General features: G+C 37.2%; 10 protein-coding genes and 1 long non-coding RNA gene across 24 annotated transcripts; 4 read left to right on the top strand and 7 right to left on the bottom strand.

The window, feature by feature from the left end:
- Nucleotides 1-57543: 57543 nt before the first annotated feature.
- On the bottom strand, nucleotides 57544-60819 carry LOC105395570 (mucin-2). Its single transcript, XM_011567524.3, has 6 exons — nucleotides 60672-60819; nucleotides 60048-60236; nucleotides 59609-59803; nucleotides 59331-59525; nucleotides 58989-59204; nucleotides 57544-58907 (listed from the first exon to the last, which is right to left on the bottom strand). The coding sequence occupies exons 1-6, from the start codon at nucleotides 60727-60729 to the stop codon at nucleotides 57592-57594; spliced, it is 2169 nt and encodes a 722-aa protein (XP_011565826.3). The 5' UTR covers nucleotides 60730-60819; the 3' UTR covers nucleotides 57544-57591.
- A 7204-nt stretch (nucleotides 60820-68023) lies between these two features.
- LOC119691638 lies at nucleotides 68024-70697 on the top strand. Its single transcript, XM_048629156.1, has one exon. The coding sequence runs from the start codon at nucleotides 68837-68839 to the stop codon at nucleotides 70070-70072; it is 1236 nt and encodes a 411-aa protein (XP_048485113.1). The 5' UTR covers nucleotides 68024-68836; the 3' UTR covers nucleotides 70073-70697.
- A 19214-nt stretch (nucleotides 70698-89911) lies between these two features.
- LOC125490285 lies at nucleotides 89912-92265 on the top strand. The gene is made up of 2 exons (XM_048629097.1): nucleotides 89912-90193; nucleotides 91021-92265. Exons 1-2 carry the CDS (start codon nucleotides 89912-89914, stop codon nucleotides 92263-92265), a joined length of 1527 nt encoding a protein of 508 aa, XP_048485054.1.
- A 6166-nt stretch (nucleotides 92266-98431) lies between these two features.
- On the bottom strand, nucleotides 98432-112528 carry LOC105395160. Its single transcript, XM_038122409.2, has 6 exons — nucleotides 112263-112528; nucleotides 107812-108017; nucleotides 105344-105479; nucleotides 104740-104870; nucleotides 104244-104448; nucleotides 98432-99064 (listed from the first exon to the last, which is right to left on the bottom strand). The coding sequence occupies exons 1-6, from the start codon at nucleotides 112300-112302 to the stop codon at nucleotides 98976-98978; spliced, it is 807 nt and encodes a 268-aa protein (XP_037978337.2). The 5' UTR covers nucleotides 112303-112528; the 3' UTR covers nucleotides 98432-98975.
- A 72508-nt stretch (nucleotides 112529-185036) lies between these two features.
- LOC119694908 (dnaJ homolog subfamily B member 13) lies at nucleotides 185037-186532 on the bottom strand. Its single transcript, XM_048629179.1, has 2 exons — nucleotides 185895-186532; nucleotides 185037-185670 (listed from the first exon to the last, which is right to left on the bottom strand). The coding sequence occupies exons 1-2, from the start codon at nucleotides 186458-186460 to the stop codon at nucleotides 185241-185243; spliced, it is 996 nt and encodes a 331-aa protein (XP_048485136.1). The 5' UTR covers nucleotides 186461-186532; the 3' UTR covers nucleotides 185037-185240.
- Nucleotides 186533-204887: 18355 nt separating this feature from the next.
- On the bottom strand, nucleotides 204888-205925 carry LOC125490284 (proline-rich receptor-like protein kinase PERK9). Its single transcript, XM_048629096.1, has 2 exons — nucleotides 205251-205925; nucleotides 204888-204899 (listed from the first exon to the last, which is right to left on the bottom strand). The coding sequence occupies exons 1-2, from the start codon at nucleotides 205923-205925 to the stop codon at nucleotides 204888-204890; spliced, it is 687 nt and encodes a 228-aa protein (XP_048485053.1).
- Nucleotides 205926-208696: 2771 nt separating this feature from the next.
- On the top strand, nucleotides 208697-213728 carry LOC105385586 (facilitated trehalose transporter Tret1). The gene is made up of 7 exons (XM_011555991.3): nucleotides 208697-208939; nucleotides 209605-209834; nucleotides 210257-210580; nucleotides 211037-211169; nucleotides 211629-211846; nucleotides 212927-213121; nucleotides 213494-213728. Exons 1-7 carry the CDS (start codon nucleotides 208849-208851, stop codon nucleotides 213713-213715), a joined length of 1413 nt encoding a protein of 470 aa, XP_011554293.3. The 5' UTR covers nucleotides 208697-208848; the 3' UTR covers nucleotides 213716-213728.
- A 3692-nt stretch (nucleotides 213729-217420) lies between these two features.
- On the top strand, nucleotides 217421-222411 carry LOC105394068 (twinfilin). The gene is made up of 9 exons (XM_011565910.3): nucleotides 217421-217587; nucleotides 217945-218022; nucleotides 218274-218385; nucleotides 218665-218827; nucleotides 219266-219399; nucleotides 219943-220046; nucleotides 220315-220458; nucleotides 220690-220808; nucleotides 221100-222411. Exons 1-9 carry the CDS (start codon nucleotides 217563-217565, stop codon nucleotides 221250-221252), a joined length of 1032 nt encoding a protein of 343 aa, XP_011564212.3. The 5' UTR covers nucleotides 217421-217562; the 3' UTR covers nucleotides 221253-222411.
- Nucleotides 222412-222737: 326 nt separating this feature from the next.
- LOC105394079 (RPII140-upstream gene protein) lies at nucleotides 222738-225580 on the bottom strand. Its single transcript, XM_048629177.1, has 6 exons — nucleotides 225271-225580; nucleotides 224996-225161; nucleotides 224739-224827; nucleotides 224275-224408; nucleotides 223954-224062; nucleotides 222738-223657 (listed from the first exon to the last, which is right to left on the bottom strand). Exons 1-6 carry the CDS (start codon nucleotides 225423-225425, stop codon nucleotides 223540-223542), a joined length of 771 nt encoding a protein of 256 aa, XP_048485134.1. The 5' UTR covers nucleotides 225426-225580; the 3' UTR covers nucleotides 222738-223539.
- A 10185-nt stretch (nucleotides 225581-235765) lies between these two features.
- LOC105394091 (polypyrimidine tract-binding protein 1) lies at nucleotides 235766-567193 on the bottom strand. Of its 14 annotated transcripts, XM_038105572.2 has the most exons (18): nucleotides 566403-567193; nucleotides 459826-459882; nucleotides 445229-445333; nucleotides 360680-360736; nucleotides 283660-283761; nucleotides 272558-272704; nucleotides 268518-268676; nucleotides 262112-262255; nucleotides 260958-261084; nucleotides 255075-255133; nucleotides 245910-246069; nucleotides 244559-244755; nucleotides 243875-243908; nucleotides 242920-243012; nucleotides 242426-242540; nucleotides 241899-242000; nucleotides 241734-241811; nucleotides 235766-241588 (listed from the first exon to the last, which is right to left on the bottom strand). In XM_038105572.2, exons 2-18 carry the CDS (start codon nucleotides 459829-459831, stop codon nucleotides 241456-241458), a joined length of 1818 nt encoding a protein of 605 aa, XP_037961500.2. In that variant the 5' UTR covers nucleotides 459832-459882; nucleotides 566403-567193; the 3' UTR covers nucleotides 235766-241455. The 14 variants fall into 14 exon arrangements, with proteins under 14 accessions (XP_037961500.2, XP_037961503.2, XP_037961506.2 ...); XM_038105575.2 differs by lacking the exon at nucleotides 360680-360736; XM_038105578.2 differs by lacking the exons at nucleotides 459826-459882; nucleotides 566403-567193 and adding an exon at nucleotides 434464-434606.
- LOC125490259 lies at nucleotides 337807-339214 on the bottom strand. Its single transcript, XR_007267577.1, has 2 exons — nucleotides 339163-339214; nucleotides 337807-339132 (listed from the first exon to the last, which is right to left on the bottom strand). It is a non-coding gene; the product is annotated as an uncharacterized LOC125490259 (long non-coding RNA).
- Nucleotides 567194-576716: the final 9523 nt, after the last annotated feature.

Raw genomic sequence — 576716 nt, 5'->3', positions numbered from 1 at the left:
CTAACTAAAGTTGTTAGCCTCGCATTGATTAGCTCCGATCACGCTCTGTGCAGTGTGCTTGGTGGTAGGAGGGTTTGTGACGGCAGTGGGGCGACTAAATAAAGGTGGGAATGATAACAAGATGTTGCACTAGATGATTTGACGAGTAGCCGAACGTCACTAGCCGCCTAATGAATAATTTATTTGATAACTAGCTGTTCCCGCGAGCTTCGCTTCGTTTTATAAAATTTTCCCGTGGGAATTCCGAGATAAAAAGTAGCCTATGTTCTTTCTCAGGGTCTAGACCATATGTATACGAAATTTCATTCAAATCCGTTCAGTAGTTTTGGCGTGAAAGAGTAACAGACAGACAGGCAGACAGACAAAATGTTACTTTCGCATTTATAATATTAGTTAGGATGAACAGCTTCATTATTCCCCCAATTGATACATCATGATACAGACGCCTACGTAATTATTATAGTGCAAATCCTTTTAATTTTCCATATAAGAGCGGTAACGAACATCGAACGATGAGACGACATACACACACGATCTCCAAACGGTAGAGCGGTTAATAACTACGTGATATAAAGGAACGTCGCTTTATAACTACACACCTGATTTTGATGCGGTTTTTTAATAGATAGAGGAAAGGACGTTGGCGTCGCGGAAGACCTAGTCGGAGATGGCGGGACGACCTCGACAGGTTTTTACCTCAATGGCCGAAGGAGGCACAGGATCGGGAGCGGTAAACAATTTATAAGGAGGCCTTTGCCCAGCAACGGGACACCACACAGGCTACATAAAAAAAAGAGTGAAGAGTTTGGTTTACAATATATTTTTTTATATAAAAAAACCTTTTATGGCGAAGCGAACGCTGGCAATATGTAGATACTACGCTGACCAAAGTGCCAAAGGTATTGGTTTCAAGGCTCGGCAGGAGCAGATATTTTTGCATGAAAATTGCAGTATTCTCTCATCATATTACTAACTTATAATTAGACAACTACGACAACACTTCATCCGATGTCTTTTCACTAACATAGCCTCAGACAGATCCAGTTACATGACAAACGTAATACACATTTCTTTTCAGAGGGTTAAACAGTAGCCGTACCAGTGGTCTAATACTAAAACTAGTAAGTAACGGCGCCTCTCCGTACAGTAAAAATATCTATTTGCCGTGCAGTCGACACATTTTACTCCTTACGCTCAAATAAACTAGCCAGCCTTTGTTCTCGGGCTGTTCTTGAAAATTTAAAAGCGATCCTTGCAGTACATTTCCCCATCAAGAACAGGTGGTCTGACCACGGGATGGTGGTCGTAAAGTAAATTATTGACGATGCTTACAGAATGAATTTCGCCTGGAATGATTTTTTATAGTTCAGATAAATATACCATCTGATCCTACCACTACTTTCTAATACATTTTCCTCTCATAAACCTACTAAATGACTTAATCTTCTACAGTTTTTGATGAACCATGTTACACCATTATGTAGTCCATCAAATACTCTAGGAAATTTAATATAATTTTTAAAACGTGTTTGCCTATATTATGTTTTTTTCTTAATTCATATTACATATTACTATATACGAGCGATTCCCTAGTTATGGAAACGTGATGTGTGTATTTTTATCTATCTAGGTCGTACGCACATATTACATTATTTATGTTCGAGTATAAACTATAATCCGATCCGTACCGCTTTGTAAAGGTCTCTGTACCATAGAACGACTAGATCGTTATTTCTTCAGCCGGAGGTTTAAGTCGAGTCGCGGTCGTTTTTAAGACTTTAAACCTGATGGAGTCGACGGGCTTTGAACGTGAAATTGTTTAGTTTTCATTAACAATTTTATAACGGTATTCTGTAAAAAGGTTTTGTGTAAACTTCAAAATAACTAATATTTAGAGTTAATAACTTAATTTCATACAAGAATTTCCACGGGGAGTGGGAAGCAGCCCGTTTGTAATTTGTAAATAATTATTTTTTAAATGATTATTTTCCGACGTAGGTAATAGTAAAAAAATAATATGTTATAGTGGATAATTAATTTAAGCTTTTTTATACTGAATTTTACTGTACTTGACTGTTTTTTCCTGAATTCCCGTGGAAAAAGCTTTGTTACGAATATAATAATAATTCTTACCTCTATGCCACAATGTCAAAATAACTGTTTACAATCTTCTTTTACAACATTTTATTTCGACAAAATAAGTAAAATAGTAGATAGAAATCAATTGAATAGCATCGCTGCAATATCAATCACAAAATGTGGACTGACCGACGTAGAGTAAAGCTGGACTGCTATAAAATGTGATTAAAATTGCATCCGTAGAACCGACTTAGCTATCGGCTATTTCAGTTTGGTATAATGTATATGTATGCTTGCTACAAGTCTGTCTATTTGAGGGGTTATTTTTTATCACTAACCGATATATTTTCTTGTTATATATAATTTATGCGTGCGGTGCGTATAGGTATTATTGTAGTTAGAAAATAATTTTAAATTTAAACCATATTTACGATGTCTGGATAACAAATCCGGTCGGCTGTCTGGATAATTTCACAGATTATCACTATCCAATGACTGCATAAAACGTTTATGCTACCTAAATTTACCCTGCATAATTTTTTTATAAATCATTCATTATTATTTTATTACATTAAATAAATATAGGCAAACACAAAAATAGTCAGAAAGCAACTCTGTCAGCTTGTCTACATCAAAGGAACGGTCCATTTCATTTAGTTACTTAATGAAATTGGCGTTGTAGTTGGTTTTGAGCCGTCAACCCTTATCACAGAATACTTTGTCCTTTGACCGTTTTTACACTGGTTCTCAGATAAATAGTTCTCAACCGTAAGTCGTCAATTGGTCAATGATACTAAATTAAAAAAAACGCTGTCTATTGAAGCGCTCAAAATACAATTTCATATCTACAAAGTAAAACCTATAAATAGGTACAGAATATGCGGTTAAGAGACTAGTCTAGGCTTACGTCATAACTATGAATTTGACTGATCTAATCTTGATCTAATATTGAAACAATCTTGAAAATGTAGCATAGCTGGGTATTTATTAGTTAAACTGCCTCTGTGGTATAGTGGTAGAAGCTTCGCTTCATGGCCCAGAGGTCCCGGGTTCGATTCCCGGGTGGGACCATCAATTTGTGTTTCTAAATTGTGGTTCTAAGTTTGTTTAGGACATAGAAGGCTGATCACCTGATGTCCGAAACAGTGAAACGATCCATGCTGTCGGATGGGCATGTAAAGCAGTCGGTCCTGCGCCTAGCTCTCTCCAGTCGTGTCGGTCAATCCGTCCCATTGGGCTATGAGAGTGATGGAACAGAGAGTGCTCCTGTGTACTGCGCACACACTTGGGCACTATAATCTACTCCTGCGTAGATGGCTGATCTCAAATGAGATTGACCGCCGTAGTCGAAATTGGGCTAGGAGGACATTATTATTAGTTAAACGAAGGAAGTGCAAAATTGGTTTAATTTTATATTGCAAGCTTTAATCTCTTAAAAATTCAATTTTAATTCGCAAATGTATATCACCTTAAAATAATAAATGGGGGCACGTTAGCAGCTCTCAACACTCCAGGCGCCGCAGTATGGAAAGCAGGACAAGCTGTGTTATTATTTGTTATACTTACCTTCTCTTATTCTCACGATAATGCTATATGATTGGCTTGTAGTGGCTGGATGTGGAAAGCCGAGGACAGAGTGTTGCGGCACTCCTTGGAAGCAGCCTACGTTTAGCATAGGACGATTACGGGCCGAAGATGATGATTTCTTATCTGTCAACTGACTGATGATGATATAATTTGTATAGATCTGACAGATGTTTGATAGATAAATTCATCATCGATGGTTTTAAGGCAGTTGGATAAGACATGCGCGCCATGCTAAGGGTGCTGGTCGACAGTTGCCGACGTTGATCCATCGGTGGCTGGCGTGATAATCCACACATTACGGTGAGATATTGCGTGCGAATTCTCTCACATTTTACCATAATAATGTGCCGAATTAAGAATATTAATTGCCTTTTCGTGTTTACCGGAATGCTGCGCGGAAACATCGTAGGTTTAGGTTACTAATACATATGGATTGTTATATCTGAAATAAATAAATTATTATTATTATTATTATATTTTGATAAATAATAGTAGTGGACTGTAACCACACTTTAGGTTGCAAATCTGATTTTACAGTATAAACGTAAAAAATGTACGTGTTTTAAAATATGTAAGTACCGAACTATTCGAAAAACAATCGATGTGCCTGTATCCCCTTTATCAATGTCTGAATTGAATTATGTGAATAGGTACTCATTGGCTCTACTACTCTTTATTTTGGCCCAAAAAATGGTAGTATTTTTTCAAGACAACCCTTGAATCATAGTCGTGAGAATATTATGTGTGTTTAATTTAACCAAGTAAGTACCATTTTAGAGAGAAAATAAGAGTAAGGTAACAGCCACGATACTGTCCAGCCGAAGTTTCCTCTTGTAGTCAAGTTAGAGTGGATTAAGAGGCAGGTAAAGTCGGGTGCGACAATTTAATCTTGCCTAGGTCTTCGTTGGCAACCGGGAACTTTTAAACGGTTAGTTTACGTACCTGTCATTTGTCTTGAGTATTTAAGTTTAAACTTGGAGAAGATAGTTTAATTTTGAGTTAAAACTTAAGCAAGTAATCGCGTATTGTAAAGCGCTTATCTAGCAAGGCTGGCTATTGCTTGAAATGCTTATGGAATTATTTTAAAGTTTCCTATTTGATATGAAAATTTAAACAAAATTGATTAATTTAAAAAGCTAGGGAGCGATCTTTACTTTAAAATCCATATAACGTAGGTACATTATGTAATTATTATCGAAACGTCTTTTCACACTTGCATAAAACATACTAGTTTTGCCAATCAGATTATTTAATTGTGCTACTTATAGAAGCCTTAGCAATGCTTAAAGAAGGGCTAAGACATAAAATCCACTTATGATATCTTAGTGGTAAGTGAAATGTGATACTATCAAATGCACTTATGCGTGTAAAACCTTCGTAATATGTATCTAGACACGCGGTAGCGTGTCAAGCCAAGTTCGAGAAACAGAACTGGCGAGCAGCACCGTGTGTAATATTACACGAACCATTTCGAGACACTTTTGACCCCCTCATAAATCAAAAACTATTTGATATAAACGTATGAAATTTGGCTCTTATGTTGACACTAGCGAGATACATATGGGTTCTAAATTTCATAAGCGTATCTCAAACGGTTATTTAGATATTAATGTCCAAAAAACCTCATTTTTAACATTGACTGACTCACTCACGTAGGTATAGATCAAAACTCTTATGGTACTATTACTATCATAATATGTGAAAACTATGAAATGGTTTTGAGATGCATTTGCATAATATTAATGTTAACTAGTCTAAGATAGCTGCCAATAGAATGGAATGCGGATCGGATCGTATTGGATGGAATAGGATATGTACGGATTGGTTGGGTACGGATCGTATCGGATGGGATTGGATCAAATCGGATCGGATTAGATCGAATCTGCTTGAATCGGACAGATCAGATGGATCGGATCGGACCTGCTCAAATCGGATCGAATCAGATCGGTTCCGATGAGATTGGATGGGTACGGATCTTATCGGATGGGATCGCATCAAATCGGAGCGGATAGTACGGATCTGATCAAATTGGATCGAATCGGAATGGACAGTTCGGACGAATCGGACGGATCGGACAGATTGGATCTGATCGGTTCCGATGGGTACGGATCGTGTCGGATGGGATCGGATCAAATTGAGTCAAATAGGATCGGATCGGACGAATCGGCTGAAATCGGATCGGATGGGATACGATTGGATCAAATCGGATCGGATCTGATTAAATCGAATAGGATAAAAAAACACTGACAAGAAAATTATAAGTACCCCGTAAACGTAAGAAAATACAGTAATAATATTGAATATATGATAATGTAGGTTGAGTGAATAATTATCCTTTTTAAAAGTCTAGGGACTTTAAAGTTTTTCTTTATGCATTTTTAAATTTGTCTTTTTAAAAGGACCTACGGCGTTACGAGGATAATATATTATTATGTACTTACCAACAAAAAGTAATGATATCCAATCAAAAACATAAATGAGAAATGAGAGCCAAGTTCAATATTACTATACTTACGAGTACCTAAATGCCGAATGTTGACTTCAACGACAAAAGAAGTGAGATCTAAATGGGTGCCAAGTTCAATGGTCAGTCCTGAAATTTATTTATTAGTAACAGTATTACATAATCATATCTTCTTATAACATAAAATAATGTATTGTAGCCTAAGGTCTGTCTTGGCTAGTTTTCATACATGAATTATAGCCTTCACAAAGTTGAACCAACAAGAATTTGTCGGTCCTTATTTAATTCCATTTTTTTTATTGCTGATCGAACATAATAATTCGTTGAGATAGGTTTAAAAAAACTAGCCAAATCAGACCTTTATAGGCTACAATACATTATTTATGTTATAAGAAGATATGATTATGTAATACTGTTACTAATAAATAAATTTCAGGACTGACCATTGAACTTGGCACCCATTTAGATCTCACTTCTTTTGTCGTTGAAGTCAACATTCGGCATTTAGGTACTCGTAAGTATAGTAATATTGAACTTGGCTCTCATTTCACATTTATGTTTTTGATTGGATTAATGTTATTTGTCTAGTCAACGATAAAATATAATTTATATCATAATAGATAGATAATTCTTTATTGCACACAAACAGAAATTACAAAAAGCAATGCACAACATAGACGGTACAATTGGCGTAATATATTTATGTATTTTTTATCGAAAAAAATATGTGTTTGTGCTAGAACATTAATATAATTACTAAAAATATCCTATCAATATCATCAAAGAAAATAAGAAAACGATTAATCAAAATTTACTGCGATTTTAAATCAAATTAAATTTAATTAGATACCACTGATTTCAGACACCTATATCTTACAAATATCTTCTCTTCTTTCAAATGACATAGAACATTCTTTTTTATTTTATAAATTGAGAAATCTGTTTTTTTAGTTTGCTCTATACTAAGAGCAATACCTAATTGATCATGAGGATAATCCAGGTTAAAATCGACGTCTAACAGTAACAATTATCAGAGTTTCCTCCACTTTGATAGCAACTACAAAGATAAATGAACTGAAATGTAGAACATTAATTTCTGTGATATTTGCTCGACTGACAGTTCATTAGGATACAAAGGGAAATCTATAACGATTTGAGTTGAGGTGCTTTATCAAATTTGTCTGTTATGATGGGGTGCCCCAAGGGAGACTATTATGGACATAAAAAACTTGATGGGCTTTGGAATTAACTTGGATTTAGAACTAATGTTGGGAGAAGTAGGTACCTAACTAAAATTATATCGTATTTTAAACAAGCCACTAATTCTCAAGTAAGTACCTATACCCTACAAGATTTGTGAACATTAGGTTAGGTCACTAAGTATTTAATTTGCAAACTAATTTAATTTAATGATAATATGTTCCAGATAATAGGATCTAGATTCTACATTGTAGAAGGCAGAATAAAGGTAAACCTTCTTAAAATTATAATATAATATCTAAGTATTTATTATAAAGACACACTGCGTTCATTTCAATATGGCATCCGCTATCGATGAACCCCTCAGGCGCAGTTGGAAGCTTATTTCATGATCAAATAATTGTTCGCTAACCGTTCCATTGGGCCGAAGTTCTCGAATTTACTGCTGCTAATGAATTATGACGTTGCGGGACTATTAACCGAGGATAGGAAAAGTGGAAATCTTAATTTGCTACGTTTTATTACACCAACATATTAATTTATATTCGTTGGAATTTTGCTATGGGTTTGAAGAAAAAAAGGAAGGAACGAATTTATTAGTTGAGTTAAGTAGGTACCTACCTACTAATTTTGTTGGTTATGCATAATTATCTCTCCAATTTATATTGAATCCAACTAGATTATTTAGTAGCAAACTCATAGAAAATATCGAGAAAAATATAATTGATTATTAATATACTCGTAACAATAACCTATTTATAAAAACAAAACTATACTTTATAAATGGAGATATCCAATATATTATGTGTGTCGTCCTTAAGGGCCCACATTAGAAATAATGGCTCTGCCATTCCCCTATAATTGTTGACCCATTGACAGCTGGAAGGACTCATTAACTCATTACCTCGTCACGAGGTAGATCCGATTCCTCTTTCTGCTCGTATGGAATGTTAGCAGCAAAAGACACATGAGATGAGCTGATGACGTGTGAACGAAACGCGTCAGCCTCCGTACTACGAACAGTCTTTGTGACTAAGTCGATTTACTTATTATAAGCTGTAGCCACGCACTTTCTTTATGTATATCATTATTATCATTATCTTTAAGAATAACGGATTTAATGTTATTTATAGTAGCAAGTAAGTCATAATTAAGGGGGTTTCAAACTTTGGAGATGTGTCAAAATTAATATGGATACTCTCAAGAGTGTATTATTGTTATTCCATTATGATATTACTATGATATGAAAATGCGGACCACTTTAAAGCTGAAGGGTTGAGAATTGTGACTTATACCCATACTATAATAGATATATAGGTATGGTATGACTATTCTATTCTATTCTCTGTGGGGTTGTAGGTACCTGCACCTGGCTCTCTCGAATGGAACCGTTGTGCATATACCCAAGGTCTATATTGCCTTCCTAAGCTCGGACCATTTCCCACCACGCTGTTTTACTGCGGGTTGGTGGGTTCACATATCTAGATGTGCTAGATCTATATATATGCAGGTTTCCTCACGATGTTTTCCTTCACCGTAAGAGCAATGGTATACATTGTTCTTAAGTTAAAAGAACTCATTGGTACATATCAGCGCAGGGATTCGAACCCGCATCTCTGGCGTGAGAAGCGGGCGCTTACCCGACTGAGCTACCACCGCTCTACCCGACTGAGCTACCACCGCTCTATATAGGTAGCTATAAAAAAATATTTTATGTAAGATGTTAAATTTTGTGACTATGATTAGCATTTGGACAAGCAACGGCATCGTTTTAAGAAATGTTGGTACGGTGACAGGTCATATTTTTTGACACGTGATTTGCTTCGAAGCGACATTCCATCACCGACGGAGAGGAAAATACGATAATGAACATCGCATTGTGCGTTAGGAACTACAAAATTTTCATGCATTTGATTCATTTCGGTTTCAAATATAAGATAAAGATAAAGTACTCTTTATTGCACACAAACAGAAATAGTTTCATAAACAATTAAACATACCTAGAAAAGAAAATAAATAGTACAATCGGCGGCCTTATTACTAAAAGTAATCTAAATATAGTGAGATAGTTACAGTCAAATTCAATCTACAAGTTAGTAAAAACGGAGAAGTACGTAAGTAAAAAAAAATATACCTATATAATAATTTATTATTATAGTAGGTACTTGTATCATTATCACACAAAGTAAGATACCTGATACAATAAAATATACATCATCATTATTCCTTCCGGCAAAACATTTTGAATTTCATTATACTTAATGAAGAAAACCGAATATTCAATCAGTGAAATTCTTCTCAAAATCAAGTTTAATCATTTGAACCGAATGGTTTCTACGTCATTTGATCTCAAGCTTCTTCTTTCTCTCGAGCATCTCCATCTAAGCATTCCCGGTCCATTTTAATTGAAATGAAATTTAATCTTGGAAATCAAGCGCTGTTGAAATTTGTAGCGATAAACATCTAGATGGGTGAATTAACGAGTACCCCGATTCCTTTTGTTCACTGTGAATCATTAGGCCATACTTTAACTGTTCTGTGAATCGATAGGCTATTCTTTAACTCTTTTTATTATTTTGGTTAAATGTTGTTTTCTACGTTGTTTTAGTTCGTAGATACCTAAAATCAAAGTCAAAGATCAAAAACCGATAAGAAATTTAGTTATTCAGAGTGGTATAGTCAGCCGAAAGTGGGTAACTTCCAAAGACACGCTCAAACACACACACTCATACAGACACACACAGAGATACACCCAAACACACACGTACCACTTACATACAAACACACCACACAACATACATTAAAGGTAAATATATACTTAAGCCTTTTCCACGGTTCCGCTCATCTCGCATAATCTTTATTGACCAAAACTCATTTCGCATAACTCGTATGGTCTAAACTTTTTGGGCCGAACCATCACTTTGCCAAGGCTTATGTGGCATAAGGCTCGTTTCGTCTAAAACTCTTTAGGCACAATCTTTAAACACCTAAGTTTCGTTTGCTAAAATGTATGTTCGTCTATACCTATGTATAATCTTGTTTCTCCTAATGTTATCTTAATAAATAATATATTAAGTATGTAGTAAATGTACAAATTGTGGTATTTTTCTCCTACATCCCGAAAATCACGATATTGTATGATCAAAAAATCTAAATTTAACGACAAATATAATTATTACAAACCCCATGAGATCGAAACCTAAAGATAGGTGCGACGACGAGCAAAGCGAGGAGGAGCGTGTTAGGTGCACATGTTCATCAAAACCAAAGCGGAGCGCAGCGAAGCGGAGCGGAGCGTTTTCCAAACAGCGGAAACAATACAAGGCACCAGTTTGCGCTATGTAGGGAGACGCTCCGTCAAAGTTAAAGCCAAACGAATATTATTACTTTGTATAAACCTATGCCATAGCATTATTAGGCTATTCAAGATTTGGCCATACCATTGTTAGGCTTAACAAGATAATGCGAAATAACTTTTTAATAATCGAGATTTATGCCATACGATTTTCGGCGAAACGAGACTTTGACCAAACGTAACTATGCAATACGAGATTAGGCTAATAAATCTTAGGCCTAAAAAGGTAGAACGGTTCTACCTTTTTTGGCATAAGATTTTTTTGCATAACCTAATAGAAGGTCGTATAACCTAATATCAACCTAATTTTTCATAATATGTATATTTTTTACATTCCATAAAGATCCTTCATCGATTGCATCACAGAATTACATAACCTGATCATGTATTCTTTATTACTATGTATCAATAAATCAAACTTTTCACGCAGCATGCAGCATACAACTCACGGCAGAATTCACCTTTATAATACGCACCAATAATCTAAATTCAACGTTCGCTGGTGCAACTCATTAGCGTATAGACAATGAGAGTGGCAGCATGTTATGTACATATGTGTAGGTAAATATGTGTAAAGTATTATTTGTCTGTGTGTGTACAGTATAGTACAGCATCTCGCCACAGGGGGCGCTTGTTTGTGGCCACTGGATTCACAAAGCGACCAATGAGAATGCGTGTATTTCTGTCTCTAATTCGATGCAATTATTTAGATTGAAGCTAACGAGTAGGATGACAACGGTTTTATAACTGAAATAGAAATATAGTCTGTGGAGTAATAAAAAAGGAAGATGCCTTTTAGGTAATCCGGTTACGCAACAGCGGCTCTACTGAGAATACTTTAATTATTATTACATTTATTACGAAAGAATATAAACTTAAAAAAGTATATTATTAAAATCTTAATCTCAAACTAGTATTTAAAATGATCCCGCTTGCGAACGCTTTCATTAAAGATATTTGGCAGAGCTCCCAAAAAGTACCCTAGGCTAAGGTACGGACAAATGAAAATTGTTTTTCTTGTGATCCTACGCAATCCTTAGCGCAAAATATCGCATACAGTATGTCTTTGTATTTCCTCCACAAAGCGATACTTTGCAAAGAAAAAAATCCTCGTGATTGTCCCTTTCACAGGACTCGCATGTCGCTACTTTGTGAGATAAGAATCTCTCATCCGCACGCGTCCCCGGGCGTGGTGTGAAAATTCACACTTTACCCGCGATTAAAAACGTTTTTTACAGAGGCCCTATCGCGAAGTCCAAACGAAATAACATTTACGAAGTAATAAGAGTCAAGTTCAATATAATATTATTTTGAATCCGTACGTATAGTACAGGTTTTGCAATTTTTGAAAAATATAAGAGGAATTATAAAAATTTATAACAACATATGAAAATGTTATGTTTTTATTTTTTGGTATTTTAATATATTTTGAGTAAATTAAATAACACCGCTATAATCTATAGTTATTAAAATCTATTGTGAAATTACGGTATTTTTAGTACTTATTTAATAAAATGTAAAAATGTGACGGTAAGTATGAATAAATTTCTGTTTTGTTACCATTCTTGGGGCCTAAATAATTAATTAAACTTTAGGTATTCTTTCATTTTAAAGTATTTAAAGAAAAGCCACAGTCTTCTTAAATGACATTATCAAAGGAAAAAAGTCCTATATTCTTTAGAAATCAGTTAAAAATCCAATAATGTCTCAGTTTTGTTACCACAGTCAACAAATCAAGAATATTTTTTAATGCCTGAGGCGTAATTTAGACAAAAACACATTTATAACTTTTACATAGGTTGGGGAATAACTAATATTAACTAATTAGAACCAAAAATATTATAAAAGTAAAGAGTTTTAGACAAAATAGTACAAAATCTTCGAACAGAATGCAGGGACAGCTACTAAACGGACGGTAACAAAATTGTTGGGCTTGGTTTACATGGCACCAGCACAAAATTTGAACATGATAAATTTAGAACATGGGCCCAATTTTACATGAAATTCACTTTAAACATCTTAATAATAGAGTTAAACTCTAAATTGGGTTATATCGCTCGAAAAACCACATTTATAAAAAAAAAAACAATAAATATACAGTCATAGCAATCCAACTTCCGTTATTAAAGTCGCCATGTAAACCTGTCGATTTTGTTACTTTTTCGTTCCATCTATATGTTACCGTACCCTCAGTAACAAAATCGAAGTAACAAAACACGCCCACCTAACCTTTGAAAAAATATATGAGCCGTTCAGTTACTAGCAGTGATAAACCAAATACCACAGTTTGTTTAGCATTAACCATGCCTTTTTATATTAATTTATCGTAAAAAAAGTGTCAATAAATAATTGATTACGGTAGTAACAAACCTGACGACAAATTTGGCCACAGTTCGACCGGTAATAAAGACAGTCTCACTGAGCTACCCACGGAGGCCTTTTTATTTTTTTTAAGCCGGCAATGTCTAAGATCTTAGTATTGCCATATTTTAAAAACTAAAAATAAGCATTTGGTAAATTTTCTATAGGAAAAAATGCGGTAACAAAACCGACATTTCCGGAAGTATCAAAATCAGGGCCGAAATTGTTTTCGATTTAAAAATATAAAACGGCTATTATTCGCACTTTTAATGATATCAAACGATAATTATTTAGTAGATCTTCCGTAAAAACCACTCCAAAAGTTCGGCTACTTAAGAAATTATTGAATAAATTGAGCTGCAAGTTTCATTTTATGCCGGGGACAGGGCAAAATGGTGGGTGGTGACTTAATAAAATATTTTTGAAAAATTCAGTTTAAGCCGGACTTAAATATATTTTAGTTTAAAATAAAGTCAATAAGTTATATTTGCAGTTAAAAGGCATTTTTTACCAATATAAGGAAAGAAATGGCTGCAAATAAATAAAGAAGTTGAGGGACATGCCAAAATGGCCATTGTTATAAATTTTTATAATTCCTCATAAATGTTTTCTTTACGTTTTCTTCTGTCATCTGCATACCTACATTATCTGTCAAAAGTTGCATGATAGTTTCCGCTACACACGCCACTTTGTATGCGAGAAAACGTAAACTTTCATAGTTTGCGTAAATCTAACAAATTATACTAAACCCTCTGATAATCGTTGTCAAAACAAGTTTGCGATAGGTACACTGTTTTATGAATATTACAATAATGTACATAGGTAGGTACTATAGGTAGGGTCCGACAACTTGTTTAACCCATTAGGTAAAATATTGGTAGCTCTACATTTTATGAAGAAATATCACGTCAGTGTCAGAAATCACTTTAGTGATAGTTATTTATACTTAGCCAAAAATATTTTATGTTGCTGTTTGCACAGTAAGTTGCAGCCGAACGATGGTTTACTTCACTGAATACTACTATGTATGAACTAATTTTAAAATTACTGAACTGAAATATTTTCCGTTCAATCTTCATTCAAGATGTCTTGGTTTCCTTTTGCCAGGATTCACTTAATGAACTCATCTGAGGAAATTGAAATCCGAGTGGCGAATGTAAAGTAATTCGATTTGATAACTTTCCAATGTACTTAGTTCCAACTTTCCTATAGACACGATCAAAGAAACCTTAATAGTGAAATAGACACCAGCAAGTTTCCGTTAGCGCAGTGTCCGCCAAATGGTCCTTGTGATAGAGTTCACGATGAAGTTTTCTATTTTTATTTTATGATGCTTCAAAAAATAGGATGAACACCGAATTTTGAACTCATTTCTACAACCGTTGTAAATAACCAAAGGAATAAAAACTAAGAATGAACACATAGGCACAGGATCGTGAACCATGGTATGGGGATGTACCGGGTAGGTTGTTCATAAGGATGCCTTTCTCTTGCAGTGGGTCACACCACAGGCTACATCAAAAAAATAAACAGTTCATCGAGGGTATGTTAAATGACAAATGGTACAAATAAATTGAATGTATAAGTTGGTACCCACCTCTGTCTATGATGTGATATATCTACTTACTCGTATTCAAACCGCAGAGTTATTTGCTACCGCTGACGGTAACGTTATACTTCGGTCCCAGTTCTCTCACTATTGCCATAAGTAGAACGGATTTAAATTTGCGGTTTAGTCAGGCCTTAAGTCAGTACTTACACACCCACCTACGTCATATAAGTATATTAAGCCATATGAAGAACACCACATAAGATCGCATCTGCCCGTGTACACCCACACGTATAGATTATACAGTTTGGTAGACCGGGTAATAGTTAGAAATTAAACACACGAACTTCCGACATTTTAACTACCCCTAACTAAAGTTGTTAGCCTCGCATTGATTAGCTCCGATCACGCTCTGTGCAGTGTGCTTGGTGGTAGGAGGGTTTGTGACGGCAGTGGGGCGACTAAATAAAGGTGGGAATGATAACAAGATGTTGCACTAGATGATTTGACGAGTAGCCGAACGTCACTAGCCGCCTAATGAATAATTTATTTGATAACTAGCTGTTCCCGCGAGCTTCGCTTCGTTTTATAAAATTTTCCCGTGGGAATTCCGAGATAAAAAGTAGCCTATGTTCTTTCTCAGGGTCTAGACCATATGTATACGAAATTTCATTCAAATCCGTTCAGTAGTTTTGGCGTGAAAGAGTAACAGACAGACAGGCAGACAGACAAAATGTTACTTTCGCATTTATAATATTAGTTAGGATGAACAGCTTCATTATTCCCCCAATTGATACATCATGATACAGACGCCTACGTAATTATTATAGTGCAAATCCTTTTAATTTTCCATATAAGAGCGGTAACGAACATCGAACGATGAGACGACATACACACACGATCTCCAAACGGTAGAGCGGTTAATAACTACGTGATATAAAGGAACGTCGCTTTATAACTACACACCTGATTTTGATGCGGTTTTTTAATAGATAGAGGAAAGGACGTTGGCGTCGCGGAAGACCTAGTCGGAGATGGCGGGACGACCTCGACAGGTTTTTACCTCAATGGCCGAAGGAGGCACAGGATCGGGAGCGGTAAACAATTTATAAGGAGGCCTTTGCCCAGCAACGGGACACCACACAGGCTACATAAAAAAAAGAGTGAAGAGTTTGGTTTACAATATATTTTTTTATATAAAAAAACCTTTTATGGCGAAGCGAACGCTGGCAATATGTAGATACTACGCTGACCAAAGTGCCAAAGGTATTGGTTTCAAGGCTCGGCAGGAGCAGATATTTTTGCATGAAAATTGCAGTATTCTCTCATCATATTACTAACTTATAATTAGACAACTACGACAACACTTCATCCGATGTCTTTTCACTAACATAGCCTCAGACAGATCCAGTTACATGACAAACGTAATACACATTTCTTTTCAGAGGGTTAAACAGTAGCCGTACCAGTGGTCTAATACTAAAACTAGTAAGTAACGGCGCCTCTCCGTACAGTAAAAATATCTATTTGCCGTGCAGTCGACACATTTTACTCCTTACGCTCAAATAAACTAGCCAGCCTTTGTTCTCGGGCTGTTCTTGAAAATTTAAAAGCGATCCTTGCAGTACATTTCCCCATCAAGAACAGGTGGTCTGACCACGGGATGGTGGTCGTGAAGTAAATTATTGACGATGCTTACAGAATGAATTTCGCCTGGAATGATTTTTTATAGTTCAGATAAATATACCATCTGATCCTACCACTACTTTCTAATACATTTTCCTCTCATAAACCTACTAAATGACTTAATCTTCTACAGTTTTTGATGAACCATGTTACACCATTATGTAGTCCATCAAATACTCTAGGAAATTTAATATAATTTTTAAAACGTGTTTGCCTATATTATGTTTTTTTCTTAATTCATATTACATATTACTATATACGAGCGATTCCCTAGTTATGGAAACGTGATGTGTGTATTTTTATCTATCTAGGTCGTACGCACATATTACATTATTTATGTTCGAGTATAAACTATAATCCGATCCGTACCGCTTTGTAAAGGTCTCTGTACCATAGAACGACTAGATCGTTATTTCTTCAGCCGGAGGTTTAAGTCGAGTCGCGGTCGTTTTTAAGACTTTAAACCTGATGGAGTCGACGGGCTTTGAACGTGAAATTGTTTAGTTTTCATTAACAATTTTATAACGGTATTCTGTAAAAAGGTTTTGTGTAAACTTCAAAATAACTAATATTTAGAGTTAATAACTTAATTTCATACAAGAATTTCCACGGGGAGTGGGAAGCAGCCCGTTTGTAATTTGTAAATAATTATTTTTTAAATGATTATTTTCCGACGTAGGTAATAGTAAAAAAATAATATGTTATAGTGGATAATTAATTTAAGCTTTTTTATACTGAATTTTACTGTACTTGACTGTTTTTTCCTGAATTCCCGTGGAAAAAGCTTTGTTACGAATATAATAATAATTCTTACCTCTATGCCACAATGTCAAAATAACTGTTTACAATCTTCTTTTACAACATTTTATTTCGACAAAATAAGTAAAATAGTAGATAGAAATCAATTGAATAGCATCGCTGCAATATCAATCACAAAATGTGGACTGACCGACGTAGAGTAAAGCTGGACTGCTATAAAATGTGATTAAAATTGCATCCGTAGAACCGACTTAGCTATCGGCTATTTCAGTTTGGTATAATGTATATGTATGCTTGCTACAAGTCTGTCTATTTGAGGGGTTATTTTTTATCACTAACCGATATATTTTCTTGTTATATATAATTTATGCGTGCGGTGCGTATAGGTATTATTGTAGTTAGAAAATAATTTTAAATTTAAACCATATTTACGATGTCTGGATAACAAATCCGGTCGGCTGTCTGGATAATTTCACAGATTATCACTATCCAATGACTGCATAAAACGTTTATGCTACCTAAATTTACCCTGCATAATTTTTTTATAAATCATTCATTATTATTTTATTACATTAAATAAATATAGGCAAACACAAAAATAGTCAGAAAGCAACTCTGTCAGCTTGTCTACATCAAAGGAACGGTCCATTTCATTTAGTTACTTAATGAAATTGGCGTTGTAGTTGGTTTTGAGCCGTCAACCCTTATCACAGAATACTTTGTCCTTTGACCGTTTTTACACTGGTTCTCAGATAAATAGTTCTCAACCGTAAGTCGTCAATTGGTCAATGATACTAAATTAAAAAAAACGCTGTCTATTGAAGCGCTCAAAATACAATTTCATATCTACAAAGTAAAACCTATAAATAGGTACAGAATATGCGGTTAAGAGACTAGTCTAGGCTTACGTCATAACTATGAATTTGACTGATCTAATCTTGATCTAATATTGAAACAATCTTGAAAATGTAGCATAGCTGGGTATTTATTAGTTAAACTGCCTCTGTGGTATAGTGGTAGAAGCTTCGCTTCATGGCCCAGAGGTCCCGGGTTCGATTCCCGGGTGGGACCATCAATTTGTGTTTCTAAATTGTGGTTCTAAGTTTGTTTAGGACATAGAAGGCTGATCACCTGATGTCCGAAACAGTGAAACGATCCATGCTGTCGGATGGGCATGTAAAGCAGTCGGTCCTGCGCCTAGCTCTCTCCAGTCGTGTCGGTCAATCCGTCCCATTGGGCTATGAGAGTGATGGAACAGAGAGTGCTCCTGTGTACTGCGCACACACTTGGGCACTATAATCTACTCCTGCGTAGATGGCTGATCTCAAATGAGATTGACCGCCGTAGTCGAAATTGGGCTAGGAGGACATTATTATTAGTTAAACGAAGGAAGTGCAAAATTGGTTTAATTTTATATTGCAAGCTTTAATCTCTTAAAAATTCAATTTTAATTCGCAAATGTATATCACCTTAAAATAATAAATGGGGGCACGTTAGCAGCTCTCAACACTCCAGGCGCCGCAGTATGGAAAGCAGGACAAGCTGTGTTATTATTTGTTATACTTACCTTCTCTTATTCTCACGATAATGCTATATGATTGGCTTGTAGTGGCTGGATGTGGAAAGCCGAGGACAGAGTGTTGCGGCACTCCTTGGAAGCAGCCTACGTTTAGCATAGGACGATTACGGGCCGAAGATGATGATTTCTTATCTGTCAACTGACTGATGATGATATAATTTGTATAGATCTGACAGATGTTTGATAGATAAATTCATCATCGATGGTTTTAAGGCAGTTGGATAAGACATGCGCGCCATGCTAAGGGTGCTGGTCGACAGTTGCCGACGTTGATCCATCGGTGGCTGGCGTGATAATCCACACATTACGGTGAGATATTGCGTGCGAATTCTCTCACATTTTACCATAATAATGTGCCGAATTAAGAATATTAATTGCCTTTTCGTGTTTACCGGAATGCTGCGCGGAAACATCGTAGGTTTAGGTTACTAATACATATGGATTGTTATATCTGAAATAAATAAATTATTATTATTATTATTATATTTTGATAAATAATAGTAGTGGACTGTAACCACACTTTAGGTTGCAAATCTGATTTTACAGTATAAACGTAAAAAATGTACGTGTTTTAAAATATGTAAGTACCGAACTATTCGAAAAACAATCGATGTGCCTGTATCCCCTTTATCAATGTCTGAATTGAATTATGTGAATAGGTACTCATTGGCTCTACTACTCTTTATTTTGGCCCAAAAAATGGTAGTATTTTTTCAAGACAACCCTTGAATCATAGTCGTGAGAATATTATGTGTGTTTAATTTAACCAAGTAAGTACCATTTTAGAGAGAAAATAAGAGTAAGGTAACAGCCACGATACTGTCCAGCCGAAGTTTCCTCTTGTAGTCAAGTTAGAGTGGATTAAGAGGCAGGTAAAGTCGGGTGCGACAATTTAATCTTGCCTAGGTCTTCGTTGGCAACCGGGAACTTTTAAACGGTTAGTTTACGTACCTGTCATTTGTCTTGAGTATTTAAGTTTAAACTTGGAGAAGATAGTTTAATTTTGAGTTAAAACTTAAGCAAGTAATCGCGTATTGTAAAGCGCTTATCTAGCAAGGCTGGCTATTGCTTGAAATGCTTATGGAATTATTTTAAAGTTTCCTATTTGATATGAAAATTTAAACAAAATTGATTAATTTAAAAAGCTAGGGAGCGATCTTTACTTTAAAATCCATATAACGTAGGTACATTATGTAATTATTATCGAAACGTCTTTTCACACTTGCATAAAACATACTAGTTTTGCCAATCAGATTATTTAATTGTGCTACTTATAGAAGCCTTAGCAATGCTTAAAGAAGGGCTAAGACATAAAATCCACTTATGATATCTTAGTGGTAAGTGAAATGTGATACTATCAAATGCACTTATGCGTGTAAAACCTTCGTAATATGTATCTAGACACGCGGTAGCGTGTCAAGCCAAGTTCGAGAAACAGAACTGGCGAGCAGCACCGTGTGTAATATTACACGAACCATTTCGAGACACTTTTGACCCCCTCATAAATCAAAAACTATTTGATATAAACGTATGAAATTTGGCTCTTATGTTGACACTAGCGAGATACATATGGGTTCTAAATTTCATAAGCGTATCTCAAACGGTTATTTAGATATTAATGTCCAAAAAACCTCATTTTTAACATTGACTGACTCACTCACGTAGGTATAGATCAAAACTCTTATGGTACTATTACTATCATAATATGTGAAAACTATGAAATGGTTTTGAGATGCATTTGCATAATATTAATGTTAACTAGTCTAAGATAGCTGCCAATAGAATGGAATGCGGATCGGATCGTATTGGATGGAATAGGATATGTACGGATTGGTTGGGTACGGATCGTATCGGATGGGATTGGATCAAATCGGATCGGATTAGATCGAATCTGCTTGAATCGGACAGATCAGATGGATCGGATCGGACCTGCTCAAATCGGATCGAATCAGATCGGTTCCGATGAGATTGGATGGGTACGGATCTTATCGGATGGGATCGCATCAAATCGGAGCGGATAGTACGGATCTGATCAAATTGGATCGAATCGGAATGGACAGTTCGGACGAATCGGACGGATCGGACAGATTGGATCTGATCGGTTCCGATGGGTACGGATCGTGTCGGATGGGATCGGATCAAATTGAGTCAAATAGGATCGGATCGGACGAATCGGCTGAAATCGGATCGGATGGGATACGATTGGATCAAATCGGATCGGATCTGATTAAATCGAATAGGATAAAAAAACACTGACAAGAAAATTATAAGTACCCCGTAAACGTAAGAAAATACAGTAATAATATTGAATATATGATAATGTAGGTTGAGTGAATAATTATCCTTTTTAAAAGTCTAGGGACTTTAAAGTTTTTCTTTATGCATTTTTAAATTTGTCTTTTTAAAAGGACCTACGGCGTTACGAGGATAATATATTATTATGTACTTACCAACAAAAAGTAATGATATCCAATCAAAAACATAAATGAGAAATGAGAGCCAAGTTCAATATTACTATACTTACGAGTACCTAAATGCCGAATGTTGACTTCAACGACAAAAGAAGTGAGATCTAAATGGGTGCCAAGTTCAATGGTCAGTCCTGAAATTTATTTATTAGTAACAGTATTACATAATCATATCTTCTTATAACATAAAATAATGTATTGTAGCCTAAGGTCTGTCTTGGCTAGTTTTCATACATGAATTATAGCCTTCACAAAGTTGAACCAACAAGAATTTGTCGGTCCTTATTTAATTCCATTTTTTTTATTGCTGATCGAACATAATAATTCGTTGAGATAGGTTTAAAAAAACTAGCCAAATCAGACCTTTATAGGCTACAATACATTATTTATGTTATAAGAAGATATGATTATGTAATACTGTTACTAATAAATAAATTTCAGGACTGACCATTGAACTTGGCACCCATTTAGATCTCACTTCTTTTGTCGTTGAAGTCAACATTCGGCATTTAGGTACTCGTAAGTATAGTAATATTGAACTTGGCTCTCATTTCACATTTATGTTTTTGATTGGATTAATGTTATTTGTCTAGTCAACGATAAAATATAATTTATATCATAATAGATAGATAATTCTTTATTGCACACAAACAGAAATTACAAAAAGCAATGCACAACATAGACGGTACAATTGGCGTAATATATTTATGTATTTTTTATCGAAAAAAATATGTGTTTGTGCTAGAACATTAATATAATTACTAAAAATATCCTATCAATATCATCAAAGAAAATAAGAAAACGATTAATCAAAATTTACTGCGATTTTAAATCAAATTAAATTTAATTAGATACCACTGATTTCAGACACCTATATCTTACAAATATCTTCTCTTCTTTCAAATGACATAGAACATTCTTTTTTATTTTATAAATTGAGAAATCTGTTTTTTTAGTTTGCTCTATACTAAGAGCAATACCTAATTGATCATGAGGATAATCCAGGTTAAAATCGACGTCTAACAGTAACAATTATCAGAGTTTCCTCCACTTTGATAGCAACTACAAAGATAAATGAACTGAAATGTAGAACATTAATTTCTGTGATATTTGCTCGACTGACAGTTCATTAGGATACAAAGGGAAATCTATAACGATTTGAGTTGAGGTGATTTATCAAATTTGTCTGTTATGATGGGGTGCCCCAAGGGAGACTATTATGGACATAAAAAACTTGATGGGCTTTGGAATTAACTTGGATTTAGAACTAATGTTGGGAGAAGTAGGTACCTAACTAAAATTATATCGTATTTTAAACAAGCCACTAATTCTCAAGTAAGTACCTATACCCTACAAGATTTGTGAACATTAGGTTAGGTCACTAAGTATTTAATTTGCAAACTAATTTAATTTAATGATAATATGTTCCAGATAATAGGATCTAGATTCTACATTGTAGAAGGCAGAATAAAGGTAAACCTTCTTAAAATTATAATATAATATCTAAGTATTTATTATAAAGACACACTGCGTTCATTTCAATATGGCATCCGCTATCGATGAACCCCTCAGGCGCAGTTGGAAGCTTATTTCATGATCAAATAATTGTTCGCTAACCGTTCCATTGGGCCGAAGTTCTCGAATTTACTGCTGCTAATGAATTATGACGTTGCGGGACTATTAACCGAGGATAGGAAAAGTGGAAATCTTAATTTGCTACGTTTTATTACACCAACATATTAATTTATATTCGTTGGAATTTTGCTATGGGTTTGAAGAAAAAAAGGAAGGAACGAATTTATTAGTTGAGTTAAGTAGGTACCTACCTACTAGTTGGTTATGCATAATTATCTCTCCAATTTATATTGAATCCAACTAGATTATTTAGTAGCAAACTCATAGAAAATATCGAGAAAAATATAATTGATTATTAATATACTCGTAACAATAACCTATTTATAAAAACAAAACTATACTTTATAAATGGAGATATCCAATATATTATGTGTGTCGTCCTTAAGGGCCCACATTAGAAATAATGGCTCTGCCATTCCCCTATAATTGTTGACCCATTGACAGCTGGAAGGACTCATTAACTCATTACCTCGTCACGAGGTAGATCCGATTCCTCTTTCTGCTCGTATGGAATGTTAGCAGCAAAAGACACATGAGATGAGCTGATGACGTGTGAACGAAACGCGTCAGCCTCCGTACTACGAACAGTCTTTGTGACTAAGTCGATTTACTTATTATAAGCTGTAGCCACGCACTTTCTTTATGTATATCATTATTATCATTATCTTTAAGAATAACGGATTTAATGTTATTTATAGTAGCAAGTAAGTCATAATTAAGGGGGTTTCAAACTTTGGAGATGTGTCAAAATTAATATGGATACTCTCAAGAGTGTATTATTGTTATTCCATTATGATATTACTATGATATGAAAATGCGGACCACTTTAAAGCTGAAGGGTTGAGAATTGTGACTTATACCCATACTATAATAGATATATAGGTATGGTATGACTATTCTATTCTATTCTCTGTGGGGTTGTAGGTACCTGCACCTGGCTCTCTCGAATGGAACCGTTGTGCATATACCCAAGGTCTATATTGCCTTCCTAAGCTCGGACCATTTCCCACCACGCTGTTTTACTGCGGGTTGGTGGGTTCACATATCTAGATGTGCTAGATCTATATATATGCAGGTTTCCTCACGATGTTTTCCTTCACCGTAAGAGCAATGGTATACATTGTTCTTAAGTTAAAAGAACTCATTGGTACATATCAGCGCAGGGATTCGAACCCGCATCTCTGGCGTGAGAAGCGGGCGCTTACCCGACTGAGCTACCACCGCTCTACCCGACTGAGCTACCACCGCTCTATATAGGTAGCTATAAAAAAATATTTTATGTAAGATGTTAAATTTTGTGACTATGATTAGCATTTGGACAAGCAACGGCATCGTTTTAAGAAATGTTGGTACGGTGACAGGTCATATTTTTTGACACGTGATTTGCTTCGAAGCGACATTCCATCACCGACGGAGAGGAAAATACGATAATGAACATCGCATTGTGCGTTAGGAACTACAAAATTTTCATGCATTTGATTCATTTCGGTTTCAAATATAAGATAAAGATAAAGTACTCTTTATTGCACACAAACAGAAATAGTTTCATAAACAATTAAACATACCTAGAAAAGAAAATAAATAGTACAATCGGCGGCCTTATTACTAAAAGTAATCTAAATATAGTGAGATAGTTACAGTCAAATTCAATCTACAAGTTAGTAAAAACGGAGAAGTACGTAAGTAAAAAAAAATATACCTATATAATAATTTATTATTATAGTAGGTACTTGTATCATTATCACACAAAGTAAGATACCTGATACAATAAAATATACATCATCATTATTCCTTCCGGCAAAACATTTTGAATTTCATTATACTTAATGAAGAAAACCGAATATTCAATCAGTGAAATTCTTCTCAAAATCAAGTTTAATCATTTGAACCGAATGGTTTCTACGTCATTTGATCTCAAGCTTCTTCTTTCTCTCGAGCATCTCCATCTAAGCATTCCCGGTCCATTTTAATTGAAATGAAATTTAATCTTGGAAATCAAGCGCTGTTGAAATTTGTAGCGATAAACATCTAGATGGGTGAATTAACGAGTACCCCGATTCCTTTTGTTCACTGTGAATCATTAGGCCATACTTTAACTGTTCTGTGAATCGATAGGCTATTCTTTAACTCTTTTTATTATTTTGGTTAAATGTTGTTTTCTACGTTGTTTTAGTTCGTAGATACCTAAAATCAAAGTCAAAGATCAAAAACCGATAAGAAATTTAGTTATTCAGAGTGGTATAGTCAGCCGAAAGTGGGTAACTTCCAAAGACACGCTCAAACACACACACTCATACAGACACACACAGAGATACACCCAAACACACACGTACCACTTACATACAAACACACCACACAACATACATTAAAGGTAAATATATACTTAAGCCTTTTCCACGGTTCCGCTCATCTCGCATAATCTTTATTGACCAAAACTCATTTCGCATAACTCGTATGGTCTAAACTTTTTGGGCCGAACCATCACTTTGCCAAGGCTTATGTGGCATAAGGCTCGTTTCGTCTAAAACTCTTTAGGCACAATCTTTAAACACCTAAGTTTCGTTTGCTAAAATGTATGTTCGTCTATACCTATGTATAATCTTGTTTCTCCTAATGTTATCTTAATAAATAATATATTAAGTATGTAGTAAATGTACAAATTGTGGTATTTTTCTCCTACATCCCGAAAATCACGATATTGTATGATCAAAAAATCTAAATTTAACGACAAATATAATTATTACAAACCCCATGAGATCGAAACCTAAAGATAGGTGCGACGACGAGCAAAGCGAGGAGGAGCGTGTTAGGTGCACATGTTCATCAAAACCAAAGCGGAGCGCAGCGAAGCGGAGCGGAGCGTTTTCCAAACAGCGGAAACAATACAAGGCACCAGTTTGCGCTATGTAGGGAGACGCTCCGTCAAAGTTAAAGCCAAACGAATATTATTACTTTGTATAAACCTATGCCATAGCATTATTAGGCTATTCAAGATTTGGCCATACCATTGTTAGGCTTAACAAGATAATGCGAAATAACTTTTTAATAATCGAGATTTATGCCATACGATTTTCGGCGAAACGAGACTTTGACCAAACGTAACTATGCAATACGAGATTAGGCTAATAAATCTTAGGCCTAAAAAGGTAGAACGGTTCTACCTTTTTTGGCATAAGATTTTTTTGCATAACCTCGTATTGCATAGTAACGTTTGGTCAAAGTCTCGTTACGCCGAAAATCGTATGGCATAAATCTCGTTTAGTAAAAAGTTATTTCGCATAACATTGTTTAGCCTAATAATGGTATGGCCAAATCTTGAATAGCCTAATAATGCTATGGCATAGGTATACAAAGTAATAATATTCGTTTGGCTTTAACTTTGACGGAGCGTCTCCCTACATAGCGCAAACTGGGGTCTTGTATTGTTTCCGCTGTTTGGAAAACGCTCCGCTCCGCTTCGCTGCGCTCCGCTTTGGTTTTGATGAACATGTGCACCTAACACGCTCCTCCTCGCTTTGCTCGTCGTCGCACCTATTTTTAGGTTTCGATCACATGGGGTTTGTAATAATTATATTGGTCGTTAACTTTCGATTTTTTGATCATACAATATCGTGATTTTCGGGATGTAGGAGAAAAATACCACAATTTTTACATTTATTACATACTTAATATATTATTTATTAAGATAACATTAGGAGAAACAAGATTATACATAGGTATAGACGAACATAAATTTGAGCAAACGAAACTTAGGTGTTTAAAGATTGTGCCTAAAGAGTTTTAGACGAAACGAGCCTTATGCCACATAAGTCTTGGCAAAGTGATGGTTCGGCCAAAAAAGTTTAGACCATACGAGTTATGCGAAATGAGTTTTGGTCAATAAAGATTATGCCAGATGAGCGGAACCCAGGTAGAACCCCTTTTCCATTTTCCATTCCATTTTCAAAATATTCCAGTACAAAGTTTAATTGCTATTATTTTATTTATTAATATTGTTATTTTTTGTTTGTTTGCTTTATATACTTACAACTTACTTTATAATATGTTATTATGTAAAATTTACTTAGCAATATAATATGTTGTCGTTAAATGTAAAAAAAAAACGTAATAATAATTCTTAAATGGCCTATGTTAAGTTAAATTATGTTGGTTTATATGTAATAATGTTGAGTTGTGGATTACTGTATATAAAAAAAAAAAAAAAAAAATCTAAATTAAAGGCGTAGAAAAAACTGTGTACTTTGCATGGTTAAAAGTCACGTAACAAGAAATGTTTATAAGAAAAAATAAAATCGTAGAACAAAAGTAGTTCAGATTGACTCCCTGAGTCATATATATTATATACCCTTTCAGTTTATCGTTTGTTATTAATGCCATGACTGTATGAAGTCCACACCAGCGATACTCAAATAAATGTTTAAAATGTACCTAAGCGCGCCTACCTTTAGAGACAGATTTAAACATTTCAGTAGTTTTTTTTTTGCTTTCTACTAAACTAATAAATTAATCCGTTCGATATAACGGATTAAACGATTTATCAAATTTCAATTTCACACAACAGATTCGAGCGTTGTGTGCATTAATTAAATAAAGAAATCATTGAATACCTATATTTTTAAACTTTAAACCAGCTTCGCGCTTTCACGACTGAAGCAGTCCCAATGCTTTAGCATAACAACAAAATATCACGAATTCCGGCAGCGTTCCAAAACATCCACACACTCGACCACGCCAGACGAAACACAGGGCCATAAACTATAAATACACTTCGTTGCAGATTAATCAAAACAACTGACGACAGTGTCCGTTGCACTGGCGGCCACTAGTCACACTTTGTAAGCATATTGTCACCGCGAGCTGTCTACACCAGCCAGCGGTCGTCAAGCTGTGTGCGACATATGGCAAGGAAATGGACACTGAAGTTTGGCGTCGGCCTTAATGGATGTACGGTGCACATTACTTGTTCGGCCATGTCACTATGTTTTATTAGAAGATAATGCAATTTAATCGAATTAAATATATATAAAAAAATCTATTTGAAATATTTTTTAATCAAGCTCACCAGCTAGAGCTTTAAAGACAAATATTAAAAATGGATGACAATAAGCTCTTTGCAAATTCATAGGCTTTATCACAGAACTATATTGAGAAGCTCTGTGGGCGGTATAGATTTTTTTTTTTTTTTTTTTTTTTTTTCTAAGGGATACCTATTTGTTGCGGTCCTGCGACCTCTGCAACTTTGCCTAACGTTTGGGGAAGGCGTCGTAAGGCGCCTTCTCCCGTAGGCGCCTTCTCCCGTCAAGGGCGGTATAGAGTAAAAGTAAGTGATATTATGCATAGCTAGCAGATCTTTAGTCTTTATAGCTTTAGTGAGAGTCGGGTTGTGCAGTGTAATAAGTTTTGCATTTGGTACGGAACCATAAATGCAAATTCTGAAACCCACTTGCTCGGTTTTACCACTGAACCTAGAAATACTTTCAAGATTGTAGGCACTTTACCTCTCCACCAAGAAGAAAAGGAAAAAAAAGTAAATGTTATTTCTAGATTACGCCGGAAAATTTAAAACAGCGGCAGAGTAGCTGGATGTAAATGTTGTCTGTACATTATAATGAACTCTGCAAGCTAACTAGGGTCTTCTCAACTTTATACCAAGCTGATGCAACAAGTTTTAACTTTTAGAGGGTATGTACCTATACTTAAATTGGTACAAAGGCGAGCTTAATGCTGTAAACGTCTAGAATGTTTCAAAAGTGAATGGTAGTGCGATAGGCTTAGAGGATAGAAGATTGTCCATTATGTCTATATTGAGAAACAAAGATACTTAGGTACACAATAAAAATAACCACAATATACATTCGGTATATACCATCATACATTTATTACATAGTACTCTTATAATAGTTATTTATTATAATAAACAACCTATAAAATAAATTATACTATTATAATTACACAAACAGAGATCGGTTTTGCTTAATGTTCTGCATTTGAAAGTAGTGGAGAAGACTTTGTGTGTTTGAAAATGTAGTGGTTGAACTTGTTCCACAATTATGTATACAAAGCTTTTACATGTCTACTTGAGAGTGGTTGTGTTCAGTACTCATTTGGTTTCGAACTAAGTATAGTATATGTAGGTAATAATATTACATTATAATAACCTCGCTTTCATGCAAGCAGCTAGGTACCATTGTTACGTATTAGAGGCCATTCAAAGTGCTAAGAAAGTAGATTTCCGCATTATTTAAAGTAAAAAGGAGGTTAAAAGAAAATAAATTCTTACTCGCCAAGTATAAGCGAACAAAGAAATTATGTAAATGGAAAAATAGCGTGTTTGACCCTATATAATGTTCAACGATGTAACATTCAAGTTTACCGAATGGCTGTACTGATAACATCTAATGAAATAGTCTATACAAAACACATACTTGTCATTTTCACCTCCATATTTTGGCCAGCCCTAATAACTGAAATCACGCGAGCGCGTTCGCATTTGAATATAATGTAGTTTCAAGAGAGTTAGTTTTCGTATGTTTGGGTATAGTTTACGTATGTAAAGGCATGACTGAAATCTTGAACAGCTTTTGCCTATACATTATTATACTCGTAATAACGTACTACACTCACGAGCAATGATAAAGTTCCACTCACAAAATGCCGACACCAAGGACCCCAACTTCTTAAAACATTTGATTTAAAATTTTAATTAGAAAGAATTCATGATATTCATTTATGTTCCTCCTATTAATTCGATGAGTCGTGAAAAACTCAGTCAGGGTATAGTAGTTATTAGAGCTGTAAACCGTGTTTTTTTATATACTGTAGAGTTGTAGACAAATTTTCTGAAGTAAATAAATTATTATTATAGAGTCTAACAAATCAAACAGTTTGACTGCACATGAATCTCTAGTTAAAAGTTAGCAAGTATCCGGGAAGCCGCGGTATGCTGATTTAACTTAGAAAGCCAACATCGCTACGGAAAAGTTTACAAGCAAATAGTTTAGTAGAGGTTTAGTCCGTCTGGTTTGAAATTAGTTGGCGGACGGAAAATAAGTACCTAATACCGATATGGGTTATGTGTTCAGTTTGCAACGGATTTATACAGTATGTTGCAAAAGTTATTCGCATATTAAGCCAAAAGTGGGTGGCTTAGAAATAGAAAGTCAATCTGAACAACTTTTGTTCTACGACTTTTGAATCATTGCCAAAAAAATATTGCTTCTCCATAGACTTTGAAGGTCACATGACTTTTTACGTGAATTTCCAAAAGTCGTAGAACAAAAGTTGTTCAGATTGACCCCCTGAGTCACTGTTATAAAGCGGCAATGTTATATATTATCTTAAAAGCTAAGATGTATTTTTTCGGTTGTGTGCACATTTAATTAAACCAATTTAAACAACACTTTTGCCACAACAAAGTCACAAACAGTGTATGTATGAAAGTCACGAGGATCTCCTGGTAAAAGGGAAGTATTAAAGAACGTTTGTCTTAGCGGTCCATCTATAGAGATAAGTCTATCATGAATTAAGTACTTCATTAGAATACCCATACTTATTTAAAATATCCGCATTCGCACCATAGGTACATGTTGAATAATACAACTTAATCTATGTCAATTTATTAGATTTGATGACTCTTGGGGCTCGCCTACTAATGGTACTATGGTATTGCTGTTAATTGAAGGTTTCTCTCAAGGGAGACTTGTCAACTTGTGTCGTAATGGATCATCATTTGCTCAAATATTTATCAGTATTACTAATACCTTGTAGATTCAATGTTGAAATATATATTTGATTAGTGGTTTCCGGATTATCCCGTATTGTTTGTTTTTTGGTACATGACGATTAATTTGCGATTATATTCGAATAATAATAAATATCAAAGAGTGGACCGGTAAAAACCGTGGAAGAATTATTTAAAACAGCCGGGAATAGAGAGCGCTGCAAAGAGCTGACTGCCAACCTTCAATGATGGAGAGGCACTATAAGAAGAAGAATAATAAATATATTGGATCATATCAGTAATTGGTCAAACTAAGCAGCCAAGGCTTGTATTGTATATTACAGCCCAGTGAAGGACTATATCTGTCTACGTACCTACCTCTTGTAAAAGGCCGACGTCAAGTGTAGCGGTCGATATTTATGAAAATCTTAAGTACCTATAAATAGATTCAGTATTTCCGGATTAGAACTTGTGCGCACTTAAATCTAGTTATTTCAGCGTATGGTTATTGTGTAACATTCTGTAATGATTTCCGCCAACCTCCAGTAGTGGAGATGCACTTAAAGAAGAAGAAGAGTAGTATGTAATAAAACTGTTGATTAAAATATTCATATTTATGCAAAATACTTTCTTCACCTTTTAAATAAATGGTTCAGTAGGGTTCTGGATTCGTCAGGCAAAAGTTCACCTAAAAGGCTGATGGAACAATTTATTCGTGAAATTGATCTATGTACCCGACATCAAGGTTTTCCTCATAGGTATTCTCTGTGTGCGAGTAAAAATGGTACCAAAGTGCCAGGGTACTGAAGTAAAGCTGACACAGTAAGATGACTTCAAAGACATGGTGCGATTTACAAACCAGGGACCCTATCGTGAAATCAAAACAAAGTAACAATTACGAAGTAATTAGTGTCAAATTCAATACAATTTGACTTATCTAGAATGAAAAAAACTTTTGGAAAATTGCCAATTTTGGAAATATCTATTAATTATTGATACGAAAGCTTACAAAAGTATTTACATAAAAGTTAATCATGATGACCAGCTCCGTGTGTTTATACAGGGTGTTTTGCACCTTTTAAGGCGAAGCGAAGCTGGAAGAGCTAGTATATTATGTAAGTATATTGAAACACGAAATATCCACAGCGGCGGCGGTGGTTTCTCCAGAAGATAAGTGAGTCTTCTGTTGTCGTTTTACGTGGGAGTTAAGAATCGATCACTCAAGTAGCTGGTTGGTACTGATTGAACCATTTGCGTATTCTTGCTCAGTGAATAAAGAAATCGACTTGAAGTGCTTATAAAACATACATACATAAAATAATGTAGGTCTGAACTTTGAACTGAGAGAAAATGAATTCTGAAACTGAAGAATAACATTAAGAAGTTAAACCTCCATTTCTTGGGTAAGTAGTACATCATCATCATCATAGTAAGTAGTACGAATCAATGAAACTAAATAATTATATGTACCTTTCCTCAAATTCAACACAAAAGTTTTTGAAATTAGATTAGTCAGCAAAAAATATTAATTAATAATGCTCTCATTAGGTGCCGTGGTTGTGTAAATGACATGATCTCGACTTAGTTAGTGTGTTCGATTCCTGTCATGTACCAATTAGTTTTTTTGAAATAAATAATTTCTAAGTACAATTATAATTATCAAAATCGATATAAACAAAAGATACTTACACTCGCTTCTAAACTTGTTTCGAATATGGCTCAAAATTACCGCGGTAGCACATTACAAACTACGTAACTATTAGTACGATCGTTCAAACTTTGAACCGTTAGATATTTTCGGTTCAGTTGTTAGCGACTTTGGAGTATGAAGCATTTATAGATCATTGAAATTCTAGGTAGGAATCTAGGAATCTAGGATTAAAATACATAGTACACCTAGGCAGACGTGTCATGGCAGCGATACGACTCGCAGCAATGGAGCCTCACAGATGTTGTTTTTTCATTATATCCACCACAACATACTGAAAGATAACTTATATATTATTAAGTAGGTTGCTAGTATTTTCAGAACTTTATAATCGAATCTGGAAGGTTTCTCTACATCCACTATCTGGTAATTGGCCACTACTGGACAGAAACCTTGTTCCGTGAAGCCCATAATATATTATAAAAATTTTAATTGACGAAAATAAATCATCTAGTAAAAGTGGCGTGACCAAAAAATTATCCATGGAGAAGCCATATTCAAGACACGAATCCTCATGTTCTATTGCTGAAGATGATACTTACCTCCTACATTTATACTATCTTCAGATTTAGAAACTCTCCTTTTGAGCCGTGTGGCTCTATAGTTATGTATTACTTCGTCAGTTGAAGTTATTCATAACTTGTACAAGACCTTCCGTCTTTCAGACCGACAGTTCTAGGACACAGAGTGTGAGGAATATGAAAACTATCTTTCTTTATTATGTAAAATCTGATCTAAAATCATTTAATGTTTTTTTTTTTCCTATCAACTCCTTATTGTAATCGACAAAGTTTCTATCGAGTCACAAATATGTTTTAAGCGAATTTTCCAAAGTTATTTAGAATTACCCGCTGTATCACCTCCTTTCAGCTTACTATGCCCCATAGAACAACATGGACTCGAGTGACCGTTCATGGCTTTTAAAAAAACCAATAACTATACGTTTGACGAGTGTGGTGTTTGGCATTTTTGATAAAAGTTTGTTTATACTTCTAGTTTGTCAATTACCGAATACCTATAAGTATGGCTATAAATAACTCTAGTAAAATTTCATTTAAATTCCATAAAATATCACATTGGCGACGAGGATGGGAGTTTGACGCACCATCAGCTGTCAGTGACTGAAGCTAATGCTGTGCGCTACTCTGAGTCTGGCGCATGTGTTTGTCGCCGACACGATAAGAAGATTTGGATCATTTTGTGCTCATCTCCGTATGCCTGTTCTGACGGGGTATAATTCCCTAGGATTCCACTCACGTAGTAGGAATCCGTTTTGCCCACAGACACTGCCCGATAATGTGGATTCGGTGAGATAATTCAAATGATGAGAATAGCGACCTGGAAAGTTATGTATTTATGATTCTTCTGGTCATCTCAGATCATAAAATCACAGGCGGGTGCAATTTTTGTTACCTTATTCTGGAAAGGTTGTATTTAGTACGAGCATTTCAACTTGATTCATAATTAGAATTGAAAAAGGCTGGAAATATTTTAAGTGAAATTATGAAAAAAAAATATTTACTCGTAAGTATATCAAAAGTTGTTCGAAATGCCCTAAATCGAATGGGGGCTATCCTTAAGCACAAAGTAGCATAGTTTATCTGTCAAAACTGACATAATTTGTATGAATCTGACAGACGTTTGACAGCTGATAGGCGAGAAAAGCAGAATGTTAAGTTTTCAACGGTAAAATATAAAATAATTATGTCCCATCAAGTTTATTGATTACAAAAAACGAAAACACCGACTTACTTACATTATGGAACTGAAATACATAATACATTAGATTTACTCCATCGCGGCACCAAAAGCTAGAAAGAGTACCAGATCTTATTTAGTTGAAAAGCAATTTTATCATCTTCAAAGAATATTTACATAAATTGAACCAAGAATATTAAATTCCGCCGTGTTATTTTACCAAGCCTTTTCATTTTATCACAACAAATAAATAAGTATGAATAAGTAGAAATGGTAGGTATCTATTTAAAAAGAATATACTTACATACCCAGTAGGTATGTAAGTATATTCTTTTTTTATTCCTGTATTCGAAATACATTGTTATGTTTATTGAGGGCGCGATTTATTTATCGTATTTCCAAAAGTTTCCAAAGTACATATGTTGGGACCTACTGACTCTGATTTAATTCTTTGCAAAATCATTGACGTCATCCTTCTGATATGATTTCGTTTCGTCGGCAAGTTCATTAATTATCGGAGCACTTTTGCCGGTGTCCATTAGAGATACGACGCTCCGCCATTTTAACGAGAGATTAATAGGTGGCTTTAATTTTTTTTACTTCATGCAAGTTTAAGTTTTACTAATATCTGAATTTAATAAATTAAAAATATTAAATAATCACCAAGAGTCATTGTAGCACTAAACCTCAGGGCTAGCACGGGGCGCATTTAAGACGTGACAAAAGTTTTCCATCGCACTCACTCATATCGCGCAGCCTCAAGAGCGAGCGCGACGGAGAACTTTTGTCATAATAATATCTTAATAGCGCCCTGTAGCTAGCGCCCCGTGCTACAGGGCCAGATTGATCTAATTCCCACTACTGCGGGACATGGATCAATGGGTGGGCCGCTTAACATTATTATCTATTTCACGGGCGTCATTGGTACTTGATTGAGAGAAGTAGACACATAACCATCACTCTCTCACCACAAAATATCAAAATTTAAATTATATACCTACATAAAAATACACACTTTGTAACGGAACATAGTCCGTCCGTAGCAGACTTATACATTATTATTACAATATTTATGTATAGATTGGCGAAATTTTTATTAAAAGCAAAATAAGACTATACGCTGGTTGGAAAACACAACCATACCGCGATGTAGAAATGCCACACTAGTGCCATCCAGTGGGTTAGACTCGATGACGCATTTCCTTATATGGTAATGTTCGGGGGGTGTTGTGTCGTTCGAATCGGCAGATACCTAGAATAAGTACAAGTCTTATTGTTGACGCTTAGAGTTTAAAGAGATATCATACTAGATTCGGTTATATTATGTTTCAACCGTTTATATGGCTCTGTTAATTATTGTTTGATTATTGAAATGAATGACGCCATAGTGATAAGTTATTATTATGAGGATCAGATTTGCACAACACTAATATACGCAACACTTTACGTACTACGCCTCCTTGACGCTCAACTGAGTATCTTTTAGTTCTAATTAATCGAATCAGGACTTAAAATTAGTAAATACTAGTTAAATAATAATAATATTAATTATCAATAATTATAGAACAATAGTTCATCGGTTTATTACCTTAAAAATATTTAATAGTTGTGTTATTGTCTAGCTCAGTGGCGCCACCTGTAGTCTAGGATCTTAGGGATGGGGGATCGAAAAGTTCGATTGATGAACCGGAAAAAAAAAAGAGGAAAAGAGAGTCGATGGTCAGGGGAGGCTATAAATAGATTTTGGGAAGAAAACTGGCCCTTGGTCTTCTCGTGGAGTTTCGGGTGATAGGATGGAGCGTTAGTGGAAGTGTATTTTATGGCGGGGTGGTTTTGCAGCTTCGACCGGCCGGCGGCGGCGCCTCAGGATCCTCAGCTAAGTGTCGATAGGGTTTTGTCATAACCACTATTTAGAAGTATCACAGCATATCTATACTTCACCCCATTCTTTATATTAGAATATATATCTACTTTGTTCTGGTTTCAAAATTAGAATATTTTTCATAACCTAAAAATCCAATTGTTCCCCATTATTTATTGTTAAGCTTCTTGGCCATTTTGAAATTGAAGGCTGCTAGGGTACCTAGGCTTATTAGGAGAGACCCAAGGAAACCACCTTTTACTTCATCAATCAGCCTTAAAGATTCTATTACATAAAACAATCAATTTACAAGCATAAGTACATTCGACTATGGGAAAATTACCCCACTTGTTTCATCAAGCTATGTTTGTTTACCTGGAAGGAATAAACTTAGTTACTTATATCAATATAGTACAGATATTGAATAGTATGTTCTATTGAGATGATGGCTAATGAGTCAAGTATTTAAGTATGTTACTTTTACTCACAGCAATCTATCTACCTGAAATTGTTTCACCCAGCAGTCTTTGCATACCCAGTAAAGAACAGTAATTAGCATAAAGACCATTAGGTGTACCTATGTTTCATTGTGGTGGATCATAACCTATGTTCCAACATATTTGGTTTACAAACTTACTAGGCTTGCACAACAATCTGAATAAGTACCTAAGTAATAATAATGGATGATTCATCAGATATATAACATAATTATGTGGAATCCTATTCAGTGATAAGTGCTTGCAATTTAAGTAAATCTATTAGATAACATATTAGATCATTCTGAAATTGTTTAGGTTACAAGAAGATTCATATTCCTAGGTAGTTGGTACTTATTTACTTATCTCCTGAGATACACAATATAAACTTATTTCTACCAACTCCATCTAGTTCTCATGTAAGCATGTACTTATGTATTCAGTCTTGAAACCAGAATGAAGAATATGCTTCAGGTTATTCATATTAAGCTATGAATCTATTTAGCAAAATTATATTCTTATTTGAATCAGCATTTCTATTTAGTACTTAAGTAATTTAAAATCTACAGCTAGCTCAACCTACTTTGATTCTCTAAGAGTGGTTATTATAAACATTACTTATTACTTGTATTCTTAATATTTGAAATGATTTTAAACATTTTTCCACCGGGATGAAAATTGGCCGGACCATATTTTCATAAAATACTATGTTTCTACTTGAATAATTATTGTGTGTACTTGTGTGATTCACTAGTTTAATGATTCTCTATGGTTTTATTATGGGTTTAGCTACACTTGGTAAATTCAGGTATTTGAAGTATTGTTTATCATAAAAGAAAAACATACTTAACAATTAGGCAGCAACAAAACCAACAAACATTTAAGGGACACCAGTATTGTATTGGTTGCAAAATAAATCTACTTTCAAAACATTAGTTCAGAACTAAGAAACCCAGATTCTTAATTTATACTTACTTACTAGGTACTTGATACTAGGAACATATAATATAAAATGCATTTCATCTTCAAACCACTTAGATGCTAAGCAGTTAGGTTTAGGCTGTGGGAGAGTAGGTTATTGAATTTTAGGGGAAAACAAGTTATCCTTTTGTATCTCATGTGTGGTGAATGTTATTGATGTATGTATGCTTAGTGAATCTAGGCTTCTTACTGATCTACATATGTGATAGGTATGATTGTGCTACTTACTTACCCACCTAAGTATGTTGTAAAGTTTGTTTTATTGGAATTCAATAGGTATTTACTTACTACAATAACTAGTTATGTATCAGACAACAGAATAGAATTCATGTAATTATTCCTTTTATTCAATGGTTACATTGGCCATAACTTGTACCTGACTGACTGTGACTAAGACAATTCTTATATATTCAGCAAGTTAATGATAATTTATAATACTTAAAAACCTGCATTATACCCTTTTATTAATATAAATAAACATTGATTTTGCTTGAAAAAGATGTTAAGAATATTAAACAAAATTAATAAATAATAGGGTCAATGAGTCAGTTGGCGGCCTAGTTGAGCACCAACTTTACTTTTACTAAAGTTATCTACTTGTATGATTAAAATAAAATAAATACCTTCAATTAGGTAATTATACCAGTAGGGTCAATGTGTTGGATGGCGGCCATAGGATCACTAACACTATTTTAAGTTAACTGAAATATTTGGAAAAGATAAAATAAATATTTCCATAGTGAATATTCATGCAATTTTACTTTTGAAGGTTAAATGGGTATCATTGGCTATATATTATTGACTGTGACCATGACAACATTTACATATTAAGTGATTAGTAATAATTTATTATACTTATTATTCTCCTTTAATTCTGCTAATATAAATAATTATTGATTTGGGTTTGGATAAGATGTTGATAATATTAAACAAAATTTATAATTAGGGTCATTGAGGCGATTGGCGACCATAAGAGTTTCAACTGTATTCTATTCTAAATAAAATTTACTAAGTTTTGAATAAGATAGGAAAATATTTTCATAGTACATGAGTTACTTACTACCGATAAATAAATTGAAATGACTTCTTATCAGCTTGGGTAAAGGAAAGCAGTTGCTGAATTGGATTCTTCTTACAAACTTACCAATATACTATATACAGGAGGAGATGATGACAGTTAGTTATTAATAAGTAATGTTGAGCTTGACTGTGATGAAGTTAATTAGAGGCAGGGAAACCACCTCGAACAACTTGTAGGTACCATGGTAGATACAAGCCAGCATCGATAAAATATTAATTGTCACATAACTCTGAGATCTACAATATAGAGATACATTTGAGTGATTGCTCTTGACACAAGCTGAAATGGGAGATAATAATTATATTTTAATTATGTCCATTATTGGAAAACATTGTACTGTGACGATATACATGAGTAGACTCAGGAAATATCCGTGTCGAATAAAATATGTATAAGTAGACTCAGGAAATATCCGTGTCGAAAATACAAGAGTAGGCTCAGGAACTATCCGTGCCGAATTACTATTACACATTATTGATACATAAGTAGACTCAGGAAATATCCGTGTCGAATAAATGTATAAGTAGACTCAGGGAATATCCGTGTCGAAAATACAAGAGTAGGCTCAGGAACTATCCGTGCCGAATAACTATTACATATTATGGATACAGAAGTAGGCTCAGGAACTATCCGTGCCGAATTACTATTACACATTATTGATACATAAGTAGACTCAGGAAATATCCGTGTCGAATAAATGTATAAGTAGACTCAGGGAATATCCGTGTCGAAAATACAAGAGTAGGCTCAGGAACTATCCGTGCCGAATAACTATTACATATTATGGATACAGAAGTAGACTCAGGAAATATCCGTGTCGAATAAATGCTTAAGTAGGCTCAGGAGATATCCGTGCCGAATTGTGAAGCTGAATAAAATATTATTAACATCGTCTGGATCCCAATCAATAGATCCTTTCCTAGGGACTGACTGACAAAAAAAAAAACAGTTTGAATAGAGCCAGTGGGCTAGAGAAGGTAGATGGGTCTGGTGGACGGATCTGGTCGTCCTTCATAGGGTGTGCGAGGCGGGGCGCACCTTCTATTCAAATTAAAAAACCCTTTTTATATATATATAATATATACTTTTAAATCACTCTCAATTATGTATATTTTTAAGAAATAACTATTGCTTGAGCTTTGTTCTGTTGTCCTAAAAATTAGATAAACTAGGGATTATGAACTAGGGTTCTAGGGATTAGTGCTAGGGTAGGGATTCTCTCAACCTCCTAAAAGAACTTGAGTTACTTCGGCAATGTAGAGTCCTAACCGCTAGACTAGACGATCACGTATTGGCCAAACGAATAATGCAAAACACGTATACCGTTACAAAACTTCTCTTCAGTTCCGTTCCAATTTATGTAGGGCGAAAAAAATACGTCTCAAATAGGTAGGTTAGAGTCCGAAGCGTCACTACAGAAGGGGGATATTACAATTGATATGCCGTAGACCAGGATAGGGTGATCAGAATTATTATAAACAGGATCGGGTTATTAGGAACGTTATTTTATTTGTGTTTTGCATTATTCAAAAACTTAAAAGGCTTTTAGCCTACAATTGTTGCCGTGAAACGGAAGGAGATTGAGAGAAAACGTTAATAGAAAAATCATATGTGTAGGCGTACAATAAAATAGGCATTTAGAGAAAAAAAACAAATAAAAAAAGAAATATATATAATGTGTACACTTAGGTAATAAATTTTGTTTGAACCATTTAAAAGGTCAATAACTGGTAACTTTACCCTTTACATAAAAAAAAAAAAAAACTTAGCATAATATTTGTATACTTGTATAAATTTTGCTTGAAACATTTGAAGTGCCGATATGTGGTACTTTTACCCTATTGTATACAAATTTGTTGCATTCAAACTTAGTGTGCTTAAAATACGTGTAGGTTGCCTACAAATGCATTAGTAAAACAATCAAATAGATTATAGGTAGCGTCCTGTCATTATTATTTTGGTAAAGACATGACATTGTGATTTAGAAGCTGCGCACACTTTACATGGTTCATTTATACCGATCTTACCATGGTGCACTTGATACTGGTAGGTTTGGCGCATGGATGTTGCGTCATTTTCTGTAATTATTTCATTAAATTAATAAAGGAAAAAGGGGTACCTATAGTAAAATAAAGTAGGTATCTACTAAGTAAACGAGAATAAACTAGTAAGGTCAAAGACCGTTCGAAGTTAGCGTGGTAGGTAGCTATAACTAACAGATGTTTTGGTGAATGCAAACTTTAGTAAGTACCTAAGTACTTGTTTACCTATTTAATTTTTTCTACGACTACGATTGTCTAGGGAATAGATTTTTTGTTATTTATACATACATATACACATATTATAGGTAGATAGTAGACACATTTTAATAAGTGTCAGTTTCACAGCGGCGGATGAGATATATCTACTCATTGCAAATTTATTTTGATTGTGTGCATCCGATTTTAGGGTTAATTCCAAGTGTACTGTCTGTCTACTGTTATTTTATACTTCTACTTACCTTTAAATAAAAGGTAAATAAGAATACAACAGGAAGAAGTTAGCTAGCTGTATTTGATGTTCGAACCTGATTACCTGTAGATATCAATGATTAATTGCAGTTCAAGAGTTTTAACACAGGTGGCGCTGGTATACATATTAAAATATTTTGCATTGTATAATTTTCTTACTCATTTATTTAGGTAGTCCGTTATGTGGGTTTAATTAAACCATAAAGGAAGAGTGTTGTTAAAGGTTTGGTGTATGTTTATATGCTGATATATTTATACTTTCAACGCTAGAGAAAGGGGTGTAATGAGAATTAGTTATGTATGACAAATAAATTTTGCCAGCATAGAAAAGATAGGATTAGTGTTGGGTCTTATGTCAAGGTGACTTTTACCCACGATAGAAGGGGATTGGTGTCATGAATTTGGTATGGATGTAGGTGAGTTCTAGGTACCTGACGTGTAGGTACCTTGCGGACAAAGGAAAGGGCTGTTATAAGTTTAGCGAATATTATTGTTATGATAGTTGATTGTGAGTTTTGTGGATTTTAGTAATAGTATATTCAGCTTTCGTGGGGTTAACTGAATATGTATATAGTTACCGCATTCGTGTCGACAAAATTAAAGACTGTTTTGTACAGGTTCAATGACCTTCATGTATGTACCTATTTAATTAGGCAATGATAGGTAATGTTACTTCTTATTATAATGTCAGTGACAAACAGCTGTCCAGCTCCAGTGATTGTCACTAAGGTGTTTGTCACCGTGGTTAAAAGATTATGTAGTGGGATCAGTTGTCGGTGGCTGTTTGCCGATGCCGGAGGCACTGTTCGTGTGTTGGGTACAGTGGATATGTCACTCCTTTCGTTGTACCTACTTCAATGGCATGTATGTAGTAGGTATGCGTTTTGCTAATACGCAGGTATAGGTAATTAGGTATATAATTGGAACTAGGAGGGGGAAATCGATACCTAGCATGTGGAGAAAGAGAGGTTATGATATTATGATCTTATGTTTCTACATGTATGTAAATACTTAGCTGGCTACACTACAGAATGTTGTGGTGGATAGTGACCTTGACTACTGTCTCGAGTTCGATCCTCGGGTTTTTGATGTTCAATGTGTGTTGTGGTGTTAAATTTATGTGCATGGAGATTGTGGAGGTGGCTCTCTGTTGTTGGGGAATTGGAGGAGGTTCGTGTCCTGCAGTGTATAGTGTATACCTAAATACAGGCTGCGCGTGAGTGCGTGCTAGCTACATATAGTATAGGTACTGGATTGCTAATTGCGTGTAGGTGCGATTGAGTATGGATTGATATTGTGAATAATGTGCACGACATTAGGGATATTATGAGATAGAGGAATGATAAGATTACGGTGTAAATAAAATGAGCTAGTGAAGGAAACTATGTTCGTATTTACATACTTACTTATATCTGATTTTATCAATGTGTTAAATTAGGGTGGCTTGGGTTCATCATCATCATCGGCCGTAACATCATTAGATTAAAAGTTACACACAAATAGGTATTCATAGGGTTACTTCAATGTTGTCATCACATATAGGGGGTGTTTAGGACTGTTCCCAGGAGAGGAAGCTGGAAGGCATAAGATAGTGGGGGTGAGCCTAGTGAATGTATGTTACAGTTCTTTAAAAATAGCTTGATTAGAATGACAGCTGTCAAATCCATACATTTTATTTGTCACTTCTTCGCTTTCAAGGGAAACCCAACTTTATTTAGCAGGCATAAGTCAAAGTCAAAGTCAAATGGTTTCATCATCAGCCAATAATCGTCCACTGCTGGACATAGGCCTCTCCCAAGGAGCGCCACAACACTCGGTCCTCGGCCTTCCTCATCCAACCACTACCCGCCACCCGCCTAGGTTCGTCGGTCCGGCGGGCAGGAGGGCGTCCCACGCTGCGTTTGCCTGTTCGTGGTCTCCGCTTGAGGGCTCGTCTAACCCAACGGTTATCGGTTCTTCGGCAGATATGACCGGCCCACTGCCGCTTCAGCTTGCATGTTTTGACAGCTATGTCGGTAATCAAATGGTTTAGTCGACGTAAAATTTTACAATTATTTGTCGATAGTCATCTACCAGGAAGATCTGTCAATCAAACGTGGTATATTTTAAAGGGCTCATGCTATATTTTATAAACTATAATATGTGTATTAGATTATAATGATGTGTTAGATTATGATGGCCAAGATTCATAATCATCGGGCGGTTCAACATAATATTAGGTAAATGTCACAGAATAGGTATCCTTAGGGCTGCTCCGATTTTATAATCATCATCATCATCATCAGTAGGGGGTGTTTACGAATAGGTGACATAAGAGAGTGGGGGTGTCTCTTAAAGTGAGTAAATATGGGCTGCTCCAATTTTATAATCATCATCATCATCAGTAGGGTGTGTTTAGGAATATGTGACATAAGAGAGTGGGGGTGTCGCTTAAAGTGAGTAAATATGGACTGCTCCAATTTTATAATAATAATAATAATCATCATCATCATCAGTAGGGTGTGTTTAGGAATAGGTGACATATGAGAGTGGGGGTGTGTCTTAAAATTAGTAAATATGGTTTAAAAATGTAGGAATGTTTATGAATGAGAGTGTAGTGAGGTGAATGAATTGAGTCAATCAACACGAGTACTATAAAATAGGAAAGACGGTTGTGATGTGAATGTGGGTTAAGTATTGTTCTGTTGTTACACACGTGGGGGTGAGAGTATTCATCTACAGAAATAGATAAGAGCTTAAGTTATTTGACAATTTGAATGCATTTTAAATTTGACTGTCTTGGAGTGAACGAATGTGCCTAACTTACCTAAGTATTTCATCAACATAGATAAATATTTTAGAGTTGTTTAATTTTGGGGGTGATACACCATTTAAATTATTGGTACTCAAACTTTTTTTTTATGTAAGGGCCACAAACACGTTTAAGTCATGGTACGCGGGCCGCAGGTTGAGTATAGCTGATTTAAATTCTCATTGCACTCCTTTAAATAACTAATTGATTTTGTAAAGGATTTTGGGTTAAACTAAAAGTTATGGATTAGAATAGGATTATTGTTATTATGATTAGTGATTAGGAGAGTGGATAAATTCTTAAATCAAGGGGGTGTGTTGTGTACTTACACAAGAAGGATAGTAAATAAGTTTCTACTTGGATTTAAGTTTAGGTACAGGTTATCTGAAGGTACAGTGATGATGGTCACACCGTGTAACCGTGTCATTTATTCATTGGCCCTGTAAATTTTATACTTTTGGGCGCGCTAATGTCGGTGACTGTACTTTGGTATGGTAATGAAATGGAATGTAGTTTTGGAGTACTTCTTCCTATACTTAATAACTTTACCGTGATAGATTACATTTTATAATATATATATTTTTTTGTGAAGGTGAAAAGTGATGGTTTTTAAATTCATACCTACTGCTGAACAATTCGGATAAACTACTGATAGGCATATAAGACATTTGCCGAGCTTCTATAAGGGGGCTATCAAATGAGTTATCCAGTAGCATTGCTTATTGGATAATGATATCTTTGTCGTTTTATTGTCTCGACCGACTAAGACTTTCTGCGATGGTCTACAGTGCGGGCTTTCAACGATCTCATATTTGAGAAGGGAATAGTGTGACTTTGGATCTCAACTCAAATATTTTTCATTAATGAGTTATTATTGATTTGCATAAATCACAAAGACATTGAGGAGGAACTAATTTAAATGTCACTCAATGCGCCGATCGTTCTAAGAAAGTACTGAGAGACATATAGAGCGTCTGGTGAGCTTCTATAAGGGGGCTATCAGATGAGTTATTCATTAGGCTAAAAATACAAGCCTCTTGAATAATGATACTTTTGTCGCCTTCGCGGGAGTGCTGGTTTGGTGGGGCGATATTAATCTGCAGTGGGGGATTCGGAGTTGTTCCGTGTTCGAGGTAGCGAAGGGCACAACGACTGTTATCTCGAATACTTTGTTTACGCTTACCACTGGTTACAATTTTAGTGTGCCGTAATTTATTAATTAATATTTACGTAACTAAGCTATAATTAAGAAGTACTTCCAGAGATGCATTTCTTTTCGTTAAAAGTTTCGTTCAGTTATTTGTTTTTCTTATAAACTTTTATCCTGTTGTCACTATAGCTTACAAGTTTACATAAAGCTAGGTAGGTTTAGTAAATGCTGAAGGTGATAAGACCCAGGGATTCTTAAATTTACCTTACAAAATTCTGTTGATAAAAGTGTTGTGAAGGTGTTGAAGTGGAGTTAATTCAAGTAGAAAAGTAAAACGATTCGGGTAAACCACTGATAGGCACATAGGGCATTTGGTGAGCTTCTATAAGGGGGCTATCGAATGAGTTGTTCAACAGGACTACTGATAATGTAAGCCTATTGGATAATGATACCTGTGTCGTAGATGGTGTCTGCTTGACTGGACATTCGGTGAGGATCTACAGTGAGGGCTCTAATCGATCACATATTTGAGAGGGGATATGGGTCTCAACTCAAGTATTTAGTTTAACTTTGTTACTTAGTTTCTTTTCTTAATTGCAAAGACATTGGGAAGAAAACAGTAAGCAATTCACCCAATGCATCGATCGTATGGAGAAATCACTGAGAAACATATAGGGCGTTTGATGAATTCTTATAAGAGAGTTATCAAATGAGTTACCTGATAGGATTGATTATGTGCACGCCTGTCGGGTAATGACACCTTTGTTGTCTTCATTGGGTGCGCTGGTCGAGTGGGTGGCATCTATCTGCAGTAGGGGGCCTCGAACTCGTTGCATATTCGAGATAGCGAAGGGTACAGCGACTGTTACCTCGAATATTCTGTTTTTAATATAACTAAGTAACAATAAAACACTGGTTACAATACTATGAATTAAGTAAATTTAATATGAGAGTATTGGGGTTTATCACCTTCACTAAGGTATAGCGTTATCATTGTCTATCAAGTTAAGTAGGTAAATTTTTATCCAATGGCATTTCCTAAAAATTTAGGGGGTGGTTGTAACGAAACTTATTTGTATTGTAAGGTTCTGATATTAGGTTGTTATTTTCATGTACCGTTATTCATGTATAATGTATAAGTCTTAGATAGGTAAATTTTTATCCAATTGCATTTCCTAAAAATTTAGGGGGTGGTTGTAACGGAACATAGTCCGTCCGTAGCAGACTTATACATTATTATTACAATATTTATGTATAGATTGGCGAAATTTTTATTAAAAGCAAAATAAGACTATACGCTGGTTGGAAAACACAACCATACCGCGATGTAGAAATGCCACACTAGTGCCATCCAGTGGGTTAGACTCGATGACGCATTTCCTTATATGGTAATGTTCGGGGGGTGTTGTGTCGTTCGAATCGGCAGATACCTAGAATAAGTACAAGTCTTATTGTTGACGCTTAGAGTTTAAAGAGATATCATACTAGATTCGGTTATATTATGTTTCAACCGTTTATATGGCTCTGTTAATTATTGTTTGATTATTGAAATGAATGACGCCATAGTGATAAGTTATTATTATGAGGATCAGATTTGCACAACACTAATATACGCAACACTTTACGTACTACGCCTCCTTGACGCTCAACTGAGTATCTTTTAGTTCTAATTAATCGAATCAGGACTTAAAATTAGTAAATACTAGTTAAATAATAATAATATTAATTATCAATAATTATAGAACAATAGTTCATCGGTTTATTACCTTAAAAATATTTAATAGTTGTGTTATTGTCTAGCTCAGTGGCGCCACCTGTAGTCTAGGATCTTAGGGATGGGGGATCGAAAAGTTCGATTGATGAACCGGAAAAAAAAAAGAGGAAAAGAGAGTCGATGGTCAGGGGAGGCTATAAATAGATTTTGGGAAGAAAACTGGCCCTTGGTCTTCTCGTGGAGTTTCGGGTGATAGGATGGAGCGTTAGTGGAAGTGTATTTTATGGCGGGGTGGTTTTGCAGCTTCGACCGGCCGGCGGCGGCGCCTCAGGATCCTCAGCTAAGTGTCGATAGGGTTTTGTCATAACCACTATTTAGAAGTATCACAGCATATCTATACTTCACCCCATTCTTTATATTAGAATATATATCTACTTTGTTCTGGTTTCAAAATTAGAATATTTTTCATAACCTAAAAATCCAATTGTTCCCCATTATTTATTGTTAAGCTTCTTGGCCATTTTGAAATTGAAGGCTGCTAGGGTACCTAGGCTTATTAGGAGAGACCCAAGGAAACCACCTTTTACTTCATCAATCAGCCTTAAAGATTCTATTACATAAAACAATCAATTTACAAGCATAAGTACATTCGACTATGGGAAAATTACCCCACTTGTTTCATCAAGCTATGTTTGTTTACCTGGAAGGAATAAACTTAGTTACTTATATCAATATAGTACAGATATTGAATAGTATGTTCTATTGAGATGATGGCTAATGAGTCAAGTATTTAAGTATGTTACTTTTACTCACAGCAATCTATCTACCTGAAATTGTTTCACCCAGCAGTCTTTGCATACCCAGTAAAGAACAGTAATTAGCATAAAGACCATTAGGTGTACCTATGTTTCATTGTGGTGGATCATAACCTATGTTCCAACATATTTGGTTTACAAACTTACTAGGCTTGCACAACAATCTGAATAAGTACCTAAGTAATAATAATGGATGATTCATCAGATATATAACATAATTATGTGGAATCCTATTCAGTGATAAGTGCTTGCAATTTAAGTAAATCTATTAGATAACATATTAGATCATTCTGAAATTGTTTAGGTTACAAGAAGATTCATATTCCTAGGTAGTTGGTACTTATTTACTTATCTCCTGAGATACACAATATAAACTTATTTCTACCAACTCCATCTAGTTCTCATGTAAGCATGTACTTATGTATTCAGTCTTGAAACCAGAATGAAGAATATGCTTCAGGTTATTCATATTAAGCTATGAATCTATTTAGCAAAATTATATTCTTATTTGAATCAGCATTTCTATTTAGTACTTAAGTAATTTAAAATCTACAGCTAGCTCAACCTACTTTGATTCTCTAAGAGTGGTTATTATAAACATTACTTATTACTTGTATTCTTAATATTTGAAATGATTTTAAACATTTTTCCACCGGGATGAAAATTGGCCGGACCATATTTTCATAAAATACTATGTTTCTACTTGAATAATTATTGTGTGTACTTGTGTGATTCACTAGTTTAATGATTCTCTATGGTTTTATTATGGGTTTAGCTACACTTGGTAAATTCAGGTATTTGAAGTATTGTTTATCATAAAAGAAAAACATACTTAACAATTAGGCAGCAACAAAACCAACAAACATTTAAGGGACACCAGTATTGTATTGGTTGCAAAATAAATCTACTTTCAAAACATTAGTTCAGAACTAAGAAACCCAGATTCTTAATTTATACTTACTTACTAGGTACTTGATACTAGGAACATATAATATAAAATGCATTTCATCTTCAAACCACTTAGATGCTAAGCAGTTAGGTTTAGGCTGTGGGAGAGTAGGTTATTGAATTTTAGGGGAAAACAAGTTATCCTTTTGTATCTCATGTGTGGTGAATGTTATTGATGTATGTATGCTTAGTGAATCTAGGCTTCTTACTGATCTACATATGTGATAGGTATGATTGTGCTACTTACTTACCCACCTAAGTATGTTGTAAAGTTTGTTTTATTGGAATTCAATAGGTATTTACTTACTACAATAACTAGTTATGTATCAGACAACAGAATAGAATTCATGTAATTATTCCTTTTATTCAATGGTTACATTGGCCATAACTTGTACCTGACTGACTGTGACTAAGACAATTCTTATATATTCAGCAAGTTAATGATAATTTATAATACTTAAAAACCTGCATTATACCCTTTTATTAATATAAATAAACATTGATTTTGCTTGAAAAAGATGTTAAGAATATTAAACAAAATTAATAAATAATAGGGTCAATGAGTCAGTTGGCGGCCTAGTTGAGCACCAACTTTACTTTTACTAAAGTTATCTACTTGTATGATTAAAATAAAATAAATACCTTCAATTAGGTAATTATACCAGTAGGGTCAATGTGTTGGATGGCGGCCATAGGATCACTAACACTATTTTAAGTTAACTGAAATATTTGGAAAAGATAAAATAAATATTTCCATAGTGAATATTCATGCAATTTTACTTTTGAAGGTTAAATGGGTATCATTGGCTATATATTATTGACTGTGACCATGACAACATTTACATATTAAGTGATTAGTAATAATTTATTATACTTATTATTCTCCTTTAATTCTGCTAATATAAATAATTATTGATTTGGGTTTGGATAAGATGTTGATAATATTAAACAAAATTTATAATTAGGGTCATTGAGGCGATTGGCGACCATAAGAGTTTCAACTGTATTCTATTCTAAATAAAATTTACTAAGTTTTGAATAAGATAGGAAAATATTTTCATAGTACATGAGTTACTTACTACCGATAAATAAATTGAAATGACTTCTTATCAGCTTGGGTAAAGGAAAGCAGTTGCTGAATTGGATTCTTCTTACAAACTTACCAATATACTATATACAGGAGGAGATGATGACAGTTAGTTATTAATAAGTAATGTTGAGCTTGACTGTGATGAAGTTAATTAGAGGCAGGGAAACCACCTCGAACAACTTGTAGGTACCATGGTAGATACAAGCCAGCATCGATAAAATATTAATTGTCACATAACTCTGAGATCTACAATATAGAGATACATTTGAGTGATTGCTCTTGACACAAGCTGAAATGGGAGATAATAATTATATTTTAATTATGTCCATTATTGGAAAACATTGTACTGTGACGATATACATGAGTAGACTCAGGAAATATCCGTGTCGAATAAAATATGTATAAGTAGACTCAGGAAATATCCGTGTCGAAAATACAAGAGTAGGCTCAGGAACTATCCGTGCCGAATTACTATTACACATTATTGATACATAAGTAGACTCAGGAAATATCCGTGTCGAATAAATGTATAAGTAGACTCAGGGAATATCCGTGTCGAAAATACAAGAGTAGGCTCAGGAACTATCCGTGCCGAATAACTATTACATATTATGGATACAGAAGTAGGCTCAGGAACTATCCGTGCCGAATTACTATTACACATTATTGATACATAAGTAGACTCAGGAAATATCCGTGTCGAATAAATGTATAAGTAGACTCAGGGAATATCCGTGTCGAAAATACAAGAGTAGGCTCAGGAACTATCCGTGCCGAATAACTATTACATATTATGGATACAGAAGTAGACTCAGGAAATATCCGTGTCGAATAAATGCTTAAGTAGGCTCAGGAGATATCCGTGCCGAATTGTGAAGCTGAATAAAATATTATTAACATCGTCTGGATCCCAATCAATAGATCCTTTCCTAGGGACTGACTGACAAAAAAAAAAACAGTTTGAATAGAGCCAGTGGGCTAGAGAAGGTAGATGGGTCTGGTGGACGGATCTGGTCGTCCTTCATAGGGTGTGCGAGGCGGGGCGCACCTTCTATTCAAATTAAAAAACCCTTTTTATATATATATAATATATACTTTTAAATCACTCTCAATTATGTATATTTTTAAGAAATAACTATTGCTTGAGCTTTGTTCTGTTGTCCTAAAAATTAGATAAACTAGGGATTATGAACTAGGGTTCTAGGGATTAGTGCTAGGGTAGGGATTCTCTCAACCTCCTAAAAGAACTTGAGTTACTTCGGCAATGTAGAGTCCTAACCGCTAGACTAGACGATCACGTATTGGCCAAACGAATAATGCAAAACACGTATACCGTTACAAAACTTCTCTTCAGTTCCGTTCCAATTTATGTAGGGCGAAAAAAATACGTCTCAAATAGGTAGGTTAGAGTCCGAAGCGTCACTACAGAAGGGGGATATTACAACTTACCTACAGACGAATTGAGAACCTAATCCTTTTTTCGAAGCCAGTTAAAAACTTAATGCACTTCATAAAGTTTACGCCATAAATACCCACATACAAGGGCAATTACACTCCAACAACATGTATCGGAACCAATCCGTTTATTTTGGATTCAATGTCATAAATTCTGTATCCTCTAAGCCCAGCAGCCTATTTGCAATTGAAAGCATTCTCTATAACGGGATATGTCCGGACTTTTATGCCCAACTTTATACAGTGCCGGGAAAACAAAAGTACCTATTCGCGTTTGTACCCCTACAATAGAAAGGGCATAGAGGCGAATTTATTGGCAGTAACTGTTATAACTGGAATGAAAATCTATTAGGTGTTCCGGCGGCGCGCGGTTCTTTCATTGTGCGGACACAAAACTGCGAAGTAAGCTTTATCTTTGAGTATTTCATTATAACAGTTATGTTTGAGTATGTAATTTAAAACACTCGCGAGCAATAAAAAAGTTCCAGTGACAATAGCAGCAAATTAATCTTATACGACAAATACTAGCCTGTCTGAAATATTGAAGTGTATTTAACAGCGCATTAGGTTTACTAACTAAAATGTTAAATATTTTGATCAAATGTTAAATTAACTATAGCTAATTTAAATATTATAGCATTCTGTAAGCGAAACTATTTCGTTGCTCACGAGTGGATAAATGCTCGAGTTCAACCTATAAATTATAATATATTTTCTAATTTATGTACCTAGCTAGCGAATGTATTATTGTGCATGTTACATGATACTATGATTGGAATAGAATACCTGGATCATGTAATAAATTCTCAATCCAAATACAACAAACAATGTAACGTATCATTTTCCGCAAAATGGCTCAGAATGCTATCGTTTTATTTGCCTATCAAAATATTATAGCAGTAAAATGTAAACGGATATGGTTAAAAGTGTTCCCTTTATGTCGGCAATACAATTTCATGACATACATAAAAGTGTTGTTTATCCTTATTACGCTGTTGGTGTATATACCTCAACTTATATTAGGTAAATACAATATTAAATAGTATTACCTGTTATATTAATATTCTGCGTCCTGAGAATGAAAATCTTACAGGTTTGTTGACCTTGTAGAGTCAGGTAACGCTAACACAAACCCATGGTCACCTTGAATAAAATTTATAAAAGTACAAAATAAATTAGGAAATTTCATGACTAATTCTATTAAATTATACCTAAAACATATCTAATCAAGTGACCTTAACAACCTTGCCGTAAATAAATAATTTTCCCGGCTGAATGTTTTTTTTTCCATAATCAACATAAAGTACCTTGTCAATTGGGAGTCGTTCTGTAAAAGTTATTTATTGCCCCCAAAGGCCCAGCGAAGCGCTTCGAATCAGAATGCCGTTTTACAGGCTTTACCTCATTTGGTTTTGGTTATTTTTGAAACTTATTACTCTTTTTAGGGTTCCGTAGCCAAAATGGCAAAAACGGAACCCTTATAGTTTCGTCATGTCCGTCTGTCCGTCTGTCCGTCTGTCCGTCTGTCACAGCCGATTTACTCGGAAACTATAAGTACTACAGTGATGAAATTTGATGGGAATATGTGTTGTATGAACCGCTACAAAAATATGACACTAAATAGTAAAAAAAAGAATTGGGGGTGGGGCCCCCCATACATGTAACTGAGGGATGAAATTTTTTTTTTCGATGTACATACCCGTGTGGGGTATCAATGGAAAGGTCTTTTAAAATGATATAAAGTTTTCTAAAAAACATTTTTCTTAAAGTGAACGGTTTTTGAGATATCAGCTCTCAAAGTCGTAAAAAGTATGTCCCCCCCCCCTCTATTTTTATAACTACGAGTATAAAATTCTAAAAAAAATAGAGGTGATGCATGCTAATTAACTCTTTCAACGATTTTTGGTTTGATCAAAGTATCTCTTATAGTTTTTGAGATAGGTTGATTTAACTGTAATTTTGGTTAAGTTATTGTGCTTACACTGAAAACGATGTTTGCTGCTACGGAACCCTTTGTGCGCGAGCCCGACTCGCACTTGGCCGGTTTTTTCTATTTATATCCTCCATTTTTTTTCTTCAAACTTAGGGTTGCCTACGAGATAGCTTAGTGATACCGATATTCTGATGAGCTGTTAAGTGTACTGCAATATTGCAGACGGCTTCATCAAGCTAGTCTTTTCCGTTTGGGAGTATAATTTGGTGCCATTGTCACTGGCACTTTTTCATTGCTAGTGAGTGTATATACATTTACATGTTATATTTAATAATATACATATTTATATTTAGTATAGCTGTTCCCGCGCGCTTCGCTTCGCCTTAAAAAGTTTTCCCGTGGGAATTCCGGGATAAAAAGTAGCCTTTGTTCTTTCCCGGGGTCTAGACTGTATGTATACCAAATTTCATTCAAATCCGTTTAGTAGTTTTGGCGTGAAAGAGTAACAGACAGACAGACAGACAGACACAGTTACTTTCGCATTTAAAGAATAGAATAGAATAGAATAGAAAAACTTTATTCGACACAAAAACAACAACATGGACAGTAAAACAGGTAACAAAAATACTTAATTACTAGAAAAATAAATATTAATAAATTAGTAGGTAGGGTACACTAGGTGCTAGTTGCTGCTCAGTGTCGAAAAGGACTCCAGACTCAGCATGTGCTATAATCCCGGGGACTATAGCGCTGGTTTTCAGCTGGATCCTTTGCGAACGGAACGCCGTAGATTAGGAGTGCGATCGTTTGAATTAACCAATTACAAAGCATACAACAAAAAATAAACAAACAAGTAAGTGAACAAACAATTTATAATATTAGTTAGGATTAGGATTAGGATGTAGGTCTATCTATGTATTTGTGTAAATATATCAGCTCCCCGACAGCTATAACACAGGTTCTGCCTAGCTTGGGCTCGGATGGCCGTGCGTGAGATGTCCCCACATATTATTATTATTATTTCGGTACATTTCCGAGCGTGCTATATTACTCCGCTCTCTGCGCAAGTCGGCTGTGCGGTTGCACCAGCTAAAGCCCTCTGAAGATGCTTCAGAGCTGTGCCAACTTGTTTTCGGGTTTTGTTTTTCGCTGTCACTTAGCTGCAAAGTGCTCGGACTTTTTATACTAAAGCTTACTAAGCTGCAGTTTAAATTAAAAACATTAATGAAGAACCCCTGGGACGTTGTTAGCTGTAATGAACACTTTGTTTGCTGAATTTTATTCACTTTTTTTTTATCAAGGCAGGTATATTATCAGTGTATTTATATCTTAGAATTAGATTATAGTTTAACATAATACACTCGCCATGAATGAAGATGTTTCTCACTGGAACTTTTTCATTGCTCGCGAGAATATTATTATTACATACTTGATAAAATGGTTCATATCGTGAGGGAACCCATTGAAAGCAACGTTTTATGCTAATGTTTCCCCACCCTTAGTAGGTACATGAGTGTCGGAATGGTTGGCTCTCTTTTAGCTAATATTCCACAAAAAGACGAAGGTCAAGCTTAAAGAGAAATAAAGAAGGTAGAATAAATCACGGTGTTTTCCTTCTACTACACGATAAGGAAAAGTTGTGAAGTAATTTGTAGTTACAGTTGAGAGGTTTCGTGGTATATTGTAATCTACCAAGATTTTAGTTTTATATTTAGTTTGTAGGAACTGAGTTATAATTCAGTGGATAAAAGTGGGGGTCTCTCTATAAAATATAATGAAAAACTAAGTTTCGGAGCGCTGCTATGTGAGCATCGACTCTATGTCGTTGTAATAAACGTGCCAATTGCATGACAGCTTTTCGTTAGTATATATTAACCACAAATTAAACCTCCTGATCCGATGTTTCCGAGTGTTGTAAGGGCTCATTTTCGTCCTAAAAAGATATTATTAGATTAAGGGCGGATTCGACCAACGTCGAGTAACATTTTACTCACGAGTAAAGTACCAGTTACTCGCGAGTAAGCAGATTTTGCATTCTACCAAACCTGAAACCAAGATAAGTAGCTTATCCCAAGAATAAAATGTTATACCGCCAAAATTTACCGTGTAACGAGCTTATCCGAGAGTAATTTTGTAATGGCGGCAGCACATCAGCTGATTAGAAAACCGTCATAATGACATATAAACACATCTGTCAAATCATAATTTTGTGTTGTGTGTGATGAATTTATAGAAATTGTTATAAATTTTATTGTGTTATTGTGTTGTTATGACATCTCATTTTACTGTATTGTTTTTAAAATTATAATTCGTATTAAATTATTGATTGTGTATAGTACCTAGATATTATATTTAAAAATTTGTACTACACCCTAAGGGTAAAATAACATTGTAAGTACTTTAAATGCATAAACCAATGTTAACATCTTATGCGACATGTTGTTTATGGTATTAAATAAATGAAATGAAAATGAATGAAATAAACAAAAGTACGTTAAAAGGCAAATCCTCAGAATAACAACAGAGAATAAAATATTAAAACATAAACAATTTGATACTTTTATAATCCATTCAAACTAAGTTGGCATGTCATTTCTATTGCATGCTTTGAAACGCAACTATTTTTATTTTAGTTGCATTACAGTTTCGTTCCTCGTTCATTCAATTTAATCATAGTATAACTTGGTAGAATGCAAATGTACTTATCCTAGATATTTACTCGCGTATAATTTTAATTCCGGTATAGTTATTCTCGTGTAACGTGATGTTTGGACGAATTCACCCTAAAGTGTCAAACTGACATTTTCAATAAAGATCACAAACTGGTTATGCAGATTTTATCTGAATTTATCGGTGAGTTTAGTCTCAATTGTTTAACTTTGTACATAATTATATACCTAGTAGTATTTTATAGCTCTAAATAGGAAAAGCAGTTAATTAATTCTCTTAGTAGGGAAAGCTTTATATTATTAGTAAAAACGGCAAGTTTACTAGTTAATTATTCAATGTTTTACTTCAATTAGTCGTATGGCCGACCGTAATTAAGTAAAGACCTTTTCTACGAATAAAATAGTAAAGTAGTGGCATTATTTCAATGGACAAATTTTTGTCGGTTTCTTTGAAGGACAACATAAAAGAATTGGGAATTGGTAAGAATAATCACGTAACATACAATGCTGGTTCTTAAAATCTGCGAGCTGAAGTAAATTCAATTTTTTTTCAAATTCAATTTCAAATTCAAATTCAAATTCAATTGGGCAGGCCATAAATGCCGAAGATGCGATGTCTGGTGTAGTTAACGTGTTCTCGAGAGGAGACTACGAACTGGCAAGCGTAGCGTGGCAAGACCTGCGGCCCGCTGGACCGACGACCTCAGGCAAGTATCCGGTAGTGGGTGGATAAAGGCATGCGCAGACGAGGTATTTTATCTCCAAGTCAGTTATCCATAGATAATAATAGCTCTTATAAAAATTTGAACATCGTTAGGTATCCCGTCATTTATAGGAGATTTATATAGACGGACCAAAGTGTTCTGCCGAAAACAGAATGTTCTGGCGCTCCTTGGCAGAGGCCTATGTCCAGTAGTGGATGATTACGGGCTGATGACGATGACATACCAGGCTATTAGTATTTAAAAAGAAAACAGAATATTTGTTATGTGATTTTCATTAACACCTCTATAATGGCATATGCCTGAATCACTAACGCTGAGTTCAGTGGGGTTACCACCACCGCACATTAGCTAAGCAGCGTCGCTCGCTTGTAAAATCTGACGTAACATTTACGGATCTGACAGATGTTTGAAAGGCGTGCGAAGCTATGTACTTATGGATTGTTATTTGTGATTGTGTCGATGGTGGTACGGTAGCAGGAAGGAACTTTAAGCTAATGTAATTAAATCTATGTCTGTCTGTTTCTGTCCGTATACCTACTATCAAAGCAGGGCAGCAATATATTTAAGGTCGACATTAGCATAACGTTCTTTTCTGCAACTCAACGTGAGCAAATTAAATTTCAATCAATATGACAATATGAAAAAAAAAACAATGACAGAAAACGTGTGTACATAACACTATCTGTAACAACCAATTAAGTATTCTATGCCCACCACTCTAAGCCAGACGACAAACATTGACATAAAGGCAATCTCATTACAGCACTGCATAAAAGAACTATAAACTGAAAAACGGAATTAATTAAGTTGATGTGTGTTTTAAACTGGGCACACGGGAGTTATAAATTTGTGTGGCAAAGTCACGAGCCCCTTCGAATTATGTATTCACAAGAATTTACTGACGCTACCTACAGTGCGCGTGAGCTCGCTACGCCAGGATTAATAGCTCTATTAAGAAACTGAATACTCAGCCAGAACTGCACTCGGCATTTTTATGAATTTTTGGTGAGAAAAATACCGCGGGCAGTTTTGGCGATGCTCTGTTAGTGAGGGTGTAATGTTTATTTACGAATACAGTTGAGAACAAAAGGAAGGGTCCAAATTATTGAAAATTATATCTAAAGCTAGAGATAATCTAATAGATTGATAATATTAATTTAGTCGTAAAACTGAAACAACATGACTTAGTAGGTTTTAGTCGTAGATTAATAAAATGTTACACATGAATCATGCCAAAGATTAGGCATTTATGGGTTCATTAATATTTTATGGTGGTTACTTTTTATCCGTTTATGGCAGCGAACACGGTAAAACAATTATAAATTTAATATTACGTTTATCAATTCGGATATATAATTCCTTTTTTTTACTTTTAATTTAAAACTATTGCTTATTACAATGTAAAATTAATGACAAATATACTTTTTTATGTATAGGGTAGAATTTGCAAAAAAAAGCAATGCACATTGAAGAAAGTAAAAAAATAAAAACAAATAATTTATGAATTGGCATTTAATTAATTCATATTGTTGTAAACTTTATCATTAACAGTCACATTCCGGAATGCATTTTAGGCTCTGCGATCTTACATAGCCCTGTTTGCAAACGCATCCTGCCTCACACTCGTTGTTTTTTGAATCATTTGGGCATATCAACTCTTTCCCTACCTCGGAACAGGTCTGTGGTCGACACACAGTATTTGCACATTCCATATATTCCTCATTTTCTTCGCAAGTTGTACAAGGTGTGGTTCTCACCGTTGGAGCTGTGGTGGGTTTTGCAGTAGGTCTTATGGTTGTAAGAGCTGCGGTTGGTTTTGCAGTAGGCCTTGGAGTTGTAGTGGCTACGGTTGGTTTTGCAGTAGATCTTGCAGTTGTGGGAGCTACGGTTGGTTTGGCAGTAGGTCTCACGGTTGTAGTAGCTACGGTTGGTTTCACAGTAGATCTTGTGGTTGTGGTGGCTACGGTTGGTTTTGCAGTAGGTCTTTTGGTTGTAGTAGCTACGGTTGGTTTTGCAGTAGGCTTCACGGTTGGTTTTACAGGAGATCTTACAGTAGTGGGAGCTACGGTTGGTTTTGCAGTAGGTCTTTTGGTTGTAGAAGGTCCGGTTGGTTTTGTAGTAGGTCTTATAGTTGAAGGAGGTCTGGTTGGTTTTGGAGTAGGTTTACCTGTTGGCTTAAGTTTTGTTGTGGCCTTTGTTGTAGGTTTTTGGGTTGGTTTTGAAGTAGGTTTTATGGTTGACTTTGTTGGTTTTGAAGTAGAAGCTACAGTTGGTTTTGATGTGGTATTGATTCGAGTAGTAGATCTTGAGGTTGGGTTAGTTGGGCGTTTAGTGGTAGTAGGAGGTGGACGTGTTATTGGACGAGAAGTACTACTTGGAGATTTTGTAGAAAATGATGAACTAATAGTTGTTTTTGGACTGGATGAACCAGGACGGGTAGCAGTTACAGAGGTAGAAGCTGTAGACCCAGTGGGTTGTAGAGTTGATTGTGTTGAAGGTATACTTGTTGCATTCGTACTGGGTACATTCGTTGTACTAGTTGTTGATTGGGATATAGACGAGGAATTAGCTTTTGTTTGCTCAGATGGCTGAGAATTAGTTGTTGATGATTCAGTTATGTTACTAGCTGGAGACGAAGCATTAGCAGTAGTTATTTTCGAGGTAGTGCTTCCTGGATCTGAACTTGCTTTTGTTGTTGAAGACGTTGATGTTTCTATTGAAGGAGAACTAGCGTTATTCCGTGGATCAGAACTTGTTGTATTGATTGAATTTGAAGAAGAACTAGAAGGGGTTGTAGGTGGGCTTGTGACATTTGGAGATGAATTCGAAGATCCACTAGATACGGTAGTTGTAGTTGAAGCTGAAACATATTATTATTATTAATTAAAATTATATTTGGGTAAAAAAAACATACAGAGCAAATACGATAAATATAGCATACCATTGGTTTTTTCACATTTGTCTTCCAGTACGCATTGGCCATTGTTATTGCGCAAATAATATTTCGCACAAACACAACCAGATGTGCAGTTTTCTCGAGGTACACCAACGCAAGTGATTGGTTTTCCTCTATCAACGCAATACTCAGGTTGGCAAATTGCATTAGAGCATGCTGAATATTCTTCATTTAATCCACAGGTTGGTATACTTCCATCCGCTAAAAGTGATGTAATACATAAATAATGTTAACATTTATTAAAGCTTACTGACTTAGGTTCTGAGTAGCTCACACACGAGATATCGAGTTTAAGCTAAGCGCTATTAAGTAATTAACAAATTTTACCTTCGCAACCACTTTCAGGTATACAGCTTCCATTCCGTGCCCTCAAATAGTTGTTCTTACAAATGCAGCTTCTCACGCACTTATTCTTAGTTATTTCTGTGCAACTCAATTTTAAACCCCTCTGTGTACAATTTTGTAATCGACACACAGAATTTGAACACGTTGAGAATTCTTCATTCACACCACATTGTTCCGCTAAAAAAAAGTTTTTTTTTAGACACTATGTAGATTTTAATATTCAGTATTTATGTCGTTCTCTACTATCCCCAATTACTAACCATTGCACTGTGCCTCAGTAATACAAATTCCATCCGCAGATCTCAAATAGCCAGATTTACAAACACAGCCAATACTGCAACATTTTTGTTCAAAATCGCCATCACATTTAAAAGATTTTCCTTTATCTATACAATTTTGCCGACACAGGTTGTTCTTACAAGAGGAAATTTCTTCGTTAATATCGCAAATTCCAGCTGAAAACGTGTTGCAAATTTGATGTAAGCATTTACATAATTATTATCACCGATACATAAAAGATAGATGAGGTAGCAAAGGCTTACCTCTTCTAAGAATAATTAGATAACTTATAAATACATTATTTTACAGTAATTTTAAGGGATAAAATACTTATATTTATACATGATAAATGATTAAATAGAAGAAAAAGCAAAAGGAATATGCATATTATAATCATCGATTAACGAGAAAACAACTTACTACAATTTTCTGGGGAAACACATTTCCTTGTCACTTGGTCGTAGTAAAAGCCAACTTTACAGTCACACCCATTAATTTTGCATTTCTTGGAACAGTAGTCCCTTTTGAAGGGTCTGACCAGGTCATCACAGAGCCGGTTGCAGTTGTCTCCACATCCACTGATGCCATTTGGATCACCATTGCAATAACCTTAAACAAATTGATAATACTTCACATCATCATCACGACCCATCACGTCCCCACTGCAGGGCATGGGTCTCCTTCCAATAAAAGAAGGGGTTTAGGCCTAGTCCACCACGCTGGCCTAGTGCGGGATGGTGGACGATAATACTTCAATTAAGTACAATTACGTTACCTTCCCTATCTTTTGAATATAAAATTAGGTACAGTTTGAAGTAATGAAAGTAACCAACTGTTATTGGAATTGATGAAACTATATGCTTAATAAAAGAAAAATTATTATAATATGTGCCTATAATATTATAAGAGATTTAATTATAAATTTAAAGATGAACAGAGAAATGCACAAAATACAAAAATAAAAGCCTTTGTTTATTAAAGTTCCTAAACATATTTTATATACTTAATTATTATGTAGGTACTTTAATAATGTTATAAAATTACCCAAACACAAATTTATCTTAGTTGCAAGAGTCAATAGAACCAAAAACGACGTCCACATGGCAAGCGGATAACTAAATAACTAGATTTTTTCTTCGTACTTTATGAAATAAACGTGATTTGACTAGATACTAAAACAAAGAACATAGGTATTTAGCAGCAAAGATATACTGTTAAAATGTATGTTTTGCTACTCATTTTATTAAAATATCAGGTACTTATGTAAAAAGATTTCAAATGAAATGATTTGAACTTAAATTTCGACAATTAAATAAGTAAATAATTATGGATGGTAAATTGTAAACGATGCATCGTTATAATTATTTATTTATTTATTTAAGCAAACCTAAAATACATTTATGTTACAAATGAATAGTGCGTATAGTAGGTAGGATAGTAAATTCTGGTATACTCGTAGTTTCAACCAAAAGCGCAACGATGTTTTATAAGTGTTGATGTAGTTGTAATTTAACTTTTTATGTAAAGATAGGAGATAAAAAGGCGATCCAGTAAAAAATATACAGAAACGAGATGTATAAAAAACATGTCTCATATATTAATTTCTATCGTTCACGATTTTCTAAAAGTATTCATAAATGTGTTTAACTACAATTTACACGTGTAAGAAAAAGATAATGCCTACTAGTTGTTAATAAGAACAATAAAGATGTAATGTACGTAGGTATTTAATACAAACAAAATAAAAAAAACTTGAAGTTGAAGATTATCGATATAAAATACAGTTATCAAAAAAACACAATAAAAATCGATTTATACGCAACATTGGGAACGGAATCATTAAAATATATGACCCAAAGGACGATTTTCAGTACGGGCGTGCGTACCATATTTTCCGCTGGCTGAAATACTTTCAGAAAAGTCAACTTTATTGCAACGGTACAGGTATCATAATTGAATTTTTTTAATACTTTTCATGTTATGGTAAAAATGCAGGGAATAATAAAGAATGACTTGTTTCAAAATGAAGCATAAATCCACTAAATGGCATTTGTTAGCAAAAGTGAACATTGTTTAAAGCCGTATCGGATTTTTTGTGGGAGAATATTCCCATTTGTCACGGTTTTATAAAATTTATTATTTGGTTGTTTTACGATGCGTAGGTTAAAATCTTGATAATTACATCGCGATTACCATCAGCATTAAGTCTACACAATAATTTTAAAAGTGGTTTGTACCTACTAAAATGATATCCCTATCTATATATTCAGAAAGTATAAATAACAACTAGGTACACAGTAAATGTTGCTCTAAAAGAGATTTTAAATAAAGTTATTGTTCAATCAAGAGGGATAAGCATCACGCCTAACATACATAGACAAATAAGAATATATGCTTAGCAAAGATTCAAGTCTTTAGAATTAGAATAAGCAAATGCTCAGAGTCAAGCCAGCGCTTGCATTCGGTACATTACCAGGAGATTAATGACGTCATCTTGTCTACTGGCTAGAACAATCACGGGAATAAGCACACCACCATTTCTCATGGCTTCCAGTCTAACCTAACTCTACGATTAATATTTCATTCACGAGACGGGATAAGAAAAGGCACCGGTTAAGTTTTTACGGTTCACATTTAAATTCAAATTGGAAAGAATAATAATGAAGCCTTGTCACCGAGGCAAAGTCACTGTAATTAATTGTCCGGCGGCCATCGAAGAAAAACAACCACGTGGACCCACCACGGATGTTTCGATCTCGGTAATTTAAAACTAATTAGTCTGCAGCATGTTACCTGCGCCACAGAGCAAAAGAAAAGCTGCAAGCGCTCAAAAATGCGTGCTGGAAAATCTGAACAGCACTCATCAATTAAATATTTCTGGCCCATTAGCGCAGGTGGTGAGCAGCGTAATGGAAGCCATTAGAGCTGGCCAGCCAGTGGTCACTGCTCGATAATGTTATTGCTTATGTACAGTACAGTACAGGCGTACTGCTCAATATGTGCCCCCTAATACCTTGGCCATAGAGGCGACATACCCACGTCGAGAGTTCACCTCTAGTGGCATGTAGCAAGGCTAGTCATATTTGGAATCGATTGTGATACGATACCGGCCGCATAGATATGTGATCCTTGGGCGGTATAATTGATACATTAACCTCTATAGATTGGTATTGTCCAGGTTCATTGAAACGAAAACGAGTAAGAGTATATTATGTATAGTATATAAATGTATTTATTGTTTATGTCGTCAGTAACTACTTAAATTTATAGTATGTGTCATTGTGACGCATTCACAATCACACATACTATAAATTTAAGTAGTAAATCTACAATATGCTATAAGTACGTAAATATGAACTGAAAATTTACTCTAGCAACTAATATCCTAATAGCTATAATTCAGTACTTATTTAATAAATATACTTATTTACTTAATGATGAAAATAAAGCAGTCTTGTGTATAGTTTCCGATGACACAATACCCGGAACAAAAAGCTATTTTAATATAGTTGAGTGCCTGAGTCTCTGATACACAATGCCTTTACAATGAGAGCTTCTCCGAAGTTCTCATGGGTCGCGATAAATCGTTGCAATACATTGAGATCTTATAACAGGTAACAAGGAGAAGCCAAATAAATATAAAAACTCAAACTGTATTGTCCTATTGCTGACGTATCATGTATGTAGTGAAAAAAAAAACATAATTTGTAATGCCACAGAAACGGTCATTGATACCGGTTATAAAGTACAGGGTGGATAATTACGAAGATGTTTTATTGTTTCATGTTTACGAGCGCGCTTTTTTGTCTTAACACAGCCCTCACTTTTTGGTAGGTGCAAATCCGTGCATAAATTTCTTAATCAATGGCTGTTTTAAACTATGTAAGCCTATCTCTTTCTCTTCCCCCTTATTTTACAATCCCAAGTATAAGAAGCTCGGCTCAGATCCAAGTCTTGGATTGCTTTCAGTTCGCTGATGCTACGAATCTCCCAGCCAGGAAGTTCTAGTGACAGTTATTGTTACGTATTTAGGTCATTTCGCAAGCCGCTATGTCAAGATTAATGTCAAACTCGCATTGTCATAAAAGGTACCATTCATGTACCGTATAATACTAATACCTAATAATCTCAGTGTTCTAGTTAGGAGCTTCTAAATTTCCAAATATTGTTATGAAGGCAGGTTAAGGAATAATATAAACTACCTAGGTACCTACTCAAACTATTTTATAAATGCATAAAAAAATTGAATAGAATCGGAAACGAATGAATTAAGCATTCGCTTATGACTATTACAAAAAGTAAAACCACAAAACTGTTAAAAACTTGCTTTATCTTTTCGTATCAACCGATGCGGCTGCCCGCTCGACCGTGGCGGTTAATTAGTTAAAGAAACAAAGTAAACGAATTCCCGGAGATAAATGCAAACAGTTTATTTGAGCGAGGTTCAATTTCTTACACTTTCCATTAATGCGCGGCGGCCACAAAAAAATCTTCTTATTGCAACGGCTGGGAGCCTTGGCGAGGGATATTGGAATAATTATTTAGCTTTCTGCATTTTCCTTCTTGCTGATACAGATGATTGCGGAAAGCGGAAGATAATTTTGTCTTCAAAGAAATAACGAAACTGTAGCTTTAATAAAATGAGACGGTGAAAATTGGCTACGGTTAAAGTTTAGTTATTTGAAATTTGAGTTTAATAAATAGTTTGGTTTGCCTATTTCAACTACTGCGTACTTTAGGTATAAATAAAAATTAATTTTTTCAACATTTTGTCTTAGTTTATATACAACAGTATTTTTAACGCATTTTTTGATGTTAGACAGTCACCGACTGAACAAACCTTTACTTTAATTCTAGTGTTTCACACCAACACGCTAAGAAGACGAAAGATTTTATATATATCATATATATTATTTATATATATTAAATAAACAAAGTTAAAAAGAAAAAAAAATATCGAAATCAGATTAATTAGTAGATAGGTAAATTATGTTTGGTCTAGCTATAGAATCTTGCGGTGCAGCTGCCAAAGATTCATCGATTCTCATCCCTATCCTACTCATTACATAATTAAAAACTCACACATACTCACAACACATACACGCATTTATTTACACTTTTACGTAACTCGTTGGCAGCAGAAAGCCCCCCATGTTTGCCTTTACAAAGATAAAAGGGGTATATCCGATTTTCCTTCATGTTGTGTTGATACATGAACCGTTCCTAGTCTGCTATTTGCGGATTCGTGGCTGTGTGTCAACAACCTCTACAAACAGCTGCAGGCTTTCAGGGAAATTCTTATACTTAATATAAATCTGCCTGAACCAGATACCAATCATATTCGTATTGGGTTGTGTCTGTTAAGTAAGGCTTAATTGTTATTATCGCCATTTCTTTGTTTCGTGTCTAGGTTTTCTTAAAATAACTTTGTATAACGTAATTTGCGTATTTTTATTTCTACGGTCGACTAATACAGTTTTAATTGGACATTAAAAATTATGTTCGGTAAGTTTCTAGGTTCTAGGTATATCTTTATATTTTGTAAAACTACGATACTGGGTCGAGGCACAGACCTACACTAACGTACAATATATGGATAACACCCCTTTGTTGAGTCAGGGATTAGCAATTGTATTTATAGTTTAGAACCACCGCACAATGGAACATTGCAGCGAACTAGGCAAAGAAGAAGAAGAACGAAGTATTGATTACAAACAGGTATTTAGTAGGTCAGTCAAACATTTTCACTTGTTTTTTTAAACCTACAGAAAGTAATAACAATAAAAGCAAATGAAGTTGAATACAATTTTCCTCTTCGCGAGTTTTACTGGCCGATTTGGGAAAATGAGTTTTACCGCTTTCACAAGTTTGCACGTTACGATTTCACAATGATTGGATACCATTGACAAATACACTTGGATGTACACATCAGCTAAGTAAATACATATACGAGTTTTGCAAATGTTGTTGAGTTACGTACATAATGAATGTAAGGATTATGGAAGGAAAAAATATAGTTCTATTAGCCAATTAGACCACGGTACTGATAAGAAGTAAAGGAGCTTAATAAAATTATGCTGAGTTTTATTGGGCATTATAGTCGTAGTTGTAAGTACATAATAGTCATTCCGCTAGGATTCCGTACGGAGCCAGTTGTTGGGCTCCAACCTGAAGACGCCAGAAAACAGCTAGCTAGAATAAAGCTTAAATTTGATACACTTTATAATTTTGTCTTTCTGAGTGAACTTTACAGAAGCTCATAGGAACATTTTTAGGAAAATCTCAAAATTATATTGGGTGACAAACACTAGTCTAGCTTTTGTGTCCGTCACGTTAACAATAAGAAGAACATTAAATAAACATGTGTAATCTTCACAACACTAAGCTTATTGCATATAATCTAAAATCAGAAACACTGGTTAAGTACAATTTTATTAAATAACTCCACCGTACGTAGCAGTGGTATTGAAATTGAATATGGTTGCTTGGTGGTCTCAATTATCGACATTTGGGGTCGTGCGGCGCCCGACGCGGCGTATTGCAGATGTGATTGCAATCTCAGTTCGATGTTGCCGGCGAATATTACATACTAGAGCCTGTTCAGATCACGGATGCCCTCGATAAGTGCTTTCGAGCTCCCATACGTGAGTACTTGCGTGTTTCACGTTATTGAAAATAGATTTGGCAAATGTTGCGGCGGTGGAAATTCAAAACATTGTGTTAGTTAGAGAGTCTGTGTGATGTAAATTCTGTGTGAATTCGTACATTATTATTATATGTATCTTCAGAGTAAATGAACGTAGGAAACTGTATATTTTCATATAATAGCATAGTGTTTATAAATGGTCGGTACTACATGATTTTATGTTGAAATATATATTACGTATAAAATTTGATGCCTTTTAGGTACTTGTTTGAATCAGCAATATTACAGCTCGCAACTTATCACATGATTAAAAAAATTACAGTAATCAAAATCAAGATGACCACCACAAATTAATTCAGACCATCTCTTTGCACATACCAGTAAAGTTGTAAAGTTATAGCATGTTGTTTCACTATATTTAATAGTGATATACAGGGTGTTGCAAAAAGGGTATACTAAGCCGAAACCTACATGTGCAGCATGGTATATCTAAGCCCGAAACTGAAATCAGAATTTGAAAATTCGCAAAAAAAAAATTTCATTTTCCATAGAAACTTTGTTGGTCACGTGACTTTTACTATGGGAAAATTTTTTTTTTTTTCGCGAATTTCCAAATTCTGATTTTAGTTTCGGGCTTAGGTATACCATTCTGCACATGTAGGTTTCGGCTTAGTATACCAATTTTGGAACACCCTGTAGATAGTATGTTACACTCGTTACGCTAAAATATGTGAGACATGTAAAATAGTTTTCCGGATAAAATAGCACCAATCAATTTGAAACAAATCCAATTCGTTGCAATACTGAAACGTTGGGCCGTGAAATATTCAGATCTCGTTCCAATTTAGTAATTGGATACTGGAAACTGATGCAGACTTGGAGTGCCCTTATATGACTCTGTTACCCTAACAAAGACTACAATTGTAATAGCTGAGAATAACAATACTTTGAGACTGATTTCGTTTGAGTTATACATAATAATGGTTTGAATTTTTATATGGACTCGAGTTATGAATACTTGCTTATGGTTTTTTTAAATTTAAGTTTCATATAAAAATGCAGTTTGTAATTAGGTATGAGGTTCTACACACTGCTAAGGAATTTTGCGGCAAGCGACGCTATAAATAGCATGAATGTAGTTCACTGTAAAAAAATACTTAAATTATACATAGATTCGATTGACTACGCTATAAAGCTATGTTTAAATTGGCTAGTTAGTATTAAATGTATTGATTCTTAGTTTATAGGTATTTAAAATATTTTCATAACACAATGTACCGTAAAAAGGATTATGGAAATGTAGATCGAATCACGAAACGCGAATAAACGCTACGCACCGTTCGGTCCAGTGGGAGCTTCAGACAAATCGGTGGAGCTGTAAACTTGATGAGGGCACTCCTTCGCACATCTGAAATTTATTCAGTTCCACAGCGGAGATCTTAGACTAACAATATGCGAGCAAGACGGTGTGTCACGAAACAAAAACAAAGCAGAATTTTACGCATTTTGGTTACTGTCAAACAATATTAATATCAACCAATGTATCATTATTATTTTTTAACAAGTACTATTTATTTTTTACAGAATTTACACACACATACCTATATAATTTTAATGTAAGCTGCATTATTTATTTACTTACCATACACACTCTCATAACAGTAATTCACACAACACACACGTCCCATATACCTATACTTATATATTATTATTTTTTATTTATTTTTTGTTTGTACATAGTTAAGTAGGTAGTTATGTACCCCCAAGTATCTCACCCTTAGAACTTTCTGGAACTTTAAATATAAACATAAACAGAGATACTGTAAGCATTGCAACATATTATATTGTTATTGCATCAGCCAGGATGCTGATGGATCATTCCACGAATCTCCAACTTTGTAAAGCATCAACTGTATGGAGTGTAGAGTGATGTATCAGCAGATTGATCACGTAGGCCACTCTTAGTGTTAAGACTATGTCATTGTATGAGTCAGTATTAAACGGACCTCAAATCGGAACGGTTATGCTCGTCTTTAATTTTAGTTTTTAAAAACCTAATAGCGCGGACCCGCAATTTGACTGGCGCAGCCGGTAGGATAGTCGCTAATATTAGCAGCGCGTGTTTCGCATCTGTCGGTTCGAGCATCAAATTTTGCTTACCTAAAAAGGTGAAATTACGTCGCGATTCGCTATTAAACGGCTATTCCAAGAACCAAACAAATACGTCAAGAAAAGGGTATTCAAAAGTGCATTAGTGTTTTTGCTCGAGTGTTGAGGCAGCGATGCGTTGGTAAGTACACTTCTCACCTCCCAAATCCAGTCCTCTCCATTTTTCACATGTTATTTAGGGATCAAATTCTCTCTGCTTAACGCTAGATATTAAGTAAAGTGTATTAAATTGATTAAATTGATTAAAAGTAAGAAAAAGTTAATTGTAAAGCTAAAAATAGTGCATCAAATTCTGCAACCCCTAGTTAAGTAAAATATAGGATAAGTAATCATTATTCTAGGAAAATTCCCATAATTGTTGAGTTATTTTGGAAGCGTTTGCTTAAAATTAGTAATGTCTAAAATAATTTTAATACCCCGCGAATTTTCTGGAGTAATACCCACCTTCAATGGTGACGGGAAGTTACTAAGGACATTTCTCACGAAATGCGAATATGTTATCAATGCATATAAAGGAGATAACAACCCCGAACAGGAGCTCTACCTGTACCATCTAATTACGAGCAAACTAGTTGACAAAGCCGCTGTTCTTATCAGCGAAAGACAGGATATAGAGTCATGGCAACAGCTAAAAGAAATTTTGACACAAAGCTTCGGTGATAAACGCTCAGAAGAGTGTATAGCCATCGAATTGGAAACGTTAAAAATTAACCCACAAGAAGACTTTTCTAGCTTTTACAGTAGAATACAACACATTAAAAGCGCTTTAATAGCCAAGGTCAACCTTTTGGAAGACCAACAACTAAGAAAAAGTAAAGTAACAATATATGAGAATCTTGCCAAAAATGTTTTCCTCTATAACTTGCCTGAGGATTTAATACGGATTGTACGGTTGAAAGAATGTAATTCGATTGAAAGTGCCCTCAGCATCGTATTGGAAGAGGTAAACTTCAAATTCCAATATCAATCTAGAAACAATATGTTAAAGAATGCAACCCCCACGTCAAAACCCCCTCAGTTAACATCATTTAACAACCAAAATTCTTTCAGACCACCAGCATTCCTTCAGCAAGGCTTCAGACCTCTTGTTCCACAAAATAACCAATTTAAATTTGGCATCCCCCAAAATCAACCCTATGTTAGACCCAACTTCCAGCCTACAGGCTACAGACCGAATTTCCAGCCTACAGGCTACAGGCCCAATTTTCAGCCAACTGGTTACAGGCCCAACTTACCCCAAAATCAATTTAAGTTCGGCATCCCCAACCAAAACTTGCAAAGACCACAGTTTAAATTTGGAATTCCCAACCAACAGTTTCACCCCTATAAATCCAACAATGCAGTGACGACTGACGTATCCATGAGAACAGCCCCTGTAAAACAATTCTCAAAACCAACCAACATGAACCAACTCTTTTATAACGAGTTGCCATACGAACCCGAATCAGAGCAAAATCAACCTGAAAACTATGACGATAATGTCTATTATCCTGAGTACGCTCACGAAGAACCCGCGTACAATGACGAATACTACAATGAAATCCCACCTATGTCTAATCAGGAAATAGAGACTGAAACTGAAAATGAAAATTTTCAGGAAGAAGCCTCCCCAACCAACCCGAAGAGATAATACAAATAAATTGCCACCAAGTTAATAAACTACCCCATATAGTCATCCCTGAAATAAATGCTAAGTTCATGATCGACACTGGTAGCACCCGATCTTTCATGAGCCCTGAAATAGCGAACTATTACTTTTCAGACTTCAAATACCAAGAGCCCTTTGAAGTAATTAGTACCCATTCACGCAGCAAGCACGGAGAAGTAATTTATATACCTCTCCTGAAAACATTTCAGAGCCCACTGAAACATAAATTTTATCTGTACAACATAGATAAAAACTATGACGGTTTGATTGGTTCAGATCTACTGACGGAGCTTGAAGCCACAGTAGATATGAAAAACCAACTACTTATAACACCCAACACACGGATACCAATAATATACAGTCCACCTCGACAGGCTATCCTTGAGCCCCGCTCTGAAACCCGTGTGAAAATTCCCACGAGCTTAGAAAATGGTGAAGCGATAATTGACTACAGAGATTTCGGAAACGGAATTAGAATGCCTTCAGCAATAGTCACTTGTAAGAATGGCCTCGCTGAAACAATTATACAAAATCTTTCAGAGGAAAGCGTAACGCTTACATTCCATAAGCCTTTTCAGGTCCAACCTTTTCAGGAAACAGAAATAAAATGTCATTTTAACACCGCCACCACCGACTATGATGTAGACGAAATATTAAAAGACAACCTTAATAAAATCCGCCTTGATCACATGAACGAGGAGGAAAGAAAAGCAATTTTCCAACTTTGTTATGAGTACCGCGATATCTTTTACACAGACAAATTACCCTTAACTTTCACCAATCAGGTAAAACATGAAATCAGAACCACTAACGAAGATCCGATCTATGTAAAACCCTATAGATTACCCCCGGTCCTTAATGAGGAAATCAATAGACAAGTGGAAAAACTGCTTAAAGATAACGTCATACAGGAATCCCACTCTCCGTGGAGTGCCCCAGTTCACCTCGTACCAAAAAAATTAGATGCATCCGGCGAACGAAAGTTCCGTATGGTAGTCGATTACCGACGCCTTAACGAAATAACTACAGACGATAAGTTCCCTTTGCCTAACATCACTGACTTACTTGATAAGCTAGGAAAATCTATATATTTCAGCACAATAGATTTGGCATCCGGCTATCACCAGGTAGAAGTGCTAGAAAGAGACAGAAAGAAAACGGCGTTCAGTACACAGAACGGGCATTACGAGTTCACGCGTATGCCGTTCGGTTTAAAAACCGCGCCCGCTACTTTTCAGCGCGCAATGAACAACGTTCTAAGAGGCCTGCATAACATCCATTGCATGGTATACTTGGACGACGTGATAATCTTTTCAGCTAGCCTTCAGGAGCACATTCACAAACTCAAAACAGTTTTCCAACGACTTAGAGAATCCAACCTGAAAGTACAGTTAGACAAAACAGAATTTTTGTGCAAGGAAGTTCTTTATCTAGGTCACAAAATAACTCAGAACGGCTTACAGCCGAATGACGATAAAATTCAGGCAGTCCTGAATTATCCCATACCTAAAACTACCACCGAAATAAAAAGTTTCCTTGGCCTCATCGGATATTACCGCCGATTCATCAAAAACTTTGCCCAAATAACGAAACCGCTTACCAATTGTCTCAAGAAACGCAACAAAATTGTAATAGATCAACAATACATAGATGCCTTTCAGAAGTGTAAAGAGCTATTAACAAACGCACCCCTCTTACAGTACCCAGATCCTGAAAAAACTTTTATATTGACCACCGATGCTTCCCAGATAGCCCTTGGTGCAGTGCTTTCACAAGGTGCAGTAGGTAGTGATCTCCCCGTCGCTTATGCAAGCCGCACTCTGACCGAAACCGAATCACGTTATAGCACGATCGAACGTGAACTTCTAGCCATTGTATGGGCCATCAAACACTTCCGCCCCTATCTTTACGGGAAGAAGTTTATCATTTACACCGACCATCGTCCCTTGGCGTGGTTACATTCTCTCAAGGAACCCAGCAGCAAACTTACCCGTTGGAGGTTATATCTCTTAGACTATGACTTCGACATAGTATATAAAAAGGGCAAACAAAACAGTAACGCTGACGCATTGTCGCGTATAAAAGTAAATGCACTATCTGATAAGGACTCAATGGTAGTAAATTATGACAAAAAGGACTTACCCCGCGATTCACAGGACTCACGTACAATCACCATATCTGATTCTGAAAAAGAAAAAACAATCACCATCTCCGACTCAAGTTCTGAAAAATCAGACTTAGAAAATATTACATATCCGGTTCCATCCCTCTCCAGTAAATCTGATACAATACATTCAACACAGGACCTTCAGTCACACGGTATACCTATTTTACACGAAGCAATCGATACTAAGCCTAATCAAATATTAGTTTTTCAATGGTATAAAAACAGTATGCAAGTTCAAGACAGGTCCCGCGAAAAACAAAAGGTCTTAGAAGTTTTCCTACCCATAGATAACCAAGATCTAATAAAACAATTCCTGAAAGAATACATAAAACCAAAAACCAAGTATTTCATCTATTTCGAACAGGAAGAACATCGAAAACAGTTCAGCAATATAATAATCAGCCTTTTTAAGGGTGGTTCAATCCAATTTTTCGAGTGCACTGAAAGAGTAGTTTTCATCGAGGACGAAAATGAACAGAAGGCGGTTATTCTGAAATTTCACCTCGGAAAAACCTGCCACAGAGGTATTCGAGAAACCCTCACACACATTAGGCGACATTTCTTTTGGCATAACATGACTGAAACAATTTCAGCAGTAATTAACTCATGTGACGTGTGCAAAAAGATGAAATATGACCGTAGACCCCTGAAACCATACTTACAGTTAACTCAAACACAAGAAGCCCCATTTCAGGAAATATTCATAGATCTGTTCACTATCGAAGGAAAAATATACCTCACCCTTGTTGATGCTTTCAGCAAGCTAGGCCAAGCAATCGAAATTTCTAGTAAAAGCACCCCTGAAGTCATCCGCGCACTAATAAAATACTTTTCTTATTACGGTGTACCAAAGAAAATAAGCTGCGACCCCGGTACTGAATTTAACAACGAGCTTCTGAAAGAAATGATGTCACTCTATAAAATTCAATTGCACATAGGCACGCCTAGAAACCCTAACTCAATGGGTATAGTCGAACGATTTCATTCCACCTTAATTGAAATTTACAGATTGGCAAAATACGAGCAACAATGTACCGACGCCGCATCCATAATGACTTACTCTATCATGGCGTATAATAACTCAATCCACTCCGTTACTAACTTAACACCATTTGAAGTCGTCTTTGGTCATGTAGAGTCTGAAAACCCATTTAACGTAAACTTCGAGAAACAATACTTACAAAAATTGATGAAAGATCACGCAAAACGAACAAAAGTTCTATATAAATACATATCAGATAAAATGCTTACCTCGAAAGAAAAATCCCGTGAAAAACGTGGTGGTGAGGCCGATATTCAGTTCTCAGAAGGAAAACCAATTTTCACAAAATTAGTCAACACCCGCAGGAGCAAGGATAAACCCCGTTTTGAAAAAGCGATCGTTACAGGAAAACCTGAAAGAAATATCGTCCCTGTTACCGTCAGAGGTAGACAGACTAGAATTCCCATTAAAAACATAAAACGCCCTTCGCAGGTGCTGCTTAGTGGCCATGATGGCTCTCATGAGCCCCAGCCTGGGCCTTCAACTTCAAAAGATTGAAAACAATCCCGGGATCCTCCCCGTAAGACAAGGAACAGCTGTTATTCAACAGGATAACTGGCTTATTTTTAAGGTATTAGATTTAAATGGCCTACTGATGGAATTAGAATATAATAATAGGAAGTATAGTAACTTTAGTAAGTTAGTATCCGTAGATAAGCCTTATTTTAATGAATTTTTAGGAATACGAGAACAAGTAGAGTATTTACAGAAAATTACTATAGATAAGTTTAAACAGATTATCCCTTCACACCGAGTCCGTAGAGGAATATTGAACCCTATTGGTTCTATAATAAAAGTCATAACAGGAAACTTAGATCAGGAAGACGCACAACATTACGAACAGTTAATAAGTAATTTAAATAATCAACAGATCTCTACAAACAAACGCTTAACCGTTGTTTCTAAGATGATAGACGGCCTAATTAACTCATCAGAAATATTACATAATAACTCAAAAATTATGGACAATAGACTAAAACGTATTGAAATAATGTTAAAGGAAATCAGCACTAAAGAAAATAATGCAGTTTACTCTACTTATATCCTAAGCTTGTATAACCTATTTGTAAGTAATTTTAGAACGCTTTATATAAAGATTAGCGAGTTAGAGACTGCCTTAGCCTTCACTAAGATAAATATTGTACATCAATCTATACTTAACTCAACTGATTTATTACAGCTGTTAATTAATATATCTAAATCTGAAAACCTTATGTATACACCTACCTTGGAAAATTTAGTAAAAATAGAAGATACAATCAATGTTAAATCATACATGATAGATAGAAAGATAACATTTGTATTAGAAATACCATTGATAGCAAACTCTACCTATAATTATTATAAAATGTACCCCTTACCTATCTTTCATGACCCTGAAAACCTTACCCTTGTAATAATTCCCAAATATCCTTATATCCTGGTGAGAGGTGTTACATATTTACCACTTATACAGCCTTGCAAGCAGGTATCTGAAGAAAATTACCTATGCACTCATGAAAATAGAGCACCATACCCTGAAATTACATGCACTGAGGAGCTGATGACATTTAAAGAGCACCCGACTCACTGTAATCAGAATGCAGTGATTATAGAACAGATTAAGGTTCAGAAAATATCTATTAATAAATGGATATTATATAGCCGCAACACAACTATTATTGAAAAGCGATGTAATAGCGAAATAAGCCGTAACTCCATAAAGGGTACGTATATAATACTTATAGACGAACCCTGTGATCTCTACATTAACAATATGCAGCTGCATCATCAACGATCATACACCGAGAATATGTCATCAGAACGCATCCCTTCAATAAAACTGCCGGAACTACAAAACAGAGTAAACTCCAAGGAAAACGAGAATCCAGTAAATCTTCAAGGAATGGACCTCAGCGACCTGCAACACATGTCCTACATGCTGAAACAACTCAATAGTGAAAGTGATAGTGAAATGGGCAATTCAGTGAAAGTGAAAAGCATTAGTCTAGGCACTCTCTTACTGTAATTTATTGTATTTTTAATGATTATTGTGTTTATTCTTAAAAATAGGAAAAAGCTCACTAATATGTTGCAGTGGCGAAATCATCGAGATGTGCATGTGCAACCCCCCGATAATTTCGCTCTTAAGGAGGGAGGAGTTATGTACCCCCAAGTATCTCACCCTTAGAACTTTCTGGAACTTTAAATATAAACATAAACAGAGATACTGTAAGCATTGCAACATATTATATTGTTATTGCATCAGCCAGGATGCTGATGGATCATTCCACGAATCTCCAACTTTGTAAAGCATCAACTGTATGGAGTGTAGAGTGATGTATCAGCAGATTGATCACGTAGGCCACTCTTAGTGTTAAGACTATGTCATTGTATGAGTCAGTATTAAACGGACCTCAAATCGGAACGGTTATGCTCGTCTTTAATTTTAGTTTTTAAAAACCTAATAGCGCGGACCCGCAATTTGACTAGGTACTCGTGTACGTGACTGAGGTCACTTAAAAGGGCCAGCTGAAAATCAGCGCTGTGGCCTTACTGTCCACAGCTCATGCTGAGCTGGTGCCGTTTCGACACTCCGGACAGCAACCCGTTGTGTTATTGTTTTATATTTTGCCTGTATTTTTGTTTTTTTTTGCCTCATGTTAATTTTTTATTATTATTTTTTTTGGCCTTGTTATCTTGTATATGTATTTCTTTTCTTTAAGTCTGTATTTTTCTTTTTGTTGTTGTTGCTGTCTATGTGTCGAATAAATGTTTCTTTATCTTTATCTTTATCAATGAATTTATTCACTGTCACAAATCTCCTAACCGAACTAATTCAAACTAAGAGCTCAGTGGTAGAAGTGTTTTCTTTTGTCGAGACGTTTCTTTTCACTGACATTCCATCTAGTTCGTATTATAATATCGTTGGTGGAGATAATTTCAAGAGCTCGGCAGGATCTCCGGCTGTCCCTGGAGATGAATCGTTTTTTTGGTTTCCGACGGGCAAAAATGAAACGCTCCTGTTTCCTTCATAAAGTTTAAACTATGGTAACTGGTGCGAATCTTTTGTTTAAAATGAATTTCAGGCTGTTGAGTACAGAGGAAATTCATTACGTACCGTAATTTTATTTCCATTTTATTGTTAGAGTTGAAACTTTACAGCAAGGTGAGTGTTGCTTTAGAAAGAATTGTTGTACACAAATACACTAACATTCCAAAATGGGAGCCATTACCATTAGCAAAGTGACACCAAGCGCACAGTTCGTGTTTGCCAAATTGAAATTTCAAGAACATAGTTTTAAATAATAACCTTTGCGTGTCGATTCGATTAAAATAAATTCAACATTTCCTCGTCGCCTCTTGATGCTTTTATAAACACCAATTTTAAAACGTTCTCCAGGTAGCAATATAGATCAGAAAATTGGTACGTAAGTAAGCGTGGAGTGCATTGCTGTGCGGCCAAGCAATTGAAACTTGCTTCTCAACTTTAGCCACGCAATGTGGGGGTAAACTCTGGATTATACCGCTCTAGTATCGCCGTTCTGAATACCTTTCTAGTAGGCTTTCGTTTCTTATCGAGGAACAAAAAGCGGCAGTGGTCGTCACGCAAGACGCCTATTAAAACGGAGTTGTACTAAACACAAGTTTCATAATTCTTTGCATGGTGGGTAACTAAAGTTAGCACAACCAAATTAAAAAGCGTAGGTAATAGGTATAACGTGGCGTTAATTAAGTTCATTTATCTGGTCTGGAATATGCAAATGGATAGAATTAAGTTGTTTCTAGTCAAGGAGCATAATAATTTAGAATCTAGGCAAGATTTACCCATATTTTTTATGGCTAGGTGATTCTGTAAATATTATCTTTGCTTTTTGAAGAATGACAAGTCAATCACGACTCTTGCATATATATATCATACAGAGTTTAGAAGAAAACCTACTATAACTATATACCATTTTGTTAGTTTAAATTAAAGTTGTTATTTTTGTTATTGTTTACATACCTATATTTATTATTGTACATTTTAAGAGCTTACATTACAGTATACTTTCGATAACCACCAATCAAAGGTTGGCTGGTAGAAATTGCTTTTTTAGCAATAAGTCCGCCTTTGTGCGCAAATTATAAGCTATGTTTTTTAAAATGCTTCTGTGTAAAAATTGTTTTTTGTGTGCAATAAAGTGTATATAAATAACTACATTGGTTTTTTATTTAAATTATCTGTCCGTTCGCCTAACCAACTATGTCAACAATAATGTCATTACCGTCAAAACAAACATTGAAGCAACACGTAAACGATAAAATACGTGTGCATAAAGAAATCTTTGAACTCGGCCGACTTCGAAGTCCACGTATTTAATATTTGATTTCGGTTCACGAGCAGACTCCTCAAATATACATACAGACCTTTTTCATAGCTGTCGTAAAATCTGCGGTTGAATTGTCATGGTTAAAGAAAGATACGATGAATTATGTACAGCGCGGCCGCCACCGCCGCCCGTGCCCGGTTGGACGAATTTAGATTTCTGATTCGCTCATGCTATTCCCATACATTTATTGCTGGTTTGATCCAGTTTCTTCCGATTCGATCGAATATTTTCAAAGTGTTTTGGTTAAAAAAGTAAAACATAATTTTTATTGCTTTAGAAAAGTGTTAAAAACTAGCTAGTGTCCGCGAGCTATAATATTCTACAATGGGAATTCCCGTATAAAAAGGGATGCCACTTCATACTTACTTACCAAATTTCATTAAAATAAATCCACCTATTTCCCATTGAATGAATAAGCAGCATCCATCCATAATAGAATAGTTAAATACTTACTGACTCCGATTACTTTATAAATTTTGTTTTTTTTTAACTTTTCGATAGGTCTTTAGTGCAATTACAGGTTTTAGGTGTGTGTTTAGGTACCACTGGCATCTTCAGGTTTGACTTACAATACGAGTAGGCAGTCAAACAGTAGATTGATATCTGTTCTGATAGGTTGTTCGAACCGGCACTGCAATGGCTTATGATTGCAGTGCCGATTCGAAAGAAAGAAAGAAAGAAAGAAAGAAACATTTATTTGACACACTGAACAATAAAAAACAGAAACAATAAAAAAGTTCCACACATAAAATACCAACACGAAACGACCCCAATTTTTCAAACATCAATTAAATATTTGAAAGAAATAGTATCGTTATTAGTTGTTAATATCCTAAAGAGATGTTAAATATGCTCAGATTGCAGAAGGCATCATTAAGCTAGGTTTTTTCCGTTTGAGAGTAATTTGGTGCTTTTCTTACTGGAACTTTTTCATTGCCCGTGAGTCTATTTTCCTTTCAATCTAGGTGATTGCCATTAGCGCTTGGTCGCCATATTTAGCAGAAGGCCGACCATGATTTTCTCACCCTGTGAATTTATCGAGCTCCGAGAACACATTCAAAATTCCTTTCTTTATTGAAACTACGTAACTGTAGGCTGTAAAATATTATACTTATTACATAATTGACTCCAACATCGGATTTCGATCACGTCTTTTAAATGGAGACATTTGGACATGCGGCGCTGTCCTCGCATAAATTTGCAACTTAAACAGAATCCAATGTGATGGTCACGGGCTATGCAGATGTTGTGTCGGACCCAGTTTGTATTTACATAAGTGTATTTCTAGTTTTTGCCAAGAGTTTTTAGCATAGCAGAGTTTCTGTGTAATGTGTTGTTAACGGTGTTTTATGGTGTTAGGTATTTTATTTTAAAATCCATTAAGGTTTTTAATTATTGTGAACTCAGAAGCTGCAATAGATAAAATCGTACGAGCCAAAACCTGTAGCATTATTAACGTGCGCTACACTCCTACTATCACAATTTTGCATGATCACCATCTTCAGATTTACTTTTGTCTTTTTTATATGTAATAATAAGCGCTGACAGAAAACTTCCTTTTAGGTATAAATTGTGTCTGATTCCTGAGTATTCCCGACATACTCTCACTAGCGGATAAATATGTCCTGTATGTTGGATATAATAATATTAAACACGTGAGAATAAGTTATTTTATAGGCTTTTTATTTTATTCACTTACCTACTTCAATAAACAAAGATCTACAGCACACGCTGACAAGAAAAACGGATAGCACTCGAGAGTATTGAAAGCTAGTTTCCTAAACAAAACTAAAAAGTTAATCAGGATTTAACTTAAACAAAACGCAGAAAATAGTAAAATAAAAGAATTAAACACAATAAATTATGCTGTATTCTAATGTAAAATGAGGTACATAATAATATGACATATCTCTCAAAGTTGAAGCGGTCAGCCTGTCATTCACAATTTTTCTCATATATATTTTTTGTGACATATAATTTTAATAATACCTATTTGCTTATTGTAAAAATATTATTTCGTTGGGTTTGTTAAATCCACAAAATATATTTTTATAACTTTGGCCAAATATTTATTACCTAATCCATGCTTAACATTTCCCAAGTTTTCGGAAACCGGCGCTGAGTACCTACTATAAACAGTAGTCACTTTGGCTGTACAAAAGGACACATTTAGGTGTGAAGTCTGTTAAGTTTCCACATAAATCAGTGGGCAAGTTTATTCAAACGGCTCTCTTGTGACATTCCCGTGGGCTGCGACGAAGTTCTCGCCTCCTTTGTAAATGCGTTCGCAACTTACTTTACACCTTTGTTACCTACTTATATTTTTGGAAATCTTACCATATAAATACCGAGTGTTAGGCGGACCCTAGACCTACAATAATATTGTGCAATGTATTTATTGTGCAATAAGTTTTTAATCCAAATGACGTTTGCGCAATCTTCAATATTAACCCTAGAAGATGAATTATATTGCACAATTGTCAATATTGATCTTCTAGGGGCCGCCTTATAGTACTTATGGTGCTTCTTAACCTTTTCGAACCAGGTGGACCAGGCTTCGAGACGTAGTAGAATTTTAATTCTTTCTGATTGCATAGTATTTCACCTCTCGTATGTCACGCCTCCTCAATAAGAAGGTTGGAAAAAAGTGCGCATAAGTGAGCCACCTTATTAAGGTGGTTTGGTACCCGCGTTTTTTATAGGGAAATACACTCACGGACAAAGAAAAGGTTCCACTGAGAAAATCACCGAATTACTCCTAAACGGTAAAGGCTAGGCTTAATGCCTTATGCAACATTGAAGTATATTAAATAGAGAATCAAGATATTACCAACTAAAACGGTAATATTTTGTTCAAATTATAAATTAAATGTTGGAAAAAAATGGTCGTTTGGTGTCGGCATTTTGTCAGTGGAACTTTTTCATTGCCCGTGAGTTTATAAGTTTTTCTTTTTGTTGTTGTTGCTGTCTATGTGTCGAATAAATGTTTCTTTATCTTTATCTTTATCTTTAGTTGTAATATAATTTAACTGTAAGTTAAGTGTATTAACTAAAGTGGACGATAAAAAAATAATTAAAAAAAAGCTTACTCACTGACTGTCAGTATCTGGGAATCTATATTTGTAAGCTTATAAAAACTACTAAAATAAAAGCGTAGCACTGTTAGTTAAATTGCTTGCTACGGCGTAGCCACTCGTTCGTTACTATATATACCGATATATGCGTTGAAATATCTCCGACAGGAGTAGTTGCAGCTACATATATCAGATGAAAAAAATATATATTCATATTTAGAGTTTATGCTTAATTTATTACTGCTTTCTATGATTTTTCGAATTATTCTATTATTCATTTAGCTATGATTTTCACGGTCTAAGTAAAAGTATGTACTTACATAAAATACCCTGCGAATCTTATACATAGGTACATATTATTAAAAATATTAAGAGCCATAATCATAGAAGATTCGTTACTCGTTATCATAAGTTTGTTATACTGTGTATTCGCGTAAACTCGTGCAAAAATGAAAACTAAACAGATTCAGTTCTTTTTTTGTTCAGCTAGGTTTTTCTGATACCAATGAAATAAAATCTTTTCTAGAAATTCATATCTATGTGTACTTCCAAAAAAATGATTTTTTCCCTGCAAATTGATATTTTAATTACAGCAATTTTGCCAAAATGAGAGTTCGATCTCGATAGCATCAATATTCCATTTTCTGTTCATTATCATGACACGCCAACAAAGAGAAATTATATTGAATAAATTAGCGTTTATTAAAATACGATTAAAAGTGGAGTCAGGGGATCCCTTTATCGTACTGTGAGACTGATTTAAGCGAAAACCTCATCACGACCTTCTTCAAATATCTAATTTTTCTGGAAATTAAACGAGGTATTAAATTTTTCATTTTTAATTTGTTTTTTTCCTATGAGCATAATTTAAAAAAACTGATTCAGACCCAATTTCAACCCAGTTAGCCAACCCCGTTAAAACAAAAAAAAACCGTAAACTTACAAAGGAGAATGGCCATTTCTCTATGGCGCCATGACCCAGAGCGGCCATTGATGAAACATACACTGATGTGTAGTCCGTGACTACAGCATATACTGGTATTAATTTTATTATTATGAGACATGGGAGAACGAAGATATAGGTGCTGAAAGATCAAGTCTTTCTACTGTACTAGATGTTACCCTCGAGCTAAAAATTGATTTTTAAAGTGTTTCCGTGGGAATTCTTGGCTAAAAAGTATTTTATGTTACTTCGGCATAACGGGAACTTGAATAGAATGAAATAATTTTTGAAATTGGTCTCTTTATAAAAATAGGTTTCTGAGTGTGAAATGTGCAAAAATAATTATGATATTGTTGGATCCTACTACCCTACGTAGGAGCAAAGGCCGGGCGTTCCCTATAAAAGCGCAGCGAACGGTGGCGCAGGCCTCTTTTCTCGGCTGGACTCGGTGGCGTGCGGAAGCTCTGCTCGTGGTGTAATCTGCTGTTCGGTATTTGTGTCTTTCTTTAATTTCTATTGTTGATTTGTATAATTGGTAATAATTCTGTTCCTCTGTTAGTTTGTTAAGTTTAGTTATAATTTTTGTAAATACATGTGATTAGTTTTTAGGTTAATAAATAATTCTTTTTTTTTAATTGCAATTTCCTTTCTGCCCTTACATCAGAAGTAGGATTCCAATCCAACACCCACATCTACGTTTCTTGAGCAATTTTGATTTAAAAACAGAGGAACTTTATCGTTGCCAACTTGTGTGTTTTTCACAATTTTTTCTGTACAAAACAATCATGCCTAACACGCATAGTTCGCGGAGTAGATCGCGCAGCAGGTCGCACCGACGAGAACGAAGGCGCGATCGGTCGCGAAAACATTCACGTAGATCACGTCATCGTTATGAACGTACACCCTCCAGGGTTCGATCCCCTGTGACGTCGCCACCTGCGTCATACGTTAGCGCGACACCTAATCCTGTTCCCGTAGAATCGCGAACACTCGATACGATTTTGTCTCGGCTCGAAATGATAGAAAGTAAATTCACTTCTACCCCCATCTCACAACCAGACCCATCGGCCTCGTCGGTTACTCAAGCGATTGTTGACGCGTTTCAATTTGTAAACCCGGGACGTTCACATTACTATGTGTCAAACTTTGACCCGTCAATTCATGACGTGGACTCTTGGTGTGATGAAGTGGACCGCGCGCAACTAGCTAATCGCTGGGATGACAAAGAATGCTTATCACGTGTAGCAGGGTGTTTAAAAGGTGACGCTAGAACTTGGCTAAACGAATGGGTATCGACCGATAGATCGTGGAGCAGCTTCAAGCGGGAATTTAAGCCGCTTTGTTCTCGTAAACTTGACTACGCGACGATACTATTCGAGACAATGTGCACGACTTCTAGTAAGTTTAGTTCATACGCGGAATACGCGCGTCGTACTTTGTTACGCCTATATATAATTAAAGGACTTCCCGACGAGTTAGTAACACAGATTGTTATCCGTGGAATAGAAGATGCACAGGTGCGAGCAGCGGCAGCGAACGCCGAACTTTCTTCGGAAAAACTTGTGTCTTTTCTGTCTATTTATGTAAAACCAGAGCAAAACAAGGCTATTTTCATTAAAACAAAGACGGACCATCCATCACGAAAACGTGGTACAGAACATGCGGATCAGAGCCAACGTAAAATCTGTTTTAACTGCAAGGGGCATGGCCACCTCTCTCATAACTGTCCCAAGAGGTTTAAGCCGTCAGAATCGACCTTCAAAGCACGGCCTGGTGCTCCGACCTGCACGTTTTGTAAAAAGATAGGGCACACGGAGAGTGTTTGTTTTGCGAAAGAAAGATCGACTGGCCCTCAAGGTCAGCATAACAATCGGAATGTAAATTTTTGTCAGGATTCCACGGAAAAACAAACGACATAACTACCGCTGTAATTCAAGGCGTACCGGTCGACGTATTAATAGACAGTGGGGCACTTGATGTTTCTCTCGTATCATCGGACGTAATAAAACATCTGAATCCTACATTAAAGCCTACTAGGTGCGTGTTAAGTGGCATTAGTAACCATGAAATTGTAGCCACGTCATGCACAACTCTTACGGTCCAATTTGCCAACATTGCGATAGAAGCTGATTTTATAGTGGTGCCAGCCACGTTTATGAAAACACCCTTAATCATCGGAACCGACATTTTAAATAGGGATGGTATTACCTACGTTAGAACTAAAGACTGCCAATACCTAACTCGTACGCCTGTCAGTGATAAAAATGCCCACGTTTTCACCGTGACAAAAGATACCGAAGCACTTATAACTACCCCGCTAAAAGGTACCGAGCGTGATTATCTCATGAAGGTAATTGATGATTTTGCGGATTTCTTTATAACAGGCACAGCAACCACTACTGTGACCACGGGCGAAATGCATATCAATGTAACTAGTGATGTACCCGTCACCTATCGGCCTTACAAATTATCGATCGCTGAAAAACTCAAGGTTCGCGAAATCATCAATGATCTTCTACAAAAGAACATTATCAGGGAATCGCAGTCAGAGTACTCTAGTCCTATTATCCTCGTGAAGAAGAAGGACGGGTCGGACCGTCTCTGCGTCGACTTCCGCGCTTTAAATAGAGTGACTGTCAAAGAGCGATATCCGTTACCGTTGATCGACGATCACATCGACCGCCTAGGTGATAAAAATATAACGCGATACTCCTCACTTGATATGGCTTCGGGTTTTCACCAAATAAGGATCAGTGATGAATCCATACATCGGACAGCATTCGTCACACCCGAGGGGCACTACGAATATTTAAAAATGCCCTATGGACTCTCAAATTCGCCAATCGTGTACCAAAGGATTATTAATAAAACATTGCGCAAATTTATAGACGCGGGACAAGTCCTGGTTTACATTGATGACGTGCTGCTGATGAGTACCACAATAGACGAGGGGATAGAGTTGCTGAGGAAAGTACTCGCCACCTTAACCGAGGCAGGGTTTTCGATAAATTTACGAAAATGTGTCTTTCTAACCACCGAAGTCGAATATCTTGGGCGAATAATAAGTCAAGGTCAGGTTAGGCCGAGTCCTCATAAGATTCAAGCACTGGTAAATTCACCCGCTCCGGAGAACGTAAAACAGGTCAGGCAGTTCTTAGGGCTAGCTGGTTATTTCCGGAAGTATATCGAGGGATACGCGACAAAAACGTTTCCCATCTCCCAACTAACCAAAAAGGGCGCACAGTTTAAGTGGGGTACCGAACAGGAGAAAGTGCGACAGGAAATAATTTCAATTTTAACTAACGAGCCTGTCTTAGCTATCTTTGATCCAAAATTACCTACGGAGGTGCATACTGATGCGAGTAGCGTTGGGTACGGCGCGGTTCTCTTGCAAACCCACCCGGACGGTAACAAAAGAGTTGTAGCCTACTTCAGCCGGACCACTCAAGGCGCAGAGAGTAGGTATCACTCATATGAATTAGAGACGTTGGCTGTTGTGAAAGCATTGCAGAACTTTCGACACTATTTGATTGGGCTTCAATTTAAACTTATTACAGACTGCAATGCTCTCAAATCAACCGAACGTAAAAAGGACCTGCTTCCGAGAGTGGTCCGCTGGTGGATCTATCTCCAGGACTTTACTCTTGATATGGAATACCGAAAGGGAACGATGATGTCACATGCCGATTACCTGAGTAGGAACCCCGTTCGCGAAGTACTGAATGTGACTCAACATCGCAATTGGGCCCAAATAGCACAAGCTGCAGATAATGAAACGCGAGACCTCCTCGAGAAACTTAGAGAGGGTGGCCTGGACCCCAATCGCTATGTTGAGAAAAATGATCTTCTGTATTACAAGTACTCGCCAGTAGGCGAACAGTCGCGACTCCTTTGTTATGTTCCTCGCGGTCATAGACTTAGCTTACTTCGCGTGTTTCACGATGAGCACAATCACATTGGCTACGACAAAACCCTGGATTTAGTATTAAAACACTTTTGGTTCCCAGGCCTAAGACAGTTTGTTAAAAAATACATTGAGCACTGTTTGATTTGTATTTCGAAGAAACGTGTACCTAGGTCCCAACAGCAAAATATAACTTCATGGGAAAAACCTGATCAGCCCTTTTCAGTGCTGCATTCAGATGTACTGGGTCCTCTTCCCGAATCGAATGGTTTTAAGTTCGTACTACTTATTGTGGATGCATTTACTAAGTACACGTTGCTTTACCCAATTTATAGGCAGGATGTTGAGGAACTTTTACGTGTGTTTACAAATGCAGTTTCATTGTTTGGTGCACCAAAACTCATTGTAACAGATAGAGGTAGAATGTATCAGTCTGCTAGGTTTCTAGATTTTGTAAAAGAGATAGGGTCAGAGATACACCTGATAACGGCAGAGATGCACCAATCAAATGGGCAAGTTGAGAGGTATGCCCGCACAGTTCTCAACCTACTCCGCATCGAGACCAACCACAAAGGGGCGGCCTGGTCTGAGACGCTGTGGAGACTGCAGCTGACCATAAACGTGACCAAGCAGAAGACGACCCAGGCCTCGCCACTAAACCTATTGGTGGGTGCAGACGCAGCGACCCCTGTCATCAGGTCACTAGTCCGTGACATTTCATTCGAAGGCGAACAACCAAATCGGGAAGCCCAAAGGGAGTTACGCCGAGCCCGAGCGAGTGATCTGTTGAGACGAAACCAATCTCGACAGGACCAGTATGTGAACCGTAACAGATGCCCTCCAAGGGTGTTTAATGTGAACGATTTGGTCTTTGTGATTAAGTTTTCGCAGGCTACTGGGAAGATGGATCACGGCATGCGCGGCCCGTACAGAGTCACACGCGCTCTGCCAAGTGGGCGGTATGAGCTGCAGTTGTTGGCAAGTTCCTATGGGAAGACGACGCAAGCTGCTGCTCAGTATATGGTGCCATGGAAAGGGGAGTGGTGCCCTGAGACTTGCGCTGCATTCTTTGAGCGTGAGTACATATGTTTGTGCACTTTAAGGGGTCTGCATTGCTATAGAGAGCCGTGTAGATCTCCATGTGATGAGACGGTAGGCGGACTGCGAGACGCCTACGTCAGGTAAACTGCGAGGTACCTGACAAGTCTCTCACGGGTACAAGTACATGTAGAGGACGGACTGCGAGACGATCCTTTTGGCGATTTGGTAATTGCCCTACATGATGGGTCATATGGAGGACGGACTGCGAGACGATCCTTTTGGCTATAAAATGCCCCATATGACAGCGTATGAACATGGATCCATGTGTGTGTATTGTGTGATGTACGGCTGATGATGACATGAGTTGTAATGTTAATGTGTGATGAATGGAACTTTATGAAGTACTAAGATACAGTCCTAGTACTGCATAAACTTATGTAGCTAGTTGGTACGTGTGTTTGATGACTGAAAAGGGCCTTGTAAGATGAAACGAATGGTTGTGAAGAGTAGGCCAGTGTGCTATGCTAGCACTGGTTATAATGTTTTGTTCGTTTCGCAGAAGGCGACCTGTCCGAGGACACCACCACCCCCGCTCACCAGGACCCAGAGCCAGTCGCTGGTCCTTCCCGTCCTGCCAGCGAGACCCGCGAGGCACCCGCGCAGCACTTGCCGGACATATCAGATGCTGTCGAGGACGACGCATGATCAGGATGGCCGTGTTGGATCCTACTACCCTACGTAGGAGCAAGGGCCGGGCGTTCCGCCTATAAAAGGGCAGCGAACGGTGGCGCAGGCCTCTTTTCTCGGCTGGACTCGGTGGCGTGCGGAAGCTCTGCTCGTGGTGTAATCTGCTGTTCGGTATTTGTGTCTTTCTTTAATTTCTATTGTTGATTTGTATAATTGGTAATAATTCTGTTCCTCTGTTAGTTTGTTAAGTTTAGTTATAATTTTTGTAAATACATGTGATTAGTTTTTAGGTTAATAGATAATTCTTTTTTTTTAATTGCAATTTCAGTTCTGCCCTTACAATATTATTTGCATAAATAAAATCATGTAATACATTTTGTGATGCGCTATGAATTGGGAATCCCATGATTTAGATTATAAAACTTATTTGTGCGTGTACCATTCAGCGAAATCTTATTTAACTTTTTTCTCCGATTGCACTTGAAGCGAGCGGACTTATTTTTAGCTGCGATAGTTTACGCTAATTATTTTTATTTTAATTTGTCAACTTTTAAGATAATCGGTACCTCCTGCTTACTCTTGTGGATTCTCTCATAAGTGCCAGCGGCCATATTGGATTGTGTCGGACCTCTCAGTCACTCACCCGAAGAATTGATAGCTGTCGTGAGCCGTCGCCGTCGGGTTTGAGTAAGAATATTCAAATTACTTACATAATAATATTTGAAAAACACATCTGCGGCTGGAGGATTTGAACCCGCGATCATCGGCGTCTGAGTCGGCCGCCGTACCAACTGACCCAGCTAGCGAGTGCCGCTGCCTGACGAAATAATCGTATACAACCGGTCAGTCACTATTGAGGCAGCTTAACTTGGAGCGATTTCTTGTTGATGAAGGCGGTCTTAATTTGGAGCCCGCCTTGCGACTCTGCTACTCCGCTGCCCTATTTGCTACACCTTACACTTTGATTTAGCAATGTCGGCTAACCAAACCCTGGATGAACTGCAGACACAGGTTCAAATTCAAGATAATTTTAAATGTGACGGATGTCGCACTAAAATTCAAGTTGAGGAGGATCGTTTGATTTGTAGTAACCAGGATTGCCGTAAACTCTACCATCGCTCATGCACTCCATTCGCAACCCGTGTCCCTAGTCCTGAAGAACAGGAATTATGGATTTGCCCCGAGTGTTTATGCTCCAGAAAAAGAGGGGGTGATAACAGTAAGACGCCCGTTGGTACCCCAAGGAACATGAATGTCACTTTACGGAAAGTAGAACGTACGAAGATCAGTGATCCCGAAGTTGTAGGTCAGGACCCGATAATAGAATGTAAAACCGAGATTCAGAAACTTCGAATGGAGATTGTAGAATTGAGCAACCAGCTGGCTAAGGCAATACTGCGATTGGATAAATGCAACGAGAATCTGGAAAAACATGCATCCAGCGTGGTCTTAAATGAAGCCAGGATTGTGGCTTTAGAGCAGCGTGACTCAAAAATACCAACTCCGGACAACACTCAAGCGCCATCTGTCGCTCCCATAGAACCGAAGAGGCTGTTCAACGAAGTGGCCAAGCGAAACGCGATCGTCACTGTTCCTGTTCCAGCGCTCGAGTGTGCTGCTAGAACATCTAGCTCGGCCACTAATAACTCGGATAGCAGGCCCAGTAGGCGTAGTAGCGGTTCGGCATCAACCCATGATGACCTATCCCAGGATGTTCAGCGTAAGCTCCCGGTCTCAGATGAGTGGACTGAAGTCAGAGGGAAAAAACCACGCCGCTTGGCATCTCTCGAGTGCAAAGCTGGACCCAGCGTGACCCGTCTCAGAGCAGTAGAGCGCCGAAAGCATCTCCATCTTTGGAACATGGAATCCGGTTTAGACGAGATCAGGGACTATTTACGTAGTTTATGCCCCAACGGAACCTGCACGGTCGAAGAACTTAAACCAAAAGGCGATTATAAATCCTACAAAATCGGAGTTCCAGACATTTACTATGATAAGTGCTTCTCGGTGGACATCTGGCCTGATAATGCGAGGGTAAAACCCTGGGTTCCCTTTCGAAAAGCCTCGGTTGCCAAGCCTCCAACATAACTCTTCAAACAGCTCACATAGCACACGCTGCATTGATATCATTTACCAAAATGTAAGAGGCCTCAGAACTAAGCTAAAGTGGTTACGACAAAACTTATTAGTTTTAGACCATGACCTAATCTGCATCACTGAAAGTTTTCTCGATCAAGACATAGATGACGCTGAAGTAACTGCAGGTGGCTGGAGCATACTGCGGCGCGATCGCCCAACTGCGTGTGGCGGAGTCCTGCTAGCGGCGCGCCCCGGAATAACTTTACGACGGCGTTCCGATCTAGAAACCGAAAAAGGTGAAGATCTATGGGCTTCTTTTATTTTACATGGACATTTGGTTTATGTGTGTGTAGTGTACATTGATCCACGAGCCAAAGATGAAGTTTACATGAACTGGTTTCATTGTGTAGAAAATAAGATAAATTCCCTTAAAGGTTTGAAGGTCCTCATTGGAGATCTTAATTTAAATAGTGCCTCTATTACTGTTAATAATTACTACGCATATTTTTTAAGTGTTTGTGGTATGTCTGAGATGAATGATGTGCTAAATGATTTTGGTGGAAAGCTTGATGTCGTGTTGGTGCCGGAGAGGTTCAAGTCAACCTGTGTGCGCCCCGCCGACTGCGGAGGGCTGGTGCCGCGCGCCGACCGCTACCACCCACCGCTTCATATCACAGTACCACTGCAAGAAATTCAGCAGGCTCAGTTATTGAATCCCAGCAACGTTGATACAGGTTTGGACTGGAATTTTAAAAAAGCTAACTTTGCCTTGATGTACGATCTGCTACGAGTATCCAACGCCGATTGGTCACAGGTACTGGTTCATAATAATGCCGACTTGGCCGTTGAGTCTTTTTATAGCATTGTATATGATATTTTCAATAAGTCAGTTCCCAGAAAGAACAGGCCTAAAACATTATCTCGGTCTTATCCTGTATGGTTTCTGGTGATTTAATTAAGGATATGAACCTCAAAGCAAACCTCCACAGGAAATGGAAAGCCAGCAAAAATCCAACCATATATACGGCGTACAGTGAACTGCATAAGAATGTTAAGCATAAACTGTCCAAAGCGTATACAGCTCATACCTATTCGATCGAGAACCATTTAAGGTCGAATCCCCGCGCTTTTTGGAAACACATGTCAGAGCTAAGGTCCAAAGGAGGTTTTGAGACTACTGTGTCCTATAAGGGTATTGAGTGCACTGGCAAAGGCTCTGCAGACGCATTTGCAGACTTTTTTGCTAGTGTATTTTTAGAAAGCACCCCCTCACTTGACGCTGATATTGTAAATCGCTCATGCACAGATAAGACTGCCAGCTTAATACATGTAGGTCAAATATCGAAAGAGGATATTGCAAGAGCATTACACCAGTTAAAGCCTCGTAGTGCAATAGGGCCAGATAATCTTCCTCCGTACATTTTAAAAGCTTGCAGTAGTTCATTCATTGAGCCACTTTATTATATTTTCAATCTGTCTCTACATACTGGCAGTTACCCCAAACGATGGAAACTCTCCAGAGTCTCTCCAATCCCCAAAACCAATGACACGTCAAGTGTGGATCAGTACAGACCGATCGCTATCCTTTGTGCGACCGCAAAAATATTTGAGTCTATACTGCACAAGCGTATCTATCGGCAGGTTGCACCATTTCTGTCTGACGCCCAGCATGGTTTCCGTCAAAAGAGATCCGTAGAGACTAACTTGCTTACGTTGGTGGATATCGTGTCGCGGGACATGGAGGGAGGTGGACAAGTGGATGTCGCCTACCTTGATTTTAAAAAAGCATTCGACCGAGTCGATAACGATATACTTCTTGGGAAGTTATGTGCGATAGGTTTCTCTCCTAAACTTCTCAGACTCTGCTCGGACTATCTTCGCGACCGGCAACAGTTTGTGCGCCATGGATGCTATGTCTCTGAGCCCTATCATACTCGCTCCGGCGTCAGCCAAGGTTCAATTCTGGGACCACTTTTCTTCATTCTAATGATAAATGACTTAGAATCACAACTGCACAACTCAACGTGCCTACTCTACGCCGATGATCTGAAGCTCTCCATGCGTGTGCGTGGGGAGGCTGATTGTGCTCTGTTGCAACAGGACCTTGATGCAGTTCACCAGTGGTCGCTGGACAACAAACTACTCTTTAACACCAGCAAGTGCGCAGTTATGTCCTACACCCGAGCGAAGAACCCGTTCGAGGCGGATTATAGGCTTGGTATGGATGTTATTCTTCGCGTGTACACCATTACAGATCTTGGAGTTACATTTGACACAAAGCTGACATTTCATGACCACTTTAAAGCTCTTACAGCCAACTGTTTTAGAAGACTGGGTTTTGTTATAAGGAATGCGAAAGATTTTAGTCAAACATGCGTCATCCAGCTTCTATACAGTGCTCTGGTGCGAAGCAAAGTTGAGTCCAGCTCTGTTGTTTGGTCTCCTCACGAGTCCACATATACCCTCATGCTAGAAAAGGTCCAAAAAGCATTCCTTCGCTTTCTATATAAGAAAAAATATGGATACTATCCTTACCTCTATCCAACTAGCTTCTTGCTGGGAATGCTGGGGTTCAACTCGTTGGAAGTTCGACGGGATCTAAACCTAGCGATAATGGCATGTAGGACCCTGCGAGGAGAGACGGAATGTCCTCATATGGTTGGTGAGGTTTGCTGCCTGTTTGCCCCTAACAAGTATCTGCGAGCCAGATCTCACAGGCTGCTGGCGGTGGGTGCAGCGCGCTCGGTGGCGCGGCAACAATCGCCTCTAATTCGGGCCACTACGATGGTGAATGCCATAATAGATTCGGCACCACAAGTTGATGTGTTTGCGGATGGTTGGCCAAAGTTAAAAAAGGCATGTCTGAAATTTTGTGAGTCTGAATAGTCTGATGGATAAATTATTATTATATAACTAAATAAGTATTATTATTATTGTGCCTCTATGTAGCGCTAAGGTTTTTCTTTATAACTGTAATGCTATGTAGTGTGATGATGAATAAATAAATAAATAAAAATAAATAAAAAATTAACGAAAAAAATATATTTAATTAATTTACTTTTGAACCCTAATATCTCAAGAACCCCATGGTTTAGATTTTTTAAAATATTTTTCCTCGATAATAGACATTTTTATCAATAACTTAAAATAGGTTTGGTGAGTGGCTGTTAACTTATGCAAAGCGGGTCAGGTTTCGCCATTCTTCTTTCTAAAACAAAACACTAGATATAGCACTTTTTTGTAGGATGTTACAGTTACAATGATCCTAAAAGTCACCTTAAAACTTCGGGTTGAACATTTGAATAGTATTCGTTGAAGACATATTGCGGAATCCTATTTGACTATCGAAACACGATTCAGGCCAGCGGTAGTGGCAAAGTACGTGAAAATAATGTAAATAGCGCTTGACACCGCTAGACATGTTTAGTCACTTTAGCTTTGAAGACGGAAGGTAGCGCACGGGTCACGGGAGAAATGGAAATATACACTTGCGAACAATGAAAAAGATCCATTTTCAAAACGCCGACATCAAATGGCCCCATTTTTTTAAATTATTTGAACAAAATTTACCTTGGTAACAAAATTTACCCACTATATTTTATTTGGTAATATGCCTAGTGGTACGTCATGCTAAAGGATAAGAAGAAACAGAAAGAGGAATTACATTAATTTTATTCCTCTCCTAAATTATTTTTTTGTTTACAAATAAAACAATAAATGGCTGAAAATAATTTAAAAAATGACAAATTCAGGCACTTTTCCTTTTAGCAATGTTCTCCGAGCCAAAACGTCGCAGGTTCGAAGCCGAAAGCTGACGATTCGACATCAAATTGCACGGCTGCGACATGTTGATGTGAGCAAGATTGAAACTTCACGAGAAGAATGTAAATATTGGCCCAACAATCGATGTTGCGGATCTACATACCTCTAGATATAATATTTATATGTGACATCCAACGTTTGTTTTTACGAAGATGATTTCACTTATTGTTTACAAAAATAGAGGTGTGTGTAGTATATTTCATATTTGGATAAGGATATTGACTAAACAGGTTTCAATCATGTTTATTTGTATTTTAAATATAAATATATACCTAATATGCTAAAACAGAGAAATAGGACGGAGAATGAGGGACAAGGGGCTCGACTTCCGGTCCGGAGCATTCCTCCTACAAAGGCTCTCCCTTGCCGTCCATAGAGACAACGCGGCGTGCATTTTAGGCACATGCACCAGTCATATACCGGACCGCCCCCAATAGATCAGTTTTAGCACAGTTATTAGTTCTTAAGTTATTAGTTCAATAATTTAGAGCGTTTTTATTTATATTTACTGAGTTTAATAATTTAGTTATAATTTAGTTAGTAGTGCATATTTAATTTTTTCTAGTTATAAGTTTTGTGTTAAATGTTATTTAGATATTTAGATTCTTTTGAATTAATAAAAATATATTCCGTTTTATTGGCATATAAATAAAATATCAAGTGACACAGACCTAGTCATTTTACGAAACGCAAGACCAGCTCAAGTTTTTATCACCGACAAAAAGAAGATTATGCATACCACTGCCGCGTTGTTTATGAAAAACACCTCGTAAGGTAGAATTAAATATTTTTTTATTTTCACACACACAAAAGGCCGCATAACATCGTATTAGCGCGTTCGACCAAGCCCGTCTGTCCGTTCAGTTGCCGGCCGATTTGCTTACAAACAATATCGACACGCGTATGCCAACGATGGATTAAATTTATCATCCTCTCATAGTAAACTATCCGAGCGGCTATGAAAGCTTGAAAATTAAATTGTAAATGGAATAGCGCTGAAACATTGACGGTTCTTCTACTATTTTGAAAAAAAGGGCAGCTGTACTGTTATTATTGAGGGCTTGTTCATATTGAACTCGCGGGCGCGGTAGCATTTTATCTAACATACGGGGTGTTGCAAAAAGGGTATACTAAGCCGAAAGAAGTGACTCCAACTTTTTTAACTATGGAGAACGAATATTTTTTTTCGCGAATTTTCAAAACTCGTAGAACAGTTGTTGTTCAGAATGACTCCCTGAGTCACCCCCTTTCGGCCTGTATATAAAACAGGTATAACTATAACCTAAAAATTGGTTCAGACCTTAAGGAGATATACTTACACATAGGGTTGATTCTAGTAAACTAGGTGCGGTGAAACCCCTGGCTAAAGAACCTGTACCCTAACCTGAGTATAATGGAATATACATTATTTCTTAATCAAGAAGAAACTCTTTAAATCCTCACCATCTAAATATACTTTTAATACACCTTACGCAACGCAACGTATGAATGAGTAAGGTGGTGCTCACACTGCCATCACGCGAAGCAGTGGGAAGACCGCCTATATATACCTACGCTATCATCACGACCCATCACGTCCCCACTGCTGGGGCACTAGTCTCCTTCCAATGAAGGAAGGGTTTAGGCTTAGTCCACCACGGGCCTAGTGCGGGTTGGTGGACTCCAGCACAAGCAAGCTTGTGCTGAGAGAGTAGTCGGGTAAGTGGGCAACCCGACTGTCAGATGTTTTCAAGCTGCTACGCTATAACAACGATATTTTAATACGAACTACATAGATGGAGTGTCAGTGCAAAAGAAACGTCTCGATAGTAAACAAAAGTCGGTCAGTTGTATGCTTTGCTTTTGTATGGGATACACCATCTTGTCCGTATATTGTTAATCTAAGCGCTATAATAACATTATCTATTTCCGTGTCACTAAATAGATTCGCTATTATCTCCCGGCTTACTGCACCCCGTGTCTTACTCGTCTAATCCCATAATAATGACGTCACGTATGACATTAAGCCCGAATCCGCTAGGTATATTCGACCCACATAAAGTTCAAGAAACAGTGGTTTGTGACGCTGTCTGTAAAGAGATATGACCGAATCCAGGTCTGTCTTAAGACTTAATGCTGGTTTTATGGTTTGCGTAACATTAAATACTGAAGAAAAAAAGGTAAGAAAGTAGAAAAGGTAAGAGTACCAAAAAATATTTTATCATTTATAGGAAAATTAAATAGCCAGAATGATTTTTTATTAAAATTATTATAATATGAATAGTTACACCTTACCGTTACATGTAATTTATGGCATAATAGGTAATAAATGAAATGAAATATTTTCAGTTTTTCTTCTATTTTGTGCGTAAGTTGCAAAACTTCACTTCTTGAATATTTTAAAATTTGTTGGAAACATTGTAACATTTAACACAATTCTATCTTGTATGAATCTTGTATGAAACATTATAACACAATTCTATAAGTTACTTTAGTAATAACACAATTCTTGTATTAATAAACTTACCTAATTATTTATTCATTTAATTAAACGAGTCGCATAAAGACTTGTTGTTTCTTTTTTATTAATAATTGGTCTCCTAACCACAGTTACAAATTATTTTTAGTTGGAATCTACATGCCAGGAACCCATTCTGTTCGGACCTATAGTCTCTAGGTACCTGACCAAACACAGACGCACTTAGATTTCTACAATAGCGCCACAGAGTTTCTAAGACAGACAATGAACTTACACAGGCAACAGTGGGCCCAGTTTCCGGCTTCGTTCCGACCGCTTCCGTATTCGCAAATGTGCGGAAATGGATTCTGAGCTGGCCGCATGCGATCACTCACAAGAGTTATGCTAATTCGATGATTCACTGTGAACCGCCGGAGGCCTATGCATTCCTGGTAGATAAGTGTAGGCACGTCTAATTTAGGAACCGTGCATTCCCTCGGCTTTCCCGCTTTGGTCTGTGCAACTGAATAAGTAATCCCCTCCTATCTATTCCCATAACGTTAAACGATAATACGCGCAATGAATCATGGCGGACCACCTATAATGACCCGGTAAATTGGCCACAAATGCTGGAAAATAATAGTTTCGTCATTATAACAAATTGGAAACATTAATAGAGAGTCCAAATAATTAGGCCGTGACCCTTGATTCATCGATTCTGTTTCGGCTGAAATAGAAGTGCTAACAATTGAGCGAATTGAATCCCTGTGGAGGCTGCGCTACGGATCACTTTCTCACAATCGTTGCGGTTTGGGATGTGATGCAGTGTGCAGTACAAGAATAATTTATCTCGAGGAAGTTGGGCAATGTTTTAGCTGGTAGGTCAATTCTCCTTCAAGTAAGTGCTATTATTTATCTCCGTTTTATTTATGAATACTTGTAGTTTTAATCTATTTATACTTATGTTGTGGTAGTTCTATCGGCATAACCTATATTCAGCGGAAAGGTAGTTGGGAAACCCGTCGACCAGCTGGCCACCGCGGCATCTCGTTCTATTGCTGCGCCTGTCAGCTAGCCGGTCAAGCAGCTCTTAATGATGTCATTCGTCGGGCCTTCATGAGTCGTCCCAAAAACCCACCAACCGCCTAGCGAGATATAACTGAAGGTGACTCTACGGTTGGACTGTAATGCGCTGAAAAATTTCGTAAAAAATTACTTAAATTTGTTTAGGTATATTCATAATGAGTAGCAAAGACCTAGGTAAAAACAATTGTTTCGCCAAGTTGAATTCACGCGCAATTCGCAACTAATAGTACTTATCTAACTTTAAAGTGACCAAACTCTAAAGCGCTTGAGCTAACAAATAGGTCCAACTTCACACCGGTCGGCCTATAGGACGTTCAGGGCGAGTTACGCAGGAAGCGTTGCTCGTATTCTCTGCGCCTAACTTCACTGTGCAGTTAGAAGTTTACCTCAGCAGATACTAGGATACTAGGACATACATACAGGGGATACACGAAAAGAGCCTCCTCGAGTGCCTTATCCTGAACATTTATTGTATATCGGCGCACCCAGGACAGTCAGAGATTGACAAATACTCGTATCTGACTGGCTAATCCTTTAGTCACCACGGTGACAAGCCCTAGTTCAGTTCTAATACATAATTATGTAGGTACATAGAATGTACCTACATTATTTTGTAATCTAGTAGTGGTCAGGTAGGTAACGCCAGACATTAAATTTTAATGAACCTTATGTATAATAGTTACAGTATAAAATAAATGAGCAACAAAATTGCATTGGCGTTCCGACACTTCAATTCTGCAACGGAATTTTCATTTAATGTGCCTGTGCCCTTACTCATTACAGAGGATGGCGACGACTTGGTATGGAGCTAGCTTTATCAACATTTATGCTCTAAACTACTTCCATGAAACACATTAAAACAGAAACATCAACAAGTGAAACTATTTACATAAAACGAGAAAATTAAATATGAAAATCAAAACAGTATTTAAGGCTCTCGGGAAATAAATTATTTTCCTTTTCTGTTGAATTTCAAATTGCATTTGAAATGTTAATTTAGATGTGGTGACTCTAGAGAAAGAGGCGATGTGATGTACAGTCAACAACATTAAAATGTAAAGTGTTTTAGGTACTATATCAAGCTCTATTCTATATTATATCGGGTCCGGTCTGTGACAGCGGCAAATAACTACGACTCTTTGTTTAATGCGAAAATAAACAATTACTGGCTATACATACATATTCCGAGATCTTAAAAGATCTAAAACTAAAGCAAGTGTTATATGGAATGGTGAATGTGTAGAGGTCGTTTACAGACGGATATTTAGTTAATTATACAATCGTCCAATGAAATTACATGTGCGAAGAATTTATGCATTTTCATATTTTAGGTTTTACCTTACACTCCGCTCTGCTAGCCCGCTAAGCACGGGTGTAAAGGCAGCCTCAAGTGAAAGCTAGGAGGAGTGAAAATGCCATCCATATAGAACTTACCTAATTATCGAATACATGGTACCTTTTTTAAATTATTTATCTCCAAGAGATAATAATTATAGCATTAGGAAACTAGGTACCGTATTTTCCGATAAAAGCTCTTACATTGCTATCACTTTTACAAAGAGCTGTAATCGGCCGCCTAATGAATTTAAAACGAGACAGGGAAAATAAAAAAAAACATTGTAGCCATTCTTGTTAAGCACTTTCCTGGATTGAAAATAGAAAGAAACTTAGAAAGATTTTTTTAAGTAAAACAAATTCAATTTGAAAGACAGATTTTTATTTCAGTAAATTAATAGAGGTGGCATTGATGGAAATATAGGTAGTAATATAAATTTAACTGTCATCAATATTCCATTTATGTTGTCATAACACCTATTTATTTTATATTACAATTAATTTACGTCTAGAAGGCTTTTTTACTATTATGTACAATTATTACTTTAACTAAGTACCTATCAGTAGAAAACAACACTCATTTAAAGTAATTAATAATTATTTATGACCTTTACACTAACTTACATTAAGTCTTTTTTTAAGTCATGAACATGATATGAAAAGATATGCAACAGCTGTATAAAGTACCTACAATGTTTGACTGTTAATATAGCAAAGGTGAGTCTTCAGAAATAGAGAGCGATTATTTTATTACATTTCTCAAATCAACAAATACTATTCTACACCTTCGCTTTATTCCGTCACTAAATGCCCCAAAAAACCCCCAACGTATTCTAACGTAATTCCGAGGTTACAAAAGAACAACTCACTTTGTACATATCACGTTTCCTTAATCTCTAATTTATCACTTCCCCGATCACGTCTGGAAAGTTCTAAGGAGAAGTAGTAGCACGGAACCCGCTAACAGGATCACACCCGCTGGCGGCCGCTCGCCGCCGCTGCGAACTGAAAGAAAAAAACATTCATAGAAAACGAAGAATTAGGAACTCGTAGAAAAAAAAAAGTACATCTTCTGAATGAAGGAACCTACGGGGTTGGTCATAGGGCTCATAGGAATGTCACACTTCTACTATCGCCACCACAATACCATCTATAAGCTGCTTTTCAATCAGATTATTTGATATTCAACATGTTCTTTGGTCCCTATAGTGACTACAATACTGGTGGGAACGGATTTCTTTCACATCATCGCAGCATAGCTGGTGGAAAGGCACCCTTACTTAGTTCTTTTTTCAATGGTCTCACAGAAGACTTCTTATTGCTGCAAAATGGGTATTGAGTGCCAGATCCCAGAGGAGTTGCGTGGCTTAGCGCTCGTGTTTGCTCCTCGTTTGGGATAATTCCTATTTCATGTGTTTAAATCGAGATTACTAACTGCTTTTGTTCCTATTTTTCGGTTGGTAAAAGGTTTTACTAGCTTAGAGATATTGTTGAGGTACGTAGTAGGTAGTATTTTTTTAGTAATAAGTCGTAGTGAATTTACTGGTCTGATTCTTGGTGCTAAAATTATTTGCACAACCTTGGATTTTGATTATAATTTCAAACATTTATCATGAAACTGCAAATGTAATCAAAAAACTGCAAATGATTTAGACGGTCAAATGGCGTAGTGGTTAGTGGCCCTGACTGCTATGCCGAAGGTCCCGGGTTCGATTCCCGGCTGGGGCAGATATTTGTTTAAAGACAAATATTTGTACTCGGGTCTTGGGTGTTGATATTTATATTTAATATCTATCTATCTATGTATTTGTGTAGATATATCAGCTGTCCGATACCCATAACACAGGCTCTGCCTAGCTTGGGGTCGGATGGCCGTGTGTGAGATGTCCCCACATATTATAAAAATCAAGGAAAAGCTTTATTTTATTATGTGAAATGGTTTATGTGAATTGCTGTGATATTATTATGCAACTAAGATTAGGTCTAAATGTGTATGTACTGCAAACACAATAATCTAGGGTTTACACTAGAGATTAATGTCCGTATACATTTGCACCCTGGCATATTCTGTCAGCAAGTTAACTGTTCCAGAGTACACGAAGATACTGTTCGGGACAAGAATAGATAGGAAATAGTTATGTCTGTGTCTGTCACTTAATAGTAAATAAAACATTCTCGGGAAGTGAGGAAACTAGCGCCATCTAGTAGAAAGTAGCCTAACTATATAGTTCATCTATTCAACAACAGATGGCAGCACGGAACTAGAAGTTTCTACTAAGAAGTAGAACATTAAGTCTTTTCTAGAGCTTTCTGGAATACTCTATCATCCGTAGAGAATGGTATAAAAGGCGACGCTCGCGCCTCACAGTCAATCAGTACAATAGTAAACAGAGAACAAAACAGTTCTAACAGTGAAATTCAGTTAAAAAGCAAACAGCGAAGAAAGAACAAGAAGAAGAACAAGCAAGCAACAGCTCTAGCTCTCTCACTTCCTGACTGGTGAACAGAATAGAAGTCTTTCATTCCTGATCCCTGCCCGCCGTACTTCCCTCAACCAGAATAGGTGCACCCCGCACATTTGGTCCTTCGAGCCGGATACTTCGTCGTTGCAGGAAGTCGGATCAAGAATGCCGATCACCACGAGAGCCGCCGCCGTCGCTGCTGCCGCCGCCGAAGCTGCTGGCGCTGCCGACGCCGCTGTCGCTGCCGCTATCGAGGCCGCCGACGATGCCGCTGGGTCTGCCGCTGTTGGTGCCGCCGCCGCTTCTGTCTCCGCCACCCCCACAGAAACCTCTTCCGCTGCCGTGAAGAAGGCCGGAGCAGAAGCTCTCACCACCGCTGCTGCCGTGTCACAGAAACCCCAGCCCGCCGCCGCGTCGTCACAGAAGAAGTGCAAGTCGAAGAGTAGCAAGTCTGCGCGTGCGCTGCGAATAGCTCGAGCCAAGGAAGAGATGCTGAGAATACGACTCGAGCTCGCCGCCGCACGCATCGCCGTCTTGGAAGCAGAAAGTAGTGAAGACGAAGATGAAGAGCAGTCGGAACACGCGACTGAAAGTTGGAACAAAGTGGAAGAGTGGCTGAAACAAACGGAGAGTGCCACCACAGCTACAAGCTCCGCCGCCCGCGCCCTGCGCCCCCGCCGGTGTCGCCCCCGTTGCTGCCGCCCCTGTCGTCGTCGCGGCGGCCGCCCTCGTCGTCGCAGCCGCCACTGCCGCCGCGCCTGCACACGCCGTCCCCGCCGCCGCGGCCGCCCCCGATGCAGCCGCCACCGCCGCCGCGCCTGCACACGCCGCCCCCGTCGCCACCGCGGCCGCCCAGGTCGCCGCCACCGCTGCCCAGGTCGCCTACCCGACTGACGCCGTGCTGCCGCTTCACTCATCGTACCCACAAGCGGGTACCTACTATGAAGCCCTACAGTCAAGAAGCCAACCGCGGGACGTCCCAGCCGCTGCGAGCCAGCCACAACAGATCAACATCTCCGAGCTGGCATCCGCAATAGCACTCGCCGCGAAGGCCGGACAACGAGCTACGCCACGCTACCACACGGAGCTACCGTACTTCGCCGGCTCTCACCACGAGTGGCTGTCATTCCGTGCCGCATATTACGAAACAGCCGATAGCTTCACCGAGACAGACAACGTGGCAAGACTACGACGAAGCCTGAGAGGAAGAGCCAAGGAAGCAGTCGAGAACCTTCTGATATTGAACGCACGCGCCAAAGACATCATGCGCGCCCTGGAGTCTCGCTTCGGCCGCCCCGACTCCATCGCCATGTCCGAACTCGACCGCCTGCGTGCGCTGCCGCGCCTCACGGACAACCCGCGCGATGTCTGCGTGTTCACCAGCCGCGTGCTCAACGTTGTCGCCAGTTTGCGGGCGCTCGACCGCACACACTACCTCTACAGCCCGGAGGCCACCAAGATCACCATAGAGAAGCTGACGCCTGCCATACGCTACCGATGGTTTGACTACGCCGCCACTCAGACTACAGAAGAGCCGGACCTACTGAAGCTCTCCAGATTTCTACAGAGAGAAGCCGACCTCTGCGGGCCCTACGCACAGCCAGAGACAGAACCCGCAGATCACAGTCAAAACAGAATGCAGAGAGCTTACACCACAGCGGCCACAGTCATAGAAAAAATAGTAAAATGCCGCCACTGCGCCACAGAAGGACATCTCATCAATAAATGCCCGAAGTTCGCAGAAACAGATGTGAACTCGCGATGGGAAATAGCCAAATCGCAGCGACTATGTTTCCGATGCCTTCGCTACAAGAATAAAACCCACAGTTGCAAGCGAATCCGCTGCGGAGAAGATGGCTGCAATTATTTCCATCATAGATTGCTGCACTTTCGAAGATCAACAGAAACCGGACCGGAAACGAAGAATAGCGTAACAGTATCGTCTGTGTGGACACCGCGCAAAACACATGCGTATCTGAAGATCTTACCTGTCAAGATCGTCGGACCGGCGGAGAAGTGAACACGCACGCTCTGCTCGACGATGGCTCTACCGTCACGCTAATTGACGCGGCCATGGCAAGACAGGCGGGCCTCACGGGCCCCATGGAGCCGCTCAACATAGCCGCCATCGCCGACACCAAGATAAACGCGTGCCATTCTAGTCGTGTCAAAGCTACAATACAGGGAGAACGCGCACAGTACACTATCCAGGCGCGGACCATCGACAACATACGACTCTCCGCACAGACGGTGAAATCTGAAGATCTGCGAAATTGTGTTCATCTGCGTGACATCGCACAGCAGCTGAAGTACGAAGCAGCAAGACCAAAGATTCTCATCGGTCAAGACAATTGTCATCTTCTCATCGCGAGCGAGGTGCGACAAGGACAGCACGATGAACCCATTGCCTCACACATGCCTCTAGGCTGGGTTCTGCACGGAGCGCACAAGATAACTGTGGACAAGAGCCACCATAGAGTTAACAATCTGACTACGCGTGAACTCATTGCGCCCACACGCCACCACAGCAACTTAGAAGGACGCGCCACCAGTACTGTCGCCAAGTGTACAAAACAAACAGAAGCCTCACGTTCATGTCGCCGTTACGCCGCCCGTCGCGACGCCTCAATCGAAGACCATAGTACAGTCCACGACAGGCGATGGGCACCGAAGATGAACGTGAGCAGCACAGCTACACGAGAAGTACACAGACCCAAAGGGCGCCCCCTCAATGTGGCCCACGAGAATACAGCAACAGATAAATGCCACAGACGAAGAAAACCGCCGCGCCACCGCACCCGCCGCCGCCGCCGTCGACAACTAATGATAGAGCCTACAGGGAGCGACGAGCGAGCTGGAAATCCTGCCCTCCGAGCCTGCGGAGCCAGACGTCCCTCACCGAGATCTGCAATGACGATCACGGCGTCAATGCACGGCGGGAGTAATGTTCGGGACAAGAATAGATAGGAAATAGTTATGTCTGTGTCTGTCACTTAATAGTAAATAAAACATTCTCGGGAAGTGAGGAAACTAGCGCCATCTAGTAGAAAGTAGCCTAACTATATAGTTCATCTATTCAACAACAGATGGCAGCACGGAACTAGAAGTTTCTACTAAGAAGTAGAACATTAAGTCTTTTCTAGAGCTTTCTGGAATACTCTATCATCCGTAGAGAATGGTATAAAAGGCGACGCTCGCGCCTCACAGTCAATCAGTACAATAGTAAACAGAGAACAAAACAGTTCTAACAGTGAAATTCAGTTAAAAAGCAAACAGCGAAGAAAGAACAAGAAGAAGAACAAGCAAGCAACAGCTCTAGCTCTCTCACTTCCTGACTGGTGAACAGAATAGAAGTCTTTCATTCCTGATCCCTGCCCGCCGTACTTCCCTCAACCAGAATAGGTGCACCCCGCACAGATACCGTCATTTTCATAAGTTATGCTCGAATCATCTTACAAATGATGTTGATAAACAGTATCAAATCCAGCACTTCAGTTCTATTATAATTATAAACCTACGTAATCTTTAAACGTGTTTTCTAATCTTAATCGGTAAGTCTACACCTACTACTTTCTAGGCGTGAGAGACAATTTATATTAACGTTACGCATGCAGCAGGATACATCCAGTCAAATTATTCACATGTAAGCAAATATATTAACTTAATTCCCATTCCCACTACAGCGGATATTATGACACGGTTGTACTCGTCCTCTCACTCACCTAAGAGCATGGCCTCCTTGCTGTGCGCGAGCAGCCCGTGGCCCACGACGGCCTCGCTGCCCTCGCGCCACGCGGGTGCCACGCGCGCCGTGCAGCGCACCTGCATGCTGCGCCCGCGCGGCACCAGCAGCCCCAGCGCCACGGACACCAGCCCGTGCGCGTGCGCCGTCGCGCCGTACGGCACCAGCAGATCCGGATTTGTCACCTGATTGGTTAATTAATTCAATTGTGGTTAATTCAAGGTGCAGTATATCTGGTAAAGAGAGAAGATGACGGCTGGAGCAAGACAGTGGTAGCCAAGAAGGTAATGGTTATCAGGTAAGTATACCAAAGACTCGTTAGACCGACAACGACATAAATAAAGTCACTGGATAAGTAGTGTAGTAGAACACATTTAAAGGATAAATATAAACCCTCAGTGATTTAAAGCAATACTAAATACCTACACATTTTTGATTAATTAAGATTGTAAGTACATGTAAGTATATAAATTTACCTTTTCCCCATCGATGTCCCAACTGAGCACGGCGGCGGGGTAGGAGCGGCCCGAGGTGCAGTTCAGGAACAAGTGGTCGCCACCGCCCTCCTGCTGGTTGCCAGTGATACGTGGCCCCTCGCGAGGCAGGTCTGCATAGCAAAATTATTAATAGATAAATGGCGAAAAAACAATGCATATTGGTAACTTGAGTTAGTGGGGCTATGAAATAGACCAGTTGGCAGATATTTTTATTAGAATTTGTCCCATAATATTTAATGTTTGGGTATATTGACCTCCCTTCACAAAGCTCACTGAAAAATATATTCTTGTGATTCTATTAAATGAATCAATGGAAAACATACACTTTACGGTCTACCTGTGTAGGTCAATCGGAGCGTGTAACAGTTTACCTGCGCAGGCCGCCGTGTAAACGACGGAAATCAATTTTGCTGAAGTTACACGCTCCTTCACGTCCTGTGCAGGCAAACCAGTACAGGTAAACCTGCGCCGATAACCTTTACGTCTAACCGGAACGACAAAGGCACCTATCATGCTGAGATAATTAGGCACGGGTGGATGGCACTTAATAGAGACGCAAAACAGAATAAAGATAGGTACTCACAAACGACTTCCATGCGTCCCTCGCCGGCGGCGGAGGCGAAGCTGGGCGCCTCGGCGGACACCTCGCAGCGATATACGCCACTGGACCGGAGCGTCACCTGCTGCAGCACCACGCGACGGTCGTCAGACTTGCTCAACTGCGAGAAGACCACATAAGCCATTAGCGTCCATTGTCAATGGTACTGGATGTCATTATGAATATACAGTCATAGTTTAGCGCAGAAAGAGCCTATGTGGGCCATACGACCTGCCGTCGACCGGTGGGCCAGCCCAGGTACCCCTGGAGTGACGCGGTCAAGGCGAACCCGCACGACCTTCAAGTCTTGTATCGGAGGCAAAGACTCACTTTGGATCGCTGAGCCAACAGTACAGCCAAGTACGTAAGTAAGTTTACCGGAGCAGTCTATAGAAATGTACCTGCGCAGGTCGACTGGAACGTACATGTCAACCGCAAGTGGGTTCTGTTATTTTTTACCTGCGCTCGCAGCCGGAGAATACCAGAAATAGTTATTTTTTGCCACTCGCATTTTTTACCACGTGTTGAACACACTTAAATGGTGACATTGTAGCCGACTACAAAATGAAATACTGCTTGACATCATAGAACTCATCCAGGCATCCATATCTTTGGAAACTACGAAACAAAAATAAGTAAGGAATATCTTCTGGGGTAAATCTGAGGATTCTTACAGGTATCTTTGGATGTAGAGACGTTACAAATTATTCTATTTTTTCGTTAAACAGGTACCTACACAACAAGTTTTAAAAATAAAATGATTATCCGTGTGAAGTTTTTAACAAGTTCTAACATAACTATTATCATATAAATGATTTTACTTCTATAGGTTTAGATAAAATGGATTTGGATGTTTTATAAAGGTTTATTTTTTATAAGTTAGACTGCCTAGCCTTCAATATAAAAGTTTCTTTGAAAGTCTGCTTTTATAAGGATATTTGTGCTTCGTTTGATATCAATTCAGCGAACACAATCGCATAAGAAAGGGAAAAACTATACTACATAATATTATACCCGTAGGAAGTCATAGGAATATCACCTTTCAGACAACATCAAGACGTGAATAAAATAAACAGGCGGATCTTGATATACTGTTACATTAATGTATTGTTTTATTGACGGATAAGAAGAGTGGTATTATTTACTCGTATGAATTCGGTGTATTGAATTTGTCAGATACCATGATATATAGGAAACATTACTCTGAAATATACGTGAACGGGTATGTGGGATGTGCATTAGACATTTCAGCCATCTTCGATTTGGGATTTTCATAACATAGTAGTTAATGGGGAAGGAAGAGTTTTATCATATCGATTTTTTTATTATGAACACAATCACCATAATGATAAATTCTGTTGCACATGTCAATAAAATTTATATTCATTTATAATGTTGTAAATTTTTCAACTGACTTATAAAAGCTATATGTGTAGCTTTTATGGACTAATCTCCAAAAACTGAGCAATGCAATAAAGATTTCACATACGAGTATGTAAGCGGAAGTGAAAACAGTCACATCCGTCGAAGAATCAATTATTGATTGACTGAACCTGTTTTAGAGTGGCGACCTTGACTAAAAACGTACTGTAGACGCCTTTCAGATAAGTTGATGGGTCTTCTGTTTTCATGCAGTAACCTATCACGGAAGATGCCTAATGCCTATGTCTGGACTTTAGGTTTATAAAATACATTGAGTGAGATATAATCCATTCATTGAAATCACAATAGATTTCAAGTCGCAGTGGCATATGGGCACTGGCTGCCCTCCCTTTTTCAATAACTAACTATGACCGAGTTGCAGAAAAGAACTTTAAGCTAATGTTGGCATTAAATCAATATCTGTCGCTTTCTGTCCGAATATTGATAAAGCAATGGCAGTATGATTACATTAGCTTTAAGTTCCATTTGCAACTCAGCGTAAGTCCAGAGTAGCTAACTATACTCACGAGCAATGCTTAAATTCCAGTGACATGTAGGAAGGCAATGGCAGGCCGGCGCATCCTGTACGGCGGTACCGACACCCGGAGTATGCGCAAGTGTTGCTATTGTCACTGGAACTTTTTCTTTGCTCACCATGCTTCAGTATGTTTTTTATGCAGTGGCGTATTTGGCTGCGCACCCCTTTTCCATAACTATAACTAAGCAGAACCCATGGCACGGATCCGTTATCCAAGTCGATAAACTATTTTAATGCGCATTCTACTAATCACAACGCTTTGCTTGCTTATTGCGTATTCGCGACACAGTGACATATGGCTGCTCAACCCTTTTTGTAACCCTATAACAAACCAGAACCCGTGGCACGGATTCGTTATCCACGTCGATACACTCGTATAATGCGCATTCCACCAATCACAGCGCTTTGTTTTTAGCGAATCTTGATATAGTGTCGTTTATCACATCGATAACAGACCCGTGCAGCGGAGACGACCAAGCTCCAAAACACTCACATCAACTTTGACCCCCTCCAATTTGTAGGCGTGCGACGGCGGGTTGTACTTGGGCAAGTACCGGTAGAACTCCTCGTCGTCGCGGTACCACTTCACGGAGTAGAGCCCGTCGCCGCCCAGCTCGTAGTCGCACTGCAGCTGCGCCGGCTGCCCCCGCATCCTGTACGCCGGTACCGACACCCGGAGTATGCGTAAGGGTATCGATTCTGGAACAACAGGAATTGTTACAAAAAGGGTTTATAGATTCTTAATCTCAGATACTGAATTGACAGATCCTGGACGGTTCATCAACAGTCGATTTTCGCGCGATTAAGTGACGTATCGTTATGTGGGTGGGACAGTCGACTGTTGATGAACCGTTCTGAATCTGGCAATTTAGTATCTGAGAAACAAAACAAAAAAAAACAGACTTTAGTATAAGCTATATTGCGCCAGGCCTGGTCATACTTTTTTTCAACTCTAAAAGTTTTATTGAAATCCAAGATTCAGCATTCAAATTTTCCATTTACATTCACCGTCTAACCTATTGGTCCTTGCTGAGTAAGATGTAATTTTGTAAAATATTCAAGTTCAAACAAAATAAAGCTACAAATATATTCGTATAATCATCGAATTCTACTCTATCCTGCGACATAGGTAGGAACAGGAACATATATTATTTTATAAACGAACTTTTTTTTAATTTTCTTTGATCGAGCTACAATTATAAAAATACTTTTCTTCGTGTAGGTTGTTCCTGTTAAATGTTGGTAAATAAATATAGTCTGTCACTCAGAGATAAAAAAGCATCCTAGTAGTAAAACATTTTTTTAAATAAACTCATTATTTTTTTTTTGTATTTATAGAATATATTATAAACATACATGTAATATACATACGTATAATATACTTTTTCTCTTGGAAATATGTTTTTTTATAGTCAAGCTGCAGATAATTCTATAAGTTTCCATATATTACATCACATAACAGTACATATTATATTACAGTAAGACCGCAATGAAGTCGGCCTAAGATATCCAAAACTTTACAAGAACATTACAGAAACGCTCCACCCACCATTAGACTAAAGACTGTAAGCAAAACCTGTTTAGCCTTTGGAACTTTTGACTTGCTAGTTCCTCAGTCACGTATAGCTTACATTAAAACTTGTATGCAGTTATTCATGAGTAACTCTCTAAGTTACAGAATTCAAGCGTTGACTTTTAAGACTTAAGTTTGCACTCGTCTAAGTTGAATGTAAGTTTAAGTGGTGGATAATTTGAAGAGGAGAATTTGCATATACCTGCGTCACAGAATGTTGGGTTTTAATATTTGGGGATGGAGTTCTTGGTGTAGATATTGTCTAGCTTATAAGAAACACGGTGGGAAACAAATTCATGTATAGGGATCATAGGCATCCTATTGTAGTTTTTGTAAGCCTCATTCACATAACAATAGTTCAACTTAAACATTATTTACATAATCATAAAATACTTAGATTTAATTTAGAATAGCAAAACAGAAATTAAACACATTACACCGATGGAAGTAATAAAACTAACATTATTATATTTACAGCTCAAACGTACGCGAAGTTTTAGGGTCAGTAAAAAAGAAGTTTTTCTATCGTATTATGTTATTGTGTGTTGTGGTTCATATTCTGTGACAGGATGTACTTTACAAGTAACGTCAATACTTAAAATACGCCTTTATATCAACACATCACAAGTATCACAACCCATCACGTCCCCACTGCTGGGACGCGGGTATCCTTCCAATGAAGGAAGGGTTAAAGGCCTAGTCCACCACGCTGGCCAAGTGCGGGTTGGTGGACCCCAACACAAGCAAGCTTGTGCTGAGAGAGCTGTCGGGCAAGTGGGCAACCCGACTGTCAGATGTTTTCAAGCCGCCCAAAGGCCTCTTAGCTAGACTGGGCTTAACGACTGCTGCCGAAACAGCAACCGGGACCCACGGCTTTAACGTGCCGTCCGAAGCACGGAAACGTCCGGAAAAGAACCTTTATAAGAGCTTTTATATCAAAATGTGTTTCATATTTGATGATGAGAATCGGGTATTGGCTATATTTGCTTTAAAAAAGCGTGAAAGACACTTCAGTTTCTGATACTTAATATACTAAGGATGTTGTACGTGATGTTCAAAAACTAAGTTTATGGCAATTCTCGAGCCTTGGAGGAGGCTTATGTCCTGCAGTATATTATTACGGGCTGTGTTTGCGTATGTACCATCCGGTCGCTAGAATCACATTTTTTACAATGTTTTATAATCGGAATAAAGCTATCGAACAGTCAGCCGCCACCTACCACCATAACATTAAATATATAATGGTATAATTGAAAGTGAAACTCTTCAATATGAATAAGTACTCGAATTTTCAATGACTTTCATTGATGAGATAATGAATAAAAGAGGATGTAATTATCATAAGCCGCGGTAGCAAATCTTTCCGAGAGGAAATCAGATACAGCGCTAATTAACCGAGGTACGTGGCTGTAGTACACGATTTAGCTCCAGTTTCGCCATAGTGGGTTAGAGCATAATCAGGGATTATTGCTTGACTTTTGACACATCTGTCAAGAATTTAATATGCAGATGACGTATAATTGATCATCCTTTCCCTGGTTACGATCTAACCGACTATGGAGAAATTGGAGCTTAGGCACGTAGGCATTTTGAAACGATGCTACCGAAAGTTTTTAATTTAAGATAATGAAAAAGACGTTCCATATGTCCCTGGAACCTTTTCATTGCCCGTGAGTGTAATTAGAGAACAAAGATAAAATACTCGTCATATAATATATTCTCATGTATGCGATCCCTGTTTAGTGCTAAGTAGGTGCTATCTAAAACAAAGTGCAAGAAGAGGATTTCAATTATATTTTAGTTGTTAGAGTCACGTGGTAGACGATTTCTTATACCGCATAATTTATATACTTTGATAAAACCTCTTGTTCGTGATTGACGACAAAAGATGCAGCTGAAAACAAATTGCTTTAAATTACTCTTGTGTTAAAGTAATAATATTGTTTTCTGAAGGTATTTCTGGAATTATTGGTTTTGGCAGTGTATCAAATAAAAAAATCATTGACATTAAATACCTACTTACTTACCTAACAGTTATGCAAACTTTTATGCAGTTTAATGTTAGACATTTGCCGTGCTACCACAAAAAACTATAAACACTGTTTAACTAGTGTCTAAAACGAAATTTGACAGATTTTGAAGGCGTTTGACAGCGCTAAACATCTGTTAGACACTGTCTAAGTTTTTGTGGTAAGGCCCTTGATTTTTTATTATTAAGTACCCAAAACTAGGCATTAAATATTTTGTGTGTATTTCGAGAAGCCGTTATGCACATCGGTTTACCCAATAAGAGATTGAAAGCAAGCTACTGAAAAGTTTGGCATAGTAGTCGAAAAATTAGAACCGACTTAAAAAAAGGAGGAGGTTCTCAATTCATCGGGCTCCTTTTTTATGTATGAGTATACCGGTTCACCGATTACTCCGCCGTTTATGGACCGATTTTGACAATTCTTTTATTGATGTATTGGGTTGAGCTCCAAGGTGGTCCCATTTTTTTCAGAATTTTGTTTCACCCCGGAACACAGGAACTGTTATTTTTTGAAGTTGGTGCCATATTTCTTCAGATTACTTGGTCACCGCACCAACATTAAAAAAGAACAGTTCCTGCTTATCTATAATATTGCCTGTCTATCTATCTATCTATATCTATCTATATCTATCTATATAGTTCCTGTTATATATATTGTACTGTCATATAGAATTGGTGTAAACCTTAAATTATTTCTTACATTTTACTAATTTTAGTGGTTTTTTGAAGTCGGTTTTTTATTTTCTACTTATGTTTCTAAACACTCAAGGCTCAGCTAGTAAAGCCTTAATTTCGACACCAAAAAGCGAAAGCATTTATTTCATAAAACCCTACTTTATTGTGCAATTGCAAAATATTGAAAAAGAAATATTGTTTACGTGTAGTTATTTACTGATGTTTTTTTTTTCATTGGTTGCTTTACAGGCTGGATTTTTTTTTTAAACAAACGATCACGACTCCAAAACATTATTACACGAAGCAATATTAGTAGCCCAATACTATTGGCGAGTTAGTTTAAGCTTCAAGTTTCTCACAAATATAAATGTTGGTAGGTACCTATTCCGGCAATCCATAAGCTTTATCTATTTGAATAACTTATCCGTCTTTGACAACAGTGACGCCCAGTACTCCCAGAAGCGATAACGCGGCTGTTTTGCTCTATTTATAGTAAATAATCATAGTCCGTACAGTTATCTACTTTAATTAATATTATAAGCAATTAAAATTGACTGACGAAGTTATGGTTCAGACACACGTTGGGCGCCAATTTAATAAACTTAATTCAATTTTCCCATCCCAACGAATAATATGATATACAAAATTAATTCTTAGGTTTGCTTACCTTTAATTAATAGATTAAACATCAGAAACAAGACAATCATTCTAAACTTCAATAATTTCAATCAAAAGTTTAAAAAAAACTTTCACCGCATCGTTTAACACATCACACAAAAAAAAACTGCACTTAAAGTTTCTTCACCATAAAATTAATCCTGGGCACATTTTTTATTCATGGCAATGTCCAACTGAAATAAAATTCGTAGTGTTTACTCGCGGTGTACATAACAGACGTCCGCACTTCACGGCAGCATGGCACAGACTGACGGACTGAGTCGGAGCGGAGTCTCGGAGGGTGGGAGAACGAAAGCGGTCCGATTCAATAAGAAAAATTAAGGAAATAGAAAATACGTTTTAGTGTTACGTCACTTGAAGGGTAATAGTCTTCACTAGATGAAACGTTCTAAGTTTCTAGGGTTCGAAATTCTAAATACATACCTATAACAGGTCATCGGAATATTACACAAAAATGTTAATCTTTTTTTCAAATTTTAAATGTTTGAAAAATTTGGTGCCATTAAGCTTCCCTATTTTGTGAGTGTGTTCCTTAGCTCGCGAGTGTATTTATCTTGTATTATACCAAGTAAAACTAACTTGCTTTTCCCAAACCTTTGTAAACTCAGCTATAATCTAGCATATTCAGGAAAGAACGCTCACACAAACTAGGATAGGATCATAAAGGATAATCGGAAAACGGATTAGAGAAAGTATTGAAATGTATGCAAATATTTGTACACAGTTTCCCTACTGTAAGCATTTCCGTGAGGGCGGTGATTTTAATACGACTACATTATTTATGCCGCACGATTGAATTCTTATTTTACCCAGCTGCGGTATACCTACCCAAAAAGGGTAAAGATTTGCGCTTACGTAGTTACGTAAAATGCATAGTGTGGGTTACGGTTTTTATTTCGTTTGATTAGTTTTTTAGTAAATTAGGTACCTTAAGGGTCTGCAATAGGGAATCGAGGGTTGGCATTGTCATAGAATTATGTAGTAAATGATGCTCTACAGCCTTGAAAAAAATCACACAGGTAGTTGAAGAGTCTAGCTAGGTGCTGAATCATTCGAATTTAAGTAAATGATTATGGATAACTGTAAATTAATTTCAGAATATCAAGAAAAACCAGTCAATCACACTCCCGTATTGTAACAACTGTGTCGTAATTATTAAGAATTTTCATATGATTTTTATCATATTATAAAGTTAAAGGCTTGGACTAGGCGCTAAATACCTTGTTTTTTAATAAACACACACTTATTTTGTGTAAATTAATCCCAAACTTGAGCAATTTTTTTCCCTCAAATCTTCATACAAATATCTATGGCGGCTTTCTGTGTTATAAAATCATAAACACAAGTGACGTTTGACTCAGTTGGCCGCTGGCCTCCAAAGAAGGGTCACGTCGGTTTAGGCAGCACTGACAGCTCGCGATCTTATCGTGTACAGATACAAAATCACTGCACATTGGTTGTCATTGCACTTTTTCAACTTTTATGACACCAACATAATTTGATTTGAAATTGAGGAAGCATAATTCTTCCAGTATATTCAATACATTAAATTAAATTAGATAGTGTGCAATATTCTCGTGATATTACAGTCTCGTAAAGGTCTGATGAGGAGCAGGAATATAGCGAATGGATCTAAGTGATGACAATACGCACGAACATTAGGTTAGGGATCAAAAATACAGTCTCTTGGTGCTGGTTGAGGTATGGTCTCGTGAGGATCTGATGAGGGCAGTAACACGGTGGTGGCTCAATTTTATTTCAAAGATGTTAATAGCTAAAAGCATCGAGTTTGGGCTATTAAGTATGTTTTTCAGAGAGAGAGAAAGAGATTTTGTTTTTCCTCTGTATGTGTTAGGTTTACTGGGTTTACTTAGTTCATTCTGTTAATGGCATCAAGTTGTTATGTGTTCATAAGTAATAATTATTTATTAACAAAATGCTGTTGATTCTCCACGAAAATGTAAAAATAAAAATAAATTCGTAACGTAAAATTGTCAATGACGGAATTTCTTCTATAGACAGTAGCCACAAAAAAAACAAACGATAGATGGCGTGATTTGAAGATAAAGATACATTTTTTCGACACATAGACAGCAACAACAAAAAAATACAGATTTAAAGAAAAGAAACACATACTTATACAAAACAACAAAGAAAAAAAAAGGATACACATCAAAATAACTGGAAAAAATATAAGCCCCAATTTACTTGTGTGGGACAGGGAGTACCATAATATTTTTTTTGGGGTACTCCCCATCTATGCGAAATATAAGCTTGATATCTTTACCCGTTTCTGAGAAAAAGGGCGGTGACTGACAGTCAGTCAGACAGACGGACAACAAAGAGATCCTATAACGGTTGCTTTTTTTCTTTTCGCGTTCGAAACCCTAAAATTAAGTAAAAATATTATGCTGCCAAAAAATGTACTTACAGGTATTGAAAAAGCGGTATATAAACAAATTATACCAGCAGAGGGTTCACCATTTAGCTGAATGTTACTTAGAAAACGGCCTTGAGTGGCGGTCAAGTTGGTCCCCGCCTGCGATACTTTCCATTAACATTGGGACTTGTTTTCATGTTTTTAGCGTACAGTCGGGTTTTTCGTTTGTTTATAATTGTATTTTTTTATTTGTAACTTTTTAGTTGTTTTTATTTTATGAAATTTTACGTCAGTAGTTCATGATCATTTTTAATTTCAATAATTTTGGTGTTGTTATTTAAATACCTTCAATATGCATATTTTTGTAATGTGAAAATCAAGCCCTTTCATTTGATACCTTACACGACAAAGTTGAATTATTATTTTTTCGATCATCACGTTATGTCCTCTAGAGGGCGCTATGTACATTTTAATGGAACGTCACATAGCCTATAACCATCGCGCCATCAATACGCTTCTAACAATACCTCATACATCAAAATCTATCAAGCCGTTTAGGCTACAGGAGGGAACAAAGAAACAGACAAACATACATATATACATACATACAATCAAAAAACATTACCCTCCTCCTTCGGCAGTCGGGTAAAAAGGAGTAAGACAGGGGGTCATTCTGAACTTTTGCTCTACGAGTTTTGGAAATTAACAAAAAAAAACCTTTTTCATAGAAACTTTGTTGGACATGTGACTTTTTACCATGGAAAACGAATATTTTTTTTCGCGAATTTGCAAATCTCGTAGAACAAAAGTTGTTCAGAATGACCCCTTGAGTCATCCCCTTTTGGCTTAGTATAGCCCTTTTGCGACACTATGTATTTACTTTGCTTTGTCGTCGGGGTTCAGTTGGCTGGAGGATGTCCGAAACTTATTATCTACACTTTAATACTTTTAGTTACCTTTCTACAAGTAAATACCACATTTGTTTGAGAAAGCTAATCGGGTTCCGAGTATAGAGTAAAGTGGCACCCCTATTAATTTCTACTCTTTCCTGGTGCCTACCAGTGTAAGTAAGAATTATACTTACTTACCCTAAAATCACCCAAAATGTACTTGAACATAATTGTCAATAAAGTTGGCGAGTAAAAGTTTATCGACCCACTGTGCAAACTTACATGTGTGCGTGTCACTGCGTGTGCTGTGTGAAGAGCATTGAAAACCCAAAATTGGCGCGGCACGTCACCCTGTACGGGCCCTTAATCAAAAACTGAAAAGTTTTTGTACCAGTGATTGTTAAAGTTTGTTTTGGAAAATAGTATATACTTACCTATTATTCATAGAACAACGCGGATTCGGGTATGGTATTATTATTCCATAACAATATTATTTTTTTCTTCAGGAATATATCTTATGGTAGATCTGTTATTTCAGACTGGCAATAGTATGAATAGAAAACTAAATTGTGTATATTTTATTTGATCAACGGATACCATCAGATATCTAGCTAATTAATGTCTTTTGATTCGACCTCAAAAGAGCAAGAAGCCACATCAATATAATTAAGTAAGTATTTTCTTTGATAGCATTTCTTTGGTCTTTATTATTTTTGCCGTTGACTATTGAAATAGGAAAGAAGTGACACTAATATATAACACGTGTTTTAACTTAATTAGGGTACAAAAGGCGGTCTTTTTACTTGGAGCGATCTCTGCCAGACAGCCTTTGGATGGATATAAGTAGGTAAAAATTTATTATTTCAAAACCTATTTATGTACAAAAAAGGAAAAAAAAACTCTCATCTTTTACTAATGTACTCCCTTGCGGGGTAGGCAGAGGTACATTGCTGCACCTACTTTTCGCCAGTGTTATGTTAGTCCCAATGTAATAGGGGGCGGGCCTATTGCCATTTTACGGGCACATCCAAGACCCGAGAACAAATATCTGTGTTTAACCAAATATCTGCCCCAGCTGGGAATCGAACCCGGGACCTTCGGCTCAGTAGTCAGGGTCACTAACAACTACGCCATTCGGTCGTCATGAAAATGAAATCACTCAAAAAACATACTTTAAGTTTCTTTTTGGTAAAAAATCATTTCCAAGTTTTTTTGCGTTCATTAAAGCGGAGCAGAGAAGCGGAGTCTTCGATGTAATGATCTGAGAAGATTCAGGTAATGTGCTAATTAATCGTCAATGACACCTTAATGGCTGATGGAGGGGGCAGACGGGGGGTGGGGGTGACTGATGAGGAAGATATCGCAGGTTTTAGCTCATTTGCTGGAATCACAATGGAATGATCGAGAACCGGGATAAACGGTTTCTGGTACACTAATTACAGATTACGCTTTCTCGAGACAAAAAAGAAAACACATAATTGTCAAAGAAATATAAATTTTAGTTAGGTTAGTTTAGGAAACCAATATTTATTTGACCTATTTGGGTCTTTAAAAGACCAATAGTGAGAAGAGGGTGGAAAATAAAATCGTTTCTGAGACAGTGGGCTGTCGGATCTTTCCATCTCTGTAATAGGAATTGTATGTCAGTTCTAATTAATCTTTATTAATCAAACATAATATATTCGGAGACAGCTCAAGTCCAAGTTCTTTAAGAAATGTGGTACATTTCAAGATTTGTTGTAAGGAATATACCTTCAATTTACCCCCAAACAGTGTATCTATCCGTTGTTCAGAGTATAATTAAACATCCGCCCAATCGGAAACTCAAAGTAATACAACTAGTGACTACCCCAATTCATTTCATTGTGGTTTGGCGACGCACGGAAGAACATCTAAGGACAGTAAACTTGGCTTGTGTATTGTATTGTATACTTGTGTATGTTATACAGGGTGAAATTTCATCAGTGCGGTTTCTGTTTAGCAGGCGATTACCTACCAATCATAATGATCTACATAAAAAATCGCTTTAAGCCATAAAACCGCCATTTTTGTACATAATAATATGTGTTAGTATTTAAGTTAAGTAAGTTTATTTTATATGTGTGTACAAATAAAGAATATTCTATCTATCTACTTTAGTGCAACGTATCTAAGCTTGTAGAGTCATTGATACTTAACTATGAAACAGCAGTTTTATTCGCCATTTCCGAAATGGTCCTATAGTGAAAGTTACTTAGTATGACGGATATATTCTCCTGCCAACTGGAGAAAATCCCACTCTGTATACTCTACTCAAGAGCTTACATTTCAGGTAAATAACTTCAGAATTTCCATTGATCTCAACCTACAATGGGCAAACCAAATATTGTGTGAAAGAATCTATCATCGTTCAGATGGATGAATTACAAGTGGAGACCACAAACAGGTAAACGAAGTGTGGGGTGCCCTTCGTTCGGCTTAACTGACGGCAAACTATGGATAACGATGAGTTTAGACTCTATTTGTGTGTGGTAAGAGAGTTTTTAGCTTAGTAGGTAAACATTTTTTGTGTGCTGTTTCCTCAGGCGGGGCATGTCAAATTTCGGGGATCGTACTCGTACCTGGGACTTTTGGAATAGCAGTCAGGGTAACTAACCACTACACCGTCATCACTACACAATGTCTCTTAATTGCACCTTCTGTGCTACCTTTTGCACTGAAAGGACTGACTTAGACAAACCCTTCGTCAATAACATGAGGCAGGGTTATTGTTCGGCCATAACTGTTAATATGTCACGAAGACGCATACTGGTCGGTCATAAAATACCCCCACTATATTAAACTCTGAGGCTGGTTTGTTTGCGTTCCAGCCTAGGAGTGGATTATTATCTCTTTGGTTGACTGGTGAAGTTAAATGAAACTTAGGTAATGGAGATATGGGAAAAATAGCCTTCGGTGTTTTTAAATATAATATTAATTATACTTATTTTCCATAGAAACGATGGTCACGTGACTTTTAATACAGGGTGTTGCAAAAAGGGTATACTAATCCGAAACCTACATGTGCAGCATGGTATATCTAAGCCTGAAACTGAAATCAGAATTTGAAAATTCGCGAAAAAAAATTTCATTTTCCATAGAAACTTTGTTGGTCACGTGACTTTTTACTATGGAAAATTAATTATTTTTTTCGCGAAATTCGAAATTCTAATTTTAGTTTCGGGCTTAGATATACCATGCTGCACATGTAGGTTTCGGCTTAGTATACCAATTTTGCAACAGCCTGTATATTATTGGAGTATGGGAAAATTGGCCTACGGTGTTTTTAAACATTATAATTTTCTTTAGAAACGATGGTCAGTGACTTTTTAATATTTATGGAGAAGAAAAATTTATATTCGCGAATTTCCATGTGTCAATCAAAAACAAACGTTACTCACATTGACCCCATGAGTCACCGATCACCCATGAGTTTCGGCTTCGAAATCACTTTTAGAACATTACACACCTGTATATTCACATGCCAATTACGTTATCGAGTTCTAATTGCACAGTTTCCCAGAATAGTGTGCATTAAGGCCTTCGCCTCGGGGTGTTATTCTCAAAGTAAATAGATTACAGCCTGTGTCACAGAAGGCCTTGTCATCGATGTGGTTAGGCCGCAGCCCGCGGCAGGGTCGGGCAAAAACACTGGATGTTATCTCAAGCGATAGCGCTCTGCTAGTTGTCACTTTCTTGCGGAGACCCTCTGTAAATTCATTGTTGAAGTGTACAGTTACAATTACTACTGTTCGGACAAAAAATGGTCGTGTAATTTTGTGAATAGTTAGAGGGATTTTTAGTAGATTGTATTGTATGATAAGTAAGTAAAGAAAGAAACAAAGAAAGAAAAGCTTTATTTGGCTTGGACAGTAGTAAGCAATATTAATTAAGTATTAAGTATAACTATTTTTTTACACAATTATAGACAGAGAGTTATGAAATGAAAGTAAACAAGTCTACTGAGTCTAAACTATAAACAGTTGATAGTTGGTATGAATAACAAGTTAGTTTTTTCTGCAAAATCCACACCGTGGAGTCAGTGTCTTTATTTTCGCTATAAAGTCACTAAAAAGCAGCTATAAAATCAGTACCGTATAAAAGCGATAAGCTGCCATGAACATATCCACGGGAAGAGGCCGCACCGGCCATTGTGTCGTCGATCGGCCTTATTGCGTCCTCCAAACTTCACCAAGTGTCTGAAGGGTTACTCTATACTGACGAAAAACGAACGAGAGCTATCGTGCAATCGGCACGTTTAATACAACGAGATAGAGCCGTTGCTCGCGCAGCAGCGCTCTGAAACTTAGGTTTTCGTCTTAGGGCTTGTACACAAAACTGCGTTGGGACGTCACATCTTAAAAACCTGCGACATTAATCAAGCATTTGCCCTGAAAAACTGTCAAAACAGTCGCAGATTTTTGCGATACGACGTCGCAACGCAGTTTTGTACACAAGCCCTTAGAGAGTGACCCCCCGAAGATCCCCATTACGTCGGCACATCTGCGTCCCGACGCGTCGCCTATATTAACTGTATTGTCTCCGTATTTCAATACTGCAGACGGCTTACATGGATCATAATTGAATGTGATTTTCTTAGGCAGCGCGGGAAATGGGGATGATTAATTAAGGACGTGAGGAGATCGGAAACCCAACGTTGAAATTGAAAAGTTAAAAGTACCAACCTATCTTTACGAAACATCGTTCGTAAGGACAGAAATTCGTTATCATCACAGAGTGTAATCACTAAAAAAATACGAAAAGGTTACGTATACAGGGTCTTGTAAAAAGGGTATACTAATCCGAAACCAACATGAGCAATTATGCAGCATGGTATATCTAAGCCCGAAAATGAAATCATAATTCCTAAATTTGCCAAAAAAATGTCATTCTTCATAGTTAAAAGTCACGTAACCAACATAACACGGGAATTTTGAGATTTCAGCTTCTAGGTTTCGGCTTGGTATACCATTTTTGCCAACACCCTGTATTATGATTAAAATACCACACAAACCGTCGTACCGCAGGGTAACGGTACGGGTATAAAAAACAGTCTTCAAGTAGCTGGTACTGATTGAACGGACTATAACAAAAGCATCGACGTTTTTATTGACTGCCATTATTAAGAAGCCCTTTTTGTGAAAAATTACTCAATTTGATGGATAAAGGGCCATTTTCTTAGTTTTATATTTTAACTGCCGTCGAGTCTTTCTGTATAATTTACTGTCTGATACACTCATGAGCAATGAAAAAGATCCACCTTAATTTATTACCGCTCCATAATTACGTCACTGGATTTCTTCATACGCAATATTGGGTAAATGCAATATAATAATAATAATAATGTCCTCCTAGCCGAATTTCGACCACGGCGGCCAATCTCAATTGAGATCAGCCATCTACGCAGGAGTAGATTATAGTGCCCAAGTGTGTGCGCAGTACACAGGAGCACTCTCTGTTCCATCACTCTCATAACCCAATAGGACGGATTGACCGACACGACTGGCGAGAGCTAGGCGCAGGACCGACTGCTTTACATGCCCATCCGACAGCATGGATCGTTTCACTGTTTCGGACATCAGGTGATCAGCCTTCTATGTCCTAACCAAACTTGGAACCACAATTTAGAAACACAAATTGATGGTCCCACCCGGGAATCGAACCCGGGACCTCTGGGTCATGAAGCGAAGCTTCTACCACTAGACCACAGAGGCACTATGTACTTAAATGCAATATAAGTACATAGTGATACGAATGCGAAACGTTACTAACGAGACTAGAATGACCGTACGGATGACATTCACACGAACTTTTTCAAAACATATATTCTATTCTATTCTATTCTCTGTGGGGGTGTAGGTACCTGCACCTGGCTCTCTCGAGTGGAACCTTTGTGCATATCCCCAAGGTCTAAACTGCCTTCCTAAGCTTGGACCATTTCCCACCACGCTGGTCCACTGCGGGTTGGTGGGTTCACATATCTAGATGTGCTAAATCTAGATATGCAGGTTTCCTCACGATGTTTTCCTTCACCGTAAGAGCGATGGTATACATTGTACTTAAGTTAAAAGAACTCATTGGTACATGTCAGCGCCGGGATTCGAACCCGCATCTCTTGCGTGAGAAGCGGGCGCTTACCCGACTGAGCTACCACCGCTCTTGCTGAGCTACCACCGCTCTAAACATATAAAACAAAGCAGTAATTGAAGCGTATAGCTGTCATGACCCAGCATTTTTATTTTGCCAAGTGTTACCATTACCACAATTCGTTTAGTCATTCCAATGCAATTTCGTCATAATAATATCCTAATCCTAACTAATATTATAAATGCGAAAGTAACTGTGTCTGTCTGTCTGTCTGTTACTCTTTCACGCCAAAACTACAGGACGGATTACTTACGAATGATATTTGGTAAACACATGGTCTAGACCCTGAGAAAGAACATAGGCTACTTTTTATCCCGGAATTCCCACGGGAAAACTTTTTAAGGCGAAGCGAAGCTCGCGGGCAACAGCTAGTAATATATATTTGTGTTTGTATTTAGCCTAACCTAGTATTAAGATTTATTGTTACTAACACTTAATATGGACTATGTGGTCTGAAAATAAATATTTATTATTATATATATATATATATATATATAATCATTAAAGTATATAAAGCATATATATATATAATAATTTGTCCTGACTGACTGACCTTGAATCAACATTCAACACGGCAAAAGGAAAGTAAGTGGAAAGAGGATGGAAAGGAGAAAAGGAAAGGGAAGGTGTGTAGCATGAAAGTAGAAAAAAATACATTTTTATTTTTTTCTACTTCCATGGTGTCTAGTTAGGATACAAGAAGAGATAGATATGAATATCGGCAAAGCTCGAGGGCAACAGCTAGTATACTGGAATTATATTTATCAGCGTCGACATAGTGGCTGATATTTTTAACTCGAGTTATGTTATTTTAGTTGAGATGCACGGGGCTGCCAAAATAATTTACAAACTTTAATGTTGCAATAACTTTACAAATGATAAGATACTGTCTAAAAAAATATTTAGATATAGCATTGTTAAAAAAGATTTAAGTTTTATCGTTTATAGTTTTAGGTAGGTATACTTTTATAAGTAAGTACCGGTGCTTTCTTGCATAGACTTTTCAAAATTCGCGCAAAAAAATTACATGTCCATACAAATTAACTTTAAATGTAAATTTAATTAGCCCATTTCCATATTTTTTTTCCAAATTCATAGAGCAAAAGTTTTTCATAATGCTTACTTAGCCCATTTCACCTTACAATAACGGCCTATCTATATACCTATAAATAGTTTAGAAAAAAAAGGTAGTACCAATTTTTGCAGCAGGCCAGTGTAGTTACGTTCGCGGATATTTTTAACTTCGGTTATGTTATTAGTGAGGTGGTAGCAACTAGGAACACTAACACAATTGGCCTAGATATTTTTACAACGTGAATTTATAAAACGTTCAGGCATTGATCGATCATGTAAGCTTATGGGCTTTAACCTAAATGCAGTGGGAAAATTAATGATAGTTTGTAAACTAGTTTGGTATTGACTTTAAGTTTTTATAACTACTTTATGCTGTAAGCATTGAAAATTTATAAGAATGAAGTTTTTGTATGTAAGCTTCGTTTCGCTTAAAAAAATGGTTTTTCCTACCTTACCAAATATGTAGACGTATAGGCATATTTAAACCTAATTTAAACTTATATCATTGGTACAATCAGTTTCATAAGCCCCGGGTCTCCTATTTAGGCCGTAGGGCGCGTCCAGCGTCACACCGTAGGCCGCGTCACGATGCTCACTATAGAAATGTACTGAGGCGGTCTCCCTCACACGCCGACGTTGGCGCGTAGACGCCGTATAGGCCGTAGGACGTTGATCGAAACGTTTACGTCAAAGTCGGACGCCGCATATAGCATAAAATAGGAGACTCAGGCCTAAGTCACCGTCCAATGCGTTCAATCAAACATTTATTTTGACAATCTTCATCTTCATTCACTCAATTTCCTTCTTACGACTAAAGGTATATTATGTAGATAGTCTTGTATTTTATGTGTGATGTACTTATCTACTTTGTACTCATATTATATTTTAACCATGCGACGAGCTTCTGCCAATGTTCCTTAAGTTTTCAATTTAGCTTAGCGTTACATATTCTAAGCTTAGCCATTATTATGGAGCTCTCATAAACTTGCAAGCAATAGATTTTTCTCTTCGGATAAAAATTCTATGCGAAAATATGATTTGCGGATTTAATATCCCCAGCTACATATCAGTACGTGACACATATTATAGCTTTAAGCAAAGTAAGCCGCCTATGTACCTACCAACCTAATAAGTACTCACTAAAGCTAAAATAGAAGGAGGGAAATAAACGAGAATGATAAGATATCTTCTAAAATTTTAATATTTTCAAGGATTCAAAGATACGATTTCATTATAAATTAAATGGATCCTCTCGGTTGATTAGCTCATCTCTCATCTGATTTAATGTTTTGTGCGTCCACCTCAAACTGGGTCCGGGTTTTCCTTTAATTAACAATATCATAAAATGTGAAGATTCCCGTCGGCTTTCAAGTATTTTTCGAGATAATTAGCTTCGGTTTTTGTCGTTAAGTTAATGAACATAAACTGTGACGATCTTCCTGTGACGTTTTTAAGGAAATCAGGTGTTAAAAGTTTATGAATCTCGTGATTATGGTCAGAAGGTAGCCACGACGGCTACCTTCTGACCATGATATGATCATGATAATTATATTGCATACATTCTTATCTCGTATGAATGAAGTGCTATACTCGTATAATATTGAACGGGCCCTTTACGAATGAAAAGTTAGTTTATTTTTAAATTTTATAACTACACAGTATAAAAGGGCCAGACACTTGTCAACCTTATAGCACCCATGTTCAAAGACCGATGATGTAGGTATGCGACGATGTTTCGTAGACTTAAGTACTTACTTAATACGTGTGTTTTCTTCTTGCTTCATTTCTGAAAAACAAAAAGAATTTATAGCCCATAAACCGAATTTTGCGATGGCAGTAAATGGAATGTAAAATTAATAATAGTTCCAGACTGATAATTAATTATAAATTTTACGGGAAGAGGGCTTTAAAATTGATGCTCAGATTGCTTCGAAATAGCTTTATTATCTAGTAATTGAGCATTAAATGATATTAAATTCTTTTTACAGGAAAATATTACGCAGGTTTATTATGTTTTATTACAAAATATTTGGTTTGTTAGCGTATAGATAATTCGTAAAGATGAATTGAATTAAAAAACATTGTACGGTAAATTGATTATCTAAAATACTTAGCAAGTTAGTTGTCTAGTGCGATGGCGTTTTGTTCCATTTTATAATAAGTAAAAGGACGATAGCAAAACATAAGTTCATTAAAAGAACTTTAAGCTATCTTATCGTGGAGGGGTCGAATACTGAATTTCGACAAACTGTTACATAACTGATCTAAAAAAACAGTTATAAATACTTAAACGTACTCTTACGGTGAAGAAAATCATCGTGTGAAAATCTCCACATTTTGACTGTAGATGGGTAACCTAAGTGCATTGTACTCATTCAAAAACGGTGATACTGTTCGCGACCTATCACATGACTGCAAATATACAGCGAAAAGCGGGTGACTCGCGTGCGAGTTCCTTCCGACTACCTCTTTGGGGATAACAGTCGTGAGCATTATGTATGTAATTAACTCATACTCTTTTATTTTAGTCCCTTATTTTTTTTGTACTCATGTAAATTTTAAAGTGTTGAAATATTTTTCTTTTTTATGTACCTACATTATGTATGTAATATTAAAGCCGTGTGTTGAACTATTCCTATTTGCTTTAACCATAAGTATAGGGTCCATTTTCCCGCCCACCATTGTTCCCCGATTCACTTAAACGGACTAGTTGCTTCCCTTTATATCGCACTGAACAAGAAAACCCTGTTAAGGCTCCATTGTATTATTACAATCTTATTAAACCGCAATTTCTACAAAATGAAGTAATTAACTAAGTTCAGCTTAAGTAATGGTAGATCTGAAGGCTTTGTTCGTGTTATGGTTTCTTTGCTAATTGGTTTAACGGTATTGTGTCTGCGTTGGTGTAGTTATGGTTTGATAGTGGCTTCTTACAGCACACTAAGGCTGTGGCTTAAGCTTGTTGTTCAATAGTGTCCTCGACGCCCATTATTTTCTTTGAACCTATACATAATAATTATATGCCTCTAGGTACAGAGGCATTAACAGAAACTCTCTCTCTCTCTCAGTCCACTATACATAGAAAAAGCTAGCACACGTACGTATATACATAAATAAAATACATAATAAATGCCCAGTTAAGCATTCAGGTTGTGTATAGAGAAAACCAAATACACGCATAACAGAAAAAACATGCATTTCAAAGTCAAATCTAAAATACTTTGCGTTTCATTTACAGCTGTCGACGCCGACAGACGTCTTATTTGCGGAGTGAAATCTGTAAATAAGCGGAGTTCGAAATTTGAAATTGGAAGCTCGTTCGTCAGGAAGTCAGGAAATTGTTGGCGCGTCGTCGGTTGACTGCCTCGTGACGTAGCCTCATTATGTTGTCATGGGCCGTGCAACGTGCATTCAACCTACTAGGTGCAAACTTTTTCTTCTATTTTAACTGCTACCATGTACGTCTGCGATACAGATGGTTTACTAGATCTTGAAACAAGAGTAGTCTCTTTAAAGCTATAGCTGTAAGTAATCATCGATGGTGATGTCATTTATAAAAATTAAAGCTTCTATACTCAAAACGTGAAGGCTCGTATGTCCGTCTGTCACCAGGATTTAACAAGCAGTTTTTTATGACAGTGATTAAAATGTCCGGTCAACTAATTTTCTACACTAACCAAAAGACGATTAATGTTACATTTTTCATTTTCAGTGATCAAAATGTCCGGTCAACTAATTTTCTACACTAACTAAAAGACTAGTAATGATAAGTAAATGGGAAAATAAATAAATAATAAAATCAAACCGTCTGAATTTGGAATGCTGGGTAAGCAATGCGAAATATTCGGAGTGCCTACTGATAAAAAATGCAGGGGCCGAGCCGAATAGAACGGTGGACTTGGGCAGTCTGTAGAAGGTCCGGAACAGTTTGCCTGCAACACGCTGAAAGATTTATTAGGCATCGAGGTGTCGTCGAGTGATCACTGCTGCGTCCAGCCGACGCGGACACTCTATAAATTGCCCTAATGCGCCACTGCAATGCTACACTGCAAGGGGATATTTTATGTTAGATTAAAAAGTAATATTTTGATGAACAGCCTTTGTTATGATTCGGCAGTATTTTGACGTCTCGTTTGATACATGAATGCCCTGCTGTTTTATGATTACACATAACGTATGGATTTCAGCGCCATAGCAACGGATAACCTATGTCTAGTCATGTCAAAAATATTTATATCATTTTGTAAGAGTAAAATGCCTTTGTAATAAACTAGACTCATAAAATTTTATATATAGGGTGATTTCATTAAAACAGTTTGATAACTCAATCTAAACAACAGTGAAGCGGCAAATACCTGAGCTTGTACCTGCAGTGTACTAAAATGGATGAGTCAACTTAATCTCGGAGCTTGCCGACTCCAAGAAAAAGTTTTAAACGCTTAGTTTTTGTTGTTTGTCTTGCTTCATTCGCTTACAAAAACTTCGCCTAGTGCCCCTGACATATTTAGTCTTGAGATAAATTGATCGTGTCCAGTATACAAGTTCTGTTCTAAAAATTAACGCTTAAGGGATTTATTTATAATACTATAGATTGTCGATGCAGTTTTAAAATCGGGAATTGAAAAATGATCTAAAATATATCATACAATAATGAAAGAATGAGATAGTTATGGTAATACTTAATTATGTTCCTATAATTCCTTACATTTACTGAATAAGACCTAAACATACAGTTTATTTTTGACTACGTTAAACGGTACATGTATTGTTTGTATTTTTTATTAAAATGTGGTTGTAGTTATATACACAATGTAGTTTTTACACTTAATAGAGGGTCGCAACCATAAAATGTTTTTTGTACCGTTTTTGTTAAAGAAATAAAATATTTTTCATACACATTTTTGCTAGTAAATTCCATGACCTAAAAACCCGATTGTAACCAAAGATTTTTCAGCTAGTGGTATTTATAGTTTGTGTTTGGTATATCTGAAACATTGTAGGTACCCTACTTGCATACTTTCAGACTTTTTCATACTGACCGTTCTTAACGTACACTCGGTATATTTCCACGTAGCTTCTTAACTTATTTAGCGATCCAGACTCTCTCATTGCGGCCGGTACCTGAATGGTTACTCTATACTGACGAAACACGAAGTTAGGGAGCGTTTGCTGCGCGAGCCACGAATCTATTTCTTTATAAGAGAGTGTAGAGTGACCCCCGTGTTCGTAAAGCTGCTAAGATACTGCAAACGTAACTACTAAATTTTCAACAACAGCCGCTAGCAAAGTGAATTTGCTGAAACGCTTTGTATATCAAAATTTCTACGGCGGCAGCTGCCTTTGTAAATGTGTGCTTAGGTGGTGTGTAGAGTACCTGATGGACTAATTCATACGCTATATTGTTGAAATCAATTACCTAAAGATTACAAGTTAAGTGGTTGTTCATATTGAACTCGCGAGCGCGGTAGGTGGCGCCTTCACCTTTATCTCACGAGTGTTTTCATATTTAGACAATATCCCTGGTTTCATATCATAGTTGGCCGCGCCCGTTACCGTAACGTCTACGTTAACAATCACTAAGGTAAGGTGGTAAATGTACATGTTTTTGTACCAACCTGGTTGTTTAGTAAATCAGTATAAAAAATACCAAGTACTCGTATCATTCTTGATAAAGACATAAAAAGTGAAACAAGATATTTCCTACAGAAACTCAATACAGTCCACCGCATGAGACATTTAAAATTTAATATAAATGCCTCTACGTCTTTGAAGAAGAGAAATTCTTTAAACTTTTCCCCTCTAGCCAAGTGCGCTGGCTACTTGAAAATATTCAAATAAAAGAAAGTCCTGCTCAAAAGTCTTCAACGACGCCAAAAAATGTATTCATGGAATAAACAGGTAAAATTTTACCTTTACATATTCATTTCAAGACATCCGCAAACGAAAATTCGAAACAATTTCATTAGGCTTCTAAGAAAGATCGGTTAGATATTTTAAGTAACATAAAAATCCAAACTTAACTTATTTCAAATTACGGGAAATAGTCTAAACGTTCGTTGTCTTGGCTTTGATTTCCACTATTTCTGGCAAGGGACTTGTTATAAATTTTATGGAAAATAATATTAAACACGACAACGAATATACAGAATGTTGCAAAAGTGGTAGATAATAGAAATCCGGAAATGGCCGCAGAAATACACTGATATGTGTCATATGTGTGAATTTTGTATGATTACGAAATAAGTACAATCCCATCGATCGCCGAGATCCATAAAGCTGTGACTCTAGATTTAAAATGACTGACCGCGTTCTCTACTTCTTGATCATAAATATTATTCATAAGATAAAGTTGAAAGGTTTAAAGCCACACAGAGTTAACCTAGAGGGCATAAATAGAATCCTCTATGCATACTAAAAGGCTGTTCACTAGCCTTTGACGACAAATGTCATGAACACCACCTTTACAAAGGACAAAGGTACAAAGGACTCTAGATACATGCCTAAAAACATGAAATGTCCGAAAACTGACATTCAATTCTGTTTATAAAATAGAACAAACTTTTTCCCTCCAGCTTCACTTTGTTTTAAATGGTTTTTTGCTATTCGCTATTTTACTGTTTAAAGTATTTGATTACTAATACAACTAGAAAACTTGACACAGTCTTATGTGCAAATTGACAGTAGAGGAGGCCGCCATGTGTAGAAATGTCACTACTGGGTTTTATCTATGTCTTTCTATGGCGTTGCTCAGTATGTCTATGACAAGTTCACACATAAAAAATCCACCCTGTAGGTATTATACCTACTTTCATGAAAAACTTAAGTTTTTTTTCAAATAATATATATAAAACCTTAACTAACTTTATTGAAATACACTAAAGCGTTAGACAAATTTAACACAATGGTTATTTAATAAAAACCCTTCGGCAAGAGTTTGAGCTAATATTATTAACAAAACAAACTTTCTTAGGGTCAGCTTAAACACGTTACAAAGTAGTCAAGTTTGGCTAACAAAACATACCTACTATCCATGCTTAACAGGGTCTCAAGTCTGCTAATTATTACCATTCTGATATTTTACAATCAAAAATTTGACAATCAAATGTCTAGGTAACTCCGCGCTCTTTCTTCTTAATCGACATGCATTTGAACTGAATAATATTTAGCAGACTCGAGCCCCTAGTTGTTTGTCAAGGATGTTGATACTACCCTAAGGGCTCAAGTATTAACATTCACACTCTACAATCTGCATAGTGACTATGAATAGAATTATTAAAGCCTCATAATATATTCATCGTGACTCCTTCACTTATGACCTACTGCTGAAGTTTCAGTGAAAGGTTACAAAGCACTATGGGGCCCGTCAATAGAGAGCATAAAGTCTTGATACTTGAAAATTATATTTGTATTTAAATTGTATGTATTGTATACACTATACAATACAGTGAATTTATCAAAGTTCGTGGGTTGGAATTAGAAGGAATTGGTCCGACATTATATCGTGTTCTGAATATTCTTTAGTCTGTTTCCCTTGTGTTTGTTAGTCTTTCGTTTTTTTTTTGTTTATTTAATGTTATTGTGCGGCCTCTTTAGTAGTGAACTAAAGAGGCCTCCACTGAAACACCAGCGCGGTGTCCTTGGCTGTGGCCAAAGGCGCTGCAATAGCTGAGTGGACGCCTTTTTGGCGGACAGCAAATTTATACGTAACTTCTGTATTATGGTGTATGTATAATTAAGTATGATTGCTGTTATTGTCAAATAAAGTTTTATCTATATATATCTGGATTTACAATAGTACTCTACAAAGGCTATAAGATATTGAAGGAACCTAGGTGCAGTCATAGCAATTCATTAATTGCTAATTAACTGCATCATTATATTATGGTAATTTGAGTGCTTTTGTACTTTACCACCATACATCAACAGGTAGCTAAATGTGAATCGTAATATCATTACTCTTAGGGCACATTCCGATTAGGTGCAAATTCAGCCTCCAAGACTAAAGTGAGCTGTTGTTCTAACCGTGAATCTCATGCTAAACTGATATATGCTAACTGCTATATTACAGCCTCAAAGGGTTATATTTTCATGCTCTCATTATCACTTTGAGCTGTTTTTTTCCTGTTATGATTTGATTGGTAAAACAGTAATTAATTAATTGAGTAGGTATTATCAGCGATATGAACGATAGCTTAATTTTTTTTTATTTCAGCGTGTTAAATACGTAAGCAATCTACATAGGTACAGTAAAGTTGTAAGTACTGGAAGATATACCACAAAAATATTTAAAAAATACGGATTGGCATGAGAACTAACAATCTGCGTCTGAGTTTAACCCTAATCGGGACGTGCCCTAATATTCCGCATCACAAACCCAGCAGAGGCTTATGTTAAACTTCACGCACCACAAAGCAGAGCCCAAATAGTGTGTATGTCTGATTACTTCGGCTCATTAGCCACTACATTCAAAACAAAATTACACAGTCATATAAACACAGTGAACAGTAACAACAGAAGAGGTTTTTTCATGGTGAGTTTGCACTGCTACAAAAGTCTAGGTACTTATTTTAAAATATGTTTACCTCAGTGTGGTGCAGCTATTACCAGCTTCAGTTGAACTATTTTTATTTAGGTAAGTATAGAGCCCAATTATTATTTTTTGTCTCGTTATATTGTTATTTATAATTATGTGAAGTTATTTTTGGAAATTATGATAACTACGACAGCTACAACCATCACTGCAGCGATCAACCCACAGTTACATACCGGTCAAATGTATAAAGCATCAATCTCTTTTTAGGATGACAGCTAAACATATAGGGCCTTACCACATAAAATTAGGCAGTATTTAACGGGTGTTTAGTGCTGTCAAACGCCTAGAAAATCTGTCAAATTTCGTTTTAAACACTTGTTAAATAGTGTTTAAAGTTTTTTGTGGTAGCGCAGATACAATTCTGCGTGTAAAATACGCTGTGGCATTGTGTACTGTATGTTTAGCCGGGAGCAAAAGAGAATACGCGATCGGATTGTGTGAGGCAGCCTGATGTTTGTGGTCGCCTAATGCGAACACTGCTTGCATTAACATCGTTTGTTGCGTTCTTCATATATATGAAATAAATCTAATTAGATACATATAACGAAACCCGCAATTACGTCAATATCAGTCTATTTCCTAGTGCATTTTGAACAACTCAGTTTTAACGTCAATGGCCTTTCGCCATTTTTTTCTTCCTTGACCGAATCGTCTCTTCATGTTTTTTTGTGCAAATCTACCAATGTGGGTAAGTAATCATTGATAAAATGTAGAGTATTGTTACGAGAAATCCTCTAACAATGTTATCATCACAATTACACAGAATTTAAATCAGCTAGTAATGTAAGTAGTGCAGATAAAGGTACTCAAACTGTTAACAACGCTCTAAGCTTAGATGACTCCAATTGCAATGAGATTGTTGAAAGTGCTAATGACAATGGTGATAAGATTTTTCGCTAGTACTTGCACTACTGAGCCGATGATTAACGTTAAAAAATGTTCTAAAGAGTTACATAGAGAAGTTCACATTTTTCATCAAAATGTTTGTAGTATATCTAATAATAAGGATGATTTTGAATTATATATTAGCGGTCTAGACAAGCAACCTATGTATGTATGTATGACTGAACACTTTTTAAATAAATTCTCGGCACCGCTTTTTAACATGAACCATTACTATATGGCCGCATGCAATACTAGAGGGATTAAGTCTAGAGGTGGCTCTCTCATATTAGCTCACCAAAATTGTAAATGTGAAGAGCTAGAAATCTGTAAAAAGATGTACAAAATTGACAGTTTTGAATTATGTGGTGTAAAAGATAATGATACAAACTTAATAATTTTGTGCTTGTACCGCACACCTACTGAAAAAAACTTTGTTGAGTTTATTACTAAACTGGAATCACTGCTGGAACACTTTTTCAGCAAGAAGGTTATTCTTGTGGGTGATTTTAACGTAGACCTACTGACAAATAATAGATACAAAAACGATTTTTTAAATATTTTGACATGTTATAATTTTCGACCACTATTTGACGAAGCAACGTTCATTCGAAATAATTCACTATCATGTATTGATAATTTTTTGACTAATTTACCCACTGATGACATAACTAATATTGAAATTGACCACAATAATCTAGCTGACGGACATGCAGGTATTTCTGGCACCTACAAAACTACACTCGTGTCATCAAACAATAGTAAATTTAGTAATAATCAGGGTATTTACAAAGAGCAAAGAACTTATTGTAAAAAAAACAAAGACACTTTCAGAGACAAAATTTTAAACCAAAACTGGCATGCATTAGGTGTAAATGGCTTTCTATGTAAATTCACTGAAATATTCCATTGCAGCTTTCCAAAACGTAAAAGAAAAATAAACTCAAATATTGAGAACAAAAATCGTTGGATATCAAAAGGCATAAGGGTCTCCAGTAAAATGAAGCGTTTTTTAAGTTCTGGAAATAAATCCAATACCGACGCTTCTATTTTGGTTTACAAGCATAATTATATTTCCCAATACCGTAAAGTTATTAGAAGTCTAAAACGGAATACTGTCATAAAAGAACTTGTAAAAACTGAATTTTCATCGAAATCAATATGGAACGTGGTTAACAAACATCGTAACAAAAAAAAATGTAAACATGAAAAAAAGCTGACATTAAAACTTGAAAATAGAATTACTGATGACCCAAGACTTGTAGTGGACACATTTTCGAAACTTTTTGATCATAGCGAAATTGCTACCACAGAAAATTTTAACGCAGCTCATACTATATTGACAACCAACACGGTAAGAACAGAAGACTGTATGTATCTTAAAGCTGTTACACCGGCAGAGTTAGTCAAATTAGTAGCTAGCATGAAAAATAAGAAATCGTTTGGATTTGATGAAATCCCAATCAATATTGTGAAAGAAAATATCGATGTATTGGCAGAACCGTTGTCATTTTTCTTTAATAACTGCATGGAACATACAATTTTCCCAGAACAGCTGAAAATTGCGAAAATATTACCGGTTTTAAAAAAGGGATCAAAAACTGACCCCAAGAAGTATAGACCTATTTCGCTACTACCAACCTTATCAAAGATTTATGAAAAACTTCTGAAAAGCAGACTGACTGTTCATCTTAACTTGAACAAAGTATTAAATGACAGACAATTTGGCTACCAAAAAGGTGTAGGTACAAGTGATGCCATTGACTCTCTAGTAGATGACATCGTCAAAAAACTCAATGACAAGAAAAAGTGCCGCTTTTGACACAGTGGATCACACAATATTGCTCGACAAACTAGATCACTATGGAGTTAGAGGACAAGCTCTTGAGATATTTAAAAGTTACCTTCAAAACAGATATCAATTTGTTGAAATAAAATTTGAAGAAATTGGCGAGGAAAAGGTATTTAAATCTAACATGAGTAAGGTGACAAGAGGTGTTCCACAAGGATCAATTCTGGGACCACTCTTTTTTATAACTTTCACAAACGATCTGATAACCTACATACACAACAATATACCAAATATAGAACTGGTGGTATTTGCGGATGACACTAATGCTGTTCTATATGCTGACGATATTGAAACCCTAAACCAAAACGTTACTGCTGCTCTAAATGCGTTCAAGATGTGGTTTAGTTGCAATAAACTCCATCTTAACCCAAGTAAGACTAGTGCTATGCTCTTTAGAAACACCGCTAGGAATGAGGACACCCTTAATATTCATTTTGACGGAGATCAGATAGGTTTAGTGGAGACAGTTAGGTTCTTAGGTATAAATATAGATTCGTTATTAAACTGGAAGCAGGAACTTACCGCAATAGAGGGTTCAATCAGCTCGGCATGCTATGCTCTCAGAACTTTAAGAGACGAGCTGACTTTGGAAAACCTTAAAATGGTATATTACGCATTAGTTGAATCCAGGTTGAGGTACAGCATCATGTTTTGGGGTCAGAGTCATGACTACAACATGAAAAAAGCATTTACAATCCAGAAACGGGCCATCCGTACAATGGTTCGGATTCCACCCTGGGACTCGTGTAGGGAACACTTTGTGAGGTTAGGAATATTAACTGCCCCTTCCTTGTATATTTTTGTACTACTCACAAAGTTATCAAAAAATCTACCCAGATACGAATCAGCAGATCTTAAGGAAGCGCGAAATAAAACAAGGAGGAGAGATATTCGCATTAATTCTCTCAGCGCCAGACTCAAAATTGCGGAACATAGTGCGCGATATCAGGCTGTGTTCTTATACAATAAACTACCAATTGACTTGAAACAAATTGACAAAATAACTTTATTTAAGAATTCTTTACGTGCCTTCTTGTTGGAAAAGTGCTTCTACTCAGTTGACGAATTTATTAACTTGCATGTGCATGACCTATTTTGACTTGTTTTTTTTTATTATTTGTATTATTTTAGTATTTTGTTTTGTATTGCATTATTATAATCATTGTGTAATTTTATTGTGTGACATTCAAATACAATGTATTATTGTGAAAGAATAAATGAAATGAAATGAAATCTTCCTTTTACTGTCTCTACTGTAATAATAATGCACATCATACATAAATTATATAGAACAGCTTAAAAAATACTTCCTCATCAATAAGGGTATTTCATACTATTTCAAAAAGGTATATTACTGGTTCTGACATATATTTGGTTAATTACTTGCATTGCATATGCTAGATATAATAGTAAAACACCTACTGGTCCCCGCATCAGAGGGAACAGGCCTAAGCGTGTATTTTATTTCATTTATTTAAAAAAAAATACATCTGCTCTATTTCCAGGAGGAAGATTTAAACAAAACCATCTGTTTTGATATGTATACGGCTCCTAACACCCCGGCTGCTATAAATCTGTGCCTTGTTGAATATTGTTTGCATTTATTATGTAAACTGGAGAGCGGGACAGCGCGGTGGCGTGGCGGTGGCGGTGGCGTGTGCGCTTTGTGGCGGCAAGAATTCTACTGAGATTACTTTTATTTTAAAGACCAGATTTAATACACAAAAAACATTAAAGAGCAATATATCTTAACATAAAGTTTTTTTTGCTTTAGAATTATGTAACTACAATTACGTCAATTATTTTATTTGAATAATTTTATTGGTATGATACCTTAAGTTCAATTTCCAAGACACATTCATGAGTACTTAAGTCTAGACACATAATTATAAAGATAAAAAATATTTAATAAGGTATGGAGAAGAGGAAACAATAAATTAAATTTTTAACTGAATTCTTCACTCATACCATTTTGATAAATACAAATAAAGCAGGAAAAAAACTAAGCTTATCAACAACGAACAACTAGCTGAATGCAAAATCAAATAAAAAATCCCACGAAACCGTCACAAAATAGAAGTAGCTACAAGTGAAAAGGCAATATCCGAGCGGACAATTAATGGAAATTGTGGTAAAATTCAGTTGCTGAAAATGTTCAGGAAACGAACGCTATCTCCGCCGCGACAGACGAAGTTCCCGAATGAAAATGACTATTTATTGATAAATCCAGTTGGTTGGTATGTACGTTTATGTCGGTGTGTACAAATAGATTTACGTGAAAGGATAAAGAGTGGAGGTTTTTGATACATAATGATGCTTAGGCCCTGTTTCACAATGTCTGGTTAATGGCTACCTGTGAGATAAAATGCATGTTATCACTGTCAAATAAATAATAACAGAGAGTGACAGCATGTATTTATCTCACAGGTAGCCACTAACCAGACATTGTGAAACAGGGCCTTATAATATTAAAATTATACGCAATGGGTGTTATTATTTTGTTCTGGTTTATAAATGTTTTCATTTTTTATATAAAGTGTGTCTTCTTATAAAAAATTATAATAATATGTTGGGGCATTTCCAACATCTCTCATATCAGACATCCCAAACTATGCAGAGCCTATATATCGGTATCGGTCAGCTGATATATCTACACCTACACAGATGAATATCATTATAATTATAAAACCATCACTCAAGAGCCGAGTAAAAATATCAGTTTTTAAACAGATATCTTCCCCAGCTGGGAATTGAAACCGGGACCTTCAGCACAGAAGTCAGGGTCACTAACCACTACACCATACCGTCAACGATCTTAAGTAAATTGCTGTTTCATTCATTTGAATTGATTCTTACATAAAAAGTAAACGATCTTTTTAATAATTCTCAGAATTAGAAAAACAAAAGCCTAACAAGAGCTCCCTCGATTTCTAATTACATCAAATGAGCATCCTTGAAAAAAACATAAACTTACAAATTTCTAGTCTGTATTTAAGTCCGGACAGGGTTTCTGCGAACATAGTTCCAATTTAACATGGCTTAGCAGTGGGCTTTAAGACGACGGCCCCGATCCAATCAATAGGGATAAAAGGTTGGATCCCAAGTAATTATCCGTCATTTCATTACATAACAATGTCTCGAGGTAAATCTCCTAATGGATATTCGTGAGGGATTATTTACAGTCCCGGATGTAATAGGGTTCATCGTAACAGCATTATTGATTATTAAGTTTAAAAAGTTTAAAGACGACCGAATGGCATAGTGGTTAGTGACCCTGACTACTGAGCCGATGGTCCCGGGTTCGATTCCCGGCCGGGGCAGATATTTGTTTAAACACAGATATTTGTTCTCGGGTCTTGGATGTGCCCGTAAAATGGCAATAGGCCCGCCCCCTATTACATTGGGACTAACATACACTCTGGCGAAAAGTGGGTGCAGCAATGCACCTCTGCCTACCCCGCAAGGGAGTACATTAGTACAAGGCGTGAGTGCGTGTTTTTTTTTTTTTTTTTTTAAGTTTAAAATCTGTGCGTGGTGAAAATATTTGTGATTGCGATCGTATTTTTCTACCACTATTTATAAGAAGTACAAGCAGAAGTTTCCATACTATAAAATGACAACCAATTTAGTATGTTTTAGTTTATTTTGAATAGAATAAAATAAATCTTTATTCAAATAAACAACTTATGATAATTACATACATAACACAAAACCAAATGTTAAATGTTATTTGACTGTGTGTATATGGGCTCAATAATTTAACAGTAAAAATGGTATATGAATTGCCCAATTCAAGGTAAAGGTATAGTAACGTTGTGACCTGTAATAACTCTTTTATAGGCCTTTTGTAGCTTATTTTATACCATACGACCCCTGCACTGCTACGCATGATACAGTGCTACGCATGCTACGGCGCTACAATGCTACGGTGCAACAGTGCTACGCGTGCTACGGCGCTACAATACTACGGTGCAACAGTGCTACGCGTGCTACGGCGGTACAATACTACGGTGCAACAGTGCTACGCGTGCTACGGTGGTACAATACTACGTTGCAACAGTGCTACGCGTGCTACGGCGCTACAATACTACGGTGCAACAGTGCTACGCGTGCTACGGTGGTACAATACTACGGTGCAACAGTGCTACGCGTGCTACAATGCTACAGTTCTACGGTGATACAATACTAAGGTACTATTCAAGGTAAGGTCCTACCAGTAAGTACGGGACTACATTGCTGTGGTGCTATATTTAACATGTATTTAAAATCTTTTACATTAAGGTGTTGGTATTTCCATCATAAATAAATAAAGAACATATAACATAAAAAAACATTTCAAAGATACAGTAGGGTTGTCACTCGACAACAACATCGGACAACGGATTTGGATCACGTTTTCGCTAGGGCGACAGTTGGGCGGGCGTCCCGACTTGCATACATTTGCAAGTTTACGCCACTACCTCCATTTGCGGACTCACTGAGGTAGAGCTGACGCAAATAGATGCTTAATTTATTATACAGATTACGGAAAATAATATTTCTGTTCTAGCTTTTTTGTGTTGTATAAAATGTTGTTACGGTGATAAGTATGGGTTAAAGTTCACAACAGAAAGGGTGGTCATACAATTTGTCATTCTGGACCACCTATGATGTCAACGAGTCATGGGTTATGGGTGTAACGCGACTGATAACGTCACGTTAAGCAGTACTTTAGGATGACATGCAGCGCTGTGATTGGCTGAATTGAGCAAGACGTAGGTCAGTTAAGTTACTAAGGTATAGCTAGATTTACTGAAATTAGAAACTGTTCCTGAGTATATTCATGTACAGCATAACTCGTACAAGTGCTTACAAAGTGCGATTCAAACTTCAACAGAAGCCTTGATCCTTAACACATATAAACACGAAGAAATAGAGTACATAGTTCACAAGTACCTGAGCTCAGTTAAGGGTCTGGCAAATAGGCAAGATTCCTACGAGTTAATTTTATATGAAGACATGACAAGACACTCGGCAGGAAGCGCAAGGTGGCCGGTTTAATTTAGTTTACGGCTGAGCCGGTACGTGAGTTAATTTTGTCCTATTCTACCTATTTTCTGCAATTAAACTCTTGGTCAGATGGGATAGACTCGTGACCGTGCTACATAATAAATAGGACAGGGCTAGGGTTTCATTTTGCAGGGGAGAATCTTACTTATCCTCTTATCCATGTCCCACTTATCCAGGTTTCACTTTACCTGAACAGAAAGTATGCAATGCATACCACCTTGTAACATTCAGATACACAAGTCAAACATACAAGGCCTTTGTTCCACCATTGGTGGTTAAAAAGAATGTCCGAATACGAAACCCTTGAAAAATTACTATGTTGGTTTCCACTATCGGCGAAAACGTAATTGGAGCTGGGTTGCCAAAACGAAATATCAATTCACCCATCCATACAGATATGCAATAGCGAAAATCCGCTTTCCATATCTGCTGGCAAAGTACGCATAAAAAGTTGATTTCTATAAAAAGGTTTCGCAAAATTCATAAAACGCCGGTTTTACGCTTCGTTTTTAAATATTTTTTGAGTGTTTTTTTTGTTATACTCGTATATATCAACGCCAACCGGTTGCCAATCAAAAATACATAGTGAGCCAAATGTGGGTGAGAATCAACAAACGATTCATTCATTTTACACGTTATGAAAAACATACTTTGTAAGAAATCTCTCTCTCACTCAACATACGTAATTTATGAAAAATATTCTTTCCTCGTGACAAACAGAGAGTCGTCACCGTGCCAAATGTTGGAGTCGGTTTGACCACTGGCCCGTCGGATTAGCTTCAGTCGCTAAATACACTTTATACATGTGAAAGTATTTTTAACTTTTTTAAATTTTTCATAAGAATATGATTGTATATAATATAAAATAAATGCAGTCCCTGGTAATTCTACAGTTACGAGTATTAGAAAATGATTTTAGTGTATAACATAGTTGTGTGGTTTGTGTAACCTATATTTTTTTGATCATCGTTAGAACTGCTGAGTACTAAACGAATATCAAACTCATATAATTATTATAGGAAATTAAAAGTAAAAATTTAGATTTTAATGATAGAACCTACGACGCGTATAAGATAAAAACAAACCTAAGAGAAAATACTCGTAGTTTTATTCTATATTCCATAGTAACAACGTTTCATAGCTCAATGAGCAACATGCTCCGAAGATTTCCCGTAGGTAATGCATATTATATTTGCACGCACACTTGTTCCCCGGCAACTGAATTGGCCAAGCGACTTTGATATAAATTAAGTCTCAAATGGAAGTAGGATAGCGGTCAGTTTTCCCTGACGGAAGTCCGGAATAGAATATTATGCATTAATTTATTATGCTTTAGCTAAATCCTTCGTCTGCCTCGCAGGTGAATGAAGTGTATTAGAAAGTTTATTTCCGTTATATCACTATTTTAAATTAAAACAGTTTAATATATATGGTAAAGTATTATTTAGCGGAGTCTAAGCGGAGTGCTATTTCCGTGCATACCACCACCCGGCTTCTATACTTGAACAACGCAATTGTGGATTCGTTAGAAAACCACCTATTCTCGTTAGAGCTTGAAATATTAAGCCTATTCATTACATAGGATTAGCAAACCTCTTCGAGTAATCAGTCTCTTGGACGCGGCGGCGAGATCTTAATGATCCTCTGATCCCAGGATTTGCGGCGCTCCACGCCAAAATTACACAAACTGAGGCCCCGATTCTTTGAGGAGATTAGGGTGAATCGTCTTGATGACAACTCACTTACGTCAGGCGGTAGAATCCTAGCCGGCTTTGGTCCCTTACTCCACAATGAGAGCTTGAAAGCCACTTCGGGAGCTTAGCTTAAAATTTGTTTAACTGTATGAATGGAAATTAATGAACTGATCTGGCTAAGAGGTTTGTCTAAAGTGTTTCTGGCGGTCATCTAGTCTGGCTAAAGAAAGACGTGATTGACATTGTTTTACAATTTATTATTTGTTATTTGCCCCATTTTTTCGAAGAAAGAAGGTTTCTTTATTATTATATTTATTCCACCAATATAATATTCCTGTTCAGCCCGTATGTTCAGTCTTACGACAACTTATGTCACAAAAAAAAACGAAATGATGCTGGTATAATTATAACTTTAATGTCCTACGTAATAAGGTCGTTAAGCCGTAATGACCACGATGCTCCTCTATTTTCACGCGTTAAGAGTTTTATGACCTTTGGGTCGTACCGCAATAAGTTTAGATAAGTAATGAAAACTCAAATTAGACGTCGTTACGAATATAGCAAGTAATAAACATGAATGAAGGCAGAAATAATACACATTCTCTTCAAAATATCTCTGAATAAGCTCGCAGTAAGCTCTTCTAAGATTAAACAGTGAGTAAAATTGTCGATTGCAGTCATGACTTTATAGAAGTATGTTTGTAAGACGTTATTACTATTTTAATGAGTGTATTTTAATTTGTACACAAAAAATAATTGGCCCGTATTTAGTAGTTACGTAAACTTTAAAAAAATGTCTATTTATTACAACCAAACGGAATAATATATAGCTTATACTATCTAAATAATATTTATGTAGTAAATTTACGGCTTCAGCCACATTCGAACCGATTACAATGAAATCTCTCTGGAACATTTCGTTAACTTACTAAGTACAGTCGATATTAATATAGGAGGAAAAAAAAACTATTGACTACTTAATTAAAATTAGTTCCAGAGTCTATTGAAAATATTGAAATGAAACAAAAAATCTCATCCATCAAATTTGTAATATTAGTATAAATAAAAGTCAAGATAGACAAATAAACCTGTTTTGAAACACCCAAATACTTTCATGTTTTTTTACCAAACTATTATTTCAGTTAAATACTCAATATTATGTCCTTTACTAACATTCTAATCTAAAGTAGAACTTATAAACTTTAGAAAATTCACGGAATATGGTGGGCTCGGATTCGGTTGGACCCAACTTTTCTCGCAAAAGCCGTAGGAATTAGGAAATTCGTTGGAATTAATACATTAATCTCGCTATTGTTGTATTGAAACTTACGAATATGAAGCGGTTTATGTACTTCCAGAGTGATTTCCGAGTACTAATGGACTTTAGGGTTTAAATTTATTGGAACTAGAATTGTTCCTTAAAATTCAATCCCCAATCGTCAAATTAGGTTATACCTAAAATACTTATGTTTTAAATATTTACATAATATAAACATCAGATTTTATTCCGAATGTAATGTAATCCTTTTTTTTTACTTTAACGGGTATGAATACGGAAGCTAAAATGACTTAGTCCTATGTTATACTAAGGTTATATTGTCAGCTGTTTATTAGAGATGCTGCCCTCTATCCAACTCTATCTCACTATACTCTGTCCATTATATTATTGGTTTTTAGACATTCGAAATCCCATACATATTTGACGACTGCAAAGAAAAACCAACTTTACTTACCAGACAGGGAAACGTCAAGAATACAATGACGTAGTGGAAGCTCAATAGGGGCCATAAGACATCAAGATGAAAAAAGTGGTTTGACTCCAGGTCATCCCGCCACCTCCATTCCGCCATTGCCTGACAACTACACATTAGTCTACCTGATGGTCCCACTTCACGTCCGCCGATGCGTCCGGACATGCATCCGGAGAAGACCTCCGCGGACGTGTAGAGGGGGTGATTTGGGCATCTGTCGAGGTATTTCACGTCCGCAGACACATCTGCCACCAATCCGTTTGGTATCGGTTTTTGTGGCACAGATCAAAGGGTTCAAGCGCGAGCGTCCGGCATCGTGACCACACGTCCGCGGACGCCTCAGACAGTGAGACTCGTCTTCTTCTCCACTTCTTCTTGATAACTCGACTGCGATGCAAACTCAATTAGTAGTCAAAAGTACTTAACACATAAATAGCTACAACGGCTGCCGTTTCGATGTCCAAGTTTACGAGTAGCGTCTGCCGATATTCAACTCAGACTGACCGATCAACAGACGTGTGGTCGCTTGCAGAGATTCGTCAGCAGATGCATCTGCTACACATTTTAAAATTGATCGTTTTTAAATCTTATGTTTGTATTATTGTAGTATCGATATTAGCATAGAATACATAATAGGTATATGATAGGTTCCATCGAGAAGAAACATAAAAAAATGTATCTAGACGTAACATAAAAAAGTTTAACCATAGAACCGGCAGGAAGTCTCTTGGGAAATTAACTTTGGATTGTAAGTTCAAAAACTCTATCACATATTGTACACGGACTCAGGTCTATTGCAGTGGTGACGTCACGTTTTATATTACCTACCTCCAGTTTTATAACTTCCAGTATTTTATTATGCAGCAATGTCAGCGGCTATTTTTGTATGTACAAAATTACTTATTTATAAATAAAGTACTTACTTACATAATCAATAATTAGATAATTACTTAAATATCTACCTATTTTTTTCGGACGCAGTAACTAGAAAAAGTATAAGTAGGAACTATATTTTTTTCCATATCATGTTGTATATACCAACGCATGTGCATGCAGATTAACAAATCTATTAATAATATAAATTCTGAAATCAAATATGATCCCACACTTTTGTCGTCGCTCTAAGCTTTAATCTTTGTGCTTTATAATCATGCTTTTGATGTTTTAATATTCTGAAAACACACAAAGGAAACGGATTCCTCGATCAACAACAAAAGATAAATCCAATTATTTCTATAACAATGGCTGGGCCAATATCATAATTGAGGGGCATCAAATATCGAAGATTCCATACCTTTTTGCCATCGGAACTTTCTAGGATTTTCGTAAATTATTGCCCATTTTCACTGTCAAGAAAGTTTTTTATTGAACTTCTGTAAGTTGTAGTGAATAATGGCCGAGATCACTTTTATTTGTGTGTGGCCGTGCCTCGTGACTCGTGAGATATATATCGTTATATACACTCGTATGTATGCGTGTGTGTTTATACTCGGAAATATTATGAAGTGGAAGTCAAGTCAAGGTGAAACACAGCAAATCTAAATCCCATAATGTAGGGTAACGTAACGTACCTTGGGACGCTTGTACCTCGGGACATTGATTGTATTTTAAAAACCGGCTAAATAAACACATTAAAATTCTACCCTAGGCATAGTATTTTACTCGCTTGGCATAACTAGTGAGTCTCATGATCATACCAGCATCGAGTGTGTGGTGAAGACAATATGAAGTTTTTTGGAGTCAAAAGTAGCTTTTGTATAGTTTTTTGTGTTGCTTTATCTCATTGAGGCATGCTCAAAATAAAGACATGGATGTCACGTATAACTTTTCAGTTATTTAATTTTATGACATGGCAATTATCTGAAAGATTCCTATTAATTAAAAATAAAGATATTTAAATTTTGGTTAAATATTGCTTTTTTGTACCTTGGGACACGATTAAATTTGTACCTTGGGACACTGTTATCCTATGGATTTGTACTATGGAAAATGCAAACATCTAAATAACGCCTTATATCTCTGTTCTTATTAGTGCCAGAGTGAAACTAGACAGAAGAGAGATGCAGTAAGTCAATAAAAACAGAGGTATAAGGCGTTATTTAGAAGTTTGCATTTTCCATAGTACAATGCTATAGGAAACAGTGTCCCAAGGTACAAACGTGTAACGTACCTTGGGTCAAAACAAGCATTTTTACTTTTATCTTAATTTAATAAAAACTGGCCACACTAAAGCTTTAGCACAAATACTAGTGATAATAGATTATATATCCTACCGAATAAAGTAAATTTCACATTAATATCTTAGTTGTACGCTGCGATAGCTTCATTCAAAGTTGGGGTAGTCGAAAATGTCCCTAGGTACGTTACGTTACCCTACGTACCTAAATCCGACAAACCAACATAACCCGAGCGCCAGAAATACAATACAGTTGAATGAAATCAGATGGAAATACCCGCTATTGTCATCACAAACAAAGATGTCAACAATTACACAGACGAGAAAAAACTTTTGAACAAAACGACTCCACTTCCTGACTCCTTTTGCTATATTTCACTCAGAACGGCTCCTGCCGCAATATTCCTGCGTAGAAATCTCTTAGATGCCATCATAAATCGCTTCGGTTGACATAATCACGTAAAGGAATGGTCTGGATTTATACATTTTTGATTTGGAGGGTGATTCGTGCATTATGTACTGAATCCTAAAAAACTGAAAACATTGCAAAATTAATAGTGTGATAGGATAGGAAGTGAACTTTCATTGGCTACATGTTAATTTTTTAATTAAGTAATTAATAGTCCTGCGGCCCGTTCTAACAACGACCTTAGACAGATAAGTATGTATTGGTTGGATGAGGAAAAAGCAGATTTACAATTTTCATGATAAAAAATTACCAACATTAATAATATTTAGTTTTGTTATGTATTTATTAATTACAACTTGATTTAAAAATTAAATAAATAAAAATATAATATTTTATATACTTAGATATGAAAAACAAGAAGATACTTGATGTCTTGAGCAATTCCAAACATTTTCTGTTTTAAAGGTGCACAAAAACCACGGTAACAAAGCCTTACATAATAGGAAGCAGGTAGGCCGTAGCCCCTCCACATTCAATAGGGCTTGAGTACTGAAAAGTTGTATTCAATGGGCACAATATGCCTAATAATACCCGGACTGGTTTGTTTACGCTTTGTTACTGAATTTTCTTGTTGGAAAATAACTCGAGTGAAAAATTTGGTACATAACATTGTCATTGAATTTAGATAATGTAGGTATACTTGTATAGTATTTCGATTGGGTGCCAACATTGTCTTCATTATCGAGAAAACGTATCGTACCTCGGATGTGTGGTTTCACAAAATACGACAGCATGCATACTTGAATAGTCCAGAGAATAGTAAAAGTAAAGTTGTTTTATTTTAAAGAATCCAGTGAGGAAAATCGTGTCACTGTTTTTAGCGTACACAAAAGACACAATACAGAAAAAAACATCCGACACATCACGTTAAGCCAATCCGTTTACGTCGAATTGGTTTTGCAGGACTTATGTAACTTTGGACTTTCATTGGACGGCAAAAACCATTCTTCAGATAAAATCGGTACCAGATTACCTCGTCTTTCCGTTGCGCTTTTTGTTAGATCTAGGCTGAGACTTATTTCGTCTTATTACGACGGGCGTGAGGGATATATCGTGAGATAGTGAATAGTTGGCGGACAATCTTTATTCAAATTGACACGAGCCGAGCGACAGCATGTAAAGACTGATAAGGGCTAGCTTTATTGCTTTAGATAAAAATGCAGAGTAAAGAAGTTCGAATGGTCACATTATTCCACTACAAACGAGACCCGTCACGCGATAGTACCTACCCACGCATTCTTTTACACTGGTATACGAGTATTGTATACATGAGAGACTAACTACCGACTAAAGAGGAATTGCAGTATCTGAGTAGTTACTTAATTTAGTTTTTTGTAATGTATTTTACCTAAAATTAAATAAATAATAAAATAAAATAATAATACCATTTGGTGTCGGTATTTTGTGGGTGGAACTTTTTAATTGCTCTCTAGTTTATACTTCGACATTACAAATATTTTTTAATGAGCATACTACATACTATGAATAATAGCACCTAATAATAATAATCCTTCTATGAACATCACAGTTAATATTTTATATGAGCATAGAATATCTCTAGGCGCAATCCGATTGATAGTACCAATTCGAGTGGCTACACAGTATACAGCCAATCCCCCGTGTAGTATTACACTGATGACCTGAGAGACGAGGGGTAAACATTTGAACTGCCTGTCTTCTGTACCGGCTTGCATTTGTTAGGTTTCCAATTGTGATTTACGTAGCACTTTGAGCATTTCACTCGGATAATAGGTACATCGTACTCTGTATGCGAGGTAATCAAAGAACCGCTTAAACTTACTTAGTTAATATTCTCCCTTCATAATTTGTCCATAAAAATGAATCAAACACTATCGTTTGGTGAATTTATTCCTATTTTACGTTTGCCAAGCAAAAACTCTGGTTTGCAGGATAGTTTTTTGAATTCTTTCTTAATTGCCTGACTGGTTGTCTGGTCGCAGCTGACGGGCGGCCGGTGCCGCGTCACACTGCAGCCTTTGACATTCGTTTCAGTTTTCCCACTGTATCGCGGACAGAAATGTGCTCAATATTGAGTCGAGAATTATTTTGTTCGTCCATTTTGAGACACAATGGATGCTCAGCGATCAAAAGGGCGTAATTCCTAACAAATGACGCGACTCAAAGGAGTGAATGCACGCCGTTGTCCGACTGGGTTACAAAGCACTATAACGAGCAAGTTAGACTTGTTGTTTTATTTTGTTTTGGTACAGTAATGAAATAATACTTAAATCAAAACTGAGATAAACTGAAATATTACCTACATAAGAATGAACAGATTCGATGACTGAGCGGCGCAGTACCGCAGTAGTCGTGGAAACTGACTTTAATTTGTAAAATTATGTTCACAAATATGTAGTCATTGTGTTTTTTTTTTCTATTATTCAATCTCCAAACCACCACTGTAGAGATTATAGTAAGAGCCTTCCTAGATTATAGTCTGGGCTTCCAGGAAACTCATCTATGCGTACACCGAAAATTAAATGTGAGTTTTGTTTATTGTGTTTTTGTATGTCTAGAATAGTCTAGATATGTACTGGATAAGTAACGTGTACATGTACAGTATTAATATCCATGCTATAAAATACGTCTTAATTAATTATAAACATACTTACTTTATATAATACTTTATATAATACTTTTTTTTAGTCTGAAACACAGGAAAAACTTATTTCCTAGTTCAGAGCAGTATTTCATATCTACCTTTAGCATTAAGAGTTGTAATATTGTTAAAATACTACCTATAGTTATCTGAATAAATATTATTCTTATTCTTATTCTTATTCTTTATGTATTATCTGCATGTGCACAAAACGTGTTCTACCACAAAACAAATGCAAACAAATCTAGGAGATTACAATTTTCTATTTTACACTATCGTTTCATTTGATTAGATGTTCGATATAAAATGTGAAAAGCGAACTCACTGACGGCAATCGTAAATATTAGCAAAAAACTTAATCACTCTAAGTGCTGTTTCCCCACGCCTTGGACATTCAAATCAGTTTGTGTGAAAAAATGTCTTTCGTATCTATTGGGAAATGGATAGAGTGCAGTCACGCAAAGGAACAAGCTCTAGTAAATATAAGTTCAGCTATAATTTCGAGCGTTTTTTGTAGCTTTCGGGTAATCATTTATGTTTAAAGATCATATATTTATGTCTATACACATTTTATTTACCATGTATTCATTGACATACATACATAAATACACTTGTTTTTAAATAATTAAGCCTGTATGAAACAGTTTTTCATGATACAGATTGAGAAGGTTAACCAGGACTGCCAACGAAAATTAATTCGTAAGACCGCCTTTTGGAGAAAAAAATAACAGACACATTTACAGTCTGCAGTGCTGGTAGAATCCCGAATCGAAACGATCGCTCCCTAACCCAACACCGCCAACACCGAACGTAATACATATTCACGTGAGCTAGCTCACGTACTGCACACATTCACTTAGTTCTGTGCACTTAATGGTCAAGGCAGAACAAAAGAAGGGGTAAGCAAACCTCCGGCGTCTAGGTACATGTGTAGTCCGATAAAAATGCTATTAAGTCGCCTTGCCCGGTTTTATTGCATCTCTGTTTGCGCGCGCGGCAGTGCTGGCCATGTCATTGAAACCGCTCAGTAGGATTACACACTATTACATATACCTACCGAATGGTGAAGTGGTTAGTAAGTGACCCCAACTGCTATGGCGAAGGTCCCGGGTTCAATCTCCGGCCGGGACAGATATTATTTGTTCAAAGACATATTTGTACCCGGGTTTGGGTGTAATTTGTAGATATTATTATATCACTGACTAATGCCCTTAAAATGGATGTCAAAAGAATATCATAATCTTGAAATTCTATTAAGTTGTTAGGTAATTAACTGTGAGTGTTGGTAAATATTAATTTTAGCTGTGATTTTCTATTGTTAATTGAAAATAGAATTCTTAGCAAATATGAAAAGGTCTTTGTTAAACTCGGATTCTTAATTTCTGAGAACAGCAAAGCTTCTACGCCCTTTTGCAACTCTTTCGTGTTTTATTTCTATGAAATGTCGTTAGTCTTAAACAGTCGAGTCGAGTCGAGTTTTTCATTTCATCACAAACAATATTGCTATTTTGTTCTAGTTCTTTTGTTATTAAGTATGTTATAAGTACACACCTTGTTACTTGGCTTAGTCTGTTATACAATTTGTACACCTTAAATATTTTGGTGAGCTATAGGATCTGGTTCACCAATTCAGCTGGCCTATTGTTATTTTTTTTTAAACTTACCAATTTACTACCCATACAATACACAACAAGACACTGGAATACTTTTGATCTTGAATAATCTTATAGGTATAGCTTGAAAAGTTTCCCTTCTATTTGCCTTGACCACTGGTGGCGTTCCACCCAGCTATCGTGATCGAAATTGCACTCCGGACCTCCTTATTGGTAGCACATGAATCGGTAAACAACCGCGCAGATCGTATAAATGGCGGATTTAGCGCTTGATGCTGCAGCGTACTTAGCTGCTAGCAGATTCAAGTATAAAATATGCGTTTAATGTAAATATAGCTTCTAGCGCTGCAGCGTAATTTTAGATAACGGAACTATGGGCTCCGCGCTATAGTGCCTTATGATATGCAGATGATAATGCAATTTTGGTGCGGTAGGTGCATGATTCGAGTTTTCATGTAATTTCATTAACAGCTATTATTCAAGTTTGAAATACAAATCTCCATTTCTAGATGTTCACCCACTCTCTTTTGAAGGTTGTTTTGTTGTGCTAAACGCAATTTACCAAGTGACTATTAAATTATCGGTCGTTCTCACTCTATTTCACAAACTTTCGCTTGAGGTTTGCACTCGTTACTTCCCGTTCACGATAATTGTTCCCGCTAAGGCCTCAGGTTATAAAGAAAGCAATATCCAACATCAATATTTTACCACTCCCGTGCCCGACTCAATTGACATTATACACATAGCGGGTTTTGATTAAGTTCCTCCATAAAACAAACTGCGGAAGGTACCTTGTATTATTATACGGAATTCCCAACGTACGTTCCATACGAACATTAACTATGCCGCAACGCTTTTTCTTCACTTTGGTATATTAAGCCATATACAATTCAGACGATATCTAAATAATTTATGTGAACAGTGGGTGTCAGGCTCTAGAAGAATTTACATACGACAACGGCATTGTTAGAGAGGTAGATGGGACCTATTTTATTTATTTCTACATATGCACAAAGGAAAGGTTTTTATTTAGTCACTCTTGAAATTCATAAAAAACTATTAACACAACTAGACAGCGGTGTTAAGCACCCCATTCACTACACGCACCGCGAGCCGACCCCCGAGCCGTACCAATCCGTGGACAAAACCGTCATCGCCCACACACTACACGAGCCACGAGTTGCAGTCAATTCGATTGTAAACTTTGTTGAGCCTAGCACAAGGAACATATTCATACTTCTCTCGCTGCGCTCGCGAGCCCAGAAGGCGAGCGCCGCGCCGAGCCGCGAGCCGCATCCACCTGCCCATTTACACGCTGATTTGTCCGCGGACTTGTCGCCAGCGACAAACCGCGGATAGGCGCGCCCGTGAATGGGAACCTTAAGTTTTGAATTTTGAATTATTATTATGTAATTCAATTAATACGAACACTAAACAAAACATATAAGTAATGTCGTGTGATATGATACGTGTTCACCATTAGTAAGTACCTACCTAATCTTTTTATGTGAAACTGTTCTTATATAAATAAATTTTTTTAAACAATTATTGTTTAAAAAAATCGAATCGTATCCTATTTTTTAGGGTTCCGTAGCCAAAATGGCAAAAACGGAACCCTTATAGTTTCGTCATGTCCGTCTGTCCGTCTGTCCGTCTGTCCGTCTGTCACAGCCGATTTACTCGGAAACTATAAGTACTACAGTGATGAAAGAAGAATGGCGAAACCTGACCCGCTTTGCATAAGTTAGCAGCCACTCACCAAACCTATTTTAAGTTATTGATAAAAATGTCTATTATCAGGGAAAAATATTTAAAAAAATCTAAACCATGGGGTTCTTGAGATATTAGGGTTCAAAAGTAAATTAATTAAATATATTTTTTTCGTTAAATAAGATTTTGCTGAATGGTACACGCACAAATAAGTTTTATAATCTAAATCATGGGATTCCCAATTCATAGCGCATCACAAAATGTATTACATGATTTTATTTATGCAAATAATATCATAATTATTTTTGCACATTTCACACTCAGAAACCTATTTTTATAAAGAGACCCATTTCAAAAATTATTTCATTCTATTCAAGTTCCCGTTATCCCGAAGTAACATAAAATACTTTTTAGCCAGGAATTCCCACGGAATCACTTTTAAAATCAATTTTTAGCTCGAGGGTAACATCTAGTACAGTAGAAAGACTTGATCTTTCAGCACCTATATCTTCGTTCTCCCATGTCTCATAATAAAAAAATTAATACCAGTATATGCTGTAGTCACGGACTACACATCAGTGTATGTTTCATCAATGGCCGCTCTGGGTCATGGCGCCATAGAGAAATGGCCATTCTCCTTTGATGGGAATATGTGTTGTATGAACCGCTACAAAAATATGACACTAAATAGTAAAAAAAAGAATTGGGGGTGGGGCCCCCCATACATGTAACTGAGGGATGAAATTTATTTTTTCGATGTACATACCCGTGTGGGGTATCAATGGAAAGGTCTTTTAAAATGATATAAAGTTTTCTAAAAAACATTTTTCTTAAAGTGAACGGTTTTTGAGATATCAGCTCTCAAAATCGTAAAAAGTATGTCCCCCCCCCTCTATTTTTATAACTACGGGGTATAAAATTCTAAAAAAAATAGAGGTGATGCATGCTAATTAACTCTTTCAACGATTTTTGGTTTGATCAAAGTATCTCTTATAGTTTTTGAGATAGGTTGATTTAACTGTAATATTATATTTGCTGCTACGGAACCCTTTGTGCGCGAGCCCGACTCGCACTTGGCCGGTTTTTTGTATTATACCATTGGCAGACCATGAGACCTATGGTAATGTTTGAGTGTGTGACGCCGTAAACATTGTGAGTTCTATGAATTTTGGAAACATTTGCTTTACAAAACTTTACAATATTATATAGTTTATTGATATTGAACAGCTTGTTATAATTTGATCAAGGATATTTCGGTATTGTAAGAAATGACTATTTATCCCACAGTAGTTCTAGAAGTGAAAAACCATTTTTTGGTCTTTGACACGTCATGAAATCAAGAGCCACCTTTTATAGCCATCATTGAAAAGTTAATGAAGTAAAGAAAATGATATAACAAATAGCCAAACTTCCGCTTCCGTTTTTTATTTACATTTGTTTGATGTAAACTTCTTTACAAATAATTAACTGCGTCCAAACCATAAAAGGCCTTTCGAAGGGTGTATTTTTAGGAATAAGATGCTACATCTTCCTCTGCGAAATTCCAAGCACGGAATGGCATTAAAGTCGGAAACTAGAGAAATATTATTTATGTCTTTCTTCAGAGCGCTCACAGATATTTATCGAACGTAACATTTCTCCTTTTTTTGCACGTGACGACATTGTTAAAAAACAGTCTTCCTTGTTTTAGTGCTACAACTAGGTGCTTTTGCAGGTATGCAGTTGATTTACATGCAGCGCTGTTATTTCCAGAATTGTCACCGAGCAGGGCCTAAGACCATGAGGTCATTATTTGAATAGTCTTCCCACTTATCTAATTCATTAATTAACTTAACTGAAATCCCTGTCAATTTTATGAAATCAGATCCTACGTATATTTCGATCGGAATACAAAAAAAATATTCCTATCTCTGTTCAGGAGTCTTCAAATACTCATAGCTACTAGGTATTACCTATGTATGCATAGAGTAATGTGACGGAAATAGAACTGATAGATCAAAACTGATACAATCTTTAAATGTTCTATTTGTGATTGAATAGAGGCGAACAAATATTCCACTGCAGTCATGCTACAGATATCCGACTTAATCAAAGACAGAATCCACATAAGGGTACCAAACCATTGTTTGAATATCCGATAATTCACGTCGAAACTGTAGTCTCTTCCGTGCAATTAGTGCTGCATATCAAGAGTATCCGGATATCCGAAGTCGAATATTTGATATTTGAGGGTTCGCACACGAATTCAAAAGTTTATAGTTTAGTATACTTTTTTAGTTTATGGTTTAGTTAGTAACCGAAAAAAATGGCATTGCATATTACCTATGACTAGTGACTGGGTGAACAATAGAGTGTCTATATGGTTAGACGAGGAAGACAAAAAACGGTTATTCATTGAGAGATTAAAAGGTTATTGGGTGATGATTATGACACATTACATAGCTCTTAAGTATGCAGTAGAACCGATGGCCTGTGAGGTAAACGACTTCTCTTGTGGAAACCTCAAACTCGGCCCCACAGGACAGATCTGATGACGATGCATGACTAGGAATGTCGAGGATAGAGGGTTGTGACGCTCGTTGGGAGAAGCCTATGTCCAGCTGTGGACAAAGACGGTCAGATGATGATGATGAATTACCATTCATGTCAACATCAAGACAACTCCATGCCATAATGGTTCTAGTATTTAGCAGAACTCCAGCTTACAAGTTCTGCCAGTCACTGTAGATCGTTAACCGAACATTCATCTTTCTGAACACTTTGAGCTAAGCGTCCCACTTCTTTTTTCTCCCCGACTGACCATTAAGCCGGTTCTCAGGTGGCTTTGCACAATTACTTAGATAGCTTTACTATTTATTTAAAGACTCTTTACAAGACCCGTTTCATTCATTTTCATTAGCTAAGTACAAAGCTCAAAGTAATGTAACTTTTTGTAGTTTTTGGAAGAAGCGTTTTTATGAAAAGTTTGCGTATAAATCAACGGAATAAGAAAGTTTTTAAGATTTATAATGACATGTGCCTTTTTCATACCCAACCATTTAGAAAGTCAAACACAGTATTGTATACCAAGCCGTATGTTTGTATACGATGAAAATAAAAGACTTGTAATAATGACTAATATTTACCTATAAATTATAGTTCTATTTTACAAAATATTTTCCTTTCCAGCATGCACTTTTTATACATTTCATACAAATATTCGATTATTATTGGCATTACCTAGTTTCCCGAGGCTCAGTAGATCTCGATCTCCCGGGGTTACCTATCTAGGAGATATATTGTGCCATTACCTTGAGAAAAAGATCCGATATCGTGCCTAGTATAGAGTTTCCAGGTAAAAGGTTTCTCTAGTTTTTTTATTACTGAATCCGTCTAATAGTGTGTTTTCAATCAGATTATTAAATATAAAAGTACATAAGTCCTGATTATTTATGTAAAATGGTTATCAGTTTAAAATAAGAAGAGAATCAGGAAAAAATTGCACAAATGAACATGTGTGTGGTAAATAGTTGTATTATAGCAAACTGTATTTACAAAAACACTGGTATGTGTGACTCTCTAACATTATTTGTCTGTTTCAAATTTGAAAAGTATCTATCCAGTTATAAAGTTTCAGAAAAAAAATGTCTGCAACATATGGATGGACAGACGGACCGAGCGACACATGACGAAAACGAATCGATGTGGTAGATTTTTGACATTTGGTAACCTTAAAAAGGTACGCAGACATAACGTACGTACAGTGCCACAAACTTATCTTCCGGTGACAGCTCACGTAAATGTGTAATATTTCTTAATTCTATAAAATTTAAAGTTTGCTCGTATTGTTAATTCGCTCTTGCGGTATTAATAAACCCATCTAATCTTTTACAATATACAATTCATTGGTAAGTAATGAGATATGGATCAATATAGTTCGCTCTCACCGGAACAGATAAGATTGTCGCACTGTAAAAGGGACGCTTTTTAAAATGGCGATTTAAAAGCGTCGAGTTGTACTCATTAATTAATTTCACACGTCGCGGTGCGGCTCCGACCGCATGGATAAAATTGTTGGAAAATGCAAATTTCTATCAATACAGTGTATAAATAAATATAAAAAAAAACCACCCACTTTTCGCCAGCGTTATGTTAATCCCAATGTAATAGGGGGCGGGCCTATTGTCATTTTACGGGCACATCCAAGACTGTAAGGACAAATATCTGCCCCAGCCGGGAATCGAACCCGGGACCTTCGGCTTAGTAGTCAGGGTCAAGAACCACTACGCCATTCGGTCGTCATAAATAAATACACTTACAAGTATTTTTAAGGAACCGATTGCAAGGTTCGTAGATATAAATCTATTTCTTCAATTTCAACTATATAGCATAAGGTCATTATGGTGATAATCCCAACGTTTGAAAAGATCTCGATCTTAAAAAACAAACAGAAAACAAAATAATCATATAAGTGTCAAGGGTGCCGTTTTTTGTATACTACGAATACTTTTTTGAGCTCACAAGGTCACAAGATTCACGTACTTGTTAACAATTTCAAACACTCCACAATCTCAAGTACTTTGAAAGGTATTACAACTTACAATAGAGACATTCGAAGTTGGAATCCACTTCCTACTCTATGTCGTCGAAGTTTAATAGCCTTCGTGGAGATTGCTATATCATACATATGCTCTGGAAAGGTCGATTTACATCAAGATAATATTTTAGTGTGAAAGAAAAGTATTCAGAATTATAGAACACGCAAGATTGAACAATCTAAGCAACTGTTTATGCGCTCTGGCTGAACTAGCGAGCATTCATAGAATATTCCATAAAAACTAAGTAGTGAACGCAAAAAAGGCCATTAAAAAATCTACGCCTATTTACACTAAAATTATTTAATTCAGTTATTTACACTTCATTTCATTTAATGGGAATAGAATGAGCATTTACTCGTCAGATGTAAATCGACCTTTACACAAGTAGCTGTGTGAGTGTTGTCAGTGAGAATACAGTTGGACACTCATCTGATAACTATTGTATTGTATGTACGATAGTATATGAATTAGATAAACAGTTTCTGCATTCACTAGAAACAACATAACCAGAGGACTTTATGCTTAGTTTCATAATAATGTCAGACAGGTACGTACTATTAATTATAATATTCAATTGTTAATACAAGTCAGCATACATAGTTGAAGTAAAATTGTATAAGTGGTATATACTAAGCTCCGAAAGGGGGTCAATCTGAACTAATTTTGTCAATAAATTTTGGCAATTCGCGGGAACAAAATGCTTTATTAGTTAAAATAGTACTCATACTCATTATTATATGGTTAAAAGTGACCATCAAAGTGTCTATGGCTAAGCAAAAAACATATTCAAGAATTTCCAAAAGTTGTTCAGATTAACCTCCTGAGTCACCCTCTTTTGGCTCAGTACCTATACCACTGTTGCAACACATATTATACAATGTGTACCTATAGCCATAGGAGCTGCCCTAATCGGTCGCTCGTGATGGCATACTAAGCCAAGGATAATTTAGATTATTGAAGGCTTACAAAGCTGATTAGACACACTTACGTATGTCAAATGTCAGTGACAGCATTATGTGGTATTACCGCTGTAGCTCCAATTAAATCGCGATAATTGAATACATGCTAATTCGGAACATTTGCATTTACCATTCCACTTTACTGGTGCAAAAGTTGAGCTTCAATCATTGTTAATCAGATAAAAGGTTCTAAAGAAGAAATCGCTAGTAATTATTTAATTAAATTCATTTATTTCAGATAACTTGATCCATATTCAGTACATGTCATAAAATTCAATAAAAACAATACATTAACAACGAGCACAAGAATTAACGGGTCCAGCCATTCCACACTCGACCCGGCCAAACTCGACCCGAATTTCTAAAATACGGTAAGGTCTAGGTACTTTTGTTGAAATGTATGAAATGTACTGTCAGCCACAAGAGTTTTTTTACTGAAATTATAGTTAGGTGTTTTATGTGCTGATTAATTCAAACAAAAGTAATAATTTGTACTTTTAATCATTTATTTATCATTTTCTATAAACATTATTAGTAGGTAACACATGTTTTGAATTATAAACGTAATAAGTAATAATAAATATTAACAAAATAAGTAACTATTAATAATTATGTGTGCTAAAATCACAGTTACACAAAATATCTTTACAATGAAATATGTATAAAATCTTTTTTATAAAATCCGTTTGCTGTTTATAAAATTACAATACAAGTAAGTGCGCGAAAGAGATGGATGCAGGCCATCCAAATCTTGACCATTGTTATCGATATCCCGTTTATTTCAGGCTAAAACAATGAGAAGGGTAAACTACCTCTCTCTGTTACTGAGGTCAAACTTAGGCTAGTTTAGTCAACATATTTCTTAAATTTAAGTGATAATCACTTTATATGCAATCAATTAAGAAATCCATAAACATTTTCTGTCGACTGTACTTTGCGATAAGAAAAAAAATACAAACAAAAATGAACCTTATCGAAATTATGAAATTCGGGTCGAGTTTGGCCGGGTCGAGTGTGGAATGGGACGAGTCTGGCTGGACCCGAATTAACATAAGTACAATAATAATGTAATAAGACCACCTTTGGTGCCTATAATTATGTTAGAATAATTGTGCAATTTTTGAAAAACTTGTAGAGTCGTTTAAGTTGTCTACCAAAGATTAGACCGAGTTTCAAAATCCCGGGCCCATGTAGCCATGATACCATATGGCCACGATAGTGTTTTATAATGAAGAAAGTTGAACAAATATTAGTACAAAACTTACCAATCTATAGAAGATTAATTAAGATTTAAAGGACAAAATATAGAGCTATCTTGAGCACATATTACTCCAGCAGAGGCCGTTTATGGCTGGAAAGAGGAATTTATACTTCGAAATTGAATCTTCTAGTTACTACTCGTACGATCATAAACACGCTTCCATTGTCGGTGGATCGAACGTCAAATATTTTTCCATTTTCACGACACCGTATCCCGTCTCGATATTCTGATTAAATTACGTTTTTTGTTTGCATTCAATGTTCGTTTTTGTATTCTGCTGTTTTTGTGTAAATTCTAATTTTATAAAATTGGCCTTAAAGTCATGATTCACTATCATATAGTTTTATGCAATTAATCAGTAACAATTTGTAAAGTTTTCCACACATCAGACAAAATTATAGGAAAACACTCCCAATGCACCTAAAGCAGTATAAGCACTTCCCCCTTTTTAACCCCCGTCCGAAAAAGATTTTTTTTAAATGTTTATTATGTTGTACGTCTAAGTGTATACCAATTCATAACCAAGTAGACTATAATAATCACAATAGAATACGAATAACCGTTGACGCTGATCTTAAAATAGTAAAAAGGGGATTTGATATCGTTAAAAGGAAAAATGTCTGTGACATTCTGTGGACGTAAAATTTACGCTATTCTTACTTTAGCTTTTACATTTGCGAGCTTGCTACATAAGTTAGTAATTTAGTTATGATAGGAAATACATTAGAAGCCAACGCTTTGTTTTCTATATAATTAGGTACTTGATTATGCTTATGTTCTTATTCTTTGAAATACAATACAATATAACAAACATAAACCTTAATGTTTACCCTTAAGTAAGACGATTGCAGTCCCGTAAACTGGAGTTTCCTTACTTGTAGCTCTGACAATAAATTCCGCCTTAACTATTGCCTCTACTAACGAGCATTCCATTTGTTTAGTTTCTTTTCTAAGAGTCTATCTGCTTTAAACTTTAAGATATACCAGAATGAATTGCAAGGAAACTACACCTCATTACTTTACTGTAAGAAGAAGAGAAATGGACAAAATGTCTTGTAATAAATTCATTTTATATAAATTACAGAGGACGGTGTGTGCAATTTAAACGCTATAACAGAAGCGTTTAACTTCTTACTTGAGAGTTTAAAATATCACATGCTCGAGTCACGTACGTTAACGCCTCTCTTAGCCTAGATTTATTGGACATTCAGTATTTATGAACGCTTCCTTATAAATATTTCGTGTGGAGTTCAGCTTAAGACTGGAATTGCATAGCCACTTGGAACTGTAAGCGCAGACCATCAGTTTCACAAGATATTTATATTAAAGTTCACTTACGAAATTACAATAAATTTATAACTTTAACCCCCTTATTTATAGAAAAGTTACAGGACGTTTTAATTAGCTATTGAACTGTTCTCTGTCAAGGAACAATTTATTCTTTGACAGAGTGGGACAAAACAGTTCAATAGCTAAAAAGTTCTCTAACTTTTCTGTGAATAAGGTAGGAGAGGAGTATTATTGAGTATTCGCCTAAATTATACCTACCTATATAATAAATCCACTTTTAAATAGTAATATTTATGTATTGTGTTTTATCAATAAGAAAAACATTCGAGTTTTATTCATTTAGAATTCCTATATTCCTACATATTTTAAAAGGCATAAAAGTGATTTGAAGACATGTCATTAGATTACTTAGAAGCACATCAATATTATATTTTTACTTTTTAGATAAACTCGGATTAGGCCTCGAAAAATTAAAGCTACAATTTTACTTAACCTGACTTATGCAGAGAATTTTTGAGTAAAGTGGGACTTAAGTTACGGCTTGAGTCAACTGTAAAAGTTTTGTTTTCTGTGCACAAAATGGCTTGGCAGCAACTCTATTCTTTGAATAAGTAATATTTGTAAAAGCTTTGAAACAGGGCTAATATTTCACCGCACTTAAGCAGCTACTTCGTGCAACATTACACAGTATGACCTTAAAAAAGTTACGGCGGGAAATATGATAATTCTGTAAGAAAATGCAGTTGAACAGAAATTGTTCGCAAATTACTATTATTTTTCTTTGTTAGGTACTTTATTCACTGAAATAAACAGGTTTAAGTCAAAGACTAAATTCTTCGTCTGATTTATATGGCCATTTTTTAATTTCATTTTTAGCTCTATAACATATGTTTAAATGAAAATGGATATAGCAAATAACATATAATTGGAAAAAGCTCTCGTTTTTATCAAGTAGTTTTTGAGTTAATGACGTTACAATTTTTTGTTGCCATATGTATCAGTGTGCCCGTAAAATGGCAATAGGCCCGCCCCCTATTACATTGGGACTAACATAACACTCTAGCAAAAGGTGGGTGCGGTAAAGTACTCTAGGAGCGGTGGTAGCTCAGTCGAGGAGCGGTGGTAGCTCAGTCGGGTAAGCGCCCGCTTCTCACGCCAGAGATGCGGGTTCGAATCCCGGCGCTGACATGTACCAATGAGTTCTTTTCTGAATTTAAGTACAATGTATACCATCGCTCTTACGGTGAAGGAAAACATCGTGAGGAATCCTGCATATCTAGATTTAGCACATCTAGATATGTGAACCCACCAACCCGCAGTGGACCAGCGTGGTGGGAAATGGTCCAAGCTTAGGAAGGCAGTTTAGACCTTGGGGATATGCACAAAGGTTCCATTCGAGAGAGCCAGGTGTAGGTACTGACACCCCCACAGAGAATAGAATAGAATAGAAGGTGGGTGCAGCAATGCACCCCTGCCTACCCCGCAAGGGAGTACATTAGTACAAGGCGTGAGTGTGTGTGTGTGTATATGTATCAGAAACAGAAAAAAGAATACCATGGAAAACCATCTTTTTTTTAAACATACAGCATTTCTCGTGATTTTCTTGGACTGTCATCAATAGAAGAACTATAGAAGGTTACGCAAAATAAAATTCAAACTTAAAATATTGATTTTTGTACCAGTGACATGCAAAAAACTCGTCTGGGGCGACAATTTACAGAAAATTTAAAGTGTCAATATCCCAAAAACTATCGACATTTTACTAAGGTCATATAGCGATATTCTGGTCACTCCTAAGGTGTTATCAGCCCTCCAAAGCATGACGTAAAATTTTGAAACATTATGTATATAGGATGAGGTTTTTTACCGTATGAATCATATACATATGAATCAGGATTTCGCATAAAACCTTAGGTAGTTCATAGTTCGGTGGCCTGCGCCTAAAACTAAACAGGCGGAGTTTTTAAAATAGCGATCCCTGATGATGAAGGGACCAGCTAGGTACATCTGTTATAAATCCGGGGACGTGTTGTGTATGATGTGTGTAGCAGTGGTGTTTATGTGGATGTGCTTGAGCAGCATGTGAGCTTGAGATCGCTATTTTAAAAACTCCGCCTGTATACTTTTAGGCGAAGGCCACCGTACATACACACTACAGTGTTGTATATTTTTTTCATAAATCTGTTACCTAAGAGCATTACATGAAACTCATATTGAACAATCATACTCAGAAAATATATTTTTTACAGGAGACATATTAATCAGAAAATACCTGAACCAAGACCATATGAATCAGATTTTGACCTTCTTTTCACCTGGATGTAGGCATACTAGGAGCACCTCCATCTACTAGCTGTTCCGTTGGAGAGCTGACTTCCAGCGAGCGGACAGCCAAACTCCCATTGCCACTACAAGACCAAGTATGGTCATCAACATATTACGACATATGAATCAGTACTACATGACGGACACCCCTTAATTATTTATTCATAAAAAACTAACGTATTTATATGTACTAAATATTTTTTTTGTGAAAGGAATACTCATCGCCCTTTGATATTTTTTTTATTTATGTTAATAAATTAAAAGGGAAATGTGATATTGAACATTTTGTTCCTCAAGCTGGCAAACGGACGCTCTATATGAATCAGAATAACACACTTCAAATATTTTTTTTCAGTACTGAAACAGCGTTTACCGAAAAAAATCGTTGAACAGCTAAAGAGATAAATAAGTTGGGACGCCCAATATTTCACTTTGAAGCAATACCATTAAGGCTGTACGAGTATGTTGCTTGTAAATTACTTTATGAACGCGTTAGATTCGTCGGTAATCGTCGGATTGTCAGTTAAAGTTGACAACTAAGGCATATTATGTTTTCTTTGATTGTATAGTTTTATGACTTATTGTTATGCATTCTTATTATCCAAAATATGTTTATCTGGTTAACAACATAGAAAACTAAGTTAAGTACCTCAGCGCCAAAAGAAAAAGTAGCCCATAGAAAACTGTAGTTTGAAATAAGAATGAAACACTATAGTTATCCCAACAAATAAGTCAATAGTAGGTAAAACCTGCACCACATATTATTGAATACTGCCAAGATAGACTTCGAAGTTAAATCAGTGTCCAATTTTCGTTCTGAAAAAACTCAATTTCGCTGCTTTAACAGCTCAGCTCCAATCATTCGATCACACATCCGCCGGCACGGGGCGGCTTCTACTGCAAGTAGGTATGCTAAACTTTAAATGAGATTCCGTAAACGTTGGTTAGAGCACACTTTACGTATTCCAGTTTAGACTTTGTGAATTTATTCTAACGTTTGCTGCTGCATTCCGGCCGACGCAACGCGACAGCGGCTTGAGGTAAGCGTCTACCTATCGGTATCGTATATATCGGACCAAACCAAACCTATATGAAAAACTTGTTAAACGTATTTTATATTTAGTCTTAATGAATGTATTGTAGTCATATAATTATGTTTTCCTATAAAATAAAAATAAAAAATAACGGATTGTCATAAATGAATGGAGAAACAGCGTCGACAATGCCGATGAAGTGGACGCATTTGTGTGAATATCTCATCATCATCATCATCATCATGATTTTGAGCCCGTATTTGCCCACTGCTGGGTATAAGCCTATCACGCAGTGCAGTGAATTATCTATGCAAAGAATACTGAATGCGACGCGTCCGTTGCGTACGATGCCCAAAGTCGGATGCTTACTTTGTAGTATCATCTGCGGATTCATAGAATCAATATAATTAATTGGTTTAATTACTACTCACACGATGTTGCTTTATAAACTAGGTTAACAGGAACTATGTATTTCGATTTATACATATAAATAGTACAATATAGGTTCTAAAATAAATATTTCTGTTGAAAAAAACGTTTTCTGTATTATGTTACACATGCCTGTAGCTTTTTCGAAACACGAATACTATGTTTCTATTCTTTACAATACGCAATAAATAAAATTTAAATTTCCTTACCATGAAAACTTCCATATTGTGTACTTTCAGTACGGGTTTGATCGTAATCATGATCACACAAAGTCCCACAGCGCACAGAACGCTCAGAATTCCTACTAAAGTAGATACAATGCTTTGGAACTATGTGGTGCAACGGCACCAAATATTTAGTAGGAGAGTACATTGACCATTGATTGAATTCAACATTCAACTTTTACTGGTTCTGTTTTAAAGACAGCCATGTATTGTTTTTAAAATCAATGTCACATTTCAGCAAAATCTTCAATTTCAGTTTCTGAAGTACTTCCCCTTTATGTGGAATCACCGTCTGGCACCCTGTATAATATGTTTTTAATTGCATTTAATTTATAATGCAAACCTTTTGCCTATTTCATTGTATAAGTACCTATTTATGTAGATAGATAGCGAGATAATTAAGATAAATAATTACTTAATCCTGTGTCTCCATAAACAGAGTTTTAAAACACGACATTAAATTTATTACCAACCGCTATTGACACATTTAACTAGCGAAGCGCAGACACGAATAAAGCTATCGAGTACAAAAACGAACCAGAGATTCAAAAAGCTGATTGAGTTTTTTTTTATACAAGTTGAAATTTTCCATCTCATTTCCTTGACACAAGTGCTTCGTCTCAACAGCTATTAGAGCTAGATGCAATATGTGTGGAGGGAGAGCGAATAAACAAGATAAAACACGATCCAGGCCCCAGCAGCTTTCACAGTGGCTTGACCCTTTAATAGAACTTGGCAGCACCGCATTTAGTCTCTCTTATTACATCAATTAAGTTAATTTTACTTTGGCGAATGAGATGCGAAAGGGACAAGGGATAAATGGAATGGATATTAGTGATACTTGGAGACCATACCTCGCTGAATCATGCAGTTTTCTGTATGCTTTATTTTCTTTATTCTGTACGCGTTTGTACCGTCTACAGATTGTGATATATTATGGTTTATTTGCAAAAGTTTGAATTTAAAAGAAAATAATTTATTAAACCCGCAACGTGTTTAATTGGATCTTGAAATAATTTTGAAATTAATTTGAATTCACGAATTCAATTGGAGATAATAATAATGTAAAACAATAATTCAATTAGTCTGAGGCACTCTGAGGCTGCTATCAGTTTTTTGTGATACTTACATCAATCTATAATATAACAATGAATAGCAAAAAGGGTATTAAGGTATAAAGGGTATTAAGGGTATAACTCAACTATATCTGGACCAATAATTTTACATGTTTTTTTTTTTGTATGTTTGTTGAAGTAAAGTAAAGTAAAGTAAAAAGTAAAAATGTTTATTTCCTTTAAAAATATACAAGAGATGGTGAATGTACTGACCCGTAAAGTCCAGCAAAGTTTTCAGTTTAAAAAAAAGTTGCTAGATTAGTTGTTCACTTTTAACTTTATATTGTGGTTTGATTAGTTGTTAGTCCCTGGCCAGATTAGTGGTTAGTTGCTGGCACATTATTGGTTTGAAATTGACAATCATCGATGTGCTTAAAGAATCTACTAATAAAAATAAGACGCAACCGATCAATCAATATAACAAAGTAAGTATTGTTTGTTGGAGGCCTCTGGAGAAATGTAAGGGTTTGCAGAGAAGATTTCTAATATAAACTAAGGTAGACGCGGCTAACTAAGCAAAACGTCGCCGTTACATCATGAAACACATACTATTAAAAAAAAGTCTAATGTTTTATTCATCGTATATTAATAATATAAAAATTTCTGATGAACGTCAATTTTTACAAACTACTCGCTGTTCGGATAATAGGCCCTTTCTGTACAGTACTGAAACAGGATAGAAAGAAAGAAAGAAGAAAGATTTTGGCGCAGGTAGAACGTGAATAGGGTACTGCGTTTACCTCAGTTTATATTACAAGTCTTTGGTCCGCAGACGAAGGTCGACTATTCCAAAGAACCTCGTGTGGTTTGATAAGAAAATAACATTATTTCCCTACAATATTATATTTCATGATTTGACAGATTCATGTTAGTTCATTTCTATATTAGGCAAAATAGCGAACTCCACAAAGAACATTTCAGAACATTTTGTTTAGAATTATGGGCTATACTTAAGATAGATTATTTATTAGAGACTCATGTGCATGATATAAACATTTTCATTTAATTGATTCATATTAAAACAAGAAATTTTAAAGAAAATTTAACGTATTGTAAAATTATGAGCTTAGATTTGTTAGCGTATTTTTTTTCGAAAAGGCATTCATAAAAACACTCAAAGGACTCCAAATAAAAAAGATTAAATATTCGTCCTTCTTCATTTCTTTTTGATACTTGTTTAAATTGACTAAAGAATTTCTGAGGCTGTACCCTTCAATAATATTTCTAGGCCGAAATTCTGTTCATACAGACATAGCAATTTATTTGTCAGCTGGCTTATCGATAAATAATAGTATACAATAATAGTACCTACCCGACTTATTACCAGTATCTAAGTACTTATTTAGGTACGTACACCATTCCAGCGCAAACACTTAAATTTTAAAATACAGTGACAAGTGATAGGTACGTAACATGGATAGAGAGAGACTATAGAGATTGTTAAAATACTTTTTAAACTTAGTATAGAGATTGTTTCAAGTATGCGTTGATAAAATTTTAAGATTCATCTATTTCCATTTACAATTTTACTTCAAGAAGTTTCATTAGTTCTTGGATTTCCGTGGCGCGCTACCTCTAAACCGCTCCACACCTGCACTTGCGCCACGTGAGTCGCTCGGCCGCCGTAAGCACGCAATAAAAGCTTTTTGAGGGCTCATTCAGTGTAATATAACTGTTATTTACAATCGAGCAACCTTAATTACTGCCGCCGTGATTCTACTGAAAGCACTTGCCTATGGAATTAATAGTGAGTACCTTTATTCGCCGGCCAGCGCGCCGGCCCCTTTGTTTCGCAAAATATAATTAAATCATTGAGCTGTAATAATTAGCACTTACGATGTTTTTGTTCAAATTCAACAGATGCGTTATCCGGGAAATTGTATGTGTGTGTGTTTTTTTATTTTAATGTGCTGGTTACACGAGTATTAAACATGTTATTTACATACCTTTTTCACAAGTAACCTCATTGCTTGAGTCTTTATCGATTTTCCGTGTCGCGTTAAAAGGCTCCATTTAGGTTTTATTGTAAAAAATGGACGACGCTTCATTTGCATCGGGCGAATAGTCACGCATGGCTGCCGCCGACCAGTCTTTTAAATATTTAGGGTTTAGGGCGAAAACCACGAATCAGGGCGGCCCTTATTTGCTAAGTAAAAATCCATGTTCGAAAGCCCTTACACCTACCTATAGGTAGGTAGGCATAGCATAATCGACTGTAAGGGTAGGCAGGGACCTTACAATAATTCATGGCCGAATCAACTTAATAATGTAGGGTTAAATTACCTAGAGCTAGTCGCAAAGGTAGTTAAGAGGTGTAGTTTTAAATATTCGCTCATAAATCTGTCTGCAGTGACGTCAAACCCCTAGGGTTTGTGTGATGAGAGTTGCGAACAGCGTGAACCACTAACGACTGCCCAACCGCTGTAATGAATTCACTGGCAGCTTTATTATGTAACTTTTACATGCGCAGTTTTGCCGACGGTAAAAAGAGGAGAGTTATTGGTGGTTGATGAAAAGGAATTTTAAGGCACTTTTAAATAAGCGCCATAATTAAATTATCCGAGATTTACGCCTATGCGTGTTAAATATGAGCCTTTCCTTTTAATTATAAAAAAAAAACTATTAAAAACCTAGGCATGCTACGAGGAAGCCTCGCTTTGCTCGTCGTCGCAGCTATCTTTGTGTTTTGATCCAAGGGTTCTAAAACGCCATTTACCTATAACGTAATATGACTGCCAGCTTCCAACACCTCCACATATATATGATTCTAATGAGCATCTCAAAATATTAATGATACGGCCATAAAATGTTGTTTTAATGTATTTCATATTATTATAAGTAGTTAGTAGTATTATTTTTATTAATTTACCATCGATAGAGCCGTGTAAAATCTGCGTAGGTTATAAATTTAATTTCTTGTTAATTTACCTAACAAAATGTTATATGTATAGTTCAATATGGTTTACAGGGATTCCAGAGGGAATATAAACTGTACTAAAGTTCAAGGCCATCCTATTTTGGAACCCAAATGAAAGTAGAAAACGAACATTTCATTTATTTTGCATACCTACTATGTTGTGTATAAAAGTTGTTTAGAATAACCAACTCAATCATCCCATTTCGGCTTGATAAACCTACCGCTTTTGCAACCCCCAGTTATAGTATCTAGGTTAGTTATAGTTCACACCAACACTTCAGGGTTCCATAATAGCTGTTTATAAAGTCCGTTACCGATAAATGCAACATTATCGTCCTCTGTCGCTACATAAATTACCCCGAAATCTGTCAGCACAATACCGTTTGGGGCATCCCATTGTGAGAGAGACATAAATACCTATTTTATGTCCATTATGTGTCTGCATTATACCTGTAGATGGAATGGTGATGTTGGAACTATATTGAACATGTACATAACCTATATAATGTAATGTAGGAGTTTTTTTATACAGTTGATACGCCACTCGAGGAGGTTCCTTTCGTGAACCCCATTAATGATTGATTATAAGTTTAGCGTGTCTTTGTATCAGTGTATGTATCTGTTTGTGGTCACTACCACTCTAAGCTCAAGCTCTACCAAACAGCTGTACCGGTTTTTGATTAGTTATTTTGAGTCATAAGTAATAATGCCTCGAGTGTTCTTAGCAAAATTTAATCAGGAACGGCTTAGCCGTTCAAAAGTTATGCGGCTTTTACTGTCAGTTTCAATAACTCTATCTAGCGATGACTGGTAGCATTGAGTATGAATGGTCTGGAGACGAAATAGGCAGACGTTCCCCTCTGCCGGGGTGGTAGGCCAGAAAGGCCCACCGATTTATAAAAACTAGTTGCAGTCTCAATTTACACTAGACTCAATCTAGTTGGCAAAGCGTTCGTTCGTTTCATAGAAAATGATTTGTTAACATACTACAATGACACCTTGAATTCATAGAATATTCGGATCCCGGATTTGATCACAGATTTGGTCATGGTTTATTGTTATTAGCCGTTGCCTAGCAACCAATGTCAAAAAAATTCAATAGTGATGTACCGGTAAGTAGATATGTATTGATCGACAAAAAAGGTCATAGTTAAAAGATCTCACAATTTATTTAAGTTTGTTTGAATTTATACAAAATATTGCTAAAGTGGTGATGTTAGCCTTAAAGGTTGACTCATGAGACATTCTGAACCATTTTGTTCATCGACTTCAGGAAAGTCGAGATATTTGTACTCCCCATAGAAAAAAAACACGTAACGTACCAAGGTTCTATGGAGCAGCAAAAACATTTTAGTCGTAGAGCAAAAGTTGATTAGTTTGATCAGTAAATCACAAAATATGGTTACCTTTTTTGGAAGCATGTCATCTACATCCTATATTATGTGTGTTATTTCTTTGTTACATATCTATTAGTTTTTAGGATATTTTATAGTCTGTTATATAATTAAATGCTACGTTTAATTCATAATTTAAATAGTTTCAAATAAATATTTCCAACCCATGTTCTCGAACTAATCGATAACACTTATCGATAATGGTTACATCCATGGCAAGAAATAATGACAACACTGTGTTCATAATTAAATGTCTCTTCGCATATCCCTTATTGCTAGGAATTAAAACTCATAATGACATGTCCCATGAGACATAATCAAGGTAAACGGTAAAATTTCCCCCCGCAAAAATTGGCAGACTTTTTTGTATCAAGAAAGATCGCTATGACGCTTCCCGAGGGTACTCCCGAGTCCGCGTTGTTCTATGACTGGTAGTTACTTTCATACGATTTTGACAGGTTGTAACTTTTAATATGTCAAAATAGTATGAATGTAACTACCAGTCATCGGTAGATAGAGTTATTGAAACTGGCAGTTAGTGATGAATGTCAAGGGGTTTAACGGTGCTTAGGTTATTGTGAGTGTAGTGTTCACTATCACTTGATAAAATGTGATTCGCTTATCGAACGAGATATCAGACGAAATAGTAGCTGTCTATACAGATGCGTAAACACTACGGCATAGACTAATACACTAATATTAGTCTATGACTACGGTAAGTAGTGAAGTAACATTTACGAAGTAATTACTATCAAATTCAAAACAATTTGAATCCGAAAATCCTTGTCAAAACATGTTTGCGATATCGCAGATGCTTAGTTAATAATTATAGGGCATTTCTCGCTTGTCTACATCCTCATTGCCGATATCTCTTTGGTACAATCATAAATCGTTTCAAGTGACATAATCGCTTAAAGGGACAAAGGGATCATCTGATTTATTTCTTTTTAATTCAGATCCGACAGACGAAAAATAAGAAAAGCTATATCGCAATTAATCCTCTTGATTCTCTTGAACGATAATAATTTTTTACTGTATTAAGTATGTACTAGTTTTTGGAAATTCTTGATTTTTTTAATGTCATAGAACAAAATTTATTGGCCCCCTGAGTCACCCCGTTTTGGCTAAGTATAAATATAAACACACTCACACCTTGTACTATATATTATGTACTCCCTTGCGGGGTAGGCAGAGGTGCATTGCTGCACCCACTTTTCGCCAGTGTTTATGTTAGTCCTAATGTAATAGGGGGCGAGCCTATTGCCATTTTACGGGCACATCCAAGATCCGAGAACAAATATCTGTGTTTAAACAAATATCTGCCCCAGCCGGGAATCGAACCCGGGACCTTCGGCTCAGTAGTCAGGGTCACTAACGACTACACCATTCGGTCGCCTTTTTATAACAGCTGTATATAGGAAACATAACAGTAAACCTACAATAAAAACGATCACGTACAAAGGACCAAATTCATAATAGGTGGAAATTGGGATAAAAGGATACTGGATCGCAAAGGATAACCGAATGGAGGTGTTTATGATATTATTATGACGGTGTGCGTAGTACTCAGTCCACACTACTCTAATTCAAATACAATGATTCGTTCCTCCCCTCAGGACGCCCTCCTGCCCGCTGGACTGACGACCTTAGGCGGGTGGCGGGTAGTGGTTGGATGAGGAAGGCCGAGGACCGAGTGTTGTGGCGCTCCTTGGGAGAGGCCTATGTCCAGCAGTGGATGACTATTGGCTGATGATGATTCGTTCCTATACAGGCTGTTGCAACAGTGGTATAGTAAGCCGAAAGTGGGTGACTGGGGGTCATTCTTTGCAACTTTCGGAAATTAGAAATGTCAACTCACTATAAAGTCCCGTGAAAATAAAAAAACCATGTAATTTTAATAGAGAAACTATTTTTTATCACATTGAATAGGAGCTGCTTATGACTAGCAGGAATCGAATACTTTTATGATTATTTGTTAAAGTCGGAGTAGGCAGCCCTTCTGAACCGTACAATAATAATAAAGTATCATGGCCATATAGGACCACAAAATGGTGGAACAGAAACGTGGCACCTCGAATAGGAGTTGCCAAATCGTGTAATGTTTGTTTCATCGTTTCAGTTCTCGGCGCTCGCACTCAGAGTGTTATTGCATCTAATTGCTTTGTAACAATTTCGGTTATCGTAACATTGATTTAAGGCTACAAGAACTAGATATGTATGTGTGATTCTTACAATTTATATTTTATAGATACTCGTAGTCGTGCAGAACTGTTATAGATATATAGGTACATACTTATAGTTAGCTGAAAAAGCGAATAAAAATAATTTCAGAATTCAATTTAGATTTTCACAAATTTAGGTATTACGGATTTCATGCACTAACTAGAATTAAGTAGTCCATTTATTTGATCGCCAGTGTATTTCAATCTATAATCTGGCCACAACTTGGAAATAGCCGTCAGAGCCACCGCGAGCCGCCACCGCCGCCGCTATTGCGGAGCTAAATTTAATAAATACAGATTCTGTATTCCAGTTTTAGATCTACTTCGTATGGTAAATGATAATTTCATAATTTATACTTAGTCTATTCTTTTCTATTATCTGCGGAGGTTTTAGTACCTTCTTCTGACTGTCTCTAAGGTTGGAACATTCAGAAAAAGAAAGAAAAACCTTCATACATACATCAGCCTTCTATCGCCCACTGCTGGATATAAGCCTCCTTATTTGTACGCCAATTGAAGAATGTGCAGACCTGTGCCGCTCTGGTCAACTGCTTCCCCGCAACCCTGCAGATGTCATCGGACAATCTAGCAGGTGGTCTGCCAACAGCTCTTCGTCCATCTCTAGGCCACCATTCAAGAATTGATTGGTGCAAAACCTTCGGAATAAACTCTGCCGAGAATCTGAATACTTGATCTCATTATACACCACTTGTATATTTATACAATCATTAGTTATTAACCCAATAATTTATTTGCTCAATCCGAAAGGTAGCTAAGAAATAGATTAAAATATTTCAACAAAAAAATCTCTGGAATGTTCCCTCTTAAATCGGAAGGAAGCAAATTTTGCTCGAATCCGGGAGCACATTAATAAATAATTTAATTACAACGTCTTCTAGCCAGCCGGGAACGCTCTTGAATCGTAAAATAAACACAACAGATAATTTAACAGGAATTTAATTAATTAACAATGTCTCAAGATATCTGAACTCTTTGTTTAGATCTTCTTAGAGGGTCCGGGAATAACGGCACAAAGTTGGAAACCGCAGGGTGACTTTGAACGGCCTGATAAAATGGTTCTTCGGTCGTCTTCGCCCCGCGGCGGCAATAACAGGGAATATTGATATAAGCCCGGTTTCTCACTTTGGTACATCTACCTAACCATGAACTTAACACGTAATCAGCGATAACTCAGCCAATCGTAGCGCTGAATTTCATACTCATGTTCTTCTTCTTTTCTGTTTCTTTATTATTTTTATATTAATATAGTTTATACAGCGAAAAAAAACATTGTAAACTTTTGTAATGAAATAAATAAAATAAATAAAAATATCTTACCTAGGTTAGTTCTAAAGTTTCAATAAACCCTGGCCGAAAGTTTCCCATTTGAAATTGCGTGTATATATTATTATATCTGCAATATGTACATAAAGCTCGTTCGATTCCAACGCGTTTCCTTTCCTTATGTTTCTTTCTAACTGAAGTCTCATGCTTACCGAGTCTCCCTTGTATCATTATTATCTTTTGCTGGTACCCTTAAATGAATTAAGAAGAGTAAGACGTACCGACATAGTTTCAGAAATCATAAAGAATAATGGTACCCATTTAAAAAAAGAACTATGTTTCTGTTGCTAAGTTATCGTAGTCGGACTGTACTACTGCACAGTATGTTCAGAATCCATTCTGCATTAGCAGCCTTTGTTCCTCATAAACAATGCATGTCAGCCGGAGAATGACCAATAACAGAGCTGGAGTTGTAGGAATCTAATCAAACGCAAATCCAAATTAATTTCGTATAGTATGGCCATTGTCATATACTAGCTACCGTACCGCAAGTGCCACGACACATTAACAAATTAACAAACATCTCTCAGATCCATACGAATTACGTCAGATTTGACAAATGCCGTATGAATCTGTCAAATTTTGACTACAGTAAACACCCGTTTAACGTTGTTTAAACTTTTCGTGGTAATGATACGAGTACAATACGGTTACCTACTTTAAATATTTCAATGTATTTTTGTGAATAGTAGATAATTTTTTATTGCATAATGGTAAAATTTATAACTAAGCTGAAGAAAAATAGCAACCATTGCTCATCTAAAACACAACTAAACCAGCCTCATATTAAAACAAAGAATTATAAAGTTTTAACTGCCTCCTAACACTCATTAAAATGATAAAATTACCACTTGGAAAAACTAAAGTCTATCTATTTGTCAAGTGTCACATTTCATTTGCCGGCAGAGTGAGTGCTCACCCCGCTCGGTGACGCTTTCATTAAATAATTTCATTTCACCCGAAGATGGATTGCGCAACGATTTATTCTGTCCGTCACCCATCTAGCCTCATCATCATCAATGTCATACTTCTGTCAAGATCCACTGAGTAAAAGATTGCCGAGGAATCAAAGGCCGTATTACCACGTTTTACCTACAACGAATTCGCGAGTCATTCTAACACTTTTCTCTACTAGGAAAGGTAAGCTATGTTAAAAACATTACCCTCCTCCTTCGGCAGTCAGGTAAAAAGATCTACCAAATGCAAGAAAGACCCGAGCATATTCCACAACAGTCTATAAAGGGTATTGAGTTTTTAATACGATTAAAATTTCAATTCATCATAGCTTTATGCATTCGAGGTAAATGATCTTGAAAAAAGACAGACAGACAAACGGACGGGACCGATAGATGTACAACATAAATAATGAAAGGGTTACTTTTAAGTTGAACTGTTGAAATATGGAACCCTAAAACAGATTAATGAAGTTGCTAGCCATTAATCAAAAGTCTACTTAAATGTGAGGATAAAATATAAGGTTCTAAAAGGATTCAAGAAGGTTAAGGTTCAAGAATATCATTAATATCAAGCAATGATTGCCTGTTACAAATAATGAATGCTATTATTAGCCAATATTTTATTGATATCATGGATTAGAATACAGCAGTACCTACTAATACCTGGGGGACTCACTTTAATATAAGTACATTATGTATCGCAGCGATTACATAATTATAACTGACTACATGTTTGTTAATCTTATCATTACAAGAGGCTTTTACGGAGAATCCTTGAGATAATCCTTGTGGACGAAACTTGTCGGTCACACAATCAGATTAGGTGACCAACACGCCATTTATCCATTACGGCTTATCCTGGCCTTTTAATTTTATCGGGAAGGGTCCTGGCAGACGGCCATTGTGATTGATCGTGGAAAGAGACCATCGCTTGTCTTATCTTTAGGTAGGTATCGTTTATTTTTTTATTAAACCAAACACTTAGCGAATATGTTATAAAACACATACATACATATATTATCTACAGGGTTGACTGGTTTCTTTTCAGACACGATCTATATAAAGTTGCTTGTATTTGTATGTAAATGCAAGCGGCTCAATTTTACCAATCACGCAGCCAGGACATATAATACTCGTAAATAGGGCGTGTTCGGAAAATGAATACCACAAATTTTTGGGTGATAGAGAAGGTCATTTCAAAAAGTTTACTGTCTATAAAAAAATAGTTTTTATCAACTTTAAAGTATTTTGTTCTATGGATCGAACATTTTTTTTTAGTTTAGCCTACCTATAAAAACTATTGTCGAATTATGCCTTATAATAATAATAATAATGTCCTCCTAGCCGAATTTCGACTACGGCGGCCAATCTCAATTGAGATCAGCCATCTACGCTGGAGTAGATTATAGTGCCCAAGTGTGTGCGCAGTAACTGTACACAGGAGCACTCTCTGTTCCATCACTCTCATAGCCCAATGGGACGGATTGACCGACACGACTAGAGAGAGCTAGGCGCAGGACCGACTGCTTTACATGCCCATCCGACAGCATGGATCGTTTCACTGTTTCGGACAACAGGTGATCAGCCTTCTATGTCCTAACCAAACTTAGAACCACAATTTAGAAACACAAATTGATGGTCCCACCCGGGAATCGAACCCGGGACCTCTGGGTCATGAAGCGAAGCTTCTACCACTAGACCACAGAGGCAGTATATCCTTATGCCTTATATTTCAAATGTAACATATGAATAGTGAATTTTGCGTCCGTACATAATCAATTAAGCGCTCTTAAGCTAAAGAAATACAGGGATGACGGTGAATTATGGAGCAGCAAGCGCCTCTCATTACCAGCTATGCAAATTCATCGCCGGTGTGACACCTGGTTACTATAAATTATTTAGATAGCCTCGAGATTCGGACGGCTCATTTATAATAGGGCCAAGTGTGCACTCCGGACACTATTCTAAAATTTAATATTTTATATATTATCTAATGTATTTTAGTAAAAATAAAACCTATTTGAAATATTATGAAAAATTATTAAGTTCAATTTTTAATTAATCAAGTTCAGAAGTTAAGTAATATAGCAAAGTATACATATTTCGAAGAGAAAGGAATTCTAAAAGTTATTTATTTAACAAATGATGAACTCAGTAATTGCTGGATATGACTACAGCTTCAGTAAAAAAAATATATTCTTTTCTCTGTTTTACCGTATAATTAATAGCTATTGTTATATTCATGTTACTGATTTGTCGACCACGATTGTATTTAGTGTCAAGACAAACCCTTCAGGTTTAATGGCACGTAAACTTCAATAAAATAACTATGTTACACAAAGTTTGGTATAAGATAAGATAAGATAAATTTATGAAAATTTCACAAAAATCATACAAATTATAACTATTCTAAATATGTTATTTATAGAACTTAAATTAATATACTTAATCAAACCTGAACTAAAATAATAATAAAATAAATAATAAAACCTATATTATTATAACAGCACACTCCGTATAATCATACATATACTGCTAGGGCTCTCCTACGGAGACTCATACAACCCTCTGTAGTCAGCCTCTACTAGAACCCCTAAGTTAAAATCATAGAAGGTATAGTATAATGATTAGGAGCAGTTCAAATCTACAAATTTTAATGTAAATCTGAATTTCATTCATCAGACTCAATTTAAGTAGTGTTACATTATCTTTTACACACCTAAGTTTCTAAAGGCGTCATGTACAATTGCACAAACATATTAAATCTAGATTTAGTGATAAATCTCAATTTAAGCCATACATTTATATGTGTCGCAAGCAAATTGTAAGATCTCGCCGTTTACATACGGCGTCGTCAGTTTACAAACGCTCGCTGTTTTGTAATTTGCCGAAGGCATATTGATAACTCGTTCAATAGTTCTGAATTCGATGTTAATTGCAGTTTTAGGGTGACCATGAAACCATGATAAGACACAGTTTGAACTTTGAACAAATGGAAAAATCTGACTTTATTTCAGGATTTGAAGTAAGACTTTTTACTTTTGTTTTCTAAAGTAGGTACTACATAAGTTTAAATATTTAATAAAAAGATACATTTTAATAAAAAACGTAGTCATTTACACAGAACAATAAAACAAGGCATTTCCAGATAAAAACAAACACTGTTGCTCGAATGCATTAAACTTAAGAAAACGCTAAACCCTTTACTAAACAATTTATGAAGTTCTAAATTAATATTCTGCATATGTCCTCCGTATACCGGGATCTATAGATAACCTAGTAGTTTTTAGGTGCGGGATAATCTCAAAAACTTTGTCGTTTGTCTACGGCATTTTTACTGTTCCTGAACTGTATTAAATGACTTTAAAGACACAATTATTTGGTGAAAATGCTGCTACACTCGTAATATTTGCACTTTTTTGAGTATTTATTGAGTCACAGAACCACTACTTGACGCCATTTTTGTTGTCGTGATCAACAGCGCCGCGCTTGGTGAGAACCAGAACTAAATTCTTCAATTTGCCGCGGCATTATGTAAACGGCTTATGGATTGTCAATGAAATGTTTTGGCATATTATAAAATGACACGGCAATATAAATTTGGCCTTCGGTATATTACAAAACAGCGAGCGTTTGTAAACTGCCGACGCCGTATGTAAACGGCGAGATCTTACAAAAAGCCTGCGACATATGCATTGACGTTTCTTAAATCTAGATTTGACTCTTAATCTAGATTTAATATATTTTTGCAAGTGGCCCTTAGTTGAGAATGTAGTTCTTGCATAAACACAAGCATGTTGTATTTTAAATAAGAAACATAAACGCTTCATACCTGCAATGATGTTCCATAGTTTACGGATACAGTAAGTATTTAAGAAATCTTTCATGGAGTACTTTACAGTCCATTCTTGTTTGTTTAACCTCGTAATAAGGATGGATCGCACCTCTGACAATCCCTACAGACTTTAAGACGAGAGGCGTAAACGCGTTAATGGAACGCTTTAATTAAACTTGAAGTTGTTTGTTTTAAGGCTGCTATGTGTAAATGTACACTCAGTATATTTGCTACAAGCACTGGTTGTATACACGCGAGCAATGAAAAAGTTATTGTACCATTGCCGTTCCATATGTCACGTAGGGCCTGTTTCACAATGTCTGTATAATGGCTACCTGTCGGTGAAAATACAAGCTGTCACACTCTGTCATTATTTTTTAGACAGTGACAGCATGTCTTTTCACCGATAGGTAGCCATTATCCAGACATTGTGAAACAGGCCCTTAATCTTTTTAATTGTTCGCAAGTGTATAGTGTATTATATATCAAAGCTGTACTCGTAAAAAAGAATTTTTGATGGACACATTACTATAGAGAAGCATATTATTTTATTCCAGAAGTCATAGAACAAAACTTGGTGTACACATTGATCCCCTGAGTCACCCGCTTTCCGTTGGTTCACTAATTACGGGACACCCTTTATAGACAAGAGACTACATAAGTACATACACGCATTTATCTTCAATCTTTTAAACACTTTCCGTGCGACCTATGAGACTAATAGCGGGAAAACGCTGGTATGCGCTACGGGCTACGTAAAAAAGTTTTGTTTCGCGCTCACTCACATCGCGCAGCCTCAAGAGCAAACGCGACGGAGAACTTTCGTCACGTCTTAATTGAGCCCTGTGCTAGCCCTTCTGGCCATATACAGTTTGATACTTGGCTCTACAAGAGATCTTATAACTTTTTGATAACTAGTGCGATGCGAGCTACCTTTTACCTCATTAGGGTCATAATTTTCATTAGATAGATAGATAGATAAATTATTTATTTACTTAACACAACACATACACAGGTTACACAGCAAGATTTTTAACATAAAGTTTAAGATTACATAAACACAAAACACTATTAAAAGACATGCAGATTGAAAAGCAACATGTGTATTTATCATGTTAGCAAAAGGGTTCTGACTCAGCATAATACTATGATTATAATTAAATAATCACAGCGCTGGTATTCTGCCAGGACCAATTTTAGTGAGTGGGAGTGGAGCCTCAACTAAACATAAATATGTGTGTAGTAAATATGTAAAAGTGTGTTGTGGTACGTTATAATTATATTTATACTAAAATAAAATAGATATTTATATATTATATTACGCATTACGCCAACGATTAGGACCAAAACAATTCAGGTGGAAAACTTGAAAATAACCCAGCTATATAATACCAGCCCAGTTTTATCACACAACCCTGCGAAATAGTGCACATTTATCTTATTTATGGAGTCGTCAGCAAAAAGAGGATATCATTGAATATAGAGGTGGTAAATAAATCAGATGAACACGAAGGGAGATTTATCAGAACTGAGTTTTCCATTCAGCGTTCGATTTAGAGCATATTTCCGTGTCAAAGACACGACATGCAGAGGTGCGTTTCGTTTACGAAAAAAAGAATGCCTATTATATGTAGTTAGGAGATTTATTGATATCGCTCTTTATTTTTATCTACGTTTGTTGCTGTTTTTACCTGGCTGAGAAAGAGGGATTTACTTATTTATAATTTTTTTATTTATGATATGACTTATTTTTTTGTTTCTGAGTGTCTGTTTTCAGCATTTGAATCTATTTTTATTTGCCTGGATCTTTTGCTATGTTTTAAGAAAATAATCGATAAAGTTCAAATTTTATGAATCCATTTCGTTGCAATATCTGGGGTTTTTAACGTTGTTGAACCCCGAATTTGTTGGTATTTTCAATACTTATTCAAATATACATTTATGCACACATATAAATACTGGAGTGTTTTTATTTTAAATGCTTGCTGTATGCGACCGTTATACATTATACACAAGCTAATTATAAAAGGCAAAGTCGTTAAAACAAAGTTAGTTCCGTCCCATGAATAATATAAGCAGCTGTTTATAACATTAATTTATGGTCCAAGTTTCGGCCCCCCTTAACTGAAAACTTATGGAGAGTATAAAAAGTGGATTTCATATTATTTTGCCATGTTTTATGTATGTTCGTTTTAATTGTTCTAACGTTTGCGTTTACAGTAATGTTTCTGGATCACGCAATACACAATAACTTCATTCTCATTATATGGTGTAGATATATAATACTCATTTACTGACACAATAGAAGAAGAAGGATGGCTTGAAGAAATTGTTTTTTGGCAATATGGCCCGTGTATGCTTATGCTGTGTTTTTCATTTTGTTCTTTATTTAAACATTATTGATACATTTTTGGTAATGCTTTGTGTACAAAAAAGTGTTAAAATAAAATAAGTACAAGTATTAGATAATATTATAATTATTAATAATCTATAATATATCATAACATCACATCACTATAATATGTATATGTCGCAGGCATCTGGTTTAATCTCCTGTTTGATTGAACCACTAGCCCGTTCATTGGATGGCGCTATTCAGTTGTATGACTAAAGGACAACTCGTCAAGTCGTTGATTGTAACGTTCGACGTCTTTACTGAACGTCATTCAGCGGAGTCGTTGAATGGGATATAGTATAGCAACTTTGTAATGTCTGGTTAGGGTGAACATGACCAGACAAGAGTCAACAAAAAGACTATGTTACAAAGCTCTTATCTCACAAATTAACTAAACAATAACAATAAACGTACCTTCATATTGTTGTTTATAACTATCCAGTTACGCCACAATTTTTTCTTTGAAACCATCCGCCCGCGGCTTAATAATAGGTAAATCCATGTTGTCACACTATTTTAACACAAATAACGCACTTTAAAGCTAATTTATTTGCAAAAAACTAACAATATAGGTGCTTTTTGTGTCAGCTGTTAGCTGTTAGACGCCATATCTGTTTTGTTCACCACCTGACTGATTTTAAGTCAGCTAACTAGTTGGACGTTTTGTGACGCTTGTGCAATCAACGTTCGGCCTAGTCATACAACTAAGCAGCGTCATCCAATGAACGGGCTAGCGGTTCAATCAAACAGGAGATTAAACCAGATGCCTGCGACATATATACGTAGAGGATATCTAGCCCAGAGGACTAGACATGGAATTTAACACGAGCTGCACATGATACATTCAAATTTCAAAAATGGTCACGTCAATCCGATAGTTGTAGTCCAAAAAATATTCGGAATGCCTAAACCTATACCAAAAAACTAAATATAATATTTATTATTGTTAAATTGCTGTCATTCTAAAGTTAAGTTTAATCCCATGAGATAAGGGAAACTACGTTATGGTTAAGCTAGAGTGCCCCTTGACAGTCACAATATAAAACAATCACTATATTAAACGCTATATTTACTTTTAAAACAATATTAAATAATATTAAAAAGAAACCCTTCTTGTAGCCACGCCAAAATATAAGTTTTGGAGAATTTCATACTAGAACATATTTCAGGGCAGATTCGCGAACATAAGTGCTGCATTAACTTTTTATTACTTTACAAGTATCTAGGAATACCGTGAATACAGCTTTGAGCTAAGCTTGCGATATTTTAGTTAAAATGCACGAGCTTGCTGCTAGGAATATAATATTATTATTCTTAATAAATCTTTGTAAGTCGTCCAAGCTCCAAGACAACTACTAGACACAGGTAGCCACTCTAAACAACTTTTGTTCTATGACTGGACAAATAACTCTCCAATTCCTATAAAAAATGGTTGGATGAGGAAGGCCGAGGACCGAGTGTTGTGGCGCTCCATGGGAGAGGCCTATGTCCAGCAGTGGATGATACCTTAAAATGGAGAAGCAACAAAGTGTTTCGCAAATTTTATGAACTTCATCATCAAAACTTGTTTAAAAATATAAATACCAGTCCTGTTTTTGTCAGTTGTAAAAGTTTATCAGAAATAGCATGGATATTTTAAGCCAAAAACTCTTTTAACGCCACCGGGTTGAACTAGGCTAGTTTAATTAAAGACTATCGAATCGATATATTCGTTTCTCACACGACTGGCGTTTACTAATGGTCGGTCGGAATGATCATTAAGGATGTTTGTAATCCGATTTCAATCGTTAGCCCGGGTGTTCTCTAACAATTGTTTTGTGTAGAAACATGTGGCACTCTATGAAATTTATACTACCGTATCACTTTTGCAATAGATAATCCTTAAGGATTGTAAGGATCTCTAGAGAGAAGTTAACTCAAAACCAGGCCAGAACTATCAAGTTAAATAGCTCTGCAATCGGACATAACTTGTATGCAACTGAAAGATGTTTAAAAATTCAATCATTTGTTGGTATTTAGTTTTTGCTTTCAAACACGCACTCACGCCTTGTACTAATGTACTCCCTTGCGGGGTAGGCAGAGGTGCATTGCTGCACCCACTTTTCGCCAGAGTGTTATGTTAGTCCCAATGTAATAGGGGGCGGGCCTATTGCCATTTTACGGGCACATCCAAGACCCGAGAACAAATATCTGTGTTTAAACAAATATCTGCCCCAGCCGGGAATCGAACCCGGGACCATCGGTTCAGTAGTCAGGGTCACTAACCACTACGCCATTCGGTCGTCATATTCGGTCGTGTTTTTGCTTTCATTAAATACAATATTCTTTTAGACAACTCACTAGGCCGCAAGTCTGCAAAACTTTATAGGTTTCAATATGGTAACTGGTTTTAAACACAAAGAAATGACATATTTTTTTGAATTGAAATAAACGAATGCAAATTCTATGCAACATAAGCTGTTGATGTGATAAAATACTATTAAAAAGGGCTACGTTTTTTCATCCAACATATTTTTAAAGAGAATTATTGAATTCAGCTTGAGAATAAATGATCAACCATAAAAATAAATAAGTTTACAATTATTATAGACATTAATTTTTATATAAACCATAGCACCTGGGTGAGTGATCGTTGTTATCTTTTAATTACGGCACATGCTGTAAAAAAACGAACTGAACATGAATTTAACTTATTACATAATAAACTAGTGAATAAGTAAAATTTATGTTCAGTTCATGCTCTGTTAAAGGTTTTAATTTTGGAATACAATACTTTTCATTATTCTGCTCACAACAGTCTCCGACCAAATATATTTTAAAAATCTTATTCTTTAGAAAAACAACAAGAATCCGTCGTCGCCGTCCATCTTGAATTTTCTTTTTATTTTTATCCGTTGCTTAATTTCCTGTACACAAGAAACGTCAAGATGACACGGAAAGGGGATAGAAGCGAATGCCCTGTATCCAGGTTGAATGTAAATGAGTATAATACACACCATTCGCTTTCAGCATGTCCCCTCGGTTAACACAGCTGCACATAATCTTAACTCCTGAAACAAGGTATTAGAGTCAAATTTTGTTTTACTGTTGAGGTGCACTGTATGAACTTTACAGGACAAGTTTGAGTGAATGATGCGTACGATCAGTGGCCTACAGTCTTGTCGCTGTTGAATACCAAATGTTGGGCTGGAGGTTAACGAATTAACATGGCAGTCGAAACGTCAACGTGATGCAAATTTGTTTCGTATTGCTACTAGAAATAGAAGTAAGTGTTTGTAAATTTGCTTACAGGTTTACTCTTCAATACCAACTACAAGGTATCGTATAATACACATAAATTTCTAAGATGCATGTATGCAATTCCAAATGCATGACAGAAAGAAAACTTCTTATTCTCAATCATGGACTTTTGTTTAGTTCTAGTAGTAGTTTTAGTTAGTTAGGAAATAAAATCCACCCTCTACACTGGTAGAGGTAGGTTTGGTATTATTTATTTTTATTTGTAGTAATGTACGGTGGCCTGCGCCTAAAAGTATACAGGCGGAGTTTTTAATATAGCGATCCCTGATGATGAAGGGCCAACTACATCTGTTATAAATCCGGGGACGTGTTGTGTGTGATGTGTGTAGCAGTGGTGTTTATGTAGATGTGCTTGACCAGCATGTGAGCTTGAGATCGCTATTTTAAAAACTCCGCCTGTATACTTTTAGGCGCAGGCCACCGTACCTACCCGACATACTGACCTGTTGTCGGATAGTCGACTGATACTCGTATATTTCATACTGTATATTGTACTCATAGGTACACCATTATTGTTCACATGGTGGAAAAAATTGTTGGGCACTGGAGGGAGACTACATAAACATTTACAATTATAAATAATATCCTCCTTTTTTCGAAGTCGGTTAGAAATAAATATAATCGCCGAATTTCAAACAAATAACTTCAAGTTCATACATTTAAGATAATCTATCGACGTTCCGATATAAACGTATTTTAATAAACGCTAATTTATTCAATAAAAATCTCTTGGTAGTGGGCCATCACCGACCGACTGAAAATGGAATATTGATGAAAACGAAATTGATATCAGAATTACCATTTTACTCTCACTGTTAAATTTTCGTTTGGTTTTGCTTTTGATTTTATTTTATTGAAGTCGTTGTCAAGACTATCGATTCAAGCTACACGTACCTACTCATTTTACTAATTATATTACAACCACGAACTTCGCCTCGTAAAAAGCTCTCCCGTGAGAATTCCGGGATATAAGATCAACACCTTATTCTGCATAATTTATTTGTATGAATGGTTTATAGAACTCATGCTGTATACGCTCCCTTATACAAATGGCCTAACCTTATGAAAGAACCTAATTAAAGATATAGTTCGGTAAAAGTGATAAAAACCTCTTTCATTATCGCTTCGAAGATTTCCTTGTAACACTCAATCGTAAATTACACCCTTATGTTACAAAATTAAGGGTTCCGACCAAGGACTTAACATGGCGAAATGATTACGGTCACGATTTATGTATGGGCTTTTAATATTTGAGGGTAGAAGGCCGAAACAATTTGTTGGTATATTAATACTGAGATCATTATTTGCTGCTAAGCTTTCTGACGGTTTACATGAATTTATGGATCTAATAGGTATGTACTTACACGCGAGGGTACGGCTTGTGATTTGATTTATCAGTCAGTAAATTTGGCGTAGGAGGAATATTTTTTATAATCCTAAGAATATTTTAAAACATACCTCGTTATAACAATTTATTCAATTGACTTTCCTTACAATACTCCTTACTTAGTGAGGCATCGTGTCGAGTAAGTCTGGCGAAGGATAGTGTGAAATATGGCGGATGATGTTGTGATGATAAAACACTGGGGTGAAAGATTTACATAAGTAGGTAGTAACATAAGTAGGACCACATACCTAGGCTGATAGCTCACCTATATTTTCCAAGCAGTAAGCTTATAATTCAAAAACAAATCAAATTGTGTACTTGGCCGATTCATATCAAATATGCGGTGCCATCCTTATATTCATCTGTATTTCACAAACTGAAAATCAAACGACATCTGAGGGACAAATTTCCTAATGTAGCTTCACTTTAATTCAATTATTTCCCTACCGTCCGTGCTTTTGAATCAGCCCGCGTTATTACAGCAAACTGTGTCTCCAGGGCAAATAAGATTGCACGAACACGTATAGAACCGAGGTAAGTAAATGTCGAGTGCGAGTGAGTTACAAAAGTTTTACAAGTTCACAGATAACAAAGAGTCGGCGTACCGGCGTACCTACGTGAGGCTCGGACCAGCACGCTTGCTGATTTATGCGAAAACTTTACTCTTAAACGTTTTAAATAAACCTCTGTGGAGGTTATAATGTCAGTTTTAATAATGCTAGATTGTTTTAGAACGGATGTGGCAGACTTAATTTTCTTTGCCGAATTTGCGGCGGTAAGTTGAATTTTATTTAAAATAATATGCTGTTCATAAAAATAAAGACTAAAATTGTATTGCCATGCCTTAAAGCTTTATGTTTAGTATGGAAAAGTACAAGAAAAATCTTTCAAATATTTTATTTCCAAAGAAAGATAAGAATATAAATAAATCTAATTATATACATAGGAAGTGTAATTTTATTACTTGAGACGGCCGTCAAGACAACAAACTGTCTCGGCTATAATAATATTCGCAACAACAAAAAAAGATATCCAAATAATCCACCCGGTTTGAACAAAGGTACCAGATAAAGGATTCTCAAATCTCAATCAGTTTCCAGTGTACCACACTTCAACTTCTTAAACTTCTCAGCTTCTTTCTCACTGACCTCAAACGCATCCGCAAACACGTCCTTCGCTCGCTTCGAGAGATATTTAGGAAACTCTAAATGGAACCTTATTATCAGATTCCCTTTAGCCTTAGTCGGGCACGGTAGGAGAGGCAACCCCTCGTCTTCTACCACCTTTTCATAAGTCGGAGTGATGACGTCAGTAACATGAACGCGTAGGGTTCGATCGTCTAATGTTTTCAGAGTTATGGTCAGGCCGCATAGTGCTTCTTCTAAGGACACAGTTCGGACGGTCAGTAAGTCACTTAGTCCTTGTCTTACGTATGTATCGTGTGGACGGTCTTCGGTCACGAATACCACATCAGCCGGTATTCTGGTGGGTCCTTGATCACCCTCCTCTTTGAACCTAGAATAAGAAGAAATGCTGGCAGCTAAAAAAAGTAATGTTCTAAAGCTGAATTTTCGCCCTTCTGGGTTGTAGAGCAATGGAACTCTTTCGTAATAATTACAAGGTTTTAGACTTGTACGAAAAAGAAAGAAAGAAAGAAAGAAAGATACATTTATTTGACACACTGAGACAGAATAAGACAGAAAATGAAAGAAAGGAAGAAAAAATCACTATAAACTTACCTTATCTCAGTATTAGGGTAAATCCCAGGCTTGATAGGAATAGACAACACTTTTTCCCTCAATTTCAGTTCAGAACACGTTTCGTCGGTAAACACCAATCTCTGTATCTTCATCTTCTTCATACCACCTTTGTAGACTTCTTCAAGAGACAAAGCCAGAGGTCTAATGATTTCTGGGTCCTTATCCTTGTATCCTTTGGATAAATTGCCCTGGGATGCATTCTCGTAGTTGTCTAGAAGGTCAGCGTAAGGGTTTGAGGTTCCAAAAAACTCGTGATAAGTCCTGAGTGGCTCTCCATGGTATGTGTAGGGTTGTATGTATTCCTGCGGCCCTGGTACTCCTTTTTTGAGCCCCTCTTCCCCGTATTGGTCGAAGACTGCTCGTAGCTTGTGGTCTACCAGGACCTCATAGGCTTCAGCTATGAGGGCGAAGATTTGTGTCATGTTTTCGTCATTCCCGTATCGTTCAGGGTTGTATTTGAGCGCGAGGCGCCGGTATGCCTTCTTTATCTCGTCCTGGGTGCAGTTTCTCTTGACTGATAGTATGCCATAGTAGTCGAAACCCATGTTTTTGTGATAATTAGCTGTAATTGGAGATTTCTAGGGTAAAGGGAAAAAGTACTAGTAGTCTTTGGTACTGTTGTGATGTCAAAGTGACAGACACAGCCAAATTATTGTCAAGCAAGCCATAGAGTAAAAGCCGTTATTATTCTGAGGTCTATTAAAGAACCTCTGGCTCTATAATCCTAAGCGATGAGCAAATGATAATGATACATTTTATAAATGTTATAGCCGCTGCCGCTGTTTGAAAAGCGGCTACAATATTTAAAAATTAACCAATAAAAAATGTGGAACTTTTTCATTCTTTGTTTTCTTGATTATGTATCTATATTCATTTCACACCAAATAGGACGAACATGAAGTGTATATGGCTATCAAGATTATTTATCAAGACTGGAACTATAATTATTATCGCTATTAACCTACATAGCCACATTATAGCTAGGTATTATGACAAGTTCAACTAAAGTTGCGGCATTGTGTATTGAATTTGATTCTGCGGATTCCAACTACTTCGAGTTGAGATCTAGTTTAGCTAAATAAGTTTGCCTATAGGAAGTTGCTCTTCGAATGTGTAATACCTACGATGGAATTTCAAGGACCATGCATCCCGATCACTTTGTACAAGCAAAGGCAACCGAACCGCGCGACCACAGGGAACAGGAGAAACTACATAACATAAATTGAGACTTGCGTGACTATGTCAGTTTTAAGTTGCAATATTATGATTAAAAAAATCGTTGAAAAAATACGTGGTCAGTGGTTAAAAAACTTACGCGCCACTGACCACTGACTACGCGGAAGAATATAAAATACTAACACACAATGAAACCGCACTCGCAAAACTTATTCAAACTCACCATCTGTACTCTAACCAACTCTACTCTGCCGGTTTACTCTCAAAAGAGCCAACTGGAGAAGTTTGTCTGACGGTGCAACCGAACGAATGTCGCCAAGAAGTCGTTTGAATAAAGTTCCCTTACTGATTTATGTGCAAACTTACCCCCACATGGAGATGTGTCTCTGTGTTTCGGTTATTCTTTCTTGTTGGCGTTTTGCGTCCTTGGAGTATGCGATAGCAAGGATAGCAATGTCGTATTGAGAAGAAACATTGTCAAATCGTGTTTATAAAATCTATGTTTCCTTCGACTGATAGCAGTCCCAAGCAGTCCCAGGTGCTTATGTACTTAAAAGAAGGGGTCAAGCTTAGTTTACTGAAAAACTTTATGGCAAATGAATAAACGTTTTTGTATTTGTATATTTTTTTGTATTTTGTAAGGATAGATGATAGCCTGTAGCACAGGGCGCTGTTAAGACGTGACAAGAGTTCTCCGTCGCCCTCGCTCTTGATGCTGCGCGATGTGAGTGAGTGCGATGCAAAACTCTTGTCACGTCTTAAATGCGCCCCGTACAAGTCAATGTATCACCAATCGTGATAAACATGTCGGAAGTTGAACGTGCATTAAACAAGTTCAACTACGTCGATAAAAAAAAGCTGTGCAATCGGTCACTACCGCTGACACATGCCATTCTCCAAAGCACATTTACTTGTAAGTTTGTAGAAGTAATACAAGGCGTGAGCATGACTGTATGTATAATGTTCTATAAATGTATTATACTTAGGTTATTCCTTTTGAGTAAAGTAAATTAAAGGTCAGAGCTCAATATTCAGCGAGGTTCATTTCCTTCTGTCACACGTTACAAATAGCAATTAAAATGTTATTTACAATATATAAACGACACGCGAACACCCAATCACCAGTCTTAACAGTCACAACCGTATTCTAGACTCTTCATGCGATACTCTTGACAGAAAGGTTATACAAAATCATCATCATCATCATCATCAAATTTTGATATCCATAGTCCCCTGTTCATTTATTTATTTATGGGGGTAAATAGACGTCTTTTCATCCAGAATTTCTATCCTGAGCTGCTGTCATCCAATTTCTTTGCACAATCTTGACCATGTGACCTCTGAGAATCAGGCAGGTGGTCTGCCCACTACTCTTCCTCCATTTCTTGGCCGTCACCGCCTCCATCCCCCTGTCATTAATCAGACGAGCCAAGTGTCAAACCCACTATAAAGTTTATAACCTTTTTTTGAAAATGTGAGGTTGATTAAAACATTGACAAAAGAATAAAGAGGACTTGGCATAAAAATCGGTACTTAAAAATATATCGTCGTCTCTTTTTAACTTATTGGTGTTATCGTACGTAAAAAAGGACAACAGTAGTTTTGTCTTTGCCTAAAATTACAACATTGCGATCGGTCGCCATGTTGATTGACCAAGATTGACATCCAAACACAAGGTACTTCAGCTGTCAAACAATTTGTTTGTTTACATTTTTCAAGAAAAAAGCCGCCATTTTAATTGACACCAAAGTTTAGGTAAGCGCATTTTTTTCGTTGATATGGCATGTCCTCTCTTTATTCTTTTGTCAATGGATTAAAATGATCTTGCATCGCAGACTTGAATAAGACTGCCTCAGGGCATGCAACCTGCAATGAGCGATGACGTTTATAACATCCATGAATTAACCAAAGCTCGTCACTTCCTAATAACTTCGATATTAATGATGGTCAGGTAATTAATGTAAGTAAACAGAAGCAACCCGTACGTATAAATTAAACACACATTTTGTAAGAGTACACAAGCAACCGTTATACAGTTTACTCATGATGACCGAATGGTGTATTGGTTAGTGACCTGACTATCCGGGCCCGATATATTATCTGCCCCAGACCAGTGGCGGCTGGTGCCTCAGATACCTGGTGGTGCACTTAAGGGTCTAGTAAATTTTGGAAGAAAAATAGATTACCTATTACAATTAGAAGTAAAAAAATTATAAGTATATTTTACCTTATTTATATTTTAAATCCATTCTGCGTTCCTTTTTTGACGCGAAATTGCTTCTCCGCCGAAACGTAAACAACACACGGAAAGCAAAATAAAGCATTTAGTCTCTCACATCCACATAACCATTACTTTTTATTGTACATTTCACTTTTGAAAATTCAGGAATAAGTTTTATTTTTTGTTTTGCACTCCTGTTTTAAGATGAGAAAAGGCCGAGGCGGCCCAGCAGATTTAATGTCCAGTCTATTTTGAAATGTCCTATTGCTTTTTATGAAGTCTGTAGTGTTTACATCTGTGTATGACCATTCTGTCGTCTCGAGAATCGCAGACGCATGTCGCGGGGCGCGGGGGGAGTCGCCTACCGGCCGCGGTGGAGTAAAGACGTGTGCGATTGTTGCGAGCCGATATCTCGGTTACGTGTCTGTTTATATCAGTTTAATAGTGAACACTACATGTGGCGACGAGGAGCAAAACTGTGAGTTACTCTAGTTTTCTTTCAAGGAGGATGAAGACTAGATGACTGTTAGTAAGTTAGCGTGCAATACTTACAAATGAAAGGTAAGCGTTGAAATTTACTAATAACTAAGTATTTCTAACGAGGTACTTATATAAGTTACCTGCGTGAAGTTAGCAGCCTAAAGTTAGCAGCCTTTGAATAGCCGACCAAATTAAGATGTTCACTTCAGTCATTGCATACTTTATCAATTAAAACACGTAAGAAGCCCCAAAAACATTGGAATAACAATAAAAGGTATTCATATATAAACTCTATAATATGTTATAAAATAAATAAATACTAAAAAATACGACGTTTACTTACTGATGCCCTTGTTGGTTAATGGATATTTTGTATGGGGGCACCAAGATGCCATAGACCTGCCAGCATCTTACCTGGTTTATTATGTGTGTTGACTCATTAGAAAACACTGACAGAAGTTTCATCAACATTGAAACGGTATAGCAGGTGTCCAGGAGCCACTTTCTGACAGATTTTGGGTGAAAAATTGACAATATATCACGAATATTCAAATTTGCAGGTGGAACCTGAAGAAAATAAGCTGCAAATGATAGTTCATATGAAAGGTATTAATTATACCTACAAACGGTTTTCAGCAATTTCAGATTATATGACTTTTGGTGAATATTCAAGAGGAAGATCAGAAAATAAAAGTTAGCAGCCCAAGATTAACATTTTGTATGGGGGCACCAAGATGCCATAGACCTGCCAGCATCTCACCTGGTTTATTATGTGTGTTGACTCATTATAAAACACTGACAGAAGTTTCATCAACATTGAAACGGTATAGCAGGTGTCCAGGAGCCACTTTCTGACAGATTTTGGGTAAAAAATCACAATATTTCACGAATAATCAAGTTTTCAGGTGAAACCTGAAGAAAATAAGTTGCAAGTGATAGTTCATATGAAAGGTATGATTAATACCTAGAAACGATTTTCAGCAATTTCAGATTAAATGACTTTTGGTGAATATTCAATGGGAAGATCAGAAAATAAAAGTTAGCAGCCCAAGATTACCATTTTGTATGGGGGCACCAAGACGCCATAGACCTGCCAGCATCTCACCTGGTTTATTATGTGTGTTGACTCATTATAAAACACTGACAGAAGTTTCATCAACATTGAAACGGTATAGCAGGTGTCCAGGAGCCACTTTCTGACAGATTTTGGGTAAAAAATCACAATATTTCACGAATAATCAAGTTTGCAGGTGAAACCTGAAGGAAATCAGCTGCAAATGATAGTTCATATGAAAGGTATTATTAATACCTAGAAACGGTTTTCAGCAATTTCAGATTAAATGACTTTTGGTGAATATTCAAGGGGAAGATCAGAAAATAAAAGTTAGCAGCCCAAGATTACCATTTTGTATGGGGGCACCAAGATGCCATAGACCTGCCAGCATCTCACCTGGTTTATTATGTGTGTTGACTCATTATAAAACACTGACAGAAGTTTCATCAACATTGAAACGGTATAGCAGGTGTCCAGGAGCCACTTTCTGACAGATTTTGGGTAAAAATTGTCAATATTTCACGAATATTCAGGTTTGAAGGTGGAACCTGAAGGAAATCAGCTAAAAATGATAGTTCATATGAAAGGTATTATTTATACCTAGAAACTGTTTTCAGCAATTCCAGAATAAATTACTTTTCATGCACTGGTAAGATAACAAAAATTATACTCAAGATACATTGAATCGCAATAACATATTATGAGAGACAATAGCATTATTTTGCCAGGTGAACATCATGTCAATAAAAACTTTTGCTAGTCGGCTTATGATCTAAGGTAAAAAAATATTCTGTATACTTACGCACTAAAAAATAACCATAATCAATTCTTTAGGTTCGCAACAGGTAATAAGATAGAACATTCTATTGTTGTGGTGTGATGAACTCTTTGTTTTAGGCAGGTAGGTAAATGGGTTCCCAACTATAAAATAACACTAGTCGGCATGCCATCAAAGGCTCACACCTGCGTCATGCGTCATGCGTATTGTATGGCGGAAAGAGTAAGGCTGAAAAGATGACCTTTTGTGATACTGATAAGAGTATTGTCCTTTTCTATAAGTACAGTTTTTTTGTCGTAAGTACAAAAAAACTGATGATAACTAATGTCAGAAAGTGGCTCTTGGACACCTGCTGTACCGTTTCAATGTTGATGAAACTTCTGTCAGGGTTTAATAATGAGTCAACACACATAATAAACCAGGTGTGATGCTGGCAGGTCTATGGCATCTTGGTGCCCCCATACAAAATGTCAATCATGGGCTGCTAACTTTTATTTTCTGATCTTCCCCTTGAATATTCACCAAAAGTCATTTAATCTGAAATTGCTGAAAACCGTTTCTAGGTATTTATAATACCTTTCATATGAACTATCATTTGCAGCTGAATTCCTTCAGGTTCCACCTGCAAACTTGAATATTCGTGAAATATTGACAATTTTTACCCAAAATCTGTCAGAAAGTGGCTCCTGGACACCTGCTATACCGTTTCAATGTTGATAAAACTTCTGTCAGTGTTTTATAATGAGTCAACACACATAATAAACCAGATGAGATGCTGGCAGGTCTATGGCATCTTGGTGCCCCCATACAAAATGGTAATCTTGGGCTGCTAACTTTTATTTTCTGATCTTCCCCTTGAATATTCACCAAAAGTCATTTAATCTGAAATTGCTGAAAACCGTTTCTAGGTATTAATAATACCTTTCATATGAACTATCACTTGCAACTTATTTTCTTCAGGTTCCACCTGCAAACTTGATTATTCGTGAAATATTGTGATTTTTTACCCAAAATCTGTCAGAAAGTTGCTCCTGGACACCTGCTATACCGTTTCAATGTTGATGAAACTTCTGTCAGTGTTTTATAATGAGTCGACACACATAATAAACCAGGTGAGATGCTGGCAGGTCTATGGCATCTTGGTGCCCCCATACAAAATGGTAATCTTGGGCTGCTAACTTTTATTTTCTAATCTTCCCCTTGAATATTCACCAAAAGTCATTTAATCTGTAATTACTGAAAACTGTTTCTAGGTATTAATAATACCTTTCATATGAACTATCATTTGCAGCTGAATTCCTTCAGGTTCCACCTGAAAACTTGAATATTCGTGAAATATTGACAATTTTTACCCAAAATCTGTCAGAAAGTGGCTCCTGGACACCTGCTATACCGTTTCAATGTTGATGAAACTTCTGTCAGTGTTTTATAATGAGTCAACACACATAATAAACCAGGTGAGATGCTGGCAGGTCTATGGCGTCTTGGTGCCCCCATACAAAATGGTAATCTTGGGCTGCTAACTTTTATTTTCTGATCTTCCCCTTGAATATTCACCAAAAGTCATTTAATCTGAAATTGCTGAAAACAGTTTCTAGGTATTAATCATACCTTTCATATGAACTATCACTTGCAACTTATTTTCTTCAGGTTTCACCTGCAAACTTGATTATTCGTGAAATATTGTGATATTTTACCCAAAATCTGTCAGAAAGTGGCTCCTGGACACCTGCTATACCGTTTCAATGTTGATGAAACTTCTGTCAGTGTTTTATAATGAGTCGACACACATAATTAACCAGTTGAGATGCCGGCAGGTCTATGGCATCTTGGTGCCCCCATACAAAATGGTAATCTTGGGCTGCTAACTTTTATTTTCTGATCTTCCCATTGAATATTCACCAAAAGTCATTTAATCTGAAATTGCTGAAAACAGTTTCTAGGTATTTATAATACCTTTCATATGAACTATCATTTGCAGCTGAATTCCTTCAGGTTCCACCTGCAAACTTGAATATTCGTGAAAAATTGACAATTTTTACCCAAAATCTGTCAGAAAGTGGCTCCTGGACACCTGCTATACCGTTTCAATGTTGATGAAACTTCTGTTAGTGTTTTATAATGAGTCAACACACATAATAAACTAGGTGAGATGCTGGCAGGTCTATGGCGTCTTGGTGCCCCCATACAAAATGGTAATCTTGGGCTGCTAACTTTTATTTTCTGATCTTCCCTTGAATATTCACCAAAAGTCATTTAATCTGAAATTGCTGAAAACCGTTTCTAGGTATTAATAATACCTTTCATATGAATTATCATTTGCAGCTGAATTCCTTCAGGTTCCACCTACAAACTTGAATATTCGTGAAATATTGACAATTTTTACCCAAAATCTGTCAGAAAGTGGCTCCTGGACACCTGCTATACCGTTTCAATGTTGATGAAACTTCTGTCAGTGTTTTATAATGAGTCGACACACATAATAAACCAGGTGAGATGCTGGCAGGTCTATGGCATCTTGGTGCCCCCATACAAAATGGTAATCTTGGGCTGCTAACTTTTATTTTCTGACCTTCCCTTTGAATATTCACCAAAAGTCATTTAATCTGAAATTGCTGAAAACCGTTTCTAGGTATTAATAATACCTTTCACATGAACTATCACTTGCAACTTATTTTCTTCAGGTTCCACCTGCAAACTTGATTATTCGTGAAATATTGTGATTTTTTACCCAAAATCTGTCAGAAAGTTGCTCCTGGACACCTGCTATACCGTTTCAATGTTGATGAAACTTCTGTCAGTGTTTTATAATGAGTCGACACACATAACAAACCAGGTGAGATGCTGGCAGGTCTATGGCATCTTGGTGCCCCCATACAAAATGGTAATCTTGGGCTGCTAACTTTTATTTTCTGATCTTCCCCTTGAATATTCACCAAAAGTCATTTAATCTGAAATTGCTGAAAACCGTTTCTAGGTATTAGTAATATCTTTCATATGAACTATCATTTGTAGCTGAATTCCTTCAGGTTCAACCTGCAAACTTGAATATTCGTGAAATATTGACAATTTTTACCCAAAATCTGTCAGAAAGTGGCTCCTGGACACCTGCTATACCGTTTCAATGTTAATGAAACTTCTGTCAGTGTTTTATAATGAGTCAACACACATAATAAACCAGGTGAGATGCTGGCAGGTCTATGTCATCTTGGTGCCCCCATACAAAATGGTAATCTTGGGCTGCTAACTTTTACTTTCTGATCTTCCCCTTGAATATTCACCAAAAGTCATTTAATCTGAAATTGCTGAAAATCGTTTCTAGGTATTAATAATACCTTTCATATGAACTATCATTTGCAGCTGAATTCCTTCAGGTTCCACCTGCAAACCTGAATATTCGTGAAATATTGACAATTTTTACCCAAAATCTGTCAGAAAGTGGCTCCTGGACACCTGCTATACCGTTTCAATGTTGATAAAACTTCTGTCAGTGTTTTATAATGAGTCAACACACATAATTAACCAGGTGAGATGCTGGCAGGTCTATGGCATCTTGGTGCCCCCATACAAAATATCCATTATCCAACAAGGGCGTCGGTAAGTAAACGTCGTATTTTTTAGTATTTATTTATTTTAGAACATATTATAGTGTTTATATGAATACCTAGCATTGTTATTCCAATGTTTTGGGGCTTTTTACGTGTTTTAATTGATACAGTATGCAATAACTGAAGTGACCATCTTAATTTGGTCGGCTATTCAAAGGCTGCTAACTTTAGGCTGCTAACTTCACACACCTATATAAGTTTACATCTTCGATGGTTAACAAATACTTAATACTGTTTAACCACTTAGTATTTGTATTATCCTATTAAGTATATTGAGTACCTACTTACCTACTTAAATTAGCCAAAGATTCTCGTCCATTATTAAAGGAAGTATCAATTCAACGTTCCATTTTGTCATTTTCAACAGCAGAGCCCTACGATCGTAGGTAGCTAGGTATTAGAGATTTTCAAAGTACAAACTTAGTAGTAAAAGCTAAGGTAAGTACCTAAGTACTCTTTATTGGAGGCCATCTGCGACGAAATTAGGTATTGTAATACATTTAGCAATAAATAGGTACCTACTTAGGTTTTGACACAGAAAATAGTTTTACCTGTGTCACATAACCTCAAATATCATAACTCATAACAGTACCTGTGTAGTTATCTATCTAAATTTGCTTTTTGTTGTAAAATTAAAACATTGTTACTATTTGTTACCTTAACGAAAGTTGGGTAAATAAACTATAGGTTCCGCGTGTTTTGAAACTATACAAGGCCAGAACGCAGAGGGTGGGACTGCTCGCGTATATTTTCAAATTAAAATGGTGCCATGATTTACTTGAAAGTATACAAGGCCATTACGCACTAATCGCGTATATTTTCAAGTAAGTTGGGCCAAAATTATGGCTTGAAAATATACTGCAGCAGTTACCACTGCGTACTAATCGTGTATATTTTCAAGTGCCAAGCGGCCATGCGAGCACTTGAAAGTATACGTGATTAGTTACCAGGTAGCCCTTCTGAATTGTTGCTCTCTCTTTCTTTCATTCGAAATAGTAATAAGTCTATTGCTTTCTAAACATTGCATTATCATTCCGCACTTGCCATTGTTTTCGTAATGTGTTTTTTTACATAACATCGTACAGTTAAAAAGTTAATTGATTTAAATTAATCTCTAGAACTGTTTTAAATAGTAAAAATTATCTCAGAAGAGGGTGTAGAACAATACATAAAAGACAATAACGGCGAATTCAAAACTTGATGAAAAATATGTCTGTAATAGGTCTATAGGGTAATACCTACTACACTCTCGAGCAGTGAATAAGTCCAAGTAGCAAAAAGTCAACACCAAATGACCCCAATTTTTTAAACATTCAATTTAGGATTTGATCAATATTTACGTTTTTAGTTGGTTATAATAATATTTTGATACGCTGTTAAATGCTGTACTTTAATATTGCCGACGGCGTCATTAAGCTAGTCTTTTCCGTTCAGGAGCTATCGTCACTGGAACTTTTTCATTGCTCGTAAGTGTAGTAGGTGTTACTCTTAATTCATATAAATAATAAGATATTAGTATTCTTACTTGTTATTTATTAACATTCTTTAGGTATGACAGGCAGAACAAGTAAATTGTAGTCATGTACATTTACCGAAATAGTTAAGTAAATCAGAATCAGCATGTAGGTATTAATTATATGCGACAAGTACGCCAATCAAGCAATGTGCGTAATAGCAATGTATATTTTCAAGAACGATTCAGTAAATCCCAACTTGAAAGTATACGCGATTAGTACGCACAAATCGTGTATATTTTCAAGTAAAATATTATTTTTTGTCACTTGAAACTATACAGTGCTAGTACACTATGGGTGCGTTCTGGCCTTGTATAGTTTCAAAACACGCATAGGTTCCCATTCGGAAAGATCATACCTACCTACCCATTCTACGGAGAAAACCGGGGGCAAGGAACTTTAGTGCCAGGACGCGAGTCCGTTTCAAGTATGATGCATAATAGAAAATACCTAACTTATTGGTAGGTCAGGTTAATATTATTTTATTATTGTATTAGTAAGTACACAAGCAGTTAAAAGAATATACCTACTTATTTCCAACAGACAAGTTGAGTTAATTAAGTTGGGTATACCTAGTTAGTTAATTTTGAAATAGGTACCTAACTATGCCAATAATAACTGATTTAAACATAGGTATTTAGGTTCTTATACAAATTTATAGTATATAAGTAAGGTAAGTAACTTACTTATTATAAGTACATACCTACTTATGACAATATGTATATGTCAAAGTGCCCTTTTAATGATTGGAAGTGGCAGTACTAAAATATCAATAAGTAGGTAAGTATTATTATTTCCCTTAAAGAGATCAGTGTACAAGCATAGACTAATTAGTCTATAGCACAAGCGTTAAGTTAGATAAGGTTAGGCACAAAGAATAATATAATGCTAACATTTCAAAATGATAGTTGAAGGACAGTCGAAGAAGCAATCTGTTTGAATTTCATTATTCTCTATAGAATGAGGATTACGCAAGGGTTTACTGAGCTTTTTGTTTTTATATGGATTGGAAAAATCTGGTAGTGATTGAGCAAATCAAATCAAAATTTAAATGACAAGGGAGGGATGTAGTGTTTACATCTGTGTATGACCATTCTGTCGTCTCGAGAATCGCAGACGCATGTCGCGGGGCGCGGGGGGAGTCGCCTACCGGCCGCGGTGGAGTAAAGACGTGTGCGATTGTTGCGAGCCGATATCTCGGTTACGTGTCTGTTTATATCAGTTTAATAGTGAACACTACAAAGTCCATATTGTATTTTGCACTCATTTTCACTCACACACACACATACACACTCACGAAATATTTACTACTTTCTTAGTTAATAAGTACTTAATTAGAGTAACAAATTAATTACGTATTCGCGCGCGAAAGGTGAAACTGCGACAATGACATGACAAGTGCATCGTTCGTAGGTCACGCCACCGGTCAAGGCCGCCGCTCGCGCCTCCCGTGGCGTCATTCGTATTATTTCGGCAATTTCCGGTCGCGTGCGGCGCACGAATTTATCCTAGAACTGCATACAGTTTGTACTGAGCATCTTCCGTCTCACGCGCCAGGCGATTTCCATCCTGTTTCATACTACATGTAGGAGCTCGCTGCGTGCGACAATCCGAGCGCACGAGGCCGTTTTTGTTCAAGCAAAAATAAGATCTAATTCTTTCGCAGTAGAAATCAAAATAGGCCAGCTCGATTTAATTTAACTCGTAACGATAATCAGATTTATGTAATTTCTGTTTAGGGTAGGTATTACGGTTGTTATATTGGTATTTTTGTGAAGTTTTCTTTAGACGTACCTACCTCGTCTAGTATGGTATAGGAAGAAGGAAGGTACATATTTAGAAGGTTTTTAAATGGTAGTGCGTTGCACGGGCGCACTTAAGGTGCAGCCGCCACTGCCCCAGACCCCACGGGTCTTGGGTGTTAATTATATATAAGTAAGGTCGTGTTAATTATGTATATGTAACTATCCATTTGTGCAGATATATTACGTGTCCGATATTATAGGGTGAGGTAGGATGGCCGTGTGTGAGATGTCCCCACATATTATTGACAGCTACGACTGGCAGACAAATCAAACTTATACGTCCTTTATTTCGTCAGCGAGACGTAAAAATTATACGACATTCAAGGACCCAAAGCCAAACTGTATTACCATTCACATATTTCACCGGAGGCGAAAAATCGCTGTGTCACCAACTCTGCGGTAAAAATTTAGCAAACGCAGCCCTAGGGGGCGCTTAATGCCGACAATTTATACCTATCACAAATTGTCCAAGCCTGTTATTTCCCTGGCAAATAATTATAAAACTGATGTTTTATTACAAGTCCGTTTAATAGGCACCTCGCGTGACTCGCTCTGCCCTTTAGGTGCTCGATAAGGCTCTACTGTGTAACATGCCAAGTGAAAATTGTTGTTTATGTTTTCAGAGTTCATACGGATTGGCTAATTACGCTTGCATGCGTTCTTGCTAAGAGTTTCCTGTCATCTAGATTTCGGTTCGGAGTGAAATTTTTAAAGGTACCTAATAAATAAATATATATATTTTGAAAATATATAAAAACCTGAACTTACTTATATATTTTAAAAATATATAAGTAAGTTCAGGTTTTTATATATTATTTTAAAAATATATAAGTAAGTTCAGGTTTTTACAAAAGTAGTAAAGTACAGTAAAACTAAAGGAAATTTACAAAAATAGTTTTGAAAATGACATGAGGCGTTTTGTATGTGAAATTTGCCCACGGTGATCAGAAATAAAATTACTTAGTTCTGATGAATAGATGATTAAATCTAGATTACCTATCATGGTATTGCTACAGTAAGGTGCAGAGAAACCTGACCCCCCTCAGAAACATTGTGACTTTGAGAGGGGGGTCAGGTTTCTCTGCACCTGACCGTACTATATAGGTATGTAGGTCGGATTGATATTTTGACTTACTAAGCAGTGATATTTAAAATATGATTTTAATTTTTCTAAATATTTACGTTATTTCGAATTAAAATGACTACAGAATATAAAACCTGGTTGGTAGCACTATGTTTAAAAGTACTTATCTTGGATAATGTTCGCGACTTTAAAAAAAAGGGGCAAAAACGCCCGATGTTCTTTTGTCGGAATGGCCACTTAAGTCATTAACTCACGCATTTCGCCTTACACTCACGGACAATGAAAAGGTTCCACTAAGAAAACCACCAAATTACTCCTAAACGGAAAATGCTAGCTTAATGATGCCTTCCGCTACATTAAAGTACATTTAACAGAGCATCTGGATATTACCAACATACCAACTAAACACAGCAATATTTTTTTTAGTAAAATGTTTGAAAAAAATTGAGTTGTTTTATATTGGAATTTTGTGAGTTTTTATCTTCTTTTTCATTGCCCGTAAGTTTATATTAAATAACATTGTTGACCTCCTTTTCTATACCTTTTCACCGGACAAAGTGTTGGACTGAGCAATAAATTAGGATGATGAAGGTATTCCAGATGTAAACCTCGTCGATTTGTCCACAGATCCCAATCCATGGACGCTGTGTCGCGTGTCATTTGTTCTAATACCGATATAGGACCTATAGATCTATTTTATTTCAGTTCAAGCCAACACTCAAATTGCTTAGCTAAAGAGGAGTATAAACAAAAGGTAAAAAGTATGTGAGCTTAAACTATAACAAAAATTTAAACAATTTATGCTAAGTTGCTGAAAGGAACACTAACTGCCAGTTTCTATATCTCTATCTATCCATAACTGGTAGTTAGTTTCATACAATTTTGACATAATCAAAAGTAACAATCTGTCAAAATCGTATGAAAGTAACTAGGTACCAGTTATAGATAGATAGAGTTATAGAAACTGGCAGTAATCTATCTCTGTGTTTCTGAAGGCCGTATACTGTCAAAACAAGGCAGCAATACATTTTAGGAAATTAAATAAATGTATACATCATATTTTAATGTGCCGTTTTTTTATTGATCACCTACACTTAGGTACTAGGTATTCCTAAAGTATTACTAAACTTATAAACTAATGTGTTACGCTGAGCTAGTCCATACAGTGTCCACTGCGATGTCATTCAGTTGCTATTAAAGGAGATTGAGAGTAAGCTGAAACAAAAACAGCAAACAAGAGAGCCATTCTTTAAAAAGTCCATTCACTGCTTACAATACGCCGTCGCTACAATATGAACTACTGCGAATGTAAAAAATGTGATTGTCGACGCAAACTTTGTACAATACGCACAGTAAAAGTTCTAGTGGATTTGTTTTTGCAAAAGTGGAAATAATTCCTCATGAAGCCATTTATGTACGAGTTTTTCAACGCAATAAGAGTAGGTACTTATGGCGGTCTAGTGCGCTTTTTTTAAAGCAATGTTGTGGCATTAAGTTCTTGATTCAATAGCGAATGTGGGACACACAATGTTGCCGACAATACTTCTACAAAGCTCTCCATGCGTTGCCTGTTGCCTGTCAAAGTTTTCTAGTTCTAGTAGGTATAAATGTTTTCTGTTTTTTATGTTTGTTCTATTCATTTCCTAACAGCAATATTTCAAGCTTATTGCATGAACTATTTTATAATGTGTATGAATTTATTTAAATATATTATATCGCGTAATAGTGTGAACATTTGTTAGGCCACCTGATTGTTTTGCAAAAACAAATATTAGATACCTACTATCTAAGATTAATAATATACAAACAAGATGTTGTGTGACATACACATAGGTACAAACAAAGCAAAATTTTGACAATTTTGTTTGGAAGAATGACTATTACCACAGAATAATAACTAGATTACTTACTTACCTAAAATTTCACAAATATTAGGCATTCACCAATGCAATACGAAATACGAGTGTTAGCACCACCATCCGTATTTTGCAAATAGAAAATCACAGTCAAACGGCTCTGATTCAATTCTCAGCGCAAAGTTCTCACATGATTAAAGAATAACGTTTATTGCCATCTCTTTTAATATCGGACTGAGTAAAAGAGACGCAATCGACGTCCAAATTTCATACCCAAACCTAGCTGGATGGAACAGAAATCAATGGAATATGACCACGGACGTTGATAATTAGGAATGCTTTGGAATATTGGTTTCGACGAGGAATAGGCGAATCGTACAAATACCATTTCAATGAGTAATTTCACAATTACGATCGTGCCAATTTGTCAGTGAAATTATTGAAACTTACTTTCTTAAATTGCTAATAATTTCATATTTTTGTTCAGTTTTATTAGATTAAGTGCCAATTTCTGCATAGTCGGTTAGAGCATAACCAGGTCTTAGTGGTTGACTTTTGACACATCTGTCAAGAATTTTATATGGATATGACGTATAATTATTGATAACCAATCACTGATCGGTTAGATAACCGACTCTGGAGAAATTGGCACTAATTCTCTTTTTATAGTTTTATTTAACAGTTTTACACTCTACCTGAAGAAATTATAATGTACTTAAGTACTTAGCTTAGCTGGGTTTATCACTGATTTCATGGCATTCTTCGAAGTATGAAACATGGTAGCTTGCTGAGTAGATTCCAAATTAACTACATAGGTATTAAAATAAATAATAAATGTATCAATTAATTGGAGAATTGGAGATTGTTTATTGCAAATTAAACTTGGTACACAATAATGATGCTTACCCAGCTGGATAACGAATCAACTGTGCAGTGGCGGGTTAAACATATTTATTGTGAAGTGAATCGTTGTTAAAAGTTATGAGGTGGAAAAATATATCTATTAATAAAGTGTTATAGGTACTTATACATTCTGTGTAAAAAGTATCGAGACTGGATCAATAAAACACAAAATGTTTGTTATTCATCCAAATTTATTTTATTACCTTCAAAGTATGCTCTTTTAGAATCGATACACATATGCCAACAAATTATCCAATCATCACAATTTTTTTAATACGCTGTTTCCAGCGTTGTGTTTAGTTGTGTAACGTGAAGTTTGGACGAATCCACCCTTAATAAAATAGAGCATAAGATCTATTTTCGGTTGAACATTCAAATGATATACGTATAATAATAATATAATAGTCTCCATCCCAAAGGTCGTTTATTAGAAAAGCCGCAAGATATTGCGCTTTATGAAATTCCCTCTGATTCCGGTGCGCCAAATGAATAATAAAGTTTGTTTTCTCTCTGGAATCTCACTAGGTAAGTAAATGCACTAATAATACCTAAGTAATATTATAGTAGTCAAAACATATTCTCTATATATGTACCTATCTACTGTATAGGTAGGTTAATAGGTACATAGCAATTTTATTACGTAATAAACGCGTTTTTTAAACATCGTTCTTGTCTTGTTTCATTCGCTGATTAGGCATATGGTAGGTAATTCGAAGGTGTATGTTGTCTAATACCTACCTAATTATGTGTTGCAAGCAATTATTTGTTGATATACTTAATAGGTGTTTATTACATAATATTATTATGTGTCTGCTATATGTAAACTGTCGAAGTTCAGACCGTAACTCAGAAAAAATATAACTACCAACAACGCGATGGATTTTTTTTCATCAAGGCGACTCTGTCCCATTCGTCCAAACTTTAGGAATTGCGTGCAATAAAAGACTAACACACACAATCAATCCTCATTTCATATTGCTCTAGACAAACTTCAATTTATGGGCAATTTCAAGCAGTGGGTAAGTTAAACCTGCAAGTTTATGCTAACCTGCGGCACTATTCACATACAACCGCCCTGGAGGCTCCCCCGCCTCCTTGGTAGATTCAGTATATATTATTCATTCATAAGGAGCACTGCGATATTTACCCCCCCATTACTCCGGCTGTTGGTCGCCGTTTCTTCTATTAAAAATTTAACCCCAGTCCACCTACAGTTTCGTGGGCTGGAGCTAAGAAAACCTTGACGTTTGAATTTTTTATGGGCTTAGGACGGCTCGTATGAGTGTTTGAGCAAGTAAAATGTGAGTATTATAAAAAATACTCAAGTACCTATATGCTTATAACTAAATATTTTTTAGTTTCGGGAATTATAAAAGTCTTCCAATATATAACGGATAATACAACTATGTATATGTGACTAGGTATATTTTAAATTCGAACCCTGCGCAGTCTTACCCCCTTATTCATAGAAAAGTTATAGGACGTTTTGGCTATTTAACTGTTTTGTTCTATGACACTGATGGACAAAACAACCCCTAAGTAACCCTATTAGGGATCTGACGATGTGACTGCAAACCGTAGTCTAGCTCTTGTGTCACCTCACCGCTCGCCGACACGATAAGAAAATGTAAAGAAACGATACATAATCAACCTATTATTATTATAAATTATGTTCCTGGCTAACTAGGAAGTAACCATCATCATACCTGATATGAGCTGAAAAAATTAAATGACTTACATGCTCAAACAGTTGTAATGTAGGTAGATCAACATAGCAATCAAATAATAACAATAAAGATACATACAAATAATCCATAACATACATAGTAACACAAAAAACTACAGACCAACATTGATATTAAAATAGTATTTTCATTTCATACCAAAACAAATTTATCTAAGCACATCTAAATGTATTCAGTTGCAAAACATTGTTATCATAAAGTAATCATAATTTTTCATTACGTACCTACGTAAACCTATCTGTTTTTTTATAATACTGTGGAAATTATTATGTCTACTGAATACACTCGCAAGCAATGAGAAAGTTCAACTTTTATCAAATATTTCATTTAAAAGTTTAACAAAATATTTCCGTTTTTAGTTGAAAGTGGGCTGTTAAATTTACTTCAACATTGTAGACGGCGTCATTAAGCTAGTCTTTTCCGATTAGGAGTAATTTGTCACTGGAACTTTGTCATTGCTCGTGTATGGTGTTTCCCGCAAGTTTTACGGTTTTATTTTCGAAACACTGTACACATGTATCACTTGACTCTAAATATTGCTATCCTGGAAAAGCGTTTTCATAAAAAAAAACTGTGGCTATTACTAACTTAACATAAAAGTTATGAAGTTTAAATTTTATCAATAATAACTGTTTTTAATGAACTTAAACTATTTAAACCTATAACAAACAATAATGCAATAGTACATAATATCTCCCCTTACAATATTCAAATAAGAATTTTAAAATGTTATAAAAAAAAGACCTAATCATACATCAAACTAGAATAGAAAGCAATCTTTAAATAACAGCTTGTATTTGCATTTTACTCATATATATCAGTTACTTCAGATTGCATCATTGTTTTCTTTGCTTAAATACATTTTGAGAGTACAATCATCCTATCCCATTCAATTGATCGACATCAACATCATCATCAACGACAAGTCGGAAGGATTCGTCACTGTAGAATATCTTACTTAAAACCCTTTAACCAGCAGAAGGATCCAAGTGTAGCAGAAAAATGAAACTTTGGGTATGGGTTATATATGTAAAGCTTTATTAAAATTCGAAAAAAATATAAAAAATATATATATTTCATATGAAAAAAACATGGTGGCAATATAATGTACACTGCCGGTTTGAACTTTGGTGGAGTTTTGTTTTTTCTTTGTTTCTTTTGGATAGTGATCTGCAATGAGTGGAGTGAGGCGGAGTGGGGTCTTGTCGGATGATGCTGTTGCCCATGAGTTGGGGGACGCGTTTGGTGTTCCGGATGGTGCGGTTTCTGGGGATGGTTTGGGGGAGTCGTATTCGGAACGGGTTTCTGCCCGGGGTGGTTTGGTGAGGGTGCTTGCAGGTGGTGGCGTTCTGCTTGGTTCGGCGGCGCTGTCGTCTCCGTCCTCATCGGCTTGTCGGTCTCCTTCACTTGCTGGACTTCCGGGCGCTTCGGGATAGGCACCGGAGGCTCTGTGTCGAGGTCTTTCGGCTGCAGGACCTCGGGGTGCTTCGGTGTCTGCACTGGTGTCTCCCCGGCGTCGGGGCCGCTCGGCTGCGGGAGTGCCGGGTGGCGCGGAGCCGGTTGCATCCTCTAGCATGCCGGATGGGTTGGATGGGGGTGAGCTTTCGGATTTCTCGTCTTCGGATTCGGGTGAGGATGGGACTGGTTGGGGGGAGCAGGAGTGGACCCGGGGGCCGGATCTCGGCTGCTTTGGTGCTCCGAGGGTTCGGTCTTCGGAGCGGCTTCCGGGCGGAGCGGGGCCTCTGACCTGCTTTTCTTTGTTCTTTGGTGATGACGTGCTGGACATTGTTGTGGACCAAACTAATTTATACGCTGTACAAGTAGGATCGAGAAATTATACACCAACCACTAAAGAAGAAATCATGGCTTGGTATAAATTGGTTTGGTCCACAGTGGTGTTTGGTGCGTCATCGCTGAAGAGTGGAGAGGGGTGGGTCGGAGGTTTCGTTCTGTTTGGAGGCTGTTTTGGGGATTGAACTTTCGGTGTGTCAGGGTGGCTGATCTGGTTTCTGGGTCCATTCTTGTTTTTTCCAGTCGGTCTCATCTTCGTCCGAGTCTGGGTCTGGGGACGGGGGGTCCGGGGGTTCATTTTCGTCTGGCCTGTCTGGTGTGTTGGGGGATGCGGTTGGTTCTGCGTTGCTTGGTGCTCTTGTAGCTGGGCGGCTTTGATGTTGGTGAGATGTTGGTGCAGATGTTGAGGCACTCTGGGGTCTTGTGGCTGGGGGACTTCGGTGTGGAGTCTCTGGTGTTGGTCTTGAGGTGCTTGGGGGTCTGGTGGGTGGGGGAGATTGGCAGGCTGGTGGGGGTGGGGACGGTGGTGCCGTCGAGCTGGGTGGAGCGTCGTCACCTGTGGGTGCCCTCACCGAATCGTTTTGGGTGGAAGCTTGTTCTGGGTCCGGTCCTTCCGGGTCATCTTCGGAAGTCGTGCCATCTGGAGTGCCGGGCATGTCTTCCGGCTCATGGGCGGTGGCATCATCTGGTGGGACTTTGTTCCGCTTCATTGTGGATCGTTGTCTGGAGGAAGCAGGGAGGGAGCGGAGCTTTGCCGGGGTTTGGACTGGCGGTGTACATTATATTGCCACCATGTAGGTACCTACAAGTTGATAGTGGCATATATATGGCCACCACAAAAAAAAGGAAATTCGAATAAAAAATGTCGATTTTTTTTATAAATAGTGATCATATCGTCTTCTATACTACATGTTTATATAAAAAAGAAGGTTACTCACATTTTTATCTGCAGGATTGATGAGATATTTTTAAATAAACTTTGTACTTTTGAAATGAGGCAATTTTTTTTCAAGGGCCTTTTTTTTTTAATGTTGGCACTGCTAATTGATTTGATTGAAGAAAAAAAATACTGATGTGCATTCAGCTATGTATTAGTGACGTTTCCAGTAGCAAGATCGAATAAACTTTTAGAATTCTCAGGCCTATAAGATGGTGGCACGTACATATATTGCCATCATCAGTTAAAGGGTTAACTGCCGTACCTACTCAGAGACATTAATTAACTTAGGGCTGATTTTTCAATGGTCAACACGGTATCTGAGGAATAAATTTGTTGCTGTCACTGTCAAATGCAAACATTCAGACGCAAAATGATCACTGTTATTCCTCAGATAACCCTTATCTGATCATTGAAAAATCAGCTATTAATGGTTACTTTAATTTTTTTTTAAACTTACTATGTCAATACAAAATAAAAGTGATCAGTTATTTTTTTATGAACATACGTTAAATGCTGTATCTGAGTACGGCAGTAAGACAAAAATTATGTCCTAGCCGAATTCCTACTACGGCGCGACAGCCAATCTCATTGTGATCAACCATCGATGCAGAAGAAGATTCTAGAATTGTAGTGCCCAAATAAGCGCAGTACACAACACAGGAGCACTCTCTGTTCGATCACTCTCATAACCCAATGGATCTTATTGACTAACTCAGCTGGAGGGAGCTATATGTGTCTATCACGGGCTGATGTGACAATACGCTAGCGTTGTACGATACTACACAAACAATATGGAAAAAGATCAACGCCAACGTAGTCACTTTTCATAGTTTTTATACAGATTGCTATCGAATTACGCTAGCGATTTGAGTTGACAGCACTCGTGATCGAGGCCCTAGGTTATGGGGGGTCACTCTCTAAATCGACGAAAGAATGAACAGCGCAGCGCTCTGAACAACAAATATGCAGATTTAACCACGACTCTATCTTGTTGCATTAAGCGTGCCGATTGCGTGACAATTCTTGTTCGTTCGTTCGTCGATTTAGTTAATCACGCCCTAGGAACGACTGCTTTATACATGCCCATCCAACAGCATGGACCATTTCTCCACTGCTTCGGACAACAGGTGATCAGCCATTCTGTCCTAACCAAACTTGGAACCACAGTTAGAGACACAAATAGAGGGTCAAACCCGGAAATTGGACTCCGGGTTATGCAGAGCAGATAGCAGATAGCAGAACTTCGACCACTAGAATACAGAGAGGCAGTTAGTAAAACACACACACACACACACTCACGCCTTGTACTAATGTACTCCCTTGCGGGGTAGGCAGAGGTGCATTGCTGCACCCACTTTTTGCAGTTAGTAAAAATATTTACAAATTTAACCTATTTAAATACCATTAAATGCATGTGAAGACCACACACATATCCGATAACATAAATTGATGACATGACTAGTTCTGGGCATATGGGATAAGATGCGATTCTCTTAACAGATACTAAATTTAGAAAAGAAAGAAAGACATTTATTGACAAATAATAGAGAAAAAACAACAAAAAGAATGTCAAGTTGATTAAAATCTGGTAATTGTTAAAGTTGAGTTAACTACTCGGATACATACGGATCAATAAACCAATCAAATTGACTCTTTAGTGAGATCGATCAGTAAAGTGACATTCATTTGAAGTCATTTCACTTTCTGATGAAACCTCGTCGGTAAATATTATGTGATGGTTTCTCCCCTCTATTTATTATTCAAACAAAGCCTGATATCTGCAAGTAAATAATATATTGCTTTTGTTCAGTGCCTTCAAGATAATGTCTTCAGTTAAAAAGTGAAACACAGGGGAAACGGAAGTAGTATCTTGTTAGAATTTAATATGGAATAATTAAAATTAAGTGTAAAAAAAATCATTAGATGTAAATATTTTAAAGTGTGTAGATAAGTATAAAAAATAGGTCAAATAAATTTAATGTCTACCAATATCAAAATGCAAGAAAAAGGTGAAACCATAACGGCACTGAAGGGTTCAACATGTTCACAGTGGCTTACAGCAATTCTAGGTAAACAATATTAACCTTAAGTACTTACACATAATATACATAATGACTGACGTCTACATGTAAACACACTTAATAAATATATATTTGTTTTGGCTCCAGCTGGGAATTTAGTGCTACATCTGATTCTATTGTATGGAGGGAACGTTCTTTGATGATACACTCACGAGCAATAAAAACAGTTCCATAACTAACAAAATTTCGATACCAAATTTTTTTAAAAACATTTCAATTATGATTTGCAAAAAAATATATACGTTTTAGTTGTAATATTTTGATGCGCTGTTAAAACTTCAATTTTGCACACGGAGCCATTAAGAAAATCTTTTCCATTTACGAGTAATTTAGTGCTGTTGTCACTGGAACCTTTTCATTGCTGGTGAGTGTATAAAATTAAAATTAAGCAAGCATTTTGCTTCAAACGTCAACAATATAACATATACATAACTTAATACATGTATATCAAAGAGATTTTAGGGCCTAGTACCATAGTGGTATTTTTTTCATACCAGAGAGTGTCTTTTCAGGACCTGATATTACATATTTATTTTTTTACATATCAAAACATCAACAATACTTTTAATTTACAAAAATATAGACAACTTTTTCTCCCGATAAACTGAACTACCTGAAACAGTGGATAAATAACTTTACTCCCTCTATTTTAGTAAATGGAGTCATGTTCATATATGGGGTGGGGGCCGGGTGGGGTTCCCCCATGGGCAAGGTTCTTCAGGGCCCAGACACGCCGATGGACAAGCCCATCACTGCTGAGGAGCTATCCTGGTGCGTCAGCATCGTGGCTTTAACTGCTGGCTTCATCTCGCCTTTCTACTCTATGTTGGCCGACAAATATGGCAGACGAACCGCTTTGATCCTCGTCAGTTTTGTGCAATTGGTAAGTGACTCCACAAACGGGCCCATAGTTTTGGTACGAACCTCAAAAGTTCCATGATAGTTTCCGTTTACTTATGATTTAGTTGGTTTAACAACGGAGAACAACGCAATCAGAACCTTAAGTTCATGCGTAAGTAGATTTGCTCAAATGAGAAAATGGGCCAAAGACAACTATTACAGTACTCCAAAATTGATAATGCGCATAGAAATCTTTGACAGATCGGTTGTTTTCGATTATGTGACACATGATATTGACTCCTATTTCTTTCGGACAAGGTGCAAAATGTAAGTGTTTTTTTAAGGCTCTTACGATTTAATGATTCGGGTGTGAACATCTGCATGTGCATTATTAATTTTGGACAAGTGTACTTAATTTCGTCCAGTATATTCCTTTATTTTTTATTTGTGTGTATAACTTTTCAGGTAGCATGGACCATGACATTCTTCTCGACCACTGGATGGCATCTGATCGTATCAAGGGCTGTGTGTGGTATAGCCAATGCTGGCGCTTACGTCATTACCCCAATGTACATCAGAGAAATCAGCGAAGACCACATAAGAGGAAGTTTAGGATCCTTGGTCAGCCTGTTGCAAAATATTGGAATACTGAGCATGTTTGTAATGGGGACGTATCTAAACTACAATTTAACACTTTGGATCATTGTTCCTCTTCCCTTGCTGCTCATGTTGGCATTGTTCAAAGCGCCTGAGTCACCGTCGTTCCTGGCTAAACAAGGGAAGACCAAGGTGAGGAACTGTACACTTTTATTTGTTTGTATTTTGTCGTTTTGCGTTGACGAGTCGTGATCGTTTTACAGATATACTTCCACAATACATCACAGATAATTCACTCACGGGCAATGAAAGGTTCCACTGAGAAAATCACCAAAATACTCCTGAACGGAAATGGCTAGCTTAATGACGCTTTCTGCAACATTGAAGTACATTTAACAGAGCATCAGGATATTACCTACCAACTAAATACAATAATATTTTGTTAATATTTTAAATTACCTATATGTTTGAAAATAATTGAGTCGTTCCATGTCTAAATTTTGTGAGTGGAACTTTTTCATTTCCCGTGAGTGTATTATTATACTTAAATACATTATTACGTGAAACTTTATGTTTCAGTAAAGAGTTAAAAAAATCTAAATATAATTTCAGAAATAGTTTTATAAAATGAATATTGTTTTGTTACAGGAATTAACTGCAACAGTTGCATACCTGAGAGGTTTGAGCAAAGATAGTGCGGGCACTCAAGCTGAAGTGAAGAACCTAATGAATGGAGCTGAATATTTCAAATCATTGCCCGATATAACGTTATATTCTATAGGTAAGACATAATATATATTGCAGCGTAAAAAAACTTTGAACCATAGGTATTTGAAGTTTAGCAACTGAATGGATTATAGAAAATACTGAAGGATCATTCTCTCATACTCTTGTAACAAACTCATTATATAGGTACATAATTTTAAATTGAACCACAATTGAACTTAATTTGGCCCCTTTGATTTGACCCATGGCAAGAAAATTTCCCACGAAGATAATCAAAAACTTGCGTAAATAGCTAAGCGGAGACAACATGAATGAATAACTAAGTCCTGTTGAAAAAATATCTGCTCTCCGCTCATCTCATCCCATCTCATCTAACCTCACCTAACCTAACAAAGTATACAGTTTTAAATCTTGAAGGCAATAAAAAAGATTTATAAAAATACCTACCTTTAGCCCAATAAACTTATCCCTAGATTAAAGTTTACAAACTAACATTTTTATTTATTATTTACAGTGAAGAACAGAGTGTACCGTAAAATCATCGCTTTGGTGGTCACCATGTTAACGGTTCAGGCGTTAAGCGGCAATTTTGCCGTGATATCGTATGCTGCCATCATCATGGCGGAATTCAAAGTGACCATCAACCCTGACCTGCAGACCATGAGTTTCCCAGTCGTCATGATAGCTGGCGCCATGGTGTCCATGACATTTGTGGAGAGATTCGGAAGACGGGTTAGTATAATGGAGACTCCGAAAGATCACTTAAGTATAACTAAAAGGCCCTTGCATAATGTGGTAGATAGCTACAGAATCAGCTGAACAGCATGCTTAATACTTACCCGTGAAATGTTCTAATGTACTTCACATCTGTCAAGAATTTAATATGGACATGTAGGTAATATATTTTAATGATCTAACAGACTATGGTGGAACTAGGCATCAGCCACTGAGTTGAGTTTGTCATGCAGGTATAAATGTTTGTAATAATTTTGCACCATTTCATTTGTAGAGCAGCGGTGTAATTCTCAACCATCCTATAAGTAACAATGTTTTACATAGGTAATTACTGAATCAGTTTAAAAGAGGCCGGTTTCAATATGTACCTACTGCCTACGTAACTGAGTTTTAATTCTATATTTACGTTTTAGATAATGTGCGACCATAAATTATACTTTCTTACCCATATCCTATTTAATAGGTACGCAAACATTTGAATAAGGCTTATACGATTGCTTATCAAATAGTTTCTTACTTCAAATATTCTATATTATTAAATAATCAGCAGAAGGAAGGAACTGACAACGGAGATAAGTTTTTGTTTGATAGGTACAATACCTACATTCCCACATAGTAACCCACATCTTTCCACATAGAGGTATTAAATGTACATAAATATGGAAAAATTCTTATACTTATATAAGAAAAAAAATGACAGACTTATATTATTTTGACGTAAATCAACGTAAGTAATTTCTTTCTAGTTGTTTCTAGTTAACAAATGCTATTTGTCAACTACACCCCAGGGGCATCCTTTTGGGGGTGTCGTTGACAATGAACGCGCTGGACAACATACGATACGTATGCCTACCATACACCTACCAGTCTGCGGGTACGAAACTTGCGACGGGTTCAGCGTCAGCGACGGCGGGGCGGCGCGACGGCGATGTAATCAAATGCATTAACATAGCGTCGCACCGCCGCGCCCCGCCGTCGCAAGTTTCGTTCCAGCAGACTTACAGATGATACTTAGCTCTCTCGAGAAGGCTCCTTCCTCCTTCCCTACATGTATTAATTTACCCTATTGGTTTCCAGCCGCTGATGGTCACGACAGCGACCACCAGCTCGCTCTGCTTCGTGACCCTGGGCACGATCATGATGCTGCAACAGAACGGCTACTCGGTGCCCGGCTGGCTGCCCGGTGTTGTCATCATCGTGTCGGTGTTCTCTTACTCGTCCGGAGTGGCGCCTCTGCCCTATGTGGTTATGGCGGAAAGTCTCAACTTTCAGGTTGGTATTTTAAGGGTTTTTTATGGTGGAAGTGGAGTTATGAGAATAAGATACGTTATTCAGGTTGGTGGGTGTGTTGGTGTCGAATCTACGTAACCATCCGTAGATAGATACGTAATGGGCCAATTGAAAAAAAACATAACTTCTGTTTGAAATCGTGTTTCTCAAAACTACCACGTTTCCTCTACATGCTAATTCAAATTTTTAAAACCTATACATGCCAGTTCCCAGTACTTAACTATCTAAGAAGAGTTTAGAAGTTTATGTAAAAAACGCTAAAAACGCCTGTTTCTGACGGAAACGACCTCAGCCTCCACATAGGTAGCTCCTTTATGTTTGAGTAGGTACCTAAACCCTTCTCTTCCTTTGCAGATACGATCCAGGGTGATGGGCTACATGCTCTGCTACGGGTGGTTGATGTCCTTCGTCCAGCTGAAGACCTTCGCTCCGGTGTCCATGATGCTAGGAATGCATTCTACGTTCTTCCTCTTCGCGGTCATTAACATCGTGGGGGCTATTGTCAGTGTGCTGTTCCTTCCAGAAACCAAGGGCAAGACCACGGAACAAATTGAAGAGTCTTTTAGAAATAAATGAGTTTTTGATACAACTGGACTTTTATTAGTTCCCAATGCTAGAGCGTTAGATAGTTAGGTAGTAATTAGAGATCGGCAGGTAAGTATAAGTATATCGACTAATGAATCTGCTAACCGTACCACTGGCAGGTGTGTGAAGTTAGCAGCCTACAGTTAGCAGCCTTTGAATAGCCGACCAAATTAAGATGGTCACTTCAGTCATTGCATACTTTATCAGTTAGAACACGTAAAAAGCACCAAATACATTGGAATAATAATGTTAGATATTCATATAAACACTTAATCCTTACTTCCTTACTAATATTATAAATGCGAAAGTAACTGTGTCTGTCTGTCTTTCTGTCTGTCTGTCTGTCTGTCTGTCTGTTACTCTTTCACGCCAAAACTACTGAACAGATTTGAATGAAATTTGGTATACAGACGGTCTAGACCCTGGGAAAGAACATAGGCTACTTTTTATCCCGGAATTCCCACGGGAAAACTTTTTAAGGCGAAGCGAAGCGCGCGGGAACAGCTAGTATGTTCTTAAATAAAAAAAATACGACGTTTACTTACTGACGCCCTTGTTGGTTAAGGGATATTTTGTATGGGGGCACCAAGATGCCAAAGACCTGCCAGCATCTCACCTGGTTTATTATGTGTGTTGACTCATTATAAAACACTGACAGAAGTTTCACCAACATTGAAACGGTATAGCAGGTGTCCAGGAGCCACTTTCTGACAGATTTTGGGTAAAAATTGACAATATTTCACGAATATTCAAGTTTGCAGGTGGAACCTGAAGGAATTCAGCTGCAAGTGATAGTTCATATGAAAGGTATTATTTATACCTAGAAATGGTTTTCAGCAATTTCAGATTAAATGACTTTTGGTGAATATTCAAGGGGAAGATCAGAAAATAAAAGTTAGCAGCCCAAGATTAACAATTTAAATAAAGAATTTTTTTTATTATAGTTTGTTTGTTCTTTGCTTTTGTAGCAGGTAGGTACATTTTAAATATTAATTATATCATCATCAGCCCGTAAACGTCCACTGCTGGACATATTATAGTCAGATTCATACAGGTGTGTCTTTATACTTACACCACTTTTGTTAGGTTTATGGGTTATTGTAACAAAAGTTGTTCAGAATTAAGAGCTCGGTGACCTGTTTTCGGAAAGAAAAAGTCTGTAAGTATAAATAAGATTTGGCAGACTGGCAGCGCCATTTTCGTCCGCACCACCACGGAAGTCCGATAGCCGTGGAGGCGGTGGCGAGGCTGCACTCAACGTAGTAGTAAGATAAAGATAAAGATAAAATACACTTTATTGCACACAAACAGAAACAGTTTCACAAACATAGAAAAGAAAAATGGTACAATCGGCGGCCTTATTACTAAAAGTTATCTCTTCCAGACAACCACATTGAAAGGAAATATAAAGTATAAAGAAAGGGGTAACGTGTGACAAGACAAGAGAAAATACAACATAATTACTATGAACAATGTGTAAATACCTACATACAATAATAGGTACTTAAATATATTATGAACACATATAAATATTGGGTCCTTACATATGAAATTGGAGTTTTGTCGTACTGGCCACTTTGATCTCAAATATTACCTTTATGGTTAGGAATTCCAAATTCAAATTCATACAGCTATTTACTCATGCATTTGTGTTTCAAGCCCCCTAATTCATTTGTTTTTTTTTCTTTTGTTTTTTTCTTTGTGTCACTCTGTTTACAAAATGGAAAACTTGAAATATCGCGTTATTTACGAGTATGAGTTCCACCGTGGCACCAGTGCTGCAGAAACGGCTCGAAGGATTAATGATGTGTATGGTGACGGTGTCGCAAAAGAAAACACAGTACGTTTTTGGTTCCAACGTTTTCGTTCTGGAAATTTCGACCTGCAGAACAAGCCTCGTGGATGGCCGGAGACCAAAGTTGATAATGAATAATTGACGGCTATTGTGGAAGCGGATCCATCGCAAACCACGTCCGAGTTAGCTGCAGGCTCCGGTGTTAGTGATAAAACTATTCTAATCCACTTGAAGCAAATTGGGAAGGTGAAAAAGCTTGAAAGGTGGGTACCTCATGAATTGAGTGAAGCAAACCGACAAACGCGCGTCGACTGCTGCGTTACGTTACTCAACCGGCACAATAATGAAGGAATTTTAAATCGAATCATTACCTGTGATGAAAAGTGGATCCTCTACGATAATCGGAAGCGCTCATCGCAATGGCTGAACCCTGGCGAACCAGCCAAATCCTGCCCTAAGCGAAAATTGACTAAAAAAAAGTTGCTTGTAAGTGTTTGGTGGACTAGTGCCGGTGTCGTTCACTACAGCTTTCTTAAATCTGGCCAGACGATTACGGCAGATATCTATTGTCAGCAACTGCAAACCATGATGGAAAAGCTAGCTGCTAAACAACCGAGGCTGGTCAATCGCTCTAGGCCACTGCTGCTTCAGGACAACGCTAGACCACACACTGCACAACAGACGGCTACCAAATTAGAGGAGCTTCAATTAGAATGTCTTAGACATCCACCGTACTCTCCGGACCTTGCTCCAACAGATTACCATTTTTTTCGCAATTTGGATAGGTAACTACTTGCAAGGAAAAAAATTCAACTCCGATGGGGCAGTCCAAACCGCCTTCAAAGATTTTATTGATTCCCGCCCGAATGGTTTTTTTTAGTAAGGGGATCAATGAACTACCTATGAGATGGCAAAAGTGCATACATAGCAATGGTACATACTTTGATTAATTTAATATATTTCATTTAAAAAAAAAACGACTTTATGTTCCTCCTATAGAAAACGCCAATTTCATATGTAAGGACCTAATACTTTAAACCTACATAGCTATTAATAATAGTATTACTTATTTAAGGCCTGCAGTACCTACACAAAACTAAATTTATGTCATGACATAGGTAGTTAGGTAGTTCCAGAATTTGCCGTGGTGGCGCGGACTGTATACTTAGTTACGTTTTGTTCAGTTTGTTGCCATCTAGTGGCACCTGTAGGATATTGATGTCATGAATGTCTTGCCATCTTAGGGTACTATGTTCATATAAAATTGTTTAATAGTCCTCCAACAGATGGCGCATTATTCTAAAAGTTTTAAATTGAAGATTAAGGCTGGCTTGCATAATAAAGTTAATTAAAATAAAATTAAATAGCTTGTCTTTTGCTCTGACAGTATAATGCAAGTATAATGTCAGAGCAAGATGTCATAGACGTCATAGATTTAATTTTGATTAACTTTGTTGTGCAAGACCCCCTAAGAAACGAGTTTTATGTGAAAATTAAAATATGCAACGAGTAGGTAGTACCTAGTGAGTTTATACCGGTATCGGTTTTTACTGGTCCGTTGCCAAGTAAAGCCCATCGCATGGACTTTCGTAAACACATTCAGCATTAAATCTATCGAGTGGGGTGCGCCGTTTAGTATTCACCGAACCGTAGTATTGTTGCTTCAAATAGGTAGGTTCGAAAGAAATTAATTTCATTTAATTCCATCGATCGTGCCGGCTCGGCGCGATCTTACGAGCAGTGAGTTTTGCGGGCCACTCGTATTATGGCAATAGATGGCAATAAACTTGTGCCCATTTTTTGTCTGTATGCACAGATTAGAGAGCATTATCTACTGTCACTGTCAAATGTGAAGTGTCAATGCAATGTCAAAGTCACTAATCTGTCAATGTCAACTTCAACTTCGTTTTTTGTTGTGGGTGGAGTGGAGGTGGCGTATTCATAAATTTTTCGTATTAATTTATTAAATTCTGATTCGTAACTAGCTCATAGAGTCTTTTGTAAAAGGCAAACATATTGTGAACTTCTTAAACATAGTTAAAAATGTCTCACCAGACTGGAATACAAGGTAACAAAAAACACTTGCAATACACAGTTGCTATTTAATTATTTGTTTTGCTATTGGTCCCCTGCAATGGGATTCAAACGCTTAAGAGATTATAAATAAAACGTGGAATGTTATGAAACAACAGTTAGTCACTTTCTAAATACGTATCACTGCTTATTTTGTTAATTTGATGAAGGAAATTGTTTTGTAGATTTGATGAACTCATTGTAACTAAAAGCTATTCTGAAATTTTATGATACTCCACTGTTTTATTTAGTTATCACAATCATATCACAGTCACACCTTTTTTGCTTTGATTAGTTATTGTGTATATTTTTAATTATCAATAATTTCAAAATTAATCTAATTATTTTACAGCTAATGCAGAACTCAAGAAATATTTTGGCAAATGTCGTGAAGGCAAAATACGTGCCATGAAAATCAGTATAGACAATGGTGGGTAAATTTGAAATATATGTGGAACTTCTAATAGAATAGAAAAGAATATCATTTTATTGGACATAAAATTTTACAATTATTTGTCCATTGTCATAATATTATTCTACCTCTATTTCAAAGGCTCAGTCACAGAGGAGAAGAAATAATTTCATGGATATAATAATATAGCCCTTATAGAGTTTCTAACCCTTTATCATTATATAGCAAACATTGTACTATACTGCAAATTCTATCTGTTTTCATTTCAGAAACCCTGACCTTAGCCAAACATTACCCTACAAAAGGCACCTGGGAGCAAGATTTCGATAAATATGTTCCTCCATTAATTGTTGATGATATACCTTGCTACATATTGTACAGGTTGGTGACTTAACCATTACTTATTGAGTTACTTTCACTTCTACATGTAATCTAGTGTAAATTGTGATCATGATTGAAGATTAAAAATTAATTGGATTTTAGCTGGCTGTGCCCAATTAGTGTTCAGTTTTATGATATGAAAAACTAAATTTACATATTTTTTCAACCAACATCACACTCTTAAAAGTTTTGACTCCTTAAAGTTCATAAAGTTTCTTGGGTTTTCATAAATTTTCCATAAGTTTCTTATTATTATGTATTATTTTGTTTGGATTACAGATTGGACACGAAAAACTCCCTCGGCCACGAGTGGTTACTACTGAGCTGGTCCCCTGATGAGGCAGCCGTTCGTCACAAAATGCTGTACGCTTCAACTAAAGCTACTTTGAAGCAGGAGTTTGGATCTGCCCTTATTAAGGATGAAATGCATGCAACTGCTAAGGTATTATTAGTTCATAAGTGCTTGTTATAAATTGAAGTACAAATCTCTTGAAACTTACATTTTGATAAGACATGTGATTTCAAGCATGCATTGTTGATTTCTATTGATATGTTATCTATTGTATTATTTCTGTACTTTATAATAAGGATTTCTATTGTTTTCTGTCTGGCTATCTTCTGTTACATTATAATAACATGTATATTGCATAACATGTATATGAAAGGTTGTCTGGTAGAGATTGCTTTAAGCAATAAAGCCGCCTTATTTGTAGTATTTTATATATAAGTTGTGAATTCTAATGTTGTCTTTAATGGTGCAAAATAAAGAGTATTCTATTCTATTCTATATTTACTTGCTGTTAAGGGTTTTTTAAAGCTTGACTTTGCATTAGGCAGGATCATTTTTGAGGACTTATTTTTCTATTTATCCATATTCCAGGATGAGATGTGCCTCAAAGGGTACAAGGCGCATCTGTCAGGCATCAGCGCCCCCGCGCCGCTCACTGAGAGGGAAGAAGCACTGAAGGAATTGCAGCAGAATGATCACAACACCAACTATAGCACTGACTCCAGGTATTTTCTGGGCCCCTGGTACCACATTTAATAATATAATACTATATACTATACTACACATACAAACTTTTTATGGAGTTAACTTGACTTATTATTATGTCACAGTTCAGTGAATACTAAAACTATGATAATGATAGTTCATATATGTAGGTAGATGACCGACCTAGATGTTCACATTACAAAATGTTTTACATAAAACTTTATTAACTGTGAGCAATAACTATGGTAATACATAAATAAATATTTATATTCTAGTTAGCAATCCCAAGAATGTTCGCGCACGGCCAATCGAGGAAACCAAACTTGGTGTTTTTAGTTCTAGATACCATAGCAGCTATGGCATAGCTATTTAGGATTCCTAAACTTAGAAAATAATTATTCAGTTAGATATAAGTACACAAACATTTTACAAGTACCTATGAAATATAAAAAAAAACTAACTGAACTAAAAAACCTTCCTTGGAATGATACCCATGGACCAGGAGTAGTCGGGAATTGGTGGGTTGTGATGATTAATAATGAGTGCTGAATACTCACTTCCAGACAATCCACAATGGGCGGAGTGGCGTTTCCCATCACAGACGCGGCGAAACAGGGAATCCTTGATCTCCAAAGAGGCTCCTATAACTATCTACAATTTAAAATAGGTAAGATTGTTTTATTAATCAGATGTTTATTTCACTAACTGTTTACTCACTAGCATTATTACTCCATAATCGTGCACTGCTGGATAGCGTCACAAATCTCCGCCCTTAGCTGGCATTTGGCTTCGCTGCCACAATGATGCGTATACTTGATGCAAAACCTATTTAAATCCACAGTTCACGTGCGTAATTCAGTTGGAAAAGTAACCTAATGAGGTTTCGGCGTTTTTGAGCGCAAACATTTACTTAATTTTTACTTCATAAATTCCAGATTTAGAAGAGGAGAGAATCCACTTATCGAAAGCGTCAAAGATATCGTTGCTAGACCTGCCCCAGCAGGTTCCGAGCGACGTGGCGCGGTATCACCTGTACATATTCTCACACGTGTATGAAGGCGATCATATGGACAGCGTCGGTGAGTGAGAACGCTTATTTATCGCTTGAATCCTTCGAAATCTATAGTCGTAAGGCGCGATATCGCGACTATCGCGGTTAATAAGCTCAAGACTAAGCGAGATTTGCGCAACGCATAGAACAACGCGCAATGGGACAAATGTCGAGCAACTTGTGTCAAAAACAGACCAATAAATAATAAGTGAGCACGACCGCAAATATACTTATGATTTCCCTTTTCCATTGATTACAGTGTTCATATACTCAATGCCGGGATACAACTGCACTATCAAAGAGAGGATGATGTATTCCAGTTGTAAAGGGCAATTCCTAGAAATCATTGAAAGTCTTGGAATTGTTGTGGAGAAAAGAGTAAGTCATATGAAATGCATTGTTTTAAAACTAGTAGCAAAGTTTTTAGTGTAGTATCCTTATAAAAGATTTCATGATATCGATATCTCATTTTGAGTGTGTTAATACATGGATTTGATAAATAAGTAGTCCAAGTTACTAAACTTCTTCTAGTAATAGAAAGAAGAAATGATTGAAATCATGTTGAAATCTTGCTTGAGATGATAAATTTGACTATTTTCATTTCTAGTCATTAAATCATAACACGTTCCATTTGCTTTCGTTTTTAACGTTCTTCACATCTTTTTCCAGTTGGAAATTGACGACGGCAAAGAACTGACTGAAGAGTTCCTATACGACGAGATTCATCCAAAAAGGAATATCCACCGGCCGGCGTTCGCCAAACCGAAGGGACCCCCGAACAGGGGCGCCAAGAGGATCACCAAGTCCCAACCTGCTCAGTAAATATTATAATATGTGATAACTTTAACTGTTCGTTCGCAAAATCTGATCCCGAAGTAACTAGTTTTGAATATAGTGCCGTGAAAATGATGTTTTTGGTAAAGATTGGAAGAAAGAGCTAGTTTTGCATACCCATGTTAACACCGCTAAATTAAAAAATTGTTGATTCGGAATGGTAGCGATTCCATAGGCACAATATTTTGTTTTACTAACTACAGTCACTCTAATAAATTTGGACTCTGAATTATTTTTCTCATTTTGATGGTCCTAAATAAAAAAATTGAGCTTTGGAAATCGTCTACAATATTGAACGGTAGTTTTTGTTTAACCTAATTGTAACCGTTTTGCAAGTTTCCCGACAACTCTTTCACCAGATAGTTATATTTGTATATTGAAGGAGAGTCGCACCCAGCGATGTCGATACTGAGAACCGTTACACCGTTACAGGGTTCACGAATATCACGATTATAATTACGATATAATTTAATACATGTCATAATACGAATGCTAAGCTGTTAGATTGTATAAATATAAAACTATTGATTATTGGCTTGATGCCAGATTTAATATATTAAAAAGTGAAATTATGATATAAAAAACTGAAAAGAAGCACAAAATTGTATGAAATTTAATAACAAAATTATATTAGGACGATCTGAGCAAAATTTAACTTTGGTGAGTTGTTATCGAATTATAGCATAACAATTAATATAACTTTATAAGTATACCAATGAGCAATGCAAATTAAAGAGAAGTAGAAGCATGTGTATGTAGAATAAAACTGCTTTGGGCAGTAACATAGGTGTCTATTATTATTACTTATACTAAACATTTTAATTATACTAGACTTTTTAAATAGGATCATGTATTTTTGCATTCATACCGTACTATGGGTGTACATATTATTTACTATGTATCTTGTTGAATTTGTGAATTAAATTCCATGGAATTATTAATAATTACGTGTATTCTTTGCTATTAAGTTACTGACTGGTGTTCTCTTCCAAAGTATTACATATTTATTAAGTTTTCTGTTCCTTGCTAGATATGTAATTTATTACTCTCTTCTCTTGCCGTTAAAATAATGGTATTTGATAGCAATAAGTTTTGTTATGGCAAAATAAACCAGTAAGTACCTACTTATCTATTTATTAAATATTGAGATCTTTCTTGTTGAAAACTGTATTTTTATACGGATTCATAACATTTTTTATAATAATATTTTTCAAATTACCTTATTGACACACTGCTGCTGATATACGACATATTTTTTTGTGGACCTTATAATGTTAATATGATACTTCCTTCAATATTTCTCAGCAAATTTTATATTGTTCAAGTCGAATTGTTTTATTTAGGTACCACTGTAAGAATTACTTACCAATATTTTGTATATTGGTAAGTAATTATATTTGAACTTCTTTGTATATCTACATACTGAATTTAAATTTGTAGCCACCAATTTCAATAAATAAACAATTAAACCGCTTGTATACATAAATTGTTTTAATATTAACACTCTATCGCTATATTTACATACTCATAAATATCATATCATATTTGTTGCACAGATTTACTTTTTTGTAAACTCCTTCTATGCACCACCAACTCTAAGTATAGGTTTCTCAGATCCGGCCCTGAAAACTACATATTTATATGAATCAGCGTTCTTCTATCAGTGACTCATAAATATTGTAAGTATACTTTGGCCCGAGTGTGTTTGTTCGCTCTGACTGAAGGTATAGTGCCTGTCGAGTTATGGCCAATGGGCTCTGTATCTTGAGGTCACTATAAATACAAGGGTATACTAAGCCGAAACCTACATGTGCAGCATGGTATATCTAAGCCATAGTAAAAAGTCACGTAACCGACATAGTTTCTATAGAAAATGATATTTTTTTTCGCGAATTTTGAAATTCTCATTTCAGTTTTGGGCTGAGATATACCATGCTGCACATGTAGGTTTCGGGTTAGTATATCCTTTTTGCAACACCCCTTATATCAAGTATCCCCTTTTCTCTTAAGGCGGGCTGTTCGCTCTGACATTGATTATCTATTTGATATGGATTGGTTCTCTCATAATGGACACAAATACAATACTATTCAATTCATACAATGTTATTATGACAGATTGAATAGAAACTGCATCACTTAGAGATGGTGGTAGAGTTCTGGTCACATGAAGTAAATAGGCACTATGTACACAACAATACTACGTACTGTATTGTACTACATCATACAATGTGACCGTAATGTCTCTATTGCACAAAAACAAACGTAAATTATTAATTTAAATATCCTCAATTTTCTTCTCCCCTTTTTCTTGCACCAGTAGATCATGCTGGATTGTCAAGTCATCATTTTTGATAGTCGCCGCCTTTTCTACAGCTTGGTTAAATTGATCCTCCCTGAAAATATATGTAAGTATTTGCATAAGTTGGAATTAGTTAGACTTTTAATCAGATAACAGGTAACTTTGAAGATAACTTTGCAAAACGTAAAGACGTAAGCCCTCTTTCTCGCTGTGGACAACTAAGATTTTTCCAAACTGTAGTCAGTGTCATTATCTGGGGACTGGGGGTCACTTCATCACAGTATATCCTGCTACCTATAAACACCTGTCTACGGTCGTCAGTCCATCTCATAATCATAATGGTCTACGATAATACTACTTTGAAATGGAATAATAACAATTTATACACACCTGGCTTCTTTAATAGTGTGCAATGCACATCTTATATCTTCCATAGTCACGCCAGTAATCTTAAGGAGCAACACAATAGCGAGGCCACCAAATGAACTCAAGACACCACCTGAAAGTTTAAATAAATAATATGATTATGCAGTAAACATCTCATTCAGAAAAATATACATGCAAATGCCAGTAACAGTATTGGGCTGCTCCTTGGAAATATAACTCGTAAATTTCATCTAAATCAATAGTACATTATGAATACTAATTAAGATCATAATAATGATCATAATTCATAACACAAAATACATAATAATACAACCACAACTTTACCTAATCCAGCCCCAACACAGGTAGCAGCTAATCCAAGGTTGGCTCGGTATAGCCCGCCAGTTATTGCCCCGGCAACTGTGTACTCTATCACAGATGTCTCACCCCGATACACTGATATTGTAGTTGAAACTAAACTGAAATCAATCGAGAATAATTATGTTATTTTATTATATTCATATTGTATTATAAATAATAGTATCAAGTTGTTCATTTCATAAGAATAAATGCTGAAACTCATATTGGAAATTTTATAAGAAAAAGTAGATTTATAGAATAACAATAAGATTTCTTGTTTTAGAATGAAGTAATAGTCATATAAAACTCTAAAGAGTTTGTAAAAGAGGGAATTCTTCTTGTAAAAGGTGAAATTTTAGTGAGAATCCTACTAGAAAACCATTTGAGCCAGAGCAAATCAGCAGCTCCAAAATCATAGACTTGATTTTTACATCTTAGTGAAAGCTCACCTGAAGATTCCAGTAAACAAAGCTAATCTCCAACCCCAGTAGGTAGCACCTTTAGCAAACGCCACTGTCACATAATCCTGTAGCTTTTTCTGAAAATTGCAATAAAAATATTTTTACTTTTAATAACTTAAGTAATTGATTACTTTAAAATCTTAATCTAGCTTCAAATAAAAATCTTAATCCTATCCTAACCATTTATGCCAATTAAATGCTGCATTTTACTCGAGCTACACTACAGCATTCATAGAAAAAGTTACCTTTGCTTCCATAGTTGATGTGAAAATTGTTGCTTGATTGTTTTCAATGAAATATAGGTAGGCCTCCCGTGACCGCACAAATCCTCCCATACACGCTCCAATAAATGCGCCAGTGAAGGTAGCTTGGACAACATTGTACAGTTCTACGGATGCTTCCAAATACTCACTGTAAAATACACAATAGTGTAACATATTAGATAGAGTAAACATAAGTAAGCAACACATAACTCTTCTAACAGACATAGCGGAGGTTTTTAATTAGATAGGTTACTTACTTCCTTGTGTACATTTCCTTGAGTCTATCATAGCCGGTATTTATTTCTTTTTTCGGTTTCCTATTTAAATTGTCACCATCGTATTTGTTACGGTCTTCCATTAAAGGAAATACAAACACTGGGGTGACTCTAGCTATATTTAAAACCCGAAACATTTTATCAGTTTCTCTTCTATCTGTCTATCGGCATAGTTCTAATGTATTGCTCATATAAATTTAATTTGCAGTTGTACGAGCGAGATTACAAAAATATTTTACTGTGATATTTTACTTTACCTACTTTCCTTTACCAAAAATTAGGTTATATTTTTATTTGACAGTTGAGTCTGTGACTTTCGATGTCAACTGTCACCCGGGAGAATCAGCGTTATTATTCTGAGATATCAACACTTTTTGTCATGGAAATACAATATGTATAGTGCCACAATCTTATCCTGTTCCGGTGGCGACGAGGGCGTACCCAGGTAGGAGCAGGGGGGGGCAGCTGCCCCCCCCTAGAAGATAAAATAAACGTAAATTTTCCTTACAAGAAGGGAATTTCTAAAACGTGTTACTTACTGTGCGCAATATGAAGTGTTGGAAACAAAGTATCTTTTCTTTTTATTATATTTTGATTTAATATTCTTTTATCTATGATGTTTCAATATAACCCGACCGACCATCATCTCGGAACCGGTATGAGCTGCCCCCCCCTAGCTTAAATCCTGGGTACGCCCTTGGGCGACGTCGCTGTGATCAAATCCAGTGATGCCATCGATTAAATTTTGCCTATTTCTGGTTTAAACGACAATGTATTTCTGCTATTACCTATTGTTATAATTAGGTACATTCATAAGTATAGATAAATCAAAATATAGGGTCGATAGTAAATGAAAGTGGATATAATAATTATATCAAACGACATTTGTTGTATGGAAAATTTGTCCACGGCGAACAGAAATAAAATTAGTTCTGATTATGTTCTGCTTCTGATATAAGAGATTAAATCTAGATTACAATGGTATAGGTAATATATGTGGGTCGTGGGAATAACGAGAATAACGAGATAGATAGACTTAAAAAAAAACCAATTAATTAAGTATTATTTTTGAACACTTTATTTTACATTTTCTAAGGGGGCCGTCCATTAATCACGTGAGGTCGTTTTTCTCATTTTTTGACCCCCCCCTCCCCCCTGGTGATATTTGGTGAGGTTTGGGACTAACCCCCCCCCCCCCATGGATCACGTGTATTTTTTTGGAAGTCTATGTAAAGGCTATTTTTGACTAGAAAAAATATAAAGAAAATTGCAAGGACTCCGGGCGATCTTTCGCGGCGCGCGGGGAGTTGTTGCTTAGCAACGCTGGGCGAGTCAATCAAGGTCATACTAAAAATCATTCAAATTTTTGCGGCGTTCAAAATTTCGTTTCTGAAATACCTAGCGGTTTTTGACAAAAAATTAATACACGTGATGTCTAACGAGACCCCCCCTCTCCCCTCGTGATGTTTCGTGAGGTTTTCCGTACCCCCTCCCCCCCCCCCCTTTAAGCCTCACGTGATTAATGGACGGCCCCAAAGTAACAAGAAACAAAAGCATACAATTAAAAGAAATTCAGACAGTGTGCAATGCAAAAGCTAATTCATCATCATCATCATCATCATCTCGACCCATCACGTCCCCACTGCTGGGGCACGGGTCTCCTTCCAAAGGCTAATTGCCAAAAAGTTATTTCTTTCAGCCAACTCTTGATAGGTTGGGAAAACAATGACATGTCATAAATCAAAATCATCATTATTTCGTCTAAAATCGCTGCAGGTTCGCGAAATTCTTGGTATATTGCTTAAGTTAGTTAAGTCCTCACACCTGTAATCAAAGAAAAAAAAAGATTATATACTTTTCACCACGAGTATCACGACCCATCCCGTCCCCACTGCTGGGGCACGGGCCTCTCGGGAAAATATTTCATAAAATTACATGGAGAATATATGGGTAAAATTATTCGTCATATTTGGCAACACTAACCTGTAGCCGCTGCAACTCGTTCTTCCAATTTTTCAAACGGAATTACGGAATTAAAGGCGCCTGAATACGATATTCTTCCTGCATAAAAGCCAATATATATAGTACTACTTTTCTTGCATCACATTACAGCGCTTTTGGCAGTATTTCACCCAGAAAATCACAAAACAAATTAAATAGACGCATTTTTCCTGAAATAAAAATGACATATTATGTATCTAGCCTATCTGAAACCATCCAAGTCATCGCGGTTTCTGAGTGGAACCATATTAGCTGTCTTCCTTATGTCCCAGTGGATTGTGAGTGTGTATCCGAGCTCTTTGTTGAAAAATGCGTGAACCTCCTACGCAGCAGCTGTCTACTAGTTGTGTATCGAATAAATCGAGTAATGGTGCTCTTGCACGAGACGACTACCTTTTGGTAAAATTATAACTTCCACTATTCTGGGAACATGCATATACCTACTGTGTACTGTGTATCACATCACGTGTAGCCGCAGCCCTACTCAATGTACGGGGCTAGATAATAAACAATGGCAGTCGTCATTGAATTTCTATGAATTTCGAAGGTCATCATTTGGAGCACAATCCAAAGTGTGAAAGTACCTATTCATGCCTAAACGGCTTCTCTAATGAAAATGTATTTTTAATTCGATTCTGGCGCAAACGTTTCATAACTATTTTTCAACACTGTATCTGCTGAAACTACTTAGACTGACTGGTTAAGATGCAGACGTGCCGTTTTCACAATTCCATTTTGAGTAATCCTCAACTGTTTTATGGATCTCGGTTAGTTACGTAACTAGTTACCAAGTAAAAAATTACTTGTGTCATGCGAGTACGAGCATCTCATTTAGGAGCTCTCTGGCCTCTAGCTGAAGGCTAGAACTGGTATATATATCTACTAAGCTAGTACAGAGTTATAACCGGGCAGCGGTGACGTGGTAGCTGCTTGATTTATTAGAGTTTGCTGAAAACTTTCTAAATAAGTAATAATTATTAGTCATAATATTAACTCTTCGCAGTTCTTTCAGAATGCAATACCAGGTCGCTGAAGTAGGTAACCTTCCTTAGCTGGACAACAACAACAACAAGCCTTATTGTTTTAAAGAATGTCACAGTTATTCGCCGTTCCACTGTCATATCGATGTCAAAGGACTTTTTGTTGGGTATAGCTAACTACCTGAGTTTACCTATAGATAGCCGCAAGCTATCTGCCGTTGGCGAACTGTCAGTTCTGATTGATACGTCAGGCTCGAGGTGGCTCGTCCAACTGTCCATGTTCCCGCCACCATGATTGTTGCTTCCACAGATTAGAGAGTCTATGTTGGCTGTCGTTGCATCAGGTCTGATCAGGCACAACTAACATCTTTACGTACCATCTTTATTTAATCGAGCTAACTATTTTATTTTGTTTTATCTAGGTTGACTTAATGGTTTCAAAATCGAACCTACAACAATGTAAGTAGGTACCTACCTACGTACCTTTGAAGTTGCAACAAGGCGAAGCCTTAAGGTTTTGGCCGAGACCTGCCCTTAGTGTTGACGAACATACCTAAAGGTGACCTTGTTAATGTTTTTTATATGAAGTACTGAACATTTTACTTATCCTGGTGGCATGACTGATCATTTACTTACCCAGTTAAGACATGTTAGCCGGGTTTCATTTATCAACTATTATAATTGTTATTGTTGTGTTAATCAATCTTTATTAATTGATGTCATCTACCAAGGAATGCTGCCAGAGCTCATAATATTCACACATGATGATACAGAATGATAGTAGCCCACAAAATCGGTGCAAAGGCTTATAAAATAACTTTCCTTCCTAGTAGGACTGCACAGGAACTCGTTAACCGCCGAGTTAGTTAGAATACAAAATTAGACTGTGTGTTACTTGTCAATCTAGAATATGAATATGGTGACCTGCATCATGTTTTGAAAAACTGAATACTTAGTTATCCGCCAGTGTCACGGCCTTCATCTAATCTTTTCCAGTAGCTGATGAGGCTGAGATATTTAGTAAAATTATCTTCCCTTCAAGCACCACTCCTCGTTCCAAGGACTAGATGCCGCGCCAGGTGTTGCAGGCCGTGTCGTCGTACAGGGCTGACTGAGCAGGTCCTCGAGGCTCCAGGGTCGGCTGCTGCATTTCTGAGGTCAGTCCAGAATTACATACCCTAGTCAGCATGTGCTGACCTGAGCCCCAGCGGCCTGGATCGATATTCTACATTTTACAGCTTTTAAATATTGTTGCAAAGTATTTCACTGGTTCCATCCATTCGGCTAGTGTATGTTAAAAATATTGCCTTGACAATAACAAGATTTTGATCAATAATTACTTATAAGTATTGCTTTCGAAGAGGCACTGTGTGTATCCATATGTATAAATACCTACCTATATGTATAGGTACATACCTTCCATAACTTTCTGACAAGTCAGGAATAATAAGGAAGTACTTAAGTCTTATGTTTACTTATACCCTTCTTTTTAGTATATCTATTACCTAGAAATCTATGCATTATAAATTTATAGATTCAAATATTTATCTACTGATATACTCATCAGTAGCTTATGGGTCACAGTTGGTTTTCTCTCCACCATGCGATAGTAAACACATCTCACAATGTTTAACTAGGTTTCAGATAGGCTCAGACTACATAATAGACGCATTTTTCTTGAAATAAAAATGACATATTATGTATCTAGCCTATCTGAAACCTAGTTAAACATTGTGAGATATGGCGTTTCGACTTTCTCCGTGTTCGGCATCATAAGGGTCACAGTGACAGTTAAATAAAGTCCATTTTTCTCTCCACCTTTAGTTTGCAAGGTGCGGGTGCCTATATAAATAGAGTGAGTCGCCCGCGCGCCTCAGTTGTAATATCACCATGCAGAAATGACTAGGTTTCAGATAGGCTAGATGCATAATATGTCATTTTTATTTCAGGAAAAATGCGTCTATTATGTAGTCTGAGCCTATCTGAAACCTAGTTAAACATTGTGAGATGTGTTTACTATCGCATGGTGGAGAGAAAACCAACTGTGACCCATAAGCTACTGATGAGTATATCAGTAGATAAATATTTGAATCTATAAATTTATAATGCATAGATTTCTAGGTAATAGATATACTAAAAAGAAAGGTATAAGTATACATAAGACTTAAGTACTTCCTTATTATTCCTGACTTATCAGAAAGTTATGGAAGGTATGTACCTATACATATAGGTAGGTATTTATACATATGGATACACACAGTGCCTCTTCGAAAGCAATACTTATAAGTAATTATTGATCAAAATCTTGTTATTGTCAAGGCAATATTTTTAACATACACTAGCCGAATGGCTGGAACCAGTGAAATACTTTGCAACAATATTTAAAAGCTGTAAAATGTAGAATATCGATCCAGGCCGCTGGGGCTCAGGTCAGCACATGCTGACTAGGGTATGTAATTCTGGACTGACCTCAGAAATGCAGCAGCCGACCCTGGAGCCTCGAGGACCTGCTCAGTCAGCCCTGTACGACGACACGGCCTGCAACACCTGGCGCGGCATCTAGTCCTTGGAACGAGGAGTGGTGCTTGAAGGGAAGATAATTTTACTAAATATCTCAGCCTCATCAGCTACTGGAAAAGATTAGATGAAGGCCGTGACACTGGCGGATAACTAAGTATTCAGTTTTTCAAAACATGATGCAGGTCACCATATTCATATTCTAGATTGACAAGTAACACACAGTCTAATTTTGTATTCTAACTAACTCGGCGGTTAACGAGTTCCTGTGCAGTCCTACTAGGAAGGAAAGTTATTTTATAAGCCTTTGCACCGATTTTGTGGGCTACTATCATTCTGTATCATCATGTGTGAATATTATGAGCTCTGGCAGCATTCCTTGGTAGATGACATCAATTAATAAAGATTGATTAACACAACAATAACAATTATAATAGTTGATAAATGAAACCCGGCTAACATGTCTTAACTGGGTAAGTAAATGATCAGTCATGCCACCAGGATAAGTAAAATGTTCAGTACTTCATATAAAAAACATTAACAAGGTCACCTTTAGGTATGTTCGTCAACACTAAGGGCAGGTCTCGGCCAAAACCTTAAGGCTTCGCCTTGTTGCAACTTCAAAGGTACGTAGGTAGGTACCTACTTACATTGTTGTAGGTTCGATTTTGAAACCATTAAGTCAACCTAGATAAAACAAAATAAAATAGTTAGCTCGATTAAATAAAGATGGTACGTAAAGATGTTAGTTGTGCCTGATCAGACCTGATGCAACGACAGCCAACATAGACTCTCTAATCTGTGGAAGCAACAATCATGGTGGCGGGAACATGGACAGTTGGACGAGCCACCTCGAGCCTGACTTATCAATCAGAACTGACAGTTCGCCAACGGCAGATAGCTTGCGGCTATCTATAGGTAAACTCAGGTAGTTAGCTATACCCAACAAAAAGTCCTTTGACATCGATATGACAGTGGAACGGCGAATAACTGTGACATTCTTTAAAACAATAAGGCTTGTTGTTGTTGTTGTCCAGCTAAGGAAGGTTACCTACTTCAGCGACCTGGTATTGCATTCTGAAAGAACTGCGAAGAGTTAATATTATGACTAATAATTATTACTTATTTAGAAAGTTTTCAGCAAACTCTAATAAATCAAGCAGCTACCACGTCACCGCTGCCCGGTTATAACTCTGTACTAGCTTAGTAGATATATATACCAGTTCTAGCCTTCAGCTAGAGGCCAGAGAGCTCCTAAATGAGATGCTCGTACTCGCATGACACAAGTAATTTTTTACTTGGTAACTAGTTACGTAACTAACCGAAAGATCCATAAAACAGTTGAGGATTACTCAAAATGGAATTGTGAAAACGGCACGTCTGCATCTTAACCAGTCAGTCTAAGTAGTTTCAGCAGATACAGTGTTGAAAAATAGTTATGAAACGTTTGCGCCAGAATCGAATTAAAAATACATTTTCATTAGAGAAGCCGTTTAGGCATGAATAGGTACTTTCACACTTTGGATTGTGCTCCAAATGATGACCTTCGAAATTCATAGAAATTCAATGACGACTGCCATTGTTTATTATCTAGCCCCGTACATTGAGTAGGGCTGCGGCTACACGTGATGTGATACACAGTACACAGTAGGTATATGCATGTTCCCAGAATAGTGGAAGTTATAATTTTACCAAAAGGTAGTCGTCTCGTGCAAGAGCACCATTACTCGATTTATTCGATACACAACTAGTAGACAGCTGCTGCGTAGGAGGTTCACGCATTTTTCAACAAAGAGCTCGGATACACACTCACAATCCACTGGGACATAAGGAAGACAGCTAATATGGTTCCACTCAGAAACCGCGATGACAGTCCGATCATGATCACCCGACAGTAGGATCATAATAAATTCGGTAACTTGTGAAGCGGTATGGTATAGCAACAGCGACTTTCACGAAATCAGGAATTAGATCAGTGCTTTTAGGTTGAACACTCGCCGGTGGGATTCACTTTGCTCACAGCCGAGAAAAGAAAAGACTCAAAGCTGGAATCTGCCGATGTGTCATGACACTTAAAAGATAGTGTCTGGGCGATCACTTTATATGACGAAAAACGAACTTTCAGCGCACTGCGGCGCGAGCCGCTCTATCTGTTTGTATGTATTAAACGTGCCGATTGCACGACAGCTCTCGTTCGTTCGTTTCTCATCAGTATAGAGTAACGCTCCTGTACTTACCGTGCGTCACCATTCCCATAAGTCCAATGATCTTTAGGCAGTTTAGAACAAAAGCTGCATTAGACAGTTTCTTCAGCAGAGACATCGAAATAAAAAATTGATTGCACAACTATCCCCAGGAGCAGTCTACAGGTCACTTTGGGCAGTTCAGAAGAAAGCTGCTTTAATAGAATACCCTACCTCAGCGGAGGCATCAAATTGAAGTGCTATAACACTTTTAGAAGCGGTGCACGTTACCCGATTTGTCGTCATCCATGCCGATGCGGCTACGGCGACTGCAGGTGGTTACTCAGGCTTCGTTGGTGTGCCCTTGTATGGCTAACATGACCAACCTTGGCAGTAAACGTTCGTCTGCATATGCCAAAATCACTGATGAATAGCGCACGTTACTCGATACCTTCTAAATAAGTCACTCATAATGATGGCTGATGATGATGATGACCGTGCTAGCAATAGTGCAGGCGGTTCCGCTGAGCATAAAATCTCTTCCCAGACAGGGGGCGCTTGGATCTGGCAACCAGAAAAGGAGTGCCAGGTGTGCGCAGTGATGCAGGTGGGACAACACAGCCGCCAGGGCAGGAGTGCATGGCTGGGTCTATGCAGCGATGCAGGTACCACAAACCGGTGGCCAGGGCCAGGACCGGGTGTACGCTGCGATGCAGGTGGCACGAGACGGCGGCCAGCGCAGGAGCACAGGGCCGGGTGTATGCTGCGATGCAGGTGGCACGAACCGGTGGCCAGGGCAGGAGCGCAGGGCCGGGTGTACGCTGCGATGCAGGTGCCACGAGACGGCGGCCAGCGCAGGAGCACAGGGCCGGGTGCAGGTTACACGAAACTTTAATTTCACCGAATCGGCCTGCCTACCCTCAGCGGGTAGGTACCGGCGGATCACATTACTCGCCGCACATGCCACAATGTCCCAACATACTGAAACTCGGAGCCACGTGCTTCCTGTAAAAAATCCTATGACGGTCCTGGAAAGCTCCTGTTTGTAAAGCCTTTCATAAGCTATAATTAAGTGAATTATTGTAATAGCAAAGTTTTTATCAACTGTTTTCTAAAAATATTAGAAATTGAGGGTAGAAAAATATATTTTTATTATTTTTTCCTGTATAAAATTAACATATGCTTTACTTAAAGCGGTCATTAATGTAAGTATCTAGCTCAAGCGCCACTAGTAGGACCGGAATATGTGATCAATCATCACCACGACTATTGAATCGGTCCCTACTGCGTGGGATAAAAACCCCAAGCGCCGGAGCATTATGACCAGTGGCTGAGCTTTTAAAAGCAGTAAATAATAGCATTTTACTCACGGCTTATCAACTCAAACCTTCGTTGCGAAATCCTCAGCAATGGCTGCGTGCGCAGCAGCCGGCAGGCCCCGCGCCGCCTGGTCCGCATCACGCTACAGCTCCCGGCAGCGAGGACTCCGCAAATTCAATATTATATTTTTTTCCCCGTCGGAGCGAAGCCGACGAGAAACGTGGCTACATTGAGCCATTTTGCCGAAGTGTTCACTTCAAAAATCAAAAACCAACTGAGGCGCGCGGGCGACTCACTCTATTTATATAGGCACCCGCACCTTGCAAACTAAAGGTGGAGAGAAAAATGGACTTTATTTAACTGTCACTGTGACCCTTATGATGCCGAACACGGAGAAAGTCGAAACGCCATATCTCACAATGTTTAACTAGGTTTCAGATAGGCTCAGACTACATAATAACGTAGCGTCAGCTTCTTCGCAGAAATTGACAACTCAAATGTAGTATGAAATGACGTTTGACAATGACTTCTCGTTGTTGCACATAGGTACTGACCACCGCTGATAAGATTGTGGCACTATAGGTATGTTTTTTATCTTTATAAACACCAACCATACACCAACAAATATAAAAGAGCATTTTGGTATTGGCTGTTTTTCGTTTTTTTTTTTTAACTTTCGGCAGGTATTTTATCTGCAGTATTTTGAACGTTCGGTACTATTTTAACTAATGCCAGCGACATGAGTGTGAACGATTTTGTCAGTATTCTGGGAAATTAAAGTAATATCTACTCTGTGTGTACAAAGACCAATGAGCACTCTCCTACTTTATACCGGAAATACATGGCGGGGAGAGGCGAAGCGGGAATTATAAAAGTTTACAAAGTTTTTACCTTTATTTAGTTTTAATAAATTTGTAAGGTTTTAGTTTAATTGAAACCCTACCGGCTACCTAATTTTATTAATATGTAGTACATATCTTATGAATGTTTTAAGATTTATCCTAATCCTAACTAATATTATAAATGCGAAAGTAACTGTGTCTGTCTGTCTGTTACTCTTTCACGCCAAAACTACTGAACGGATTTGAATGAAATTTGGTACACATATGGTCTAGACCCTGGGAAAGAACATAGGCTACTTTTTATCCCGTAATTCCCACGGGAAAACTTTTTAAGGCGAAGCGAAGCGCGCGGGAACAGCTATTATCTTATAAAGTTCCTCAAATTAATCGGATAAAGGTAAGTCAGAAGTAAGTTTCTTTTGTCTTGTTCTAGTTGATGAAATGTCTTAGTATACGTAGAAGCCATCTCCAATGGCGTAATATCATGTTTGGGCAATAAACGGCAGACGCTAATCTGCCAACGTCCAATAGTTTGTCATCGACGCGCCAAGAATAAGAATAACTATCTCGATATCACATCAACATAAAATATCTGAATAGAAAATTATGTGGGCAACGAAGGAATAAAACAGCATAATTTCAACTATATTTTATTATAAAATGACAAAGAATAAATCTAGAATTCAATAGGGTAGTTAGGTACTTAGTTATCTGTATAGGTACCTTATAATAATTAATCTCATAACCGCTGCAGTAGGTAATTGAGTTAAGTGCTAATGGCCATTTAGTTAAACAGGTGACGATAAAATACAAGTGTGGTGTTTTACGAACATCTTTTTATATCAAATATCCTTATTATACAGACCCCTTGGCTGGTTACTATATGTTAAGATGAACAGTGAATACATCCGTAAACGTAATTTCTTCCCACAGCTAAAATTATTTATCGTCATCTCTTCCTCTAACTGGGCATATAGCATAATAAAAAAAGTATTGTAGGTACTTAAGTAAAATGATTTATGGTAGGTAGGTATACTCATCAAAATAGTTGATATTTCGCTTTTTAAAGCTTACCTTATTTACATACATAAAGCTTAAGTCAAAAACAGAGATTTAGTATCATTATAAAATGTATAGGTAATTCTGTTTTTAACTTAGGATTTGTTGCAGTAGTTAGGGTAGGTACAATATTTTATATTTTAAGTTGAAAATAAATTATCGATAGATCCCTGTCATTTTGTCCCAATGATTGGTCTTTGGCATATTAAAGATTAAAATGTAGATTGTAGACGTTAAAATTGTGTTAGATGTATGAAGACAGTCAACAAAACAGATGTGCCTGGGAATGGGTAGGTAGGTAATTTATTCAGAACCACTGACTAAATCTATTTAATTATTTTAACTTTACACACAACCCTTTAATTTGCACACCTTTATTTTACTTTATTAAATAAAGGTCCAAATAATCGAAAAAAAATAATTTATTGATCAAAAATCATTTAAATCGATACTTTCTAGAAGATTCTCTATTTTTATTCACTAGAGCGCCTACTGAAATAAGTATGTTACTAATGATTATGTTAATTTTACTATATAGGGCCTATAAATTTAACTATTAACATATGGAATTGTGTATATTTACATACGAAGTTTAAATTACCATAACTGTCAATTCAAATAGGGCAACCTTTTCATACCTCGTATAATTGATAAGATGTAATATACCTAACTAGGTATATAATGTAGGCCATTAAGTTATATGTATATATTCAATCATAGGTAAGTAATTTTCATAGTAATAAGAAAATAACTACTTATATCAGAAGATGAAATTAAATTAAAAATCCAAAGTGATTGTAGGTATGCCCTATTAAAGTAACAGTTATTAGCATCCCCGTTTTTCGCATTTTCTGATTGTCTCTCTATCTACCATCACGGTAGACCGACAATTATTTCTTGTCCTAAGCTTTTCAACAATTTTATAAGTAATAATACCATTTTCGCTAATAAAAAATAATATTTCAGTTCTTTTTGATGGAGGAACAAGGGACGTGGCACGGACATATATTTACTGGCCCGGATATGAGCGATGCCCGGACGCAGTGATACATTTATTTTCATTATACCCTGTGCGATACATATTCCATCTGATAATCATTTAAAACATATCATTCGCAATATTTTGAGTCCCTCACTCCTTTGCATTAAAAACGTTCAACAGTTGTCTAAAACGAAGACGTCGCGAGGTCCGGACCACAGCGTTCGTGGTTCGGAATGACTCTTTATACATGTTAGCACAGAAAAGCATAGCATAGGATATGAATGGGGTAGTAGTGGTAGGATAATAATTTAGTTAAGTATAAGTAGTTAGATCTAAGTATGACTAAAGAGTACCAATTGCGTACAATCGTACAATCTTCTCATTATATTGATCCCATTAAAATTTATAAGTTTATTTACAAGTACCTTAACATCATCAAACTCGAATCTAAGAAATTTCAGTATGATAAGAAGTGTGCGTTTGTGATAAATAAATTATTCGACATACATAGTAGATTATGATTAATTAGGTAGACATAATCGGGTTTCAAAATAATAATGGGAGGTTCCGTTATTCTAGACGCACTGCAGCATCACCGTTTACCACAATATATTCATAGCATTCATACAATTGGTATTAAGAAACGATCAAGGTAGGAAAAAGGAAAGAGGCAAATAAAAAAAATACTTATCAATATAATAATATTATTTTAATCATGAAATTAAAAATAAGAATGAAATTAAACACACCAAAAGCTTAAGATTAAATAAGAAATTAAAGAAAAAAGATTACCTAAAATAAGTATGAAAATAATAGTTGCCATTTTAAACGTAAGAATAAAGTAAAGTAGTAAGTAATCTATTAATAAAATTATAATATTATACGGGTGTATAACGAAGTGACAAAGACATTTTGAGTTAGCTAGGTAGGTAGTTATAATATGCGCCTTAGCCAAATTCTATGACGTATTGATATGTTGGCCTTTATTCATCAAGAGAAACTAACTAGGTAGTTTGCATTCTAATATGAAAAAAGCGCGAAAATAATATTACCAGAATGATATGCTTAGATATGTAATCATTTGATTAAATTCAAGAATATTTAATTTAGAAACAATGAAACTAACAACAAGTTGTGAACAGTAATTTATCCTAAACTAGGATGTCATTGATTTAATGAAAACATTCAAAAACAATTGATGCTTTTTAAACGCATAACTTTAACTAACAAATTGAACTTCACTTACAATGAATAAAATTGCATTGCGCTCAATAAAACTCTCAAATATAATTTAACTGTAACATTTTTCATCAACTTTTCAATATATTGTTAAGATTACTTTCAATTACGTTTCACTTAATGTATATTGACTTTAAATTTGGCATCTCGTTCTAAACACTGATCTAATTTCTTATTTTTAATAATAATTACCATTATTACCTAAATATTTAAAATACTTCTCTAAACACAAAAATACATATAATTATCTATTAATCGATATAATGTTGCAGAGAAACTTTAGGCCAGAAAACGCTACACACATTAGTATCATTATGACTACAAATTGAGCGGTAGGTAAGCGTCCACGTGCCTCCGCCGCGAGAGCAACAACTGAAGGGAAACTCGGGCATGTGTGTAGCGTTCCACACCAAATATGTATAGTGGATATGTAATCTCCTTTTTGTGATACCGGTTTAATAATAAGTTTAATCACATAGACAAATGCGACAACCGTTCCGCGCTCGACCACCGCCACCCTCTCATCTCATTTCCTCATTTCAAAACGCGGGTGCAGCAGGCAGCCTGCACCCTATAGAAAAACATTTTTCAAAAACGTGCAAAATATCACCACACCCTGGTCACCTAACGTTATCTAAACCAAATTACTACTTTTACATCTTAGCCGTACGTACGGGTTAAGTAATACACGGTTTTGTATTATTAAATTTTTCTCTAACTTACATCTTCATGACGAACTAATTTTTTTTCTGATTATCTTCTTACTAAGCTCTATTTTTTATTTCTTATTTTAACGTACGTGATGTATAAGATAAATTTTATAATACTTTAGTGTAAATATGTTTCTATTCAACTGAACGCATGATGCATCTAAAATAAAAACTTGAATTGCCGTGATGTGTATATCGGAATGGGATACGTTTCGGTAATGGTTATATTGATTACATTATAGACGTTATTGATGGCGGTCAGTATTAATGCATAGAGTCACTCGTGACTCAAAACAACAGTAGCTTTGCCTTACCTACCAAACGGACATAAATTTAATATATTCAAACAGTTATAACCAATAAAGCAAACTTTTGAAAATAATAATTATCGGACATTTGATTTCATATGATTTATTCGAATACGCGTCTCCTGTTTTCACTAATCTTCGCTTTGTAGCCTACTATGCCTTCAAAAATATTTTGAATCATACCACAAAGTTCCCTAACTTATTTATTTGACATTTTCACGCTTGCGTTGCCTAATCACATAATTGGACGTGTAACTGAACACTTAACAATGGTCCTAACATTAGGGCATTATGTCAATCCTCGGCCTCAAGCCCGCTTTTAAACATGCTTCTACCAACAGTTCAAATGATGATTGTTAAGAGTTAATTTTTATAAAATAAAATTACTTAATTCACAATCTTAATCTCTTTTGCATTGGACTAGACGCATTTTAAATTAATTAAGGAAGGCAAAGATGTATGAAAACGACGGGAAGCTCAGTTCAGTTCTGAGAAGCATTAAGATTAGACCACGGAAACGTTTGTATTTACATTTACACGTACGTAGAATATGAAGTGGAGTTATTTAACTAAAATACTGTTTAACAACAAAGTTGTGACCCTAGTAAATACTGTTGATTAAATACGATAGAATGAAATCAGATCTCACGAATACTGCATAGACCGCCGGCATCGTAGGCAACAGTGTGACAATATCTTTAATATACTTACTGAAAATTATTCTAAAAAATACGTCATTTCGATACTGTTCACACTGTTCAGTAAACAAGTCGTCCCCAACCATAGAAAATAAATAATCTACAATTAAATTTGCTTATTGAAATGAATGCACGAGCATTTATAATATTAAATGTTTACGCAGTACGTAGCTACCATTATCATAAATTAAACATCGAAATAAATGCATCATGTCACTGTTATGTCGCACGAACACAAAGTTTCTATATCTGGTAGTTATATTATCTAGATGCTTAGCAATAAGAGATATGATTACACTAACTAATGATCGAATTACAGTGATTGATTCAAACAAGAACTGGGCTCAACAATAAAACAATTTGGAAGCATAACCATACTGTAGTAGACAAAACAGTTTAACCTAAAATATATTAAATCGCCTATCAAACTAATATTGCACACACATACACATTTCTAACGATAATATTCAAGCAATGACAAACAAGAAAAATGTGTATGCGTATAAAATTAAAATACTATAAAATGCGATAAGTAATAATGATAATTGTGCCATATTAAAATATAGAGAATAAAATATACTTAACTATAAAATATAACTTATGGATGATAACTGAAAATTATATATCATAAGAAAATATTTCAAACAATGCGTTTGTAACTATGGATAAAATTATTGAGTGGATAATAATGTCAGGATATAATAATTGCTAACAATGTTTAACATTGATGAAATTGCTAATTTCAAATTAAACTAGCGCAATCTAATTGCTGGAAAATAAAAGGATTTCGATAAATTCAAGTTACAAAAATAAAATATAAGCACTGGTTATACTTATAAATATACCATAAGAAAATGAATGAAAAGCAGATTCGACCGTAGGTATCATGGAATGAATATCACACAATATAGAAAACCTCTCAGAAGAAATACTTGGTTTACACAATACATACCAAGGTTACTAATAAATACATACTACAAAAGGTGATTCGTAAAGTTAAAAGTGACGATGATAATACCTTACAAGATTATGATGTACAATTTACATTTACAGTAGCAGTAAAGTGTACGTATTTATTAAGAAAATAGAATAGCACTTAATACCTAGGTATAGTGTTAATAGTGATCCGATTAAGCGTAATACAGATATTTTAATTTTCAGTCGAGTAAATTCTCGAATTTGTGAGAGGTACGGTGTGACGTCATGGTCTATCACCCGTATACAGTACAGCACCGGGCCGCGGGAAAATGAACTCGCCAAACGTGTGAAGAATACCGGCCACCAGTGCTTGTGTGATATTCCGAGTAGAGTCGTGGGCTGGGCGGGGTTTAGATGCTCGACTTGGAGAAAGACACTCTTAAGTGGTTGGACTCCGAGAGCTGGTAGTTGTGCATCTTGATGAGGGCCGCCACCGCGTCGTCGATAGATGGCAGCTGCACCAGCGCCATCTTGCGGTCTTTCCTGAAGACGAATATTATCATATTTCAATCTTCAATGAGATGAAGCACTTGCAAAGCAATAACACATACCCATATGTTTTGAGGGTTACATAGGAAAGAGACCAAGATCTATTACCTAAATTAAAATTTGATTATTATGCACTTACGGGAAAAACTTGAAAGCCTTAATGGTGAATCCCCGCTTAGTGAACGCTTCTTTGATGTCTTCCTCGGACACGGTAGCTCTGAAAACGTTGAATTTCAGTCAGAACATAATACTATAAATACATGACCACATTAAACAATGATCAGAATCAGATTGCTCAACTTACGGAATGTTGGATAAATGAAGAGTGGCGCTGGGCGGGTAGATGTTCTGGTAGTTTTTGCTGCCGGGTTTCTTGAATCTATGCAGCGGGCTCTGAGAGTAATCCCTGTAAAAGAACACGAGGTTTATTAATCAATCTCTGTCATAAAAAAGTTGAACAAAAATCTAGTAAATTCCTTTTAACACGGTGCATTGAACAGCAGCAATCCTGTTTATAGCCGCTCTGATACTCGGAGCTCGATGACTCAATTTCCTTAGTATTTTAAACGGTTAAAAGTTCATTCCTTTACAGCTCCGAGCTTAACAGATATTAAGTGAACTTTTCGCGTTTTAAACTTATTTAAGATTCTACAACACTCCAGTCGACTCTTTCAGACTAAACTGTGATATTAACTTTTCATGAAACGATGAAGTACCAACCTATGGATATTTTTGGGTATTTTAAGTGACGGGCAAAAAGGGGCTCACTGATCCGCTTGATCTAAAACTTCCAAGCAACGGAGTGTCCGTGACAGGGTATTTGTAACTAACCTGGTGAGTCCAGCGTCGGGCTGACCTTCCTTGGGCAGCTGCACAGTTTGGTGCTTGCTCAGCATCACGCGCATCGCCTTGCCGAACACGCGAAGCTTGTCCATGTGGGTCATCGCTGTGGAAAATTAAGAACATGTTTGAACTGTTTTAAGCTAACATAAAGGATACATGCAGAGATGCAGGACTTTCTTACATCACCTATCCATTTTCTTATAAATACCCTAGTAATTAAAGTACCTACGCTGGACTTTGGATACCTTCAAGCATAAAATAAATCTAAAATATTTACTGAGTACGAATGCTGTGATTATACTCGAGGGTACCTATTAAATAAATAAAATATGTGGGGAAAGAGACTTGATAGTTCCGTAAAATGTAGCGGGAAATCGGTAGATGATCGAACGATTCTAATAATTTATGATCACTATAACCATAATATTCTCAGAGATCCAACGTTGAAGTATGACATTTCATTATATTGGCTTTAAACTTACCTAGATGAGCTTGATGCGGTTCAGCCATTTGGATGAGGGCAGAGTCCTTCTTGTTGTACAGGATCTTCACCCGTTGCACATCACCGTATACGCCTAGAGGTAAAAACAGTCTTAGGTACCATCTAAAATGCTAACGTATTAATTAAGTTCTAAGTTATATCCATACAATACTTATGTGGAATCAGTTGCCTAAATTATACGTGTGAACAGTTTATTTTTATTTTGCAACAGGGATCGGTGTTTATGATGGTACGATTTAGGCAACTGTTCAGTGGAGTAGATGTAGGTAGGAAATATTATAACTATACCGATTAGACCAATTAAGTAATGACTGTATGTAGTTATGTATGTTTTTAGTAAAATGCTTATAAGTAAAATAAATACCGCGGAAACTTGACAGTCGGAAATGATTCAAGAAGAGGACACTTTAAGCTATATTACTGGTCACGATTTAGTTCAGCCAGAGGCTTTTATTGTATAGCCAACTAACTGTTGTAAGCAAATTAAAATAACCCTACGACTATTGTCTTAAAAACTAAGCTCGGCTAATGACTCTATTATCTATTCTACTTTATTTAAGAGCCCGTTTCGTAACTGTCACAGTGGCAGAAAGCTTTGTGATGTTACTATTGCTACGTTGTCATATTGTGAGCCGTAATTTTATTACGCTCATTTTTATTTGAAACCGGCGGCTCAGACAGGCAGGAAAAAAAGAAACGAAGACAACACTAGGTACAATAAAATATTGAACTCAGCTACAACTAGGGCGGCTGAAACACAAATTGTCACGAGTTATTGAAGTTGCGTGTTATGAAGCCAAGCTCACACAGAGACGGTCGGAAGCGGTTATTCAGAGGAGACGAGAATGTTAGCTGACAATTTGTCTTTCAGGCGACAGGGCACAGGAGCGTATTAATGTTTTAATATAAAATATGGAATGTATGTGCACACGTACCAAAAAGGGTAAAGAGAGCGTCAGGCGTGACCATCTAAAACAACAGGAAAGAGAAAGAGACAGTATTATATAGTTATAAAAGATATCTCACATCATATCTATGAATAAATTAGCAACTTATTTTTAAAGAGTAAATAAGATACAATACCAGTACATTACCCGGCAACGTTGTTTGTTTGTTTATTAGTGAATGCATTAGTTGATTGCGTTTACCAAACTGTGAAACCCATATTAGGTGAAGTGTAAACAGAAAACGTAGCCGGCCATTGTCTGTAGCGCTTCGAATAATTTGCCAATAAACGTTAAATATACGAATTCAAATAATGAGATTATTTGAATTTTATGCATGGATTAAATAATTTTCAATTTAAGAAATATCTTCACTATATTTGCTTCGAACATTTAAGCTATAAAGCAGTGATTTTTGTTATCTGTGGTGACGTAAGGCAGTGAAGGCTGTATTTATCTAAATAAATAATCACCACATAGGTATTTATTGTCAATGAGTTTTAAAGGAAGTTGTGTGTGTAGTACTTGTGATAGATAACACATATGGGGGGCTAGGTAGGTAGGTACATGGATCATCTGCACAGGTTTGAACATCAGAAGTGGTGCGGGGGTTCGCTTCTGTTGTCCATCATTAATGAGATAGAGGGAGAAGAGTGTGATATTGTTGATACTGACCTCCTCGTTGAGGTTGGAGACTAGGAGGACGGTGGCGAGCGGCAGCGGGGGCGCGGCGAGGGCGCGCAGGGCGGGGGACGCCGGCGTCAGCGTCAAGGCTCCGAAGGCCGGCAGACCAACTCCGCCGACTCCCACCCCGTAAGGCGACGCCAGCCCAGAGCCTAGCCCTAGGAAAGGTGGAGCAAGAACGCCACCGCCTGAAAACACAACACAAACATTTTAAAGCCCCTAAGCGAAGGAGATTGTTCACTTTAAGTCATAAAACAATTCAAGTGCCTTAAATGTGCCTTAGTAAGCATGGAAAGTTTGAAGAGCTCAATGATATTCCGAGACACTTTAATCTCTAGAAACAACGATATTTTGTTCATGTAATGATATGACTTATTTTCTGCAACGTACCTTGCATGATAAAACAAAATGAACAAAGAACTCTGATATAAGTACGCAATAGTCATCCAACGGGGGCGTTTACCCTACAACGGTGGGCACGGCGCTCGCATATTACACACAATCCTCTACGGTGCAATACGGATTTATGAGAAGTTATTTGTCACTGCGGGAATATTTGCAATGAATTATGAATAATAAATAAGAAAAGAGCAAGCTGGAAATGCAAAGTTATTAAAGTAATTCAGTTATTTTGCAAATGGTGAAATAGGTTTGAGAGGTGGAAATAAATTTTAAGCAGGTACTTAACGTATTATTTAGTAGGTGTATGCTACGTGGGTTTAAGCGAATATAAAATGTTATATTTAGAAATAGACATTCCGAATGAGTATAAAATAAAGGATTACCACTACTCATATCCCGCTGTGTTATAGTTGTGTTCTGAAGACGAAAACTATCTACGGCAAGAAGTGAGTTTGCGTTAGTTGCAGACCGATGACACGCTTAGGTTATTTACAATCACTGGACACAATTTGCTCCTTGGTTTTGCTTTACAAGGTTGTAATTGTAACTTTAATCGAAGACAGGCACATTTTACATTAACTTAGGTAATCTAATACTTTTAACTGACTAGCATGTTAACAGTGAATCTTAGCAAACCTTTTTACTTTTAGGAATGAGGCTGACCAATAGCCACATTTAAAGTTCCATCACACTTTGACAGCAGCTAGAACTGGCATCAATTGTAACCACGAAGGTATTCACTCTGAGCCTGCCACAGTCCCGCTACGAGCTCGGGAGCAACTGTGCGTGATTGGGCAAAACGTGACGTCATCAGCCTCCAAACGTGCGGACAGGATAGCGGTGGAAGCGCCGGTGCTGCCGCGGATTACAAGGGACTAACTCATCCTGGTGGCGAGGGCGTGCGCGAGGCGGGCCCGAGCGTGTGACGTCATCAACTCACTCGTCAACAGCTGGTGGGCGTCGCCGTCGCCGGACGGCAGGGTGGGGTTGGTGTAGTCGCGCGACTTGTCGTTGTTGTACTTCACGTTGAGGCAAGTCATCTTGGAGTAGTCGATGCGGAGCGTGCAGCAGCCGTTGTAGATGTTTTGGCCGTCCAGCGCCTGTGGACAAAACGCATTTTTTATTCTATTTTTATTTGAGAGATTTGGCGGAGCACTAATATGACACCATGGTACTTATGGAAATGATTTCAGTATAAAAATACAGGTACTAATAGATACGGGACTTTCCGAACACAAACCAGAATCGTCTATGGCAGGTTGTTTATAAATTTCTATCACTGGTAATTTTAACGTGATAACGATGCGACACAATACTCGGAAAGCTAATTTGTCAGAGAGCTACAAAAGGGAAATTAGGTGTGTAAGGAGAAAAAAACCCATTGAAAACTAATCCCCAAACAAAGTAAAAAACGTGACTGAAAATTCCGACCGATCCCGCTCCTGCTAGGAAAACATATTTTTAATAAAAAACTAACGGTTAACCTCTGGCGATGGTAAGAGCATAAAACTCTGAGAGAATGGCTTGAGTGCTGTTGCATTTTAATTAATTCTCTTTTATATCAGAGTTGGCGATGCGGCGCGGGTATCGGGCCGCTGCAGCTCCAACAAATAAATGTTTAGTGCGCGCCGCGGAACCGTTTGGTCACGACCTCATTATTTGGGTTATAGGGTATTAAAACCGCCGCGAACAATGGAATACCTGGTGGGTTTTCGGTGCAATATTCTTTTGGTTCAATGGTATATTAAACCTAGTACCTATATCGGCACATAAACTTGTTACAGTACACCTCCACACCTATACGTACAAATACTTATCAACAGAAAGGATCCACCAACCCGCACTAGGCTAGCGTGCTGGTGGACTAGGCCTAAAACCTTTCCTTCTTTCGAAGTAGACCCGTACCCCAGCAGTCATTAAAATATCTGGGCATTAATTAGCTAAATGTTATTGAGAAAATATACAAAATGATACCTTTCCATTTAATTTTCAATTTGAATGACATCTTAATAAATCCGTAGTTCCGTTGTTTTTTGTATACTTTACATTTAAGCAAACAGGTAAGTAGTACCTTTGTAAGTAATGTTTTTTTTTATTTGTTATGTAATGTGTGTTAGGAACATAGGAAACACTCACTGAATCCCGAAACTTTTAGTAAACTGTAAATTTAATTTGAAATAAGTACTCTTATAAGTAAATATATTCTAAATGCTAATGAACTGTAATCATTAACCTATATACCGTTACCGAAAGGATAAAAAAATCGATTTCAATCAATCAACAAAGAAAGCAAGGGTTGATATTTATCGGCTGTTTACCCCCTCACAGGATGCGATCAAAGGTAATGGCTGACAAAATGCAGAAGTAAAAAGCGGAGTACGATATCGGAACGCTGCGATATTGGTTGTAGATTTAATAAATTTCTTCTCTATATGCAAATGCGACCCCTGATGTGTAGACGTGAATAGATTGGCTCGTTTAGAGCTCAACTTATATGAAAATTGTGAAGGCACGCAAGGAACCGGGGGAAATACATCGCCATCTGTAATTAGATATTGAGCCTGCGTGAAATTGAAAAGTCTCTTTCGTATGTAAACACAAGGGAATTGAAATTTTATTAATTAGCTATATGTACCTGAACAAGTTATCATTCAAATAAATTGTGCCTACTTTGTACTTAAGTAATAAGTATAAGTATATGTAATAGGATAGAGCAACCCTAATAGCTGGCATGCAATGCCCTTTACAAGCCTCTTTTATAATTTTATTAAATTCCAGATAAACTTAAAAATAACGGGGTGCGTCGACGTCTCTGTCATAAAGTTCACCCCACTCGTGGTAGCCGGTATTTCTGAATATTTATTATTCTGCATACCGAATTCATTTTATCGAGAAATTTAACAAATTACAGTAAAATATTTGAAAACGGACGAGCATCCTGCCTGGCTTCGTTTTATTGTGCCGCGCCGCCGGTCGGAAGTGCCGGTAGGTATCAGTATTCGCGAGAATTTCATTTAATCTTCTGAAACGATTATTTGCGAACGCGGGAGGAGTCGTAATTGAGGTAAAAAAAATATTAGGAGGACTGACAAGGTGATAAAATGACAAACGCCACGCCCGATTTGATATTGGGTCTTTTACAGCGTAAAAGAAGAATTTGGAGAGACGGAAAAGGAGATATAAACAGTGAATGGTAATATTGAAATTGGTATTGACTTATCGGTATAGGTTTGGGCAATTAGGTTCGATATTGGAGATAGCTGGTTGGCTTAGTGGCAGATGTAAGACCGTTTGCGGATCGCCGAGGTGGGCAAACAGAAGAGCTCAACACTGCCAGTGTAACAAGTGTCCGCGATATCTCTTAATCACGCTCCTGCTAATTGTTTTATCTCAAGCTCGTTAGAACTCATTTAAGCAAAGCCTTCTTACTGAAGGATTAAGTGAGGTCCACCCTAATCCGCCCCCTACCGCGCTGCTAATTTCAACGGTTTTTCCGCGCCGCCGAGATTTTAACCGTTTTTGTTGAGCGCTCGTTTAATATTTATAGGTACGTCGCTCAGGACTTCTGCTCCGCTGCAAGGATTACCGCAATGCAACTGTTATATAGTTTTTGCATATCTTGAATGGCGTTGGCTGTACCGTAAATACTAATGAATGTTTACTTAAGTTGTCGCTCGTGTGCTTACACAAACGTGCAGGTAAAGCTGAAACACGTTGCCTCAGATGTTACATCTAAGTATTATTCTTTTTGTCTCATATGAGCAAGAGGTTCTATTACACGAACATTAACGTTAGCGACAAATTTAATTTGCAGGTATCTGAAGGGTTAAATGGACTTTAGGTAGCTGCCATTCATAGATTTAGTAGCCACACTGCTGACTGACGCCACTTCATTAATTTAAAACAAAAGGTTATGTTCCTTTCCAAATTCATGATTTTCTTCCAAAGAAAAATGGCTTGATAAATAGACACAATAAATATCATTAACAAATGAAACCTTTTAATAGTTATTGTATTTAATCAATTCATCGGAAATCTGTACAAAACAAACAGGAAAACCATCACAATAAATGAAGGTGTGTAAACAATCGGAACGGATCCTCGGCGGTACCTACGAACCTTGCGCGCCATTAGACAATGTAATTAATACCCGAGGTTACCCCTAATTGTGGACGACAGATAGTGTGCTCAGGCTGAGATAGTTCAAAAACCACGCCCGATTTTCAGGCTAACTAATTGATGTTTACATTGTTATGTCAGCCTTGATTGCGCGCCGCGGGTGCTATCTGTTTCTCGCTATATAAACCAAACTGTGTAGGTACTTGATCGAGACCTGGCAGAATAGAAAAAAATATTTCGAAAGGATCTTTTTGACTACTTTTGGCCAATCCACGCAAAATTCTAAACAAAATTGACATAGCAAACAGCAGCTGCCGTAACAGATGCAGTGTGTCCTGTGTCTATACGTCCACACTTACGCTCGGCAAACGATCCTGAAAACCTAACAAACAAATGTTAAACAATGTCCAACACGGCACTGAGTTAGCTCGTGCTGCGCCGGGCAACTCCGGCGAGCAGACACGTCCCGTGCTTCGCTTACCTACCTACTTACCTAAACCTGTGTAGTACATTCAACCGAATTCAATACCTACCTATATGTGCAAAATAATGTTAAATTACCTTAATTACTTACCTAACAATATAAAAATGAGCCTTCAATGTTTTTTTATACTTATTACAATAGTGATTTTAAGACTAAGTACTTATATGTATTTTTAAAGGAGGGTAATGTATTATGAAACATAATGCCAACTTATTAAAGTTTTCTATTGATCAATCGTGCGCACCGACCGCCTGATTAAAGAACTAGCGTGTGCGTGTTTTGAGCTTTCAGTCAAAGCAAGCGAAGCTACTAGTTGAAAGGTACATTTTCAATGTGTAACCAAACCCGAAATGACTGCAGCGAGTAAACAACCGTTTAAAATAAGAGTGCTAAATCGTGTGAAGCAGAGGCGGAGTGGTTCAAGATCGGGATCGGGCGCACCTAGCGCGACTGTTGACACAGCCCACAGTTCCGACCGGCTCAAACAACGCGGTGCCACGTGCAATTTTAAACGGCTCCCGACGCTTGCAGGCGCAACGGTTATGTTAGTCGAAAGCTTCGATAAATTGTGACGATAGAGACCGGGCGCTGTCCACAGCAATGGATCCGGTGCGACAATCTGAATAATACAGACTTGGACGCGCCCGTTCACACTGTATCGCATTTCCATGTTTGTTGTTTCACCAAGTGGAGTTGATGGTGGTGTTATTACTTACATATCTATGTAGCAAATGCGTAATTGATTTTTAAAATAGAGTCAAATATAGATCTACAATCTGAGCCTACGACAAACGGAACGAACTCAGGCACTCTCGGAATGATGCCACCGTAGCGTGCATTTATCAATCAATATCAGACGACAAAGCCCCAAGTTAATCTGGGATGACATTTTCAAATTAACCTGCGTACTTTGAGGCTTTCAGCAACCGCCATCGATCATCGTTGCTCTGTGCGGGCGAGACGGACGATGGACGCAGGCTCTATATAATGTGAGCAGGTACATATAGCTATATACTCGTAGGTATGATGGAAAGCTAAATAATGAATGATCATTAAATTTACGTCCATGTCATTTGCAAGTATAACTCGTATTCCACGAATATTAACAAATAGAGGTTCCCACATATATAATTATTCAGCTACGTTTGAGATATATACATGTATATGTATAGAGATATTCAAACGCAATAGGTATGAATTCTGCTATTGAATACAAGAGAGGAAAACAAATCTTTATTCTACAATACCATTTCAAATTTATAAAGGTGACAAAACTTCAAAAGTCAGTGAGTACCTACGTGAGCATATTCTAAATCGAAATATGCAACAGGATACAACGACAGAGAACAAAAAATATTCTCCGATTTTTCTATTTGAAATCCAAGATAGTTGTAGACTGAAGGCGCGGCTTGTCTTTACATTTTGAAATTGCACTTTGCTCTACACTGTCACCGTCTTGTGTGCATATAATATTTATGTCAACATTAAAAACTGAAAAGAAACTTTGTGCTGCCAAACCCAAAATAGAAGAAATTTTGCTTGTATCAAAACGTAGTTTATCTTATTCTCTAAAGAGTAGGTATTCTGTTAAACATACCTTATTTACTTATTTAAATACCTACCACAGAACTAACAAAAAGCTTTCGTTTTCGATATATGTAGGTATCCTGAATCATGTTCTCAAGTAAATATTGCTAGAAAGCAATGAACTTTCAGCAAACATAAAGTGGTAACGAACTTTCAAAGAAGATCAAATATTATGAAAGTTAGCGCTAGAATGAAATCCCGTCACGAAGTAATCATGAAGGTTAACACTGTGCATATTAAAGTGTGTTCTGTGATTGTTCGCAGCAGCAAGAGCGAGTTGGAGCCGCTCGTCGGCGCATTAGGAGCGCGGTACATTTCATGGCTCGCGTAAGCCGCCCTCTGAAAAGATTTGATGGTGAGGTTAGAGATTTATGTCAAGGATCATAGAGCCGCGGATCGGGGATTTCCCCGCATCCAACTGTGCCCTTTGTGCCTGAAGCACTATCCGACTTCACTTTGTACCGCTTACTCCGGTCCCACTTAGGTTGCGGTGGGCCGTTTTAATTTCGTTTCGGAAACGTTACGGCTGCTGGTAGCAAGACGCTCGGCTTTACGGACGTGTAGGCAGGTGAGAGGATTTTTTAATACGCGACGACGAAACGTTACAGGCTTACATTTCCGAGGACGGTTTAAAGATATTAATCTTTGGGAAGATATGAAATTGTCGGGGATTTGAATCTGAATTTAATCTTTCATCTGAGTAGACTTATCTGTTAGTACGCAGTTAGCTTTATTTATGTGCGAGTAGAAATAGAAGTTTTCTTGTCGTCTCCGTTGACATGTAGGAGCTAGGTAGTAAATAAGGAGCAACATTGTGTGCTCGTTAAGTCATGTTTATAGGAGCGCGAGTTGTACCCACGCAGTTGCATCTCAGCTCGTATTATCCGGAGGGCACTAACTTGTAGCACTGATAATGCCTTATTACTGTATTATGTTACTCGTAAAGTCAACAGAATTTCTAGACGTGAACTAGATTCTTATTATTTGCATTAACTATTTGATTTGAGTATAGGTTTTTACAAGTATTTTACTATACTCGTATACATACAGCGTGATTTTTACCATATTAGGTACCGATGTTTTACCCATCCAAATGATTATTTTCTGTGGAATTAATTACATTGAACCTTGATTAAATGGATAGACAGACGAGTACCTAATAGGTAGACATCACGATGTTAAAACATGAACACTTATTATTCCACAAACTAAACAAAAAATAATTCAGTAGAAAAATACTATATAATATACATACTTAAAGGTATATTATATAGTATAGGATATTCAAAAAGCTCAAACTAACACAAATTGCAGTACCTAAATCTATTGAAACTTGTATTTTCGCATTGCTCTTAGAAATGGCAAGCACTACCTAAGCAGCAGCCGGGTACTTCCCTACAGTGTCACTGATGCGAACACTGGGAGAGCATCAATTCCCAATACAAACTTAAGGCGGCTGTTACAATAACTCACAAATATAGCCTTATTAAACGGCTTAAAATATGATTGACTATGTTGTATCTGTGGATTTTAAGATTTTAAAATAATTTATTGGTTGAAACTAACTAACCTAAAAACAAAAAAGGTTTCGAACAATGAAAACTACAGACAAAACGTTACATATGGCCGTGTTACTGAAGTGTAGAAACTACAGAAGTTTCCCTGAAAAGGGAAGGTTGTAAGACATATTGGCCGGTGTGCACCCGCCCTAAGTGCAGCCAAGTTTCGTGCAGCTAATTGGTTGGTTTTACTTGCCTCTGCTTTTAACTAATTAGTACTTAGGTACATTATTATTTCCTCTCTAGGAATATTGCAGCACCAAGTGCCAATTGTCGGAGTTATGAAACGCTGCAATTACTTATTTCTCTTGAGATTGCGGTCTGAAGCTCTTATTGTAGCTGTGCTTAAGCCATCTGAGTGTTAAGTTAGTATTATGGTGATGAGTTGATTTCTCAAATGCAAAAAATGAATGCGATTTACCTATACACATATGTATTAAATAAATAAATCTAACTTATATCGGCTATTCAGAATGGAATTTATTGGTTTGTTAACGAATGTATCAATTAAACCAAGAAATGAATCCCGCTGTTGATTTATATAGCTTAAAATTGGGGATCATAGTACATTCAAGCATAGAGAAATGTTTAGAAACATACCTGTACCTAATATTCATTCATATATTTGGTTAAAAATCACGAAAAAGCGGTGACAGATTTTGCCTCAAATACCTCAAATTTTTGTCGTAAACTTAAATAGTTATGTAGTTAACGAAAAGATCCGGGGAGATTATTCCGGTTATCATACCTAATAAATTCCCGTATTATTGTAAAATAAAATAAATTTATAACGACGCCAATTCCAAGGCGGCTTCAGTGTATGAGATTATTAGTTGGGCATTACTACGATTTCTGGAACCGTAATATATATTTATCTCAATCTTGGTAAGATTAACCGCTTTATAAGTACTGACAAGCGCGAATCTAAGTCGATGTGAAGACAGAATGAAGAAATATTAAAGATTGGAATGCTGCGGGAGTAGACTTCTATATCTGGATTGATGTGTCAGTGGCTGTCGAACACACTTGTACTTATAGCGCCTATTTCGTTTACCTAAGTATCACTTAAATGTAAAGCCGCTAAAAATATTGAGAGTAAAAATATGTTTTAACAAATTTTTGAAATGAACACGGATAGTGAGGACACTCATTAAAGTTGGCAACCGTATATTATATGACATAGGACATACACTCTGATGCGCATTCTCGCTAAATATTTGCAATGGCTTCTCTCATTCATACAGAGCATTAAGCTCTATGTGAGACCCGAAAGTACCTTGTCAAAGTGGATTGCGAATAGCTATTGTACATTTCATCAGTGAATTGTGCGCGACGAGTTACCCAGATTATTGTGGAATGGTTGTATAGCTCTTTGATAGCGGCAGGCGCCCATTAGAGTGCAATGAAATTAATTGAAATATGTAAGTGCCTATTTCAATCTGTATAAATTGATGGAAATTCAGAATTTTCATATCGGTATATGTAGTCTTATGTCGAGAAAAGTTTTTGCACGAAAATTGTGCAACCGAGGGAACCTAATGTGGATTACACCACATCGGATAATTTATTTGGTTTCCTTTATAGGTTATGTCCTTTTATTGTGCTTCGTAAAACATAGACCAAAAGCCATACCTTCTTGATCTTTAGAATATAAACGAAACAATAGTGGCATAATTTTTAAAATCAATGGTCGACAACAAAGTTAGCTGCCGCGATTCATAACAAGCGGGGCACGAAAAAACAAAAACTCAATAATTATACTCCTAAAGTGAGTTTGCGGAAGCCGCAAAACGAAATTTAATTTGCCCTGAACGCTGCATCAGAAATAAAGTTAAAACAGTCGCTGCAGTTCGCGGCGGGACGACCAACTTCTAACGCAAATGAATAGCGAATGGGAAAAGTTGGACGGAGAAAAATGATGTCCCACTTGGTGGGGCGAGGGCCATTGTCGCGCCTTGTTTACCGATACCATTGTTAATAACTAGCTACATTATATTAGAAAAAAAACAACAACAATATTCAACTACAACATGAGCTGTCTGAACCAGGTCACAACGACAACTAGCTTGCGTTAACTTTTAATCATTGCTTGACTGAAGAATAGCTTTTAGTGCTGAAAATAACACGGTCAAGCATCATGAACTGCCTTTTAGTTAAGTAATTTATGGAATTTTAAGTTGAGCGGCGCAAGCTGCTGTAATTACATGTTTTATTGTTTTAAAGTTTACCCGGTGCAGCGGAAAGAGTTTATTTCTAAATAGTTCGAACGTATGTCATTAAAGCGAATGAGACGCGCAGCAATACGAACTTTGTTTATGGCTTCGCTATTCTAAAACTGAAAGTTTTTATTACTTACCGTTTTCGCCGTTTGCGCTGATACTGTGTCTGGATACTGGATGAGGGCTTGGAATGAATCTGGGGGCGAAAAAGTTTCAATTAGTTTTGGGGAAAATTTAAAGTAGGTACTTCGTAATGTCTATAGTGTTTGTGAAAACGTGACAAAGCGGAACATTGTCGTGTTATCGCCAGCACGAGTGGTGCACTTAACCCCGAATCCCTGTCAAACATCACGTAGAGGGTGCGGAGTTTAAGTAGAAATTGGCGCCCAACGTGGGACGCGACGCGGCAGCCGCGACCCAGGTGCGCTGCGCCGGCAACACTTAGCGACGGCTCACAACACCAAACTCCACAGTATCCTACCTACTTTGAAGACAGTTAAATTATTGCCACTTCCGTGAACTCAATACCCGGTTGTTGCGGCAACTTTGATGCGGTCGTACGTGGAGATATCAAGAAACGAGCAGTTTATAATAGCACTGAATTACTGAAAAGGCGTCCGCCGGAACATTAAATTAGGCAATTCTGTGAAAACAGCTATAAACAACAGAGGGAACGAGGGGTAAATACGCCGGTTCCCAAGAGCCGGCGGTAGTTCGTCGTCAAGTGTATTTACTGCGGGCGGATAAGCCCTAAACCCTCTAATTTAAGGCGTGAGCCATGCGATCATTGCCGTCCGCTGGGCGAGCACATAAATTCACATTTTTCCGACGCCAGCCGACGCGCACCTGAGCTGGCAACATTAACCAATATTGTTCTGTTAGCCGCGGTCACTATTCGCATTACCTACGTATTTACTTGGTTATCGACTTATTCAGTAAGGTATTTATATTTATTGTATTTCACTGTTGAACCCTATGAAAATGTTAAAATATATGGAGCTGTTGGTTTAGGTAGGTATAGTGATTTCCAAAAGTTGTTATGAAGACTCAACCCACATCTCACTCGTGATATTTTTTTACATTATATAATCGACGGTCTATGAAACGTTATAAATTTTGTGATAAGTACATAATATACATATATATATCTTAATACAAAATACCTCTAATATAATTGATAAAAAATTAACTTTCACATGTTCAAGTGCAGCATTGTTTTAAAAACTTTGATCTGTATACCTAACCGCTTTTGAAGCTCACCGTACTTCGACATAAACAAAACAGAAATGCCAGACCAAATTAAAAGTTACGCGACGTCTCCTTCATACATAGTTAAACGGTCCTTAAGAACAAATATCTTTTGGGTCTGCCATTTGGGAGTGCTAAACTAGAATATATAAGAGCCTAACCCGAGATAGTTTTTCTGAATTACGCCCGTACCTCTTAGAAATACGGCATTAGATCCGAATAAATCCCCTTTAATTTGTGTAAAACTCAGTTGAAAATAAGCACGCTGAGGGGCCTTATAAAATACTTACGTGTTTTCATTTCAAATGCTAATTGGTGGCGAAGAGTTTTGTGCTTCTAAAGGATTCTGGGTAAAGTGGATGTATAAAGTATGCTTAGCAAGTGATATGTGAGGAGTTTTATCCATCAAAGGATTTTCTTTAGTTTGTCTATGAGTGAGGATTTGTTGTGTATAAAACGTGTAAGTAGGTAGATATATGAAGTTTTCCCCTCCGGGACATAGTTACAATATTTTCCTTATTCTTTTCATGGGTAGCTTTACAGGGATGACGGATCCTCGTTTGAACCTCATGCTTTTAACAAAACTATGTATGTTTTCTTTTGTACAACTCACTAATAAAATATATAAATATGTCGGTGTACTTAATTTAGTTGTAGGTACTTATAAAAGTAACTACTACTAAAATCACCTAAGTCAAGATTTATCTTCATTTCAGGATGATTTATTGTAAAGTTTCACTACCGAAGTTACTAGAGGAAATGACTGCCAGAAACTAGTAGTTCAGAGTATCACCTGACTTCTGTTAACAACTATTTATTATTTATGGTGATTGAAACAGCTCGAACTACGATTGTACATTTATTACCCACAGAATTGAGTTACCCGATCACCAATCGCAGTAGACCTAAACTGCGGGCTCTGGATGTTGCTGTCTTGCTTTGTGTTTCTAGCAAAATGCTGGGTGTAAGAGAGTTCGCGATATGATGGTGTGATTGATTCTGAAGCAATGGTCTCAAGATTAGGCCGAGGGTGGACGAGGGTTCGAGTCTCACTGCCGAAGTAGGTTTGACATGAGAAGCGGTCGGTGGTTACCTACAACTTGTGATCGCGTCCACCATATTAAAGCCAATCTACGGGTATGTTCTAGGAACACACAAACAATATCTTCCTATGAAATAAAAAAAATTAACAACTTGTCAGTAAAACCATATTTATGTGTCATTTCAGACAGACCATATTTAGTTGTCATCACAGAGCGGTGGTAGCTCAGTCGGGTAAGCGCCCGCTTCTCACGCCAGAGATGCGGGTTCGAATCCTGGCGCTGACATGTACCAATGAGTTCTTTTCTGAATTTAAGTACAATGTATACCATCGCTCTTACGGTGAAGGAAAACATCGTGAGGAAACCTGCATATCTAGATTTAGCACATCTAGATAATGTGAACCCACCAACCCGCAGTGGACCAGCGTGGTGGGAAATGGTCCAAGCTTAGGAAGGCAGTTTAGACCTTGGGGATATGCACAACGGTTCCATTCGAGAGAGCCAGGTGCAGGTACTTACACCCCCACAGAGAATAGAATAGAATAGAATAGAATAGAATAGATGTGTCATTTTTGATATGTTTAAGTAACAATAGTAACAAAGTGGAGTATAGTAAAATAAATATTTTACAAATAAAATATATGGATTTGATAGCAGTCATAGGGCTGACGATATATTATAAAAAATAGAAGGTACGACAAACAGTATAACTATCCTAGGCGATTGGGTAGTTAGGTACCTTGGTACTTAATCCTAATCTACTATCTATGAATAGATCGATAATTTTACAAATGTCTTAAGCTTAAATCTTACAAATGTCTTTTAAAATAATTGAATTGTGTAAAATATGCAAGAGTAACTTAAATATTGCATTTGCCAAAGTCAATGTAACTTTTGTTTACTCTTCTCGCAACTCATACAAAATTCAAATTAAACAAACTTCATAAACTTCGATTTAGCGGAAGAAATTCAAATGATCTAAATCAATCAACCCGTTCATCAAAAATTCAGGCAGACAGCGCAATCACTTAATTTAATAGAATATTTAAACGTCAATCTCTGAATGAAAGCAAGATGGAAGTTGTGGTTTGAATTAAAATTTCGTAATCCACGTTCCGCCCCGTAGCAAAGAGGTTGCTTCCGCTATGTAAATATTAAGCGATGTTGCGACTAAGTCCGGCGGACGACGGGCGATTAATGTATAATCTGAATAAATCGCGTCTACCTCCGAGCTCTGACTCACTTGAATACGTCGTTCGCAATTAATGCCCCCTTTCATTGCCGCTGTCACGCGCATTTAGCGTTCTTGCTAAAACACTCGGAATGTCTCTGTGCTTACCTTCCGAATGCCGTTTTTTGTGTCATAGTTTATAGTTGACGACGCCATAGAATAAATGAATATATAGGTCCTGAAACGGAGTCGGAATGGCAGGATTTGTGAGGCGCCACCGGGAATCCCTCCGAATGGGAGATTGTTTCGCAATGAAGCTGCATGCAGCTATAAAGTCAAACTATTTTATAACCCGGCTTTACTGGGAATACTATGTGTTAATAATATGTTACCTGCATAATATTTTCACTACTACGTATATTGTGCTGTCGAATAGAGGAATAAAAGATTTGGGGGTAAAGTAACAGTTAATTAAGGTATGGTTAGTGACATTGGCACGATACCTACCGCAAACAGGGGTCGCATAATAATTGTAGCGGTCTACACCTTAATAAAGCCAATCGCGTGTGGAGGGGGGGACGCGGCGAGCGGCGCGGGGGGAGGGATTAAGGAGACTACGCGCTCTTCATTGAGATTTGTTGGAGGATTAGGCGCTCGCTTGATGGGCAACCCCCGTCATCGGCCGGCCTCAAAGAACACACAGAAACGCCATTATGTTACCCTCCAACCCTCGCGTGGACCAAATCATTTCTTCGCTATATTGATTCTCATTATCACTCTGATACGAAGGAACATTTTATCGACGAAATAAGTAAGTACCTACATATTCGACAGAAGTATTTAGGAATAAACAAACACGAGTGAAGGGTAACTTTGCGACGGAGTGTTGACTGTGTAAATATGGATATGGACAAAATATTAAATCCGGTAAAATGTGGAAGCGGTATTTTTGTTTGCAGTTCCCCGTTTGATAACGGCTGACAACTTTTACGAACGAACCACAAATAATCGAGGAGTAAATATTTAATAGCGGTAACCATAATGAATCTCTTCAAAGGATGTTTGTGGAAAGTACTCGGATGTAGAGTCGAAATTAGAATACTGGTACAACCCTTTACAGCAGGCACTTTAAAGAGTCTTTGGTGCAGAAAAAAGTTTGTTCGAGGTACATTCAGAATGTGTTTTAGGCACCAAATATGTGGTTTGTTTGGTGGGCGCTACGAGACAGGATAATTGAAGTAAGAATTTATACGTTTCGGATCTGCGTTCTGCGCCGACTGGGATTGGGGCTCGAATGCGGCGTCGAGGATGTTTGAGGAGCTTCCGATAGATTCATTGCGGTTTTAAAGCCCTCTCGTATGCCATTCTATGACTGACGAGCTTCACTATTCACGTTGTATTTTTGGTTATTGCTACAAATAACTAGTTCAGTACATAAAATGAAGGAGGTACCGAGACTAGGTAATCGTATTGATGAGGTTCATTTAAATACTTATAATAATATTTATTTTGTAAGCATTAGATGTACATTTTCATTTAATTTTCCCCTGATCACTTAAGGGTTTTCATGAAAGTAATCAATCAGACAAAATAATTAATTACGTAGTTAAACAAGTTGGTAGTTAAGTATGACAACAAAAAACTCACGTATACCTATTATAGTATACTTTACTTACATACACTAGGCATTATTCGGAATAGACTAAATAAAAATGGGTGTTTTTAAAGCCTACATTTACTAATCCCTCGCAAGGTTCAAAAGTAGAACAAAGAACTAGCTTTTTCGTTGCCTAACGCCGAAACAACAAAGCAGGTTGTATTGGAACACAGGCAAGACTCGATTACAGAGAGGCACGCTCGGAAATTGGAAATGCTACATTAGCAGAGAGAGGTGCACGACGCGATATCGATAACTTACGAGCTGAGATTCCGAACGGAATAACACACAACCCGAGCCAGACCATAGACAATCCATCTTTTAAAAAGTCAAATTAGACCTGACCCCGTTTTACTAATGTCCAATTGCCTTTTTTAAATGCAGTTTTACCTGATTTATCTTACAGCACTTTCACTTTACCGAATGCATTCTAATCAAGTTGGGCATTATTCGTTGGAGGCCATTTTGATCACATAGTAACCGTTATGAAGCGGAATGCTCTGAAAATTTAATAATTAATGGCCATCGGACAGTGTTTGTGAACAATCGGGCACTTGAATCCTCGGTAGGGTCATTGACCGGGCCCACCTGATTGTACAAGTATACCTGAACAATAATTAGCGTGGAGTAACCGCCGCGCCGCGCCGGGTCGGAGAGAGCTTATCAAATATGTACCTACGTACAGCCTCCTGCGTACCGGATTTATTTAGGATATGCATGAGGGGTACGGTTTAAATTTTAAACGGATTGCGCCCTTGGATTTTGGGCTCTGTTTTGTTTAGTAAATCTATCACTATAACACATCGCGTCGACATGAAATTTAATTTTGAATTTGTTATGAAAGTTTGCATAAATGATTATAAAGCTTCATGTCAGAGTTAAAATTTTGATTGCTACTTACTATTTTTGGTAAATGTGACGATCTTGAGAACTTTCCCGTATCGCTGGAAGATTGAGTAGAGGACGTCTAGCACGATGGGGTACAGCATGTGTTCAATGATCACCCGCAGGACTGTGTTTGGACCACCCTGTATAAACACAAAAACATGAAACATGGATCAAACTGACATTATTTGTAATGCTTCTTGCTACCAAATTCAATCATTACATAAAGCTATGAATTTCATAATTAAGGGTCGGCACACACGTGGAACTTCTACTTAAGGTGGCGTCTGTAATCTGTTTGAAATGTTCAGTTAAAGCGGAGCGGTCCGACCGAGGTATTATAATTTATGAGCGGGGAACGTTTCGCTGTGTTGTTTTGGTATTAAACTTGTAACGCCCGTGCAGGGTCAACTTTGAGCTTCTTATTTAAATAATGTTGCTTGTGTTCTATGCTATGGACGTCAAATTTCGGTCGAATACAAGTACCCTACTACCTATATGATTAGGTTTTGTATAGTTGATAACTAATTCAAAAGATGGTTGCTACTGCGATGCGACGCTAGACTGTTTCTCGCCGGCATCCAAAGACTTTTATTTGATGCCAGCACGGCGCAGTCATAGCGCCTTACGACTTTGTCACTCGATTTTATTTTCCTGCACTTGGTGTCCTGTTTTCTTGGAAATAATTTATTGATGACAAGCAACCGCAACAGTCTTACAATGACGTGGGCAAACTTTTGGCTTACTTTTGGTTTAGTTTGTACTCGCAGTATACATAATATGTAGCCGTAGATAAAGTATAATTTTCAAATAACATGTTATTTATTATTTATATGAACATATCATCACGCCTACGAACTTAGAGCAACATTAAAATCTGTAAAGTAACAATCTGTGTATTTACCTAATCTTTTCTGCTTTCCAGGCATAGTGAAATTCCATTCCAAGCTAGTACACATTAAAATTTGTACCTACAGTGGGGTTACCACCACCGAACATAAGCAATTAACAATCCTTATGCGTCGCTCGCTTATCAAATCTCACGTAACTTGTACGGATCTGACCGATGTTAGGCGAGCGACGCTTGCTTATGGATTTTTAATTACTAAAGTAACGATGGCAGTGACAGTAACATACGCGACAACCTATCAACATAAAAGGTTCAAGTACCTCTACCTGTATCTCGGTGCCGCCATTGGCCGGCTGCAGCGCGGCGCCCGCGCCCGCCACTAGGGCTGCGCCCGCGCTGTTGGAGATGGCCTGGGCCGCCTGCAGCGCCGCCTGCGCTGACGCCGACTGCGGACAAGGAGCAAACTAATCAACTAGCTATTTTATTTGTAGCAGGTTTAACTTAAGTACTTAAAAAGTTATGTCTGTAGTGGGCGCTAAATAAGGGAAGGTACTAATATTTAAAAAAATGCAATTTAGTTTTATGAGTCTTGTGTTATAAGTAACATTAATTTATTTAACAAGCTTTACCATTTTAATGTAGTTTTCTAAACCCACTTATAATTTCCGAACTGTATAAAACTAGATACGTTCAGTAAAAAACAGAAAAATGAGTTTGTGAAGTAGTTTTAACTTTGCTTTGCTTTAATCCGTTCGTCCCCGAGTATTTACAGCTGCTACGGAGTTTTCTAGGAAATGTTCACCCCAACGGCAGCGGTCACCAGCTCGAGTACAGTATCTTCATCTCCAACCGTGTATAAAGATATAACCAAGTCAGGCATAAAGACCTGTACAATAGAATACAATGCGACAAGTGAAGATATGTATTGTATGTGTACTTACTGAAATACAATATATATCAACACGTGAGTTGCATTTATTATTTTTCCTAAGCTCTCAGTGACCGATGGATCCCGCAACTTGAGCTTTGGTTTATTTTGTAAAGCCTTTCAAAGGTTATATGTATTTGCTTTGTGGTTATATGTATAGGTCGATACTATCAACACTTTATCCAGCATGAACACCGATGACATTAGCTTTAGAAAAAGGTGACAGTGCGGTATCTAAGCTATTGTCCCATGCAATACAATACATTTTATCATCATATCAACTTGTTAAGCCACTGCAGACTATACTGTAATTTTTAACTATACTACCTTTGTTATGTTTACCCAAGTTCCGAAGGGTCCTGGGCTATCCTCACTTATCCAAATTGGTCCGAGGACTTAACATTTTCGTTATGAATGATTTTAAATTATACATACACACATAGCGCAGCATGAATAGTAATTACCTATGTAAAGTATGTAAATCGAAAGAATTTGGCACAGGAATGATTCCTAATCCACATAGAAGGCCTAGTGCAATAATTTGCCTACGGCTTGTTCGTGCCTCAAGACACTACACATCACAGCGCCTCCACGCAGTAGACACAATACTACTGCCTCTTCTTCTGAGCATATCGGTGACAAAAACTAGGCCTGATGAAAGGATTAGCCACTCCGATCGGAGTCAGTCGCTGAATGGCAAACGTGCGCCGGACGTACAAAAAGTGCAGTTCCACATCACTCGTGGAGGCTCCTTTTATGCCGTCACTGGCCCTTTAAAGGCCGTGGTGAGCTCGCGCACTGCCCTTGCTCGCGCACAATGCTCGGGCGAGTATTTCTCCGGCATCAGGCCCGGCACATGTGGGGCGCTTTGATCCTGTATTTCGCGTGGCTTTGTGCGACGGCGGGCTGACAAGCGGGCAGGTGAGACACAAAAATAAGGCTTTGACCGTGTCATGGTAAGCCTGTTGCCGACGGCAAAGGCTCTGCTACAAATTCGCGTTGACTTGCCATCCCCCACCCTTTCTCCGGCGGCGCGTGTCATATTTTTCATATTTTACTTTATGTGTCTGCGCTACACGGGGGATTTGTGTGTGAAATGTGTTTTGTTGTTTTAGATGGAGGTTCGGTTTGCGTTTGCGAGGGAATTAAAGAAATGTCACCGCCGCCTCACAAGATGTTATGAGGGACGAAACCAGGAAAATTATAGAATTCTGTTAACTGTAATACGTCTTCTTAGCTATGAACCTATATGTAACCAAACAGTAGTTTTAAATTCGACCAAAAGCCTCGTTTTAGTGACCCTAACCTTAACACAAAGTCTAAGTTATTTGAATGCTTGTTCGCAATTTCTCAAACGTAGTGACGTCATTCAGGCGCGGCGACCGCGGTCTCCGCGACAAATAAGTTCCTCCAATAGGAAGTCAGGAAATTCTATTCACTGCCCACAAAAACCTTTCTTAGTCGCATGATTGATCAAATGCTCGGGACCGTTCTAAAATATTCAGAAAATGCATCTACTGCGGCTTTAAAAATCGAAATAGCCAAGTATTTCTTGGTGCACTAAAGGGTTTCGAGTATTTTCGTTTTAGATTTTTACTGTTCCGTCCATGATGGAGGAGAACTGTTTTTGGTTTCGCATTTGAGATCGATAGGCAAAATAAGAAGCGCAGCAGGTACTGAAATAACATTTCTTTCCTTTCAGTAATATTTACTCAGAAACTTCCTGTTACCTAATTAATTAAAAGAGTACCGACCAATAAAAATGCCATGACTAAATATACATTGAGAGAACGTGGTACTTAATACAGAATACCAATAACTTTCCTACAAAACTAAACTAAAAATAAAAAGTTAATAATAAGAAGTTATAAAAAATGGGGTTTATCTATAATAAGGACTAGGAATAAATGTGGGCTTATACGTTCACATTTTTAAGTGTTATTGTTTTTAAGATTCCGTGATGCATCAGTGAGGGGATATCGCATTCTATTACATTTAAATAGAGTTAAATTTACGTAATAGCATGAAACATTCAGAAAAAGCTGGATATAGATACAAAATATAAGTATTTCAGAAACAGAAAATAAGAGCTGGTTGCAAAAAGAAATGGATAACGATGCCTTATGAAACTTTTCGACCAGGGAAGGAACCCTCATTATAAGTTTTAATAGTGTGCAAATACAAAGACGATTTCCTGACATCTCGAATTGTTGAACTGTGTTACAACATACATGTTACATACTTACAGAAAAGTTAAATTTCTGTTATATTCTACGCACTTATAATTACCAATTTACTCTAATTTATTTTGATTCCAAAGTAGAATGAAACAGCCAGACTTTGGCTCCCGGACTTTATAAAAAGCAATCACAGTGTGGGACCAAACTGTATGTTTAGGATACCGTTATTATTAAACGTTGTTGTATTCGTTCTAATGAAACCTTTTTTAGCACAAAATAACAAAACGTTTTGCTGAAATATACCTGTACGAAAATAGGTTTGAAAAAACAGTGACTGCCTTGTGTTGAAACCTTAATTATTTCATGTAAACTCGAGTAGCTATGCAGGCATTATACTGAATTAATCACGTAGGTAAAGCAAAGTTAATACATATTTTCAAATGTACGTAAAATTATTTACAATTAACTCTGACCAACGTTATTCACAAACGTGTGTACGTACAACTGGGAGTGTGTAATTGGAATTGAAGCTTATCTTAACTGAGAACAACATAATCGCGCTCGTTTACACAATGTATTTACAGAAACAGCCCAAATCGTATTGTTTATTCACCGCCTGTATGAATGGTGGAGCCGCCGTCAATACTACAAGCAAATAGATACTGTCAACATCTCGGCTAATTAACGCTATAGTTAAACTTAAATAGTTGTCTATTATCCAGTGTTTGGATAGATCAATTACCATTAGCGCGTATTAGTTGAGGTTTCAGTGAAATTGAGCAAATCTACTTACTATTGAATGTTAGTGTGTTTGCACTAGAATCAGCTAGTTCTAATTTCAAATCGACACTCTCTGGACATTAATGTAGGGTTCGTATTACGTAAGAAATTCAGATGATTAATTCTTAACTTAAAGTTATTTTTTCTTAGACCTAATAGTAACTATAGTACTTAAGTACATAATAACAATACTCTATTAACTATTCGTTGATTGACAAATACTAGAGCTAGCCTAAGGTTGTCATTGTAGGGCTTAAAGGATTAGTGAGTCAGATTAGCGTCAGATGCTGACTGTCCATAATGCAGAAGACGTATAAAGCGAAGGAACCTACAATGAAAATTAACGAAGCATAGGGAAAAAAATACTTATACAGATTATGGATTATAATATTTTTCATAACAAAAGTTTCCAAGTGAATGCTTCGTAGAGAAAGTTTTGTTATGCGAAAATTACTTACTAAGCCAACAATAAAACATCCTTTACCAAAGCTGCCTGCTATTAAAATAATCAAGAATTTGTTTTTGATAGGTTTCGTAGATAACCAAACCTAATTAAGCATCTTAATTAATCTCTTCCCGTCGGTATTCTATTACCGAAAACCGAAAATATTGATTATCTTCCGTTTACCAGGGTCTCTTCTTGAACATCTATTAGTTGGCTAAAGTAGTATTCCATCTTTTACCACCTATAATACCTACTACAAAAAGGGATAAGATAACGATACTCTTTATCTTGCAACTTGAAAATAATTTTTAGAAAATAAGACCAATTGTAGTGTACGTACATTATTCAATTTGATTACTAGCTAAATAGGATTGGGTTAAGGAGGCGACATTTATTACCTTCTTCAGAGTACAGATGGAGCACTGTTCAAAATGCTATTGCTGTGGTTCTATTATGTCTTGTTATTTATATACCTATCCTGAGAGCCTTTTATATTAATGAAGAAACTATTGTTTCCAGAAAGGGGTCATATTTTATGGTGTCATAAACGTTTACTTAATGATTTTCATACGCATTGTGTTAATAGCATCAAAATAATCAACAGATTTACAAAAAAGAACCAACAATATTGAATCTAACTTAATATTTCGTTTAGAATCGTCAGTTCGAACCGGGAAACCCCCGTCGGAATAAATTTTCCACGACAATTGTCCCAGTCACCACACTTTATCTATCAGCAGGCCAGTCATAGTTGCCCAACTCAATCAAACCCGAACAACGGCGGTCCCCGATGCGCCCTACTCTCTTATTGAATACTGTTATCTAAATTGTGGTCCTTGATATCCCAACAAACATTAAATTAACTGCCGGGTTACTCTTGAGAGCAGATACGTATCATTTCATGCGTGCTGTGTAAAAGTTTCAGGTATGTAGGAACGTTACTGACTGTCAAGAAAAAGTTTTTGAGTTTTTTTTATTATATTCCTAGTTATACAATGAAATGTAGTTGGCAACGTCATTAAAATATGAATCGTCTAGTAGTTAGCATACTATCTAAGGTAAACAGACTTCGTATATGACAAGAAAGCCCACATTCGATTCCCGAGACCGTTAAAATGTTTGGAGAGTAACCCTACGGGTCACTGGCGAGAGAGATTGGAGGTTAAATTTCCCAATTAGTACTCTGAGGTGGAACGTTTTAATGCCAAATCACAAAATGTACGCTAATCCTCTTGTAGCAGTGTACTCTCTAATATGCTAATAGAACTTTCATTACGCTATTGGTGAAAATTCATATTTGAATTGGCGGATTTCAGCTGGTTGCCGGAATTATGGCAGCACAATGGGGGATTTGGTGGTAATGTTACAGCCTAATTAGTTTCTGTTGTTTTTTAGACGGGCGGGGTTTGAAATAATACCTGCGGATGATTACATTTTCATTTAGTATTCATATTTAAATTATCTCGGTAAGCTCTGAAAGTCTGTAAACGGATTTTATGAATCAGTAATTGTATGTTTAATAATACGAAAAAGTACATTGAATCCTCATTATTTATTATCTAGTCAGAGATACCATGGATCAGCAGAGAAGTAGATAGATATAATAAAAATATGATATAGATTTTATCTTTAAGACATTCAAATCTAGTAATGATAGAAGTACCTAATAAACTATTACCGGTAATATATTTTCGTAAAATACACAGGACTCTTTTGACGATGTCGGCTGTAGACAAAAAGCCATTCGAAACAAATCATCCTTTTAAACCAGACAGATATACTAAAGCCTCGAATTCACTAGGGCACAAGTTCTGAGACTGTTACAGAACATCTACGGTGCGTGTTCTCAGAACATTTTGGTAACATGTCGTGATACATGTTGCTTGTCCACACCAGCAGTCTCCGCCGACATGTCGCCCGAGGAAGTCGTGGCAGTTAGTGCTGCGTGCTAGAAGTCGCGCACGCGTCCACACTCTGCAACAGCGGTCGCTAGACAGAATGTCGCAGGAAGTTCTGTCTCGCGAGCCAAAACACGAAACCTGTTCTGCGACACGTAGATGTCGCTGTATAGTCGCGTGCGACGTCGCAGAACAGAGCGCGACGTCGCGGCGACACGTAGACGACATGTGCCTAGACAGGTTCTGCGACAATTTGTCGCCTAGTGAATACGAGGCTTAATACACGTCGTCGACTTTTACAGGGTGTTGAAATACCTACCTACGTCAAAAAATATAACTATGTATATGTCGCAGGCAATTTGTAAGATCTCGCCGTTTACATACGGCGTCATCAGTTTACAAAACAGCGAAGGTTTGTAAACTGACGACGCCGTATGTAAACGGCGAGATCATACAAAATGCCTGCGACATCACATACAATAATTTAAAACTTACAGCATTGCTATGTGTCTGGTCGGTCTTGAGCTCCTTGTGGTTGGAGAACTGCACGTAGACGGCGCGGCCGCGCAGCTGCGCCACGCAGCCGCCGAAGTACGCCACCATCGCCACCGCCGAGATCTCCTCCGCCATCTCCAGGAACGCCTGCATGCAGAACTTACATTAAACATTAGCGTTGAGGCCGGTCGGCAAGCACGGAGAAATTCGGACGTTGACCTTTGCAGATGCAATAAGCAATCTCTGCCGCCGGCCATCATGGTTGCTGTGCGAGCGTGAGGGCACTCTTACTGCCTATGTATTACACATAAAAATTTAATATAAATAGTAGGTAGGTACCTATTCTAATAATTATAATCAACTTGTAAGTGTCGTGTCTTATTTGCCTTTCATAATATTCTTACCGCGTCTAAAAGCATCTAACTTACGTGAATGTAATATCTGTCAGTAGATGTCCCTTAATTTAACATACGGCCAGATAACAATTTCGGCTTGTAATTTAATATCCATACAGGTGAAGATATACCTATAGTTTGTACACACATACAGGGGCATGATGGATACGACAGATACCGATACATATTGTGATGTAACAACATACATTGATCGACCCTTAGGTAGTTTTGTTGGCTGCCGCCGTACCCTCTAATTTGTGCCTAAACCTACTATTTTATGTAAAAGCGCTCGATACTCCCCATTAAGGGTTGAAGAACACTCTTCAACCCTTAATCCATTAAATGTATAAAAAACACAAAATGATAACACTATCATTTTGTGTTTTTTATACATTTAATGGATTGACTTTTCTACTTGAACCTTGATCGTAGTATGCCTATTAATTACCCACGAATAAAGCGTTTTTAGAAAGTATTTATTCATTTTTATAGGATAGAATCTCTGCACTTAGAATGATTACTGCGAGGTATGTGAAGCATGTGTATACGTAATTACGTAGGTACATATAATACGTCGACGATGTTGCGACGACGGGACAATTAATCGTCACTAGAAATATTTGGGTTCATGTTCATTTGATAACCGCCCGCACTGACCAGCAAACCGATTAATTGCTATTGCTATCGACCGCGCTCGCTAAATACATTCAAAAGCTTTAAGCCCTATTCGAAACACACTAATTATTTGCAACTAGCACATTAGCAGGTGTATTATACCGAGCCGGATCCGCGACCGCAGCTTCTGGTTTTGTCGTTTGAACACGGCTGACCGGAGAATACATATTGTATATGGTCGGTCCGGCCCGTTAGCAGAAAATTATTCCGTAGCCCGTCCCGATCACATCAATTTTGTGGAGCACTCTTTTAAGCTTAGTGAAGAGTGATAAAAGTAAACTAACAAAAGTGCGCCCGACGTCCAGGGCTGGTGTCATGTCAACGGTATTTCAATTTAATCACGAAAATAGCGTTCAGCCACCAATGTTTGTCCACCTCTCGACAGATGGCGCCTTTGAAACTCCTCTCGAAAGTCCGGCACTACGCGAGCTGCGATACTTTTGATCATCCACTCCAGTATTCAAACGAGCTCGTTGCACGTCGAGAGCCCGACATTGATTAGTATCAAGTGATGTGGGAAACAGATACGTCCGGGAACTCAAAAACATCATATATAAAATATATTTACGAGCTTTCAAATATGGAACCAGCATTCGTTTGTCAGTACGTTCCTTTACCACAATGGAAGTATTTGAATGAACATTTAAAATAATTGGAAAGTTTTCAAACTTTTCCGCCGCGAGCAGGTGAGCGCGCAAAATTCATGACAAAGCAAAATATAAATAAGCTGGAAGTCCCGCAGTTAGTAGAGAGGGATTCGACTTGTTTCTTCGTGGAAAAGAGATTGTTTTCCTTCACGGCGCGTTATATACCGCGGGAGATGTCATACAGGCTATTTATTAGACGGGATAACATTGTCTCGCCGGCCGCCTGCCCTCACCGTAATAGGTTTTTCCTTTTATTATTATTTTATTTCTTGGCTGTAAACTAACTCATTTTTAATTTGTCAGAGCAAGACCGTAAATTCGTAGCGGCACGTGCGGTGGTGGGCCCGATCCAGTAAAACTCGCGAGTTAAACTTGGTGCATGTCGCGCTTAAACTCGCTTTGGCAAAGTTTGCCGTCCTGTATGGCTTAATGATCCGGGACACATTTACGTTAGATCGATTTATTTAAGTCAACATTCAAGTAACTTTCATAAAATTCTTATTTCTGTTGAAAATTCCCTATTTTATGTAACTAAACTCGAGGGCCCTTCCCGCCTCAAATTGAAATTTATTTTCGACATGGAGCCCTCTTAATTTCCGCTAAATATGATTGTAGATGCAATCTCCATTTGGGTCAACTCGTAAGGACCCTCCAGTTGACATAAGGCTTCTGTATTCCGTATAAACCGTCAGCGTAATATGCACATTAATATATTTTCCGCAATTTAGATTTCTTAAAGAATGTAGATAAGCTACACTTGAATAAATCAGTCCGTATATTTACATATTTTATCAAGCTGGAAATACATAAGCTAACATAAGCTGGAAATGCGTGTGCTAGCGGGTACTAAGTACTAGGCTGGCATGAGTCCCAGGCAGTAGGTGGGTCGGACACAATGGCCGCGGCCTATTTGCCGAGGCCGCTTCGCCGCCCGCCCACTTGTTGTGCTTCCGTCGTGCCTCACTATTGTGCTAGAGATGCCCAGTTACACGGCCTACTATTTTTAAATAGTTTACAACGTATAACTAGGTTAAAACTAACGTGTTAACAATAATTCAGCACATATGTTTGTGTTTATGTTGATATCATCCGGGAACTATTCAGCGATGTAACAATCTAACACATCAGTTAAATGAGGAATGGCAGGTAGTAAACAGATTCGGCGTTATGAGCAGCTAATGCGCGCATTCATCAAATATAACGATACGAGTCCTTATTAGCGGCAGTAACATATCAGTTAATACATTAGACTGACTAATTATTGTACGTCACTAAGTGGGACCGGCCCAGTGGAGCTCGACTAATGCACCTTATCGCAATATTGTAGGAAACTACGCTGCCTGTTGTTTACAGTTCGAGGCACAATGAAAATATTGCTTTTAACTCGAAAACTCTTTCGTGAAGTGCCCTGAAAGCTAGTTTTATAGACTAGCCGCATTAGGTTTTTCGTCTCTACTACGGCTACTAAGTAGAAATTGGGTTTAGAGAATAATGTTTCGGCAGCTGTTTCGTTATTCGAATAAGAGGTGAAATTGTTTTCACATTAGCAAATAAGACAAAATAAGAGTAAGGGTATGGACAAAATGAAGAGCCCTTTTCAATATGTTAAAAAAGGATCGGCATGACAAGACATTCTTGGAATTGTTTTAAAATACAGCTGATCTGTACACAAGTGGAGAGGAATGGAATACTCAAATAAAATAAATATGAGGTATTTTGTACGTAACTATCTGAAATTATATGTACCTAAGTATAATGTTTTATATCCTAGGCATACTAGGTAACTAGGTTTGCCGCCTCACAAGAGTCGCAATGAGCATATGGCAATAACCATCAAGTCGTGGAGGAGGCTCATATCATTCAGTGGATTATCACGGGCTGTGCGTTTACGATTTAAGTAGGTAAGTAATCGCCTAAAGGCAGATTTTCTGATCCGTGGTCAACTTTAACCATTATTCAAATAACGTGACAAGCGTGACAGCTGGCCCTGTAGCATAGGTTGCTATTAAGACGTGACAAAAGTTCTCCGTCGCGCTCGCTCTTGAGGCTGCGCGATGTGAGTGAGCGCGATGCAAAACTCTTGTCACGTCTTAAATGCGCCCCGTACTAGCCCTTCTGGACGTAACACTGCTGGACGTAGACCTCTTCCAAAGCACGCCTCTTAATGCGATCTATATCTATCCGCGTCCAATCATAACCAGTTACCTTTCGCAAGTCGTCAAGCCATCTAGCCGAAGGGCGTTTGCCTGTACCTGTACGTTTGGTTGAGTTAACTACGGATCAAAAAACTGTCCCTAAAATTCTGGTAAGGGCTGAGGGTTACCTGATTCTTTCCCTTGAGCACGAGCACGTTGGTGACGCGGCCGAAGGGCAGGCCCAGCTGGATGATCTCCGCCTCGGTGGTCTCGTTGGGGATGTTCCGGATGTGGATGACGCGCGACGGCTTGCCCACATTCTGTTCTAGTTTCACCTGCGGACAAAAAAGAGTTTTGAATTCATGTATATGTGGTGGTAAGGTAAGTTGGTATTTTAAGGGAGTGGACATATCGAGGTTGATTTTTTTTCGTAGTGACACAATAAATAAATAAATAAATAAATATGTGGGGACACTTCACACACGGCCATCCGACCCCAAGCTAGGCAGAACCTGTGTTATGGGTATCGGACAGCTGATATATCTACACAAATACATAGATAGATAGATACTAAATATAAATATCAACAACCAAGACCCGAGTACAAATACCTGTGTTTAAACAAATATCTGCCCCAGCCGGGAATCGAACCCGGGACCTTCGGCATAGCAGTCAGGGTCACTAACCACTACGCCATTCAGCCGTCAATACACACTGAATATCTAAAAGACACGGGCAAAGATCCGTCTGTAAATAAATATAGCGCGGAGACATTATCAAGACAGCGTTTTGACCATCAAACTACCATATTACAATAAGCGCATGACATAAAGTCTTATCATAGTATCGTGTCTCCTTGCACCGAGTCTAGCTTTGATAGCTTAACACATCTATAGTGGGTATTATAATATTGGTAGACGACCACGTCGGTAAACTTTTATAAAAGCCAGTCGTGCGTAATAGCCTAGACTTGTAGTCAGGACTGTGACTCCGCAAGGCGAGCTAGACATTCGCTGGTCAATGGTTCAGTTAGTAACTCACAAGAAAAATCACAATACGACAGTGAAAACAATAGCATGCATTTTTGTGAGTATTTGTTTTATTACTTATTCAGCAGATTTTATATACATTAATAAGTTGTTTCATTAATCAGAAACCCTAATCTATCTAGACAGTACTTTAGCATACATTACATCCTGGATAGAATATCATAATATTGAATACGGTCATAAGCATAAGTGGATGGTGGTTCTGTTATAATCAATAGGCCAATAGTCAATAAAGCAGTGATTCCCAACCAACTTGCCGATTAATTGTTGAAACGGTATTTGATTTTCGGTAAATACTGAAATTAACAGGTAAATATTGCTAGGTATATGTCAATAAAATCTCTTTACCGATAGGAAAATTTGTAGCTAATATCGCTTTGCAAATATGGTAGTCGGAGCTACATATACCTATATCTAGTTGTGTGGTATTACCTACCACTGAATATGCATATTTTATTTCGTTTATTGATATTAATACGAATACGGATGTTAATATGTATTTTCTAATTAAAACCCTCTGTGTGTAATTATTTATTTAACATCATAGTAAACAGGATGTTTACAAAGGTCGAAATTATGGGGAAATTATTATGTATCACGAAAACTATTGAATGCCCAAAAAGTAAGAAAAGCTAATATTTAAAAAATCATGAGTCCCAATTTTTGCTGAAAAAACTATTAATTCAAGTAAAATTTTTGAAATGCAATAATTACACATTAATTATGACATCTTTCCGAATCTTTGTTCTTGGTCTAGTTACAAATAAAGACTATCTGGCTAAATCTATTTCAAGCAAACTGCCTAATTCATTCAGCATTTACAGACATCGCGGGGCACATCGCTAAACAGCCCCAAATTGATAGAGGCACTTAGCGAGCGGGCCTCGGCCCGTGCACAGAAGCTGCTGAAAGGAGTACGAATGCTCATTTCTAACACAAACAATTGACAGCATTGTTCCGCCGGTGCGCGGCTGTATAATTGAAAAGTCGATGTAGTATAATTGTCGAGGCTTATCGGGCCCAGCCCCAATGTGGGCTCCATTGTTCCCGCGGGAGCCTTTTCATTACAACTGCCCGATTTGAGAGCAACCAATACACTGTTGCCTCGCACAACAGTTCACTTGTAAAGCCCATCCTGAAAGGACCAATCGAATTGTTTTTATTTACGCGTAATTTGTGCACCCGATTGGAGATGCTGAAAAGGCATTTTGGAAACGGAATATTAAATATCTTGGAGCCTACAACGGGTGATCTGCATTGGAAACAAATCAGACCCGTTTTATAAATAAATACTGGCTCGCTTTTCCTATTCAAATCGTCGTAATTATTTGCACTTGTGATGTAAAGGGAATTCTGTGCCGTTTGTTTTTGTGCATTGTTCAGTGAATAAAACTTTATTGAAAAATTCGAGTAAAATGATTTAGTTTTTTTCAGCAGCACCCTTGCTTTTGTTTGCAAATGGTGCATGTACAAAGAGAAAATAAAGTTACGAACTACACACTGCATATCGGATCAATAAAATCAAACGGCGGAATCTGTAAAAGATGAGTGATAAAATATACCGTCCATAAGTTTGTCTCGACGACACCGAAAGAAGGTGAGAATGTTCCGAAGTGTTTTGTATTTCATCGGTGTCGGATACGGATCTTATTAAGGGTGACAATTCTGGAACAGTCGCTGCGGGGATCGGGAAGATACGAGTATATCCGACTTTGTAGTTAGTTCTGTCACAGATTTGGGGCCATATCGTGTGGTCGTGTATGGCGGATTCCCCGTGATCGTGATTCCACTGTATGTTCAACGATCATCTGTAAATTCTTGTAAGAGTTGGGGAAGCAACAGTGAATAAATAACAGTCTTATGTCTTATGCTACACATATCAGATACTGCCATTTACGAAATCGGAGTAGTTTGTTTCCCGTTGGCTAAAGATTATGTTATTTTACAATGAATAGTTGTTTTTATATATCATCATTTTAGTTATGACTGTAAAGACGTGCCAGAGTGCTTAAATTATACAATGAAAATTGACTAAAACGTATAGGGGAGGGTAGGGCCCTTTGTCGTGTAGAAGGTACTCTGAGCCATCTTTTCAAAATAGAAATGAGAGGAAATTCATTTTAAAACCATTATCAACGTTCGAAGTTCGTGTAGGTAGCAGGTACCAATGTCAAAAAGATATAAGATTGATGAGTTTGGAATGAAGTTGTCGAAAGAGTGATGGGTTCCCGCACTGCCGAAGCTACCATCAAAAGTTTTCCATTGTTGTTTGGTTTTCTTTTACAAAACAAATTCGCACGTTCTTTCGTTACCATAATTTTCAACTACATTATAATTTTATATAAAACAAAAGTAACCATTCTTAAACAGTTATAACATAAAAAAATACAAAAGAATAAATCTACAGATATTAATATTTTTATAAAGCTTTTGACTTTGTTCCTCTTCCATGTCTGTTTACTGTGTGTTATTATGATTTATGATAAATTAATAAAATCAAAGAAGCCTAAGCCTGCGGCTAAGATTTTCTTACATTGTGGTTGTCCTACTTTGATCTGAAGCTTACATCTTTATTTTTTTACAAGATAATATTTTATCATTAGAAGAGGAGACAAATCCGAAGAAATCTTGCCGAACAAATCGATTCCTGTGACAAAAAGCATCAAAGGAGCCGAGTTTCCATAAGCAAACAAATAACAAAAAATATTTTCGCAGACTGTACGAGTATGTAGCAAAAGGATAAATAAATCGGGGTAGAGGCGGCCATCGCGGCTGTATTCGATACTTCACCGTAGACAGGTACCTACAGCCGCCGAACGAAAACAACTGGCACGTGAAAGTACAAAGAATACCTGCCCCGAAGGACAATACTTTCGCTAGCTCAGAAAATCCGTGAGGAACTATTCTTACATGAGGCACTTAAATCATGCGCTCCGGCTCACATTTCGCCCATAAATATTAAATTTGGGCTCGGTCAACGGTATAGAAAAGAGATATCGTGTGAGTTTTTCCTGGAGGATTTTCCGGAATCGGTCAATTTTCCCGGTGATATCACCGGATGTGTTTATTGAAAGACTCTTTCGCAGTTGGCTGGCCCCGACGCGCTGCTGTCATTAATCGTGTCGATGATTCGAGCTCGAGCCGAGGGGGGTCGCTCTATTGTCGAAAAACTAAGTTTCGGAGTGGTTCTGCGCGAGCCATGAGCCTATCTCGTTGTATTAAACGTGCCGATTGCACGACAGCTTTCGTTCGTCCGCTTTTCGTCACTATAGAGTAACCCTCCAGGCGCTGCGACGTTCTAACCAACGTGTGACTGATATGACCCTATCCCGAATATTTATTGTTCAGCTACAATACTTACAGGGCTCCATCATTACAACGACATTTAATCCATTGTGTGTTGAATAGGTAAACATAAATTTACATTATTATAATTATTTTGGACTTTTTCTTTGGTAACTTTATATTTTTTACATCGAATTTATAAATGGAAATACGAGTAGAAAGAAAGAACTAGGTTTGTATGTAATTCTCCTGTAAAGCAGAATACAATGTTGGCGGGACGCGAGGGAGTCATAACTGGAGAAGTTGCTTGTGAACGCTAAACTACAATATAGTGCATTCTAAAATAATTTAGCGATTTAGCACAGCCATTACCGAAAACTTTCGAGGTGCAGTTATGCTTCTATGTACGACTGAGCGGAGTTTGCATACAGACGTATCAACACACTACACAATAAACTACTTTGATTTGGATACCGTGGGACTTAAAAGTCCAGATAAAATAAATAACATTTCGAGTTACTATAGGTTTTTAGCAATATTTTCCTTACGACTGTTATCCTCGAAGTGGCAAGCGAGCCACCCACTTTTAGCTATAGGCATATTAATTTGAACTCACTTGATAGGTCGCTGTTTTAACGAGTAAAATGCAATGGGTACCTACATAATTATCTATAATTTAGAATTTAGATGTGCTGGTTTCCTCACGATGTGTTCCTTCACCGTAAGAGTAGGTAGTATAACTGTCCTTTTATTATTAAGTATGATATTTATTACCTTGCATTTTTTTAAATGTTAATGTAAAACCTATTTTTTTATTGTTTGTCTAGTAACAGTGTCAGTAAACAGGGGCGCGGGCGGGCGCGTGGCAACTTTGTATGAGCAATTCTGGACTTGCAATAAATATTCGATCGAGCCGCCAATTAAAACTTTTACCGATTGCCGCCGCTCTCAGCGCAATAATACTCTTGAAATGTTGGCCGGAGCAGCTAGGCTTAGCTTCGACAATGTAAACGGCATACCACGTCAAGCCGAACCGACTTTTGCTACACTGAGACTCTGTATTGCTAACGGATTAGCTTGAATATTGCAAATAGTTATTCTGTATGAAGTTAAACTTCATAAATTGTATGAAATATACAATACGAAATATACAATTTAAGTTCTCTGCATCGAAAATCTGGAATGACCTTCCTCCTCCTTTAAAAACACTGAGTATGTCATTTGGTACTTTCAAATTAAAGTTGAAAAATATACTAATTTTAAAACAAATAGAGACCTCAAAAACAATATATACAACCATAAAAAAATAAAAAGAAAAACTGATATCGAAACATATATATATATATATATATTTATATTAGATATAGTATTAGTATATTATATTAGTATAGTATATTAGTATAAATATAGTATATAAATTTAATTTTAAGTTTAATGTTTGAACATTATCATAATATTATAATTGTATTTGTTAAAGAGTGCAACATTAGGTTTACTAATAAGGTAATTGTACCTATATAAAATATTTATTAAACACGGAGCAGACTGGAAATCAGCGTTGTTCAGACGGATGTCTGACAACATGGCTGAGTCTGTTGCCATTTGCCTCAGATACATTATGTGTAGAAATAGTTACTAAGGTGTTACTCTATTAAAAGAATTAGATTATGTTAAATTGTAAGGTAAGGTTTAAGTACATCTTTAAAGTGTAAAACTTCGTCTGTGGCAATAAAGATTATTTTCTTTCTTTCTTTCTTTCAATACATATTATTTGGGTAAAGTCTAGCTAACGATACCCTATCGATAGCAAAAGAAGTAAGCTACATTATAAAACCAAAGTTTCGTATTTCTATAACATACAAAGTAAAAAGTAACTTTCTTACACCATATCTAATTACACGTCTCGAAGCGAACAATATTGATAAGTTGGTACGCTCGCGTCCATAATCGCTTATCATTAACTAAGGAAGGCAGGAAACTTTTAATAAAGCCCGTACTCGCGCTATGTTACTTACCTTCCACTTTATCGTCCACAAACTTGCTCATTAAAATGTATCTACAATACAACATAACAATGAAAATATTATGTAGATAGATTTAGTGAAAACTTAAAATAAAAATATGAAATGCTCGCAGCGCGATTTATTTTACGGCAAAAGTTTCAAGACCTAAGTATTTTCAAACGTATAAAAATAACTATGTAATTAACTCAATTTCTCTTCAGTGTTTTAAGAGAATGCAAGACTCTAGTGAAAGATAATGAGTTTCTAAACAGCGTTTTAATTAAACACGTCCATAACTTGATTTACTAGCACCTAAGCACTGGGACCAATTTAATGGCAAACCATATATCACTTATTTTGTAGTTTTTTGTTTGTATAGGTGGACGTGAGCGCGGGTAGTAGGAAATCGTAAAATAAGATAGCCAAATGGTTTTAGTACCCCTAAAACTAGCAGTAAACCGAGAAGAGCCCATGCAATGAATATCTTTATGACGTCATTTAATTGATTACTGAATTTTGTGAGTCCATCGATGTTTGGCCGTGGTCGCGTCATTATACTACTTTATTACTACACCGTTATTAGGATCGTTTGAATGGGCTCGAAATTTTACAAATATGTAGTTTCAAACTGATGCTTTATACTTTTATGAGTAAATGGTTTACGTAAAAATGATTAATTAATTAATGATAATTATGAGACCTACATAATTATCAATAGAAGTTAGTTAGACCTTCATAAAAAAATAGCCGTAGACATTGTCATGTTTTTTAATTATATCTACCTAATGAAGTCAAAACACCCGAAAAAAACAGCCGTAACCTGTAACACTAAAAAACTCAATGTCCGTTTTGTCGTGCCAACAGCACGCGTAAATATGTATTTCATTTAGCGAGTAAAGGTAGCCGAGATAAAGTCGAAGTTGTACAGGTAATAATACATAATCGTAAAAACCAAGTGGTGCTAAAAACGGACCGGGGAACCCTCCAACATTACCTCTGATTTGATTGATCTCCACACAAGGCGCCTTCCCACTTGGCCTCCTCAGTGGGCCCAGTCAATGAATGGGTAGCATACTAGACTATCAGTTAATTATTTATGAGTTAGCTTTTTTCCTTGCCTACTATGTTCTACAAGTCTGCATCATAATGTAGGTGTATTTTATAAGTATTATATATTAAGTATCTTAAAATACTTACAGATACAAGTGGAACTTTTACATAGCACATGATGTATTCATCTATTCATACTACAATTTTACACGTTTGTTGTATGAGTGCATCATTGCAGCTGCCTAACAGTTTAAATAAACTCTACAGTAACTAAAAGTATTGAAGTATCCTCACAATTTCACACTGTGCCCGTACAAAGGCAGGTACGGACTCGGTCATTTTTAGTGGGCACGTCAAGAAAATGGAAGAAAAACGGGGAACATAATTAATTACTTTATTTGGACATTAATGAGCCAGTGGGGCGCGACGAGGGTCCATTGGTGTGTTTTTCACTCGAGCGCTTCCTTCATGTCTGTTATTGCTGTCAGCTGAGAGGCGTCCGTTGTTTTTCACGGTGCCTAATCGACTGCTAATATATTTAAGAGACGTTGGAACAGTTTGAACTGTTTTTAGTTATTTATTTAAAATACTTGGATGAGGTTGCGTTGAGAATGAGGAAAGGAAGACCTTTCGTAAAAAATTATAGGTATAACAAATCATTATTATTTTTATAAATTTAATTATATTATAACACTAAAGTACCTATTAGAAAACACGTGACTTTTTAAAAAAAATAGGATAATGACTAATCAAAGTTGCGAATTATCATAAATTCTCCATAGACTAATAATTTTATTTAGTAGTCACGTAACATAATGTAACAAACTTACCTGTAAATAACTTACAAACTATCATATCAAATTTGTTGAAAGTTTCAGTGGAAGGGTTTTAAAAGTTATATTACCTTGAATGAAAAATAGCACTCTCGGGACAGCAGGATAATGAGGATTGGACCAACTGATACATAACTCGATGAAGTCGAAATTTTACTTATAATAAATGAAAAGAGAATTTTAAGCAAACAACCACTAATAATTTTAAAAATAGAAAATAAAAAGCAAGTTTTCCTTATTTAATGCTATAAAATACCTATACAAAGCAGCGGTGTAGCTATTTAATTATTAATTAAGGGCGGGTTCATAACTCGATTACTGCGGGTATAAAGAATTCCCGAGTATTTCCAACAGCCGCCGGCGTGGAGCCTTCGGAGAGTTACTACAGTTCCTAGCCCTCCTTATATTGCTACAAACAAAACGTTTTTGTTCCCTCCAAGATTACAATTTACCGAGAAACATGTGGGATTATTTGGATGTAGTAACTTTAGTAACAATATGATGTCTTTTTCAGACTTCCCTACAACGTTATATACTTGAGTATTTACTATTTATTAAAATACTATTTTCAAATGTGTACATATTTTTAAAGCTATATATTTAATTGAAAATAGAACCATGAATACGAGATTACAACCTCCATATTCAGTAGAAAATTCTATGAAACTAATTAATTAGCGAAAATACAGCTTCTTTCAGGTACTTTTATGTAATGAAATATTTAGGGGATAAAATATGAGATGAATAACATAACTAATTATACGTTTCAGAAACCACAGTTCATTATCGAAATTAAATTACGGCTTCATTGAATATCAACGTTTCTGAAAGCTACGAAATAAGAACAATTATGAAGGACCCATTCAAGATACACTCATTAATTACGATCTGTCAAGTAAAAATATTCCTCTTATATGGCGGAATTTTTTCCTCGTTTTTTCTCCTTAAAAGCGTTGTGACATAATGACCGGTGACAGCGGGGAATATACCGCTCGAGGCGAAGAATAAGAAAATGTCCCGCGCCCGAGTCAAAAAGCTCGGTTTCTATTTAATTTATGTAAATGACTCCCGCTGAACTGGCCGAATAGTACGCCTTGATTGTTTTTTTATAAGTTAAATTAAGTCGCGGCGAAGTTTCAATAATAAACAGGGTTTAGAACCGCATCCATTTTTTGTCTCAGCAACGTAAAATGAAATCTTTACAAAAGATTTAATATATAAAAAATATATATCATCAGTTTGCAACAAGCACAATCCTCGGTAGCGTCCGATCACCGAGAAGCCCGCTGTCGCTTGGGCGGGGCGCTGCGGGGGCGCTGCGGGGGCGCTAAATACTTCCACCTCGAGGCGCCTCCAAGAGCCAGGAGTCCATACCGCAGCAAGTACAGTACACAAGTTTTAATGAATGATGCAATCCATTTAGCTGGTGCTACCGGCGCCCACTGCGGGCGGCAGCGGGTCAGGCAAACAAAACTGTCGTGTTTGCTCTGCGCCAAACAAAGTGTGCATGTAAAGCGTTGCCCGTATTTATGTAAACCGAGTCCGGAACTCGGAAAAGAACGAAAACACTGGCCGGTTTGCATTAAATTTGTTTTTATTTTTTAATATTTATTTTGCCTGCTCTCAATTTGAATAATGTACTAACCGGAGGAGCGAAGTTGTCCATTACTCGTACGTAGTAACTTAAGGCTAAATAAAAATAAATATCATTTGGTATGAAGTTGCAATACGGTATCGCTTTAACGGGGATTTAACACGCTGTTGGGAAGTTCTTAACATGTGTTTAAATAGTAGACAAAAGTTATCATAAGAGAATAAAAAACATTTCTCATGTACAATGACGTCCAATATCAAGAAAACTAATTCATTTATTTATTGAGTTTATTACAAAAATCTTAAATAGGTACTAAAGATAGCCAAACTACATGCTACAGGGTAGTTTATTGGCGGTAACTGCTCTCAAATTCAATTATTATGTTTAGAACTGTTAGAATGGACTGTTTAGGTTAACATTAAAAGTATATACCCGTTCTTTGAAGAAATGAAAACTTTATCGGCCATAATGTAAAATATAACTTACCACCAGTGTTATTGGAATCTATTATTCAATAACACACCACACGTTTCCACATTCTAATTCAATAAATTCTCGCAACAGGGAGGAATGGTCGCAAACCGGAGAGATACATAATGCGCCGAGCTTATTTTACTGTTATTTGTATTACAATAATAAAATGATGTTAAAGATACGAGTCGCAATATTAAACCATGCAGACTACTAAAGTAAATGGAAGTCTAGGACATATTTTCTTTTTACAAACAATAAGAACGTTCTCGCAATTTATCTTTTGTTTGAGCAGTGAGTAATATACATAAGAACACTCAAGTTTTTACTCGCCAGTGTGAAAAGTAACGGTTTTTCCTATTTTAAAGCTCCGACCAAAAAATAGGAGTTTTATATTTTTATCGTACGTGTTGGTCTATCTGTGTATGCGTTATCCGTAGATTCAACCGAATAGGGTTTTTCAAATATAATATTATTTTGTTTGCTAGTTGACCGAGAGAGATTAATGTTTAGTTTATTTCAGAATGTCTAATGCCAAACTTGAAAACCTTACCTATGCTTTATTTCTTAGATATGTATGAAAACGAGGTAATTTCAACGTTACAGTGCGCATCGGGTTCGATAGGTTCCGTATCACGAGGCTAAGGGAGATTAATAATAATTTGCGTGCAAAGTCTCCCTGGAGGGCCCTTTACGGCGCGCGCTGGCTTTCCAGACCCTTTTATTTTAATACTTATTTCGGTTTCTCGATTTCGTGGATTTATCGTTTTCGCTTAATTACGCAAAACGGCGGAGAAAGAATGGTTAATGCGATTTAGATTATCCATTTTGAATGGAGACATTGTACCGTGAAAATAATTAAAGGTGTACGATTGTCCGGCGCCTCCCGAAGTGTCGGCCGGGTCGCGTCACGCGCTTTGTGCTCGGTTGTTTCGGGCCTTTGATGAGATCAAAAACGCTGCCTTTCATATGGATCCTTTTGTCTTGTAAAGAATGTGTTGGTACCTTTTTGGCGGCGGAGTCCTGGTTGTTGTTGTCGGCGTGGTGCGGGGCGGCCGGAGCCATCACGGTCACGCCGCTCTGCGACAGAAGCTCGTCTGAGCCCCTCTGAAACAACACAAATAAACAAATTAAACTCAAATTTAGGGAAAATAAAACCTTTTGTTAAAGATATAAATGCCTCATTGTAAGATTAAATATCCGTAGCCACCCCCGCATAAAACAAAATCGGATACTTCCGCGGAACAAATTGGTGCGCGCGCTCCGCCGCTGTTTGCACGGCGCTACTAGCACTGCACGCGGGGTTCCAGACAATCATTATATTGCTACAAAAGCGAACTTATTGCAGATACAGCGCTACCATTAGAGAAGGGTCCGCGGATGACGGAAAAGGGTGATCAATCAAGGCAAGCTAATGCTTTAATAAAATAAGTATTTTCGTTAGCCGAAAGCCGAAGTTTCCATTGAAACACTGACACCTAATTTTGTTTATGCAACGTCACACGAAAAAGACAAAGACGTTGTAATATACGGAGAAAGAAAACGAAACACGTCAGCCCTTCATCCTGTGAATCAATCTCAATTTGAAACGGCGAGATGACAGGCCTTAGCTGTTAGTCGCACCGGCGCGTGGTATAAATCACGGTTGCTATGTAATATAGCAAAATGTACAAATGACTCCAGTGAGTAGATACGAGGCGGCGTGACCTGGCTCCGTGTATCTGGCACCTGACGCACGCGCCGCGACCTCATATTATGGTCGCTCGCTCGCGATGTAACCACGCAATAATGAACCTGCCTGCGATATGTGGTGGCTAGAGCTGTGCAGAAAGTAGATTGTCATTCCGAGAGAGTATATGTCACTGGCCGGTGAGTGTGATGCTATAGCAGCTACCCTGGAAGTATTCTGCGAATGGCCAACTTTACATCATAAAGATTTTACCTCATGGTATTGCTGTTTACAAATAATTCCTTATGTAATATTATATTCCTTTTTCTAAGTGCAGAGTTGTGGAGATGGTTCGTGCATTTACTTATACCATTTATATTGTATGTTCTAGACCTCATTTCAGCATAATATTACACAGTTTTATAGCTGAAACTACTATAACACTGTAACGACCCGAAAGCGGTTCATATTTTACTGTGACTACTGCATAATAAGATACCCAACATTGCATTATTCCGTAATAAAAAGCAGATTACGCTAACAGCGGGAATCCCATTTTTCGGTATGAGACTTTCATTTTAGAAAAGAATAGTACGCCCTTAAATAAAGGTCTTCCCGAGTATCGTTCCTTGGAGTAATTTCGTAAAGCGCATGTAATAATTGCCTGAAATTAAATAACATTTTTCACAACAAAGAAAAGGGGATGGAAATTGTGTTGCAAAGAGAGGATTGTGATGGACGAGTAGGGGCACTGTCTTTCATTACATTTATATGGAGTATTATTTGCATCTTCATACAGAATGTTGCACATGCAATGTACCGACTGATTTACATGTTTGTATTCGATAACAACATGCGAGTCCTGACGTGGTTGAATATACAAATTTTAATCGATTTGTGGTTATTAATTTCAACATGTTATTAATTCCGATGGCTTGTTAAATTCCAGTTTTCAATTGGAATAAGAGCAGGATAGTATGGGAGGATAATTATTAACTTCCATCATGTTATTATTACTAGCTTTTCTCGCGAGCTTCGTCTCGCCGCAAGAACTTTTCATGAAAGAATGCTTTCAATATTTTTTAAAATTGGTCCAGCAATTTTTGAACTTTTGTTACAAACGTACTTACATACAAACCTCTTTATTTATTTATTTATTCAAAATGGAACACCAGCAGCTTAAACAACTTACATTAATAAATCATTTCTTAAAATTATAATTTTGTTGTAATATGTATTAAGTGTAATATTTTGTTTGTTGGTACATAATTCGAAATATACCTTCGTTAAGTTATTATAATGTATTACTTGAATGTAGATGGTTCAATAAATCGTGTAGGTATACTTTAGGTACGTTTCCTTTACGTCGTTATCGGAAGAATTGATAACACACAACAAAGCCTATCTCGGATCAACAAAGAGGAACGGGTTCGAACAAAATCAATTTCGTATATTGGCTATCCAAGCCGTATTTGATTTAGGTCCGATAGAAAACTGAGGATTCATTCCCCATCAGGATATATTCAAACGTCTCTACAATATGTCATTTGAATGAGTGCCATCCGAAGCCCATCATATCGGAATCTCGGAAGTAAAATATACATAAAGGGATCAGTTTACTTAGATCGCGCGGCGAATTCGAAAACCTTTTTGAAGAGTGTCGAATTATTAGTTTACGTGGTGAAAGGGGAAATACCTACTGTATTTCAGTAGTGTTGGTGTAACTAAAAAAATCAAGAATTTTGTGATTTGCATATTAATTTGAATATGAATTAATTTAATTAAATACCTAGATTTTTACTAATTTACATTATGCAATGAAATAATCATTTCATTACATTTTCATACTTTCAATACAGTTTGTGTAATTTAGTAATTGCGGTTAGTGTAAATTAAGTTGCCGGATCTAATTAAATACCTCGTTAAATGAATTTAAATATCAATTTTCCCACTGAGAGTTGTCAGTCAAGCCGATTCGCTTATCGCGTTACCGTCGCCATGACAGTTGCGATATAACGTGATTCAGTAAAATCACTTCGTAACCCGTAAAGTGTAATTTTGTCGAGGGGCACCGGGCCTGTGAGGGCACGGGGCCGGCTCCCGAATAAATCGCAAAAACAATGTTACTGCGGTCCAATAGAAAAGAAAGAAGTGGGAAGAGAGACCGTTTACGATGAGAATGAAAGATCGCTTTGGCATTTATGACGTCATTGTTCTCCGCCGGCCGGTCTAATATGAAAACGAATATAACACTGTAGCGTACATATAAAAGCTAGCTTTTAATGAATTTTAGTGCTGTCTCACAGACCTGCATTTTGATTCCAAACGGCTCAACGGGTACTTAAATAGCATTGTGTTTTTATTTTAATTTAATAACCCCACATTGCGCGTAAAATGTTTTATGTCAGATAATATACTTTTCATTAGTCACGTGTTACTCTCACAATTTTATATTATTTTTTATGATCTCAAGAAACTCGACGCGGATTGGATCGTTAACAAAATGGATTTCAGAAACAGGGCTACATACAAATGGGTGGGTTATTATTTTATAGCCGTGTGGATTTAAAAGCTTTATGCCCTCAAGCTCAATCTGTTCTTTTTACAGGAAACTTTGATTCTGTGGCTAACGATCTTTTCAAATTGTTTCAAGTAGTAATCAAAGAAAAATACTTAAAAAGCGAAAAGGTCTGTTCTGCCAAAGTCTATGTACAATGTTATTAAGCTGCTAACACCGAACTGCAATCTCAAAGAGTATAAAACATCAATAGAAAAGTCCTTCAACAGTTAAAAAAGGTACAAGACTTTTAAAGTAATTGCTGTAGTATTTCCAGTGAATTCCTGTCACAATCTCATAGTGGAGGCTCGCTTTGAGTAGAAACTAATATTGCAAATGGGAGAGCAAAACAAAGCGGTTAATTATCGTGATGCCTCAATAGGAGAGATCACGGTGAGATTGCGTCCCTACAAAGGTATTTGAGATATTCATGTCCCATTGAGCGCGCGTGTACATCTTGTCTGCACATATGTAGCATTCCACTATGTATTCATTTAGACGTATGTTACATGCACTGTTACTCTATTCAAATTGCATGGAAATCGTCCATGAATGGGTATTAATGTGATATGTGATAGCAGAGCCGACAGATTAGATCTTTATGTAGTTTCGTATAGTGCTATTTTTTAAAACGATTCAATGGATGTCCACTGCTGTTATTTTAGTTGTATATTTACGTATACATACGTGGATGCCAAATTGATTGTTTAGCCTGCCTCGAGCGCCTTCGACTTTCGGCTGCGTTGTCAGTACTAACGATCTCGATGATATTTGTGGAGTGAGGCGCCGACTCCCCTCTAATTAATAGCCCCAATTTGTTCTCCGCTTATGGCGCGCATTTGTCAAGCACCCGCCTCAGCGGATGATTTCCGCACAACGTCATAATCGATATTCGGAAGTATCGATTACCGGCTAGACTCTTTACAGAATGTCCGGAATTAAGACCTCGCCGGGTCATTAATAAACCTTAACGACCTCTGTTTACTGCAAATTCGTGGAGCAATTCCACTGATTATATTTAAGTTGAACGAGTTCGTATTGTAGCTTAAGATGCCCGAAAGTTGGTGAAACTTTTAAAGTAAGTAGGAGACAGCTAAAGTTAAGAATTCTCATCACAAGTAAGAAGCAAACCTCTTAGCCCCAGAACAATATCAGAGGACATTACTCGCTGTCACAAGTCTAGTTTATAGGGAAGGGAAAGCAGGAGAGTTTCTGGGAACAAAGTTAAAGTAGAGACTGCTTACTTTCGTAATGAATAGAGACGTTAGGCGTTAACCGCCAGTCGAGCTCAACTCCCATACCATTTTAACTTTGGGGCGATAAAGTGAACTATGCAGTTGAAGCGGGCCGCGCGGCTCATAGCCGTATATCGACGATAGTGTTGCCGAATCGTTAAACAACTTCGACGATATGCCAACTTGCAAGATAACTTTTCATTTCTCAACTTTTTGGTCACGTTCTATAAGATTGTACGGAAAACTATACTTTTAAAGATATATATATAAATTGCTAATGTCTGAAAATGACTGCATATTAAACCTACATCATAATAATAAACCGAGAGCTTGACAGAACCAAACTATGTATATAAAAGTAAAAACCAACGCAGTCTAGAAACACATACAGCTAAACTAAACAGACACGAAGAGAAAAATAAAGGATACCGTTTAGCGGGACGACGTTCATTTGCATCCGAGACAATTCGAATAAATATCACGCAGTGGGCAGCCCTCAGATAATGTACGGCGCCCGAGTCTTGTTGTTTATAACTTTCATTACTTTACCAACAATTCAACGGTTTTCAATGAAGGCGTTTTCCACACGTGTGCTTCTCCGGTTGCGCGAACAAATTTGGTTAATCGCATTCCATAAGATTAATTTGACGGACATTTTGTTTTGTTGTAGGCTACTCAGCGGGCGCTATAAAGCCTAATGCCACTATAAGAAACGTGTTAATGGCGGCTATTTATTGTCGAGCTGCGCTGATCGCTACTGCGGCTGTACTTTACTACTTACCCGAGATCCTAGCCGGTTGAATGGCAGAACTCTTTCAACAACAAGTCTACCTCTTACATTACTAACCTATACCTAACATCAACCTCCATAGTTCTATTAGCGTAATGCAGTAATTAAACTTAGTGCACGCTAAGAGAATGTAAGAAGGTAGATAGTATAATGTATAGCGCGCGGGGATCCCATAAGGAGTATTGATAGTTATGCCTCGCGTGGAGGCTCCACAAAGCCGCTTAGTGGATCCCGCGACGCCCCGTCTGACCCCAGTTCACAAGAAACTATCAAACTGCTGCACCATATTTGTATATTTAGTTAAGATAATATACTAATAGACAATTATAATAAGAGCCTTAGTAAGCTATTGTACTATAATAGGCTGTGCTTTTAATTCTACGCCTGGCCCTTAGCGTAGTATTCTAGAAGCGATCTCGATAGTTAATTTATGTCAGATACATAAGCTGGGTCTCATGTAAATTTTAATCTTGGGACATTATTACCGTGATCAAAATCTGTTTAATAAAGAAAAAAATACCGTTCACATCTATTTAGTGTACAAGAATACGGCCCTGAGACAGCCACTCCTCTAATGGGAATCTCTCAGTTTATACGGTACGTAGCTTTATTGTGAATATTTGATCACACCACCGCCGTACATTAAGGAGATGGGCTTGTAACTTGATTTAACAAAAACCCAAGTAGATTCTTTATCGCAATGAAGGAAGGTAACAATATACCCTCAATAGCGTGTATGGAATGTAAAGCGATCGTAATTTTGTCGGGCAATATTCCGCCTTTTCATATTTTCCTTTGCAGCATAATATTGTACGTACCTCGGCAATACACGGCTGCGATTTCGTTTGTTATTCCGCGGTTCGAGCCCCTCTCAGGCCCTCCAATTTCGTGTATCGGAACATCAGTTAAATAAATATTATTCAGAACACTTGACTTCATGGATTGTCTTCTGTAAGTGATTCTTGTTTGTTGTCGATTTCTGATTTATTAACTAAATGGAGTGGAATCAATAATGTACATACTCAATTTATTGCATTAGTACTAACATTTATTTATTCAGTACAATATGGTAATAAATATACGCAATGTAGGAAATGTTTCGATCTAGACTTTTATACCATAAGTAAACCGATCCGAAACTATAAAGAGACAGAAATATCCTGCCAATAGGAGTTTCGCGAAACAAAAGGCATCTTTGAGATATTACGATGATATTTGGGTGCATTGCCGAGTGGGCGCCGGCGGGGGAGCGGCGGGCGCGGGGCGGGGTATGAAAGAACTCAGAATGTGACACTCTTTAGAGGTGTGTTGAGAGTTGAGTTAGTCAAAGGATCCCGGCTCTGCAGATACATCGACTGGGGCATCAAAGCCTCGTCTACACTCACACGTATTGTTGAAAGATTCAGACGTTCCAGAATCCAATTTTAAAGGTATTTTGTTGGGAAAAATCTTCTGCATGTTGTCTTTGATACTATAAAAGTTAATATTTTAGCTGCGTTGATATAGTTATGTTTTTGTATCATATTGAAGTTTGTTATAAATATTGTTTGAATACAGATTATGAGTAAAATTAAATAAGAACAGGCTCACTTTTACAAAATTATCATATTATTCTTGTAGATTTATTACGAATGATTCATCTTCACTAATTAATGGCGAACCTTCCCCTCATTCCACTCAGTTCTTTCTTTCATTTCCGCTGAAAGATTGTAAAAGTTTCGTTTTTGTTTGATTTATAGAAACAACATTAGACTGATAGGCTCCGGTAATAATCATAATATCTTCGCACTTTTTGTGTTGCTTTTATTACGGTTGGTAATTTTATTCGCTACTGTTTCGTATATTTTTTTAATTTCTGCATTTTAAATGTTTGCTGTTTATTTAATAACATGCGAAAAAACAAATCTGTTAATTACCACTGTATTTGAATGTGGACTGAACAATTATTGTATCATATGCAATGGAGTAATGATTAGGTTAACTAGATCCTGGTTCGGTTTATGACTTAGGAAGCTATTTGTCTTAACATTAAATATTACTGCATCAGGTACTGGATGTGCCTTTAAGATGGCAATACCTATTGCATAGGGCTTAACTGAAGACCGAGGCAAGGGCATTAGTACAAAGCGTGAGTGTTTATGTTATGTTGCATGCAGTGTGTTTCTGTTCAACATTCAGGCTGTTGGTTTGAATTAAATACCGTTTCCTGAGGGGCTTCCACCAAAGACTAGGGACGTAATGTAATAGTGTTACGAGCTTGAAACGGAACGGAGCGTAGCTGTTGCTTGACGTCCATTGGCAGTCCATTAGGTGTGTTGTTCCGAATGCGGCATTGATGTCTCTCAATATTCACACCGACCAGTGTGTGTGCAATATGCAAGCGAGTGGAGTGCAAGTTCTTTGAGCAATGTTTTGTATTATTTGCTTTTGCAGGTATACGGGTAGATACTTAAAATAATCAATGAATACATGGGTGTGCACACTGTGGGCACACTCTATTTGATGAGTAGTCTAAGTAGCTACATAACAAAATTTGTCACGGTAAGTAGATAAATAGATAGATAGAATATTCTTTATTTTTGTACACAAGAACAAAATTTATTAGTCTTATCACTAAACATTAAATATTACTGCATCAGGTACTGGATGTGCCTTTAAGATGGCAATACCTATTGCATAGGGCTTAACTGAAGACCGAGGCAAGGGCATTAGTACAAAGCGTGAGTGTTTATGTTATGTTGCATGCAGTGTGTTTCTGTTCAACATTCAGGCTGTTGGTTTGAATTAAATACCGTTTCCTGAGGGGCTTCCACCAAAGACTAGGGACGTAATGTAATAGTGTTACGAGCTTGAAACGGAACGGAGCGTAGCTGTTGCTTGACGTCCATTGGCAGTCCATTAGGTGTGTTGTTCCGAATGCGGCATTGATGTCTCTCAATATTCACACCGACCAGTGTGTGTGCAATATGCAAGCGAGTGGAGTGCAAGTTCTTTGAGCAATGTTTTGTATTATTTGCTTTTGCAGGTATACGGGTAGATACTTAAAATAATCAATGAATACATGGGTGTGCACACTGTGGGCACACTCTATTTGATGAGTAGTCTAAGTAGCTACATAACAAAATTTGTCACGGTAAGTAGATAAATAGATAGATAGAATATTCTTTATTTTTGTACACAAGAACAAAATTTATTAGTCTTATCACTAAAAGCGATTTTTTCAAGACAACCTTTGGGTGGAAGAATATAAGTAATTATAATTTTCTCTTTGCATAATAATTAATACCGATCAATAAAATTCCTAACACCGTCACCGATACGGCAATTCGCCATTTCGTCTAGTCGCTGCGCCTTCAAAGTTACAGTGACAGAATCTCGGGCTGAGAGCGGGATCAAAATCCGGTTTATCCGGAAGTGTTGACACGATGTAATCCGATAAAACACGAACTTTGCCGAACTTGTTTCAGCCTTTATGTCCGGCCGAGACCTCTGGCTCTGTACGGGGGAAAATTGAAACAGCTTGCGTGAAAACAGTGGACGGGATGTGCTAACTGGTTTAGCGGGAGGCTTCCGTTGTTGCGGCCTGTTCAGCCCGGTCCACATTCAACTGATCGCTTGTTAGCGCCAGCTTTGCCATCATTGGATGAATCAACTTTGGACTACGCTGCACGAGTTGTATTGTATGTAAACCTAGTTTACAGTATTCACGATAAATACATAAAATACCATAATTGATTTATACTGTATTTTAGTGAAAATCATAAAACCGTTTAAGGAAATAAGACGCAAACGATTAGGTACTAGTATAGCTAGTTAGTTAATCCTAGAAGTGGTGGCCGCTTGGGAATAATCCAGTTAGCAGTGGGCCAGTCGGCAGGGCTGGGCTGAGCCGGTGCATCAACAACCGAGGCGCCGGGGGAGCCGAACGCAGCCTCGATACAGATTTGCATAGCATTAACTGCAGAATAAACATTGGATGAAAATGAGCTAAATTTAAAGGCTATTTTAATTAGTCGAATAAAACCGCAATTCTACTAAAATTCATTTTGTCCGCGTGTTATTACTTTGTCAGTTTTCAGCGCTGTTGGTTTTGGTGCGCTCGAATTTTCGGTATGTAATCCTCTGCCGAGGTCTGCTGGACTTTTGTGCGTTTAGGACGCGATCTCTCTCTTTGTCAGTGACAAAAGAGTTTGGCAAACTTGCACGTCGATTCAATTTGAGAGGTAGCCAATTCTCGTTTGCTCTCGGTCAGGGGTTTGGGACAAATATATTGTCGAATTGGTATGTAAGGTGGGCCGGCGGGGAAGTGGCGGCGGTGTGGAGTAAATATGTCCCGGGGAGCGCGCCCGGCGCTCCATCCCGGACTTTATTGGGGCGCGATCGGCCGCCGCCGCCGCCGCCGCCGCCGCGCGGGAAATGAATTTAAACCCGTGTTTGCGGGTAATCTGTTATCGGTCCCTTGTCTCCGCTGCGAATGCAGATGTTTGGGCCAGAATTTTCTAATGTCGTGATTTTTTTGTAGGTAGAAATATTACAAAATAAGACTACAAAGCGTCGACTTGATGCTATTAAAGCATTTTCTCTCTGTCAACCACAGGAGGTAGGTACTTACAATAAAATTTTGTATAAGTACAAAAAATATATCAAAATAAGTCACTTCATAATATTATAATATACCTATTACCATAAGACAGTAAAAGTCCAGTAAATACGTAGCTAGACTAAATGTACGATGTACAACTATGATAAGAATATAAATTTTCAATACTCAGAATCTTTCATTCGGCTTCGTGACTTCCAGTCAAGAAGTCGTATAAAACCAAACGTGATGAGTTCTCCAGCATTAGGTACTATAGTATCAGCTTACACCCCCCCACCTTGCCAATTAAATTAAATATTAGAAATTTTAATACACCCTACACGGTTTCGGTAACAACCTCCACTGGATGTTAAATTAATATATCGGAACGTAAAATGAAAATTTAGTTGAAGAAGTTGAACGTTACAAGTAGCTCGCGTTATCGCGTAGCGGAGACTAATACGAGCAACACCGGGTTAATTATTTCGTCACAAGAGCTCTCGTAAGCCACTGTAACAGCACTCCAGCCGAGCTCGAGGCCATAAAACCTACATAATACGCGGCGACGTAAAACTCTTATTATTTTAGTATCTGCGAAACGGTCGCGGAAAACATCTCGTAAAATAAAAGCTGTCGCGATGAGCGAAGACGCAGCGCGGCGGCGGCGGCGTCGCGGCGGCGGCGGCTCAGCCAATGGACGCGCTCTAAATCCACGAGGATTTGGCGTGGACACCGGTTAGGATCGAGTCGAGCGGGCGAGTGGATTTCTATGGAAAATGCAGACTTTATGGTAGCCCAGGGATAAGTTTCCATTTTAAATTTAAGAGAAACTAGAAACGTTTCCCTGTCTCCCGGCGGAGCGGGCACGCGTAGCTGAATAAAAATGCACGTCAGGTAAACCGTACGGAAATATTTACACTTGCAAGTAGCACGCCGGGAGAAACTGTTTATATTAACTTTACTTCAAACCGAGATCGATAAACATACACGCCAGCCTCGTGAATAAAACTGAAGAATACTTAAATAAAACAGCGCGGATAACATTCAGGTAAAAATTTCAGAAAGTAAATTATTCAGAAGTGAATCGTTTTTAGGTGAGAACGCGACTAAGTCCCGGAAGCGGCCATTTACATAGCCGATGTCGAGGCGATGGTGCGTGGCGACTTCAAATGGGAATTATAATACCAAATTGAATACAAAACTTTCCTTTCAGTGCCGAGTAATGGAGGAGACTATGCACCGGAACAGTCGAAAAGACAAATAGAACGAGAGACGATCACTCTGTTGAAATAATAAGTACCTGACGCCTTTTTGCACGTCCCGAGGACATTTTTTCGTGGCGATAAATTTTTACGCTTTAATCTTTCAAATTCAAATTGGCTTTTTTCCTCGTAGAATCAGAAGTTATATTTTAACAGCATCACCCTACTCCTTAGGCCTGATTTCGCTAAGAGTTATTTACATTGAGCAGATTTTCTCTTAGGAAAGATATTTCAATGATAATTTTGTGTTATTCTTAAAGAAACTGTTTATTTAGTAACTGAGCTACGAATATGCTTAATATAATATATCAAAGCACGCCATTTTTTTGTATTTCAATTTTGGATATAGGCCATAATGAGATTGTTTATTACGCTATCACAAGCGGCTGGAACGAAATTCCATTCAAGTTATTTGACGCCCAACGTGGGGCAAGATGGATTGAATACCTCGGATTTCTGTACAGCGTATGTACCTCACAGACTGACTGATGTATCGCCTGCCACGTCACTCAACTTATTTTTATTTGTTTAATGGCCCTATAGCATAGCAACTGTAACAATATGTATAGCGTAGCAATGTTGAAACAAGCTGCTTACTAAAACATTTGACTATACCGCCGTTAGTGAATTGTTCTCTCGCTTGTGTCTAGGTAATTTCCATACATTTCAAGTTCCATCGCCTCGGGGACGTTCGTTCTTTTGTTGATAAATGTTTGACGGGAACTCTGGGGACGCCATTAAAAGTTTTTTTTCGTGAGTTTACATGCGCAAATGTTTACTCAAATGTTTACCCGCGCTCACCTATTCGGTGATTTCTTTTCATGGCGGCGTTTGTTCGGAGAGAGGCGGATTTCTCCTGAATGGAGTCGTTGAATGGGTAATTGGAAAAGTTTTTGTGTTTTCCCAGTCATAAGGCCATAGTTCACCTCCGCTGCGACGTAATCACGCACCTCACTACGTTTTCAATACGTCAACATTGTATTTTTATTAGGGTAGGGGAATATTTTCGGCGTTAACGTAACATTGTTCGGTCGGGACCATTTACTGTCGGGTTTAGAGGTGATAGAAATAGGAGTAAAAAGTTTGCCCAGTAAAATTTCGCCGGAACAAAGTGACCGATAAAGACGTTGACGGGGGTCTTAAAAAGTTGTCGATTGCTCGTGGGTTTTTTAGTGGAGTGGCAAGTTGGAGTCATAAGTCAGTGAGTGCAGTGAGGACGAAGTTGTGGGAGATTGAGGGCGAGGGGCGAGGGGTGGTGCGGGGCGCGGGGCGGGCGGTGCGGTGCAATGTCACGAAGGCTAGATTGGTCGGATAAGCGCGCGTGCCCTCCGCACCGCAGGGTTAAGCTCGGGGAGCAAGCGGGTGTTTAGGAACCGCTGCTATTGACTCGGGACTTGTTGACTGCGATTTTTTATGCTGTGGCTCTTGATGTGCAGGAGTTTTACTTTGTTTAGTCATTTAGTAATTATTACAGCTATGCCATTGCTATTCTGAATATGCCAACTGATTCCTAAGTAGGTAAAGTTTCTAGGCTTTATAAGCATTACATTTACTAGGCGGCAAGCGTAAAATACATAGTTTTAAGGAACCAGTCCTACGAAAGAAACTACTACATAAGTATAATAATAAGTTACATGTAAGACTTATACAGCTGTAAGCCTGTAACTGAATAACAGAAAGGAATAAGGCAAATCGAGGGTGTCCGCATCAAGCCTCGTACGACAAATTATGTGAACGCGAACAGATAGCGATATTGTCGTCTGAAAAACACTTTTCCCTTGTTTTCCCGAAAATAGGGAAGGAAGAACGCTAGTTCGGGGAGACAGCTTGATCCGAGCCGTGAGGGCAGCAACAAGTCCCGCCGCACCACACACTGAAGCCAACTTTAAACCTAAAGGAGTTAGGTCGAAAATTATCTGACTAAGATTCCGGAAAATAAAAGAATTCATACGTGCCTAAGTGTATGGCGGGACACGGAGAAGATAGAAAGTTAAAGTGATGGAGCGTTACAGACATTAGGTAAATTGTTTGAAAAGGAAACGGGAATTGATATACACACCCTGTTTAATATCAAAATTGTAGCAGTCATCTTCTTGTATTTATGTTCTTATCGCGAATGAAGCATGAACAATACGGTATTGTTAAGTTGGAAACATGAGAGTATTGGAGCGCAGATCTGTTTATTAATTTCGACAAGGATGGATTACAAGTTATGGATAATATTCAGCTCTCATTTTATACATGCGCGGTAAATAAATGCTATCTACAAGCTAGGTAAATACCGACAGAAATAATACTTCCTTAAAATATTTAAAGAACGGAAACGTAAATAACAATGGCAGACGACTATCTGGAAGTCGTTTATTTTGCAAAAAATCAAGGCCCGAGCGAGCGAAAAACTTGTGGATACCAAAGATAGGGGTACCTAGAAAGAGAAAGCGGATGAAAAATATGAAAAACTGGAGTAAACAATAGGTCCTCGGCAATGCTGCGCGGCGCCTGCACAAGTTTCAATTAAACGACAGACTTGCCAACTTTAGTTGTCCACCGTCGTAGCTCACTGGATACATTTGAAAAGGCAAGTGACAGTTTCAAGATACAAAAATGACAAGTCCTTATCGCATTTTTCATGATGTTTAAAAGAGGCTGGTTAAACTTGATGAGGGTTATAGGAGTGTTTTTTTATATATTGTATTATGTTTATGTTGGATGCAAGGGACACTCCCTTATTATATAACATAATATGTAAGTAAATTTTAAAATATTTCGTCCCGCCGGCCGACGCAGGACGAGAGTGGGTTAAATGGAGCGAGCCGCGGCTGCAGTGGCTGCAATTCTTCTTGCGGAGCCCCGAGGGGGCAAGCGCCCTCACATTTTCTATAGAGGAATGACGTTAATTACACCCCGAGACCGTTCCGTCAATTATACTAATTGCAAAAGGCCACATTTCGTCCAAGCATCTTGGAACTGTAGAAGCCGATAAAGTGGGAAAATTTAGCTCGAGTTTCAGAGACCAACTAAACAACTTTGTTAATATTCCCGATTGAGCTTTTAATTAAATTGAAAGAGTAAGGACACGCGTCGCGTCTGAAAGGGGCTAACTCTCGACTCGGCGCACTCCGGCCCGCCAAAACACTCTCAGATAAATTACTTAGGGAGCATTGGACGCGCATACAAATCGGCGGGCGACTCGCCATATTTCACCGTTCGGCGGAAAACCCACTCGATTTACACACACCTCGGAGACTAGCGGGACGCTCTCCGTCGAACTTGTGGAAATTAAGACGTTTCCGTTTATCACGCGGGTTGTTGTAAGTTTATTTCCGATCGTTTATTGAGTCTGGGAGAGTATCCGATATAGATTCGAAGGTGAGACGCCAGGCGGCGGGTAGGTAGTCAGTGTCGCAGCCAGGGCGGGTCGCGGGTAGTCGCCACCTGCGTTGATAATGCGTCGCCTTGAGGGAGCGAGGAATCAATTAGGAGCCGAATTGCGTAATGGCTCCGGTTACGAGGGCCCCAGAGGCCACAGCTGGTTTTCGCTCGATAAACTTCTTGTTATTACGTGATGGACTTAAGTAATAGAATCAGATATAGCCTATTTTAAAAGACGGACGGTGCAATATTTTTAAGTGTCTCAATTTCCATTGAGTAATAATAATAAAAGTACAACTTCCAAAACTCGAAGGGTCCATACAATAAACCGTATAAAGTTGTCGTTTTCGCCCGCACAGGCCCGTATATTAGAGTGTGAGAGTCCGGTGTGAATTATTTAGAGGCGGTCGCGCGGTCGCCGGCCCACAATTAATGAAGTGCCGGGCCCCGTTTGTCAATGCGACGGTGTTCGGAGCACCCTGTGTCCACCGCGATCAATTCTCAGCCGGGGCTGTGACGAGCTGTGGAGGTTTCCATGACTTTAGATATCATATTATTGTGAGGTGTCAATGTAGGTACCTATTTCGTAATGTGTTGTATTGTAACTGATTAGAAAGTGTTAAATATTAAAACGGCTATAAATATTAAATATTATACAGGTATATTAATTTTTAAGTCGTATTTATAAGATGATTGCAACGGAAACCTCTCACCCTCCCTCCATTTGATACTTTCTAAAAAGATGCTGATGCTTTAAGAAATGATTTTAGTAAAACCCGTAAACCAAAGAGCGATTGAAGCGAGATCGTATTCGGCGGGTCGCGAGGTTTGCTTCACGTGATTTAGACGGGGCGGCCGGCCGCGCGTTTTCGCCCCTTTTAAATATAATCGCAATAAGTTAATAAAATCCCGCAGCGATTTTAATTAATTTGTGGCGACGCAGGCGCCCAATTAAACAGGGATTTCGGAAATTTCATAAAGCGTTGTCGGCCGGTAAACGCGATTGTTGCGCTTGTTTCCGCGGTTTGTTTGTGAATGCTTCGAATATTTCCAACATTAAATTTAAAGTGAAAACGTAAATACACTCCCGGACTTCATATACGAGCACCTACTACACTGATTGAACCTCGAGTGCCTTTCAAATAAACTCCACACGAGTCCATACAGAAATTTAATCATCATTATAGGTTATAAACAATGACTTTGTGTGTATACAGGGTGAAAATATTTAGTAAAGTATCTACATTTTTTTTGGGAATATATGACTACTACTACTACCCATTCTATCTGCATGTATTGTGCCTATGGAGGGGTGGATGGCTGGGGCCGTCATTATGGCGCACGTCAAAGTCGTCGATCTCAACCGTGAAATGTCGTATCCGTTAGAATCCTCCCTCCAAAGACCTCCAACTCAAACCCGCCTTTTAAATCACTGATGTTTTACCTTTTCTTTTCGGGAAAATCTTAGAGGGACACAGACATCTTTACAAAATGAAAAAGAAAAAGATTAAGGATAAAGCAATTTATGTAAAAGCGATAGTTACGTTAAGAACATAATCTCGCTCATTCTTAATTTCTAGGTCGCGTACATTTTAGCAGACTTAGGTAGTTAGCGTTTATTATATACCTACCTAACTACAACTAATTGAGTTTATTAAAGGATGCAAAAAGATCGCATGATCACCACAGCAAATATATTTATTTATCTATGAAATATTGTGCAATAAAATATAGTAACTACGCGAGTCCCACAGACGCTGGCGGCTCGGCAGAGGACTGTCTCACTCCACGGCCTCACAATTATGTTAATGGTCCCTGCACCGTGCGGCGAAACAACAACACTGTCTTATGATATGTAACAGACAGATACACCCTTTCTTAATGAAGACCAAACATACGCCTAGTTATACACGGATGTATTTCTACCAAATCTGCCTAATTGTGGAACGTGGCAAGTTATGTAAGCGGGTACTTAGTTACTTTGTAGAGGTAGTACAGTCAACAAAAAAGCTCTAGACTCTAGACCCACTTCCACTTTCTTATTTCTGTTATATTATTTATGATGTGTTAATTAATACACTCACGGGCAATGAAAAGGTTCCACTGAGAAAATCACCAAATTACTGCTAAACGGAAAAGGCTAGCTTAATAACGCCTTCTGCAACTTTAAAGTGCATTTAACAGAGCATCAGGATATTACCAACTAAAAAAAAATATTTTGTTAAAATTTTAAATGAAACCTTTGAAAAAAATTGGCTTGTTTGTCGTCGGAATTTAGTGAGTGGAACTTTTGCATTGCCCGTGAGTGTATATTTAAAAATGTACTCGCTGATTTTGTTAGGGTGAAAATGGGTTTTCATGAACTGTACTACAGTATTTATTACATGAATGCATGGCATATGAGCCGGTAACAACACCAATTTCCGTTTCGAAAGATTTCCCGATTAAAGCTTCTTCCTTCATTTTCCTCAACTAGAATTACCTTTTATAATATTTAAGGGAATTTTACTCATTAGAATTATTACTAAACATTTCAGTTTTATGAACACACATAGGATAGCATATACCACGTATACTTAAGCATATATATAACGCATGTAGGTATAAGTATCCGAGGGATTTTCATTATACATACTAAATTAAAATATGAATTACCTGATTGAGATTATCGTATTACGTACCTACCTACTATGAAAATAAGAAATCGTTGTTAGTTCTAATCTAATATGCAAAGACTGCGGGATCAGTCATTTGGGGAAAATAGAGGACCCCTACTTCTGAAATACAAATACGTAATACTCGTATTTGTCAGTGCGCGAGCGCGGTGATGGATCGTGTGGGCGCGTTATTGGATGGACCGGCTACAGGTAATCCGGATTGCCGATACTAAATTTGATGATACACAAAGCTTTTCCTCAAACTAAATTGCAAATCGACAAATTGGATTGATCAATTTTGAAATGTTTTATGGTGGTTTTGGATCAAATGACGTAGATGATCATTATCATTATAATATGTATTCTTCTTCTTATCGTGTCGACGACAAACCAACAAAGTCGCTAAATAATACATACCCAGAACTGGGCCACTGATACTATTAAAATTATATGTATTAAAGCAATGTCCGGATGCCAAAAGTTTGGTAAAAGAGATCTCTTCCCGGCTCGCAGACGTCTCAGGGGACAAACGAGCCGGGGCGTACCTCCGCCAGCGCCTGAGTCTGGCGATCCAGCGGGGCAATGTCGCCAGCGTGTTGGGAACCCTCCCACAGGGACCAGGCTTAGAAGGTCTCTTCTACATATAGTTTTAGTTATGTACATAGGTTTAGTTTGTATAATATATAGGTAGTTTAGTTTGTAATTGTAAATTATATAAATTATGTAAATAAAGCAATACTATTAAAATTTTAGCTTATACTGTTCACGTATAAAATATAACTTGTAAAAAATAATGGATAATTTTTTTTTGAGAACAGAAAATATCCTCAATAAGAGGATTGCTACGAAATCATACATCAGCAAATTTCGCGTTTTACCTAATTCAGAATAAAAGTTTAGGAAACCTTTAAAATTTCAGAAAAATCTTAACACAAAGTAATGCTGCAATATCAATAATGACGGGGCAGTTTCATCATTTCCCTCGCGAGCTATGCGCCGCGGTCGCGCCTGCAGCAACTGAACTCTAGCTACAAATGCAAACCTAACCGCTTACCTGAAATTCTTGTGTAAGATTAGCGAGAACGCCGACTCACGGCGCGGCACCAGCTTAAATTACGCGTAAAGCTGAATACAAAGGCTGTGCGTATTCAGATTCCATTAATATCCCGGACGGGGGTGAGTGGGGTAAAATGAACCGGCGCGGACAAAAACAATGCCGCCGGCAAATAGCCGGCTCAGCATTGTTCCGGCAATTAGAAAGCTTTCCCATGTACCGGCCGTGTGTAAAAACATTGTAACATCAGCACGCATCGCCGCCTATTGCTCGTTACAGACAATGTTTATTACGGTTATTAAGACTAAACCCGCCTCGATATTAATGTTTTCGGCGGCGGTCGGGTTTACTTAATCACGCGGTGCAAAATTTCTTTTATGGGTTGTTTGTTTTTGTCCGTTCCCATCGATCGCTGAGAGCTGTCAGCTGGCGGTACAGCTCGGTGAAAATCTGCGTAAAATCCGGATCTAGGGAGGATATCGGTGAATTAAAATCGGCTGACCGATCGCAATTGTGACAAATGACATTGTCGGTGGACTTGAATACGAGTTAATCCCCATTCATTATTGTTGACCAACGATGACCATTTCGCCTCATCATCCCCGACTGGAAGGGGGGCGCGCGGGAAGCCCTTGACCAAAAAACAAACTTTATTTGATTTGAATCATATGTTCATGTTACTCACTCCAGGGATCCACTCATACTTCCAGGGTGTAGGATATTACGATGACTTACCTGCAAATAAATACAAAAACTTGTTAATAGACATCCTTAATATTAGACAGATATTTTAATCGGGTCTTCCTTCTGTGTAGATATATCAGCTGTCCGACATCCATACAGGCTCTGCCTTGCTTGAGGTCGGATGGCCGTGTGTGAGATGAGATATTATAATTATTGCATATATTAGGTACAAAGACAAAAACTTGAGACAATTTCGCTTAAACAAATTGCAGCAAGCATTTCAGCTTAGCGTTTCGCAAGTGAACCTTCGAATGCAAACCAACAGTGCAAACGAAAATCAAGCATATAATATGAACAATACGGCTCGGTGGCGGCGGCCTGGCTTATTGTGTTTACCGCAGAGCTGCGGCGGAGAGTGCGGACTTGCAATAAAAGCAAGCACCGCTGTTTGTTTAGCTCACTATTGTGACGACGGTTATTAGGACAGCGCGGGAGCGACCATTTACAGGTTAAGATCGGCTCAGCCGCGCCCTCATCCATCAACGTACACAACAGACACCCCAATATTGCATCAAATTTACTGGAGCAAATTATTTACCGACTTTTAATATGCCAAATTATTAATTTCCCAGCATCAACCCCAATTTCCCCGGCCCCGTTTAATGAAACTTCTTATCGTTCGAACGGCTCTTTAAACTTTTGACAGTTCCGAAACCTGCATCTAATACGAGTTTAAATTTAACGCAGTTTGAATGGGTAGCGCTGTGTGGAGCCAGTCGTTTGTTAGCTAATTGAATTTGTGATACTATTGGGGCCCTCACGGATTAGCGTGCGGTTGTTGTAATTTCCGTCGGAAGATCGGTATTTACAACGCGCGGCGCACCGGTCCGCACGGGAGTGAACCGCCATTAGGTTGGCATTATAACGTTGTTTGAGTAGCGAAAGCAAAGCAAAGTGAAGCTAAACCGCGACGAGGCTTATCTGCGCTCAAACAATAGATGGCGCCCCGGATATGTGGACCGACAATAGTGGCGAGCAAACACCGCGCAGCGCCGCCCGGCAATCGAATGTTTGCAGCCGCGGCTCTCGCGCCCTGCCTGCCTACATCAGGTACACTAAGAAAAAGGAACGCGATATAGGAAAATGCCTAAAGTTATAAAAATCTATTAATAGAATAGAAAAATATAATTTTACTTTAGGTATTGAAAATCGCATAAATCTGTGATGTGCTGCGATTTTGCGCTAGGTACAGTAAGGAGAAGATATTATTAATCTTGCGGGATATTTATTAAATTATTCTGATCACCTATTTAAAGCTAGTAAATGAAAATAAATCAAAGGGCTTTGTAGGACACGGCGGCCGGTGTAGCCGAGACAGGTTTTGTTTAACGGTTCAAAACATCTTAAAACATGGAGGCGGAACATAAAGCTCGTCTTTTCACACAAAAAGCTTGACTCATTTATCAAATCACCGTTGTCTGCATTACAGAGTCAACCCGTATTGTGAATAGGCTAAAAAGCTCGTCGACACAAAACGCGAAGCTCGGGGACGTCCCGCGCCTCCTACATTAATAAGCAAGCCAAAATAAGCTCCTGCTTATAAAGGTCTCATCTTTTTTTATCGCTGTATTTTTCCTCAAGAAAACTAACAATTGAATGCGATCACAGAATCAAATTTCACTAACGAGTTTAATAAGTCAAATAAAATTAATGAAAGCAAAAAGCGTAGCGATTCGAAACAAAAACATTAGTCTAGCGACTGCGAATAATTAGATTTATTAAATTGGTAAAGTAACTTTACACATCCAGTTTAATTGGATTGGGCAATTTTATGGATTCGTCAGGCGTTTGTTGACATCGCCGATGGGAAGGGGTGACTTTGTATACCGTATTGAAGTTGGAGAATAATTGTCTTCAGCAACAATAACAGTCATAATATTTCCGTAGGATTATTGTCCGACAAGCCGCTTAGCATTATTCAGTCTACTTAACTTTCACTCTTTTATTTTGGCTTCGGGGGATTACTCGGAAACCGCCGATCACCAGTCGGTTACGGGAGCCACTAATGCCTGCTTCTAAAAGTGAGCCTTCGAAAATATAAGCAACACGAATATGTCGTATTCGAATAGAATTAAATTTTCACCGCTTGTAAGTAAGCGGATTGCTGAGCGAGTGAGGCACGAACGGCGAACGAAAGAGCTTTCATTTGTTTAGGAGTGGCTTTACTTCCTTTAAGTGCTATAGCATGCAAAGAACTCGGCTGAATAACTGCGAGCGTTGCAGCGGAAAAGGCTCACTTAAAAATTACCAAAGCTGTGGCTCTTTTAGATGACGAACACGTACGGGAGTGCGCGGGCGTGTGCCGCGCGAGTGCCGCGCGTGTCGCCCGCTCACACTCTCCGCCGGGACCTCATTATCAGATAAGTGAAATTTATTTAATCGGTCTCGTTGCCAACCTTACCTTGTTTAATGGAACATTCGTTTCAACTACACACGTAACGGTCTAAGAAGGCGAACTACGTAAGTACCGTTTACAACAGCATTATCTGTTTACGTTCTAAAGAATTCAGCAACAATGAAGTGGGGGAGAAATTGTGTAATGTACACAATGGGAAAAGTATAAGCTGGTTTTCCCACTTAATCCTTTATTAAACATAAACACGCACTGGCAAAATCTTAAGCCGGAATAAAAAATATCTGAGGCGCAAAGTGTTCGCATCGAAGAGTCATAAAGGAGTTTCGGCGGAGGCTCCATCGAGGGTATTATTCAAATTAATTTACCGCGCGGAGGTAAAAAGTGCGCGCGGGAGCGCTCCCATATTCATAGAGGAGCCCTAAATTAGCATCACAATGAAGTGGAGCCACGCAGAGTGCCCGCCGCCGTCGTATATTATACGCTAATGAATTAACTATAAAACTTGCCACTGTAAATTTGTCTATTAGAATTTCCGAGCGCTAATGTTTGGCAAGCGCCGCCCGCGCCGAGGCGAGTATGGTAAGTGACCAGAGCGCCGCCGCACCTGTGATACAATATTGTTTTTGGACCACCCTTTTACGCGTTCCTACCTATAAATAAATCAAAATATTCACGAAGGGCTGGAGTTTAAGGCGGCTTAGCGGAATCGTAAAATCCAACAGCGCCGCCCCGGGGTTTATCTCCCGGTAACGCTCGCCGTGTTTTTGCTTCAATCGTAAAAGAGTACCGCAGTGTATGAATAGAAAGCAGTTCTGCTTCACCCGAAACATATGGAACAGGGCACTTTACAAACTTAAGAGCTGAAAGCAGATTATCTGTTCGTATAAAATATGAAAAGCGGAGTTATCGCGGACGCGGGCAAGTTTAGATTTCGAAACTAATTTATTTTTGGCAGTAACGTAGCACTTTACCTACTTAATTAAAGATTAATTTAGTTTCTATAATATATTTAATAAATACAAAAGGAATCAGGTAATTAAGTTATTAATCATACAAAAAGATAATAAGAATTTTATTCAGTTATGTACCTAATTGAAATAAATAGGAGGCAGATTTTAACGATTTGCCTGATTTTATCGAGATTCTCATTAAAAAGTTATCGACATCTAAATATCTAAAGTCGTACGGTAAGAGAGATGAAACGTATAATCTTTAAATAACTTTGGGAATAAATATTCATGGTAGCGATCACACGGTTGACGTGTCGTAGGCGGCTCGTAGCGTTTCGTAGCAACTCTCTGGCTACGAGGCTCGTAGCCCATTGCTACGAACTGGCGTAGTCAAAATGTTACGAACGGGCTATGAAAAATCTATGTAGGTATTTGGAAACTTGGTATTAGTACCTATAAGTACATATTTTTCATTTGTAGGTTTTATACTTTCAGTTTTAGTTACCTATAAAAATTGCTATACATACAGGGCTCTCTGTATTGTATAGCTTAATATCCAGGAACGTACTAAGCAAAAACGATTATACAAGTAATCATGAACAACAAAGAATTATACCACACAAGTTATTTCATAAAACTTATACAGACACAATAAAATGCAAAGAACAACGACATATCGGCTTACTGTGCAAGTTGACTCATAAACTATGCCTTTTATCTTTTATCTATGATTAAAGTTCCACAAGTTTGTACGGTACAATAAAATATAAAAGTGCAATTAAAAAGAAAGGAGTTGCGATCTACTATTCCTAGAATTTGCATTAACGTCTTGCTCTTACTGTAATGAAAAGTATTTCAGACTGGAAGATGGATATTGAAAAAATGTAGCGATTAATTAGAAATACTTAGTCATATTTCACTTTAAAAAGTTCAGCTTCGAAGAAATATACTTAATATTTTATAGTAATGAGCTGGTTTCGGGTGAAATTATTTCTTATAGTTTCTGTTACAGATTAAGATTATAAAAGAGTCTTATTACCAGGTTAATTAACGATTGATTATCAACACTATTCACACAAATTATTTATGTGTACACGTTATCGCAAATTATAACACCCTTTGGCAATACCTACGCGAATAAAAGTAAATATTGTGTTCCACACGCATCTCCAGGTGAATGAAAAAGTAATTATGCTGCATCACAAAAGACACGGGGCTATTCAGGGCGGGCAGCCTGCTCGACGCTCCCGCCCGCCCTGGCTGCGGGCGCCTGGCTGCGGGCGGGGTGCGTTTGGAAACCGTAGGGCGCGCGTTTCGGTCATTAATAACAATTTATTTTGCACAATGCCCAGTTCGGCCCACGAATCCTGACCTCTGGGGAAACGTGGATTCGGTATTAATGGGCGATCGTTTTGTAAAATTGATTAGATAGTTTGTGATAAATTGTTTAACATCCAGCCTGGCCACGGCTGCTTTGTAAATGCATTTATGTCCATTTGTTACAATATTGCGAGGAAGTTTCGCCGCGAGCCCGACTGCGACAGCTTGTTGTTTTGTACATATTTGTCGGAACGCGAGGGGAGGGTACCTTCTGGTGGGTACTGATAATGATGGTACCTCTTTTGAAGTTGTTTAACTAAATTCGGTGAAGTCGTTGTTTTTTGTCGACGAACCGAGGTTCAGCCGGAGTATGAGAAAGCTGATTTTCCTTTAATATTACCCTCCCGCGCTTTGTTGTGGGGCTTCGGAGAATCAGTCTTTTCTTCAAACTTGCGGCTATTTAACGAGATACGAGGAGGCCCGCATTGTGGCGTTTTCAAAGATTATAATTAAATTTGTTTAGGTTAATAAATAAAAACCTTTTTAACAAAGTTCGCGAATGTCATTTCCTGGGGTGAATCGTATAATGAAAGCTGGAATTTCAATTCGCTACGGAGTGGAGAAACTCTCTTTGTGAACGAAAAATAGAAATACGTTAAGAATACGTTAGACCTTACTGTGTCCAAAGTTTGTTTAGTAGCGTAATAATATTTACATAGCAAGCATAGCATTAACCCTTGAAGCCTCGCCAAAAATAAACATCCATTCTCGACCGCTCACTACAAAGAAGCATTTGTATTATCATTCCATTAAACAAAAGTCACCGGAGTTTCGAGTGAAAACACAGAACTCATTTTTCCCGGGACGAAGGAATTATTACAAACGTTAACAAGGTTCCCATAATGGAATTGTTCACAATGAGATTTAAGAATAACAAGTATGAGCTCGGGGCGCATCTTTACCTTGTGCGTAGTCATTTCGAGAAAATTGTTTGACTCAATAAAACTTTCATAATATTGTTCAGGTTGTCACGCAAAAACTCCGCGCCGAGTCACACAGAAACTTTTTCGTTCTCACAAAGTGAACATATCCAGTTTACGTAGGAAAATATAAACGAACCAAAGACACACAACACAAGAGATTTAATTAAATTTTAATGTAACATTCATGCCTACTTTAATATGCAAAATAAAAGTTCAACTACTGAAAGCTATTTTAAAATAAATTAATACTGAGAATTGCCAACAAGAAAATATTTCGGGCACTTACGGCATGTTGATTGTAATTTTATTGTCGAATAACTGAGACTGCTCATTTGTCCGACGCAGACTTTATCCGTTGATAAATGATCGTGTATATTCGTCAACAGGCGCAAGGCACATTATGAATGCATGAGCGTTTGTCATAATGGCGTCATTAAGAATTGTAGACTTATACGTTCGCAGAGTTAATTAAATGTTGTTCTACTTATGAAAGGGATTTACGTTGGAAAGTACGCAAAGCTACGTTTCGACATTTGTTATAATTGCTTTCAGCAAATTAAAATGTTAATCAAATATATGAAGGCAACTTTAATTAAAGTATAAGCCGTGCTGTTTAATATTCTTTCACTTCATTTGTTATGATCCTAAACATATTGTACATTAGGAACCCAGATAAATACAGCCAAACTCCACTTGCAAAAGTAACACACAATTTTTAAAATAAAAAGGGCTCACACTTCCAAAATTCATGGAACAAAAGTTGTTCATAATGCTAAAACGTCATTCTTCTTTCATTTAGCTACACTCAGTAACGGTCAATTAAATATATAATAAAAAAAGAGCACCTATTTTCGCAGGCCAGTGTATTAATCTCTCACACAACGCTATCGTTTGCACATAGATCATGTCTCTAATTTCGAAATAGCGCTCAATCTAGCAAATTAAGGTACACATACATACAATAAAATGCAGCTGGGCTCCAGATTTGAGTGAGCGTGTGTTCCGGGCGCGTGCCATTTGCGCGGCAAACACGACCCGGCGCCGGCTTTCAGTCGCCAATCAGCCGCCGCAGCGCCTTTGTATCTCATAATACACGGTGCTATACCTAATGCTCCGAATGTAGGATACTTCACTTACGTATGGACGGGTAAACTCTGTTTTGGTCTAAAAGATATCGCTTAAATATTGTCACAAGCAATATAAAGGTAAATAAAGGAAGAAGCAAGAATACGTAATTTTATTTTTATCTGCAGTAGACAGATGCTTGCAAGTAAGATTCGGCCGCGGGCATTATGTCGAACTTTCAATTTATTCAATTCGTAGCGGTTTCGGCGGCCCGATTGTAAAAAAGTTACCGGCGACATAAAAACACCGCAGTAAAAGGCGAACCTTCATATTTATTTCTGTTATTCGTTAAGGGGCCTCGTAAAGTTAATAAAGGGTTTGTTAGAAGGGAGTCGGCGTCCGCGATAAGCCTCGGTCCTGAAATCTTTTAAAATGCCATTAAACCGGGCCCCGAGCCGTAGACAAAGGCCAAAACAGCCTAATTGTTGACGAAAAATATTCTCGATGCAAATTCGCACTCTTTAGAGCCCATTCGGAATTTGTACGGCCTGAAAGAAGTTTGCGCAATTAGCCCTGCGGTGGATGTATTCAGATTGCGCGCCGCCGGCCTCCGTATAAAGTTACGTGCTTTCTTTTTCGTGCGGAAACGTACATTGTTTTTTTTTGCACAAGTGTAATATATTAGTAGTGGTTGTGGCTAAGTAGTTTTAAAAAAACATTATTGTTTACTATACGTAAGTATTAATTAAAAGAAAAAAAATAGTAAATTTTGGTTAAGTCACTAAACAGGTCGCCTCTAATAACATTCGAGGACTGGCGAGCGCCACTGGGAAAGATATCTATACTTATGTTCCTTTTACTAATTACACGGCCACAAAGTTTGTTTACAAATGTTAATAAAATGGCACAAAGGGGAATTCAATTATGTAGTGTCTCAGTATGACAGGGCATTGCGAATTAGTTGAATCAACTTCCTTCGGAGAAGGCAGTCTGTTATTAACGGGTAATGGTTAATTAAATTCTTTGTGGTGAAAGCCTTAGCCAGCGTCCGTGTGGGGGTACCTTTAATTTGGATGCCGAGGTAATAGTACAGTATTGCGGAGTCGCAGTAATCAATTTACTAACTAAATGTCTGGAGCTCTTGCTTCTACTGAGATGTAATTGTCTGGTAGTATAGAATACACATACTGGGTGCTCAAGCAGCACAGTGGTGTTATACGGGAAGATATAAGAATTACAGGAAAATGAAAGTTATTTATAATGCCAAAAAAGTAGCAAGTTTTTCGTGTGAATATCTTTTTCATGCTGAATGGTCGAGTAGTAATCAACCAGTCGTCTAATAGCAATCAACGTTGGAACTCGATTTAGCATTTCAGTAACTACTACTAGTAGCTGCCGTAATGAACCCTCAAAATGTTTAAAGCTACGATAGCCGCAAAGGATTAATTAAAATATGCATAGATCTGCCTCAAACTCACCAACGCTTTGACACGGTCCAATATCTGATGGGAAATCTTACACGAGTCGCAGTTTATCTGTGAATGTACACAGGTTCGGTAAAACGTGTGTATCAGCGAGGTTTTAATGAGGTTCTTTGTGGCCCCTTCGGCTACATTAGTTCGGTGCGAGATTGGCGTCCATTTGCGAAGTATTCCTCTTGCGACGTAATAGACTCATTACGGGACTCCTCGTCTGCATCGGATGGGTTGCCTGCTAATTCCGAATTTCTAGCCAGGTAACTGTGACACATTTTCAAAGCGTTTCAATGTTATTTCGCTCTTCGTGTAAAATCAGTCGGAATCGCAATTTGTAATTGTAATTTTTAATGGATATTATGATATGGATGGATATTTATTATTGAAGATACTTTAAAGAATAAAATAACTACTTTCCCTCACATAAAAACTATTAAAACATTACAGCATCATCATTTTCGTTCTATATTTCGCGGCACGAAGCCCGCCCGCGCACAATCATTCACGTGCGAGCTATTGACAAACGAAGTGTCAAAGGAAAATCTGTTTGTTTTCGTTTTTCTCAATCCATCAATAAGGCGCGCCGGCAGATAAGATGAGCAGATAACTTTGTAAACGAACGTTACGTAACTCAAATATCTATTTCTGCACGTTATCAAAAGATTGGGGTTTGTTTTAGGAAATAGTAGAAATATTGAATTGCCACATTTTTGTTCCTAGTTTATGTATAAGGTTTTCTTTGTATGTTTTGCTATTATGATGACCAATAGACATAGTCCACCTCAATTATATTCTAGTACTTGAACTGAAGTTAATGTTGAATAAGTAAATTATTAAGATTATATTAATAAAACGAGACGTCCCTACTAAAACGCGACACCACACTAATTGATCTAAGGGTGTCCCCAAAGCTTATCGGCGGCGTTTTCCCCCGAAGACAATTGTAAGAGCCGTGCAATCGGATCCGTGCCTCCGCGGCCGCTCTCGCTCGGTAATTTTCTTGTTAACTGGATGAATAAAAGATTTCATTTCTTTAGACTCTTACCCTAATTGTTAATGGTCGATCGCTTTAAGTCCTCTTCGGATAACCGTTTTTATTTGGTTACCGAACTAATCCTGTTACAAACCTAAGTGACGGGTAAACTATAGTAGTTAAGTTTGGCTACGCAAATCTACAATGTGTTTACAAACACTTAGGTATATTACAACAAAAAACGTAACACTAACTAGAGCCCGGAAACGGGTCGTAAGCAATGAAACAACGCAATTTCACGAGGACAGCGGCCAGCAAATAAACCAAAGCGGGCACATTCCCGCCTCCATAAAATGCAGACTGAAATATATACGTAACAAACTCCCTTCTTTAAAATATTCGCGCGACGACGCGACTGACGACCGCAAAGCTCAGCAAAAATCTCGAGTGTGAGTCGAAATTCCTACGTAGGAATTTTCATAACCGCTTGCCGGTGTGACAGAATGGAGGTGCGTTGTGCTCCGGCGGAGGATGCCGAGTGTGTGTCCCCAGGCGTTCGACTGCGGGCGGCCTTGTGCCGCCGATATTGCCACCTCGCGACAAATACATTACACCAAACATGTCTACTGGACGCTTGTATCTTACATGACATAGGTATATTAGCAACAATATGAAATCGTGTTTCGGTGCCGTTTTACCCCCATTTGCATGAGCAAATTAATTGCCATTTGAAGAATGTTGTTAGAATCCCATCTCGTCAACAATTACTTTAGTGGCAAAGCTGTTTCGCGGGCGTAAAATCTGCGGTTCGAATTAAGCCGGAAATACCCGAGACGTTTATCAAATTGTACAAATTGGGACGGCTTCGACGATGATTGAATTTGTCCGAGACAGGAGCCGGTGATCGCGAGGCAGGCCGAGGATATTGTAGCTCGCACAGGGAGATTACGCGACTTTTTTCATATAAAGCCATTCAGCCAATTTCCTCATATCCAACACGCGAGCATAATAAGGGAGGCTTTTGTGAGGGAAAGAGGTTCGTGCAGGTACAATGCGTAAGGTACCGTTTGTTCGCAGTTGAAAAGGGTACGGCGGCATGTACAATATTTTCTGAGTCGGATCGGATAACTTTTGAATATGTAGTGCGGAGACGATTTGAACCGGGAGATTTCGCCGGTTTAACAACATATTGGACGACGATTTGTCAGCCGGCTCGTTGCGAGTTCAGTTACTATTTTAGACGCGGTTTTATTCAAATTTATTTTTTCGGCGAACTATAAAATAGACTAGCTTACAAGTAGGTATTGTAGGTAAATACTTTAAAATTTCAATTAATTTATAAGTATTTAAGATACACTTTTTCAAAACATCAAATAAAAATGGCGAAATAGCGAGGCGCGGGTGTTTACGGCACATTCTTACTATTTAGCGATTGCTCATAAATTAATACGTGAAATGAAGTTTGTTTATAACACTGCTGTGTGTATGGAGGATTATGCAAATGGGTCCCCCCCCCCTCGTCCCTCGCGCGCCCCGCGACATATTACACGGTTATTTGATTATTGTTTAGGCTCCTGCAGACGATGCTGAGACGAGAGTTATGTATGAGGGAATGAATATCATACCTAACTAATATGTTAACTCACCTGTGTTAGGGAACTCTTTGAATAGTACAAAACTGGTGTTTAAATGTTGTATTCACGTGATAGGTCGCGAGCCGTATCGCCATCGTTTGAATGAGTTTGAATGAGTACAATGCACTTAGGGTAAATTTGCGGTAGGTATTAGTAGAATACTTAGGTAAATTAGCAATAGGTAGTAGTACTTAAGCGATGAACTTACGTAAGTACATAATACCTACTATATTTTCACATTCCCTACCGCTTTTCTAGAACAAACCAAAAACCTAAACCACCTTAAACATCGTTTACGGACAACGGAACTGCGACACATCATTTACCACACAATAACCACGGACTGTCATGCGCTTCCTAATAATGCACACAGATGTATAATATACATATGTGTGTGAGTCGGTGTTGCCAACTTAGCCAAATAAATATTGGTGCTTAAGTACAGGTATCGTTATCTATATGTATATACATCTTTATTTATTTATAAAGTGTACTTAATAAAAGTTACACTTAGATCACAGTAAATTGTACCGTATACCTTTCTATAATTTTAAAAATATATTTAAAATTACGTCTACGTTACGGACCACGATAAAAAGGTATATTTGTAATCAGAAGCATGAAATATGCGTAGTAGGTAAATTGCGATTGAACAAGTTGCTTTTTATCAATTCCCTAAATATACTTAAGCCACTTTAGACAACTTCAGCCAAACGTATTTTCCACTAAGGATTTGACAGCTGTCATCCCGTTGATTCTGGCTATATTTTACAAAGTATTGGGCAAGGTGGCAACACTGATGTGTGGCGTGTTGTATGTATGTGTGTGAGTTGTGTGTGTGTGTGTGTGTGTGTGGCGGCTCACCCAACAGCTGACGGCGACAGGGGCGCGCGGTCCCGTGGGATGACCTCACATTTATCTTGACTACTACACACGTCTCCTCACTAATAAATACGAATCTAATATGTGATGTTGCGACCCCGACAATGGTCACCGTTATTCGTTTAGTGCTTGTCTTCGTTAGTATTATTTCACTTCTGGCTGAATTTTTCATGTTGATAAGAGATTTTGTTTGTATACCTACGGTTGTTTTACACCACTAGCGTCTTGTGGATCATAGTAAATATTTTACAAACATACACAGACATACATCGCGATAGGTCGCCAGCCGTATAGCCGTTGTGGAATAAGTATACCTAATAGACTTAGTAGGGGACAAAAAAGCATAAAAAATACGTAATATACTTACAAACAGACATAAATATTTAGGTAATTATACCAGGATGTTGCAAAAAGTATACTATGCCGAAACCTACATGTGCAGATGTTATTTCTAAGCTCGAAAATCTTTGTAACATCCTGTGTATGTAACAAAACGTGTGTATATTCACATATCGGTGTAGTCACCAGTAAAGCTGTGGCCGCCGACCGCAGAGCGCTGAACGCGTCACACACAAACCCTTGGTTAACGTCGGGACTCACCGCGGGACCCGCTTCTGTATTCATCCAATATACATAAATATCTATCAATATATTTTAACAAAGATAAAGCAAGTAATTTTTCGCGTAAACTACACATCGGATTTTGATAGATAAAATATTCTTTATTACATAAACACACACATTTTTGATGTTTATTTTATAAATAATTATTTATTAAGCTCGCAGGAAATGCCATTTATGTATGTAGGTATAATACAGTATAGGCTGTTTATTTTTTGTGATATACAATACTACGAAACAACCAATTGGAGAAAATTTAAGAAGAAAATATCCACGAAGTAGTAAATTAATTATATGTGAACGTATTTCGTTCAATTCAATATCTGTTTTTTGTTAGACAGCCGTAGTTCTGAATTTATGTATTCCGCGCCGCTCTTGGCGCCCGGTGGCCATAGATATCAATTTAGGTATACAGGGTGTCCCAAAAGTCAACGTCATCCCTTAAAGGGCTGATAGGTCAGCTCATGAGAGGCCAGAAAATCAGAATATGACCTAAGTAAAAACTCGATAATTTTCGAGATATTGACACTTTTATAAATTTGCTGAAAATCGACACCTTGGATCAGTTTTTTTCGTGCCGCCGGTACAAAAATCCATATTGTTAGAATTTGTTTGGTGTTGCATCACCCTGTATAGCCCTGCTATTGATCGCAGTCAAAAAAAATATCGAGTAATGCTGTATGTTTAAAAAAAACACGGTTTTCAAAGTCATAAAAGGTAATCGTATTTCTTTATAAACAACTTTGACTCTACATACTGTAAAAAAAATATACCACGCAAACCTGGCACCTTATTTGAAAAGATTGCTCATTTAATGCAGTTTTCAAAATGGTAAAAAACGTTGCTATTGTTTTAATTAACAAAAAAGTTATTGCTATTTTAGTACAAAACGACCTCGATGTAAAATTGTTTGAAGGAAATTTATCTGACTGAATTTATTAAGGGTAAGTCATGTTGGAATGAGTAAAAGTAAAATAGGTGGTGTAGCCGGGAGTGGGAAAAGAGACAACGTTGTCACAGAATAAAAAAAACGCATTTTGTGTATCTTTCTCGAAAAAAGTGGTCTCTAGCAACTCCACATTCCCCATAAATGTAGCGCATGGTAACGTACATTCCTGAGTAGTGCTAATGTGTGATATTGTACAAGAAAAACGCTTACACATGTACATTGTACACCCACAGTATCCAAAAAAGGGACAGATCAGTTTGTCATTAACATTACCTCTAATTACTTGTTATTTATTTTAAAGTTATTGTTAAACAAAACCAAACTCTCAAAATTATGATTATGACCATTAATGAGTATTATTTTTTGCTGATTATGTACTAAATAAAATAATGTGGTGTTATAATTTTGAGAAATAAAAATAAAAGTCAATAAATGTTTTTTTTTTAAATAAGGTGTAAAAAACGCAAAATATGTTTTATAAGAGTTTGGTAAGATTTTTCTTAGCTATTTTTACGTCATCTATGTTGCCACGGCTGACCCCACCACCTATTTTACTTTTACTCATTCCAACATGACTTACCCTTAATAAATTAACAGTCAGATAAATTTCCTTCAAACAATTTTACATCGAGGTCGTTTTGTACTAAAATAGCAATAACTTTTTTGTTAATTAAAACAATAGCAACATTTTATACCATTTTGGAAACTGCATTAAATGACCAATCTTTTGAAATAAGGTGCCAGGTTTGCGTGGTATATTTTTTTTACAGAATGTAGAGTCAAAGTTGTTTATAAAAAAATACGATTACCTTTTATGACTTTGAAAACCGTGTTTTTTTAAACATACAGCATTAATCGATTTTTTTTTTTACTGCGATCAATAGCAAGGCTATACAGGGTGATGCAACCCCAAACAAATTCTAACAATATGGATTTTTGTACCGGCGGCACGCAAAAAACTGATCCAAGGTGTCGATTTTCAGCAAATTTATAAAAGTGTCAATATCTCGAAAATTATCGAGTTTTTACTAAGGTCATATTGTGATTTTCTGGCCTCTCATGAGCTGACCTATCAGCCTTTTAAGGGATGACGTTGACTTTTGGGACACCCTGTATAATAAACTTTCAAACAAACACTTTCTTGCTTTTCCCACATCGATATACTTCTAAGAGTAGTTTGACTTACTAGGTCACTAGTTCGTGAGAAGGCTGAAAACTTTTCCGAAGTATCCCTTTTCGGATGTTATTTTACTGTTACTCAATGGCGTAGAAGTTAGTAAGTTCTCGGTACTGTTTGTTACTATTCTCATACAGATTTCAGAGAAGCTAGCCAATATGCACAGTGCACATCAAACATATCTGTCAAAGCTGCATTAAAAGCAGACGTATCACCAAAATATAGTATTGCATTATAGTGGAACGCGCATCCCATTTCAGCTGGGGCGGAGTATGTGAGCCGTATCTATAGTCATCTTTACGATCGGTGTAAAACATGGTCATCGTACTTTTACGAGAGTTGCTTAACATATTGTGCCGTAAAACTAAGGTAAAGGGAAACATCGATGTTCATTCCACCGTTAGTTAGTGTATTTGGAACAAACCATTTAAAAACTTTGCCGGCGGTCGTTTTGTGTACTAGGCTGTAATTGTTTCTAGTTAATGGTGATGGACCTTTTAATCTACAGGGTTGATGACAATATTTATAAAATCGTTAATACAAGGTACCTACTAATGCTAAACTCTAGTCCAGATCATTGATATACAACCAATATTGGATGCTAAGAGGGCAGTAAAAACATGAGAAGTCACTTAGTTGATTTCCGTAGATACATTCATTCGTAAATTTTAGTTTACGATAACTATGCTATCAACTCCATTTCGACATATATGTTTCCGGAACTTTTACTGCAAGCATTTTTACTCACATTCAGTGTGCATTAATTCCTTATTATTCGCTTTTGAGTATCGATATCAAACCACTTACAATAAGAGTTCAAAATGATGCTAAGATCTGTTCCAAAGACAGTAATCACATCCAGGTAGATTGAAAGCAAACACTCGGGGCAGCGTGACGTCACGACCGGCGAGGCACGCACAACGCTAACAGTTTACGCACATTACGCGTATTCGCTTTAATGTTATTATTCGCAGCGTTATTTTTATTTAATTCTAGGCAGGTGCGCGGAGGCCGTATTTCAGCCATTATTTTTGTACGATTACCATGTTGATGAAATGGCAACAGCAGAGCCGACGGTGTAACACACGCTTGCCCGCTTTTATTAATGTCTATGTTAAACTGTTCTTTGACAGGGTGAACTGTTCGAGTTACTTTGTGCAACCGATACCATGCGGTGTGCTTGTTTAACGTTTTTGCGAAAGTTTCACTTCAACGAAAAATGTTCCATGTAGTCTGTCAGCCTTGCTAATTTAGTTTCCTTGTACCTAGATATTAGGTTCAATAAAGTCGCCGCGCCATCAATGGTGAGGTTGGATTCGAAATTCCATAAAAGATAACAAATATCGGGAAAAATCGGTTGGCTTTTTTAAGACCGCTGAAGAAATAAGTAACTTTGCCATCGTGGCTTTTCGCAATAAATATGTCGAGATGAGACCAAGATAAACATATCGAGGTGGGGGGAGTCGGCAATGGTTTAAAATATGCAGCCGTCGGGCGGAGAGCCGAGACCGAGGGCCGTGTAAACAGGAGGGTTACTTTACACTGACGAAAAACTTAATCGAGAGCTGTCGCGCGATCGGCACGTTTGATGCAACGAGATTTACTCGTGGCTCGCGCAGCAGCGCTCCGAAAATATTTTTTCGTTATATAGAGTGACCCCTCAGGACGCAGGCGGGATATATCGCTCCACAGACTTCTGCTGCTGGCGGTACTTCTCGGCCTATACGCCTATAGGAGGTACGTGTGGCGACTTAAGCTGGAGTTCAACGATAATAAGTATCTTTGTTTATAGACTATAAAACTTGTCTAAGACAATAGACGATTACATTATGACGATTGATAAGTAGCCAAATTTTAAAATAAATCCTTCCACCATTGGAAGGGAACCCGTGCCCCAGCAGTTAGGGCGTGATGGGTTGTGATGAGTATAAAATAAATATGCCATAAAATTATTGAAAAATACGAATCGGTAATTCGACTAAATGAGTAAACAGCTAATCAGTCAATTTCAGTCCAACTGAAGGAGTAGGCTATCCTAGCTATCATAAGACAATAGTTTAAACATAACTGGTACTAATGAGACACTAATGTGTAAATTGCTGGTCACAAGACTAGAAGTAAACACTCGTATAACTTTGTGAATGCTTAGAACCTACAACAACGAGTAAGATTTATGCAAAAGCTAATAAAAGTTGTGTCACAAGATCACTTATAAGTTTAATATGATTATTATTTATCCGGAACAGTTGCAGTGAGAGAGAAAAATGTGTAACTCGAGCAAATGATACACATGAGCAAATCCACTAACAAGTTGCCGTGACAAACTACTGCAAAGTTGCAATTCCAGACTCACTTCTCGTTTATTTTATAATGATCTGTGATCGCAGCGCGGAAAATGCATGTGTACAAGACATTATTAGTGTAACATCGCATAACTTATTATAAGTTTCTTACGGGATTGTTCAATGATTTTCTCGATCCGATAGTTAAAGCTGCTTACTGCGTCACGTTAAGTTTTCGTTATCATGAACGAAGTATAACAACACTGTTCAATTTCCAATCCAGAAATTAGTAGACATAATTTAATCACGATAATAAATAAACTGACAAAATTATAATGTTACCCTCTTGCATTAGATTGAACATGATACGACAACATTAAAACTTTTATATTACACCTCAGTATTAAACGCAGATTTGAATTGAGCAAAATAGCCCAGTCGCGTAATAAACGTGTAGATATGTTAAAAAAATATGTCGCATGAAATGGTGTATTCAGATGCAAATATGGGCTCGCACGCGGGCCTAGTGGAAGGTAAACGGTATGAAATTATGCAAATATGTTTATTTGAGCAAATAAAAATTATAGCGACAAAACGATTACAGCAATCTACCAAGTTATCGTGAATACATTCATGCAATAAGAGTGTTGAGGTGATTTTTACTGCGTTGATGTCACATTTTGATTAGACTGGCGTTCTGATTGTAGTAACGCAATGGCTTGTTATTTTGGTTTACCATATTTATCGTTTCATAGGGGACTGGCTACACTTCAGAAAAACTGATAATCTTTCAGTTTTGTAAAAAAGGCTAGTTTAATACAAATGTGCGGCATTTATTATTAAATAAAATAAGTTGAGAACCAAAAAGCTTAAAATAAGTTGAGATCCAAGATGAATATATTTCAATATTTTACGACATTTATCGCCGCGAATCTCGTTCACTTCATTGGGAATAAATTAAACACCTCAATCATATTGATTAAAGATTCCGCAGACTTCACAGTAGTATGGTAAGTCTTTTAACTTCTCGTCCGAAAGGGGGGTGTTTGTAATTCTTTTCAAATTTATCTTTCCAATGTTTACTATTTATAATAAGTATTAGGTAGGTATAGCATTACTACGAGCAGCAGACCTAAATACTCGATTTATCCATACTTGGTAGTTCGTACATACCATACTTTATCAAACATTGGCAAAACATCGGTAAAATGCACTTTTATTTTTGTATGGGGAAAACACAGGTATGCTAAAGCGTTAGATGTGCGGAAACGTAAATCAATAAAAAATGCAAAATCCAGAGCAGAGTTTACAGTTAGCGTTCGTAGACCTGGCACAGCATTGAATGAGCACAGTGATGGAATGAAGACGAACAAACCGATTGATTATACATAGTTATTGTTATTGCATGGCAGAAGGCGCTCCGCTACACTCTTTGATCAACAATACACGAACGAGATGGTGTAACACTTATAATAACAAAGCTAAAACTGACCGTATTTTGTTTACTGTTAAATCGCTTTAAGTTCTATCTAATGACAACCATTATACCAATAAATAAAGTCACAAATCTTGTAACCTAACTAATTCAAAATAAGAGCTCACTTGAAGAAAATACAAATAACATGTAATGGATTTGACAGCTTTCTTAGGACTCATGCTTATAATGATTCTTTCATGAATACAGCAGTCTCCACTAGCCCAGTCCGCGCTGTGGCCGCGCGGCGCCGGCCGGAAGTCACTGCAGCTGGTAATATATTTTTAATTGATGCACACAGAGCACCCGATGTGTTGGATAAACATTTATTTTGACGATCGCTTTTGTCAACCGTTTTAATTCTGTTAAACGATAATAATGTTCGAAAAGGCGATCGCGACGCAACCCGACCGTGCGTCGGTTTGCAAAATGTGTACCTAGCTTTATACGTAACGGGATTAATTTACACATCAATAGTATATTTTTTTGGTTTTTGTGTGTGATAGTATAAATAATAGTTTGTATACACTCTCGTTATTAGTTTTCATTTCAAATCAATGAATCAATTCATTAATTTATCATCTTATGTCTTTTATCATATACATAAGATGATAAATATGTAATAACAATTATCAGCTGAAAGTTACGTGACAATAAACAAACTTGTTTCATACGTAGATAGATACAAGCATGTTTTGCATACCCATATGACCGCCCGAGTATTTCTAGCACATGTAGGGCGGGCGGGCGGAATGGCGGACAATCATTTTTGATTTCCGTACGCGTCGCGTCCGAAGCACTAAATACCAATTACTGGGCCGTAACTACTCAGCATCTGGAATGCAATCCGTGTTCTGTGCGAGCTGGGCTGTGTTAGGTATGTTCAATGTATCAGAATTGACCCTCTAGTCAACTAGGGGTTGCGTAATGGTTGGAGGCCTTAAGGAACAGACGACGACGATGAGAGACTCATTACAGAGAACTGAAAAAAAAAAATTAACGTAGGTACAATTATCCATAGTACCTATTTTTGCAAATCTATAATCCTACTTAATATATTATTATAAAGGCGAAAGTTTCTGAGTATGTATGTGTGTGTGTGTGTGTAAGTGTGAATGTGTGTTTATTACTTCTTCAAGTCAAAACGGCTGAACCGATTTTAATGAAATTTGGTAATTATAGAGTTAGCTGACACCCTGGATTAACACATAGGCAATTTTTTATCGCAACATAACACGGGAACACTTTTTAAGGCGAAGCAATAAAACATTTAGAATTCTATTAGTTAAGCTTTACTTTCAATTGATAAATTTCTAACCAGTATGAATTTCACCCCTAAAACTAGGTCTAAATTTAAATGGAAAATTCAAAAGCAAACGTGGCCTGCGTGCATCCCTTTGAGCAAGCCGCAATATTTGATCTGATGCTTTATAAAGTGAGCTGTTTAAACAGTGAATGCTAACAAATTGAGCACACGCTAGTTAACTAACCGTGATATAAATAAAATCATTATGTTTAACCGCCAGCTTTTCGGCACTTTTAATCATTTTGCGAGAAGTAAAAAAGGATTCGTTATATTATTATTTTATTGTTATATTGTGTTACCTACTGTTATATTTTTGTTGTTTTGTATTTGTGAGTAAATAAATTATATGTGTTATATGTATATTATTATATTTGCTTCGATATCTGTCCGACTGTCCGTCTGTCTGTCTGTCAATACCTGTCTTGTAACTAGAAACTGCTCTGTTACCAACCCGCAAAATACTAAATTATTTTTATACAATGACGATTTATAGTTGATGCTACAGAACCCTACGTGCGCGAATCCTAATCGCACTTAGCCGGTTTTTTGTAAAACTTTCAGCTTTTAAGTTTAAATTTTACTGAAGTCTTAGTATGTATTTACCTATGTCTTTGTATGGTAACATAACAAAAGCAGTTTAACTACCGTCTGCAAAGTTTTTAGTTTATTGAAATTTGCCAAGGACTATGTCAAAGCGAAGTGAACGATCTAGGGCCACTTATTTTCATTACCTTCACTACTTACGACACAAAGCTATAATATAAATGAAACAGAAGGGATATGCAAGTCAAATTGGTGTAGCCACTCAAATCAAAATGTTTATCGCTTCTATCAACTGTAGTTAATTACTTAATTATAGGGTATTAGGTATGAGTGTGTAGACGTAGTTAGTAGAAACATAATGTTAACAAATATCTATTTATTTGGGCAGGCCTTCGGGCATCTTGAAAACATCTGACAGTCGGGTTGCCCACTTACCCGACAACTTCAGTGCATTCAAAAACGGCGATACGGCTCGCGACCTAACTTGAGTACAAATGTACAGCGAAAAACGGGTGACTCACCTGCGAGTCACCTCTGACTACCCCTTCGGGGATTACAGTCGTGAGCATATGTATGTATGTATGAATGTATCTATTTATTTTTAGGTATACCTGGTTTTCGATAGTAACAAAAACATGTATAATTGACATACCTACTAGAGTCATTTGTAAAAACTAAGTTCATCACATCAGTGAGGAATAAACTGGACCGTCTATCTTTCCTACTGGTAGACTACAGGTGCCTGCGCTTACGTTATGTTGCATCAACTTCAGAGGAAGTTTTTACGGCAGCCGTTTAAAAGAATATGGTTGCAGCATTAATCTCGGATCCAAAGTAACTATAGCTTCACAAAATTTGCAGCTAAAGTATTTTTTAAACATTGTTATTAAAGAACTTGTACAGATCTCGTGCATTCCTTTAAAACTGTAGAAGTCCATAAACATTTTTATTTATATATTTTTATATTATATTTTTAATCATATAGTTTTGTCACATAGATCTGAAAAGTATATAATTTCTAACTTTTTAGTTAGATAATAATTATTGAAGTCCTTTATTATTATTATAATTTTTCATTCGTGTAGGATTTATCATTAATAAAAAAGTACTAGATACTTTTTTATGTACCTACATACATATTATGAATGTTTTCCCAGTGACCAAAGCGGGGGGCGAGTAGGAAGGCCATCGAGACGCTATCAATATCCGCCCTACAGACACACTTGACTTATGCCGCTGGACTGTTTTGATTGAAAAAAGAGCCTATTTGTTTGTCTACGTCACACACGGAACATCGGATTGTCTTTTATATCTGTTTTCAACTAAACTGGCAAAGTAAATGTGGCAGATTCATACGTGGCGTTTATAAGTTTTTGATGTCATACTCTTGCTGAAAGCACTGTATTTGTTACTTTTTTCTTCTGCCTATTGCCTATGTTTATAAATAATAATAGCTACATGGATTAAGTGAGTAATAATTAATGATAAGTGGTATCTTTCGACACAAATGTAGTCAGTTATAATTCTTATGATATATAACTTGCCTCCTATTACATATTTATGACAACATTGATAACGAAGAGTGAACAATACACATAATTGTATTCCCCACGGTATCATCTCAAAACTGTGCTGCTAAAAGTAACGATGACAAACAAGATAGGACGGACTAAGAACAAAAGTGCAAACACACTGTTTCTCAAACTGCTGTGGGCTTTCAGGTGTTGCCAGGTGCCGGCACTACGCAATCATTTAGTGATTAATGCCTTCGCGGTGACGCGGCGAGTGTGACCCGGCGTGAGTGGAAACACTCCCCACATTACCGGGTTTCGAGCAAAAATAAAACATTGATGTGGTAAGTTGAAAGAGGTTTTCGCGATGCGAACTTTTTGGGGTCAATCCGTGGAGGATTATGAATAAATATTCCTTGTTCTGAGTGCCGATGGGGATCATTTAGGAATGTTTGAGGGTGGTTTATGTGATGTGTGTTTTAATATTTTAGTAGGTGTTTTTGTAAAACTGTATATTTACTGACATCTATAGATAATATTAGGTACATTAAAATTAGGTATTTAACATTTCAGCAAACATTTAACACCGACCTGTAGTAGGTTACATAAAATTTTAATTAATTCTTATACCTATCAGTTTTTAAAATTTTATTGAAAAGCATTTTTGTTTTCGATCCATACGGTAATAATAATAATGAAACATGTAGGTAATTCATATGAAAAACTGGCAACAAAGGTTGAGTTTTGTCAGTCATTATCGTATGATTGACGACCCAAAAAGTTCATTGTGGATGCGATATGATGGTATCGTAATAGTTTCCAAATAAGTTGGGTTGTTTATATCAAAGCTTTGCATCAAGCATTATAATAGGTATTTTGAATAAGAATAGCCTAATAAGGACTCATGATTTTTTTTACATATCATATTTATTATCGGTTTATTTGTGCAATAAAGGATTAAATAAATAAATAAATAAATACCTATAACAATGTAGCAACTAATCCACTTATAATTATGTTTATGATAGACAAGACAAAAGACACGTACCTCTTCGGCCGACTCAATTCGCTCATCATGCGAATATCTGAGTCGCGAGAATAAACTAAACATCACTTCAGTAGATCACAACACCACAAAACACTAAAAAATACTCGATTAATAATAGATATAAAAGAAACAATTAATTTCACGAAATTATTAAAGAAGACACATTGTAACAAAAGACAGCGTGACAGCAGAATGAGGCGATGGATTGGTCTACGCGCCTACCCTCGCCGGCCGAAACAAATGACACTCGATTGGCTGGCGTTCCGTTATTCACTTGTTTTGTGATTCGAGCGCCCTTATTGCGGCACTCGCGTACCAAAGGACCCAACTCCATCCTTTTTGTTTCTATTTGTCACGTTATTTCTACTCGGACGTATCCTTGATTTTTATTTTAGTTTTAAGTAGGTATATTACTTACGCAAAGATGCAACATCGCCAAAAAAGCGATTTAATCATTTAAATTGTTTAATTTTTTTTCCTCTGTGTACTTGCCTTGTTATACCTACATTTATTCTGATACTTACTGAAAAAACTCGATACTTACATACATACAAAAAAAAACATTCATGACGTCTTACAATAAGATTGACTGGGATTGACAGTTTGAAGTCGATTATTATGATTATTACCTAACGTTCCATTATACCTTTACCTACATACATACTGCGCATACTCCGAGTATCACACCGCAATAACATTTGTACTGAAATTATCACAGCGTAAGAACTTGCCAAGTCGACTTGCCTGAACCAGTGAACTGGCGTGTCAAGCGACAAATTTTCCCGCCAGACGCCTCGGCTCAGCGGTCCTAGGCATGCTCCTATCTGATCACGCTTAAGCAGTGGAAATTATTGTGAGGTCATGTGTTTTATAAGGGTTCGCGGTGGTCACAATGCAGCTAAAACAATCAGTGTAATTTTTGTTTAAGTATTTAAAAGATTTTGATTGCTCACAATAATATCGAGAGGTAACTCTTGAACTATGAAGTCGGGTGGAAAATTACGATGTTTGAACTTTTAATGTACTTATTATAAAAAAATATTCCGAAAAACTAATTTTGATTCCGCTCATTTCAGAATAGGAAAACTTTTGCTGGTGAAGTAAGCGGGCTACAGCCAGTTTATTAACTTAGGTATATCCTTACCTATGTTATCCTACCTAGGTATGTATATTTTTTTTGTGTTAAAGCGGAGTGCTCGCTATAAGAACAGGCCTTGTCTTGGATCTCCCAGTGCCACGCAGCAGCGCGCGCGGTGACGTCACGTCCCGAGGCGCCGCTTCAGATATTTTTATTTAAACTTTCCTCAGCAATTGTTCAAGATTTGTTTCGGATGCAGAAACTTTGTCCTTTTCGTTCGCTAGATTTTTCGGCTGCATTTGCACCGACGTTTTATTTAAGCTCTTGTTTGTTTTAACTGCGCCATAATTAAATGCCATTCATCCGTGTAACTAAATACCGCTGTGAATGATGTAGCTTAATACGCCGTATTAACGTAATGGAGGCATAATTAGAGCCTCGCCTCGGAGCTAGCATTGAAACCGTCACAGACTCATCACTATTCCTGACACAGAGCATTCCCGCCCGTATTCACGAGTCAATCTTAAAACGACTATCGAAGTCGAGTACAAAACAGAGTGGCGCCGTTATCAGCACGTATTCGAAACAGCTGTCAATTACAGGCCTCCTGAAACATTGTTCCGGGAGTAAAGCGCCGAGATTGGATTCCGATTGCAAGAGCATCGGCCCGCTAATGTACATACGTGCATAACCTGCCGTAATGTGGGACGTTCTGACGAGTCAGGGCCCGCGCTGCGCTGGAGGGATTGACGCGCTGCTTTTACGCGTGTACTTGTGTGGTGCAGCCTGCAGCCTACAGCGTAAGCTCTCAAATCCATGCTTCACCCAACATATGTATGTAACTCATCGGATGTTTGTTGGTTTCCCAATGTGTTATTAGTTGTTAGTATTTACTCTGTCATGTTTATTTACTGACGATAACGATAAGTCATTTTTCACGCTATCACCGGTGGATTTATACAAAAAACAATATATCACACACTAAATGGAATGAAAGAAGGTTAACAAATTATTTGTTTTGTATGTTTATATTAATGCCCATCAAGGGAACCGGCTATCATCAATCACAATTTAGACACACAAAGAAACTCATATTTTCCTAAGTAATATGAAATGTACTATCTATAGGTACACAACTATACAGCAAAATGCCGCATATACATATTTTTATAGAAAAGGAAGGATTCAATATCATTAAAACTTAAGGGATTGTTTCGGAGCTAAGTAGCCGTAAATTGACTTAAGTATTCATGGGCTGATGAATAAGTGATGTAGGTGAGTCGGGCTCGATCACATTAGGCCGATTTCAATGATCGGAATAAGCCTCTCTGAGGTTTTCCCCATTGCCCGGCCATCTGTGCGTCTACAAACAACTAGCGGATATTGTGGACTAACAGAAAATCAATCAACGAAGGTTTTTTCTGGAGATAAACAAGTGATATCCCGCGGGAGGGGCGCCGAGGAAAACAAATGTCGGTAAATCAAAACTGCTCGCGCCGACTGTGTGTAATATTCGCTCATATTCCCCGGATAAATTTAACATTCGCGACGAAGAACAACACGGTAAGCAGATTTAAATATTCTTTCGCGTAATCAAATTTCCCCGTTGCGTGTACAAGATAAGAGAGCTCGCGGCGGATTGTCGAGTATGCACGTGTGCGAATCGCTATAAATTAAATTATTCCAGAGGTAGCTATTTATCAAAATTCCGGAAAGAAATGAGCACTCAATTTCACAAGGCACCGACGCCGTACGCATTCCGTTTAAGCCGCGCGACTCCGCCGCGACGCAGCGGCTTCGCTACAGAGTGTGGGGTGAGCATACAAAAATCGCTGACTTGAAATCGAATATAAATAAAATTACGTCTCCGCGGATTATTTAAAGTAACTCCAGCCCGCGAATTTCAATGAATACCCTTAGAGGGAACAGATTAAACATGGAAAAGTTTTTGTATTTGCTTAACGCTTCACGGCTGATATAAGTGGATTGCAAAAGTTCCGAGATGAGCATAAAATGCCCGCGTCGTGGAAGGGAAAGAAAATCAGTATTAAGAGAGAGTGTCGCGATAACAACGGGTATATTTTTGCTGTTACAAGAAAGTTCTCAAGTTACTACTTTATGTAAGACCATTTAGCCTGAAAAAGGGCGTTTATGTGAGACATTTATGGACAGCAAGCGCGGTGTCACGACTCGCGAGCGCTATTCATAAAGTAAATTGAAATTTATACAAAGGACTCGAGACAATTCGGTTCAGTGACAGTGTATCACGGGCGTCACGGGGAGGAGGGACTATGAATGCTATTAACATTTTGGGAAAATACAAAAAAGGTATTTCAGGAGCTATTCGGGCGCGTCCATTGACCGTCATTATCGCTCACGTGCCGGCGCAGGCTGTCCCGCTCTACTTCTTGAGATCGTTAATTTGCGATACAGGATACAATGCAGGGCAGGAAGAAGAGAGCAAGGGCTGGGCGGCGGTGGACGTCACCAGATGGATGTTATCTATTCATCGCCCCCCCTCCCCCGCTGCGGACCCCCGCGCCCCGCGCCGCACCCCCGCGACGCTCGCACTCAATGGGACAGGGAAAATGTATTGAAATCACAATGTGAACATTAACCCGAGACCTTTTGTCCATTTAACAAACATTTATTTTTTGTACATTCACAATATCTGCGGAACGTTTTCTCCAGAACGGACCGTTTAAGAGGAATTACTTATTCACGGCACGTCTGTTTTGTAAATTTACTTTCAGAGCTATCGATTCCATTGAATCATTTCATTTCAAATACAAAACGGTGTTTACGCTGCCACTCGGTAACGGATTGCACTTTTCATTTGGCAACGTACATTTTTCACGAAGGGCACACGGTAAACTCTGGCTGACGTCATTTTAATCGATAAAATGAAATAATGAACTGACGGGATGTTCGTCCATAAAACACGATTTTATCATGCCGTAGGGACTGGGGAGGGACACGTTTTCGAATATCGTAATAAAAAAGTCGCGAATGTCAAATTTATGACGTTGGACCATTGTAAAGAGATTAAAAGATTTAGTAGAGTGTGAGCGGTCAGGACCGGGCACGTAGCGCGCGCGGCGGCGGCGGCGGCGGCGTAGCGCTACGAAAATATCCCATACGTCCACCGACGGCCTCACGAACTTTAGGTAATAGCCGCTTATTTGCTCTCTGAATAGTCTATCCCAATATCCGGCCGGCAGGTCTAGCCAATAAAATTAAATAACAAACACAGCCTGCTGAAAAAACAATAAACCACAAAATAATCGTGTTTGACTCACCGCAACCGCAAAATGTCAACAACATTATACCTACCTGAAAAAACAAAGAGAGATCATTAGTAAAATTAAACAATTTCATCTGAAAATGTTGTTAGCGTTACATCAAAGGGCAGAAGCGAATTGGTAACGTTTGTGTCTGGGCCGGGTATGTACCGCTGCCGGCCATCCTTGGGCGTAGGTACTTGGCCTACGCGCTAACACAAGGAGGCAGCCTCAACAAATTACAAAGAAATTTCCCTGGAGGTACGCGGGCCTTATTAATGTCCGTTAACTGAGAGCATAAATCAGGGTTAGCGCTAACGCCGCCAAATAAATAATTTTCTTTATTCATCAAAATTAAAAGGAACAGTTGACAAAAGGGCCTCTTTAATTAAAATCCGCTTTGTCGCGGGTGATTCTCATAGCGGCTCTCGGCGGATGATCGAGTTGGCCAACTTAGTTTATTTTTGTTCCGCGGCCGGGAAGCAACAAATAAATACGATTATTATTGGAATACTCGACCGCCACCGCGCCTTCTGAGCAACAAAACTTTATTCAAATGCAAAGTAAACTAATTAGAATTTTGACGGTTTATTGTGAACATTTGGAATGCTAACGGGTTTTAAATGATTTGCCGGATTAGCCGGGTGAATACTTAATTTTTAAACTTTGTTTTATTTTTCATTGATGCCGTAATGAAAGTTTCCCGTAACAGTTTAATCACAATAACAGCCGTAATGAAAACAATCCGAGAGTTAGTTAAATAAGCTTTGAGAGAAAACAGCAGTAATTACTTAGTGGAAGCATTGAAGGATTAATATTGGAAGGCACAATTCATCGCCACGTCTTTATTTTTCAAGTGGGCACGTTTTTACGTGCAGACGTCTCGGTCCGAGTGCTGTAATTTAAAATACTACCTACTGGAAAGCAACTAGGGGAGGGCGGGCGCCGCCCATGCGGGAACAAACATAACTATTACACGAATTTCCAAGACTTTATTTAAAAAATATATAGGATTAATGATTTCCGCGGATAATTTCTTGGTATAGCATTATAGTTGTTAAGTTAGAATTGAGTCCACCCTTTGTATACTTATCTATGTATTTGTGCAATAAATGCTAAAATAAATATCATGATTTTCATGGTCATGAATTTGATTGCAGCTCTTACAATTTTACTAAGAAATATGTATAAAATATACAATAAAACGTAGCATAGCCTGTGGACTCAACGGGAAGAACCCGCGAACAGCATTAGCTGGATCCAGCAAATGGAAGGGTCTGGATTATTACTCAGCAGCCAAAACTACGCGGATTAACCACTACTGCAAAGCTGTGGTTGAAAATAGAAAAACAAATGCTCTGAATGGACACGTAGGAAACTATTATAATAGTTTTTTTTTATGAAATCAATCAAATTTAATGGCTAACAGAAGTACTTAAATAAAAGTATTTTGAAAGGACCTAGAATTGGACGCCAACTGAAGAAGGAACAAGTTCATCCTCCAGACAACAGGCGCAGTCGGAGCAATCGCACAAACATTTCTCATCTCACTCCACGCCCATACAAATAGTGCAAGTACAGTCAACCATAAAAGATTTATTTGTAAACGTTCGCCTGTTACAAGTGCGCATCGAGTTTTCAATTACTGAAAGTGTTGGGCGACTGCGGCCGCCGCACCGCGAAAACACCACGGCCAAACCACCTGACCCATCCCCCACCAAGACAAACTACACCTTAGCTCCAAAGCTTCAGGATCCAACATCGCACAGGGCTTCACCGAGCAGTGCACCAATCAAAATCTGCCGGAGACAACTCGTTTTCGAAAGGTTGAAGGAAAACTCGATCGGTTTTCTTGAGGGAAGCTCTCAGCGGTTTATTGCGTTATTACCTGGACGCCGCGCCCCGGGACAGCCCCAATTTACGGAGAAAAGAACGATATGTTGCCGAAGACGGATTTTATCGAGCTCAAGTGCACCCTAGAAAAGACCAAGCGGCGCCTAGTGTAATTTTCTTTGATCGAAAGCACCAGTGGACACTGCGCACTTTTTATTCTCATTCGATTCAATATCGCAAATCGTTTGTAAGTTTTCCGATCCGCACCATTTTCTCAGCTATTGTCTGCCTTTTTTAAATTATTTAATAGATTTGTTACGTGTTTAACACAATTGCGATGCGATTGGCTTCGGTTAATACCGGTATAAACGGTAAATCATAAGGGCAATAAAGCAAGGGATGGCATTAAAATAAGTAACCGACCGATAAAGTGACAGAACGAGCGAACTCAGGATACATTTGTCATTAAACTGACCGGGGGTGAAAACATGTTATCGTCTTAGGAAGGCAGAGGGTGTGCGGGGGAGGAAAAGTGGTTGAAACCTGATCGGTGACAGGTCGCCACTGCCGACGCCATCAATCGACCCGTAATTGGACGATTTTTGTATCAAACGACAAAATGATACGGAAAAACCGATCATTTTTTCGTATAACAACACGTTGGAAGAGTTAACTTATTTTATTTATTTAATTCTTTATTGCACAATTATAATATATAAAGCTGGATTACCACTCACTCACTCACTATTTATCTAACTTGCTGAGACAAAGAGCACGGGTTTGTCGCTTGATGACCTTTATCATCACTTTATGGTGGCTATGATAAAATAAGAGTTCTTTCAAACAAGACCAAATAAGTCACGGCTATCCAACGAACTTTTTCCAAAACTCCAATAACTTTTCTCTATTCAAGCAGCACTACCTAACTTTCAGTAAGTTTCCAATGATACGTCTTATAACCTCTCGAGTTGAGCGCTTAAAACTTTATGTAACGACACAAGGAAGTTGCAACCACATACCAGTCATGTTGAATGTTTAAATAAGGAGTTTCGGCCAGACAGGATAGATCTTTCGGAAGGCAAATAAAAAGCTAACGTACGTTCGGTTCTAGTGCAATATCTGTAACAAATCGGTCGAGGCGAGGTGCGGAGCATACCTGGCGACCACTAACGTCTGGGTACGTGCACTAATCGACAAATGCGAGGTTTGCACTAAGCACGTGACTCGCCTAGGCGCGGGCTCACCTCTAAGTGGGAAATACCTACGTGTTCCCAATTGCATTGCCTCCTATGAGCTCAGGGACTGCTAACTGCTGGATTTTAACAACCACTCTTAAAACACATAAAAGAATAACGAGTAAAATCTAGCAGTCATTCCCCTAAGTGAGAGTTAAGTGCCTTTAAGTAAAGCAGCTAAATTATAAATCAGAACAGCGGATCACGGAAAATCTCACGCCTGTCTCCCTCAAAGTTGACAAATCATTCGATAATGATTGTGCAAGTTTTGATCCTTTGAAGTCACCAAGCGTTGAGTATTTGCGCCAGAAATGGGGTACTAAGAGGCACCCTGCGAGATACCATTCTGCTTAACGAACCGAGATGGGGTGAAGGAAATGGTTTACATTAGACAGGTGGATGTGGGTTTCAAAACTATTTGGAAGGGTGACGGTGAGATGAGCGAATGTAAACTCCACTAATACACAAGTTTGTACACACAACAAAACAATATACAAAGCAGTGCGAGAGTGTCACAAAAAAGTACGGCTAGCAATAGAATTCAATGTCTAGCAATATGGCTCCCCACGTGTTCTACATAATAATGCCGTAGCAAGTGAACCGGGAAATTGTTCTGGCTGTACAGAATCGCGCAATAACCTTTAGACTTCTGTTTATGCAGATTACCCCCCGATACACCTATGGATAGTGAGCGGACTAAACGTCTTATTGCCTGTCCCTTTACGTAGACGATTGGTATTTGACTGTGCGGCGGGGCAGGCAGGTACTCATTGGATTCGCGGGGAACTGGGTTCGGTGTGCGTAATTTAATTTTAAAATTAAGTATACGGAGTTTTGGTTAATTATGTTGCGTAATGGGAAAATTCGTGGACCAATTCCTTAAATGAATATCGTTTCAGTAATCGGATATGATATCTCTTGACGTGCATCGCGGCCACACTGATTGGAGTTTTATTTATTTATTAATGCAATATCTCGGTTTGCCGGTAAAATCTCGGAATGCCATTAAAACATGAGTTCCTACAAATGTAATTCACTGATACCTCTTGTAATAATCGGATACGAATCCCGGATGAAAATGAAAATGCAAATTGAAAAGTGATTCGTGATTTAACGTTTTAACTGCAGATTTATTAAAATAAACCGGCGCTATATTAATGAAATGTTGTTAAGAATAATCATACAATTTAAATAAGCAATTTCTATTAATTTGTTTCAGTTCAGTTTCTTTAACTTTGTATATTCCTTTATTTGTTTACTGAACGAAACCAATCACCAGATCACCACATAATAAAGGATAGAGGAACGAAACTATGACCCATCATTCTACATATAAGTACGTAATGCATTATACATAGTGCGTTAAATCGAATAAAAACCGGCCAAGTGCGAGTCGGGCTCGCGCACAAAGGGTTCCGTAGTTAAATCAACCTATCTCAAAAACTATAAGAGATACTTTGATCAAACCAAAAATCGTTGAAAGAGTTAATTAGCATGCATCACCTCTATTTTTTTTAGAATTTTATACCCCGTAGTTATAAAAATAGAGGGGGGGGGACATACTTTTTACGACTTTGAGAGCTGATATCTCAAAAACCGTTCACTTTAAGAAAAATGTTTTTTAGAAAACTTTATATCATTTTAAAAGACCTTTCCATTGATACCCCACACGGGTATGTACATCGAAAAAAAAAATTTCATCCCTCAGTTACATGTATGGGGGGCCCCACCCCCAATTCTTTTTTTTACTATTTAGTGTCATATTTTTGTAGCGGTTCATACAACACATATTCCCATCAAATTTCATCACTGTAGTACTTATAGTTTCCGAGTAAATCGGCTGTGACAGACGGACAGACGGACAGACGGACATGACGAAACTATAAGGGTTCCGTTTTTGCCATTTTGGCTACGGAACCCTAAAAAGTATAAATAACTGAGACTCAAACCGAAACTATTACCTACTAGATACTCTGCAGCTATCCTAGTATTCTTTAAAGAATATTAGGTATATCATTGTAAATATTAAATTGTACTCTATGCAGCTGAAGGAAGTGACAATATATTTATAATTAATTTAATTTTTTTACATACCGCTGACAAACACACAGATAGGTGGCCGATATTTACCTGACAAAGTCCCATTTTGTCAGCAATCTGACAAATCCCAACAGTCCGAAATACCTAAGGGCATGTAACTGCCTAACTAATAACTATATCGGGCAGATAATCTGCATAATTGGAGCTCGTCGAAGGATATTGCGTCCACACGGGGCGGCTGAGCAATTTTCTGCGTCATTTCCGCTGAATCGTCCATCCGGATGGGCGACGCTCGCAGCCGACTACTTACCATGCAGCGGCCGTCTCCACGCTGCATTTAATTATTACCAATCACCATTAAAACAGACGTTGTAATTGTAACCAGAGTAAAGAGTTACACCCTTATTCATAGAGAAGTTACAGAACGTTTTAACTAATAAACTGTTTTGTCCCTCTCCGACAAAGAACTATTTGTTCTTCGATAGAGAGGGACAAAACAGTTTATTAGTTAAAACGTCTTGTAACTTTTCTATGAATAAGGGGGTTATTCTCTGAGGAGAAACTAAGGCTTTCAGTGGTTACTGATTTGTGTTTCATAATGAATTTCATTCATCATTACACATGGTTTAACCTCATAATGAATATTATTCAACCTTATTAATAAGAATTTATATGCAATGTAAATAATTTATGTAATCTTGAAAAATAAGTAAGTATAAAACGGTTTAGGTAAATATTTGACATGAACTTTTTGTACTACAAAAGAAAGAGCACGTTTTCACCACAAAAGGATTCCATTATATCACGGCAATATTTTAAGTCTTGCGAATAGCATTATATATTTTTTCGTAGTACACTCCAAATTAAAAATACTTCGCTACGAAAGAATATCACGAAAGAATACTTTCGATAAACTACGCGAATTTTATCGGAAACATGAGGCAAATATTTAAGAACCTAAAGCTAGTCTCGCCGGAATGCAAGTCATAAATACTTTTGAATATCGAATCCAAATAGAACATTCGTTTTGAGAAATTTTAAAGTTGAACCGCTTGGAACGGTCTACCGTTGCGAATTAAATATTTAGAATTTGTAACTGGAGATTTCAGAACAGCTAAATGCACTGTACATAGGTACAAGTATTTTAATAATTCAGTGTAAACATCGGTGACGGTTTAATTAAGCAAATACCTCAGCCAGACTTATAAGGCAGGTAGGTAATTGGTAGGTATTTGTTTATTTTCTCTTATTATAGTGAAATTCTTGTTTGCTGTTGTGTTTCCGGGACGTGACTGCGAAGAATTCATAATAACAACATGCGACGGTGGAAAGGCAAAATGTATTATCCGCCACTTTTGGCGAATATGAGTTATATATACCGTTGGAATCGCCTGATTTTTCTCTTTCGAATGGTGCGGGTCTCGTTTCGATCTGAGCACTTTTTGGCGCTTAAGACAACGGTGATTTTGGAAATCTTAATACTTTTTTCTTGTATTAAGAGCCACTTTTTTAGTCATTTGTATGTTCAAACATACTTGATCAAAACTAAAGTTATATAAAACATTGTACCCTCACTAAAACAGTAAAACATTGTGACTTAATTCATTTTGAACTAATGTGAATTTGTATCATTAGTTACTTAAGCGACCTACCTGATTGCGTAATTGATATAAAACAAAATGCCTTCTGGTCAAAAATAACATAAAATCACTTAATACATTTTACAATTTTGTAATTTGAAGCCATACTGGCACTTAAACCATTTTACCAGTCAGCCTTACTCGCGGCGTTTGGCGGTTAATACAACTTTACCTAAATCTGTTTAGTGGTACAATTGGCACTTAAACAGCTTTTTGCGATTTGTAGATAATTGATATAAGTGATATAAAACAATTCAAAAGAATCGCAATGAAGCGGTCTATGGTGTTTAAGCTGTTATATCCAGAAGGATATTGTGTGAAAACGCCAATAATATAAATAGGACCGGTTGGAAAGGTGTCGCTTCAGCACCCCGCCGGGACGTTCATTGGGAGAGGACGTGCGTCTATGCGACAGTTGGCGCCGCGTGCGCAGCGTAATTACGTAGGTACAAACTCAGATTCGTTCGCCAGTATAAAACTGTAAATATTTTTTGATTATATCACCGATAACTACATTAAATTATGATATCTATTATATTACTCTTTACACAGGTTCTAAATAATAGTGTTGGTATAATTAATATTTATTGAGTTATAAATATGCACTTGGATCCTTTCGCCTAAATTGCTGTCTCTATGCAAGTAGGGAATTTTAACGTTTCTCTAAAATGATCCAACCAAATATTTATTTTTTATAAAATATTTTTTCTATGACAATATGGGTCTTAATGTAAAATATTTGTATTGTATTAACATGACATTACTTTTTATACAAAATAATAATTATATATCATAAATAAACTTATTCATAAATAATTTGTATCGAAATCTAGTCAGAAACAGGATTTCTTATCTATATAAAAATCTAACCGAAAATGTGTTCCCAAGCGCAAATCTCTGGATCAACTTAACCGATTTTGATAATTGTTAGGTAATTATACGAAATAGAAGACCAGTGACCACGAGTACCACGACCTGTTTGTATCCCATAATTTTCAGAATAAAGTATTTCAACGAAAAGCAAACCTTATAGGAAAAAGTTGGACATGAATTAAATTAACTTTTCTCTAACTTCACTTCATCATCCTCCATCGCTGAAGAGTGCAATATCTGGTATATTCCATCTATCCTGCTTTTTATGCCACCGTAGGAAATCCATCGTTCCCTGGTACTTTGCCACTCTTCAGCGATCGTATGGTCCGTATCAATTCGTCTTATTCGGGGGTTGGATATTTAAATTTCTGTCAAGATGCAGGATAGTCATAAATCTCATCACGAACCATTACGTCCCCACTCCTGGGGCACGGGTCTCCTTCCAATGAAGGAATGGTTTAGGCCTAGTCTACCACGTTGGCCTAGCGCGGGTTATTGGGCCCCAACACAAGCAATCTTGTGCTGAGAGAGTTTTCGGGTAAGTGGGCTACCCAACTGTCAGACGTTTTCAAGCCACCCGAAGGCCTCTGACTAGCCTGTAAGACCTGCCGATTTTATTAATCATAATGATTACGATTATGCATCAAGATACAAGATGCTCCTGGTATATTTGCATCTGCATCCAACTCCCCAGGTGGTGGTTAGGATCATTAAAAACTTCGGCAATGTGGCCATACCATCTTGAAAGTCAATCTTTCATAGTAACAAGGAGATATCCTGGGTTTTGTTGCAATGTTCTTCAAGATGCTTTGTATAGATCCTTCATGTTTCCTATGGCAGCCGATGAGACCATCGCTGGATATAGGGTTACCCCTAGCAGCGTTTGTCCTTTTATAAATTTCGTTTGATATTAAGTTCACAAAGAAAATACTCGTACGCAAGTCTTTCTTTAGAATGGTCGTCTAGTTCGACGTTAAGTCTTCCTTGATGGTTGATCATATCCCATGTTTCTTTAGACATCCATTCATTCTTTAAGTGTTCCTTGTGCCTTATTATTTCTTCGCAAATTTTTAACAACACGTCTTTGATGCCAGTTGTTGCCGATCTGGATACTAAGTTTTCTTCTAACTTGTGGGTCCTGCAGCTTATTTACACGACACCTTTGGCAGATCTTGTGGCCTGCTCCTAAACTCCCGCTATCTTCAAGCACATTTTTCCATCGACTAAGTGGTGATCACTATTGACATCAGCAACCCTCTTATTCCTAACATCCAGAAGTGTCTCCATTTTCGACTAATCGTCGGTCGATTTGGTTCTCGGTCCGGCTGTCGGGTGAGACCCAACTCACATTGTGATAGTCCTTTGGGGTTACCACCACTAAAACTTAGCCATTAACAATCCTAAAGCATCGTCGCTTGCTTATCAAATCTAGCGTATCTTTTATGAATCTGACAGATAGTTTAAAGCGAGCGACGCTGCTTATGGATTGATAATTGCTTATGTGTCTTGCCCACACTAACATACGGTGCCGATACATGGACGCTGACCAAGCAAACTGTGCACCGAATCAGAGTTGCACAGAGAGCTATGGAGCGATCCATGTTAAGAATTTCGCTTACAGACCGTATTCCCAGCGTGGTAAATCACCAAAAGACAAAAGTCTTCGACGTCGGTATGCAGGTCACGGAACTGAAATGGGAGTCGGCAGGAAACTTGGCTCGAAGGCAGGACGGAAGGTGGATAAAGGCGGTGACAGAATGGTGGCATAGAGACGGACGAAGAAATGTCGGTTGGATTATGATTATTAATTAATGAATAAGTAAACCTGCTGATCACTTGGATCTCAATCTCAAAGTGATTTCGCGGTGAACAATATGTTAATAAAGTTTATAATAAAATAATGCTTCGAGAAAAGGTACGGCCATGCCGCTTCTTTGCTCGACTTGGTGAGATATTATGAATTTTTTGTTTTCAATCTAGCTGGCCCGCAGGTACCGCTTCTTACCCTACCCTACCCTACCCTACCCTACCTTACCCTTCCCTACCCTACCCTACCCTACCCTACCCTTCTTACCTTTTATACCTTCCCTGGACTTCCACAAATGTTTCTAGACCAAAATCAGTTCAACCGTTCTCGAGTTCTGAGGTCCAATTATAAGTTCATTTATTCTTTAAGTCATTCATCTTAGATATAAATTGCCTTAGTCTGGCGGTTAATTCATTCTTATGGAATGTTTAAAGCAACATAAATTATTATAAAACATTATCCTGGTGTGATGGTTAAATCTCCTTGGTGTTTAAATTGTTTTTACTTGTATTTAATTAAAATGTTAATGTCGTTTAAGCCAATTTTACCTGACTGAGATTTCAGATGCCTATGTCTTATGTCCCTTATTTCAGTAAATAGAATATGTACATTCATTTTATATACAGAATAACATAGAAAACTATTTCAATTTAACGTATTTTAATTTTCAAAGCCATAGCTAGAATAATTACAGAGATATGATTTTTTTTCGAAAATTTCAAACTTTAAATCGCTCTGGTGAACATTTTATGTCATGGCGCTTAAACCATTTTGCCTTTCCACCGTCGATGTCTGTCAAGCGTGAAGATTTACTACAGGCGAGTTTCATTTGTTTCAAAACTATAATTATGTACGTTCATGCTCCTCGTCGTATCATTGAGCATGATAAGAAGTGTATAGATGACGCATTTTGAAGAACGATGATCAGATCAATTAGAATGATTGTCTAGCATCTTTTTTTAAATTTAGCATTTGTCTTGTATATGCATTGAATAGGTAAACTTTTTTTTCTTTTTTTCTAACCTCCGCCGAACTAAGCTACATACACAACCGAATTCGCGATCGCGTTCCGATCGCACGATCCCGGCCATCCGTCATGAGTGGACGCATCATCATAGACTGGATAAGGCGCGGTGTACACGATCGATGTTGTCTCTCTCCGTCTCCCGGTCACGCAACCTGCCGTGCCGCGCCACGTTTTTTCATCCGATGAAAGCCCCTATTTATAAAGCCGGAGCATAGTTTCAACGGGCTGCTGAACCACAGTTTTTGTTACGAATACACCACGCTCGCCGGAGACGCGCTTTGTGTTCACTAATAGGTAATAGCTGCGTATCGTTTGTTTGCGAAATTACTCCTTTTTTAGCAGCTGACGTGATCTTCGGTGATTTAAATGCTTATGTACATTCGCTTGTCAAGTGCATTTTCTTGCTTAATAATTGCTAGAAATGTCTGTTTTGCAGTAGCAGAAAAGGAATCCATACGAGAATAATGTAGCGGCGATATAATAAAAATCAGGTGTCCAAGGATTACAGTTAACGAGGTCACGTACCCGCGTCTGAAATGTGATGACAATGCAATTCTCTTGCCGCCGCCGCCGCCGCTTCGCTGCAGTTGCGCCGCCGCGTCCGGGATTATCTCCCGCTATATTGTGTAATGGACCCTATAATAAGATCTCCGGCTAAACAATTATCAACGTACACTTTGTATAGCTTCCCTAACCACCGCCAGGTATTGTGCAACGTGCAGGCCACGGACTAACAGCCGCAGGCTATTATAGGCTGAAACTAGCCGTCTCATACGTATTATGTATCTAAATCCATGAACACAAGTTGCTCAGGCTAGTTCAGTAGGTGTTTTCCCGACACGCCGTGATTTTTATCTGATAGTGGTTTTAGTATCTTATCGCGATGAATTGATTTTACGCTACGCTTCAAGTTCATAGAGTTAAAGTGACAAGTACCTATAATTCCGTAAAAACGTTAATCGTGTTTTGGAAGATCTCAATTCGCTGTATATTTATGTACGTCTTATATAATATTTATTATAGTAAAAATACGTTAAAATATAAACAAAATGTTAGTACCCGGTAACAGATATTATTAGAAATTCCTGTTCCTTCAGACATAATTTATGAAGATAGCAAATCAAAGGATTAAAGGAATCCACCTAAAGTTGCTTGTAATTCATGCTAATATTTGATAATCATAACCGTGTTGAGATTTAATTAACACTGCATTAAATTAATTTAACTTACTCTTTGATATCGGAAATATCAATATATCTACACGCCTTTGGACTGAGAACTTGCTTTAAAAGTTTAAGTTTGAGCTATTTAGTCAGAAGCAATGCAAGCGAGCGCTTAAAATCCTTTAAGAAAACTTCCCTAGAGTGCAGTATTTGATCTGGGATGCTTCATCAAAGAGAAGATCCTCACAGTTTACTCTGAATCTAACCAACCGGCAAATACGCCTCGGGCATTGGAGTTGACAGATAAAAAATAACTCGCTAAATGATTGAAACTTTATTAGCATTTGCTCCAGCTACTCAAATCGGATGCAGCATTCTTTACATTTACATTTCCATAAGAGAAAATTGTAGACTTGGAAGCAGTTGTTGAATTACAGATGAAGGACGGGAATGGCGGAAAGAATCTTGTTTTTTTTCATCGAAAACCCTGAGGGAAATTCGCAGGAGCATTGTGCGAGCTGCAAAGCCTTCAATTTGTGGAAAAACCGCATTGGCTTCTGTCAGACAGGCTGACATACGATAGAACAATACCTAGCCAGTTTAAGGTATTTCAAAAACAACGCCTCGCTATTTCACTACCTTTACGGGTATTGTTGTCTCACACGTGCCTCGTATGAATATATATACCTCTCTCTGTATAGCTGGATCTGGCATGTTTTTTTAATATCCATTTCTTATGTTCTACAGTTACAGGCACAAACAAATGGACTACTAAACAGCATACGAACGTATTGGCGCATCATTGTCAGCTTCAATCGGATAAGTCTGGCAATAAGCGCGACTGGATCGCACAATGTACGCGACTAAACACACCCAACAAAAGAGCGGTAAAGAATGGTTCACCAACACATTCGTAGTAATAAAATAGTTCGCGCAACAGGTTGGATCCCGGCGGTAGAACCTCACAATACAATGGTGGAAACGTACGTATGTATGGCACCGGCTTGCTCCACTTCAAGCTAATATTTTCCTTACTGCGGCACTCGAGTGCAGATATATGAAAATAAGCCGCACACTATGCTTATTACTTGATGGTTTACGCTATTAGCTCACGCAGTTGCTTTACATAATGCATTCATTACCATAACAATGTGGGCGAGTGTCCGATACGCATTCAGTTACTCAAAGCAAATACCGTGATGGCTATCGAAAATTTCGCTTTGGGCATCGGCATCAAAATGCATTTGAAATACGAAACTTTTAAAATAAATTTATTGCCGGCCTGTACGTGTCCAATAAAATTTCACGGTAATCGATATGTCGCACAACACGAGCATACTTGAACACACGAGATGGGCCCTCTATTAAGGCGGCACTATGTCATAGGATCGACAACTCGAGTGCTACGCTAGTTTACTGACGTGTATTGTTTTCGAGTCGGTCACTCTTTATTCTTTTGTGTGGGTTTTTCGTAGCGGAAATATTTTTTGACTGCGAATAAGGTGAATTACATAATAATATAGTCACTCAAAATAATCGTAGACGAAAATAAGCCAGGCTATTTCACAAACAACTCGATTACCAGCGACCACAAAAGACTTTTCGAAACCTTTCACCCCCTTCAACAAACAACTAGTTCCTGACAATAAAGTTTTTTGCGAGGCGCCGCCCGCAAAGTCTTTGCAACAACGATTTAGTTCTCCAAGTTTCGCCCCTAGTACAACAAAAAGCTCAAGGTGTTCATGTAGACAGTAACACAAAACATAACACTAAGCTACACTGAACACAAACAAGAGAGTGAAACTAGACGGCGGGATTCGCTAACTGCGCTCCCTAATTCCTGAACGTTGTAATGTAAGTGCGGTTACTGTCTACTGGCGAATCTGTTTGTTTTTCAGTGTTGCCATGTGCGAAAAATAAAAACTTACCAACCAAAAAATATTTGTCAAGTATAATTTTATTTATGAAGACGTTGTATAGATGTTTGATAATATTACGAATAAAATAGGACAAGGGTATACCCGTAAGTTTGGAGCCGTAGGGCAACAAATACTCCGTTGTTGCGGTCGGAGGCTGCGGCCTACGGGCCGAGTTTGTAGCGCGGTAGGCTTTGATGTCTAATGCGTGGTCTGTAATGAGGTTTTTGCGGCCTATTACAGGCGGAATGCCTGCGGATCTTTGCGGATTGAAAGTTCATCAATCCGCTCTTTATTATGGCTATGATGATATTTATAGAACGTAGGTACTGTAACATTGCACACAAATGGACACGAATCAAGCTTTGGTAACTGTATATTTTTAAAGAAATTTTATGAAACAATTAGGTTTTACCCCTTTTATTATAATATCGGGTGTCCTGTTATCCATAGTCAATATCATCTATGCATCTATCTTTTGAATGCTTGTTTCAGTTTTTATTCTAAATACTAAGCTATCCTTGCGGCCGACAGTACAGGCAGGGCGGTACACATTCACGAAATCACAAATGAGAATCCGGGCGCCACTTGAGCGTTGTTTAAACAACGGCGCGAGAACAATCCATTATACGAAACATCATTGAATACAGGCAGCAAAAGCGAGTGACAAAACTTGAAACGACTAATTAGCCGTATAAACATGAATCAGAGGCTATTAGTTGTAATTGAATGAGCCGCCGCCTGGCGGGAAAGTTCTTGTGGCGCGAAATTTAAATTTGGAACCTCTTCTGCCGGCGCTAAGGGGCTTACACCGACCGCCACAGAGTAAAGTTTGACGCACACTTCTCAGCGCGATAGTTCCTCAGTTTGTTTTCGTTTTGTTGGGTTGGTAATATTTCTTCAGGTTTGTTATTTTTATTTACTAGGGGCCACTTGCAGAAACATATTAAATCTAGATTTCGTGTCAAATCTTGATTTAAGAAACGTCAGTCCATACAAAATTTGACACTAAAGGCCACTTGCAGAAACATATTAAATCTAGATTTAGTGTCTCGATTTAATAAACGTCAGTCCATATTAAATTTGACGCTAAATCGAGATTTAACACTAAATCTAGATTTAATATGTTTCTGCAAGTGGCCCTTAATCGAGATTTAACACTAAATCCATATTTAATATGTTGGTGCAAGTGGCCCTAGGTGATGAATTGGCATTTTATCAATGATTTCAAAAGGAAGGATACGCCCGTCAGAACGTTTTGTCAAAAGAAAATGGCAACCGCGCGCTGGCCCTAATTTCATACAAATTATGACAGATTTATGAGGTTCTAGGGCCAACGCGAGGGTGTCATTTTCTAGAGCGGTTGGGCCTGTCCTTACGCTAGTAATATATAAGTCAATGCATTTTATGTAGGGTGCCTATAACGTGTTATTTGAATTTATAATGAAATAGTTATTAGAAAGATTTTATTCTGATACAATGACTAAAACATTTTTATTTTTGATTTCTATAAATTTGTTTTTATTTAGCAATCACACTAGCAATATGGGAGAGAGCCTGTTCCGCAGAGTTATTAAAACAACCCTTATGGTATTATAAACAATTAAGTCTGTTGATTTTTAAGGCTAGGTAGGTAGGTAATTAAAATCACCAGTAATTAAGTGAAAGTGTTTAGCTGGACTGTGTATCTAACGCTCAATTTTAACACCCTTTGTCCCTGATTTTTCTAATGAATATTCATGAATTCAAATGACAAGCACAACCGCGTCAACTTTTCACACGGAAAAAACTTTTAAAAGAGGCAAAGTGTATTTTTTATTGAAAAAGCAATATAAAAATAACGTTAATAATTGGCTCACACGTCTACCAATACGCATCGAGCACTATCGAGTGGAAAAGTTATATTCTAAACTAGTTTTCGGTGAAAATTCGCTCAAAATATTCGATACCGCGAATCTGTCTCGAACACAGTGTACTCGGAAGTTGGCGTTTAATTAACCGACCGGTGTCAATCTAACCGGTTAATATTAACACTGTCACACTTCCGTACAAATACAGTCCGGGCAATATAGCTTGCGCTCTAGTCACGGGGCATACGAAGGGAGGCTTCCCGATTGACGTATCAACTGTACATTATACTTACAGGGGTAATAATATTAATTATTGATTTATTATTCATAGAAAAGTTACAGGACGTTTTAACTATTGAACTGTTTTGTCCTTATCTGTCAAAACAAATTGTTCTCTGACAGAGAAGGACAAGACAGAAAGGTTTTAATTTAGGTATATACAGAGCCCGCAATGGGCGAATGACCCTCTTCAGGCCCTGTAGCACAGGTCGCTATTAAGACATGACAAGAGTTCTCCGTCCCGCTCGCTCTTGAGGCTGCGCGATGTGAGTGAGCGCGATGCAAAACTCTTGTCACGTCTTAAATGCGCGCCGTACTAGCCCTTCTGACTGGCTTAGTCTGTCACCACAGGCACGGTGACAAACCTTAGACGCGCTCTAGTATTTGTCACACAAAACAGTAATAGATTGATAGGTACTCATAAGATATATTTGGATATTGGGATCTGGGGGGATGGATTACCTATTTCCCCGCGATATCATTTATCAATAATGGCAGTGACGACGAATAAAAGACTTCTTTGCATACACCAATTTTATAACAGTCTGGCGAGCAATCATAATATTTTTATCCAAAAAAATAAATTATATCCGTGTATTTTGGTTATAAATGTATTTAATGTGGTAGATATGAGCTCATGAAAGTTACGCTGCTGAAATTGAAATACCGGAATGAAATTTACTTCATAATTTATGCCTACCCACATAAGCGTATTAGGAGCGATAATTTTCAACGCAGCTCAGGCACTTCAGGAGTTGATTTGTGTCACTACAGACAACAATAATTTTATTATAATTTATGCAATTACATTAATGAATATAATGATAACTTAAGAAGTGTATACTCATAGTAGAACAACATACAAAAACATGTAAATTATCATCATCACGACCCATTACGTCCCCACTGCTGGGGCACGGGTCTCCTTCCAATGAAGGAAGGGTTTAGGCCTAGTCCACCACGCTGGCCAAGTGCGGGTTGGTGGACCCCAACACAAGCAAGCTTGTGCTGAGAGAGTTGTCGGGTAAGTGGGCAACCCGACTGTCAGATGTTTTCATGCCGCCCGAAGGCCTCTGACTAGGCTTAACGACTGCTACCGAAGCAGCAACCGGGACCCACGGCTTAACGTGCCGTCCGAAGCACGGAAGCGTCCAGAAAAGCACCACTTGAAATTGGTCACCCATCCAATGGCTGACCGTGTCAGTTGTTGCTTAACCTCAGCGATCAGTTACGATCACTGAGGCCCGCTCGACTACGGACGCTTCTAAATGTAAATTATACTTACTCGTAATACTCGTAGTAGTAAGTCGTCAGATTAAAATCGAATTTCACAAATTGATTGAGTGATAATACCTAATTGACGGTCACGACGATACTTAATTCATATTTTTAGGTACTTATGTGTTATGAAGTCTTACTTTACATACATATACCTATTATAATATGTACTCAGACCTACGCTTAGGAATCTCCGAGTCACTAAATCAACAATAATAAAATGTAATAACTGATTTCTTTGCTAGTTTAATCATTAGTATACTTTTATAAAAGTTGTAACGTAAACCTCACTCGAGACGAATAAAAAATCTGTCAAAAGTACTAGGATCCCAGAGGTAAGAGGCAGGTTGTATGGGTTCACTCCCTTGACTCAGCTAATACCGGATTAGGCCGCTTTTCGCCGTACGCATCCAGATTTACCAGCCGCCAACCAGAAATTCAAGAATTATAACTTTAATGGAGCACGACTTAAGTATTTACTGACGTAAGCTTTTTCTCCTTCATCTTCGTACCTATATAACGTTAATATGTACAACTTTGACGGAGTATAAATAGGTATCTATAACATATTCACTGAAATTGCGAGATTTCGTACCCTGTCCATTTTTATTATTAACTTTTTAGAATACAATATACCTGGTCTATCTCCATATAACTCCGACGGGTAAATGGGAAATAACAGCAATGGTTAATACTCATTTAAAATATATTTCACGTTATATCAGTTACGAGATACCTATTTCATTTCCTCGCAACCAAACGCTACTTTTCATTTAAACTTTTATTTCCCTTTCCAACCAAGTAAATGAAGATGGTGTGATTTAAAAACCGCAGAGACGAATAAATTTTGACCTACCTAAGGCAAAGATTAATTAAGTTAAATGCAACAAGTCGCCGTTTGTTTGCATTAGTCTTCAGACAGTCTGTCCCATTTTATTATTCAGCATTCTGCTTTAAAAGGGTGAGTAGGTAAAACTGGGTAAGGAAATATTAAACGTACCTATTTTGACTTTTAGTTTTTTGAAAACTTCCGGTTGCTGTGAATAAATATATGAATATGTAGGCACAGTTTGAAAGTTATATCATAAGTAAAAAAAAAACATTGTTTACAGATTCTTTGTTCTTGAAACATGATAAAATTTTAGTCTTCGTTTTAATTAAATCATTAGATAATGTTCTCTTTCAAATATTATACTTTCTAAATCGTTTTTGCATCAGTTACAACAGAAAATACGTTCAGTTCTTAATACCTTCTTTGTCGTTTAATTTAGTTAATTCGGAACAATAAAACTAGCTGGAGCCCAGTTCAAAAGCAAAGTAAACTGAGCTAGACTTGTTGCGTTTTAAGTTAATTGTCGCAGAGCCATGCTGATAGTAGGTACAGAGCAATCACTAGGCATTATCCCCTCACCAGCAACGACTCTCAAACAACTATAGTCTCTATTGCAATGCCATACGAGTTAGATGCTAGTGATAAATTTAAATCCAGAGCCCAGTGTCAAAGTGAACGCAGTTTAGGTCCATGGGGGGCTGGTCTTAAGCTGTGAAAACTCTGAAAATTGCAAACTCATAAAAACTGTTACAGTGTTGAAATAGTTACAGTTTTTGACGAAGAAAGCTAATTAAGAACTCACAGAGTTAATTAAGAGTTAAGACACAGTCATCATGCTACTGAATTTATCATTTTACTTCCATGACCAAAAGAGGGATGTTATACTTTTTTACGTTACCTTGAGTGTGGACAGTAAAAATCAATGCAACGACAATAATAGACTGTATGTATTAAAAAAAACTTTATTATCCAAAATATAAACATAAAAGTGTACAAAGGGTGGACCTAATGCCAGATAAAAAGAAAGATATAGGTAATAAACATATTTCTATCCAAATACCACAAACAATAACAAAATCTAATTTTCACTACGGAGAGTAATCTGACTATTACTGTAATTGGTCCAATAACTTCTTCAACCGTCGTGGTTTAAAGCGAACTTGTTAAAGGAAGCAAAAGCAAATCGCAAACGAATAAAGTTACCGATACTGGCAGGCCAGACGTCATTCGCAAGAAAAATATACGTAGTTGGCAAAAGAAGTCCGCATCCGCCGGATCTCATTTAACAAATCGTTCGAAGCACTGAGGTCAGATAGCAATAACAAAGGCCCAACTCTATTGTAGTCGATCGTCATTAGGCTGCTTCCGTATATACGGACCTCTAGAGGCCCAATAACTGCCACTGAGGGACCATCCAGACGGCAGTTTACCAATATGACGAGGGGTGAATGATTTGTGACTTATAAATATGGGGTTTTTACGACACCGATTTGACGTTTTTGTCGGGCGTCGTCGGACAACGGAAAACGTTGATAGTTGGCTAGCAAATTAGGGTTTTCATCGGGGAATTAGTTGGTTCGTTGTTCGCGAGTTGACAGTTTACTAAAGGATGGCGTATATGAGCAACTGGGGGATGGATCTAACCCTTTTTTGTTATTTATTATTATGATATATGAGCGATTTGTACTCGGCAACAATACTAAGTGTGTGGTACCAACTGAGAATCGTCAGCGCTATCGCCTAAATATTTTCCCTTTACTAAATACTCAGGTCTATTCTTAAAAACATCGAATATTTTAATAACTTCACATATTATACAACTGTTGTTTAAATTGAAAATATTAAGTAGCAATCCTGTAAAAATGTTCTTCCTGTTGGAATAGCGAAATACACTGTATAAAGTCCACATCCCAAGCCGCATTAAAGCATAATATCAATCCTGCAGCTGCAGCTCATATGAAGTAAGCAACCACTTTAGGGGTATTACGAGCCCGTGGCCACACTACAACGTGGCGGGGAGCGCGATTGACCGCAACCAGCAATCTTTGTTTACACCGCAAGCGTGCCACTCGCGCCTCTATGCCTCACACAGTAAAGGTGTTAGGCAGTGTTGTGCTAAGTTTGCGGGGCGTATGTCCACCGCACCGCGGTAATCCGCGCACCGGCGATTAATCTTCGTTCCGCGGCTGTTGGAGCAACACTAGTTAATATACTTTTTAAGTTACATTGTACTTTTAAAACACAATTGTGTAACATGTTACTCTCAAGATGGATTTGCACAATTAATGTTTGCAGGCTTGTTGAGTTAGCGTTGTAATTTACTTTTGGATGTTCGCGTTAGATATAAAATGTGAGTCTGTTTGTTTAATTATGCTGAGTATTGTTCTGGATCTTTGACACCAACGGCACGAGGGAGTTTATTATCGTGAACATAATCATCGAAACAGCTTTCGTTAGTGATAACCCTTAAAGCTTACCATACGAGTACAGTGCCTAGTTGAGCACACATAAACATACAATGCATGAAAGTGGCGGATTGTACTGCGATAATTAATACCGGGAACTAAACACACCCCTCGAACCGTGTTCATTACACAAAGCGAGTCTACTAAAGCTAATCGCTCACAATCTCCATCGGAACCAGGTAAGTAGGTAGGTACTAATATGTACTATGCACTGAAAGATTTTATAAGAAAGTTATAGGTACAACCGCCAGTCACGTATTATTTATATCTTTGTAACTAAATTGAACAAGTAAATAATTAAAAAAAAAGTCTGCAACCAATCGCATCCAGCGGCTCTCAAGACGGCAACATCGCCACTAAACTCTCGGCTCAAACGAGTACTTACGAGCAGGGAGCAAAGCTACACTCCCACACAGTAGATTTGACAGTCAGCAAGTTCACGTACCTGCCGAATGTAAATACGCTCCCTACCTGTCGTCATATAACACTCGTAATAACAATATTTATAAGGAAAACTTGGACGAACATGAAAATACAATTTGGTAAAAGGTGGAAGTTGTCAATGTTGCGAGTGAGACATTAGGGGGTCGCGTGTTGATAACATTGCTATAGAGAAGGTGCAGAAACACAACCTAGGATTAATGTTTAATCGTTTTTTAATTGGTGACCAAGACCTCAATATTATTATGTGCCCGAAATACAATGATCCCAACCTCCAATAAATCTTAAGATATATCCGAAAGAAAACTGATTTCATCAGGGCTACGAACCTACCATAAACTTGCCAAATAATAAAAAATAACCTCTTCATACCCGGTAGGAACTGCATCAGTAGCTACTAGTCAATACTTACAGTCGTGTTATTTTCACAAATACACGCAAGTACTATAACTCCTATATAAAACCGTGCACGCCTCAGAATTCTTTCAGAAAAACAATGTAAGTGAAATAATCAACAAAGAAACCGATACGACATTATGTAACCTTGTTTATGCGGGGTCCCGATGCGTCGCTTTCATTGAAATTATTGTAATGCATGATAAGTATATGAGTGTGGCTTTTAAAAGTTAAGCTAGACTTACTCGGGACAGGAAATGTCAATTTACAATAAATCAGCTGTGGAATTTTATTATTATAAGCAACGAAAGTCAAAGTACTTTATTTGATTGCAAATCGAACACATCAATTAATTGTTTATTTTTCGGTAGAAACGGTGGGCAGATTGATGCGAGTTTATTTTGATTATTGACTTAATTACAACTTTTTATCTTAATTTTGCAAACATTTTAAAAACTAAAGAGAACTTTCACAGTACACTAGCGGCACTCACGTATAACAAAACAGATTACCTAGTCTGTCTAGCTTCGTTGATAAATTATATTGTGAACAAATTTTAGTTTAAACCGATCCCATGTGTTGGTGGCATTAAATAGGATAAAGTATAAGCTTACAAATTGTTTTAGGTATACAATATAACATCGCGAACTTAGGCAGATAAATTTGTTTAGGGCGGGATAGAATGTGGGATTATTCTGTATGTGTACTTGATGAATGGGCCTTCGCAGCATAATGATTATATTATTATAAGTGTGTAGTTATCACTACAACTATGATTCCATGTAGCTACATCAATAGTTACATGATTTCTTATTATTTCTTATTATTTCGTTGACTATGGAGTTTGGGATAGTATAGTTATTATGGCATCACTGGCATAGCGGCATCGGTTATACTAGAGGATTCACGATATTACTTACGTTTAAGGCAGAAGCTATTGAATTAATTTAATGAAATTCTCTACTATTGCTATGTTCATTTGCTTGTTTTCTGTCTTTGTAGAATGTAGATTTAAATAAAAAAATTATAAAAAGTGTTGAACTTGAAAACAATTGTCCCCGCCCATCTAGATTATAAAATTTAATGCTTTCATAAAACATTTACATCGTAGAAGTAAAAAAGAGAACTTTTTGGCTTACGAATTATCTATAAAAAATTACAAAGAAGAGGATAAAAACGACAAACATTTACGAAACGGACAGCAGATACAACAATGAGATACACTACAAATAGTGCGTAAAAATACATTCAATAAAAAGTGTGAATGGGAAAAAATTCACAGCATATTTTTGCAAAGAGTGGAAGGTCCATGCAACATGTCCGAGCAAGGACAACACTTGTAAACAGGCAGTAACGCATTCTCAACTCACACATAAGTAGCTGTAATCTTATTTATCAAGAAGGTAGTTGCACAGAAAGTAATATACACAAGGAATATTTAAATACCTCTTACCATTTCCAAGACGTTTTCTCGAAAGACCTGTAGATTGTTATGTGATGTTTATATTTGATACAATAAATAGGTACAGGGACTAGGTGTAAATTTTTGGTTCTATAGCTATTAGGACAAACTAAACTTTTATAACTATGTTGCATTGTTGATAGGTGTGAAATGAATGAATATGGCCTAATACCGATGTAACCGGCATAATTGAAATAGTTTTGATTTTTTTATCAAATTATTTATTTACCCTGATATTTCGTTATTCCGCCTGGACCCTAGGCCGATTAAAAACTCAATTTGCGTTACGACGTTTCGAAATTATAATGCCGTGTTACCCCATTTACGGTTGCGTGTCCCTAAAATTAAATATTAATGATGATGATATTCAGTCTTGGCTATTTTCATAGAAAAATACGATGTCTTCGGTGAAAACAGCGAGGGCTCTAAAAGCTTGGCTGTGTATCCCACTTGTCATAATAATAAGGTAGAATCGAGATGAATGGATCGCAATTATTTTGTAAAAACGCTGAAAAATAAAAGGCAGGTAATGAAAATTGTGCGGCTTTTATGTTGAGTGATGATGATGAGCTGGTGTTTGTGAGGTTATCAGCAAGCCGACTGTTCTATCGTCGTCCCGGGTTCTGGGCCCGTCTGGGTAGATATTATTATTATTATTATTTATTATTTAATTCTTTATTGCACAAATTCATGCTTTATGCACGATATTCGTTTAATGGTATAAATTTCATTACTTTCAATAGTGTGCATCTGAAAGATTCCCACACCCAACACCAACCAATCCCAATCCCACATCTATTAAGTTTTGTTGTCGTGATTGCGAACGGCAATGCACGTCTGCTTACACCAGGAATGGATTAGTGCAAAACGTACGTGATTACGTTATTTTAATTCTAAATTAAAGTAGTTAAATTAAAGTAAATTAACATCATAGAGTACCTAACAGCTTATGCTTTATTGCTCCAGCAAATATCTATCTCAAAACCGCTCTACGACAAAATACATTTTTACTTTTAACACCAACCTCCCTTCAGTATTCAATTAGGAACGGCGATTAAATTTTTACGCATCTATTAAATTTTTTAACTTTTCCGCGTAAACTGCGAGTTGGCCCGATACTTTCGGTATTTTACTAAACATTAAAAGTATAACATTTTCGGATAGGCTTTCAGTTTCACGACTTTGTATTTTAATGGATGGAGTATGTCATGAATTTAAAATTGTTTTATGAAAGCTATTACGTTTTAACGGGAGCGGACTGCGCTTGTACTGTGGATTTACCTTTGTTTTACGTTTTTCGTTGAAAAAACGATATTCGTCAATTTTAGCAGCAGAAGCGACCGATAAGTATATTGGAAAATGGCGACCCGTCGACTCACTCTCACGACTCAACTTGGCGCCACAAACAAGTTTCACACGTAGACGATGATAGAGTGCGAATGTTGCCAGTATTTTACGTTACCAAATCTGATTAGTGCTCGACAGCCGTAACCTGTGTCAGCGCGCCGAAGCACACACATAAATCCACATCTAACGGTCCTACTCCCCCCTTTAGGGAATAAGTGTGGGGTAATTGCGCACACTCGTGAGCTCGCGTCGTCGCGAGACCATTAACTATTAAATTCGTTGCATATTAAACTACAGCTACAAAGCAATGTAATCTAGAACCTACCTGAGCATTGCGTTTTCGTTTCGGTAGCAATCCCTTGTTAGGAAGTGAAAAATGCCGGTAGGTCCGTAATGAGATTATAGCGATTCGTTTGCCGCCGTCTTCCGTGGCGCGGTTACGCTTAAACTGATAAAGTATATTGAAGTTTCCCCGAGGAAAGGATCCGGCTATGTTCGTTTATTTTAAAAAAAGTTCATGAGACTATATAGGTATACTGTTTAAAATATAAATAAAAGTAATAATATTTATTTGCTTGAAAATAGGCAGGTGAATAATGATGTTAGTTAGAATAGATGTCTGCTATATTCTCAATAACGAAAATGCTTTAGGATAGGAATGACGAAGACAATGGTCGCCCGTTTTAATGACAGTAAATATTATAATAGTTCGAACGGTACAACGTCTGGTAGCGTGACAATATAAAATACGCAGCCGATGCTTGTTCATTTTTGGCCAGAAGAAAGTACAAAGCCATCCTAAAACACGTTACAAAGTCCCCCAAAAACAAACAAGCATTCTCGCGAAAATAAGGCCACTGACACGGCTTCGTATCTCAGGTGCCTCGCAACTTCTTAAAAGGTAAGTCCGTGTTTCGTATCTGAAACTGCTCTCTTTGTCCGTCCACTGAGCATGCCCTTCGCCTCGCCGAGAGTCCCGAACCGCTCTTGACACGGTTCATTTTTACCTTTCCTTTAAAATCAGAACTGGGGCGCGCTTCAATGAACCGTGTATTGGCGCTCTTCATTATAAATTAACCGCGCCATTATATATTTACACGCACTGACACGTGCGACGAGGCGACCTCCCAGTGAGTGATTGAGCATTCCCAACCAGATATAGACATTTATAAGGTCAGGATAACGCTCAAGCGGCGCAAATATTGAACGAATCAAATCACAACTTCTTTCTAAATCCAGAAATGCTTTTCCCATCGGGTGCTTGCACCGCGGCCGTGGCAATGCACTTTCGCTGACCCCTCGCGTCCTCCTACTGTAACCATCTCGTTTACTCTCCCGACTTTCTCGTATCTCCATCCCTTTCATGCGCCCGCGCTTCCCAAGTACCTCGGTAATAACATTCTACGATGCGGTACGCCGGCGGCGTGGAACGGGTTCTGTCGATGACTTCCACCATCACTAGTACTCGAGACAATGCTCCATGTTGATAAATTTATGTTTGAATCGCTTTGCTTTAAATTGGCTGGCATTCCTGCAGGCTCGCTGGAGCACTAATTGTGATATGTAGCCCAAGACGCAGAAGAGTAGTTTTGCGCAAATTTCGTGTTAATATACAAGATAGATGAAATGTATTGTATGTGTTGCAAATCTACAACTTTCTAATGTCTCTCTTACGATCCATTAATAAACGTCGTAAGTTTAGTGTATTTCAGTGATTCGCTGAACTTGCACAACTAAGAGACAGTTAACGACGAAATATAAGTCATAACTATGTGGAATGATACTCATAACTAAGACAGAAGTCGTAACTCATCTATATGAGTACCTACTTGAAAACGTTATAACAACAAAGTTATAACGGAATCAAACAATGCATTCCATCTATGCAGCTCCGTATTCTGAGCCACAAGAATGTATGAGCGGTGGAAGACTTGCTCGCACGTCTTTGTTCACGCCCTATTTCTCGCTGTATCTTTGTAAGTTCCGCACGAATGATCACTCTACATTTGATATACTTTTAAACTCTCTTCCATCTAACACTGGAATCACATCAGAGCGCTTCATAATCCCAAACACCGCATACACGAACATGCAAATGATTGAAGCACGTTTGATGATACGTGGGTTTAAACACAGTGAATTCCGACCCGTATATCTACCGATTACGTGAGAATTTGCAAGTAATGATCCCGTACTAATAGTTAGAAAGCTACAAGCTTAGCGCGCAATCAGGGGATAAGGATGTTTATCAATAATTTAGAGAGATATTTGTTAGAATTTCCTTCCAGGGAACGTCGTCCCGAGCCTGCTAGTGTAGATTGCTGCGGTCCGTAAAGGTGTAAGGCGCTGCGTCGGTGACGCAAGTTTGAGACCTGTGCGTATGAATTTGGGTGCATATTCGGATGTCAATAGAATGTAATTTCGAATAAATGTGTGGGGGTGTATTCCATCGCACAATGAGTAATTTAAAAATTCAAAAACTCGTCGAGGCTCGGCTTACGAGAGCGCAGGGGAGCGCCGATGGTACAAGTGCTCGCCACCAATTGAGACGGTTATCTGTATGTGCCGGGTAGTGCACAATGCCAGGCCGTGTTTTTACATTTTTGTAGTACACAATGTTTTGGCTACAGGATATTTCGGAATTGTTCGGGCGTTCGCAAGCACCAGCGTGCTCTACCAAGCCGCAACTCTGACTACCTCCTTGTCTTTTTTCGGGACCCAACCCTCTCAAGGTCATCGACCCGTACAAAGAACTTTCGAGTCCTACTAAAAGGGTCATTAGAATTAGGTGAATTACTCATCTTGAGATACGATAATAAACTAAGGCTGAGATATATTTATTTAAAGTAGGTAAGTAATAATATTTATGATGTACTAGCTGTTGCCCGCGAGCTTCGCTTCGCCTTAAAATTATTTTGTCGTGGACGACTCCCGAACTACCTACCCAATAACAGGCCATGGTGGTATTAAATTAGATGAAAATTGACAAATAAGTACGAAGATACTTGACTAAAAATGATTTTCATGACTTCATTGAGCAAAGACTTGTATAGCAATGGCAGAATAGTAATTTATAAATGTTTAATTTCAAGCATCTAACTTATGCAGTTTTGGTTTTTTTCATACTACTTTTTTTTCACTTTAACTCCCATTTTTCAAAACAAAACCATAACTTTACTAAGGTGTGCAGACATGTTAGATTGAAAACAGCTAGGTATCTTGCAATATCCTATTGTAACTAAGCTTTACGGCTGTTTTAACAGCATGCAGATTTCATCACGCACGTGGGATAGCACGCCATTTTCCCGCATCTCATGTGCATATTCCACGCGTTACAATGAATACTTGTATGAACGCGTGCGGGGAAATCCCGCAAACTCCGGTTTTTGTGGGAAAATACGGTACCTAAGCTACGTCCCTTCCAAATTTCAAGTGCCTACGCTACGTTTAGCCTGTGCGTTGATATCGTGTGCGTGTCAGTCATGGGAATTCCGTATAGAAAATCTCTGCACATTTTTCCTAAAAAACACGTACGTAATAAGTTTCATGGTTTTATCTTCAAAAATGACGCATAAGAACTATTAAGAACCAAATGACAATGAATGAAACCTCGTATTGAAAAGTACAGTCGTTTATGGGTTGTTTTCGAGGATATAAGGTCCAAAATCTGCAAAACTTACTGCAAATACATACAAACTATAAGTACATTAGCTAAAATCAAACCATACCGCGATCTATATCCGATCCGACAACGCCATCTAGGAGCGGACATAGCTACTATATAAATTAAACTTCTAAAACTCAACACCCATAAAACTTTCAACCCCTATATTACACCCCCACACTGGTTTTTTTTAAAAATGCTAATTATTATTTTTTTTGTGATTATGTAGTGCCTAAATACAAAATATAATGTTTTTATCTTCAAAAATGACGAACTTCATACAAAATATGAACCCCTATTTTATCCACTCACAGATCGAAGTTTCAAAAACGCTAGAACAAAATGTTTAATAATTGCTCATCAAGTGCTTAAATATAAAGTTTATTTAAAAAAAGATCTACCCCGGCCGGGAATCGAACCCGGGACCTTCGGCATAGCAGTCAGGGTCACTAACCACTACGCCAGTCAGCCGTAGTATTTTTATCTTTTAAAATTAAGTATTCGCATACAACTTTTAACCCCCCCTTTTAACCCCTTACAACCTCCGTTTCGCAATAAAAAGTAGCCTATGTTCTTTCTCAGGGTCTAGACCATATGTATACCAAATTTCATTCAAATCCGTTCAGTAGTTTTGGCGTGAAAGAGTAACAGACAGACAGACAGTTCCGGATATATCCAACAGATGGCACTAAAAGCGCAATACAGAGAGCTTGTATGGAACGGAGGCCAATTAATATGAAGATCCTACATCGCGGTATTAAAATTTTTCAGTTGTCTGAATTAAATACAAAACCTAATATGTTAAATCTATTCTATAGTAGGAGAATCAGACAGTGACTTTCGCATTTATAATATTAGTTAGGATTAAAGTAGGTGTATGTAGTACATTTACCCTATTTCTGTCTCTTTTTGTCCAACCCACAAAAAATGTCTGCCAGATCACTGTTAACAATAAGAACGTCTTTTGTACCCTAATTAACTTTTTTATGTAAAATTGTTATTTATTTCTTGGAGTAAAAAATAAATCTATGTAAACAAAAACTCTATCTATGTATTGTATATGTCTGTGAGACTTGCATGAGACCATAATAGACGTTAGACGACCGAATGGCGTAGTGGTTAGTGACCTGACTACTGAGCCGATGGTCCCGGGTTCGATTCCCGGCTGGGGCAGATATTTGTTTAAAGACAGATATTTGTACCTCGGGTCTTGGGTGTTGATATTTATATTTAGTATCTATATATCTATGTATTTGTGTAGATATATCAGCTGTCCGACACCCATAACACAGGTTCTGCCTAGCTTGGGGTCGGATGGCCGTGTGTGAGATGTCCCCACATATTTATTTATTTATTTTATTTATAATATAGATGTAGTGTTTGTTGGAATGATCACGTTTCAAAGTTATGAAGACGTATTTGGTATCGGGTACCAACAACTGAGGCCGTTTAACAAAAGAGTACACGTTGGATGCTATCTGTTCCGTTTCAGAAAGGATTCCTGAATCAAATATCAATTAGGAAGGAAGGGTATCTATCGCCGACGGCGGCCTACGCTAATTGGCAAACATTGCATCGCTCCGGATACCGGCGAGTCAAACTTTTGTAGCGCGATACTCGAGCGAAAAATGAAATTCTTCGGGCTAATATTTTCCACATGTAATCGGAATACCGGAATCGAAATACTCTGTGCTCGTTAAAATTTTGAATACCGGAACAGGTATTCGATTGCGATTTAATTATTCACTCGTCAATCACATGTACATTTTGCGGAGTCGGTTACAATGGGAAAGAAATAAATTTATATAATATTTGATAACTCGTTAAACATACATAAATTTTGGTTTTGTTCAGTGAGCTGACGTGAATGTTGTGAAATAGGCTGACACATGAAAAAGCGGCAGTATTTTGAGGGTAGTTCGAAGATTATAGCTAAAGTCTGTTTTTTAATCTCAGATACTAACTGACAGATTCTGAACGGTTCATCAACAGTCTATTGTCCCGCCAATAGAACTATTCGTTACATAATCGCGGTACTGTTGATGAACCGTAAAAAAACTGTCAATTTAGTATCTGAGATTAAAAAACTAACTTTAGCAGCTTAGTCGAACTACAAAGTAAGAGAGAACGTCAAAGTTATGGAGCTAACTAAACTGGAGTCAGCCCGAGTCGATCCTCCAATCTCTTCCGCTAAAGAATCGACCAAAAAGCTGACAGACCGTCGCGCGCGGATCTGCATTATTCTTTCGCAATTTATCTTTGAGGTTTAAGCTTCGGATTATAAGATTTATATTCAAATCTGAATGGAAATAAAATATCATCCTAGAGGTAGCTCTTATATTTAAAGAAAAATACTTTACAAGTTAGCTAAAGCTTAATGAAATGTATGTAGAATTACTTGTCAACAAATACGATCAAAGTATAATACGTATTTCTTCTAAGTATACCTCTAATATGTGATTTGGCCTAAATTACATAACTCTGGCGAAAAGTGGGTGCAGCAATGTACCTCTGCCTACCCCGCAAGGGAGTACATTAGTACAAGGCGTGAGTGCGTGTGTGTGTGTGTGTACATAACTAATTCAAATTATCGCTATGCCCAGGCTCACGCTTTCCTACTAATTTTACAGTAAGTAAGTTAAATCTTGAAAATAAATACAGTAATTAGTAATTATCAACTCGAGTTACGGACGAAAGTCATGAGAAGGTTTCTAGCTGGGAAATTCCAGTTGTGAAATTCCTTTATTACTTTCGCTCGTAATTCAATGAGGGTAAAGATTAAAATGGACCGTCTCCTAACATTCCCACTTTGGCATTCAAACTTTTAAGTTTAGGAAATAAAATGAACCTTAAAACAATTGGGTTACACTTCAATTTAGTGGAACAAATTCATAGCGTCCGTATTACGGGCCGTTGGAAAACGGACTTAACGGCGTGTGTTCTAAAGATGATGTTTGAGTATTAGTTTGAGTCGATTTTTCACCGACGACTGGAGCGAGAACACGTTAAAGTGTGGCTGAGTAAAAACTGGGCCATAATTAGTCTGGAACCGAACCGTGAACAGTTGCGGGCTGGAATGGATGCGCCGGCCTTCGCCGGTCTGTGGGACGCACAGCGGAAACGAAAAACTTTCAAATTTATATCCTTTGCATTTGATTTTTAAAAAAAAAAACAACCTACTACCTACGCCTGCAGCCATGCTATCGCTACTCTAACACAACGCAATATAGTCGCAGTTAAGGCGGCATAAATCGCAATCGTGGAAACGAAAAAACTTTAAAATGTATACCCTATGCATTTGTTTTTTTTAAAAACCTAGCCTCTACCTACACCCACAGCCATGCTACCGCTACTCCTACTGCTACGTGATAAAGTCGCAGTTAAGGCGGCACATATTGCATTCGTGAAACTGGAGTGCCCCCTCACATCTGCAAGTTCCGCGCAAACAGAACGACTTTTCGCTTTGATACTTCTTTGAGTGTCCGAAGTCGTACTGATTAGCCGGCCTTTTTATTGCTCCTTTTGCATTTTTCTGCGAACGCGAGGCTTATTAAAGGTATAAAGCTAGGAATGGATAACGGTAATTAATTAATATCTAATTATAATAATTAATATGTAATTATCATAGTAAAAAGTAGTGTTCAACTCACCGTTTCGGACGCAATGCAGCGACCGTTGTTGCAGTCTAGTAGTGAAGTCGGACTCACCTGGGAACAAACGTGAATGTTTAGAATACATAGCTACTATTTATGAAATTTTATCATACATATTTTATAGGTGATGTAGGTCTGACAGGTGTACTTTTTATTTATTTATTCATATTTTGGCAACAAAGAGTCATGTTAAAAATTTTACATACAGGTTTTATAGACCTGTGCAGACAATATAGTTTAGTATCGGAGAAATAGCCGGTTACCAGCTTGAACCCAGCCCGTATATTCAATACAAAACATATATACCACAAAATTAACTTTTCCTATTGCACAACCTATAATTTTTTCCACAACGCCCAAGGTTAACTGGAAAATAATGCTTTTTTAGCGTTAAGTTTGCCTATGTACAACTTTTATTATGTGCAATAAAGGATATCATTATTAGAATTCTTTTATTATCTGTTAGAATGGATTTCACAAACTTTACAGGCCAAAACACCATAATATAATCTTTAAAATAAGTTAATACGAGTACGGTGAACACCTTGGTCTTGTCGTCCATCTTGGTAATCCTAATTGGAGCCTGGTTATACCCGAAAAAGCTCTTTCAGGGTCTGTTATTATTTGAACACTAAGCTAACAAATCACCCTCTTAATTTACCTTTTGGGGGTTTTCTTTATTAATCCATCTGCCTTGTTCCGTTTAGGGTTCGCGGTGACAGTTATTTTAAGGGGTTCTGTATGGTAGTTTTAACCAAAATAAAGATAGATATTAATTAAGTAGCAACACGAATTTGCATTCCTATACCTATAATATCTTCTTTATTTCATATATTGCTTCATAGTGTGATATTATGTAATGTAACTGAAGATGGATACTCAAATTCTATTTAGAATGGAATAGAACACAACACTACTGAACGCAGTGAACGCCCCAGTACCAGCCAGTGTTTAAAGACGGAGACGGAACACAGAGATCCGTCTTAGATCGTGCTGAGTCAACAATATGCATCTATCTGCCATAAGGTTAATGAACGGATGCGGTCCCAACAGACTGCCCTCTTGATACAGACTTCGATGTTTGATGGCCTCGTGTTTGTACTGAATTGAAGTGTATGAGGATCGTATTTGTGTTGGAGCGTGTGTGATAGATGGCCCAAGTTTTCTGCCAAGGCCTTGATATTTCATAAAGAAATTAGGTGTGATTGGATGTTTTAGGTTAGGAGACCATCAGTTGAATCAGGGGTCTATAAAAACAAAAAGTTGGTCATATTCCTATGGTCAACTATTTACTGGAGACCTTTGTAAAAAATACGGCTTGACTGATTTCGTTTGCCAAAATTCTCAAGTAAGTTTTAGTCATAAAGATAAAGACATTTATTTGTTGTTCCTGTTTGTAACTATATCATTAATATTCAGCTACCCATGTTTAGTAACTGCACACTGGCACTTGCAGTCATAATATAGACGAGATAGTGACATCCTTTTATTTTTAATGATAAAGCTATATTTATATACCTACTCAAAACGCAATTGAAAATATTCAAACACAAACATACCGTCCGGAATCCGGACCACATGACCCGGGCGTAATTTTAGTGGCGGCAGGAGGGTAACTCTATACTGACGAAAAACTATCAAACGAGAGCTGTCGTGCAATCGGCACGTTTAATACGACGAGATAGATTCGTGGCTCGCGCAGCAGCGTTCTGAAACTTAGTTTTTCGCCTTAGAGAGTGACCCCCCGGTCTCATAGGGGAGGCGAGCTGTGGCCGCAATCTCTACTAACTCCATTATAAGAGCGAATTGCTAAACGGCCCCATTGTTGACCGACCATGGACTCGCAAGATAGTTAGACATGCAAATACCGAAGGCAAGTCATGAGGATTGAAAACTGATTAAGATTGGACCGTGGCCTTTGTTTTGGTTATTGGTGGGGTTAGGTTATGTTGTGGGTTTTAATGGTCAATATTTTATTGTACCTAGTTGTTCCGGATTTAATAGAGTTTAATAAACTGTATTAAATATATGTGATTATTTTTAATCGTTTTAAAAATGTTGTAAGTAATTCATATATTTTCAGTTTTTTTTAGATGTTATGTTATCTTAGTACCTACATAAATAGGTACAAACCTAAATATCTAAGCATGTACTATAATTTAATGTAAAATTTACCAATATCAACCACGACAGCGTCGCTATAGAAACAAAAGTTGTTAAGTACAATTTTCATTAATACGAGACCACGAGCCCGAAGTTTGCCGCAATAACTTTATTCGTAGTCATGTCTGGCTCCAAACTCGAGTGCATCATAACTAATTGTATGAGCTTTTTCGTGTTTCGAGAGCGATGAAGTGAATCCAGCGGACTGCCATCTTATCTGGAGCTCAGTGTTTATGAAAATTTGCACTTGCAATGTTCTGCACTCAACTCCACATGGTCGAAGTTGGTAGTAACAGCATTTTATGGGTGTTTTGTGATACCGTTTTACAGCGATCGGGTTTGAGCCACATGCGCTTCTTTATTTACTAGCTTCTCCAGTTTAACTTTATAAGTTCGAAAGGAGCCTTCCCGTATGCCTAAAGCTGCGTACAGACCGGCCAAACGAACCCCAACGAACGGGTTTCGTTGACCTTCGTTGCTGTAATCTGCCCTGTATTATGTATGATAAATATCCATCGTTGGGCGTTCGTTGGGCCGGTCTGTACGCAGCTTTATCAATTTAACATTCATCATTCATCAGAAAAAAATAATTATATTTAGGTACGTATACGATGGATAAAAGCGTCTGAATTTGACTTTGTACTTTATATACGTACGTCCGGCGCACTCTGGGCAGTCAGCGAATGACGCTATTCTGACCACGGGGACCAAATCTGGACGTGCGCTAGTGTTTGCCACTGACACGCTAAGAAAATAATAATAATTTAGAGATACCCTTAAAACGAAGAACACGATGTTGTCATTATTTTCCGAAGATCCAGAAAAAACATTACATTAAATACCTAGCTTTTAAAAACATTTTCCGCACACCGTAACGCGAGACATGCGATAGGAATATTTTGTCGAAACTCGTTATTTCTGTCGGCGTATTCCATGTTGCGTTCATTAGTCGCCGTCGACTTACGTCTGCTGTTCGAAAACTTGATAACTTTAAACAATACCCGGGGAAGATGTGATGTCAGAACTTGCCAACTAGCAGGAAGGTAGGGAAGTTGCTCCCTATTACTACAAGGCCAATGAACTAGTATTAGGATGTGTTAGTTCATCGGGGATGGTTTGGCAGGTTCTACATGTTGATGCAAAGGAGATGGGCAGCCGATGCGTTTTTGATAAGTATTATTTGGTTTTCTTATTCCGTTTTATCTTTATCTGTGGAGGGGTTTAAATGTACTTATTTATTTATTTCAAACATAAAATTATAGAGATAATAATAAATAAATAAAAATAAATAAAAAAGCCTTTATTTCTACTACTTATAAATTTAAAGGTGCACATGCATAGAATATTATAATGTACTTAAAATTAATTAAGTAAAACATTTTCACAAATCACATGAGTTTTTAAAATAATGTACATACTAATTAATTCACGTAAAAAATTTTGCATGCATAATTCATAATATAAATAAAATAAATAAATCATTACTGGATTGATTTCATTAAACATTAATTAGTGGATTGATTTCATTCAAAATAATTACATTTTTAATTTATTATTATAATAATTCTACAACATTTGTAATTAAATGAAATCAAATTTAAATATTAACGTTCATAATATTAATAAAATTCTAAATAAAAACATAACTAAATAATTGGTTGATTTCATATAAATAGATTAATTTTTAATTTATTATAATTATAATTATGTTAAATTTTATTTAAAAACATTCTTGTGTAGTAGTCGCCTCCACGGCGTAGGCCTCCCCCAATGATCTCCACAAGCTTCTGTCTCTAGCTTTAGTCATCCAGTTCGGTCCACATGTTTGTAGGAAAATGTCTGCCCACCTCTTTCTTTGGCGTCCTTTACTTCTTTTTCCTTCTCGTGGTATCCATTCCGTGACACGTTTTGTCCATCTGGAGTTTTCCATTCGGCAGATATGTCCTGCCCATTTCCATTTCAGTTTCTTAATTCTACTTAGTATGTCGCAGATCTTTGTTTTTCTTCTTATATCAATATTCTTTATTCTGTCTTGTAGTTTGATATTCAGCATACTTCTTTCCATTTTTCTTTGACATATTGCCAGTCTATTCTCGTCTTCTTTCCTTAAGGACCAGGTCTGACATCCATACAATAAACTTGGCATAATAGCAGTTTCGTATAATTTCTTTTTTATTTTAATGTTTATCTGTTTGTTTTTCATGATTTCTTTGAAACTCCAGTACTTACTCCATGCAATGGCTATGCGTCTCTTAATTTCATTTTCAGTTTGGTTTTTGAAAGATACCCGCTGCCCCAGGTAGATGTATTCATCCACGAACTCTATATTTCTGCCTTCCACTATAACATCTTCTCTACTGCCATTAGTTATTATTTTGGTTTTAGTCGGGTTTAGAGACAGACCTACCTTTTTACTATTTATTGCCAAATCGTTCAGCATCTGTTGGATGTCTTGTAGATTTTCCGAGAAAACGACAATGTCATCTGCAAAGCGTAGGTGACTCAAGTATTCGCCATCAATTTTTAGTCCTCTTTTATCCCATTTCAAGTTGCGAAAAATAGACTCCAATACCGCTGAGAATATTTTTGGTGATATAGGGTCACCTTGACGAACTCCTTTCCTAATTGGGAACTCTCTACCTTCTCTTTCTAGTTTAACTTTTGCTGAATTATTGCTGTATATGTTATAAAGTATAGCTATGTATCTTTCTTCAACACCTTGTTGCCTTAGAGATTGCCAGATTTCCCTATAGTTCAATGAGTCAAAGGCTTTAGTGAAATCGATGAAACACATGTATAGAGTTCTATTATATTCATTTGTTTTCTCTATTATTTGTGATACAACATGAATGTGATCCATTGTGGAGAAACTTTTGCGGAAACCGGCTTGCTCGCGCGGCTGGTTTTCGTCCAAAATTTTCGTCACTCTATTCAGTAGTATTTTTGAGAATATTTTATATATGTTTGACATGAGGCTTATAGGCCGATACTTGTCCAAGTCACTTCGATCGCCTGTTTTGTGGATCAGTATAATTGTAGATTTTGACCACTGCTTAGGTGTTTTTCCCGATTGAAGGATGTTATTAAACAATAATTGAAGTGGACCTTGTAATGTTTCTGACAAAGATTTCAGCAGTTCGTTAGTAACGTGGTCTTCCCCCGGTGCTTTGTCGTTTTTTTGTGAGTTTATTGCATATTCGATTTCAGCTTTTAGTATAAATCCGGGTAGGGTAGAGTCACAAGGCGAATATATAGGTAGTTCTGATGAGTCATTTGATGTGTAGAGGTTTTCGTAGAAGTTGGTGGCCTCGTTTATTATATCCGGTCTTTTGTAGAGCTTTTTACCTTTTTTATTTTTCACATTTGCTGTCCATTCACTCTTACATCTTAGCTCTTTAAATGCTTTTTTTATGGCTCCAGTTTTCTCTATATATGTTTCGAATAATCTTTGTCTCTCATTCTTTTGGTGTTTTGATATGTGTCTGTTTATTTCCTTACTAATTGTTGTAATTTGCTGCCTAATTTCCTTAGATCCCTTTTCTTGGTATAATTTTTTCCTGTCGTTTAGAAGTTGTAGAGTGTAGGTGTTAAGTGGTTGCTTCTCTTTATATCTCTGTTTTGGAATTTGCTCTATCAGTTCTTTCATCACTAATTCAAAGTTTTCGTATTGTTCCTGTATGTCTTGCGATTTGGTGACGGACTCTATAAATTTTTCTTCCCAATATTTGCTACTTGTTCCAGTCAACTTTGGTAGGTCTCTTGACATGGTATTTGTTTTCTTGATAAAGTTTCTGTTTCTTTTTTCATTTAGCTTTAATTTACACCTTATCATTCGGTGATCTGTTGCAAAATTCAAATTGTGTATAATATTAAAATGGTGTGTGCGTTTTGGGTGGTTAGTTAGTATGTAGTCAATTTCATTTTTGTATAATCCATCTGGCGATTTCCATGTCCATTTCTGATGCGGTTTGATTTTGAACATGCTATTTATAAAAAATAAATTCTTTTCAAGTGCAAACTCTACCAGCCTTTGACCATGTTTGCTTCGTTGCCCGTGAGAGTAGTTACCAAAAATTGATTGTTCCCCTTGTTGCTTCTCACCAATTTGTGCGTTGAAATCTCCCATTAAAATTAGATTTTTTGTATGAATAGAGTCCAACACAGTATCCAAAGTGTGATAGAAAATTTCCATATCATCCATGCTATAGCTTTCAGTGGGTACATAGACTTGAACAATCGTCCATATCTCTTTATCAGATATTCGAATTTCGATTGCAGCTATTCTGTCTGAGTAAGATTTGAAGCTGATTATAGAGTTTTTAAGTGACTTTTTTATAAGGAATCCAACGCCATTTTTTCCCTTCGTTCCAGTTGTGTGATAGAGAATAAAATTATCGAATTCTTCAATTTTTTCGTTTTCTCTCCTTGTTTCACATAGGCCAATGATGTCCCATTTTATTTCGCTTATGGCATGGTTTAGTTCTAATAATCTTCTATCTTTTAATAATGTCCGAACATTTAAACTTGCAATATAGAGATAATTATCATTTTTGTTTTCTTCTTTACTTTTTCCAGAGTAATTTGTTTTAGGGGGGTTTTGGTCGTCCTCCTCCACGGTGACCAGCCGGCTTGGAGGAGTTGGAGGGACTATAGTTATACGTTTTTTTGATGTACATCATCTTTGTTGCATTGTTGTGTTTGATTCGGAGGTTTTGTAGATCTTGAATTAGTTATGTATGATGTAATATTATTTGTTTTATTTTTCTTGGGTATTTGTTTTATATTTTTGTCTTGATTTGGGGTTTTTTGACTTTTAGACTCAGGTGACTCTGATAGATTCCTTTTTTGAGTTCTTATCTCTTGATTTTCGTTTCCTGTTGTCTTTCTTTGGTCTCTCTTGCTCAATGTAATTATCTTATCATATCGAATGACAACGTTTTTGCCAGAGTCTCGCTGTTTTTTAAATTCTTCCTGTATTTGTCGTCGCTTTTCTAGGGCTTCCTTTGTGAGATCTTCTTTAATATATATAGTTGAATTTTCAAGCATTTTTTTCTTCTTTAATATCTCTATTTTCCGCCCCATAGTTGTTATCGTAACGATGACAGGCCTCACTTTCTCCCCTTTCTTGCCTAATCTTCTTACCAGCTCTACTTCGCTTTGCTGACAATCAATCTTCATAATGTTATTTAAAATATTTAATATTGCATTTAATAAATCATAGTAGTTGCTCTCTGATTCTTTCATGCCAAAAAACAAAAGATTTTTCCTTTTAAGTTGTTTTTCTAAGCGTTCAATAGTTTCCTGCTGTTTATCAATTCGGCTCTCCAAGTTTGCTGTTTTTTGTTGTATTGTGGTAAATTTTTGATCTATGTGACTGTTTATTTCCTTTTTAATATTTTCTTCCATGTTACGCATGTCACTTTTTTGGGTCGCCAGATCGTTTTGGATTTGTTTAAGCGTATTTAAAATTTCTTCCATGTTTCTGATATAAGCGCCCTCTTCTGTTTGCTTTGGGTAATAATGCAGAGATAAGTTAGATATGCTTCGCAATAAAGGAAGAAGTTCTGCTACTCCCTTCTAGATGGCGGTAGTTTCGGTTTATCGATTTTATTGGTAAATATATTTTTCTCTGGAGTGGTGCGTGTGCTATATCGTTCTGCTACTGTTGCCTAGATGGCGTTGTTTCAGATATCGCTCGATGATTGTGCACAATCGATTTTTACGATCTTTTGAGGTTATAAATTAGGAGAATAGCGAAATATTGTGGATTGTTACAGTGTATCACTCTTCCTGGGGTAGTTACCTGCAAGACTTTCCTTTGGAGGGGTATCCATGCTTTTATTTCACTTTTATAAACTGGTAACTGGATTTGACCGTTACACTTTTTTCCACTTGTTTTCTTGATAATTTCGCCACTTCTTGCCTTGATAACAATTATTCGCTTTCTATATCACTTTATCTATGCAAATAATCACTTTTATCCGGATTCAGTTTATTTTTTGAATTATTATAATTAAAATAATACAGAGTCGATGTCAACAAGAGCTCAGTAGCGCCCTCATATCAGAGATAATACATTACATCAATTTTCAACTACGTTTTCAAAGCTTAAGCGTTTTTGAAGAGCGTTTTAAAATAAGTACATAATTATGTGGATGTAAAATATATCTTAAGGGTAGAACAAAAAGATAAAGAGGATAAAGAAGAGAAGAAACAGCCAACTAGGTATACCCATAAGTACATAGGTAGTAATAGTAAATCAATACAAAACCAGATGTTTATTAATACTTGGTCCTCGAATCACGACAGAGCCAATTTAAATCCAACACAAACAGCTTCCGTTCTTCCATTCCGTTCAAGAGTTAGTTCACCAGAATCTCAAAGTCTAAATTCCTGAGGTAAATAAATAGCGAAAGGAGATCTTTCAAAAAGGGAACGAAAATACTCGATCAAAAGTGAAGACGGAGTCATTCCGCGGAGATCAATCGCGACCGAGAGCCCTCCACGAGATATTAGCCAGGAATTCACTTCGGAATGTACCAATTAGGTACTGTGACTACGACTCTATTCTCATATAAACGTTCTTAACCAAAACATTCCTTGAGAAAACTTGCAGCAGCTCCTTTGATCGCGAATAGTTCGGGAGCTCGTCAATTTCCGTCTCAATTGGCATTGTTTTCTCAAGATGGCCTTTACTTTGCGCTTCCTAAACGAACGTACGCGGGGCCAAAGAAATCGTCTCGAATAAAATGTATATACATCCGTATATCTAAACATACTGTTATGCGACTTATTTGAAAAGCAACCGGTAAAAGTCTTCTGTAAAAATGAAAGAAGGCATTTCTAAATTGCAGTATTACCTACTTAATATTTCGAAGGTAAGCCTAAGACTTAAACTCATATTTTCCCTGTGGATAATGTGAAACATTTTTAAATTGAGCCATAAAGCGAGGCCTTGCCGGCAACCTGCGAAGCCAGGAGCAAATTTAATAAAGAAAGTGTATATCGTAAATAAAATTTTAAAAGCACTGCTGTCTCATAATAGTTTCTTGGCCCATCCCATAGCTATGAAATTCAGATTTTTATGGCAATACCAATTAATACTAATAAAGAAGAACTTGTCTTCTAAATTTTAGTGCATTAAACTGAATATTTTGAACATATTGTTTTATTATTATTATTATTATTAAATTCTTTATTGCACATAAATTAATTTTGTACATAGGCGAACTTAATGCTAAAAGCATTCTCTTCCAGTTAACCTTGGGCGTTGTGGAGAAAGTGATAGGTAGTGCGAATTATGAGCACTAACAATAATTAAAATTAATATCTTATCGATGTCCAACTGTAGCTAAAAATGATTCCATATCTACTTGAAGTATAGTTCAAAGCGCTTATAACTCGGTGGGATTACACGCAATGGCATTTTAAGTAAACAGTGGGAACTATAAATGGCTAAACGGTAAGGAAGCGGCTCGAAATAGACCCGGCACCAACTTACAGCATGCGTTAGCCATTACACTATTGTGAACACGTGCGTCCCTTCTACACCGGAATTTCAGGAATAATAACTCTAGAAACAAACAAATAAATAAGTACATTGTGAAACCAAGTAATGGTTGGGTTGTCTATCGTTTTAATCCCCGACTTCGATCCGTTATTCACCTCCGGGACTTTTCCGTAATGAAAATGACAGAACAACAAGTTCCGAAAAAAGCGGAGTTTCAACTAAAAGTTCTCGGGAAAAGACCCAATTTTTCAGTTTCCATTACGCAGCCCCCGAAATGCATCTCTAGAGCCATTGAAGTCAGGTTCAATGTTTATTAACATATCGGCCATAACGGAACGAATTCATGCGTCGATTTTTTTCGACTTTTCCGGTGCAGACGGCTATTCAATGTGCACTTTTTATGCCATAACGCTTTCACGCGCGCCCTATCGGCAAAGCGACTTATCTCATGCTGCAAAAAACATGCAAAGGAGTTAGATACTCAGCCGTCGGTTAAACAGAACACGCTGCTACACGGGCTGAAATAACAAGCGTGCAACTTGAAATAACACCGTTTCCGCAGGACATTTTTATTTTAAAGCTTTATAACGAAGCTCTAAAGTACGCTACTAGAGACGGTTTAATTAATTCGTCTGCAATCACTTGCAACAATCTACGGGGTAAAAGACGCTTAGAATCTTAAAATGTCGTAAAAATTAACGCATCATCCGGAATTACGGTGGAGTTAGCCGGGTCGGGGCAATCGGCTGTAAAATCCGTGCCCGAGGCGAAGTTTTTCACATCTCGGAATTATTACGTTTTTAACGTAAAACGTTTAGTCAGAGGCAAGGAATTTGGCGAACGAATATGAGTTTGCACGCGGAATGCTATCATCCGCTCAGTGTTTACTTTGAGAGCGAGACGCGGCCCGCGGATGTGCCTTCGATCTGTTCAACGTAAATAATAACTAGTTGGAAATGACGGCGAATGTTTCCAAGACTGTACAGTATCCGAGACAAGAAATTATTTCTTTTTTTGTATTAAAAATTCCCGACTGAAACAAGTAACGTAAACGTAAAGTATGTAGGTACGTAGTATGTTTTTTACTTTTATTTATGTAGGTACAATAAAAAGATCATAAATAAATACTCTTTAATCGATGTTTCATCAATATCGGTTTAGCTGTTGGAACGTTTTTAAATGTAATGTTTTATTATTGTCGTTGCCCTTTACATCGGTTCTATTCACTGCGGATCATTTTGATCGCGTAATCGCTGGGCGCGCAAATCATGCCACGATATCTATATACGGCGCACGCAAAAACGTAAACGAAAAGATTAATTAAAAATCGATTTAAACCTTTGCTGTCTACGCAATACCTCCATGGGTATTGGGAAAGCTTTCAAATGATAACGTGGATGCGAATTATTCTGTCTGCTGTGATTAATGTAGACTTGTGACACGCTTTATTGACTGGTCAGACCGAAGATGACATTGCAAATAAAATTTGCACATATTTTTTATGAAAGTTCTGGCAATAATTACCTTTCCAGTCAGATAAAGCATGAAAAGACGTTAACTTTGACCTGAAACAATGTAGGTATGTGTATTCATGTTTATATGAACATTTGGGTATCATTTGTAAAGTCGTAATTAATTTAGAAAGAACGGGCTGGGCAACAGGGCGTAATCGATTAGCGGAAACCGCAACAAAAAGATGAACAGCGTCCTTTAAACTGGAGCGCACTAAATCAAAACAAACTTCGCGAATCCCTTTTACAAACTTCCTAAATAACGGCGAACAATCTTTTTCATTAAAAATCTCCCTGAGCCTGATTATTAGGAAAGTAAAACGCCGGCGGTGGGTGCCGGTATCTTACAAGTTGGGGTAAGAGCGGCGGCAACGGTTCGCGAGGTCAAACTTTGGAATGTTAACAGATAATTACGAGCAAGTTTCAGTCAGCACGAGACATTTAACAGATGCTTTATTCGGGGGCGCGGAGTCGCGGGCGCACCATGAATGCTAATGAGATCGCCGGCCACGCGAATAACCACCTTGTTAACAAGCCCAACGACTCAATTTTGCAAGTCCCTCAGAAGCTTAGCTTTTCAATGGCACCCGTTAACACATTTGGACTCGTGTCTAGGGTTAATTACATTAATTCGGAACAATAAACAAAGGATTTCGTAATCGCAGAAATTACTTCTGAAAATATTTTCCAAGGAATTCTATTTAGATTTTGCATGCTGGTATTAAAATGATTACCGTTTACCACTGTAATTTTAATAGAAGCATTTCTTTAACTTTACAGAATTTAAGGCAAAGATTCGAAGGAGAGCAAATACAACTTCTAAGAAGCGTTCTAAAATGAAAGTTCCAATGCAAACACCGGGTAAAAGTGCTAATCATGCAAAGTGGCTTTACTTCGAAGGCCGCCCGCTCAATAGTAATTACAAAGTTCCTGAAAATAGCTTGATACGTGCCCATGCATAAGTTTTATGCGGAATCGGAAAAATGTGGCTCAGCGCTTGCATAGGTATGTGAGCTAGCACAGTGCAAAACGTACAGTAAAGTTCTAACACGTTGTTGTTTCGCAACATACAATGCGGACGTTTACAAAAGCTGTTATTTTATTAAATTACTGATTCTGTGTTTGTCTACCCCTAGTCATAAAACTTCTCCACTGCAATATGCGACCACTGTGCAACTAGGCGTGCATAAAAAGGCGTATTTGGCCCGGATACATACAGCAGTTCAGCATTTTGCATATAAAAAAATCTTTCTGAACAAATATTGTAGAAATAGCAACGGGTTTTCAAGTGCAAAAAGTGAAATTCAAACTCGTACATGATGTAATGTTTTAAAAAAATAAATGGAAACCGTACGACACAATAGCCATATACCTACGCGTATTTTATGTATCGCAAATGTTATGAGAGCCTTTTTGAGTGTGGGTTTGAAACTTCCGCTGGCCGAAAAATCTTAAAACAGTAACAACACCCTTCAAATTCCGGATTGTTTCTTTCAGTTTAGTGCTAACCTACCACAGATTTACTTTGAAAACAGCTGTCCTTACCGATACGCCCTATACTTAGATTAGTACTGAAAACTATACAATACATCTCATTATTTATGTTTTAAATACTCGCTTATATATTTAAGGCGAAGGGCTCCGCTAATCTCAAGTCAGGCTTGGGACGTCATATTCAGTATGAGTTGTTACCATCTCGCATCCTTCCGCGCGCTACGCCCCAATTAATTTTATACGGAAACGGATACGATACGGAATCGCAAATGGGTTCATCACTCCGATAATTTATGGGTAGATGCCCGCCTTAACATAGCAAGCGATGTAGTATAATGTGCTATTGTTGACAAATATAATGAGTGATCTTGTCTTGGAAGCGAGATTAATAGAAAAGAAAATGTATGAGTACTTAAGGAGGTAGGTACGGTCAGGTGCAGAGAAACCTGACCCCCGTCTCATAGTAACAATGCTTCTGAGGGGGGTCAGGTTTATCTGCCCCTTACTGTACTAAGAAGCATAATGTAGCTTGGGTCCTTAACATGGATTTACTGTTCAAAACGTTATCTAAAACCTAATAATAGATAATTATTTTTGACTCTCATCCAAATAAATAAATGAATTAGATCAACTACCACCTTCTTTGCAACGAACGAACACGAATTTTGAAGTGCCATCAGATGCCATCTGTAACCGCTAGGTCATTTCATTTCTAAAGATTTGACTTCACAAAATGATTTAAAATATTCACCCCAATTCGTGTCAGATACAAAGAAAGGCTTTTAAAAAAGGTCTATCATAATAATTTACGATATTATACCCGTCTTTTCCCGGCTGTATCAAACGACTGTTCTATGCATGTTTAATGCTGTATTTGAATAAAAGCTACTCCACTATCCGAATCTTGTGTTTGTACATTTAAAGGTTTTGTTTTTTAATAATTAAATATTAATATCCGTACCAACTCTTTTTACTTACCAGCTTTAAACTGAATAAAATATATTCTTTGGTGCGTGAGTGGACTCTTGTTGTGTATGTAGGTAAACCCCGTTTCAGATACTGTTTATTTCAAGTTATTATATAGTAGGTAAGTAAATTGCGGGTTATGTGTGACAGATTCAAAATAAATATTTTACCTACATAATAATTTTATATAGTTCAAAAAAAATATTTTCAATGTGCGTCTACCGAATTTTACGAACATTCCTGATCAGTCATGGCTTATAGGGAACGATGGTAAAATATTGTTGTTACTTTATACTCAAATGTTAAACGTTCAGTGTTGTGAAGTTGTAACGGCTCAAGATGCGTATTACGTCACAGGTGTGAGAATCCAACACAAAATACAATAAACATCTTCGAATGGAAGTAAAATAAACACTCCAGTTAATTTATAAACAGCATTTTTACGTGAAATACATTGTGTGCAATTTTTCAGTCATCGCTCGATGTGTAAAGTTTACAGGTGTTGGATATATTTCCGAACAAAACTGTTAATACTTACGAAAGAATTTATACTTCGTAATGAATCTAAAATAAGCAGTGTGTAGGTAGGTATACCTATACGAAAGTAGTTTGAAGGTAAATAAAGACCGAATTTTAAGGTAATCCTGTGTATAATTAGGCAGTCGGTAACTGAGTTTGGAAGTTTGCTTTTTACTGCAAACGAACTAGGGTGAGATGTAGGGCGATTTCAGCGGGGAAACAAAAGGGATGAAGGTAGAAAATTTATGCATGCGAATTTTATACTTAGTTTCACTTCGTTTTACAACTTCGTTTTACAAAACTGGTCATTTCGTGGCTGCTTAACCTTTAAGTATGGACGTCATTTTTTCTTAACACCAGTGCGGACGTGGAGCCTCACAGGCTCCTATATGCTCCATACACTTTTTTTGAGAATTTGATATAAGATTACTTTAAAACTGATTGGACATTGAATTTAAAGGATTTAGCAATAAAATAACGTTCTTATGTAATCAAATATTATTTAAAAAAATATAGAAATGTGAAAAATTCAAACTTATGGCAATTTTAAGTCCTAATTTACTGAGGCTACATTTTCTGGTATTAAAAACAGTCAAACTTATTACTATAACAAAATTAGTCTTATTTTCTTAAAATATAATACATAAGTAACCCAAAGCACCTGCTTCAGGTAACTATTATATAAAATATTGACCACAGTCTAATAGCGCCAATTTATTGGCAGTCAATGCATAGAGGTCTAAAACACTTGGAGACACACAGGCAACACAAACATAGGTATTCATCCTATGTTTTTTCGCAGGACAGATTCTACATGCTCTTGTGGACCCTTGACTGGTTTCTTGATCCTGGACACCTTCTGTGACCATAATTATCATCACCTAAAACTCGATTCATTAGTCAACCTCAGTTCTATTGGCAATCGTCTATTTATATCACGTCTTTGCACATGAGGCACTACATGCACACGTGCTAGTTTTTTTAGAAATACCCTTTACCTTTAGAAGCACCAGCATTATTTATTTTTCACTTTTTGAAAAAAAAATCTAAAAAAAACATAATTGCCCATACAAAATATAGTGCCACAAACTTATCTGTTCCGGTGAGAGCGAACTAAATTGGTCCATGAATTCTATGTCAATATGAAATTCATTAGTACAGTAAGTAATGAGGTATGGACCAATTTAGTTCGCTCTCACCGGAACAGATATGTTTGTGGCACTATATATTGTATGACAACAATGGACGTGTAGCCTGACAGGCTCCAGTCAATTTTTTGATGGTCATTACTCACGTGATATTCACCGGACGACTCAACCTCCTCCCTCATTGGTAATTTGGCAACTAAAACAAAAGCTACTGAGCCGCTCAATCGCGGGGAGCGGGGGGAAATAGGCAAAACTATGAAAACGTAAACATTAGGTAGCCTGTGAGACTCCACGTCCATACTTAAAGGTTAAAAGAGTAAGAAATTAGATTATTAAATGATTGAATTAAATAGCATTTCCTACCTACGTATATAATTTTCAAAGGCGTATTACCAAAATAACATATTGTAACGAGTTTTCAATAAATACAATTAAATTAATTCAACAATCACAGTATTTAAATCGATGCTGCAACGATTATTACTGTAACGCAGCCATGACCGGGTTGCTAATTGCCGCAATATTTCACCTACTTTTTTCAGCTAATCCCGGCGGGCAGCCACTTTGTAGAATGCAATTTACAATAAATTATGTAGATATTAATAGGATGAGAGGTTAAGGGTTGGAAATAATGGTTCGGCCATCCATCGTTCGATAAATTGCTATTGGAGACACTTCGCTCTTCGAGATTACGTGGTGTAATATCCGGAGGGGTGTTGCAAAAATATCGCAGACGTGTGGGCCGGCCGAGAGCCGTGTGAACACTAAGTACATCACAAACTTGTTTAGACAACCATTTTTGGATTCAAATAGTATTGAATTTGACACTAATTTCTTCGTAAAAATTATTTCGTTTTGACTTGGTGATAAGCCTCCTGAACGGTAGGTAGGTAGTTATATACTAATTCTATTAACTATAAAGCTACTGCTTGGACTTGGTACATACATTTGCGGATTACCACTTATGTTTCGGTAGAGGTAGATTTTTATTCAATTGAATATTTTTGAAAAAAGTATTTTGCTTACTCAATTGATCTATAGGTAGGTACATAAGGAAAAATAAAAACAGTATAAAAATAAGTACTTATATACGTTTAAATATAATACATTTATGTTTTGTTAAATAAAAATAGTATAAAATAAACCAATCTATCAATTCACCTGATTCACTCTGCCTACTCAAACTAATTGGTATTGCGATTTCCGCAAATAAATACATAAAGTGAAGCGTGCAAAAATGGTTTCAGTATCGTTTCGTGAGGTCATGAGCGTTTCCTCGTGATATTATACAGTTACAATTTCAGGAAATTTAACAGAATTCCGAACGTTTTCCGGAAATTTCGCTAATTTACACGTCTCCAGCTCTTTGCCTCTACTTGCAGTTCTTAACCAGGTTTAATTTAAAAAATTAACATAAAACTCTTTAAAAATCCTATTTATTTATAAACAAAGCTGCCTTTTAATTATTAATTATATCACATAGGTCAGACAACTTTCAGATAGTAACTAAGATACAGGAGTAGCCACTGCAGAAACTTTACTCAATTTATTACCTATCTATAGGTACGGCCCTATACACGTAAAACTGAAAACGCCAAATAAACGTATTTACAGCCTGCTCGTGAACCAAGAAGGCCGCAGTTCACCGTCAACAAACACATTAAAACTAAACAGAAAAGCCTATTGTTTCCAATGAAAATATTTGCCGAACGGAGACGTCCTCGTTTTCAATATAAACAAAGCGAGCAGCTAGTAATTAACGTTTAACGCGCCGTTTAAACAGACGTTACCGAATCCGATCCAAAGAGCTAATATTAATAGATCGAATGATCGATCTAATTAACATTCATTGCGTTTTGTCAGATTCAGATTATCGCCAGTGTTTATCAGGCGTCAATCCGAAAATGCCATAAGAGCCATTTAGCAAACACTATAGAGACAACTTTATTCACCACCCGAAGCTTAATACAATAGAAGTTTGCCGACTTGTAACAACAACGCGGTAACTGGCGGGAATATCCAATGGAATTTGAGCCATATAACTACAGATTCTAGGGGTAAACGCGATAGTTGGTGAATGTAGAATCTCAGCCAGTCGGTGACGTGTCGGTGACTGACAGAAGTCACACGCTACAATGTATTAAAGGGATCGGCCCAACTTAAACTGTCAGGCTTGTTACCGACTTAAATCGTTCCCGGAGAAGCTTAATTCAACTTTGAAACTGCCACGTCTTTGATCTTCATAACAGCTTATTAATTAGGTAACGAAGGCATAACTGACTGTATCGGGTGTAGCTATTAGAACAAACAAGGGCAGTGTCGTTGCTGAAATCTATTGTTTAGTGTAAGTTGCTAAATAACAGTAGATATAGATATAGATATAGATAACATAGATTTTATAAAGATACTTGTGTCGTTGTACCTGCATAATTACCTGTAAACCAACACCACTCTCTCACGCCTAGTGCGAATTCAACTCATATTTATATAGCTAAAGGTGTACACTGTACATAAATGTTAAAGAGTCCTGTCATGACACGAAAACACTTGACATCGGAGTAGGTCATTATCGCTCCGTAGTTGAGGCCTAACATCGCTAGGCAAGAGACATATGAGGGCCTCAGCTGTGGCGGCGACGAACATCTCTGCGGAACAGCCGAACCCACTCTCCGGAGACTATAGCTCATCAAATTAAACGCATCGGCTTCTCGGGACGTCGTCTGCATAAATAACATAACAGCAAACACCCCACAGAAAGGCCAGTACGGGGCGCATTTAAGACGTGACAAGAGTTTTGCATCACGCTCACTCACATCGCATAGTCTCAAGAGCGAGCGCGACGGAGAACTTGTGTCACGTCTTAATAACGCCCCGTGCTACATGGCCAGGTACAGTCGCGTCGACTATTCCCGTCATGCTCCCACATTCTCACAATTAGTACTGCCGGGGAACTTGTGCAAATGATTGTACCAATTAATGGTTACATGCTCAACTTAATTGGCAACACACGGGCTTGGAGCGCTAACGGCATCCATCAGCACACGCAAAAGTTTTTTTTTGGCGAAGGATTTTATTAGAGTATACGTATGTATAACTAGGTATCTACGATCGGTTTGGTTTGATAGCCCCGGTGCGTTTGTCTAGTATTGTTTTAATGTATGTGCACTCCGAACAAGAGATGAGACGCTTTCTTAGTTTTCTTACTACCTAAATCTAGTGACGTATGAAAGAAAAGATAATTCGAAGAATCCCATTCAATTAATAATAATTTTATAAAACCTGCATGTAGGTACTATAAAATCGCGTTTGGCATTCTGCAATTCATGCGTTCAAAATGCAAAATTGCAATTAAAATGTTATAAAAGAAACTGTTAATAAGTTTTATGCCTAGAAGTGGCGTGCGTGCCGCCGTTACATTTGCCGTCAGATTCCTAGGAAATAATAATTGCTCATTAATCTAATTCGATTCTGGCCTCTTCTCTGAGCACAATTATCTAACGTTACCATGAATGTATTAAACAAATGAAACAATTGAAATTGTTGCTATTAGATTTATAATCTTTGTTTGTTTGTTCCTAATAGCTAAAGTACGGTCAGCTACATAAGTATGTAGCTAAGTATCACTACTGTACATTGATGTTGATTCTGAAGGCAGAAATTCTAATTTTAACGCTGTCAAACTAAAAAAATTGCTAGCATAAAATGACATTTACGGAAACAATCATAGAGTCGAATTTTAAACAAAGAAATTAAGGTTTTGACGTCTCTAAATTTAAAATTTCCGCCTTCAGAATCGATATCATTGTCTAACTTAGAAATAGACAATCTTAGAATGAATAAATAGCTGACTGTAATATGACAGGTAAGGTGTAGGCAGATCCATCTTTTCACTTCAGTATTTAATAGCTATTACCTACTTAGCAATAAAAGTTGTCTATTAAATAACTAGGTACAAAATCTATACGCACCGTTACCAAACGAAAAAAAACTTTTATTTTTGTCTCTACACATTTCCCAATATTTATCTACATTTATGTCGGGCGCATAGAGAAACACACTATGCTCTAAAAAAATAATAGATACACACATTGTCGCTTCAATAACAGCCGTGTTATTACGGCCAGGTGTCCCGCCGTCCGTGGGCTCGTAAAAACAACTATGGATTGTATACGGGATTTATTATTTCACTGTCCTTTAGTGTGTGATGTTTATATTGTGGCCGATACAGCAACAAATGCTGGTTTTAAACTAAAACTGTGGGGTTATGGCGATATCAAAACGAAGTAACATTAACTAAGTAAATATATTTTGAATCCGAATATCGTTGCGTTACATCATCCTTCTTACGTTGCGGCGTGTTGCATGTTTAATCGAAGCTAACTAGTCTACCTACCACCGCTCTATATATTTTTGCTCAGTATAAGTACAGATAAAATCAAAGGTAGTTTGACTGTCGACAAATAAAAAAAACAGTTTAAATTTTAGTTGTGCTAAAAACGTCAACAAAATTCGATGAACGACGACGCGACGTTTCATACAACAACAATAGACATTGCCACTCTTGTAGGTAGACAAAACCCCATGATAATAAGCAATTATGTAAAAATTTAACCCTTCAACGGCTTGCAGGATTGGCGATCGCACTGACAGTATCCTAACCAAACAATTGGTGTTGCGAGATAAGCAAGTTGCTGGCTGGCACAGTATGCGAGGGGCCTCTTAGGCAAGATCGCGCGCTGAAGTGTTAAGAGCCGTAAAACAAGGATTAGGTGGGACTATACGATAGTTTATACAACTATTGATTGGATTGGCCCGTCTTAAGAGGATTTGCAATACGTGTATGACATTTGTAAGGGATTATTAGTGGTCGATGTTGGGTGTTTAGGTGAGCGGTATCTGTTATCAATACGAGACAGATAGTTTATTGTTTGAAGACGGTACATGGACTAAATTATTTGGTTAGTGTGTGCTCTACCTATATACCTAGTACAGGCAGGCAGAATATATAAATTTGTTTGTTGATATAAACAAAATCTTATTTTCCATAAATAATTTCGCTATTTCGTATATTTAACAATTCCTTGTCCTCGTAGTATTCAATTAGAAGACTCAACACTTCCGTTGCACCGTTGCACATGTTAGTCACATCCAAAACAAAGTAAATTTAAATCTCTGCAGCGCCCTCAATTCGGAAACGGAACTGTACGGAAACAGGTAAGCACGTTGAAATTCAAACGAATGTTTCATGAAATAATATGTCCACGGGCGGAATAAACATGTTTATGGAAGAATTTATGCAGGTCCGGGCAATGAGCTATTTCCTATTCGAATTAAACAAGTTGCATTTCAAATATATTTTGATTACAAAATGTTGATGAGTCTAATTTTGTAATGATTTTCGTTTAGACTATTCATAAAAAGAGTTCTCCATAAAAATGATTTTGAAATAAAAAAAATACAGACAGTCTGTTATTTTTTATTGAAATATGACTGCAATAAGGTATTTGATAAAATACTCAGAGGTATTTAATACAACGCTTTAAAAAGGTTGAATAAATTTAATAGAACATCGTACTAAGTGGTCTCGAGGCGTACAGAATTGTCTCCATGTCGACGGAACACGAAACATTCATCTGAGTTTATAAAAGTACCTGGAACAACACGGCTATAAAATTATAAAACGGCGGGGTGAAACGAAAAAAGAAAAATCAATACACGCCCGAATAGGACAGCGGTTATCATCACATTTTATCAAGTCCACTATAGTATTGATAAAATGCCCCTGACTAATGATAAAACTACAAAAGCAGCCAATGTTTTTAATAATCTATTGTCGTACAACTATTAGAGGGCAATAGAGGGGCACTTTTATGAAGTATCGTTAAAATATACATACGAGCGTCTAAAACTATACTGTTTCGCTCATGTATTGGTTTACCATTAACGATCTATATTTAAACTTTAGTTGTTACACTTAAATGGTTATCTTTACAACAAATCTACTCGTATCTACCTAGATCAGCATGCGCTTTAAAAGCCAGTTAAAATACAGCTTTGCCGGACAGTAAAAAACGAGTATTGAAATAGGGTATGACACCGGTAATCGGCACCTGTGACAATTAATGCCTGGCGTCCGCGTGGCACCGCACTTTCATTCCAACTATTTTCTGTCCGCCCATTTTCATTTCTCTGATACACGAATCGTTTTCAAAACACCACAGCAGTGCCATACTAATGACTTTTATTGAGGGTGTTTTTTTTAATTCACTTAGGTATGGAAGTATGCAGATGTATACCTGAGCGTGAAACTACAAGCCGGAAAGCGACGAAAATTGCTCAACAACCCGCAAGAGATCCCGCAAATAAGATATATACTTTCGGAACACAACCGTAAGAGACTTTAAACTTGGCAGATAAAACTTTGTTCGGGACCTCCCGGTTCGATTACATAAGGTGTTGGCGAACTTCTACTATTACCCCCTACTTAAGGGTACAAATTTAGCCCCTATTTAAACACAGTTCCCCAATACGGCGCCAGTAATTTACACCGGAGCGAGGTTTTCGTTCCCGAAACGTGTGTTTTAGAAACGAAATAAATCTCAGGGCCAATGAATTGAGAGATTTATAGACTATGGATTCGCGGGGCCCAGTTATAGGTAGGTACTTGGTGTTCGTCTATGTGATTACTTTTAGATAAACAGATAGAAGAGTACTATTTACCCTAATAAACTCTCAGACATTCCTTTGATGGACGAATGGGCAAAAATTAAAACCTTAATATTGGCTCTGAATTTAAGTTCCATAGTATGCTACACGCTATCAAAATCTTACGAAACTACATACAACTACTTACTATACTACTACTATTATTACTTACTATACTACTACTACTAATATTTTACATTAGTAATTTCTATAAATTCCGAAATTCTAATAACACCTGCGATAGCTGTAGAATGAAAATGATCTCTACAGACAGCTGCTTGTATGTACGTATTTTGTATACAGGCTACAAAAGGTGAGCTACATAGTCAGTTTAAGCCGCACATTAGCAAACTTGCCCGCGCCCCCACCACTACACCTGTGACACAATACAGGAGGCCTACCCTGAAGGCCTAGCACGGGGCACAATACGCGCGCGTACATCAAGACGTGACAAAAGTTCCACGTCGCACCCGCTCTCAAAGCCGCGCGATATGAGGTAAAACTGTCGAGTTGGGCCGTCTTGCGCCCCGTGCTAGGCCTTCTGATGCGAAGTTTACGGTGATGAAATACCAACGAAAGGCTCTGTATTTAGTATTTCTACGTCGGAGTAGGCACTGCGGTTCGTGCAGCCATTGTAGACAACGAATTCGTTTTGAAAATTTAAATCTATTTTATTAATATATTTTACATATTTGTATACTACAAATACAGAATGTATGCGGTGTTGATTTAACAAATATAAATTTAAATAGAGTTGCAGCTCTATTTAAATAATTGTAAAAATACCAAAAACACGTATTGTTTGCAATTCGCGTTTTCCGCTTCATTTATTACATTTCAGCAGCAATAATCATATAACTTAAATAATGCACATATTTCATAATTCATAATGTATTTAAATCACATGAAATAAGTTAACATAAACTCGGCTACACCGCAGGAATTTACGAAACCAATTTTAAACATGAAATATGAAGCCATTAATGAATTTACAAGGATCCCGTAACGGAGATGTTACTTTATTACAAAAGCAATTTGTTTTTGTTCAGGTACGCTACTTGTACAAGTTATTGCGAATTTCGACCATTTTAATTAATCATTTTTAGGGTTCCGTAGCCAAAATGGCAAAAACGGAACCCTTATAGTTTCGTCATGTCCGTCTGTCCGTCTGTCCGTCTGTCCGTCTGTCACAGCCGATTTACTCGGAAACTATAAGTACTACAGTGATGAAATTTGATGGGAATATGTGTTGTATGTGTATGAACCGCTACAAAAATATGACACTAAATAGTAAAAAAAAGAATTGGGGGTGGGGCCCCCCATACATGTAACTGAGGGATGAAATTTTTTTTTCGATGTACATACCCGTGTGGGGTATCAATGGAAAGGTCTTTTAAAATGATATAAAGTTTTCTAAAAAACATTTTTCTTAAAGTGAACGGTTTTTGAGATATCAGCTCTCCAAGTCGTAAAAAGTATGTCCCCCCCCCTCTATTTTTATAACTACGGGGTATAAAATTCTAAAAAAAATAGAGGTGATGCATGCTAATTAACTCTTTCAACGATTTTTGGTTTGATCAAAGTATCTCTTATAGTTTTTGAGATAGGTTGATTTAAAGTTTATTATATTTGCTGCTACGGAACCCTTTGTGCGCGAGCCCGACTCGCACTTGGCCGGTTTTTACGTTTCAAGTGGCTCAATGAAGCTTCACCTCTAGTGTACTTACACTTTATACCTGTACACTGTACAGTCAACCAAAGAGACATGTGTGCCACCGCAGCGCAAACACTTTGCTCCAAGACTCATTGGTGGGTATTTTAATATCACGTATCACCCGTCAGTGAAACAAAAGTAATTCGGTGGCGCTTAAATGGCATAAATATATCTTTTGCTAACTGTTATTGTAATTATGACTACTAGGTACTTACTGCACAAGCGTGTGTGTACGGAAAGTTCTAGAAAAGACTACAAAAACCAAACCACTACTTACTCAGTGCTACCACTGAAACTATTGTATTCTTTAAATGCTGCCACATACCTGAAACATGAAAAATAACAGTAAGAAAAAAGTTACGGCTGTAATTTTCTTATTTATTAATATTATGGTCTAGATAACGTGTAGGGTTGTCTTTTTATAAGAATTAATAAAATAAGGTATAGTTAATAAGCAAACGCACCGGCTTATATTATGGCAGGTGATGGCTGCATTTAAACAGTTGGATGAACGTTACTAAATGTCAACTTACACTATTAAACTTAGTGAAGCATAATATTAAAATTATATGTATGCTTGTAGCTACATCCCCTTATAATAGATCGATTGGCATAAAAAAATCGCACGCATTAATAATTATAACATCATAAACTGTCACCCATAATCGGATCCAAAAACAGTTAAGACTGCTTTTTAGCATGTATTTTCATATAAATCCAATTTTTTTGTTGTCGATAAGCAAGAGTAAGGAATAGCAGAGGCACAGCAGGGACCTTATCGCGAAGTCAAAAAGAAGTACCATTAAATGTAAAATTCAATACATTTTGAATCCAAAAATTGTCAAATCAAGTTCGCGATAAGGAACCTGTATAGTTAATAAACTTATACGTTCATTGGGTGAGCTTACTCAATAAGACTGTTTGCTTCACTCGCGGTGTGTACTGATGCTCTGAATTCCAGCGAACTAACAATAAGCTCAGTTTAGTAACAATTCAATAGTCACAGAGCCGGCAGTTCAGGCGAGTCAATGTGCTGTGTGTTACATAACATGTAACTTGATAACATTGTGTTCATAGTATGTAATGTAAAATTTACATATTTTGTGTAAATTACATGAGATTTATACTTTAAAAGGAAGATTTAAGGGGTTTTTTGCCGTGTTATGGGCAATATAGATATTTGTCTGCAATATATGTTTTATTTATTTGTAGACATAGATAGACATTATAAAAAAATATCTGCAATGTAAACCTGCCTACACATACTCGTACGCACTAAAGTTGTGTGTGATATTAATAAGAGCTTAATAAAAATGAACACGTTTAAAATGGCTTATAAACACGGATTACCAACGAGGCAATAAGCGTGGAATGTACCTATTGTATTGACTGTAATGGGAACTTATAGGAGGAGAGAGAAAGAGAGAGAAGTGGTGGTGGCGTAATGGAAAAAGCCTCGTCCTCTCAATCGAGAGGCCGTGGGTTCAGATCCTGTACCAATGCTTCTGAGAGGGGTCAGAATTATCTGCCTTATACTGTACCTACGTAGGTCTATGTCTTAACAAACTTAAACAAACGGTGATGATGATCACTTGCGGCGCGTCGCATATTGGAGTAATGATGATACAACAACACTCTGGGATCGGTCTTGTTCTCATTAGGATAAAAACGAAAATCCGAAAGCAGCGTTATTCCAGAAGGGTTACTCTATACTGACGAAAAATGAACGAACGAGAGCTGTCGTGCAATCGGCACGTTTAATACAACGAGATAGAGTCGTGCTGGCTCGCAAAGCAGCGTTCCGAATCTTTGTTTTTCCTCACATAGAGTGACCCCCCCAGGCCACCCATTGCAGCGAAATAGCGGCTCTTCAAAAGCAACGCATGAATATCACTGAACAATGTCATGTGAATAAAATACTAAATAGGTACAACAGAATGAGCTGCTACATGCTACATCACGCCATATCGGTTCTTATTAAAAGACAGATAAGGCCGGTAAGTTGGTATTCACCGTAATCTGATCGGTAATTTAATATTAAATGGAACTTTATATAAATTATTCAAAGCTCTCTTAATAGTGTCACCGCCTTCTCACCCGTGAATTCTAATCATTTAATTTTGTCACTCCCATCTATAGTAAGCCTATTTTTATTGTAGTGTAGAGCCATTTCGGCTTCTTGTAAATACACTGAGATAAGAGATCCGGATGTAGTGTCAAAGTCAAATTATTCCTCGAAACCTTACGAAAGGTAAATAAACGCAGCATCAGCGAGATGTACTGAATGGAGGCTCGGCGCGGGCGCAGCGAGCATTGCCCCTTCCCCCCTCCCGCCCCCGCAACGCGCCGGACGGCATTCCTCCGCGCTTCCTGGCCAATGCAAGTGCGCCGGCATTGCGCTGCTTGCACCCCCCCGCCCGCGCCCCGCGCACGCCCTCCTAGAGACCACGCGAGCGAAAGACAAAGAATTCAAACTTGGAATGCCACACCAAAATATGCATAGACTCTCTCCGCGGTTTACGAGTAGCGCGTGCTTTTCAAAACCCGCGATGAAATGGCGTAACTGAATTGTAGGTGTAAATAAATATCGATTTTTATCACTGCCGACGCGTGTATAGAATTCGTGGGTATTCGTATTATTCGCGGTAGTGAAGCTGTAATGGACCTTTATTCTGTTAGTTATCTCATGAATAAAGAAGAAGCCATTTGTAAAGGTTACTTTTCCTATCAGTTCAATCGCATTAGGAGAGATCTTTTGATGTTTTTATAATGTTACTTCAACAAAAACCTTTAGTGTACCTATGTAGGTATACAACATGTTGTATCTATATTATATCACTGAAGATAAAATATTCTTTCTATGATAAATAAACAGAGCTGTGTTGTTTAATACATAAATCCACAATTTCCTTTCTTATTCGTAAGAATAAAAGCACTAGCATATTAGAGTCATAAATCAAATCGGGCATAACAAAATACCACTAGAGTGTTACTACCTAATCAGTAGCGCCGGACGCAACCGAAGATAACTCATAACGTAAATTAAATAAGTCATATTTTTGTCCGCCACACCGGTATTCCGGTACATCGGAGCGACGGACGGTAGCCCCTGAAAGCTTTCCTCGACGCTTTTAAGCGCTTATCTTGGAAAAGATAGCCCAGACCGGACGCTGAAAGGCTGTGACGGCAATTTGCTTACATTAGGACATACAGGACATTACCGCGACTCGGTGCGATCGTGAAAACTGAAAACTATTTTAATGACACGACTGAAATGCTGTTGCCTAATTGCTACTGTGAATTGCCGGATGTATTTCAATGTGAATGGATGGTTCTTTTACTGAAAGATATCTATGTACCTATCTGTTAAAGATAGGTACATATATATGTTATGGCAAAAATTAGACCCTTCAGTCCTTTGTTTATTCTGATGTCTATCATGAAAACAAATGATGAAATCCGTATTTACGCAACTGCTCGTACAGTGGGACATAACAAAGAGTTTCATTGGCTTTACAGCGCGGGTAGGAATGTGACTGAGTGATCACCTGACTACCAACCATTCGCTCTATGAGATTTTTCCCTCTATTCACATGTGCTCGCCGCATTCTCTTTTTAAAATATCGCATACCCGATCTGTTTTCATTTAGTGCCCCGGCATTGATTTCGTTAGTTCATCCGACTATGAAACGGGAATACTTTTAGTTAAACACGATCGCAATGTAACATTTTGTTCGCTTCGGGCTGAATTTTTCCTAGTTCTATTAACTTTGCTTTGCCGGTGAAATAATAAAAACAAATGTTTTTTTGAATTGATCCATTTGACTGCAACGTATTGCACCTCTGTTGATTCGATGTTTAAAACTTCGATCGCGATTGGTTGATGGTGAACGCAACTGAACACTGTGTCTACCTAATTGAAACTGGGCAATCTGCGCAATAAACTGCAGACCTTAACCGTGATATGACAATACTTACCTATTGGTATTTTATTAGTAAAAATCGATTTGTTTAATTAATTTATTGATCACCGCTTAATACGAAGCCGAATTTAACATAGTCGATGTACTTAGGTACCACTTTAAAAATAAGTGAACATCAGGTATTCAAAGTGAGAAATCCGTATCAACTCGCATAGCTGTTCAAAATATTGGGTTGATTTTGCGATGCACGTATCTAGATTATGCTGCTGAGTAATTTGAAATAAGAATACGATTCGCGGGAAATATTCCGATGAATATTCCATGATGTAAATATCGGACTCGTACAGAGAATTCCTGCAATAATATTGCCTCTTCTTCGGATGTTACTGCTATTTATTTGGACTTTCTAAGCTACTTCTATCTTCTATCCTGTGAGCAATAGGAATCTACCTTTTAAAGTTATTTCATAATGTGGGCATTACCTTATTGTATTGTATTTATTATTCATAATATTCATTTATTTAACCTTAATTTCTCATCTGTCATTCTCATTCTTAATTAAGTTTCCATTCTATTATGTGATTTTTAAGTGTAAACATCACTATAATAGAATGGAAACTGCCATCGATTTGCCGCAAATTTGTTAAAATATCAGAAATTTTACCATAAAAAAAAGTTTGAAGAAAAGAAAAACATCTCACGGAACTAACAAAAAAAACACATCTATACCAATGCCGTAAAAGTTGGTTTAAACATATATTATAACTATCAAAATCTTTATCCGTCCACAAAGTAGAATAAATTAAACTCAATGGATTTCGTTCTAGAAGTAAGCGTGGTACATTCAGTAGGTACATTTGTTTGTTTTTAGAGCTATTCTTAGATATCGGGCCGGCTTCCGCCGTTTTATCGTCGGCTATGGACGCTTGTCAAGGTGTATGGGGAAATAACACAGATCTCTATTGGACGAAGGTATTTTTAAGTGAGTGTTGGTATACCTACATAAGAAACTTAGAGCATATTAATAGATGTTACAAACCGAATTTTAATAAGAGCTTCCTATATCGGCGAGAGACACACGATTTTGTACTTTTTACCTACTAGTCAAAAAATCAAATAAAATATACCTAGATACTTTGGTACTAATCATATTATAGCCCCGTAAAGTTAGAAAAGATGAATAGCTTTCCTCGTACAAAACAATATTGTTGCTTGTTGGAAGTACAATGGTGTTTTTTGCAGACTAAATAAAAGCTAGGAAGGTCAAGAAAATAAGCTTATTACAATCTTCCTTCTACAGACTCGCACTAGAGGAAAAAATTAGAACTGGAGATAGGATTATCATTTTTATGATGTCCAGCAAATTTTGTTCATAATCAGCAGAAAATGTTCTAGTAGTAGATGGTATAGAGGTACAAATCCTGATTCTAAGCAACATTATTTTGTTCATGGGATACTTGGGAAATTCGCTAAAAATATAACAAAACCCCCCAACCCCATACTAAAATTTTTTTAGTATGGGGGGTTTAATATATTGACCACATACATAATACAGTTTTTTTTCTGGAACTAAAGTTATATAACTAATATATATAATCTATATAGATTGACGAGTTAGGTATATCACTTTTGCCGGCATCACGTTGACTAACGGGACACCCTGTATACCATTAACAAATACCAACCTATAGTGGATATGCATTTGCTTGGCACTGGACAATAAGGCACTGCAATTGCTGAGTGGACACCTTTTTGACGATGACAGCAAATAATTTATGTATAAATATAATTTATGACGACCGAATGGCGTAGTGGTTAGTGACCTGACTACTGAGCCGATGGTCCCGGGTTCGATTCCCGGCTGGGGCAGATATTTGTTTAAACACAGATATTTGTTCTCGGGTCTTGGATGTGCCCGAAAAATGGCAATAGGCCCGCCCCCTATCACATTGGGACTAACATAACGCTCTGGCGAAAAGTGGGTGCAGCAATGCACCTCTGCCTACCCCGCAAGGGAATACATTAGTACAAGGCGTGAGTGCGTGTTTTTTTTTTTTTTTTTATATAATTTATGTTAGGTAATTTATGTAGTTAAATTTAAATCAGTATTGCTGTCAGTGTCAAATGAAGTTTATTCTTTCTTTCTATCTATCCAGTTCTTAGTTCGAACGTGACTGACTTCATTATTTACATCATAAAGGCATAATAAGAGGGACTTTGATTTAACTCCGTCGTAATATTTTAGTAGCTGACTTTTTAATATTGAATGTAGCGATGCGCCATTATGAAATTAAGTTCCTTTATAAAAAGTTTTACGTCTTCAGGTGTCTTTGTACTGCAACTTTAATAAGACTTAGAATACCTAAAAATGCAAGCAGAAAACGACGACGGAAAGATTTCAACAAGGAGAACTAATGAGACACAAAGTATACAATTTATAATCTAGGTAAATAGTATGTAAGTACATAAAATTCATCGGTCATATATATTATTTTCTTCACTCTATTCATTTCACTGTAACGACACTGTATAGTCTCCCGCTTACCAACATACAAAAACAAACAAATTATTAACTATAATAGCTCGGGCTGAATTTATTCCGACATTAATAATTCCACCGAGAAAGAGGTTTTATTCAGCGAAATTGCAGTTAGAAAGATCCTATTAATGAACGTCCCCGTTCCTTTGTGCCCGGTTTCGCAGCATTTCCCTTACAATCGCTATGACACTTAGTAATTAGGGAGAAAAATTCGCCCTTGCGACGTCTGGCTATACCATCCAACTATTGCAGCGACTGAAAAATAACTGTGGCCCCCAAGCAGAATTTAACGAAAGAACTTGCAACTTTTTGACCTGAATTCGTGTTGTGGTTTTTCCGGCGCTTTCATTTGATTTATGCTCCGAGAAAAAAATTAAAGTGTCGCAACGATTTTTTCGCGTCACTCATTTTTTACACAAATAAAGTTTATAGTGATGTGAAGAGCTTCTATGTATGTGAAAAAAGAATATCAATATATTCGCTGCAGATCGTTGTGGTATTGCTACTAATCTCAGAATGTTAACTCATATAATTCTTATAAACTTAAAGAAAATATATTATATTGGGACCATGCAATAGTGCTGCGACAGCAAATGCTTCGTCTTCGCGGCTACTGGCGAGATTATACCTAAACACCTTGTGGTCTATATTTTCTACTATTGTTTTTAAGAGAAGAAAGTTTGTGTTTCATGTCTCAAATTCACTACTAACGATAAGAAGTCTGAGAGGATTCTACTAGTTATTGGAGTTTGCAGACGAATGTTGAATTAATTTTCAAAGTTTGGTATATTTTATGATAATAATGAATAACTAGTAATAATATTAACGTTTACTTTCTTGATTCGGGTAACTAAGATCCCACTTACACTTTGGATGTAACACACGTTGTAATTTGGTCGGTTCGTAAGTTCGTATTTAAAATAGTAGTAACTTTTATGCTCATTTGCTTTTTTAATAATAATTTATACAGCTATAGAAAAGTTACGTCATTTAGCATTAATCTTCTGAACTGAAATTTCATAACGTAAAATTTTAATATTCATATTTAATTATGAACCCATATATGATCGCATACGCGAAAAGAAACGCGAAGAAAACAAGAATTTTCTCGACGAGTGAAGGCGAGCTGACACGAATCGGCTATCGTGATAGAATCTCGTTAGTTTATTGATGAATAATCCGCTCATTAGTCAGTTGTCTATACACGTAATTGGCCAGCTATGAGCAGTATCAACACATACCGATTCGCGCGGCCGCCCGCGCTTTCAAACTGTTGAAATGCATTCGCGCACGCAGTGAAAACTCGAGCGATACATGCCACATTTGCCTGATGCCTCGTCACTTGCAGCATGTTATAGATATATAATTATTGTAAGCTGGATTGCTGGATGCTTAGAAATTCATTGAGATGAAATTTACCGGAAGTCCGGAATTGAATTATAGAGCTATCAAACCAAAAGCTGACTTTCAATTATTTCTGAGCAATGTTATAATAACTTTAATTCATTATGTAGAGTATGCAATGAAATCGCCAAATAAAATTCCTCTTACAATTTTTAATAGTTAAACATAATATTTACGCACAAGAAAGCGGATTATGAATTCTTCGCATGAAATTCTGTTTTAAGATCAAGAGGGTCCACTGATGGAGGCGGATCAAAGTAGGTAGGGAGCAAATCAGATTTGTGAATAAAAATAAGCGCAAAATAACATCGACACACAACCTTTGACGGGTGGTCTTAACGAGAAAAGTTGGATGCGACTTCCATTTAAGTCGAACTTCTGTCATCAACGTTTACTTTCTTGAGAGGGAGCTGTTATATTGTATACAGTGACAGTGAGTGTAAGCCAACTAGCGCCGCTAATTGAAAAATCATAACTTCCGTTGAAAATAATTTTCCAAAAACACGAGGTATCGCGCCCTCGTCATCCTAATTCAAATTTTTAGACAAACCTGCCTCCCGATACCCATACCCAGTACCTACCTAGACTGTAGAAGTTAATGTAAAAAAAAAAACAGAAACTTTTCTTGCAGAAAAGACATTAACTTCCACAGTCTAGCTACTAATATTACACAATAATAATAGAGAATTAATACACATTTGAATTTTACAGGAGGAACACATTTTTGGTTAGAGGGCATTACTTGATAGTTTTAACGAGGCCCAATTTTTGGAGCTGTAATAGATAGGTATTAGGCATCGGACCTAGTCCAAATGTTTTGAGTGCATGTAACTCCAGGCAAACCTTACCAGGTAAGTAAAGTTTCACAATGTTTGTTTTATTGTAAGCTTAGGTCGGTTTGAGATCTATTGTAGCTACATTGTACGGGAACGAATAAAATAGTTTTAAGTTTTCAATGAAAGCGCGTGAGTGCTTGAAACAGTTTTTACGATTCATCAACTTTCAGGTGTAGGTAATGGAGTAAAATGTTGTTTGATTAATGGAAAAAAATAGGACTTGATAAAATAAGAAATACCTACCTATTCAGTGTATTTTAAATAGGTGGTATGTAGGTCTGTATAAATAATAACTACATTATCAGATCATTACCTACCTACCTACCAAAAAATACTGGATTTGGAGACATTTTCATATGTTTATGTTTAGAAAGAGCCTTCTTATTTGAAATACAACAGATTTCACTGAAAACTTATAGAAAGTACAGAGGTAAGAGTATTTTCACCCAGGAGATTATTATACATATTATACATACATGTATAATTGTATATCCAGGAGTTCATTTTTTTTAGGAACCTGACAAATTTATTTCTGAATTATTCATAGTTAGGAACTTCTATAGGTTCCTCGGTAGGTACTTACTTACCAACTAGCAAGTAGTTAAAATATCAAAAAACATAACAAAACTAGAAACTACCATAAACTTTGATAAAAGTTGTTCTATTAACGCAAGTCAATAAACGTAGATAGCTGCCTAATAGCAGATGGTTTATTTATATTTGAGTTGCGAAGGTGAGTTGACTAGAGACGTGATCTGATAGAGGGCTCGGGGCTCGGGCGCCTCATCGCGATACATTAGTCGCCGGCCCGCGAGAGTTGTTATCCGATCTGCCGCTTGTTCGCAACTTTGCCGCCGTTGTGCTCTCCACTGAACTTATCTACGGTCGAGTGCTCTCGGCGGGAGATACGAGCTAGTACTTACCATGTTTGAGAGCAGCAGCCGCTGGGGCTTAGCTTGGGGGTCGAGCGAGTGGATCGGGAGGGCAAGGGGCAGCGGGAGAGGCAGCGGGAGCGCCAGCGGCGGGGGCAGTGCGGGCTGCAGGAACAGCGGCGGGCAGCAGGCGCACGGCGGCACGTAGGACACGCACCCGAGCTGCGGTGGGAACAGCGTGGCGGCGGCCTCCTGGAGGCCCTCACGACCCTCGCACTACCGCATCCGCGGCCTCCGACACCCGCAGGGGATCGCGCGCGAACTTGCGAACGCGGGAACTCAAAACTTTCAAAGTGGAAACTTGGCGCGTCGAGCCGACAGTGGACACTCGGGGGGGCTTGAGGTGAGGAGCGCCACAAAAGTGCGGGAAACTAAATCGGAAGAAGCGAGAGACTACGCACAGGGCTCGCGAGAGTGTGGAGAAAGTGACGGAGTGCGCGGAGCACGAGTCGCCAGGCCGGCGTGTGGCGGTGGACTGAGCGGCGGCGGCAGGTGCGCGCGGGGCGCGGGGCGGGGCGGGAGGCGGGCTCACCTGTGCACCTCGGCGCCTGCGCCCCGCGCGCCACTCAGCCTCCGCCGCCGCCGCCGCCGCCGCCGATGACCCCATGATACATGCACAACACTGACGCTGCAATTAGTTACTCACTATAATGTGCTGACCTGAGCGCAATTCGCGGGTGTCTTCCTATGAATAACGGGTTCAAGCTAGAGCTAGGGGAAGAAATCTACTAAGTTAACATAGTTTGAATTCTTGGTAAGTAGTAAGTACTACTAAGTTCCACTGGTTATTATTCTGTGGTAGTACATAATTATGTAAGTCATAATTTGTAAACAAGTACCTTCTAACTACCTACTACAAGTTTTTTAGGTTTACTTATTTATTTATTTTGGTGTAAGTAAATAAAGAGAAGAGTATCCATTGTAAATGTATGCCTGCGTAGTTAAGTAGTAAGTACTAATTGCAATTTTAAAATGTGTTTCCGAAACATACAGTCTCGATACATTCTACTCCAGTAAGTACTCGTACTTACTACTGACTTACCTACCGACTACGTTAAAAACTCACCAAAGAAGACATACTTAAATATCAAAATGTATTTAAATGTACCTAAGAGGTATCTACCTACTTATTTGTTCTAAAATTATGTAAGTATTTAAATATACTGTGTAAAACAATAGCAAAGTACCTACCTAAGTACTTACTAACTATTTCTGCAAAGCAAACTTATTATACCTTACTGAATAGAAATAGAGAACTGAAAATAAGGACCAAAAACATTTCACCTCGCGAAAATTTTAATAAGTTCCTTTCAAGTAGGTACTTTAAACTTTTAAAAACATAGTTAGGTTAGGTCCCTACTTACCTCACTTCGCTAAAAGTTGATTCGTCAAAGACAAAAGGGAATGGAAAACTTAGGTCCCAGGAACATAAGTACTTCTCTGCTTAGGTCTTACAATGCGCGTCCACGACAACAAAGGGTTGCATTTCAACTTGCAACCTTTTCAAAAATAACTATAAACTTTGAGTGAAAACTTAAAACCTATCATTGCTGGTCTACTGGTCAGAAAAAGTGAAGAGGTAAAAGTACCTACTTCATATTTTCAGCGCAAGTTTTCATAATATGACTTTAGTTACCTTCGTGAAAAACTTACCTATCCCGATAGTAACCTTCCTAACTAAAAGTCACAGCCATGGCTTTTCGCTTTTTTAAGAATTTTATAAAACTACTTTACTTTACTAAAATTCAATCAATAAATATGCAAAGGCACAAGTAAATTCAAACATGTGGCACATAAATAGGCGGCCATAAAAAAACAGACTTTGTAGTTTTTCGAGAGAATCTTCGGTAGACGGTGAACCATTGATTTTCGCAAGGTCCGGGGATCGCGCATCATTAGGGGGGCAATGAAGGAAGCACTCTACTTTAAGCTCATTGTATACGCTTAGCGGATTACATTACATACCTTTTAGCGTTCCCGACCTGCGACTATTTGTGAAACAGTGCGTTATTTTCTAACAGCGTCCGCAGATTAGCGGGAAAGCTGTTTTTTTAACCCTTCGCGCCGGAAGGGAGTGTGAATGTGTGGTGTATTTGTGTATTCAGCTCTGAATACTGATTTTTTAGGTTTTAGTTTTAAAATATTTTTTTATTGGACTGTGGCGAAGTAATAGTAAAACTGATGGTTATTCACACATCCAAAATTAGTTGACAGAGCTATACATGCATTGTGTATCAGTATCACAAAAATTGTATGTTTGTTTCGTGACTTTTTTTTTATATTTTTTTCGTTTATAGGCACCCTAAGGTCATTTTAACAATAGTTGTTCAGAATGAAGAGTTGCTTAACCTACTTTCGGATGTGAATCCACGAAAGATCCACCCTGTGCTATGTTTGCTCCATCCACTAGTAGATCCAGTACTAGTCCTACTACGAAACAACAAAGGAATTAAACAAGACCTCTGTGCTCAAAGGCAAGACATTTTCAATTTGCCCAAACAGATCACAAAGTATGAGTCAAGTCAGTGTAGTAATTATAACGATGCACACAATGGTCCCACAATAGGCCAATCTGGACATCAAAGCTGGCTCTATTACCATTGCTAGTCCGCATGCAATTGACATACTGCTGTAATTAGGCCCGTTGACTAGTTGAATTGATAAAATTGTTATTGCAGTATTTAGAAATGCTTTCAGTTGCGATGTTTGATTTGATAGTTAATATTATTGTAGTTACCTAAGTTAATTTATACACATGTTGGCTTTTTTTGACATGAAATACAAATCATTTTGTATACTAGTTATACACATATTAAGAATGTTTGATTATTTTGGCTTTATTGCTCTAAAATTGGTAGGTGTATTTATATTTTTATGTTAACTAGGTAGGTACTTTGCTATTTGTTATTTTCAAATAATTATAAGATATATATATTTTCTGTTTACATTCACAAATTAATTTAATATAAATTGAATACAATAACTACATTTTCTTCGTTTAATCGACTCACCACAAAGCCCCTTGAATAAGTTTCACAATGACAGTTGAAATCCCACACACTCCTTCAATACGAGCAACTGTCTATTAACATAACAATATTATCTTTACAATCTGATAATTTAGTTTCGCATACGCTTGAGGCCTTACCAGCATATACCAACAGGGTAATCCTTCTGTTTTCAATAGTATTAATTAATTCTAGTCATCGGTATGTACAAGGTAAGGTAATTAGCGAGTATATGTTAATCTGACATCTGTTTCGACTGGAGACGTATGACGCGAGCTTTGTCCGTGTCCGTATATTGTAGCGAGTCGTAACAGTGTGCGTTCACCTTAATACGATTATCAGACGGATTGTGGATCTTCATTTGTTAATGATCTACATACTTGTATAATATGCATAACATTAAATATATAACTGTATCCAAAACTTAGACTCAACATATAAATTAATTATAAGTTACCTATTTATAGCAGTAAAAGTTTTGTCTATAGTCTATTTTTGCAATTTCTTCCATTCATTATCACTTTTAAAATAAGGCAGGTGATGGGCACATTTGTTTATTTTATCTCTCGCCTACACATTTTTCTATTCCCATGAAATACCTATGTTTGTAATAAAATTGGAGCTGTTGTAGGTACTTTGACTTCAACATTTAACTACGCTCGAGTAACCAGTAACAAGCCTCACAAAACTATGAGTCACCATTCTATTTTAAAATCTCATCTGTTTCAATCTCAATACTCATAATTATTTGACCGGAGAATATCGTTACAACTATTAATGGTGGACCATTCCCAGCTAACTCTACGAATCTATGATATACAATAATAGACATACTGTACGTACCTATATGTATAGACAGGTAAAGCTATACTAAACCAGAGTCATAGTAAACAGCATAGATTGTACACCTCGGGCCAGACTAGGTATGTTAGTTGAATGCGACGGATCAAGTCAAAAACATGTGGCGTTTTTGAAAATATCATAAAATAAATAATTGTTTTGTATGTAATTTAGGTCAACCCGCATCGGTCAAGATAGTTTTAAATATCGTGCAAGCATCTGCTGGAATCATTCACGGCCGCGAGCTTTATGTTCTGTTGAGATAATGCTTTGTAGTTTGTTGCAATGTTGATTTTCCGTATTCAGAAATAACAATAAGTATATTATGTTGTTGGTATGGTAGTACAGTTGTGTAGTAAGATAGTTTTATTACGAACATTTGTACACTCACGTGCAATAAAAAAGTTCCATTTACAAAATGCCGACACCAAGTGACTCAATTTTTTAAAACATATTATTTAGAATTTGGCTATAATAGCTAATATACTACTACTGGTTATATTCTGATGCGCTGTTCATTTAACAGCTATTTACTTACTTTAATATTGCAGACGGCGCGGCGTTATTAAGCTAGTCTTTTCTTTTTAGATGCTTTTGTCACTGGAACTTTTTCCCTGCTCGTGAGTGAATAAAACGCACATCATACCATAATGAAGGATCGTAATGATGCTTATAAGTAGTTATAAGCGCGTGCCATTGGTGAGCAACCGTGACGCTGCGTGGTGGAAGCGGTCACTGCGTCCAGTAATGATCGCCAGGTTAAGTAATTTTCAATAGGGCAGGTAACTTACCTTGCATGGATGATCAGATCATTAGTGCACACTTGGTGACCATGGTGGTTATTATGGGTTCCGCTCATCTCGCATAATCTTTATTTACCAAAACTCATTTCGCATAACTCGTATGGTCTAAACTTTTTTGGCCGAACCATCACTTTGCCAAGACTTATGTGGCATAAGGCTCGTTTCGTCTAAAACTCTTTAGGCACAATCTTTAAACACCTAAGTTTCGTTTGCTCAAATTTATGTTCGTCTATACCTATGTATAATCTTGTTTCTCGTAATGTTATCTTAATAAATAATATATTAAGTATGTAGTAAATGTACAAATTGTGGTATTTTTCTCCTACATCCCGAAAATCACGATATTGTATGATCAAAAAATCGAAAGCTAACGACCAATATAATTATTACAAACCCCATGAGATCGAAACCTAAAAATAGGTGTGACGACGAGCAAAGCGAGGAGGAGCGTGTTAGGTGCACATGTTCATAAAAACCAAAGCGGAGCGCAGCGAAGCGGAGCGGAGCGTTTTCCAAACAGCGGAAACAATACAAGGCACCAGTTTGCGCTATGTAGGGAGACGCTCCGTCAAAGTTAAAGCCAAACGAATATTATTACTTTGTATAAACCTAATAAACCTATGCCATAGCATTATTAGGCTATTCAAGATTTGGCCATACCATTATTAGGCTAAACAATGTTATGCGAAATAACTTTTTACTAAACGAGATTTATGCCATACGATTTTCGGCGTAACGAGACTTTGACCAAACGTTACTATGCAATACGAGATTAGGCAAATAAATCTTATGCCAAAAAAGGTAGAACCGGTTATTATATTACGTTTACAATTTTATACTAAGAAAAATAGTTGAAAACATAAAACTTACAGCTAAGCTCCCTCTGGTTTATATAGAGAACTTTGAGTTGGAGTGCAATCTAAACTACACAGCATTAAAGGATTTTCGTCTAGCGGCTATACTTATTCCTCTATACTTATGGCTCTATACTTAAGTATGTACGAAACTTGGATTAATCCAAGAACATACGTTATTTATAACAATAAAAATCCAAGCAAGTAAGTATTCCAAAAAATTACAAAAAGCTTATCCCTTAGCCCTCAAGTTACCTTTACCAAGCTAAGCAAGAAGCTGCGCGGCGCGCCACTCGGGCCCCGGTCATTGACCCTGCGCACACGCCGCCGCGCCGTCTACTACACGGTTACATAACACCGTGAGCGTATGTGTGACCTTAACATTGGTGTCACTGTCAGATGGCGTCATAAGCTGTGCGTGTGAAAGAGAACGATGTATATTTAGGTAGTGCTTTTTGCACTGTGACGGGTCCCGTTCATGTTTTCCGCTCGGCTTTATTTATATTTGATTCATGTTAGCAGGCTACAGGATGTCTATGTAGAGGTTTGTTGTTTTCCATCGTACCTACTTACTAAAACATTTTTTTACATAGATGTTCTGGAAACCAAATTATCAGTGAATATTTTAAGTTACTGTCCGGTCCGGCTCGCGACCTATAACATGACAATAAATGTACTTAGGTACTTAAATATACACCAGTTACTGGTTCTCTTGAGATACTCCCTCGGACTACCCCTTCTGGGCTTACCATCGCGAGTAAATTAAATAAAACATATATATTAGGTATAGTAACTTCGTTATTAGGAATTCAAACAACACTACGCGTAAGTATTCTCTCAACTTTAGTATCAAGTTACTATTGTGGAGCTGCCGTCTACCTGTTAATTGTTATCTACTCCTGCGGTTAAGTGAAAGATATCATGTAACAATGACAACCCGTTTCCACGATGTTCCAAAGCGCGACCGGCCTACTTTTGATGTAGGTAAGTGCTTCCATTTAATTAATTAATAACTTAGATCTAATTAAGTGTTTCCCGGAGTATAAAGATGTTGCTGTATGGCCGAATCGACATAGTTGTCAATTCAAGATGCAAACTCAGATGAGTCACCTTTCGGCTTAGGTACTACACCTGTACTTTTTTTAACACACTGTATTTAATATGCTACTTATAGTTGGATGAGGAAGAACAAGCACAGAGCTGAGTGCTCCTTGGTAGAGGCTCGTGACATGAACGCACAATGGATGGCAATTGGAAGGCTAAAGTCCGGCAGACGATCGAATGTTGAGATTGATGATGAGATTATGTAGGTAGCTTTTGATATTTCTGTTACCCAACTAAATATGATGCGCCGATTGAAAACTTAAAATAACGGTTGTTGAACAGAAAGCAATATCAAAGGTAGAGCAGCGAAGTAAATCGTCCGAGAAATCCGAGAACAAACCGAATAAATTGTTTTAATAAGGAATAAATTAGTACAAAAAGTGTAGCTCGCTCCATCGGTGGCGTCACGATGCTTGGCCATGGCATTTACGCTTTGCTGACCACCTTATATGGCGGCGAGTTGAAATGCACTTTTTATTAAATGCACTCGACTTTTTGCACTGACTGTACGTATGTACTGGGCTGTAGTCAAGCAATTTCTGGGGTAGGGATAGCCGTGCGGATATATTTAACTAGCTGTTCCCGCGCGCTTCGCTTCGCCTTAAAAAGTTTTCCCATGAGAATTCCGGGATAAAAAGTAGCCTATGTTCTTTCCCAGGGTCTAGACCGTATGTATACCAAATTTCATTCAAATCCGTTCAGTAGTTTTGGCGTGAAAGAGTGACAGACAGACAGTCAGACACAGTTACTTTCGCATTTATAATATTAGTTAGGATTTGATGATGTCCGTTTTTAAGCTAAATCCAAATGTTGCAGCTTGTTACGTTTATTTTTATTATAACGCGTCCGAACCAATCCTAGAATAAGCCATCCATCCAAAGTTTGTCTAGAAGTGATCGGTCGTAATAAGACCGCCTTTTGTACCCTAGTTAAGTTGTGATGTAAAATTGTTGATAATTTCTTAGTGTACCTACAAACAAATAATACTCAATCTATCTATATCTGCCACATTTATACATAGTATCCATCCTTTAAAAAAACATTACCGCCAGCTTGCCTAACATATTCGGATGGTAATAAATACAAAGTTCATTAGACGAATATGCAATACAAGCGGGAAACGGGGCTAATATCAATTTGTATTTGAAGGGGTAAAACTATAATAATTTGTGTAACGCTAAGTCTGCTAATTAAATATACATAATAGCATCTACATAAGTGTATGTAATATGTGTTACTGAGTGTGTGCATTATGTGTTTATTATAATTCGCGACATAAAAAATTGGTTATTATAAGTTTGCCGTGTATGTAAAAATGGTCTGTGTCTACATACGATATGCTATGAAAGAGATAAATCGAGTTGTATGGTTATGTTGGATGGGTTTTTTCAATCTATCCATCGATCTATATATTAGCGGAGCTTTTGAGCCAATCGTTACAAGTTTGTACATATACGCTAGTATTGGAATATAGATCACTAAAACTTTTCTTTGAGCCCTACACAACACATCAATACACTATCCAGCATAGAACATAACATTTAAAATATCGTAATTTTTTTATAAAAGTCTTGACAAGCCATTAGAATAATGATTACAACAGGGAGGGAACGAGCCGTCAGGTGCAACCGTCTAGTTTTTACTTGAAAGCAATGACCCTAGCTCACCCCCGTCACCCGCGGGTCTAGGGGTAAATAGTAGGAAGCTTAAAAATATGTTTAAGTAGGTACCTTAGTAAGTGATATTTTTTCTACACATTCATATTTTAAACCCATCGGAAAAGAGGGGTGTTACAAGTTTAACGTGACTGGTTTCTGTGATCGGTTAATGTGTGTATCTGTCTGTGGTAGCATACCTCCAAAACGGGTGAACCGTTTTTCGTTTAGTTTTTTTCGGAGCATAGATAATGTTATTTACTCCGAGTGTTTTTAACTAACTTAACTTAGCCGTTCTAAAGATATGCAACTTTTAAATTTCGTAGGATTTTAACGTTTGTTAGGTAATTCATAGATTTAGGCATCCATAACTATCGCGAAGATAGTTTTATTTAACTCGTGTTTATTGTTTTGTTACATTATCTATTAAGACGCATAGACAAGAATATTATAACAGGAGATTTAGACGTGCGACATGAGATATATTCGTAACAGTATACACAACATGAACTATGTAAACTAAACAGTAAAATGTCCTTACATTAAAAAGCATCTTACATATTTGGTAATTACGACAGCACTCTAACACCACCACAACCGCGTGCCATCATCTAATCAACTCTGTACAAACAAAATTCGACCTTATGAATGATTAACAACTTTAGAAGCACATTCCCTGGCACTTAGTAGAAAACATCTTAATTTGGTAGCCACGTGTATGACCACCGGCCAACACTGCGGAGTAGCTTTTAAGGTAAATATTCTTTGTAGAGCTGGCCAACTTTGTTCTCTACTGGACTAGTGATGTACGGTGTATGTATCGATGTGAATTTATAGCTTAGTAACGTGAGCAAGTTAAAAACCGACATTTAACACTTACAGTTGTTTAACTTTAAAACGGCTGACAAACAACACTCGGGGAATATTAACTACTAGCATAGTTAATTATGTCACATAATTATTTGTATCAACATTTGGATGAATATTCTAATAAATATTGTGTCCGTACCGATCATGATACGTGCGCCAGCCCATGCTACGTAGATCGTAGATTTGATACACGGAAATGATGCAATAGATTTGATACACGTGGATTATTTTAGCAGAACACGTGAGATGAACATCGCTAAGCTCCCATCACTACGGGTCACGGCATTGGACAACGCTCTTTGGCGTCAGGTCCAGATGAAATTAAAAACAGAATTTATTATAAGCAGCATTAATTATTTAATGTAATACCTGGCCTGGCGACGACCGCGGCGAAATGTACCAAATACGAAATGTGCCCGGACATTTTTAAACCTGTTCGGAGGACAAACAGAATAGCTTTATTAACACCGCCCTATGTGCGACAGGATTGGCTTTAGATTAAGCGTTATAGGCATATACGAGTAAATGGTACTTCGATATCTTTTTTAAGTGACATATGTGTCATACCGTAATCCTCATTTTGGCCGCATTCACAATAAAATATCCGGAATTTAGAGTAATGCAGCCTAAGAGCTCACTATCCGATCGAGAATTTGAGCAGAGAAAAGCGTCAAACATAATAGTATTATGACCATTTAACTTCTTCGTTTAGTTTTTGAGGTGTTATTTACGTTTAGGTTTAGTCAAGGTTTTTCTTAATTTCCACTAAAACTCTGTAGTAGCCTGGCAAGTAGGTAAATAGGGAAAAGTCAAAAGTCAATAGGAGGCATTAAATATGGCTATATGTCATCTGAGTTGCCCACAAGCACTCTGTTGTGGTTTCATACCAAGTCGGAGTTTGCTTAGGTCCAACCCCGAGGCTGACTCCGAAACATCGAACGATTCGCCGAATACCGCACACATGTTATGTAATATTCTGGAGCTCAATGTATGTATGTAGGAAATATAAGTTTGATATTTCGACCACATCGCTATTGATAGAGATGCAATAGAACAATATACAATAAATAGGAACAACAAAAAATGCTAAAAAGTACCCTTTTTCAATAGTAATGATTTTACTAGATTCAGTTCGGTCCAAGCAAATAAGAGATCTAAAGTTGGGAGCAATTACACTGTTATTCCTTGTATAACCTTGATGGTTGTATGTAGGAAATCATTCTTTCAAAAACTGATAGATATATGGTTAGTTTCACAAGGTATACAGGTACAAACACTGAAAAGTACCTAAAGTGTAAGTGTCGGTAATTTATGCAAAAGAAGTTGTTTTTCATGTATTCATCTGTATTGTATACATCTGTTTTACCACAGTGACCGTTAAGGGTCAGCAAGGGGCAATCGAGGGTTGGCATTGTCATAGAATTATGTAGTAAACGATGCTCTACAACCTTGAAAAAAATCACACAGGTAGCCGAAGAGTCTAGCTAGGTGCTGAATGATTCCAATTCAAGTAAATGCTTATGGATAACTGTAAATAAAATTCAGAATATCACGAAAAAGCAGTCCCGTATTGTAACAACTGTGTCGTAATTATCAAGAATTTTCATATGATTTTTATAATATTATAAAGTTAAATGCTTGGACTAGGCGCTAAATACCTTGTTTTTTAATAAACACACACTTATTTTGTGTAAATTAATCGCAAACTTGAGCAATTTTTTTCCCTCAAATCTTCATACAAATATCTATGGCGGCTTTCTGTGTTATAAAATCATAAACACAAGCAACGTTTGACTCAGTCGGCCGCTGGCCTCCAAAGAAGGGTCACGTCGGTTTAGGCAGCACTGACAGCTCGCGATCTTTTCGTGTACAGATACAAAATCACTGCACATTGGTTGTCATTGCACTTTTTCAACTTTTATGACACCAACATAATTTGATTTGAAATTGAGGAAGCATAATTCTTTTAGTATATTCAATACATTAAATTATATAGTGGGTAATATTCTCGTGACATTACAGTCTCGTAAAAGTCTGATGAGGAGCAGGAATATAGCGAATGGATCTAAGTGATGACAATACGCAGGTTAAGGATCAAAAATACAGTCGCATGGTGCTGGTGGAGGTATGGTCTCGTGAGGATCTGATGAGGGCAGTAACACGGTGGTGGCTCAATTTTATTTCAAAGATGTTAATAGCTACAGTCGTTTGCAATAGAAACCAACAATCATGTAAACAAATATGGCGGACTGACATTGACAGCGTATTGTTTATGCCCATAGTGATGTCATAGTGTTCTAATTAGATTAAATATATGAGCCATAGACTATAAAATAAAACTGATTATATATAAAAAAGTGTTTATTAAAACAAATTTAAATCTTCGTCTTCTTCATCATCACTATCAGAAGTGTCGCCGGTGACCGTAATTATAAATGGAACCATTGTGTCATCGCTTGCCGTGTCTAAAATGCCGTCGAGCTTTTTCATTTCTTCCTCTTCCTTTTTTCGTTTTGGTTAATTATATTAAGCTCTTGAAAATTATTTTTTATTGTATTCAAATAATATTAAATTAAAATAATTTATTAAATTATAATTAAAAGATAACTTCAGATTACGAACAACACTAACTTTTCAATGACTTATAGAGTTCGATGAGTAAAAAACTAAGATGACAGCTTGTCAAATACTTCGAAATTTTTACGTTGCAAATGTTTTAACAAATTTAACTTATAAATACAAGTTAAATCGTGTTGAAGATAATGTGAAAACAACGGTGCGTTCGTTGAAATCAGACTATGTTCATAATTGATCGTCAAATGTATGTGATTACGGAGTAATCGTGACAATTTGGTTTGTTTACATGATTGTTGGTTTCTATTGCAAACGACTGTAGAAGCATCGACTTTGGGCTATTAATTATGTTTTTCAGAGAGAGAGAAAGATATTTTATTTTTCCTCTGGATGAGTTAGGTTTACTCGGTTTACTAAGTTCATTCTGTTAATGGCATCAAGTTGTTATGTGTTCATAAGTAATAATTATTGATTAACAAAATGCTGTTGGTTCTCCACGAAAATGTAAAAATAAAAATAATATAAATAAAAATAAATTCGTAACGTAAAATTGTCAATGACTGAATTTCTTCTATAGACAGTGGCCACTAAAAAAACCAACGATAGATTGCGTGATTTGAAGATAAAGATAAAGATACATTTATTCGACACATATACAGCAACAACAACAAAAAGAAAAATACAGATTTAAAGAAAAAGAAATACATACTTATACAAAACAACAAGGACAAAAAAATAGAACATGAGACAAAAACAAAAATACAGACAAAATACAAAACAATAACACAACGGCTTGCTGTCCGGAGTGTCGAAACGGCACCAGCTCAGCATGAGCTGTGGACAGTAAGGCCACAGCACTTGATTGATCGGTGAGCTGAGCACCAAAATCAAGAAAATATTCAAAGTTTCCATCCTCGCTTTTCACGCACACACATCACAAACTCATACCTTGTTCTAGGAGCAGGGTCTACCCTGCTGCATTTCCATGACCACTTATCACTAGTGTCCCACCGGTTTCGGTGCTCAGCGGAATAGCACCATTAACCATTATTATTCTGAGATATAATCACTTCTTATTCTGAGTTACCCAACATAAAATCACGCCATCTACTGAAATCATTTTTTAAAATTAGGTTTTGTCTATGGTGTAATCCCCAAATTTAAGGGTAAAAGCTAAATAATTATATTTTAACCTTTTTTATACCTATTATATTAAAAGACCTATTCAACGATACCCTACCTACACCATCAAAATAACCGGAAAAAATATCAGCCCCAATTTACTTGTATGGGACATGGAGTACCACAATATTTTTTTGGGGTACTCCCCATCTATGCCAAAAGACAGCTTGATATCTTTACCCGTTTCTGAGAAAAAGGGCGGTGACAGACAGTCAGTCAGACAGACGGACAACAAAGAGATCCTATAACGGTTGCTTTTTTCCTTTTGAGGTACGAAACCCTAAAAATAAGAAAAAATATTATGCTGCTACCAAAAAATGTACTTACAGGTATTGAAAAAGCGGTATATACTAAACAAATTATAAACAAACAAAAAGGTATTTTGTTTGTTTATAATTATATATTTTTATTTGTAACTTTTTAGTTGTTTTTGATCATTTTTTATTTCAATAATTTTGTTGTTATTTAAATAGGTACCTTCAATATGCATATTTTTGTAATGTGAAAATCAAGCCCTTTTATTTCGACAATCACGTTATGTCCTCTAGAGGGTGCTATGTACATTTTAACGTAACGTCACATAAACTATAACCATCGCGCAATCAATACGCGTCTAACAATACCTCATACATTAAAATCTATCAAGCCGTTTAGGCTACATGAGGGAACAAAGAAACAGACAAACATACATACATACAATCAAAAAACATTACCTTCCTCCTTCGGCAGGTAAGGAGTAAGACAGGGGGTCATTCTGAACTTTTGTTCTACAAGTTTTGGAAATTAACAAAAAAAAACCTTTTTCATAGAAACTTTGTTGGACACGTGACTTTTTACCATGGAAAACGAATATTTTTTTACGAATTTGCAAAACTCGTAGAACAAAAGTTGTTCAGAATGACCCCTTGAGTCATCCCCTTTCGGCTTAGTATAGCCCTTTTGCGACACTAGGAATTTACTTTGCTTCGTCGTCGGGGTTCAGTTGGCTGGAGGATGTCCGAAACTTATTATGTACACTTTAATACTTGTAGTTACCTTTCTACAAGTATAATAATAATAAGTAATGTAATACCACATTTGTTTGAAAAAGCTAATCGGGTTCCGAGTATAGAGTAAAGTGGCACTCCTATTAATTTCTACTCTTTCCTGGTGCCTACCAGTGTAAGTAAAAATTATACTTAAATACCCTAAAATCACCCAAAATGTACTTGAACATAATTTTCAATAAAGTTGGCGAGTAAAAGTTTATCGCACCACTGTGCAAACTTACATGTGTGCGTGTCACTGCGTGTGCTGTGTGAAGAGCATTGAAAACCCAAATTTGGCGCGGCACGTCACCCTGTACGGGCCCTTAAAGACGCTTGTTTTTACGTAAATTCTTACGCCAACTTATTCGCTTGCGTCAAATATCTAAACCCAAACTAAAGATCAGATCACAGGATTTGATACTATTTTCGAATCTACACAAACATATGGAATTAAATAACAGTATCGTCTAATGTCACTGTCAAAATGTAAGGCAAATTTGTCAGTTCCAAAAGTGACATTTGTTTTTTCCATATGTTTGTCTGGATTCGAAAATAGTATTGAATCCTGTGATCGTTGCACAATACCTTTAGTTTGGGTCTTACCTTTATCTTCATTTCATCAGCATCATTATGGAGTGTTAGGAAGCAAGCTTGATGTGTAGGTCGCAATTGTAGCTTACCTGTAAAAAACAAAGATTATCGTTAGATTTAGTTTCCAAAGAAGCAGATTTTTTTTTTTTTTTAGACCGAATTTTACTTATGGGAAATTGGGAATACTTTTTTTTATTTTTAATTAGTTAAAACTACTTTATAAGAGCGGTGGTAGCTCAGACGGGTAAGCGCCCGCTTCTCACGCAAGAGATGCGGGTTTGATCCCGGCGCTGACATGTACCAATGAGTTCTTTTAACTTAAGTACAATGTATACCAACGCTCTTACGGTGAAGGAAAACATCGTGAGGAAACCTGCATATCTAGACTTAGCACACCTAGATATGTAAACCCACCAACCCGCAGTGGACCAGCGTGGTGGGAAATGGTCCAAGCTTAGGAAGGCAGTTTAGACCTTGGGGATATGCAGAAAGGTTCCACTCGAGAGAGCCAGGTGCCAGGTACTTACACCCCCACAGAGAATAGAATAGAATAGAATAGAAACTACTTTATAGATATGGTTGTTTTATATCTACTTGTATAGTAATATTATATCAAACGAGCTATAAATACAACTAGTATGATGATAACTACGGACGGACATTTTTCGGACGGTTTTCCTGCAGACGGATTTAATACGAATTTGGTATTATTGTAAACCGCCTTTATCACGTCCGGTGCGGCATCGTTTCAACCGGTTCGGTTACAGGGTACTGTGGGTACGCTCCCTTAGGTGGCAGCCTTCTTGCCACCAGTGATGTTGATTGTGAGCTGATACGTATACCCTACGTATGTAAATTTGGTGGTGGCTTTGGACTATTGCTTTCGCACCTTCCGACATTTGACGTAGGTATTTAGCGCGTAGGTGCAGATAATATTATGAGCTTTTGAATGTTTTCTTAAAAATAATACCTAATTATTTTTTAAGCTTTCTTGTAGTCGCAGTGTTTTTGAGAATAATAAAGCTGCTTTAATCATTTTTCTGTGTAAAAGGGACACAATTTATTTTTCCAAGACCGCCCAGTTGGATAAAAAACAAGGCCAGTAAACACGATTAACAAAGGTCCACTGAATACAATTTTAAGTACAAATGTTCCACCACTTTCCCCAGTTATATAAATAATAAAATCCAATGTAGCTTATTACAATATTCACTTTGCCTCCCCCTGGGCGCGGGAGGGGTTGGGAACGAAGGGGGGGGGGTAGGAAAGCTCTTAATGCCGACTTCGTCTGACCTCGTGCCATCCCCATTATGGTGCTTATACATAATATATGAATTTGTTATGCCTTTTGATGTAAAGCAGCTTAGCTACGCAGGTAGTGCTTCGGTTTTAGTGGAATTACTTATTAGTATTCAAATGTTTTCAGGGTCCCGTTGTGGGTGACGTGACGGTCCGTCGATGTAAAGGTGATTCATTATTTATTGGGCTGATATTTATTTGTGCAGGGAACGGGTGGTGGAGAGCTTTGGGGTAAAGTTCGGTTTTTAGAGTGCATGGTCATTATTACTATGATAATATTTGTATGGTATGGGTCACATAGGTAAAGTAGTAATGTAGTAAATTTACATTGATCGAGGGACTAGGTACGTTTGTAAAGAATAAATTAAAAAAATGACAACTAATTTCGGAAACTGTAGTGCTGAATAATTCAAGCTAAGCTGCTTTACATCAAAAGGCATATCAAATTCATATTAAGTATAAACAGGATAATTAATATCCCTGTGTACTGATGCCATTTTTTTTCTCTCGACGGATATGCGAAACTCGCGCGGAAAAATCTAGTTAATCATTAACACCTATTATCGTAAACGGTTCGTAATGACTCCCATAAAAAAATTTAAGCGCAACATATTTCCCCACATACGATATGGATATGATGCAGTAATTCGAGAAGGTATAAATTCCTTTCACATTTTCCGATGAACCTTTTTTACGACAGACACATACCGGACCGGAGCTGTAACGTTTTTTGTGAAATATTTTGCAGTATTTTTCTTTGTTTTTTATTTTACAGAGCACTGCTCAAATAGACCGGATGGTAAATAGACGTTCTAGAGTTCCTTTGAAAGAAAATTATGATTTTTATGAATATCTTACGTAATATGTATTCTTTGTATCTAAAGCAAATATACTCGTAAACAACCATTTCGTCTCATCACATACGTATCTTCATACATGTTTATACACACATGCATGCAATTTTAAAAGTATAAAATCTGCATCTGAATCTGTGAAACCACAAGAAGAAGGTTCCAATCAGTGGTCGAAAGTGTTTGATACTTCTCGATAGATTTAAGTTTAACTTAATGACAACCATTGTACCAATCGACGATTGACGGCCGAATGGCGTAGTGGTTAGTGACCCTGACTACTGAGCCGAAGGTCCCGGGTTCGATTCCCGACTGGGACAGATATTTGTTTAAAGACAGATATTTGTTCTCGGGTCTTGGGTGTTGATATTTATATTTAGTATCTATCTATCTATGTATTTGTGTAGATATATCAGCTGTCCGAAACCCATAACACAGGTTCTGCCTAGCTTGGGGTCGGATGGCCGTGTGTGAGATGTCCCCACATATTTATTGTCCCCACATATTTAATGAATAAAGTGATTAAAGTCGCAAATCTTGTAACCGAACTAATTCGAAATAAGAGCTCACTTGTATTGTATTATATTAAAGGGGGTTCTTATATGCCGAGACGTTTCTTTTGCACTGACACTCCAACTAGTGCGTATTAAATTTTATTGAGATGTGACGACAAGGAGCCACGCGATTCCGGAGCCCGATATGTCATAAAATATAGTGCGACAAACTTATCTGTTCCGGTGAGAGCGAACTAAATTGATCCATATCTCATTATATACTAATGAATTATATATTGATAAAGATTACATGGGTTTATTGAAACCACAAGAGCGAATTACCACTACTGGCAAACTTAAAATCTTATAGAGTGAAGAAATATTACACATTTACGTGAGCTGTCACCGGAACAGATAAGTTTGTGGCACTGTAAATGCTTACAGTTTCAGTACACCTTCTTCTTAGCGTATCGGTGAAGACTAGGGCGGGATTAGGGTTTGTCGCCGTGGTTCAATAATGTGCTAGGCAGATTACTTATCAAAAGCTGACTACCCAGAGTGCACCGGACGTACATAAGGTACAGTTGAAGGTCATGACTCGAAACTCTCGGCAACAGTAGTAAATAAGTCGTCGGATTTCCATATTAGGATTATAATAAATATTATGCTTTGATCAACAGTAATCCTTACTAATATTATAAATGCGAAAGTAAGTAGTCTGTCTGTTACTCTTTCACGCCAAAACTACTGATCGGATTTGAATGAAATTTGGTATACAATACATATGGTCTAGACCCTGAGAAAGAACATAGGCTACTTTTTATCCCGGATAATTCCGGGATAAAAAGTAGCCTATGTTCTTTATATGTGGTAATCCACGGGAAAACTTTTAAAGGCGATGCAAAGCTCTCGGGAACAGCTAGTCTTCAATATATTTGAAGTAGTATTCCAGAGCCTCACACAGCAGCGCCGCCACGTCCCTGGCCGATGCAAACAAAACTCTTTTCCTCCACATTCCTTCAGCGCCAGTCTTTGACAATTAAACAAACAAGTAAATGTTTCACTAACTGCGGCAGGTATTTGCGTGGTACTGGAAAATATATTTAAATGCTACAGCTTTGAGCTGCAAATCGAGGCAGCGCAATTTGTAAGCGATCGTCGCTCGGAGTGCCAATTACTTGGGGACCAGAGGGCACTTTAGTGCTGCATTGTTGAATAATTACTCACTGCGCGTTAGCATATTTCCTTCCTTTTTCCCAAATGTAGGCTGTGCTTCTAAGCTGTTTAGTGAATTACGGGATTTTGTAAAGTGTTTACTTATATGGAGCCAACATGGGAGTCAGATTAGATTTTTTTAAATAACTGATTCGAAAATATTATATTACCTATATATTTTTAAAAATAATAACATCCAACAAGTGAAATTAGAATAGAATAGAATATATCTTTATTGAACACCACAAATTAAAACATACAAAGAGAACGTATAAACTAGGAACAATGAACAATAGGCGGCCTTATCGCTAAGAGCGATCTCTTACAGGCAACCATGAACATAAAGAAAAAAAATTGAAATGAAATTAGGGACTAAAAAAGAAAAGCCTATACTTGAGCTATTATTAGATGAGGAAGTGAAGAGATATCATATTTATATTTAATTAGCCTATTAAACAAACATTTTGTAAGGCTAGAGCATTTTATGTTTCAATGCATTTTTTCTCCAAAATATACAATTTACCTTTTTTTTTTATTTATTTATTTATTATGTATAAAATCTTAAATTATAATTTACATCAATTGACACGAAACCTAGAAGGTTTAAGGGCGCCTTCAAATTAGTCGCTAAGTGTCGCGCGACTGCAGCGCTGCTGCAGCGCTGCAGCCGCGCTGCTGTCTAAATTCCATATAAATTATTAACGCGCGACTGCAGCGCTGCTGCGGCGCTGCAGTCGCGCATCTTTTAAATTACAAAATTTATATGGATTTTGACAGCAGCGCGGCTGCAGCGCTGCAGCAGCGCTGCAGTCTCGCGACACTTAGCGACTAATTTGAAGGCGCCCTAATTGTGTCGGTCTGGCAGTTGACATTAATAAGCAGGTAGTAAGTAGAATTATTTCTTAGTGCGAAAGAGACGTGAATCAACCCATGCGCCCTACTACGAATAGTATGATGAATAATACATTGAATAAATAATTTAAAACTTATTTATCAAATGCAGGATCCGCGTCTCCCAGACGTGTCCACGCCTAACGACCAGCAGTCTCATACTTCTTCCTTACCAAGTGAAATATTTTGCTGCGGTACCATCGTTTTCTCGTGACATTCATTCTCACTGGCTAATACGATAGAGTACTTACTTTTTTTGAATTATTAGCAACAAGCTTCTTAGCCATCAAGAATAAAAAATAACTAATAATACAACAATTCGTCCATTCAGGATTATAGTGCAGAAAATACTAGAAAAGACTCCAACTCACGGCTTGATACAACACAAATCCTTTTTCTAGATGAAAAAGGATTGTGGGGTCGTTTGACGACTATTAAGTTTAATCAAATATTTTAATAACCCTAAAACATACCTCAATTCATTTTAAACTATAAGGTTCCCGAAACTTATTAAATAACTTTAAACAGTATCATATTTTATTTTATGTACAGTAAGTGACTGTGTAAAAAAATATCACATACGTTTTTAAATATAAGCATCCACCTTTCGGCATCGTACGCAAGGTACGCATCACATTCAGTATTATTTGTATAGATAGTCCGATGCTTACGATGTCGATACGTGAATGCTTGCCTGAATACTAAAACATTCACATTTTTTATCTTTATTCGAAAGTAACTCGATAATCAAAATCGAGTATTAATCGAGTCACACTAGGACCGCAACCACGTAAATGGTAGAATAATCGCGATGCATCACGCTCGAGGGATGTTTTGCATTCAGCGCGTCCTCAAGGCGTGTGTTGGAAGGATTTCTGTTTGACGCGCGGCCGCGGGGGGCTCATCCGAATGCACATGTCTTTACTTTGAAAACATTAGAAAATATATTAGGTATATACATTTTTGTAAATGCTAATGACAGGTTTCAAGTACAGGACATGAAAATAATTCGTAATTCTTTATCATTAGATTAGAGAAATGTCGGTACATACTCGTACATTCGCGGGTATTGGTAATATTCACCCAAAAAATGTCAACACCCAATTTTATTATGGCCCCAACTTTTATAAATATTTCAATTTAAAACAAAATATTTACGTTTCTAGATGGTTATAATTCAGATGCGCTAGTTTAATGTACTATTTAGCCTTTTCCATTAATGAGTAATTTGGTGCTATGTCACTGGAACTTTTTCATTGCTCGCGACTGTAAATAAACAGCGTAAGAGTGGAATCATCTTGAAGAATCAGAATTTATAAAGCGAATTTACCTATTATAGAGAACTAGCTGTTCCCGCGCGCTTCGCTTCGCCTTAAAAAGTTTTCCCGTGGGAATTCCGGTATAAAAAGTAGCCTATGTTCTTTCCCAGGGTCTAGACCGTATGTATGCCAAATTTCATTCAAATCCGTTCGGTAGTTTTGGCGTGAAAGAGTAACAGACAGACAGACAAACAGACAGACACAGTTACTTTCGCATTTATAATATTAGTTAGGATGAAATTAAATAGACTACCTAATTGGATTAGCAAACAGAAGGTTTGGTGGAACGTCTAAAAGTGGGGGTGGGAGAGAGCACATATTACCCACATAAGACTGTTTTATCTGCACCCCATCTCTACGTCTCGTTTCAGTAAATGACAAACATGCAAGCTTTGGAACGTTTAGAAGCGCCAGAGGATAGGATTTCTTCAATTACCGTATACTATACCGTTATTATGCGAAACATAAACTAGGTTGAGTGTCATGTTATATTTTTCCAATATTTATGAAATTATCAGTATGATATCACAGCTACCTCTAATCCTATTTTTTATTTTTTATATCTCTTCTTCCATTCCAAATGTTGTCTGGTAGAGATTGCTATTAGCAATTAGGCCACCTTTTTGAACATTTTAAGTTTTATATTGTATTGTTTCTGTTTTTGGTGCAAATAAAAAGGATTGTATTGTATTGTATATCACTGATTTCCTAGTTGCTATTGACTGTTGGTACAAACTTGCTAATAATTATTGACTTGACTAGTTGGTTAATACCGTAACCAAAAATGTAAGTGCTACTCTTACTTCAGTCATTCTAAATGCATCAATTTAAATAGCAGCTTGGCTAAAAATGCAAAATTGAGAGCAATGAAATTTCTGATTTTATTTATCGCAACCTTTTATAATTATGTAGTATCCGTGAATATAATTAAATATATATATGTGAAAAACCGTCAAACGAATACTTTGGAAATGACTGTATTTCATGGTATTCATTGGCAATAATAATTCTATAAAAATAATTTGTTTGAACCATCACAAAAAAAATGTGTTATTATGTAGAATGTACAATTGTACACTCTTACCCCCTTATTCATAGAAAAGTTACAATACGTTTTAACTAATAAACTGTTTTGTCCCTCTCTGTCAAAGAACAAATTGTACTTTCTCGGAGAGGGACAAAACAGTTTATTAGTTAAAACGTTCTGTAACTTCTCTATGAATAAGGGGGTTAGTTTAGAACGTAGGTACTTCTAGTATCTTATAACCTCTACTCAAAGGTCCAGTTAAGTTAAAGTTGACAAACGTAAAACTAAATTATCAGCTACAACCCAGCTCTACCTACAATGTATGCTGCGTTGAGAGACGAGACTAATGATATCCGGGGACTAAACTACTGTACCTACATCGCATACAATGTAAGAAACGATACAACAATTTTCCTAATTTCACCTAAACAGTTTTGCTTCACAAAAAATAAAACATATTTGGAATAAGAAATATTTCGGTAGTTTTAGAATTAATTAATGATAATAAATGCGCTACACATTAAAATATTAAAAAAGAATATAAGTCCTAAAACTTATCGCGCTTCAAGCTAGAATCTAATTTAATCATCTCTGAATAGTGTGTGCTGGTATAGATACTACGCGATCTATTCTCAGCATCTCAATCCCCATTCTCTGTAAAGGAACCGTATCATTGTAATCTTCTACAAAAGATTTTCAGATATTTGATCAATAAGGGAATATTGGTAACTCTTTATCCTGGATTACTCCTTTAACGAGATTAGAGAAAACTTTTTAGAGCTTCGTTTTTGTTATAAAAATGTAGGTAGGCCTATTTACTACCCTATTTGTAGGTATAATAATATGTATTTTACCATTTGAGTTAATGGTTATGCCTTTCATCTCAACCTTTATACGGTGGTACCTAAAAACATTGTTATACGTGTTCGTTTAAACATTAACGTGGCAAAAAGTGTGTGCAGCAATACACCTCTGCCTATACCTTTCATGGGTGTATATTAAAGAACAAAGCAGGAGTATACGTGGTGTGGCTCTAGACTGGTTTCATTCTTACCTTACTGACCGCCAGCAGAGAGTTATCCTTCAGAACCCACTTGCAAAATTAGACAAAATTGTGATTGTATCCCTTTCCAGCAGGTAAACTCCATAAAATACCTCGGCGTTCATATAGATAAACACCTTAAATGGGTTAATCATGTAGATGCAGTAAAGAATCGCCTTAGAAAGCTAATATTCGTCTTCAAACGCCTGCGTTCAGTAGCTAATGAGTCGATTATTAAGGTTGTTTATTACGCACTGTGTCAAGCTATTGTATCTTACGGCATCGTTTGTTGGGGTGTAGCTTGCAAAAGTCTTCTAATCAAGGCTGAGCGTGCTCAGCGTGCAATATTAAAAGTAGCATACAAAAAGCCGGTACGTTACTCAACTTCTAAACTTTATAGAGAAACGAAAGTTTTAACAGTACGACAACTTTTTATTCTAGCCACAACTCTGAGATTTCATAAAATTGCCCCTGTAAATCTTGTGGAGAGATCACGCCCCCTAAGACACGAAAAATGGAAAGTTGCAACTACAAAGACTGAGTTTGGCAAAAGACGTTTCGGTTACATGGGTCCCTTCTTATATACTAGGGTTAACCAAACCTTATCCCTCTTAAAAACTACAAGACATATATGTAAACAAAAAGCTACTGCGTGGCTTATGTTACAGGACTACAAAGATAGTGAGCTACTTCTACCGCTAAATACCTAAAGCCACAAATTGTTGTTACTCGGTGGTACTAATATTTTTATATTATCTTTTGTCTGCTTCTTTTTGTTTGACTAATGTTACCTTAACTAAATGAGGATTAATAGAAAAAATTGTCTTGTCGCAAAAAAATTATAAATACTGTGTTACTAGTTACTACTAACCTTCATTCTCAACTTATAATTTTTTTTTTTTTTTTTATTGTATAGCATAAGACGAAAGAGACTAATCCCTACGACACAGGGAATCCTAGTGTAGGGGTTAGGGATATTATAACACTGATTCAATGTTTTGGCTATCAATAAAGATATTTGTATTGTATTGTATTGTATTGTGGAAAAGAACAGATGTAACCAGACACAGATTCTATTTGCATAACACAGCTTAGGTATATTCCGAATTCAAAATGCAGTTTCCATCCAGCCAGTCACGTGCCAGTCAGTTATTCCTAACTAGCCGCACATAGCGGCATTCTCTAAACATCGCTTAGTCCGTGTCAAGACGTCGACGAGAGAGGACGTGTGTCGCATGCCAGAATGGAGCAACAAGTGATGCCTCATCCTGTCTACACTTCGGGGGAAATTGAGTTTTCCAACCTTCGCCACAAAAACTGCGTTCCAAAGACAAAGGCTTTACGAGATATAGTAGGTAGATTTTCCTCGTGACAAATTTATTTACGATAGTGATAGCGTACGCGAACGCGTGTTCATAAAAGGGTTAGTTTGGGTTCATTTGCCTTTCAGTAATAAGTGTTGCAGCAATCCCTGAAAAAATAAAACCTTTGCTTTAACAGTCACTCCGTACGTTTTTATTAGGGTGCGGGAAAGCCGTGATCGATTCGTTGTGTTTATCGGTTATCGGTAATAAAAATGCCCATTTTACTCCCGCATGATTAACAGATGGTACCGAGCGAGTCCAACGACAAAAGGGTTATAACATGAAACATGAGTGAGAATAAAACGTATTCAAATAGTTTGGTTTTTTTAATGCAAAATAGTCATTGCATCTTCATTATCACGATAATATTATCACTCCTATAGTGTATGCCAATATAATAGTAATAATAATAATTATGTGGGGACATCTCACACACGGCGGAACCGGCATCGGAAGGCCGTTAGGCAGGGCCTACAATATGGGTATCGGACAGCTGATATATATATATACACAGATGCATGGTATTATATTATATACATATTAACATTAACACCCAAGACCCGAGTATACATCCCCGGCCGGGGGTTCAACCCGGGACCTACGGCATAGCAGTCAGGGTCACTAACCAATACACCATTCGGTCGCCGTTATCATCAATTAAAGTTCTTCATTTATTTTATGTAGTTCCGATTTCCTCCAGGATTCATTACTAAATAACAATGTATTAGGTATGTTATGTTGCCATGGTTTTGTTCCCATGCAAATAGGACCTTTTTATTTTTTTCACAATAAAGCATGCGATCCCAAATAGTCCTTTAAGAGCATGATTAAGAAGGTTACGTAGCTGACATTCCGGATTACTTCGACCTTTTCATACTAAAATCTTTGGTATTTTTTTAGGGTTCCTTGAACTTAGTAAAAATACGTTTGTCGAAGGTAAAAATAATACAGGTATTTTGTCCTGTTCAACTGTTTTTTCAGTGGAACTTAGGTACCTACATTGTATTTTTTTTTTCATAATAACGTATGTATATTGGCACAGGATAAAAAATAGTTCAAAATGGTTTAGGTGTTACATCGTCAGAAAAACCTGGTATTAGAATATCCTAGTATTACTTTGCATTAAGATTAATTTGCTAAAAAGAAGTTCAGAAAGTATAATTCTTCAATGTTAAATCATCCACCACCGGTGAACTCAAATATTACAAAAATACCTATCTACTCGTAAATATTGGTGGATGATAAAAAATTGCAAGAAAATAAGGCGAGCCTCAAACGAGAAGGGATCTCACGAAACAAGCTTAGTTGGCCGCAAACACGTCAATTTTGACACTTGTCAACGGAAAAATGCTTACGTTTTCCCCTTTTTATTTCTAAAATCCTTATCCTGTTTCCTTATCCATTTGTATTTTATATTTTATGTCCATCCGATATGCATGAAATGTGGTTATCTAATTTTGTACTTGGTTTTACCAGCAAGCTACTTTTTGTATTCATTGGGAATTCATGGTTTTTCAACGCAAGTGACTCATTTTTTTGTAAAATATAAAAAAATTAATGAGTTATAGTTATATTACAAAGTTGGTCTTCGTGAACATTCACGCATAACGCCGTGTAATAGCTGCAAGTTTGCGCGTATATATGTAAGTATGTTTGTTTAGTGTTTGCTGAGCACACAACATTAATAACTAACTTGTCATATCTCAAACAACGACGCCGCCCGCATGCCGCCTTAGCGAACATCCGCGAGGTAAAACCTATAAATTAACAAGCTACAGGGGAAATATCTCGATTGGGAGGCATTATGCGCCTACTCAGAATCCTTAATTAATATCTACCCGCAGCGCACGTTTAATATTAGATCATTAAAACCACAATGTTCGAAACTTACCTGCTTGCCAAAGTTAGATAAACACAACCAAGTTTCCGATGCTAGCTTAAAACGTCAGTGCCTCCCGCTTACATGTTACAAATTTTAACCCTAATTAAACATTCAACAAATCCTCAAAATGGCGGCTGCCAACTCGATACCTAAGAAAAAAAAATAACTTAGCTAAGCAAGGTTTTTTTGATGTCACCGAAAAGAAAATGTTATTTCGTAGTTCATTTGTTTACGTTAACCCTTTTTACAGTACAAATCTAGTTAGCTTATTTACTTGCGAAAAGGACGACTTAAAAAACAAATAGCTAATTAAAATTAAAAACTGTTTACCTTAGCTACAAACTCAGTTCTAGGATAAGGCAGAATGTAGTGTTTCAAAGATAAAACATTTACAAAACTGAAAAATTGTTCTGTCGCAGCCAGCGCTGCGCTAAACTAGATTAAGTAAAAAACCTTTACGGAAAATTTAAATGAGTTGCGTAAGTCATATTATGCTTTATGCAAACTAAGTTTATTCTTTGTGTATGACTTGCAAGTTAAGTGTATGGGAAATTATGTTACAACTTTACTGGAATGGCTTGGAAATTAGATCGGAATAAGGTCTACAATGTCGCTCATTTTACAGTTAACTTAGATTGCTGCGGCTACTTTAATGTGGTACATATATACATTATAAATGACTGTGACTGTAATACAATTTTCTTGTTAGCGTATGGGTTTATCGCCAATTTGTCCTATATATCTTTTTTAAGTATTTTTTTTTATTTACAAAATCAATAATCAATTTATCTTTCTCACATACTTATCATGAGCATTGTCCTCAAAAGCTATTCGATTCGCCCTTAATATTTTAAGGATCCGACATCCCATAAACCGATACCTACGCAGGAATGGCCTCGATAAATTCATCGCATGCTCCTTACGACTTCATCAGTCTTTTCCGATCGGCGACTCGCCAATTCTTCTCTTTTCAAGTTAAATTGGGGGTGAAACCGACGGAGTTCGATCTGTGACCCGAGAAATTACGCACATGCATTCTTAAAGTGAAATTCAAATTGGGATTGCGATAGATTGGCCTCGGCCGACGCGATTAAGTCTCGGATTCAATTCGCTGATTCATGTGCACGCTCACTCCAGTTTAAGTATAGCTCAGTTGACTTGAAATGCTTGAAATTCAATGGTGATGATGTTGAGGCGTACCAGTCATGATACATACATACACCTGGTATTTTTTTCATTTTTTGTCTTGTTTATGCCTTGTGTCTCTTCATGTCTCATCACAACTATTTGTGCCTTTAATCTTTATAATAATTATAATAATGTTCGATACCTTCATAAATATAATTTTAATATATTTAACTCAACAACATTGTAAAAATTGTCCAATCGTATTTAAGCAACCGTAGTTTCCGTGTCCATATTGGTGATGTGCAGTCTGACACTAAGAGCATACCTGCTGGAGTCCCCCAAGGTTCACTTCTTGGCCCATACCTATTTGTACTGTATCTTAATGACATACCGAAACAGAATCGAACCGAATTAGCATGTTTTGCTGATGATACGGCGTGCTTCTCATCAGATAGCGATATTGACTTGGTTATCAGCCGTCTTCAGTTGTCGATTGAGTTGCTTCAAGAGTACTTTAAGCAGTGGAAATTAAAGTTGAACGAAAACAAAACCGAAGCAATAATGTTTTCACGGCATCGCTCTGTACCGGCCAAAACCTTAAGTATTGGTGGTCATGATATACCTTGGAGCAGGTCTGTCAAGTATTTAGGCGTTGTCATCGACGATAAAATGAACTGGACCAAGCATGTCGAATCTTCAAAGATTAAAGGTATACAAGCCTTAAATGCACTGAGCCCGATCCTTAACAGGCGGAGTAACCTTAGCGCCAAAACTAAGCTGAGCATATACTCCACTCTCGTACGCCCATGTATGACGTATGCTGCCCCGGTCTGGAGCAGTACATGCCAATCTAACTATAACAAACTACAGGTTATTCAAAACAAAGCTATCAAAATATCTTACAACACTCCCTTCAAAACCAATTTAAAGAGATTGCACCAAAACATTAAATTCCCACTCATCAATGAATTTATTTTAAAACTAACAAAAAAATTCTACCTAGAAAAAAATCCCTATCACCAAAACAGTCTGGTTTCATCTATCGGTCGCTCTCGAATGCGAAACTTACCTTATGTCGATAGTTACAATCGCTACCGCTTACCCCATCACTACGTGCTCCACGTCTAGTAGACAAAGCGTCCACACGCACTGCGCGTGATCTGTCGTCATTCCACTATTCCTATTTTAATAGCTAGGTAGTTGCTTAATGTATATTGGATATAGCTTACGGTATAAGAATTAAGATCCTAACATTATTGTTCATACTAAAAGCAGGTGTAAAATATAATAAAATATGAAAGTTATTGTATAATATCCTGTAGGTAAAATTTTATATTGTATAAAACTATAATAATTACATATATAAATAAATTAGCATTATAATATTGGTTCCGATTTCATTAAATGTATAACTTTATAATATCATATGTAACTAATATCTGCAATAGTTTTGTTTTGGAGTTAAGAACTTCACTCTCAATTCATTAATTAGTAGAATCGTGACATGACTACACCGTTACGATTCACGATCGCAGTTTGGTATTTTGTGCAAGTACCCTAAGTTACAATGTAACAAAACTTTAATAATATTTATTTATTCTCTTCTCTTTTCTTTTTAATGCCTTAATGTAACTAAAAAACTAATAGTACATGTGTAATAAATATTAATAAACAGTGCAACCGCTTAGTAAGTTAAAACAGTTATTGTTATTTAAGTTGTTAGGTCATGTTCATGTTATAAGTTTTTTGTAGGTGCCTAGCCTGGTAAAAACAATCATTTTGAAGTTGTGTGTCGACTCACTTTGTATTTTTTTTTTGTGTGTCAACTGTATTTATATTTATTTAATAAAGAATTCCAAAAATCAATCAATATATTTAACTTTCTAATCTTTGGCACACATAAATACTGAAATCAAGTGTACCTATCTATAACATACATATCAAAGGTTCATTGAATTATAGCGATATCGGCAAAATATTACCATACCAAGTCAAAGGAATATTTATCTTATACAGGTCCGGTAATGGTAAAGTACTATAAATTTGTTTACCTTTCGTGATTTAAGTTTCCGCAGCGAGGTATAACGGCGGGCATCCTGTATACGAGCGATTAAGCATGAAACTAATTAATTAGATAAAGGATTCCATGCTAAACACCCCGTTCGATCTCCTTGACGTTTCACGAGTTCATGGTAGCACCATAGATAATACACTCCAATGCAACGTACGTAACGTAAAATTGTAGTAACACCCTCCTAACTTCTAAATTAGCACCCCTTGCCCTTACACTATAACTCGTTTCTATTGAATTCAGAATTATAAATGTTAAACATTGCATACCTGACATTCAATTCAATTGCAGCCAGTCCGCGGGATCGACTGGTAAAAAACGAATTACTTACTTACCTTAAAACAATTATAATACTTACGTCGTTCGAAAAGCGCAGTAACTGCGTTTAATTTAAAAGCGATTGTCCCAATCGTTTTCTGTCCGTCGATTTTTATGGAAAATTCATGGTAAATGTAACTCCATTGCGTGAATTTTGTCTACCGAAAGAGCAATCAATGCATGAATTTAATTGCTGGCTGCCGGCTGTTTGAACTGTTTTTAAAGCTTATTTTATTGGAAATGCACTCGGCATTATCTGCACCGACATATTTTAGCTTTTTTTTTGCTAGCCAATTAGTTGCTCATTTAGTTTAGTTGTTATTCCAGACCAATTTTATACAGCTTTGATAATAACGAGAATGTGTTCTTGTTTCGGACTTTTTAGAGCTCGATTTTGTAGTTAGGTAGTCGAGTTTTAGTTTTTGTGTCTAAAATTCATAAGTATACGAAGGTATTGTAAGTTACTTACTAACAGCATTGTATATTTTAACCGATAGATATTATTGGTTTCACTTATAACTAATTACTATAAATAATTGATAACATTGGCGAATGCCGTTTTTTTCCATAATAAATACACATTATGTATTAGACCGCCATTAAGACTTTCTTAATGTACACAAGAGATTATGTTGATGTCATGATTAGGCTCAATTCAATAATTCTGTTAATCATTCAATAATCTTATGTATTATTGAATCCAATTGTCCCAAATTAATGTTGCTTTGTATTATTAATTTAGGTCAAATACAATACAATATTAGTCAAATATTATTATTGTGTGTAAATAAGAAAGGGTTGGTGAAAGTGTCAGAGTTCGAATTCATTCACTACTAACCGATACCAAACTAACTACCTAAACCCAAATAAATACACTCACTAGCAATGACAAAGTTACCACTTACAAAATTCCACCATTTGGCCCCACTTTGTAAAACATTTATAATTAAAAAATTAACAGTAACCAAGTTTTTAGTTTGTAATATTCCGATACGTGTACTTCAATATTGTAAAGCTAGCCTTTTCCGTTTAGAAGTAATTTGGTGCTGTCAATGTAACTTTTCCATTGCTCGCGATTGTATGCATAAACGTAAAGATAAATCTGTAGTAAATAAAGCATGAATGCAATTTATCATCTTAACCAACCTGGAGACCTCGGAAAAATGGATCGTGATATTTCTTACACAAATAAAGCGAAGCCTTACCTTGTATCGCGGATTTTGCCCGCGCATATTTAAATTTAATTAACTTTCAAGCGCACATCCCTTTGTGCTCTGGGGGCAGAGAAAGGAAATGTTTGCCGAGCAAATGACTGCACCCGCTGGTACCTACCGAGGTTTTTCAACGCATATTAAAATACCTTTTTGCTCCATTTAACGCGGACACCCACCACTCATTTTGCAGGTTAAAAGAAATCTTTAATTAAAATTTTATTAAACGTATACCTGTCTCGCTCTTTTCTTCTCTGCACTATTTGTCTATTTAAAAGAGCTACAATATAGCATACGGATGACTTGTACAAAAAATTAAACAACGTATTAAATCTATTGCTGCCTTGCTCTGATACTACGTAGTCAAATTACTCTAGTCCTGTAAATACTATTTTTCGTCTGTCCGTCCTTTTTTTGAATGATGACGCGTAATAGGACAAAATTTTTCAGGTGACCTAATTTTTAGGTCACCTGTAAAATTTTACATCAACATTAATTTGACAAGGTTCCAAGATTTTTGCTGCAGGTTTTCGGATGCGCAGGAGTTGATTTTGTATTTCCTCATTTTTGCTCACTAACTGTTACACCACTCGATTAACGGTGTGAGTGTCGTTCAGGAAGTATCTATAAAATATATCTAAAGAATCAAATTTTAATTTATCAAAACTCATAATTTGAAATTACCGAAAAATATTTTTACGTAATTAATCTTAGGATCGAAGGACGTGGAAGGAAAAAGGGATCGCCTTTGCCTAGCAGTGGGAAAACTAAAATAAAAATAAAAAAACTTAATGTCAAATTTCCAACAAGTACCTAATTAAACATTTTGACGTTGCTAAATTTAAAATTGAGAAATTCCTAATCGATACGAATATCTTATTATTTTCTAAGAAATATGTTTGAATTCGATTGAGTGATTTGTATTTTTCTGTTCACCCACGTTACATGCAGCTTACGTGACTGTAATATAAATGTTTAGAGTTTGCGGCCAGAAATGGGAAATCATGATATGTTTTTTTCTGAATGGAGGAATTCCAATGAAGGTCCACCACGACGACCGAATGGCGTAGTGGTTAGTGACCCTGACTACTGAGCCGATGGTCCCGGGTTCGATTCCCGGCTGGGGCAGATATTTGTTTAAACACAGATATTTGTTCTCAGGTCTTGGATGTGCCCGTCAAATGGCAATAGGCCCGCCCCCTATTACATTGGGACTAACATAACACTCTGGCGAAAAGTGGGTGCAGCAATGCACCTCTGCCTACCCCGCAAGGGAGTACATTAGTACAAGGCGTGAGTGCGTGTTTTTTTTGTCCACCACGCTGGCCTAGAGCGGGTTGGTGGAAATAATTATGATATCACTGAAATTACGTTTATTTAAAATACGTAAGCAAGTTTATATCTTTTTCGTTTTTAGAACGGGTATGACTTGACTGGGTACTGTGCCATATTAAAACCATATGGCCGAATATAAAAGGAATCTGAAATTATAATAGATTTAAATATATTAAGAACATAAACAATCAAGTATGACTTAAATATTTTTTTAAATAAAACTTTTAATTAAAGTAACCCGACGTCTCCTATTCTGAGATTCAACAAAGCCAATGCCACAGTGTATAATGAACTTACATGGAACCTAATATTCTAATGGACTACAAATGGTAGTGCTAACTGCTAGTGAGGCTTACAGTTTGCTCAGCTTAAGGTGGTGACTGTATGTATGATTGTGGAACTGACTGTGTAGCTTAAGGTTCTAATATCGTAAGCTTCATACGACGGAAGTTGCTGCAGGGCTTACATGAGTTCGGAGTGGAGTGTACGTGAAATTATTAATAACTTTAATATTAGTTGGAAAATGTAATATTGGTTGAATAGATAATTATAAACTTTTTTATCGATAAATAAAATGTACGCTACGAAATCAAAGAAGTGAAGCGTAGCTACGCGGGTGCTACGAGAGTGCTACGCGGTTGCTACGCTTATGCTACGGGGATGCTGGTCTATTTTGACTTAGTAAGAAAATAATGAGGTAATAGATAGTCACTTACGGATGAGTCCTATAAATTAATCTCTTTACATAATAAATATTTACATTTTTTTTATTGATTAATTAAAAGTTGACAAGTTTAATCAAAAGGTATAGTGATCATACGCCCGTTTGGTATGTAAATTAAACCTGTCACACATTAAAAAGTTAAAACAAAAATCCACTCAGTACAAAGACACAGAAACTAAATGAACAAACGGATAAAGAAAAACAATTGAAGTTCCACAGCACACCTTCCTCGGGGGTCCAACTACAAAGCCTCCATTGAACAGACAATTACAAGCAGCCTTCCAAAAAGGCCTCTAATTAAATCGCGCTCCGATGACGTCATAATAACGGTGTAAATTGGATCCTTGTGTTGTTAATTCTTAGTAGAAATTTTCTTCTCTCTAAATTAATCAGTTTAAATAGATATTCTAATACCGGCATTCCTTTTAATTAGGTGGGCTCCTTCTAGTTCGCGCTTTTGTGTCCTTTCCTGATGTTATAAAGGATTATGATAATAAATAATTAATATTGGGTATGATGAAGTCGAATGGGTGACGTAGTTAACAAAGCTGATTCCTGTGTGGAATATTAAGGGTTCGATATTATTAGTAGCTTGAGCATTTTTTTTTTATAACAGATCTTTGGATGTTTCTGAAAGGTGAAAATACACTTGCAACATTCCAATTAATTAGGTACCTACTTAACTTGTTAATATTACAAGAATAACTAAAATATTTAATCTTTTTTTTACATATGAATATAATAATGTTAAGATAGTTAAATTCCACATATTTTTTATATCTCCCCAATGTGGAGTTCCATGATTAAAATTTCAGCCATGCCGAGTACTTTTGGACCAAATACCCAGTTAAAAAGCATTCAGCAAAAATTCATTAAAAGAATACCTACTTTTCAATACAAAAAGCTCTTTTATGGACATTCGTGATAAACGTGAAATATATTTTCGGCAAAAACCTGAATATTAATTAACATACCTTTTAGTAACATATTTTTTTCCATTACCGAAACCGATAAATGTTCGATAAAAAATATATTTTCCGTTTAAGGGGCTTAAGACAAATCTTTAATTAGTGCTCGGTACATTTTTGTTTTTTTTTTCACATACAGTACTTAAATTAAAAACAGTGCCTCCGGTGCAGTGCATTTAACTCGGCGGTGGTGCCGCTGGTGCCATGGGAACCTTCAAGCGTGGTGTGGTGCAAGCCTTTTTAATATTGTTTTCCTTGAGCGAGTTTGTTCAGTTTTAGTAGATTTCATTTACACGTTTTTGTGCACTGTACAAGTGTACATTTGCTATTGGTACGGACATAAACAATACACTTACATAATTATATTTCAGTAACTCTACAGTGTAATACCAAACCATAATTCTAGTTAAGACTGTTTCCAATAATGGAGTACACATAAGTCAATTCGCTGTAATGTTAATTATTTATTAATCTGTGCGAGACAGAAAATTATTTCCACAGCACTCAGATAAAAATTATGAATTCTGGAATTACGGGATTTATTCCATTGAGTGAATATTATTTTTTAGTCAATGTGAATAAAGCCTTTTTGTTAAGTATTTAATCCATTACCTGTAATTCAGATTAACTCGTAGCTTAAGCTTGTATTTTTAAAAGAACTGGTTTTTACTTTTTAAATAAAAATGTCGTTATGGTCGACAAACAAACATAAACAAGTTTAGTATTTTTTAGGTTCGATACATTATGGACTTATAATATTACGGGACTCTATATAATGAGAGCCGTTGCAACATCGGTTTTGAACGTAAACAGAAGTAACGACATTACTAACAGCCATTGGATTGCAAGGCCCTAATCAACGATTCCGTTTTTCAGTTACATGGCTAACCGCGGAGACTAAATTTTGGATTTGGGCTTGAAAACGGTCCGATTTATAGGTTTACCGACAGCTAGATCTTCTGATTGAACAAAGTAAAACTGAAAACTTATTAAAAATACATGTCTGCGTCAGCAACCTTCGATTTTAAGATGACTGTAGTTAAACAGATCACAATAAACTTTTCATAACACATGCTGTGTACCCATTTGGTAGTCTAAACCCTTCCTTTATTGGAATGAGCCGGCAGCCCGTGCCCCAGCAGTAAGGTCGAGCTGGCTTGTGATGATGATGAATTACAATTAGCCGCATAACAAATATCATACGTGGTACTAGCATACACGTATGGGGCAACCTTTAGAGGACGCCATTTATTTCGACTATTACATATGCAGACAGGTGAAACCGCACACACCGCACTATTTTAAATATTTATTGTCCACGGACCGGCGAAATAATTTGCCAGTCAAATGAGTTTTCTAAAAAGCCGATTAAGCGGAAAATACATTTACTAATATAATTTGTGACGAGCGAAAATCGGATCGTTATTGCAATACGGCCCGCGTGCCGTGAACGAGGGAGCTGCTGAGTGTGTGGATGTATGTAATGTAGGCCATTGAATTTCATAAAATAAAACTTTATTTTTAAATTATTATATATATACCTATTTATTTAATATAATAGAAATAGTAGAGTACTCTTTATTTGTACACCAAGAACTAATTTTAAATTTAACATCAGAATTTAACTAGGGTACAAAAGGCGGACTTATTGCTTATAGCGATAATTTCCAGACAATAGTAGTTAAGATGACCGAGAGCAGGTCAATACAGACCAAGCATTGGAACGCGTTCTCATCATGCATTCGTTCGCATCATGGTGGGTATGCGTCTATTGACGTTGGAAATAGATAATCCAAAAATAACTTACCTGAATAAACTTGAAGATGTGAAAATAACACAGTGACTTACCTGAAACAAGATGAAATATGCACTGATTAATATAATCATATTAATATTGTAATGGCCACAAAAATATTGGAAGTCATCTATCAACAATAGTCAACTACACCTTCAAGAACTATTGTTGTAAACCGACCGATACCGAGCAAAAATTATTATCAGATATTCTTTTCAGTTACAAAAACATATGAAACTGAAGCAAAACAATGGAAGATTTGCGTTGTCGTGGCAATTTCGAGTGTAAATCGCATCATAGGTGTTTGCCTCCAAAGCCGCCGACGCCGAGCTTGTTCAAACATTTAAACAACAGATTTGAACACGCACAAGATTTCAACGGAGAATTCTTTGCGTTCTGGAAGATACGAGACTGTGCATACAATCGTGTAATTAGGTAAAAGGGGGGTTTCTTTTGTTAGAATAATATATTATGGTTGTATGTATAGTTTTGTTAGTGGTAACGCATTTGTAATTAGAAGGTCACGAATTCGGAAAAAAATAGAAATTAAAAAAAAAAATTGCTATGTTTTTTTTGCTCGTTACTTTATTAATAGCAATAATGATTGGAAATTCAAGTATTCTGTGTTCCAGATACATAAATCACGTCGCAATACAATATTCAAATATCATCAGAGCTACTGTAACCATGCCACGCCGTTAAGAATACGCCGAAGACAGTCTGCTTTGAAAGTCCTCTCAAATCCTACAATATTACAATTTCTTGCGAATTCAAAGGTTTCACCTGTCACAGTCCGCTATAGAGCCGCCATGACAGACCTTTGATAATAATTTATATCAAACTGTTGTATAAGATGCAGCCCTTCCAAGATAACACCGCCAGATGCCGCCCCAGATTTAATCGCCCTGCCTTTGTGTACACTTCTAAACTTGCCATGAGACATGCCAATCAAAATTAACCTTTAATAGAAGGTAACAAGACTTGGGACTTCAAGAGATAGGTGCACGGTAAGTTGGTTACTTCCTTCGGCTTCTAATGAAAGGTATTCTGACTACTGATATAGCCATCTTTAATCAAAGTAAAACTTGGTCCCGCATCGGTCTGAGGCGAACTCTGTCTTATGTCATGAGCTTCGTGCTAGTATCGAGACGAACAACATTAGTTCTGTTAATTAGATCAGTGATAGGAATGTTGCATGTTCGGTTTGGTTAAGAGAAACGGAAACCAAGTCCTCAGTATTGTTCAATTCCAATAGATATGTACTGGAAATTTGATTTGAAATTCAACCACATTCGCGTAGCGCTTGATTTAGTCTGCTCGAAGAATTGGAAGTAGGTATTCTAAGCCACATTAAAAAATATTAGTAGGTATTGGTTTTAAGATATAATTTGCATCGGCGAAATATAGGCCGCTTTATATCCTCGCTTACTAAACAGTGTTGTAGCAGGGACGTAGGTAAGTAGCAGTGGGTGAACTATTTATGTGTCATCATCAGTAAATAATCATCCACTGCTGGACAAGGATCTTATCCTATTCGACTTACCATACTCTCTTAAGAAAGAAAGAACAGTAAATTGATTGATAGGACGAGCCACTAATTAAAAATATGTTTGTAATTGATGTCAAGTCCGGTAGCTAATGTTATTGTATGGGTTACAAAGTAATTGCTGAGGCAATAAGATCGCAATATCTTTGGTTAACGACCGACACTCTAACTTGAGCGACAAATATTTGACATTTCCCCCCCCCCCCCCCCCCCCTCGTATTGTTAAACTGACAAGCCACTCTCTTATTTGTGACTTTGTTGTGCTTGCTTCCATTAATTTAACTCATTTAATAAACATTCCTGTTTAATTATTAGCCATTTGTTAAATTGCTTTTAAAATGTTCAAGTTAGGCAACAAGGAATAAATATTGTTAAGCTTCAAAAGTAAATTAAAAACGGTTCTGTTCTTAAAACACAAATAAGCGGATTCGTGTCAGTTCATTGCCATGCATAAAACTATCCTATCTAGGTATATATTGTGCAGTTTTTACTTTTAATACGGTATTTTGATGACCCAATGGTGTAGTGGTTACTGACCCTAACTACTATTCCGAAGGTCACTGTTTCATTCCCGGCTGGGGCAGATATTTGTTTAAAGACAGACTATCTGTGCAGATATATATGTTGTTCGATGCCCATAGTGAAGAGATGTCTCCACATATTATTATTATTATTACAAACTACGGGTGCAAACATTTACAAATGTAAAAAACGCAAATTCGACAGTTCCGACCACTAAAATACGCGTTCTATTTTTGAAGGCGGGTAAAGTTGCAACTCCTCAAGCTATGCGTGTAACCCTGTTCCGCTCCAGTGCAGCGGTCCTCGGCGGGCCCATACATCACTTAGTCACCCGGATCGTACCTGGCGCCTGCGCCTACCCTCCCGAAACTTATTAACTTTGCCAAGTTCTGCCGCCAGGGGCCGCGGCGGCGCCCGCTTATTGAGAAATAACTGACTACTGTAAAATATGTACTTTAAGTATCCGCTTGGTAAGTTCGGTAGCTTCTGGGGTGCGAGGAAATACGGGAGACATTGATGATAAATTACAAAGTTACTAATTGATTCAAGGTATAATCACTATTTGCACTAAGATCCCCTCGAAAATCTGTTTCTGTAAGTTGACACAACATTTCAATGACTTATAGAGATATAGATGCAAAATCAGCGGAAGTCTTCCTAGCCTGTCGAGACGGCAGCCGGCAGCGCTCAGGGGAAATTGATAAAAAAAGCAAAAGAGTTTCACTGTGTAAATCTTACCGGAGTGTTTGTCACAATAATTTGATGGAGCTGCAAATATTTAACTAACTAGTCCCGTTTAAGATATTGCCGATTCGAATAAGACGTCCACAGCATTGGAGATTCACTTTGATGTCGAGGGAAATGAGATCCGGCGCCGAAGCGAAGAGGATAACCTCCTTTTTAAATTTACTCATAAGTGGAGAGGTCGAAGTGTGCGTCACTGGCAGAGCGGCGTCTGACCGGCTGGAGTGTCGATCTAATTTGCCGAATAGCAGGAGCATTTCATATTCCGGTATTCCGGAGTGCGGAAGTTCGAAATGACATGTGGGTTCGGCGTAAATATACATAATGTACCACGTGCCTTAGCAGTTATGTTCGTTATGTTTGTAGGTGGGGATTGACGAGATCACAGTGGACGTCAATTATGTCGATATAAAAATATGTTTTTTTCACTACTCGTCGATGAATTTCTTAAAAATGACAATGCGCTTCGCGCTAATCTAGCAGTTACGTTACCTCACTTTTACGAGTATTGTTCCACTGAAATATTGAAAAGCTTCTATCAGTTTTTATGAGTCTAAAACAAAATACTAAGTATGTTCTATAAATCACACAGTCTAACAACTTTGTTACTCGATTACACAACACACAAAAGACACACAGTGACCTGCGCTTAGTATTTTCTATACAAATAAAACTTGGCACAACTACAAAACAGCACTTGGTCCGCAAAGTTAGGCCACTAATAGCGGGTAAGTCAAACAAAAATATCCGGGATTTATGAAAGTATAACTTTCCTCTAATATAACATTTTGCTACGTTATTTTCTTGGCAGTCACAGGTGAGATTTATCCTCGGATAATTGGATAAAGAACGCGTTTGCGAGAGGTGATACCAGGCGGAAGAGGCAGGTCCGCGGGGCGCGGGGGGGGCGGTGTAGGCAGAAGTGGAAAAGAAAAAAAAAACGACCGCCGCGCTCGCCGCCCACCGCCGCCGCCACCTAGTATAATCCGACTAAATTTTTAATCACGCCATGAAAATTGGTTGTTTTCGATAATTTTATCGGATTAAATCCCTGCTGACCTAAAAGCCGATTACTTTTGAAAGGTTAACATTTTCATTAGCCAGAAATCCGTTCAACGCATGCGGTCGTAAATGAATTTTGGCTCTTTGCGCTGATTACGTAATAATCGAAGTTGTTTTTAAGCCAATTGTGCACTGTTGTGTTGCACAGTGAAAATTACGCGGGTAAGTAATTACAAACGAGCGAACCGAGTTTAATTTTAAACATATCAAATGCAGGGGATTAAAGTAAGACATGAGAATCAACACCACCCGTCGACCAATTTCATTTATAATGAGCTTGTATGTAGGCTACATTAAAATGAAACAGATTACAATAACCACCGCAAAATGTTTGCTTTATAGTACGATTTTGTGTTTCATTTAATTAATAGGGCAACTATGGAAGTAATTCTTTGTGGACGGATTAATTTAATGTTAAACTTTTTTTCTTTGTGACTTCATTAATTTTTAAACATTACTAACTAAACTTTAATTAGTGCAAATAATCTATAGTTAGATTTTCCACTAAGGCAAAATCAAATACCATGATGAAATACATTATGCTATAATAAGGAAGAAAAATCCCAAAACATACAGTGGAAGAAAAACATGGCACAAATAAATAAACAATGACTCCTAAATGCCTAACAATGAAAATGTTTTAAACCGTGTTTATGTTAAATGATTCAACCATGAAGCTTATGAAACCAACAAAATCTATAAGAACACAGTGAGTTTGAAAACAGTATATGAAATTCTGATTGCCGTGATAGAAACATGAACAGGGTGTCCCAAAAGTGGTATACTAAGCTGAGCGACTCAGGGTTATTTTGTACAACGTTTTTAGTACGACCAATATAAATTTGCGAAAATATTTGCTTCTCCATAGAAATTTTGTTGGTTATGTTACTTTACTATCAGGAACTGTTTATTTCCGTGAATTCCTTAAAGTCGTACAACAAATGTTTTACGAATGACTCCAACAAAACACCCCCCTTCGGCTTTGTATACCACTATTATTGCATCACCCTGTATATTTATTTACAAAGTGAAGCCCACACTGGAGGGTTAGGGTGGCAGTAATTAGAGCCGTGAATTATTCATACAGATTTCTGAATTACCTTGACCATTTCACGAAATGCGACCGAGGGCCGGCGGTACACACGTCCAAATTATATTAATCAACAAGTGACGATAAGTCACTAGTTTTCGGTTAAGTTTTTATCACTTGTCCCTTTCAAGTCGCTCAGGAAGAGAGCGGACCCTGTAATTAATCATAATAATATTTATTAATAATAATAGTATTTATAGTATGTTTATTCATATATTTATAACTAGCTGTTCCCGCGCGCTTCGCGCTTCTTTTTCCCGTGGGAATTCCGGGATAAATGCCTATGTTCTTTCCCAGGGTCTAGATCGTAAGTATACCAAATTCCAAAACCGTTCAGTAGTTTTTGCGTGAAAGAGTAACAGACAGACAGACAGACACAGTTACTTTCGCATTTATAATATTAAATAGTTAGGACTAGTTAGGATTAGGATTTATATGTAGGTACGTATTTTATATTATATTTAGTAATTTGGTAATTATTATTAAGTGAATTGCTGTAACTTTGTAGTACTAGTGTTGTTTGTTTTTGCACACCTTATAATAACATTTTCTTCCTCCTCCTGTGGGTTGACTGGTAGAAAATGCTTGTATTATTAAGTCCACCCTTTGTACACTTATTTTTATATTCGTGCAATAAAGGATTAAATAAATAAATAAATTAGTCAATCTTCGATTCTTCAGTCATGTTAGTTATCAAAGGGTGTTTAAGTATTTCTTTTTTTCCGCATCCCTTGGCTGGGTTTTTACTCATGTTGGTGAGCCCGGTTTAATGCGTTTTTTTATGGAGAGGTGTTAAGAACATGTGGTGATGGTCCTATAAAATTCAACTAAAAGCAAGTGTAACAAATGATTTGATTCTCATTTTGCAAGTTTTAGGAAATTTTTCAATTCATTAAATTACAATTATATTTAACATATTTACATTACGAGCCTTGTATCGTGTTTGAATCTCATCATGTTGTAACGTCCATAGATAATAATACCGGTATTCTGACCAGAATACCACCTCTAGCCTCACCTACTTCGATATTTAAATTCGTCAACTAGCTATTCGGTTTGAACCTTCGACATCAACCGTTCAGTACTTAAACAGTTTAGTTCGGAAATCGGCGATATTGCGGAATGCGGTAAGTGTTTCGTTTTAAACTCGACCCCGGTTTTAAATTAAGGCTATATCGATGCAGGGCTAAATCGAGAAAGTAATCGGTAACCAATTTAGTTCAGTCCCGATAGATATTGGATTGACTCTTTGGGGTTCCGCAGATTTTGTAAAAAGGGGAAACACCATCAGTCCGTCGGGTTCTGTCTGTTGTTATAGGTATATGGACTAAATAAAGAGTGGATTGTTAATTTGTAAAATCGACAATTTAATTGGGTACATACATAATAAATATAGCCATCATATTTATTTATTTTATATATTAGTACTTAAAAAAATTTACACCATCAATTATTAACAATATTAACAGAAATTAAAAAAAAAACATTTTCAATCCGCAACAAGCTTCGTAATTCTGTGTAGAACATTAATAATATAAATTAATAATCTATACTCCCAATATCTCTAGCATACTATACGCATCCTAAAAGCCTATTAACATAATTGAACACAAGTATTATCTTTGTAATATTCCTTCAACATGAACAACAATAGTATACACTAGTTTTTAAGTCCATTTTTGTAAACGTGTATTTAGTATAGAATAAAGTGTTTATAAATAAATGAATAAACAATAGATTTTCCTACGGAACCCTGAAGCCAGCCCACACTTATTTGCAGTATTTTTTATCTTCAGTGCGCTGGTGGAGTTTACTTGCCGGAATTAGTTTACGGCTGACGTTTGATCGCGTACAGCCTTAAAGAAGTTAAGCGCTCCTGCCGATACACCATGCGTGAAAACAAAATTCAATTATAAAACGATACAATTTCTATTCGGTGTTTCTGACATGGGTTTTGGCAGATTATTTGACTATTTTATGTAGCTAAGAACTGAGTGTGCTAAGATTTCTGGGACGATTTTATTATGGGGCTGTTACTTAAGAATACCCTCAAGTAACTAGATACTATTAATGTCACTTCTTCCAAATACAAATGTCAATTTTTGTAAACTTGTAGGTGTACTGTGTTATATATATTTTTTATTATTTAATGGATTTAGATAAATTTACAATAAATAAAGCTAATTCATCAACATACTACTAAGACTAAGTAGTTAATTTTTGAATATTTGTCAAAACTTAACTCATAATGAAGAAAAACTCAAAAAGTTTTGAGAAATAAATGAAAGTATTAGCGTATTTTTTATTTACTACTGAAGTACGGTACAAGAAGCATCGCTTAATGTAATTGAACTCGCTGGACTGACCGGTATAAATTATATACCTGAGTATTTATTTTCTGACTGTACTACGTAAATATGAACCTATCTAAAACTTTCTTCTCAAAGAAACTAGATAAGATGTCTTTCTATGTTCCGACTGAAGTCTAATATTATGAATAGGTAAATTTTATCTTCATCCTTGGCGACCCTTACGGGGATACATGTTATAAAGTTGAGTATCGTTAGACGTCTCTTTTGAGTAGAATGTTATTGCAAACTTTTGAATTTTTTATAAGACAGCTCTTTCAAGTTATTCTTAACGTTTGTTTGAGATGAGACGCAACATTGTTGGTTCACTTTGCATAGGACAAAATTGTTTACTACGCTATTTGATAGTCGGTTGTTCCCATTTTGCGAACACCTAAGTTTGTTTATGGTTAAATTTTAAATTTATGCTTTTGGGGGAGATATTTTATAGCAAGAACTTTGTTTCTAGTTGTATAGATAAACGTATACAAGCTACCTAAATTACTGCTGAACTATCGAGCCTACTAAGTACATAAACACTGAGAATGTCATTCACGTTATTCTCCAATTGTAAATGTACATGTATATCTGTGTGATGTAGGTCCTAGGAAATACGTATGTAGTAATAGTAGGTACTTATAAAATTAATAGACGATTGGTAAGTAAAAAAATATATGATTTGAGTTAATCTAAAATAATCCAGAACCAATTACGAATAAAATAAAAAAGCGGCTTAGCAACACAAGGTCGTAAAACAACGAAAAAGGATTGAGGTGTCGTGGCGACCGGAAGTGGCACGTCGCCGCTCGTTGTAGCCGGAAGCAGGCTCCGGAAAACTTGCCGCCCCAACCGTTTCCGGTACACAGTGGGCCAGTAGGTCAGTATACAAATACATAGTGCCCGTTTGCATAATTTAATTGTAAAGTTCTCGTATGGTAAAAAATTGTACTGGCACTTAAAATCAAATCACAATGTGTTTTAGTTAAAATGTTTCTTTTCTCAAAATATTGCTGTTAACGATATCGTCTTGATGTAGTCATTATATAATTACCAGTTATTTAATCCGAAACAACGTTTATTGAACATGTTTATTCAACCTTCACATAACTCCGCTGCTGTTTATTTTGAAATTCAATATAAAAATATAAACAAAATACCGCATGTTCGTTAATTAAAATAAGCAACAACAACAACGAAGCACGTTGGAACAAATTTTATTTACATCAGCCGCCAGATAAAAGCGGCTGGTTGAGTTAATTTATTTTGTCCACATCGCCGTCGTTCCGAACCACTGTGCGCGGTGGAAACACCAAATTGTGCGTGAACTGACGAATTATTACGGTATTTTATGCTATCCTATTGCGATCCTGAAACGGTCGTAAATTTATATACGGGGGCGATAACTGCACGATATAGTCTGACCGATAGTTTGATGAAAGAATGCGTAGGTACCTAAATGTTCTATACTGTCTAAAATATTGAAACAGCTGTTGTTGTCGAACTAAGAAATTAGCTAATGACAAGATAAATGAAGAAAAAAAAACCGCTCGTAACAAAGCGAAGATGAGAACGAATAATTACGTTGAACGCAGTCTTATTTTGAAAGTTGTACTATGTATATGAGCTATAGGACTTTGAAGGTTGCAAACAATTGTTCGCTTTTCCTATCGTCTAGGGAAAAAAATATGCTGAATCACTCTTCTGCTCCTTGTCCTTAGGATTTTAGGGCCTTACTATGAAAACTTAGACATTTGCTGAACGCTATCAATAGGCTGTCAAATGTCTTACAAATTTGCCAAATTCCTATCTAAAATACCTACAAGTTAAACGTAGTTTGATATTTTAGATGGTAATACCCGAAATCACCAGTTTTATTCACGATCGCGTTAGCTGCGCTTTACTAGTGCTCCAGAATAGAACACTTGCGCAAGTGTTGACACGCAAACCCCCAATTACGTAACCGTCGGTGTTAAAAACTAATTTGTTCGGTTTACCGGCTCTCTTAATCTATTATTCACTCCATAGAGCTGGATGTAGAGCCTCGTCTTTCTGCCAAAATTAGTCAACGATAATATTATTTTTTTTTGCCTGTTTTGGAATATTTAATTAATAGAGAAATATTTAAAGAAAGAAAGAAAGATAAAACTTTATTTGACAATGACAGCAATCATACTTAATTATACACCATAATATAGAAGTTTAAAATTGCAACGTATAAATTTGCTGTCCGCCAAAAAGGCGTCCACTCAGCTATTGCAGCGCCCTTGGCCACAGCCAAGGACTCCGCGCTGGTGTTTCAGTGGTATTTAACGAACGTTATTTGTTGTTGTTATTATTGTGTATCCTTACTCTTGTCAATACTATAGATTTTTAATCGCAGTTCAAGCACCTTTTAGCCTCGACTGACGGTAGGCAGGTCGGTTTAGCGATAAGAGCGCCATTTGTGCATCTCTGTTATTAAAGTTACATTTATGTTTTGCTTTTACGGTTTCAAAATAAAAAGATAAGGATTGCAGAAGTGTTGCTAACACTGATACATCAAATCCCAATCAGTAAGTTAGCATGACTTTGCGTACGTTCATACCACGACGCATAAGCCAGATAAAACCGCTATTATACCTATCGTTAAGATAAAAAAATAAACATTACTTAGCGAACTAAAGACAGAAAAGACGGCGACCACAAGCAAGAAACTTATTAAGAGGGCCTTTTATTGGAAAACTTTGTATTATACACCGTTATGTGCTACATGAAAAAATAAAGTTGTGGCACGTGGGGAAAATAAGACAAAACGGTCAACGACGAGTTTCCGCTGATTAAAGTTATTGCCCACCCTCATCACCCGTGTCACGTCCATTCTTCTCGAGGCTGTGTTAGTTTGTCGTCAACACGATAAGAAGAAGGACACAATAGATTTTTAATTGTCTCCGATTTATCGGGATGTGTCAGGTTAAGTGCCAATTTCTCCATAGTGCGTTAGAGAATAAGCAGGGATTATTGCTTGACTTTTGACACATCTGTCAAGAATTGAATATGGAGATGACGTATAATTGATCAACTTTACCTTGTTTACGATTTAACCGACTAGTGTGAAATTGGAGCTAAGACTATCATGATGGGGTGTTTATTTAGTAGCATTAATTATCACGCTGCCAGCACAAAATGTATATTACTGTAGGTACCATATTAAGGTGCACTCACAAGACTGTCAGATAAGTGACAGATCGTGTGTATAAGAAGTTTAGTTCTTAATTTTGTCGTAAGACTTCAGTGGTGGCGCGGGCTCTGCCTGTTCAACAGATATGCTACCTTATGAATGTGACAAATACCGTAATTTTACCAAAAAACCTAAATACCTACCTAGTTATTTTACTAGCACATTTGTGAACAAATGTTCTTGTGTACTTTTTCATAAAAACAGGAATACAGAGTCATATTTTTTAGTTACTTTGACACATAAATATGTCATCTTCTTTTACATGTCATACTATTATTTATAGACTTGCCAGTTGATGGCTTATTGATGGTGTTCGTTTAAAGTCGATTTACTAGTAACTAAATCACCTGCGGAAAAGTGATAAATATGTTGCTAGTAAATAATATCACGTTTTGATTTATAGTAAAAAAATTCGCGTCGTTTTCGTTTGGTTACTCTGATGGTATGGTGGTAACGATTAATGGGGATGTGCTAAGTATTTTAATAATGCCATAAATTAAATATATTATTTTGTATACTCATATTTTTTCAATGATTCATAACAGAAATAAAATATATTTTTTTTAAATGTTTTCTATGATTATTTAAGGTGAAGTTTTAACATATACGTCCCACAAACACTTTTATTTCACAATAAAAGCTTGGTTCACCGAAGCAAAATCCTATAAAATAGTGAGTGTAATATAGAAAAACGTGAATAATAACCCCCATTAACTGACTCGCTTATTATTGTGCCGGCGACGTTTATGTAATTGTGCTAGAAACGACCCAGAGCAGAAACACAGACAATTCCGACCTCTGTGAAAACCAACAATAAAATGATTGAAAATATAGGTGTAGGTAAAAGAAAGATGTCGTATAGATATTTTCAATATTTGTTTCATGTCCAAAAAATAGTTCAAAAATGTTCAAAGTAAGATTAAATGACTATAACATTATTGTAACTTCAGAAACTTTATCAAAAGGTCTATCTATTATGTTAACTTACAAAAATATATATTACAAAGCCATTCTTACAGCAAATACACAATAAAAAATATAACAAAAACAATAATATTTAAGCACAAAAGCCGAAAACTGTAATAAGCCTTTTTAAAGAGGTACGAAACATAACAAAGCTATAGTGGCGTAGCACTTCGTAGCCGAGTCGTAGCGATGTAGTGGCGTAGCTCGTAGCAAAATCCACTTCGTAGCAATATAACTAATTCATTAAATAAATAAAGATAAACAGAGTAAACTTTATATGTACACCTGAAATAATACTAAAACTAACGAGTTGTAACTCAATTGGAGTACAAAAGGTGATCTTACTCCTTACAGCAATCTCTGCCAGGCAACCTTTATATTTCACATTAGTATGTTTTATCGGAACAATAACCCAAAAAATATAGCAGATAGGTACCAAATTTTTTAAAATGAGTTTTTTTTAAGTAGATTACTTATATAAAAAAGCAAAACATATCTATCGTACCTATGGTTATTCATAAATCGTTCTGGTCTTTAAGCCGAATGCCGTGACCGCAAAGGTGTTAATATTATATACGTAAATTTAGGTGCGATTTTAAGTGCACATTAATAATAAAGAGTAGGCCTCCTGTAGGTTGTATATTTTATAAGCCGTGCTATGCGGTAGGCAGAGCAGCGGGGTATCAGCTAATGAGGCTGATATTCTGCACCCAGCGCTCGGACTTCGCCATAAATTGCTTTCATGCATATTTATTTATTCAAATATTATGTATGAATTGAAATCTCGGCCGTGTCTACTGAAATATGGCCTGTGAGGGCTGAGAATTGAATCAACATGGCGTGTTAAGGAGTCTACACACCAAACCCGCCGACACAGCCCGGCGGCTTGGTGTCGGCGACCCAAACCCGCCAACCCGCCAACATGTGTCATGGGGCTGTGTCGGTGAGTGTCGGCGGCAAGAAATCAGTACAACTTTTTTAGTACTTGCACGCGCGGGTACGAGTCGCCGACATGATTCTTGAAACAAAGTCGCCGACACCAAGCCGCCGGGCTGTGTCGGCGGGTCGGCGGGTTTGGTGTGTAGACTCCTTTAGGTTGACACGTAACTTGTGTGCTAGTTGTCTTGCGGGTTGTTTGGTTGGAATTGCTGTAACGGTTTTTTTTTATTGCGAGTTTAATTCATACGCGATATTTTAAATTTTGGAATGTTTAAATATGCTGTTTGTTACTGAATGCTCAATATGATGCATAGCATCAGCATAGTCGTTAAAAAATCATATTGTACTCAACGATGCCGGCTGTCAATTCACTATAAAATTTAAATCACATCGTATTTAGATCTCATTTCGGTATATACAGTTCAATAAATCGTAACAATTACATCCACATAGTTGAACTTAGGGTTGGTGTCAAATCGTCATCATCATCATCAGCTTATAGCAGTCCACTGCTGGACGTAGGCCTCTCCCGTTGCTGTCAAATACCTAATCTATACGTAATACTTGTAATAAAAATATAAGTAGCATTTATTATATTTCTTAAGTGTAAAGGAAAACGAACAACCCGTCATGCAAACTTTAATTCATTTCACAATGTCAGGATCGTTAAGAATTCAACAGCAAGCGTTGGAAACTAATCAAAACATTTCAATTTTAAATAATTCAAAACGTCTAAAAGTTTAAATCGGTTGATCAAACAGAGATACTTACCTGCGCTATCAAAATCTAAGGACAATGATTATTGTAGAAGTGTTAGTAAAGTTAGGACTTTCGTGAGTGAATATGAAATAAATATTTTGTTATTTTATAGGGCTTTTCATTTTATTGGCAGTGATCATATTAATAATAATAATCATATTACCTGCCTCAATGATTTTAAATTAGTATACTAAGCCGAAAGTGGGTGACTCAGATAGTCATTCTGAACAATTGCTTTTGATATTCGGAAAAAATCTTTCCACTGTAGAAACCCAGTAATACTGTTTTCGTCCTAGTACAAAAACTTTATTAATTGAATCTAAAAAAAAAAATATGATTATTTCCATAGCACTTCTTGATATTCTGTTGTTACATCGGAGCGTCGGTAAAGACTCATTTATCAGTAGGAACGAGTCAACTCTGAAACTAATTAAAGTCAGCAGTAAGAACCAATAAGTACTTGTGCTAAACCTGCTCCACTCACAAGGGAATTCGGTAAAAGTTGATTTGTTAATATTGACACAACTGAAATCGAAGCCATATTTGGCGGTCTTATCTTTGAAACCATACCTACAAGGTTGTTGTCGTATATATTTAAATAATATTACCTTTTATTCCAGTTGATTAATACATAATTTATACCCTGTAAAATGCACATGTAGTGTGGATTGAATGTAGTATTGATGTGTACCCTTTGTACTCATTCCAAATCGTTGTAAAACGTTCATTATCCAACTAGAACGAGCACAGACATCAGTACTAAAAGTAATGACTTCCAAACCATTTAGGTATCCAACAAAATTTTGTATTCAACATGTAAAGTCCTCACAGTCCGAAAAAAATTTATTTACCATACTATAGTAAATCACCATCTTATTGTCCCATATGATAAAACATTATTTGTTTCTGCTCGTCGTAACTACAAAATTTGTAATGTCCCCCCAACTCGAACGAGTTACATTCAGAAACAGCATTATTTCCTGGCTCCTTTTCTCTACAATAAGCTAAATGCAGTAGTTAAGTTCTATTCCATGACCTACACAAAATGTAAAAAGGCTCTTTTGGATCATCTTCTGACTTTAAACTACATTGAAACAGAATCACTTATTTTGACATGTACATAATCTTTTTTCCCAGTTTTTTTTAAACCTACTACTATTAATTATACTTAACTGAGTCTCATCCCAAACTTTAAAAATTCTCCATTGTCATTCTGCAAATCCAGTAGTTTTTCGTTATATAACTTATATTTTCTTATTGTACCTATTTACCATTTAACTTTATTTTGTTATACGTGTAAGACGCCTAGATTTATATAAACCTGCTAAGAGGAAACTGGCGTCCATAACACAGGTTCACACCTACTATGGAAGCCATGTAACCAATAAAACATTATTATTACTTTTAAGGTGTCAGATTGTTAAGTTGGTTAAATAAATACTTTTTTCATTTTCATTTCATTTTCAAATCGGCTCGCGACTATATCTTTTGAATATAGGTTATGGAATATGTTAGGCATACTTTAAAAGGAGACATGCCCTAACAATTTTGAAAGTAAACTCTCTGTATTGACTCTTGACTTTATTATTTAGCCTCGATATATTCCCAATTTAAGTTACGCAAAACTCATCCAAAGTTGTTAAAAATATTTGTATAAGATACTTTGAAAACTTTTTATTTAATGTAAACAAACATTTACTTCAGTGAATATTCGAAATATTTTTATCAACATATTCATGAAGTGTTTGAATTTGAATTGATTGGGTCTTTTGAGATACGGCTTGATAATAATTAAAGCAGATCCCGCCTCTAGCCTTCAGTCGTGTCTGTATCCATCCTATTGAGTTATGAGAATGATGGAACTGATAGTGCTCTTGTGTACTACGCAGTGCGCAAACTTTTTGACAATAATATAATCCACTCCTGCGCACTCCATTGCCCCAATGGTCAAAATTCATCAGGAGGACATTCATAACTGAATTCATATACACACAACAGGTCTAAAGTAAAGGGGCGAATGTGGATGTGTGTATATAATTATGTTTCAAATAAAGCGATGAAAAAGAAGGAAAAATAAAATAAAATCGAGCTTTTTTATTTTTCCCTCATGTGTGGCTTAACCACACATCAACGTCTGATCCGGTCGTCGAAATGAAACATGATAATTTGATAAAAGGCCCGAAGCTAAGGCTTAACAAAATAAAAATATAACAATAACATTTTCTTGGGTTGATTTGTTATGCATTTATTTTAAGGTATTTATTAAAAGTACTACCTACTTCTCCGTGTAGAGAGCCATGTAAAAGTTGCGTCTTACCTACCAAGATAATATATGAATGAAGGGCTTGTATCAGACCGCGATGGCAATAACTACCTATACCTAAAAGAGCGCAGCACTTAGAGAAGAAGATATCAGTGTTTAGTGTAACTAATCAATAAATACCTATCCTAAGTTTTTCTAATTCTTTACATAAAATTTTCAGATTTGACTGGTGAATCACATGGAGTGAACTGTACTCTATGAATAAAAATCAAGCAATAATCACCTTTATTCCAATGTGTATAGGGAAGTCTGACGCTAGAGCTGGCTGAGGGTGCAGGGCTGGAAGCAGCGGCAGAGGTAGAGGACAGGACATCATAGTTGCGCCAACCTGACGACAAAAACATTATAGGTATTTAAAATTTATTTATTCTCAGGTAGATAAGCTAGTATAAGAGATTTATCTTGTTTATACCGACACAACATATGAACGTACTTTATGATTGTTCTTAATATACAATGTTTTGTTTTTCGAACCCGACAAACAACACATAGTATAATATCTTTCTTAAATGGCTATCTGATACTATAAAAAACATGTGCAATAAAGGATTAAATAATAATAATAATAATAAGTACTGACACAAAGTACTGATAAAGATACAAATATAAATAAATATGTAGGTTATAGGGCATAATATGGAATTATAATAAACGCTCTATAACTTTAACTCAAATTAGCGAAGCAAACTTAATAAAACCCATGACTACAACTACGTTACAACTCAAAATCATTTCATTTCTGGACGAGAGCAACAATGTAACAAACAAAAAAAACCCTCACTGCAATCGGCAGATACCATTCTACGCTTCAAACGCTCGTTACAAAAGGATTCAAAAAGTTCATAGCAACAACCTGCCGTCATACACCCCAAACAAACGGAATGAGCAACTCTAATAAACGGAGATCAATATGTCATTCTGCCCGCCATCGAGCCTGTACACGGTAAACATTCGATCGGAAATGTCGAAAACAATTTAGTTAGCGATGAAACCGAAAAGCCCGCCTAAAATCGTTGGATATGCGCCTCTCTAATATTCCGTGTGGACCGGAACGTTCGTTGAAAACTTTATGAATAATATATGGAGGCCGGCATTCGGCGTTCCAGCAGATCACTGTATTAGTGTGGCCCGTGGCCCGTGGCCCGTGGCCCGGCCGCGCGCCGCGTGACTAATATACATTGCGATCAACCGGACAGCTGTGCGTTTGAGCCGAATTGTTTATTTAACACTTCGCTCTAATACTGTGATTGTTGAACTGTATAAGGATTAGCGGTGATACTTTTTTTATTGTCATATACTTATACATTGGCCTTGCATTGTCTTTAGATTATTTATGGTTACCACGTGAGTTTGTAGTAACTAAATCAGCTAAAAGCATTATTTAAAATATAATTAAGTATTAATATTCAGATCCTTAAACCGAGCACTCCCTTGAGGTTTAAGTAAATCACTGTCTTAGCACAATCATTTTGCAATTAAAAATATATTTAATTCTCTGGAGACAAGGCTTTGCGCTGAGGTCTCAGTTTATTATATAACAAAAGCAACTTTGAGTGGTTCTTAAGTTTTCTTTTATGCGGAACGTTTTATTCCTTTGACATTTTGAAAGCAGTTTAGTTTAAGCAAATAGAGAATTCCCGGATTTCTCTCAATTTTGTAAACAGACAGGGATGGACGGCTCCAAGGCAGCGAATGAACAACACAAAACATTTCTACCTTTGCTTGGTCGGGAATTCTAATTGCATTATACGTAGAGTTCGTTTTCGAATGGGATGACTGCAAGCTAGAGTTTCTCTTTCCAACAATGTTGGTAAAGGAATATTACTTAGTGTAATCATGTCTTGCAAAGTTCCGTATAAGTCCTAAGACGCCTTAGTCAGAACAGAGCAGACCAAGAGACAGTATACTTACTCAAGTTGTACGCGAACGGTTCCATAAACTTAATATATGCATTCAGTACATAAAAGCTTTTAATACGATTTATATATGAAATCTTACTTAATCTCTCAAGTATTAATTAATGCTTTTTTTATAAAAATGGCATAATTAATTCTAGGTAAGGTTTGTTACGTAAATGAAGTTAGGAATTAATTTACCTTTGCAAAGCAGTTACTTTTATTAAAAACAAGATAGCATTAAAAGCAATTCTGCTCATGACAGTCAATAAGCGCAGAGCATTTATAAACAAAAGTTTTTGCTGAGCGAAATTGTGAAAATTGTGAAAACCGTTGCGCGGATAGCACCGGGGGCGGGCGGTGCGTGCTGACGTCATATCTCATGGCAGAAACCACGCTCCTCAACTATTCAGAGGTTGGGTCTCGGAAGTTGTGTTATCATTCATTAATGTAATTAATGGAGTTACGGAACTATGCCGCTGCGGCGCCGGTGTAAGCGACCGCGGCGCGAGGTGGGCTACAGCATTTTTAGCGAGCGTCTAATTAAATTGCGGATCTCTATCTTCTTATCCTCGTCATTGGGTAGTGTTTTGCGAATTTGGCTAGGCTAATTAAATTGAGGAAGTAGTTGTGTTTCTTGACACCAGAGATAAGCAACGCAGGTTTTTTATGTATAAGGTGGCTACGGGTATATTAATATAATAATGTTATTTGTTCGGTACCGCATGAAGATACCAACCGATTGAATATAATATAATACGAATAATGATCACGTTCGTATTATTTTTCTCTCAGTAGCAGGTACAGAACGGCGATTGCGCAAAATGTATGGCATAAAAAATTCAGTAACAATTTCCCAAACCGATAAATTCTTGAGCGACCGTTCATAATTTATTTTTGAAAGACCGAATCAGTTTTATCAGGCAATTTTAAAGCGGTCCTCACGGGCGATACCCTCCCAGTAATATTTGAACTTCAAAAAATCCAATAATTTCACCGAACCCTCCGAAGGCCAAATACCTTTGAGATTAATTAATTAACTATTCATTTAATTAAAACATCTTTGCAAAAAATCTTTTTTTTTTCGTTCTAAAACGACAAGGAAAAGGAGGTATTGAAAAGCGATGGGACTTTTATTATTAAATTAATTGCGTGATTATTAGGGGGGGAAAGTTTGCAAACTCAAATATACGAGAAGTTATAAGAGTATTATATTTATAGAAAATAAATGCATCACAATATTTAAATACGTTTAAATGTCTCGTGCAAGTCACCCTTAGTCTACAAACTTTTGTGTTTATTATATTAGTAGAATCTATAAATAGCTATTTCAGAGATGATGTTACATTTTCATATTATATAACTATCATAATATTAAATACCGTGTGTAAAACTCTATCCATTTAGAAAGCCTTGTAAAATTGTAACAACTTAAACCAGGGATGGTTACTCTAGCTACTAGCACAAAAAAACAAAAGAGAGCTGTCATGTAATCGGTACACCATATGATGCGACGAGATAGTAATAATTAGGTAAGTATAACAATATGTGGGGCGCAAATATATGTCAGCTGTCCATGTGTGAGATACACAGCCATCCGACCCCAAAACCAGGCATCTGCCTGTCACGTAATATGGGTATCGGACAACTGATAATTTTATATTATTATCTACACAGATACATAGATACATTTCAACACCCTAGCTAGACCCAAACACAAATATTCTGTCTTTTAACAAATATCTGCACAGGGCGCGAATCGAACCCGGGACCATCGGCATATCAGTGAGGGTCCCTAACCACTGACCCATTCAGCTAAGGATAGAGCCGTGATTAGAGCAGCAGGCGCTCGGAAAGTTCATTTTTCGCAAGATAGAGTAACCTCAGGTCGGGCCGCCGCCACCCCACAGAACACTATAAGTTATTCTATTTAGGAGTAATGTTGTGGAACGCTGCAGTCGACGGGTGACGGCGAATCGTAATTCTCAATCTTACAACATAGAATAACTACAGAGAGTACATATATGTAAACGTATGGAAGTGTAGCCACTGAAATATAATATATATACTCGTAGTACATACGCAATGTGTTTCTTCAAATCAAAATTAATAAAAATTTCTTGTTAGGCACCCTTATATGATAATGATTGTAATAATTGTATAGTTACAAAATAGACGACGACCGAATGGCGTAGTGGTTAGTGACCCTGACTACTGAGCCGATGGTCCCGGGTTCGATTCCCGGCTGGGGCAGATATTTGTTTAAACATAGATATTTGTTCTCGGGTCTTGGATGTGCCCGTAATCTGGCAATAGGCCCGCCCCCTATTACATTGGGACTAACATAACACTCTGGCGAAAAGTGGGTGCAGCAATGCACCTCTGCCTACCCGGCAAGGGAGTACATTAGTACAAGGCGTGAGTGCGTGTTTTTTTTTTTACAAAATAGATAGGATATTTTTTCAGGTGCGCTGACTTTAATGTAAATATTCAAGAATACTCTTATAAACGACTTGTCCAGCCACTACTATGTACCTAACTGTCTGAACTCTAAAGTACCACTTTATTTTTATGTAATGTACCAGTCTTATTTAATGTAATATTACCTCTTCTAGATATATTTTGTATTAAAATAAGTTTTGAGTCTGCTTAAGGCGGGTTCGTCAAAAATGCTCCCGCCGTAGCGAGTAGTGTGGAGTGAAGCGAGATGATCGTCTGCTTATGAAAGTTTGGAAGGTAAGCCGCGCGTTTGGATTTATTAACATGCTCAGGTAACAGCTTAAATATTTTGATACGAACATGCAGCTGAGCTTGGCATTAATTTGTGTTAAGTATTTTATCGTGCAGCGCTCACTCTTATACAGACTTAGTTCGTTGTTGTTTCAAAAGCCTAGTCAGAATGTAGCTGTATTTAAATTTAGAAGATAGGTTCATGTTATCGGTATCACATCGGTTGTTTCTCCGTCTGGTCCGCTCCCGCTTCTCACGGCAGGGTTCAAATCCCAGCCGTCTCGATGTCCAAATGAGAACTTTGGAATTTATGAGTAAAGAAAACAGTTGCACTTACGTTCTTACGTCGTATCTAACAAATATACTATCAGTTACCACATTTTGAGTCAGTCAACAAAGCCCTGAAACTTCATGCTGTCGTTTCAATATGTTTCCTCTATTAAGTGGTAAGAGCATTTTGAACGTTTTATTTGATCCAGTCGTGTTTGTTGCAACTTTAAACCTCTTGTGTGGAATTTATGGTCTAACAACACCAACTTTGCACTAGTTTGGGTTTTAAAATACTTGAAAACTGAAGCTGTAATTTATTAGCCATATGGTAGTTTAAAGTTAAGGGCTTGGTCGCATTTCGATACAAAAGTTAGTTATGGCACATACCTACATTATATGGACGAACACAGTGAAATCTTTAACCGTATTTAAAAGCCACCATGATTATGGACTCACTGACTTTGCGATTCTTATAAACAAAGCATACGTAATAACCATCGGCTGTACTCAATACACAATAATAGTACTTAATGACAATTCAGCTAATCACAGAGCTTCATTGCACACTCAAATTCCGCTTTTCGTCACATTCTATGGTGTTAAACTGACAGTAACAGTAAAACAAAAGAAAGAAAGAAAGAAAATACATTTATTTCACATACACACAGAAACAACACAAAAATAAATAAAACAAATAATAAAAAGCTTAAAGTAAAGAGAAATGAGCAAGGGTGTTGCTTCCCGGTGCAGAAACGGGTTCTAGCTCAGCTTGGTGCTATGGTACCCCATAGCGCTGGTTTTCAGCTAGAACCCTGGGTGAACAATGGTGCTTTATTATGGACGTACACATACGATTTCTGTCTCGTATTATTGTTCCGATTTTTCCAAACTTAAACCTGTATGTACTTATAACCAATTTTTAAGTCCTTAAAAAACAGGACCATCATACGAGTTGTATTCTTGTAAAGGCAATCAATTGAAGTCGATCCTTTTTATAGGAAGTTGTTACCTTTATACTCCTGAGGCAGAAAGTTGTACTTTTAAATCTTTCTTTATTCTTTCCCCAGTTTTCTTGTTATCGTTGTCATAAATTAATTTAGCAACTTGGATTGCGGTCGTCCCCAAAATCTTCAATAGCTTTGTTTTCAATTTGGTCGCGCTGTGTATGTGACATTTTCTTAATTTCACTTTCTTTTGTCTTTTTGTATATTTCTTAGAAGTTAGAACTAATAACGGTTTGCCGGGAAAAAAGTTTATTTTCAATTTGACAATAAAATTATCTGACGGCATTTGCGGTCTGATTTCATTACTTATATTATATTCATTGGAGGCGCATAATTTCATTTGATGGAAATGGGATTGTAATCAAATTGATTATGTTGAGGAAATTTTGAAATTTCCACCTTATATCCGTTTTAAAACAGCAAAATAATATAAAATAATAATAATATACCTAACTATCACCGTAATAGCCTTACATTTTCCGGTGATATACCTAGTTACTTTAACATAATAGGAAGTTATGCAATTGTGATTAATTTCACCGGAAACACCGGCGAAACAGTTGAAATTGGCAGCGAAAATTGCCCGTATTGGTTTCCAGAAGCTGAAATGCCTCAGCTCAACACACAAAACCTATGCTCCATTAGGCTAAACATCCATCTCAAATCTACGTTCCTAAGTTCAAGTGCTACGGAACTCCATCGTTTACCTTCAGACGTACACAACTAATTTTAGCTTAACTAAACTTGATCTACTAAGCTAGGCGAACTAAGACTCTAGTACAGTTTGAGAAGTAACCTATGTTCGTACAAAGTCGCAACGATAAATAAGAATAACAGAAAAACATGATATTAAATGCATAATAATTTACGGTAAATTTGCAATTTACAATTCCAGACGACTATACTATACCTCCTGACTATACTGATCGCTGATTTATAAGTGAAATTTCCACTGCAATTATATTAAATACTAAGCTAATTCAATAAGCGTAACACTTAGGACCATGCAGCTTTCTTACACTCGTGTAAGAATGTTACAACAAGCATAAACTAGCTACTTGTGGTAACAACATTAAACCATGTAATGCTGCCGTTTCGTTGGATGCCGAAAGGTGGACGAATACCTTTAGCAGCCGAATGCCTAGAGTAATATTACTGTTCCAGTTTTACTCTGTTTAGACTAAGACGTAGCATCTACCGCGGCTTATGACGAACTCTGAGACCTATCGAGTTTGCCGCTCTAACATTTAGCCGGCAGGTAAGACTGTAAACTAGATATTTGGGCTTGTTTGTTTGAATGCTGCTGTTTTTGTATGCAATACACATAGGTATTAATTAAATTAAACAAGGTATATTTTATTTAGTAAGCACACTCTACCCTGTTTGTAAGTCTTTGTCCATGTGTTAAGTAGTTAGCTCTGCTCATATTATAATAATAATTATTAAGCTTATAAATATTGTATACCAACTAGTTTTAAGTCTTTTTTTGAAAAGATGGCTCAGGAGTTTCTTGTTCTCCGTTCTTCTCCTAAGACAGGAAGAGCCACCCTTATCCGAACGGAGAGTAGTTTGTAAAAATTGACGTTCATCAGAAAATTTTATATTGGTGAATAAAAATATTTGACTTTGACTTTGTATCCTAGTTAAGTTGTCATGTAATTTATGTATCTACGAAGATAATAGGAAGAAGTAAAACATACATTATAATAAAAATAACTACAAAAGTTTCAAAAGTTGTGCATTCTTCATCTTAACTGTTACCCTAAAAATCCCAATGAATAACATTGAACGGAGTATTCATAGCTTCAATTCATTTATCTAGAGCCGGTTTTAGTGTTCACCGTAAACTTTTACTGCTTATAGGTGGTAAAATTCTTATTAGGACGTAAATTAGTGGCCCTGGGGCGTGATCAGACAGTGACAATGTATGAATTTGAGCGTCGTTCGCAGTACCTCATAGTTTAGCAAACGCCCGCAGAGAGCCATGCAACGGTTCTATTGCAACAATGTCTTTGTTTTATTAGGCGGTCAAGTTTGCAGCGGCGGCCGAAGGGAATAAGTGTTACATAAACAAAATGTATTCCGCCTTAAGTTTTATTTTTCCCGAGGGGATAGAGTCTGTTAATTTATGAAAAATAGTACTGGATTTCACTAGTCAGTAGCAAGCACTGCTGAGAGTTAGTTCATGCGTAAGCGTTTGTAGCGCTAGCTTCAGTGATCATAACTGATCATTAAGCATCATATGGCACGGTTATCTATTGGATGGGTCACCGATTTCAAGTGGTTGTTTTCTGGGCGCCTCCGTGATTCAAACATCAGTTCAGACGTGGGTTCCGGTAAGTGTTTCGGCAGTCGTAAAGCCTAGTCAGAGACTCAGAGGCCTTCGGGCAGCTTGAAAACATCCAACAGTCGCTCGATTACCCCAGAACTCTCTCAGCACAAGCTTGCAGCACAGTATAGACATTTCTGAATATCTCAATCAGTATGCGTTTTAATCTAGAGATGCCGATACTAAGACACAATAGTGTCCGAGGAACGTTGTTATTACATAGTGGAGGAGCAGCAAAACGCGCCATTAACTGATTTCCAACAGCGTCTGCGATTAATTACAGACGCATTCTCAGCTCGCTATACAAGGACGGCATGTCGGTGGAAGCAATTACTTGGACAGTGCCAAGAAATTAATACAGGCGTCGATCTATGCGGCGTTTGGCGCTGCCGTCGAAAACCGGTTAAGATGAATTAAGACCACATAATCGTTTAGCGTATAATATATGATGTGGTGGAATTCATATGTCACTATGAAGTAAGTAAATAAGGGCTCCACCCGAAATAAACACTGTGTTTTTCATAGCAAATTATGAGGAAAGTAGAAGCAAAACATGAATCACAAAAATAATAAATAATAAAATGTAGTAGGTTTGAATTAATAATTTAATATTCAATTGTCTTTCTTTCGTCAAAAAATTTAAAAAGAGATAAATTACGTATTTATGATTTGTTTGACCAGTGTGACCAAGCCTCACAAAAATAATTAAAACTCTGATTATAAATAATTTCAAATTAGACTATTTCGTTTTTTGAATTTGCTATTTTTAACAACCTACCAACTCCATACGGACAAGCGAAGCTTCGTAGATACGTCGCTATCTCAATTTGAACATGTTATCCACACTCTCTTTTGTTCTGTTCACACATCAATGGATGATGGATTGCTAACCAATAGCTGTGTACGTGGTAACTTCAAAACAACTAATCCTGCAGAGTGTGTAGAGCGTTGAAAAATCGACTTTAAAAGTTTTCACCGAACGTGAGCGATTGGGCAGGTATGCTCGCGGAAGCTTAAGGTAAAGTTAGCTCGGTTGATGTCGAGCAAATATTTTTTATACGAAGATGTTAACGCCAATCGAAGTGTCAGTCGGTGGATGGGAGAACTTTTCATTTTGCGTCGATGTATCAGGCCTGTTGTAGGGAAAACAATTTCCTTGCTCATTTTAGAGCCAATTTTTTTCATTTATTGGGAAGTGTATTAGAAGGGTGCGGTTTACCGTTCCAAAGTAAAATATTCACGGCTTTTTTCAGTTTTTTTCCATAAACAGCGTTAACCAACACATACCCACACAAAAGATTCCTTCAACACAAAGTACTTTTCTATAGTTTTTCATTATTTTGTAGCTGAGTGATCGATCTATGGTTATACGTTACAAAACGGCTGGTTTGGAAAGATTTGCATTCTTATTGTGTGGGAAACATCGCCTGTAAAGACTACATTAGCCATTTTTGCTATAAAATAGTATGCTCGCCTGCTTTTGTTCCCTGTTACTTTGATAGATTAGTTGTATAAGCTTTCTGCAGCTGGAAAACGGAATAGGTGTATGGCAACAGCTTCGTATACTCTATACAGTTTTAGTAGTATTACGGATAAGCAAAAAATAGTGTGTTATGCGTTTGATTGGTATATAATTGTATGTTTTTATGTATGAACTTTTCATTGTATGAATTCCAATGTAACTTTAAAATTAGTTATAGTTAGTGTTCTGTTTTTGTGTACAAATAAAGAATATAAAAAGTTTTTGACGGTCGAATGGCGTAGTGGTTAGTGGCCCTGACTGCTATGCCGAAGGTCCCGGGTTCGATTCCCGGCTGGGGCAGATATTTGTTTAAAGACAGATATTTGTACTCGGGTCTTGGGTGTTGATATTTATATTTAGTATTTATCTATCTATGTATTTGTGTAGATATATCAGCTGTCCGACACCCATAACACAGGTTCTGCCTAGCTTGGGGTCGGATGGCCGTGTGTGAGATGTCCCCACATATTATATTATATATTATAAAAAAAACAATGGATTAAAAAAAACATGAAATCACCTTCAAGAACGTAGGTAGGTATGTATCTGACTTAGTTATATCTAATAATTACCTTCAACTTTAAAAACTCATAATTTTATATCTAGCCTACATTCAACCAGCTATACAATCTTGAACAAACTGATAGCTAAATGTAATATCGTAACATTCTAAAAAGAGAAAAGATGTTCCCGGTATTACGCGCACATATGTGGCGTTTTTTTCCCTACCTTTTGAGGTCCAGAGTCCTAAAATATCCGAACTTAATGGATATGTAATCCTATAGACGGTCATTCGTGGCCTCAGGGCTCCGTGTTTCTCTTTATAGAGGTATTGGTTTTCCAAGCCACTGGGTAGGTACTTTTATTTATTAATGTAAGTATATTTTATGTCTTTGAACTTTTATCCTATTGTGTTTTTAGGTAAACAAAATATGGTCACGACTCTGTCTGAGATATGAATAATAAAATATGAATTTTTAGTTGCGATGCGTGCAGTTCAACATATTATAATTATGGGTAGTTACTTTTCCTCATATTTAAGACTCATAATTATTACAAAAACTAATATTAAATTCAAATGCTACGTCCCAATATATACAGTACGAGACAAGAATAAGAAACACGATCATTCAACTACAATGACAGAACACGACCGGCCATAACATTGCAGAGACGACATCACGACCTCTCTGCAAATGGAAATTCGAAAAAAACACCTGTACAAACTAAAATAGAAAAGGGACTACAATATGTGAAAACATTTCGTCTGCCTTTGATCACCCTCTTTTTCAATAGTAGAGGTCGCGAGTAATCCTTTGTGTGTCCGACTCGCCCCGGGCAGGGGGGTCAGTCTATATGACGAAAAACGAAGTTTCGGAACGCTGCGCGAGCCACGACTATAGCTCGTTGTATTAAACGTACCTCTCGTTCGTTAGGTTTTCGTCAGTATAGAGTAACCCTCCAGAGCCTCGAGGGTTGCGCAACGAAAACAGTAATGTATACGTTTAATTGATGACACAAAAATTAGTACCACTCAAAATACGTTGGACCCTTTTTCACTTTTGTTCATCAGAATCATTAGCCGAAAAGGTCGTAATTTCTATAATGGAGCGCGTTGTGGTATATGGTTGGAGTGGTCGCGTATTTGCAAAAAGTGACTCGTGCGTTGGCTGTAATAAGGGGGTCTTTGTAATGGTATGATCGAGGCCAAATAAGTCCAGCAGCGGACATAGTTGGTATATAAGAAGATTCTGCAAGCTTTTAATGTATGATACTTTTAGTAACCAAATTAAGAATTAAATCGTCAAAAAGTTTCAAAGCTTAAACGAAATATGAAACAAGTCTCTCGATAAAAGTCATGAAACTAGTATGAAACTTCATGATTAAATCATGAAAAGGCTGTGAAGGCATTGAATATTTATCGAAAAGTTTTAACGGCACATAAACGAAAGCCAATTAGCAATAAAAGATCAAAGTAATTTTAAACAAACTATAATTTACGAACGGTTTTTAATTTCGCTCCGTTAAATGAGTAGTTTCAGTTTGAGATAAATTATTTTTGTGTTCAGGAGCAATAAATCGACAGACACGGGCATTTCGCATATTGAAAAGTTAAATTTTAAACCTGCATTAAGGTTAAAAGCCCGAGCTCTTATCTGTGGTCGATAGGCAAAAATAAATAATCAAAATTGTATTTTTTTACTCATATTAGTGACTTTAAATGTCGGTCAGTCATCCTTGTAGTGAACACCTTGGTCACCACTTCCCAATTATTATTAATGATCTCATACAGGTATACCTACATAAATGTATGATACGTATATTTTACTTTTAATTTTAAATGTCAACTACAGGAAAATTCAATATGCTTTCTTAATAATATACATCAAAAAGGAAATAGAGCAATTTAAAATGCAGATAATACAAAAGAATAATAAAAAGGAAAAATAACAAAACTATTATTCCGAGACTAACCCTTTGTATGTGATCTTCCTTGTTACTTATTGTAAAAGCGAGGTTCACAGGAAAATTTAATATGACGACGGCTTATTTACTCAATTTTCTATAGCTATGAGCCGACCTAAGAAGACTCCGCATTGGCACCCCACTGTGCTGATTTAATTAACAAGATATGCCGTCGTGTCCTTATTACCTAACATGTATAAACCTACGAGTATTACATATACATATCTCGGACAAAAAACATATAAGGAGGTGGTAGATCATACAATAAAAAAATAATTGACTCAGGTCTATTAAATAATACCTATGGACTGCGATCTGGATTCAATCTTTTTAACAAAGTTTTGCTATAATTATATTTTACATGTGGTTACCACTTCTTAGAAAGTTTTTAAGACTAATTTATTGCTTATTTTTGTCATGTGCTTAAGTTGTATGTATGTGTGTACATAACTAAAATCCTAATAAGTCTTAGTAGGTATATTACGTAGTTACGAAGGTGCGTTATTATAATCTTATAAGGTAATAAATAGTAACTTGTAATTGCCCTACTTACTTTTTGGAACATTGAAGTATAAGATTGGATGTCTCAGAAGATAAGGTTTAGGTGCACCTAGCACTAATCAGTCTGTAGTGTGTGAGCCCTTCCGTTTATTATACAACGACTTTAATGGAAGTTCTAATTTAGTTCTTTTAAATTTATCAGTTTAAAGTATTCTTAATACAAAACAATTATTAGCACGTATAGAAAGAAATACTAGTGAAAAGTAAACACGACAGGTCAAAAAATTCACTTTATTAATAGTCAGAAAAAAATAGCAGATCACGTAGCTGGATATAAAATGCAAAAATACGATAAAGCAAAATTGAGTAGAAGAAAGGTAAAAATGTTACCTGCCATTTCATGCGCATTTGTTCGGCGTGTGCGATCAGAAATCTGTTCAATTATGTAAGTAGGTACTATATACGTATATTATATATTCGACAGTTTTCCTGAAATGCCCCACGGCTGAATGTAGTACTGTTTTTAAAACGGATTGAATGTCGGTAATCGAATGCGCTCCATGGGAGCAATTTTAATATTATAAATTTAAATAGTAAAATTAAATTTCCGGACCGAAACAGTAAGTTTGTTGTGATGGCATCCTCCCGTTCCGATATTCATGTAACTTAATATTTTATTGAAATAGGTATCACGGTGATCCCCTTTGCTACATCAAGATGTGCACGCCTCATCACCATGGTACGGTGGCCTGCGCCTAAAAGTATACAGGCGGAGTTTTTAAAATAGCGATCCCTGATGATGAAGGGATCAGCTACATCTGTTATAAATCCGGGGACGTGTTGTGTGTGATGTATGTAGCAGTGGTGTTTATGTGGATGTGCTTGAGCAGCATGTGAGCTTGAGATCGCTATTTTAAAAACTCCGCCTGTATACTTTTAGGCGCAGGCCACCGTACATGCTTATGGGCCCCAAGCTAGAACGTAGCTTATGTGGGCAAACGCTCATATATCAAGTTTGAATTTTATTGTAATCCTTAATTTTTACAGTTACATAAGTACATTGTATTCTATGTCATCGTGAGTGCGATTATACACATTGAGTAAATAATTTCCTAATAACTCACATTGCAGTACAATGGTACAATATCACGGGATATACGGAGAGTATTTATAAGTTCATTGCCACCGCTCTATATTATAATGTTAACCAATAAGTATTAGTTTTACCAGGAATAAGAAACATCTTAATTACTGAAGTGAAAACATTGTAGCTAGAGCCTAATACTTAAGAATATATTTAACGTATGAGCGGTGTATTTTAATATTAAAAGTTCTGTGCTTATAATGTACAGTCTGGGTCCCCAAAGAGCGAGCAAAGTTTTTCTTTACACTGTACAGGTCAAACATCTTCAACGTCATCTGACGCCGATGTTTGAGCGACAAAATTAAAAAAGTCCAGTGAAGCTCGAGACAACTATGGGATTTTAGAGTTCCGTAAAAAATACATGTTCATAATTATTATACCTACTGTTTTGTTGTGTTTTGTGTAATATCACTGATTTGGTATGGTATTTGTGAAATACGAACAGTTAAGAAAGGAATAACAATTAAAAATATATTCTGTAAGGACCCTCAACTAAAAATATATATGAAAAAAAAAAAACTTATCAACCAGTCTTTTTTAAAGTAAATTTATAAAAAGTTTTACTTACACTACTATTACAAAATAATGGTGTCTTAATAATTATTGTGAGCGTCATTGAAGATATAGTTTGTCTTAGCAATTCGAGCGCGTATCAGCAAAATACCGTTTCGCTTTTTAAACTAGGGAGTGCCAAAATGACAACAGCTGCCCAGCCTTAATTAGAATTTTTCGAATGGCACAACGTGGCGAGCGTATTTTGTATATTTTGTTACCTTCCCCGTCGGTATAATTTAGGCAAAATTGTCTAAGATTGTAATAAAAATGTCAGGCCTACTTTGCGGGTTGCTATCACTTGAGGGAAAAAAATATTGGGATACTGGGATTTGAAATACTATATTATTTAAGCAATTGAAAATGAAAAGAAAGAAACAAGCTACTTTTTTGCACTAACAACTTACCAGCATTTTGAGTTTCTTGGTGAATTGAAATTACGCTTTTTTTCGTTTCTGAATTACCTGTAACAATAAAAACTTTTATTTAGCTATGGTGGTTTAACGGATAATATTTAAATACTTATAAGGAAAAATATATACGTACAGACTAGGTAAAAGTACCTGAAGAATAAAATGCCAATATCAAAAAGCGACAAATAAATAACAAATTATATGGCAATCGATATCTACGAATAAAACCGTGCTATGAGTACTATGAAACACAGAAACAAAAACATATTATTTCGTGCATTCAATAACAGTAAATCAGCATGACTGCGCAACTGCACAATATCATACCTGGAGGGTTACTCTATACTGACGAAAAACTCACGAACGAGAGCTATCGTACGTCTGGACCTTGAATACAACGACATAGAGTCGTGGCTCGCGCAGCCGCGCTCCGAACTTAGATTTTCTTCATATAGAGTGACCACGAAGTAAGGCATACCACTCACGTGAACATTATTTAATTTGGTCAGGATTATCCTGGTGTCCCGCGCGCCCAACAGGTGGCGCTGGCGAGGCGCCAGGCGCTGGCTTTGTCTACATTATGATAGTACTTAAAAGTGCTTAAAACTCTACCGAATTCGAGCACAGAACATATTTCACCATAAGGTCCGCTATTGTTATTATTCAAAAGCTTTGGCCAGGCTTCGGTAGTGGAAGTTTCGAAAATTTTACGTACTAGGGGTTGTATTTAATTAATTTGGTTTTGTTTTATGTTGTAGGGATGATATGCACTCAGGTAGTGACGTAGGGTACAGAGTTAATATAAGTCTCAACTTGTGTCATGAAGTTATTATTTTCTTGGCGCGGAGGGGGCGCAGAATTACACATTTTAGTAATTTTTACACAACACCAACAGTTTCAGAGGTCCTTGCGCGCGCGACACAACGACATAATATATTATGCGATGCATTTTGTCACACTTATTTTGCACGCGATACCCGAAACGCTGCCAAACATGGCAGGGTCGCCATGTAAGAGATGGCTTAGGCGAGACAAGTGAAAGAGATATATCACCGAATGTTGAGATAATAAAAAATGGTAAACCAGATATTATTCACAAAAACAGAACGAAATTGTATTACCTACCTTCCTAGTAATTAAGTGTAGTTATTCTATATCAATTAAATAACATGTGTTTATTTTAATAATGTGTAGTCGTGTAATGTTGTGCCTTTTATATGTTATTCATTTAATCTTCAGCATTATGTAACCGATTATGTAATCGCATTAATCTATATTTTATAATTTGTATTGCTATACAACAAAACAACAATATGTAATCATTATGTTTTGTTTTTTCCCTCCGATGGGGATGTAGGGATGATATGTACTCAGGTAGTGACGTAGGGTACAGAGTTAATTTAAGTCTCAACTTATTATTAAATAAATGAGTATTTACTGGAAAGTCGCGTATTTCACTTGTCTCGCCTATGCCATCCCTTACAATGTCGGGAGCCTGAAGTTATGACAACTTAAAAATATTACGTACAATACAAGTTTTGATTTTGATGACAGATACGTACCGTACATATCTAACTCATAACTCAACATAATTCTACTATCGGATCATTTCATCAAAGCTGTAGTAGTTATGTGTATTTTTCAATAATCAACGGTAGTTATAATTGAACCCGGATCTAAATGAAATAAAAACTGCATGACTCGATAGTTCAGGAAGAGAAACATAGTCTAGTTCAGCGTAATATACGTATATGTAGATATACGTATGTGATATAAAGTAATTACACAAACGATACAAAGCATGCAATGCATACTTTATTCACTTCTTTTATACGTATATGAACTCGCTTTCAACAGCATTCACGACCAGTTCAATTCTCATAGAACCATGCTTTAAAAACTGGCAATTTAAAACAAACAATAGCGAACTGGCCACCAACAAAAAGAAAACAACATTTGAAATTCAAAACTCAGCAAGTTTTTAAAACGAGGACAAAAGGCGCAACAGTTAGCCCACGTATCCATCCACGGCTGCTTTTGAAAGAAGCCTCTACGAGCCTACAACAGGTAGGCTTGGCGCTACGCCAGCTGCTACGCCGTGCTACGACATGCTACGGTCTCGTAGCAAGCTGCTACGAAGAGCTTTTCGGCTTTAGCGGCTCTCACTTTAAAATGTACGCGAACGTGCTGTGGTTTTCAAGCCACAAGGAAGTATTTTAGACTGTTGTTGGTATTTAAAAAAAAAATGTACTTATGTAGTAAGGTGCAGAGAAACCTGACCCCCCTCAGAAGCATTGTAACTATGAGAGGGGGGTCAGGTTTATCTGCACCTGAACGTACCTACATATACTACCTACATTAATTCTTTGTTTCTCAATCTCAAAATCATCCACGCAACTGGTAAGGAAATTACGTCCCAAGTCAAGACATTCGAATAAAATCCGTGACGTCATAAAGCAGAACAAAGGTGGAGCGGTAATAAAATTTGTAAACGGCTTTGATACGGCCACTTGGGTGCCACTGCGCGAGGCACCGCGAGTAATGAAAACGAGACAATTTGAGCCACGCGAGGGCTCCCTGCTAAGGCAGTCTGTACCGTATATGACTACGCCAATGGACCTAGAAGTATAATAATTATTATGTATTTATTACTGTTTTTATTTCAAGCTTTTCTTAAATATTGGTAACATGACAACAAAGTCATTCACGTCTTACAGACGTAAGCGGCCTGGTAGGCTAGATATTACAATCCCTTATTATAAAATGTAGACTAAAGATAGTACTGATTTTGAACAGGTTATAGCCCGGAGCTTTAATAATAATCAGTGGTCTGTAACCGGGTGTAAGCCAGAAATATCTTTAGTCTTCGTTTTATTATGAGGGAGTACATATTATTAGTATTACTTACATAAAATCTCGTCATTGCTTTTTATTAAATTATCAATCCATGGTCCTTGTGGGAACAAGTTCTCTTAATCCTTAGGGAGGAATAAAAGGATCTTACAACATTTTAAATACCTTTAGTTTTTCGGAGTTTCTTACAATACTTACCAAAATGAATTTGAATGTTTTTTTATTGCCATCCTCTTGTTACAAGCAAATCTTAAGCAACGACGTTGTTTTTTGAAATTTACAACCAGGATTCCGTATTAATAAGTAAATTAAGAATTTGGGAAACTTTTCCTTATGAGGTATTAACGGAATTTACTTAAAAATGTAATGCAGAATACGAAAAGACTGAAGATTGGCTTATTTTATCAGTCTGTGTGAGTCCAGGGAAAACTGTTTACTCCATCTACATCCAGACAGTTCTAGAATCCTTGCAGAGGTATGCAAATTGTATTGTCTTTTAAAATTTAAAAATATAATTTATTTATATTGATGGGTACTTTTGAGCCAGGAACGATACGGGGCGGTATTTTTAACCAGTCAGACAGAGCTTGTGGTTAAAGATGTACCTTAGCAAATGTGAAGTACTCTTTATAAAAACAAAAACTGAATTTTCATGGGAGTAGGTATATGGCACAATGTTGCAGATAAATTATATTACTATAATAATATACACCACATAGTTTATAATAACAAAAACAATATTAATTTTTATTTTCACACCTAAAAGCCTTATAAATTATACTTGAGATCGTACCTAATACGGGAATAATATCTAATCCTTATATTCCAATTTAATTTATTTAATCATTGTAATCTATTCATCAGAACCCTCCTGTTTCAATAGACAAAGGGAGGAAGGGTTGTATAACACAACCGAGTACTTTTTACAATTGAAAGATTTAAAATTAAATGATACAATCTGAGAATAATATCGAGATTATCCATTTCTTTAGACAAGGAGCAGGAGGGGCCCTATTCTGATAATTTCAAAAATAGCTTTCACTGATACCAAATCGTTTCTGTGGCAAGATAGACTGAAAGTTTTGGCAGGCAATAACATAGCGTACACCTCAGGTTCTTTCTTACTAGATTTAAAATAAATACCTTATTTAAAATCTACATGAAAAGCACGAACGAAAATGTATGTAGATGGGTCATTCTACCAAACATCGATTTTTATGTTCGCGTGAAATAACTCTTAAAATATAATACCTAGACGTTAATAATGTACTATCACAATCAAGCCGGGATCGTGTTCTATGTGTTCTCCATAAAATATAATGAAAATTTTCATTATTTATTGAAAAAACCATATCGACACTATGTGATTTGTCACGTCGTGTCGATTGTTCGCGAGCGTGGTAGCACGGTTTGAGCAGCTATAAAAAAATATTGTGTAGAGATAGGATTATATTTCACATAATAAAATAAATTACAATACTTTTACTTATTCATAGTTAAATATTATATTTTTCCAACAATTAATTAAAAAAATACAGACCATTCTACAACCGTTATAAAAAAATAGTCACAAATGTCGACGTTCATAAATCACGATTATATGAAGGTAAATATTTTACTCTGTGAACATATTTTTTTATTAATGGCAACTCTAAACCACACCTGTCATTGCCAAGTCTAAAATTTTCGTGGGGAATGAATAGTTTTTTTGTAATTCAAAATTCAATATACGTTCTACACCTGTGTCAAAGTTGACCTGTCACAAATGAGGAGGCTATAAAAAATAAATGGATCATTCAATTACAATTTTTGTTACTTGACTTAGTGAGTATGAGAGTACTTAGCACATTTTTAAAACATGCACAAGTTTAACATCATATTGAAGCTGATATGGCGTATTTTGTCGATGTTCTCACTAATGTCGATGTCACGCGTGATGAAAAATTGTTCGACAATTGTGATTTTGTTCGACACGAGGTGACAGATGCTTCTAGGACTTTGGTCAAATATCTATTAACTGTGTATTTTTTTTTCTATTGCTTATTGCATTCACTAATATAATTGTTTACCGAGATAAATATGTCAAAAAAGTTAACAGATGTATCAAACATGCGATGCAGGCGTTATTATATGTCTTGTCGACACTTGTGATTTTATTTGATCGACACAAGTGACTGTAGCTTGTAGTGTGTTGTGAAATTTCTGTTAATTATACTATATAATGTACCGATCTTTTTACCTAGGTTTAGGGTTTTTACCAAAATAGGGGTAAAGACGAAGTTAAAGCACAAGAAATACACGGTTTAAGTAATAAATATTAAAAATGAGTAAATTAATGCTAGAATAAGAAATTTGACAAAAACAATACAGTAATTATGGAAAATACTTTAAAAAAATAAAGTTTTTAAAAAAAAGGAGGCACCAGGATTAATGCAGATTATTTTAGACCATTAAAGGTTTACGATTATCAAATCAAACTTATTACAAAATGTGCTAAGGAAAAGACAAGGATGAAAAAAGCGATTCTGAGATTATTGATCTAAATAAAAATAAAATATTTGGAATAATAGTCCCAAATAATGTATTATTTTCATTTAATATGATTCCGATGACCTTGATTCATATTTATTTTGTGGTCACCTAATAAAACCTAAATTTCCACCATCAAAAAATTTCGACATTTGTGAAGACACTTTTGTCGAAATTTTTAATATATTTTTTAAACTTTTTTCAATATATAATTTCAATAGACAAAAACATATTATGGTTTATATGTAATGAGAATAATATTATAGAATAAAGTTGAGAACCTTAAATGATTATTTTATGATAAAAAACATGGATTGTATCACCCATGTCGACTTCATAGTCACTCGTGTCTATTTAATAAAACAAAAAGTTCATATTTTTTCCTAAAATAATTCTACTATATCTCTTATTTTTTTATTTAATGTTCCCATCATTATGTAAAAGTTAAAAATCTACTTCAATATGCGTAAAAGTTGATTTTGTTTTTATTTATTTTTTTAATCCGTACGGTAGAATTACCCAGATACGTTTTTCTCGTAGCGTTTACTCGGCGTGCAAACCAGTTTCCTCTAAGCCTTCTAGCGTCGCCTACGAAAACAATCCCGGTCGTAAGTAACCGTATCACTGTTATTAAATCGAGCAGCTCCAGAATAAGGGTCGGTAATGTCATTAGTGGCACAATGGCGGCTGAAACCCGCAACACAAATGATCCGTAACGAAACACCCGTAAAATTAATTTAAAATTCTTCTACAAAGACCCATTAAAGGAACGAAGTGGTTGTTAAATCTTTTGTCGAGTTCGGCTCACGAGTTCTCTGTAAGCATCCACTGAATTAATGTTAACGGATAAGGAATATAGGTACAATAATTGTATTTACGTAATATTGTCATAGTGCTCCAAAGTAGTAGGTATGTTTAAATTTTCATCCACAAATTTACTGCTTTCCAAAGTTTTCCAATATCCACTATACATAATAATATAATATTGGTATTGTTAAGGATTCGTCATCATCTTGCTTTGCTGCTAAAAGATTGTTTGTACCTATTTTTTTTCTAATCAATACGTAGGATGTAGCTATAGCACTTTCAAAGATGTACCAGAACCGACGCGAACAATCGCGATACTCATCCGTCGACGGCCTCATACATCGTGCGTGTATTCCAGAAACTTCGAACCTGAGCCCACTCCCAGATCCATCAATTCACACAAACCATTCAATGACGTCACACGAGATTACTTAGCAAAATCCTTTATACGGACTTCAAAGAATGGAAATTCTAAGCAGCATTCGATTGCCGGCGTCGCACTGCGAGCTATAATAATAACAGCTATTGTCGACAAGACGCATTGTGCACTGAGATCGGTTTCAGAGAGCGGGGATTCGATTTAAAATAAATTCTCCTCTAAGAACTGGTGACAATGGTGAATGTAATCTTGAGGTAATAGGGATAGGTGATTCGGCGTTCTTGAGCACTACAAGTATTCCGGAGATGATAGCGCAGATATTCGCAAGCGTTTGGACGGAACGATAAATTTATAATCTAAAATCTATAATCTAAAATTTATATCGCGCTATATTTAAGTAAGCATGTTGGTTATTGGATAAAGACGTTGGGTGAAGAGTTTTAACTTGAATTTTGAATTATAAAATTACACGTATTATATTATGTCATCCATAGCAATAAACCTAGTTTTTTTAAGGCTGAATCGTTTAAATTAAATGTTTTATTTTTCAAATTACAACTCAATTCTATTATTGTTGTTTAAAATTACTGTATTATACCGAAATTCAAACTGAAGTAAAACTTCGTCCAGAAAATCGTTTTGCCAAATTGAATAGAAAATTGCATCGAATACCAATCAAAACCATACAAGTGTGTATGAGTGACTCAAATACTAAACGAAACCAGTTTGGCAGTTTGGGCGTAGTTTAATTAATGTGTGCCCGAGTGTAAACACGTTAGATATTTCATAAAATTTTCAAACTAATGACATGTATTTAGAGCGGGCATTAGTTCGGTGGTATTTTGCGTCGCGCGGAAATGTATGAACATTCGCGATGCCATTGCTCGCGGAACTTCGCGCGTCATTACTGAATGTAATTAATAAGTTGTTTCAGTGTGAGTTTAAATTTTCGACCATCAATATCAATTTATCGCGAGCTCTCTCTGACCCTCGGCTGTATGTGCTGCTGTGATGCAGGAGGGTACTACAGCTTGCCTGAAAACAAGCGTATGAGAGCTGTTGCAATTGATGCAATTGGTACGTCTGTTAAAAAGAGATTATCAATCGATTTTGTATTTTTAAGTTGTATTTATCAATAATTAAAAAACTTCTTCAAATCGTGTCGACGAAAAACAGTAACTTACTGTACTTTTCCTTTACCGTTATTTAGCGTTACTATTCATTACTGAATACTGAAAACTTTCCTTGGTATTTATAGGTCGATTTATTTATCCTATGGCTTTCTTCACTGCTCGAATGGTGTAGTGGTTAGTGACCCTGACTGCTATGCCAAAGGTCCCGGGTTCGATATTACGTCCGTTTTAGTTTTTTAAGTGTGTTAGTACTACTACATTATATAAATAATGTAAAGTACATATACAACATCCTCACTCGCATACATTGCAGTGCAAGACGGCACAAACATTGTACTTTTTTTTTTTTTTTTTTTTGTTTATTGTTCATTTATTTATAACATTTCTTAATAATACATGCAGTGCTCTTAAACCTATTAAGGTTTGAATGGGCACTCATCACTCATGGTTGCCATTCATAGTTAAGTAGGTAAGTATTATGTAGGTATCTAAAGGTACGATACAATATTAATATGGGTAGGTTCTTAATACAATACAAAATGTAAGACCAATACATATTTACTCGATGCACACAGTTCATGAATAACCCGTATCAAAGAGAGCAGTATTCACGGTGCAACACTAAACTTTAGTACTAAGACAACATAGCCTTATGCTCCTCCAGCCCACACTTTCATATTCATTGACCGTAAAAATATTTTCTATTTTGCGAGATTGAATTTTCGCTAACTTTGTTTGTGCGTCTCCAAAGGTAGGGATAGCAGCGCGATCAATTTTATTTTATTTTTATGTATTTTTATGCGGGTCCCTCGGCTTGTGTTATGACTTCTTTTCGATTTATAGTGTTACCCAGCTATTGTATTATATCGTTGATTGTTATCGTTTACATTGTCGGCTGTGTAAATGACTCGGTTGTTGGCTGTCGACATTTTTGTCACAATTTATTAGTTCTGTCACGGAAACTTATTACAGCTTTTAACGTCTCAGATTGTTATCTAAACATTACGGGACTGAGTTATGACCTACATTCCGGAAATACTATTTCGGTTAAACTAGAAGATTAATTATTATAAAAGTACGTAACAAAAGCTTACCATACTCATTGCCTAAACAACTACTCACAATATAACATCGGTGGTTAAAGTTATTACAACTCCATACAATAAAATACAATCTTATGAACAAATAAGATAGTATTCTCTAAAAATCCTTTTCGTTCCGAACTCACTTCAGTTATTAAATCACAAGAAGTGGAAATGTTGCAGTCAAACTGCTGAACAAAGCACTTAGTCAAATTCCTAAAACGATTTATGACGCGCATACATCTGCCGGATATCGCTTCCCGCCGCCTCTCTTGCACAATAAATGAATATAAATAGAAAGTAATTGTTACTGTCATGAAGAAACACGAGATGGTACGTTGAAACTGTTGAAAGCACGAGAAACGAGGGGCAGGATAAATAGCTCGCAGAAATAGTCTTATCTGCAACAATCTAGCTAGACATTGAGCAAAGACAGTACATTTGCGCTTACCTGCAACTTAGTCCCTGGAGCGAAGTGCAGTCCTGAATATTAGTCCCTCGACGCGTTCAATACAAGATTGTATCAGTTGCATCTATGCTTGATTTGCTTTCAATATGAGAGTAATATTCAATGATTTATTAGATACTAGCTGTTGTCCGCAAGATTCATTTTCTTGTTATATTTCGTTATAAATATTAAGATCTGGTATGATTTGTTTTCTCGTCCGATTTTCAATAACTGACATTCATCATCATCATCAGTCCACTAGTCCTGAAGATTTAGCGAGACATGAGCGATATAAAATGCATGAAAAAATATACTACACATTAATAAACATGGTGAACTGTAGAGGTCAATATGGTTTGACTTGTACATCCTAATTTGAAGATTTAGTGTCAATAATATAATTTTCCTCCATACAGCAAAACCGTTTTTGTATATTATGTAAAGGTAAAGCAACTCACTGGAACTCCAAAAATATTCCGACTATCACCAAACGACCACAACCAAATCAGTCAACTATTAGTTAGTCCATCATCAATGGATCAATTTCAACATCAAGCTAGCGAGACCATGTTGCAGTAATTATCGGTAACTAGTACATAAAGGACTTGTCCGATGTTTATCCGATTAGGTGATATACGTACTGCAACATGGACAATAAGCCACGCTGGGATGTTAAGTGTGTGATGCTATTGATCTAATGGTAATTAATTTTGTAAATATCAAATAGGAATACTAATTAGTAGATAGGTTATAATTATAAACTGAAGACGTTGCAGATAATAGCTATGCCTGTTAGTTGGTGACTATAATACACTGACGGGCAATGAAAACGTTCCACTGAGAAAAGCACCTAATTACTTCTAAACGGAAAAAGCTAGCTTAATAACGCCTTCTGCAACATTGAAGTTCATTTAACAGAGCATCAGGATATTAGCAACTAAAACCTATAATATTTTGTCAAAATTTTAAATGAAAACTTAAAAAAATTGGGTTTGTTTTGTCGGAATTTTGGGAGAGGAACTTTTTCATTGCCCGTGAGTGTAATTCAAGGTTTCATTTATTTTGCATTCCATATTTGGTCCACAAAAACACAGGGTGGCTCTGTAAATCAGGCGAAGTCAAGTCGACGATTAGCGTCAGTCGCTGACTGCCCAGGGTGCGCTGAACGTATGTAAGGGACAGCTGATCCTCTCGTGCACCCCAGTGACTGGATGAGAAAGGCCATCACGAGTCTGTGGCTCTACTTTAAATTTATATAGCACTAGCTGACCCGGCGAACTTCATACCGCCTCTTACCCTATCCTACCCTACACTACCCTACACTACCCTACACTACTCTACACTACCCTACCCTACCCTACCCTACCCTACCCTACCCTACCCTACACTACACTACACTACCCTACCCTACCCTACCCTACACTACCCTACACTACCCTACACTACCCTATACTACCCTACACTACCCTACACTACCCTACACTACACTACCATACCCTACCCTACACTACCCTATCCTACACTAAACTACACTACACTACCCTACCCTACCCTACCTTTCTTACCTTTTAAACCTTTCCTGGACTTCCAAGAATATTTCAAGACCAAAATTAGCCAAATTGGTTCAGCCGTTCTCGAGTTTTAGCGAAACTAACGAACAGCAATTAATTTTTATATATAAGAAGATTAAAGTTTGTCAAAATTTACAGCAAATGCTGAGACGGTTACATTTTGCCAGCGAGTATGTACCTAATTTTTTAATGTTTTTTTTATATTTTACAATCAATAAAATTTGCTCATTTTTGACAGATAAAATATTTTTCTTTCATTCTTTCTTACTTGAGAAACGCGAAAAAAAATACTAACCTGTAGGCAGTGTGCATAGGAACTCAACGCTTTCACTTCCCACCTGTGTGTGGACGTCCCTTTAATAGTTAATCAAGAACGTCCCAACGGGACCCGTACTATATGCATAGCTGACTGACCCATAGTTAATCTTACTAAGTGCTGGACATCTGATATTCCTCAAACGATTCCTTGACAGAGGTCCTGTGTAGGGTGAATGTGGTGACAATTGTCCCCCCTGCGCTGCAGACTTCAATCGAAGGCAGGTATATTGTGGAAATGTGTTTGATGACTTTGAGATTGCTTTATATGTCTGCAGTAAACTAAAGCTTAGCGCCCAGCTCTCAGTATCGTATGTATCGCATCAAACGGATTGTCGTAGATGTATGGAGAAACGGCGTCGGCAATGCTGATGAAATGGACGCACTTGTGTGAATTACATCCAAATAATACTGAATGCGATGTGTTCGTTGCGTTTGATGGCGAAAGGTGGACGCTTATCTTAAGAAGCCGATTCCCGCTGTAGTGTGTAAGTAATTATACCTAGGTACATGTAACCTTTACTAACACATACGTATACTCTCTCATACTTCTATACAATAAACGTTAGTTCAGCATCAACCGTTCATTTAATAATGTAAACCGTAAAAACCAAAGTAAATAACACCTGTAGTAGGTCTGCAATAAAAAACCTTAGGGTGAGCATAGACTGCAGGTTGACTGGTAGAAAATGATTTTAGTATTAATTCCACCTGATTGTTCATTTATTACTTAAGTATATGGTAATTTGTCTTATTACATAATTATTATATAATTTATAAACAAAAATAAATATTCTATTATGTAGTTTATAAATTACTAGCTGTTCCCGCGCGCTTCGCTTCGCCTTAAAAAGTTTTCCCGTGGAAATTCCGGGATAAAAAGTAGCCTATGTTCTTTCCCAGGGTCTAGACCGTATGTATACCAAATTTCATTCAAATCCGTTCAGTAGTTTTGGCGTGAAAGAGTAACAGACAGACAGACAGGCAGACACAGTTACTTTCGCATTTATAATATTAGTTAGGATATCATTATGAAAAAGACAAATTGTGCAAATAATATACATTATTGTATTATTTACTGTGTTATGCGGTGTCTGCATTGAAAAGCTGAATTTGTTACCTGTAGGTAAGTACATGTTAATAATGCTGACTACACCAGTGATTGCCATAAACAAAGGAATAACATAACACAGAGCTCAATATCCGTGATTAAATGTCATCCCCAAATACCATCCAGCGATTCCTATTATCAAATAGTAATAGTTAACAGTCGAATATCAGATGGCCAATTCAGGATGACTAGGCAATCGCAAAGCGATCATGAGTTCAAAGTAAACCAACGTATTAGTTGGTTGGTGGAAACGATTTTCCCGCATAGCAATAGGTGTATAACCTAACCTAACCAACTTTGAAAACCCCGCACTAAAAGTCGCATAACTTTTGAACGGCTAATAATTACCTATGACCGAAAAAATCAATCGAAAATCGGTTCATTTAGAAGCTGCGCGACCACAGACAGCTACACAGACACGTTAAACTTATAACAGCCCTCATTTCCCTCGGGTTTTAAAAACTACTTATCTCGCTTCAATAACGCTAAGTCGTTCGCAATAGGCTATGTGAAATCATGTTAATTAAATAATTTCTATTTTGTACCTGCGAATGGCATGTGTCGGTTAGTAATCGAATGTTGCTTATTATTCGGGAAGTTACATTAAAGTTTAATCATTTGAGAAACTCTGTTTTCGAAAATTTGTTTTGCTGTCGGAATAACTAAAACCTTGTTCGTATTAGGCAAGCTTAAAGTTCCATTCTGCAACATGGCGATAATTTATTTGAAATAAAAAACATTAAAATCATCGTGCATAAAAATATTAACATTCAATAAATACAAATTAAACTAATTCAGGAAAGATAACACAGACCCCGCTCACTGGAAAAGCCATCCCTGGGGATTTTTCTATAAATAAATAGATCCTACCCTCGTCCCGCTATTCGATTTAGAGAATAAATACGTTATATGAAAAACTAAATTCGATTTAATAATAAGTAGGCTTGTGAAGAAAAAACAAATCCCTTTAGCCCTCTTGTCCAGGCGGCTTTAGATTTGTTTGATGAATTTCACGTTTTTTGTAACCCTCAATGCGGAGTAAATAGGACTTAGTTTATACAAACAAAAAGCAAACCTTATAAGATAAATAAAGTGTATTCCAGGAAGGAACGGATGGAATCGCGGGAGTCGAAAAAAATTTCCAATTATTTTGGTTAGTCGTGTACTGAAAAGTTATTTTTTTTCAACTATTACATAATAATATATTTATATGATATTGGCCCTATGGAACGACAGCGTTATATAGACAGAAGGCCTTTGCCGAAGTAATTAGTGCAAAATTAAATTCGCGATAGTGGTCGCATGAAGGATGGAAGGCTGAGGTCACTGCGGCTCAGTGGCGATGACGATGGCTATGAAACTGTTATCATCTTATAAATTGCATTGGGCGGGACTCGAACCCGCGACCCTGTGTAGCCGAAGTAGATTCACTACCACACGAGCCACGGAGTTGTCGCGTCAAGAATGAACTGAGTTTTACAAACTACTGTATTTCCATCTCTTTTCTAGAAAACCGTCCTTTACCAGAATATTTATACTACACTATCTTCTAAAAGAGCGGCCATGTCTGCAGGTCTGAATTATCTTGGAAGGGTTCGGTAACGATTAATTTGGAAAAAAATAAGGATAAATATATATATATATATATATATATATATAAATAAGATAATCTACATAATATCATCATCATCATCACCAGCCTTCTATCGCCCACTGTTGGGTATAGGCCTCCTTATTTGTACGCCAATTCTTCCGGTCCTGTGTGTCCTACATAATGAATAATAATAAGGGGTGCATGAAAGGAACCTCCCCGTGGTGCACCCTGGGCAATCGTAAGATTGGCGAATCCTTTCACCACGACGACAAACCGAGTCCAGCTCTAGCGCCGGCTCTGAAGGTAGTCTCTATTAACATCGAGGGTTTCTCTGCAAACAAGTCAGAAATCCTCGCCGACCTACACCGTACAACGCAGTGCGATGTGATGTGTGTGCAGGAGACCCACAGAGACGAGACTCAGAGCCGACCACACATCCCTGGACTTGAGCTTATTGCCGAGACTTCTCACCCGAAACACGGTAACGCAGTGTTTGCTACTCTCGGCATAAGCACAAGGTCAGTTGAATGTACAACCCAGAATGGCATAGAAGTCATCACCATCGATTTCGGATACTGCACCGTCACCTCGGTATACAAGCCCCCTGGGACACTCTTCGAGTTCTTCCCTCCGAATAACTTTAACACCCACCCAGTCAAAGTAGTTGTTGGTGACTTTAACAGTCATAGTACAAGCTGGGGATATGATACTACTGACGCATCTGGACAGGCTGTCGAGGAGTGGGCTGAAACTAACAACCTGACACTGATACACAGTCCAAAGCTCCCGTCTTCCTTTAACAGTGGCCGATGGAGACGCGGATACAATCCGGACCTTATCTTTGTCAGTGATAGTATCAGCTCGCAGTGCATTAAGACTGTATGCTCTCCTATCCCTCGCAGTCAGCACAGGCCCATCATGTGCACCGTCCAACCCGTAGTCCACCCCCTGAATGTGCCGTTTAGACGCCGCTTCAACTACTCTAAGGGAAACTGGGAGCTGTTCGCGCGAATGATTGACGATGGCCTACGTGAAGTTTCCCCAGTCCCGAAAAACTACAGCGAGTTTGTGGAACTAGTTTCACGCATATCCCGCAAATGTATCCCTCGGGGCTGCCGGACTTCTTATATCCCTGGGCTATCCAAAGTCTCTGCCGAACTGCTCAAAGAGTATGAGACCCTGTACAAGGCCGACCCATTTTCGGAGGATACCGTAGCGGCCGGTGAGGAGCTACTACAAAGGATCGGCGACACTCGACAGGAGAAGTGGATCATAATGGTCACCAGCATCGACCTCACTCACAATAGTAAAAAAGCATGGCACTCCATCCGCATGCTCACAAGTGATCCACCCCCACCACAATCTCCTTACCGAGTTACCGCTAACCAGGTAGCCCATCAGCTCCTCCTCAATGGAAAGTCACCAGGCCGGCTTGCGAAAGTCCCGAAACTGAACCATACTAGTTCCTGCGACAGTATAAGCAAGCCATTTAACCTGAGCGATATTGTCAAGGCCATTCAACACCTTCAGCGCGGTAAAGCCTCTGGAATGGACAACATCTCTGTCGAGCAATTACAGCACCTCGGCCCAGTTGCTGTGTCTTGGCTGCTTCAGCTTTTTAACTGCTGCCTGGAGTCCGCCCAAGTCCCCAGTCTCTGGCGAAAGTCGAAGGTAAGCCGGGTAAAACAACAGATAACCCCAAGCACTTCAGGCCTATCTCCCTCCTGTGCCATACATACAAGCTGTTTGAGAGATTACTGTTGACCCGGCTCACGGGGATTGTTGACCCGAAACTTATCACAGAACAGGCAGGATTCCGACCAGCCAAGTCTTGTTGCAGCCAAACACTGAAACTCACGCAACACATCGAAGATGGTTTCGAGCTGGGGAAGGTGACTGGCGCTGTGTTTGTGGACCTGTCCGCTGCCTATGACACGGTAAATTTGAGGCGACTGTTGTGGAAGGTGGAAACTATGACTGGGGATCATCGCTTCGTTATGGTACTCCGCGAACTTCTTCACAACCGTCGCTTCCAAGTCAACCTTCTCACAGAACGAAGTCGTTGGAGAGCCCAAAAGAACGGTCTGCCACAGGGTAGCGTTCTAGCCCCGCTCCTCTTTAACATTTACACAAATGACCAACCATCGAGCCCAAATACGTCCCGCTTTCTCTACGCAGATGACCTTGCACTAACTTCGCAACACACGAGCTTTGAGGAAGTTGAGGCTGACCTCACCGTAGCTCTTAATAATTTAAGTGCCTACTACAAGGAAAACTCCCTCAAGCCTAACCCATCAAAAACAGAATCTTGCGCTTTCCATCTTCGCAACAATCAAGCGGGACGTAAACTTGATATCACGTGGCAGGGGGTGCCGATTGCTCATAATAGTCTCCCTAAATACCTGGGTATTACCCTGGACAGGTCACTCACCTATCGCAAGAACTGTGAAAATGTCAAAAAGAAGGTACACTCCCGCAACAACATTCTACAGCGCCTTACAACCACAAAGTGGGGAGCCTCACCACAGGTGCTGCGGACGTCTGGACTGGCGCTTGCGTTCTCCGTAGGAGAATATGCGTGTCCAGTATGGGGCCGATCTGCCCACGCCAAACTGGTGGATACTGCACTTAATGAAACGTGCCGAATTATAACTGGTTGTTTAAAACCGACTCCGGTACAGATGCTTTATCCACTGGCTGGCATAGCGCCCCCGGACGTCCGCAGGACTGTGGCAAGTTCCGCAGAAAGGGCCAAAATGGACGACACACGACATCCCATGCATGGCTTCATCCCTGCGCCGCAAAGACTGCCAAGCCGACGCAGCTTTATGAAATGTGTTGATCCACTGAACACTAGCCAAGCGCAAGCGAGGTGTGCTCTCTGGCGTCAAAAAGTGTCCCTTCCAACCCCATTTGTGCAGCCGTCAGAGAACCTCCCACCTGGACATAAATTGCCTTGGGAGACCTGGAAGTCTTTAAACCGACTTCGAACACAGGTCGGTCGTAGTAAGGACAATATGGCTAGGTGGGGATTCACGGATGCACAAAATCTGAACTGCCTGTGTGAAGCGCCACAAACTATGGTGCACCTCACTTCATGCCCCGCGTGTCCCTACACCTGTACGCGGGAAGAGCTCATGACCGCTACCAGCGGTGCAGTATCAGTGGCCCAGTTCTGGGCATGTATAATTTAGCGACTTTGTTCGTTTGTCGTCGACACGATAAGAAGAAGAATGAATAATACTATCCGGTTGAAATGATATTAGGTTATCCTACCATTAAAAGCGATTTTACTACAAATGTCATAATCTCGATAACGATTTATGGTTTTTTATATATTTGCAAACTGGTTTGCAGAAGACGTTTCCCAAGTTGTACAGTTCCCCAAAATTGATAATGCGCATAGAAATCTTCGCCATTGTTCGGCAACGGTCGTATTTCCGAACGCCATGTATTTAGATATGTATTTAGAGTGGTTAAGTGCATTTTCTTCATGCATTTTTTTTAGATTTATGTGTTTGGTGCTAAAAGAGATATTGATTTATCAGTAACGAAATTTGAGTCGATAATTCATAATATTGTCATAATATTAAAATTTACTTCGAAAATGCTACAGTACTTTTCAAATGTCTTGCTCAAGCTGGTGTTCATATGGATGAAATAAGGTTTGAATAACACAAGGTTTATGTTAGAAGAAGAAATATGGATTTAAAACACAGGTTTACATTAAAATCTCAGTTCAAAAGTATTTACAGCGCTGATCATTCACAATTACAATAACAATTACAACTTGGTCTTTTGGGTGTGGCTTTATTGGCTAAGTGAAGTCTATCAATGTGACGTATATTTTATTCTTAAATGTGCCTCATAATATGGCGTCGTCAAAAATAATTAAAGTTGAAATTAAATTCACATTTGAAAAAAATAACAAGAACGATGTGTAATTGTAGCTCTTTATAATTCCACAAAAGTAATACTGATCTTGACCTTGAGACCTTTGACTGATCGGTGACAGCCACCGACCGCCCAAATTGTTTTCGATTATGTGTCACATGATATTGACTACTATTTCTTTCGAACAAGGATCAAAATGCAAGTGCTTTTACGATTCAATGATTCGGGTGTTTCCGGGAATACGACAGTTTGCGAAGATTTGCATGTGCATTATTAATATGGGAGAACTGTAACTATGTTGTCTTATCGGTTTCAGAATAATAATATTATAGTTTTTATGACGGAAATATAAAAACAACGATACCACAATTCAAATAATACTACAAATTATACCTACTGCGACGATACCATCGTATTTTGCCACTTGACTACAGAACCCTAAACATTAGCAATCCTTTTAAAACTTACGTTCGAGTCTGACAAATGAATATTTAGAGTTGGGCACCAGGTGGCAGCACTTTATGAGTCGACTCTACAGACAAAACATAAATCAGGGTTGCATCTCAACTATGAGACTCAAGTATAATATGTTTGATAAATGTGCGAAATATTTGATGGATGTTTGAGCGTCTTCCGGGCTGTAAGATGTTAATTAATTTAAGTAAACATTGATGAACTTTATGATATAAAATTCATTATCGTTATCAGACTAATTATCGACCGCTGCTGAATACCAACATGGTATAGCAAAAGCGGCACAATAAGCCAAAATAGCTCGTCATTCTGAACAACTTATATTCTTCAAGTTTTGGTTTTGTGCTCACTTTTGCTAATCTAAACTAAGACCCCGAGGTATCATACCCTGAGTGTATTTAAAAAAAATACTTTTACACTCATTAACAGTAAAATAACTAGCCCAGGCTCAAAGCAGTCGCGGCACGTAGCAATAGCTTAGGGCGAACCACTAAAAGTACATGACGTAACATCCGGTGACACGTCAAGACATTTAGGGCTGGGATTTACCCTGGTTTTATTACTCATCGATGATTTAAATAATGTATCGTATCTGAAGGTATGCTGGTAAAAATAGAATTTCTAGTACTGTCAAAAGTGTAAATTGGAATAAGGAACATTAACTTTACGCTGCCATTCATTAAGTCGTAATTAGAAAAAAAAACAGCTTCAGTATTGCTATCACTGTAGCTGGGAAGTTACTCAGGATAACCTAAATTTTCAATTCTTAGAACAAGCAAGAAGTAGATTTAACTATCATAGACTTGAGAACTTATAGAGACTTAACTTATTGAGAATAATCAACAAAGTTCGGAATAATTTCTAAGACGTTGAAGGTAAGTATGGTGAAGTCGTATTTTTTGGAGAAAGCGTTTAGCTTCAGTATTTTTAAAAGCTATAGTTATTAAATACGAAGCGATAATAAATACGAAAAACTATAAGTATTTATTTCGTTTTTTTTGTACAATGGCCGCCAATTGTACTATATATTTGGTGTATCTTTTGTTTGTATTTGTATATGTGTGTGTGAAATAAAGATTTATTTATTTATTACTTTATTGCACAAATATGCATTTATATATATGCATATTTTCATATAATTACATAAATATTTTTTATTTTAGTTGCGTTTTCGACATATTTGATTACATCTTGTCGATACAGTGCCAGTCACATCCCTATTCGCTGGGCGGGCGGGACAGACGGCGATTAGCTGCGGTGTTGTCTCGGACTAGCGGCTGCACGAGGGTTACTCTATACAGACGTCAAACGAACGAATGAGAGTTGCCGTGCAATCGGCACATTTAATACAAGATAGAGTCATGGCTAGCGCAGCAGCGCTCGGAAAGTATGTTTTGCGACATATAGAGTGACCCCTCAGCTTCGGCTGGAAATAGAAAATAATGCTGCCCTAACACCACGACCACCTACCTACTGTATTGCTGTACCGTATAACTTTATAGTAAATTAGGTTATAAAATACCAAACATTTTTAATATCAGGAGGTTTACTAAATTTAAATATATGTATAAAATAAAAAGGACGTTTATAAATAAAATTGCATAATAAGTACCTCATGTCTAATTATCAATATCGAAAATTAAGCAAAGCTTAATAAAAAATGTACTTATATTGTAAAACTAACTGCGTATGAAGCTGGCGGAGCTAGAAAATACCTCGTTGAGGTCGAATAAACCGTGTGATTGCAAAAAGGCGAGCCCCATCACGTCACCATAGAGACAAAGTGGGAAATGATTGTCCTACCATCGCCCGTCCGCCAATGTGGACCAATTTCCATTCGCATTATAGACTACAGAATCGAATTGTAATTGGATTGACGTCGCTTGGTGCTTAATGAATAACGACGTTTATGTACGTTTCAGTAAAGGCGATAAATTATCCTGCTGAGGAGTATGAAAGCTACGATTGGATACTAATTAAAACTTCTATGAAGTAAGAATGAGTACGAAGTACACCCGAAATTCTGGGAGAAATTGAGAGATTCTACGGACAGTTATACACCACAACACAAAACCCTATTACCAGCGGTGCTCACGACAGCCGAGCGCCACTCACCCGACACTATACCGAAGATATTCCGGACGTCAGTCTAGACGAGATTAGTATAGCTCTCAAACAGCTAAAAAACAACAAAGCTCCGGGAGATGATGGAATAACGACAGAACTTCTGAAAGCCGGCGGTAGACCGATTTTAATAGCACTTCGGAGGCTGTTTAATTCCGTCATACTCGAAGGCACAAGCCCGGAGGCATGGAGCAGAAGTGTAGTGACTTTGTTCTTCAAGAAAGGCAACAAAGCCCTATTGAAGAATTATAGACCCATTGCACTTCTGAGCCATGTGTACAAGCTGTTTTCGAGAGTTATTACGAATCGTCTCGAGCAAAGACTCGACGACTTCCAGCCACCCGAACAAGCCGGGTTCCGAAAAGGCTATAGTACCATAGATCATATACACACGCTTCGGCAGGTTATACAGAAGACCGAGGAGTATAATCTACCTTTATGTCTAGCGTTTGTGGACTATGAGAAAGCCTTTGATTCTATTGAGCTCTGGGCGATGCTTCAATCCCTTCAGCGGTGCCATATAGACTATCGCTATATCGAGGTGTTGAGATGTATGTACAATGCTGCCACAATGTCAGTTCGATTACACGAACATAGCACAAAACCGATCCAGTTGCAAAGGGGCGTGAGACAGGGAGATGTTATTTCTCCGAAACTGTTCACCTGTGCACTGGAAGATGTTTTTAAGCTTGTAGAGTGGAAAAGACTGGGCATTAACGTCAATGGCGAATATATCTCTCATCTACGATTTGCTGATGACATAGTTATTATGGCGGAAACGCTGGAGGAGTTAGGCGAAATGCTCACAGACCTCAATGATGCCTCTAAACAAGTTGGGCTGAAAATGAACATGGACAAGACAAAGGTCATGTCGAACGAACATGTTTCATCATCGCCCGTAACTGTAGGAGGTGTCACCATCGAAGTTGTCGATCAGTATCCCTACCTAGGACAAGTGATCCGATTAGGTAAATCCAACTTCGATAAAGAGGTAGCTCGTAGAATCCAACTCGGATGGGCAGCGTTCGGGAAATTACGACACATCTTCACTGAAAACATACCTCAGTGTCTGAAAACAAACGTTTTCAATCAGTGCGTGTTGCCAGTGATGACTTACGGAGCCGAGACGTGGTGCTTCACCAAAGGGCTTATCCACAAGCTCAGAGTTGCTCAACGTGCTATGGAAAGGGCTATGTTAGGCGTGTCCCTGCGAGATAGGATTCGTAATGAAGAAATCCGCAGGAGAACTAAAGTTACCGACATAGCCAAAAGGATTAGCACGCTGAAGTGGCAATGGGCTGGCCACGTAGCCCGCAGAGCCGACGACCGCTGGAGTAGAAAGGTTCTGGAGTGGAGACCCCGTGTCGGCAAACGGCGTGTCGGTCGCCCCCCAACCCGTTGGTCTGATGATCTGCGGAAGGTAGCGGGAAGCCGCTGGATGCAGATGGCGGGTGACCGTTTGGGGTGGCGATCGTTAGGAGAGGCCTATGTCCAACAGTGGACTACAGAAGGCTGAGAGAGAGAAGTAAGAATGAATACATCATATATACAGGCAAAAGTGGTATAATATTGTATTATCAAGTAGATCTCAGTTTACATAATATACAATAATAATTTCATTTTACATAATATAAAATACTTACAAGCTGGCGAGGGAAACCGTTTGCAATTGAAATCTTTGAAAGAGCTGCGATTTAAAAGCTATTCATATCATTCAATTTGTCTTCATCTTTGCACATTAATTTTATCTGTTACTTTTACGTCTTGTCTCTTTACCTGCCCGGTTTTATTATCTTTACGAGTTCTTTAAAATCTCTGTCGGTAAACGGCAGATATAAGGTTCTGATGCTATACCTACGTTCATATATGTAATTTTCATTACTCATGCTCTGAAAGTGGGTGCGATCTGTGTGTGTGTGGTTAATAAATAAATGTATAACTATATTTTACATTCATGTGTTTTTACTGTTGAAGGTGATCTTCCGAGTTGATTGTTATCCGTAGGTATATCTTCAAAACTAATACATTTAAAAATTTCATTTCATTTCATTTAATCTCATTTCATCTCATTTCATCTCATCTCATCTCATCTCATCTCATCTCATCTCATCTCATCTCATCTCATCTCATCTCATCTCATCTCATCTCATCTCATCTCATCTCATCTCATCTCATCTCATTTCATCTCATTTCATCTCATTTCATCTCATTTCATCTCAATCTCTGTCGGTAAACGGCAGATATAAGGTTCTGAATTCTGATGCTATACCTACGTTCATAAATGTAATTTTCATTACTCATGCTCTGAAAGTGGGTGCGATCTCTGTGTGTGTGGTTAATAAATAAATTTATAACTATATTTTACATTCATGTGTTTTTACTGTTGAAGGTGATCTTCCGAGTTGATTGATATCCGTAGGTATATCTTCAAAACTAATACATTTAAAAAAGAGGTATCATTGGGAGCGTAGCGTACTGTGTCGGTAAGTTTATATTATAAAACTAAAATCTTCAGCATCATGATAAAACTAAAGCAAATATTATATTCACGTAATTCAGGTAAGCACATTTTCTTCGCAACAAGTTATGTCAAGCTCTGCTTTCATATTCAATTTAAATTTTACATCACAAGATATTAAAAAGCTGATATTATTCCTATGCACGGCCGCGGTATGCCACCGCACTCTTAAAGACGGAAAATCGTGGTTTATGAGGAACAATCTCTCTTAGGAAGCCTTCCCTATCGTAGTTAATACAGTGAACCCAACATAAATGATATAAGGGATCCATCAGTTTCTGCTAGTAATTAATTTAAAATTGCAGATGATAGTACCTATATACTTATTCAATGAAGATTGCATGTAGCGATGACTGCCTATTGTGTAATGTCCGCTGTGTAAAATTGATATTTCTGTGTTAAGTTGTATCGATAAGGCAATCTATTATGTTCATTTTTTTATATTGAAAACGAGTTTTGAACTACGAATCATAATATTATACGCTAGAGTGTTCGTCCGATATAAATAATCTAACTACCTAACTAAACCTACTCAAACCTTACCCTACAAGCAATATTGTGCTTACACTTACGAGTAAAAGGCGATAGCAAATTATGTTTTGTGAAAGCTAAATAATATGAAGTCTCTGTAATACTCTTGGCAGATATTTTCTTGCGAGATGCTAAGAAGAACGGTTTGCGAGTCCCCGCATTAATATTTCTTATACTTACACCGTAAATAAATTTCACTTGAAGACTTTCAATAAAAGAGTGATTAAAAATAAAAGGCGTTTTTTAAATTATTATTCTGGAACTCATGTGGTGAGGAAAATTAATTGATTGCCTTATATGTTTAAAACTTACACACAGGAAGAAAAGTAAAGGAAAATAGTGAAATGAACTGTATTAAACTTAATCATACCAAATACATATTGATACAATCAGTAATTAGCTGTTGGTTACGTTCCTTCTCTTAACGTTGGAGAGTTATCTTCATACCTAAACGACAAAAACGCGTGGCCTTGTCCAACTCAGCTAAGGCATTTAGAGAAATGAAATGGATATGCTTGAGTAAAATTGTATTAACTAGATATAATTAAAATTGTATTAGTTATAAGAAAAAGTTGAAAAGATGCTCGAGGAGTTTCTTTCGCCATTTCTTTCCTCCTTAATGACGGGGCCTTTGTGAAATGGTGGTAGATTATGACTTTTGACAAGTAATTCTAATATTCTACGTCGAAAAAATAAACGATTTCATTTCATTTCATTTCATTTCATTTCATTTCATTTCATTTCATTTCATTTCATTTCATTTCATTTCATTTCATTTCATTTCATTTCATTTCATTTCATTTCATTTCATTTCATTTCATTTCATTTCATTTCATTTCATTTCATTTCATTTCATTTCACTTTATTTCATTTCCTAAAATTTAAGACCCAATACCAAATCAGCGTCTTCCTATTTGTGAGTCAACCAGGGATCCTTGCCTTGTTTCCAACTGCTACGCCATCATCATCATCATCATCAGCCTATATCAGTCCACTGCTGTACATACCTAATGCCCCTCCCAAAGCATGCCACTGGATTCGATCTATAGCTTTCCACATAAAATAATTACCAGCCACCTTTCGCAAGTCACTGGCAGCACGGCATCCAGCCATCTTCTACTACATACGGTGTTTTCATAAACTGAACTCATACCGGCTAATATTAAATAATATACCCGGAGAGGCCATAATTGATTCTTTGGGTCACCGCTGACAAAAACTCCGACCCACTCCGAAACCTAAATAAATAATTTATCATTCTCAAAGACCTAAAAAACGATCGACTGCCCGTTACTTCAGGAAAACATTATCATACGGCTTGCAAAACCTCTAAGGACCCACATTAGCGTGTTGAACACGTCAAGTCAGTTTGAAAAGGGAACCCCCGGGCGGGAATACCGAAAATTAGGAGCCAGTGAATTGGTGAGCCATTAGAGTTAGTAAATCAAGAGGTAGATCACCTGTTAGCGCAAACATTGAGCGGGGGATAAATCAAACTGCTGGTCCGAGCCGATCTGAAGGGCCGCGTCCGTGATCTGTTAGGACATTCATTACACCGAAATTAGTTAAACATACTTATCTAATAATTATGTACTTACATTTTTATACAAGGTACTTCTGACAGTCAATGACCAAAATATTTAAAAAATGCTGTAAATATGATAGTTTATTCATTGTGTCTGTACACATGGTTGAATAATTTATTTTATTTTTATATTATACATATAAACAAATAAATTAAAGCGTACATTGTGCGAACCTAAATAAATTATTCAGATTCATAAAGTAAAATTTATGAAAACCTTATTTACCTTGCTGAAAACTTTTAACCTTGTATCAAATCCCACCAGTATCAGATGGAACTGATTTGGTTCGAAGGACCATATAAATCAATCATTCAATAAAGTGGCTCTCTCTAGAGCTGGAACAATTTGTCACGCGAGGGTGGAAGGTGGATGTCACTGGTGGGTTTGCGAGTAAATATTACTGCGTTTGATTGATATTGGCTGCGAAAAATTATAGTTTTTTCTTACCTATTCCCGGCGAAATGAACGAAACCTTTTTTGATTTTATTCAGGTAGAGTATAGATTTTTTACTGTAGATTTGCGTCCGCTTATTCTAAAATGGTACAAGTATTTGATACTCGTATGAATAGTATGTAGTAAAATTCGAGAGGCTTGCATACACGTAAAGTTTACTTCTCGGGCTTCCCCTATGCAAGCGCTTAAATTAAACATATTTAACTATGTAGGTAAAGAACCTATATCATACCAAGTCAACTTGGGATCAAGCATGTAACACAAATGATTACATTAATTTGGCATAAGGAAATAAATTAACATTTTGATAAAAGAAAAATATCAGCTTTCACAAAAGAACGCTTTCGTAAATTAAAAACAGGTGGAGAGAATGTTATTTTTTCATTCCACAGAATTTAACAAGTACAGCTACATACTTCATATAACCTACTTCCAAATAATTCGTTTTTGTTAACTGATTATTACAAATATTGTCGCTTTACTGCTACGCTACGTAGGAAACGTAATGGAAAAATAATAATTGGCAACACCGTTACACCATTGTAATGATCAGATAATACAATTATAATACGGCTACGTTCCGGGTTATTCTGCAAACACGTTTTGTTTGATGTGAAAAAAAATGCAATCTTGTCGCAGGTCTGGCTAGAGGAAAATACTTTTGTGGCGGAGGTAAACAAGGGCCGATTATCCGCGGATTCGGTCTGAAAGTGATGGGTAAATAACAATATTTTAGGCAAACAGCTATATTTCCCCGGGCCCGCATTGGCTTAGCCCGCGGGGGCTCTTATCGAGGGCCCTTGTTCACTACACCATCTGTTATTTTTCCCCATTACATATTTTAATGCGAAAAATTTCTCATCCCTCTCGGACGCTTCCAACCCATTTGACGACTTAAGTGAAACATTTAAATGCAATCCTCAGCTGTGATCACGATTCTTTTAAATAGATTCCTCGTTCCAATTTACTTCTTTCAACACGGTAATGATCGAGTTTCTTTTTGTCTGTCAATTCTTTTGATACAGCTACCGATTTCCAATCGTCTTGCGGAAAACTACGACTGATTTTTAATAAAACGTACCGGCCAAGTGCGGGTTGGACTTTCAGTCCCTACCTAGTCTTTTGGTTTTAATCCCAGTAGTAGTTTGTAGCCAGCATTTGGGCAGAATAGGTCAAAATAAGGAAAACGTAGGTAATCGAGAATAGCTTCTCCCGCTCAGCTCCCGGCGCCATCCCCATCACGAACTTGTCCAGGAGGGCCTCCTCCAGGTTCTTGAACTTGCAGTGCGCAGCGAGGCCCCGGAGCCGCGCGGCCCACTGCGCGTGCGACTCGCCCGGCTGCTGCACTGCCACGTAGAAGTGACGTCTCTCGGCGAAGCCACAGCGCTTCTGTGTGAAGTGCTGGTCCAACGCCTTCACGATGTCCTCGTAGTCCACGACGTCCAAGGTCTTTGGTAGCACGAGGTTACTCGCCAGTTGGTAAGATTCGTCGCTGAGTGCGCTGAGCAAGATGGCGCGACGCTTCACGCCCGCCTTGTCCGACTCTTTATCCAGTTCATTTGCAATGAACCATTGCTGCAGCCTGCTCCGGAATGTCACCCAATCTTGGTTGTGGTGATCAAAGTTGGAGATTGCACCGAAAAACGGTGTAACGCTTGCAGACATTATTGCCGATGAATAATTTTCGCACGCGGGTAATTTTAAATTCGCGCTCGTCGCCACTGTTGGATATGAGTAATACGCAAGGCGGCTCAGTTCACACTGGTTTATTAAATACCTTATGTCGGTGTCGCAGCACACGACTAGTGACACATACATATACACATACGCATCAGTATATATCAATCTTTAGAAAAATTAATGTAATGCTTGTCCCACTCTAGTATTCTGCTTACACAGTGAATAGTAAATTTGTACAATGGATGTTACAATCCTGAATATTCCATTTAAATAGCTCTACATTTGTCTCAAAAGCTTTCAAAGGCTGGGTCATAAGAAATGCATAAGGCCCGAGGTAAATTCAGATGTAAGAATTCCGGATCAAAAGGCAAACACAGGACAATGCGAAAGATTTTTCGGTAGGCACACGCATTATCCAAACACTCTGAATGAATATTTAATATACTTACCTACCTACCTAGATGCCTCTAATAAGATGTTCTTGAATAATTCGTCTCATGAAAGGTCGCCTTGTTAGGCACTTTTGTATTTTATTCGTGTCATTTAGAAGAAGGCACTCAATATAACGAGGTACATCGTCATTCGCTTGACAGAGAGTCTCAATGGTGATTATTTTGTGAGAGCCATTGGTATTTAGAACGATTTTTGGTATTTTTAAAGAGCCTCTAGACTCTAGAATATGAACTAAGTTGGAAAGTATTTACAATATAACATTTGAGTAAATAATTTGAAAATAAATCATATTAAAGCAGTTTTTAAATCATAATTGTGTAATATATTTTTGTAAATAGTTTGATTTTTAATAAATCATTTTGATAGAAATGGGAAATACCTACCATTTCCTGAAAATCCAAACAGCGCCATCTAGTTTACCGTTTTCAAACTTTTACCAGTCTCAGCACACAAGCTGGGTGGGAGGAGCGCCGGGAGCGAGCGGTGGCTGCTTGCACTTCTATCGCTACACTAACGCCATACACAGGTATGCGGCATAAATTGGAAACAAAAGTTTCAATAAAGTTTGTTCGATACTTACCAGTTAAGTATTTACTTACTTACACAGCTTTTTGACACTATTTCAATACAATTATTACGTGTGTGTTACCTTAAAATAAGGTAAGGAAACTGAATCTTTGCTTATAAATGCCTGTTTTTTAATGTATATTATTACAGTCGGCCAATGAAATAGTTCCACTCACAAAATGCAGACAACGAAGGACCCCAATTTTTTCAAAAATTTAATCCAAAATGGAAACTAAATATTACTGTCATAGTTGGTCATATCCTGATGCTCTGTTAAATGTACTTTAATGTTTCAGAAGGCGTCATTAAGCTAGTCTTTTCCGTTTAGGAGTAATTTTGTGCGTTTTTCAGTGGAACCTTCTCATTGCCCGTGAGTGTAGTAGGTAGGTAGGTAATTGAATAATTCAAAAGTGTAGTTTTATGCCGATTCCTATATTAGATTGACCCTTCTTTGACGTCTAATGAGCAGAACCAATTTCCCAATAGAATTGGGCAGATTGGGCCTAGTTATGAATTAATTCCCTCAATTAATGCAGAAAAACCTTAAACATGATTCTAAAAACAACTTAGTTTGAGGCGAATACTTTGAATTTGTAAAATTTAACCTAAAATAACTTATTAATACAAAATAAAATGTAAGTAAGTACATGACAAAATTGTCAAATTTCAGCAAAATTGTTTCAGCCGTTTTGCCGTTAAAGAGTAACAACCGTACGCTTAACTTTCTCATTTATAATATAAGTAGAGTACGGTTTTTAATAAATACTTATGTTATGTCATATAGGCCGGTACACAATCAATCAGCCGACAGCAACTAAATTAATGTTTGACTAATAGATAAAGTGGTGTTGCGGTTAATCAATTATTTATGAAGACACGGCAGACGAAGCAAGTGATGTAACAGATCGATAATTTTAATTACAACTAATGGAATGACAAGGTTCATAGAATCCTACGTCTTGGTGGCTCATGTTAGTAAGTGGTAGGTATGTATGAGGAGTTGTGGTTGAGAAGATAAATTATACCGTAAGTATTTTTGGTAAGTGTGAGGACATAATATATAAACAACACAGAGGACATAGTATATTATACAAACTTTATTGATAAATCCCCAAATTTATACTGTCTTTTAAGCTTAGAGATGGTCTACAAATAACTTGGAAACACAGGAGATCAGAGTCTTCGTGTCAAAATTCGTATATCACATTGTAGGTAACTTGTAAACCTACTAGACATCCTTACTAATCCTAACTAACTATCCGAACTAATATTATAAATGCGAAAGTAACTGTGTCTGTCTGTCTGTCTGTTACTCTTTCACGCAAAACTACTGAACAGATTTGAATGAAATTTGGTATACATATGGTCTAGACCCTGAGAAAGAACATAGTCTACTTTTTATCCCGGAATTCCCACGGGGAAACTTCTTAAGGTGAAGCGAAGCTCGCAGGAACACCTAGTATTAAATAAAATTTTGTAGCGACATAAAGCTCTATAAATTTTTGGGTAAGTATTTTTCGTCCGACCTATCGCTAAGTATCGCTATTCCCGTTTAAGCTGGGGTGAACACATATCTCTTTGGCTGACTGTACACGAAGTTTCAATTCACGCGTGCCTATTCAGACGACAGGACGTGACACATAAATAATACAGGCGAGTGACGTCACAAGCAGGCTCGCTCGTGGATCGCATTTGAATAGTTGTTATTCTGAGCTCACTTTGTGTACCATTAGCTCTTTGAATCGCTTGATGAAGCTTCAAACGGCTGTGGGACTCGGATTGTTTTGTGAAATGCTTTTGGTGTAAAGTGGGTATACTCACTGGTTTTAAGCAGGTATAATTATGGTTTAGGCATGAAGTATATTTGTATGTAATGTAGAGAATACCCAATAGGTATAAAAAGGTATTGCATGTGTCCGGTGGCGAATTTCCAAAAGTTGATCAGGATGACATGAGGCACCCTCTTTCAGCCTATTCTTTTTGCAACACCCTGTAATCAAATACCCAGCCGACCTCCAATTCAATACAGTTTTCAAACGGCCCCTTCTCACTTCCTATATACCCATAGAAACAGAACTAAACCGCGAAACTCAATTCCTTCACTGTAAAAGTTTGAGGAGCACCCGCTAGATTATATCAAGATTCAATATGTTTGCACTTAGGGTGGCGACACACCGAGTGCGGCCATTACGAAGTGGCGGTGCGGAAACCCCGCGGAATGTGGTGGAGCGTTGTGACGGGCAAGTTGCTTGCTAGGTACAGAGACTAATGGTGGCAGGCAAGTCACTCGCTAGGTACAGAGACTAATGGCATGGCGGTAAGGTTCAAGTCGAGTTGGAGTAGAAAGAATAAAGTGTTTAGTTGATTACTACTGTCGCGGGGAAATAATTTATATGAATAGCGCGACTTCAAAATCGGGCCTGGACTAAAAGCTTGCTGCTAATAATATAATTTCCTTGCATGTTTTATCTCACGTGCGTCATTTTTCAAATCGCCGTCGCTTTTATAAATACTAAAAAAATATTTATATATACCTATATTAAAATTTAAGAACCTACCTCCCAATACTCAGTACCTAAAATGTCTTAAAAAATAGATAAGGAAGGCGTTTAAGTAACAGTCGCAGATTTTTAATAATAACTACTTAGATACATAAAAGTAAATCATATTTTGACTAATACCTTATTGTGGTTTTACAATTTATGGAAGTCCATGAAAATAAAAAAAAGAGCGGGACTCCTTCATGGGAAAACATTTTAAAGCGAAGCAAAGCACACAACGTTACACAAGCAACGTTAATAATAAATAGTTTTTTTTGTGTTTATAACACCTACGTGATAAGACCGCCTGTTATACCTAGGTATGTATTCGTATACATTTTGTAACTTTGTCCTGTAGGAACAAATAAAGAATCTAAGTATATTTTTTATCTACTTACCTAGATGCATATAGCCATCCTAACTCTTCATTAATCACTTTGTGCAAAAAATAATTAAAAACTCGAACAATCAATATTTTTTCAATCTTAACTGTTTATGTTTCGAATGTATAAAACTTAAATCTAAAATTCACATTAACTGATAAGCGTTATTCTCTCTCAGCCTTCCGTAGTCCACTGTTGGACATAGGCCTCTCCTAACGATCGCCACCCCAAACGGTCACCCGCCATCTGCATCCAGCGGCTTCCCGCTACCTTCCGCAGATCATCAGACCAACGGGTTGGGGGGCGACCGACACGCCGTTTGCCGACACGGGGTCTCCACTCCAGAACCTTTCTACTCCAGCGGCCGTCGGCTCTGCGGGCTACGTGGCCAGCCCATTGCCATTTCAGCGTGCTAATCCTTTTGGCTATGTCGGTAACTTTAGTTCTCCTGCGGATTTCTTCATTACGAATCCTATCTCGCAGGGACACGCCTAACATAGCCCTTTCCATAGCACGCTGAGCAACTCTGAGCTTGTGGATAAGCCCTTTGGTGAAGCGTTATTATTCTACATGATTTTTATTATTTTTGAAATGCAAGTTCACTTGACCATGTAAACGCACAATTGCACTTAAATAAAAAAGAGAGATGTGGCCAATGCATTGAAATCGTTTACTGAATATCTGGAGTATGCGATGGATATTTTATCAAGTAGGATTCATTTTATTGTGTGTAAGAACATACATACTTATAGTTAAATATGTTAACGATTATACGTGCTTAATTTAGGTAACTTTACTCCATAAAACTATCGTACATGGCATATAAGTATTTCTGAGAATAATTTTAGAATTTAGCCTACGGCGTCCAGAGGTAATGATAAAAACTCAGGGCTTTACCACAAAAACTTTGACAGTATTAAACAAGTGTCACTGTCAAACGCCTACAAAATATATCAAATTTCGTTTTAAAAAACACTTATTAAACAGTGTTTAAAGTTTTTTAGGTATTACATAATTACAGTCAAAGTCCTGTAGAACTGGGCTGTGTGCTCTAGCACAGGGAGGGTCACTCTAGGTTAGTAAAAACGGAGTTTCGTGGCACTGTTGCACTAACCACGACTATTCTCGTTGTATTCAAGCTAGAGTGACGCCGTAGGATTTCGACATTATGCTATTTTTCTGGGCGTGACACAGTTCCACAAGCGGAGATTCAAGCGAATCTCTGCCAAATGCATAATTTAACATTTCCTGCACTGAATCTGCACTGTATTCCCCAAAGAGACATAAACTATATTATTTCAATACTATGAAATTCAGATCGTAAAACATTGTATCTGGAACAAGATCGTAAATTCATTTACCAAAATTTTATTAGTAGACAGAAATAGCTGATCATTGAAATGTAAACATTGAAGCTGTCGATGTTATGAAGATATATTCTTACTTACTCTTTTAGAAAGTACACCTCGGTTTATTGCAAGACTTAAATAAATAAAGCTCAAATACATGTCCGTACTACTTACGGATAACATCCCGCTAAAAACGAGATAAAATCTCAACTTTTCAGTTCACTGGCGTTCCTTCAGCAATTTCAGCATTAAAGAGTTATCCGGTCATTCTAGCACCAGCAATATCTACTATACAGGGTGTTGCAAAAAAGGTATACTAAGCTGAAATATACATGTGCAGCATGTTATATCTAAGCCCGAAAATGAAATCAGAATTTCAAAATTCGCAGGTTTCGGCTTAGTATACCCTTTTTGCAACACCCTGTACTAGGTACAGCTGTAGCTAAACTATAGCTATAGGTAAACGAAGCAATCTTTCTGTTCAGTGACGCGAAGGGAGCGTATTCTCTGACGGCTAATTGAGCGCAAATTACTTTGTAAGTGAAAACGAAAGGGGCAAGGGGGGACATCGACAGGGATGGAATCTGGGATTTCTGTTGAAAAAGTCAACCAGAGATGGAACCTACAATGTTAAAGTGAATTTTACATCGAATGCTTTTTTCATTATCGGATCGGAACAAAGGGATATAAGTCTGCTAAATTATATGTCAATTGGATGAAATCACAAAGAATATGGATTTTCTTAGTGTTTAAATCTTGAACAGTTTAACGGTCTGAAAAGAAGTAACCTGTTTTATTTTCCTATTAAAATTTCTAAAAATTTGACAAATACGAGTACATAGTGTGTGTACGAGTACGAGTGGTACTAACCAACCTCCTTAACCTAAACAGATATAGCAGTCATACTACTTCCGCTGGTCTGAAAGTAGAGTAAGTACCAAACAAAAGCACCCGCTTCTATCTATCATCCAAAATACAAATATCCTCCTCTTTGGTACATAAAATATCACCTAAAACTGATGAACAACAACATGCCCAACATCCGGCAGCACAAAACTGAGAATCCACTAAAAAGATTTCCGAATAACCATTTCTTATTGGAAATCAGCCAAGTAAATGTTTCACATGCTTAGACAATTTTATTACCTAATTGAAAACGAATTGATTTAATTACATTACATCAGGAGAAGTTGTAGATAATTCGGCGGCGCGGCGTGTTTGCCTACTTCTCAATGAATTAAATTGTTAGTTACAACACGCAATTGGTATAAGTATGTAGTAACCTTTGCCTTCGTTTGTTATTGTTCTTTTCTGCAGACCGGAAGAAAGACCTAACCACGCCAGATTTACCTATCCCTATAAACTTTCCTCTATAGATACGTTATCTCTAATCTTTTAGAGGATTCCTTATTTAAGTATCTAGTAGTGCCACCTACACGATTCCCACCAAAGCTCGTATATCTTGGAGGTGGTCAACTTAATTGAGAGAGAATTCTTTAAAAAAAGATTTAGAATGTATTCTGTTGTGATATTTATGTAGTTCAAACACGTTGAGAGAAGTGGTAACAGCTGTTTGGATTAATCCAGTGTGTTTGACACACAAAATGTCGTCGAGAATTTTTCCAAGCTATAATTATAATATGTGACCCGAAATGTGATTTTATAAGATATGAAATTGGCATCGTATTACTGTTCTATGATATAATTTTCTGTGATAATGACATGAGTTTTGATATACGACACGGGAATCGTACGCTGCCTGTTATTTTTGATGTGTCTACTTTGAGCATTTAATTAATGGAACAACTGTGTAGCCACTAGTTTGTTGATAATTATTTGTTTTAGAATCGCCCCTAATTCAATGAGAAATACAGATTTTTAAATGATTACTGCCCACCAATTTTAAGTATGCTGTAAGTATCCCTGATCATACCGTAGTATTGATCCTCGCCCAACCTCATCAGGGATTACTTAAAGGAGATTAAAAAATGTTAATCGGTAATTATTTTTATTATACTACATAGGTCTTCTTCTGGTGCCGTGGTTCTGTAACTGATAAGATCTGGACTCTCATTCCTGAGGTCGTGGGTTCGAATGCTGCCACCACTGAATTCTGAATTCTTTAGATGTAAACGATATCCTTTGAGGAATATTTGAGGAAGGCCAGTGACAATTGTGGTGCTCATTGGGAGCCTGCGACCAGCAGTTGACGACTACTCTACATGTATTCTTACGGCTGATGATAATACTAGAATAACTTAATGAAATGCTCTAAATGTAGGTCAAACAATTGAATCATTTGGATAAACTACGTTTAATTTGTAGTACGTAGCTATTCTTTAAAAATATAAATCATTCGAACAATCAATTAAAATTAATATACATACACATAAATGCTGAACTGCCATACCTGAAAACAAAGAGCAAATATAAGTTATGGATATAAATAGCAATAAAACTTAGAAAATGGTAAAATCTAAATTTGACTAAGTAGTAGAGAAAATGAAAAATTATATGAATAGTGTGAACTCAAGAAAGAGAAAAGAGTTTAAAAACTCATCGAACATCGGTACAAATAAGAGATATGTCAACTGTTGACTGTCAACGTGTCTAGATAGACCCATGAATGCTTTAGAATGCGAGATGAATCGCGAAAGTTTAAAGAATAACACTCCTCTGGTCTTTGATCGATTGCCAAACCCAAACTGAGCGCGGATGTTTCTTTATGGGTTGCAGATGGATACCGATTTTTTATTACCGGTGACGTTACTACTCTAAAAACTCCAAAACACTATATTATAAATCTTATGCAGACGAAATAAAATCTAGTTTAGATTACTTACAAAGTAGCCAGGATAGACACAGTAGTTCACAGAACACACAAACATTGATAATAATAATTAATTAGTTACAACTATTTTTGTGAATGGTAAATGGACCATGGTGTTTATAAATGGAATCTATTTGGAACACAATGTAACATTATGTACCTGCAGTGCACTGATTATTAAGAGTATAGCTTAGCATGCATATGCATCTAGTAAGTTATTCAAATCATAATTATAAGTACTTACCAGTAAATATCTAAATTAGTTAGTACTCATTCGTGAAACGTTTTGTTATTAAGTATAGTAAACTTTACAAATGGGCTATGTGTGAAAATCAGGGCAGGGCAGCGGATAAAACTAACATGCGTAATAATATTGGCCGATTATCTTATAAATTTGAGATTGTAATTGTTATTGCGCAGAAAATTTCTGTAAGTACATATTTCCACGTATGCAACTCGGTAGTCATTGCTTCTCATAATGCATGGAAATCCCACGGGAAAACCCTTTAAACCGAAGTGAAGCTCGCGGGAATAGGTATTATAAATAAATATTATAATAATGCTGGTCATATCATCTGATGCTTAGTGCATGTTGCGCGGTTTTGTGACAGTTGCAACATCAAATACCGCTATGTGATCGTAGCAATATCAACGGTTAGTATAATTTAGCTGTGCACAGCGACATTCTAGACTAGAACGTTATAGTTTTATGGAGTACCAACAGATTGCATATTGTACTTATCAACTGTTTGAATTAGACAGGTAGGTTGTCCGCGTCCAGAAACTTTTTTAGCGCGAACTTTTTGTCGCAGAAACACTTATAACTTAAAGAGTTCATTTATCGGTGCGCGGTGCATTGCGATAAAAAATCGCGACGAAACTATATGAATAGTATGACTGAAAAATCATATCGCAGAAAGTCGCGTATATACTTATGAGTACTTGCGCATATATGTACTACCTCTAAGTATATCATTTTGTTCCCGAAATGATAGACATAATAAGAATATCTCAACAACAGCCAGCCATCTTTGATCTCGGTGCAAATCACGATTGATAACCTCCGAAACAAGAGCCAAGATTTGTTCTCGTCTTGTCTGACAAAATGGAATCGAGTAGTGAGGAATTTAAATGGATGTAGGACGTGAATCGGTGCGGCATCGAGAAATCGAGATTATCCCTCTAATGATCGCATCGATGCCAAGTCGTAACATTCCTGCATGGATATGCAATATACAAGTTATTGCTTTCGCGAAACGATTGCGCGGGTAACTATTGTTTAAAGACTTTAAAGTTTTGGTGAACACACCTACGAGATTCGTCGAAGTAGGACCTAAAAATTGTTGGATTACATTGTATTTTATGAACAGAGACTGAAAAATAATAAGGTATTTGAAATGTCATGTATGATTGTATCTCTATTATTTATCTGTCTCTGTTAATAACAAATGTTGGTCTTACTTCGAATGCTAAGTCTACCTATTTACAACTTTAACGTGCCTTTAATAATATTATTATCTAAATTATTTAAGAAACGCGTGCCTAATTATTTTTTACTGACAACAACAAAACGTAGAAACTAAACGCCTGAGAAGGGGAGAGAAGCTTAAAAAAGAAGTACTTATGCGAACAAAGGAGGGTTGCACTCTTCACTCTCCAGCTAATCTGCCAATACAGTCAGAGTTTAGTAATGTACAGGCTGTGGCAAAGAAACCTGACCACACACTAGCATTTTCACTCTCAGAGCGGTTAGTTGTCCAAGACTGTACCTAGCAAAAGGCAACATATGACTCTCGTGCACTGGATAAAAGTATTGAAGATAAAATATTTTTGCCATTCAAATAATGGCTTTCGTGAAACCATTAAATAAATATAAAAATAAAAAATCCTAAAACAACATAATTTTTTTGTTAGATATGTTATGCAAGCGGTAGTGAATAACAGCATACCGAAAATATTAAAAACCAGCTTGTTTTTATAATTCCTGGAATAAAAAATCCAGTTGTATTTTTCGCTTGAATGTTTTATTTATTTTTAAAACGATTTAATCTAAATAACAAGTTAGATTTTAGTTCTTCGTTGAACCTCTATTTATTTTTCACATTTTTCCAATTTATATTTTTTATCATAAAAAATTAACATGGCGACGAACTAAAGAAGAACCTCGTTTCCCAGGGTATGTAGAAACATGAAATTCCCAAGAATGGGGAAAGTAGTTCAGTTTGACCATTTGATCACGTGGTTTAAGTTTTCGGGAGCATGTTATATACACCCTGTATTTATTGCGCTTTTCGGCTACATTGTTCAGTATTTTAGATGTAGTGCGACTGTTAAAGTTTTTAAAGTAGCAAATGCAAATATTATCCACTAAGCCCAGAAATGTACGACTACTTAACACTCGTGTTAAACAGTGTGTAAATCGGGCTTAAGGTCTGAGATAGGAATAAATCAATCCAGAATTTAAAGGTAGGTACTTAAATATAAGTCCTTTCATGTCCTGTTCCCACAAACGTTTACGCGTCTAAAACGCAAATTCGAAAACCCCATTTTCCGCCAATAAAAAACCCGACAAAGTATGTTTGGAAAAGTTGGGACTTCAGAAAGTTAGATGGAAAAGTTACTCTTCACATTGACAGTTTGACGATCTGTCGGCGGAGGTCTGTGAAGTAATAGAGGTCAATAAATCTCGTTTTACTCAAAAAATACTAACTTTAGTACGTGCAACTGATACTCACGTAAGGTAGAAAAGATAGGGTAGCAACTTTTAGTTTTATAGTATGGGATAAATTGTATAAAAGATTTATCCTATATACTTAACTGTTAACTAATTCATTCTATAACTGTTCAAAATTCGTCATAAACCAAATAAGTAAGTACTATGGTTTGAAATGAAGTTCAAAATGTCATACTTTGTATACGTAGTAATACGATCGAACCGTAGGTACCTGCTTAACTTTGAGTCCAAAACGGATCATCCACAATCGATTGCCCCATGTTAACCATAGAATGTTTCGCTCAATTAATGTTTCCTCCACAAACCATGTACAAAGTGGGCAAACCTCCGTTTAACTTAGCATCAACCTATTTTGTCTCATAAATTAAAGTTGCACTACAACACAACTTCAAATACCTATATTAGAGAAAAATAAATTTCATATAGTTTATATTATTCGCATTTCAACCGCGGAACCCTAAACCAGTCTTCAGCCTGAAGCTATTAGTTCTCGCTTCCGTGAAAATACACGCGCATCATTTCTTTCAAGCCTAAGGCATAAAGCACTTCCATTTTGAAGCATCCTACTTTTTAGTATGAACTTCAATAAACTAGACACCTTCATACTTGAGAAGGAGACATAGACCTACTTATACATAATATGCTACCAATTTAAGCTTTTTGTTTGAGTGTTTCACTGCACTGTGTTTAGCTGCAAAATTTGATTTAGGTACATTGCCTCAGTAGTATTTGGGTGAAAAGATCGGCGAGACACAACTTTTGACTCTGACTCTCATTGAGTGTTGCTCAAAAAGTGTAATTATTTGTGCGTCTTTGCAATTTTGAAATGATGATGCCCTCGGAGTAATCACTGGCACAGGATTGCGAACGATGCAGAATCCACGGCTACTTAAAAAAACTACAACTACAGTGAAATATTCACCAAATCACCTTTAAATGGAAAAGACTAGCTTAACAACCCGTCTGCACTATTGAAATACATTTAACAGCGCATTAGGATATTAACAACTAAAAACGGGAATATTTTAATCAAATTTCATAATTAAATGTTTTAGAAAGGGGTCACTTGGTGTCGACATTTTGTTAGTGGATTTTTTTATAGCTTGTGAATGTAGTAAGTGACTGCGGAACTCCGAGACTTGCGCTTGGCCGCGTGTACGCTCCACACTCGGAGGTATCTGGGAGGTCCGAGCCGTTCATTCTTTCACGCAGAGACGACCTTCTTAACGAGAATTGCTGAAAGTCCCGTGTGCCCGTGAAATATGTCCGATATTGAAACACTTTGGATCGAGAGTTTGTCACCATGTTAATGTTTATATTTCTGCACTGTCGGGGCATCATGAAATAAAATGAAATCTTACAATAGTTATATTTTACAATTATACCTGTTGTTGTCTCGTCCTCGATGATGAACTATTTCACTAAGGTAGTATATTTCCCGGTTACCTGAGGGCGTCACATACGTTTAAATCTTAATCTAAAAAAAAAAACTATGAAATAAAAGTTTTGTACCAACATGAACGCTCCCAAATGTAGCTCCCCGCTCTATTATCTATGGTCTTCATTCATTTCTTATGTCACTTGAGGCGTCACTATCGCTCCCGTTATAAAATTAATTTAGTGTTTTTTACAGTGAAAAATCATCAAAATCATGGGAAAACGCAAAAGAAAAGACGATTTGGAAAAGCAGTTACGAAAACTGAGAAGGAAAATTGATAAATTAGAGGATAAAACATCGAAAGGTTAGTCATGGGCGTGGTTACCATTATTTTATTCTTTTAGGCGTATTTCTACTCCTACGGAATAACAAATACATAGTTTTCTAAACAATAATGACTGTAATAGTTGTTGCTATACTTATGGAGTATCGAACAAGTTATTATTTCATTGTTGTAAAACGTAAAAACCAAGCATCATGGCCGCAGGCGCAGCCATATTTTTTCTTGGTCCGCCCGCCTTTTATACAATAATTTGCACCATTGTACATATATCTGTTGTTGCTATACTAAACCAGTTTTGAGTATCGAACAAAAGTAGATATACTGTACTTCCTACTTCTCAGCAAATCACACAATCAGTAAACAAGCTTGTGTAGTTGTTGCTATACTGTAGAGTATCGAACAACAAACTGAAAAACATCGTTTTTCCCTCGATAATTGAGCAATCACATGCTATTCCTGACCTGTCAATACCTTTTTTTTTTTTTTTTTTTTTAAAGGGGGAAATCTTCAGAAAGATTCCCACCGACCTCGGGGGAGGAAGGCGGGATATGTGGGATTTTTACCCACTAAAACCCCCTCGGTGGCCACCATCAGTGCAGGTAGGTGCTCCGGGATCTCCAGGGGAACGCACCGGAGTCACCTCGCACTGTGCCGCAGCTCTTCTCCGGGAGACTCAAGGTCTCCCAACTCCTTCGCAGCCTGCGCGGCTGTACATGGCCACATGCACAGCCGCTCTTCCCGGGGCCGCTATTATGCGGCGGCTCGGACCCCCGTCCTCACCGCCCACAGCCCCTAACCTCCTTTTGGTCGCCTTCTACGACGGGCAGGAGATACCGTAGCCTTATTCTTACTCCCGGGCTACAGGGACGCGACGGGCTCACCTGGCCTGAGCCCTTCGCCGTCGCCTCCGAGCTGGATCGGCCCTCTCCCGATCTCGCTCTGCGGCCTCTTTCTGGACCATGACGGTCTCACAGAACGAGACCACGGCCTTCCAACACTCCTTGCCTCGAGACATGGCTGCCACCACTGAGGGCAGTGACAGATCCGGCCCGATCCTGTTAGACAGGATCTGCCTTTCGGACTCCCACGCTGGGCACACTGCAAGTGTGTGCTGCGCGGAGTCCAGGCTGCCTTCACAGTGGTGACACGACGGTGCAACCTCACGCCCTATCCGGTGCAGGTACTCACCGAAGCAACCGTGCCCGGTCAGCACCTGCGTCAGACGATACGTGAGGTTGCCCGGTCGTTGCATCCATGCGTCGAAGCACGGAAGTACGGCTGCGACAGCTCGCTGCCGACAACTTCTCGGCTCCTCCAACCGCTCCCGCCAGTGCTCCAGAGCGACCTGGTGCTCGTATCGCCGGACGGCTGATGCCGGCTCCGCATCGGCAACTTCCACATTGTGTAGTCGCTGGTACACTCGAGCGTCCATTTCCGCCAAGATGTCGAGTGGCGGAAAGCGACCCAACAAAGTCGCCGCATCGTACGATATCGTGCGATATCCGCGAACAACGCGGATGGCCATCTTACGTTGGACGCTGTTGAGCAGTGCTCGGTTGCGTCGGACACCCGTCAGTCTCTTCGACCAGACAGGTGCTCCGTAGAGGGCCATGGATCGCACGACTCCCGTATAGAGGCGGCGGACTCCTTCGCGAGGACCCCCCAGATTCGGAAGCAGCCCGTGCAAAGCACCAGCTACTTTTTGTATCCGGGGGGCTAACCTTTTGAAGTGTTCCTCGAATGACCAGCGACTATCCAGGACTAGGCCGAGGTAGCGCATATGCCGTCCTATGGCGATACGAGCATCACCAACTTGCACCGCTAGGTCAGGTGGTTCCCTGCTCCTAGGCAGTTTGTGGAACCACAACGCCTCGGTCTTGTGGGGCGCTGTTTTGAGACCCAGCTGGTGGATCTTGCCAATCACTCTGGCCACAGCATCTTCCGCCCTTGGTATAGCCTCCTCGAAGGAGGCCCCGCTAGCAACTACCAGTGTGTCGTCGGCGTAACACACTGTGCTAACACCATCTGGGAGCTCAACTCGCAGGACCGCATCGTATGCCAAGTTCCACAGAAGAGGGCCCAACACCGACCCCTGCGGAACTCCGCAACTGACATCCCTCCGCGAAAACATACCCTCTCTGCCCGGGTACTTGATATACCTGTTCGACAGGTATGACCCGACTATTCGCTGCAGGTAGGAAGGCAATTGGTGGTACACAAGAGCCTCCCTAATGGTTCCCCAAGGGATGGAGTTGAACGCATTAACTATGTCTAGGCTAATAGCCAGCGCAACTCCCCCTTGGTTCACAGCCTGCTCCGACAGTGAGCGAACGCGAAGTATCGCATCCACTGTCGATCGCGCAATCCGGAAGCCGTACTGACTATCCGAAAGGTCGGGACCATCCCGTCTCAGGTGTGCCTGGATGCGATCGGCGATGACTCGCTCAAAGAGCTTGCCAGCCTCGTCCAGCAGACAGATGGGTCGGTACGCAGAGGGAGAGTCTGCGGGCCTGCCTTCTTTCTTCAGGAGCACCAGCGTGGCCTCCTTCCAGTCGGTGGGGAACTCGCCGTCACTCAGGCAGCGGTTCAGCAGACAGATGAACTGTCTGAATAAACCAGCCCTGAGCGCCAGCACCCACACACGTCCTGGTATGCCATCGGGGCCGGGAGCGGTGTTCCGCGCTCCGAGACGCCTGACTGCTCGTTCCAGCTCCGGATCCTTCACTCCTAACTCGTCAGACCACGTGGTCGGGTCTAACGGGAGAGGGTCTTGTTGACCTTCCTGGCCCCTGGGAAACAGTGTGCTGACCACCGTCTCTACCAGAGCGGGTTCCAGGGTTTCGGTCAACGGAGGGACCCACGGACGCAGCCTGCCCAGTACTGATTTGTACGGTCGGCCCCATGGATCCCTGTTGAGACCCTCCAGGAGCTCCTTCCAGGACCGAGCCTTCGCGTCTGCAATCGCGAAACGAAGCGCGTTTTTGGCCTCCCGATAGGCGTCATAGGCGGTACTCTTTTCGGCCTCCGTTGCCTGGCGTCTTCTCCGTGCTCGGGTGTACTGGCGTCGACTGCGGAGACAAACCGCGTGCAGCTGCGCAATTTCCTCTGACCACCAGTACGCCCCTCTGCGCGTGGATGGCTTGGCCCGGGGCATCGACGCGTCACAGATGGACGTCATCGTTTCCCGGAACCAATTGGCCTCCTCTTCTACGCTGACGCCTTCGGCCGGTCTTCCCGCCCATGACGCTACCGTTGCAGCAGCAACTAGGCTATCCCGGTCCAGCGATTTTAATGCCCAGCGGCGTTGTGCAGTGTCCGTGCGGATGGTATGGCCAGCTGGCCGGAGGTTCACCTCAAACACGACGTGTCGATGGTCCGACAGGGTTACCATCTCCTCAGCCACCCTCCATCCAGACACAAGACGTGCAGCAGGAGGAGTTGCCCATGAAAGATCCACGATCGACTCCCCCTGCCACCGCACGCACGTGGGCACGGACCCCCGGTTCAAGAGCCGTAGGTCGAGCCCAGCAGCCCATTCCAGCACTGAGTCTCCCTTAGCGTCAATACCTACCCCTAGACAACATAATTCTATATTGTTTAAGTACCTACATTTAGGTACTAATACTTATTTCTTGTTTTTGGGTACAGGACCCTCAAGAAAACGATCAAGGTTAAGAAGCCGATCTACAAGTGTCATCAGATCTACAAGTGTTAGCCGATCCCCAAGTGCATGTATGTCTCCAAGAGGCGTACGTAGCCGCTCACGTTCACCCAGTTTATACGAGGTGTCCCCAAGAAGTCGATCACAAAGTGCCCACAGAACGGACCAACCAACAGTCATGATTAATAATGACCCACCAACGGTCATGGCTCCGGATGACCTGCCAACCGCCCCTTCAGGGACATGTTCACCACCACCACCACCACCACCACCACCACCACCACCTAATGCAGATACACAAAATGATGAAACTAATGGTATAGATCACGATATATTAATGGCTATGGGCATGGTGGAAGAGGAAGTAGCGGTTGGACCTGCTATTCATCCTGAGATAGCTCAGAGGTGGACACCTATCCTCACTAAAGGTCTGAAAAAAGAGGAAAAAGTGTCAATAATTAAGAATTATGCTGCATTTAGCAACGTGCCAGCAATGATACCACCAAAACTTAACGCGGAGCTGGTACATGCCTTGACAGATCCTCCAAAAAACAGAGACTCTATTATAGAATCACGGCAAAAGAATATTTCGGCTGCATTAGCAGCTGTTGGCTGTGGCCTACAGTGTTTCTTAACAAAAGGAGACAAGGTAGAAGGAATCAAAAATATTAATGAAGCTGCTAAACTATTATGCGACATTATGTATACTGAAACAGTTGGCAGAAGAAAACTTATCCAAAGTGTGGTTAACAAAGAAATGAAAGATTCATTACAGGGGAGTCCAGATGAATTTCTTTTTGGCAATGGTCTCACAGAAAGAATCAGAACAACAAAGGCGGTGCAGAAATCTGCGCAGGACTTAACAAGAACTAATCAACCATCCCGGCAAAATTTTCAAAATCAGAAGCCTTTAAACTCGCGGGCCCCTCCTCAGCACAAACGCAAGAGCAACGACTACAAAGAATACCATGTGAGAGGGGGGAAGAAGATGAACCAGCCTCCACAAGCCAAGAAACCGAGACCACCACTGCAACAACGGCGCTACCCCACTCAGAACAATCAATCAGGACGCAAGTAAACAACCAGGTGGGCAGATTACCCTTTTTTATTGATACATGGCAATCCATTACGGATGATCCCATTATCTTATCTTGGGTGTCGGGATATTCTTTGGATTTCTTCAGAAATCCCGTCCAAAATATAGTTCCTCTTAACAACAACTTTACTCAGGCTGAAATGACTCTTATGAAAAAGGAAGTTCAGGACTTACTCAGCATGCAGGCCATTGAAATCTGCACACCAGCAGATATTCAATTTTGCTCACCAATCTTCTTAATACAGAAATCGAATGGAGAGTATCGCTTCATTCTCAACCTTAAGAAACTGAACCAGTTCATGTTACCAGATCATTTTAAACTAGAGGATTACCGCACAGTATGTAAATTAATACAAAAAGATAACTTCATATCAACTATTGATTTAAGAAACGCATATTATATGGTTAACATACATAGCTGCTCCAGAAAATACCTTCGTTTTATCTTTGAGGGTAAATTATACCAATTTAAAGTCCTACCTTTTGGTCTATGTACAGCGCCCTATGTATTCACAAAAATTTTCAAACCAATACTTAGTTTTCTCAGACAAAGAGGTATAAGACTGGTTCAGTATCTCGACGATACCTGTGTTATCGCTAGTTCATATTCAGAATGTCAGGATCAAGTTAATTATATACTAAAATTATTTGAGAATCTAGGTTTCCTAGTAAACTACAAAAAATGTAGTATTATACCTAAACAAGAGTGCAAATTCTTAGGTCTTATCTTTAATACTAAAAGTATGAACATTTCTATTGACCAAGAAAAAAGACACAAATGCTTAGACTTGCTTTCAAAACTGAAAGGCAAATTCTCAATTAGATTTCTAGCTCAAGTACTAGGCACCCTAGTTTCAGTATGCCCTGCTATTAAGTATGGAATGCTGTATACCAAACAGTTAGAAAGACTAAAATATTTATCATTGTTATCTAATAACGATAATTTTGAAACTATAATATCTCTACCAGATGTTTGCCAGGATGACATTGACTGGTGGCTTACAAATCTAAAGTCAGCTACAAATCCATTAAGAAAAAATAATTATTGCTTGGAGATAGAGACAGATGCATCTCTAAAGGGATGGGGTGCCAGTTGTGGTAGTGAAACGGCCAGTGGGTCATGGACCGAAGAAGAGGCAAAACTCCATATTAACACTTCATGCAGCCTTTTTGGGTTTAAAAAGCTTTGCAAAAAACTTATATGATTGTGAGATATTGTTAAGAATTGATAACACCACTGCCATTTCCTACATAAATCGTTTAGGTGGAGTTCAGCACCCTCATTTACATAATGTTGCCAAATCAATATGGCAGTGGTGTGAGGAACACAATATATGGATTTTTGCTTCTTACATTAATACTAAAGATAATGTGGTCGCAGATTTTCAATCACGCAAAGATATAGGTCATACGGAGTGGGAGCTTGGCAATAACTATTTTAAGTCAATTGTTAATATCTTTGGCAGGCCGGACATAGACCTCTTTGCCTCACGAACAAATGCAAAATGCGAAAAGTATGTTTCATGGCACCCTGATCCTGATGCTTTCAAAGTCGATGCATTTACGTTTCCCTGGTCCAATATGTTCTTCTACGCCTTCCCCCCTTTTTCAATGATTTCAAAATGTATTGAGAAAGTTATAGTAGATAAAGGTGTAGGTATTATGGTTGTACCAGACTGGCCTACCCAGCCATGGTACCCTATGTTTAAAAACCTGTTAGCAAAAGAACCAATGTTATTTAAACCTAATAAAGATCTACTTACTCTTTGTAATTCCAGGACAATCCATCCACTACATGGGAGCCTAACATTGATGGCAGGACTGCTCTCCGGTGCAGTTTTTTAGCATCAGGATTAAGTGAGGAAGCGGTGAATGTTATGATTTGCTCAATTTCTGAAAACACACTGAAACAATATTCACCTTGCATAAAAGATTGGATTACATACTGCCATACAAATCAGATAAGTACAATAAAGGCTAATATTCCAGAAATCATAAAATATTTTACAAAAAAGTTCAACGAAGGCATGTCCTATGGAAGTTTGAACTCTGTGAGATCAGCCCTGTCACTCTTTTTAGGCTCTCATATTGGAACAGACCATAACATTAAGAGACTATTCAAAGGTTTCTTTAGACTTCGACCATGTGCCCCTAAATATGATTATACATGGAATGTTTCAGAGGTCCTAGAGTATATAGAAAATGTGTATGCATCATGTGATAACTTAGAAATGTGTTCAAAAAAGACTGTTACTCTTTTAGTTTTAGCTACGGGTCATAGGGCCCAAACCATTTGTGCCATTGATATAGACTTAATTAAGATAGAGTCTAATGTTGTTCACATTAAAGTAGCAAAGTTAGTTAAAACTTCAGCACCTAATAGGTTACAACCTTTCATTAGGTTACCCTTTTTTAATGATAGGCCGTTTATTTGCCCTGCTCGTGCTGTAATTGATTATTTAAATATGACTAAAAGTATTAGGAAAGATTGTAAGAATCTATTTTTATCTTACAGAAAACCTTACAAACCTGTTACTGTCAGTACAATCAGCCGCTGGATCAAGACTGTGCTACAAGAAAGTGGCATAGACATAAATACCTTCTCTGCGCACAGCACGCGTCACGCGTCAACATCTACAGCACTAAAGAGAGGAGTCTCGATTGACGAGATCAGGAGAACGGCTGGTTGGACTGATAGTTCTAGTTGTTTCGCAAGGTTTTATAACCGTCCTGTAAGGAACGTAAGTTTTGCAGAAGCTGTATTTTCTTAATTATTATTTTGTTTAAGAAATTTGTTATTGGTTAAGGTATTATTGATAAACCTAACTAATAAATAATCTGATTTTACAACAGTCTTTAAACATCTACCTTAGTGAAATAGTTCATCATCGAGGACGAGACAACAACAGGTATAATTGAACAATCAAACTAGCTTACCTGTAAGCGCTGTTCGATTGAAATTATTCCTGTTGTTGTCTCGTCCGAAGATGATGAGTCCCACCCACCCGAGGTTAGCTAATGATGAATAGCAACACCCAGGTAGTTGTAACAATCAGATAATAATGGGGCTGTTAACTAAATGAAGACCATAGATAATAGAGCGGGGAGCTACATTTGGGAGCGTTCATGTTGGTACAAAACTTTTATTTCATAGTTTTTTTTTTTTAGATTAAGATTTAAACGTATGTGACGCCCTCAGGTAACCGGGAAATATACTACCTTAGTGAAATAGTTCATCATCTTCGGACGAGACAACAACAGGAATAATTTCAATCGAACAGCGCTTACAGGTAAGCTAGTTTGATTGTTCAATTATTTGTGGAAAGTCATAATACTCTCAGATGTAGGTAATTTACTTATGCGTTATACACATAATTTTGACTAAAATAAAATTGATCAATTTGATTCAATTTTTTTTTTAAATAAGCAAATATATTTTGAGAAGTACTGACATCTGTCTAAGGGCCTGTTCCACAATGTCTGGTTAGTGACTACCTGTCGGATAAAATACATGCTGTCACTCTCTGTCATTATTTTTTAGGCAGTGACAGTATGTATTTTATCCGACAGGTAGCCACTAACCAGACATTGTGGAACAGGCCCTAAGTGTGACATCGCCTCACAGCAGAATCTAGCGAGTCGTCATATCACGTCACTAGTTCCGGTCTCCGGGAAGGCACTGAAAAAATTCCACCCCTCATGAAGCAGATAAAAAACCGGATCTGCACAGTAGTAGGTTTTGATAGATTGACAAAACCTATAAAAGTTTACATTTTCTCGCATACAAAGTGGCGCCTCTAATGGAAACTATCATGAAACTTTTGACAGATAATGTATGGAGGTACGCAATCCTGCCGGCTACACACAATGTTCCAACATGTTTTTAATTAAATGAGTATTGACATTTTTTATCAAGAATGTTTGAGAGGAGGTCACTGATGCCTATCTTACAGGTTCTACCTAGTTTAGGTGTCAGAGGATTACCCTGCTATATAAACTCACACTGTTAATGCATATTGCTCATTTGTTAGATTCTTATAATTGTATAACTAAGAAACTTGATTATTGTACCTACTAAGTACTATTTTTTGGCAAATAAAGATGATTTAATTATTTATTAGGTGACAGAAGAAAACTTTTATAGTTTTCAAAAATTCCAAAACCTGTACTAGATGGGCAGATAAAAATCCGGATCTGCACAGATAGTCTCAAGTCACATAATGTCTGTTTGGCGAGCAAGCAGGAGGTCGGGGCTAAGTCAACTATTTGTGCTCAGTATTTGAACCCGGAACTGCTTCACAAACATTATACAAGGTTTAGGTTTAGTAGCAGTAAACCTTAGTGGTTAAAATATGCTATTTATTCTATTCTCTGTGGGGGTGTAAGTACCTGCACCTGGCTCTCTCGAGTGGAACCTTTGTGCATATCCCCAAGGTCCACCCACCAACCCGCAGTGGACCAGCGTGGTGGGAAATGGTCCACGCTTAGGAAGGCAGTTTAGACCTTAGTCAGCGCCGGGATTCGAACCCGCATCTCTGGCGTGAGAAGCGGGCGCTTACCCGACTGAGCTACCACCGCTCCGCGTTAAAATATGCTAGTAAAATGTATTACAAAACTAAGATTTATTATGATACATAAAAAAAGGTACAAAAAGTTATACATTTGATTAAACTAGTTATTTTAGTGGTCGAAGTTAAGGAATTAAATTAATGTATGGACTATCGCGAAATAAAACTATCATAAATAGTCGATTTTTATTACGTAATGTAGTAATTAATACTTACCTACTTTTAAATATACATATTTCATCTGAAAGATCCAAGTACAAGGGTATTTCAGCAGCGCTAAAATGCGCAGAAGGATATTTTAATCCAAAATTATATGCCAAATTTCCTGTATGCTATGATTAATTTGTTTCTGCTAATAACAACTAGGACAAATTTAATATTACGATGCTAAAATATGACTACCGAGTAGGACAGACAGATTCACCCATACATCATGCTAACAATGACAATGACTGAAATAGACCAATGGATAACTGGACATGCTACAGTGACTTTATGTTCTTATATACATGCCCAGTTTACAGCAAAGCTTATTTCATGGTAATAACAGCTTCTATCTTATTCTGAGCGTTTATGATCTTTCGTAAACATTGTACTGTTTGACTTATGATTTCATGGTTACTGATGAAAGAAATGTTTGCATTTAGATGTTTTGGTTCCAGTTGTTCGTAACTAGTTCATTAGGTCGTTTATAAACTTATTATTGAGTATACATTTAAGTACTTACCTACTTATATGTTTTTATTAGGTTTTGTAATTGGCCCTGTAATTTAGTCTTAACACTTAACACAAAAAAAAACATTTTTTTTTAGTAGTCTCATCTTGGAGATACTCGTCGCAAAAACCTATCAAAACTTGGAAAAATTCAATAAGGGCACTTGGAAGTTTGTTACGGGAAGTAACCTGAATATTCCAGGGAAATAACTCTTCTTGGCGGAAAAAAAATGGCTAGAGATGGAGTAAAATGCAATCAGGCCACTCACCGCCAACCGTGACACGGCTGATCTATTTTATTTATATATAAAAATACCGTACATGTTCTTTAGATATAGGTATACTAACTGGCATGTATACTATTACTTATAAAGAACGAAAGAGACTGGCGCCCCCAACACAGGGTATCCTAGTGGGGGAGCTATAGGGATCTTAGTTTTATTAACTTGTACTTTTTTTGAATCTAATAAAGAAATTTATTATTATTATTACTCGCTGACAAGTTCCACCTACCACTGCCGTTCCATATGTCGCTGGAACTTTTTCATTGATCGCGAGTATACATGCCAGTAGCTTTAAAGAACATGTAGGGTATTCCATGAATAAATTACTATATCCTAACTAATATTATAAATGCGAAAGTAACTGTGTCTGTCTGTCTGTCTGTCTGTCTGTCTGTTACTCTTTCACGCCAAAACTACAGAACGGATTTGAATGAAATTTGGTGCACATACGGTCTAGACCCTGGGAAAAAACATAGCCTACTTTTTATCCCGGAATTCCCACGGGAAAACTTTTTAAGGCGAAGCGAAGCGCGCGGGAACAGCTAGTATAAAATAAGTTTAGGCTACAGTAAATCCAATACACGTGTAGACTTGAGTCTTTAAATATACAGTCTATTCTTAACTTAGCAGAAATAACATTTATAATAGAGTACGAGGTGTTCACGATTCATTCACAAACTTCATAATCATACTTCATTCTAATAATATACCTACATTTATTATAAAGAGAAAGATTTTTGTGTACGTTTATAATAACGAAGAAACTCAAAATTACGGAACCAATTTCAAAGTTTTTTTTAATAATACTCTAGGTATTATCAGTGCTTTATATCCCGGAATTCCCACGGAAAACCATTTAAAGGCGTCGCGAAGCTCGCGCGGCTAAGCTAGTCTATCCATAAATTGTGATATCATACTTATTACGACAATAAACCTATTTCCCGTAATCTATCGTCCCTCGGCAACTGTTAATTAAGTGATCCATTAGGGCATGTCCACACGAGATTGAAACGGACAGATATTGCCATAATATTCACATCAATCTAAACATTGTTCCAAATGTATCTAATGTTATTACAATACCTCATTTTCCCATTGTACTAGTTTTGTGCCGGTTATACATTTTCAATAAAAAGGTTCATTTTAATTATGCCGTTTTAGAAATGACTTCCTAAATGGGTCTACCGTTTAAACTCTGAAAAGCAGAACATACAGTATGACAGCTGAAATACTCTTTCCCATACATGTACAGTTAATGACAAAGTTGTTATTATAGTGATGTGTCATCAATATCGAATACCGAAATCAGCGGAGGCATTGGCAGATTGCGCGCCGTCGAATATGACGTCACTGGCAGTGCCATTAATCAGATCACTGCTGCAGTCTAATGACTGACTAATTACAATTTGAGCTGGATTTACAAACATAGTCACTGTTTTGCTGCTAAACTTGATTGTCAATATTGTAGGTTTCCCAGGCCCATGCGGCTATCGTTAATGTTAATTTTTAAAGACAATCGCTGAACTGCAGAAATGAACTTTAAGCTAATGATAAAATTAGTTAAGAAATAGTCATTAGGTCAGCTGATTACCTACTTAGTTCTTGTTCAGGACCACTTAATATAGAAATAATGCACTAAGCATTCACACCGTTAAGACTAACTATTATAATATTACTGTCTAAAATATTTCGAATATTAAGACCTACTTATGCCATTTAAGATAAAAGATAAAATACTCTTTATTGCACACAAACAGAAACAGTTTCACAAACATAGAAAAGAAAATAAATAGTACAATCGGCGGCCTTATTACTAAAAGTAATCTCTGCCAGACAACCACATTGAAAGGTAATATAAAGTATAAAGAAAGGGGTAACGTGTGACAAGACAAAAGATAATAGAACATAATTACTATGAGCAATATGTAAATACCTACATACAATAATACTTAAATATATTTGCCTTTGCCCAGCAGTGGAAGTAAATTTTCAGATGGTAAATGATAGCGATTATACAACATTTATAATATATTGTATTTTCATTTCTCTAAACTTTAAGATACCGATAAGACATTTAGTTAGACTAGTTATACATATATATATATATACACTAACACCATTGTATTGCAAAAAGGGTATAAGTACTAAGCCGAAACCAGCATGTGCAGCATGTTATATCTGAGCCCAAAACTGAAATCAGAATTTCAAAATTCGCGAAAAAATAGTATACCCTTTTTGCAACACCCTGTATATTTGAAAGGGAATGTCAAAGTCATTTACGGCTCCCCTCAGACTCATAAACGGGGCGATAAAATGCGGCGCCGCCTTAATCTTTGCCTCGAAATACTTTTGTTTATTGCTATAACACCTGTATACCACTCGCAGTGGCAGAATGAGAAGAGTTAAATAATGAGATCGTGATGACACGTGGTATGTGGCATGCCATTATCTGTACGAATGGCAGTCATAGTTATACAATACAGAGTAGGTATACCATAAGTTAACATAAGGCCGTTAGGAGGTGTCACAAATCGTCATTCTAAGCAACTTTTTTTAATGGGACAAATGCGGAATTCATGTATTTTGGGTTCTCTGAATGTAGATGCCGCCCGTCGCACCTAAACTGTGCCTAAACCTGCATTCTCTATACTACCTACTTGATCAATAATAAAGCCACATTAGGTCAAGTATAAACACTTTTTGTACCAACCGCAAACCGTCTACTAAGTTAAGGCAAACAAAGCATTCTATTAACGTAGAGGTTTTCCGCAAAAAGTCTTACACTCAGTAGATTTGTTCAGATTGTTCGGAGTGCAAGGAAGCAATTACCGAGTCGTATTAGCGCCGATCGTATCGCGGCCAGACGCGGAACGGCCGATAAGGCGGCCGGGGCCGGACTCAGGGTGTCAGGGTGCGATTTCGAAAGTATTTACCTCCTAAAGCCAAATTTAGCGAACACTGAGACTTAGGTGTCTTGAGATCGCATCGTAAACGTATTTTGCCCAAAAACAAAATATTATTGACGTCGATTCTGAAGGCACAAATTCTAATTTTAACCCTTTAAAACTATATATTTTGCTAGCAAAAAATGAGATTAACGGGAACATTCATAGAGTTAAGTTTTAAACAAAGAAATTAAGGTTTTGACAGCTCTAAAATAAGAATTTGTGCCTTCAGAATCGACATCATTATATGCCTAAATCAACTACAACTGCTAGCGACTCTACAATAACAGCAATAATTTGGTGCATATCACAGGAACTTTTTCATTGTTCGCCAGTGTATTCTGGATACGTCCCTGGTCAGTATTCAACAAGCGAACGCGGATTGCTCCTCCGTTCCTCTTGTAAGACTGAGGCTATAAGATTAATACTACGATTTACTGTGGTTTATGTTTGAGTCTGTTATTGTTATTACTTATAGAATTGCCCTGTAAGAGTAAACTTGTTTTATTTCATATGGAATTTATTTCTGTTACTGAAAAGGAGCATTCATAAATTTTGTGTTACATAACCCTATGTCATATTTTCGTAACTTTTTGTATAAGTAAAAAGTAAGTAACGGCTTGGATTGTACGATTTTAAATGAATTTCACCGTTTCATTCTTTGTCTTCTAAATGTTAAACTAAGGTGTGCAATCTTGATAATATTGTATTTGGTAACATGTGTACATATTGATCCTCACGACACAGGCTTGCCTAGTGTGAGGATCTTTGCATCTCGATACTTTGTAAGACTTCTTTTGGCAATAAATGATTTGTATTTGTATTTTGTATTTGTATTGTATTGTCTGTTTGTTTACCATCGCGCGTTTTCCTGAGGTTCCATGGGTGTGGTATAATTAGTTCACATGATTTTTCTTAACTACGTAAAATAACTCAGTGTGTGGCTTATATTACATTCTCAAAAACGTCTTAATTTAAGTCTTAGTTAGAGACCCTAATTATATTTTTATTAACTTGTAATAAAAACAAAATGAGCAGCGACCCTTTATTAAACTTTTTTGAAGTTGGAATAAAGTTTTAGAGCGGTTTGTTTTTCATGGAATTTTTGTTTTCAGCCTTAACAAATTAGCCAAGTTTTTATTAACATAACTTTGTTTTATCACCCGGCATTATGAAGGGGTTATTATTGTATTTGGAGTTGCTATCACTATATTATTATAGTTACCAAATTTAAAGCTCGTTACCTGAATAATGGGTCCTATTTTTGAATTAATTTTCTCTGTCGCAATAGTATTGTCAATAAACGACTACGTACATATCAAGTAGCATGTTTAACTAGCTTTCCCTGCAAGCTTCGCATCGCCTTAAAAAGCGGGAATTCCGGGATACACATAAGTAACATGATGTAATTTATGGCTATAAGGAAACTTAACTGAACTGAATTATATAGAGCTGTGAATTACATGTTGAAATGCAAAGTAAATGCACTGTTTAGTACAAGCGCGTCAAATAGCTTGCTTCAAGCGAACTGAGTTTACTAAACAGTATTTAACGATCTATTGTTTCCTTACATGAATGTGTTGTTTTCGGTGAACGTAGCGTAGGCAGTTTTTGTTATGAATACTACTAGAGGTACTTTTCAGTACTTATTCTCACACCATCTTAGATTCATAATTTACCTACGAAATTATTTAAACGGACATTTGCATCTCAATTTTATTATTTTAAGACAACTCAATCTTATTGGTTTCCGTATAAGTATTTTCGGCAAAACATTGCCGTTTCGAAATGAATTATAAAACTCCTTTACTCAAAGTTTATTTCGTAATTGCAGGTTATGAGACGATGATGAAGAATAAATTTTAAAGAGGAATTGTCTAAGAATTAACAATTCTTATTTTAGCGGATCCAGAAACCAGTACCTACCATCTTGAAGTGGACAAACAGTTTGTAAACGTCAGTTGCAACAACGCGGAAAATAAACCCAATACTCTTACACAACTTTCACTCCTAATACTAGGGGCAAAGCGCTGAAAATACACAAAAACATAACTAAACTCGGCCTCCAAGTAGTTGTTGAAAGTTTCCCAGCCTGTGGCGACTCGCAATTGTATTAGGAACTTGTTGCCCGCCTTAATATAAAACTATTTAAACTTTAATAAAGTAAATTGGTCCTGATATCTTCATTTTGTTGGCAAGTTTATATTATAGGCAGTTTATTGGCCAATTAGGGGCGGCTTGTAAAGTCGATTGACCCGCCAGAGACCGCCGCCGCCGTATTGTAATTAAGTTTTACTACCTTTCCTTCGGTATTCCATAGAGTTAGTGCAGTCATTCGCAAAATATGCTACAGTAGGAAGGTAAACAACGATTACACGTATAGGTATTTATACTGTAAACCTAAGGGACCGTATAGTTAATATAATAAATACGGATATAGCCTAAATGTAGATGTAGAGAATTTGAACTTATCACATTCACACCTCATCTGTACATAAGACAATATAGAATTCAATTGCTCAGTTGATTAAAATTCCGTGTACACCCGCAACATAAATAATAAACGAGTCACCGAGTTGAGTTCGCGCGGCGTCGTTAGTTTTCAATGAATTGTGAAAACGTGCCGGAAAACGGAACATGTTACTCACCAAAAATGTTTATACACTCCCGTAGTGCATAGTGTCACTTTTCACCACACTGCAGGGTCTAATTTAGGGCGCGACCCTCGAGGAAAACTTGTACCCTTTCAGAGCCAAAGATAAGCCGGTGACGTGAGAAGCGTTAAACGATTCGATGTCATCATCGGCGCTAGGAATTTCACTCGTGCTGCGATCGCGACTGGGTATGAAGTTGATTGACAAGCTGGTGTATTTTTATTCTCCATATGGTAGGGTTGTGTGGCGCGTGCGGTGTAATCTGCGATTTACGGCGTTTGTAAAACAGTTGCAATTCGCGTGGGACGAGTGCACGCGGTGGTATTCTGGAGTCGTCGGGAATCTTAATTGTGCCCCATTGAGACCGGCGGAGCTTGGCGTCTTTATTTTTGAATAGTTGGAGACTTGTTGCTCGCGGCACGTATCCGTGTGAAGGTTGTTCGTGATTTACTTGCGTTGCACATTTGTTGCGCAACACGCGACTTGGCAGAGCTTTTGTTTTAATCTCACTGGAGTGGTTTGCGATCGTACTCTGTGACGCATAGCTGCTTTTATTTTACTCGCCGTGTGTTTCTCGTCCTCGAGTGTCTGCCGGTATTCTTTTTTTGCTAAAGAGTATTATTGCGCATATCACATTTGTTTGGAAATAATATTAAAACTCTACTACTAACTTTTATAATGTGTTCAAGAGCTACTTATACTTTCCTTGCATAAATTCTATGAATTGTTTAGTAGCAAAGCGGGTAAAAGAATCTCAAAGCTGAAATACAAGACGCAGCGCGCCATCAAATGTCACTTAACCTCAATATCATGGAATCAATAAACACAACTAGGGTCTAGCGTCGTAAATGCAGCCATTAAACATTATATTTACGGCATATCAAAGACGAGTTGTTTCCAGAAGTGCCAGCATACATCAGCTGCCAATTCTGATGGAAACCGAAATAAAATGATCGTCAATGATGTCAGCATCTCCATTCACTCACACGCATATAACAGTGCTGAATGAACTGATAATCATGAAGATTCCTTGATACATTGTAGGTAGACGAGTGCAGAGCTAGATAGGATTCTAAAACCAGGGGGCTCTCAAAGAACCAGAGACATATATGCCTACTACATACGTGTAACAGCTTTTGTGCATTTATTGTATATATTTTGTGCAATAAAGAATTAAATAAATAAATAAATAACAGCGCTCTAAAATCACTTGACTTCATTTGTGTTTGTATTTCTTATGTCTTATTACATAGCTGTATACTGCTACCTTCAAAATGGTAGAGTAGTGATTACCGTGACAGTAGATGATAATCTTTGCACCTACAATAATTAATAATATACGGTTACAGCCTTTGTGTGCCAAAATTAAAGAAACCTACAGCATTAATTTGTAACAGTCACCTACTTATTGGTGGTACCTACCGACAAATAAACATAAATAAGTGTTCCGGCCAATAGTACTCAGTCCATCAATTCTAATTAGTTAGACTGTCCCCCGCACGTCTGGTGTGCCAGGCGCGTTCAGTAATTACAGTAAATAATTACTTGAAGTAAAGAGCGTTAAAGTCCAAAAATCCGCAAATTTTCCCAACGAAGCTTTGTTTCTGAACGGATGGTGACACTCGCAGCATTTTATCGCGTTAGGAAATTGGGTTAAAATTTTAATTTAGCTTATTTGGTAATACATTTTTAAACTAAAAATCTTTAGAATTCAGAAAAAATGTTATGAAATGCATGAAAATAGATATTTGGATTGCAGGAAGGTACTAATATAAGTTGTAATTGTAAGAAATCTTAAAATGTCTAAGAAACTACTTGTTAGTACCTACCTACTTGATAGGCTGTTTAACTTCAGTTATATTCATATAAACGATACGTGTATAACGTAGTGCCCCAAACTACTCTAGCTACTTTAAATTGGGCCGGGTGGCAACAGATTTCAACAGTCACTTAACATAAAATCACCAACAACTATTACTGAGTCAATTTGGATACCCTCGAAGTCGAACCATTCGACCCCGACATTAGTTTAAATTGTTTTCTATTGGCCGACTGAATTCATACCAATATACATAGATTGAAACAAATTGCTATTGAGCCGCTACATTTGACTGCTGCGTAGTATGAGTATGTTTTGAATCGAATTTGTTAACACATTTTAGTCGATTTCACATCAAAATTTGTAAATCAGAATACATTTATACTCACGAGCAATAGAAGTTCCAATGCGAAAAGCACCAAATTACTACTAAACGGAAAAGGCTAGCTTAATCATGCATACTTGAAGTAAGTAAGTACATTTCACATCGCATCATAATATTTTCAACCAAAAGTTCATTGCTCGAGACTTGCGAGTAAATAGTTATCATTGCGATAGAGATAGAAGAGACGTTGTTCCTAGCAGGCACATCAAAAAGTGCAGTCTTCCTAAATAGACTGACAACAATAGAATTCATCCTGGAACATGAAGTTCCGCCACAGTTACATCACTGTAATGCCGCGTGTTGCAACAAACTTTGTATCTCCATAAAGGTAACAATTGGCAGCTGACGACATGTGTTGCAGATGAAACGACGTGTTACAACATCACTTTAGAGATCTAGTACAGGTTTCATAGTCGAAAACGATAATGTTTATTTTTTCTTGCATACAAAGAGGCGCCTCTAGCGGAAACTATCATAAAACTTAGGACAGATTCTGGTAATGTATGCAATTGATAGAAGAAAACTAAAACTTTTTTCTTTTTCGTAAATTGCAAGATACATACGTACTAGAACTACTGCTTTCACCGTCAATATTCCTGAGGTCATAACGCCAAATGAATTCTATAGAAATACAAAGAAACCAGTAGTGACGTTGCGACAAGTCGTCTGCTGCAACTTCATGTCATCCGCTGCCAATTGGCACCTTAATCAACTAGATGGGAGCATAATATTTGTGAGCACGCTGTGTTTATAACCAATGCAGCAGCAGGACGTAATAGTAAATTGGTCTAAATTGGCTATGACACAGACGCGCCCAAGAACCGATATAGGGAGATACACAACACACACACACACACAAAATATACACACACACACACGCGCACATAAACATGCAAGTTTTATGCGCTGCATAAACGGTGAAATTGCTTGATGTTGCAATGACACAGTCATATTGAAAGCATTAAATTTATATTTTATTTGTTTTCTAAACAAACAAGTGCAATGAAATTATTTTATTAGCAAAATACCAATCTATGGCTATGGACACTGATGGAAAACAAAATTTTCATCCCTTAGCATGAGACAGTTACATGCATGTGCTGGTAAGTGCAAAAATATCATTTAACTTGTTTTCATAATAAGTTACCCGTAATTTTTGCCATAAGCCTACACTGGGATTAAAAACTGTTATTTGTTCCTATCTATACGTTTTCACTATTGAAGCAAATCTCATAGTAGTCATAGTGAATAAATAGTAAGTACTTACCTATAATTAGGTATCTGGTATAATAACAGTTATTGATGATAACAGTTATTAGGGTTTATACTCTATAATTTATATTACAATCCACTGAAACTGTTATTATTATTAGTTAAGTTTACCGTAATATTAAATGTATTTATCATTTTCCCAGATTCCTGAGAATTTAATAAATAGAATTTCAAATTTCAATCAACTAGGTATATTAGGGTATTTCAATTTGGGAGCTCAAATTACTGACGATGAGAGCAACAACAGCTATTGTTAATATTGTCAATACGGTTTGTGGCACAGAATAACGTTTTGTAGGCTAAATTGGAACTCACAAATCGTAATTGTAAGTAGGTAATCTAGTTTTAGTTTAAATTGTTTCATGACGATACTCCGTGAACTAGCCCTTTATCAAATTGTGATGTTCTGTTATCTATATTTATTTGAAGCCTCAAATGCTATAGTTCTAAGGTTTCACGATAAAAGTTTTTAACACCAGATTTTTTTAAGGTTTTATATGAAACGCATTTTGATTCAACGACATTCCGAATATCTCCCGATAAAAAAAATAAAAAGAAATCGTGATAAACTTTAATCGTAAATCCGATTGATTAATGGACGAGTTAAATACTTTACTTGTTTCAAAGATGTGAAAAGGAATAGAGGTAGAACGTACGAAAAATAAGTCAAGGTAAAGTTATATCCAAAGTTAAAACGGCTAAGTAATAAATTGACATCAGTGGTAAAAGAAAAAGTGTGAATGAAAATCGCATTTTATGATAATGTGCACAAAGAACGGACCAATCGAACCCCCGTCTAAGTGTTGGACGGGGACCGTGGAGATTCGATCTACATTCTCCGAAGATTGTTGCCCACGCTGCTCCCAGCTACCTTGCTCGCCGACGGAATGCCAAGTACCCACTCAAGTTTGTATTGTATTTTTCAGGAAAACTCCGCTGAAATTGTTACCGACGACGAGCAAACTTATGAATATCAAAATTCAATTCGGTAAGTTAGAGCGTTTTGAAATTGATTAGCTTTGTTGACTTTGGCGTTTTAAAACGTAGGATGGTTTTATTTGCATGCATTAGTGGTCGTTTCTTAGATTTCGAGTAAAATGTACTTACCTATTTAAATAGATACCTAGTTATAAAGAAATATTACCCCACCGACTTATTTTATTTTGCCCTTTCCTTATAATCTACTTACGTATTTAGCTAAGATCCTGCCAGGTGTATGTTAAAAGTGATTTTTTATACGCCAGTAAAATAAACGAAAAACATTTAGGTATATTTTGTTTGCTGGAAAATTTACACACATTTATTGCAATATTTTCACGGATTCATGTTGGCGTTTGTGTCAATTTTAAATATACGGAAAACATACAATATATTTATATTTTGATGTTTATGGTTTTATAGTTCTGTATAGAATCAATTTCACAGTTTATTTTAGGTTGTTCTTATACCTCAGCTCAGCTCAGGGCGAGACATCAACAAGGCCATAAAATATGGCGTGTGTAGTCATTGACGTTCATGTTCATAATAGAAGAATAACGAACAATATAAACTGAATGGCCCATTGCTAGAATTGGTCCTATGAGCCAATAAACGCTCAGTGGGACTCAACTCAGCGTCATTGCGAAGATACATTGAGTAAAATCCAAGTAGTACCATCTATAAAAATGTAGGTCTAATAACTAGCTCTAACCTACATACTATTCAATTATTTTAATAAAAGACTTAAATGGTTCCTCTCAGGTCTTTTTTGCTATTCTGAGCTTACTCATGAAAGAACATAGGCTACTTTTTATCCCGGAATTCCCACGGGAAAACTTTTTAGGCGAAGTGAAGCGCGCGGGAACAGCTAGTTTATTATAAAGCATGCCAGAGCTAGAGTTGACGTACTGTTTTATTTTACCCCCGCACTGAGGTCGCGGTCGGTACGAAATTGTCGCGAAGTGGAACGGAAATTCTAATCGCCTGTCTCTATTTAGTGCACACGTACAAGACAAAAGAATAGATATTTGTGACATCTTCATATTATCAATATTTCTCGCAGAATCCAAATAAGATAGATAATAAATAATATTTCTAGAGTATCATCTAAAAAAACCTACTTACTAAGTTACTTACCATTATTTTTTGTATTTCACAAGGTAAATATGCTACTACTATTAGTAACCGAAACGTTCTACTATTTGAGGTAAATAATTAGGTATATGGTTTAAACATAACGAGTGCAATTTTACAAGGATGCAATGTAAACATAAACCTAAATTGTGTGCTAAAATCTTACGAAGGCGGTCTGACAACTGATGATGCAGTTAAAACGATGGCCCCGATCAGTATCAAAAGGAATCTAGACAGGAATGTGTTCAATAGTAAAGCACTCGGAAGAGCACACTGCGGTCACATCGCTACCGACCTCCGTACTTTCACCCAGTGAAAGGGCATGGGAACCCTATGCCATTTATTTCAGATATCAAGCCAACTTATTATCATTGTTATTTGATACGAGCCTCCTCTAGAGACGTATCCTCTCCGACGCACCCTGGGCAGTCGGTGACTGACGCTAAGGCCCGGGTCTCCTATTTATGCCGCAGGTCGCGTCCAGCGTCACGCCGTAGGCCACGCCACGATGCTCACTATAGAAATGTACTGATGCGGTCTCCCTCACACGCCGATGTTTGGCGCGTAGACGTAGTGAGCATCGTGACGCGGCCTACGGCGTGACGCTGGACGCGACCTACGGCGTAAATAGGAGACCCGGGCCTAGACCCAACAGACGGGTCCAGCCAGACTCGTCCCATTCCACACTCGACCCGGCCAAACTCGACCCGAATTTCATAATTTCGATAAGGTTCATTTTTGTTTGTATTTTTTTTCTTATCGCAAAGTACAGTCGACAGAAAATGTTTATGGATTTCTTAATTGATTGCATATAAAGTGATTATCACTTAAATTTAAGAAATATGTTGACTAAACTAGCCTAAGTTTGACCTCAGTAACAGAGAGAGGTAGTTTACCCTTCTCATTGTTTTAGCCTGAAATAAACGGTTATCGATAACAATGGTCAAGATTTGGATGGCCTGCATCCATCTCTTTCGCGCACTTACTTGTATTGTAATTTATACATTTGATAAGCAAGGGCTACTGCGAAGTAATTATAATTTTATAAACAGCAAACAGATTTTATAAAAAGGATTTTATACATATTTCATTGTAAAGATATTTTGTGTAACTGTGATTTTAGCACACATAATTATTAATAGTTACTTATTTTGTTAATATTTATTATTACTTATTACGTTTATAATTCAAAACATGTGTTACCTACTAATAATGTTTATAGAAAATGATAAATAAATGATTAAAAGTACAAATTATTACTTTTGTTTGAATTAATCAGCACATAAAACACCTAACTATAATTTCAGTAAAAAAACTCTTGTGGCTGACAGTACATTTCATACATTTCAACAAAAGTACCTAGACCTTACCGTATTTTAGAAATTCGGGTCGAGTTTGGCCGGGTCGAGTGTGGAATGGGACGAGTCTGGCTGGACCCAAACAGACGGGCCAATCCTGTCGTCATGGAGACAACCCCTGGTCTGGTACAAAAGTGTTAGTCTCACCGAAACGATAAGAAAATAATTGTTATAAAGACTAATTTAACTTAAACTGATTCCATGTGTGTATTATTTACCGCGAGTGATCTGGGTAAATGTATATGTCGCAGGCAACTGGTTTAATCTCCTGTTTGATTGAACCGCTAGCCCGTTCATTGGATGACGCTACTCAGTTGAATGACTAAAGAACAACTCGTCAAGTGGTTGACTGTAACGTCCAACGTCTTGACTGAACGTTATTCAGCGAAGTCGTTAAATGGGATATAGTATAGCAACTTTGTAATGTCTGGTTAGGATGAACATGACCAGACAAGAGTCAACAAAAAGACTATTTTACAAAGCTCTCATCTCACAAATTCACTAAACAATAGCAATAAACGTACCTTGATATTGTTGTTCATAATTATCCATTTTCAGCACATTTTTTCTTTGAAACTATCCGCCGACGGTGTAATAATAGGTAAATCCATGTTGTCACACAATTTTAACATAAATAACGCACTTTAAAGCTAATTTATTTGCAAAAAATAACAATACAAGTGCTTTTTGTGTCAGCCGTTCGCTGTTAGACGCCATATTTGTTTTATTCACCACCTGACTGATTTTAAGTCCGCTAACTAGTTGGACGTTTTGTGACGCTTGTACATTCAACGTTCGGCCTAGTCATACAACTGAATAGCGTCATCCAATGAACGGGCTAGCGGTTCAATCAAACAGGAGATTAAACCAGTTGCCTGCGACATATAAATAAAACTGGCAAAATTATCGCAATGGAATGAAAAAGGCTACAATTATGAAAAACAAAAAAACATCTACGCAAAAATAAACTTTAATTAATAACAATATAAAACCAACTGAGCACGATTGTCTGTAACCTGTCTAACTAAAAGTAATTAAGTACTCCGGAGGCATATTTTAAAGCTTATTAAAGAAAGGCTGAACATAACAAACTCGGGAGAAACTTTTAATTAATTCTTTTGAAAAAGAATTTGCGACTTAACACTTGTAATAATATTGTAGAAACTGGGTGACCTCAAACATTATTTTATACCGAGAGTGAGTTCATCTCAGAGTGTGGACTCGAACATCCAGCACACTTATGAACGTCCATGAAATACCTTGGTATTGGTAGTTTATGTAGCAGCTACGGCAATAGCTTAAATGACTACGGCTAGGTATGGTAACGGTGTCACCTACCGTACCGACTATCGACACATTAGCAATAAACAATCCAGAAGCACTATCGCTTGCCTGTCAAACATCAGATCCACGTCTTCAGCCCAATCACTGTTAAAATTAGATCCTGTATAAGTATTATTAAACATTTTCAACTTGAACTAGGACGGCGCGGCGTGGTCACTACCTCTCTCGTCCTATTCTCCGTCTATAAATAAGCTGAGGAACAGCGGCATCACAACTTTAACCATTTGCCTAACTTATATTATTCACTTCGCGTAATGAAAAATTACTTTTTACCTGACTTTAGGGGTCTGAAGCTATAAGGGGAGGCATCAGTTTGATCGGTTTGTATTATCTATGTAAGGATGTGTATTCTGTTCACTTATTCCCTCATAACTTCCTACATCAGTATATGTACGTACACATAGTTTTTCATAAACCATAGTGACGGCCGCTAGTGCACTACGAACTTACTACGAATCTATCTTATTTGCATGACAGCCAGATGACAGTTCTGGAAAATTTGGATTTCAGGTAAGCGTCCACCTTTCGGCGTCGTACGCAACGGATGAATCGCATTCAGTATTCATTGTATAGAAATTCACACAAGTGCGTCCACTTTTTCGACGTTGCTGTCGCGGTTTCTCGATACATTTATGAAAATACATAAGTAAATGATTGGTGGACCTTTCAAGCGCGAGTAGCCCTCCAATGCGGTGTTCGTCCGCGAATCCTCGCGCCGTATAGACGGACCCGAAGCGGTAAAAAAGTCACGTCTCCGTGAGCTTGAAAATTATTTCCAAGGGTCACCCTCTTCACGCATCGTTTGCTGTTCTTCAATTATGTGATTTTCTTTAAGTGGTCAGTCCCTTTATTCTTTTTCACGATCTTTAGACATGGGGCGACGCCTTTAGAGCTTTCTGGAAGTAGCAAGATGGAATATTTCAACCCGAATTGAATTTCGATGGAAGGTACTTTTTGTAGCATTAATTTAGTGTTATTTTTTGTAAGGTCCACAATCCACATTGGATATGGCAAAGATTGAATTGTTAAAGGTTGAAAGATCTGCTAAATCTTACTAACTTAATACCTTATTCTAGAACTCTGATAGCGATCGTGATCTTTTTAAATAAAAGTTGGGTGTGAAAAGATCTTGCGGTAAGGTATTTTCAACTGTTAAAGTTTCCAATAACTTTTACTTATCGCGAACTCTCCGCTAGTCCAAGTTTTAAGGGAGTTATTGAATCTGTTGACTTTTTGTTCTTATAAAGTACCAAGGATTTATGAATAGTGAGAAGCAAAAGGTCAATGTCCTGAATAGCTGTCCGATGTGTGTCCACTCAGTGTGATTCAATAGAATGTGATCAATTGGATCCGGCACTGGTTTCGCCACACCGATCAAACTTTTACAGCAGATTTATTCATTGGTGAGCAAAATTGCATTGAATTAACTGTGGACAACGTCACAGCTGCATAAGTCCCCAACGTCTTTTCAGCAAGAAAAACAACCATAAAACCAACAACATTTAAACTAAACCCGCTTTAATTAAGCTGAAGATAAAACCGTGTTAAGTGCTGCACGTCTATTTTACTTAACTATCAACTGAGCTTTTCATACGAGTAGAGTGACATAAAATTCCATTTACAAAAGTCCGCCCCTAGCTCGCATCGCAGATAGTTTTGAATGGGATAATGAAAGGGCCGTCGTTACGGCCGAGGCGGAACCCTAAACAGAGCAATGGGCCGCGATATGAAGAATGTTCCGTCCACACAAACTCCTCGTTACCATCTACCCGCACTAATGACATCCAGAGAGAACCTTTTTGTGCGATTCGCGGCCATTCGTCTTCTGACCGCTGACGTGTGTACATCTGTTACGTGTGGAACAAGCAGACGAACCATTTAACATTTTCATCCGGCAAATGGATTGATCTACGCCACTTTTTCAAGAATTCACATAATCGAGTTCGCTGTAGCAAATCCTTTAAGTATCTATTTAGATTGCCCTTTAGCTAAAAAGGTTATCTTCACAATCAAAACTCCAAAAGACTTTGCGAGTCAATGAAAGCAAACGTAATTTTTTTCCCTCCTTCATTCCTTTTGGATGGTATTACTTTTAATGAATATTCATTTGGTGCAAAATCGTTTAGAGATGATAGACGGGGGTCGCCATTGAAGGTCTATAATGAATTATGGATCATCATTTCGAATTCGAGCAGTCGTTTAGTTATAATTTGTGGAATATTTATTGGGCAGATTATTTTCTAACTACTTACGAGAAGTTGTCTTGTGGAAAGCCGGAATAATGGAGAGTATTACCTGAAAAAAAGTGCGTATATGGCTTTAATGAATGTCAAGACAAAACAATAACTTAATGACTATGAGAAGAGTTGAGTTTCCTACCTGAAATAATATTTTTACGAGTACATTTATTTATCGAAGTGCCACATGAAGCGACTTCTATGTTCAGAAGTTTTAAAGAGACTGAAGTTTGTGACTTTTTAAAGGGGTCTACATTCGTGACCAGGGCTCTCATATTCAAATATAATTCATACGTTACGTAAGATCACGCTATTCCCAAAACGGTTTTTACTGCAGTTCCGAGTCGACATTAGTTAACAATTCATGATTCTTCGAAACACAAGCTAAGTACTCTCTCTCATAGTCAACATTTTCGTAAAGTCAATATTTGTAAAAAAATATATACATATAGAAGATAGGTATATTTTTTTGTTATTTTAACAAAATTCGTTGATCAAAAGTTTTTTACACCATGAGTCACCCTCAGTACCTATACCACTTTTGAAACAGTCTGTAAAAAGCCAAGTACACCACTGACATTTTCACATGTTCATCCCTGAAACAGAAACCGTTTTATTGTATTTTATTAACTCCCATTTAATGATCAGTTGATAATGATAGATACAATATTATGATAATTAACGTAAATTAATACGGAATTGATGATATGCATAAATTAATTATTTTAATGAGGGAATAACCAAGTTATCACGCCGCGGGGTGTACAGGCTTTTCCATTTGTCACTCGTAGAAATGTACGAATTAAATAAAACACGGGTGATCATGTGATCAGAAATAACAAGATACTCTTGAATTATACATTGAAGTTAAAACAATATTTTTTTTCAGTCAAATCGTAAACATACCAATTGAACCTGAAATTTCTAGTATTGTAACGGTGCATATTTAACTAGTTTTTCTTCGGCAATTTAAAAACGTAATGAATGTTTTTTTTGTCCACCCCTTCAAAATACATAATATTATTATATAAGATAATGTACACCTTATATTAACCCAACACACAGTTATGAAGCGAACACACCCTTGTAGTGGACAACACATAATATATCTACACTATTAACTGGTAAAACACGAGGGTTACTCTATACTGACGAAAAACGAACGAACGAGAGCTGACGTGCAATCGGCACGTTTAATACAACGAGATAGAGTCGGGGCTCCGATACTTAGTTTTTCGTCTTAGAGAGTGACCCCTCAGTGACCAAGCCCCTCCGCTTATCACGGCGGGACACGCAGCCTTTGGGATGATTTTGGTATTGTATTTATAACACCTTATGCCTACAAAATAAAAATTTTAAATGTTTTAAAGGTAGTTAGTACCTTATTCAATTTTCAACTGTGATAGAATTGGCTAAGATTTTTCAATGCCTCATACATAAAGGGTGTCACAAATGCCAGTCCAGCTCTAGTGTTTGTCACCAACACCATAAGAAGATAAAGGCATCATTCTTGTAACATCAACATTGAATATTTTTTTATAATGAGCGAACAACGGCCTTGTGTAGGATAAAATGCTTCATTTTGTAGCTAAGACTCTTTTGACAGTTTTCTTAGTAATAAAAATGCCTATTTCTTTCTATCAAACAGAAAATACAGTTGTGAGAAAAAAAATACTGAGCTTACAGGCCTCGGGAGGAAACTCAGTAATTCTTTTAGCAGTCTTCATAACGTTGAACAAAGTAGGGTGGAGTAAAGCCTTAGCGAAATTGGTGTCACTGGCGCGACAAAAGCACCGAACGGCTCATTTCTTCGTCGTTTATAAATTCAGTATGCATCTTATCTCGGTCTGACATTTGCTTCGTTTATTTAGACGGGACAATAGGGTGCGATATGACGAAAATTTTCAATTAAACATAAAAGATAACTCGACAGGGCTGTCACGTCACGTCGCCGGCTCGGTCTCGGTGACAGCTCATTTCACGCTTAATTTGAAACTATTAAAACAGTAAAGTGACGGACCGTTTTGATATAAGATACTTTTGTAATTTTTTCGGCGTTTATTATGTATCAAATGAAATGACTTATTTTTTACTCATTTCAGTCTATGTGATTGTCCGTTTAACACAATATTTGTGCTTATACACAATTTTACATTACCATGATTTGATTTAAAAGAGCTTGCGGTATTAGTAACATTTATTTTAAATATTTTTTACCTACGGCTAATAGCCGACTCATGTCAAAAATCTTTCGTGTCCGCCGCAAATGTAATTTCCCGACCAAAAGACACAACATTGACATCCCTCGGATCGATTCTCATTTATTTATTCTCACGCTGCGACAGCCCTATCATATGCCTTGACGAGTATTGTGCGGGCCGTGACGGCTGTGAATGGCGCGACTGGCGTAGAGACGGCGCGGCGGACATCCGGCGTTGGCAATGGCGACTGGCGCAGCCGAGGCGCGTGGCTGTGCCGCCATTAAAACGTAATCGCTCACGATCTCGAGACAAAAGTCGCGCTTCGTATCTTGCAAGCACTGGCGTAGCGGGACCTAATGGCGTGATTCTGTAACGAACTTAAACTGAAAGCTGTTACATCACCATCGTTCATCAGAGGCTGCTATCCTACGTCACTGTACGCTACTTCTAGCATATTTAAAGGCCTAGATAAGTGCGACTTTGAATATTCGTAAAGAAAATAAACCCGTAAGTAAAATTACATACAGTGTGCGATGGATAACACTGAAATAGAGCAATGAAGCGCTCGTAATATTTAAATCCTGACACAGGACACCCGACACCATATGGCGCGTCAGCTAACTCGCGTTTAACAATGTACTTGCGTAGATTATCTCCTTTATACGAGTGTATCCTGTGACGATACGACGTAACACGAGTTATATCTATGAGCAGCCGGCGACATACGCCCGAAACAAGAGGGCGCGCTATTTTCGTGAAACATATGTGGCTTTTGAAATTTTAATCGTTCCGTTCACCCCAGGACGCGTGAAACAGTCACTAAGGTTACACAACAACAATTAGTTTACTTTCAGAACTACTTACTAATTTATAAATTAATCCACATAGCTTCACATTTATGCTTAACAACACACGTTTATTAAAGCAAGTGTAGAATTTTATGGTTTCAGTAAAAAAAAAGCATGATCATCATCACGTCCTCACTGCTGATGCACGGGTCTCCTTTCAATGAGGAAAGGGTCTTATGCCTAGTCCTTCTTTTATCCACGTACTTATTATTGCTACCAAAGCCTCAACAAAGAAAAAACACCATTAAAAAGCTAGTTACTTAATACAAAAGCAAGTGAACTAACAGCGTTACGCGCGCCATACAGGCGGGCCGTATCGCCGTATCTAATAATGCAATTTGGAGCGCAATGTCTCGGGACGCCTAATTCAATAACCCAGCCCCACCCACTGTCTCATCTACATACAATTTGATGTGATTCGGGTTGGGGTGCTGTTGCGCCAAATTTATTTGTAATGTATCGGGTTATTTATTGGCGGTTTTTTGTGTTTGACGATTGATTGGTGCTTCTGATTTTCTCGAAAACATTGCATTTTGTAAACTGTCTTCTGAATACTTTTTGAAGTGGTTCAGTTGGAGTGTTTTGTATTTTTTTTTAAGTTTTTATGTGATGTGATTTGGAATGTTAATGTGTCACGAAATAAAAAATTAAATTGCTTACGCACATTTATACGAAAATACCTACTAAAATCGTACCCATGATGCGAAACTGACCTACAGTAATTTTCTGATCTTAAACATAATTATAAAAGCAGATAGGTACTTAAGCGTAAATCGCAATTATCACCATAATCCATTTCAAAGAAACACACACAATTTAATTCATTCATATAAAATAAAAATTACAAGCGTTACCCACACTCACATGATTGATGTGACAACTCGCTGACACGTCCAAATAAAAATAAATTAAAAATATCTCACGCAGGTTAAAATTTGCCTCCAAAATTTAAATCGTATTTACATTCTGGTCTGAAGCGGTCGAGTTCACGAAAATGGGGATGACGGTACCGCTCCACTCTGGGACTATTTCCAGTGCCCCTTTAGAGCCTTTAAAATAGAACGTTCCAAATACAAAAATATAAATCTAATAACTAAACTGCAACCCTACTACGGGTAGCCTACATTTTATTTCCAGCCATGCTTGCGTCTCGCTCGACAGCTGTGAAGATTATGGCTCGTGTTCTTATTTCAAACAAATTTTATTCCCACTACTCGTCCTTGAAGTATGTATCATACCAAGGAGATGGAGTGTGTTTACACCAAACAAAAATTAAAGTTTTCCATGGTGCATTGCACGATGCACCTATCTACATATATCTGTTTGTTTAAAGATTTGTGATGACCTTGATGAGTACTTTGCAGTTATAAAAAATATAAATGTTATACTAACTTGAGCTTAGTGACCGTCCTAGAAAATTACTAAATTAATGAGCGAAGTCGCCGGGTGGCAATTTTTCCTGAGCTTCAAGCAAAGGCGAAGAAAATTTTATTTTTAATTAAGTAAATATAAACGTCTTATACTCTTCCTCTTAATATAAGAAGTGTGTTTAAAATTATTTCATTAATTTACCTTAGTTAACTGCCTCAAAAATTATGGATTTGAAATCTGTTAAGTACGACAACTGATTTTCTTCCTCTTACGAAACTGTCTGTTGTTGTCTTTCTCCTTCCCCGCCAATTTTTCTTACACTAAACTACTCAGACTGTTCACTAAACTGTTCGTAAAGATGAAGGGAGTTTTTAATATCGTACAGATTTCATCACGGACGTGGGATTACCCCGCACGCATGATACCCGCAAGTGTTGTTTGCATACAACTATTTATTGTAATGCGTGGAATACGCACGCGGGACGCAAGAAAATGGCGTGCGTACCATACCATATTAAAAAGACCCGAATGCTCCTCCAGCCACCTACTTTACCTGAAATCAAGGTGAAGGTCGAACCAATTGGCCGCGGGCTCGCGACGCCGAACGAACGAACGCAAATGTCGCCGTGAATTATTGCATCCCGCGTTGCCACCATCTTGGATTTTTATTATTTGACCGGTTTCGGAGACGCACGCTGTTTAAAATCAGAGGAATGCGGCTTTTTAATCTGTTCCGTGGTCCCGGCTAGCTCGATGTTGCTCATAATTACTGGCTATATTTAGTAGGCGCCTATTAAAGAAAAAAAAACTCTTTAGAGAAATATAGTGAGCGAAATGTCAAAGATATCGTAACGTTTTCTACAAAGTATCGTATATAATAATGTTGGCGTAGATTTTTTTTAAATTTAAATAAGATGAAGTACAAGTAGTGATATTGCGAATGATTCGACACCTCACATGTTGTCTGCTGTCAGAAGGCCCCTCAAAGCAAAGTTATCATCGCGTATATTAAAAAAAATAAAAATAATTTGTATTTTGACACATAGGGTAACGACATTATCGTGACGTAACATAGTTAACTACATAGATTTTTCCTGAATCGGGCAACAGATCTATTACCATCTCAACGAAGGTAAAACTAAGAACTTTCCGCTATTGTGAACAGGAACAAAGCTACCAATTAAGCACCGTAATAGCCACCACGCTCACAATTAATACTGGAGAAGTTGCACTGAAATGAGCTTACTGACTTTCCTTTAACAATAAACAGTTAAAAACCCATTGGTGTGTACAGAGAAGATTAATTCTGTCTATTAGATTATTGAGATTATTTTCCTTATACAGGGTGTTGCAAAATTGGTATGCTAAGCCGAAACCTACATGTGCAGCATGGTATATCTAAGCCCGAAACTGATATCAGAATTTGGAAATTCGCGAAAAAAAAAAACATTTTCCATAGTAAAAAGTCACGTGACCAACAAAGTTTGTATGGATTTTTTTTTTCGCGAATTTTCAAATTCTGATTTCAGTTTCAGGCTTAGATATACCATGCTGCACATGTAGGTTTCGGCTTAGTATACCCTTTTTGCAACACCCTGTAGATGAAAAAATAAAAATACCACAGGAGCTACTTTCGGCTTTTTTATAACCACCTCTATGGGTGTAGGTAGGAAAATACAACATGACCATATCACCCTCAATAATGTGTAACTCATACATAACACTACATTAAAAAAACATAGGCTAGAGTCGGTTTTCTCAGCAACATAGCAATATTATTTAAGAGGTCAGACAGAGGGGCAGACTACCAGGAGACTAGGGCGGCATACATGCACAGGAGCTCTCAGCGATAACGGGCAGCGAACGAGTCACTAATGACGGGAAAAGTGCCTATTTCCGAGCCGTAATAACCGTGTCACCCGCCCCGGACAACATCGGACAGGCCCGGCTAGATATTACAGCCGCTGAACTTGTCCCCTTGATTTAGCTACACAACACGACCAAGCACCTTTAGGACTCTGCACTAAAAACTATATTTGACTGCCGTACTGCACGTCTACGGGACAACGTAAAGTAAGATGAAAAAGCTAGACTGGTACCTACAGTGTCGAGGTTCTGTTGTTCGTATGAGAATTTCAGCGTAAGTACGCCTGAGATTTTAATGTGTTTTAAAATTTAATATTGTCTAATAAGAGTTCATGATGAAACAGCCAATCAATTTTCACTGATTAAAATACTGTATGAAATTCCTGCTCTTTGAACTTTTATTAAAATTAGGAGTTCTTAATCTTGATTTTAATGCCTTTTGTTATATAATTATGGCAGTAAGTTTAACTAATAAAGGAGGTTTTTTCGCGAATTTCCAAATTCTGATTTCAGATTCGGGCTTAGATATACCATGCTGCACATGAAGGTTTCGGCTTAGTATACCAATTTTGCAACACCCTGTTTAACTTATTAAGTAAAATGATACGACTTATTTTTTCTCACATAATTACCTACCTACTAAGTATTTTGGTCGCCGCGACACACTTTACAAAAATTGCCTAAAATGACGAGTCGTGTGTCCTTTGACAAAAATAGTTTTTGTAAAAAAGAAAGAATCCTTAAAAGATTACAGGTTGGAAGTCACAAAACTTGAGAAATCCAATTTGGGCCATGAGAGGCTTTCTTTATAAATTGACAACCAACAAGGGGTCAAGAGTTTATTGAAGTTCAGGGGAGTGGCAGGCTGCCATCCCTGAAAACTTTCCTTCATGCGAACTGGATGCTCACCCTTTTCATATTACACTCACGAGCGATGAAAAAGTTCCAGTGATAATAACACCAAATTACTCCTAAACGGAAAAGACTAGTGGAAATCATACCGTTTGTAATAATGAAGTATACATTAAATTTAACAGCGCATCAGAATATTACCACCTAAAACGTAATTATTTTTATCAAATTCTAAATTAAATGTGTTACAAAATTTGGGGTCATTTAATTACTCGTGAGTGTATTTTTCAGACCATCCAGATATACAGAGTGATTAGTTATTAGATGTGTTCCTTAAAAAGGGATGTAGAAGAAGGGAAACACAATGAACAGGTACTATCCGATACAAGTAAGGTCAAGATAAGGTGTTGAATTTTTAACAAAGCACCTAGCCATTATGTTACAGAATCGGAAATAAAGAGAACGGGGGGAATGTTAAGAGTAGATTACTACCTACTGACCTTCAAGAAGTACAGTCAACTGAAGTCACCTTTCTATTATTTTGCCACCAGTTGAGCGACACAGACTAGTGTGTAAAATTTTAAATGTGAAAAATAAGTAAAAGGAGTAAAAAGTGGATGTTTAAAAAAAATTGTCACAACCCGAGTCCGCGTTAATAATGATTTCCAAATATTATTAAATAACTCTTAGCTCCATTTTTTTTACCTTGATAAATTAACAAAATACAAAATACAAAATATTTATTTTCAGTAACTTAGTCTATGTATAACAAAACATTGTTGGGGTACTCCTATTAAGTAAAAAAATACCTGTATTAGGAGACCCCGCTCTTCCTGGACCACTGTACGTAGTAAGTTACATTCAATAAATTTAAATGATGTAGGTAGGTACTTAGTTACAGAAAATAACATTTAAAAACTAAAAAACTAAAAGATTTACCATGCTTAAGTATGTGTTTGTGTGTGTGTGTGTGTGTGTGTGTGTGTGTGTGTGTGTGTGTGTGTGTGTGTGTGTGTGTGTGAGTATGTGCGTGTGTGTGCTAGGATTAATATTAAGAATAATCAAATCAAGTTAGTTTATAACTTTTATTACCTATTCGTTATACTACAAGTTTAAACAATTTTTCAGTCTCATCATAGCTAAGGCCGTAAAGCCAGTTAGTCACAGCTTTTTTGCACTCGTTATAAGTAAGACTGTAGATATTAAGTTGCCTGTTGATTTTATTGTATATGTAAATCGATTGTTTCACAAATTGTCTTGAGGCAAAAGACGTGGCCACAAAAGGAACTGAAAGCACTTTATCTTTCCTTCTTTTATTTGTCAGTTGTGGTTGATAATTGACCGATTTATGCAATTTGAGTATGGAGCATAAGACATATAATTGTCTGACTGTTAGAAGGTTGCCAAATTTATAGAGCTCATCTGTGGGGAATCTATATGGTAGAAAATACATGACCTTCAACAGTGACCTTTGTGCCCGTTCCAGCTCTAACATTTTAGTTTTCGTAGCTCCACCCCAAACTGGGAGACAATAGCATATCACGGACTGAACCAACGCCTTATATATTGTCTCCAGTAGTTCATTGCTGGCTACATGTCTAAGTTTCATAAAAATCCATATAAGTTTTCTGACTCTACCCATGACTTTTTCTATATGTGCATGCCAAGATAGTCTTTCATCAATAATTATACCCAAATATTTAGTTGATGACACTTTTTCAATGGGAGAGCAGAGGCAAGTTACATTTGGTGGTGACAAACATTTATGAATTTTTAATCTGAAACTTGGATCCGGTTGGGTGCGTTTGTCGATTGAGAAGCAGATATAGTTGGTTTTCGTTAGATTAAGAGTCAATAAATTCGAAACAAGCCACTCTGCTACAGTCGAAAGACCTTGCTCAGCTATGCTACACACTTCGTCCCACGTATTTGCTGTGAATACTATAGCTGTATCGTCAGCATATGAAAATATACTAGCGTTGGTCAGTTTAAGATTACACAGCTCATTTATGTATGTGAGAAATAAGGTAGGTCCGAGTATACTCCCTTGTGGGACTCCGTAGGATATGTTTACGAGGTCACTATTTTGGTTAGCTATTTTAACGCGTTGTGTACGATTAGTCAGATAGTCCTGCAGTAATTGAAGAGGTATACCTCTTATTCCAATGTCTTCCAGCCTTTGCACAAGGATGGGGACAGACACTGTGTCAAAGGCCTTTTTCAAGTCTAAAAACACGGATATACATTTTTTACCCTTATCAACTTGTTCAACAATTAGTGAGGTTAGTGCTATCGCAGCATCTTCTGTCGATATACCGTGTCTAAAACCATACTGTGATTTGGAGAGAATTTTAAATTTATCTAAATAATTTACTAGTCTTATGTTTATGAGTTTCTCTAAGATTTTTGAAATGGATGTTAATACTGAAATGGGACGGTAATTGCTCACTTCCCTACTATCGCCACCCTTGTACACGGGGGTTATTATAGATTGTTTTAAAGCTCGGGGGAATGTACCTTGTTCAAAACAAAGGTTGACCAAATGACAGATAACTGGAACCAATATATTGTGAGCTAGCTTTAAAAAAGCTGGGGTGACGTTATCCCACCCGGGGGCACTATTAGATTTAAGGTCCATTAAGACGTCGAACACTTCCTTATGATCACTTTCAAGAAGAACGAAAGAATTTGGTTGCTTCGTACTTTGCGGTAGTTTTTTACTGCTATCGACATTCCCAGCTAATCGATTGACAACTATTTCCTCAGCTAGTGATTGGCCTACGTTCGAGAAATATTCATTTACAAAATTAAGTGAATGGTAGTTAGAGCTTGCTACACCTAGTAAGTGGTCATTACCTTTTTTCTTGCCTTTAAAATTAGTTATTTTGTTAATACAGTTCCAAAGTGACTTAGGGTTTTTATTAGATTGATTAAGTAGTTCTCTTTCATATTGACGTCTTAGTTTTTTAATTAGGTTATTTATATAATTTCTATATCTTCTGTACGTTATTTTTAGTATCTCATCGTTTGGGGTTTTACGTAGTTTTTGTTGCAGTTTATTCCGGTTTTTAATGCACCGCAGTATGCCGGAACTGATCCACGGCTTGCTTGTGCGTTTGTTATTGGGTATTTGCTTGATAATTGTATTTTCTTCTAACGATTCCTGTATGATTTTTATTAAGTTATTCGTTACTTCATTGGGGTTATTATTTTCTAACAAAAGTGAAACATTTTTCTCTTGTAAGCTAATAAGAGCGTTATTGTAGTCTACGGTAGTTTTTTGTTTATTATAATATGCTTTCTTTGAAACAACAGCTGATATGTTTATTAGAACGGACAGGTGGTCTGTAACAGTTGTGTTTAAAACTGCAATAAATGCCGTGTTAGTATTTTTGTTCAGTTTGAGATTGCAATGATCAAGACAGTTTAATAATCTAGTTGGAAGATCGTGACCTGGGAGTAGTCCATGCATCGAAAGCATATTTAAATAATCTAATCTATTTTTACGTTCAAAACCTTGCTCGTTATTATTAGGGATAGTATTAATATTAATATCTCCAGTGACTACTATGCTCTTGTAGTTCTTCAGAGTATTTAAATGTGTGCTTAAAGATTTTATGAAGTTTTCAGCGTTTTTATTTGATGGAGAGCGGTATATGCCAAGTATTACAATATTATTCTCTATCACCAATTGCAGACAAGATGCTTCGTTTAAAATGATTTCATTAAATGTACATTGTAAATTATTTTTAACGTATGCGACTACTCCGTCATTTTGATTTAAGTGATTGGAGGTAGCAAATTCATTGTATCTTGTCATGAAGGGAATTGGTTTATCGGAAACTAAGCGACACTCAGTTAGGATTATTACGTCAATGTCAAATTTTAATTGCGCCATAGTAATTTCAAAATCATCCAAGTTAGTATAAACGCTTCTTATATTCTGGGTTATAATAGTTAGATCGGAACTCTTTTTACAAATGTACTTAGTGAGATCTTCCGTGTCACACTGAATAGCATGTGCGATTTCTAAATTATCAATGTCATTTATAGTAGTTAGAGAACTATCCATTTAGATCAGGTTTACAGTATGAGGATGTTATTTTACTAAAATGGCTTTTATTTATAAGTAGACTATGTAACAGTATGCTATAAGCGTTATTGGCGTTGTAAATTATTGTAGCATGTTTGAGATTGAATAGTTGTGTATGTGTAAGGGTGTGAGTGAATGTGATTTGATAAACTTCTGTGTACAAATTGTGTGTTAAAATACATTTTAAAATATAACAATGAATAATTATTATCATAAGTAAGTTGGTGCTTAGTCATGCTGCACACATAAGGTGTTGCACCTGGGCTTCACTTTTTATTGGAATAATATGAGAGTTTTCGTCCTTCCTTACATAAACTCTTCCATAGCTGGTCCATGTGAACTTGTATCCTTTAGACTTACTAAGGTCACGTGCAAGGAAATACAAGCGAGAACCTTTAGCTGTAAGCTGTTCAGAGACGTATACAGGTGTGTCTTCATTTTTGGTAAAACCTAAGTGCCTAGCACATAGTTTATCTTTACGCTTGACATTGTATGCTTTAGATAGCTTTATTATGTCATTTTTTATGAAGGTGCTTGATGTCTCAACTACGATCGGAGTATTATTTTTGCCATCCTTATTGTTGCTTCTCACTCGGTATATGTCTGTAATGTCAGTTTTTTCCAAGTTATATTCAATTGCTTTTGATAGATTTATCACCATGTTGACCAGACTTTCTTTAGTTTCGTTGCTGGTTTTGGGAACATTTTTTATCTCAAAGTTCATCTTTCTACTTCCTCTTTGCATATCTTCCACTTTTTCTTCCAAAAGGGCAATATATTCTCTATCCTTCTTTGCCTGTATCTCATATTGTTCAATTTTTCTTTTAAAGTCTTCATTTTGGCTAGTGAGAAAGGAAATTGAGTTCTCAATATTTATGTTAGTTAGTTGAATTTCCTTGAGTGTGGGAGTGATTTTATTAATCTCGTTAGCTTGTGATTTCATCATAGATTGTAACATTTGCTTCATCTCCTCTTTAAATGTATTCAATTGTTCATCTATATCATTATCTCTCTTTCTCTTGTATCGTTGCGATATAAAGCTTGGCGGAGTAGAACAAACCTTCAATGATTTAACGAATAAGCGAGCAGTGAGTTTGACAAGATACTTATGAAGCTGTATAACTGTTCACCCATTTTACCCATTAATATTACTTACTAACATAACATCATCCAATTTTTTTAAAAATTGACGATATAAAATCCTTACACTAGCGTACTTGAAACGTAAGAAAAACTCTATGGTACACAGGCCTTTTTTATGCTATTGTAAATAATAAAGCATGTTGCAGATTACAGCTGGAGCCTGTCGCCCGCCAGTTCCACTTAGCCGTAAAAGGTTTATTATTCGCATATTCACTCATTGGCTGAGCCAATTTTATAAAATAGAACCCTAACTGGGTTAAGTGGCGCCATTTTACCGATGAACATGGAAGTTTTAAATTTGTTTTGATTCGTTAAATTGTTTTATTAGGGTGCTGTCAGATTTTTACTGAAACTTTAGACGGAAAATTACGATACCCTAGCTTTCAGAAAAAAGTGTAATGTAATCTTTAAAACGTTTCCCTTGGGAATTTTGGGAAAAAATAAGTAGCCTATGTGTTAATCCAGAGGTTCATCTTACTACATGTCGCTACTTTCATAAAAAATCCATTAAAAGCCGTTCCTCAGTGCAATTATAATATATTAGCATGACCCCTGTTTTACTTTGAATTGATCTTTTATCTATGTACAATAGCCAGAAGAAGCAGAAAAATACACGTTTGAAAATCCCCATCGCTTACCCGATTACTGCAATAAAAAATAAGGATGACTTTTTTGTAACATTCGCCCATCTGTACTGGTTTCCTTACCGTATCGTTAACATCGCTGGACCCTACCTTAAGTTGCTCACCTAAGCACTTTTATATACCCATCAAAGCTTACGATCTTAATAAAACACGATTGTTTTCCATTAACGTCGAACCGAGCACCCGAAACTTCAGATTCAGAACAAAAATAAAGGAGGCAACCAACGTTAAAAACCCCCGAAATTCAACACTAAAAGTCGAATAACTTTTGAACGCCTAAGCCGATTTTGATAATATGGTGAGAACACACGGGGTAACATTAACTATGACTTAAAAAAGTAAACGATAATCGCTTCAGCCGTTTAGGAGCTACGCTACCACAGACAGATTCACACACACACACACACACACAACACAGACACGTTATTAACATAATATTAAGTTATCTAAGTTAGGTATAAACCCTAACACCCCTCTTTTTTCCATCTGGGGTTGAAAATGTATTCTGATTAGTAGTTAATCAGAATACATTTATCGATCATGAAAGTAATATTTCACTATCGTTCACGTCTTCTATTTTTTTTATTCCTAGAAAGTCTTAGACTACCTGAGGTTTTGTAGAGACTACTAGAGAGCTAAAGTTAATTTCTTTGTTGCGAATTTGGTAAATACGATTTAATTACATATATAATATAAAGTATAACGATAGCAGTATACCAACATAAAAGTTTAGTTTCAATATTTACAAAACCGGCTAAGTGCGAGTCGGAACCACTTCAAAAGGGTTTCCCACCGCTAGCTATAGGTAGATAAATGGGTTAAAGGTCTTGACAGACAGACGGACAACAAAATGATTCTATAAGGACACAGACGGACAAAAAGGTGATCCTATAAGGGTTCCGTTTTTAATTTTATAGGTACCGAACGCTAAAAAGTAACAAAGTACTTAGGTAGATACCTGACAAATCTATAATATCGGATAATGCAACACGATGTCGTTTACAAATCCAGAATCCACCACTAGCCATGTTTAATTAAAAACAAACTTTTAGTGTACAAGTACCTGTTTTGTGTAGTTAGCATTTGCTTTCCATTTACTGTTACTTTACGCAAATTAATGCTCTTCAATTTTTATTTCATTTCTAAACTTTCGCTACAGTTTCGAAAGATACAGTCAACTTTTACCGACATTACTGTTGTTCTCAAACACTCGCGGGTGTATTTCAGGAGCTTAACATAAGCTGCCGAGTTGAGGGAAAACACTCTCATTTTCAAGACGAAAGTCGAGCTATACTCACGGTAAGTAATTTTAAGTAGAACTTATTTATTCAAAAGTTTTCCATAATTGTTTTTACATATTCATCGAGATGTCAGGGTGCGCTGGAGACGTGACGCGCTGACGCCCCTCGCCCCGCGCCCCGCCCCCGCGCTCGCCTGCGCCGTACCCGCTCAATCTGAATAACAAATGACTGACATCTGCATGACTCTAGCTGAGTTTTCACGGGCCTTCTCCAATTCAACCAAAAACCACGAACACAACACCCGCCCACAAATCGAAACTAACAATGTTTGTCCAATTATTCGAATGCTCTTTTTACCTTAAAGCCCGACGGTAACTCAATTCTAAAATGCTGGATTCCATTTGTATATTGATCCGGTTTTAACAAAGCGCTTCAAACCACAAATTAGTTGTATCGTTGTATCAGCTCGCTCCGGACCGCATAATCCGCAAATCAATGCATCACACAGGTAATTTAAATTGGTTCCTCGATGCATAGACAACACAAGCTTGAGGTCATCGGTCCATTCCCATGCGCTCCCTGTGTGACGTCACCGGACGACGGAATCCGACGCGCGGTGAATAACAACGCGGCTCGCTGTCCAGAACGATAATTAAATTTTCCACACGCGCGACGGTACATCGGAACGAAGTGGGCACGACCGTCTACCCAACTGAACGCAAACAAAAGTATTGACTGTGGTTTATGTCGACGGTGAATTAATAAGGGTGGCGTCCGGGAAAAAGAAAATCCCACCCCGGCTATATCTGCCAGCGAGCGCGGTCCATCCTGCGGGCGGCAACCCTTAGGATGCCGATAAATTTCCTGGCAATACCTGCCTGCTGCCAACAGAAAAGCTACTGCCTCGATAAAATAAATGACGTAACGAGCTGCTTTGTACTAGAGTATATTTCATACAAATTGAGTTATTTCAACCACGCAACGTACAAAATTTTCAGCAAGCTCGCTGAAAATGTTGCCTTTTCTTAGCCCCGTCTCATTCTCCGCTGCCTTTGGGTGTCATTTTTAGGGTTTCGTAAAACGGAACCCTTATAGTTTCGTCATGTCCGTCTGTCCGTCTGTCCGTCTGTCACAGCCGATTTACTCGGAAACTATAAGTACTACAGTGATGAAATTTGATGGGAATATGTGTTGTATGAACCGCTACAAAAATATGACACTAAATAGTAAAAAAAAGAATTGGGGGTGGGGCCCCCCATACATGTAACTGAGGGATGAAATTTTTTTTTTCGATGTACATACCCGTGTGGGGTATCAATGGAAAGGTCTTTTAAAATGATATAAAGTTTTCTAAAAAACATTTTTCTTAAAGTGAACGGTTTTTGAGATATCAGCTCTCAAAGTCGTAAAAAGTATGTCCCCCCCCCTCTATTTTTATAACTACGGGGTATAAAATTCTAAAAAAAATAGAGGTGATGCATGCTAATTAACTCTTTCAACGATTTTTGGTTTGATCAAAGTATCTCTTATAGTTTTTGAGATAGGTTGATTTAACTGTAATATTATATTTGCTGCTACGGAACCCTTTGTGCGCGAGCCCGACTCGCACTTGGCCGGTTTTTAAACTGGTATTTATACTTAACGCAGAAGTGGAATACAGCAGTTTTATTAGCTGACCAACTAAATATGTAACATTTCGTTGAACGGGATGTGGCAACAAAATGTTGGAATTTGAATAGATGCGGAAAATATACAATATTTGTTTACATAACTGTTTATTAGATCAATCAAACCATACACGTTAACCCTCTCGGTGCAATGATAGCCGAACATTTTGATAAACTTAATACTTTATGGCACAAGTGGGTCGGATTCAATATACATTTTCAGACGCGGTAAAAGTTGAAGTGATTTGGCACGCAAGCCGCATACTGTTCAACTACTTACTACCGAACCATTTGACTTTTGACCCCCAACTCTTCAGAACATATCTTTTGCATCTGTGTTTACGTCTGCTAACTGAACATATTAACATAATGGATACTAGGCATTCTACGGTACGTATCTAAATATAGATATCCGGTAAGTTAAGCAGAACCTGAGCATGCAATACCTACATACAGCACTATTACTGTTCAGGGTACTGAAATTGTCAGGCATCCTTTTAACCGACTTCCAGGATAAAAAATCATCTTCTCAAATCGTCTGTATGTATATGTTTTTTACACAGGTAATAGATAGATAGACATACACTACTACGAATTCTTCAGTGTCAGTGACAAGAGCTAAAGTCTGTTTTTAATCTCAGTTACTGAATTGACAGATTCTTTATCAACAGTCGATTGTCCCGCGATTAAGTGACTTATCGTTCTATTGGCAATACAAACGACTGTTGATGAACCGTTCAGAATCGGCCAATTTAGTATCTGCCTTGACATTAGGGTCTGTCATTTCGTACAACTATGTTTAAATGTCCTATACAAGTACATTCACACGGGGTTTCACCGTCGTGTCTCCGTTTGCGACACGCGGCTGGGTCGGGGCGACAAATTGCTCATTTGTCTTTAGCCGACACTTGCGCGGAGATTCCGTGTCACCTAGCTCCGGTGTCTTCCATGTACGTAACGGCGGTTTCAACTTACTGCTTTTGTTTTAGCGGATTATGTATAATGCTTACTAGCACCAAAAATCTAAAAACAAAAAAAAGATACCTACCATGTAGTTGCTTAAGTATTTAGTAATCTTCAACAGACAACCTTCATTATTTAATTTTTAAACAGATTCACTAAAGATTAATAATAGGATTGAAAATATAAGAATATAGAAAGTTGGACACAACTTATCTATTTTATTAAAGGCTACTATTTAATTGGTGGCTGAATAACTGAAATAAATCCGCCATTTCTAACACATTTGTAATGTCCGGCTATCATTTGGTTGGTTTATTTTTAATAAGGTGCTTATATATTTTATTATTTCGCTTTAGAAAACATGTGATAGGAGGAGTCATTCGTCAAGTCGCGCGCCTTAGAGTCGCGCGCCGCGCGAGTTGGCATCTACTGTTTTTTTATATCATCAACTCGCGTGCCCATGTAAAGTACGGTCAGATGAAAACGAATTGAAACTAAAAAATATAGTTAAATATTGTCCCCTGGCTGATTAGCATAAGAAGGTACCGACTAGACAGTCGCCATTAAAGTAGATGCTTTGATTTCGGGACAATAAAGCCTATGTTGGAATTGCGGAATGAGGCAAAAGGGGATGTGACCTATGACGCATGATACCCAAGATTGCTATCTCTCTCATCCCGTGCGCCAATTTTACCTGTCATAGACTCATAGCTATGTCCTTCAAGTTTTTGTTGCAAAAACCGGTTTAAAGGGTTAAAACGTCATTGTTTTAGTGACGTCGTTTTAGTGTTACTCCTAATGCGAAGCAGAGATGTACAGTGCATTACTTACAGTCTACAGTACAGTGCAAAAATATTAAAATGTGGCAGTTTTTACTGATGTTGATGTATTGTGGGGGTAAGTCTATAATAAATTAACTTTACTATATTACCAAGTCTATTTTGCCGTATAATAGATTTAGGCAGTACCAAAACTCACACAAATATTATACCAATTTTTTGTTGTTGATTATTATTAGAATATTATATCTTAAATTATACATCTCCGAAAGGATATTATGTTTTATTTTAAGGTAAAGTCCTATAAAATACCCTATACATTTTAAGTAGTTACCTTAAGCATAAATAGAATAATAAATTATAACTTTTGTGGCTGACTCTACATATTTTCACAGTCGAGCGAGTTGACGACAAAAAAAGTAGGTAAATACGGGAGGGGCAACTCGCGCGCGGCGCGCGAGTCTAAGGCGCGCGACTTGACGAAGGACTCGATAGGAGGAGTCGATAGGAGGAGTTAACCCACTTGCAAAACCTTAAGCCACGAGTCATAACGACGCAACGCACAACGGCACTCCAGTAGTGGCAACTTTAATAGTTAACGTTTCATAATAAGTTTCACTATGAGGCAGTCTCGTTGCAAAGTTATTTAAAAGTTTCGAAAACTTAAATTACAGAGATGCAATATGAAAATTACACCAACGTGCTCGTTGTATTTCTACATTTATTTATTAAGTTTAAATATACTTGGGTACATAAAATTTTTATTTTATTTTAATTTGGAAATGTCATCACTTATTTGCGTTTTTCCTAAAATTATGACGATGACGACGGTAAAACACAAATCTACACTACCTATAACAACATTTTGAAATTTTCAAGATTTTCTTGAGTTCCGCAAAACCTCCCCTATCTTGAAACATCAAAGGCACCTTTCAAATAAACCCGCTATTAGCCAAGTACGCGTCAATGACCTCGCAACAACAACAAAATCCTGAAACGGTCGCACTGAAAAAGAAAAAAAAACGTTAATTGTGCGACACCGACCTAGAGGGCACGGTCTATCTCGCTGTACGTCACATCTGCCACTTCAGCCCGTCTGAGCTTTCAAATGAAAGCCTTATCCGTAGAACTGTAAAGTTCAAATCTGTTTGAAAGCTAAGTTTTTAAAGGTAACGCTATCTAAAATTCACATCAACAATGACACAATTACGTAAATATTTTATGTATTTGGTACCTATTTGATTATTGTAAAGATACAGATAAATTTCAATTAGGGCAGCATAACTTAGTTAAAGTCTATTCGGAAAATACGGACCATAAATTCGCCCATTTCCAATTAATTATTAGGAATTTTCGGTACCAAGAGAGTTGAACAAACAAGTCATTCGAAATGTAATGTGGTAGCAAATTGTATCTCCGACCCACATTAACAACGGGCTCCTGCTCATTAGAGAGCTCTAAACAACGTACAGCGAGTCAATACGACCAACGAACGATACGCACACCGTACAGAAGACTATCAGAAAATGCCCCCATAAACCTGCAAAAACAAAACAAACTTTATCTCACCACCAATACAAGTCATTGTTCCCCAGCCGACCGACAAGGAGCAGCCCGGCGCAACAGTTCCCGTGAATATGCTCGCGGCTCGCTCGGAGTTACTAACACTCGCAATTTATTTCCCCAACTGAATATATTATGTTGATACAACAGATAAAGCACCCTTTCCTTCAGCCTTTAAGGACGAATATTGCCTAGGAGAGAGCTCATACAAATAAACGAAAAATTCCCGACCTCTTTCTCTGCCATTTGAAGCTCAGCCCCGCGCCGCTGTGGTCGAGAGTCGAACGCGTGATGTAATACATTTTTCTAAATCCCAATAGCGATCATATGACAAGACGGACTATAAATATATTTGGCTTATTAAAATCTGCCACTGGCATAAGAAGTCGTAAATGGGTCTGGGAAAAGTTCACTAACTTTATTTGTAACACTTTCATATGGATAACGAAATTTTCTCGTACGTTAGCCGCGCCATTTACTCTAGAGACGAACTCTTACAACGAAATAAATTCGGTAATATTAGACTTTAGTGTATTTTGTCGCAGTATGTTTAGTACCCCTAGAGGTATTACAAACTTTCCGCAATAAATATTTTTATTCAGTGACAGTATTCTCTACAGCGTATAATACAAAAAAAAACACGCACTCACGCCTTGTACTAATGCACTCCCTTGCGGGGTAGGCAGAGGTGCATTGCTGCACCCACTTTTCGCCAGAGTGTATGTTAGTCCCAATGTAATAGGGGGCGGGCCTATTGCCATTTTACGGGCACATCCCAGACCCGAGAACAAATATCTGTGTTTAAACAAATATCTGCCCCGGCCGGGAATCGAACCCGGGACCATCGGCTCAGTAGTCAGGGTCACTAACCACTACGCCATTGGGTCGTCGGTATAATACATTTGTTTATTTACCTCGTTTCCACGGGTTCAATAGGGATTATACTTTAATGTCTACTTTAGTCATATCGAAATAAAAAGCGACGATATTTTGAGTATTTAATAGATATACAGGGTGTTGCAAAAAGGGTATGCTAAGCCGAAACCTACATGTGCAGCATCTAAGCCCCAAACTGAATTGAGAATTTCAAAATTTGCGAAAAAAAAAACATTCTCCATAATAAAAAGACACGTGACCAACAAAGTTTCTATGGAAAATGAAATATTTTTTTCGCGAATTTTGAAATTCTGATTTCATTTTCAGGCTTAGGCTTAGCTTTCGGCTTAGTATACCCTTTTTGCAACACCCTGTATATTACATCATATACATCGTATTTTCAAACTATTGAAAGTCCCATAATGCACATATTGGTAACAATAAATAAAACAATATTTCTTATTGTAAACCACCAGTTGTAGGTAAATCTTTTATGAAACCTATAAGTAATTTAATTTTATGGTGCCGGTCGCCTGAATCCAATCTTTCTTATCGCAGACTCTGTGCTATAAAAATACAACGAGTCCATGCAATTTTGGTGCCCTTATATAATCTTTAAAGTAAAAAAGTATGTAAAACAGCAATTCGAATTATAATTAACTCACTTTTGAATGGTTTTTAAGTGTGATTGAAATCTTAATTGGTATTGAGATTGGTAAAAGCACCAAATATTGTTTATCTGAATACCGAGGGATAAACTGCCACCGTGACCAGCAGAGTGATAATTTTGCTATGCTGAGGATCGCATCGGTCGCTAAATCATTACATTTCACTGTCCTGCGCGCTATAAATGCTACATTCTACGTAAAAAATCAAGATCTGGATAAGGCTGCTTCAAGCAATATGACCGCCTTTTTCTGTACTATTCTATATTAATAAGTTGTGATACGAGTATCGTAAGGTTTTCTTTAATGGTGGAAAATAAAGAGTATTCTATTCTATTATATTCTAAGAGGACAACATAGTATTTAGATTTTATTTTTTACCGAAAACTAATAATTATTTTATGTTTTCATACTCTGCACCTAACGTTTGAAGTAAGGTAGATACGTAAGCCAATCTTCCTGTGTCCTAAATATAACGCAAGGAAACAACACCCAACAACTTACCGACTCAAGATCCAGTCAAACTTAAAGCCAACAATAGCCGTGATTGTAACAGAATTGTCGGGCTTGCTTAAACTAAATTCAGATTTCCGTATTTGGCGTTGGTTAAGGGTGAGGCCCCATTGGTGCGTTGCACTGCGTAGCGTCGCTTCGTCCCTAAGTAACTGTAATAAAAAAACCGGCCAAGTGCGAGTCGGGCTCGCGCACAAAGGGTTCCGTAGCAGCAAATCAAAATTACAGTTAAATCAACCTATCTCAAAAACTATAAGAGATACTTTGATCAAACCAAAAATCGTTGAAAAAGTTAATTAGCATGCATCACCTCTATTTTTTTTAGAATTTTATACCCCGTAGTTATAAAAATAGAGGGGGGGGGACATACTTTTTACGACTTTGAGAGCTGATATCTCAAAAACCGTTCACTTTAAGAAAAATGTTTTTTAGAAAACTTTATATCATTTTAAAAGACCTTTCCATTGATACCCCACACGGGTATGTACATCGAAAAAAAAAATTTCATCCCTCAGTTACATGTATGGGGGGCCCCACCCCCAATTCTTTTTTTTTACTATTTAGTGTCATATTTTTGTAGCGGTTCATACAACACATATTCTCATCAAATTTCATCACTGTAGTACTTATAGTTTCCGAGTAAATCGGCTGTGACAGACGGACAGACGGACAGACGGACAGACGGACATGACGAAACTATAAGGGTTCCGTTTTTGCCATTTTGGCTACGGAACCCTAATAATTGTAATCTCTCATCACAGCAGCACGCAGTAAACGTATCATACGTAGATATCCTTGTATACCATGTTTCACATACTCCTTTGACAGGCAGGAGTCGGCAGGACCTTTAGTGCCAATTTCTCCATAGTCGGTTAGAGCATAACCAGGGAGTCGTGGTTGACTTTTGACACATTAGACATGAGTTTTATATGGAGATGACGTTTTATTTATAAATCAATCCCTGTCGGTTAGATAACCGACTATGGAGAAATCGGCACTACTATTCTAAAATCCACAATCGCCCGTCATAAGGGACTTCATAAATGGAACAAGGTATAGGTACCTATATTGTGAGCCGTAATCCATCTTTAGATTAGCCGGGGGTAGCCCTTGCTCATAGCTCCGGGCATAATACGCGACTCTCGGTTGTATAATGGATGCTTTCAATAGACACGTGGCGTAGCCATAGTCAGGTTGGAGCAACGTCAGTGGGAGGAAATGTATACCCACTTCCGGTTTTCATATTTCTAGATAGTAATGCTTAGGTTAAACTTTAATGTTATGCTAGTGATGATTTAGGTACGACGTGCTTAGGCTGAGTACGTCATTGAAAATAATAGCTTTCTAAAATATCAAATTTTACTCGTACAAAAAACACTTTGCCTACAATCTTTTCTGCAGTAACAATCGAATCCCTATCTCTCACTTTATGATCTGTAAAAAGTTTCAGTTGTAATGTAGGTACCTACATAATACTATTAAGTAGGTATTTATACCACCTATACTCAATACTAAACCTAGCTCAGCGTTTCAGGTACGCTATCACCGATCTTTAATGCATGAGAATTAGGCAAACAAACTTTATATGGCTAATAAATTTACCTATACCAGCAAGCCACGGGATGCTAAATGCCGATAGTGAGTCTCAAAGGCATGCCATTCGCAAACCAAATCTTTCGTGAGCGCTCAAACGGTTTTACCTGCACGGCTAAGATATAGCGCCAATATTTACTTATGCATATTGGGTACAGGAGCGCTGGCGTAGTATACGGTTTGTAACTCTGTTTTCCACTGCACCAAAATTCAATAAAGAAGCGTATCTTCAGATGCTATGATTTAAGAGTACATCGGGATAGCCCCGCGTCATCGAACAATAGCAATCGACAATCTACGTAACTTCTATGGATCTGTCAGATGTTTGACAGATAAGCCATGCTGCTTTAGGATTTTATTAGCATTTAAGTTTTGATAAGGTAGTCAGCTAAGCTAGTTTAACGTTAATTTTGCACTTTCTGTTTCACTTATCTGTAATCTATATTCTATGAAATGCGCTGTTTAGTTGTATGGGATATCAAAGTAGACCCAGCCGTGCGATTCTATAAAGCTAATTGTCAAAACTCGATTCTGAATCCGGAGTGAGTTTTGAAATTGGCATTCTGTAATTTCCGCAAATTCGAGATTTCGACAAATAATGTATGAGATGACATACGTGAAGTGAAAGGTGAAGGGAGAATGAAGATCGAAGTGAGATGTCTGATTTTACAGAATCGCAAAGCTGATTTAACACCTAATTATGACCACACTGAATCCTTTCTTCTTTAATATTATTAGTAATGGCATAATTTTACGATGATAATGCATAATATTACATAGGCCAATATTTTATTTTTACAATGAAATCATCCTAAACTTCTATTCTTGTTCACTATCGCCATCATTCAGGAAAAAGCGTGTACACTATGTAGGCACATTGTAGCAAGTTCAAATTCAATCAAAATTAATAGTTTGTGCAGTGCTCACACGTACTGGGGTGAAGTCAAGTAGGTATTCTGAATATCGATTAGTGTACCGAAGCTGTGGCCGGAGCCTACACGCCGGCAATGGTGGACCAGCTCAGTGGGGTCACTCTATATAGGGTTATTCCTAAGTCAATGTATCATATTTTCCAGTCGATTGAAATTTTCCCGATTCCCTGTATTGCTTTTTTCGAAACTGTACCATTCCTGTTATAAGCGAAGTTTTGCAGGGCTGCTGCGCTAACCACAACTCAATCCCGTAGTATTAAACGTACCCACTGCATAAAGGTAAGGTCTATGTCGTTCGTTTTTGTAATCTAGAGTAACCCGCTTCCAGACCATCCTGTGGTTCTTTAATTAAGTACTTCCTCACCTTTGAAGCACAAGTAGTACTAGAAATGCTTTGATAGCAATATTTGTGTCATGCGATAGATAGACCTACAGATGAAAAAATATGATTACCAATTTACAAAAACCTTTATAAATATTTTAATATTTACATTTTTTTGTCAATGGTCGTTGCCGTATGTTTTTATATACAGTTTGCGTAGCAACCTTTAGTTAATAGGAATATGATATTTTTAAATATCGTACAACCTTGATCTTCATATTATTATACTTGCTAATTTATACCTACGTAATACCTATGTACTTTGAGATCCGCTTTTCGCAATTTTAACCATGCATATGCATGCTTCCCGAACTGTAAAAAAATAAATTTTCAATCCACTTATGAATCTTCCTATATATTTTGGAAATCAAAACTATAATAAAAACGCAAATACATATTAAAACAACTGGTATATTGAGAACTATTAATTTATCATTATTAACTGTATTTAATAAGCAAGGCAATAGGCCCGCCCCCTAATTACATTGGGACTAACATAACATTCTGGCGAAAAGTAGGTGCAGCAATGCACCTCTGCCTACCCCGCAAGGGAGTACATTAGTACAAGGCGTGAGTATGTGTTTTTTTTTAAATAATCAATCTACACTTTTACACCGATCCAAAGTCGCAGCCGCGTAATCAAAAATTTACCAGTAACTTGACAATTTCGTTCAATTCATTCTACATCTAAGGCAATCTATAGAAATGAAAATAACAATATAATACTGTACCTAATTACGAACAAGAACAATACGGATTTGTCGGAAGCAGTGGGACGCCGTCGTTCTCCACAACAGAAGCAATTCTTTGCACAATTTGTTTCCATTAACAATGTGAGATATGGCTCAATTGTGTAACTGCGATTTAAGAGTTATTTCGGTACGCCAAGTTTCAGATGGATCAAACAAGGATATCAGCACAAATAGTTGACATTATCGCACAAGAAAATATGTTTGCGATAACACTAGTTGTTAGCTGCAAGAAAATTTAATCATGAATTTAAAACGTGCGTAGGTTTTATTGTTGGAGAAATCAATTTGTTTTTAGTAAGGCATACGATGCTGTATAGTGCTCAGTAACATCTGATTTCTAGTGAACTATACCTATAGGTATATTTTGTCACAGGAAGGATCACCTTAAATACAAAAAAAAAAAAGTGCAGTATTGAAAAGAGACTTTATTTTAATTTTATATTCATCAAAACACTGAAAAACTACTCAAAACCGTAAACTGATCGATCATTTAATAAAATTTTAAGATAAAAAAAAACTTCCGAAGAAAAACACACACACTCTAGGTAGGTAGGCAGAGGTGCATTGCTGCACCCACTTTTCGCCAGAGTGTTATGTTAGTCCCAATGTAATAGGGGACGGGCCTATTGCCATTTTACGAAGAAAAAACACATCATTAAAAACTAGGTAAGTATCGACATAATGCGTATTTTGTCGTCTTCTAAAACTCCCGACTTCTTCCAAATAGCTTCATTCAGAGGAAGACCGGGTCTGTACTTACATCTTTGTCGGCCGCGGGCTGGCATGTTACGACCCTATTCTCAGAATTCACCCGACACATTCTCACAGGAATTCCGCCGAAAAGTTCTGCTCCCGTCACCAATAATGGAAATACGATTATTCTCATTTATAATATATTGTTTGCAAAGTAATTGGAGGAATGAATTCGTTTTAATTTGACTTTTCTTTTTTCATTATAGGTTAAACACTGAAAAAATACACTCACGGACAATGAAAAAGTTTCAGTGAGAAAAGCACCAAATTACTCCTAAACGAAAAAAACTAACATTATGACGCCTCCTGCAATATTTAAGTACATTTAACGGTGCATTAGAATATTACCAACTAAAAACCTTAATAGGTAGTTTGTTCAAATTTCCTTTGAATTGTTTAAAAAAATTGGGGCCATTTGGAGTCAGTATTTTGTTAGTGGAACTGTTTCTTTGCTCGTGAGTGTATTAAGTATGTGAGAATTTATTCTAGGGAGCTTTTTGTAGGTCAGTCTGAGTAAATATGTGAGAATAAAACTGGTAACAGATTTTCTATTCTAATAGATGTAACAGTAGCATAAACTAGAAGTGTTAAAGAGGCCAATATTGAAGAAAATATAACTCGCCTAGACATGTTTCAGCACTTTGAGAGAACCTACGTGCTCTTTCGCTTTTCAGACCGAACATGTTTAGTTTAGCACATTTTGGATACAATATATTGAAGCTTACAATATTGCGGTTGTTATTTATTGAAAGTGAATACTAGCTCTCCGCAGGACGGGAACTAATAATTTTACTTTTCAAGTGATTTTGGCACGACCATAGACGAAAAAGATGTGAGGAAATTCTCAAGTTAATATGTGATTGTCGACGGTGAAAGATTAACTTTTTGATAAATGAACAACTTAAAAAAAGGGTTACTGCAGATACAAAGAGAAAATTTACAGACCACTTGTTCAATATTCAGTCAGGTTATGAATAAATATATTTCCCTTAGGACACTACATGCTAACAATGTAAAGATAGATTTCTTTATAAAGATTATAATTTATAAGGTGAATGCACATTTATACGTATAACTACTGTATTGTTACATCCTGATGATGTCATACCGTGAGTCGTAGACATCGCACAGTCAGGGTCAAATACCCACAGTAGCACAGGATGAATAGGTGAGGTAACTATGCAATAATATCACAAAGCCATAGACTATATCATGTACCATCCTTATTTCGTGCGTCGTAAGTGTTAAAGTTAAGAATTTGATGGACTTGGCGATCGCCCGCTTCGAACTCATTCATAACAGCGTGAACCGTGACTTATCTTCCGACCAAAACTACACATAAGCAAAATGTGTATAAAATATACAGATAAATTTAAGTTTAATAACAGCCCAATCTATAAAAACTAACCAAAATCATAAAGCCATAATAGCTTTTAGCTACATTTTTATAACGAAACAACAATTGCAGTCAAAATTCAAGCCTCCAATTCAATTTTTGTTATTTTTTATTTGATCCATTACAAACACAAAGAAGAGAATGGAACAGTGTAATTTACTAATAATAACTAGACTAGTCAACCAAATTCTAAAATATATAAATTGACGTTTGAAGAGCGGAGTTTTGTATTTTTGTTATGTTTCAGTAATATACCTTTAAATCAAAAATGTATTTTACAACTTATACATAAAAATCTAGTTTTTATCCCCCCCCCCCCCCCCGAGGGAAAAAGAGGGGTGTTAAAAGTTTATCACGTAAACGTTCTACATTTTAGATATTGCGACTCTCTTTCTCCCTGCATGGGCTCACTGTAAACATTTGCCAATTTAGCAGGCGAGGCTAACTTAAATTCATTTAAAATCTGCCTGCTATAATTTAGCAGGTAGGTAATTGGAACCGCAATGCCAGTATAGTTGAGCTATTTCTGGGTCAACCTTTCCACTGAGCCGCCCTCGGGAGAAATTATGTGCAAACTCAATTCAGCGCATGCACTAACATTTTTCCTTGGGAGATCATAATATTTTTATCGTCGTGGCAGATTTTCTCGATTTTAAAACTAGTAGGTAACTAATACAGGTACAGGATGGAAAAAATAAGTCGAATGTACGAGGAAAATGACCTTAAATCTTCAGGTAAGATAATTTTACTTAAAGGAGACATCAATGATTTAAGTGAAGTGAGGTGCAAATGCAAAAAGATTTACATGAGGAGCTATTGTTGTCTACTGTTATTGTCAGTACGTAACTAATAGAGAAATATAGAGTCTAGTCTACCAATGTTTTTGGAACGATCATCAATACCAGTAATTCCACTTAAGGCGTAGTCCTAAGTCCGTAGATCATGACACGCTTCCAAACGCGGGTCACCACAAATTTGCAGACAATTCACCTGCGGGGCATTTCTCTACCACCCGCTTTTAATATCTCTCGTCAGCAGCGCGCCATAATGTATAAACAATAGTAACCATTTTCCAATGAATACTAACACACGACTCCAAAAGCGAGTGTTTGAGAATCGACTACAGGGCCCCGTATTTCATACGCAAATTGTGGCCGTGCATTAAGTGCAGTTTAACAAGGCGATGTGCAGCCACGTAGCTCAATAAACAATGGTTAGCCTTGTTAATGAACGTTTCCATGGGCCGAGAGTGCCGCCGAGGACGTGATTCTGACAATGATTTAGCAACATTGCTTTGCGATAGTTTTACGTGATTGCGCCGCGCGTCGCAAACGGTTGCACGTTACGTTACGTTGCACTGCAAGTTATGCGTTTGTTGCACGCCTGCGTTTTAGTGCCGTTTCATTAGAAGTAATGATGGCCGCTGTTGTTTACTGGCGTTTATTGAAAAATTTAACAGGATCTAGCTATTTTGATAGAAAAGAAAAAAAAAACATCTATTAGTTTAGCTCCTGTATTGTTGTTATGAAGTCAGGAACTGTTTATTTTTTGCAAAAACCTACATAAGAAGATTAAAAAAAAAACTAACTAGGTAAACTACAGTAAAGATAACGAAATTTGAGGATTAATATCGGGACTATATTGATAGTGGTTCAATGAACACGTTCAGCCTTTAAGTGAATCGATAAAGTCGATGGCGTGAGAGCCGATTGATAATGTAGAATTAGATGACTATAGAAGTTGTCCAGATAAAAGATAAAGCGGAGAGAGATATCAGCAGAGCAGATAAAACTGTGTGTAAGATAATATGCCTTGGAACCAGATCAGATGAGGAAAGCCAGAGAGATAAGAATTCCTGAAATGAAAAGGTACACCAAAGGTAGGTAAAGTACGGACTAAAGAAAAATTCATATTCAGTTATTTTTTTCTCAAATTTAGCAAGAAAGTTGTTGCAACGACTCTGTATATATAAGATATTTGTGTATATAAGATATTTTTTTTTATTCATTTAAATGGTTATTCAAAAATTATGTTATTAGTTGCAGGTTAAATCACAATCTGATTTTTATGACCAGACCGAATGGCGTGGTGGTTATAGTGACCCTGACTACTGAGCCAAAGGTCCCGGGTTCGATTCCCGGCCGGGGCAGATATTTGTTCTCGGGTCTTGGATGTGCCCCTATAATGGCAATAGGCCCGCCCCCTATTACATTGGGACTAACATAACACTCTGGCGAAAAGTGGGTGCAGCAATGCATCTCTGCCTACCCCGCAAGGGAGTACATTAGTACAAGGCGTGAGTGTGTGTGTATTTGGATTAAAATTGGTAGGGAGGTAGCTAAGAACCAGAATAACGACATAGGATACAACGTAATTCCGATTAGAAAACTTTTTAAGTTAAAGCGGTGCTCGAGGGCTAGTTAATGACAAAATACAAATTAGTTTAAAATTAAATCATAAGATTGGCAATTTTGGATAATATTATCATAAAAATCAATATAGAAATAAAAATCAATTAAATAACAATTTGGAAAAAAAAACAGAACTCTTTGATACGTAAATGAATCCAACATTCTGGCGGAAAATTTCGTCTCCTTAACTTTGAGTTAATGTGTATACAATCAATGGTTGGAACGCAGCCAAATGTTTTTCTAACAATGTTCATGAAGTTGGCACTATAGTTTCACACTACATTATGTATGTATGTTAATGAAAACAAAATCAAATCTAAATTTAACTTACCAGTTAACATCTAGATTTGCTCGAATGATTCTAAAAAAATCTCTTTCGACTATGATTCTCGCATAATTTATAAACGTAAGACATTACATTATTCGTTGATCTTGTTTTAGACAATATTTAAGCTACAAATTTTTTGTTTTTTTTTGTTTGCTTTACCGCTAAATATCCTTGGTTTAGCCAATAAATACCAAAATTACTTTTATATTCATCTATCTACTACAAGAATATAAACAGGCTGATGAAAAAAAACTAGCACCAACACCTTATCTTATCAAGATTAAATAAGAATGCGGCAGGAGATTGTAGACACAAGAACTTATTTCATAAGTCTCTGAAATTACATTCTGAGGGGATTTCATCCCCATTGAATCGGTCGCGAACTTTACTTGTACTTAGAGATACGTCTTCTTTTAAAACTGCTTTTGTTTCGTATAGACCTATACTTACCTACTAAAGGGGATAACAAATAATAACTAGTGAAGCAAATTAAAAAAAGTTATCTTTAAAAGCGTTTTTTTTTTCAAATCAGCTACATAGGTCATATTATGCGTCGTTCAAATTTCATTTTTATAAATGACCTCCTAATACCTATCTAGTATATTTAGGGTTCCGGAATCTGATCCTTCAGATTATCACTCTGATGAAACTCTAAAATGTATATCTTTTTTGATGGCCCACTGATCGACTTTAAACTCGTGGATCAGTTGAACCGTCACTGTCGTCCATGTTTCTAAACCATAAGTTATCAATGGCATGTTGTATTGGCTCCATACCATTTGTATGAGGATTACCCGAGACGAATGTGTGACAAAGCTATGCAAATCCCGCCCAGTTCAGTTAGATGCGCCTACGCCTTGCCGTTTCCTAATTGGCGTTTTAAAATAGTCTGCCATAAAATGATAACCGCTGCAAATTAAACAGAAATACAAAAAAGAGAATAGGATGAATAGTCAATGATAAAAGAAAGTCTTAAATGCAAAGCCTGAATAAGCTTTTAAGCATTAGATAACGAGCTGCAGTGTCTGCCTCACAGTTGCTAACTAATTTGCTTCAGGCTCTATTTTAGCACATCCGATACGGCGACAAGTGTGAACTCTTGATCGTCCAATCATCCAATTATGGACCTTGACCGCCTTGTAATTAAAGCTCTATTCAATAGCTTCAGACAAATTTAAAATTAGTTTAAAGTTAAAATGTTAAAATGTGACTTCTTGAAACTGTTTTGTCCATTGTATGTAAGATGTTTTGCGGAATATAAAAACGGCACAATTTTAAATATAAATTTATTATAGTATCATGGGATGGTGGTAGTTCAACTCTTAAATAGTCCAAGGCAAGCAAAGGGTTAAGAGCTTACTAATTACACAGATATTATAGATAACTCCTTAGCAATCTCAATCCTATGTCAACATCTCGAGACCAAGACCGTATTATATCTGTTTAACAAACTCTGCGATCCTCTCGAATTATCCCATCAATTATGTGGATTAAATTGCGGGGTTTTCTGTCGACCAATTTATTCCGCAATTATAGATATTTGGGTATTTTGGGAATCAAAAACAATACATCGTATTTCTTACTTCGATCACTTTATTCCTGCTTCTGTTCTAAGCATAGAACAACGCGGGCTCGGGTTTTAAGTGGTGATGTCACTTCGATTTTGTTTATTATTGTTTGCAAGATATACCTATATGCGGTTATGACGTAAGCGAATAAAGAGAAGGAATTTAAGCGACGTCATTCGTGACCCAGTTGGATTCTCAAGCAAATTCCTTTTAGAGTCTACTTTCAAGGCTGCTGGGGGAACGTACGGATGAGTCTTATTCATTCTTAGGTAAACTATCAATTTATGAAACAAACTGTACTAAGAATCTTATTTAAAGTAGGTACCGATCAAATATATTATGTTCATAACAATACCTACTTATTTATGATCCTTATGATAAAATTTATTTTTAGAATTAATTCTCAAATTTGGGAAAAATATTAAAATTAGATTTTAGAGGTATTTTCAGCCCAAGCGGTTGTGATTTGTTCTTTTAGACATTCAAGTTTTAAGCCCACTTTATCAGAACAAGGACAATCTTGGAGTGCCGTGCAGTGGTGCGGGAGAATTCTAATGTGCACTGGGATTTATTGGGAACTCGCGCAGTCCAATGCGAGTACTGGATTAAGTTGCACAAAAGAGAACCGTGTGCCTTTCCAGCTTAGAATAGACTTGGAAATCTTTAATCTTGCTCCGTTTCAGCTCCCAAATAAAGTAGTTCGTTTTAAAAATCGGAGATATGCATAATTGAATAAAGGCATTTTTTATGTAGTTGTAGAGACTGCACAGTTTCATGTTTATAAATATTTTTATAGCCTTTGAAAATTGCCAATTTTAAAGTATCTACTTTTTTATAGGGAATCAGAATTGTACACATAATAATGAAGATGAATAAAACTAAGTATAATTATAATTAGATTATGTACACAAATGTACTAAGACATACAATAACATACATTAATTTGCCCAAGGTCATTTAAAAAACACACAGGAAATTTAAAAAATGCATTTACCTATGTAAATGCCGTAACACTGAACCATCCGAACTTGTGCGTCCGCTTACCTACCGCAGCTTGTTCAGTGAAAAATACGCTCAATACTATTGCGGTAGCAGGTAGCGCCTCCAGTATTATCAACCATATTACTCGTGCCTCACTTGAATCTATATCTCTGCCGGGTACAGAATCCTCTCGCATAATGTAAGTACTAGACAGTATTTTCGTCTCAAAATGAACTGTTATATTTCCCATTCTTCGTTTTATACCGTTTTCTGTCTGTGAACAACTTTGCAGAGCTCCTTGGACAGAGTAAATCAGTATTACTTACAGATGTTGCGGAGTTTTATTCTTTTCAGCGACTTTGCGTTGATACATTCGTAGCAACAACTCGCTGAGAATGGAATTTAATTACCTACTTTATTTTATGTGATGATTTTGTATTATTAATCATGTTCATATTGTCATTCGTGAGTATAGATATATTCCTATTTGTTTTTAGTATTAAAGATTATTAACCAATATCCAATGTATCCAAAAGCATATATTTACTACTAAAGAACCTCTTGCAAGAACCTTTCAGTCCTGAAAAGTCTGTATTTACAAATGTAGTCCTACCAAAGCCACCACGTTGGAATTATCCATCATAAATCTTACACACATTACTATCTCCAGCATATTATGTCACGTCTTAGTTTAAAGTGGAGTTAATCCCTCCTTATTGATCGTGTAATAAACAGCTTAGCTTTGGCACCTCCATCGGATCTTCAGCGGACTAGAGGGCCCTCGAAACGTCAAAACACTATCGGGTAGACCTGAGCACGCCTAGTTAGCTTCAATCCGGGAACAAGAGGGGGGGGGGGAGGGGCGGGGAGAACCGCAATTAATTACTGCTGTCGCTGACAAGCGAAGGCTGCTGAGTACACATCGTTTTATAAATAAATGATATACTTACCTACCTATAGGTGTACAATTTATAGGGAATTCGCCCCATCGAGCGAGTTGATGTCTTGATTGGGACGCTTATTTCCGAAATTGTAATTGCTTTACCGACAATAATGTGCTTTTAATTAGAGAGTGATTATGCTTTAAGATTAAATGTTCAACTTTAGTTTTGAAGACAGTGTTGTATTTGATAATTTTGTCAACTATAAGTTATCATTCGAATAGCAGTAATTACATTATACGGGTCAAGGCAAGCAAGGTACACGTGGCCCGACTAATAAGGGACCTAATTGTGTGGTTTCAAAGTTGCGGCGTCGGGGCACAAGCCCACGCTCTCATCATATTGATTTATTTTAAAAATATGTTTCAACCTTTTTTGTGGTCGCTCTAGGGGAGATAAACTATAAAATTTATACAACTGTTACAGATGTATCTCATGCATGGTAGGTTATTTCGGTGTAAAATACGAAGACTTCTAAGTAGATTGCTAATAAAATAACTCTACATATTTGGCAAAAGGCACCTGCGAACTTTTAAATAATGTTATGAGTATTTATAATTATATATAAAAGTTTAAGCTTGTAAGCTACAATTGTAAAAATGTAAAGAGATCAGTAGACTACGTTCGTGACCTATGTCAATCAGCTGATGTCGTGGCTCTGCAGGAGACGTGGCTAAGTCGTCATGACCTGCCCTATCTCGATAGTGTGCATCCGGACTTCGCGGCGACAGGCGTGTCGGCCATCGATGACGCAGCTGGCATCTTGCGCGGCAGGCCATACGGTGGTGTCGCGTTGTTATGGAGAAAAAGTGCCTTTGTGTCAGTGTCGGTTGTAAAGTGCAATAGTGTGCGTCTCACGGCGATTAAATGTGAAACATCGGTACGGCAAATGTTACTATTTTCCGTATATATGCCTACAGACTCGACTGCAAATTTGAGTGAGTTCACAGAGTGTTTATCTGAAATATACGCAATCATTGAAAGTGAAAGTAATTACATAGACACGGTGTTTGTTCTAGGTGACTTTAATTCCCACCCCGGTGAGTTGTTCTGTGATGAATTACTTTACTTTGCAACAGAGCAACAGCTAGTGTGTGCGGACATAGAATTTTTGGGAATTGACTCAGACACATACACTTTCATAAGTGATGCACATGGGTGTAGGCGATGGTTAGACCACTGTCTGGTCACAAATGTTGCGTACAACTGTATTCGAAAAGTTAGTGTAAGATATGATGTTTCATGGTCTGATCATTTCCCGCTTATGATAGACTGTGATTTTGATGTACTGCCTCCTAAGACTGTTGAACCCCCTTTGTTACCGAGTAGGGTCATCTGGGAAATCAGAGACACTGAGCAAATAGGTATATATAGTGAGATGTGCCATAATAGACTAAGAGAAATAGATTTTCCAGATGACCTAAGACAATGTAGTGATAAGATCTGTGATAATGTTAAACATAAGTTAGTTATAGAAAAAATGTATAAACAGATTGTTAACATATTAAGTGAGGCTGCAATTTCTAGTCACACGGGCTGTATTAATTTAAAAAGGACAAAACGATACATAACTGGCTGGAACAAGCACGTTAAAGACGCTCACAGTGAGGCTAGGCTTAGATTTAATATGTGGGTATTACATAATAGACCGCCTTGCGGCGAAATTTATGACAACATGAGGCAGTCTAGGGCTATATTTAAGAGTAAACTCAAGTGGTGTCAAAATAACGAAGACAAAATAAAAATGGACATAATTGCAACCAATCATGATGCTAAAAACTTCGGGAATTTTTGGAAATTAACCCACAAATGTAGCCCTAGGCTGAACCAGCCGGTTAGTGTTGAAGGTCTGACTGAAAAATCTGCAATAGCTGGCCTGTTTAAACAGCAGTTTAGAGTAGACCCTGGCAGTGTTCCACCTCGGGCCGCGTCAGACGCTCCGACTCGTAATATTTGTTCCGGTGAGACCCATATTTGCTTTACGGCTAAACAAGTCACGGAGGCCATCAAAAACATAAAGCGTGGAAAGTCACCTGGTCACGACAGTCTGAGTGTTGAGCATCTGCGGTATGCAGGTGTGCACCTACCCAGGGTACTGACAATGCTATTTAATTTCTGTGTAGGGCACTCATATCTGCCGGAGGACCTGATGCGTACTATTGTTGTACCCATTGTCAAGAATCGGACGGGAGATGTGTCCGATAAGACGAACTATAGACCCATATCACTTGCTACCGTGGTTGCTAAAGTGTTGGACAGTTTACTAGATAGGCACCTCGAGAGCCACTTACATCTACATGATGCCCAGTTCGGTTTTAGAAGTGGTTTATCGACAGAGAGTGCCATCCTCTCTCTTAAGCAAACTGTCCGGTACTACACGGATAGGAAGACACCCATCTATGCGTGTTTTCTTGATCTGTCAAAAGCGTTTGACCTGGTGCAGTACAATATCCTCTGGGAAAAAATGTTGCAGGACACAGACATCCCTGTTGAACTGATTTCTGTGTTTAAATACTGGTATGAGAATCAGACCAACTCAGTCAAATGGGCTAATACCCAGTCCGAGACGTATAGATTGGATTGCGGTGTGAGACAAGGTGGACTGACGTCCCCGAAGCTTTTCAATCTGTACGTCAACAGGCTGATTGTTGAACTCAGCAGCACCAAAGTGGGTTGCTCGATTGATGGCCAAATGATAAACAACATCAGCTATGCCGATGACATGGTGCTGCTGAGTCCATCGATCGCTGCCCTTAGACGGCTCCTGGGTATCTGTGAACGGTATGCTGAGAAACACGGACTGAGGTATAACTCTAGTAAGAGCGAGTACATGATTTTTAAATCAGGCCAAAAACTTCCCTCGCACGTACCACCCGTCACCTTATGTGGTAGACCACTTGCTAGAGTGTACAAATTTAAATACCTCGGTCACGTGCTCACTGAGGATCTTTCGGATGACCTGGACATGGACAGGGAGCGTAGGGCGCTGGCGGTCCGATGTAATATGCTGGCCCGAAGGTTCGCACGATGTTCGACTTCGGTCAAAATAACTTTGTTTAGGGCATATTGTCAGTCCTTTTACTCGTGCGCCCTTTGGATCAGATATACGCAGAAGGCCTTTAGCGCTCTACGCGTCCAGTACAATAATGCATTCAGGGTGATGCTGGGGCTGCCTCGATTCTGTAGTGCATCAGGTATGTTTGCGGAGGCACGCGTGGACGGATTTCACGCTATTGTGCGCAAACGCATTGCATCACTGATGTGCAGGTTTCGTGGTAGCCCGAACAGCATCCTGTCTACTCTGGCAGATAAAATTGACAGCCCATTTGCTAGACACTGGGTGGGTGTACATGTGTGTAAATAGGTCTAAATCTTGTCACATCTTTTGTTTGTTTTTATTTTATTTTTTGTTTTATTTTTGTTTTTTTGTTTGCCTATCTTTTTTACTTGCATGCCTTTTGTAATTATTAGTTTATATATGTTTAGGTGTAGGTATTTAGTTAGTTTTTAATATTTTTATGTTTTTTTTTTTAAATTACTATTATTATTTTTTGTAAAGTGTGTGTTTTTATATGGATCTTGATATCCGAAATAAAGAATTATTATTATTATTATTATTTATAGCACAAAAAAGCAACGACGCAAAGCAACCGGTTTATGATGTTCAATAAAAAGTAAATCACAATTTTATTTTTATCGCAATCGAAAGGGAGAGCAAGGTTCGGGACTCTGAATAAAAAACTGTATACCTGCGCACGCGCCACGTTCGACAGTCATAAAAAAATGCACTGACTTTTTGTCCCAACCTACACAAATGCATGGGCGTTGCTTTTTAATGTAAATACAAAATTTCTTCAATCCGTTTTCTTCAGCGAGAGTTCTTAAATTAAATCTGAACGAACGCCTCTTCACATAACAAGGAAATAGCCTATAAAGCTCCACTCCGTTCAATCCTTGTTACACAATTTTACAGCGTGGTAGACTTTATCGATGACATCAACAAATAAATCTGTCCATCTGTCGGGCGACTCGGGGCGAGTCGGCCCCGAGAGTCAAATGTCGGGAGTGCCCGGATCCGGTTGGTGTAGCCATCGAACGACTATTTTTATTACACCCGAATGTTCGGATAAAGGCTATTTTTAATAGATTTGGTAATACGCTGTGGCGACGCGTGACTTCACTGCTCCAACAGTTTGGCAATAACTTCCGTTTCCCCTCGCATTTATGGCTACAACACTCCTCGTAGCCGTTATACGGATACTTTGTTTTGTATCCAAACTACTCACTTTCAACAAGTGTCAAGATTTAATTTGACACCGCGTCGAAAGCGTGAGAAACGGCCTCATCGGCTTCACATAAATGACAATATATTTCAATTCCAATCGTATTTTGACCGTCCGATAGTTCCAGCAAGGCTATTCCACGGTCAACTTAGATTTAACCTTTGATTTTATTAACTGTCATAGTAAAAAGAATGACATTTGTTGATGAGATTATTTATTATAGGTATAACGCAATATCTAAGTTTGCTTCATATACCTCATAAATAACTTTGCTTAGTCTGGCGCAAATGTTTCCATGACATTTGACCTCACATGTGAGTGGAAGTTCTGACTAAGGCTTCGCTTTATCTCTGAATGGTTTGTTTGTTTAATGAGAAACGTGAAGTAGGAGTTCTTCGCAATCTTTGCCTCGGATCAAGTATCAATAGGTGTAACTGGAAGCGTCGTCATTATGTGTTTTGTCTGCTGCCTCCGCTTCGTCAATATTGATTGAAGCAATCATGGCTTCAGCGTTCCTCGGATTTCAGTTTCCTTTTTATCCTTTGTTTCAGCTTCTGTTTAAAATGCAGGTTTTTGTAAACAAATCTTCATTAAAATCAACAATCAATTAAAATACTGGGTTAATTATATCACACTATACCTAGTAGGTATACTGCCATTTGTTCTATTTCATCCAAGACCACACACCATATGACTAACAGTTTACATCACACTGTGTATATAGATAAGCCATCATGTAAATAGAGGCTCTAAGCTGTGTCCACTATCATCGAGTGAAGATTCCTCTATACACCCAGTAACCGGTTCCGTATAGTAATAAGAATAAAACTTCTGCTCACGATTATGACGTGCAAAGGCGAACGTTTTGTTGTCAAGGCATTTATTTAAAGGAGAGGATTAAGAGACCTACTTTGTTCTAAACAGTGGCAGTGTAAATTGTTGTCTTTTTTATATTTTACATATTTTGCTCGCTGATGACGTATTTTCTGGTAAAGAGTTCCCAATTCCAAGCAAAATAATCTCATATCAGATTATGAATACTACTACTGACTAGGTACATAATATAATGTACAATTGTATATATACAATAATCAGTGAGACAAAAAATAATAATCCAAAAGCAATGACCAATACAACGTAAACTTTATAACTGATACATTATTTAAAATGACTGCAGAAGACAATTATGCAAACAAATTAGTAAGGCTGCTTTGTAAACACACATTGTGCGCCGACGTTGTTCACTGTAGATATACGAATTCTACAAGTAAAATGTGCGAAGAAGTGAACGAACCCAGAGCCTTGGCTAGACTCATTGAGCAACAAGTCAAAGAGCAAATATGGGAATACTTCGCCTCTAAATGTGTGTTTAGATTTCATGTTTGTAACTCATCTATCGGGTTTTACCGGAATCTTAACCGCACCTGAGATCCAATCACTATGGAACGAGGAACCCAAAAGAAACTGGTTAGATTCTTATATTCCAATACTTTTACCGGCCCGATTACATCATTTCTCTTAATTTTGTCCAACCTTTGAATAATTATATTTTTTGAATTCAGTTGGTTACTGACTTTGATGGTTTGTTTATTATTCGTATAAAAGTGTGCATATTCCCAGAAAAATGATCCGTTTTTTACATGGCCCAGTTATTAACGTGAACCCATGGGACGTGCGAGCATCTCAAGTATTTTTAACCCCCAGCTGCTAAAGAGGGTTGTTTCACGATATTGTTCTCTCAAATGGAACTTTTGTTCATATCCAAATGATGAGCGGATAAATTTGTCGTAATATTATGTTCATTATATTCGAATCTATTGTATTATTCGTGTATTACTTCAACGAGCAATTAATTATGCCTTGTAGTTATTTATGGAACTTTCACAGGGTTTTTAAGAGTACATATAAATTGTCTATAAACACGACTGTCGACACTGAAATAATGTCACAACAGTCGCTTCACGTGTCTAACCATTAATCTTGCGTTTAAGGTTTTAAAAATTCCAGGTAAGTTTCTCTTTTTCTTTGAAAGAGATAAACGATGATGGTTTATTTTAATTAGAAAAATACTGTTACTTACCTTAAAAAGTATATTGGCGCTCCACCACGTTGGTTTAGGGAATATTTTAATGTAAGCAAGCAAATACAGCGGCAGTATGCATGCAGTAGGTTAGTTACTAAGACACCAATTTATAACTGTTAGCTAGTGCGAAAGCAATGCAGTGGATTTGTAAGCAATTAGTTTAGCTATAAGAAATCATTCGCATAATAAGGATTAAGATAAAAAGCTGGTAAATTCAACTACACACAAACAACAAACAAATCCTAAAAACAAAAATACTTCGTATTAAGTTACTTCTCAACGTAATTACTGCGACAAATAAAATAAAAATACTCCAGTTTCTCATTAAACAGCGAGATCGCCCCCGCCCGACAGAACTCTACGAATCTTCATTGAAAACGTTAATTAAAAAAATTCCTCACCAAACAAAAGTCGCAGGGTAAAATCCGAAAGATGCAGAATGAATTCTTCAAATATTTATTTTGAACCACTTGAAGTTTAAAAAAAGCCTGCACTCGAAATTATTCAAGTCCTTTGTCGAGGTCAAGGTGCGAGAGAGATGCAAGCCGAGGCTCGGAGTGGCGGGATGCTACTGATAGGGATGACGTCATGCATGATAGACCTACAGAAAATCACAACTAAACTCTCAACAGGTTTAACAACAACAAAAAAACTGGAGGTCGCAGGCCGCTGGCTGTTTAGTCCTTTAGCAAACTTTCTGGAACCTTTTTAGGCGATCTTTTATCTCGCACCTGCATGCCAGCATCACATTTACACCACAATCGGTCAACTCACCTTTGTAAAGAAACTTCGTGCGCGCGCAGGTAAATTTGTTGAATCTCACAGGTGAACGTTATCCTGGATTCAAATCCAAAAACTGTCAACAAGCATTCAAGCAGAAATCCAAAGAGGTTTGAGGGGGCTCGTGCTTTTCCTATTAGCAACCAACCACAACACTTCAACTATATCCACACCGGCACACTGTTTATTTGTTAAATTATATGTAACTTATTAATAATTCCGTGACCTTTACTGCGCATGTCCTAAAAACACGCGCCGGTTCAAAAAGGTTATGTTTAAGTTGTGAGCACCTTTGTTATTAATTCACTAGCACACGCGATGATCACTGGTCTCCAAGCGGAATCCTATTGGAGCGAACCGAGCCGTCTCCTGCCGCGGACGTAAGGCATCGACCACACGATAGGCACTGGGAGAATTGTTCACACGACAATTCAAAACAATTCACAGTATAAAAAATTCTTTAAACTTGACACTGAGCACGTTTTTGACGATCCGTCAGCTCTACCTGTGGTAATTGAAGGTCGCCAGCGTATATAAACACTTTGAAAACTCCGGAACCGGCAACAATTCGGTTCCACACGTGATTCTGTCAAAACTAAACTCGCCGGTAAACACTGGAACACTTGTAAATCACTAGAAGACAATCCATTTCGTTCCCGGAACGTAGTTTGGTCCGTGCGACAAATTAAACGAATAGAAAAGAAAATAAACGAAGAATATAAAGATAAGGTCGTCGGCTGCAAAGCCGCGCGCCCGATACTCTGTCTGAGCGCTGTACTAAACTCTGCGAGAGGCCGCCGCGACACGCCTCGCCCCGCCCCCCCCGCCGCCGCCCGCTGCGACCCGCGAGCCCACACACTACACTCCCTACACCTAAAATGTTAGGGACATTGAAAAAAATTAGAGAGAACTGAGGGGAGGGACCGAATCGTCTCATTCAGCTCCTCAACTTGTCCTTCGGTTATCTATGTTTTTTAACGGGGCGATCTCGGAGGGCGATCGTCACAACATTCAATTAATCCGACAACACGTGCGTGGCTCCCCTCGCAATAGATTGAGCCTGCTCCTGTGTCCCTCATTCAATGAGTGCCCCGATTGAGTTGGTGTCCTAGTTCGCTCATAACTTTCCGCTCCTCACTACCACCGTTTAATTTATTGGTTTTGAATCAACTTCGCCCTGTAAAAGATATTTATGAAGCGGCAAAAAGTGAATAAACTTTTGTCGTTCTCAAAGATAATATTTTTTCCGATCAACTAGGTAGGTTTCAAATTTCATTAGCATTTACATTTCAATAATGGCGATCAGTATCTCCGTTGAAGAATATTAATAAACTGAAGATTGAAGACTAATGATTGGAAATTTGATTCTGCTTCTGTTTATTACTTTTGTATTGTAATATTTACAAACACGATACTTATTATATCATCCTTTGTTGTAGTATCACTACCATACTACGTACCAACATATACACACCTACACATAGATATCTTTAAATCTGCTCTGACGCAAGGGTTTGTAAGCTGAAGCTGTTGAGTTGTAGTCGACATTAAATCCGTCCCTTTATTTGGTAAAGACTTTCAGGATCTGTTCGTCAGGTTGTTTACAATTCCTCGTGAGTCAGATAAAAGTACCTGAGGGTAGGCATGTGGGTGGAGTATTGACATTAACAGCAGTGTTTCAGTAATTTGCACGTGTAATGAGGATTAGTTGTTATCCATAGTGAGTATTGATGGAAGATGTCATGAAGAACCAATAAGCTTAAATTATGTTACTAACGATTATTTATTTGTACCGGAAGATCCTTATATTTCTATGATTTTCCTTTCAAGACAAATTGGCATGAACTTGTAGCAGTATTCTCTCTAAAATACGTAGATACTCCATTTTTCTTAATGTAACTGTAACAAGAAATGAATAAATTTTTAAAATGTTTAATTTAGAATTTGATCAAAATATTTACGTTTTTAGTTGGTAATATTCTGATGCGCTGTTAAATGTCCTTCAATATTGCAGACTGCGTCATTAAACTAGTCTTTGCCAGTCAGGAATAATTTGTTGCTATTAATTGTCACTGGAACCTTTTCATTGCTCGTGAGTGTAAGTAATATATTAGTTATCTGGTAGAGAGAGATTGCTATAAGCAATAAGGCCGCCTTTTTGTACTGTTTTATTTTTTAAGTTTTGTTTTTTTTGTATTTTTTGTTCTTGGTGCCAATAAAGTGTATTGTATTGTAGGTATATGTATTACGCACTCAACGTTGAAGCAATTCACGAAGTGCGCAAGTGAGTTCAATGTTAGTGGTTGGCTTAATCTTATTGGATCTTTCAGGGGCTAAATTCTACCGTGTGGAAGGAAAGTCACATTGTTAATTCCAAACAGCGTTAACAGTTTTACGAGGCTATTACGGAAATGTAGAGCCATCAAAATAATTTAGTTTCATGTGTAAAATCACCTTTTCGTAAAATTCTCACCGCACTGTGCGTTTGTATGAGCGTAAAGTATTTGTGATTAATTATTTATAGAAACAAAAGATGTATGTTATTGACGGTAACAATGGTGTGATTGAACTGATTATAATTATTATGAACCATGGAACTCATTTCTGCATACATATTATGCTCACGACTGTAGGTAATAGCCGAATTGCGAGTCATCCGCTTTTCACTGTACATTTGTACTCACGTGATAGGTCGCGAATTCATTTAAGTATAAAGTTTGTTGGACATTTTATTCAGAAAGTAAATAGAATCTATCATACTATACATTTTTTTCAATGCGGCTCCGTAAAAACCTTTCAAAATTTATTTATTCAAATCCTTGACCTCTGAATTTTCCTACATAAAACGTTAAATTATGAAAAAAATGCCAAGCCTAATTATTCAGACTCGTATACGAAGGGTACCATTATACAATATTTTGTTACTATTTAATTATACCTAGAACAAAATTTACTTATCAGCATTCCGTAATCGTCCATTACTGAATACTGACATAGGCTTCGCCCAAGATGCGCCACGGCACTCTGTCCTCAGCCTTCCTCATCCAGCCACTACCACGGCTAAGACTAATAATTATCTTACAATATTTTATAGTCAGTGTCACTCAGTGTTTTAAGGTTCCATAGGCTTATTTTGTGAACGAAACCCTAAAAACGAATGCTTTACGAAGAGTACCCAAAAAAGGTATAACATGGTAGACGAAACGTGGCCACGGTAATCCGGCCGATGCTACTTCTTTCGGTAAATAAGATTAGAGAGGCTTATATTACACGAATATTGAAACCAGCTGTTTCCCGTTCGCTGGTGGCGATACTAAACTTGAATGAACATTTAGCGGGAACGTGCACGGTGATAAAACACTTTTTGTATAAAAATAAGTCTGACCACACTGAATTTTGAAAACGCATACTGTGTGCAACGTGGCTTGGAAGCGTACGCAACGAAATGTTTGCTTTTAAGTTTTTCATGCCACGCTCTTCAATATTTACTTTTAAAGAATATGCTCACGGTCCGAATGACTTTTAAACGAGCCAGAGCGAAATATGGCCAATATGCAACTTTTTCAATTTCACTAATGACTTGCTTGCCGGCTTTACTTTTTACTTTGCACACATTATGAGTAGCTTAATAAATTCTAGCCAGAGTAGATGTCTTTAACGAGTTACGAATGTCGAATCTGATACGAGTTTCTGCTTGAGTGGGAATCTCATGAGTCAAATAAATAAGCAGCAAATATGTGAGTATGATATCACTCGTTAGAAAAATATTCATCCCCAGTGACATGAGGAGACGCGACGTATAAAATATTCAAACCAACGAACGAATTAAATTTGACCGAAAAATATTTTGCGTATTATTTCGCTTAGCTGGTATCCCTCATTCGCTGGTTCCATTTTACCTCCAACAGAAAAAAGTTTTTTTTCTATAACAAATGAAATGAACGTTGCATTTTCATGACCTACATACATGAAAATACCTAAGTAAGTACATAATATGTGTGACATTTTATTGATAAAGTGATATTAGTGTTATCGAGAGCACCAACCCGCATATTGCAAAGACCACGTCAAGTGATTGAGAAAATCAAACTGAACTCAGACCGGAACATATTCATTAAGCAATATTTTCCCTGGAGAGAAAACAATCGCTATAAACCCTATATGGGGATACTGGTGAACTTCATTCCAGAAACAAAGCATCGGCTGAAAGGGGCCTATGAAAAACATTTTCATTGTGGCGCGACTCGCTCCATTTTTAATCTGGCCGCGCGTCTCTCAATTTTAAGTTTATTGCGCCCTTTGAAAATCTGTTGGCGTAATGATTGTACTTGTGCATGCGCTTGTTAGGACGAACCGCTGCCGCTGCAAAGGGTTATACTCTAGCTTCACAAAAAACGAACGAACGAGAGTTGTCTTGCAATGAGTACGTTTAATACAACAAGATAGGGTCTAGTTTTCGTACCTAGAGTGACCTGAGGGCGGCACAAAACCTCCTCCATCCACTGACGTTTCGTGAAGAGTACACGTGAGGACCACGAGCACTACAGAGCACAACACAGTATAGGCAGAGTGTTTTAGAGGGTCATGTTTTGATTTGATTCCTAATTGTCATGACATCGGTACGGCGATATTTCATTGTTCTTTGTTTCACTATTTATCAACAGTTTGTTCAAAATGTTATTCAAATTATTCCGTGTGACGGTTTTCAGGCTTTATTCAAAATCCACATTGTAATGTACCAAACGTAACATCAATTTTACACGGATATTTGGGAATTGGAAAAAAGGGGACGTTAACGTCTGCCTAATTATGGTGGAATTTTTATTTTCTAACTTTCCACGTTTCGATGTCAACCCCAAACCGAACTGCCTATTAAAACTTCTGGGTTTCCATTTGGATCTACAATCAATTATTAAAAAATATTCTCTTCGCTAAAAGTTGGTTTAACTTTTTGTATTTCCTGAATTATTCCATATTCTTATGCTGATTTTAATAAGGTATAGAAATATTTTAAATATTTCTATAATATAATATGTAGAATAATAATTAGAATGGTCATTCACTTTCGATATTTTGATAATTCAATATCGTCATTTTCGGGAAGTAGTAGAAATTTGTACATTTACTACATATTTAATAAATTATTTTTATTTATAAAGATAATATTAGAAGAATAAAGGTTGTACGAGTACCTAGTAGTACCTACACATAAATTTGAGAAAACGAGACTTAGGTGTTTCAAGACGATGCCAAAAGAGTTTTAGGCGAAACGAGCCTTATGCTACATAAGTCTTGGCGACGTGATGATTCGGCCAAAAAGTTTAGACCATACGAGTTATGCGAAACGAGTTTTGGGTAATAAAGATTAGGCTATATGAGGAGAACCCAGTTTCTTAATGTACTTAATTTGAAATATTTGTACGCCATGTTGGCTGAGCACGGAGAAATTATATAATAATATTGTAATCCATCTTAACCTAACCTGTGACTCATAAATAAATTATTTTGATTTGATGTGAAAATATACCTGCCCAATTATTTTTATTATTGAACTATGATATGACTTTGTTTTCGAAAATAAATCAAATCTCGTTTGTATTTATCCGAAACGGTTTGTACTAAACATTTACAACGCAGACACTAATGCCACACAGAGGGGCCTGAAGTTAGAGATGCCAGATAAAAAATAAATAAATAGATACCTACCTTCTTCTTATTATTATGTATAAATAAAATGACTAAATTGCATCTTCACTAGCTTTGGTTGTTTGGCAGATGTTGTAAACAATAAAGAAAATACTTACATACGTGTATATATTTACCCCTTTATTCATAGAAAAGTTACAAGACGTTTTAACTAATAAACTGTTTTGTCCCTCTCTGTCAAATAACAAATTGTTCTTTGTCGGAGAGGGACAAAACAGTTTATTAGTTAAAATATAACAAATTGTTCTTTGTCGGAAAGGGACAAAACAGTTTATTAGTTAAAACGTTCTGTAACTTCTCTATGAATAAGGGGGTTACTGTATATCAGGTCTATAATGTTGTAAGAGTCCATTTTCATCAGTCACTTATGAATAACCATCTACCGAGTAGTACGAGAGTATTTTACCAAATCTGTCAATCGATTTGCTCCACATACCTACTTACTTAAAATAAAAAATAATAATTCTTCCTGGCAACACTGACGCGCGAGCGAGTAGCGGCGTGATGTTACCATGTTTTATTCAGCAGGCCCGCCGCCGCCGCCGCCGCCGAGACAAAGATGCTATGAATACGTCCAAAATACTCTCATGCATTGATCAGCGAGACGAATCCTCTCAACTCTCTCAAGTGGATGTGTGGTCTAGTGTGGTAGGAATGCTTGAAGAATGGTAATATTATGTGGTGTGTGGATTGCACGTAAGGAGAGCGTCTTTGAGTGACGAATCAACTGGACCTTCGGGGGTCACTCTCTAAATCGACAAAGGCTCTATCTCGCTGTTTAGCCCCCGTAGTACCTACCTACCTAATATACGTCTGGCAATCAGCGACTGCCAAATAACCTCTGGCTCCTTTCAAAACAATAACAAACACTAAAGCTTGTCATCGAGACAGTAAGAAGAAGAAAAAAAACCGGCCAAGTGCGAGTCGGGCTCGCGCACAAAGGGTTCCGTAGCAGCAAAATTACAGTTAAATCAACCTATCTCAAAAACTATAAGAGATACTTTGATCAAACCAAAAATCGTTGAAAGAGTTAATTAGCATGCATCACCTCTATTTTTTTTAGAATTTTATACCCCGTAGTTATAAAAATAGAGGGGGGGGGACATACTTTTTACGACTTTGAGAGCTGATATCTCAAAAACCGTTCACTTTAAGAAAAATCTTTTTTAAACTTTATATCATTTTAAAAGACCTTTCCATTGATACCCCACACGGGTATGTACATCGAAAAAAAAAATTTCATCCCTCAGTTACATGTATGGGGGGCCCCACCCCCAATTCTTTTTTTTACTATTTAGTGTCATATTTTTGTAGCGGTTCATACAACACATATTCCCATCAAATTTCATCACTGTAGTACTTATAGTTTCCGAGTAAATCGGCTGTGACAGACGGACAGACGGACAGACGGACAGACGGACATGACGAAACTATAAGGGTTCCGTTTTTGCCATTTTGGCTACGGAACCCTAAAAACACGCACACGCACTCACGCCTTGTACTAATGTCCCTTGCGGGGTAGGCGGAGGTGCATTGCTGCACCCACTTTTCGCCAGAGTGTTATGTTAGTCCCAATGTAATAGGGGGCGGGCTTATTGCCATTTTACGGGCACATCCAAGACCCGAGAACAAATATCTGTGTTTAAACAAATATCTGCCCCAGCCGGGAATCGAACCCGGGACCATCGACTCAGTAGTCAGTGTCACTAACCACTACGCCATTCGGTCGTTAAGAAGAAGAAAGTATGAAAATTTATCACATTATATGCAATGTATGTAATTATAAAATTTGACTATGTGTGAGAACTGAGAAGGTATTAACACATTACATAAATCACTAGCTGGCATGGAATAAGCTATATTTCAGTAAACATGATGTTTTTGCCACGTCCCATAATTTATAACCCATTGCGTGCTTTTCTAAACTGATGCTTTATTGGCTATAACCATTAGCGTTTAATTAATCGGTTAGATTTTTAGATTAAGTTCATTAAACCTGACTGTGTTACAACCCCTTATATTAGTTTTTTTTTTATTTTACATCAGTAGCAATTTTGATGTTTTACATTTTGAATAGAACCGTTACCTTCAATCTTTGTTTTTAACCGGCTGCCGAAGGAGGAGCGTAATTTATATGATACATTTCTCAGGGGTAGTCAGAGGTAACTTTCATGCGAGCCACCCGCTTTTTGCTATACATTTGTACTCTAGTGATAGGTTGCGAGCTGTATCGCCGATTTTAAATTAACTTAGAATACACACCTAGATTCTAGAGAGATCTTATTCTTAGATCATTAAATCCACCCCTTGTACTTAATTATTAAAATTAAATAAAATGAATAACAACGAAAACCTGATTGACACACAGATTGGCCCGTCAAACTCAAAAGCTCCTCCATGAAATTTTCAATAATTTCAAAACGGTGAATTCTCTTAGCCACCCCGTGATGTGGCCAGTACCCGTGATGAATAATACATGGGGGCCCGTGGGTCCAGCGGGGGGGGACCGATCTGTCACTTACCTACAACCCACTGCACTCTACCTAATACATTGCCAAGAATGCCGCGGCCATTCTCAAAGCTGTAAAGTCGATTACTTATATGTTATACTTAACTTAAACAACGTCAAAAACTCCCGACATTCAACACTAAAAGGCGCATAACTTTTGAACGACTAAGCCGATTTTGACTAAATATGGCCAAGAACACTCGGGGTAACATTATCTATGATATGACCCATGACAAAAAAAATCGGTTCTGCCAAATTTTTTGGCGCTATGCTAAGTAGGTACCACAGACAGACACAAAAACGTTAAACTTATAACGCCCCTCTTTTTTGTCGGGGGTTAATAAATAGGTAGCAGCAGTCTCGAAACCCTGGCAATGTAGTGAAAATTTTGTTTTATGACTTGATCGTGACCGGTCGTGGTTTGTTTTTAATCAAGTTCATTAACGTTATAGCTTCGCTCAGATCAGGTACAGCTGGGGCCTAACTCACTCAAATATAAACAAACAGCACGCACATCTAACGATTTTATGTCAGTAAGATAGAGAAAAAAATCAAAACCCAAACAAATATGAACGTAGGTATATATACCTACTGTCAGAAAAGGTTGTTAAATTATCAAATACAATTAAATAATACTTAACTCTTTAAATTATTTTGTCACACAACGCATGTGGCCATTTAGGTAATAAGCTTAGAAGCCCATATAACTTGTTAATTAAAACTTGTAGTTCGCACAACAGTAAGCACCTACATAATCTGATCCCGGGTGATGGACGCATCTATTATTTAGCACTCGGTCCGAGGTTGGAGGTCATCGAATGGTTAAACTCGGCCTTTAGACTTCGGGTTATTGCAAATTTAACCTTTGTTACCGCGCTGACAAACTGTTAAGTTTGATCAAAGTACGCTGCTCGCATATTACACACTGTGTACAGTGCCACAAACTTATCTGTTCCGGTGAGAGTTCACGTAAATTTCTAATATTTCTTCATTCTCTAGGATGTTAAGTTCTTCCGTAATGGCAATTTATCCTTGCGGTTTAGATAAATCCATCTAATCTATATCAATATATAATTTATTAGTGAGATATGGACCAATTTAATTCATTCTTACCGGAACAGATAAGTTTGTGGCACTATACCTATGGCGAACTTGTTTTGAAAACCATTTTCGGATTTAAAATGTATTGATGTTGGCACTTATTAACTTATCTATAATCATTATGGTTATAGACAAAAAATAAAGAAACCATTTAATTTGTGTTAATTTACTATTCGATAAAACAAACCAGGATACAAATAAATCAATAACTAATACTGCCAATATAATGCCATAAACCACTAGTCTACATACCTATATGAATGTTTTTCTTCCGTGCCATACAATGTGACGATAGATAATGAAAACTCATGAAAATTCCACGTCTACAATCGGCTATGAAGCTATACCTAGGCATCAACAGTATACACCAGATATGCAAGTCAAACTGTCAACATTATATAGACGGCTAAAAAACTAATTATGATATACTCATTAACCTTCATACCCTCGACTAACCCTACAAACACGCATCACAAAACAGTACAATTACATCACAAGGAGTTTATTTAAGCGTGGTTTATGTTGTTGTCTAAAATTCATCTAAATGGGCTCAATAAATCGCCGTCCCATGTGGATAGTTTCGTCTTTTCGGACGGCATACGTGACTTTTGTACAGATTTAGGGAGTGGCTTTTAAGTTTGAGTGTGCGTAGACCATGCGTAGACTAATCAAATTGTTTAGATTCGTCCAAAAAACAGGTGATAGATTTGACAGGTAAGTATTTGAATGATTTGTTTCCCGTGAAATCTCGGGATAAAAAAGTTTCATGTTAAATATATTAATTTTTAATTGAATTAGTATGGATACCTTGAGTAGTTAATGCTGGCACGACGACGCAGTATGGAGGGCCCCGGGAAAAGAAATCTGACAAAATCTTGATTACTTATCACAATTCTAGTTCTTCAAATATATGAATTATAATATGCACGAATTTAACAACGAAATCTAATCAACCTGGCAGCAATATTTTATCAGAAAACTTACATATAATG

Source organism: Plutella xylostella, chromosome 22, assembly GCF_932276165.1.
Source record: "Plutella xylostella chromosome 22, ilPluXylo3.1, whole genome shotgun sequence".
Taxonomy (NCBI): Eukaryota; Metazoa; Arthropoda; class Insecta; order Lepidoptera; family Plutellidae; genus Plutella; species Plutella xylostella.
Note: the sequence above shows the minus strand (reverse complement) of the source record. Positions and strands in the feature narration are given on the sequence as shown.

Excerpts from the sequence above, each read along its gene's own strand:
- LOC105395570 (XM_011567524.3), bottom strand. The coding sequence starts at position 60,729 with ATGTGGACGTCGTTTTTGGTTCTATTGACTCTTGCAACTAAGATAAAT. Across the intron at positions 59,205-59,330 it reads ACCTGAAAGTGGTTGCGAAG|CGGATGGAAGTATACCAACC; the intron begins GTAAAATTTGTT and ends CATCACTTTTAG. Across the intron at positions 58,908-58,988 it reads CAAATGTGAAAAAACCAATG|CTTCAACTACAACTACCGTA; the intron begins GTATGCTATATT and ends AATATGTTTCAG.
- LOC119691638 (XM_048629156.1), top strand. The coding sequence starts at position 68,837 with ATGTCTAAAATAATTTTAATACCCCGCGAATTTTCTGGAGTAATACCC.
- LOC125490285 (XM_048629097.1), top strand. The coding sequence starts at position 89,912 with ATGAATGATGTGCTAAATGATTTTGGTGGAAAGCTTGATGTCGTGTTG. Across the intron at positions 90,194-91,020 it reads CCAACGCCGATTGGTCACAG|GTTGCACCATTTCTGTCTGA; the intron begins GTACTGGTTCAT and ends ATCTATCGGCAG.
- LOC105395160 (XM_038122409.2), bottom strand. The coding sequence starts at position 112,302 with ATGATTGTCTTGTTTCTGATGTTTAATCTATTAATTAAAG. Across the intron at positions 104,871-105,343 it reads GGGACGCATGGAAGTCGTTT|ACCTGCCTCGCGAGGGGCCA; the intron begins GTGAGTACCTAT and ends TTTGCTATGCAG. Across the intron at positions 104,449-104,739 it reads GGGACATCGATGGGGAAAAG|GTGACAAATCCGGATCTGCT; the intron begins GTAAATTTATAT and ends TTAACCAATCAG.
- LOC119694908 (XM_048629179.1), bottom strand. The coding sequence starts at position 186,460 with ATGGGTTTCGACTACTATGGCATACTATCAGTCAAGAGAAACTGCACC. Across the intron at positions 185,671-185,894 it reads TACCCTAATACTGAGATAAG|GTTCAAAGAGGAGGGTGATC; the intron begins GTAAGTTTATAG and ends TTCTTATTCTAG.
- LOC125490284 (XM_048629096.1), bottom strand. The coding sequence starts at position 205,925 with ATGTCCAGCACGTCATCACCAAAGAACAAAGAAAAGCAGGTCAGAGGC.
- LOC105385586 (XM_011555991.3), top strand. The coding sequence starts at position 208,849 with ATGTCTACCAATATCAAAATGCAAGAAAAAGGTGAAACCATAACGGCA. Across the intron at positions 209,835-210,256 it reads TCGTCAGTTTTGTGCAATTG|GTAGCATGGACCATGACATT; the intron begins GTAAGTGACTCC and ends ATAACTTTTCAG. Across the intron at positions 210,581-211,036 it reads CTAAACAAGGGAAGACCAAG|GAATTAACTGCAACAGTTGC; the intron begins GTGAGGAACTGT and ends GTTTTGTTACAG.
- LOC105394068 (XM_011565910.3), top strand. The coding sequence starts at position 217,563 with ATGTCTCACCAGACTGGAATACAAG. Across the intron at positions 220,047-220,314 it reads CTATCTACAATTTAAAATAG|ATTTAGAAGAGGAGAGAATC; the intron begins GTAAGATTGTTT and ends CATAAATTCCAG. Across the intron at positions 220,459-220,689 it reads CGATCATATGGACAGCGTCG|TGTTCATATACTCAATGCCG; the intron begins GTGAGTGAGAAC and ends CATTGATTACAG.
- LOC105394079 (XM_048629177.1), bottom strand. The coding sequence starts at position 225,425 with ATGTTTCGGGTTTTAAATATAGCTAGAGTCACCCCAGTGTTTGTATTT. Across the intron at positions 224,828-224,995 it reads CATCAACTATGGAAGCAAAG|AAAAAGCTACAGGATTATGT; the intron begins GTAACTTTTTCT and ends TGCAATTTTCAG. Across the intron at positions 223,658-223,953 it reads CACACTATTAAAGAAGCCAG|GGAGGATCAATTTAACCAAG; the intron begins GTGTGTATAAAT and ends ATATATTTTCAG.
- LOC105394091 (XM_038105572.2), bottom strand. Across the intron at positions 244,756-245,909 it reads CGCCCACCAGCTGTTGACGA|GCGGTGGCGTTCTTGCTCCA; the intron begins GTGAGTTGATGA and ends TTGTGTTTTCAG. Across the intron at positions 241,812-241,898 it reads CTTCATTTATCCAACATTCC|AGCTACCGTGTCCGAGGAAG; the intron begins GTAAGTTGAGCA and ends CAACGTTTTCAG.